Below are 440838 nucleotides of genomic sequence, written 5' to 3' on the forward strand. Positions count from 1 at the left end.
GAGGCACATTTTACACACTTATACCACTTGGTTTCACTCAGTTCCTATTAAGTCACTTTCATTCAAATGATATCAAAAGTATTCAGAGCATGGGAGTAAAAGTAAGCCTATTGCCAAATGAACTTGGCAGGTTATTAAGATCTTCTTCAAGAACTCTTCTCCAAAAGCCACCACCTTCAGAGTCAGGCAGATGGTAACCAGAGAAAAGGCTTTTGGGGTGAAGGCAACCTGACTGTGGAACATCCCTGACTATTGGCCATGTTGCATGGGGCTGACGGGAGTTGGAGCCCCACAACATCTGGAGGGTCATACGTTGTCCGTCTTTGATACAGACTGGGAGGGGGATCTCAGGAGTCAAATGCAGCCCCCCAGGACCCTCCAGCTGGCCACTGGGACTCTGCAAGGCCATGCCCCCTCCCTAGGCCACAACCCCTCTGCCCAGACAGCACCTCTCACTGCCCGTGCTCCAAGCTCTCTTTGAGTGCTTTTGCCTGGCTAGATGCACCGTTGAACTGTGATAGTGCCTCTTGCTTGCTTGGATGGAGGGTGGAGATGTGTATGTGGAGAGAGAGAGAGAAACCTGCATGCTACTGTACAGAGGTGTGAGTCACATCCATGGCCCCACCCACTTTTCTCTCTAGTCCTGCCCATCACTACCATGCAACCCCTGGAAAGTGCCCCCAAGGGAATGCGACCCTCAGACAGAAAAAATGTTTCTGTACTTGCTTTAAATATTCACTAGTGCCTTCTAGGGCTAGGCACCAACCTGAAGCCATTTTAGTTGCCTGAGGTTTTCAGTGAGGTTTCATTGAGGTTGAGTTTAGTGCTGCCCTTGAGGTTTTCATATTATGCTGTTGCTAAATAGAAATGAAAATGAGTGTGCTGTAATTGTATGTGGAAATCTGAGGATCATACAGTGAGCTGGATTAGCAAAAAGGCAATTCTAAAAGTACTGTACATGTGATTTTTTCCCCAAATGGTACCTTTCTTATTTAGCAAATCAATGGATGCATCTGATTAGAGATCCCTTGATAGCTGTGAGTGACAGGGTTGCACCCCCTAATTATAGGTACTCAACACCAGTCATCCAGTGTAGTCAAAATGGAACTAAAGCCTGCTAGAGATGTGGGAGGATGGATCAAAACAAATATCAAGATGCTTTTTCAAAATGTAGCCCAATATGCATACACCTAGAGACCAGGGATTTATGTATTTATTTGGTGGCTTTACATCCTGCTTTTCAACTCCATTCCTCAAATCAAGAGTGCCCACAGAAATATTTCGGGAGGAGGGGAAGTCTATGAATTGTTACTACAGGTTATTGGTATCCCACATCACCCACCATTACATTTAGGACTCCGGGGGGAGCAAGCACCCTCTCCCCCCCCATGGACACTCTTGCCTCATATAACTAGAGTCCTCAAATCAACTAACAAAACATATGAATGGATGATTTGGATGTTGTAGTAGTTGTGGATAAAACCTGTTTAGCATCACTCCATAATTATTTCTGTTTCCTATTAAAATTTAGCTCTGTTGTACTTGCTTTCCAACCAGTAATCTGAAAAAATCATATATTATTTTACGAACTTGATGCATATACAGAACTGTGTGTTTTGTGGTGAATTTTGGAGAGAGCAGAATTTGGTGTCATCCCTAGGTTGGTCCAGTGGTTCAAATAAGCAGGGAATTCAACTTGCACCCTTGTCAGGCCTGATTTTAGTGTGAGGTAGTGCTATACTATCCGCATTGTCACTGTTAGGAATATGAGGAACATTGCAGCCGGGGAAGAAAAGTCCCAAATGTCACTTTAGGTATATGTCAAATCTCAACTCCCAGTCAGAATTCCCAAGGAAAATTATAAAAATTGAGAATAAAATTTTTAAAAGGCCAGCTGATCATTGCTCCTTCCGTGGGCACTATTTTTCTTCATCTATCAAATGAATTCTGGAAAGAAAAATTGAATGGCAAGTAACCCTAGGGTATCTCCTCTTGTTAATGAACCGGAGAGCCTTCTCCTGCATTGCTAATCAGTTCATTAGGACACAAAGCTGACATCCAAAGGGATATTTCTTAACTGTTAAATTAACTTACATTAAGTTTTGTTAATAATTTATTGCCTGAATACATACTTGGAACTGAAGGTGCAGAAGGCACTGTTAGTTAAGAGCACTATATAAGTCGCATTCAAGCAATGGTCTCTTTGAGGGCAGGGTCAGTAGCAATTCAGACCTCTGATTGGTCACATTGCTGCTGCTTACCGAGAACTAGAAGAGGAGGGGCGAGGCAGCAGTGAGATTGGCTTGATGCAAACTCACACATAGGAGTGTGACTGTTGGCTCTACTGGTGCATTTGCACCACGCTGATCTCACCACCACCTGTTCCCTTCCTCCCTGCCTCCCAGTAAGCAGCAGCAACATGATCAACCAGAGGCCAGGTGAGTGCTGCCACCCCATTACATTGTCTGCTACATTGTGAGACACACACACACCTCAGCCGCCTTTAAAAAGCCCCTGCAAGACATCTCTTCAGACCTGTTTACAAAAGTGTTTTGTCTCTCTCCCAGCAGCTCACTGGGGGGGAGAGGGGGAGAGGAAGAGGAAGAAGGAGGGGAGAGAAAAGTATTTGGCAGAAAAAAGGGGTCATGGGCCCATGCACTTTGGCTTTACTGCTAGCATGTGGCCCTTGACAGATTACCCTCAAGGCAATGCAGCCCTCAACAACAACAACAAAAGTGTTCACTGCTCCTGTTTTAGGTTATGTGCAAACATAACTGAAGGGTCTGCATGAATGAAGAAGCAGCACTTTTTTATTTTTATTTTTTAATCCTATATAAAACATTTATATCCCTGCTCTTCACCCTTTTCTGGGTTTCAGGGCAATGTACAATTTAAAATGTCAGAATAAAGCAATAATAAACTGGAACTTTAAACGTTAAAGCCTTGAAGAAAGCTAAAAGCAACAGCAGGTTAAAACAACTGGGAAAATAAAAAAAGTTTTTATCTGGTGCCAAAAAGATTGTAACATAGGCACCAGGCAGGCCTTTTTAGGGAGGATGTTCATAATCTGGGTGCCACAACTGAAAACATCCTCATTCTCGCACTTGCGTAATGGATCTGCGATAGGCAAGAAAATCTGAATGCATGGACAGATTGACAGGGAAGCAGATGCTGCTTCAAGTATTTGAGTCCCAAGCTGTTTAGAGTTTGAAAAGTAATTAGGACCCAGAAGCACATAGGCAGCCAATGATTTTAAAAAAAATGGGTGTAGTGTGCATGAACCTAGATGTTCCAGTTAAAAGCTTGGTCACCATATTTTGCATTCATTGAATGTTCTGAATCATCTTCAGGAGCAGCCCCATGTATAACAGATTGCAGTAATCTAACTACGAGATTACCAGATCGTGGACCACTATGGCCTTCTATCCCAATCTGCAAATAGTCACCACTAGCAAAACAGCCAATGTGGGTAAAAGGTATTCTGTGCTACTGAAGCTACCTGCTCCTCTAGCAACAAAACATTTGCTTCTGGTATCAAAAGCAAGGATTGTCTTCAAACACTGTTTTTCTCCTAACATTGTGTTAACATACTGTATAATACTGTATAATACTGTGTAATGATATTGATTCCATTAATTGTCAATCGAACTGAGCTGACATGAGTCCTCATCAAAATCAGAGTGATAAAAAGACACAGTGATGAGATGTTATGCAGAGGGGATGGCAGGGTGTGTGTGTGAGAGAGAAAAAGTATTCGGCAGACATGAGAGCCGCCATAATAGCAATGGTAGTATTGTCTTAGACGGAGACATTTCAAGGAGAGGAACTTGTAGAGAGAAATGTTCTTCAAAGCAGAGGAGCTCAATGAAGTATGGTTGATATTTGGAAAGGGCCCAATGGAGCATAGTTGGTACTTGGAATGCAAGGGGTAGATTGCCCCAAATTTTGCTTCCTACTCTTTCTCCGTACAATAGGTCAAGGTTTTATGATAAGGAAGTTCATAGGCTGCTTTCACACACGAGGCTTATTGTATCACTTTTGTGGATTAAAATGGTAGTGATCCTGTCCTGATTTCTAAAATTCTGTTCACAGTGCAGCACCTGTTGCATTCAAGAACCACAGCTTTTTCAGCCGATATACTCATTTTGCGTAAATTGCTTTTACACTGCTGCAATGAACAACATCTTATTTTTGTCCCTTACCCATAATATGCATTGTAAAGGTAAAGCTGTCCCCACACTTATAGTTCGAGTTGTTTCCGACTCTTAGGGTGACATCTTGCGACGTTTACTAGGCAGACCGTATATATGGGGTGGGATTGCCGTTCCTTCCCCGGCCTTTCTTTACCCCCCCCCAGCATATGCCAGGTACTCATTTTACCGACCACGGATGGATGGAAGGCTGAGTGGACCTCGACCCCTTTTACCAGAGATTCGACTTCCTCCTTTTGTTGGAATCGAACTCCAGCTGTGAGCAGAGCTTCGGCTGTGTTACCGCCGCTTACCACTCTGCGCCATATTATCTAATTACCCCCCATAATTCACTGTGTGAGTTAGCATGGAGGGGGGTGTTTCCATTTCTGCTGGTGTATGCTGATATACCGATAGTTCCTGAGCTACAGAATACAGTTGAGCTTCTTTTTTTAAAATGAAGTTTATACTTTTAGTAAACCTCACTCAGGCTTTGATTGTTGTTTTAGACTCAGCAGCCCAAAACTTAATAATCCAACTGAGGAGGCAGAGGCAGAAATGGAGGAAGGAAAATGGAGGAGGGGAAAGTGCCACCTGTGCCTATGCTGGAATACCTGTACAATTTTCGTCGGGGGGAAAAAGGGCAACCTGTGCACTTAAAGGGCAGAAATGCATTGCATGCTGGGATGCCTGTCACATGAGTGGCTGCAGCTAGTGTAACACTCACACAATTTCCCAAGTTCCCAAGCTTGCAAACAGATTACTTCTGGAATCCTTTATCAGTGGAATGAGCACTAAATTTCCACTAGATTCCACTAGATTTCTGGAACTAACATTTTCGTCATGTGAAATATCATATAAAATGCACAAATTATCAGGAAATAAATTATCAGAATAATGGAATAAAGTGCACTTGGAAAGCAGCCATAGTTTTATTAATCCAGCCCCTGTAATGAAGCCCCACAAAAATTTCTGCTCCATCTAGTATACATATAAGAGAACCAGAAAAATTTGGGTAGATGTTACCATAGTCTGGAACAGATATTCTAGATACCATCTTTCAAAATGGCTGCCACCCAATTTTAAGTGTGCCTATTTTAGCTCCTAGAACACTTACAGACATCATTCTGGTGTCTTGCGGGTCAAGGAATTCAATTATAAGGTTCTTAAATTCACATGGATGTTAGATTTTATAGTTATCAGGTTTCATGTTAATTTTAAATAAAAATGATGTAAATGTTGAACATAATTTTGCAAAAGATTTATTATTACAATGAAATAGTAAAGTACACAATATGAAGAATTTTGCCAGTGTTATGCAAACAAAGGCATACATTTGGTATATGCAAACACTCATAACATTTTTACAGATACATTATTATCAGGGTGGAGCGAAAACAAGTGTGACAACAGTTCCTGCTTTTTATCTCCTCACCTACAATATTTTACATTGTTCTCCACATTTATGATGCTCTGTGCAAGCCACATACTTTAAATGACATTTGCATCTACTACCAGTAATGCAAGTTGTGCATGCGGACTGTACAAGTAGTTTGGAAGGCATCATGTTAAGACATAGTTCAGGCTTTAGAACACGATGTTTTGTACCATCCAAAATCTGTTGGTTGTAGAGCTTCATCAATAAAGCATCAACTGGAAAGAGTTAAGCAGGCCTGAATAATAAAAAAGCAAATGTTCATTTCTAATTGAGAAAGATGAAGGCGGAAGTTCTAATATACATTGGTGCTTCTGCAGTGAATATCATCAAATGTCTTACAACTTTGTTGATAGACGTAAAACCTTAACAAGACATTCCTTCACTTTATTGAGTGCTTCCCGAGACATTTTCTCCTGCAAAACCAAGCAGAAACTTCTCTGGTACTGCTTTCAAGGCCGATGGCTTTGTTCCTACCTTACCTGTGACATCACAGCCTGTAATTATATGTGCCTTAATTAGAATACTGCACACTGTAGCTCCAAGATGCTTTGCAAGTTTGTGAAGAAGTACATAGCACACTTTGACTCTCACTCCTAATTTTATCTACATTTCTTCCAAATAGTTCAAATATATATTGAGCGAGGAGGACAACTACATAGGTGTAGTTCGATAATACTGTGAGACATTTCATTCCTGACTGAACAGCATGGGATGATCATTCTAGGATCTGCTCTTCAACAGAGATCTGAAGCTCAGAGCAGGTTTCAACCTCTTGCTTTCTAACTACAAGTGTGTCTCTGTTTTCATTGTCTTCTGTCATGGTTCCACATAACACCATAATCATGGTCGTCACTGTTGCATTGTCGATGAAACAATTACTGGCAACCAATTGGAGCATCACTTTGTTATTGTTGGAAGACCAGAATCTGACCATCTGAGTGGGGATAGAAGTATCACATTCTATCTTCATCAGTTTGATTGGATCAGCAATTTTTTGTCGTTCTCTTTCTCCCTTTTTAAGGGACTGTTCAATATAGGAGGGGCAACATTTAACAATGAAATCTTTTCATGTATACTCAGAAATAAGTCTCAATTATTTTCACAGATCTCCTAGGTAAGTGTGTATAGGAAATGTGTTATAACAGTCTCTTTTAGGGGATCATAGCATTCCGCATACAAGAAGAATGTGGATTTCTCTTGAGTTGGGTTGGCATTGTCCAGTTCCTTGGAATCTGCAAATTTCCAAAGAAAATAGATTATCCCCATTGAATCACCAAATCCTTCAGAGTTTCCATAAAATATATCCCAAAACTTTGGGGGTAGATTTTTTTCAGAGTACTCAAGGGTTTGGATTGGATTATATCCTCCCTCTTTGATATGAGAATTCTAAATTGTGCAGGAAGGGTAGAGAAAATGGCAGTTTGTTCAGTCACTTTCCCACTTTTTGATGTGCAGAAATTCAGCATAGCTTCCAGCTGAGCTCAAGATATTTGGCATGTATAATAAATGAAGGTCAAATCAATTGTGCCTTCATGCTCTAAAATGGTTCTAACATAGAGAAAACGTGTAGCAGCTCTACACACTTCACTTCTCCAGGCCACTTTTACATGTGGATAGAAACTGTCATCAATATCCAGGAAAATATTTTGTGTTCCTATTGATTCCAAAGAAATCTTACTGTGGGTATGTTCTTGAGGATCAAATGCTACAGGCCAAAACACCATAATTATATTTATTTATTAATGTAAACTGTTCATTGTTTCCACAGAATGCGCAAGGCAAGAACACAAAAACTAAAATTACAATCAAAACCATATACAGCTTACATTAAAACAAGCAATAAATACCAGAGCTATATAAAAAGCCAAGACAGGATGGATCAGCTTGGATCAGAGATCTGTGTGGCTGCTTTTTCTTCAAAGTAAGCACATTTTTTAAAAGCATGTTTAATGTGATGTTATACTTCAGCCCTTGGGGTGTCACCCTCTAACAGAGCATAAAGGCAATGATGATGATGAACTTCTCTGAGAAAGTAATCCCTAATGCTATGTGCCTTAGCTATTAAGGCTGTGCTCCCACTATTGATTAAACATGTAAGATATGTTTATTTATTTATTTATTTAATTTTTATACCGCCCCACTAGCATAGCTCTCTGGGCGGTGAACAACAAGCAATACAAATATATACAATAAAATCCATATGTTTATGTTGTTGCCAGGGCCTGTTCTAAAAGGTGGCCAGGTGGGGCACTGGCCCAAGGGCCCCTGGAGCTACAGAGGCCCCTGGGGAGCCCACCGCTCCCCTTCTGTGATCCTCATCTGCGATCTCACGCATGGCAGCAATCATGCCACAGCATTCTGCATTAACTGCAGCCTCCGGGTCAGGTTGTGCTGTATGGGGATTTCTGTGACCTTGGCTGAATGCCTGCCAGAATTTTTTTAGTTTTGGTTTTTGGTTATGAATCCTGACTGCTTGTGGGATGCTGAGTTGTCTGCCTTACAAATAGGAATCTTGTTGTGGTTGGTATAGTATTGCATATGGGAAGCATCACTGTCTTTTGTTTTTCTTTTTCTGTTTGCATTTAATTTACCTTTAACCTCACTCCCTCACATCCATAGAAGCAACAGCAGTGGTTCTATGCGCTCAGCTCAACCCCCTAAAACCCACTGATGATGCAACTTGTTGGTTGCATGGCAGTTTGTTTCTTGCCCAATAGTGGTAAAAGACAATTCACATATTTGGAAGTGTGGCTGAGTCTGTTGTCCCCAAGCTGCTGCATGTGAAGGTAGACCAAACCATGTGTGTTTTCTCTCTGTCAATTATTACTCACTAGAATTGGGTTGGCTGTCAAGGTGAGTTTATAGCAGCCCACAGGGTAGACAGAAAGGGTAAGAATCTTCTTAATCATACTCATATCTCAGACCTCTTTCTGCAGCAAAGGGTCAAATCTGTAAAGAAGTTTGGAGCAGCCAAGGCAGGGCATTCCAGGCAGGGGGTTGCCAATCTTGCTTTGATATGGATATCTTTGCAGAAGATCCGTAGTCAAGCCTTATCAACAGCACACTCCTAGCCATATCTACTCAGAAGTAAGTCCTGTTGAGTTCTATGGGGCTTAGTCCCTTAGTAAGTGTGTTGCAGCCTTCAGGGACATCCATCTTTACTCCTGAGTGCTTCCATCTAACATCTCCACAATACTAGGCTCCCTTTTTCCTACAATGGCTTTCTGGTGATTGGCCTGACCTGAGGGCACTTTAACCCTTCTTGCCAGAAGCAAGCAGGCTAGATTAAATGTTCCCTATCCAGGCTCCCTAAACAGGTGAGAATGAATGATCCCATCACATCAGCTGGACCTGGGAACACCCTAATTTAGCTAAGACTTCGATCTTAATTTTCAATCAGAATTTTTTTTTTAGTGGTATGAGTGCTTAATGAGTGCTTTATGACATAACTGGGGCCCACCCTTGTGACATCACTAGGGCCTACCCCTGTGACATCACTAGGACCCATCCCATGACATCACTAGGGTCCACCCCATGACATCACTAGGGCCCACCCCTGAAATCTCAGGGTTTAGGATGCTTCTGACCTGGCAACCCTAATGCCAAATCTTTTGAGGAATTAAACGTACCCTCCACAGAATGAAGCAATATTTCACCTCCATATCTGAGGACACTGAGGAGTAACTCTTGAATGTGGCCATGTAAGATATTAGAAACTCTTGATTTGGGGCCAGAAGTTTACTGACAATGGAGCCCAATCTTTGCAATGTTTACTTTTGTATATGCTGTGTAGCAAAAAAGGAGTTGTTGCTGAACTACAACTCACACCATCCCTGGCCATGGGTTGATGGTGTTAATAGGGATGTAGTTCAGCAACATTTGGTGGGCCAAAGTTTCCCCACACCTGCTGTCTAAAATGCATTGAATGGTCCTTTTTTAAAGTTTAGTTTAGTTGCAGATGGTGTGATAGGGTGGCAGTGCTCACCTGACCTCTGGTTGGTTGTGTCGCAGCTATAGAGGGATAATGATGAGGCAGCAGAGGCGAGGTGAGTACAATACAAGTACACCAATAGAAGCACTGGATTGGCTTCACTGGTGTGTTTGAACTGTGCCGACCTCACCACTACCTCACCCCTCCCCTTGTACCTCCTGGTAAGCAGCAGCAATGCAACTGACTGGAGGTCAAGTGAGTGCCACAGCTCTACCGAACCCAATGGAGATGGAACTAATATCAGCCACAGTAGTACTGCAACTGTGTTCCAGACCCTTCCCTTTTGTTAAATTTTGTTTTATAGCCTGTTCATTCAGTGGAAGATGTTTATGGCAATGGTATGTTCCATTTGGTGACCGATTGAGAGGAACAGGTACTTTTCAATGGTTCTTCTGGTTTGGGGGGTCTTGTTTTGTTCCTTCTTTCAATCCTTGTTAGAATGCAAAAAAGGAGTGGCTGTATTTTAGAGCCAGCAACATTACTGAGAGTGACAAATGAACCTTTTTACAAAAGAATATTTTCTGATGGTTTTTTGAATGGTGAGCATTGTGTTTATTTATCCCACACACCTTTGGGAATGTAGCACATCCAGAATGCTATTTTCTCTTTGCTTCCCCAAGATTGTGCATTGTTTGTCATCAGCTCTCACTTCACAAATGTAATCCAATTATATCCCATGGGGACACTGACAAACTTAACCGACAAATATTCTAAAACTAGCCTCCCATCACATAAGGCAAGATGAAAAGCACTTGCCTAGTATTCATCAAGATAAAGATGCTGTGGTGTCATGCAAATCAATAAATTCTCTCTAGACTTCCATCAGTGCAACAAATTAAAATCACAGGGAAAAGATTTGAAGGAGAAAACAATCTGCTTTCCTGTTATGCTGTATGAATTTTCAGTATGTATTTCTCAGTTCTTTCTTGGAAATGTGGCTGGTAACAAGATGATTCCCCTAATCTGAACTCTAAAAACACAGCACTGGCAATTCATTTTCAAAAACTGGCAAAATACAAGGTACCATACTGAAAGAGAGAGGGGGTGACACAACCCACATTTGATTCTGGCCATGCCCACTGCTGCCATATAGCCCCTGATAGATTACTCTCCAAGGCAGTGGCGAACCTAGTGTATTTGACACCCGGGGCGGATCATTTTTAAACACCCCCTCCTCTTAATACTCCCCTCCCTCCAAGACCCTCTGCAATTTTGAAGTGGTCCTAGGAGGGAAAGGTTTGGGAACCCCTGCGCTAGATTTCCCCCCCCCTATGAACTACAAACAGACATGTTTAAAAGTGGAAACATTTGACTCCTCTCTACTGGCATTCCCACAGTAACAACCTCAATGCGATTCAAGCCGCCAACCTCAAAACTGTCTTGGAATTTATTTAACAAGCTCCCATCCCACTTAAACCATGCACGGGGGAGTACTTTATTTGCTTATATGATGGCATCACTGTGCCTAGTGCTTTACAGGATACAAGAAGAGAGGTCCCTGCCCCCGGGAGCTTCCAATCTAAAACTTCCACGGGGGCTGGGGAAGCATAAGGTGCCCCACGGAGGGTTACTTACAGCAGGGCAAGGGAACTTGCGGGGGGGGGATATTGGCAAACCATGAAGAGCAAAAGCACTCTGCACTCGCTCAGCCTCAGAAGTGCCTCTTTCAAATGGGAGGGCGCTCACTAGCATTGCTGATGAGAAGAAGCTGCTGGAGACGGCCAGCCCCGCCGCGGAGTGCCCACCCGGCCTGCAGCATCCGCTGCAGCCCCTCGTCCGAAGCCAGGTTGGCTGGCAGGCAGGCCCTACACGTGCAGTGCTGGGCAGGCGGCGTGCAGCAAGCCATCAGCAGCAGGGCCGAGCCAGGCGCCAGCCACAGGGCCAGCAGGCATGCCAGACTCCAGCCCAAGCCCCACGAGGTGCCTGTCACGATGCACACAGCTTATTTATTTATTTATTTATTTATTTATTTATTAAATTTATATACCGCCCGACTAGCAATAGCTTGGCTCAGGCCACCGCCACCCGACTCGGTCTTGTTCTGCTTGTTCTGCTCTTGTAACAAATCAGTCCTGTAAAGTGGCAGCATTTTGGATACTCTGTTCATAGGGTTTTCATGGTAAGAGGTATTCAGAGGTGGTTTACCATTGCCTTCCTCTGACATTGGACACATATCATACTTTGGACACATAATGAGAAGACATGATTCACTAGAAAAGACAATACAGAAAAACAGAAGAGAGTAGAAAAAGAGGAAGAGCAAAAAAAGAGATGGATTGATTCCATAAAGGAAGCCACAGGCCTGAAATTACAAGATCTGAACAGGGTGGTTCATGACAGATGCTATTGGAGGTCACTGATTCATAGGGTCGCCATAAGTCAAAATTGACTTGAAGGCACATAACAACAACAATGAAGTGGCAACACCTATGCTTTAGAACTCCTTGCCTATTATTAGGCAAACGCTCCTTTTCAGCACCTGCTAAAATCATTTTTCTTAAGGCAAGTCTATCCACGAATGTAAAAGCTATTGTGTTTTTAAATCTGTTTTTAACTCATTGTTGGTTTTATTAATTTGAATGTTTTTCAATACGTCTTTGTTTTTGCCAATAATTTTATTGTTTTAATTCTTTCTGTAAACAGCTTTGAGTTTTTTACAATAAAGCAGTATATAACTGTTGTAAATAAAATACATAAATAATTTTTGGAGTCACAGCTTTTAAAAATGTTTTTAAATAAGTTTTGTTTTAATATATTTTAAAGTCTTTTTATGATTTTTAAAGCGTTTTAGTGCTTTTGTTTGCCAAACTGGCAAAATAAATAAATAAACTTCATTCACCCAACCCGAAATTCAGAATCATGCCACTTTAAGCTGTTTTGCAACTGTTTATCCTTGTTTTATGGTTATTGGTTTTTAAAGGGATTTATTTCTTATTGTGAGCTGCCTTGGTTTCCAAGCACCAACCCTACCTCACAGGATTATTGGAAAGATTCCATACACACACACGCACACTTGTAAAAATACACCCCATATAATAGTTTATTGTCAAACCAGTTGGTCATTGCAGAACATTTTTTTAAAAGATCAGTATTAGTTTCCTACATAATAAAAATGTGATACCTAGATAAACCCTGCCTAATTGCTTTAAAATTGGATTGGAGAGAGAGAGAAAGATTAACAACACAAACACAATTCTTTGTTATGTTTGCTCAGAAGTCCCATTAATTTACAGCACAATCCTAACCATGTCTACTCAAAAGTAAGTCCTAATGAATTCAATGGGGTTTACTCCAGGTACATGGGATTAGCATTAAAAGCAAGTATTGGATTAAATACTTTCATATTGCCAAGGTTTTCAAAGCACTGCCCTCTCCAACAGCCCAGGGTCAGCCTGGGGCACACAAGAGAAAAAAACTTTAAGCCATATTCTTACTTATTACTGAAACTGAAGATCTGAAAACCACCGTTTTCTGACATTGCAATGAAGCCCAAGCGCTGCCTGGGTCAACAAATCACAACCCTGGCTTCCCTTATTGGCTACAATCCTGAAAGGGTGGGGTTAGAGCCCCAGCTTGGGAAAGTTATTTTTTTTAACTACAACTCCCATCAGCCCAATCCAGTGGCCATGCTGGCTGGGGCTGATGGGAGTTGTAGTTAAAAAAATAAATTTTCCAAGCTCTGCTAAGAGCTGCTATACAGATCCGTTAATAAACAGATTAAACAGTCGCGGGGGCGGCTGACGTTTTGGTGTATATCTCGGGAACCAGACCACCTAGAAACTTAATTTTTTTTTAATTGAAGCAGAGAGTCCGGAGATTAAGGTACGTTAGCCAGAAACCAGAAACTCCCACTGAAAATCGGACACCTGGTAACCCTACTCCATCTTGCACCCCCTTATTGACTACACCCGGGGTGTGCCACCACCACCCCCGCCCTCCCCTTGGATTGCCACTGGGAAAAAAAGGATTCCCCACCCATTCTAGTATATATACTAATGGAAGGATCTGTATTAATAAATGAGCAGCACTTATATAAAATATTTATATACCATCCTTCACTCTGTTCAGGGTTTCAGAGCAGTGTACAATTAAAAATTATTTCACAGTAAAACAATAATAAATCAGTAATTAAACATTAAAATCCTTAAACAAAGGTAAAAGCAACAGTAGATTAAAATGACTTGGGAAATATATATGAATTGTATCCAACTACATCATACTTGGAGTAGGCCCATTGAAATAATGGACAGGTTCATCATGCATCTTGGGTGACATATTGGTTCAGGTTGTATGAATTAGGTAAAATGCTAACCAATTTATTATTATTATTAATATTATTATTAATATTATTATTATGATCATCATCATCATCATTACTGATGATGATGATGATGATGGTGATGTATCAGTCACTTTATACAAAGGAAGTGTCTCAAAGCGACTTGACAAAAATAAAGTACACCACATAAAAACAATTAAAAATCAGAAATATTTCAATGCAAACAATACAAAATACATAAAATGCCCATCCATCAATCCAAACTAATTTCTCTGCCATCCTAGGCTGAACATGTTATGAACATTATGATTACTTTTGTATTACTATATCAGTGCAGGACAAACAGCCATCCCTGTTTTGGCTAAGATTTTGTGCCTCTGTTATGTTTAGGTGGTACCCAGACCTGGTTATTTGTTTATACCAGATAATCTGTGTGTACAACTAGCAAACCAGTGACATAAGTGCTCCTCAGGAATAATCACATCTAGTCTCTGAATACTGAAGGGGAGGCAACTCCCTCTCCATCTACTTCCTAAATGGCACCTGTGGCTTGGTGCAAGGAGAAATTTCACAGGTTTTAGATGAAATACCAAATAGGAGAATATTCTTTTAGCATAAAAGTGGGCTTTTCAATAAATACATACTGGTAGAAATGCTGAGTCAAAGTTAATTGAAAGGCTTGCAGCACTGGTTGGTAGGGTGGCTGCACTTACCTGACTCTCCATCACCAGCGTCACTGTTGCTTACGGGAGTGGAGAGATAGCAGCGAGGTTGGTGCAGTGCAAAACATCAGCATGAGCACTGGATCAGCTCCACCAGGGCATTTGCACTGAGCCAACCTTGCCAACACCTCTCCCCTCCCTCCCAGTTGCAATGCTGATGAGGGGAGATTAGATAAGGGCTCCTGCCCTGTCCCATCCTGCTAACTGTGACTGCAGAATTGTCTGAAAAGTTATGAAGCAAACTTTTGGCTGAAGCTTGAGGCGATGCAACCTATTTGTTCTGAGTCTAAAGTCCCATAAACAAATCTTAGTGCCAATAGTTTCTACTTTAAATCTTAATGTGCAAAAACAACTGTCCCAAAACACATTTACTTTCAAGAGAGTCATGCTGATTTCATTTACTTCTAAGCAAATGTGATTATCAACATTACTTTCATGAAATTTACTATCCAAGAATACCTCCCTTCGATTTCTAACAGTAGTCCATCAACACCTATTTAATGTGGGGGAAATGAAATACATATCTCTACTACAGTGACAAGAAGTGAAACTGTATTTGAGAAACAATCGTGCATTCTCTATGCTGATTTTTAATGATCTACAGCTTACTGTTTACTGAAATTGCCAGACGCTTAAATACAAATGTGTATCTATGCAAAACTCTCATCAGAAGGCTAGTGAGACATGCATACACTTTGGTAGAGAAGCACTGACATGGAACATAAGATGGCTGTTATGTTCCATTTGCCCTTGTTTTGATGAATTGTAATGTCATTTGCTGGCATATGGATTTATGAATTGTTGTTTGACTTGGAAAGCGGGTGCCATTAATTTTTATCCATAAAGCAAGTTTCTTAACATCCTGCCCACAAGCCTTGGAAAGCCAGAAACCTTGAAGCAATAATGATACAGAAGGCTACCATTTCATTGTTACGCAGATGGCTGCATCCACAGTTCTTCATTCTTGTTGACTGGAACTCAATCCATAGATTGTGGTTAAAATGCTTATTCTGTCAATCACTCTCACATCCTGCACTTCAGAATGAGAGCTTATCCACATGGGAGCATTACTTTGTACTAAAGGTGCTGTTTTTACCTCTGTTTTCTATTTGCACCGTCCACAGTAAGGGCTCAACGCCAGCTGCAAACATGGTGTTTTCTAGTCACACTGAGAGAAGGATCAACCACACAGTTTAATTTAACATTTTCACTCCCTCTGGTTGCTTGGCAACCAAGCATGCTCAGTTTCTTCTACCAGCTGTAGTAGGTTCCATATATGGGGGAAAAAAACACCCGGAAGTGCAGTTATTTGTAATTCCACTGGTATGATACAGCTGAAATGCAAATCTTTGTTTGAACAGTGTTATGCTTTTGTGCACAAGTTAGGGGAAAAAGAAAAATAACAGCACTGTTTGCAGCAACATAAAAAAGGCCAGCAGAACAGAGAAGAGCAGCCGGAAGTTGCTTGTCAGACCACAAGAAAAGTATCTGCAAGGAGGAGCGCAGTGTAGTGGAGATGTTTTTTCCTCCACTTTTCGTATTATCAGTGGATTGGGTTAGTACAGATTTACGGGGGGAAACTGTGTGATAGCTTTTGTTTGCTGGTAATATCATGAACCATGCGAATTAAAAGGAGGTGTGAGTAGCACCAAGCACACAGTTAACCATCGTGTAGATGAGCCCTGAGTATTTGCAAGGTTTGCAAAAATAGTCTAGTTTCCAACGTTTTTTATCCAAAATGGGCTGAAAATGAAAGTCGAACATCCCTCCTTGTGCTAGCTGTGCTGCAAGGGAAGACACCTCACTATCAAGGTCAGCTTCCAACTTAGTGCTACTTCTAAAAAAGTTGGATTACTATAAAGTAGCAAGTTGAAAAGAAATGGTCCAGCTGATGTTTTTGGCATTTTGCAGCCACAGGATAACTTGGTACTATTCTCAGGGACAAGTGCATGTCAGTTTGCTTCAGTCACAGAAATCTCATAAATTAGAAGATCCTGTTAGATGCCAGTTACAGAATCTTTGAAGAGCACCCACATTATGGCATGATGTTCTTAGATCCGTCCAGCCATGGGATTCATTCTGAAGGCTATCATGAAGATAAAGGAATGGGAACCTGTGGTCCTCCAGATGTTGCTGGACCCCAACTCTCATCAGACCCAGCCAGCATGGTCAATGGTCAGGAATGATGGGAGCCAGAGTCCAACAACATCCAGAGAGCTACAGGTCCCCCATCTTTGATTCAGACAGTGGCGAAGCCCTGCTCCTGCACCTTTCACACCATCTTGCTTCACACAAATGAAGCAAGCAAAGCTTTTCCTGGCATGGAGCTAAGTAGTGGGGAATAGTAAACCTTAATTTTTGTGTGTCCAACTGCTCTCACCAGGGTTTTTTTTTCCCCTCTCATGAAATATTTAGGAGGTAAATCACAGGAAGCCGGGAAGAATTGACTATTAGGAGAATAACCAGCTGCATGTATTTCTTACCTTATGTAAGGCCAATTGCAAAAGCTGCTTCAGCAGTGTGGAAGCGACTTCCCTGTCATAAAGGCTTGGGTCACAGTGGCACATGCATATATGTGGAAGAACGATGTGCACAACTGACAGGCTTCCCATGGCAACCATGCTCTTCCTGTAGGTTGGATGTAGTATTGCCAACCAACCAGAAAAAATAGCCTAGAAAGTTTTAGATAGATAGATAGATAGATAGATAGATAGATAGATAGATAGATAGATAGATAGATAGATAGATAGATAGATAGATAGATAGATAGATAGATAGATAGATAGATAGATAGATAGATAGATAGATAGATAGATAGATAGATAGCACCAACACATGTGATAAGTAACCTGAACCAGTTGGGGGTGGTAAACAGAAAGGCAACCTATTCTTCCCTTGGTGATTCTCTCTTTAATAACTACTTGCTTGTTTATGCAACTTCCCCCCCCCGTTCTTCCTCCCTTCTTTTTACTGGGAAGATTGACCTTCACTGGGCCTGCCAATAGACATCTGATTCCATCCTAGACTTTCACATATCTCATAGTTCTCCAAATCAATCTCTCATCTCCTTGGGAAAGTTTATGAAAGATGTATTAAACAACTACACAAGTACATCACAGTGGTTTTTTATAAAGTTATTTACATAAGGAATGAGTCACACTATATTCATAACTAATAAGCAATATGAAACCTTGTCCTATATGCCATTTTTATTACCCAACAGATACCCGAGTGTGCTACATATAAGGAGGCCTAGATCACGGCATAGTACATTGTTGTGTTTACCAGAGTCATGTTGAAAGAAAATCTATGAAAAGACATTTAAAATAAGTATAAATAATGAAGACGGGGATGTGCAGTAAGAGGGGAAAACTTATTTTGAACACAAGGACCAGAAGGATTTTAGGAAGCAACACTTCTTTGTTTATTATTATTATTATTATTATTATTATTATTATTATTATTATTATTATTATTATTATTATTATTATCTTTATTTATACCCCGCCATTTTTCCAAAACTGGAACTCATGGCGGCTTCCAGATAAAAAATACAAATAATTAAAAACATACAAAGTCTACATTAAAATAAGATTAAACTATTTCTAATATTAAAACCATACACACATATAGCTAAAAAAGTTCAAACTAGTTTAAAAATGATATAATAGACATTAGCAATGCAGCACCCTTCACGCCCTATCCTTAGCCTTCAATTCCAAAGGCTTGTTGGAATAGGAAGGTCTTTGCTTGTCGGCAGAAGGACTGCAAGGAGGGGGTCATTCTTACCTCCCTAGGAAGGGAATTCCAAAGCCTAGGGGCAGCCACCAAGAAGGCCCTCTCACGCGTCCCCACTAGTCGTACTTGAGAAGCTGTGGGTATTGAGAGAAGGGCCTCTCCTGAGGATCTCAGGGCCCGGGCAGGCTCATACAGGGAGATACAGTCTGATAAATAGCCTGGACCTAAGCCATATAGGGCTTTATAGGTCAACACCAGCACTTTGAATTGTGTCCGGAAACAGACTGGCAACCAGTGGAGCTTTTTTAACAGGGGGGTAGTACGGTCCCTGTAACCAGCCCCAGTTAGCATTCTGGCTGCAGCACGTTGTACCAACTGAAGTTTCCGAACAGTCTTCAGAGGCAGCCCCACGTAGAGCGCGTTACAGTAATCTAAACAGGATGTAACTAAGGCGTGTGTCACCATGGCCAGATCAGACAGTTCAAGGAACAGGCGCAGTTGGCACACTAATCTTAATTGTGCAAAATCACTCCTGGCCACTGCAGAAACCTGGGACTCCAAATTTAACGCTGAGTCCAGGAGCACACCCAAACTGTGAACCTGTGTCTTCAGGGGGAGTGTAACCCCATCCAGCACAGGCTGTATCCCTATTCCCTGATTCGCCTTACGACTGACCAGGAGCACCTCTGTCTTGTCTGGATTAAGCTTCAATTTGTTCACTCTCATCCAGTCCACCACTGACACCAGACACTGGTTTAAAACCGAGACAGCTTCCTTGGAATTAGGTGGAAAGGAGACATAGAGATGGGTGTCATCAGCATACTGATGGCACCGAACCCCAAACCCCCGGACAACCTCTCCCAGCGGTTTCATGTAGATGTTAAATAGCATAGGGGATAAAACTGAGCCCTGAGGGACCCCACAGGTCAATGGCCAAGGGGTCGAACAGGAATCCCCCAGCACCACTTTCTGGGTTCGTTCCTCCAGGAAGGAATGGAGCCACTGCAAAACAGTGCCCCTAAGTCCCATCCCAGCAAGGCGGCCCAGAAGAATACCATGGTCGATGGTATCAAAAGCCGTTGAGAGGTCCAGCAGAACCAACAGGGATACACTCCCGCTGTCCAGTTGTCTGCGTAGGTCATCCACCAAGGCGACCAAAGCCGTCTCCGTCCCATAACCAGGCCTGAAACCAGATTGAAATGGATCCAGATAATCTGTTTCATCCAAGAATCCCTGGAGCTGGGAGGCCACCACACGCTCTATTACCTTACCCAAAAATGGAATATTGGACACTGGCCGGTAATTATCCATTATGGAGGGGTCCAGGGAGGGCTTTTTTAACAAAGGCCTTACAACTGCCTCCTTTAGGCAACCTGGAACTCTGCCTTGGTGTAAGGAGGCATTAACCACTCCCCCCACCCACTCAGCCAGTCCCTCTCTGGCACTTTTTATAAGCCAGGAAGGGCAAGGGTTTACTCCACAGAAATCCATCTCTGGGAATGCTGAGTGGCTGTAGGAATGCTGGGAATGCTGAGTGGCTGTAGGCAGACCCCATCTGCACTTTACATTTGTCATACTACTTTAAACAGCCACAGCTTCTTGGGCACTGTAGTTTGTTAAGGGTGCTGAGAGTTGTGAGGAAATCCCTATTCCCTGACAAAGCTACAGTTCTCAGGGTTCTTTGGGAAGAAGGATTGACTGTTAAACTGCTCTGGGTACTGCAGCTCTGTGAGGGGAATTGGGGGGGTTCCTCACAGCTCTCAGCACCCTTAACAAACAACAACTCCCAATATTCTTTGGGGACCGCTATGACTATCTAGACATTTATTATGACTATCTAGTCAATTATTTAATTATTTATTATTGTATTTGTATACCGCCCCATAGCCGAAGCTCTCTGGGCAGTTTACAGCAACTAAAAACATCAAAAACAAATATACAAATCTAAAACACATCTTTTAAAAACAATTTAAAACACAATTTGAAAATTCAAAGCAATTTGCATTACAGAGTGGCAGGTGGTAGGGCCTAGCAGTGGAATCATGAGAGACCTGTGCTGGTGACAGTGGGAGAGATCCATTATGAGACCAGACCAGAGTAGGGGTCTGACAGTCTCCCCCCACCTCACTTTCCCAGGCACCCTCCCCTGCACCCCACACCGGACCCAGGAGGGAACACATCCAATGCATCACTTCGTTAAAGAGTTCAGTGGAGATGGCTGGGCAGGAAGCTGCTCTCCAATCGCTCTGCAGAAGGCAGGCTCCCTCCCCTCTAGGAATTCAGTTCACTTTCCTTAACCCTTTTGCATCTGGAGGGGTACCAGGTTGGTGAAGGCTGCTCTAAGGTGACCCAAGAACAGCAGACTTTCTTTGATTCCACAATTGCTTAGGAAACAAGAGTGTCTGCAGAAATATTTTGGGAGGTGGGGACAAGGTCTATGAATTGTTTCTATAGGTCATTGGCAACCCACTCCACCCACCATTACATTTAGAACCCCCCTGTCCCTGAGGAGACCCTTGCTAGGAAATTCTTCATTAAATATTGAGGAATAATTGGATTGGCACCAACTATGTTTTAAATCTTATGATGATTAAAATGTTCTCATGACTTTGGAAACTTGACTGGTAACATTGCTGCTATATAGGTTGTTGCTAAGGAAATGGGATTTCCAGCTCTTGTTAATGGCTTCCTGTATTTTTTACAGGCGCTTAATGTGAACACATTAGCAGGTGTGAGCACGGCTTATATCCGTGCCTTGAAAAAATGCACTTCCTGATTCCACCATGCCAAGTTGTTGCTAAAGGCATAAAACCACGTCAGGTTGATTTTTCTCTGGACAGTTGGAAAATCAGTAGGGGGAATCTTACAAGAATCCTCTCTACCTGAATGATTGAAACCAAAAGGGAATTTCTGTTTAGCACAGCTTAATTTTTCATATTCTTCCTGAATAAGGCCCCTAGAATGTTTTAAACCTTTGCTTCTCACTTTTTATTTTATTATAATGTACCAACTTAATAGTTGGTACATTATAGTTGACAACAACAGCATCCCTGTCTTTATTAGCAAATCAACTAATCCTTGTGCAAACTTACATTACAGTGTCTTGAATTATAGATATATAGATGCAAGTTCATTTCCAGGCAAATAACATATGATGCAATGGGCTGGCACAGTAAACATTGTGATTAATATTGTGCCCAATTTGTCTCTGAGAACCTGCTGTATGCATATTAAACATATTCCTTCTTCCCATTGGGAATTTTCCATGGCAACCTGAAATTACAAATCGGCATTGAAGCTATATTGTAACAGGAACTGGGCCTTTTTTCAGCTAAGTGCACACAATGTTATCTGTGTTCCAGAAATACTGGCTGTCAGAAATGGCCTTTGCAGGAGGGTAAACTGAAATAGAAATTATGAGTCCTAACATACCAACTCCTAACTTTCATATTTCATGTTGCCTATGTGATTGTGCACACTCAAGTATAAGTGCATTCAGGCACAGCAAATTAACAGCGTATTCTCCCCTTATGGGTAACCCAGCTTCCTGACTCCCCTCCTCTCTGTTTTCTCTTAGATTGATGTTTTTAAATCCCTACCATAGAACTGTATAGAACCCTGTTAATAATATTACTTCATACAAACACCTGTGTAGAAGCCTGTCAGTGGATGCAAAGTTTCATTCAGCATGCCTCCTGTTTTCTGCATCAAATAATTCATAGGAAACAGCTTGAATCCCATTTCCATGCATCATTCACCTGAAAGGATACTTAAAGGGGAGAAACCATAAAAAGCTGAGAGTGTGGAAAGAGCTTCAGTCATGAACAGTAGCTCTGTTACTATTCATCGAAGAACTCATGTAGGGGAGGAACCTTATCAATGCTTTGAGTGTGGAAAGAGCTTTGGTGACAGTAGCTCCCTTGGTGGACATCAAAGAATTCATATAGGAGACGGGCCTTACGGATGCTTTGAGTGTGGAAAGAGCTTTAGTCGGAGTGGGAATCTTCAGGCACATCAAGGGATCCATGTAGGGGGGGAAGCCATGGAAGTGCTTTTGATGTAGAAAAAGCCTGGAGCAGAGTTCCAGTCTTGATGTACATTAGAAGTTCCATACAGTGAAGAAGCCATCTAGATGTTTGGAATGTGGAAAGAGCATTACACCCTTGCTACAGATAAAATTTAATTGAGGTTCACAGTGGTGGAAAACTTGTTCAGTTCACTTCTCAGTACACCTCTTCTACATAATAGATGCCTGTAGGATATACCAGTGGAAGGAATTGTTAGGAATGTTTGAGCTGTTAGGAAAGTTTCAGTGAAGGTTGTTACTGAGCTCAGTTTTGGGGTCAAATCTGCGAGGATGGTTGTAGGGGCAAATAAAAATGGCAAGATACCTAGATGTAATGAGGAGGCTTAGTATCTACCAAATGACCTTCGCCAGGCCTCCTCTATGGTGAGTTTTTGCCGGGCATTGAAGACCTGGCTGTTCAAACAGGCTTTTGAGGTAGGCTAGGCCTTGTAGGTCCTGTAGTTACTGGTTATGTTTTTAATATGCTAATGTTTTTATGTTTAGTATGTAATGTAAATTTATATTGCTATGTTTTACGTTGCCCAGATTGGCAGGATAACCAGCCAGATGGGCATCTAATAAAGCAAGCAAACAAACAAACAAACAAATAAATAAATAAATAGTATGGCATGCCCCATTTCCCGTCTCATAATTCTTGTCTCATACCCCTGATCTATAGGGTGTTTGTGGGTGCTTATTGCTTTTGCAAACTGCTTGAATCTAAGAGAGCTCTCTGTGTAGAACAGCAAGCTGAAATTGTAGGCTTCCTGAAGCTGTTTAGGAGACGTTTTTCACACTGCCTATGCTGAATAACAGAGGCTGGAAACAACTGCTTAATTTGTCAAAACAGTGAGTCTTCCCAGCTGCACATTCAAGGACTCACAGGGAGAGACAAACAAACATCAGAAGTAAAAGCTGGAAGTATGAGATCACAGACCCTAACTCCTAGAAAAGATAAACATCTCACAGGTATAGGTGTCACCTGATGCCCCCTCCCAGAGGGTCTTTTGGGTGTAAATAAAATTGAAATTGTTTGGAATTCTTTTTATATTGTTTTAAATTTTAAAATTGTGTTTTAAATTGTTTTTAAAATATGTGTTTTAAATTGTATATTTGTTTTAATGTTTTTGATTGCTGTAAACCGCCCAGAGAGCTTCGGCTATGGGGCGGTATACAAGTGCAACAAACAAACAAACAAACAAACAAACATTTATATACCACTCTTCATGAAAATGGTTTAAAAAGTTAAAAACAAATACACACACACACACATAAAGCCACAAAGAAAAGATAAGCAGCAAATAAACAATAATTCACGGTCGGTAACAGATGGGGTGGTAGGCCAGAGCTGCCCGCCCGACAGTGGCTGCAGCTTACTGGTTGGGGATGGGACAAGGTGGAGCAGTGATGAGGCTGGGGATGTGTGGACACACCTGTGGGAGGGCTGGACTGGTTAGCCAGTGAGTCTGCGCCATCCCAACTTCGCAACTGCTCTGCCCCACCCAAGCTCTGCCCAAGTAACCTGCAGTGACAAAAGTGTTGGAAGGTTGGCTCTGTCCCATTTCACCAGCCACTACTGTTAAATGAGCCAACTAAGTAGCAACAGAGGAAGACATGGAGCTGAGGGACCTCCTCGTGCAGACACTTGAGTTGGGTGGGGTGCTTAATAAAATCAAGACCACCAATGCAGCAGAAGCCGAGTGAGCCATGGACAACCTCAACCAGTCCCCTTTGGTCTCTGTCAGGTCCCTTCCTGCCAGGATCCCACCTCAGGTGCCATCTGCTAGCATCCCACCTGTGGTCACCACCTTGTCACGGTCCCACCTCAGGGACCTGGTCTTTAAACGATTCTCTCACTGGCTCTAGCAAAGATCTCTCAAGATCCCACTGCTAGGCAGCACCACCAAACACTCCCTGTAAAACAATATTGCCTTGAGACTGTGCCTTAGTCTCCTCCTGGCTTATTGCTACTTTGTGTCTGGGTGCACTTGCAGGCCACAACCCCCCTGTATCTTTGTGTCTATAAAGAATACAGCCCTGGGTTGCTCTGGATACCTGATGATGTTACACTATCTCTTCACCACTGCCACCATTAATACTGTTTCCCAACCTTGCCCTGCCCACCCTTCTGGTCTGTGTAAACCCAGCCAAGGATCAGGCGTTAGGTAAACCAAGAAATATTTATTTATATACACAGGGAATAACAAGATTACTTAAAGGTATTGTCAACAAGCGTATGGTTTCATCAGATACATTTCTCTTTATGTTTCTAGTCGTTAATAACCTGCCTCACTACCCGCCTAATCCAATCCAACCCACAAAACCAACCTCCCTCAGAACTCCCACCAACAGAACTCTCCTAATCACCCCCTCTCAACTGTCATCCTCTCATTTATACCTTCAGACACTCAAATGCTCAGCCAATCATAATACATTATCCAGCATTCCAGCCCATGTATTCTCCCCTCTCACTCAGTCTACTTACCACATATACTCTAATAAACCCGCACTTACCATATTTACAGTATTATAAATACAGAGGCATCACAGTCTCCTCTTCCTCCACCGGCACCCTGGGAGCAGGGGGCCAGGACCAGTGGAAGCCTCAGCAGCCCCTTTTCCAGTACCAATTTGTGGCTGAGAATGAAGGCGAGTTCGAAGAGGAGGATGAAGATGAGGAGGATGAAGAAGTGTATGACAAGCGGCTGGAGGTGAGGGAAAGGAAGCCTGCCACCATGCCGGCTCCCTTTCTGGTGCCTGCCTGCACCCTGCATCTAGTGAACTTGGGCGAGCAGCCCCCCAGGCCCTCACGTGCCTTTCAGCTGGCCTGGACTAGCCACCCTACTGTCTCTTCCTCCTCCACTCCATTCTCTTCTCCTTTCACTGTGTCCGGCTTCAGGGTCTCCCCATCTGAGAAGGAGTCCCTGCGCAGCGCCCCACTGCTGCCCCCACTGGCACTCCCACACCAAGAGGAGCCCTGTGCCTCTGCCATCCCTCCCCGCAATGCCCCGCTGCCACCCAAGATTGAGGAGCCCGGACAGTTGGCCATTCAATGTTACTTGACGCCACTGCCTGAGACTGGGCCGCTGGGAAGAACTAGGGTGGCGGCTGATGGAGACTGGTGGAGGCTAAGTTGACGTTTCTTTAATTCTTTTTCTACTTTTGCAGTACTGACTGGATGTGTAATGTGGCCTTCTATTATATGTTATATTATATTTATAGTGTGGTATTAATTCTTGTATTGTTGTAATATTTGCTATTTGTTTTTATTATTATTATGGTTGCATTATTTTGTTTGAAATTGTTTTGCAATTGTTTGCTCTTGTTATAAGTTATTTCAATTATTGTGTTTTTTCTTGTTGTACGTCGCTTTGAGTTCTACTGTTGAAAAAAAGCGACTAACAAATGCCAGTAATAAATAAATAATTAATAAATGTTCATAAAAAGCCCTGTAAGAGTCCTGGGTGAATAAAAAGGGTTTTCTTGGCATCTAAAAGATAGCAATGTAGGAGCCAGAACAGTCTTCTGGGGGAGAGCATTTCATACCTGCAGTGACACAATCAAATAAGTGCAGTAAGACCAGCACTAGCAGAAGGAACTTCTGGGAGGCTGTGGAAGAGGACTCACAATCTATGAACTATCCAGCGTGGTGTGAAGACCCCTCACCCCAGGCTGCCATGGCTCCTTGGAGTGCAGTGAAATCAGCATTAGTAGATAGGACTTTTATTTATTGTCTAACATTCATTTTGCTCTTTGCTTTCATATTAAATCTATATTATTTCTTTGCAATATTAACTTTATTCTCTTGTTGTTGAATTGTTGGTTTTGCCCCATTTGTATTTGTTGATATGTTTTCATATACTGGATTCATGCCCAACGACCCACCCCCAATGTTTTGTATTTTGATAATCAGTGGATGCTTCTTGTAAACCGCTTTGAGCACAGCAGCTCACTGTGTAAAGGCATCATATAAATAAGCTAAATAAAATAAAGCTCTCTTCTCTCTGGTTGATCTCCATCTCACTTCTGACAGAGGAGGCACTCGGATGAGGGTAATCCCCTGGAACCAGCAGAACCTTTGTATCAGCATGCTTCCAACTCCCAAATCACCAAGCCAAAAGAATACCAGGGCCACTGGTATCAAAGCTGCCAAGAGGCCAAGGTGAATCGTATCATCAAGGTTCTACACAGGCATAGTCCAAAGGCACATGGTACAGCCATCTTACTGCAGCTGAGCAGGTCTGGATCTAGTCAAAGCACAAATGGGAGATTGTCTAGGGATCTTCATGGAAGAAAAACTGGATATCAATAATATAAAAAGGCATAAAGATGGGGATATCAGTCTCACCAGAAAGAAGAGATCAATATGAGGATCACTAGGCGGTATTTTGCTCCACTGCTGCTATCAGCATCTTTTGCAGCAAGGAATGCCAGGAATGGACTCTTGCCCCCACACCAATGAAGACTCGTGACACAAAAGTGGAATAATGTTATATTTATTAAATATAACAGACAAAATCAAATTCAATTCAGCCAATTATCCAAATCTAAATTACTTCGGGCAGGTGAGGCTAAACCTAACTGAGAGGGAATACTCCCTCCCCTTTGAAAGGCAAATGATTCTCCTCTTACTGTAACTCCAAAGTCAAGGATGCAGGAAAAATCCTCCCTCCTTGATATCGGAGTCAGGTGTGTGGTTCCAACCCCCGCACCATGGCCCCGCCGTACAGGCGTTCACCATGATGCGGAAGCCGGTCCCACGAGGACACACCCCAGATCCCCACCAGACACTGAGCCCTGATGGTTCCCTAAGGAGTGCCCTTTACCATAATGCCTTAACCATCTCAGTTTAACCCCAATATTCCTCACCTGCCCGAATTCCATGCCACAAGAGGGGATCAGCTGAAGCTTGGTCCCCTCAACCCACAGAAGAAAACAAACCGCCAAGACCCCGCCTAAGATCCTCCAAAAACAAATCACTCCCAAGTTCCGAAAGATGAACCCCATCATCTCGAAACAACTGGGGAGAGTGGAAATGAATCCTATCATGTGAAATGAAAGCCCCACCAAGGGACAAAACAAGATTCCTAACCTTCCTATTGACCCATTTCCGAGACCTATCAATCCTATTGGGGTGAATCGCACCCCTCCACACCCTCCTCACAAGCATGTCAGACCACACTATTATGAGGTTGGGGTACGAACGACTAAGCCACGTGAGATCACAAGTGACCTTGAGCAGCAAATCCATACCAGGCCACTGCACCAAGTCATTCTCCCCCAAAAGGATCAACAAGACGTGAGGCTGGACAGCCGAAGACATGATTCGGCACACCAATGGCATCAACGCATCCCATAACAAACCCCTCCGAGCCTCCCAACTAACTGTAGCCCTGGTGGAAAGCTGCAACTGTGTCCCGAAGACAGTCAAAGAGGCCCTCCGGTGAGCCCAAAACAAGATAGAGTGGCCACACAGAACGATCCTCGCAGGGACTGGAAGGCTTAACACACCTAAAGAAAACAAAAGTAAAATTACTTAAAATCAATACCTGACATAAGACTGGAAAGCAGAAGAACGCCACCTGACAATAGCCTGGATGTCGCTAACGCTCATGCCCACGAGGGCTGCGGCCGTGGCCGCTCCAATCCAAAAAGAATGCAGCCCATAGACTTCAGCATCGCGACCACTGGCCAACAAGGCCCGCCGAACAATGGCCCAAAATTGAAATTGAGTCAGGGCAGAGCCATCTGCATGGATAAAGAGATAACGCTGGCCGAACAGCCTGACAGACAGGAATTGATACAAAGCAGACACAGGGCATAATTCCTGGACCTAGCAACTGCGTAAAGACACAATACAGCCTCGGCCCTTCTGATCAGTCTTAGAGACTCTTAGGGAAAACCTAATGAAATCAGCACCTAACATGCAATCGCCAAAGCATAAGGCCCGATAGGACACATCGCGCTTAGAGGGGACCAATACCTCACTAGGGCGGAAAGCACCATAGAACATCGTCAGAGTTACTGCGGCGAAAAGGTGTGCCTCATACTGGGATGAGCATAAAGTGCGAAACAATGCCAGGATCTGGAGGAGGGCATCGGGCGTGATTGGTCTCCTCCGGTCAGTGGGCCTGGGAGCGGAACGCGACCAACTCTCAAGGACCTTTCTGACCCTAAAATCTACAGAATGATCCGGCAGTCCCTGTGCCTTGGAAATAAAGGCCAGCGCAGAGAGGTGTCCAGCGATAGTAGAAACAGAATTATTTTGCCCTTTTAGATACAGCATAAACTGCAATAAATGAGATGCAGGAACAGGCCACACCATAGGCAGAACAGTACGGATATGAAAATCCTGGAATTTCGCAAAAGAACGCTGATACGCTTTTTGAGTACTGGGAGCCAGGGCAGAAGCAATGGCAACCCCGACCACAGGGGCTCACCCATTGTGAGCGGCTTGCCTATTAGGGTAAGAACACAGCAATCCTGCCAAATGAATCAACTTAATAGGGCTACTGGCCTTGCGACGTACCGCCGCTGGTGTCAGATCCACGTTTTGGATGCTGTTGTTCTCCTGTACCTGGGCGAGCCTGCCGTGCACGCTGGCATGAGGAACTGGGGTGACTGCCACCACACAGTCCACAGACGTGACGGAACCTACAGGGATGCCTAAAGCAGCGGCCATTGCTGTTAAATGTCCAGCAGACTTGCTGGGATTGAACCCAATGCCTGCCTTGGCCAGAGCCAGAGGCGGAAGTCTGCGCGCGTGCCAGAATATGTCCACTATCGGCTCTATCACCAAGAGTGGGCCTGGCAGAGGTCATAGAGCGCAGCCACAGGCCCGCATGCTCCACATCCCAACGAACGGTGGGGTCCAATGCCGCCCTTTGCCTGAAATTCTCATCGTACCGCAACCAAGCGGTACCAGAGAATTCATGAAAGGCTCTGTGAACAATGTCCTGGTATTTTATCATGGACAAAGCCCTAGACGGATAAGCCTGAGTCATAACTCCCATATAAATGGTGTAGGCGTTCAGCCAATTAGGCCACACACGATCAACCCTCTTTTTTGTGGCTGCTTCATGCTCCTTAAAATCTTGTGCTTCCTTAGGTTTTATTTCATTTTCACGAAAGAGAAGAGAGTCTTGTCTTGAGTTTGATGCTTTAGAACCCTGAACCATATGCACACTTTCCCGGCAGGAAGTGCTATTGTTTTCACTGAGATTTTCTTCTGAACAGACGTGCATAGGAATTGCTTACTTGTATGACAAAAGGCAGAAGAAGAAGAAGAAGAAGAAGAAGAAGAAGAAGAAGAGCAGCAGCAGCAGCAGCAGCCTGTCTGGGCTATGATATATCAGTAGCTGGCAGATGAGCTGAATAATCAGAAGACATACCACCCATTCTCTAACATTAATAAAAAGGAACAAAATATGTTCCCATTTTAATTCTCATTAGTTTCAATATGAAAGTTAAGGACATAGCAAAAAAATAACAAACAAGAAAAGAAAAGCAAATACCATTTTTTCCAAGGCACATAAAAAGCAAAGGTAGTTAAGTTGGCCCATAAGGAGAAAAAAATACCCTCCAAAATTCACAGTACGGTAATTACCTTTATTAGGGCCAACCAAAATGTCAGAAAATAGGGGGGATGATGAAAAATAAAAAACAAAGAAAGCACAAAGCTTAGACTGACTTACCCTTATGGTCATGTCCTGGCCAAATCTGTTGGAATCAGACTCAGACCCGCTGGTATATTTTTCTCCATTATATTTAATGTGAAACTTCATTGGATTCTACATCTCTACACAGCATAATTAGGCATGGCTACTCAAAGCTAAGACATTATTGCAGCAAGTAAACACACAGACACCCAATACCCTTAAGTAGGTTCGGGGTGGGCTCTTTCTACTTGAGTGAGGAAGGTGTCACAGAACATGAGCAAGCAAGCACTCCTCCTAGTTGAAAAAGTGAGAGCCAGCTAAGCCTACTGGCATGGTTGTCTGAGTGTCTGGGGCGATGGTGGTGGTGCCACCTCATTGAGAGCCTCCTCCTCTAGAGGAGGTGTGCGTGGTGGCAGAAGGAGACATGGGGGGAAAGGAGAAGGGGTTGGCTCCTGGTCAGCCAGTGTCCTCTCTGTTGTAACTGGAGCTAAGGGAGAATAGCTGTCATTGTCAAAAGTGCTGCTTCAGTACCTCCTTGTTGCAAACCACTGGGACCCTCTCCTGGGTCCCATTCTGTGTCTTCTTCTTCTTGATCACTCCAGGAACACTCCACAGGGCTAATGAGAGGTCAAATTTTAGGCTCCCATTTTTAAAAACATAAAAGCCTGGCTGTTTTACCCAGATCTGTCCTACACCTTAGATGAAACATGCAGGTTTCTGGTTAGGCAGAGAGCTGAAGTAAAGAGAAACATGGCAGTTTTTATATTAGCAAATGGGAAATAGTCCTTCTGTTAAGTTTAATGTTGCTAAATTTTGAAATATTGTTATTGATAGTAGGGCCAGAATGCTTGAAGATCAACAGATCGCTGGGTAACATGCTTATTTGTAATGGTCAACAGATCCATCCACATTTTTGTGCAAAGCTGGAGATTAATTTTGTAGGATAACCAGCTGAAACCAGATGGAGGGAATGATAGAAATGTATAAAGTAATGCATAAATTGGAAAAAGTAGATAATGAGAATCCCCCCCTCCCCAGATCACTAGAACCTGGTGTCATTCAATGAAGCTGAGTGATGAGAGATCAGGATCAATAAATGGAAGTACTTTTTCCACCAGCACATAGTTAAACTATAGAATTTACTACCATGGTTTTATAAAGACATTAGACAAATTCATGGAAGAATAAGCTTCACAGTCACTACTAGTTATGATGGTTATGGCTATATGCTACATGCAAGATCAAAGGCATCATACTTCCTAATACCAGTCACTCGGGAACAACAGCAAGAGAGGTCTGTGGTGTTGATGTCCTGCCTATGGGCTTCCTGAACATGGGGGAAGGATCTGGCAAGCTTGGTTTCTGAAGCAGACTCAACTGATCTGATCCACCCTTACCAATGGGCTGATCAGATCAGGGGTCTCTTTCAGAATCCAAACATTGCTGGATCCCCAGTATCTTACAGATATCTATTATAGGATAGTCTGAGGACTGACTCTCTTCTCTTATAATTTTAAAAAGGCACGTCTAGCTATCTAGAGATGTGGCTAGCTAGTGCGCAAGGATCCTGGCACCACACACATTGAAAACACTGTTCCAAGTTCTCCTGGGGGAATGACAGGACTTGATGATGTGTCTACTCACAGAGAAATTTGTATGAAAAAAATGGCTGCCCCATGAAGCTGGCCATTTTTCTTGTACAATTCCTCCTGAGAGTTCTGGCATGTCATCAAGTATGGTTGCTCGCTGGTGAGAACAGTCAACACTGAGAGCAGGATGCTAGACTAGATGTGTCTTTGGGTCTGATCCAGGAGCATTCTTCTTATGTTCCTCTGAGAAAGGAAGAGTACTTCCCTTTGGGTAGTGCAACAACTCTTGGACTCCCAAGAATGGGATACCTGCTCACCCAAAAATGAGAATGGGAGGGGTAGAGATGGGATCCAGCAACTTGCCTCAGGTTTTAAAATCCACACTAAGGAGTGGAAAGTTGTTGCATAGAATAAGAGCTCACCCTATTGCTGATCAATTCCATAAAACTAGCTTTTCTTAAAACATCTTGTGTCTTAACTCCTTATTCCTTGGTCTCTCTGTAAAACCCTGCCCCCAAATCAGAAGAAGATAACCTTTAAATTACAACCCAATGTAATTATTTTGTTGGATACATCAGGCTAGAAAGGCGTCCTCTGCATTTCAGTTCCTCTATATATACATAGTTGAAAAGAAATAAAATCAAAGGAAGAAGGGTTCCATCAAAACAGCTGCTTCTGTTGAGGGTTCGTATTTTACATATCGTGCTGATCAGGCTTCTTTTGTTAATTATTCATGGTTGCAGCTATCACTGAAGTCAGACCTTGGCTGCGTTTCTATACCGCTGTACTGGATGTATTAACCACATTGCTGACACTAATGTAGACCTTTAAGCTTCATTACCACTGGTTCCTAGTTCCTAGCACTTATGTAGAATATTTCCTAAATTGCCCTTACTAAAAATGGCAATGCTGTTTGAAGAAATATAAAAGTTGCATGGTCTGAAAAGTCTGCCCACTGAGTAAAAAAATCTCAGATAGAAAGGAAAATGCATTTTGAGATTTAACTGATATTTTTATATCAATGGGCAGCTTTTCAATTAAGATGAATTAAGGAATATCTTCTCTTAAGAGGCTTTTATAAATAGATTGAGACAATCCCAGGAGAGTGTGTATTTCCAAAAATAGCAAGGTTTTTTATTATTATTTTTAGCTTGAAGTCATTTTGGATTATTTTTTGTAGCCAGGAGCAAAAAGATAGCAATAGTGTCTCCATCTTTTGTTATCCCTAGGAAAATGGCCACTAGGGTCAAACCAGAGAGTTGCACCAAGGGCTCAGAGGTGTGAAGGATTTATAATTAACTGGGGGCTGACTCAGCGGGTGGCTGTCTTGCCTGGGGTCCACGTTGCTCCTGTCAGCACTTAAGGAGAAGACCCAGTGGCATAAATAAATAAAGTAGAAAGGTCTATAGTATGTTGTGGCAATTACATTTGAAGGAGAACAGGGGATTTCCTCCCCCTTTTGCATTTTGTGATCTAGTGCTGCGCTCATCACTTTCATCCATGTGATCACACACTCCTTTCCCTTTTCTCACTCTTTAGCAGTATGAATTCCCCAGAAGAGGAAATCTTAACCAGGATTTGACATGAGGCTTTGAAGATAGTTTAAGTCCTGGTTAAGCAGGAATCCTGGCTAGCTTTAACAGTAGCTAATAACAGTGTGGGTATAATAATGTTATGAGTTTGGGGGTTGAAATGGAAAATTCCTATGAGTCCCCTTCCAGTCTCCGATTTGGAATCCTATGCCTTGGGGTGAGAAAGTCGCTCTGCTGGTCAGATGAGTTTCTTTTGTTAAGCTAATAGAGTGGCCAGGTTTGTTAATGGGTCTATCAGGTGCCCAGCAACTGGTGAATGGGCCAGGAAGATCCTTTTGTCATTGAAACTCTTCAGGAGAGCCTCCCCCCCTCCTGGGGCCTAGGAGAGGCTTGTGTTTTTAGTTGGGTCAGGAAAAGGCTGGGTGCTGGAGGCAGGCAGAGAGACCGTCTTTCTGCACCATGGCTTTAGGATGCCTCCTGTAACCCTGATGAAAAAGCTGAATATTGGACTGCTGATGCCTTGAACCCCTCCATCCTAAGCTCAGGTTGGAATGTGTGGAAATAAATAAAACATATTTCATAAAGACACCACAGTCTCCACTGACCTTCTTCCCAAGGAAACCAAACCCACGAAGAGCGCAGGGACCCCTGGAAATCTCACCACTTGGAGATTGGGGTGGCGCACAACATTGCATTATTGTGGTGGAGGCAAAGGGGGGAGTAGTTCATGTTTCAGTAACAGAAGACTGGGGAGGGAGCCCTCAATATTGCCCCTCACTCCTTAAGCAATCAGGACTCTGGAAGAATGAAACCCAGTTCAGGCATTATGCCTGAATAGGGAATGGGAATACAAGCAGGTAGTGGGTGGTTTATGAATTTAGTCAGTGTTGGAGACGGGTGAGCTTTCTAGGGTTCAGTTTAGAACAGGCTCACAGACAACAATCGAATTGTGCTCAACTGGGCCTGAATAAGCTCATTTTTGGACTATTCCATGCTCTAGGTTTCATTGTGTACCCAGCACTGTGCTGCGGAAGATGAGAAGTGTGTAGGCTTTCCCAACCCCATATCGCATTATACAAATATGACACACAGAGATAAAAGCTCTCTCCTGGCATTCTACATTTGCTTTTTGTAAACTTACAAGGAGGGCCATGGGGACTAACTGTGCCTTCTGCTGCTGTTCTAGTTGTCATACATGAGTTGGAAGGGTGATCTTCAGAAGCTGAGAGTCTCTTGTGCTCATGTAGACTTCCTGTTCATTTTAGAACCCTGATTTAAGAACATAAGACCTATTTCATTCAGTATCTTCACAGTGGCCAACCAGATTCAGACGCATAGTGACTCTGACAGTGGAGGTAGAACATAGCCATCATGGCTAGTTGCTACTTATAGCCTTACCCTCCATCAATTTGTCTAAACCTCTTTTAAAGCCATCCAAGTTCATCACTGCATCTTGTGGTAGCAAATTCCATAGTTTAACTATGCATAGGCTGAGAAGTTCTGTATTTTGTCTGTCCCGAATTGTCTAACACACAGCTTCACTGGATGGCCCTGGGTTCTAGTACTATGAGGGAGTTTTCCAGGATTCTAAAATACATGGAGAGGGTGCTTCAGACAGTCACCCTCCAACTTATGGAGGACCATCAGAGATGTAATAGGGGTGGAGCTAATGTAATCATCCTCACTGCCCTGTGATGTTCCATGCGTATATATTATAATGTTTTATGCTTATGTGTTCTGATACTTATTGTAAGAGTTGATATTAGAATGTTTGAGATAAGTGGTGAGTGTTGGGATGGGGGAATGAGTGAGTAGTATGCTGGAGTGTGCTGGTTGATGATTGGCTGAGTGACTGAGAGTTGAATGTTTATATCTGAGTGTAAAACACTTTGGCAGTTGGCAGGGCCAGTGCCAGGCATGACTGGGCCCTTCGGCACCAGACTGCCATGGGCCCACGGCACTCACCCACATGCCACACCTACATCTCTCATCACCTCAATGGGAGGCACATGGTGCACACGCATGGCTGCCATCAGACAAGATGGCGTCAGGGGCTTCCCTAAAGGGCTAATGCCCCCGCCACCATCTTGGTTGATGGCATACATGAGTGCTACACTACATGTGCACATACCTACCATCAACCAAGATAGCGGCAGGGGTGTCAGTCCCTGAGGGAAGCTTCTGCTGCCATCTTGGTTGATGTGCACAGCATTCACTACAACAGGAAAGGTAGGTGGGGCATGCAGACAGGTGTTGCAGGCCCTTGCAGTTTGTAGGGGGGGCTGGCAGTTCCCTCTCTGTGATCTGCGGCAGGGTCAGGAGTCGACTCTGCAGCAGATCATGATACGGCAGTGCTACCTTCCCATCCTAAGGAGGGGCTCCTGGCCAGGGCCTGATCTGGCCACCCTCTGGCACCAGTCCTAGCAGTTGGATAGGGTTTGGGAGATTGGAGAGTGAACAGGGTTGTGTAGAGGGTGGTAGACAGTCAGGATAGGTTCAACATTTGATTATTATTTTAGTTTAGATTGAGGAGGGGAGGAGATAGATTAGGAATATTATAGAATGGGTAGACTAGGTAGGACTTTAAGAGTTTAAAGAACGTCAGGTAACTTAAGTGAAAGACCAAGAGAAGCATATTAAAACCATGTGCTCATGAACACAAAATGAACTTGGTCTTTTTAATAACATCTGTACTTTAATAAATATTGTTTTGTTTCACACACACATGCCGTATCATTGACTACGCTAAGGTCAATCAGATACATTTATCTGTGGTAGCAGCAAATATCTGAAGGAGTGATACAGTATCAGGCTACAGGGGATCAACTCAGTGCTGTGGGCTTTAAAGAGACAAAAGTGCCACGCAGAAGTTGAAGCTTGCCTGGATACTGAAATGTGTCCTTAGGTTAGATGCACAGCAAAGAAAGTTAACTTTCTCTAGAGTAGCCTTTCCTAACCAGTGTGCCTCCAGATGTTGTTGGACCACAACTCCCATCAGCCTCAGCCAGCATTGCCAATGGTCAGGAAAAATGGGAGTTGTGGTTCAACAACATCTGGAGGCACACTGGTTGGGAAAGGCTGCTCTAGAGGGTATTACACACCCTAGGGCAGCGTTACCCAACCTTTGTTGACCCAATGCCCCTTTGCAAAATCTTTTTGTGCCCAACACCCCCCTCAGATTAAGTATATACCAATGCTTCCTATTCCTCCCTTAAAATATGAGTAATGCATAAAAGGTATTTTCAATTATTATTACTGATTATTTGTATCATGCCTTTTTATTGCACTTAGATTACACATTGAATTCTTAGTATGATTTATTAATATACATACATATTTATAGAAAAGTAAATAAAATGAGATTTATTATAAAATACTAGTGTGATCCTTGAGCTTGATGAGTTTTGGCTAACGTCACAATATCTGGAGTATACTTGGATAGTAATAGTCTTAAGTCACCACGACTAACAATATCCAAACAGTTTCAATTCTTCACTAGTATGCGATTCACTGCACTAAATACTCATTCAACGAGATAAGAAGATGGAAAGGCAATATAAAGAACTAATTAAGTCCACACAGTATGAACCAATAGAATACACTGTGGTACTTAACAACAAACTCATTCAGTTTACCAGCATTGTTTCGTTAAACAAGTTCATTTAAACATCACAGAAACAATGGGTAGCGAGTGTGTCCCATTCCTGAAGAAAACCAAAAAATAACTGACTATCTGAGTCACCCGTTTGCACACGGCACTCATCCATTGGAAGAATGCGCCCTCCACCAATACACCCAGCTTATCAAACACTCTCTCATGATTGGTTCCAACATCCCTCAAGACAGTATCGGAACATTACCTAGTGCCAGGGCGTGGCTAATATCCCCATTCCTTGATATGACACTGGCTGCTATTCAGAATTTCTTTACTAAAGAGCACACACTATTTATAGTGTTATTTCCATGAATTGAGACTATTAAATACATTCTAACTGGGGACAAAATAGTTTAAAAATTAATGATTTGTGTATTAAATAAAATTAAACTTAAATGCTTCAACTGTCGCATCAGACTGCCAAATGTCAACACCCTGCTAATGAACCCAAATGCCCCCCTAAAGTTTGTAGTCATGCCAATGCCCCCCTGAAAGACTGTAATGCCCCCCAGGGGGGCACTACTGCCCACGTTGGGAATCACTGCCCTAGGGGGAGCTAGACTGATTTAGTGACTGTGTTAGTCAGTGTTGTGTGTGCTGGTTGGGGCCTAGCACAGAACAAGCTCAGATGTTTTACTGTTTAAGAATTATTAAATAAAGAAGCTCTTATTTTATCCTTGGTCTCACCCTGATCAATATAACATGGTGTCAGAAGTTAAGAAATCATAATGTCTCCAGAGTAGCAGAGCTCCTGAGACAACAGGGGGGGGGGACAAAGGAAAGCAATGGCAAAGTTTTCCCCACCAGAGGCCTTTGATTTCACCAGGTCTGCAGCATGGCCAGATTGGAAGCATAGGTTTTCCAGATACTGCATTGCTACAAAACTGAAGGAAGAGAAGGAAGAAATTCAAGTATGCTCCTTGATTTATGCCATGGGCCAGCAAGCAGAGCAGATGTTTAAATCATTTGAGTTTGCTGCTGCAGAGGACCAAGATGACTATCTCCTAGTCCCGGGGAAATTTGATGAATATTTTGTGCCAAAGAAAAATCTCATTCATGAGAGGGCATGCTTTCACCAGAGACATCAGAAACCAGGGGAATTACCAAATCTGAGACTTTATTTTGCTGCCTGCTGTTTAGTCTGGATAAAGGAATGGATTTTATTGAGGAATAAAAGACTATTGGATTTGGAGGGCCATAATTTGAAGTGGGGATGGCATGAATATCTATGGTATGACAAAGTAAAAGTAAATGTAGACTTTAACAATCATTTTATAAGACGTCCTCTGTTGAAAATATGGAATAGATACAAACCAAGGTTTTATTCGAAAATACCATTATGTGTCTCAAGTCAAGAAGCGTTTTATAGAAGAGAAATGGCTGGAAAAGAGAAATGGTTAACTTATCAAGAACTATTAGAAAATGTACATGGAGAATATACAATGAAAGAGAGAGAACAACTGACAAAGGAAGGATATCGTTTTCAATGGTTTGCCTATTTACAATTGTTAGAAAGATATAAAATGGACAAGAAAATGTATGGGTTTGAAATAAGTAAATCTGATTTTGAAATAGGATTGTGTACAAATGATGAAAATATAATTGCGAAAATGTATAAACTCTTATTGAAAATGGATATGGAGGAAGAACAAGTAAAAGAGTGTATGGTTAAGTGGGCAAAAAATGTTGGTCATAACATACAAATGGATCAATGGGAAAATATGTGGAAAAAAGGTTTGAAATTTATACTATGCTATAATCTTAAAGAAAATTTTTATAAAATGATGTACCGTTGGTACATGACTCCAGAAAAGTTGTCAAAAATGTATAGTAATGTTTCTAATGTTTGTTGGAAATGTAAACAACAAGAAGGATCATTTTATCATATGTGGTGGTTATGTAAAAAGGCAAAATCATTTTGGGCACAGATAGGTAGGAAGATGCAAAAAATTCTAAAGATAAATATTCAGTCAAAACCAGAATTTTTTTGTTGGGTTTTATGGATAAACAAATAGAAAAGAAATATGGAAGAATAATATTATATATGATTACGGCAGCAAGATTATTATATGCACAAAAGTGGAAAATGGAATCAATACCAACAATGGAAGAATGGCTATTGAAATTAATGGATTTAGTAGAAATGGACAAATTGACATGTTTACTTAGAGAAAAATCGACAGATACATTTCTTAAGGAATGGAAGCCTCTCTTAGACTTTTTGTTGAAAGATCAAAATAAAATGATGATACTGGGATTTGACGATTAATTAAGACAGCCTACGGAGAAAAGGGACTCTGTATGTATACATTAAGGGACAGGTTTGATGTATATTATATACTTATAGCTGATCTGCAACAAATCGGAAGTCAACTATTTTATTTTCATTTTTTGTTGATGTATTGTTATGTTTTTTTGACTTTGTTTTGTTTGTTTTTGGAAAAATTTGAATAAAAATTATTAAAAAAAAAAAAGAAACCAGGGGAATTTGCAGAGGCCTACATAAGATGATTGCATGAGAAAGCTAATGCATGTGCTTTTGGGAACAGCAGAAGTGAAATGCTCAGAGACCAATTGGTAGTGGGAATTTTGGATAAAGACCTGTCCCAGAAGCTCCAGATAGATCCAATCTCACTTTGGAGAGGGCTGTGGAGATTGTAAGAAACTCAGAGCTTATAAAAGGCCGGGTCCAAGACCAGGGTGCTTTAAAAGGGCTGCAAGAAATAGCCAAGAAACCCCTGCAGAAATGGAAACCCCAAACTCCAAAATACTAGAAACAGATATACAACCGAACATCTAATACTCAAATAAAAGCCCCTAGATGAACAAGATGTGGGAAAGGGCATACACAAAGAGCAGTCTGTCTTGCAAAGGCTGCAGAATGCCACATATGTAAGAAGATAGGTCATTTTGCCGTTGTGTGCCACACTAGAATGGTGAGTGAAACTGTGGAGCAGCAGAAAAGTCAAGAACAATTTTTTCTGGGTCCAGCCACATGGGTGGAAAATTCCACAGACCCTTGGGAAGTATCACTACAAATCAGTGGGCTCTCAATAAAGTTCAAATAGAACCCGCTCTAACTTGTCTATATCTTTCTTAAAATGAGGCACCCAGAACTGAACGCAGTATTCCAGATGAGGCCTGACTAATGCAGAATATAGTGGGACTATTACTTCCCTTGACCTGGAAACTATAGCTCTGTTTATGCAGCCCAAAACCGCATTTGCCTTTTTTGCTGCAGCATCACACTGCTGGGTCATGTTCAACTTGCGATCCACTACAAGGTCCTTCTCACACGCACTACTGCTAAGCCGGGTATTTCCCATCCTGTACCCGTACATTTTGTTTTTGTGGCCTAAATGCAGAATCTGGCATTTGTCTTTATTGAATTTCGTTTTATTAATTTCAGCCCAATTTTCTAGCCTATCCAGGTCCCTTTGGATTTTATTCCTGTCTTCCATTGTGTTAGCTATCCCTCCCAGTTTCGTATCATCCGCAAACTTCATAAGGCTTCCCTCCACCCCATCATCTAAGTCATTGATAAAAATGTTGAAGAGTATCGGCCCCAGGACAAAACCCTGTGGCACTCCACTTGAGACCTCCTTCCAGTCCGAAGCAGAGCCACCGACGACCACTCTTTGAGTACGGTTTTCCAACCAGTTGTGAATCCACCTGACAGTATTTCCATGTAGTCCGCATTTGACCAGTTTGCTAATCAAAAGGTCATGGGGGACTTTGTCAAACGCTTTGCTGAAATCTAGATAGATGACATCTACAGCATTTCCACCATCTACTAAGCTAGTGACCCGATCAAAAAAAGAGATGAGATTAGTTTGACAGGATTTTTTCTTGACAAACCCATGCTGGCTCCTACTAATCACAGCATTGTCATCTAGATAGTTGCCAATGGACTCTTTTATTATCTGTTCTAATATCTTTCCCGGTATTGAAGTCAGAGTGACCGGTCTGTAATTCCCCGGATTTTCTTTTTTACCCTTTTTAAAGAGCGGGACGATGTTTGCCCGTCTCCAATCCTCCGGCACCTCTCCTGTTCTCCAGGATTTCTCAAAGATGATGGCAAGAGGTTCCGAGAGTACATCAGCAAGTTCCTTCAATACTCTGGGATGCAGTTCATCAGGCCCTGGAGATTTGAACTCATTTAGGTTAACTAGGTATTTCCTGACTATCTCCTTATCAATCTCGAACTGCAATCCTGACCCCTTACTGAGATTGCTACCGATGCAAGGTTGCACACTGTTCCCTTTTTGGGAGAAAATGGAGGCAAAATAGGTGTTGAGCAGTTCTGCCTTTTCCTTGTTATCTGTCAACATTTTGCCATCCTCATTGAGCAGCAGTCCCACCGTTTCCTTGGTCTTTCTCTTGCTTCGAACATATCTGAAAAAACCCTTTTTGTTGTTCCTCGCTTTCCTCACCAGCCTCAGCTCATTCTGGGTTTTAGCTTTCCTTACACTATTCCTGCAAGCCCGAGCCGCTCGTCGGTACTCTTTCTTGGTGATGCGTCCTTCCTTCCATTCTTTATACATGCTCTTTTTTATTTTTACCTCCTCCACCAGTCTTCCATGTAGCCACATTGGCTTTTTCCGATGTCTTCCATTTTTCTTCCTCTTTGGAATTGTTTGCGATTGCGCTTTTTGTAATACGTTCTTCATGAACTCCCACGTGTCTTGGGCTCCTTTTTTCTTTAGTCTATCTAGCCACGGGATCCTACCCATCATTTCCCTGAGCTTGCTAAAATCAGCTTTCCTGAAATCCAAGATCCATATTTGACTATATTCTTCTTTGGCTTTCCCCAGAATCACGAATTCCAGCATTACGTGGCCACTTTCTCCAAGGTACAGACCGCTTTAATTCCCGTGACCAATTCGTCCCTGTTAGTTAAGATCAGGTCCAGAATTGCCGATCCTCTTGTTCCTTCTACTTTTTGAAAGAGGAAATTATCAGCAAGGCCCATCAGGAATTTGTTGGAGGCTTTGTGCTTCGCAGAGTTTGTCTCCCAGCAGATATCCGGGTAGTTGAAGTCCCCCATCACTACTACTTCTTGTCTCCTTGAGATTTCAGAGATTTGTTTGAGAAAGGCCTCGTCTACCACCTCTTCTTGGCCAGGGGTTCTGTAGTAGACACCTACTACCATGTCGGTTTTATTTGTTTCTCCATTTATTTTTACCCAAATGGTCTCTATCAGACCACTTTGTTCTTTATTATTTGATTTATATCCCGCCCTGCCTTCCAGCAGGAGCCTAGGGCGGCAAACAAAAGCATTAAAAACACTTTACAACATGATAAAAACAGACTTTAAAATACATTAAAACAAAACAACTTTAAAAACATTTTTTTAAAGCTTTGAAGACATCTTTTAAAAAAGGTTAAAAAACATTGTTTAAAAAAAAGGTTTAAAAAGCATATTAAAAAGCAATTCCGACACAGAAGCAGATCCATGTTCTTTCCATGGATGCAAAACTCTTCTGATGAGTGCTTGATATTCTATTTTATGGTAAACCAGGGAGGGGAGGGGCTTTCGATTGTCAGAACAACACTTGGCAACTGATTCCAGTGAATCAAAGTGCAAAAATGTATGCAATTTATTCAGCAGAGAAAACTTGGTTCATCATATACTGAACCGACACTTTAGACCTTAAGCTGCCTTGTCAAGACTATTCATTTTAGTTATGTAACAGCTTTGGGCTTTCAGTATAGGAGGTACTATTGCTCCCTTAAGCAAGGAGAACAGATCTATGGTTCTGAATTAAGATGAAATATATTCAGTTGGTGGGTTATGTAAGAGTTAGTTGGAAACTAAGGTGACAGGCCTGCCTTCTTTAAAATGAGGCATTGTACCAGATGTGAACGACAGATGAAGCAATTTTTACCCCAAAAAATTGTTCTTTATGAAAATCATTGTGGCATTACTTTTGCCTGAAAGCTCAATATTTCCCCTTACTTCTAATCTAAAGCCTGCTTTTAGAAGTTTATTGATTGATTGGGGAGTAAATAAATTGGTAATATTTAGTACAGCAGGCTTATCATTATAACTTATTCTCCTTTAACATTGATACGGAGGATCTGTAGCATAGTAACTGAGATTTATAAATACATTTGCAAGGATAGGGCATGCTTCTTAATGGGGATGTGAATTAAGTGGTCTGGCATGCCAAATACTGACTTTTAATATAGTTGGGTGGGAGAGGGGTTGTAAGTTTCAAAGATTTCTGGAGAATTGGGTTGTTTTGTAGAATTTTCTTAAATGTTTAGAACAGGTTTATATGTTTTTACCCTAGAACTTGGGACCAAAATAATTCATGCAGTTAGCAATTGTGTTAATGGTTCTTTGAAAGCAAATGGCAGACACAGGGCCTCTTGATCTGGATCAAAACCATGGCAGAAGTATAGGTTTCACTGTTTACCTCTGCTGTGGTCCTGATATGGATCAGGGCTCTTTTCTTTGCTACTTGCATTGGGAGGAGAGCTTCTTTTGGCACAAATGGGAACTCTCTTTTCAATGCAAATATTGGGTGCAAGGACCCAGTCTGGATCAGGACTTTAAATGGGGCAAAGGGTTAAAGCAATCTATGCTCCCACCAGGGTCCTGATATAGATCAGGGCCCTTATGCATGTCACACACAGTTCACCCACTTGCTAATTGCATGAAACTCCTGTTTCGTTTGATTCTTTGATTAGTTGGACACAATTGATATTAGAGCTGTGTTGAAAATTCTCCATTAATTTATGAGAAGATGAATTGCATTCAATAATTATGGAAGATAATATGTTGACAACATTCTCATGGATGGGATACAGGTTCTTTGTTCCTGAGCTTGGAAAAGTTACTTTTTTAAACTACAACTCCCATCAGCCCCAGCCAGCATGGCCACTGGATTGGGCTGATGGGAGTTGTAGTTCAAAAAAGTAACTTTTCCAAGCTCTGCTTTGTTCTGCTTACCTTACTTTCATGGTGGCCAAGGGGCCTTTGTGAATGTCCTTTTCTACATTCTATAAATCAGCTCTCCAGGGTCTGCACTCTGCAGCCTTCCCAGGTGCCCACGTTTCCTGAGAACTCAATTGAGCTGTCCAGTAAGCTTGTGAAGGTGGAGAAGCTGCCTACTGTGCACCTGACAGCTGTTCATTTTTTGTTTTTGTTTTGTTTTTTAAAGTGTAGTCTTTTAATTTTAAAGAAATCAGAGTGGAAAGATTGTTTGAAAGTACAAATAATTACTTGTGGTAAAAACAAAATTAGCGACTGCACTGATCTCAGATGCTAGGAAGTTAGTCAAACTCCCTGACTTCCCATGCTTCAATTAAACTTCAGGGGAAGATGTCATGGAGGCAATTCTTCCCATGGAGTGTTCTCAGATTTGAAAGCACAGGCAACTGGGGAGGCTGCAAAGCACTGGAGAAATATTTAATGGGGAAAAATACACTAGCCATGGCCACCTCACAAAGCACGTGGAAGAGAGGGAGCATCGAGTGGAACAGATAAATTATCTGTCCTCATACAGAACTGCTCATCTCAAGCAGACTTCATATAAGTTTTGTGGTGTAGTTACTCTTTAAATGTTCATCAGCTGGTATACCAAGCTTACCACATGGTGAAATGACTATAAGAATGCCTTTTCTCCTGAAATTACTAAATAATTTAGGACAGTGCCAGCAAAAGACCTCACCAGTTGGCTTGAAACTATTGTTCAGATATGGGGAACCTGAGGCGGCGCAGGTGTTATTGGACTACAACTCCCATCATCTGTGCCCATTGGCCATGCTGGTGGGGGCTGATGGGAATAGGAGTCCAACAACATCTGGAGGGCCACAAGTTCCCCCATCCCTGCTATAGATGGTTGGTTCTCCATATGATTAAAGCTTTTACATGCCATGCTGCCAATGTTCTTCTGAAGACACCCTGGAAAAAAGTGTAGATTTAATTGTTTCTTGGAAAGGCTTAACCTGTGGTTGTCATTATTAAGTGGACAGCTGTCTGTTTCAGGAGACTTCTCAACAAGAAAAGCCAAAGTATAAGAAAAAATAACTGTGTTGAAGATACCTCAACCTTTTATTTTGTACTATGTTACGCAATATGGATCTGAAAAGTAATGTATATCGATTGATGTTCGTGACCAACAAGAGTACACTGTGTGGTGTGAGCATTTTAGTGTGCATTTCTCCAAATGTGCCCATTTTTGTTTGCAATTTTGCCTAATACTCAGGTTCTTGCAAGCAACTTTACCAACTTAATGCATTTATGATGCTATTATCACTAATATATGCATAGTTATGCACGCTTCCCCCTAGTATAGTATATATACACATTTTAGTATACTTTCGTTGTTCAAGAAATGCTTTGCAAAATTTGGAATTTTGAAGGACAGCTGCATTTTGTTTCATGTAATGTTTCAGGAAATGCAAATTAAGTAGATTCTGAACTGAATTTTTTTCTATGCCTATTCCACACTGATTGCATTCTGGCATGCTGCTCTTGCCAGCGATTGGTCTCTATGTAGATCCCATGGGGATGCTTGAGGAGTTCAGTCTTTGCTAATTCCATATGAACTGGCATGATCTTTATCTCTGGAACTTATTTGCAGACCAGACCTTAAGTTATACACTGACTTTTAAACTTCCAAGATGTATCTCTTGGCTAAAAAAAAGTAAGCATGAAAATACATTTAAAAGTGAATATTTTAAGAGAGAATGCATTTTGAAATGCATATTTTGAGAAAAATAAGTTTAAAAAGTGTATTTTGGGAGAAAAAATGTAAAAATGTATATTTACACTCATATTTAAGTGTGAATTTCTATACAGTTTTTTTTTTAATGGAAATTGATTCTGAACTAGGGGTGAGCACATGCAAAAGTCATATTGGCCAGAGATAGAGACATCCCTAGAATCCCTCTGACTCCTAGAATCTCCTGTGCCGAGTGCTGATTCCATTCCCATCCATGCTTCACTCAGTTTTGATTCTGGGTGGGACTGTGTCTAGAGTTTATGCTTGCACTGTACTATCAGCAAAGCAACCAGCTACTAATAAAAGTGCACAGCAACTTTTCTGCCTCTGCAACATGTATATATTGGTTGTATCCAATGTTAGTAATACACAGAGTAGGCCCATTAAAATTAATGGATATGACTAATTCAGATCCATTAATTTCCATGAGTCTGTGTGTGTGTGCATGCTTACATGCGCGTATGTATGTATACATAAATTAGTCATAGCCATTAATTCCACATTTAAGGTTGCAGTCCTACACACACTAACCTATGAGTAGGACTCAATGAACTCAGTGAGACTTACTTCTGAACAGACAGACATAGAATTGCACTACCTGAGTCTGACTGGGTTTGCCCCAATCCCAGCCCAGTTTCATTGAGAACCACAATTATTTACATCCTCAGCCAAATCCTAAAGCAGAAAACAGAATATACCTAGAAAACTGTATGGAAATGACATACATATCCAATTTAAGCGCGGCTTCTGAAGTTTTCTGAATTTTTATTTTTTTACATATTGCTTTTCTAGAGGGGAAATAACCAAAAGCCAGCTAGAAACCAGAATTTTATTATCAGTTATCAGTTTGTCACATCCCAGAGTGTGCCAGTTTATTTGTGCCTTTATCTTTGTGGCTCATCTATTTATTTCTGAAATTTAGATTTCAGTGGCTAAAGATGCCTGAAAGATTCTCTCTTATGCTGCAGTGCTGATGATCATCTTGGGAGAAGCTATAAAAAATATTTTATATACAACTGCAGTTATGTAACTGTGCATTTCCTTTGGAGAGGCAGTTGAAAATTGATCAAGGTGTTGTGCCATGGTTAATGAAATATACATGAGAGCAAAACACTGCAAACATTTTCATTTCTACAGCAAACATCAAAAATACCAGTCCCCCTTAAAAATTGGTAGAATTATTTCACTGGAAAGAACCTAAAAATGCTAGTCTTCCACCACTGAAGCTGATTTCTCCGTACCCTAAAACTCCCAAGATACTAGCCCACTTCTAAAGGGATCATGATATACTGCAAGAAGAGAGGAAGATTTCGCAAGGTGCTGTGTATCAGATAAGCCTGCAAGGCAAGGAGCAAGTTTAGTTTAAAAAAAAAAACACCAATCCAGGCATGCAAGTGACGATACATATTACAAGAGAAACATTCCTTCTCCACTGACTCAGGTCACCACCCACATGTCTTGTTGTTGTTATGTGCCTTCAAACCGATTACAACTTATGACGACCCTAGCGACCTCCTAGAGCATCAGTCATGAAGTACCCTGTTCAGATCTTGTAAGATCAGGTCTGTGGCTTCCTTTATGGAATCAATCCATCTTTTGTTTGGTCTTCCTCTTTTTCTACTCCCTTCTGTTTTTCCAAGCATTATTGTCTTTTCTAGTGAATCATGTCTTCTCATGATGTGTCCAAAGTATGATAACCTCACTTTCATCATTTTAGCTCCTAGTGACTGTTCTGGTTTAATTTCTTCTAACCAATTATTTGTCTTTTTTGTAGTCCATGGTATCCACAAAGCTCTCCTCCAACACCACATTTCAAATGAGTTGATTTTTCTCTTATCCACTTTTTTCATTGTCCAACTTTCACATCCATACGTAGAGATCGGGAATACCATGGTCTGAATGATCCTGACTTTAGTGTTCAGTGATACATCTTTGCATTTGAGGACCTCTTCTAGTTCTCTCATAGCTGCCCTCGCCAGTCCTAGCCTTCTTCTGATTTCTTGACTATTGACTGCATTTTGGTTAATGAGTGTGCCAAGGTATTGATAATCCTTGACAAGTTTAATGTCCTCGTCAACTTTAAAGTTACATAAATCTCCTGTTGTCATTACTTTAGTCATCTTGACATTCAGCTATAGTCCTGCTTTTGTGCTTTGCTCTTTAACTTTCAACAGCATTCATTTCAAATTGTTACTGGTTTCTGCTAGTAGTATGGTATCGTCTGCAAATCTTAAGTTATTGATATTCCTCTCTCCAATTTTCACACCTCCTTCATCTTGGTCCAATCCTGCTTTCCATATAATATGTTCTGCATATAGATTTTAAAAATAGGGTGATAAAATACACCCCTGTCTCACACGTTTCCAATGGGGAACCAATCAGTTTCTCCATATTCTGTCCTTACAGTAGCCTCTTCTCCAGAGTATAGGTTGCACATCAGGACAATCAGATGCTGTGGCACCCCCATTTCTTTTAAAGCATTCCATAGTTTTTCATGATCTACACAGTCAAAGGCTTTGCTGTACTGTAATCTATAAAGCACAGGGTGATTTTTTTCTGAAATACCTTGGTCCATTCCATTATCCAATGTATATTTGTGATATGATCTCTGGTACCTCTTCCCTTTCTAAATCTAGCTTGGACATATGGCATTTCTCGCTCCATAAGAGACTTTGTTGTAGAATCTCGAGCATTATTTTACTTGCGTGGTATATTAAGGCAAAAGTTCAATAATTATTGCATTTCCTGGGATCTCCTTTCTTTGGAATTGGGATGTATATTGAATACGTCCAATCTGTGGGCTATTGTTTTCTTTTCCATATTTGTTGCCAAATTTTTGTCAAAATTTGGACAGATTCAGTCTCAATAGCTTGTAACTACTCTGTTGGTATGCCATCTGTTTCTGGTGATTTGTTTCTTCCAAGCATTTTAAGAGCAGCTTCTACCTGACTTTCTAAAATTGTTGGTTCTTCATCATATGGTTCCTCTGTGAATGAACTTGTCATCCTTGCATCTCTTTTAGAGTTCTGCAGTGTATTGCTTCCATCTTCCTTTTATTTTATCTCAGTCAGTCAATGTGTTCCCCTGTTAATGATTCAACATCCCTACCCTTGGTTTAAACTTCCCTTTCATTTCTTTAATCTTTTGGAATAGGGCTCTTGTTCTACCCTCTTTGTTGTCCTCTTCTATTTCTATACAATAACTATTTTAATAGTTCTCTTTGTCCCTACATACTGGTCAATGTATTGTTGCATTTAGGGTTCTAACCATCTTTCTATCTCCTTTTCCTTTCCTTCTCTCTTTAACCGTTTTAAGAGTTTCATCAGTCACTCATTGAGGTCTTTCTCTCTTTTTAACTAGAGGTATTGTCTTTTTGCATTCTTCTCTGATAATGTCTCTGACTTCAATCCATAGTTCTTCCGGTTCTGTCAACTAAGTTTAAAGCCTCAGATCTCTTTCTTATTTGATCTTTATATTTATTTATTTATTTTATTACATTTATATACCACCCCATAGCTGAAGCTCTCTGGGATTCTTCTGGGATGTTATTTAAATTGTATTTTGGCATTATGATTGGTTTATTGTTCTTCTTTAGCTTTACTCTGATTTTCGATATGACCAGTTCATGATCTGTACCACAGTCTGCTTCCGGTCTTGTTTTTGCAGAAAATTTGGAACTTCTCCCTCTTCTGCTACCAATTATAGAATCAATTTGATTCCTATACTGACCATTTGGTGATGTCCACTTGTACAGTCATCTTTTCGGTTTCTCAAAAAATGTGTTTGCAAGACACAAATTATTGACTTTACAGAATTCAATAAATCTTTCTTTGCTTCATTTCTATCTCCTAAGCCCCATTTCCCCACAATTCCTAGTTCTTCTCTGTTCCCTACTTTTGTGTTCCAGTCCCCCATGATTATCATCACAGCTTGTTTTGGTGTGTGATCAATTTCTTCCTGTACTTCTGCATAAAATCTTTCTAATTCCTCTTCTGCATTTGCCGTTGGAGCATAGACTTGGATGATGGTTATGTTAATAGGTTTCCCCTTAAATCTCACTGATATCACTTGCGTTATAGCTCCTGATTGCTTTTGCTACATCACTTCTCACTATTAAAGCAACCCCGTTTCTTCTTAATTTCTCATTTCCTGCATAAAATATTTTGTAGTTGCCTAATTGAAAATGTCCCATTCCTGTCCATTTTAATTCACTCATGCCAAGTATTGTAATGTTGACATGTCCCATTTCTTGCTTGATGATTTCTAACTTTCCCTGGTTCATGCTCCTCACATTCCATGTTCCTATTGTGTATGTCATACAACTCAGGACTCTCCTTTTGCATCTGTGCACATCGGTCTCTGAGCTTCCTTTCGGCTTTGACCCAGTTGCATCATTAGCCACTGCGCTACTTGTACTTGTACGTTGTTCTTCCCCATAGCTCGCTGAGTGCCATCTGACCTGGAGGGGGTCTCATCTTCCGGCACTATCTCGTGTTGCATTTTGGATAGTCTACTCATATTTACATGTCTTGAGGACATCCAAATGCATCAATTTATCCTGGAGTAGCTAATGTGGTGCCTTCCAGTTGTTGTTGAACTCCCATCATCACTGATCATTGGCCATGCTGGCTGAGGCTGAGAGGCGTTGGAGTCCAATAACATCTGGAGGGCATTACATCAGCTATCTCTATATTGGGGGCCCTCTGTTCTATACATATAAGGCAGTGTCATATCACTTTAAATAGTCTTGGCTTCCCCCAAAGAATCCTGGGAATTGTAGTTTATTAAGGATGCTGAGAGTTGTTAGGAGACCCCTATTCCCCTCACAGAGCTACAGTTCCCAGAGTTCCCTGGGAAGAGGGATTGAGTGTTAAACCTCTCTGAGAACTGTAACTATCTAAGGAGAAGGGGGATGTCTCCTAAGAACTCTCATTACCCAAACTATGGCTCCTGGGATTCTTTGCAGGCAGCTATTACTGTTTAAAGTGGTATGATACTGCTTTAAATGTATAGTGCAGATAGGGTCCTGTTGGAATATCACACCCCCTTCTCAGATATCTGCACAGGCTACCACTTTGTTACTCGACCAGATTCAAGTGTTACTATTAGTATATATTTTATTATTTATTTATTTATTTATTTATTTATTTATTTATTTATTTATTTATTTATTTATCAAAATTTATACTGCTTCAATGTAAAGACCTCTAGGCAGTTTATAAAAAACATTAAAATTAACAATAAAACAGTTAATAACAAGCAATTAAAAACATATTTAAAACAGTTAAAACAGCAACTAATGAAAAAAATTAAAGCACATCAACATCTATGTATCTGGATGGGCTTGCCAAAAAAGATTTAAGCAAGTGCAGAAAAGAACACAGCGAAGGCGACTGTCTGATGTCCATATGCAGAGAGTTCCATAGAGTAGGTGCTGCCACACTAAAAAAAAAAATTCTTACTAGTGCAGCATGTGTATTATGTGGCACCTGTAGCAGAGCCTGTTCTGCAGATCAAAGTGCTCGAGTGGGCACATATGGGTTAAGGTAGTCTTGCAAGTAAACTTGTCCTGAGCTGTTAAGGGTTTTATTTACCAGTAGTAACAACATGAACTTGGCTCAGTTACAAATTGGCAACCAGTGCAGAACTCTGAGCAGAGGTGTTATATGCTGACAGCGTCTCACTCCCATCAGCAATCATTTCTGGGTCAAGTACAAGGGATGCCCTAGATAGAGTGCATTGCAGTAATCCAGTCTTGAAGTCACCAGTGTCTGAACTACTGTGGCCAAGCTCTCCCAGTCCAGGAATGGTCATAGTTGTCTCACCAGGTGCAGCTGATAAAAGGCTCTTCTAGCCATCAAGGCTATCCAGGCCTCCAATGACAGAGTTGGATCCAGAAGCACCTCCAGACTGCGTACCTACTCCTTCAGGGGGAGTGCAACCCCACCCAGGACAGGCAATTGACCAACTTCTCAGAAATGGAAACCACTCACCCATAGTGCCTCCATCTTGCCAGGATTCAGGCTCAGCTTATTTCCCTTCATCAGTCTCACCACTTTGTCCAGGCTTCGCTCCAGGACCCACACAGCCTTTCCTGATTTGGATGTTATGGAGAAGTAGAGCTGATGACACCTTGCCCCGAAACTCCTGATGATCGCTCCTAGTGGCTTCATATAGAAATTAAATAGCATTGGAGATAAGATGGTACCTTGCGGCACCCCACAGCACAGCTGCCAGGGGGATGAAAAAGAATCACCCAATGCTACTGTCTGGACTCGGTCCTCTAGGTGGGACTGGTACCACCGTAATATGATGCCCCCAATTCCCATTCCACAAAGCCGGTCCAGGAGGATAGCATGATCAATGGTATTGAAAGCCACCGAGAGATCGAGAAGCAGGAGCAAGGTCACACTCTCCCTGTCCTGCTCTATATAGAGGTCATCCATCAGGGCAACCAAGGCTGACTCAGTCTCATGGCCCAGCCTGAATCCAAATTGGAATGGGTCTAGATAATTCATGTCATCCAAGAATGCCTGCAGCCGCCCCACCACTACCCTCTCCACAACCTTCCCCAAGAAGGGGATATTTGCAACAGGTCAATAGTTATTCCAATCCATGGGATCCAGAGCCAGTTTATGTAGGAGTGGCCTCATCACTGACTCTTTCAAGGCCACAGAGACCACCCCCTCACGCAGTGAAGCATTAACCACAGTCTGGACCCAATAAGTCAAACCCCCTCTGCTAGATTTAATAAGCCAGTAGGGACTGGGTTCAAGAGGGCATGTGGTCGGACGTGTAGCTGTCAGCACCTTGTCTATATCAGCTGACTGCATAAACTGAAACTAAAGCCCTCAAAATCTTGGGACCAGCTTACTTAAATAATTACCTTACCCCACAATGCCTGCTCAACTGTTTTGATCTGCAGAACTGGCACTTTTCCTAATGCCACATAATGTTCATTCCACACTTGCAAGGAATCTTCAGTGTGGCAGCACCCACTCTTCCTGGGAAGGGGAGTTAGTGAATGGTGCTGAGAATTCATAGGAGACTCCTATTCTCCTCACAGAACTACAGTTGCCAGAGTGATTTAACAGAAATGGTGTAACAACGGTCAGTTCTTCTGGGAACTCTGAGAATTGCAGCTCTGTGAGGGGAATAGGGGTCTCCTAACAACTCTCAGCACCCTTAACAAACTACAGTTCCCAGCCATGACTGTTTAAAGTGGTATGATGCTACTTTAAAAGTATAATGCAGATGGGGCCTTAGACTCTGATGTTCACACAAACATCGGATGAGGTGGTAAGAATTGTTCTTGGACTGTACCATCTCAAACTGCAGATGGGAGAGTCACATGGCTGAAAGCTTCCCAAGCTTAGTCTGTTAGACTATGAAAGCATAATTTGCCTATAGCAGGCTCATAGGAATGCAACAAGCTTCCTTATCCAGGAAGTTGTCCTAAATCTTTCATCATATACAACTCCATGGCAGATGATAGACCAGCTTCCAATTGAAGTCATCTCTGATCCTCAGATGGAAACATGGCTGTCTCATATAAATTCTAAAATGAATTCAACACAGTGGAGCCTCACTACCTAGATGAAGGGAGGGTTCTGAGGGTCTGTTAATTATTATTAATTATTATTAATTATTATTATTAATTATTATTATTAATTACATTTGTATACCGCCCCATAGCTGAAGCTCTCTGAGCGGTTTACAATAATTAAAAACATTAAAAACAAATATACAAATTTAAAACACTTAAAAAAAATTAAAAAACACATGCTAAAATGCCTAGGAGAAGAGGAAAGTCTTGACCTGGCACTGCAAAGATAACAGTGTTGTCGCCAGGAGCACCCTGTCAAACAAATCTTTCCATAATTTGGGGGCCACCACAGAAAAGGCCCTCTCCCTTGTTTCCAGCCTCCCAGCTTCCCTTGGAGTACGCACTTGGAGGAGGGCCTTTGATGTTGAGTGTAGTGTATGGGTGGGTTCATGTCGGGAGAGGCGTTTCATCAGGTATTGTGGTCCCAACTGTGTAAGGCTTTATAGGTTAAAACCAGCATCTGGAATCGGGCTCAGAAACATGTAGGCAGCCAATGCAAGCAGGACAGAATCGGTTTTATATGTTTGAACCGTCAGGTCCCTGTTACCAATCTGGCCACTGCATTTTGCATAAGCTGCAGTTTCCGAACTATCTTCAAAGGTAGCCCCACATAGAGCGCATTGCAGTAATCTAATTTGGAGGTTACCGGAGCATAGACAACTGAAGTCAGGCTATCTCTGTCCAGATAGGGGCGTATCTGGGCCACCAACCCAAGTTGATAGAAGGCCCTCCGTGCCACCGAGGCTACCTGATCCTCAAGTGACAGAGATGGTTCTAGGAGAACCCCCAAGCTATAAACCTGCTCCTTCATGGGGAGTGCAACCACATCCAGGACAGGTTGAACATCCACCATCCGGTCAGAAGAACCACCCACTAGCAGCATCTCAGTCTTGTCTGGATTGAGCCTCAGTTTATTAGCCCTCATCCAGTCCATTGTTGCAGCAAGGCACCGGTTCAGCACATTGACAGCCTCACCTGAAGAGGATGAAAAAGAGAAATAAGCTGTGTGTCATCAGCATACTGATGGTGGCTTGGGAGTGGAGGTTATGTCTGAAGTCTGAACATATTAAAAGTGTTTGCCCACATGAAAAGTAAACATCAGATCACACACTGGAAACCTCGTGGCTTTGGCTTCACTCACATTAAATCCCAGATGCAGCTTGTTTATTAGAAATAGGAATACAGCCTTCAGTCAAGTGTGCACCAATTAGGGATGGAAGGATCTGTTAATATCATTCTCTCAATTTCTCATTTTTCTAATCTTAAATTCAGATCTCCACATTTCTGCAGCAATTTCCTTTTAAAAAAATTCTTCAGCATTTTAGTGCAAATTTTTACTAATAAATACATGTTTGTGTGCAGTTTTGACTAATGTACACATTTTTGCATGCAATCTATCTTAATATAATGTATTTTATGTGTTATTTTCATTCATATATTCATTTATATTAACACTTTCCCTTAATAAATGCATTTCCGTAAACATTGTTCGGTTCGCAAACTGCATCACAAAATTCAAATATAGTAGGGCCCCACTCATACGGCAGGTTAGGTTCCAGACCCCCGACGGAAACGAAAACCACTGAAAAGCAGATCAGCTGTAGTGTGGGGTTCTGGAACCTAACCCGCTGATCACACCAGAGGAGAAGATCAGATCTTCCCCTTCTCCGGCATGATCAGCTCCAGCGGGGGAGTCTGATCGCGCCAGAAGAGAAGATCAGCTGTAGCACGCTACAGCTGATCTCCCCCTCCTCTGGCGTGATCAGCTGGAATACAGGGAGCTCCAGCCCCCCTCCAGCTGATCGCCCCACTGGCGCTGTATTAGCAGAACGCCAAAAAGTAGGGCACCAAGAAGCGGGGCCCTACTGTAAGTGCGAATTTCAAAGAATAGCTGTGGTTCAGTTCCCATTTTGTTTTGGAAAGCATGAATTTGATAATTCATCTTGAAATGTGAGCTAAATTGAATTTCTTCCCCACCCCTAGTGCCAATTCATCTCAACAATATAGTGTAGTGTAGAGCCAATTTAGTGTATTGGTTTGAGTGTCAGACCAGGACCTGGGAGACCAGAGTTCAAATTCCTACTCATCCATGAAACTCACTGGGTGACCTTGGGCCAGTCACTGTCTCTCAGCCTAACCTACCTCACAGGATTGTTGTGAGGATAAAATCAGGAGGGGGAGCACAGTGTTTGTACACCACCTTGCACTCCTTGGAGGAAAGGTGGGATAGAAATGTAATAATAATCGAACAAACAAACAAACAATGTAGGCAACTGTGATGAGCTGGGGAGACAGCACACTTGTTACCATTCTCAGACTGGCAATCACCCTGGAAGATGAATGGGGAGGTTCAGAAACTGAACGATAGGGGGAGGACAATGGACACTCAGACATGCTCAAGCCAGGGGAAAATAAAAGCAGCAGTAGAGCATCTGTCAGGGTGTGTTCCAGAGTATACCAAGATCAAGAGACAACAGTGGGAAGAAGAGAAAGAAATAGCAAGCAAAAGCTGAGTGAACTGCACAGAGTGAATGAAGATGAGATAGCTGTTGAGCAAGAAAGCTGGGGCCTGTGTGTGTGAAGCCTGCAAGGGTGGAAGAGAGAATGAGGATGTGAGAGACAGGGAGGGAGATAGCTTAAGCACAGGTGTATTGGAATGTCAGAAGAAATGCGTGTGTGGAAGTGACGGAGAGACTTCAAAAAAAAAGGACTGAAGAACAGTTAAAGAGAAAAATGACAGCTGAAAGAAACAGAAAGAACTTACAGGAGACAGGGATAATTTATAAGAGGCTGCAGGAATACAAGGCAGGAGTGATAACATAAAGGAGTCCCCAAAGGGAAGTCTGGTCCAGCAGAGGGTCAGCTGGCCAGTTCTGCCTCAGTGAGGATGAGCAGAAAGGCATAGGAGGACATTGAGGATTTCTGGACCTGATTGCCTCAATGGTGGGCCACATAATAGGAGTTCATAGTTGCCTTAACAGGGCATGTCCTATGATGACAAGAGCCTCTAGCATGTAAATGTGAAGGGCTTGCCATGTGTCTTTGCTGACAAAATATAACTTGGCATTTTGAAGGCACCTGGAATGCCGAGGGGAGGGTGTGATGTTCCTATATTAATGTATATATGGTAAGTGTTGTTGTTTTAGAAGATACATGGTAAGTGGAGTGAAAGAGGGGGAGTGAATGGGCAGTAGAATGCGAGATGATTGGCTGAGTGTTTAAAATGGCTGAATGTATAAAAGGAAGAGTGAGAGTGGAATCTGGGGGGGGAGAAGAGAAAGCGTGGTGGGGTTTGAGAGAGTTGTTTGCCAGGAGAGCGTGAAGAAGGAGGGAGGTGGAGCTCGCATTAGTATTGAGTAAAACCATATGCTTATGTGCCTTAAGAAGAAATCTTGTTAATCTTGTTAATCTTGTTAGCTTTGTTATCTGTAATAAATACTTAATTTGGTTTACCAAAGGCCTGATCCTTGGCTGGGGTTTCACAGACCAGAAGGGAGGGTAAGGTAATGACCAAGGCTGAAGGGGAACTGTAACAAATGGTGGCAGCGGTGAAGAGAATAACAATACCAGTATTCAGAGTCTCTGGGAATACTAGTATTGGGACGTTACTGGTGGTTGCCTAGCAGGGGGATCTGTTGAGATCTGTGCTAGAGCGGGGAGAGAAACCATAAGAGAGAGCGGTCCGGACTGGTGGAGTCCCTGGTGGTGCCTAGAGACAGGCAGTAACCACGCGCAGGTAGGAACCTGACAGGGAGAGCCAGGGAAGGACGCCTCACAGAGGGACCCTTGACAACAACTTTAGAATAATCAGTGATATTTTCCATCATGCTCAGATAAATGGGGAGCATTCAAGAATGCTAACTCATAAGAAAAAAAGGAAAGAAAATAAAGGAAGAATGATAACTCTACTCCAAACTCAACTTTCAACACCAAAATCACTTTTAATATCTGTGTGGAATCTGTGTGGATACTTTTTTAAAATAAATGCCTCCTGTTTATCTTCTTTTCTCAGGCCCTCCAGCACAAAACGCTCAAAAATGAAAAGAGTTGAAATTCTTCTGCCTGGAGGAACCCTGAAGCTTTATAGCACTCGTGTGTCATCTTCAAAACCTGGAAGAAAACCAAGACAATATGGCCATCATTAAGCTAGTACAGCAGAGCAACAACTGCCTGGCCACTCTGGAAATGCCTTTCAGAGATGAAAAATTATTAGGATATTTTGGACTTGTCTGCTGCATAAACAGGCTACAAATAATTAGGGGGAGTCTTTGTTGGGGGATTCCCATCATGACTCAGATGCATGGCTTGTAACAACTAGAAGCCATGTATTCAGTGTTAGCAGGCTGAAGCCTGTAGAACTCCCTCCCAACTAAGATTATGCAGACACCTTCCTTGTTGAACTTCAGGAACATGACTAAGACTTTCTTGTTCCAGTGGGCAATTTACAGTAGTGTTTGCTTTTACAATAAATTTTATTGTTTCATTTTCGGTATGGTTTGTTTTGATGTACACCACTTAGAAATGTGAATGATTACACTGTATACAAACGTCTGAAAGAAAGAAAGAAAGAAAGAAAGAAAGAAAGAAAGAAAGAAAGAAAGAAAGAAAGAAAGAAAGAAAGAAAGAAAGAAAGAAAGAAGGAAAGTCTAGAAGAAAGTGGCAGTAGTGTGGAGAGAGTTTAAGTCTCAAGTAAAAGTCATTGGTTTGGATCCTAAGAAGAGTTAACTTAAAGAAGTTCAGTCACCTCTGTTATCTTTTTGGTGCCTTTTGAAGATTTTCCGCTTTCAACAAGGTTCGGAAATTGCAACTGATACAGAATGTGGCGGCACGTTTGATTAAGAACAGCCGCCGCCGTGATCATATCACTCCGGTGTTGATAGATCTACACTGGCTACCAGTTGTTTACCGGGCCCAATTCAAGGTGTTGGTATTGACCTTTAAAGCCCTATACGGTTTCGGCCCAGTTTATCTGAAGGAGCGCCTCCAGCATCACCAATTATGCCGCCTGATGAGATCAGCTGCACAAGACCTTCTCTCGGTCCCACTGGTTAGGACAGTGAGGCTGGTGCGGACCAGAGAGAGGGCATTTTCAACTGTGGCCCCCACCCTCTGGAATTCCCTTCCTTTCGATCTTCGCCATGCCCCTTCCCTGATAGGTTTCTGCCGGGCCTTGAAAATCTGGCTGTTCAGGCAGGCCTACGGGACCTCTGGGGTGGTTTAGTTTTAATACTGATATTATTAATTATTATTATGATTTTTGTGGTTTTATTGTATTTATTGATGAAATTGTACGTCGCCTAGAGTGGCCGTTGATTCGGCTAGATAGGCGACTCAGAAATAAAATTTATTATTATTACTATTTAAGCTGAGACCTATCCTAGTCTGCATCTGTGTTAGAATTGCTTTTTAATATGTTTTTTTAAAAAAACATTATGTTTTTAACCCTTTTAAAAAGATGTTGTAAAAGCTTTTTTTAAATAATGTTTTTAATGTTGTTTTGTTTTGGTATATTTTAGGGTCTGTTTTTATGATGTTTTGATGTGTTTTTAGCGCTTCTGTTTGCCGCCCTGGGCTCCTGCTAGGAGGAAGGGCGGGATATAAATCAAATAATAAATAAATAAATAAAAGGAAATTTTCCCATCTCTTCCCCTCTTCTGCAGCCACCTTTGCCTCCAAAAAGCTTCTCTGAAGGGTCAGAGGGCCATCCTGAACAATATGGGATGGGGCACAACAGGCTTGGAGACAGGAGAATTGCCTAAAATCAGGTAGAGGTCTGCCCTTCATGGGGTGATTCTTCCCTTTCCCAGCAACTTCCCACACCCCATCAGTGTTCAGGAAAGCCCCTGAACCTTCAGAGAGGCTCTTCAGAGAGTGCAGGTGGTGGCAGAGGAGCAGGAGATGGGAAAGATCCTTTAAAGTAACTGCCTCGCTAACTAACTTTAGGTTCCAAGCAATTGTCAGTTCCTCAACTATCAGACCTTCCAAGTGGTTTACAACATCTTAAAATGGGTGAGGAACCTGTGACCCTCCAGATGTTGCTGGACTACAGCTCTCATCATCCCTGACTGTTGGCTGTGCTAGCTGAAGGCAGTTGGAGTCCATCAACATCTGGTGGACCACAAGTTTCCCACGCCTGTTATAAAGGATAATCTTAATTCCACAGAACATTTTCTTAAAAAAAACAAACACTAACATAATAAATATTTTATTAAACATTGTATGTTGCATTTAATAGCCTTCCAATACACCACACCACAATCCATCTAAAACCAATCAAACCCAAACATAGTTAATTCTTGCACAATCCATGAGTTGGAACAGAACTCCTTTCAGCTTGCATTATACCTAGTTAGCTCTTGCTGGCAGGGAATGGAGAATTGCACCTCATTTCTGATCACTAACGTGTGATGAAGAACATCAGGAGAATTATATCAAAACAGGTATAAAGAAATAGTTCTGATTTTGAAATAAATTAAATCTGGAACCACTAACAAAAACATCAAAATGATAGTTATATTTGGTTATACTAAATTACTGATGAGGAAGTTCTCAGGAACAAGCCATTTGTTTCCTCTTACAGAACCACTGAGCATGATTTAGAATGGTATAAGACAAAGATGAATGGGCATCTTCCTGGTGCTGCCAAAAATCAGTTGAGGAAGGTGGAGTTACATGTGGAAGAGGATAGCAGAGTGCACCAGACAGTTGAGTGTAGCTCCGTAGTGGCTCATGCCCATTGGAACAGATAGGACAGAAAACAGGAAGACCAACAGCAGCTGGAGCCAGAGCCAATGACAGGCAGAGCCCACCAATTCTCCTTTTGCCCCCATCCTCCTCCCTGATGAGTTCTACAAGGAACAACACTGAGACTGCTGACAGGCAGTGCCATCCCTTGGACTGGTTTTAAGAAAGAAGGCGGGCAGTTGGGGGCTGGCTAAGGGCAGCCTGAGTTTGGTGGGCAATGCTTCTCCAGCCTGTGCACCTGGCTTCTGCTATCTGGCAGTCCTTCACATGTCTTCAGGATAAGAAAGTTTTTTCTCGGAGAAACAGGGAGAGTGGAGAAGAAGGTAACATAAGCCCTACCTTGCATTTGGCCCAGCTTAAATTAGAGCCTGACTCAAAATGAAATGGGATTGATCAGTTTAAGTTGGGGAGACCTTGCATTTTCACTCATGCCCTTGCCTTTCTTTTTCATTTTCTTTTGGAAATTGTATCTATTTGCATGGCTCTTGCTAGAGAAAAAAGAATGAACAGCTTTTCATATCAAAATATACAATATTTAATATTTGAGAGAAATATAGATAGCAAATATTTGGCTCCAAATATCTCCCCATTCATGTTGATTATATTTAACAGTCGGTTCTGAGTAGGCTATGTATCAAGGGAATTAAAATTAGTATTTTCTGATGGATGGTAATATTTTTACATTCACATCTTGGTTTTAAAAAAGATGGCAACATATTTACTGAAGTGAAAAGCTTCTAATATTTTTATTTTCCAATATTTGCAGATCAGGCATTCAAAGACTTCTGTAAATTCTAATCCCCATAGACAATTATTTTTGTACATCTTCCAACATACTTCCCCATAACAGAGAACTCTTCTCTGTAAAGTTGAAAGAATCCTAAATGTGGAAACTTGAATATGGAAATAGAGATCATGGGTGGTATTCAGTGTTCCGCTAATGCAAAGACTTTTGGCTGTGCAACAGAACTTCCCCTCCCTTTCCTCTCCCTGACAGCCCCTCATGCATCCCACCAACCCTCTGAAGCAGACCTGGGGAGGGTGCAGGCTTGGCCTACACAACTGAGGCCAGTACAAGACCTGAAAAAAGGGCATTCTGGGGGTCTCTTGGGGGCAGAACCAAAGGGAGGGGAACTTATGCTGCATCCTGGCCCCATTCAGCTCCATCCTCAGCCTTCATTCCAAGCAGATACTACTCTGGGAGAAAGGGCGGCGGAAGGAAATATGCATTTATTTTCCTTCTCCAAGCTCTGCCAGTGCACCCAGCATGCACCCCTCACAGGGGCTCCTGATCAGAGGCAGGATGTGGCGGCCCATTCCGCCACCTTCCCTTCCACCAGTTTCACTCCCACCACCCTTCTCTATGTTGGATTGCTCCCTAAGGGTGTAAACAATTGGAATACAAACTATCAAAATAATATACTGCTTTATGTATTGTTTTTATGTTTTATTGTTAAGTAACTCTGGTGGAAAGATACAAATAATCTTTCAGGTTTTGTTCTGTTTTATAAGTCTTCATGTATTCTTGTGTTCTAATACTGTACTGTATTTTTTTTCTTGATTCCTGGTTTTGCCAGTATTTAAATATATGGCATCACTTGCTATATGGCATTTTCTTTGTTGCAGTTTTAAATAAATAAAAGGAAACAATGGAGGAAATATATTATCATTAATAATATAATAGTATTTATTAGTTGCTTTTTATTAGAAATGTGAAACTCAAAGTGACTTATAAAAATAGACATTAAAAACAGGTCTCAAAAGAAGAATAAAACAATTTAAAATATGCAGATAACATATATAAAAGAACAGTTCCATCTCAGCCCCATCCCACCAAAAGATAAGCAGAAAAAGTAAGGTCCAAAGGCCTAGGTGAACAAGAATGTTTTTATCTGATGCCTAAAAGCAGATAGCGATGGTGCCACACATGCCTCCTCAGGGAGAACATTCCATTCAATGGGGAGCCACTACTGAGAAGGCCTGTTCTTATTTCACCACCCTCTGCATCTCCCTTCTTGAGGTAGTGGGGTCCTGAGCTGGATACAGCATTTTAGGTCAAAACCAGCACTTTGAATTGGGCCCGGAAACGAATTGGTTTTGTTATATATCCATAATTTGTCCATTGAACCGTTCAGTTTTTCTGCTAGGGTAGTGGTTCCCAAATTTTCCCCCCATGGACCACTTCAAATTGCTGATGGTCTTGGCAGACCACTTACAGAGCAATCCAACTCAGGGGAAGCCAGCGGAAGGGGTGCCGGTGGAGGAGGACCCAGCAAGAAGCTCAGTGGCATCCATTTGCTGTTTGGGAGCAGCCAAGCCAGCAGAATGTCAGCTCAGCCAGGAGCAGCATGCATGAACAGGAAAGAAAAAGACGGCCCTCACAAATACCCCTACTGGCGAGTAAGCGCTCCCCATTGACTTCCATTATAATTATTTTCTTAGACTGACCTTTTTCGCAGTGTAACTTTGGCCCGGATCAGGACCTGCAGGAGTGCTCTGAACTGGAGTTGTATGTTGTGTAAGTCCTCCTCCAACACGCCCCTGGAATGCTCCTTTCTCGGACCTTATGCCAGCTTTTGCTAGCACCCCATCTACCAGGGCAAGGTCCCAGCTCTTCCGTGGCTAAGCTGGAGTGAGGGGCTTCTGCTTGTGGAGGCAGGACCCTGCCAGCTTAGCCAGGGGTCTGCCACATCCAACTGCCCTCAGCCCGGCATAAATATGAGTTGAATTCCACCCTTAATTATTTTTCTGCCAGTTATAGCAATTGTAAGGTGCTATATTAGATGCCATATGATTTTTAATTGTATTTTTATTGCTTCTTTTATTTCTTGTATTGTATTTTATTGTTATAATTTGCATTCCATAGAATTCAAATTATAATACAATGAAATACAATATTTGAAATAAAGGAAGCAATAAAGATACAATTAAAAATCAATATTAAATGCGGACATGTTTCAGACTACCTGAATGAAGCTTGCAGACCATTGGCGGTCCACAGACACAGTTTGGGAACCCCCATGTTAGGGTATTTATGTCATGTACAAATTAGAAATGAACATTTAGTTACAAATACATTGGTTGCTAGATATGTTGAATTTGTGAGCAACATTTAACGGGGAGAACAGGCTTTTGAACTACAGAGGAACACAGGAAGCTGCCTTCTCCTGAGTGAGACCATTAATCCATCTAGTTCAATATTGTCTACACTGACTGGCAGTGACTCCAGGATTTCAGACACGGGACATTCCTAGCCCTGTTTGGAGATGCCAGGAATTCTGCTTGCAAAGCATGTGCTGTAGCACTGAGCCATGGTTCTTCCTGTAATACTATTACTATGAAGAAACTAATGTTAAACTTTAATGTATGAGGCTGCAATCCTAACCCCAGTTACCTGGGAGTAAGCCTACTGAATTGAACAGGACTTATTTCAGGAGTAGACATCATTAAGATTGTGCTGCAAAACTTTGTGCTGTGTTTTGTATGGCCAGTGGCATCACTAGGGTTGGTGTCACCTGGTATGGTAACTCATGGTGTCACCCCCATGACCTCCTCCCGTACCAGACCTAGGGTGCCTAGGGGCGGGACAGCTCTGGGTTAGGGTTGCCATATTCCAGTTCCACAAATCCGGCAGGCTAATTTGCATAGCATGCAAATTATTTGCAAATTATTTGCATATTTTGCAAATATTTGCATATTAATATTGGGATTGTCCAGTTGTTTTGTTTTTGTGCCTAGGAATTACCACCAAAAACTGGGGAAAGATGTGAGAAATCTTTTTTTTTTAAAAATGTAACATTTTCAGCCTTAAATTCCTAGACTCTAGTTTCCAACACTATGGAATGTTTATTGATTGATTAAGAGGATTTATATCCTGCCCTTCTGCTGTTAAAAACAGAGCTCAGCACAGCTTACAAATATAATAAAAACAATAAAAATACACAATCAATATAAAAACAATAAAAACAAAATGGCAACAAACATAAAGTAAGTCAGGGCAGCAGTACGGTTAACCATATACAATATATTTCAGAGATGTGGTGGGTGGAGAAAAACAAGAAGACAAAATGTTAGGAAAAAGAGTCTTTCATGCCACATGCTCAGTTCTAAATACTGTTGCAGCAAGTTTTACAAGTTCCTCCAGTATTCCACTGGTGCAGGCACTCAGACATTCAAAGTATCTGTATGTTTCTTAGGTTTTATAAAAGCAGAGCTTTGCTTAACTCAAAATTTCTTCTCCCTTTGATCAACCACATCTACACAGGTTCCACCTCCATACTCAAAATGAAACTGAGCCTGGAAATGTACAACAACCCCACACATACCTTGCTAATTAGATTACCAATGCCAGGATGTCTGTCTTATCGACTACTCTCCTGTCCCCCCCCCCTGGGCATCATGAAAGACCCAGTCCTGGGCTCAGAAAGAAAATAAATATCTGGTCCTCTTCAAAGTACTGATAAGCCTCTTGTTTTAATTAAAATAATAATTATAAGTTCTTGCTCTTATCACTAATGGGAGTTAATTATCTTGCATATGCTGCTGTTGCTTCTATGGCTGTAACAGAGTGAGGTTAAAGATAAGTGAAATGCAAATGGTGAAAAAAACACAGAAGGCAGTAACACTTTCCTAAATGTAATACCATACCAACCACAACAAGATTCTTATGAGTAAGGCAGAAAACTAAGCATCTCACAACCAGTCAGGATTCCTAACCAAAAACCAAAAATATGATAAATGAAGAAATATTTATACAAGCATAACTATCAAATATATTTATTATTTACACAAACTTTAAATATATTTATAGTGCAATCCTAGGTTTATTTATTCAGAAGCAAGTCCCAGTGTATTCAGTGGAACTTACTCAAACAGGGACAGAACTGCAACCTCAAGTGATAGGCAACTTCAACCCAAAATTCTGAATCATGCCACTTTATATAGTTTTGCAACTGTTTATACTTGTGTTTATGGTTATTGGATTTTAAATGGCTTTATTTCTTGTTGTGAGCTGCCTTGGTTTCCAACCCTACCGCACAGGGTTGTTGGAAAGACTACACACACACACACACACACACACACACACACACACTGCAGATGTATAAATACATACAGCCTATATAATAGTGTATTGTCAAACCAGTTGGTCATTACAGAAAAATCAGTATTAGTTTTAAAAAAATCAGTATTCGTTTCCTACAGAATAAAAACTGCAATACCTAAGTAAGCCCTGCCTACTTGCTTTAAAATAGGACTGGGGGGGGGGAGACAGAAAGAGAACACAAACACAATTCTTTTTTACATTCACTCCAAAGTCCCATTGATTTTCAGCACATTCATAACCATGTCTACTCAAAAGTAAATCCTATTGAATTCAATGGGATTTACTCTGGACATATGGGATTAGCAATACTTTTACCCCCACAAAAGCAAGTATTGGGAAGGTTTTCAAAACACTGCCCAGGATCTGACTCCTGCACACAAGAGGGGAAAAAACTGAAATGTATATAGTTACCCAATTTATGAGATTTTCAGATAAACAGGGGGGGGAAACCACCATTTTCTGGCCTTGCAATGAGGTTTACTAGACACTGCCACAGGACAACCAAACGCTTCACTGATTGGCTGCAATCCTGAATGGGCGGGGTTAAAGCTACAAAGTGCTATACAGTAGTTTAAAAAAAGATTTAACAGGGGCGGCCAAAGTTTTTATGTATGTCTCAAGAACCGGACCACCTAGAAACTTATTTTTTTTAAAAAATGAAAGCTGGGAATCCGGGCCAGCTAAGGGGCTAAACAGGCACCAGGTGGCACGCAAAGAATCCGGGTAAAACCCGGCTAACCGGGCAATATGGCAAGCCTACTCTGGGTGACACCCCTCTCTCATGGTGTCACCCTTGTGCGGTCTGCACTCCCCGCACCCAGCTAGTGACGCCCCTGTGTATGGCTACCATTTGCTATGTTTTCCACACTGTGAAAAGATCCCCTAAAATGCGTTTACAAATCCAGGTCACTGAGAGAGTTTTGGAATCACAGTGCTCCTTTTTTAGTGCCACAGGAGGATACAAGGCAAGAATTACTGAATTAAATCCAACTCAGACTAGACGTACTGAAATCAACAGACTTGACTAATTTAAGCCATTGATTTCAGTCGGCCCATTCTGAGTATAACCTATTTAAATACAACCCCCCTGGGTTGAATTTACATTATTACGATGACTTCAGTTTTATACCGATTGACTCATTTTCTTTTCCTCTGGAGTTTGGAATTCAAGATTGACTGGTCTTGTTTCTGAAGCGTAAATGGTGTATTAGGATTTCCTGTTGTTCAGTTTCCTGTTTCTGAACTTTCTATAGATCACTCTGCATGTCCCGTTTGCCCCATTTTTGTTTCTTCTGTTCATTTGTGTCTTCCCTCCCTCTTTGCATTTCCACAGGGTGTGATCCAGAGTTTCCTTCCCCTGAGCAGAGATCCACTCAGAACATTCCCATCAGCTGAAACAGGGGGAGGTGAGTTTTGTCAATCTCTCCTTCTCCCTGCAGCCCCCAGTGCCACCTACCACATTGTCCCAGAGAGTCCCCCAACCCTCTAAAGCAGATTTTCAGGAGACATAGAAACGTGCAAGGTGAGAGGGAACAGATGAAAATTGCCTCCTCCCTCATTCCACTAGCAGAATTCTTCCACTAGACCAGAAGGCTTCTACTGACAGAAGGAGCCCTTCCATTGGTCCAATTCCAGAATTATTTTTAGAAATCATCCTAGTCAAAGTGGAATTTAGGAAGGCAGACCAGAGTAAACCTATGGAACAATAAAAGAGCAAAATCTACATCTGCAATTAACTGAATTATGCAGAGTAAACACACAGTTGTTGACGATGAGAGCAGGAGGGGGAATATCATTGTACACAGAGAACTTTTGAGTTTCATGCCTACATTTTTACCCCATTTTCTTCCTTGTCTTTTCCCTACTACCCTCATTTGCTAAAGGCAGACATATTCTATTACACCCAAAACATTGCTGTGTACCGATGACTGTTTATGATGTATTCCATCTGTCAATTGAAATTGTGTCCCACCCAAATGTTTCCTTCAAATCTGTTTATCATCTACAAGTGGAGTTTCTGAAAGACAAGGGTGTTATTTTCACTTTCCAATGTTGCAAATGAGAGCTTGAATAAACTAGCTAACGTATATGCATGTATGGGGGGGGGATAATAACAGTACAGTAAACTGCTCTAACACATAGAATCATAGAATAGTAGAGTTGGAAAGGGCCTATAAGGCCATCAAGTCCAACCCCCTGCTCAATGCAGGAATCCAAATCAAAGCATTCCCGACAGGTGGCTGTCCAGCTGCCTCTTGAATGCCTTCACCCTAGGAATCAACTGAATCCCAAGCAGATCATGCATTATTGCTACAGGGATTTTATACTAGCTTGACCAGAGGGTCTGTTTAGTATTGCCAAAAAAGAGAAAATGCATTACACACACACACACACACACACACAAAAGGAAGCATGCATTAAATTTGCATGTTCTAACTTACACATTTCAGATGAACATTTTAAAATAATTACTATAATTTAAATAGGAATCTAGTATATCTCACCATTACTGAGAAGACTGTGACCAGGTAGCCTGTGTGCCTGCTCAGCCTGCTGTCCAGATACTGCTAACTGTTGATGGGCAGCTTCAAGATCCCTGCTCCTCTCCCCCCACTTTTGTAGTTTTTATCTTTAAACCAAAAATTGGACTGGGAAGCTCATCAAACAGAGGACTCCAAACCAAGGTATGTCCTCTGATGGTCCTTCAGATAGAGGATTGCCCCTTGTAAAGTAGGGCATTTGGCCACCCTGAGGATGGCACTGGAATAATTCTATACACTGCTATCAAAGAACAGAAACAGCTCATTAGCATGAGTGATCAATCTCCTTCACTATCTGTCCTACCTGATCTAGCAGACTGTAGGGGTGGGGGAAGAATGAAACATCATAAACACCTTAAGTCTAGCCAGACTACAGGATAAATAAAACTGCATGGTTGTTTGGGCTGAATAACAATGACCCAAGAGGAAAACCGGATATTAAATATTAAAACCCTCCTTTTAAAAACTCAGCCTCACAAACAACATTTAAGTGGTTTATTAAATCCAGATTTATTAGACTGAAAAGGAGGGGATCAAAATACAAAGATAGTCGTCAGTTTTCCCATGGTGATAAGAAATCAAATTAATGACACCACATGAGGCAAGTGAAATTCTCATCTGAGATGTGTAATCTGTATAATTCACAGAGTTCCACACAGTTGAGCTGCCCTAGAATTGTAAACATGTCCTCTCTTTTTAGTGCCAGATCCTTACGCAAGTACATCCAGAACTAGTCGAGCTGGAGTCTTTTCCAGAGCTTCAGTACAACAGATGTTTTTGTTTGCTTGGTTTGGTTTAGTGAAGAAGAAACTCCTGCAGGGCAAGACCTATCATTAGATAGAGCGAGGTAGGTTTTGGGGTGCAGAGCTTGGAAAAGTTACTTTTTTGAACTACATCTCCCATTAGCCCCAGCCAGTGCCATGCTGGCTGGGGCTGATGGGAGTTGTAGTTCAAAAAAGTAACTTATCCAAGCTCTGTTGGGGTGTCATGAAAGGACCGAAAATGGTCAGTCTTTTAGTTTATTATCATTGTGTTTTTACTGCCCTGGGCGGAGAAGGGGAGACACCTGTGGGCCAGCCCTGCCCTTCAGGTTGCTTTAGATTTAAGTGGGGAATTAAGAGTACATCAAAGAATGCTAAAAAAAAAAAGGTTTCTAGAGTTTCCAAGTGGACATATAATTCTTTGCGTAATTCTTAGCAAACATCATTTCCAGGACCATATATGTTCTCACAATGGCTGCTTTCACACTGCACTTTATTCCATTATTCTGACAATTTCTTACTGGTAATTTATACGTTATATTTGATCTTTCACACAATGTACAAGCTAGTTCTGGAATTCTAGTGGTATATAGTACACGTTTAGCACTAATTTTCGTGATAAATAATCCGTTTGCAAGCTTGGGAACCTGGAAAATTGCAGGAGTTTTTCACAAGCTGCAGCCACTCACGACAGGCATCCCAGCATACAGTGCGTTCCCGCTCTTTAGGTGCCCCTTTTTTTGCCTGATGAAAATTGTACCCGTATTCTAGTGTAGGTGCCGGTAGCAGCAGCATCTCCAACATACACCCCTGTGTCTATACAACTAAAAAAAAATGTTATATGCTAAAGGAAGAGGAGTTGCATAATGACAGGATAGGATCTTAGACCTCCTACACGGTGGGGAACTACAGTGTGCATATGTAAAATGAGTGAGGGACAAAACCAAGACATTCATTGCAGCTGTATGAAAGACGGTTGTGCACAATGCCAGTATATCTGCTGAAAAATCTGCTGTTTCTTAACGCAACAAATACCGCATTGTGAAAGGAATTTTAGAAATCGGACACAAACACAATAAGCCCCGTGTCTGAAAACAGCCAATGGCGTCTGGGAATTGTAGGGTGGGTTTGGGAAAAGGTGGCTGTGGCATTGGCAGCCAACAGATAGATGGTGGTTGTCATCTGAGAGGAGGCACCTATTACTACAGGGCACCTCCTTCAGTTCATTCTCAGTCCTTGCCAGATGCAAATGGATCCAGATCTTGGTAAGTAAAGAAAATCAGATGCTGTGAAAAGTAAACAAAAGTGAAAAGATTCTTACTTTACAGCAGAACACAGCACTGTCTTCATGGGTCAGATCAGAGAAATGGTGCAAGATTGCAGAAAACCTTATCAGTGTAGAGTTGAACAAATCCAGAGGTGGGAAAAAATGAGGACATAGTATTATTAGTGCTGAATCTACTTCGGTGCTCACCTAACCCCTTTGCTGAGACATGTGAGATCTCTTCAGGCATTGCCTGAACACACGAGAGTTAAAAGTGTGTAGAGAGTACGGATGGGTGACAAATTCTATTTCATTTGCATCTCAAGCAGAATCTATCAAATCCGCACTTTCCAAAACAATATGAGAACCAAAAGACAGCCATCCTTCAAAATGTGCACTTATTTGAATTTTGCGATGCAGTTCTCCAACCAAAAAGTGTTTACAAAAATGCATGTGTTAGCGGAAAGTGTGCATAAAATGAATATACGAGTGAAAATAACATACAGAAATGCATTATATGACAATAAATTGCTTGCAAAAATCTGTACATTAGTCAAAACTGCCTAAATATGTGTTTATTGGAAGAAAATCACACTAAAATGCTGGAGCATTTTTGTGAGGATTTTTTTAACATGCAAATAGCTGCAGAAATGTGAACTGAATTTAATACTGGAAAATGAGAAACTGAGAGAACAGAAATTGACAGATTTTTCCATTCCTAGTAGAGGGGCAGCAGTATGCATGCAAAGCCCATTTCCACTGTCCCCCTTCCCTGCATGCACAGGCTCCTCTTAGACCACCATGAAAGGGGTCTGTATGGATATTTGACTGACCCTGCTTACAAATCTCCATATGACTGAGAATCCACATAAGGCCTACTTGCTAGGGGCAAGGCCCATTAAGATGAGTGGGACTTACTGCTGAGGTAACTGAGATTAGACAGGTGCTGAACTACAGGCACATGACAAAGACTTTCTTATTCCAGCAGGCATTTTAAGGTAGCATTTGGGTTTCTGTTTGGTTTTATGCTTATTTTATTGTTTTGTGCTGTATGGTTTATTTTTTGTATACCACTTAGAAATGGCCACCAACTTGGATGGCTTTAAAAGACAATTAGACAAAGTTATGGAGGAAAAGGTATCAGTGACTACTAGCCATGAAGGCTATACTCTGCACCCATGCTTCTGAATACCAGTTTCTGGAAACCACAGCAGGGGAGAGTGCTCTTGCGCTCAGGTCCTGCTTGTGGGCTTCTCATGGGCGTCTTGTTGGCCACTGTGAGAAGAGGATGCTGGACTAGATGGGCCATTGGACTGATCCAGCAGGCTCTTCTTTTGGTCTACAGTTCCCAGGATTCTATTGGAGAAGCCAGGACTGCTTAAAGTGCTATAATACTTCTTCAAATATATAGTGCAGATGGGACCTTAGTTTGGATAATAATCTTTAGCTGATCAAAGCTGTGAATTCACAGGTAGTTTACATGACCCAGTCCTAGAAAGAGGAATTTTATTTCAGAGGATAATGCAAAATTTAAGAGTCAGGTTTTTAATTATATGATAGCCTAGCTTCAAGAGATCAGTCTTGTTCATTGATTATTTTGCCTCTTCCTCTGTGTTGCTTAGAGGTAAACATAATCTCATCTATTGGGAGGGGGAACTGTGCAGCTTTGCATCGTGGACTGAAATATTCATCTTTCTATCTGTGATTGGCACAATTACTAAGGGATCCCATCACCACTTAGCAGGGAAGCCTCCATTTCTCCAAGCTGAAAACATGCTGCGTTTTCACTTATTTGATAGCGTCTTTTAGGTCACTGACATGCCAGCTCTTCCCCTCACCTCAATAACATAACAAAATAACATGCCTACAACATGATTGCAACTGCCAGCAGAGTGCCACTAAATTTAAAAAAAAACACCAAAGATCTCAGGTTATTTTGAAGTAATATGGCAATGCACTGCCAGAACAGTACGAGACTCACTTTGAGATGCAGGCTCCTTAATACTTGCAGAGAAGGAGTGGGCAAGTCTCGTATCTTGTGGCTTCATATTTAACCATGATCGCTGTCAAACAGAGGCCACACAGATGGGGAGGGGAGATCAAAAAAGAGGCCAGCGCTTTTGCACCTTTAATAGTTGTGTAGGAAACGGACTTTCAGCAGATGTCAGTTGCATAGCAGGCTACCCCTGTTGAAATTCCCTCTTTTACACTACTGTGAAAGGGTGGCCACTCTACACATAGGTAAAGCAGATGGAATCTGGTTGTAGTCAACTGAGTCCTGATCACAGTAAACCTATGGAAATTAATGAACCTCATTTAGTCATGTCTTTTCACTTCAGTGGGTCTACTCTGAGTAGGACTAGCACGAAATACTACCCATTGCTATGTACATCATATATATTGCTAGGCAGATTCCCAGCTAGTGAATTATTAATAGAGACATTTCTCTGGAATGTTCTGCATGGAGAGAGCCATCAGTTTGAGGAACAGCACCCCCTCTGACTGAAGGGAGGGGGCAGGTGTGTGTAACTTCTCAAAACTTGGGGAGCTGGAGAGTGCTTAACAATATTTTTTGGGCACAACTCCTTTCTGAAATGAACTGTACAAATCCCTGGCTCAAACAACTTATGCCTTCATTCAGAAATAAACGCCATGAAGTTCAATGGCCCTGACATCTTAGTAAGTATGTTTAGGATCACAGCCATACAGCCTGATCTTATGCATGCTTACTTCGAACTACATTCCACTGAGTTTATTATGGTTTACTCCCAACTAAAATAGATTTCACCCTGAGATGCATAAGAGAGGACCTCAGCAAGAGGAGGTAGATAAATGAAGAATAAGCTCATACATGAATCTCTCAATTTCGGTTTCTCATTTTTCAAGTCTTCAGTTCTCCACATCAGTTTGCATTTTTTTAAAAAAAAGTCTACATAAATTTGGGTACATATTTTCTCATGCATTTCACCTTATATGCATTTTGCATGCAATTTTGCCTTCTATACACATTTTTACAAGCAATTTCCCCTTACAGCATGCATTGTTGTACAATATATTATCTTGTTGTTATGTGCCTTCAAGTTGATTTCAATTTATGGCAAATTTAACTAACGTTAAATTTTGAAAGATATCTCCATTTTAGGGTTGCCAGGTTCATGGCCTGAGACTGATCCTGTATCTTTAGGAGAAGAGAAAGTCAGCCAAGTGCAGGTGTTCTTGCAACACTATAATGGGAAAAACCACAAGGTGAAATTCTCCCTTCCCCCTGCACAACTTTTAAAGATACAGAAGACCTCTTGGTTGCCAGGCCCAGCAACTGCCTGCTCCCCCTGCTTTTATCTTTATGCTTCATCTTTGGCTTTTCCTTGACCTGTCAATCTCTATTAGAGGCTTGTCTGGAGCTCTCACAGTATCAATCCCAGCTGATTTCTATGTCATGCTATTTCTCCCCTGGCTTTTATGTTTCCTCAGCTCACGCTAGCACACAAATGATAGACTGGGATTGCTTTATGGCAGTTAGCAGAAAAGCTGATGTCATCTTGCACCGTGGAGCATGAGGCACCAAGTAGCTGTAGCATGAGAAGAAAAATTGGCTTAGCAGAAGGCGGCAGGGGGGAGAGGTACAAGCAGTAAGGAATGCTAGGAAAAAACCATTCTTACCATGTGAATGGTGTCCACATTACATATATAGGAAATATAGACAGAGCCAGGGCGGCAATGTGGTTAGAGTATGAGACTGGGAGATCAGGGTTCAAATTCCCACTTGCCCATGAAGCTCACTGGGTGACTTTGGGCCAGTCACTGCCTCTCAGCCTAACCTATCTCACAGGGTTGTTGTGAGGATAAAAACGTGGAGGAAAGGTGGGATACAAATGCAATAAATGTAATGAAATGAAATGGAGACGCATGTAGGAAATAGAATTGTGTCGCTCTAGTCTGTGACTACCTATAGGTGGAGTCAGAAATTATCAGTGATTAGGGGTGGAGGAGAAATTCTGTTCAGTTTGGATTTTAATGAGAACCTACCTAATTAGCACTTCCCCAAACAGTATGCAAACTGCTATCCAGTGAAATTCACATAATGCATTTTTGTATGTTGTTTTCACTCACATATTCATTTTTATGCACACATTCTGCTGACATATCTTTGTAAACATTGATTGGCGAACTGCATTGCAAAATGTGCAGATTTCGAAGGATGGCTGTGTTTTGGTTCTCATATTGTTTTGGAAAATGAGAATTTGATAGATTTGGGTTGAAATGTGAACTGAACCCAATTTCCTGACCATCCCTAATCTGGAGGACCAAAGGCTGTCCACACCTGATGTATAGGATTGCAGCTGTAATTGTCCTGTGTTGATATTGATGGATAATGTTCATCCAAATGTAGTTTCCATTTCTGCACAGGAAAGATCTCCAGCCTGCAACATGTCTCTTCCTGTCCCCATTCTACCACTGCTTTCTTTCGTATTACAGCATGACATTTTTCATGTTTTCTTGGACTGTCTCTTGCAGTCTTGTGCCCTATGTGATCTTTTTCCTACATTATGAGTTCATGTTCATGTCCATTATTAAATATTCAAACTCAGATTAGTTTTGATTCAGGGCATTGATGTGTAATGTAAATTATATGAAAAATATCCTAAATAGTATCTTTTCCTAACTAAAATATTTGACCTTCGCTAGTTCTTCCTAAACTCTCTCCACTCTTAGGGAAAGTGAGTTTCTCAGTCTCATAATCTTATTATTGTTATTGTTTATTTATTTTATTTATTTATTTGTTTCATTTATAGACCGCCCATAGCGAGTGGCTCTCTGGGCAGTGTACAAAAAGGTTAAAATACAAAATATCAACAATAAAATCAGACAACAAACAATAAACACAAGCAGCAACTAAAGAAAAAAAGAAAAAAGAAAAAATTTAAATTATAACATAAACGCTTAAAATGCCTGGGAGCATAGCCAGGTCTTAACCTGGCGCCGAAAAGATAGAAGCGTAGGCGCCAGGCGTACTTCTTCGGGGAGGCTGTTCCACAGTTCGGGGGCCACTACAGAAAAGGCCCTAGATCGAGTAACTGTCCTCCGGGCTTCTCGATGGGTTGGTACCCGGAGGAGGGCCTTAGATGCTGAGCGAAGTGACCGGGTAGGTTCATAGCGGGAGAGGCGTTCCACAAGATATTGCGGTCCCACGCCGTGTAAGGCTTTATAGGTCAAAACCAGCACCTTGAATCTGGCTCGGAAACAAATAGGTAGCCAGTGCAAACGGGCCAGAACAGGTGTTATATGTGCTGACCGGCTGGTCCTCGTCAGCAGTCTGGCTGCTGCGTTTTGCACTAGCTGAAGCTTCCGAACTGTCTTCAAGGGCAGCCCTACGTAGAGCGCATTACAGTAATCCAGCCTAGAAGTTACCAGAGCATGAACAACTGAGGCGAGGTCATCCCTGTCCAGATAGTAATAATAATAATAATTTTCAGGCTCTGCTCAGCTTTTAATCAAATACTTACTTTGCATAACTATTTATGCATGGGGTTTGTTCACAGAACACATGATACTGAAAAGTCCAATTGGCATCCTAAACATACCAATGTTTCTCTGCTGCACTCATATATTATATTTTCAATGGGATCCCATGACTATCATCTGGTTATAATAATGCACTGTAATAATCACTGACTTCTCAAGTTTTGTTAATTGTTTGTGTTATTCCTTGCCATGACATTCTGTTATTTTCCATCCAAGAAACAGTAATTTCCACCTAGCTCCAAGCAAACTCCTAGCTTTGTCCTGCCTTTTCTAAGAAGGTTCCAACTCAAAACTTCATTTAATAGTTTTAACAGCAAAGTCTTTGGATACATTTCTAGTTTTGACATTAGTCTAACTAGTGCCACATTCACACCATACATTTATTCCGCTATTATGCCACTTTAAATAATCATGGCTTCCCCCAAAGACTCCAGGAGTGTAGTTTGTGAAGGATGCTGAGAGGAGACCCCTATTCCTCCTCACAGAACTACAATTTCTAGAGACGTTTTAACAATCAGTTCCTCTTCCCAGAGAACTCTGAAAATTGTAGCTCAATGAGGGGAATAGGAGCTGAGAAACTCATGACAATGATTTTTCTCATGATCTCACAAATGTTTTGTGAAGTTTATATTACTGGCCACATTGAGTAAACTACACACACATGGGCAACTTGAAGTCTGTATGTGAGTGTTGTTTTTTTTGCTGCTTACCAGCATATCATCAGAACCAGCAGACAGGGTGCCACTGGAAAATGAATGCCATCACAGAGGAAGCCATCATAACAAAATTGCAGCACTTTTTTTCCATATTCATTTCATTTTAGTGGAGAAGTGTAGGCTTTTAGCTTGATATTATACACTGGACATTTCATCAAATCAGAAAATGTAAAAAAAAAAATTCAGCTAAGTAGCTGTATATGTAACAGAACATTTGCAGAACAAGGGAGCTATGATAGCAATAATTTTACAGAGATCTGCAAATGAATGTTGCCACTCACTTAAATATTGCCTTCCTAACAGGGTAATATTACTGATGTCTGATTCAGGCATATGGGCCCATGGAAAATGGCCTATGACACAATCCTATGCTTTGAAGTAAGTCCTGAAGAAAGGAAGTTCAATGAGCCTTGCTTCCAGGTAAGTGTGTGTAAGATGCAGTCTCAGTCTCCTACACCCTTCCATAGAAATGGGGAGATGGTTCTTGAAACAGTTTTTCAGGAGTGTCATTTCAGAGATTTCAATGTGGGGAGGGGAGGGATGGGAAAATTTTTGCAAAGCAATTTTCCTAGTATAATACATTTTGCATGTTATCTTCACTAAATACTGTATATACATGCTTATTCACACTCTATTCTAATATATGCATTTGTGTACACATTAATTGGCTGGAGAACTGCATTGAAAAATTTGGAGTAGTGTGAACTTTGAAGAATGGCTGTGTTTGGTTCGCTCACTGTTTCAGAAAGTACAATTAGATAGATCCACCTGTAAATGTGAACTAAACTAAATTTCTACCCCATCCCTAGGGGAGGGCAGGGTTCAAAGAAATTTTTACAGCATGCTTTTTGGATATATTCAAGATTAATTAAATTACTAAAAGAGCATGGTAAGAGTAGTTGTTGCTACTTTTAATACTCTATAATTACTATAGCAATGTTGCTTACCAGCTCAGTCAGGGAAGGATGTGTCAATTTCAGTTCTCTCATTTTTTTCCAATCTTAAATTCAGCTCTCCACATTTCTGTAGCAATTTGCGGATTTTTCTTTAAAAATTCTCATTTTAGTGCAGAATCCTCCTAATCAATACATTTTGTAAGTAGTTTTGACTAATGTACACATTTTTGCAAGCAACCTCTCCTAATATAATTTATCCTAATATATACATGCTTCGCCCTAATACATGCATTTTTGTAAATATTGTTTGGATGGAGAACTGCATCACACAATTTGGATAAGTGCAAAGTTTGAAGGATGTCTGTGTTTTGGTTCTTGTATAGTTTCAGAAAGAATGAATTTTGATAGATTCATCTTTAAATTAAAACTGAATCAAATTTCTCCCACATTCTTACATCCAGCACAGATGTGGATGCTTTTGACATAAATAGCTAGTACATAGGGATATTTTGTAGTTGTTTATAATAGTAGTGATTCTAAGGCTAGCTACGTGTATGAAAGGCCCAACTCTGTTTGTTGTTACTTGGTTTTTCAGAAAAGCAGTTTTAGGGAGGAAGATTTCAGGGTAGAAAAGTAGCAGAAGGAAGGAGATGCATAATCCTATCTGTGGTACCTGTTTCTCCATTCAGAATTGTTCCCCACTTAGGGTTGCCAGGTTCAGGGCCTGAGACTGATCCTGTATCTTTAAGAGAAGAGAAAGTCAGCCAAGTGCAGGCGTTCTTGCAACACTGTAATGGGAAAAACCACAAGGTGGAATTCTCCCTTCCCCCCGGCACAACTTTTAAGGATACAGAAGACCTCTTGGAGGCTGGGCTGGAATGGCTTAAATGACGTCATGCATGCATGTCAATAGTTGATACTTCTGAACACACAAATGTGAACATCCTTTGGTAGCCCGAAATCACACACACACCCCGCAACCTTTATTATTCTCATTTTTAGGGCTGTATCTGCTGCTTTGGATAATAACCAGGGCTGCAATCCTCAGCTTCCTTACTTGAAAGAAAGCCCCTATTGTACAAAATGGGACTTACTTCTAAGTAAGTGTCAGGTTGTAAGTCAGGCAGCTAGTGGTAAATATTGAAGGCTTCAGATTCAGCTACCAGCTGGTCTGCCTTGTTCATCTGCAAAGGAATAAGAAACAGGATGTAAGCACTGTGCATTAGGGATCGGGGTAAACTTTGGTTCACTAAATATGTGAACCAAATGGAGTAGGTTTGCCAGGTTCAGGGCCTGAGACTGATCCTGTATCTTTCGGAGAAGTCAGCCAAGTGCAGGTGAAATTCTCCCTTCCCCCTGCACAACTTTTAAAGATACAGAAGACCTCTTGGAGGCTGGGCCTGGCAACCAAGAGGTCTTCTGTATCTTTAATAGTTGTGCAGGGGGAAGGAAGAATTTCACCTTGTTGTTTTTCCCATTACAGTGTTGCAAGAAAACCTGCACTTGGCTGAATTTTCTCTTCTCTTAAAGATACAGAATCATTCTCAAGCCCTGAGCCTGGCAACCCTAGGTGCTTATGCATCTAATCTAAACAGATGCCAAATTGTTTGAAGCCTGGAGGAGTATTAACCGGGGCAGGGAGAGAGAGAGCAAACTATGTCCCTTTACAAAGATGCATCTCTTTGGGTAAAGGAAGCAAATTTTCATGCTTCTGACAAAAGCACTAAGGCCCCTTTTGCAGCCATTTTATACTTCCTTCCATATCTTCACAACAACCATATGAGGTAGGTTCAGGTGAGTGTTGGAGCTTTCATTGACATCTTTTCGGTGCCAGGTAAAGACTTCTTTTTTCACAGGCATTTGATAGACTAAAATTATATTGTTTCTACTAGTGTGTTTTATTATTTTGTTTTATGGTATGATATATTTATTCTGTTTTTTAACAGTGTTGTAAGTCACTTGGAGACCTTTGGTTATAACCAGCTAATAAATCTAATAAATAATAATAATAACCAGGGGGGGGTTGTGACAGTACTGACTGGTACAGAGTACCAGCACTACTTTTATTTATTTTTTTGCTGTCACCCATGGGTCTTTTATCAAGAAATGAGTACCGGCATCTCATTTTTTACCCCAAAAGCACCAATGATGATGATGGTTGATAACTGGTGGGAATATGGGGGTTCTTGGGGAGTGGGTTGTTGCCGCTGGTGTAAACACTTAAATGGGTTTTTGTTATTCAAAGAGATCAAGGTAGTGTACACAACAAGCCTGTGAGGTAGGTTAGGCTAAGAGATAATGGATGGCCCAAAGGCACCGAGTGAGCTTCACAACTGAGTGGGGATTTCAAATACTTTTTGCTCAAACATGAAAAAGAAAAAAATTGGTGGTTATTATGAATTATTAATAAATAACCACAATAAATAAATACAGTGCTCGCTTTTAAATCATTTAACTCTTGAATTTATCCCAGCATGAGCACCTGAGTAGAATTGCTGTCAATCTTAAATTGTCCCCCTCCATCTAAAATACCATGCCTGGTCTTGCACTGAATGTAGTATTGCCAGCCTAAGATCAGCAAGTGAAAGACCTACAGTGACATAACTCGTTCACAACACATTAAACTTGAGTACTTAGCCTGGTTGAAGTGTGACATTGGAGGAGAGCAGGGCTCTTGTGAGTTTAATAGCTATGTGGCAGGCAGATCTTAAACCGAGTAAGCCTTTTGTAGTGTGGAACTACCGTTATGGGGAAAGCTTCTTCTGTTGATACTTTGTCTGTTGGATGTACTTGTGTGTGATCCCTACTTTATTTTGGGGGCTCCACCTCCACCTGCAAAACAGGGCATGAATTTGCACTTGGCATAAAGTGCATGCAAATTTGATGCAAAATTGTGTTGCCTTTTGCGAGTGCAGCAGGTATATACTGTATACTGGGCCCAGAAAATCCTGTTGGCACCTCCACTTGTATGCAATGTGTCTATCGCATACCAGTGATGGAGGAGACACAATTATACATCCCTGTTGTTTTTTTATCTACCTTCTTAAGTCATGACCACAATATATTTAAAGTTACCTACTCAGCAGTTTCCTTCGTAAAATGCCTGGAGAGGGTAGGTATGCCAAAGAATAGCAAATCATTGTTAGCTCCTTGAAATCTCCTCTCCACCTCATTTTGCTGCATCTGCAATTTCAAGGTCCATCTTCCACAATCAAACAAGCTGCATTCTCAGCTGTTGTTTGTTAAACTAATAAATTTGCCTTTCCTCCCCAGAAGGATGAATAAAAAGTGATTTCTGCTTGTAGAACATCTTACCCATGAAGAATGGACCAACTGTGATCTCTTAGTGTCAACTATCTTCTGCAATAAACAACAGGGAAAGCTGTGGTTCTCAAATCACCAGCCTTTCATCGTTCAAGGGGGGGAAATGAAGGAGTCATCCATGACTATGCATGCGCATGTGCACACAGTATAGGCCTGGTGGTGTTGCATGCCCATGTGCACATCTTTAATTGCCTTTGGATTTTTCTCCTGTGCTTAGATCATTCATTTATTCATTCCTACAGAAAAAATCATTTGCTATAATGCAAAATATATTCACTAAAAGACTAAATTTGTGTAGCTTTCTTTCACTACCCAGCTGCTCTTAGGCTTTTTTCTTTGGCATTAAACACACAGGAATTTTTTTTTAGTTTGTGCTTGTTATCCAAGGTCACTATGAAGATACAGAAGAAGCCTGGATTCTGACATGGTAGACTCAAAGCTTAGTTACCAAGGTGCTCTTTAGGGAGGGGAGGTGCCCTATAACGTAACCCTAGCTAGTGCTCAATGTGGCTGTACCACTTCAGACAACAGTTGTAGGATCACATGATTAAATGCATACATTTCCATACAAACAAGTCTGTGTGTGTGTGTGTGTGTGTCAATCGATCGATCGATCATGTGTGTGTATCTATAGATATCTAGAAAGATATTTGTATACTCTAATTTACTCAAAAAAGAATTTTCTCCAAATGGTGAACAATAAAATTGCCTGACAACATAAAAATTCAGAACATTAAAAGCAATTCAGCAATCAAATCAAACAATGCAAAAGCTCATCACACTTCAGGGAAAGCAATAATGTTTTATCAAGCATCTAAACATTAGACTCTAAGATCCTCCATGGTGCAGAGTGGTAAGCGATGGTAACGCAGCAAAGCTCTGCTCACGGCCAGAGTTTGATTCGAACGGAAGGAGGAAGTCGAATCTCCGGTAAAAGGGGTCGAGGTCCACTCAGCCTTCCATCCATCCGTGGTTGGTAAAATGAGTACCCGGCATATGCTGGGGGGTAAAGAAAGGCCAGGGAAGGAACCAGCAATCCCTCCCCATATATACGGTCTGCCCAGTAAAAGTCACAAGACATCACCCTAAGAGTCAGAAACGACTCACACTACAAGTGCGGGGACACCTTTACCTTTTTAAACATTAGACTCTAAAGAATAAAACAAATGGAGCTTACTTAATATGCATGGGGAAGGAATTCGATAACATCAGTGCTGTCGCACTAAATTAGATGTGACTTTCCAAATGTTGCTAAACTGCAAATCCAATCATCCCTGACCATTGGCCATGCTTGTTGGCTGGAGCTGATGGGAGTTGTTCAGGAACATCTGGAGATCCAAAGATTCCTCACACCTGCACTAAATGCTCTGCTGCTGATGGTTATAGAGTGAACATCATATGTTAGAAGCACCTCCATTGTCGAGCATAGTGGTTAAGCGGGATTTTTCCTAAGCTCATGCTTTATGTTCTATAAACGAGAAGGAATCTATTCTAAGGCTGCAGTCCTGTGCTCGATTTACTCGATTGAACTCACTTCCAAGCAGCCATTCATAGGACTGGGTCTACAAGATCTCTCAACATCCTGCTATTTGTTTTCAATGTTATGGTTGCCAAATTACCAGAAAGCATCTGGCCTGCTTCTGTACATTTAAATGCAGCTTGATCTGCAGAAATCATCAAAGTAGCTTCTCGCAGCATGGAGATAAGTATTCTTGCCTACTGCTGCTGAGGTGCTAAAGATGCATCTACAGTGGCCATTGCTAAAGTTGGGACTCCATTCAAGATTTAGTTCTTCCACTAAAACTGAACTAATCTTGTGTCAGCTGATTGCTTTGAAAATAACATCAAAATTCAGGGCTGACCCAGTCCAAGGCACTTTCCTTCTTCAAGAGAATCTGAGCTGGCTAGTTACTATTATGTAGATTGATCCTCATGCATACAGGTATCTGGCGTATGAACAAACATTCTTCTTGGGGATTTAAGGCACCTAGCAGATTATAATTTAATGCAGTTTAATACATTTGTGGATAGAAGGATAAAAGCAGCCTACATCCAGACAAGGAATTTATCAGGAGACACAGAGAATACACAAAGGCTTACTAGAGATTCATTGATATCTCTTCTCCTGGTCTGGTTGCCTGCATGGGTTTTAATGGTCTGATCCTTCTGCTCACACTTACACTGAGAGGAGGAATGGGAGTGCCATCTGGAAAGGGTGATTCTTAGGGTAAGGATTTTTTCGGGGGGGGGAGATATCTCTGTTTTCAAGCAATATAGCTCTTTCCCTCCCTTGAGAAATAAGCACATTTGTTTCTATATCATTCAGAGACAGAAAGACAATTACAAGCAACAAGATTATAGAAGACAATGATCAGCTCTTGCAGTTGCCAAGGTGGCAGCTTCTCCCTTCAAAGATTGGCCCCAACCCTCGAACTGCGTGGTCAGGAGGCCCAACTGCATGGCTCTTTCCCAGCTGATATTTGCCCAGTAACAGAAGGGAAGACAACAATCTGGAAAGAACTCAGCAAGATGGTTCTGCAATACATCCTGCAGCTGTGTGGGATCTTACCATCAGGAAAGGCTCCCATCCTCCTTCAAATATTGAGATGGGCCACAGCTCGTTGTTGCAACCCAAGTGCCGATATTTTATTTTGAAGAGTTGGTTGCTCCTAAATCACTCTAGTGCAGATGCTGAGAATATACTGCCTAGCCTGGACTGTCTGGGTGGTGAAAGAGACTCTAGGATAATGGAAAACATATATTGACTTGAATTCATAATAGAAAAAAGAACTATGCTAAGTGATGAATTTGCAGAAAAGTGGTGATGTTTTTTAAATCACTGGAATGAGAACTGCAATATTTCCCTGTGGCATATAGCTGATTTGTTTTGAAAAATGCAAAACCCTGAAATATTATCAATCTTTCTACTTCCAAAATCACTGCTGCCTTTACATTCTCAACCAATTCCTTATTTGTTAGTGCTAAGTCCACAACGGATATGTTCTGTAGTTCTATACCCAAGTTAGAGCAGCTTGGGCATTACATCGTACACTATACTACTGCATCTGGAGGTTTTGCACCTCATTGCTTGGGAGATACAGGAGTTTCCTCTTCAGATATTACACAGACACACACACAAGTGGATGAGCAAGTCTGGAAACTGGAAACTAGTTCATTAAATATATTCAAAAATTCCCCCTGTGTCAAAGGGTGTGTAGGAAAGTAGATTGTGCATCTCTGATCCTGTGGATGTAATACACATCTGTTTCCATGAAATACAGCAGTCATTTACTGTAGCAGAACATAAGGCGGCCATGCTTAGCAAAGTACAGACCTCCCTTTGAGAACTGGAAGCTTGCATAGGAACTCTCAGGGTTGTGTTTTGAGAGACACAGAGGTGTGTCTCCTTGTTTGACATGATCTCTTAAGAACAAGACCCAGAGTTCCTTAGATCCTAATGGCATTTTCTGTATATAGCCAGGAAGACAAATGGAATATGGCATCCAACTGGAGGCAGGAGGAAAGGAGATGTGCCATAATAATCAGAAACACTGAGATTCCAGGTATAACTGAAATCCTGCTGATGGGATTTAGAGGCACCCAAAACTTATGTGTGTAAAGGAGTTATGCCTCTGACCTCCAAAGTGTATAGAGGCAGTGACGCTAGACAACAGATGGGAATGTGTGAAAGATATCCATGCATACTGCCATGTCTGTTCATACATGCAGTTCAGGCAGCTAGAAATCTAAGAAGCTTAAAAGAAGGAAACAAAATAAGCTAAAGAGCCAAACTGCCAATTTTTCAAAAAAGAAAGGAAGAAATGGGATCATGGAGGGAGGTTGTTTCAAGTTTCTGTTGGGCTGAGGGGTATTACACTTGGATGCTGCTAACTTCAGACATGGATGAATGGAGCTGGTTTAGCCCCCATCCATCCACTCAGCCCAACAAAGGCTGTGTGGACTTTCTCCTATATAAATGAATGTCTGTGATGACACAAGAACAAAGCTCTGGGATGAAGAGCTCCAAAACCATAACATGTGGAGGTGGTATCCTAGTATAATTCCACTATGTTCCATAACATCATTGTTGGAACCAAACAAAAAGAAATTGATAGGTGATGACATCTTCCTTTTCAAAATGTGTGATTAGCTGCTGCTGCTGCTGCTGCTAGGGGTGGGGGGAAAGTCCTCAGGGTTGTGACCCTCCTTCAGCCTAGACTCACTAGGTGTTGGGTAAGCAGTTTGTGTCCATTGTGTTTTGTCCAACTGATTCTTCATCTCCATCCAATTAGTATGTATGCTGCAATCACTGACATTCCTCCTTTTCCTTTGGTGCTGTCCTTTAGCTTATTTCCTAGACAATAAACAAAATGCTGCATTGCAGCAAACCTAGAGTACGCAAAAGTGCCACAAAGCAAGGCAGGCAATGGGATAAGAAAAGCTTCTCTATATTAGCCTTCTAGCAAAATGTTAAGACAAACAAAAGATGGGGATTCCCATCATACCCTCTCAAATGCAGTTAGCATCTCCGTTTTTTACATACAAAAGCCTATTACAGGCTAGGATATACACATCTTCCACTGTTTGTGATGACACAGACTAGAGATGATCAGGGCAGGGTGCAAACATGCCCCTTGACATTCATACAGTCAATATGGCATACACATGAGCTTCAAAAAGAAAGAGATGAAAACCGAATAGGTTATACAGGCACCTTTCAAAGCTTGTCCATTTTCTTTTAAACCTTTTACAGCTTCTTAGGTGAAAAGCATGCAGTGTTTTCACCTTCACAAGGGTGAAGTAAAAGTTGGACAGATAGACAGGAGCCTGCAGTGTTCATTCTTTTTCAAGAAATCTGTGATGGGAGTTTTTTCTTATTTTGTTGGTTTAAGGTGCATTTTTCCTATTTTGATGGAACCCAAAGCCATCTGGTGAATATTATCTTGTTAGACAAAATACATAGTAACATAGGAAGCTGCCTTATACAGAGTCACATTCTTGTGCTGCTTCCAGTGTATCTCCACCTCTCTTTTGTTGTGGCTCATGACACACTTTGGATGCTTCACTGGGTAAATCAGAATTAGAATTAGTTGGTTTGGGAACTCAGTCTAAACCAGCCTTTCCCATTCAGGTACCCTCCAGATGTGGTTAGACTACAACTCCCATTAGCCACTGTCAGAATAGTCAGTGGTCAGGGATGAAGGGGGGCATTGTCCAAAACATTTGAAGGGTGCCAGGTCGGCAAAGACTGGTCTAAATGCTTACTTACATGAGCCATAACCTTTTAGATGGGGCAAAGATAAAATTAAGTATTTAGAGTTTGAACAAAAATTGGACATGCTATTACATAGTATAATTAGATTTAATGCTGGCAAGCATTTTCTCCACAGTATGAACTTAATACAATCAAAGCAAATATTGCATCCTATTTGATTTATTTAATTACAGGTCAACATATGCTAACTGTTTCAAAGTGCAACATTATACATTAAGTTCCATGGGACTTACTCCTGGGCAAGATAGGATTGCACCCTAAACTACCTATTTATTTTTGTAAAATAACATTCTATGCCCCACAATGTTCTATGAGATGACAAATGGCTGCAAATCTCATTTTCAAGACTGCAGTGGTCAGATGAACATAGAACTTTCTTCTGTTCTGACCTTGCCAATTATCACACAGCCCTTTTACTTTCACAAGCTCTTAGGTGACAGCTCCAAGCCTCTTTTAAGCAAAAGAGATGGATTAGCTCCAAAATGACCTATATATACATGACCACTGCAGAGCATCCCAGCACTGGGAGCGATGTCAACATGCGGGGGGGGGAGTATCCCTCACTCATCACTTACAATTAATTACACAAGAGCTGTGGGGTGGAATTGATTAACAAAATTCAGAAGTAACCTATTTTTAACTTTCATGATGTGTGGGAAGGCGGAAGATTGTCTCATTTATTGAACTTCCAAGATCTCTTATCTGTTCACAAGGTACAATCAAAATACACAATTGTACCATTTAGTTGCATCCACTTCCTGGCTAGATGCTACTTCAGCTGAATCCACTATTATTGGTTTTGAGGGGTGCTCAATATCTTATCTAACTCTACAATTCCTTGTTACTTAAAGAAAGAGGACGCATCAAAATTTAAATTTTTAAGGTATTTGAAGCTAGATTCTGGATATCCAGTTGAGTCTTCTCAGTGGAACCAGACATTGATATAAATAACAAAGGCTGAGATCCAATACATAGCACTTACCTGCTGGAAATGTCATATTAATGGAGCTTATTGCTGTAGATATATATAGAATTGCACTGTAAATCAATATTAGATTTGTACCCAATATTAACGCAACACAATCTTATGTGGCCAGCACTGATCTCTCATGACCCTTATTCATCTTAAATGTTTACAATATTTCAAAGTGCTGAAGATGGGGTGAAAGTGAGACTTACTCCACTCTACTGTTGTGGCCCTGGGAAATGTTGGTTTATAATTGGCAGTGGAAATTCATTTGACAAAGAGCTCTTCTCAGTCCCTGGAATTCACTAACTTGAACATTGACCACACTCCAAGAGGTGAACTTTGGCTTCCACCCAGCATGCTGCATTTATTGCCAAACATCTATTACAAGTATAGAACGACACAGCCCATCCAGAAATCCAAATCTAGGTGGCAGAAATTGCAAATCTGGCTTCTGTCTAAGAAACAAATTGCTTGCCAAAAAAGGGACACGGTTTACAATGTTTATTTAAATCTGCCATACATTGATAGAATGCTTCGATGAAAGATTTGGCTGTTCGAATAGTTGCTAAGCCACCAGGATTCTCAACTACTATTTTGGGGTTTCTCTGTTTCTCTTGCATGTGTTTGTAGAATGCCTCCCCCTCCCCTCTTTATGTGTATGCATTCCCTATTTTTTTCTTGAAGCGGCAGCAAGCCTTTTTTCTCAAGTATAAAAAGAAAAGAAGAAAAATGGAAGGGGACACTAGGGGGGAAGTTACAGCCATCTTGTATTCATTCCCCCCAAATCTTAGAATTTCCCCACTCCTAGAGATATTGATTCAATGGGGGGGGCATTTTCTTCCCACCTTTACAAGATGCTATAAAACCTGGATCAGTATCTCAGCCCATCTTAAATCCAACTACTCCCCCAATTCCAATATTTAATTTTAACTATCAGCCTGATCCTAAGTCTATTTATTCAGAAGACAGAAAGAAGATGCTCAGTGTGCTGAGAATTATAATCTATATGAAGAGGAGACTCCATGCTTGAACTGCAGCATGACTGTTATCCAGCCAGTTGCACATGCTATCAATAATGTATGTATATATGTATGCATGTGTATATTTTCCTTCTTAACCTTTCAGCCACTGTCATCTTTTGCCACTTAAAATGCTTGAAAGATTTTTCTTTTTTAAAAAACTTCATGATATGTGCTGGGTGTGGGAAATGGCACAGAATTTCACATGACCTGAAAGAGAAAAGGTAAGGAATAATCATGGATCATGGTCTCTGCATGCACGCTATCACAGTATAATTTATTTTTACTGGTTGAAGAATACTTATAAAAATTGCTACATAGTACTTAAAGAGAGGATTAGTATTTTCCAGGGGGGTACACTTGGCGAGGTGACATTTCAGATAACATCTTTTTTCACCCTGTGGTACTATAGACAGAATTGATTTCTGCCATTTCACCTCCTAGTATTTGCTCTGAAATTCAAGTGTAGTGACATATTCCTTGCTCTGAGATTTTGCCTCAAAAGGATGAAAGGATGGGAGTTTGAATCAAACTTTTAGATGCCTGTAAACACTACTGTATGAAAAAGGTGGAAGAACAAGAAAACTTTTTGTAGTCTCTGTGGAGATAATGAGGGTTGGGGGGGAATGCATAAATGCAGCATGGGGGGCATTTCAGTGGGGGTGTCACAGTGACACACACACTCACACACACCAGCATCACATTTAGGCTTCAAAAACCATGTGATGGAAATCAATAGAAGGGTTATTTGACTAATCATTGTGAGGAAGGGGGCCACAGCTGGGCAGCTGCAACCCAATTCCCCCCCCCAAAGTGTGCTGCATTTCGGCTTTAAAAACCTCTCTTATTGGCTCCAATAACCGGATTTTGTTAAGCTTATGTGTGGATCGGGGGCAGGCTCCCCAGATGTGGAGGCCAGATGTGGAGGCCAGCATTTCCTCATCCCTGTTAGTGATAAAATTAGGCATGGCTGTGAATAGAAAGAGCTATTTCACTTCTACTTTCTTCATTCTAGAACTTGGAAGTCTGTCAATGAAATGGATTGGCAGTACACCACTAGATTCAATCTAAAAGGACCTCTCAACGCACGCATAATTAATTTATGGCATTTGCTGCCACAAGATGCAATGATGCCGCTGGCTTAGATGGTTTCAAAGGGGAAGCCGATCTGTGGTTATCAGAAGTGATTGCTAAGTAGAACCTCCATGTTGGGAAACAGCACAGGCCATTGCCTTCATGACCTGCTTGTGACCTTATCCAAAGCATCTGATTGGATACTGGGGGAAACAGGGTGCTAGGCTAGGTGGACCTTGGTCTGATCCAACAGGGCTATTCTAAGGTTCTAAAAAAAAATCATCAAGCATTTGCACAAAAAGGTGGGACTTGTTTAGTCCAGGCCTATGCACTGCTGCATTTTAAGCAGGATCCTATAATAAACAAATATCCATGGGAGCTCTCTAACATTCATCAATAAAAAAACTCTATAAGAAGAACCCACAGGTAGGGCACACCTTTTTGAAAAGCACATTGGTACCAAGGGATTGTCTGTTTTTCAAAAGTGGCTTTTTGGAGTTTTATAAGGATTGCAGGAGGAATGGGGGCTCCTGAAAAGTCTGGGTGCCATGCCCCTTTGGATCCTTGCTACAGTTTTTCTTAATCCAAGAAAATAAAATGGAACAAAAATATTTGCTCCCCCTATAATTGCTTTCACAATCACTTTGTTTCTGGGAATGAATTACTGTGCAAGCAGCACATTTGGGGAGAGTAGAGTCAGGGATCTCAAAGTTAGTGTGTGTGGACATGAGGAAGCCAAGATGTGCCATACCGGCTCTGTCACAGTATTTTTTAGATTTAAGGAAAAGGAACCAGAAAACATAGTAATGTCCAAGAATGTCCTCAAGATACGTGGCACATTAAGATGATGACATCCCATTCTGAAACATGGATTCACTTCTTCCATCTGCCCTCATAATTAACAAAAATGTATTATTTACCGCTTGGTGGGGAATCCCACACTACAATCGAAGTGATCTCCAAGGCTTGGAGAACAAAGGAACAGAAACAAGGGCAGAATATCATGTAGCTGATGTAGGATGTGGTTTGCCCCCTAGGGGAAGAAGAAATTTCTTCCTTTACAGCAATGGTTCCCAAAACTGTTTTTCCCCATGGACCACTTGAAAATTGCCAAGGGCCTTGGTGGACCACTTAATGATTTTTTTTCTGCCTGTTGTAGCAATTGTAATGCGCTGTGCTAGAAGCTGTATGATTTTTAATTGTATTTTATCGCTTCATTTATTCCTTATATTGTATTTTACTGTATTGGAATTTGAATTCCATCAAATTCTATAGAGTTCTTCACATACATGCCACAGACCACCTGAATGCAGCTTGCGGATCACTGGTGGCCCATGGATCATAATTTGGGAACCCGTGCTCTACAGGAATCCTGCTTTGATGACTGGCAGATTTCCAGCATGATTCTATGCATATATTTGCTCAAAGGTCATTTTTATTGAGGGCAGAGGGAATGACTCCCAAATAAATGTTTGTGTGAGCTGGTTCACAGATTTTGTTCTCTGCACTTGATTGCTATACACCTGGTTGCTGGCAGGTAATTGCAGCCCATAGCAAAGAAATGAAGAGGCAAGACAAGATGAAGTGTGGGTAAATCAAGGGCCACGTTTATTTAAATAAAGCCAATTAAGTGCTTGATTGCATAATAAATGATCTGCAGAGAAAAGTGTGGGACCTAACTCATCCCAATCAGAGAGGACACCTTGCCATGGAAAAGGGGGTGGTCCAAGCCCAATCCCCTTCTCCGGACCCCATCCCTGCAGGATGGTTAGGGAGGCCTTCCTGCTCCAGCCCCCCTCGGGGCCACACAACTCTGAGTGGGTGTTACAGGTTAGCCCCAAAGGTGAGCCTTATCCTGTCAACAGGCCGCACAACCCGGAAGGCAGGCCTCAGATCTCACCTATCACCTTAAAGGGTGTCTAAGGGTGTTCACCAATCCCTACCCTGTGAAATGCCCACACATATACACCACAGAAGACAAGCCTCAGCTTAGTCCCTCTTCCTCCACCTGCAACAAATAATTTCATGCAGGGCACTCTACAGATCAGTCAGAAACAGATCCTTACCTGCCATCAGACATATGAACACCATCTGACCAATAAAGATCAGCCCTTCCACAGTTCACCCCTGGGTGATGTATTACCTCACCCTGCCAATCAGCAAGAATGAGCCGGACCTCCCTATTTACCTTCTTACTAGCCTTGTTGAGGCTCCTGGACCCCACCCCTCCAAATCCTCCAAGTGAGGATATTAGACCAAACATTCATGGTCCCTGGCCACCTTCTACATATGGCCTCGAAGTCCACGCAAGCCTGAAAGATAAGGACTTTCTCCCTTCAACATTCCCAGGTCATTGCCTCTCAAATGAATAACCAAAACCTGTGGAGGGTGCTGCACCAACGAAGCATCAAAAGCATTGGCAGGATGCATTCCGACAGCATCCAATGTCTACCCAGCCACTGGACCAAAGCACAATTGCTGAGCCCCAACTGGGTTCCATGCCTGGTCTGCAACACCCTCCTCTTGGCCCGGAACACCATGCTGTGGCCACAATTACGTTGACTCTCTCCAGCACCCTCCAACCTCTTAAAACAGAAACAACAATGAACAATACACTCATCAGCGCAATGGTCAATATGGGCGCTTGATTGGCCTGACATAAGCATGGAAAGCACCTGAGCACCTGCGCCCCACCGCCTGCAATTCTGTGCTCCCAAATCCCAAGGTAGCTGCTGCAGCAGCAGCCCCAATCCTCAAAGATTGCACGCCCAACAGCCTGGGATCCAGACTCAAACATGACAAGGCCCGTCTGGTGATGGACCAAAACTGGAACTTATTCAAAGGATGACCATCCTGGTGACAAAATAGGGAGCCCCCAGATGTACTTTGGGATGCTCTTACCCTACTGGCTAGTTCCAAAGTTCAGAGGACTATGCCTGTTTTGTTTGCCCTGGGCTCCTGCTGGGAGGAAGGGTGGGATATAAATCAAATAATAAAATAAATAAATAAATATTTATTTATTTATTTATCACATCTATACCCCGTCTTTCTTTCATCACAGAACCCAAGGTGGCATACATGTGGCTCCCGGGCAGCCTCCCTTCCATGTACTGACCAGACCCAGATCCACTCAGCTTCAGCAAGGTGGTGGTCACATACACCTCAAAACCATAGCCTGGCACCAACACGATACCTACCTCCAAAGTCCCAAAAATGCACCACGGAGATAGCCAAAGCAGCTGCCCACAGATGTCCAGCAACAACTATGGGGAAAACACTCCAAAAAGGTCAGATCCCTGGTGATGCCAGCCTCAGCCCAGGCCACCAGCCACACCTCTGCACACCAGCTATCCCAAAATAACCCCAACACAAGGTAATGCACAACTACATTACAGCCAGCTTGCCTACTGAGACCCCACTCAAGCAATGTACCAAAGTGCTCAAAAGCTAGACATGAATTAGAACATCCCACGGGCAGAGCTCGATCTACATAAAACAAACCCTTCAACGAAAAACCCCAACAGATCAAAATCCAAAGGGTGGACTAGCAGGAGGCAGAAAGCCAACTTGATATCACACTTACCCATGACAGGGCCTGGGCTGAAACGCCAAACCATAACAACTGTGCTACCAGCCAAGGCCCACTTTGCCATTAAAGCACCCCTACCGGCCCTACGGACTACTCTCACAGCCTCATCAAAGGTGGTGTATCTGACCGATGCATGTATTGGAGAAATGCCACCATTAACAGAGGCACCTTTAGGAAATAACAAATTATGGATAAGGCGATATTCCCCTGGCTGCTTCTTAGGGACTATACCCAGAGGAGAAATTCTCAAATTATTCAACGGAGGAAAGGGAAAGGGGCCCGAAATGCGATTGGCAGCTATCTCTTTTTTAAGCGTAGCCAACACTACAGGGGCCATATAATTGATGGAAGGTTGGTTGGTAGAGGAAGTGGCCACCCTCGGACCTTCAAAAGGGATACAAAAACCTTCAGAAAAACCCTGCAGCAGGTAACTAACAGCCCATCTATTGGGATAAGAATCCAACAACCCCGCAAGAGGAAACAACTTAATAGGGCTACTGGCTTTGCAACGTACCGCCGCTGTTGCCAGACCCGCGTTTGGGGTGCTGTTCCCCAGAACCCTGTCAAGCCTGACAGGCATGCTGGCAGGAGGAGCTGGGGTGGTTGCCCCCACAAAGTCCACAGACATGCCAGAACCTACAGGGACATCTGAGGCAACGGCCGGTGCTGTTAAACATCCAGCAGACTTGATGGGATTGAACCCATTGCCCGCCTTGGCCACAGCCAGAGGCGGAAGTCTGCGTGCGCACCAAGAGATGCCCACTATCGGCTCTAACGCCTGCAGTGGGCCTGGCCGGGGTCATAGAGCGCAGCCACAGGCCGGGATGTTCCGTGCCCCAACGAAGGGTCGGATCTAATGCCACCCTTTGCCTGAAATTCTCATCATACCGCAACCAAGCGGTACCAGAGAATTCTCGAAAGGCCCGATGAATAATGTCCTGATATTTAATCATGGACATGGCCCTGGATGGGTGAGCCTGAGTCATCACACCCATATATATCGTATATGTGTTGAGCCAATTAGGCCACACACAATCTACTTTCTTTTTTGAGGCAGCCTCATGCTCCTTATGATCACAACCCTCTTTAGGTTTTATCTCAGTTTCGCGAAAAAGGAGAGTAAAGAGATCAATATACTCCCCGCGCCAAATTTTTTCCTTTGTCGTTAACAATAGATGGTCACCAAACGGAAAGGAAGTATCACCTTGTGGGTAAACGCCCTGAGGGAGAGGCAAAGAAACAGGAGATGGACTAGATGAAGCCACTGGCGGCTGCCATGGAGTCACAGCCGCAGCAGGACATGGGAGCTGAGGCTGCTGCGGAACTAACCCCCCCCCATATAAACTGAAGGTTGCGGGGCACCTCATTGCACCTGAGAACCTACCATGGGTGTATTCTGCAGTGTAAAGGACCCTGGAGCCTGAACTTGCACGCCGTGATTGTGTGGTAGTGCAAAATGCTCACCTGAATAAGCAGTTGGGGAGGCAACTACTGCAAGTGCCACGAACCCAGAAGCTTCAGAAGGCACAGGTTGGGTTCCAGGTGGAGGCAGAGGAAGCTGTCCTTGTACAACCCCAGCACCAGCTGGGACTGGGAGCATGGAAGAAGATGTTGATGACAGAACCGCAGGCAATCCACCTGGTGGTGTTGCAAATATTGCTATCCGTTCCCCTTGGTAGGCTTTTTCTGATATACCACCAAGAACGAGAAGTCAGTCAGTCGAGGGTTCAACCCAAGTTTATTCTGCAGAATAGAGACACACTCACATGCTCATACGTAAAAGTAAGCTGCCTGCATGTTACTGAGCAGGCCTTCTTTTTATACCTTATCTCAGTAATCCTATGTGGCAATAAAAAGTTACAAAGCTCAAGCAGTTTACATCTGCATAAACAAAATCAGAACTTCCAGCTAGTTTCCTTATCCTTATCTCAGTACATTGTAATCAGTTCCCTGAGGTCTTTTGACCTTCGATGTGGCTGTACTTTATTTCTGTTATACACATTATAACACACTCTGGTTTTTCTCAACAGTGGTATCTGAACAGCAGACTCATCAACAGGTGCTGCAGCTTCAAGGACACCGATCCTGGAAGCCAAATCAGCAAGAACACGTGACTTAGGCCTCTTAGCAGCCAAGCGAGCAGATTTCTTACCTGAAGGGGCAGTACTGGGACCCGCCTCTGAATCGACTAGATGCCTGTGCTCCTTCTCCAGGGCTTCCACCCTAGCCACCAAGGCACAAATAGTACCCATATCTTCATCTTCGTCAGAAGACTGGTGCTGTTGAGATGAGGAGCGTTTTGCAGCCTGCTTCACCACACAAACCCCCTTTTTCTGTTGAACCTTCTTGGACGGCATGTTAGCCCTTTATACTTGTCCAGAACGGAACAACAACAAAACAATAATTTTAAAATTAGAATAGGAACAAGGGCTTTAGATTAACAAACCAGGATAAATAAAATTCTTTAAATAACAGAAATTAGCAATAACAACAAATCAAAATAACATGAAATACCAATGCAAAAAGAAAAGACAAGAACCACCAGGCCGCAATCAAGGCTGAAGGGGGGGAAGGGGGGGAAGGAAGGGGGGATAAGGGGAACAAAACACCAGTCCTTTATATATATTTATATAATTAATCAAACAATTAATATGATGAATAAACCTTTATTGCTTAAAGCTATCAGCCACCGCAAGAAGTCAAAAACACACAAAATACACAAAACACTACAGGACATACCAAAAACGTCCAAAAATAAATATATACACTCATACACAAAAACCCACACTAATAGACACATGCATGTAAATTTAAAATCAATGAAAACAATATCAAGCTGACTCTAATTGTTTTACATGATTAGCCCTGATCTTCCCGGCTGCCAAAGCAAAGTTGGCGACCCAAAATGTTATATGAGCATCCGTACTGGCCACAAGAATGGATATTTGTTCCGGCATGGGCCTATCCGACATAGGGTGGATTATGGGAAATAAAATTTTAGACCTGGGATCTTTGTAAAGAGGGCATCTCAGTAGGTAGTGGGCCACATCCTCCACCTCTCCCAAGTGGCATATACAAACTCGAGAGTGGGGGGGAATGTTAGCATAATGACCTTCAAGGATAGCCAAAGAAATGGTTTGAAGGCGTAAGGCAGTAAAAGACCTCCTCAACGATGGAACAGAAAGAAAAGAAAAATATGGCTCCATGCTAAACATCATCTTGTACCAAGGGTACCATAAGGAGAAGGACGATTGAGAAGCTGAATAAAGCATCCATCTTTGGGAATTCAGGCGCTGATGATCAGTAAAGAGAAGGGTATGGCTAATGCCTTCATTTTCCAAGGCGGCTGCAGCTGACAGATGGCGAGGAGTCGTCGGAGGGCTTTGGGGACTCGAGGCCTCAAAAATGCCTGTAGCAGATACTGGAACTCCCCTGGGCGAACAGGAGTGGGGCTTTATCAGAATCTCAGCCTGGGCCAGCTCCAAGGCAAGGTTCAAACTAGCTGGTAGTGACAGCTCCTGTAACCTGGGAGTGTCTCTAAAATTTATAGACCAGTCCAGTCCAGCTCCAGTGGGAGAAACAGACAGGGTAGAATTGAATGGATGGTCAGGCTCCTTTAATTGTGGATCAGCAACCGGCATGGAGGGGCAAGCAGTTCTCTTCTCAGCCTTATTCGGGAGGAGGAATTGAGTAATTTTGAGTTGTTTCACTCCTCCTAAAGTCTCTCCTGTAATTTCCTCCAGCTGAATTCCTTGGTCATGGCACATTTTCCTTGTGTGTACCATTATTTATACACAAGGCTCTCCCACATAAGATATCTTAACTCAGGTCGTAAATCGCGGAGCCTTTAATGAGACAGAATGGGAAGAAGAGAAAAAGGCCCAAAAGCAGATTGACCAACCTTCACAATATCCTCTCAGCTGGCAGGTGCGTGCTGATAAAAACAGAAAATCTCAGGGCCAGTTTAACAAACTCAGACCCTTGACGCTGCTCGGGGTAGAAATTAAAGTTTAAAAAGTGTAGGAGAGCAGCACAAACAAACTCCTACCAGCTCGGCAGCCATCTTGCAAGCTCCAAACAATTAATATATCAATTAAGATTATAAATATAACTTTCCATTTAATTATTACTAAAATACCAACGAAAATGAATTGAACCTTAGAAACACGCAAGCCAAACAGGAAAGCCCGCTAAACAGCAGAACAAAGCAAACGGGGTGGGGAAGGGGCCCACACAGAAAAAATATCTCCCAAGGCTCCTGTGTGATAAGAACAACTTGGGTCTCTATGTGATGTTCCTGTACGTTAGCATCTGTAAATATGGTAAGTGCGGGTCTATTGGGTGATGTATGGTAATTCACTGAGAGAGAAAGGGGGAGTACATGGGTGAGAAGCTGAAGTGTGCTGGATGATGATTGGCTGAGTGGCTGGCTGGCTAAAGGTATAAATGGAGGTTTGTGAGTGATGAGAGGGGGGTCAGTTGGAAGGTGGGAGAGAGAGTCAGTTAGAGAGAGGTTGTTGAGTTGGTTGGCAGAGTTCTGAGGGAAGTTTGGATTGGATTTGGTTGATATTTAAAGAGGATATATATGAACAGAAACATAAAGAGTAACCATATATGAAACCATACGCTTGTGAAACATTCCTAAAGTAATCTTGTTATTTCCTGTTATTAGTAAATAAATACTTCTTTGGTTTACCAAAGGCCTGATCCTTGGCTGGGGAATATACAGACCAGAAGGGAGGGCAAGGTAATTACCAAGGCTAAACAGAAGCAGTATCTAATGGTGGCAGCGGTGAAGGGAGAAATAGTAACAAGTCAAGTATCCAGAGCAACCCAGAGTTGTATGCTTTATATATAAAGATACAAGGGGGTTGGGAACAGCATAAGCACGCAGTCACAAAAGTAACCAGCTAGAGAGAGACTGAGGCAAGGTCTCTGGGAGTATTGGTTACAGGACGTGACTGGTGGTGCTGCCTAGCAGTGGGATCTAGTGAGATCTGTGCTAGAGCGGAGTGAGAAACCATATAAAGGACGGTCCTGACTGGTGGTGTCCCTGGTGGTGCCTAGTGAAAGGCAGTAGCCACAAGCAGGTGGGAACCTGACAGGGAGAACCAGGGAAGGGCGTCACACTCTACCACCCACAGCTCTTCCCAACGAGGCTACCCTAGATACTGGGGGAATGCAGGAGCGCGTGAAAGTGCTTATGAAAGCCAAGGAAGAAACTAAGCGCCGGTGAGCTGCCGGGCATCCGCAAAACCTGTGGACGGCCACCCGCCGCCCAGTTGATTAGCAGGAAACCCAACCCAGGAATACAGCAAAGGAAGAAGATTTAAAACAAACTGAGCAGAACGCTGGAACGCAGGAAAACGCGAGACACGGAGGAAGCCTCTTGCTGTCGAGAATAGATATCAGCTGCCGCAAGGCAAAAAAGGCAAGCACTATGGGAGGAGCAGCCTTATATTTGCTGCTTGAACCCTTTCCTAATTGGTAAGGTGATCTCACGTGGCTCAACCAAGACTTTCGAGAACCTTCCCGAGTCCTCTATAGAATTAGGGTGGCAGGGCCGGTTTTAAAGGGTGGCCAGGTTGGGCACTGGCCAGAGGGCCCCAGAGCTACAAGAGCCCCTGAGGGGCCCTTCGCTCCCCTTCCACGATCCGCACACCACCCCGCACGGCCCCCCTACCTGACTACAGTAGTCTTTACCATTGCCCTAAATTAAGATGGCGGCCGCAGTTTCCCTAAGGTACTGAAGCCGCTGCCGCCATCTTAGTTGATGGCAGATATGTGCGTGTGTAGCACACATGTGTGCCATCAACAAAGATGGCGGCAGAGGCTTCATTCCCCTTAGGGAAACTGCAGCCGCCATCTTAATTAAGGGCAATGGTAAAGACTACTGTAGAGAGGTAGGGGGGCCATGCGGGGGTGCAGGGTGTGTGTGCATGCACATACACACACGCGCGCACACCCACCCACCCACCCACCGGGGGGCCAGGGAAGGTGATGCCCAAAGGCCCCCGCATGCCTGGAGCCGGCCCTGAACATGCTCCCGCAAAGGCGGGAACGCCATCCTCTGGGAGCCTCACAAGTCTCTGTGAACAGCATCCAGGTAGGATGAACTGTCTGTCAAACTATTTGCATGGCAAAGGATTGGCATTCTGCTTGCTGGAACAAACATCTTTTCCTTCCTTTTTTTTCCTTCTCAAACGATAACCTCCCCACCTAATGCGTGAATGCTTTGAAGGACTGAGTTCTAAATTTGCACTTATGGTCTGAAGGCACATAAAGCCAGCTCCCTGCTAAAGCTAAGCAGGGTCAGGTGTGGTCAGGGCCTGTATGGGAGACCACCTGGAAACCATATGTAAGCCACCTTGGGTTTCTATCATGGAAAGAAAGGTGGGGTATAAATGTAATAAATAAATAAACAGTTAAACTGAATTGTTCAGGAAATGCCACTGCTCTGTAAAGAGCAACAAAAGCTCTTAACCTTCTATTTGTTTATTTAAAGTATTTCTACCCCACTCTTCAGCTAAAAAAGGCTCCCAGAGCAGCTTGCACTGTTCAATAATAAGATGGTCCCTGCCCTTAGGGTGACAACAATCTAAATGATATGACACCAAAGGAAAAAGGATTGATGGGGTGGAGGGGGGGGAAAGCGCGTTCAGGTCATAGTTCTTCATTATAAAGTTATTATTAATGTTTGTTCTGGTAGGAAGGGAGGAAGCAAGTCCCCTGCAGCTGGTCCTTCTTGGCTGATGGGTTGGTCTCCTCTCTGCTGGGATATTCTTCCTGGGAGGCAGGATATGCAAGTCTTTCAGTGGGCCTTAGGGCCCTAGCTGATGGTGACACAGGCCAGAATGTGATGCCCTTCAGCTCTGCAGTGCCAGGGCAAATGCCAGTTGGAGCTGAGTGTTATTTTTGGCTAGGAAAGGGAAGAATGCAGCTGCTCCTTCTTTGGGCAATGGCTAGAGCCAGGTTGCCCTCTCTTTGCCACAAAGTTCTTTTTGTTTTTTTAAAAAATCTGAAATGTAGTCATTTTCTACTGCATGCATCATTTCCCGCTGACAGAGGTAGACACTTGTTTCCCTGGAGCAGTGGTTCCAGTGCTAGGGGTAAGACAGAGTACTACCATAGCTAGAATCTAGACTGGAACCCTGGACTTCAACTGGGGTGAAGGCTTTTCTGAAAGTGGCCCAGGGCCCACTGCATTCTAGTGGGCTCTCGGTCTGTTCCAGAAATTGTATATGAGACAGCACATGGGAACATACCCACCCTGTTTTACATCTGTGACATGCTGTGAAGCTTCTAGAATGCTGAAGGGGTGAACACTGTTAGGCTATGCCACCTCACCTGTTGCTAGTGGAACACACCTTAAGAGCTTTGAAGAATCAAGTGATATTGGTCAGACTGCAGGAGGGAATCGTATACTTCCCATATACAGTGCCTTGCAAAAGTAATCAGACCCCTGACCAATGCTCTCATATTACTGAATTACAAATGGTACATAGTAATTTCATTCTGTATGATATTTTATTTTGAAACACAAACTCAAAATCAAGGTAACATTGGTTTTATTTTGGGAAATGTTTGTAAGAAACAAAAAACTAAATCAAGTTGCTTGCATAAATATTCAACCCACACACGTCAATATTTAGTAGCGCCACCTTTCACTGCAATAACAGCTTTAAGTCTTTTAGGGTAAGTATGTACCAGCTTTGTACACAGTGTCAGAGGGATTTTGGCCCATTCTTCTTGGCAGATTCACTCCAGGTCATTCAGATTGGCTGGGTGTTGTTTGTGGACTGCAATTTTCAAAGTGTGCTACAGATTCTCAATGGGATTGAGATCAAGACTTTGACTGGGCCACTATAGGACATTCACCTTTTTGTTCTTAAGCCGCTCCAATGTTGCTTTGGCCTTGTGCTTGGGATCATCATCCTGCTGAAAAGTGAATTTCCTTCCAAGCTTCAGATTTTTAGTGGACTGAAGCAGGTTCTCTTGCAGTATTTCCCTGTTTTTTGCTCCATCCATTCTTCCTTCAGTTTTAACAAGATGCCCAGTCCCTGCTGAAGAGAAGCATCCCCACAGCATGATGCTGCCACCACCATACTTACATACATACATACTTACATACATACATACACAGATGGTGTGTATTGATGCATGGGCAGTGTTAGGTTTGCGCCACACAAAAAAACGCTTTGAGTTTTGGCCAAAAACATCTGTCTTGGTCTCATCTGACCACAAAACCCTTTCCCACGTCGCAACTGGGGCACTCTCATGCTTTCTGGCAAACTCCAGACGTGCTTTCAGATGGTACTTTTGAGTAACGGCTCCTTTCTTGCCAGTCTCCCATACAGGGCAGTGTTATGCAGAGCTATTGATATGGTTGACTGGTGCACCATTATTCCACTCCCAGCCACTGAACTCTGTAGCTCCTTCAAAGTGATTGTTGGCCTCTCTGTGGCTTCTCTCACAAGTCTCCTCCTTGTTCGAGCGCTGAGTTTTGAGGGATGGCCTTTTCTTGGCAGTGCCTGGGTGGTATGATGCAGCTGCCACTTCCTGAATTATTGATCCAATTGTGCTCACTGGGATATCCAAAGACTTGGATATTATTTGGTACCCTTTTCCTAATCTATGCATTTGTATTACATTATCTCTCACTTCTGTAAAATGCTCTTTGGTCTTCATTTTCCTTCAGATCCACAGCCTGACAATGATCCTTCAACAGTGGGGATTTTATCCTGACAATGTGACAGCAATTGTGTCCTCAACAGGGCAATTTCTCTTCCACAACACAGGAGTTGAATACTTATGCAAGCAATATGTTTCAGTTTGTTTCTTACAAACATTTCCCAACATAAAATCAATGTCACCGTACAATAATTGATTTTGTGTTTCAGTGTTTCAAAATAAAATATCATACAGAACAAAATTACAATGTACCATTTGTAATTCAGTAATATGAGAGCATTGGTCAGGGGTCTGATTACTTTTGCAAGGCACTGTAGATATAGATGGAACAGAAAAAGATACTATATGAAATAGTCAACAATTAACACAGCCTGAGCTGCTGAGCACAAATGCAATAAATAAATAAATTATTAAGTGACCAGTGTCCCCAAAATCTGGTCAACCTTAACTGGGAGTATAACAGGAACTCCTAGAAATTTTCAGTTTGACCATGAATATAAGGATAAATTATTTCACTGGATTTATAGTCTCTCTCTCTCTCTTTCTCTCCCTCCAGTAAGTCCTTTAGTCTTTAATGTAGATCTTGTTCTTTTTTACTTATACTGTCTTAGGATTTAAACTAAGGATATGAAAAGATGCTGCCCCTACACTACCAAATAACTCTGGCTTGCTTCCGTGCCCATTCCGATGGATGATAGCAATAATTTAAGAAATTTCTTCATCAGAATATTTTGCTCAGTAAGACTGCTGTGAAGGAAAATCAAGTTGCCCTTCAGAATTGCACTGCCCTCTGTCAGGACCCTTCCTGTCAGGATCCCACCTCAGGTGCCACCTGCTAGGATCCCACCTGTGGTCACCGCCTTGTCACGGTCCCACCTCAGGGTCCTGGTCTTTAAACGATTCTCTCACTGGCTCTAGCAAAGATCTCTCAAGATCCCACTGCTAGGCAGCACCACCAGACACTCCCTGTAAAACAATATTGCCTTGAGACTGTGCCTTAGTCTCCTCCTGGCTTATTGCTACTTTGTGTCTGGGTGCACTTGCAGGCCACAACCCCCCTGTATCTTTGTGCCTATAAAGAATACAGCCCTGGGTTACTCTGGATACCTGATGATGTTACACTATCTCTTCACCGCTGCCACCACTGATACTGTTTCCCAACCTTGGTATATGCCCTGCCCACCGTTCTGGTCTGTGTAAACCCAGCCAAGGATCAGGCGTTAGGTAAACCAAGAAATATTTATTTATATACACAGGGAATAACAAGATTACTTAAAGGTATAGTCAACAAGCGTGTGGTTTCGTAAGATGTGTTACTCTTTATGTTTCTAGTCATCAATAACCTGCCTCACTACCAGCCTAATTCAATCCACCCTCCAAAACCCAGAACCAACGAACAAACTCCTAAACCCACCAACTAAAACCAACTGAATGAACTAACCCGCTCTCAACTGCCATCCTCTCATTTATACCTTCAGACCCTCAAGTGTTCAGCCAATCAGAATACAACATGCATCAACATTCCAACCCATGTACTCCCCCCTCTCACTCAGTCCACTTACCTCATTTACTCTAATAAACCCACACTTACCATATTTACAGTATTATAAATACAGGGGCATCACACCATCATGTGTTTTTGGATTGTGATATAACATTCTTCGTCAAAGCACCATCTCATTATTCATCACATTTTATCGGTATCCTCCAAACTCAAGGCAGCTTGTCTTGAGTAAAACTCCCACAACAGTAGAAACTGTTTTTAGTCATTGTATTTATTTTTTTAAGACGACTCATCAAGTTGATATACCCAGTCAATTACTGCGAAAAACTGCACTCTGTAGGTGAGGGCCTCCTGCAAATACCATCTTATCAGGAGGTCCTTTCTGTACAATATAGGCAACAGGCTGATACTTTGGATTTCCCTTCCCTTAGTAAACAGGTGCTGTCTGTGTTGTCTTTTGGTGCCTACTGAAGTCCTTCCTCTTTCAACAAGCCTTTTAAGCAGAGACCTTTATCCCAGACTTCATCTGTATTGGAATTGTTTTAATATGCTTTGTTTTTAAGACTTTTTTTCTTATTGTTTGTCACCCTGGGCTTCTTTAGATGGAAGGGTGGGATATAAATTTAATATCATCATCACTGAGATCCTCTGATGGGGCACTTCTTGTGGTTCCCCATGCCCCTGCGATTCAGTCAGCCTTTACTAAGGACCAAGCCTTTAGTATGGCAGGTCCTGCCCTGTGGAACTCCTTGCCAGAAGATGTCTTTTTTAAAACTGTAATTAAAAACAGGCCTTTGTGATGCAAATTTCTTTTTATCAACCAGTATTTATTGATGTTTTACTGATGTTTTTATTGTTGTTATTATAATTTTGTATGGTGTACACCACCTTGCTGTATTTTTATGAAAGTGAGGCTGATAAATATTTAAATTAAAAATTAAAAATGATGCAGTTTGGAGATGGGAAATTCTTTTTCTTTGCTCTTGTGGCAATACAACTGCCCCCTGCAAAATGTTGCCCTAGGTTTGACTTACTGCAAAGTTTCACCCCAATAAGATTGGTGGGCATGTTTCACTTTGTGCTTAGCATATGTTCCTCCAGATATATTATCATTTCCCTTTTAAAATTATTTACAATCAAGCATTCCAAAAAGATGTTTTTTCTATGTGACACACTCATACTATGATCAGAGAGAAATCTAAAATTGTGTGCTTCTGTTCTACTTTCCTAAAGATTAGCATATTAAACAAGTTTTCATAACACAAAATGTCCTGCTAATGGCTTTAAACTCATGTATATGTAAATTGAATAACCTTCCAATGATGAGAAAAAAGAAGAAAATATTAAACCTTAAGCCTAATTTTGGCAAAGGATTAAAAGCAGAGCTTGGAAAAGTTACTTTTTTGAACTACAACTCCCATCAGCCCAATCCAGTGGCCATGCTGGCTGGGGCTGATGGGAGTTGTAGTTCAAAAAAGTAACTTTTCCAAGCTCTGATTAAAAGCCACAGCTTCTTGTAATGTGCCTTGTGTCACATTAGTGAAATCCCAGAAATTGTTGCACATGGCTACAAAGTATCATCACATCAGCCTAGCTGTAAGAGCAACCAGGCTTCAGTTATCACTTTTTTAAAAAATAGGGTGAATTGATTGCCAAATTTCTCCACACGGCTTGTCGACTCGTAGGAATGGTTCACCACAACAGAAGCAGCCAAGGGGCATGCATTTGAAAGTGATTACCACATTGTATATGGCCACATGTGCCATCTTGCTACCACAACATGTGTGTATGTGTGGAGAGCAAGTTGTGGAGTTACTCTTCACAGAAAGCAGGCAGAGTCCTCCTCCTTCCTGACATTTCTGTGCCAGATGGGTCACAACTGTGGCTATGCTCTCCATCACAGCCAAAAACTTTTGATTCTTCTTCCAAGAGCAGACTAGAACTAGGGCCAGCTCTATCATGAGGCAAACTGAGCCAATTGCCTCCGATGACTACATCCAGGGCCCCTGCTTGCTTGTCTGCTTCACTAGTCCACCCACCCAGATCTTGCCTCTGCCTAAGCCCAACTACTCTTTAGCTATTTAGAGCCATCTGCTACCCATAGGTCTCTCAGAGGAAGAGGGTGCAGAACATGGCATTCTGGGTGAGGTGGCACAGAGTGCCTCTGCTGCTGCTATTCTGCTTAGAGCGACGCATGAAGGAGGAGGAGACAGAGTGACCACCAGGAAAGCAGTGACGATAACAAAAATTAAGTAGGCCAGGGGATCAGCAGCAGAGATGAGAAGAGATAGTGGTGTCAGCGCCATCTACCTCAGGCAGCACCATGTCTTGAGCAGACCCTGGCTAGAATCCAGGGCTCAGGGTGAGCCAGTTGCCAAGCTGTATATACAAGGAGTGGGAGAAGCCCAGCTGAGGTAAAAAGCCTGTCTGTGATGAAGCACCCAGGCATGGTGCATCTTGCACAGCTTAGAGGCCAGGGCCGGCGCCAGGCATGACTGGGCCCTTGGGTACCAGCCTGTCCCGGGTGTGTGGCTCCTGCCTGTTCCACCTAACTCTCTCCTGTCTTTGCTGCATGCCCAGGACTGCCATCAGCCAAGATGGTGGTGGAGGCTTCTCTAAGGGGCTGATGCCCCCACCGCCATCTTGGTTGATGGCATGCATGCACTACATGTGTGCACATGCCTGCCATCAATCAAGATGGTGGTAGGGGCATCAGCCCCTTAAAGAAGCTTCCTCCACCATCTTGGTTGATGGCAGCCCTGCACGCACAGTGTGCACAGCAGCGAAAACAGGAGAGAGGTAGGTGGAGTGAGTGAACGGGCAGGTGGCCTGGAAGCTCCCTCCCTGTGATCTGCTGCAGGGACTCTGCCGCGAATTGCAGGAGCGGAGTACTACACTTCCACCCTAACGAGGCCCCAAAGGGGTGCAGCGGCCCTCGGCCAGGGTCCAGCCTGACCACCCTTTGGCGCTGGCCCTGGCAGGGGCATTAGGGAGGGTTCTGCTCTGCTCTGCACAACTTGCCATCACAGGGTTCCTTGATAACCTCTTGGCCCTCAAGGGAGGGGAGAGAAGGCAGAACAGTCTGCTGAAAACTGTATTCCATCTAGCTCCCAGTGGCTGCAGCTGAAGGGACCTCTTTCCCCTTCAGCTGCCAGCCCTGGAACATCTTTGGAACACCCCAGCTGAAGAGGTCTGCCTGATACCTTCCTCATTTAGGGTTTCAGCTAATAAGACCTTGTTTAATAGTTTCTTGTCCTGCATTAGTATTGCGGAAAATTGTTTTTGAATTTCAATGCTCAATTTTTTTTTAATTGAGATTGGTTTATTTTTGATCTTGTGATTTATATTATGGTAACTGTAAGCTGCTTTTAGGAGTGTGTGTGTGGGTTAGGGATGGGCAAGAAATTCAGTTCAATTCACTTTTCAAGCCGAATCTATCAAATCTGCACTTTCCAAAACAATATGAAAACTAAAACACAGCCATCCTTCAAACTTCACACTTACTTGAATTTTGCGATGCAGTTTGCCAAACAATGTTTTACAAAAATCCATGGTAGGAGAAAGTGTGAATAAAAATGAATATATGATAAAATAAAACAAAAATGCATTATATGATGAACAATGGCTTGCAAAAATGTGTACATTTGACAAAACTGCCTAAAATGTGTTTATTAGGAGATATTTCCATTAAAATGGTGGAGAATTTTCATTGCAAATTGCTGCAGAAATGTGGAGTACTAAATTTAAGTTTGGAAAAATGAGAAACTGAGAGAACAGAAATCGAAAGAACTTTCCATCCCATGTGTATGTGTGTGTTTGGAAGAGAGAGAGATAAAGATTTAATTTTTAAAAAATGGACATTGGGTGTTTTTGGAAGCCATTTAAGCTTTCTGGATAGGCAAACCTAGTGTAAGCATAACTGTAAGCTACTCCAGGGCTTTGGGTGGGACACAGAGTCAAATCCTCACACCATACATTTAAAACACATTTAAAGCACATGGTGTCTCCCAAAGAATCCTGGGAACTCTAGTTTATCCTTCACAGAGCTACCATTCCCAGCACCCTTATCAAACTACAATTCATGGAATTCTTTGAGGAAAGCCATCTGATTAAATTTATTTGTTTATTTATTATTTGATTTATATCCCGCCCTTCCTCCCAGCAGGAGCCCAGGTGGCAAACAAAAGCACTAAAAACACTTTAAAACATCATAAAAACATAAAAACAGTCTTTAAAATACATTAAAACAAAACATCTTTAAAAACATTTTTTAAAAGCTTTCAAGACATCTTTTTAAATAAAGGTTAAAAACATTTTTTTAAAAAAGGTTAAAAACATTTTTTTTAAAAAAAAAGGTTTAAAAACATATTAAAAAGCAATTCCAACACAGATGCAGACTGGGATAAGGTCTCAAAAGGCTTGTTGAGAGAGGAAGGTCTTCAGTAGGTGCCGAAAAGATAACAGAGATGGCACCTGTCCAATATTTAAGGGGAGGGAATTCCACAGGGTAGGTCAATTTCCTATGTTGTGTGGAATGGACCTCCTGATAAGATGGTATCTGCAGGAGGACCTCATTTGCAGAGCACAGTGATTGACTGTATACTCAGAATAAGACGGTCTTTCAGGTATCCTGGTCCCAAGCTGTATGGGGCTTTGTACACCAAGACTAGAACCTTCAACTTGGCCCGGTAGCAAATGGGCAGCCAGTGCAATTCTTTCAGCAGCAGGGTGACATGTTGATGATTCCCTGCTCCAGTGAGCAGTCTCACTGCCACATTTTGCAAAAGCTGCAGCTTCTGGACCAACCTCAAGGGCATCCCAACATAGAGCGCATTACAGTAATCGAGCCTAGAGGTTTACCAGTGTGTGAACAACAGTGGTCAGGCTATCCCAATCCAGAAATGGCTGCAGCTGTCTTACCAGCCGAAGCTGGTAAAAGGCACTCCTAGCCACTGAGGTCACCTGGGCCTCTAGTGATAAAGATGGATCCAGGAGCACCCCCAGACCACAGACCTGCTCTTTCAGAGGGAGTATGAACCCATCAAAGCAGGCAACTGACCAATTAATTGAACTCGGGAACCACCAACCCACAGCACCTCTGTCTTGCTAGGATTCAGACTTTGTTTATTGGCCCTCATCCAGCCCACCATCGAGTCCAGGCAGCGGTCCAGGGCTTGCACGGCCTCTCCTGATTTAGGTGTTACAGAGAAATAGAGCTGGGTATCATCAGCGTACTGCTGACACCTTGCCCCAAATCTCCTGATGACCTCTCCCAAGGGCTTCATATAGATGTTAAACAGATGTATTTTAAATGTATGATGTGGATGTGACCTAAATCCCAAGGCAAACTAACTAAATAAATCTACTTCCCCCCCCCATGTGCAACCATCCTGGGGAAGCAAGATTGCAGTCTGTATCTGTGAATTTCAAGGTTTCACTCCTTCTCTTTCTTGTACTGAAAACATTCATTTCATTCAAAGCTTTTTCTCACCCGTCAACTCAGTGTATTTTCTCCAGTACCAGTAATGAACTTCTACTTATTACACACTCTGGGTAAAATCCAGTTTACTTCAGTCTGGCCAGAGGACTGAAATTGCCCCCTCTCTGAGGGTATAATGAACAGCTGCTACAGGCTGACACAAATGTTTTTCTTCCTATATGCTCCTTGATTAATATAGAGCAGAAATCTTTGGACATGGAATTCTCACTCCCACAAAGATTTGCACAATGATTCAAGGACTTATTCCTGGGTAAGATGACAGGGGCGAAATGTTCATTTCCTTCAGTAGTTATGAAACAAATATCAGGTTCCTAATTTATCAGGATACAATGAGAACAAGCATCATGAATTAAGAGCTAATTACACGAGAAATCTAGATTTACATTGTGAAACGGTGATTTGTTATTCTGAGGCTATAATTCACTTAATATGGCCAGCAAATCCTATGTGCTGAAGAGTGTGGTTTAGTGGTATCTAGGAAACAGTTACTTTTAGATGCAAATCATTTACGAATCACGCCTTTTCCATTCTCTGGATAGGGCTTTTCACATTGAAATCAGATTAACCTAGGTGTTATCAGTCCCATCCCAAAAGCTGAAAAGCCACCAAGTTTAATTACAATTTTTATACATACATATATAAATAAATATATAGAGCATTATATTTCACTGACAAAATGTTTTGCACACAAATGTAAATGGATTGAGTACTGTACAGAAAAAAATGTGTGTGTGCATGTGTAGAGGTGACAATCTACAAGCCTTTTTAAATAGTCTACCTGGAACTGAATTGGTCTACAATCCTAAACATATTTAGATTGGTCCAATCCTAAACATATTTACATATACCATTGAGCTTAATGGATTTTATTCACAAGTCAGTTGCATAAGACTTCAGTTAGGCCCCTTTACTAGGCAGTCTTGGTGATTTCACTAAGGGTTGCTCCTAAGTATGCATTAGTCACAGTCCATTGAACTGTAGCTCTGTGCCTGCAAGATTGGCCCTTCTGGATCAGGGCAATTGGATCAGGCATCAGGTCAATCAATCAGCTACACTGCTTTGGCTTCAGGTATGGAGGTTTGTGTGAAATACTCATTTTTATATGAGATAGTTCCAACTAAATACGTTTTGGATTGTGTGCATGACTTTATTTCCTATATCAGCTAGTTATGAATATATGAATTCAAACTGGCTTTGGGGGGGGTGACATGAGGTAATTTTATATATCACTGTATAACCATATACCTTCTCATGATTGTGCAAGTGTATACCATATATACAGTTACTAAGATACATATTATCAACCAGGAAAGGAGTAAGATAAGGAAGCATAAGCTATAGATAGATGATACATAGTATCCTGATATGGTGCTTTCCATACTCAAAGTGCATAAACCAGGGATCTGCTGCTTTTGAATTCTTGATAGGAAGGTGCAGAAATGCCTGTATGTCAATCAGATGCAAAATAGTCTGGTGCATGCTGCTGTATAAAGGCCTCTAGGTTGCCAGTGCACTTCCATTTTGTCCTGTTCCTTTCACTAGACACTTTTTGTTCTCTTAAAATGAATATTTGTCTTAGGGCGCCTGTGTTTACTGTGCTTTTGAGTGGAGTCTGTTAGCAGACACTCTGACTGACTAGCCCTTGAAGATCCCAGCTGGATGCCAGCCTTTGTATCCAGTCACCGACATTCCTGCCCAGTGGAAGTATTTCTGCAGCCTAGGAATGACTTATCTTGTGCTTCTGTCTCATGGATACCCTGTTGTGGCCTGGGAACAACTGATTCCTCTCTTTGGATTCATCTGTTGATTGTACCTTCTCCTTCTCTGCTCATCTTAGCAGACTAATCACTTCCTTCTCTCTCCTCAACTCTCCTCCTCTTCCTCCTCCCCCCCCTTTCTCTAAATCTGCCCCCTTCCTCATGGGATATCTTTTCAACCTGCTCAAAGATGAAGGTGAAGAAGAGGAGGTTCCACCCCAAAATAAGGTGTGGTATTCAATATTACTCCTGCTCAGTAATTTCATAGACATGACTGAGCCAGTGTGGCTTAATGGTTGGAGTGTTGGAATATGATCTGGGAGACCATTTCTTTTCTTAATCTTTCCTCTCCACTGCATCCCTCCACACCCATGAAAAAGCTGCTTCTTAGAATTGGGGGACCCTCCAGAACAGTATGAGATAGAGCAGTGAGGCACCATTGGGTAGGAGGAATTGGTAACAATTGAGGGGCTTGCCCTGGGTGAGCCTTACCATGTTTCCCATTCACACAAAAGTTCATTTGGATCCACATCCCTGTGTGTGAATTATCTGTGTTCTCAAAAGCAACCAGGGTGGGAGGGCTCCTAAATAATATTTCAATATTTGAATCTTACACCAGGATAAAAAACGGTCAAAGACACAAGCTTTCATCATGTTGGAAAGGTGAGATTTCAAATATGGAACTTGTGGGCCTCCTTTGGGAAATCTATAGGTTTCACCTGACCTTTGTTGGTCAATTTTTAAGCTGGTTTTGTATTCAAGCTTTAAATATGCATTTCCAGAGCCTGCCCTGAGCAGTGTGGGCTTTTTGTAAAATCCATAATGGAAACGTGTGTGTGTGTGTGTCTTTACTAGCACTAGATGAACCTTAATCTGGGAATTATTGTTCTTTGAATGTGCTCTCTTCAAAGACTGGTAGAATATCCAGTATATTTGTGCTGTGCTGGCATCTCATGTTTTAAAAAACCCCACACAGCTATGTAATCTTGCCAAATTAATGATATTTTACACTTAATAGTGCAATCATATGTTGTTTTGAAGTGTGTGTCAGGAGGAGTGTGCAGTACAGGATGCCCACAATGCATTTTGAACTGTAATTTTTATGCTGTCTTCCTTCACTCATGAGAAGATTTGCACTCATGAGAGATTCTGCTCTGTAGCAGCTAGCTTTTTCTTCTTCGTCTTTGCTTTGCTTTTATTATTCTCAGCCTCATTAACTCTTCATTGCTTCTCCTCAAATCTCCCAGAGAAATATCTGTTCTTCCTAGTCTAATTTTTTTCTCTATGTATTTTTTAAAAACAAAATATGTTATTCTGTAATGGAACAGCCGAACCCTACAATGCCTTTGCTGTATTATGGCAGGCCAACTGCCAGGGATAGGGATATTGAGAACATAAAAGCATGAGCTGAACCTTCTGCAGTATAATCCCCCTGCCCTGCCCCACTTCCAAGAGAAAAGTGGAGGGACAATAGAATGGTGGTTGCATCCATCGGTAGTCATACTCAGAGCAGACCCACTGAAATTAATCAACATGGCTACATCCATTTCAGTGGGTTCACTCTGAGTAAAGCTTAGTTGGAGACAACCCTGTGGTTTCTGTTCTGAGGAGACAAACCACCTGAATAAGCCAGGGTCAACTTCTGGAGGAGAAAAGTAGCCAGAACACTTTTTCTCTGAAGCTCAGCACTTGTGAATTTTATTAATATGAGTCCTGCACAAACCAGAAATGAGTCATTTTCAAACTGAATCCATGTTGTTAGTCATTGTAGCTTTTTCATCTGTTTTACAGATCATAGAGATGAAAGTGTGGGGGTGGAGGAAAGAACCTGATCTAAACATCTCTGTTAAGGTTTGCAGATCCAAAACTGGAACAGCACTCTGTTCCAGCTACTATGTATCTATTTTTGTTTCATTCCACACCTCCAGGTACAGAGTATATAATCTGACAAAAATATTTATTTATTTTCTCACACTACACAAACATCATTGGTGAGAGTTTAGAGCCATCAGAGGGGTAGTGGGTGAGCAATCCTCTTGGTGTGGGTGAATCCATTGTAGTATAGGAGAATCCATTGTGGATCTACTTATGGCCTGCAAATTTATTGTGATCAGGGTGAGAGGCAGGTTTGTTTTATTTTCCCTTCCATTGGCACAAATGGGGGGGGGAGATTAACTACATCAGCTCCAGGAGCTGTTGCCCCCCTTTGCATGTTGGGTGAACAAGGGAGCTTTGTATCCTATAGATCCAAGTCTGACTCACCACTTTCACTACACCACCACCATCTGCAGAAACCACCAGCAGTATACCTACACCTGCAGAGCTTTCCTTGGTCAAATAGGAGGCTCTTGCAGAAATGTAGGTGTTGTTCCACAGGAGTTCATTTCCACCAGTAGAGCAGTAATGGTACATGTTCTGGATGCCCCTCAGATGGCTTCTGGCCAGCTGCTGGATTTCAGTCTATTGAAGCAAAACCCACAAAGCTTCTTGTGGCGTCTTGTTTGTAACATTTCCTTTCATGAACTGGAGTCCACTTCATCAGATGCAAGAGACAGTATGTTTTAAAAACCTGAACAGTTGGGCCTTTTCCTATTTCCTCAGAAATCAGTAGAAGTTCAAACCCTAAACTTGAATTACAATAAAATTAGGATACCTATTCTTGTTCTGGTTTTTGTTTTCAATGAAGAAAGACAGATAATCTTCCACAAAATGGGCCAATTTTGGAAAGCTGTTGGTTTGAGCTTTAACTAAAATAGGATTCTATCCTTGGCCTGAGGCACTATCAAGCTTACTGAAGCTGTCAGGATGAGGCATGTTGCCTAGGAACAAAAACTAAAATGAAGTACAAAGGGGTTTTATATTATTTTTTAAGCCAAAGGCTTCTATTTTTCACAGAGCAAGCCTCCTTGAGATTTCCTTTGGAGCTATTGTCATTAGTGGTCAGGAGACAATGGTTGGATGAATCAATCAGAGTCTCATTAGACCCTCTCTTTCATGTCACTAGGGTAGAAAAATAAGATGAAAGCACCAAAATGAAAGCATTCACTAAAGATTTGGAAGATTGGAATGGGCAGAACAGACCCACATTGCCTCCACTAGTCTATTCCAGAAACCCTATTCCATACATTGGGGGGAGGGGATGTAAATAGCCAAGTCAGGGATTGAAATATAAAACTGTCAGACTTCACACCAATGGGAAGATGGCTGGAGATAATTACTGTGAGTCTTTTTTATTTCTAGCAAAGGTGCACTGAAAAATTGAAACTAAGGGTTTTGTTGTTCTTTTTTTTAAAAGCACAAAAAATTAACTTACACAGAAGTCACCACCTCATTCAGTAGAGACTGACTGACTTTTGCTTGAGGAGGAAAAAAACATATGTAATTGATTTGAGGACAACTTTATTTAATGCAGAAAAGTCACTGGAATGATTTCTATGCAAAAATCTGTAGCTGTTAAGCAGCCTCCATCCTCCTTGAAGAAAAACAGTGGTTCACATGGCAACTTGGTTGGATGGATATTCAGCTTCAGCACCCTGGACAAGGACATTGTGCTAAACGGAATCAGGAAGCTGCATCAGTCACCTTGTTTACCACAAAGGGGATGGCTGAAGTGATCTAAGAGGTCTTCTATTCAGATTGTTACCTGAATGACCCTGTTGAAAAACTCTGACTTACAATGTTTTGAACAAATAATTGTTGCCGTGAAAGGTATTATCTAACTCATTTGACTTCGTTTGTGGGACCACTGCAAATATTTTATATCTGTCTACTATGAAGAAGAGGGAACATTGCCAACCAGAAGGGGAGTTCTGTAGCAGGAGATAGGAATTGTAGGGGTGGGCATAAGAACATAAGAAGAGCCTGTTGGATCAGGCCAGTGGTCCATCCAGTCCAGCATCCTGTTCTCACAGTGGCCAACCAGGTGCCTGGGGGAAGCCCGCAAGCAGGACCCGAGTGCAACAACACTCTCCCCTCCTGAGGCTTCCGGCAACTGGTTTTCAGAAACATGCTGCCTCTGACTAGGGTGGCACAGCACAGCCATCATTGGCTAGTAGCTATTGATAGCCCTGTCCTCCATGAATTTGTCTAATCTTCTTTTAAAGCCATCCAAGCTGGTGGCCATTACTGCATCTTGTGGGAGCAAATTCCATAGTTTAACTATGCGCTGAGTAAAGTACTTCCTTTTGTCTGTCCTGAATCTTCCAACATTCAGCTTCTTTGAATGTCCATGAGTTCTAGTATTATGAGAGAGGGAGAAGAACTTTCCTCTATCCACTTTTTCAATGCCATGCATAATTTTATACACTTCTACCATGTTTCCTCTGACCCGCCTTTTCTCTAAACTAAAAAGCCCCAAATGCTGCAACCTTTCCTCGTAAGGGAGTCGCTGCATTCCCTTGATCATTCTGGTTGCCCTCTTCTGAACCTTTTCCAACTCTATAATATCCTTTTTGAGATGAGGCAACCAGAATTGTACATAGTATTCCAAATGCGGCCGCACCATAGATTTATACAACGGTATTATGATATTGGCTGTTTTATTTTCAATACCTTTCCTAATTATCCCTAGCATGGAATTTGCCTTTTTCACAGCTGCCGCACACTGGGTCGACATTTTCATCGTGCTGTCCACTATAACCCCGAGGTCTCTCTCCTGGTCAGTCACCGCCAGTTCAGACCCCATGAGCATATATGTGAAATTCAGATTTTTTGCTCCAATATGCATAATTTTACACTTGTTTATACTGAATTGCATTTGCCATTTTTCTGCCCATTCACTCAGTTTGGAGAGGTCTTTTTGGAGCTCTTCGCAATCCCTTTTTGTTTTAACAACCCTGAACAATTTAGTGCCGTCAGCAAACTTGGCCACTTCACTGCTCACTCCCAATTCTAGGTCATTAATGAACAAGTTGAAAAGTACAGGTCCCAACACTGATCCTTGAGGGACTCCACTTTCTACAGCCCTCCATTGGGAGAACTGTCCGTTTATTCCTACTCTCTGCTTTCTGCTTCTTAACCAATTCCTTCTCCACAAGAGGACCTCTCCTCTTATTCCATGACTGCTAAGCTTCCTCAGAAGTCTTTGGTGAGGTACCTTGTCAAACGCTTTTTGAAAGTCTAAGTACACTATGTCCACTGGATCACCTCTCTGCTTATTGACACTCTTGAAGAATTCTAACAGGTTACTGAGACAGGACTTTCTCTTGCAGAAGCCATGCTGGCTCTGCTTCAACAAGGCTTGTTCTTCTATGTGCTTAGTTAATCTAGCTTTAATAATACTTTCTACCAGTTTTCCAGGGACAGAAGTTAAGCTAACTGGCCTGTAATTTCCGGAATCCCCTCTGATCCCTTTTTGAAGATTGGCGTTACATTTGCCACTTTCCAGTCCTCAGGCACGGAGGAGGACCTGAGGGACAAGTTACATATTTTAGTTAGCAGATCAGCAATTTCACATTTGAGTTCTTTGAGAACTCTCGGGTGGATGCCATCCGGGCCTGGTGATTTGTCAGTTTTTATATTGTCCATTAAGCCTAGAACTTCCTCTCTCGTTACCACTATTTATTTTTATTTTATTTATATTGATTGATTGATTCAATTTCTATACCGCCCATAGCAAGCTCTCTGGGCAGTGTACAATCAATAAGATCTACAATTACATTTCAATTTAAAAAAAACAATCCTAAACACAGTAAATGAACAAACAAAACATATAACTAACGTAAATAATATTAAATACAAATACAACAATACAAAAATAAAAACTAAATTTAAAAAGTTTAAATGTTTAAAATGTTTAAAATGCCTGGGCAAAGAGGAAGGTTTTCACCTTTCACTTTCAAGATAGTAAAGTAGGCGCCAGGTGAACCTCATCAGGAAGGGTGTTCGCGAATTCATCGTATCGAGCTTTAGAAGATTCCATCACATCCTTAGGGCCAGAGTGTAAAAGCCCTCTAACAGTTTGAAACAGCTCCACCGGACAAGAGATTGAAGCTTGAATAGAGGCAGTGATATGTTGTTTCTTTGCTGTACGCACCGCCTCAAAGTACGTCTTATTATAAGCACTCACCAGTGCAAAGTTGCATTCGTCAGGAGTCCGCCTCCACCTGCACTTGAGCCGTCTCCTACATTGTTTCATCACCCTCAGCTCCAAGGTATACCATGGAGCTGACTGAGCTCTACAATGGAGAGGGCGCACAGGTGCGATCACGTCAGCTGCCCGGGTCATCTCCACATTCCACAGATCGGCCAGGGTGTCGACGTGAGCACCAGCCTTATCAGCCGGAAAACTCTCCAGGGGGATAGAACTCCTATGGACCACAGCAACCCCCCCTCCCCGGCCCTCAGATCTACCGTGATGCTGCACTGAGTATCCAGGTGGGCACAGCTGAGAGAGACCAGCACCTCCTTGCTCTCCCACCCAGGTCTCAGTTATACATGCCAGATTTGTCTCAGTTCCTCAGAATCCCTTCCTGCAAATGTTAGTTCAGGTTCAGGGATCTGCCCTATATCTTCCACTGTGAAGACAGATGCAAAGAATTCATTTAGCTTCTCTGCAATCTCCTTATCGTTCTTTAGTACACTTTTGACTCCCTTATCATCCAAGGGTCCAATCGCCTCCCTAGATGGTCTCCTGCTTTGAATGTATTTATAGAATTTTTTGTTGTTGGTTTTTATGTTCTTAGCAATGTGCTCCTCAAATTCTTTTTTAGCATCCCTTATTGTCTTCTTGCATTTCTTTTGCCAGAGTTTGTGTTCTTTTCTATTTTCTTCATTCGGACAAGACTTCCATTTTCTGAAGGAAGACTTTTTGCCTCTAAGAGCTTCCTTGACTTTGCTCATTAACCGTGCTGGCATCTTCTTGGCCCTGACGGTACCTTTTCTGATCTGTGGTATGCACTCCAGTTGAGCTTCTAATATAGTGTTTTTAAACAACTTCCAAGCATTGTTGAGTGATGTGACCCTCTGGACTTTGTTTTTCAGCTTTCTTTTCACCAATTCCCTCATTTTTGTGAAGTTTCTTCTTTTGAAGTCAAATGTGACCGTGTTGGATTTTCTTGGCAATTGGCCATTTACATGTATGTTTAATTTAATAGCACTATGGTCACTGCTTCCAATCGGTTCAACAACACTTACATCTCGCACCAGGTCCCGGTCCCCACTGAGGATTAAGTCCAGGGTTGCCGTCCCTCTGGTCGGTTCCATGACCACCTGGTCTAAGGCATAGTCATTTAGAATATCTAGAAATGTTGCTTCTTTGTCATGACTGGAACACATATGCAGCCAGTCTATGTCTGGGTAGTTGAAGTCACCCATTACTACCACATTTCCTAGTTTTGATGTTAGTGCGAAAACATAGGTATAATTTAAAACCTTTGACACCTATGTCATATTTATCTAATCTTACCATACCAAAATGGCGAAGGGCATTTACGCTGGCAAGATTTAATATCTTGCCATCAGCGCTGTTAGAAGGCAGATACAAGAAAGTACCTTATGATGATAGAAAATGCCCTTGTGGAAATGGAGAAATTGAAACAGTCACCCATGTTCTTTTATACTGTCCCTTTTATTTTGAAGTTAGATCTCAACTTATCGCGCCTATTATAAACTCCCTTCCTGGTAGAACTGATGATTTTTATACGGAATATTTATTAGCAGATCGTTTTAATGATTTAACAGAGAGAGTAGCTAAGTACTGTGTCATAGCCATTAAATGCAGGAAAGCTTTAATAAAATGATGGTAATATCGTAGGCATGAGAGCTAAAGCTAGAACAACTCGCAGTCATAAAATTATGGCAGAATTGTCATTTGGGAATTAGATAGAGAAAATGTCTAGAAAATGTCTAGAAAAGACCTGTAGCCTACGCCTGTTCCCAAATGAAGTTTTTAATTATTTTGGCTAACATTGTGACGATTTTAATACATTTTGAATTGGTACATTAATTCATTTAGCTGGATATAGTGTTTTTTAAATATTTTTAACCCTTGCTGTAGATAAAATGTGTATTTATGGATACTTATCTGGTCAATGACCGCAATAAACTGACTCTGACTCTAACAAACTCAAACAGGTTGTCGCCAGCTCTGTACAACTATGCTTCATGAAGCACATGTGTTTGAACAATTTGCTTGCAATATTTTAAACAACTAGTGAATCTTATAAAAGGTGTAATTTTATTTCTTGTGTAAATATGACGCAAATTGTGAATCCCACCCACGTTTGAAAACTTCCAAAAATGGTCATGCTGTTTTTTTTAAAAAAAAAAGTTAAATAAGCACATGGTTAACTTTTCCAATGATATAAACAGGACTTAATTTTTTATTTGATCTTATCTCTGTGTATTTTACCAGCATGATAAATAAAGATTAATCTTGCTATATAAATATCAATATAATTCCTTCTTTTTCTAACTACAGATCTTTTAACTCCATGTGGGCTTAATCATTTGGTCTTCAGAGATTAATATAAACAGCAGCCACCATGAAAAATTATCAATCTTCCATCACATTTCTCTTCATAGGATGTCTAAAATTAAACTACATGCTTGCCAATGTGTATCTAAGTTTAGAATAATCAAAGATAAGCAAATATAGTGATAATTCCACTGGAAAAAATACTTTCTCCATGTGAATACCATTCCAAATGAAGCCAGCTTCATTGTATCTTTCTCGAATTAGCAACAATCTTATATTGATAATTCACATTGATCAATTACAAAGATTGATTGATATGAACACACAGTCACCTGTATAGGAACTATCAACTGTTCATAAACCTATAAATGGATGTGATATTCATCATCCATTTCCAGCATTTACTATTTTGAAATTATTTATTTGGGAAGTAAAATCTACCTTTAACTAATTAATGTCAAACAGTCTGTAGTAATTAAATATCTCTGGACAGTTTCAAAGGACAATACCTTCAGTCCTGCCAATGGAAGAGCTAAAAATCTCTTTGAAGATAATTTGACAGAAGTTCTGCCTTTGCAACATTAAATATGTCTGTACCCTATAATTACACCACATTCATAACATGGGTTCTATTTAAATTTAGAAATGGGAGGGTTTCTGGTCAGCTAAAAGATTAAAGATGAGTAAAAATATTGAAATAAAGGGTGGAAAGTGACATCCCCATGTCAAATTCTCTCCCCATCCCCACACCCCCATAATACATATTATTATACCTGTTGTGACATTATGACATGTATTCCCAGATTTTTGCTACTCACTGGTGTATAGTGAGATGCATTGAAGTACCATCAATGGACACTTCAAATTATATATTTGCATTATGCAGCAAATGTCTCATTTGATATGTGAGAGGTGGCAGCTTCTGGTTCTATAGACATGCCATGAGGGCGGGCATACACAATTTATCATTTTCCTTTGCTATAGGAAAAGTCATAATCAGCAATTAATCAAGCTAAGACAGCGCAAAGTACAAGAGCAACAAGAAACTATCTTCATGTATTCTAATTGATTTTCACAGTCACAGAAACACCAAATGCCACAAATAACAAAACGAGGAAGGCTTGCTTATACTGTCCATAAAATCAACAAGTTAACCCATATCTGAGTCTTTCACCCATGACAGACGTTACCTGGCAGTACAATTCTCTGGGCATGTTAAAGCAGCTGCTCTTGAACAAACAGAGGGCAGAATTTTGGTAGGTAACATAGGAGGGTCAGCATGTGGAAATTAATTGACAACCACATCAAGATTTTTGCTACTGTTCATGCCAGACACAATGCCTTGTTTGCAAAGAGCACTGTGCCATTTATGGGAACGGTGATTTTAAGGTTCCAAAAAGCAATGTAGTCTTTGAGCTAGCCCATAAAGGAAGATGCCACCCCTTACAAATTAGAGAACTGCAGGTAGTCCAGAGCTAATCCATAAGGACCAAGTGAGCAGTGTTTGGTGACCAAGAGTTGGACCCACACACAAGAGTACCATTATCAATCCTTGTATCCAAATACCTATTTGATGGTGGTGGGGAAACAGTTTTCCTGCCAAAAATAGTAATTTTGACATGAAAACTGAATCCCAGGATGCCTCAGCTGAGTCTTAATTATAACTATCACTGGCAATAATTTGTGTATCATATTCTGTCTGACATTTTCAAAATTTAAATATGTATTAATATATCATATCATTATATTATATTGATACAAAATATTGATAGGAACTGTATTAATATAACACAGTTTAAATTTTTAAAAGGGTAAAGCTGGGTGATCACAGTTGTTGGAACAATTGCCAACACCCAAATGATATAGTTACCTGATTTTATACAAGGTTATCTGAATATTAACCCAAGAAAAAACTTGTACTGGATCAGTGGGGAAGGAACAGTTTTGCCTCATAAATTCTTTATTGCTTGGTCAATGGAAAACTATATTCTGGGTTTTATCTGAATTTTTTGTGGTTGAATGCACATCTAATATTTCTACAGCTTTACATTTTCTGAATGGGTCGATGTTGATTATACATATATATAGAAAATATTTCTATATTGCTGTGAAAAAAGTCTTGCATTTGGTAAAAGGTCATCAATCCTCATAAGTGGGGACAAGATAATAGAACATTTGATTGGCTTTCAGAATTTGCCATTTTCTCCAAAGTCCTCAAATACAGGATGAACACAGACAAACATCTTACCAAGTAGGAAATGTGAGGAAGTTTGCCAATTTCTTAAAGGTGTGTTGAAGTGCAGCAATAAAAAGGGTATTTGTAGCATTCTGTCATTGCTGTTGTTCCATCACTAGTTACTGGTTTGTTCTGTTTCTATGGAGTGATCACGTCTTTCTACATGCATTGCTTGTGTTTTGCTACTACTTCCTTGGTTCTTTATTTAGCCAAGTGGTTTATTTTATTAATATGTACTCACTGTCTTAAAAATAATGGTGTCTTTTTAAAACAGGAGCAGGGAGCCTTTGGCCCTCCAGATGTTATTTATTTATTTATTATTTGATTTATTATTTGATTTATATCCCGCCCTTCCTCCCAATAGGAGCCCAGGGCAGCAATGTTGATGGACTGCATTGGCCATGATGGCTGGGGTAGATGGGAGTTGTAGTTCAGTAACATCTGGAGGGCCAAACATTCCCCACTCCTGTTTTAAAGAGAGGGTTGTATCCAACTGGTATCTCTCTGCTGATGGAAGAGTGGAGTCTTCTGTCAGTGCAACAGGGATCAAAGTGTTCTTTGGAAATTCCCAGTAACTTCCTGCAGCCCCCTTCACAACTTCCCATACTATCCTGACTGATTCCCTAATCCTCTGGAGCAGATGTGGGAGGGGGACAGCACAGGGAATTAGGAATCACTAAATGTCACCTTGCCCCCTGCTCCACTGGAGGAACACTTCATGATATCAAAGTGTCTCATATTATCAGACACCGATTGTACAGGTGTCCCAAATGAGGGATTCCATCCCCTCCCAGGTAAAACTGGTGCCAACTCTGGTGGTTTTGGGTTTCCAGCACCAGTTAAAGGCCCATATATTTTCCCAGACCTTGGTGAACTATTGACCACTGAGTCTATTATTAAGTTCTGTTTTGTTGACTTTTTTGTATAAGGTTTGAAGTACCATGATTGTTATGGAAATATGCAGAGATACTCAGTGATCTGAGCTGCATGTGTGCCAGTGTGCATTTACCTAAATAGCAGGCTTTTACCCTGTGTTAAATCACTGAGACTTAAGACTTAGCAATATAGGAAAAGCTACTTTATTTATAGAAATACATAGTAGATAGGAAAGGCATACTAACTAAGTTAGAAGTGCAATGCCCAGACTTGGGTATTGCCCTCATGGCTCAGGAGAGACAGCAAAGACAGTTGAAGAAGAAGACAAAGGAAGTAGGGGCAGGGCAGGTTCCCTGAGCATATCAGTTTAACAACAGAAAGAAGTTAGGTAACAGAAAGAAGCACAGGTAAAGATAGGCTAGCCTAGGCAGCTGGAGGACCCTAACTCTATCTTGCTTCTGGAATACAAACAAAAGAACCCAAACAGGAGTTGCTCTTGCCCCACTTCCAACAATTGTAACCCACTTTGGAACTCTTTTTTTGTAATGAAAAGTGGACTAAAATATTTTAAATAAATAAAATTGGGTACAATCCACAGTTTCTCACCTAAAACAATAAACAGAAAATCCTCACACTGTAGTAACCTTACCATTATGGGATTAAATTTAGAATCTCATATTAAGGGCTGGAGCAACATTCCACACATAGACTTTTCATTCAGTTTCAGCAGTATATTTCAGCAGTAATTACAGCCTGTTTTCTAAGTCTGCAAATAAGATGGGGAGCAGATTTATTTATATACAGTAGGGCCCCGCTAATACGGCGGGTTAGGGACCAGGCCCCCGCCGTAAAGCGGAAATTGCAGTAAAGCGGAACCCATAGACTATAATGGGGCCATCGCACGAAAATGACGTGAAAATGTCGCAAAATCGGCTTTAAAAGGGGGAATTTCCCACCACCGCGTTAGTGGAACGCTGGAATGCGAAGCGCCGGTAAGCGGGGCCCTACTGTACAAATATTTTCTTTTTAAAATACATAAGCACATGGCATAGAAATCTAACATTTTAAATTAAAATCTGAAAGCCATAGAGACAAAGCAGGAAAGACAAACTGTTCTTTAAAAGACAACTCTAGCCATTGGACTCTATAATTTTGAGTATCTTCACCACTCAGTGTCACCTGCAAAGGTTTAGTAATATAGATGACCAATTTACTAAGTGCAAGAAGCCTTATCACTTGATCAAGCCCCCAACCTTTACCATTAGAACGTGTGGCAAGAAAAAACAAAACAAAAACCAGGCTTTTTCATCCATACAGGCAAACAAGCAAAATCATGGTAAGAAACTTTCCATTTGGCAAGTTGTTTCTTTGTATTGGGCTATACTTCTGTTATGAACAATAGTAAAGAAATATGATCTGAAATGTAGCATTCCATATTTGTGGGGGAGATGTTTAAAAAATAAAGTTTTAATATTGAAACTAGACCAGTTTTATATGGCTGATCACTAGAGGGGAAAAAGAGACATCCATGGTGAATACAAGTGTCTTTTTAATAATAGTCCTATGCACACTACTATATTTCCTGATTTCTCACTGTCCTTGCCTGTACACTACTATGTATCTGTGCATAAAGTTCCACAGAAGTGAAATATGCTTCTGAGAAGGGAGAAAAGTTGATTTTTTATATATTTTATTGAATTTCAAACAAGAGAGAGGACATAAATATATATATTGTAAAGCCTTTACATCACCAGTTCACTCCTGAAACAAATTACAATATCAAACAAAACAAAAAGATGAGGTATAAAATGATTACATTTCCTTCTTACCTCATTCTAAATTTACCTCCCAAAGTATGATATAGATTGCCAGTCTCACAATGATTTGCATAGCAACCATTTATCAGAGTAAGATGAAATCACTCCATGCATACAATGGTTTCATTAAAACATGTATATCACTATGTTTTAGAGCAAGGGTTCCCAGATTGTGGTGTGTGGACCACCAATGGTCCACAAGCCTCATTCAGGTGATCCATGACATGTCTGTATTTATAGGGGTAGCCCAACCCTGTTGATTCTCCTGGACCTTCCTCTGACTTTCAGTACTATTGACCATGGTCTTCTTCTTGATCATCTGTTGTGGATAGTAGTGGGAGGCACTGAACTCCTTTAATTCCACTTCTATCTGATGGACCATTTTCAGAAAGTGGAGCTCTGACGACTTGCTCTGTGTTGTGGTACCAATGCCTTAGGGTCTCTACAAGGCTTTATTTTGTCACTTGGGCAGGGCTGGTCCTATCATTAGGCAGTACATCCGCCATATTGGGCAGCTGATTTTGGGAGTCATGAAAGAGCAGCAAATTGTTAGTTATTTATTATTGTATTATTACTACAAGGAGAAGTGCTGGTGGGATTTTCTGCCTCAGGTGTCAAAATAACTTGCCCATCTTCAGATATTATGCACCTTGATTTGTTGGGGAAGCCATTTGCTGCTCTGTTAAAATTTGTTTAGCATCTACCTGAAACTTTTGGGAGAGGTAGTCTGGATTTTCAATGAGGTGTCATCTACATACCAGCTCTATTTCATTTTTATCTAATCAGGTGAAGCAGTAGTTGCACTGAAGAGGTGGTTAGCATTTAGGAGGGTTTTAGACAGGAGTTTTAGTTGTATAGCTCTAGGACCACCGCTATGGCCACCATTGCCATCCTTCCAAGTCATCCTGGACAAAGAAATCTCCCTCTCACAGGCCTCAGCCTGCTCATCTTCCAATGTGATATATGCCATCCTCTGCCAACAATGCTCTGTTACATTCTACACAGGCCAAACAGGCCAGCCCCTAGGGAAAAGAACAAATGGTCACAAATCTGACTTAGAAATGGCAATCCAATTCAATCCCAGCCCACTAAAAGATGAGCAGAAAATTAAGATCCAAAGGCCTGGGTGAATAAAAAGGTTTTTGCTTGATGCCTCTCCTTGGGTAGGGAACCACCACTGAGAAAGCCTGTTCTCATGTGACGAGCCTCCACACCTCCCTAGGAGGGGGCACTCAGAGAAGGGCCTCAGCCGATGACTGCACTACCCCTGACATCATAAATATGGCATGAGGTAAGGAGCAGGTAAAGATGGGGTTGCTGTGCAAGGGGCTTTGCAAGCCCTGTACTTGGCGCTTGGGAAGTGCTCAGCACAGGGCTTGCAAAGTGCCTTGTGCAGTGCTTTCAAAGTGCCAAGCACAGGTGATGCAAGTGATTAACAGGTGGATGGTCCCACCCACCTATCAAAGTTGCTCTGCAAGGGGGTGGGAGCTAGATCCAGTTCCCTAACCCTGCAGTAAGGGACAAGTTAACCTCTCTCTACGCTTGTTAGTGATGTTAAAATGTTTATCTTTGAACAAAGGCATTTCAAAGGGAAACTCCAGCATGAAACTGCTGACATTACAGCATATCAGGAAGTTTAGTTCTATTTGTTTGTGTCTGAATATGGACAATAGTTTCCCGTCCCATTATAGGTGTTACTTTATTCTGCATTGCTAAGAAGATTACCTCCAATTACTGCTCTTGTGAAGGACCACTATACTTATTATGCATATATTCAAATTCTATTGAATTGCCACAGGATGTACTTTTTGCATTCAATTGCTATTCAGCTCCTACTCCCCCTCCCCTTTACATCCATGTGTACTAATATATATTTGCCAATTTAGGATTACATTTCATGCATCTTATGAAATGCATTCATGTCCATTAAAGCTTATGCCATAACACATTTTTAAGATGCCATTTTTAAGACTCTTTGTTGCTTTTGCTGCAACCGGCTGTGACTAGCCTTCTGGAAATTGTTACAAAATAGATGTAAAGCAGCACCATGGATGCAAGCTAGACACTTGAAGACCTCAATAATTGTATATTAAGAATAGTCTGATTTTGAAAACACGTACTTGTTATGGACGTTATTTGGTGCATGAATACATCTGAAGGTTATATTCAAGCCAGTAATCATCACATTAATCCTTAGTAATCGATGTCCAATTAAAATGGCATTTTCAATATAGGGGAAGGAAGGCTAAATGGCCCAAAGTGTGACAGACACATAGTATCACAGTTCCAAAACACATCTGTATCACTGCCAGTTTAAGACTCCTTGGAGACACAGCTGACACGCAAGGACTAGAGCAGATGCCATTAGCAGAGGGACAAAGCTGTCACACATCTGGGACTGGAGCCTCCAGCAACACAATGGAATAAAGAGCTAATGCACTCCAGTTTCTCCAGTCTTTGCCAATTATTCTGCAAATCAGGATTACACTGATGACACCAAAATTAGTTTGTCTGCTAGGAATGTATTGATAATTATAAAGATATGTTCAAACTCTTGTTTTGATTGGACACATGAGTCGTATGACCAGTCCAATCATTCTGTTGCAACAAAAGCGTGTGGGTGGTGACAGGGCACTACTTATATGGATATGGATCCTAGGGAATATTGTAAATATTTAGACACAAAGCTTTGTTTGAGACTGGTTAGTGGATCCACTAATGAACAAGGTCCAAGATGGCCATAATCAAACAGCTTGACAATGTATTCCCTCGCCCCAGAGGAAGATGATAGAAGTTTGTAAAAACATGAAGGGTTGTGGAAAGAGTGGACAGAAAGAGATTTTCAAGACACTAAAGTTTAATGTTATCCAGAGAAACAGATTAACAGCAAGTTTACAATAAACAAAAGGAAGTAATTCTTCAAGAAATACTTAGAGCACACTCCTATATGATTCTGCTCAGAAGTGAGGCCCACTGAATTTAATGGGGCTTACTTCCAGGTGTGTATAGCAGTTGTGGGAAACATTTCACCCTCCAGAAATTGTTGAACAACAACTCCCACCATCTTTTGCCGTTGGTCATGTTTGCTGGGGTTAATGGGAGTTGTAGTTCAGCAATATCTGGATGGTCAAAGGTTCCCCACATCTGCTGTACTTAGCCTGTACTGGGGAAGACATTGCTAAAGGATATTATATATGGCTTTTTAAATGAACTGGAGGCAGTCCTATAGCCAGCCTTCCTTGCTAAGTGGGGCAGCCACGTTTCTAGGTGGTACATTTGGTGGGGGAGGTTCACAGCATCAACCAAACCCTTCTACTGGTGGAGAGAATGTGAGGGCCAGGGAAAGGGAAAGGCATTCTTCTTACCCCTCACTCCTCTTCCATCCAGTGAGTGTGCTCACTTATATGAATGAAGTTTAATCTGTTGAATTGTCTCACACTTCTTTGAAAGATTTTCAGGAATACCAGACTCAAAAGCTTGATGTTTCCTATAGCTACAGTCCTCTTTCACCTGTGTCTGTCCCTGTGTTCTGATTCTTCATGAACTTCTTTGGTAATGACAGTATGCTCCTGGGCTTTGCTTTGATGCTGCATTAGGTATCTCGGTTTTATATTCCACCTCAAAAACAAACTTGTCCATACTAAAAGTTTAGGAAAGGGCAGAGAGAAAATAAATACTTTAGGGTGTGTTTGTTAACTCCTCCTTGAGAGTCCTTCCTTCAAGTCGTGTTCCTGACCTTTGGCTTTTCTTTCCTGAGCAATCAAGGGAAAACTTTTTAACTGGCTGCTATATAAAGGACTGTCCAGAATCCCTGATAAGGCCTCATGCTTAGCTGCACATATTGGGAAAATCAGAAATTAGGCCTGAGTTACAGCCTAGGTGGCCAGCCAACTAGCTATCTGTAGTGTACATAGCTATATTTCTATTCCTCTAAGGCTGTTTTCATCCTTTGCCATCAAGTACTCAAGAAAAAGAAGAAAAAATAGCCACTATGTGAGTATAGTGAATGCTTTAAAAGAGTAAGTTAGGATAGTCATTGCTTCAGATCACTTTATTTCACCCTTTAGCAATAAGCACCCAATCTTGTTCTGCTCTTACATCTTACCACAGGCAAACAAACACTTATTTATTGCTGGCTGGGTAGAGAACACAAATGAAAAAGAAATGGAAAAGCAGAGCAAAGGAAAGTCCAAGGGATGGAGTCTAACTCTAGCCTCTAATACAAAGTTCTAATATTTAACCTTTCAAGGGTCATGATACTATACTATATTTTTTCAGGATCACTTAAGTAATTATTGGGTGATTATGATCATGAAAATCTACCCTCAGTCAGGGAAAGTCTTGAGTGAGCAGACTTTTGGAGGCACTTCCAGATGAGGCTTTTGTTGTGCATGCGCCCTGCCTTATTATACAGCCACAAGAGTGGCTGTATACTATAGCCAGCATGGGTTTTTCACATTCCGCAAAGTTAAATTGAAAATACCCCCATGCCATTCTGATGTTTCCCATAAGTTCATTTCAAAACAAAACCTTATAAAACTTATAGTCCTGAATGTGACGTCCTTCCCCAGCACCACCTGTGAAGCTCTCACTTGGGGCTACCAGCAGACAGGAATGTCAGGTTTTCTTCTTACCCTTACAGCTCTAGCACAGATTTCAACAAATCCCACTGCTAGGCAGCACTACCAGTCACTTTCTGTAACCCAAACTCCCAGAGACTTTGCCTAAGCCTCTCTATAGCTTGTTACTTTGTGACTGTGTGCCTATGCTGTTCCCAACCCCCTCGTATCTTTATATTTAAAGCATACAACTTTGGGTTGCTCTGGATACTTGACTTGTTACAATATCTCCCTTCACCGCTACCACCATTAGATACAGTTTCTGTTCAGGCTAGGACTGGGGAGGGCAGCCATGAGAGAACTAGAAAAGGTCCTCAAATGCAAAGATGTATCACTGAACACTAAAGTCAGGATCATTCAGACCATGGTATTCCAGATCTCTGTGTATGGATGTGAAAGTTGGACAGTGAAAAAAGAGGATAAGAGAAAAATCCACTCATGTGAAATGTGTTGCAGGAGAGCTTTGCGCATACCATGGACTGCAAAAAAGAGAAATAATTGGGTGTTAGAACAAATTAAACCAGAACTGTCACTAGAAGCTAAAATGATGAAACTGAGGTTATCATACTTTGAACACATCATGAGAAGACATGATTCACTAGAAAAGACAATAATGCTGGGAAAAAGAGAAGGGAGTAGAAAAAGAGGAAGGCCAAACAAGAGATGGATTGATTCCATAAAGCAAGCTGCAGACCTGAACTTACAAGATCTGAACAGGGTGGTTCATGACAGATGCTCTTGGAGGTCGCTGATTCACAGGGTCGCCATAAGTCATAATCGACTTGAAGGCACATAACAATAACAACCTTTAAATAATCTTACTTCGTAGTTCACATCAGTTCCACTTGCTTAGGCAAATTAAAATATGTATGAGTAAATAGCTTTGTGATTTGTGCATAATGTAGGAACAGTATAACAACAACAGCTTTGAGATCTCTACCAAATCCCACTTAGGATGTAAACCAAAGTACAATGTAGTCAAGAGAGTGTGTCTTGAATTCAGAGGGAGCTGGCCTGCATCTCTTCTTGTTTTACATAAAACCTCAGGCTCTGGGCAAGATCAGTACGAATGAACTGGAGAGTTTTGCCATTTAATTAAACATCTTCACCCTCAACGCATTTGTTCACTATGCTGTGAAATTGCTTTTCTAGTGGCTTTCATCTTCTAATGTGACAAGTTGTTTGTTTAAACATCTGTAATTCCAGTGGAGGTCAGTATTTGCTCCCTATATTTATGTTTATACATTACTTTTCAATCACTTGCTGTCCTATCTACAGTAAATTAATAATTTTCATTATATTCTCTAGCTAATGCTTAGTCCTTAGCTAGTATTTAACATATTTTAATTCATACATCACATTATTCAAGAAGACTGGCTTGTAATAATATTCTCCTTCCAATGAGCTCAGGGTGGTATAATTATCTAACTAAATTTCTTATATTGTTATTCTGCTCTTCCATCAGAGATCAGAGCAGTGTACAGCCACCACCACCCATTCTCAAAACAATCCTGTCATGAATGTTAGCCTGAGAAATGGTCATTGGCCAAAGACTATTCAGTTAAATTGATGACTGAGTAGAGAATTTATGCTCCCTGGTCCTAGTCTGACACTTTAGTTATCATTATACCACACATACGAGTAGGGCTAAATACAGATAGCCAACGTGGTGTCCTTCAGATGTTACAGACTACAACTCCTAGTCAGCATGGCCTTTTGCCAGGGATGATAAGCAACTTCTGGAGGGCACCCACTTCTCTCTGCTATCCTCAGTACCACAATGCCTATGTAGTTGCTCCTCCCTGCAGTTTTGTTATTCAACTACCATGATTTTTTTCTTTTTTAGTGCAAATGTTAATTTATGTCAAGTGTCCATTCTGTTTCCCAAAATGGAAATATTGTTAGTAGCCAGGCAGAAGTGCTGATTGCAGCAGCATGAGAAGAAAGTGTGCTGTATCTTTTTATCTATTCAATTTGTTATTATATTCAAATTGAGGGGGGCAGACCCCCCACATATTTTAAATATTAGATGCCCAAAGTCAAAAATAAGTGCCTGCTCCCATGCAGAAGCGTACAATTAATTGTGTTGCTGTCAAACAAATAGTGAAGTTGCTGAGCTTCAAAAATATCCAGTTTGGAATACAGTTTTGGCATGCCAATAAAGCACACAAGCTTGGATTACAATTTGAGGTCCAAATAATATTTCCTGCTCATCCTTATCTGCGTGTTCAGCAATAGCAAGAACTGAGGTTTTTCACCCTCCGCGATATCTGCAGTGCTGCAGCCTGCCACAATAATGTTTCAAGTGGGAAGGAGGGCAAGAGAGGGATTGCAAGAGGGGGGGTGTTTCCAAATTTCCACAGCAATCTATGATTTATTGGAAAAAACATTCCTTGTGAAAATTATTCAGCATTTTTGTGCAAATTTCTTCCATGAGCAGATTTTTGTATGCAGTTGTATTTATTTATTTATTAAATTTATATCCCACCCTTCCTCCCAGAAGGAGCTCAGGACAACAAATAAACACATTTTTGCAAGTAATTTCCCCTAATACAATGCATTTTTGTATACTATTTTCACTAATATATGCATTTATATGCACCCTTTATCATTTTTGTATACATTCTTGGCTGGAGAACTGAATTACAAAATTTTGAAAAATGTGAATTTTGAAGGAAAGTTGTGTTTCAGTTTGCATATTATTTTGGAAAGTGCAAATTTTAAGTTCACTTTTAAATGCAAACTAAATTAAATTTCTCCCACATCCTAGGTTGGAGCCTCAAAAAAGTAAAGGGAGATGGCAAAGAGGCATGATTTCATGTTTCTGCCGATGTTATTGGGGAAGCAATCAGGTCCAACCTGGACTGAAAATTAATCAAAAGGAAGCAAAAGTCAAGTTCCAAAAGCACAACTGAAGATCAGAAGAACCAAAATCAAGTCAGGCAGATATGTGCATCAAGTTCTAAAAATGAGGTCTGCCTGGTGCGGTTCCTGACATTTTTTTGATGTCAGATAAAAACCTTTTTTCACACGCTTTTAACTAGGACGATGATCTTTTTGCTGTTAGTGTGCTGCCAAAGCTTCCATTGGCTGCTATGGGGGGATCTTTTTGTATTTATTTCTGACTTGTATGTATGTTCTATGAATGTGTTAATATTATAATGTATTATGTTTTTAAATATGTTGTAAGTCACTTGGATATCTCTTTGTAAGCAGTGACTAAGAAGTCTAATAATAATAGTAATAATGAAACCAACAACAAAAATAATAATAGCAGCAGCAACAGAGAGGGAACTTATCCTAGCATGGGAACTTATCCTAGCAGAACCCTCTCACAGGAAGACAAGTTGTTTAGACTCATGAAACTGGACTAGTCCTAAAGAAAGTCATCTGTTGAGTTCCAAGTCAGATAGGATAGCTGATTGCAAGTTCAGTGATTGCACAGTTGATTGCACAATTCACAATCTGCAAGGATTGTGGTCAGTTCAGTCTCCAACGATTGTGGTAAAACATGGCTTTAATGGTGAAGGAGGTAATGGTGCATAAAGCCTGGATCTGGGGTGGGCACACACACACACGCACACACACACACTGTGATACCGTGGGGTTATACAGTTCTGTTTAAATGTGGGGGTCATACATCTAACTGTGTGTGGCATAGTTATTTTGACTTTAGTGTCTGCCATTCTACAGATCAAGGAATTTTATTTTCATAGTACTATAGGTTATAGGTTATCTCCCCTTCCCTACTCAAACTTTGCTCTATAGCAAACAGCAGAGAAAAAGATTAATTGCGCTTCTAATATGCAGTTACCATGCTTTTGCCTTAAAGCTTAGAGCTACAACCTCACAATTACTGTTCTACACTGATATCTACTGAAAACCCTTATTGATTTGTTTCTAGATTGTTACAGATCTTTCAATTACTGTTGCATTGATGCTATATTCTTACTACCTATAATTTAACTATTTTAACTAACTTGTGCCTTTATGTTGTAATGGAGAAGAGCCTTCAATAGAAAATAATGTTGCCCTTTCTTGACAATAACACATCAAATCAATTTTGGGTATGAGAGATTATTATTATTTCTTTGCTAGCTATGAAAAGTGAGATTAGACTTGCTATTCTGAGAACAGTGACCCAGCTCTGTTCATATTGAACTGGGACTCATCATTTGGAGACAGGCAATTCATGAGATGCACTTGACTTAGGTTTTCTAGGGCTTTATAGGCTTAGACCAGACCTAACATCAGACATTAGCATAGACTATACATTATTGCTAATATATGTTCTCTGCTTGTTTCAGTCAGGCAGTGAGCAGCTGCATTGTGATTCTCCCCTTATACCAAAGAATCCCCATTTCTTTCACTGAAATTCCACTGGAAAAAGGCCTAGTGCAGTAGAGCACAGAGTAAAGCATCATTGAACAGAAAAGCGGAGAATATTGCATAGGCATTTATTATAATGAACACTTTTCAGGAAGCTTTAACATGAATAACTTGGTTTTAAAGTTTCCTGATCTCAATTAGTAATTAAGTAAGGTTTAGGCATGAAATTGAGGTTATCATACTTTGGATACATAATGAGAAGACATGATTCACTAGAAAAAACAGAAGGGAGTAGAAAAAGAGGAAGGCCAAACAAGAGATGGACTGATTCCATAAAGGAAGCTGCAGACCTGAACTTACAAGATCTGACCAGGGTGGTTCATGACAGATGCTCTTGGAGGTTGCTGATTCATAGGGTTGCCATAAGTTGTAATCGACTTGAAGGCACATAACAACAGCAATGTTTAGGCAAGTGCGCCATAGCAAATAATTATATGCATGCTTGGCAAAAAAAACCCTTAGTTTGCTTTTACAGAATCAGAATGCATAGATATTTATGGAGGATCAGTGGAGGCTGGTCCACTAGGGCTACTGGAGCATAGCCCTCCCAAGGAGAATGTCAAACAATTTAATAAATAAATAAAAAACACCCATATCTCAAAGCCACACACGCTTTCTTATACACACGTTTTATTCTGTCTGAACTCAGACAAGAGCTGTAAATATTTTTATCAATCTACTGTTCTCTGGCCAATCCAGTCTCTGTAGCACTCAACCAATCCTAATCCAAAAGTGTAGGTATGGCAAAGAAGAAAGACATGATAGCTGAGTAGTAGGGCTGCCAGCTTTCCAGCCTAGTTATGAAGGTTCATCCTCTCTCCTATTGCTGCTTCAGTATAAGCTTACTAGTGCTGCTTTGAAGACCAGTCCAGGCATGCTGAGAGCTATTTCTTTGAAGGCCACATCTCAAAGCACATTCTTTGTAGCTAGTTAAGAGGAGTGTTGCTAGTTTGAGCAGCTTTATTTTTTATTAATATTTAATATAAATATCTTATTAATATTTGGTAGGAAAGAGCAATGGTGGATAGAGTGTATATTTTTCTATAATATCTATTTTTACTTAGTCATTTGCATTTATTTATATGAATAGGGAGGAGGATTGGGAGGAGAAATGGTGGATGTTCTGTTTCTGTTGCAAGTTTCAACAATTGTGTGTTATTGGAACTGTAGGCTTTGTGTGTGTTTCTAGGCTTGAGGAAAGGATGGAGGTTTCGTATTCCTGTTTTTCTTTAGGTTTAAAAAATGCTCTGTGTGCCTGTGTGTTGTATTTAAGTTTGGAACTGCAGATGTAAATATGTGTGTGCCTTTTAGATTTGAAAGAAGTATGGAGGTTTTGTATTCCTGTTTTCCTTTAAGTTTACAAATGCTGTGTATGTATTTGGTTGGTTGGCTACTGTGAGAACAGGATACTGTACTAGATGGGCCTCTGGCCTGATCCAGCAGGCTCTTCTACTGTGGTGATTGTAAGATGTACTGTTTATACAAAGGAAACCTGTTGTGGAATTGCCTTATCAAATTCAAAAGGAGGTTCCTTATTGATGAGGCAGATGCACTGTGCATGCTCATGCCATTTATTTCTGAGGCTTGTTCTTAATCATTTCTTCTGCTTAAGTCTGTGACAGCAGGCTATGGTTTGCTAGGAGGAGTTGGTGGTGCTAATAGTTAAACCCCTAGGGTGCATCACACTTTGACTGGGTAGAATATTGCCTGCACATTTTCCTTCTTAGCAAGCCAATTGGCAAGAACCTCTTTCTCTTTACACCTTTAAAAGCACACCAGAGGATTTGGAGATTTAACCTAAAAATCCTTCTCTCTGTCACTGGTTTATTGTGTTGTGTTGGATACATTACTCTGGAATCCTTTCAATCAAAGGGCTAGCCAACTAGCCATGGCTAGCAGCAAAATGAAACAATAGTCAAATAGCACTTCAGAGGCTAGCAAATATATTATTCCATAAGATTTCATGAACTACCAAGAATGGTGCATATGATGAAGTGAATTTAACCCCCAAATGTTTATGCCATAATGCATTTGTTAGTCTTTAAGGTGCTAGTACTGTTCATTTTGTTTGCTAAAATTGCACTATGATTGCACTTACAGGGTTGTTGTGAGGATAAAAAGACGATAAAACACTTTGGCAAACTTAAAATGTGATTACAAAAATTGGATTATGAAGAGAATGGTTCAGATGAGAATTCAATGCACAGAGCTTCTATGTAGTATGGGATCATGGATTGCACCCTGCCTGCACACCCCACCCAGCAAGCTTGTCCTAGTAGAGGGCCACACATGGGATTTGCCAACTGCCTACCTGTAAAGTCCAGTGTTTATAGGCTTGTATCCTAGGTTCTTTTTTATTTGATTTTTAGGTCAGGCTTTTTTTCATGATTCCAAATCTGGTTCCCCTTCACCAATTCAAAATCAGGGGCAGGAAGGCTGGAGAGAGACTTTATTTTGTTTGTTCCTTATTTGTCAGTATTATATTTATATCCATCCCAACTTACCTTGAAGGAGGTCAAGGTGGCGTTCATGGATCTTCTTTTCCCAATGTTATCCTCACAACAACCATGTAAGGTAGGTTTCCCAAGTCGTAGTCCACTTAATATTCCTCCACTTTATTCCACATTCTAGAAAAAGGCTGAAGAAGTGAATAAGCAGGGGAAGGGGAATAAACTTTTCTCATAGGTCTGGAAATGTATGGGGTCCCTTGTTAACAGTCCTGGGTGGCATCGTTAAGACTAACCAATTCAGGCTGCAATCCTGTACATACTTATCAGGGAACAATCCCAACAGAATTCAGTGTACAGCTTCTTTGGCATGAACCCACATGAGAAATTATGACACTTTTCAGTTTAGCGAAGTGTTAACTATTTGTAAACTTGCAACGCTTGAATGGACAAATTTACTAATACTTGGTATTGCTTTATTCAGTACATAAGCAACCAGGACCACTCAAACAATCCACTGGCCACACATGATGTTATAGATTGACCTTCTAAGATGACCTATGAAATGGAAAAAGAAGTATGATATGATACAAAAAATGTAAAAAAAAACCCCACAAAAATGAATACAGACAAGCACACAATAATTAGTCTAATTGGTTACCTGAAACTCTTTAGGGTTTTTTTAACAAATTCTTGTTCTTGTTCTTCTTGTCAAAAATGTAACATACAAGTATTTTGAAATTCAAAGTATGCAATATATGCTTGTATTTTGGAAAATCATAAATGATTTTTTTAAAAAACCCTCTCAACCAATGGTCTTCAAATGACAGGTAGCAGAGGACCGGGTAACAGACTTACCAAAGATGAGTTACACCATGGTGCCATGGCTACCTATTGGAAAGAAAGGAAAGACAGAGAAGGAGAAAGATTAACACAGCTCCATGTTACTTTAGATATTTCTTTTTAAAGTGAGGAGGCATGGAGAAAAAATTACCCTATTCACAAAAGAGATGGCTTTGTTCACCTATACTAAACCATCTGGATGCAGAAACCCACAGCTTAAAACACTACCAGTTAAATTATTCATGCTTAACAGAAGGATGTTGAGGGGAGCTAACTTGAATATGTTTTTTTAGAAGTAAGAATGTCAAGGATTTTTTATTCAACACATTCCAAAATGAAAAGCTCTGATGAGTCAAACTCTATCGGTGCCAGGTAGATAAAGAAAACTGAATACATGAGCTGCTTTTTTAATGGTAGCACTTAAAATTAAAAAGGTGGCAGAGCAGCCTTTAAACTGTCTGAGGGGGGAAACCCGACAGGAGCTGAGGAAGGTCCGGTTTGGAATAAACCTCCCCCCTGGGATAAAAACCAAAGAAATGATGAAATTGTAAAAGGGGTAGGCCTAGAAGTAGGCATTGTGAGAGCAGGAGCACAGGATATAAATTCAGAAGGGCAAAATTACCCCAGACCAAACCACAAGTGCCAAAGACACTTGAAGAGAGACACTGCTTACAAGTGCCTGCACGCTAATGCTAGGAGCCTCCGAACCAAGTTGGGAGAACTGGAGTGCTTGGTCTTAGAGAAGAGCATTGATATAGTGAGCATAATGGAGACCTGGTGGAATGGAGAAAACCAGTGGGATACGGTTATCCCTGGATATAAACTATATCGGAAGGACAGGAAAGGACGTATTGGTGGCGGAGTTGCTCTATATGTGAAAGAAGACATTGAATCCAGCAAGCTCGAAACCCCAAAAGAGGCAGACTCCTCCACAAAATCGTTGTGGGTGGTGATACCATGCCCCAGGAGGGATTTAATACTGGGAACGATCTATCGTCCCCCTGATCAAAATGCTCAGGGAGACCTTGAGATGAGATATGAAATTGAGGAAGCATCCAAACTAGGAAATGTGGTAGTAATGGGTGACTTCAACTACCCAGACATAGACTGGCTGCATATGTGTTCCAGTCATGACAAAGAAGCAACATTTCTAGATATTCTAAATGACTATGCCTTAGACCAGGTGGTCATGGAACCGACCAGAGGGACGGCAACCCTGGACTTAATCCTTAGTGGGGACCGGGACCTGGTGCGAGATGTAAGTGTTGTTGAACCGATTGGGAGCAGTGACCATAGTGCTATTAAATTAAACATACATGTAAATGGCCAATTGCCAAGAAAATCCAACACGGTCACATTTGACTTCAAAAGAGGAAACTTCACAAAAATGAGGGGATTGGTAAAAAGAAAGCTGAAAAACAAAGTCCAGAGGGTCACATCACTCAACAATGCTTGGAAGTTGTTTAAAAACACTATATTAGAAGCTCAACTGGAGTGCATACCGCAGATCAGAAAAGGTACCGCCAGGGCCAAGAAGATGCCAGCATGGTTAACCAGCAAAGTCAAGGAAGCTCTTAGAGGCAAAAAGTCTTCCTTCAGAAAATGGAAGTCTTGTCTGAATGAAGAAAATAAAAAAGAACACAAACTCTGGTAAAAGAAATGCAAGAAGACAATAAGGGATGCTAAAAAAGAATTTGAGGAGCACATTGCTAAGAACATAAAAACCAACAACAAAAAATTCTATAAATACATTCAAAGCAGGAGACCATCTAGGGAGGCGATTGGACCCTTAGATGATAAGGGAGTCAAAAGTGTACTAAAGAACGATAAGGAGATTGCAGAGAAGCTAAATGAATTCTTTGCATCTGTCTTCACAGTGGAAGATATAGGGCAGATCCCTGAACCTGAACTAACATTTGCAGGAAGGGATTCTGAGGAACTGAGACAAATAGTGGTAACGAGAGAGGAAGTTCTAGGCTTAATGGACAATATAAAAACTGACAAATCACCAGGCCCGGATGGCATCCACCCGAGAGTTCTCAAAGAACTCAAATGTGAAATTGCTGATCTGCTAACTAAAATATGTAACTTGTCCCTCAGGTCGTCCTCCATGTCTGAGGACTGGAAAGTGGCAAATGTAACGCCAATATTCAAAAAAGGATCCAGAGGGGATCACGGAAATTACAGGCCAGTTAGCTTAACTTCTGTCCCTGGAAAACTGGTAGAAAGTATTATTAAAGCTAGATTAACTAAGCACATAGAAGAACAAGCTTTACTGAAGCAGAGCCAGCATGGCTTCCGCAAGGGAAAGTCCTGTCTCAGTAACCTACTAGAATTCTTTGAGAGTGTCAACAAGCATATAGAGGTGATCCAGTGGACATAGTGTACTTAGACTTTCTAAAAGCATTTGACAAGGTACCTCACCAAAGACTTCTGAGGAAGCTTAGCAGTCATGGAATAAGAGGTGAGGTCCTCTTGTGGATAAGGAATTGGTTAAGAAGCAGAAAGCAGAGAGTAGGAATAAACGGACAGTTCTCCCAATGGAGGGCTGTAGAAAGTGGAGTCCCTCAAGGATCAGTACTGGGACCTGTACTTTTCAACTTGTTTATTAATGACCTAGAATTAGGAGTGAGCAGTGAAGTGGCCAAGTTTGCTGACGACACTAAATTGTTCAGGGTTGTTAAAACAAAAAGGGATTGCGAAGAGCTCCAAAAAGACCTCTCCAAACTGAGTGAATGGGCAGAAAAAATGGCAAATGCAATTCAATATAAACAAGTGTAAAATTATGCATATTGGAGCAAAAAATCTGAATTTCACATATACACTCATAGGGTCTGAACTGGCGGTGACTGACCAGGAAAGAGACCTCGGGGTTGTAGTGGACAGCACAATGAACATGTTGATCCAGTGTGCGGCAGCTGTGAAAAAGGCAAATTCCATGCTAGGGATAATTAGGAAAGGTATTGATATCATAATGCCGTTGTATAAATCTATGGTGCGGCCGCATTTGGAATACTGTGTACAGTTCTGGTCGCCTCATCTCAAAAAGGATATTATAGCGTTGGAAAAGGTTCAGAAGAGGGCAACCAGAATGATCAAGGGGATGGAGCGACTCCCTTACGAGGAAAGGTTGCAGCATTTGGGGCTTTTTAGTTTAAAGGCTGGTCAGAGGAGACATGATAAAAATGTATAAAATTATGCATGGCATTGAGAAAGTGGATAGAGAAAAGTTCTTCTCCCTCTCTCATAATACTCGAACTCGTGGACATTCAAAGAAGCTGAATGTTGGAAGATTCAGGACAGACAAAAGGAAGTACTTCTTTACTCAGTGCATAGTTAAACTATGGAATTTGCTCCCACAAGATGCAGTAATGGCCACCAGCTTCTTTAAAAGAAGATTAGACAAATTCATGGAGGACAGGGCTATCAATGGCTGCTAGCCATGATAGCTGTGCTCTGCCACCCTAGTCAGAGGCAGCATGCTTCTGAAAACCAGTTGCCGGAAGCCTCAGGAGGGGAGAGTGTTCTTGCACTCGGGTCCTGCTTGTGGGCTTCCCCCAGGCACCTGGTTGGCCACTGTGAGAACAGGATGCTGGACTAGATGGGCCACTCGCCTGATCCAGCAGGCTCTTCTTATGTTCTTAACTATTCTGTTTTATTTTATTGTTTGAACTGAGATAGATGTGGCCACTCACCATATTGTATGCTATTGTTCTGACTTTAGGGCAAGACAACTATGGCAATAAAAAACAGAGATCATGATAAAATCATGATTGTCAAGGAAAGATGGCGGCAAGCATCGTAAGTAATCTCTCTCCTGCTCTGCAATTGTTTGGTAGGATAGTATAAACAAAAGCTTCAACACTTGCCCCGACAACGTCCTATCCTTGACTAAATGTCGTTACTCGAGATTGAAAGGTTTTAAAAGTTTATAATTCTCTAAGACTTGTGCCTCGGAGCCTCGGCTTTTTTATTTGCCTACAAGGACATTTCAGTTGCTCCGAAGTTAAACAACCCTACAAGTCTTTTATCCCTGCCAAGTTTTAAATCAGTTTTGAACTGTTAAGGAACAGCCTCAAACTCTAGGAGATAAGAAGTAAATTAAAAGGAATTTTTATCTAATCCCAGCTGTGGCGGAGAAGGGAAAAAATAAACCAGCAAAAACAAACTCACTAATTATACTAAGGTTGCTGGGAGATTGTCTCCTTTGGTCAATTTACATCAATCAAATTGCCTCACTACCTTTTTAATTCTACCTTTTTAAATCATTCGTGAAAATCTCCTAGAGGCGTTTGGGATGGTACTTACCAGGAAAAGGTACAAAGAGCTTGGCATGCTGCCAGAAGTAGGAGTGGCCCCTTTAACTACCCGGCAAGCCAAGATCACGCAATACTTTTCGCCTAAGAGCGAAGCGACATGTGCCTTGGGGAGCGTGCAGATTTTTTCATCAGATTATGCTCTTGACTGGTCCCTGAATTATAAAAATATCAACTATGGGTTAACCAGCGCTCCTTCAACTTCAAATTTGGCCAAAGAAATAGAGGAGGCAGAAAGTTGTGCTGCCCCCCAGAATGAGGCCAAAGACACGGAGTATATGGAGGATCCACTCGTAATACATTCTACACTTACATCGGATATTACAGAAGATCCGCCCCACTGTACAAACATCATCCCCCCTGCAGGCTGGTTATTTCTGATACTGGGAGAACTGGATTTAGACAAAACTTTCATTTCTGAATGTAATAACCTCTTGACTACTCTGGTAAACGCTATTGGGAGCAGCATGCAAGGTGATTGTGATAAAGAGCCACAAGTTGTTATTGGCAAGAATGTACAAACAGGAGCAAAAGGGCCCAAGTTCAAAACAAAGCATATGAGAGGCAAGAACCCTCCAAAAAAACCAAAGAATATAAAAAATCCAAGACCTCCCCGACACAAGAAATTGGACTATAAACCCTTATTCAAACTACTCAAGTCTCTAAATAAGGACTTAGACCCAGGTATAGCCCAGTCATCTAAAGTTTTATCGAAGGATAAGAAGGGCAAACAGGCAAGTAAATCCATGAATGAGGTAATTTCTTTGCCGCCTAAGCAGGAACACGAGCCACTTCCTTCATATCCGGTTCGGTTGAACATACATAAAGAGTTTCATGATACCATCTTACGTGGTGGATCATCCTTGTGGGGCAAACCTGAGCCTAAATGCTCATTAAACACTCAGTGGAACCTGATATTGAGGCAAGACACAGTAGTATTGATTAATTATCCAAAGCCTTTTGGCCTACAATCTCAGCTTGACCGGAAAAGGCACCTAATGCATCTCTTGGATTCTCTTCTCCCTGGCCGATTCCATGCCGCCCAGATTAAACGTATAGAGTTTCTTTTTAACAATCAAAAACCAGTACGAGCTATTGTCACCTTTATGAACCCAAGTTCAGCGGGTCTGGTCTATGAAAATAGAGCGGCTTTTGAGAACATCGGGATTCCAGTCACGAGGTTTTTTGTAAATGGGTCGCCCCCGCTCCCTATAGGTCTCATCAGTCCAACACTAGCCAATAAAAAGCAACATCTTGCTCAGCACCCCTCCATCAGTGGGCTAAGCCACGTGCCTCACGCAGCGCTACCCCAGTCGACGACCCAATTAGAACAGCCTTCTGTCTGTGCTGCAGGGCTGCTCGAGGAGCCCCTCCTTCTGGAAGAAGACCAGTTGATTAAGTCCTATTTTAGCCTCCCAAAGGATGAGCAAGTTGCTATTACGGCGAGACTGACTCAACTTACAACATTACTAGAAAGTCTGCAAGAGGGCAAAATTCCCCTCATTCATGAGGAAGGCACTGTGTCTCTTAAGCCACAGATGCCGCAATCTCTTTATCTATCAAATTCTTCAGACGTCCAGCCTGGTATTTCGAATAACCCCACGAGCCTTATTTTGCCGAGTAGTATCACTTTTCAAGCGACTGCGGAATTAAATTTGCCGACATGTAAGCAGGGGTTAAATGACATGGGAAACAAAGCCACGGACAGTCATCGATCCAAGGAGAGGAATCCAACGGCCCCTTCGTGGATTGAAACACATTATCTAGACTCTGATGAACTAGGATCATCAGTAGAACTGTCGCCTGCTCTACAATCCCCGAGAAGGTGTGCTGGTTTGCCCCTCTCAAACATCTGTACATTAGTTCCAGACCTTGATGAAATCACGGAATTGTGCAACTTAGAGGAATGACAGAGTCAATCAACTAAAAATCAATTTTTTCCTCCAGCTATCACCCAGCCTTTACACCCGCCTCAAATAGGAGCCATTAATAATACTTCTTTTATGACTTGCTCCTATTTTCCATCTTCTGATTTAACCTTTCTATCGTGGAACATCGCGGGATGGACCAACAAGGCAGGGGACCCAGAGTTTATAAGTTTTATGCAATCCTTTGATATCCTCTGCCTCCAAGAGACCTGGCTCCTAGATTCCCATTCCCTTTTTCTTCAAGGATTTAAAACTTGGGAAAAAACGGCAACGAGGAGAGCTGCCAAGGGCCGTGGCAGTGGAGGCATAGCAACTTTAATAGCCACCTCTTTAGATGTGGCTATAACTGAACCTCTCGAACCAACCCCAGATTTTTGCTTGGCCTTAATAATATCTATTGCTGACTTTCCCCCTCTCATATGTTTGAATGTATATTTTCCGCCTTCTCCCCCTCAAATTTCATTGACTAGCTGGACAATACTAGATAATTATTTAGATAAGCTTTCATACGATTACCCGTCGCATTTATTACTAATTTGTGGTGATTTAAATGCAAGACTGGGCCCTAGTTACCCTCCCTTAGGAAATCTAGTAGGGGCTTCTCTTGACGACCTGACAGTTTTATCACGATCGTCAAGAGACAAGTCTTCCAATTCAAATGGAAGCACTTTATTTCGACTGCTTGTTAGATTACAGTTAATCTGTTTCAATGGCACGTACCTGGATTCTTCCCATGGCTATTACACCTTCATCTCAGGGAGAGGGGCCAGTGTGGTGGATTACATTCTTGGGTCCCCCTTATTAGCACCCTTGGTTAAGGATTTTGCCGTCTTATCCAGACCAGATAGTGATCACCTCCCTCTTTCGCTTAAACTTCAAGGCCCTTTTACCCATATCCTTTCACGTAATTATATTCCAGCATTGGACAGCCTGTGCGGTTCCAAGCATCTAAAATGGACACCTGACATAGCAATATCAATAAAACAATCATTGGAAACAACACCTTTGGTCGATTTACGACAACAGGCCATCTCCACTCCAGAGGCCATTTTAGGGATAAATGAGGAAATTTCTACAACCCTTAAATGGGCGGTGACTTCCTCTGTTCCTGCTAGGCCCATAGGCGGCCCCAATTCATGGTTCGATAGGGAATGCCAAGAAAAGAAGCGAGAATTGGGCGCCCAAATCAGAATCACACGGTGTAGCAACTCAGACGAAGCTACTCTTCTATTATTCACACTGAAGAGGGAATATAAAAGGCTGCTCAAAGAAAAAAAACAGGCTTTCTTTTTAAACAACTGGAGAGCCTTGGGGCAGGCTCTACTCCAAGGCAATGACCCCAAATTCTGGAAAATCGTACAAGGGGGGTTTGACCAAAATTATTTTGTCCCCATTCCCCCGGTTTTACCCGAAACTTGGGTTTCACATTTTAGTGCTATTTTTGGGACTGTGTCAATTTTACCGCCCCTGCCCTCAGACGATCTGTCAACCTTCCCGCCGTGGCCCCCAGTCTCCAGTGCGGAGATAGGGGACTTGATTCTGTCTCTCCGCACAAATAAAGCCCGGGGGAAGATATGCTGCCTCCGGAGATCTTTTTGGCTGAAATTTCCTGGTGGGGTCCCATTTTGGCCACTCTATTCACACACATTGATGCTATGGGCGCCTTCCCTCAGGGATGGCGCACCAGCATAATAGTGCCTATTTTTAAGAAAGGGGACCCGTCAGACCCCAGTAATTATAGACCCATCAGCCTTCTAGATGTCACTGCCAAACTCTATGGGCGTTTCCTACTAAACAAACTTATGGAATGGGATCTTAAGAATTCAATTATCCATCAGGAACAGGCGGGTTTCAGGAAGGGCAGGAGTACTGTAGATCAAGTCTTCATTCTACAGCATTTAATATCGAAGACTTTAACAGGCCCGAGAGCATCGCTCTATGTGGCATTCATAGACTTTGCTTCAGCTTTTGATTCGGTGGATAGGGAACTGCTGTGGCACAAGCTGGGAAAAACTAATATAGACAAAAGACTCGTGTGGTTAATTAGAGCCCTCCACCAATCCAATCTTTTACGAGTGCGTCTTGGCAGGAATGGTGCCCTTTCCCGTGAAATTCCCGCTATGAAAGGTGTAAAACAAGGATGCATATTGGCCCCTTTTCTTTTTAATTATTTTATAAACGATATTATTTCTGCATTGGCCTCTCCCAACTTTTTTCCCCCCTCAGTGGGGACAAAAAAATTGCATCTCTTTTATATGCCGACGACTTGGTCCTTCTATCTTTAAACAAAATAGGTTTAAAAAGAATGTTAATACGATTAGAAGATTATTGCCATGCCCAGCATTTACAAGTCAACCATTTAAAATCAAAAATTATGGTTTGCGGGAAATTTAGGAAGACCAAAACAAACTGGACACTGAATGGGAAACCATTAGAGCAAGTCCAGACTTTTAAATATCTTGGCATAACTTTCAACACCAATCTCTCGTGGAAACCCCAGCTTGAAGTTACCAAATTAATAGCTGCAAGAATCCTTGGCCAGATGAAAAAGTTTTTTTACACTCGTGGGGGGCAGCTAATTATACCTATGCTGAAAATCTTCACTGCTAAAGCCCTACCTAAAATTCTTAATGGGTCAGAACTTTGGGGTCATTCGCTCAAAGCCAGTCTTGAGCCCCTACAAAACTCTTTCATGAGACAGATTTTGGGACTCCCTCGTGGGTCCCCATCTGCTCATTCAAGAGCTGAATTAGGTCTTCCATCATTGTCAGCTAAAATTGACCTAGCTGCCTTAAGGTTTTGGAAAAATTTTTTAATGCTGGATGATCTCTCTATAGTCAAACTTTGTTTGCAAGAGCAACTCCAGACTGGGGGTTGGGCACAAACCACTAGAGCATTATTGGATTTTTACAATCTTCCATCTAGAAATCTTTTAACCTTCTCCCCTCTGGAACTTCGCAACTGGGTTTTCAACTTTGATGAGGATCAAGATAGGGCTTCCATAGTGGCGTCTCCATTTTCACGGTGGTTCGCCCTTTTTAAAGTAAACCATGCCATTCCTCCATATTTTACTATGTTAACTCGCGTGTCTCTACATAGAGCTTTTACTGAAATTAGATTTCAGACGATGCCCACAGCTTTTCTGGAGGGCAGATACAAGGGAACCCCGAAAGAGGAACGATACTGTATCTGTGGACTGAATGTGCCGGAGGACCTTGTCCATTATATGCTAATGTGTCCATTGTATAATAGCCCGAGACATAAATTTCTGGAGCCTTTAATTATTTCTAGGGAAGGGTGTACCCCTGATCTTTTAATAGGGGACCTCTTGGCAGATAAGCAAAATACAATTACAACTGCAGTGGCCAGTTTTGCTCTTGCTGCCAAAAAGATTAGAGCCAAACATGTTAAGTCGTAAACTTACTAAATCCTGGCACGTAACTGTATGATGTCTGGTTATAAATGCATTTTATTGTTTTAATGTTTATAGTTCGCTATGCAATGGCTTATGGCTGAAAGCAAATAAAGCAATTGATTGATAAAATCCACAATTTTACACTCTCAAATCTCACTGAAATCAATATGGATTTAAAGAGTTCTGAGCTTTGTGATAGATTGTAGCCAACATTATAAATAATTTGTCATTGGGAATAAAGGTTTAAGGAAAATGGATGAATTTTCCATTCTTTTCATCCTCACTCAATACATTTCTAACCTGATAGTTTTTAGCCTGAGATTATCTACCTGAGATCTGAACACATCTACTGGAAAGGAGATCCATTAATCTGGAGTAATCTGGCAAAAACTGGGTGTGCAGTGACAGGTTATTCTGCATGACAAAGCGTTTCAGATGAATCGCTCATCCTTCCAATGACTGCAGTGCAAATATATACCACTAGTGTTTTGTGAGTTTTGTGATGTTGGCTAAATGGGCACATGTCATACTTATTTTCAGTTTCCATCTCTGGTGAAACAGATTATCTAAACAGAGCAAATTAGGGTACTTTAAATATTGCTTCCCATAGCTGGAAGCAAACAAGAAGCTCAACATGGGTTTAGATGGGATGTCCAGCACACTGGCATGTCACTTGCAAAAGCACTATGGTCAATGGAGAAAAGTGACATCCAGAAGCTCTCTAATATTGGTCATATAAACTCTGTTATCATTATTACTTAAACATCAGTTTCCTAGTACAAAATCATTATACATACCAGTATCTTAGGAACATGGGGAATGGCCTTATACTGAATCAGTCCCTTGGTCCATCTGTCTCAGTGCTGTCCACATTGACTGACAGCAGCTCACAGGATTTCAGGCAGGGATCTCTTCCAGTCCCAGGGATTGAACCTGGGACTTTCTGCATGCAAAGCATGTGTCTACCATTGAGTTACTACGACCCTGCATTGACCCAAAATAAGCATTTTGCTATTGCACCCTTTCATTTCAAGATCTTCTAAGTTTTGGTAAGACATTTGCAGTAGAACACAGAATTCCAGCATAAATTAAGCCCTAGAAATTAACAACTCATTAGCTATGATAAGAACATTTCTGAGAGAGACCAAGGTCATAGACAGAAGCAAATAATTCCATCCTCTGCATTTGTAATTGTGCAAAGAGAAAAAAAGATTATATTTCTTAGCTACAGGCAGGCCCCGCTTATATGGCAAGTTCCATTCCGGACCCCCGCCGTAAAGTGAAAATCACCGTAAAGTGGAACCCCATTGATTATAATGGGGCGCGTTGTGAGAAAATGCCACAAAATCGCAAAAATTGGCTTTAAAAAGGGGAATTAAAGCCGCCACATTAGCGGAACGCCAGGAAGTGAAGCCCCGGGTAGCGGGGCCCTACTGTATTTGGAAATTTGGGCGAGGGCTATATAGTAAAACTCACGATTGTAAATGAAAGTAATTTCTTAATTGTTATCACAGTCTGTATTTGAGTTCAGCTATGTAGCCTTTAAATGATTTTCCAGTTTTGAAATTAAAAAGCTATCTAAGTAATTTGCCCAAGGCAATAAAATAATTCAAATCACAAGGTAATGCTGGTATATGTAAACATCAGTATATAGGGCTGAGTTTAGAGCTTTAATGTTAGTTATGTGTATCAATGTCTGTTGCTGGCCAGTTCTCCACATTATATTCTCCAAACCAACCAATTATAACAGGAGATGCCATATCAGGATGCCACACACTTAGACTACCTAGGATCTTTTCATGTTCTGCATCTGATCAAACTGAATTTCAACTGTCTTATTTTCTCAGAATGCGGCGGCACGCTTAATAAAGCAAAGCCGTCACCGGGATCATGTCACCCCAGTGTTGATGGAGCTACGCTGGTTGCCAGTTGTATACCGGGCCCAATTCAAGGTGTTGGTATTAACCTTTAAAACCCTAAACGGTTTTGGCCCAGTTTATCTGAAGGAACGCCTCCAGTATCACCAAATATGCCGCCAAACAAGATCGGCCTCACAAGACCTTCTCTCGGTCCCACCGGTGCGGACCAGAGAGAGGGCCTTCTCGGTCGTGGCCCCCACCCTCTGGAACTTGCTTCCTTTTGACCTTCGACATGCCTCCTCCCTGATGGCTTTTCGTCGAGCCTTAAAGACCTTGTTATTCAGGCAGGCCTACGGGATTTCTGGGGTGGGTTAGGCTATTATGTTGTATTACTAACGGGTGGTTTAGATGTATTGTTGTTTAATATGGTGACTGTTGTATGAGTATGTTTTAAATTGTATTTTATATTGTGTAAGTCGCCCAGAGTGTCTGTTAAGTCAGACAGATGGCCGACTAACAAATAAAATTTTATTATTTTTATTATTATTATTATTATGTAAACATTCCAGAATGGGGACTCTTTTACATGTGCCTATACCATGGTTGATCATGTAATTTATGCATGCTGGAGATCATTCATGCTTCCAACTCGAATCTTAAGTCCTTTGTTTCATTGTGGTGATAGTGATTATAGGGGCACTTCCCAGAAATGTGACAAGCTACAAAAAGCAACATCTTAGAGTTAAACTTACCCAACTGTTCCAATATATCATCATCATCATACAGTGTTTGGATTTTTGTTACTGCTGTAAACATTTTATTTTCATTACCAGGGGGTGGGGTGGTGGGGACGTCTACCATTCACAATAAGTAGTATGTGCCATTAAATTCATTTTCTGTTAGAGGGAGGCTTGTTAATTTTCATTCACTGGATTTGCAAAGATCAGCCTAAAAGTAATGTGTGAGGATGGCTGAACAACATAATTTACAACACATCCCATTTTCATGTGAAGAAAGTAGAAGGAACTTTTTCAGATAAGAGCAGAAATTATAATAATAAATTAGATCATAATAATAAGATTATAATAAACCAGAAGAGTTGCTGTTCCTGTTGAAAGACTGGAAGCCAAACTGGGGGGGAAATTAAGAAGAAAATCAATGCCAGTGAAATGAACTCATCAGATATAGATATGAGTAAGACAACTGCCTTGAATATACCAGACGAAAGGGAGGTAGTGAGTTCAGGCTAGGCATTACTAAGGAGTGCTTGAATGCTGACTAGAAAAGTGATTAATGTGCTATCCGGGAAGCCTATTTTTCAATATTGTGCACACTTATTAAGCATTGAAAGTTTTAGGCTATCTTTTCCATGAGTTCCTTAGTGTTAACATTTGATTTTATAATGTATCATTGCAGTAATAAGAATTTATACAATAGAGCAAATTCTAGAGTTAGACCATTGGTCACTCCTCCAGGGGAAAGTTTTCTGATTTCCAGTTCTTATGCCAGAAGTTTCAAGACATAACTAATAGTCTGTGCTAACTTAGGGATGGGATCCGTTGGCCAGTGCCAGCTCAAAAGCTTTCTGTCTATCTAATAGGCTGGAATTGATTCAAGTTTGTTCTTTGTCTGCTAGCTGCTGCTTTTACCGATCCATTCTCTCACAAAAAATATTGATATTAATAATGATACTTTAAAGAAAATATCAATAAATGAAAGGAAATACCAATAAAATTATTGTTCTTAATACAGGCAGGCCCTGCTTATATGGCAGATTCCGTTCCGGACCCCCGCCGTAAAGCGGAAATCACTGTAAAGCGGAACCCCATTGATTATAATGGGGCGTGTCACGCGAAAATGAAGCAAAAATGCCGCAAAATCACAAAAATTGGCTTTAAAAGGGGGAATTAAAGCCGCCGCATTAGCGGAACGCCAGTAAGCAAAGCGCCAGTTAGCAGGGCCCTACTGTACCAATATTTTAGAGGTGGACTTTTTAACAAAAAATCCATTTTTGAAGATAACTGCGGAAAATGGTTACATAAAATTCTGATCGGCAACGAGACAGGATAAGTGAATTAATGGAAAATTCAGTATCAAATCCGAACTGGGCAAAATTCTAGTACATCTCTAGCGCTAATTGAGCAGAAGCCTTTCCAACTAAAATCTAATCAAACCCTGTTACTACTCCAGGTCTAGTTATTGTAAACAAACAAAATTTGAAGGATTTTTCCCCCTTCCTTAGCCAGAATTGGGCCTGTGCTACATCTTCATTACAGGTCTCAGAATCTCTATGGCGGGTTTTCTGTATTCGCTATCAGCTGCTCATTTGAAACAACAACAGCAGTGCTTGCCCTGCGTTTCTGGCCCATTACATGGGTGAGTTTCCTTACCCACCTCTGTGGCAGCCAGTGTCATGGAGACTGTTACGGAAATCCACTTTTTGATCTCTGCCCCCCTACAACCCATTCAAGCTGTGAGTGTGGCTATATATTGTGGCTATACCACAGAGAAGCTCGGAGGGTGGTAACAAGAACTAGGGCCTTCTCAGTGGTGGCCCCCGAACTGTGGAACAGTCTCCCCGATGAGGTGCGCTTGGCACCGACGCTGCTGTCTTTTCGGCGCCAGGTTAAAACCCTCCACTTTTCTAGGGCTTTTAATTTAACTTAATTCAGTTTTAAAGTGTGTTGTAATTGTTTTTAGATCTTTCATTCTCTGTACTTTTGCTGTATGGTATTATTGGATTTTATTGTATATATTTGTATTGCTTGTTGTTCACCGCCCAGAGAGCTATGCTAGTGGGGCGGTATAAAAATTTAATAAAATAAAATAAATAAATAAATATAGGTTTGAAAAGTCACCACAAGGGTATCATTTCCCTTTGAAAAAGTAGCATAGAGCCTGCGCCTTGGTCCATCAATTTCATCATCTCTTAGGACTAGCATTGGCACCATGGCGCTCCTGAGGATGTCTTTCAAACTTTAGAGGGCTCAGTCTAGAATTTTGATCAGGGTATTTTTTGTGTGTGCACGAAAAGAACACTTCATAAGAGAAACTTTTGTTTATCACACCCCAAGGTTTAGTTGCACCTCTAATGAGGAGCTTAGACTGACTCCAGTACACGATTCATATACCAAAAGAACACAATATAAAGTTTTCCTTTGCAAGCTGTAATAGGACACGGAGGGCAAGTCTCAAATACAAGAAATAAAAATTATCACCCTTTCCATGCATAGAATGGAAGATAATAATAATCGGCTGCAGAAACTTCTGAAAATCTCAGAGGCCACTGAGATTTTCTACAAGCCAAGCATGGAAGGGGGAAGTAAAATAATATGAGTGTGTCAGTGAGAGGAAGGATGATGCATGTTAATGCTTTCTGTTTGCTTTCTCCAACCTGATGCATTCCTTCCAGACAGTATGTAATTGAGAGCAGTCAAAACTCAAGCCTATCTGGAAAGCATAGCCCCTGGCGTTGCTCACCGCCATTCTTCATATTATTCCTAGAGGCAGAAATAATAGAAGAGGGGAATATATCCATATCCTATCAATATAACATTAGGTAGATGTAAAATCATACAAATAGAGGCACACATGGACAGATGAGAAACCAGCTTTTTACCATCTTTAGCAACCTAGTCACTAGCTGCAATGTTTTTAGGCTATAGGTCACCTGGATATTTGCATTCCTGGTTATAAAAGACCAGAGTTTTGGTTCCAGTGGGACTGATAACAAAATGGCTTTTATTTTCAATTTTGTGTTCTATCCTCCCTGCTGTAGCATATATGCCTGAATGATCAAAATAATATCAGCTTCTTGGCAATTGCATTTTTTTGGTCTATACAGGTGGCTTTCATTTTCTTAGAATGCTGCCATGTAGCTTGGCTTCATTTTACTGGGAAAAACTTTGTAGAACAACAACAATATTTTGTTGCAGTCAACCAACCTTTAAAAAGTTCACAACTGCATAAATACATAATCATAAAATCAGAAGAACAAAGGTGAGGTTTAAGAGCTAACAATCGTTGAATGTCTAAGAGATATTACTACATTCAGAAAGATTGCTCCCTGTTCAGTAATGAATTTATTGGATTCTTCAAGGAAAATACTCAGAAGAGTCTCTAATGATCGACAGGGAAATTGCCTCATAAGGGGTAAATTATACGTTCTCTGATCCCTTGATAAAATCTACAGTAAAAAACACATGGGAAACTGTTTCATGTTCCAGCTAATTACATGTTGTTGTTGTTATGTGCCTTCAAGTCGACTACAACTTATGGCGACCCTATGAATCAACGACCTCCAACAGCATCTGTTGTGAACCACCCTGTTCAGATCTTGTAAGTTCAGGTCTGTGGTTTCCTTTATGGAATCAATCCATTTCTTGTTTGGTCTTCCTCTTTTTCTACTCCCTACATGGGCAGCATCTATCCTTAATTGGGATAATTTGTTAAGTGGTAGACAGGCATTAAACTAAAAATTACTTTCAGTTTGCTGCTTCTGATTTAGAGATTAAATACACACTTCCATATATCCCTATCAAACAACATAATAAAATAGTAAGATCTACCTAGTCGGTACTCCTTTTTCTAATTGCATAGCAACAGCCTTTTATGTTTCAAGAGAAAAGAATGAAAATGGGCTAGGATGCTGCATGCATATAATATAGATCTGTATAAACAATGTATTTCTCTGAAATACCCACATACATTTTGTTTTAGCGCTTAGCTGAAATGAGAGGACCTATTTCATTAAACCTTTTTGAGGGGAGAGGGAGGGTGGTGGAACAGGAATGAAATGCTCACTACCTTTAAACTTGTGGCAATGTCCTCTTTTAAATACAGTGTGCTTTCTTTCCCTTTTATGTCAAAGTGCTTGCCAAGAGAAGGGGAAAGCGGATTGTGCTGAGCACTGTTCAATATGAAAAGCTATTTTTCACAATGGGTGGTTTGTATTTTGGCAGGAGCTTTGCTCTCTTTCATACATCCTTGTGGCAATGTGTGCTGAAAATCAACCCTCACAAAAATCCAGCACAGCGATGTTTTGCTTCATTACATGCCACAATTTTTTTAAAAACGTAAGTCATATCGCTTTGAAAACACATTTGTTACTGAGTATAAAATAACAACCAGCCCTAAATGATTGTTAGGGTTATCACATACCAATCATTTTTAAGGGTTGTCCCATATTTGAAACAGAAGTTCCATAAAAACACAGCCCCATAGAAACACTAAAGATGTGATTTATTTTCACATCGTAGATCTGTTTGAGCTGATCAAGACCACCAAATATCCTCATCACTCCATCAATCTCTTGCTCCAGCCTTCTGGCCAAGTACTGCATTTTTTCTCCTCCTTCAACCTTCTGCTGATAGCCTTTGAGGCACCACAAGGCTCTTCAGGGCCTTAAAGATGCTGGTTCCTCCTGTTGACCCCAGAGAACAGAAGGTCCCTCCAGGTTAAAGGTGGTCCTCCTCTCTTCCTGTTTTGCTGAGGTTGGTGAATGTGCAATGCACACAAACAACTTAGCCAAAAATGCAACCTTGGCAGCGGCTATGGAGCAGCCAGCAGCTGCTGCTCCTTCTACGGCTCCAGCATGGTCCAGAATGAGAAGGAAACCATGCAAGACCTGAATGACCACCTGCCTAGCTACTTGGTGAAGGTGCACAGCCTTTTTTAAGACAGAAGTCTGGGGCAAAAAAGGTAGTTTTGCCCTAAAATAAGAAATCGGTAATTGTTAGAATAAGCAGACTTGCATGTTCCCTTTAAGGGATATTTTGGGAAATATCCCATGTACCTGTTTACCAGTGATGTAACTTCCTAAAGGGTGGGGTTACCTGGCTTCTCTTCCTCCTCCTTTGTTTGGTAGTTTTTGCATATTCTCCATTAAGCCTGAGGAGAGTGAAGCATGCACATGCTCCTCTCCAAGATGACCATTATTATGGACTGAGACTCCTTTTATTTCATCTAAGCTAGAGCCTATCTCCCCCCTTAGGATGCACACCTTAACGTGGTGAGGGGGTTTGAGAGTGTTGAAGAAGCTGAGAGCAATGCTGTCAGGAGTCTAGACCAAGAGGCTACACTCCTTGCAGGGGCACCCATGGCACAATGGTCAAAGCTGAGACACCAGACTAAGATGCATCCAGACTCAGAGGGAGGCAATGGTAAACCATCTCTGAATACCTCTTACCACAGAGTATCCAAAATGCAACATGAGATAGTTCAGGAAGATGAGACCCCCAGGTCAGAAGGCAGTCACCGAGCTACTGGGGAAGAACAAAGGACAAGTACGAGTAGCGCTGTGACTAATGACGCAGCTGGATCAAAGCTGAAAGGAAGCCCAGAGGCTGATGCGCACAGATGCGAAAGGAGAGTCCGGAGTTATATGACGCACACAATAGGAACATGGAATGTGAGAAGCATGAACCAGGGAAAGTTAGAAATTGTCAAGCAAGAAATGGAGCATATCAACATTACAATACTTGGCGTGAGTGAATGAAAATGGACGGGAATGGGACATTTTCAATCAGGCAACTACAAAATATTTTATGCAGGAAATGAGAAATCAAGAAGAAATGGGGTTGCTTTAATAGTGAGAAGTGATGTAGCAAAAGCAATTAGGAGCTACAACGCAAGGTCTGAGCGAGTGATATCAATGAGATTAAAGGGGAAACCTATTAACATATCTGTCATCCAAGTCTACGTTCCAATGTCAAATGCAGAAGAAGAAGAATTGGAGGGATTTTATACAGAAGTACAGGAGGAAATTGATCACACACCAAAACAAGATATGATGATAATCATGGGGGACTGGAATGCAAAAGTAGGGAACAGAGAAGAATTAGGAATTGTGGGGAGATGGGGCTTAGGAGACAAAAATGAAGCAGGAGAAAGACTTATTGAATTCTGTGAAGCCAATGATTTGTTTCTTGCCAACACATTTTTTGAGCAACCAAAAAGACAACTATATACGTGGACATCACCAGATGGTCAATATAGGAATCAAATTGATTATATAATTGGAAACAGAAGATGGAGAAGTTCCATACTTTCTGCAAAAACAAGACCAGGAGCAGACTGTGGTACAGATCATGAACTGATTGTATTGAAAATCAGAGTAAAGCTAAAGAAGAACAACAAAGCAATCATAATGCCAAAATACAATTTAAATAACATCCCAGAAGAACATAAAGATCAAATAAGGAACAGGTTTGAGGCTTTAAACTTAGTTGACAGAGAACTATGGACTGAAGTCAGGGACATTGTTGGGGACGAATGCAAAAAGACAATATCTCTTGTTAAAAAGAGAGAAAGACCTCAATGGATGACTGAAGAAACTCTTCAAATGGTTAAAGAGAGAAGGAAAGCAAAAGCAAAACGAGATAGAAACACAGTCAGAACCCTAAATGCAACTATACAATGACTAGTACATAGGGACAAAGAAAAGTATTACAATAGTTATTGTATAGAAATAGAAAAAGACAACAAAATGGGAAGAACAAGAGCCCTATTCCAAAAGATTAGAGAAATGAAAGGGAAATTTAAACCACGAGTACAGATGTTGAATAATCAACAGGGGAACACACTGACTGACTGAGATTAAATAAAAGGATGATGGAAGCAATACACTGAAGAACTCTATAAAAGAGATGACAGATTCATTCACGGAGGAAATTTTAGAATGTGAGGTGAAAGCTGCTCTTAAAATTCTTGGAAGAAACAAATCACCAGGAATAGATGGCATACCAATAGAGTTGCTACAAGCTACTGTGACTGAATCTGTCCAAATTTTGACAAAAATTTGTCAACAATATGGAAAACTAAACAATGGCCCACAGACTGGAAGCGTTCAATATATATCCCACTTCCAAAGAAAGGGGATCCCAGAGAATGCAGTAATTATTGAACTATTGCCTTAACATCCCATGCAAGTAAAGTAATGCTCAAGATTCTACAACAAAGGCTCTTACCATATATGGAGTGAGAAATGCCAGACGTCCAAACTGGATTTAGAAAGGGAAGAGGCACCAGAGATCATATCCCAAACTTATGTTGAATAATGGAACGGAGCAAGGAATTTCAGAAGAAAATCACCCTGTGCTTTATAGAATACAGCAAAGCCTTTGGCTGTGTAGATCAGCCTTTCCCAACCAGTGTGCCTCCAGATGTTGTTGGACCACAATTCCCATCTTTCCTGACCATTGGCAATGCTGGCTGAGGCTGATGAGAGTTGTGGTCCAACAACATCTGGAGGCACACTGGTTGGGAAAGGCTGGTGTAGATCATGAAAAACTATGGAATGCTTTAAAAGAAATGGGGGTGCCACAGCATCTGGTTGTCCTGATGCGCAACCTGTACTCTGGACAAGAGGCTACTTTAAGGACAGAATATGGAGGAACCGATTGGTTCCCCATCAGAAACGGTGTGAGACAGGGGTGTATTTTATCACCCTATTTGTTTAATCTGTATGCAGAACATATCATACGGAAAGCGGGATTGGACCAAGATGAAGGAGGTGTGAAAATTGGAGAAATATCAATAATTTAAGATATGCAGATGATACCATACTCTTAGCAGAAACCAGTAATGATTTGAAACGAATGCTGATGAAAGTTCAAGAGGAAAGCACAAAAGCAGGAGTACAGCTGAATGTCAAAAAGACTAAAGTAATGACAACAGAAGATTTATGTAACTTTACAGTTGACAATGAGGACAGTGAACTTGCCAAGGATTACCAATACCTCGGCGCAGTCATTAACCAAAATGGAGACAATAGTCAAGAAATCAGAAGAAGGCTAGGACTGGGGAGGGCAGCTGTGAGAGAACTAGAAAAGTTCCTCAAATGCAATGATGTATCACTGAACACCAAAGTCAGGATCATTCAGACAATGGTATTCCAGATCTCTATGTATGGATGTGAAAGTTGGACAGTGAAAAAAGAGGATAAGAGAAAAATCAATTCATTTGAAATGTGGTGTTGGAGGAGAGCTATGCGCATACCATGGACTGTGAAAAAGACAAATAATTGGGTGTTAGAACAAATTAAACCAGAACTGTAATTAGAAGCTAAAATGATGAAATGGAGATTATCATACTTTGGACACATAATGAGAAGACATGATTCACTAGAAAAGACAATAATGCCGGGAAAAACAGCAGGGAGTAGAAAAAGAGGAAGGCCAAACAAGAGATGGATTGATTCCATAAAGAAAGCCACAGACCTGAACTTACCAGATATGAACAGGGTGGTTCATGACAGATGCTCTTGGAGGTCGCTGATTCATAGGGTTGCCATAAGTCGTATGACTTGAAGGCACATAACAACAACAAAGAGCCTATGTTTCATGAACATATGAAATGTCATGAGTAAACATTCTTTATCTTTTACCTAAGACAGCCTTTCCCAACTAGTGGGCCACCAGATGTTGTTGGACCACAATTCCCATCTTTCCTGACCATTGGCAATGCTGGCTGAGGCTGATGGAAGTTGTGGTCCAACAACATCTGGGGCCCACTAGTTGGGAAAGGCTGACCTAAGAGGATTATGTCTGTTATTACTTGTGTCTGGGGAAATAAAAGGTGGGCTGCTTGCGTTTACATCTCTGCTAAGAAATAAGACCACAAAACTGTTCCTATTTCACCTATTTTTTAAATGCCAAACAGTAGTAACCATCTTTAGGCCTTCTGTATGTGTGTAAACTATATGTGGGTGGGCAGTGGGGACTAGTGCACTACCTCTGCCCCATCACTATTCCAATTACCCTCCACAAGTTGAAGTATGATCTGAAGAAGGGAGTTTTGTGTACTCATGGAGGCTTCTCACGTTATATGATCCTGACTTTCCAGGGTTCTGATATACTCACGGAACTTCCAGAACTACAGGGACATGGGGATCTACAGTAATTTTGGGGGAGGGGGGCAAAGTAAAACAATGAAAGGGTGATCAGGCTAATTTCTAACAAAGAAAATGAGAATAATTGCTGTGCATTTTGTCTCATATCTCAGGTTCTACAAATGCTAAAAACATGGCCCTTTTGAAAAAGTAGCAGGGGACATCAAGGATCGGTTGGCTAAGAAAATCCAGGCATTAAAGAGATGTAGCAGAAAAGTTTCAGAAAGCCCATCATTGGCAAGACAACATCAAGGACCAACGTCTTTTATGAAGCAACCAATCACTCTGGTCAGCTTGAAGCTTCTAAACAAAAGTTCTGGAAGACCTAAGGGCTGGGATCAGGGATCGCCATTGTTGGGCACATGCTAAGATCCACATCCCAGCTGAGGACCCATTGCCAACTCTTGATGTCTCCTGATGCAGTTCCTCCTCCTTGGTGTCTCTGCGTATTCACTGGACCCCACACTGGAATGGAATGGACCCCTCCCTGCAAATGGTTTACAGCCAAGTTAAAAATACAAGACAACTATCCGTCCCCAAGTATAGGAGGGCATTCTCTCTGGCTTGATTTAATGTCTTACCTTCTAAACTTCTGGAGGGCAGATACAATAAAACTCCAAGTGACAATAGATGCTGTCCTTGTGATAGCGGAGAAGTGGAGTCTATTTTACATGTTTTGTTCAATTTTAAGTATTATGAAGGGACCAGAAAAGATCTAATATACCCTATTATGCAGTCTTTCCCAGGCCGCCCTTCTGAGTTTCTTCTGACTGTTCTACTTGAGGGTTCTGATAAGGCAAACACTGTGCAAGTGGCCAAATTTTTGAACTTGGCCATTTTGACCAGACCCTGTAAGGTTGTGAATGGCAATGAATTCCACTGAACTGCTTTGCTGTCTGCCATTGCTTCTGTTACCAAGTAGTCTTATTTTTAATACTTAATACTATGCTTGTAATTGTGGTCGGTTGACTGAAAATAAAGATTGACTGACTGACAACTACCAGGAGATATATATATATTTAATTGCTGCTCTGTATTATTAGATGTGAGAATGCTTTTTCTGTAATATTCATATGAATTTTAGGTATATTTTATAATTGTTATATTCTTTTTTGTTTTGTATATGGTTCACTTTGTTTTCATTTTATGTATATTTTTTACAGATTTATTGCTCAATTGTTACTTAAAATGTGGATTATTGTTCTTATTATCAGCAACTGTGTTGAATGTAGAATTTCTTTTGATTTTTGTTGAAATGTAAACCACTTTGAGATTTTTTTGAAATATAAAGTGGTATACAAGTTAAATAAATAAATAAATAAATAAAATACAGGCTGTTATTGAACAATTGTAAATCGCCTTGAAATTTATATGGAAAGTATTATTATTAGGTGGTAGGTAATCTCAGGCTAAAAACTATCAGGTTAGAAATGGATTAAGCACAATTTATTTCAATGTGTGTTGATAATATTAGACAGGGGTCATCTCTGTTATCTTTTTGGTGCCTACTGAAGACCTTCCTCTTTCAACAAGCCTTTTGTCTGTGTCAGTGTTGGAATTGCTTCTTAATATGTTTTTAAAGCTTTTCTTTAAAAAGGATGTTTTTAAAGTTTTTTTTTAAAAAAGATCTTTTTAAAGATGTTTTGTTTTAATGTTTTTAAGGATGTTTTGTTTAAATATATTTTAAAGTCTGTTTTTATGATGTTTTAGAGTGTTTCTGGTGCTTTTGTTTGCCGTCCTGGGCTCCTACTGGGAGGAAGGGGGAGATATAAATCTAATAAATAAATAATACAGCTTTCAACAGTGACTACAGTACATATATGTCCATTCATCTGAAACTCAGATAAAATCTTCAGAACAGAACTTGAAGTACCATCTGTAAGTCTCTGGACGAGAACAAACCAGCAAAAACAACAACCAAAAATCATCAAGTATCTGGTTCAGAATAAAAGTTTCACCAAAAGCACCTGGTGTGACGCACTCAATGGCTTCATGAAAACCAAAATGAATCAGTACGTAAAATAAAACCAAGATCTGGGAGGATATATACATATAAAGCTTCTGCACTCCATCCTCTTCATGGAGGATAAGGCTACAAATGGCTACTAGTCATGGTGGCTATGTTCTATCTCTACCTGTAGGAGGTAGTGTACCTCTGAATGTCAGTTGCTGGGAATTGCAAGTGGGGAAAGTGATGTTGCACTTATGTCCTGCTTATGGGCTTCTCATGAGCATCTGGTTGGTCAGTATGCGAACAGGATGGTAGATTAGATGGGCCTTTTACTGATCCAACACGGCTCTTATGTTCTTATGCTCTCCTGAACATTGTTATCAATGTTCTGGTTGAGGCTGTATGATTCCTGCAAATCCTCCTTGACGTCTCTTAACTTCAGTAAGTTGAGAAATGGAGGCAGTGGGGATGGATCATGGCAGGGGTGGGTTCAGAGTGGACGAGTGGGTGACAGGGAGTTACTCAGCTGTGTCACATTACCAATGGACACAGGCTGCATACACACCACACATTTAAAGTGCATGTCTTCCCCTAAAGAATCCTGGGAACTGTAGTTTACCACTTACAAAGCTACATTTCCCAACACATTGAACAAATTATAGTTTGTCTGAGGGAAGTAATGTGCTTTAATTGTATGGTATGTATGAAGCCTTAATCAGGAGCACAATGAGGTTTAGAGGTCTCAACAAGTCAGAATAAATCTGATTACTTCCAAATATTTAGCAGATGCCTGGAAAATGAATCCAATACAATGGTCCTTTGCATTGGAAGGGGGTGGGAATCCTCCCATCATTAGTCACAGAATTTGAAAGGTCTTTGGGAATTATTATTTGAAGGGTTTGTTAAAATGGTTTACAAAATAAAATGTAAACATGCTGCCTTCAAGTCAATTCTGACTTATGAATAGGGTTTTCATGAGGCTGAGAGGCAATGACTGGCCCAAGGTCACCTGGTGAGCTTCATGGCTATGTGGGGATTCGAACTCTGGTCTCCCAGGTCGTAGTCCAACACCTTAACCACTACACCACACTAGCTCTCAGATTACAAAATAGAGACTTTTTATTATTATTATTATTATTCCGGGAGGGGATACATAGTGCATACAAACACATGCAACAAAATCTCAGTGGCTGTTTCTTACAGGAAAAACAACCTCATGACAAGCCAATTTATGATTTATTATTCATTAAATTTATATCACACCCTTCCTCCCAGTAGGAGTCCAGGGCAGCAAACAAAAACACTCTAAAACAGCTTAAAAACAGATTTTAAAATATATTAAAACAAAAGATTTTTAAAAACACATTAAAAACAAATTGAAAAACCTCTTTAAAAAAACTTTACAATCTTAAAAAGCAATTCCAACACAGATGCAGATAGGACATTTGGAGCTTTAACAGTGCTTACCCCTTCCTCTGGCCACTTTTCCTATGAAAATGTCCCCCAAGGTCCCTGCCCCCAAGTTCCAGATGTATGTTTGTAAGAGTAAATATATGTCTGGAACCCAGAAGTTTTTGGTGGCAAACTGGCATGCAGAGTAAGATTAAGCACACTCTCCTTGTGCTGCTTTGCCTTCCCCAAAGCTGTTTTTCCCTAAAAGAAGTAGCTGTTGGGGGACACCAGTTTGTGAGTAAAGTGTAGTTTGTTTATTTATTTATGATATCTATTAGCCACTTTTTTTCCAAAATGAAACTCAAAAGTGACTTAACAAAAAAAATCTCAAACACGTATACAGAATAAAGATAACAGTACAAAAGCATACCAAGCAAAACTCAATACAATAAATAGAATACAATAAAAATCGCAACACACAATATAACTCAAATATGTTTTCTGCTACCCCCCTCCTGTCCCCAAAACTCAGAACCTACTAGTCCAGTCATTGTAGCCAAGAACCCCCCCCCCCAGGCTTAGGCTACAGGAAGCCCCACTTCAGGTATGTTTGGTGGCCAAAGCCACCTCGGAAACAAACAGGACGCTACCGCATTGGAGATGGAGGCAGGATGCCTCTGTGTGCCAAGCAGGGGGTCTCCGCAGATGCAGGAAGACCATGGGGCAACCCAGCGGGCGTCCCCCACCTACGTGGGTCCAAAAGTGTGACTTCAGGTGGGAGCTCTTGATGTAGTTCTTCTCGCAGCCGGCGTAAGAGCAGGTGTAGATGGCAGTCCATTTGGGAGGCCAGACGCGGCGTCCCCTCTTGCGCTTGGCTTCTAACAGCTCCAGTGAGGAGGAGGGTAGGGTGAGCAGGCCCCCTGGGGCAGAGGCCTGGGAGGGGAGGCTCTCCTCGAAGAAGCCAGAGGCACTCGGGTGCGGATGGGACTAGTACTGGAGCAGGTGGGCAAAGGCCGGGTGGTAAGGCAGCGGCTACAGTTCCACCTCAGCCTTTCCCACAGTGTAAATAAGCATAATATCTATCTTCTGTGTCCCTCTTTCCACTGATGGCAGCAGTCTACACCCACAATTTCCTGACATAAAATCTAATGAGGAACAGAAGATATAATGGAGCCCTTTATGCACAGAGTTTTTAGAGGGTTGCTATATTCTTCTGTTTCAGAAAAAAAAATTCATTACTTAAATCGAAACGAGACATACTGCAAGGTCCAGTGATTCAAAAATAGCCTATCATTGCACAATTTGTCTAATGCAGCTGGTGTAATTTTGCTAATCCAATTCTCCTTTATCTAATATTGATATTCAATCTACAGTTAAAGAGATGTTTCTTGTTCTAATTTCCAAATATGCTTAGGAGTTTCTCTTTGCTACATTACAAATAACCCAGGTCTTATCAAACATTTTTTAGGATGGAAAAGGAAAATGTCTGTTTATCACCTTAACATGCTTTATTTCACTTTCAGTTCATAATTAACTACTCCCTCTTCTCTGGATTTACCATTTTGTCATTGTCTTTTTTTGTTTGTTTCTGGTAATGTTTTATTTCAAAGGTAAATTGGACTGAAAAAAAGGTTTGCATGCTTCTAAGTTCAAATCAATACTTACAGGTAATACTTTTAATGAACAATTGCAGGCCCACTTCCAACATAACATGACTTATGAATATGTTTGTAGGAGGTTTCAAGATCAACTGAATGCAACAGCTACTGAGCTTCTTATAAATGAGCTTGATAACAGAAAAGTGTATTTTGAATGGACCATAACTCCAGAAAACACATTAACATAGACATCATTAATCATCTGTTTATCATAATTCTCAATGCCAGCAGTTAGAAGCTACATAACCCATTCAAAAGACTTCTGAGCTCTGGTTCTGAGTCCCACCCCAATGTTTATGAATTGCTCAGTAAAATGGGCTTGGACACAATGCAGAGTAAAGTTAAGAATATTTAAGTTCTATACGGTCTCGGCCCAGTGTATCTGAAGGAGCACCTCCAGCATCACCAATTATGCCGCCCGACAAGATCAGCCACGCAAGGCCTTCTCTCAATCCCACCAACAAAAGCAGCTAGGTTGGTGGGGACTAGAGAGAGGGCTTTTTTGGTGGCGGCCCCCACTCTCTGGAATTCCCTCCCGTCTGATCTTCGGCATGCCCCTTCCCTAGACACCTTCCGCCGAGCCTTAAAAACTTGGCTGTTTCGACAGGCCTTTGGGACCACCGGGATGAGCTAATTACATACTGAATGCCCGTTGTTTTGTACTGTATATGCTGTTATTTTATTACTGCTGACTATATTGTATTTTATTGTATTTACTGTATTTTATTGCATTTTTATTGAAATTTGATATGTACGTCGCCTAGAGTGGCTTCGGCCAGATAGGCGACCTAAAAATTAAATTTACATTTACATTTATTCTGTTTTAGTGAGACAAACAACTTGATTGTTTTGGGACTGGGTTTGTAGCTATTGCCCCTCATCCAGCAAAAGTGCACTCCTATGCATATCTTCTCAGAAGTAAGTCTCATTGAGTTTAATGGAACTTGCTTCTGAATAGCCATGCATAGAATTGCACTGTTTGTCTAATTGAAACTAATGGAACACGTTAGCCATTCGTGACTAACTTTGGTCCAATTGCTTTTAGGATTTAGGCTGTAATCCAATACATATCTACTCAGAACTAAGCTCCATTGGGTTCAATAGGACTTACTCCCAGATAAGTGTGTACTGGATTGCAGCCTTAGTCACAGACAATATTATTGTTAACGCAACTACTGGGTACTTTGGTGGCAGGCTATGGCAGGGAAAATAATATCTGTTGAGTTTATGAGATTGGCAGCAGCTGGAAAGGGGTATAGGGTGCACATTATGTAAATGTTAATTGTTAATAGGAAGCAATTCCTCTTTATTCGTCTTTGCTTCTGAATATTCATGAATTGCCAGCTTAGCCACATAAGCAACTCAATGTGTGATCCTTATATTAATGGCATGTGCAGTAAAATAATTCTACAGCACTCTGTTCCACTGTCTCATTTATTACTATCCCTGTCTGTGACCTGAAAACGAAATACTTTATTTTAGGTTATAATAACCCACATAACTCTGGTAAGTGCCTATGGTAAGCGCCCACGGTAAACACTGGTAAGTGCCTATGGTAAGCTGTATTCAGGGGCAGTGAATTCAGCAAAAAACCAATATTTTGCTGCCACTATTAAATCATCAATTTGCCACCCAGCGGAGCTTTTCACAATTGTCCGGGGGCTATTACACGCTGGCCCCAAGGATACGATAGAACCCTCTGAGGCCTGCTGTAATGAATTTGCTAGGCACTTCCAGGATAAAATCTTTAGCATCCCCCAGGACTTAGACTCCAGAGTTATAGCAGGTGAATCAAGTGAGGTATCCAGAGCACAGTCTTGTCCTGATTTCTTGGATGAGTTTCAGTTGGTACAGCTTGAGGACGTTGACAAAGTGCTTGGACAGGTTTGTGCAACCAATTCTGTGCTGAATCATTTCCCTTTTTGGCTAATAAAAGCTAGCAGGGATGGAACAGCGGCCTGGGCCAGGGAAGTGATTAATGCCTCTTTGCGAGAGGGAGTGGTCCCAGGTCCTCTGAAAGAGGTGGTAGTAAGACCACTCCTGAAGAAATCTTCCCTGGACCCAGAAAATCTTAATAACTATAGGCCGGTGGCAAATGTTCCATTCCTGGGCAAGGTCCTGGAACTAGTGGTTGCAGGCCAGCTTGATACTCTTGGATGAGACCGATTATCTGGATCCATTTCAGTCGGGTTTCAGGCCTGGTTTTGGCACGGAAACAGCCTTGGTTGCCCTCTATGATGACCTTTGTCAGGAGAGGGACAGGGGGAGTGTGACTCTGTTGATTCTCCTTGATTTCTCAGCGGCTTTCAATACCATCAACCATGGTATCCTTCTGGAACGACTGGCTGAGTTGGAAGTGGGAGGTACTGCATGGCAGTGGCTCCGCTTCTACTTGGTGGGTTGATTCCAGAAGGTGGTGCTTGGGGAGCACTGCTCAGCCCCGTGGATTCTCCAGCATGGGGTTCCACAGGGGTCAGTTCTGTCCCTCACGCTGTTCAACATCCACATGAAACCATTGGGTGCGGTCATCCGGAGCTTTGGAGTGCTTTGCCATCAGTATACTGATGACATGCAGCTCTATTTCTCCTTTTCATCTTCATCAGGTGAGGCTGTCAATGTGCTGAACTGGTGACTGCCTGCAACAATGGACTGGATGAGGGCTAATAAACTGAGGCTCAATCCAGACAAGACTGAGATGCTGCTAGTGGGTGGTTCTTCTGACCGGATGGTGGATGTCCAACCTGTTCTGGATGGGGTTGCACTCCCCCTGATGAAACAGGTTCATAGTTTGAGGGTTCTCCTAGAACCGTCTCTGTCACTTGAGGCTCAGGTAGCCTCGGTGGCACGGAGGGCCTTCTATCAACTTGGGTTGGTGGCCCAGATACGCCCCTATCTGGACAGAGATAGCCTGCTTCAGTTGTCTATGCTCCGGTAACCTCCAAATTAGATTACTGCAATGCACTCTATGTGGGGCTACCTTTGAAGATAGTTTGGAAACTGCAGCTTGTGCAAAATGCAGTGGCCAGATTGGTAACAGGGACCTGACGGTTCAAACATATAAAACTGATTCTGTCCTGCTTGCATTGGCTGCCTACATGTTTCTGAGCCCGATTCCAGATGCTGGTTTTAACCTATAAAGCCTTACACAGTTGGAACCACAATACCTGATGAAACGCCTCTCCCGACATGAACCCACCCATACACTACACTCAACATCAAAGGCCCTCCTCCAAGTGCGTACTCCAAGGGAAGCTGGGAGGCTGGAAACAAGGGAGAGGGCCTTTTCTGTGGTGGCCCCCAAATTATGGAATGATGTCCCCAATGAAGTTCGCCTGGCGCCAACATTGTTATCTTTTCAGCGCCATATCAAGACTTTCCTTTTCTCCTAGGCATTCTAACAGCATGTGCTGAGCTCTGACCCCAGGTCTTTTACCTGGTTTATCTGTGTTTCATGGTTTAAAACTTTGTATGGTTTTTAAAATTGTGTATTTGTTTTTAATTTTTGTAAACCACCCTGAGAGCTTTGGCTATGGGGCAGTCTATAAATGTAATAAATAATAATAATAACTCAACAAAGGTGAACAGGCAACAACCTTTATAAGAATAGTATTTTTATAATATGGGGGAAAACCTTTAGTTCAGAGATATTGCTAAAATGCTTGCCTGAATATGAATGAATATAGTATTTACAGAAGATGCTGAGTAAAGGGAGTTCCAAAGTAAGAAGATCAATATCAAGAACACTTTTCTAAGACTATATTCCCTTGTTGCTCACACTTGGCACACAGACATGAACATCCCACACACAGAAAAGGGTACTGTGTGGGTTTAAAAATAAATGTAGCATTTAGGGCCAAGAGCATGGTAATATAAACTGGACCAGGTCCACAGGAGCACTTATGAAGCAGATGGGTTACCACTATCAACTCTGAAATTGCTGGGCACTTATTTGGGAAGAAAGGTGGGAAAACAAACCTCTTTTGCTTCCTTCCTCAACTCTCAAATGTGGCAGCTCTAAACAATTGTTCAGTGGGTGTACATAGATTCTCATATGCAGCAGCCACCATACATATGACCTAATGTTGTACATGTAGATGAAGATTAGTTCTTTTAGGAAGACTATGTGAGCATAATGAAGGCTATGGGTTCAACAAAGTCATCCTATTCTCGCAAGAACTTCTGCTTATGCAACAGAACATCCCCTCCCTCTCCTTCCCCCATCCCCCCCCAATCTGTTCTGGGTGTTCCCCTAACCCCTGGAGCAGATTTGCGAGTGAGGCTGCAGGGAGAAGAGCTGGAAGGGAAGTTCTATTGTGCAATCAGAAGTCTGTGCATGAACATGATGAATTTGTTGGATACTGTCAGAGGACTCCTCAGATGAGGACGACTCGGGAGTAACAGCAGCAGACCCAGGAGCAGCAGACTCAGAAGGAGACACGGAGGAGCCTCCTGAGAATCCAGCTCCTTCTCCCCCTCAGCTGCAGAGCACCCCAGATACAGCAGAGGCCCTGCAGCCAGACACAGACAGTGCACAGGATACTCCCCCCTCACCTGCAGAACGTAGACAGCAGAAGGTCAGGCAGAAGAGGGGCAGGCCTGTCTCCTTAAGGCCCAAACGCTGAGGGCTCACACCTGCTGTCAACCCTGCTCTTTATAAGGCACACCTTGGCTGCAGCTTGTTGCTGACTGCAACGTCAGGCGTGGCTTGTGTGTTCCTAGTTTCCGTGCAACCTCTTTTGGACTGACCCCTTGGCACTTGATCCCGGACCTCTACTGACCTCGCTTCTGGACTCCTGACTCGGCAAGTACACTTCGGACAAGCCTGGCCCTTATCAGCTCCCCTCCTCCTAGACCTGGCAGATTTATGGCCAGACTGCCGGCTAAGGACTTTGCTTCCCTGCCAACCACCCAGGAATTTCCAGCCCCCACCGGCACTGCTGACGCAGTGTAGAGCTGACAGTTTGCAGTCAGCCCAAAACAAAGCAGGCAAACGAGGGAGTGGGGGAAGTGCTGACCATGGAGCAACTCCAGCAGGAAAACTTGCTCTTGCGCTCACAAGTAGACCAGCTGTTGTTGGCCGTCCAAGGCTAGCAAACCCAGCTAGCAGCAGCCCCACCCCCTCTCCCTACAGGGAGAGCCAAGTGCCCTGTGACTCTCCCAGAGAAATTTACTGGGGCTTCTGACCAGCTCCCAGCCTTCTTGGCCCAGGCCCAGCTCTTCATGGAGTTACGGCCAGAGGCCTTCCCAGATGATAAGACCCGGGTGGGATTCTTGATTAACCTGTGCACCGGGGCTGCAGCTAGATGGGCCACGCCCCTACTCCTCGAGCAGAGCCCCATGCTCAATGACCTAGCCGCCTTCACCAGAGAACTGAAGGCTATGTTCGAGGACCCAGTCCAATCAGCTACAGCCAACCGCTGCACACGCCGGCTGCGGCAAGGCCGACGCCCCTTGGGGGAATATGTAACAGACTTTCATTTATTACAACAAAACCTGGGCTGGAACGAAGCAGCTCTCATGGACCAATTTCAGGAGGGGTTGTCGGATGAGCTTCTGGATGAGCTAGCTAGGGTGGAGCGCCCTGGAACCCTGCACGCCCTCATACGCCTGTGTCTCCAGATTGACGGGAGGCTGGAAAGTAGGCGTGCTGCCAACCGACCCCGGCCAGTCTACAGAGCATCAGCCCCAGTGGCTGGGCCCTCAGAGCCCGTCGGCAAGGACCCTACACCCCCGGCAGAACCGATGCAGCTGGGAGGGGCTCGGCCACATCTCTCTGCGGCCGAAAAGCGGCTGACGCCGGCAACAGGGCCATTGCCTGTATTGCGGGGCCCCAGGACATTTTGCAGCCCAGTGTTCCGTGAAACGACCCACAGCCCCTGCCTCAGGAAACGTCCATGCCCCGGCCTTTACAGGCCCCTGAGCCGGGGCAACCTCGTGGTTCAAGGGGCCTGCCACCTCAGTTCCTCACCGCCCAAGCATCTGACCGTGTTGATCGCACTGATAGTCCCCGGAAGGGGGACCCTACAAGTACCTGCCATGCTGGACTCGGGATCCACCAGCAATTTTATGGATGTGTCATTTGCCAAGCTCCACCGGGTTCCTAGTCAACCCATTCGCCGCCCCCTCCTGGTGGAGACTATTGATGGCCGGCTTCTCGCCTCGGGCCCTGTAGTACAGGAGACAGTGCCGCTCAACGTGGCCCTGGGGGAACACCAGGAAAGCCTCCAGTTCTACCTGGCTGCCGCACCCCACTTCCCGGTCGTGCTGGGCCTGGCGTGGGTCCAGCGGCACGACCCCATCTTCCAGTGGTCCACGGGCCGGCTGACCCTCGGATCCCCCTATTGCCAAGCCAACTGCTGGAGGCCAAAGGAGCGCATCCTGATGACCCGGGAGGCAAGCTCCGCGCTCGAGGCCTTACCAGAACAGTACCGGGAGTTCGCGGATGTGTTTGGGAAGCAAGAGGCAGACCAGTTGCCGCCCCATCGTCCTTACGACTGTCCCATTGATCTGCTCCCCGGAGCCAAGATTCCCGTGGGCCGGCTTTACTCCCTGTCAGAACCTGAACTGGCAGCCCTCAGAGAGTTCCTAGACAAGAACCTGCGCCAAGGGTTCATTCGCCCTTCCATGTCCCCTGCAGCCGCCCCTGTCCTCTTTGTCAAAAAGAAATGTGGGGAACTCTGGCTGTGCAATGACTACCGCGCCCTCAACCAGATTACAGTTCGGAATCGCTACCCTTTGCCCCTGATCCCAGAACTGTTAGAGTGGCTGCGGGGTGCTCGCATTTCCACCAAACTAGACCTGAGAGGGGCCTACAACCTGGTGCGTATGCGGGAGGGCGATGAGTGTAAGACGGCCTTCTGCACCCGTTATGGGCACTTTGAGTACACCGTGATGCCGTTTGGCTTGTGCAACGCACCTGCCGTCTTCCAGCACTTCATGAACGACATCTTCCGGGACCTCCTAGACCGCTTCCTGGTGATCTACTTGGATGACATCCTGATCTACTCGCGGAACCCCTCGGAACATAAGGAGCATATTCGAGCGGTGCTGCAGCGCCTGCGGGAGCACCGCCTCTTCGCCAAGCTCGAAAAATGCGCCTTTGACCTCACGACCGTGGATTTCCTAGGCCATCGGATCTCGCCCTCGGGTATCCAGATGGACCCCGCCAAAATTGAGACCATCCTCCACTGGGCAGCTCCGCGAAGCCCCAAAGATGTGCAGCGCTTCTTGGGCTTTGCCAACTATTACCGCCGGTTCATCTCCCACTTCTCCGAACTCACCACGCCCATATCAGACCTGCTTCGAGGCAAAGAGAAGTTTGTTTGGACAGAGGCCGCTCAACAGGCCTTCCGGCGCCTCCAACACACCTTTACATCTGAACCCATCCTCCAGCAACCCGACCCTACCTGACCTTACATAGTGGAGGCCGATGCATCTGATAAGGCAGTGGCAGTGGTCCTACTTCAGCCGGTGGGGAGCAAGCAGTCCCTGCTCCCCTGTGCGTTCCATTCCCGGAAACTCAACGCTTCAGAACAGAACTACAGCATTTGGGAGAAGGAGTTACTGGCCATCAAAGTAGCCTTCGAGACCTGGCATCATCTCCTGGAAGGGGCACGCCATCCGGTCCAGGTATGAACGGACCACCGAAACCTGGAGCACCTGCAAAGCGCCCGACGGCTGAACCAGCGCCAGATCCGGTGGTCCCTGTTTTTCTCCCGGTTCCAGTTCACGGTCACCTACCTCACTGGCCGCCGAAACACCCTAGCAGACGCGCTCTCTCGCAAGTCGGAATACTGAGTCGAGCAGGTCGATCGCCCCCTTCGCCCAATCCTCCGCCCAGAGAACTTCACAGCTACAAACCAACCACAACCCCTCCTGGACTGGGTGCAGGAGCAGCAGCAAAAGGACCCCTATGCCCTGGCCCAGCAGCGAGAGCTCCAGTCCGGGACGCCCGCCCGGGACAGCCCCTTTTCCTTGCATCAGGCCCTCTTGTACCATCGGAATCAGTTATACGTTCCCCTGGGAGCTCTGCGGGGAGAGGTGCTCCACCTCTGCCATGACAGCCAGCCTGCAGGGCATTTTGGAACGTATAAAACCCTCCACCTGGTCCTACGGGATTTCTGGTGGCCCCGGGTCCAAGTGGACGTCAAGGACTATGTAGCGACCTGTGATACTTGCCAGCGAGCCAAGAGCCACCCCGGCAAGCCCCCGGGGCTCCTGCTCCCACTGCCTAGCCCCCCAGGGCCCTGGCGCTCGGTCTCCCTGGATTTTATCACGGACTTACCAGCCTCCCGGGGAATGACCACCATCCTCGTAGTCGTAGACCTGTTCACCAAGATGGCCCATTTCCTCCCCTGTGCTGGACTACCCTCTGCCCCAGAAACTGCGCAACTGTTTTTGACCCAGGTTTTCCGGTTGCACGGCCTCCCCGACCACCTGATCTCTGACCGAGGAGCCCAGTTCACAGCCCGGTTCTGGCAGGCCCTGTTTCAGGCCCTGAACGTCCAGATCCACTTGTCATCCGCCCACCACCCTCAATCAGATGGACAAACAGAACGTACCAACGCCACCGTCGAACAATACCTGCGGTGTTACACCTGCTTCCAACAGGACAATTGGGTGGATGTTACCGCTGGCGAAGTTCACGTATAATAACTCCGTGCATGCCTCCACGCGCCAGACCCTGTTCTTTGCCTCCTACGGCTACCACCCCCGATTCTTCCCCTCAGTGCGACCCCCGTTGCCGGTCCCCACTGCGGATGTCATGCTGCAGGAGTTGCAGGCCCTGCAGGCCGTCCTGAAGGAGCAGCTGGAGCAGGCCAAGGATGCATATAAGCGCTTTGCAGATCGCCACCGCCAACCAGGCCCACCGCTGAAGGTAGGGGACCGGGTATGGCTCTCGACCAAATTCCTGCGTTCACAACGTCCGTCTCACAAGCTGGAGGCTCGGAACGTAGGTCCTTTCCAGATCACCCAGCAGATTAACCCGGTGGCATTCTGGCTCCAACTCCCTGCCTCCTTCCGCATTCACCCTGTCTTCCATAGATCACGGCTGACTCCCGCTCTCCCGCCTCACCCCTTGGGTAGTCAACCGCGGCCCCCGCCGCCGATACAAGTCGACGGCGAAGAGGAATTCGAAGTGGCGCAGATCCTGGACTCCCGGAGGCATCGTGGCCGCCTCCAGTACCTCATAGACTGGCAGGGGTCCGGCCCTGAGGAACGCTCATGGGAAGATGCGGTGCAGGTGCATGCCCCTCATCTGGTCCGGCGCTTCCACCAGCGCTACCCGGCTAAGCCGGGCCCCGGTGGGAGGCAGAGGGTTGGTCGTGGGGGGGGGATAGTGTCATGGCCCCGTCAGAGGACTCCCCAGATGAGGACGACTCAGGAGTAACAGCAGCAGACCCAGGAGCAGCAGACTCAGAAGGAGACATGGAGGAGCCTCCTGAGAATCCAGCTCCGTCTCCCCCTCAGCTGCAGAGCACCCCAGATACAGCAGAGGCCCTGCAGCCAGACACAGACTGCACAGGATACTCCCCCCTCACCTGCAGAATGTAGACAGCAGAAGGTCAGGCAGAAGAGGGGCAGGCCTGTCTCCTTAAGGTCCAAACGCTGAGGGATCACACCTGCTGTCAACCCTGCTCTTTATAAGGCACACCTTGGCTGCAGCTTGTTGCTGACTGCAACGTCAGGCGTGGCTTGTGTGTTCCTAGTTTCCGTACAACCTCTTTTGGACTGACCCCTTGGCACTTGATCCCGGACCTCTACTGACCTCGTTTCTGGACTCCTGACTCGGCAAGTACGCTTCAGACAAGCCTGGCCCTTATCAGCTCCCCTCCTCCTAGACCTGGCAGATTTATGGCCAGACTGCCGGCTAAGGACTTTGCTTCCCTGCCAACCACCCAGGAATTTCCAGCCCCCACCGGCACTGCTGACGCAGTGTAGAGCTGACAGATACAACCCTATAAATTTAAATATTTTTGACTAGTGTATTCTATAATTCATTAAAATGTATGAACATCATGAGAAATGGCAAATTGTTTATTAAAATGTGATATTATTACATTTGGCTGGTGTACTTTAAAAAATGAAAATAACTTACCCAAAGATTATGGATATACCATATGTACTTCCATTTTATTAAATATGAAAATATTAAAGTATAGAAATTTCATAGAATTCTTATATAAATAAATGCTATAAAACTACAATATGATGTACTTATTCCCTAGTATATAATCTTACAGTACTTTTAGCAATAAAACCTTAAAAACCAAACAAATTAATAACTTTATATATAATGTACTAAAAACTGTAAAAGGTTTAGGTCTAAAAAATGCTTTTTGAAAACAACTGGTAAATTGAACTATTTCAGATATGGATGAAGTTGTTTTGGCTTAGCTTTCCTTGACAATCCAACTCTTAAAGGACCGCGACATGTTTTAAGAGGCTGTACTCTTATAATTCCATCCAATAAACACTTTCCTGTATAAAAAGATAAGAAACTTCACTTTGAAAACTGAAAACATTGTGTGTGTGTGTGTATCCCTGTCCCACCAGTTTGAAGGTTTTCTTAGTGCAAGCCAAATCAAGCCCCCAGAATTGTGATTACTCTGGCAACAATATGTGTACAGTTTAGTATGACTCTTAAGGATATATATTGTATAGTATCCAGGAGAAATAATACTGAAGATTTCTGAAAATCTTGAAGTCAAGCTTATCCACACAGATTTTTTCTAATTCCCTTCTTGATCTTGATAAGAAGCAAGTTATCTTTTTTACTGGTTCCACTAAATATATGAACAGTTCTAGCATATTATATGTGTTATTGTAAGTAAAATATTATATGCATATCATACACATATATATGCTTCAGGGTTTGTAAAGTAACCAGAATATAAACAAATTATACAAAAGTGTAGATAACTTTAAAAATACTTATTTACTAAACGTTTAAATTATGCTGCAGAAATATAGTATTGCATGGGGCTTGACTCCCTTCTATGTATTATCTGTATAATAGACATATTTTCTTAATGTTGCATATCATTAGTCAGGCTTTTTCAAAACAACAACAATGCATGAGCATAAGCAGGCATTCAGTGCATGTGGCAACTCTATGATGACAAAACTCAATCAGGTCAGAGCTGCCAAATTCGATGTATAAATCCATTTAAAACAGATTCCTCGTCTAGCCCTACATAGGATGGGGACATGGCATCTTACTCCTTACCTCTCTAGTTTTCCCTCCAGATCAGTACCCCCAGTTGCTTTTAGCCTCATGGGGGGAACAGGAATCAGTTGGGGGAGGGGGAACCGGAGATGGGAAAATGACAGAGAGGAAATGGTTGACACCAGACTTGGTGACCTCTGGCCCATGGGCCTAATTAGGCCAGGCACAGGTCCTAATTTGGCCCACAAGGCCATTTCCCCCACACCACACTGACCTTCCCCACACTTGGCATCATATATGGTATCGGGTGTGTCAGGACATGGCTGCAAAGGAACAACTGGGAGCTTAAAGTGAGCTCCTGGTTGTTCCTTTACAAGCAGGGCTCAGTGGCATTGCCAATCAGCTGACTGGTGCTGTCAGTAAACTGCACTGGGGTTGGCTACACTAAGGAGTTTCCCATCAGGAACTCCTTGGCATACTTGTGGGGACTCAGTGTCAGCTGGATGCAGTTTGAATCCAAACCACAACTAAATGGACTGCAAAGGGGCTCACTATAAGCATCAGTCAGCTGGTTGGCGGTTACGCATTGCACCTCTTTGAACTTTGATAGGTGGGCAGGGCTGACTGATTGTTAATCTCACCCAACTGAATTATGTTGTTGTGTGATTGACCTGTCACCTGTCTTGCTCAGCTGTCAAAGTTGGCCTGCAAGAGTGGGGAAATTAAGGATCAGGCCCTCTGTCCAGATCCAGTTCCCCACCTCTGGTTTACATTGATCAATGCTCCCTCCCTCCAGGTCTGCCATTGAAAACTAGCCTGCTTTACAAAAATGTTGGAAGGAAAACTACATGTGCTGTGAACCATATGTACTTTGAGAATCTGTTCTGGCGCTAGAGATATGACTTTGCAGCAATATTTCAGTAACATATTCAGAATTCTTGACTGGAATGATGTGATGGGGCTTGTCATAGAAAAAATCTATGGAATTAACTACAAATATGTGACAGAGCAGAGATGTACCCAGAACAGAGATGTGGCTTTACAACAATATTTCAGTAATATATTCAGAATTGATGGCAAGGACATATTTGTGATGGGGGAAATTCCCATCAGACTCTTGTTATATGACTATGGCTATGACAGCAAGATCATCATAAGATACTGATAATGGATGAATGGATACTGAAACCACTGGACTTAACATAATGGATGAATGGATACTGAAACCACTGGATTTAACAGGACTATTGAAGATGGAAGATGGAATTAATATTGAAAATGGAAGAATGGTTATGGAAATTACTGGACTTAACAGATTTGACGAGATGGATTAATCGATATGTTTATTTGGACTATGGTTATGACAACAAGATTATTATGGGATACTGATAATGGAAGAATGGCTACTGAAATTACTGGACTTAACAGGATTATTGAAGATGGAAGATGGAATTAATATAGATAATGGAAGAATGGCTATTGAAATTATTGGGCCTAACAGATTTGAATTAGATGGATTAAGCGACATGTTTATTTGGAGAAAAATTGAAAGATATATCTCTCAAGGAATTGAAACCTCTCTTTGACTTTTTGTAGAAAGAATAAAATAATGTTCATGAGATTTGATGATTAATTAAGATAACTACTGGAGGAAAGTGATTTTATAATATAATTTTAGAGATAGGATTGTTATATATTGTAGACTTATAATTGATCTGCGACAAATCAGAAGTCAACATTTTATTTTGTTGTTTGATTGTTTTTGTTTTGTTTTATTTTTTGTCTTTGAAAATTTGAATAAAAATTAATGAAAAAAAAAAGAGAATCTGTTCTGGCACTAAGGCCGTAAAAGAGTGAAAGAGGACATTGGCAGCCAGTATACTACTGAGATTCCCTAGCAGCAGAAATATAGTGCTCTGCTAAGCAAACCTGAAAACGAAGAATCAGCAACAGGGAAGGAAGGAAGGAAGGAGCACAGTGGTTTCTCATGGTCCCATATTTCTAACTATATTATTCCATATAATGGATGTGGATCCTGAAATATACTACTCAGGAACACACAGAGAAGGAAACTTGAAATTGCAAATCAGCAGATTCACAATAAAAATTGTTTTAAGAGTTTTGAATAATTAAGATATATGAGAGATTTTAAGATTCATTAAAGACTATGAATATTTCTGATTTCCTGAATATGTAGGGTTATTTCTCTCCTGCAAAGTTTGTACTTTAGACCTTATTGTAATAAATCTCTAACGGAAGAGCAAAGAACTGACCAAAAGGCAACAAAACAGAGAAATATATTCCATATACTTGGCTCCATGTATTTCATACTTCTTTTTATTTCAGTGGGCAAAATATAGGATAACCTATGCTTCATTTTCTGATAGTGAACTTGGAACTTAAACAAGACAAACAATCCCTGATTCACATGTAGTTGAAACATATCTGCCACCTGTGATTTAAATTGAAAAATAAATTTAAAAAAGAGAAATGCTTTTCTATGTTAAACGACTAGAATCAGAAAAATTTACCTGTTTCAGTTCTTAAATTGTAGCTTCTTTCTTTCAGAAATGTATGAGACACAAATGCCGAACACCAAGGAAAAGGTTGTTTACAATGAAATTCACAATGTTCTTAAATATGAAAAAATAAACTCATAATTAGTATTATATTTAATATATATGATTTTAAATTTGAAGTAGTGTTTTGCTATATGAATGGATAAGTTTTAAAATACAGCAGATACACACTGCACATTACACAGCACGTATGCTGCCCTATTGCTTCTTTTACCAGTTATCAGAACCAATGTCAGTACCTTGAACCCTTAGGCAGCTGTTGGAGCCCCATTACTCTGACAAAGCCCACTGCTGATGCCTACATTTGGTCTCCATCCATCCATCCATCCATGCCCATCCATCAGCTTAGTGCTCCAAGGAGAATTAGATGTCTTGAGTGTAGCTGCCATTTTAATGTTCAGCAATGCCCCTAAGTACCGTGTAATCTTAACCATATGTGTTCAGAAGTAAAGACTTTGAATTCAATAGAATTTATTCCCAGGTAAGTAGAGTTAGGATTGCAACCATAGTGTCATTCTGAGACATTGTTGAAATTTTAAATGGTAGCCCTCAGCCACCTGACACTACTGCCAGCTCTCACTTCTGCCATCTAGGCCTGCCAGGGCATACCAATAGAGGATTGGTCCTACCAGAGTGCCCTTTGCCTAGAGCCACTCGAACTTACAACCAGCCCTGTTAGGTACCTTAAAAATGCAATCTGTAATAAGCATTCAGACGGACAGAATGGTTCTGCACATCCTTTTCCTCTTCATGGCATATGTGTGTGCAACAGAAGGCCAATTCTACTATGTCATCTAACATATTGCATAATACAGGCATACCCCGCTTAAAGTAGCTTCACTTAAAGTTGCCTCCCTATAAAGTACATGCTCCATACTCCACCATACCCCACTTTAACGTACGCACTTTGCAATAACTGACACTTAATGGCATGACGCCGCTGCCATCTAGTGGTGATTGAAGTGCAGTACATGCATAGATAATTGCTTCACTTTAAGTACATTTTCACTTTACATACACGCTCCAGTCCCACTGCGTATGTTAAAGCGGGGTATGCCTGTACTTGTGGAAATAGTTTCGTTACCTTGAGAGGGTGAAGAGAACATTTCTTCATCTAATATACTTGAAGAATAATAGTCATGTGGTACTTCTTGCTCTCCAGGACTTTTTAGCATTGTGTTCTTAATTAAATTTTGTTCATTCTTAGTTTGCTTGACCATGGTTGTATGATTTACAGCAGTATTGTTTATTGTAGTACCGGTAGTGAGAAAGGCTGCATTTACTTTATTTTCACCAATATTTCCGGAGTCTTCATTTAGTATGCTGTCAGAATGATTTACTACAAGAGAAAATTTCTCACGAAAATTTCTTTGTCTACATAATAGAGTATTTTCATTTTCCTTACTAATTTCATTAAACATGTGAAGCTCTTCCAGTACCAAATCAAACTGATTTTTCATTTCAAATTTATATCTCTTTTTAATTTCTGAAGAAAAATGCTCTTCTATGGCATCTTCAAAATTGTCTTGTATCATTGTGCATGAAGTCACCGTTAAATTGTCTTGAGAATCAGCACTTTCCCCACATTCATAACTGAATTGTGACACAGTTAAATCCTGATGTTCATTTCCTTTGTTTGTGTAAAGCTGCCCAACAGTTGCATTTTCTATCTTATTTACACCTTCAGCATTTTGTTTCACAGACACTAGCTCTGGATTATGTGTGCTATTTAGTAAAATACTTTTCTGAAGCAAAAAGTTCACATTTTCTGCTTTTTTAACCTTAGGATGCTTTAAGACTCTAGAACTACATATAGGCTGGTATTTTTCAAATACAAAGCCATTTTGTTTTTCTCTTTTTCCATTCAGGGAAATCTTACTATGCCACATTTTGACACTAATTGGTATATTTTGATATACAGAAGGATCACAAGAGATAGCTGAAGTAAAATACTGGTCAACAAATGAGAAATATTTAAGTATGTTTTCAGAATTAAGGCACATAGGGAAGTGCACTTTGTTGACTGGACATTTTGGTCTTTGATTATTGGTATTTATGTCTTTGGGAAAGTGAGGCTTTTTACTTTTGCTGTTTAGCTCCAACAAAGAATTGTAATTTGTAAATAACTCAGGCAGAACAAAATTGTAACTCAATGTATCAGAGTCACGGCAAGTAATTATCTTATCAGGAATGGTACATCTTTTGCTATAATTTTCATTATTTTCAGTATTAAAGATTACATTGCCTACAGATAAAATTTCATCCACTTCCTCTGAATCAGTACAGAGGCAAATTTTTTTATATGTGTCAAAAGGATTTAAATTGGCTTTCATTTCAGCAAAACGACAAGGATTTTCTTGGCAATCTTCACAATTACCATTCCTCATTTTGTCCAGCGTTGCTCTGCTGCAAGTTCCTACATATTCTGGGACATATTTGCTCTTGCTTCTAAAATGGTTATTTCTGGATCTCCCAGTTGCTTGCTTGTTGTGTGCTCTTAGAATAAAATGAGCTTTAAATTTTTTAACAGGAAAAACATTTTCATTGAATAATTTTTTGTTTTTCTTTTGTATATATGTATCCATAGTAACCACCATTTGATTATTTGATTTTTTAATACCTAACCTTCCAAATATGCTTGGAGCTGAAGTCAAACAATTCAGTACCCTAATGTTTGCTATCAAGTTGTGCATTGTAGGTTTATATAACCTTTTCCCCCATAATGAAGAAGTGTGAAAATTATTAGCAGGAAAAATGCGATTGTTAGAAAGTACAAGTTGTCTTGCCATTTGTTCTTTTTCATTACCAACTAATGAAAAGGTACCATCTTGTATAGCATCTCTGGAAAATAAAAAACATTCTTTGGCACTGAGATCATTAGATATTTCCCTTTGTTGAGCATTAAGTAGAATTATTTGGCTGAATCTTGAGGTGTCATTCTTTTCAACTGCAATGCTATAATCAAAAGCAGCACATTTTACTAATTTGGGACTTACAACTCCACAATTTCTTGAACAAGGTATATACATGTGTTTATATACTTTGTTTCTTCTCAAGTTATTATTTACACAGCACTTTATTTGCTTTTTGCAGTATAAAATATTTCTATCCTCATCCACAAAAGTTCCAAGGTCTGAGTTTGTTTCTTTCATGAAATTGCTAGCTGGCCAACATACATGTGGGGTTTTATCATTGATGTTTTCACCATCTGCTAATGGTTTTGGAATATGGTTTTGTTCTCCATGTACCTGATGACAACCTGTACAATTTTCATTACTTTGGAATTCTAGCATATCTGTAAGTAACGATTCTATTCTTGCAATAAGGTTTTCTGCCACGTTATTAAAAAATGTATTTACTGTTGGCAATTCAATATCCTTTGAAAAATTGCCACTCTTTCTTGATTTTTCTCTTTTTTTAGCGTGTAAGGTCCAAGGTTTTGGTTTTGGAACCAATGAATTATTGTTTTCACTAAATTCAGAACTAGAATATTTTAAATTGCTACAGCATTTGTTTTCAAGAGCCCATTTTTCAATGAATGGTATATTTCCTAACAATCTGGATTGCAAATTGGCATTCATACATGGTCTAAACTGTGGATATTGTCTTAAGTTGGTTTTAAAATCTGTACTATTTCTCTCTTGTAATTCCAAATCATTTTGACCAAACTCCCAAGATACTTCATGAAAACTGAGAGGTTTCTTTGGTGACTTCTTATCTAAATAGTAAAGTTTTTTCAGCAGCTGCTGTTGCTCCTCTGTTGATCTCAACTGATTATCAGTTTTAAGTTTCTTTGGCCATGGTTCTTCCATCTCTTCTTATGTGGATAGAAGTGCTTTTAAGCTTGAGCGTTCCACGTTCAGTTCTGAACAACAAAACTTGATGGCATCTGTTCTGAAATTTAAACCAATATACAATTAAAATTACACTATTTCTGGTGTATTTTAAGCATTAACAAAATAGATTTGGATTGATTCCATAGAAGAAGCCACAGACCTGAACTTACAAGATCTGAACAGGGTGGTTCATGACAGATACTCTTGGAGGTCACTGATTCATAGGGTTGCCATAAGTCGTGGTCGACTTGAAGGCACATAACAACAACAATAAAAATAGATTTAACAAAATTTTGAGGAACACTGTGCTCTCTCATTCCTGTTTTTGCATTTCTCCATATGAAACAATAGCAATGACATCATGTTCATTTGATCAGCATTTACCATAGGAGTGCATTAAAATATAATAAATATAATTACAGAGCTTTTAAACAAAAGTGCTAAACATGGTTACTTGGAATAAGGGGGCATATGTTTAAATGAACTTACTACTCCATAAATATGCATAGGAACACAGCACTAGGCATGGTTCAATTTTTTTTAAAGGGAGTGCTAGATATTTTAGTGATTCAGCAGAGTATGTATTACTTCTTTATTTAATTGCTCACATTTTAAGAAGAGAAATATACAATAGTTCCACCACCACCTTGGAAAATCTTACACAGCTAAGTTGGAAGTGGGGGATATCCCAGAATACTTTCTACTGGGCAACAGTTTTGGCAATAGTTTCTTCAATGGCAGAGAAGGGTAAACACAGTTTCCACCAGTACAGGGTATGAAAGTAATAGATTATTGCCATGGAGTGGCAATAAAAGTGGAAGAGGATGTTGCATATTGATAGGCATACTTAAACAGCGGCAGGGAATGGTCTGGAACTGTACTTTGATGTTACCATATGTGGATGGTAGCTAATAGTTCGTGGTTAATGTGAGTTGGTGACAGCAGCACGCACAGACCACTTTTAGTTACTTTCTGAGAATAGCCTCAGGTACATCTGCCTCATTCAAATAGACCTTCAGGCCAACATTGCTTTTATTATTTGTTTGTTTGTTTGTTTATATCCCACCCTTCCTCCCAGCAGGAGCCCAGGGCGGCAAACAAAAGCACTAAAAACAGTTTAAAATATCATAAAAACAGACTTTAAAATACATTAAAACAAAACAACTTTAAAAGCATTTTTATAAAAAGCTTTGAAGACATCTTCAAAAAAAAAAGGTTAAAAACATATTAAAAAGCAATTCCAACACATATGCAGACTGAGATAAGGTCTCAACTTAAAAGGCTTGTTGAAAGAGGAAGGCCTTCAACAGGCGCTGAAAAGATAACAGAGATGGTGCCTGTGTAATATTTAAGGGTAGGGAATTCCACAGGGTAGGTGCCGACACACTAATAATAATAAAGATCCATTCCCTATGTTGTGCAGAACGGACTTCCTGATAAGATGGAATCTGCAGGAGGCCCTCACCTGCAGAGCACAGTGATCGACTGGGTATATAAGGGATAAGACAGTCTTTCAGGTATCCTGGTCCCAGGCTGTATAGGGCTTTGTACACCAAAACTAGAACCTTGAACTTGGCCTGGTAGCAAATGGGCAGCCACAGCAGTTCTTTCAGCAGCGGAGTGACACGTTGGTGATACCCTGCCCCAGTGAGCAGTCTCACTGCTGCATTTTGCACCAGCTGCAACTTCCAGGGCAGCCCCACATACAGCACATTACAGTAATCCAGCCTGGAGGTTACCAGTGCATGGACAATAGTGGTCAGGCTATCCCGGTCCAGAAACAGCCACAGCTGTGTTACCAGCCAAGGCTGGTAAAAGGCACTCCTAGCCACTGAGGCCACCTGGGCCTCTAGCGACAAAGATGGATCCAGGAGCATCCTCAGACTACGGACCTGCTCTTTCAGAGGGAGTACGACCCCATCCAAAGCAGGCAACTGACCAATTATTGAACTCGGGAACCACCAACCCACAGTGCTTCCGTCTTGTTAGGATTCAGACTTTGTTTATTAGCTCTCATGCAGCTCACCACCGAGTCCAGGCAGCAGTCCAGGGCTTGCATGGCCTCTCCCGATGTTACAGAGAAATAGAGCTGGGTATCATCAGCGTACTGCTGACACATCGTCCTAAATCTCCTGATGATCGCTCCCAAGGGCTTCATATAGATGTTAAAAGGCATGGGGGACAAGATGGTACCCTGCGGCACCCCACAGCACAATTGCCAGGGGGCCGAAAGATAATCACCCAATGCTGTTCTCTGAAAACAATCTTGGAGATAGGATCGGAATCTCTGTAAAACAGTGCCTCCAATACCCATCTGTCGGAAGGCAGAGCTGGGGTCCCAATCCCGGGGAGCTGGATCCTGGAGAGTTGGGAGAAGAGTATTCGGATGGATGGCAGAGGGAAGGGGGAGGAACCCCCCTTTGGAGTGAAGATGAAACAGAGGAACTGCCAGTGATAAGGTCGCTTAGCAACGGGGAGCCTGAGCCCTCCCTGGACATTCTCACGCCTCCCCCTCTTTCAGGCTCAGAGCAAGAGGGGGAAGAGGGAGGGCTGCTCACAGCCGAAAAGCGGGAAGGCCGTTTACCATCAGCCCCTCCCCTATCCCCCATCCTGGAATCGGAAACTTCAGAAGAGGAGGGGGTGATGCTTCCCCCCTCACCGCGCACACGCAGACAGCTGAAAAGACAGGAGAGAAGGGGGGAAGGCGGGCAGTACCTGAGGAGCAGTTAAGGAGGAGCAAAAGATTGCGCGCCCGTTTGGCCCCTTCTTAAAGAACAGGCGGGAAGAAGTCCCTTGCTCTGTCAACTTTCTCCCAATGCCGCAGGACCTGTATCCCTGTATTGATTCATGAGAAAACGCAGTCGTTGTTTGGACATTACCCTAATAAAACACGAATTAACTACAATCGTTGGTCTGGTTCCTGAGTCACATCCTGGGCCTGACAGCTTGACAGAGCCACCTAAATCACCCTCAACGCTCTCTTCACTTGACTGGGACAATATGTCAAAGGGAGCAGCGGGGGGGACGAACCCCACTTCTGAGACGGAAGAAGTGGAACTCCTGAGGACTAAGGTAGCTGATTTGTAGACGGATGTTCAAGCCCTGCTAGCAGCAGTCAAGGCGCTGAAGACGGATAATCAAACCTTGAAGGCCACGATAGACCAGATGCGAACAGCCCCTCCAGCTGCCGTAGTAAAGGTTCCCATTGGATTGCCCCCAAAATACACGGGACAAAGTGATCAGTTGGCAACCTTTGTGGCTCAATGTGAGTTATATCTGGATGTCAGGCATACGGAATTTCCAGACGATGGGGCTAAAGTAGCTTTCGTGATTAGCCTCCTGGAGGGAGAAGCTGCAAAATGGGTGACTCCGTATCTCGTGAGAAAGGATACTGTCTTAGAAAGGTACAGAGGATTTATACAGGAGATGACCGAGATGTTTCAAGACCCGCAAAGGGCTGAAACAGTAGCGCGGCAACTAGGCGCTCTGAAGCAAGCTAAAGGGACTGTTTCCGAGTACACTAACGCTTTTAAAATTCTGTCCCAGGAAACCGGTTACAATGACGCCGCCCTGATGTTTATGTACCGGAGTGGATTAAATGCTGAAATCCTGGATGAGTTGGCCAGGACCTCCCCCCCCGCTGACCTACCAGGGCTCATCCGGCTATGCCTACAGATAGATCACCGGATGGAAGGAAGGCGCCTGGAAAGGAAGCAGGAGGTCCCGAGATACTCAGCCTCGGCATCCCGCAACAAGACCCTTCCCACTACAGGGATGGCAGGTAATGCAACTGAGGGACAGGGAGGGGCTAGGCCAAGACTGTCGGAAGAAGAAAAGGAAAGACGACGCCGGGAACGTTTATGCTTTTATTGTTCAAAGCCGGGCCATGTGGCCAGAGACTGTGGACTGAAAGGGGGGAAAGCCGAGCCATCGGGAAACTAGAACACCCAGTCCACGTGCAGGCCGGTGGACTGGGGGCAGCGTTGTATAAAGGCCCCCCAATGATCCAACCTCCCTCAAAGGGGGTGTTGGTCTTGCCTATTCGGATTACAACTTCCAGAGGAGTGGTGTTTAATTCCACTGCCTTAATTGACAGTGGACCCTCCACAAATTTTATTGATGCAAAGTTAGTCAAGCGTCATGGAATTTCCCGGTGGAAACTGGACGCTCCCCTAGCTGTGGAGACTATCGATGGGAGACTCCTGAAGTCAGGAGGGGTGACACAAGCCACGGAGGAAGTGAAACTTCAAATTCCTGGGCACAAAGAGTTCATTTCGCTATACGTGTCAGATCTCTCGAACTTTGAGGTGATTCTGGGAATGCCCTGGCTAGCAAAGCATGAACCCAAAATAAGTTGGAAGGAGGCGGTGGTGTGGTTCACCTCACAGTATTGCCAGGAGAACTGTCAACCTCAAGGAATCAAGAACACCTTAGCGGGGGCAGTGCAAGAGATTGAGCAAGTGACCCTGCCGCCAAAGTATGAAGAATTCAAAGATGTGTTTGATGAAAAGGAGGCAGAGACTTTACCCCCCCACCGCCCTTACGACTGTGCGATTGATCTAGTGTCAGGAACCAGCATCCCATCAGGGAGAATCTACTCTCTCACAGAGAATGAGAGGGAGGCCCTGAAGGAATTCCTGGATAAAAACCTGAGGCGAGGATTCATACGCCCCTCACAATCCCCTGCTGGAGCGCCACTATTGTTTGTGAAAAAGAAGGGGGGGAACTCAGACCCTGTAACGACTATCGCGCATTGAACCAGATCACCATCCCCAACAGCTACCCGCTGCCCCTGATCTCAGAGTTGCTGGACCGACTGCGCTCTGCAAAAATCTTCACGAAGTTGGATTTGAGAGGAGCGTACAATCTGATCAGAATGAAGGAGGGAGATGAATGGAAAACAGGATTCTTGACCGCTTACGGACAGTATGAATACCTGGTCATGCCGTTCGGGCTTTGTGGAAGGCCAGGAATTTTTCAAAAATTCATGAACGACGTGTTTAGAGACTTGTTGGACACGTATGTAATCTGTTACTTAGATGATATCCTGGTGTTCTCAAAGAACCAGGAAGACCACGACCAGCATGTGAAGACGGTGTTGAAGAGACTGAGAGAAAATCACCTGTATGCTAAATTAGAGAAATGTGGATTTGACCTCAAGTCTCTAGACTTCCTTGGATATCGACTGTCAGCGGAAGGCGTGGAGATGGACCCAGGGAAAGTAAGCTGCATATTGGACTGGGGCCAACCTGTCACCAAAAAGGATGTACAACGGTTTTTCGGGTTTGCCAATTATTACAGAAAGTTCATTCCAGGGTTTTCCAAATTAACAGCTCCTCTGACTGACTGTTTAAGGGGGAAGAAGAAGTTTCAATGGACAGAGAACGCCACCGAGGCCTTTGAGGAGCTGAAGAGAAGGTTTGCTACTGAGCCCATTCTGCGCTTTGCTGATCCGAACCGCCCTTTCGTAGTGGAAGCAGATGCTTCAGATTTTGCCATCGGGGGGGTCCTGCTACAATTAGACCAAGAAGGGAAGGAGCTGCACCCCTGTGCGTACTTCTCTCGGAAGTTAAAGCCTGCAGAGAAGAACTACACAGTTTGGGAGAAGGAGCTGCTGGCCATCAAGGACTCTTTTGAAAACTGGAGACAATACCTAGAGGGGACCTCTCATCGAATTGAAGTGCGCTCCGACCACAAGAATCTTGAAAGCCTCCAGACAGCCAGAAAGCTGAACCAGAGACAGATAAGATGGTCCCAGTTCTTCACTAGGTTTAACTTCCAGATTACTTACCATGCCCAAGCCAAAAACCAGAGAGCGGATGCCTTATCCAGACAGCCACAATACAAAGAAAGTGAATCCGAGGACCAGCCTCAGTACGTAATCCCGCCAGAGAAATTAACGTTGGGAGTATGCCAGCCTTCATGGGAAGAGGAACTCAAAAAGGCACAACAAGAAGATGCAGACATGCTAAAATGTCAGCAGGAGACGGGACAAGGTCAAGACTCAGAAGTAACCTTTCACTGGAGAAATGGACTGTTATGGTTCAAAACCGCCAGATATGTGCCAGAAGGAGAATTAAGGCTCAGAATCCTACGCCAGTGTCATGATTCCATCACAGCAGGACACTTTGGGATTTACAAGACCATTCAGAACGTGGCCAAGGACTTCTGGTGGCCTAAAATGCGTCGGGATATTGAGAGTTATGTAAAGTCCTGCTCTGTCTGTCTGCAGACAAAAACACAAACAGGGACACCAGCAGGACTGTTACAACCATTGCCTGTCCCACATGAACCCTGGAAGGACCTCTCCATGGATTTTATAACTGATCTACCCAAGTCCCAAGGAATGACAGCCATCTTAGTAGTGGTGGATCTACTTACCAAAATGGCACACTTTCTTCCTTGTGCAGGGGCCTTAGAGGCTAAAGAAATAGCCAAGTTATTCATAAAAGAAGTCTACCGGCTGCATGGATTGCCAAACAGCGTAGTCTCAGACCGAGGAACTCAGTTCACAGCCAAATTTTGGAGAGCAATGTGGAAACAGTTGCAGACGGAATTAAAACTCTCCTCCGCCCATCACCCCCAGACAGATGGGCAGACGGAACGCTTGAACGCCGTTTTGGAAAGATATTTACGAAGTTATGTGTCCTATCAACAGACTGACTGGGTATCATATTTGCATTTTGCAGAGTTCGCCTACAACAATTCTCTGCACTCCAGCACTCAACAAACCCCGTTCTTCGCTAATTATGGATTCCATCCTAAAGTCTTTCCAAGCAGCTCAGAAGGAATGCTGGTACCGGCAGCTGAGAACTTCCTTAAGGAATTGCAAGCGGCGCAACAGACACTGAAACAGCAGTTAAACGAAGCCAAAACGGAGTACAAGCGAGTTGCTGACCTGCACAGGAAGGAGGCCCCCCCCTTCAACCGGGAGACCAGGTATGGCTGTCCACCCGCTTCCTCCAGAGGCCGGGCAAATGTAGAAAATTACAAGACAAGAGGGTGGGTCCTTTCGAAATAGAAACTCAAATCAATCCCGTGGCGTACCGACTGAAGCTGCCTGACACGTTTAAAATACATCCTGTGTTCCATCGATCCCTCTTAACGAAAGCCGCCCCTCCCAGTGAGTTACGGCCGGAGGAACCTCCCAGAGCTCCACTCCTGGTAAATGAGCAGCTTGAGTTTGAAGTTGAGGAGATCTTAGATTCCAGGATCAGACACCACAAGCTGCAGTACTTGATTCACTGGAAAGGCTATGGGGTGGCTGACAGATCATGGGAAGATGCAGCTGATGTGCATGCTCCAGAATTGGTAAAACTTTTCCATCAACATTTTCCCCACCGTCCCAAGCCAGACAAGGGGAGGGGGGCACAGCCTGGGAGGGGGGATGGTGTCGGAAGGCAGAGCTGGGGTCCCAATCCCGGGGAGCTGGATCCCGGAGAGTTGGGAGAAGAGTATTCGGATGGATGGCAGAGGGAAGGGGGAGGAACCCCCCTTTGGAGTGAAGATGAAACAGAGGAACTGCCAGTGATAAGGTCGCTTAGCAACGGGGAGCCTGAGCCCTCCCTGGACATTCTCACGCCTCCCCCTCTTTCAGGCTCAGAGCAAGAGGGGGAAGAGGGAGGGCTGCTCACAGCCGAAAAGCGGGGAGGCAGTTTACCATCAGCCCCTCCCCTATCCCCCATCCTGGAATCGGAAACTTCAGAAGAGGAGGGAGTGATGCTTCCCCCCTCACCGCGCACACGCAGACAGCTGAAAAGACAGGAGAGAAGGGGGGGAAGGCGGGCAGTACCTGAGGGGCAGTTAAGGAGGAGCGAAAGATTGCGCGCCCGTTTGGCCCCTTCTTAAAGAACAGGCGGGAAGAAGTCCCTTGCTCTGTCAACTTTCTCCCAATGCCGCAGGACCTGTATCCCTGTATTGATTCATGAGAAAACGCAGTCTTTGTTTGGACATTACCCTAATAAAACACAAATTAACTACAATCGTTGGTCTGGTTCCTGAGTCACATCCTGGGCCTGACACCATCTCACCAAGTCGGCCCAGAAGGATACCATGGTCAGTGGTATCAAAAGCCGCTGACAGATCAACAGGGTCACACTCCCTCTGTCCTTCTCCCAATAAAGGTCATCCATCAGGGCAATGAAGGCCGATTCAGTCCCATAACCAGGCCTGAACCCAGACTGGAATGGGTCAAGACAATCTGTTTCATCCAAGAGCACTTGCAATTGCTGCACCACAATCCTTTCAATCACCTTCCCTAAGAAGGAGGTATTTGCGACCGGTTGGTAATTGTTGCAGACCAATGGGCCCAGGGTAGGCTTTTTCAGGAGTGGTTGGATCACCGCCTCTTTCAGGTCAGCTGGAACCACTCCCTCCCGAAGTGCCGTGTTGACCACATGCCCCAGTACTTTTAGGCATTCCCTGCATATTCCGCTATGTGTCCCTATTTATGTAACCTGAAGGAGTGCCTCTTCCCATACCAATTTGTCTCACATTCTGAGGTCTTCTGTTGAAGTCCTACTTCAGGAGCCTCCTTTATCAGAGGTATGGTACTCAACAATGAAAGAGAGAGGTTTTCAAGTGGTGGTGCTCTGGCTTTGGAGCATCCTCCCTAGAGTAGCCTGCATGGCACCAATATTGCAATCCTTTCAGTAAAAATTATAAAAATGTTTTGTATTTACATAAGTATTTTAATCTGTTGTAAGTTTATTTTATTGTTATTGTAATCTTTTAAATATGGATAGTATAAAATAAATAAAATTAAATAAACAAACTTGCACACAAATCAAAGAGTTCCGGAGTAATGCCATTATTTCCCTTTACTCATTACAAACAACTGATGCTTCCTCATTTTAACTCCTCTCTGGAGTAAAAAAAAAAATTAGTGAATTAAAGAACATCTTATTACATTGACTGACTGTGACAAGAGGCCTACATTCTGCAATGCAATAAAATCATGGGTGGGCTGAGCCCCCCCCAAATGACCAGGCAAAATAGATAGTGGTACAGCAGTGTTCTTAAATTCTGGCAAAAAAATGGTTTCCTGCACTGCCACTACAAAGAGGTCTCCAAAGCATGAGCATCCATTCTGTAATCTATGGAGACCACACCAGGAATACTAACAGAATACTGTGCTTATTTTGTTCTGTTTTCATCAAGGCCTTTGCCTGGCAGCCATCTTAGAAACAGTTCCAGCCAGCAAACTGGAGCATGCTGAGTCTCCCTTTGTTATAGCGATACATCTGTCCTTTGGCCACTACACTTAAACTTCTCAGAAGTACACCTTCCCTCAGTTGTCTAGAGAGTTGTGCTGGGGCATTTGCATTTCTTTTCCCCAGATTTATGTCCCATTATTTGGGTGTATTTTGTTCATAAAAGGGGCTCACATGCCTTAGAAAGGGATACTTTCTCTTTAAAAGTACTTTAATTGAGCTACTTCTTGGAGCTGGGAGAACTCAGGGGGGAGAGCTTTGCAGCAGCCATTTTTAATTTGTATATTGGAGCCCTACTGAAGATTAAGATCTTTTTATTTATTTTATTTTATTGTACTTTAGTTTATTTTTAATTAATTTATTTTAAGATCTTTATACATCTTTATTTTAAAGATGTTACATGAAGTTCCATTAATAAATGGAAAGCTAACTTTCTACAAAAAACCTTGCTTTCTTCTTTTCCATCTCTGAAGCAAAAACAGGTTAGCTGGAATGATCCATAAGCATTCTGTAATTTTTACTTTGAGCAATTACTACTTATGTTTTTCTTTTTTCTTCAAGTGTATTTATGATTGTGACAGTGCTAGAATATGACAGATTGTTTATTTAACCCATTAAATAAGCATATATAAAAATGCATAAAATACATAAAAATGACCTGCCTGCCAGTCTTGAGCCCCGCCCCCCCTTAAAAACAGTTCCAGGGTCCCTGAATAAAATATTCTTGTACTATAACAAATTCAGGCATAGCACTTTGAAATCATGTTGGCTTAAATCCAGACTAAGTGAGTTGCATTTCATTCTTGTGGGTTTCAGTTGGACAAGTTAGTGGTGACTAATTTTTCATATTGATTTCAATGTGAAACTGCTTCAACTGATTTGCCACACAATCCTATATGTGCTAATGGAAGTAAGCCTGGACTCTAGGGTTTTTGAGTCAGTAGCTGAAACCCCAAAAGCTTTAGCTTGGAACTGGCCAACAGAGATGAAAATGAAAAGCTCCAGAAAGAGTTGGGGAAACTGCAGGAGGTGAAGCAAGAGTTCCAACCCACCTTGGGAATGAGTGGCTGGGTGAGTGACCAGCAGCCAGCAACTGTGGGTAAGGAGTTTCCCCTTATAGACTTTTCTACTCCATGTGTTCCACGTAGGGGCCTTGAGAGAAGGAGGCTGGTCACCACAGCTGGTGTGGTCCAGAAGCCCACTCTCAATGATGGCAAAATCTTCTGGGAAGCCTATCCCAGTATGAAATAATCTCCCAAATAAATGGCTGGATGAAGGTCAGAGAGGAGGATTCCTCGCAGCCAACCTTAGCGGGCCAGCTCTGGTCGTCTTGCAGAATCTTCAATCTAAGAAAAGGCAGAGTTACCCAGATTTGGTGAAAGCCTTGAACCTACAGTTTGGGGCTGTGCACCAATCTGAATTAGCCAGCTAGTTCAGGAGTCATAGGAGGAGTTGGGAAGATGCCCTTCCCAAGTTTGCTGAGGAGCTGAGACATCTGGTGGGAATAGCGTACCAGGATGCCAGTGAGGAGATGCAGGAGATACTGTCAAAAGATCAGTTCTTCGATGGACAGTGATGTGGACTTCTGCATGAAGATCATGGAGCAGCGTCCAAAGACCTTGCATGAAGCAGTAGAAGCTGCCACAGGGATAGAAGCATTCTATGCAGCTACTAGCATGAGTGGGAGGCAGCCCCTCATGAGAAAGACCTTTGTGGGTAAGCATGCATCCTTTTCTAATGTGAATGGGGATGTGGAACCATCTGACCGGGCAGCTAATGTTTTAGACCAGTTATAAGAGTTCCTAGATTTGGTTGAAAAACCTAGGGCAATAGGTAATGGCAAAGTGTTTAGGGGCAAGGTGCCACTTCGGTGCTGGCACTGTGACAAAATTGGCCACAAAAAGGAGAACTGCTATCTTGCCAAGGGAAGCCCGGACAGAGGTTCACAAGGGGCAGAAGACAATGAACCAGGTCTGGGAAATGGGGTGCCACCAAGTAGAAGGGGCAAAGCTTGGAGGGAGGGAGGCTCCACAGTGTGTGCCTAAATCTGGGCAATTGAACTATAATAATAGCATCTTGGCAGTTGATTGTGAAGTTGGTGGTGTAAAATGCACAGGGATACTAGATTCGGGATCAAATATTACTGTTCTTCGATCTGATATGGTAGGCATGTTCGGGAAGAAAGGGACTTAGATTGAGGATGCCACTTGGTCTCAGACGGAGATGGTGAACGGAACCCGTGAGGAAATGGGGAAGTGTGAGCATAAAAATTGGCCCAGTCCATATGCAACATGTGATCTGGGAAGCAGACATTGTGGACCATTTTATAACTGGCCTGGATCTGATGATAGGCAATGGTTGTGTTATTGACACTATGCGAGGTACCCTGCAGGTATGGTCTTTTGAGATGCCTCTCAAAGATGTGGCCCAAAATCAACCATCCCCTTGCAGGTGCCTGCTGTGTGGGGAGAGGATTATCCTACCCCCCCCCCCCCAGGCAGAGACCATTATTATGGCTGAATGTTCAGGGCCCTGGGGCTTGGTGGAAATGTGTCCAGGCAGGCAGGAATTAGAGAGGGTTTTGGCAGCTAAGGTCCTTGTGGATTTGGGGCAGCCCAGGGTGCCAGTATGGCTCTTGAATATTTCTGATGAGCCCCAGATGTTGAAGAAAGGCCTCATGGTGGCAAAATGTGAACCTGTTCAGTTGTTAGGGGTGGACACACAGCCCAGTTGGGAGGGGAACTGCATCAAAGAGGAGCTGCCTGAGTTTCTCGCTGGGCTGTATCAGTGCAGTTCAGTGCATCTAAATGAGGAGCAGCAGATTGCCCTAAAGGGTTTTCTACTAAAGAACCAGGGTTTATTTTCAAAATTGGACAGAGACATAGGGTGCACTTCACTGGTGCAACACAAGATTGATACAGGAAACAGTCATCCTATCAAACAGGCACCCCACAGATTACCTGTTGCAAATCAGGAAAAAGCTTTACAGGCAATTAAGGACATGCATTTTCAGTGGCGGCCCCCACTCTCTGGAACTCCCTCCCGTTCGATCTTTGCCATGCCCCTTCCCTGGATACATTTCGCCGAGCCTTAAAAACTTGGCTCTTTGGACAGGCCTTTGGGATCTCTGGGGTGGGCTAATTTTTCTGTGATTGTTTTATAATTGTTATTGATTGCCCTACATGGTTTTATACTGCTACATTAGTGTTGACTGCATTGTATTTTATTTTGTATTACATTGTATTTTACTGAACTTTAATGTGTACGTCGCCTAGAGTGGCTTCGGCCAGATAGGCGACACAAAAATTAAATTTATTATTATTATTATTATAATGCATGGGTAGGGAATAGTTGAACTCTCCACCAGTCCTTTGGCCTCCCCTATTGTCCTTGTAGAAAAAAAAGATGGTAGCCTTAGATTCTGGGTGGATTACCAGAAGCTGAACGAAGCCATAATAAAAGACTCCTACTCTCTGCCATGAATAGATGACACCTTAAATGCGGTGGCAGGATCTGAATGGTTTTTCATACTAGATCTCAAAAGTGGATACTGGCAGGTGGAGATGGACCCTAAGGACAAGGAAAAAACCACATTCACAGCAGGGCAGGGGCTATGGCAGTTTAGAGTAATGACTTTTGGCTTGTGCAGTGCTCCTGCTACCTTCAGGAGGCTGATGGAGAGGGTGCTTTATGGCCTACCCCTATCAGCCTGCTTGTTATATTTGGATGATATTCTAGTACATGCCAAGACATTTGATCAAGAGCTGGCACATTTGCAGATGGTCTGTGACAAATTAAAGGATGCCAATTTGAAACTGAATCCAAAGAAATGTAAGTTGTTCCAAAGAGAGGTCACTTACTTGGGGCATACCTTGAGTGAAAAGTGGATTGAAACGGACAAGGAGAAAACAGCTGCTATAGAGGACTGGCCTACATCTAAGACTCTAACCAAGGTGCAAAGTTTTGTTGGGCTCTGTTATTACTATCAAAGGTTTATGTGGGTTTGCTGATATAGTAAAACCTCTTCATGGGCTGGGAGAGAAGGGAAAGGCATTCCACTGGTCACCTGAATGTGACAGAGCTTTTCGAGAGTTGAAAAAGGCACTTGCGAATGCTCCAGTCTTACCCATGCTTTGAGATCCCATTAATTTTAGATACTGATGCCAGTGCTTATGGCATTGGTGCTGTGCTGTCACAGGAATGTGCTAGGCAAGGAAAGCCGGTTGCTTACTTCAGTAAGAGCTTGGCTACTGAAGAAAGGAACTATTGCACTACCGGCAAAGAACTCCTTGTGGTTTTGAGGTCCATAGAATATTTTCACCATTATCTGTATGGGAGAAAGTTTGTTGTGAGAACAGATCATTCGTCCCTGCAACGGTTATTCCGATTCAAAAATCCTGAGGGTCAAATAACAAGGTGGCTACCGAAGCTGCAGGAATATGACTTTACCATCACCCACAGATGCATTATCCAGATGGCCTTGTTGGCAGGACAACTGCAGCTACTGCCCAAGGCAGGAAAGCAAAGAGTTGGCTGCCTTGGAGGAGGAGAAAGGGCAAAAGCAGATGGAAAGCCCTAGCCTATGGGTTTGCAGAAGTACAACTACTCCTTTTGTAGAGACTGTGGCACTACAAGGGTGGACCCTGGAGCACATGAGGGTCTTACAGAGGACCCAGACATCAAGATTGTGTGTGGGTGGAAAATTAACACACAGGTTTGCCCTCCCTGGGAAATGGTGTCCCCATTCAACACTACTGTGAAGGCTTTTTGGAGCCAATGGGAGAGTCTAGAGCTTAGGGATGGCATATTGTACAGACAATGGGTAGAGCCCATGGGGACTGGATATAGGTGGCAGATGGTTGTGCCAACAAAACTAATAAGAGAAGTGATGGTGTTGTGCCATGATGCTAAAAGCCCAGGCTTTTTAAATTTTGTAAATTTTTAAATATTTTAAATTTAACATTCTAAACTTAATATGATCTTAATTTATAAATCTCAATGGCAATTTTATTAATGTTTTATAATTGTACTATATATATATATATTTTCCACAGTTGCTCATATTTTAATTGTGATTTTATTTGTTGTACACCGCCCTGAGAGCTTTCTGCTATAGGGCGGTCTAGAAATGTAATTAAATAAATAAATAAATAAAAATAAAACAGCTGGACACTTTGGTGTGGCAAAAACTCTTGCCTGGGTAAAGGAGAATTTCTGCTGGGTCAAGTACAGGCAGGATGTGGTCAACTGGTGCCAAAAATGTGATGCTTGCCTAGCAAAGAAGGGTCCCCCTAGGACAGGAAGAGCTCCGATGCAGCAATATCTGGTGGGTGCCCCAACGGAACATGTTGCAATAGATGTTCTGGGACTCCTTCCAGAAACAGAGGCTGGCAACTGCTATATCTTGGATTATTTCACATGGCGGCCAGAGGCTTATGCCATAAAAGAATAGTAGGCTGTGACAGTGGCAAAAACTTTGGTTGACAACTTCTTTTCAAAATTTGGGGTGCTTGGGGAATTACACTCTGATCAGGATAGGAACTCTGAAGCAAGAGTGTTCTAGAAAGTATGTGAAACTCTGGGGATCCACAAAACATGGACCACCCCTGCACATCCCTATCAGATGGCATGGTGGAAAGGTTCAACCGCACCCTGGGGATACAACTGGCAACTTTTGTGCATCATCATCAAAGGGATTAGGATGAAGATATCTCACTCCTTCTGATGGCATATAGGACAGCAGTTAATGAAAGTGCCAAGTGTACTCCAGCCCTTCTCATGTTTGGGCACGAGTTGAGGACTTCCACTAGTCTGCTGTATGGCACCCCCAAAGATGGGAGAGATAATGCAGACCCTTTGGACTATGTGGAAGGGTTGCAATGTAAATTAGAGAAGGCGCACCAATTTGCAAGAGAAAATCTGAAGATTGCCTTAGATAAAATGAAATGCCTATATGATGTGAGGTCATATGGGGAAAGTTTTGTGAGGGGTGACCTGGTGTGGTTTTATAACCCAAAAAGGAAAACGGGCAGGAATCCTAAACTAGATAAGCCTTGGGAAGGGCCATATGTGGTTCTCAGAAAAATAAATGAGGTAGTTTACCAGATCCAGTTAAACCCCAGGCACAAGCCCAAAATTATCCACAAGGACCAGCTATGGAGGTATCAAGAAAACAAAACATGTAATTGGTTGCTGCAAGCAACAGTGGGACTTAACCCAGGGAGCCTAGAAACAAAGCAACAGGTTTTGCCTGGGCAATGGGTCTCCCCAATGGTAGCTGCTGTGGCCAAAGACTATTCAGCCAGACTAGATGATGGGGGCTCCACTACACCATCTGCCAGAAGACCATAGGCTGTTTTGTAGTAGTGTCATGTGGAAATACAACTGTACAATGACTATGCTTTTGATGATGTATGTTTCAGTGACTTCTTGTTTTTGTTGCTATATGCCTTCAAGTCGATTATGACTTACAGCAACCCTATGAATCTTTTTTGGATATATTCATAGGGTTTTCATGGTAAAAGGTATTCAGAGGTGGTTTACCACTGCCTTCCTCTAAGCCTACAACACCTGGTATTCCCAGGCGGTCTCCCATCCAAGTACTAACCAGGACTGACCCTAATTAGCTTCCAAGATCAGATGAGATCTTGCTTGTTCAGGGTATGTTATTTCTTAATAAGAAAAGATGTTGTTCTGTGGTTTGTTTGCAGGTCTGCGACAGACCTTTGTGAGGGAAGGAGGTAGTGGGTTTGGGGGTTGAGATAGATTATTTCTGTGAGACCCCTTCCAGCCTCTGATTTGGAACCCTGCACCTGGGGGTGAGAAACCCACTCCACTAGTCAGATGAGTCCCCTTTTGTTAATCTAATAGAGTGGCCAGGTGAGTTAATGTGTCTATCAACTGCCCATTAACTGGTGAATGAGTCAGGGAGATCCTATAGTTATTGAAACTCTTCAGGAGCCCCCCCCTTCCAGAGGCCAAGGAGAGGCTTGTGTTTTTGGGTGGAGTATGAGGAAAGGCTGGGGAGCTGGAGACACACAGAGGGGCTGGCTCACTGCACCATGGCTTTAGGGTGCCTTCTGTAAGTCCAATAGAAAAGATTGATTGGACTGCTGATGCTTTGAACCCCTCCATCTTAAGCTCAGGTTGGAACATGTGTAAATAAATAAACCGTATTTCATAAAGACACCACAGACTCTGCTGACCTTCTTTCCAAGGAAAGCAACCCCTGAAATGCAACCTCCCCTCCCCAAAATTGGGGAGAAACCTGAAAACTGTCTGTAAAGTTTTTAAAAAATACTTCTCATGTTATAAAAATGTCTAAAATTGTATACACACACACATATATAAATCGTATTACATGAAAAATTATCCGTGGACTAACATGCAAATAATTTTAACACTCATATTGAGATATATATGTAATTGATATATATATATTAGTGATGAGTCTTATAGTTCCTTTTATAATATAATGCATAACCATTTCACTCATAAAAAACCATTCCCTCCACTAAACATTTTATTTATTTTATATTAAATTATTTTTTTAGGCAACATGCTTGCAACTTGGTCTTATCACTTCTGGGCAGATTAGGCTAAGAAGTTTGAGGGATATTTTTTTCTTATTGTGACAATTCAGAAGTAATTTAAATGTATCACTGAAGAAGCCCTGTCTAGGATCAAAAAGCATTTGGGGTTTTTTTCCTTCACACATTGTTGGTAGCTACATATTAGTTTGTGGAGTTATTTTTTCGTGTAATACGATTGATTTGTCTATATTTGTGTGTATAAATTTGTGAGACATCGTTATAGTATAGCTGTCTTTTAAAAAAACATTTAAATATATGGTCTCTGCCCACAAAGGTACAGAGAATACCTCATCCACTGTAACAGAGAAGTTCTGTATGAACAGAGTTGGGTAAAGACAAATCCCCGAAGGGTGTGTGCATAAGAAAAAGCCTTGCGCTGTGGTGAACAAGAAACTTGGCCGTTAAAGTCATGTGCATATTCAATTACCAGGCAAAAAGCAAACTGTTTTGCCTGCCCCCTTCCCGCCTCGCTCTAAATAAGAGGCAGCGCCCTGCAACTCCTTTCTGGCCCTTTGTAGCCATAGACTTAATGTAGACTTACAAAGGATTCCAACTTCTAGGTTTCTGTAGAAGCTTTCTCCTCCTCTCTCTCCCCTAGAGCGGAAGTTCTGCCTAACTATAGAAAACAATGAATATAGGATTTTGCCTCACCTGCGACGATGCAACGGCTTGTCAACCCTGGGCAAAAGAAAAGCAACCTAAGAGAGGAATTTATGTTCTTCCTAACTCACTTTTTGTTTTGTGCGGAAAACAGAGGAAGGTTTGTTTGTTTTTTAATTTCAAAAAACACATTGTCAGTGGGGCACGAGGTTTCTGCATGTCATTCAACTCTAGTTGGGCTGGGAAACGCTGTTGAGTCGGCAACTGAAATACATTGACTCCGGCGATTTGTATCAGCAACGCAAAATCCAAACTAAGCCACGCTTCAGATTCCAATCTGGAGGGCTGTTGTACACAACTCTCTTTCTCTCCCACCCCCAACTTGCCTAAAAGGGATAAGGGGTTGTAGTATTGGCTTTGGCGGGTCATTTTTAAAAAGGTTTTAAAAAAATAAAAATCACGTTTTCGCATAAACCAAAGAAACAAACTAGAAATAACATGTACTGATTTTTTTTTTTGGAGGGGGAGAAGACACTTCCAGCTACCAAACACAGCTATGCTAAAATCCTGCTATTTGGCCATCAATTGGCAGTTCTTTCTTCCGCCCTGAAGGTTTTAAAAAAAAAATTAAAAAACCTGAATGAAAGAACCAGGAATTGTCATCTCCAAGCAAAGATTACTCTAATTATTATTTCTCTGTTTATTGCCTCAAGCGTGAGCCCCGTTTAGGCGGGAAGTATCTTGAGGTGCTTGAAGCGCGGCCATACTTGTGACTCTCCTTACTACCTCTGTTGCCTTTTGCTTCTCGACAACCGAAATAGGAGAGAACGAAAATGGAGTTCTTCTTAATATCCTAAGGCTGCAATCCTGTACACGGTTACCGAGAAGTAAATCTTATTTAACTCAATCGGACTCACATTCTGAGTAAACATGTATAGCCTTGTGCTATAAAGGTGCGTCTTCCCTCCTTTCTCTATGTGAAAAAAAGGTGAAGAAGTGTAAGCAGCAGAAAAGGCGGGGGATGCAAAGCGAGTAATCTTCCGTCTTTCCCCACTGAAGAAAAAGCTGCAACTATTTAATTGCAGTCGTAGTTGTTCCCCCTCGAACATTTCCCGTCTGGGACAATCAGCTTAAAAGACAGATCTTTCGCTCTCCTCCTGTCTTCTCTGTCAGAAACCAGTTACTGCAGCGAAGGACGGCTGGGCTTCAAGACCATATACGATTACTTGGGAGTAAGTCTCATTGGATTTCAGTGGGGCTTACCTCCGTGTAAACATAAGATGGGGCTGACTGGGGACTTGATACATTATATTTAACATATTAAGACAATTGCACAAGATAAAGGGTCGCTGCACTGTCTGTGAGAGTTTTATTTATTTTTCTACCTCTATGCTTCACATCACGTTTGAAGTACAAGCAAGGGAGAGAATGTGTTCATTTATTTAAATTTAGTTTGGGACTCCCAAATCCTGAATTCAGCTAGTTCAGTAATTTTATATGCTTAAAACCAAAGATCATTTCATTAAGCCTGAACAAATGGCATTATACTAAAAGACTTGAGCTCTGGATTTTTATCAACTATGAGAGCAATTTCTAGAACACTCTGGTACTTTGGGGGAGGGGGAATCTCCAGTGGAATGTATTATGTTTTAACTGTTTAAGGCTATGTTTTAAGTGTATAATGTATTAATGAATATGTAGAGAATGTCATATTTTGCTATTAGGAATGGTATTGCACAAAGCAAGTAGTTAAAGTGTATGTCCTAGAACAGAGGTTCCCAAACTGCTCCGTGAGCTTCATTTAGGTGGTCCATGGTGAGTCTGTGCATTGTGGTTGAAGATGGGAGATGGCATAGCCATTGCATTAAATATCCATATTGATTTTTATTTTCACTACTTTTTTGAAATTCAAATGGTAATACAGTAAAGTACAATATATAAGAAATAAAAGAAACAATAAAAGTGCAATAAAAATCATACAGCATCTAGCACAGCGCATTACAATTGGTATAACAGGCAGAAAAAATGGTGTTTCTACCACCTATTTTTTAAGAATAAAATTATTTTATACATGTACTAGTTTTAAAAAGTGCCCATCCTCCACCCTTAATAATCACAGATTTGTCCTTGGGTCCGGAAAATGAAAATGGACTGCCTTCAAGCCGATCCCGACTTATGGTTACCCTATGAATAGGGTTTTCATAGTAAGCAGTATACAGAGGGGGTTTACCATTGCCTCCCTCTGAGGCTAGTCCTCCCCAGCTGGCTAGGGCCTGCTCAGCTTACCACAGCTGTACAAGCCAGCCCCTTCCTGTCCGCAACTGCCAGCTGGGGGGCAACTGGGCTCCTTGGGACTCTGCAGCTTGCCCACAGCTGCACAGGTGGCAGGGCACGTAACCCCTGAGCTACTCACTGTGGGGGTGATCTTTAGCTGGCCCTTGACACCCAGGACACACGAGCGGGGATTTGAACTCACAGATTCTGGACTCCCAGCCAGGCTCTCCTCCCCACTGTGCTATACCAGCTGTTGCCTTCGGTCCTATACACTACAAAATGCACTTTATCTCAAGAGCTTGTAAAACTTCTTTCTTTGGAGAGGCACCTTTTCACTGCAGAAGTAATTTTTACTTCAAAGTACTGAACATCTGAATTGAAATGAGTGTGTGGTTCTAAATACAGTGATTCTAAGACTGTTCCGTTTTTGGTTCTACATGGCTTTGAGAATCAACCTTTTCTGTGGTAAAAATGGTGAAATCAAATTTTAGGTCTCAGATATTGGATGATAATTTGGAGGGGGAGTTGAGATGTAGTCTAATGCCTGATTTCCCTGCACTGCTTAATTAAAAGCTATATCAGATTTCTCACTAATTCTATCAATAAATAATTCACAACATTGTGTATTTTTCTACCCTCAAAAACACAGTTAATTTTTTTGTAATGTGGCGAAAACATTAACACATTCGCCACAATTTTCTTAAGTATGAAAAATGTTGAACACCACGGAACTAAGGGTTACTTCATTCATGATGGAGACTTCAGAAATGTGCAGGGAAGCAAGGTTATGCTTGAATAGAGGCACAGTTGCATAAAATGGCACTTCCACAGTAGTATAGTGGCAAATTTAGAAGTGCAGGGTGCCTTGGTGAGTCATCACAATTGGTCTTACAGGTCAAATTTGATGGGTAGTTGTGACATCCTTCCCTGGCTCTCCCTATCAAGTGGCTACTGCCTTTCACTAGGCACCACCAGAGACTCCACCAGTCCGGACCGTCCTTTATATGGTTTCTCACTCCGCTCTAGCACAGATCTCACTAGATCCTCCTGCTAGGCAGCACCACCAGTCACGTCCTATAACCAATGTTCCCAGAGACTTTGCCTGAGCCTCTCTCTATCTGGTTACTTTTGTGACTGCGTGCTTATGCTGTTCCCAACCCCTTTGGTACAGCTTGGTATCAATTACATCTGATACAACGGCTGCGGCCCTACCTTCCCATACATCTACTCCCACAAGTGGTACATGCCCTGGTCTCCTCTCGCTTGGACTATTGTAATGCGTTCTATGTGGGGTTACCCTTGAAAACGGTCCGGAAGCTACAACTGGTACAGAATGCGGCGGCACGCTTGATTAAGCATAGCTGCCGCCGGGATCACATCACTTCGGTGTTGTTAGATCTACACTGGTTACCAGTGGCCTACTGAGCCCAATTCAAGGTGTTGGTGTTGACCTTTAAAACCCTATACAGTTCCGGCCCAGTTTATCTGAAGGACCGCCTCCAGTATCACCAAATAGGCCGCCTTACAAGATCAGCCACGCAGGATTTTCTCTCGGTCCCTCCAGTCAAAACAGCCAGGCTGGTGCGGACCAGAGAGAGAGTGTTCTCGGTGGTGGCCCCCACCCTCTGGAATTCTCTCCCCTACGATCTCCGACATGCCTCCTCCCTGTTGAGAGCCTTAAAGACCTGGCTATTCATATGCTCATAATGTTGGGGTGGAGTAGTTTTTTGTATCTTTTAATTGCTGTTTTTGTGATGTTAGATTGATTGTTGAATATGTTGTTTTTATATTGAATATGTTGTTTTTATATTGTATTTTAAAATGTTATGTAAGTCGCCTAGAGTGTTCGTTCAAACAGATAGGCGACTAACAAATAAAGTTTATTATTATTATTATTATTATTATTATATAGATAACTCATATAACTCTGGGTTGCGCTGGATACTTGTAATGTTATTATTCTCTTCACCGCTGCCACCATTCGTTACTGTTTCCCTTCAGCCTTGGTAATTACTTTGCCCTCCCTTTTGGGAGCCAAGGATCAGGCCTTCGGTTAACCAAAATAGTATTTATTAAATATCAGAAATAACAAGATTAGTTTTATAATGGTACATAAGCATATGTTTTCATCTATTCCTGTGATACTTGTCTTATTATTAACTAGAACTCCAATTCCCTCTTTCTCCACACTCTCCTAACATCCACCTCCAAACACCACCAAAACAACCCACACTAACACCCACCACCCAGATTCAACTGTCATTCTTCCATTTATACTCCCAGCCATTCAAACACTCAGCCAATCATCCAGCATTCTACTGCTCATCTACTCCCCCCTCCTCTTTCACTCCACTTACCACATATCTTCTATACAAACAGCACTTACCATATTTACATTAATACAGGAACATCACAGTAGTGCCACCCATCTGTCAATCACATGACATGATTATGGTGTCAAATGATTGATAGGTGGGTTGGAGAACCCACCTATCAAAAGACCGTGCAAGGGGTCCCCAAGCCACAACCACCTAATTTATTTATTTGTTTATTTCATTTTTAAACCGCCCATAGCAAGTAGCTCTCTGGGCGGTGTACAAAAAGATTAAAATACAGAATATCACAATAAATAAACAGCAAACGAAAAAATTTAAAATTATAACATTAAACATTTAAAATGCCTGGGAGCATAGCCAGGTCTTAACCTGGCGCCGAAAAGATAGAAGCGTCGGCGCCAGGCGTACTTCTTCGGGGAGGCTGTTCCACAGTTCGGGGGCCACTACAGAAAAGGCCCTAGATCGAGTAACTGTCCTCCGGGCTTCCTGATGGGTTGGTACCCGGAGGAGGGCCTTAGATGCTGAGCGAAGTGACCGGGTCGGTTCATAGCAGGAGAGGCGTTCCACAAGATACTGCGGTCCCACGCCGTGTAAGGCTTTATAGGTCAAAACCAGCACCTTGAATCTGGCTCGGAAGCAAACTCGGTAGCCAGTGCAAACGGGCCAGGACAGGTGTTATATGCGCTGACCGGCTGGTTCTCGTCAGCAGTCTGGCTGCTGTGTTTTGCACTAATGGCAATCAAGTGCTTGGAAATCGCTGCACATGGGGCTGTGCCATCCCTGTGCTCGGCACTTCCCAAAGCACCAAACACAGGGTAAACAAAGTGGTTCTTTCTCCCCTCTCCATGGGAAGGATGGGGACAAAGAAGCTGGTATTTTACAGTTATTGCTGTGAGCAAGAGGTCCCTCTCACAGCTGATTTGCAAAAAAAAAAACAGTTTCTTCCCCCTGCATTTTGCATATTAACAGAGAAGGATTTCTTCTTGCGCATGCCTGCAAAATACAAGGGGCACTGCTTGACAAGCAATTCCTTTCTCCTTGCACAGACGCACTGCAGCCATCATAGAGGGTACATTGGGAGAGAGGGAAAGAAAAAAGGGCTAACAAGAATGAGTGGAGAGGGAGGTGAGGTGGCATTTCCTCACAAAGAAGGAGGCAAAGGAAGGAAGCCTGAAGAAAGGAAGGAAGGCTGCCTGTAAAATATATGGGGAATTGCTTGTCAAGTGGTTATTTCTCCTTCAGTTATGCTGTTTGCAGATTGTCTGTGGGAAAGGGAGGGCAGAGAGACCCTCAGAGAGGGTGGGGGAAGACAGAAAAAGCAAAGGGCTCAGAAAGTGGGCAAAGAGTGAGGCTGCCTGTATTTTACAAGAAGAAACCTGCTTTTTGTAGATCAGCTGTGAGAAATTCTCTTGTGTGCAGTGATGTCTGTAAAATACCCCACTCTTCTTAGCCCTTTGCCTTCCCCCATCCACTTTCTCACAAACTAATCTGCAAAAAGCACCATTGAAGGAGAAAAAAATGCATTATAAGCAATGCACCTTGTATTTTACAAGCAGACTTCCTTCTTTCAGCCTACCTTCCTTTGCCCCCCTTCTCTGAAAGAAAACGCTGCTTTGCCTCACTCTTAGCCCTATGCTCCCCCACCTAATGTGGCTCTCTTCACCCTCCTTCCACTTGGGTTGCTATTAGTGTGTGTGGGACTGTTTGAAAGACCTTCATTTTAGTAAGATTCTGTTGCAAACCCCCTCTCAAATTGGGCTTAGCTGTCCCTCTTCTCTGTAAATTTCCCTCTCTGAACTCCTGTGGACTCCCTCCTCGTATTACTCTCTTCCCCAGGACAACAAGGGGATTCATACTGACTACCAATTGGCTGCAGTGACTGCTGACCTTGCTGGATTCTCCCCATCTCTCCTAAGGCAGGAGGAAAGGGCGTAACTTTTAAAAGCAAGCATGCTGCAGCTTGATTAGCTATAGAAACAGACAAAGGGGGCCGGGAGGGGGCTGTCTGCAAAAAAAGTAGCGGGTCTTCGTCCTGGAGTGTCCCCACTTCAATACACATCTGGGTGCTGTACATGCAACCACTGCAATTTCTTTAACGGCAGCAGCTTCAAAAAGTGCCACTGCCATCATAGAACTTGGTGGCAGTTGTGTATATAGTATAGAAATGTGCAACTAGGGCCTAGTCCTCTGAGGTGTCCTACTTCAAAGTGCATGCAGCAATTCTTTCATATATCATAGAAGATTATGCACACACACACACACAACCCTCATTGAGAGGATCCCAGAAGCTTACATAAAAGTAGCTGTCCAGTGGAGCTTTTCCATATTGTCAGGGGTCTGTTGACATCAACTCCAGGAAATGGAGTTTTAGACTCCATTGTGAGGCCCATTGTTAATTGCTTGCAAGGCACTTTGAGGGTAAAGTTGCTCACCTCCGTGGCTGTCTTGATGCCCCATCCACATATACTGTAGTCCCCAATGAGGTGTCCAGTGCAATATCTACTGCAACTTCTTGAAAACGGTTTCAGTTGATGCGGCCTGATGATGTGGACAATGTGCTTGCGATGAAGCGGCCAGCAACATGTCCTCTCGACCCGTGCCCTTCTTGGCTTATTAAAGCTTGCCGAGGGGGTCTGACCAAATGGATCCAGGGTGTGGTCAACACATCATTGCGGGAGGGAATGGTTCCAGCCACCTTGAAAGAGGCAGTGATCTGACCACTCCTGAAAAAGCACACCCTGGACCCATTCATTTGTGACAACTACCAACCGGTTACAAATACCCCCTTCTTAGGGAAGGGATTGAGAGGGTTGTGGCGCAGCAACTGCAAGTACTCTTGGATGAAACAGATGATCTTGACCCATCCCAGTCTGAGTTCAGGCCTGGTTATGGGACTGAATTGGCCTTGGTCGCCCTGATGGATGACCTTTATCGGGAGAAGGACAGGGGGAGTGTGACCCTGTTGATCTATCAGTGGCTTTGGATACCACTGACCATGGTATCCTTCTGGGCTGACTTGGTGAGATGGGTATCAGAGGCACTGTTTTACAGTGGTTCCAATCCTATCTTCAAGGTCGCTCTCAGAGAATAGCATTGGGTGACTGTCTTTCGGCCCCCTGGCAGCTGTGCTGTGGGGTGCCGCAGGGTACCATCTTGTTCCCCATGCTTTTTAACATCTATATGAAGCCCTTGGGAGCAGTCATCAGGAGCTTTGGGGCGAGGTGTCAGCAGTACGCTGATGATACCCAGCTCTATTTCTCTGTAACATCTGAATCGCGAGAGGCCATGCAAGCCCTGGACTGCTGCCTGGAGTTGGTGGTGAGCTGCATGAGAGCTAATAAACAAAGTCTGAATCCTAGCAAGACGGAAGCACTGTGGGTTGCTGGTTCCTGAGTTTGGATAATTGGTCAGTTGCCTGCTTTGGATGGGGTCGTACTCCCTCTGAAAGAGCAGGTCTGTAGCCTAGGGGTGCTCCTGGATCCATCTTTGTCGCTAGAGGCCCAGGTGACCTCAGTGGCTAGGAGTGCCTTTTACCAGTTTCGGCTGGTGAGACAGCTGCGGCCGTTTCTGGACCGGGATAGCCTGACCACTGTTGTCCACGCACTGGTAACCTCTAGGCTGGATTACTGTAATGTGCTCTATGGGGCTGCCCTTGAGGTTGGTCCAGAAGGTGCAGCTGATGCAAAATGCGGTGGCAAGACTGCTCACTGCCAACATGTCACCCGCTGATGAAAGAATTGCACTAGCTGCCCATTTGCCACCGGGCCAAGTTCAAGGTTCTAGTTTTGGTGTACAAAGCCCCATACAGCTTGGGACCAGGATATCTGAAACACTGTCTTACCCCTTATATACCCAGTCGATCACTGTGCTCTGCAGGTGAGGGTCTCCTGCAGACACCATCTTATCAGGAGGTTCGTTCTGCACAATATAGGAAACGGACCTTTAGTGTGGCAGCACCTACCCTGTGGAATTCCCTACCCTTTGAATATTAGGCAGGCACCATCTCTGCTATCTTTTTGGCGCCTTTTGAAGACTTTTCTCTTTCTACAAGCCTTTTAGGTTGAGACCTATCCCAGTCTGCATCTGTGTTAGAATTGCTTAATATGTTTTTTAATAACGTTTTTAACCCTTTAAAAAAAATTAAATGTTTTTAAGATGATGTTTTAAAGTGTTTTTAGCGCTTTGTTTGCCGCCCTGGGCTCCTGCTGGGAGGAAGGGCGGGATACAAATTAAATAATAAATAAAATAAGGATAATATGCCTCAAATGCAAAGATTTTGTGTACTAACTGTCTAAAACCCCACCTATTTTTTGATTGTCTTTTTCTTCTAGGTATCCACAAAACTATATATACCTTTCATTTTCTACAATGCAAAAGACTCTGAAGGCAATCCAGGAGGGAAAATATTTTGGCCAAGGAAGGTGGCCAATATCCAGGGCAGGAACCTTGTGTGATTTATGCTACACACACAAGCTGGAAAGGAGAAATATGTTATTAGCTCCAGAAGTTGAATGAACATTCCTAGGTGTCCAGGCTATTTCTTCCAGATTCAGAAGTACAGTTTGTATTCCTTCAGTAGATGCCTACTAGGTAAAAGTGTCGTTGCTTTGTAGTAAAGCACAAGCTTTACATGCAGAAGGTCCTGGTTCAGTCCCTGACATTTGCCATTTAAAAATAAGTAGATATCAAGTGAGAGGAAAATCCTCAGCCAGAGACCCTGAGAACTGCAGCATGTTCAAGAAGACAACAGCAGGGGACTAGTTGAAGAAATGGACCTGGTAATAAAACCACTTCCTGTTTTCTTACTACTGTTATTTTATCTCCAATGTACACAAATAGCATATGTCTTAGTGTTGAGATCTCGTAAAGGTGAAGACCAGATATACTCGGTCCACCTCTATCAAAGGGAGCACCTAACTGTAATTGTAGCTAATCTGTACTTATTTTCTCCTAGGATAAAGTTGTTCAACATCTTTTGCCACAAGCCAAGAACCTTGGGAGGAATAAAAATGGTCAATGTTTGTATTCATGGCCACCAAAAGAGATCCAGGGACTTTCTTCCTACTAGGCCCACCTTAATAGTTGATATTATTTATTTGAGTGATTGATCGATATCCTGCCCTTCCAATAGGAGCCCAGGGTGGCACATGCCATTTTGAGGGAGTTATTCTTGAACACAGTTTGCCAATTTGAAGACATGTGAGCACCTAAGTGTCTCCATGAAGTTGTAACGGATTTGTACTGTGATTTATTTCTTACCTCACTTTAGATATCTTGAGATATATGTTGATAATCCAAGATCTTTTTATAATTTATTCTGAACCCTGAGGCCAAGTTATAACTTTCTAAGATCTGTGTTAGACTTTGTAGTGTCATTTTTTATTAGAAACATAGACAGTATCATCAGTGAATAATTTATTTTATTATCAGTTTCTATATTCTAATCTGTGTTGAATTCACCTCCATCAGAGTCTCCATAGAGTGGGGGGGAGGGATTACCCTTTCTTGTACCTCTTCAGATCAGAAAATAATGAGATTCACAATAAGCATACGGTGTACTAGAAGGCACTAAGAAATGAGGAGCAAAGATGAATTGACCACTGTACACCTCGTGCAGTCCCTTACAGAACTCGTTGAACATCACCTTTCAGATCAGATAAGATGCCTACTAAGAGCATCTCATCTAGCCCATTACTGCTTCCAGACACCATTCAGCACTTCCAGTTCCTCATCTGATGTAGCTGGAAATGACAAATAAAACTGGGTGTCATCAACTCCATATAATTGAATAGCCTCACTCAGCAGCTTCATGGTCATTTTTGCATACTGTCTCAATCTCCAAGCAGTGCGAGACTTCCAGGGTTTCCTGTGCTTACCCAACGTTTGGTTTCCTTGGAAAGAAGGCCAGTGAAGACTGTGGTGTTTTATAGGATATATGGTTTTTATTTGAACATATTCACATCCTGAACATAAGATGGAGAGGTTCTCAGCATTAACAGTCCATCAGATCTTGCTCCCCAAAGCCCATACCTTTCGGGTTACAGATACAGAGGACAGGCCTCTCTGTGTCTTTCCAGCTTCATCCGCAAAATGAGATTAAAAGACACATGCCTCTCTTTGGCTCAAGGATGGGGGGAGGAGGGCCTCTCCCCTGAAGAGAGTTTCAATAGCAACAGATCTCTCTGGTTTGCCCAGTCTAGCAGGTCTTTCCATTGCAGATTGTATCTTTTACAGGTTCACAATTATAAGCTACAAGGGGTCACAGATATCATCCAAACCCACCCCCATAATCCTGTAACAGTCACCTTTCATATTTATTTATTTATTACATTCATATACCGCCCCATAGCCAAAGCTCTCCAGGCGGTTTACAAAAATTAAAAACATTGAACATTAAAACAAATATACAATTTTAAAAATTGTCATATGCACTTGACATCTGCTTTGTTCCTGAAATGCTATTCCGCTGTCAAATTATGCATATCTTAAAGCATCCTTATGATTCTCACTAGCAGTCAATGGACACTTCAGATTTTTCAGATGTGTTAAGGTTTTCCATGGGAATAGTAGATAAGATGTAGCTAATTCTAAGAGAAACATTAGGATTGAATAAAATAACATTCCTTTAGGGAAAACTCAACATAATTTCCATCTATAGACATCACTTTAGATTAATTTTGATTAAAGCTTAACTAGTTCCCTTCTACTGCAGACTCATCCCAAACCACGGTTGCTTTTGCTTTCAAATGTTACTATAATTCGTAAGTAAAAGAATTGTGGGGGTTGGCTGGGTATATTTTTTTAATGCTTGTACAACCCCTAGGAATTCAGGAATAGGGCAGGTTTTTATCTCAGAAAGCACATCTAGTAAACAGGCAGTGGCATCTGCAGGAAATGAAACCACAATAAGAGGGACTTCCTTTCAGACCCTAGATCAGCCCTGTCATGTTAGCAGTAAGCAGGGTTTAGGCAGAGTTGGACTCTAAGCTCCAAAACAACTCTCCCACCCTGGAACTTTCAATAATAGAAATTTACAGTAAATCTACATTTTCTTTTGTCTCAGGTAGACCTAATTTGGGTTGCTTATGGTAGGCTATTTGGATTAGGGCAGAGAGAGGTGGCAAACCTTTTTTCAGGCTGATGGCTGAATTGACCCATGGTCAACCCTCTGGGGGCTGCATGTCTAAGTGAGCATAGTCTAAGTGTAAAAGTGAGCACAGCCAATGTGAAAGTGTGGGCCAATTTTTTTAAAAAAATACACATTTGGAGAGGATCTGATGGGGGCAAAAAGATCTTTTGGCACCGTAGAATCACAGTAGGGGACCTGTGGGAGTGGACAGTAAATACATTTTTTAAAAAAAATTGAGACATGGGGGGACTACAAAAAAACTTGGCATCGCTATTGGAGCACAGAAAAATAATGTTTAAAAATTAATTTTAAAAATATTTAATATTAATTTTTGGAACTCCATAAAATTGGTGGTTTTAGGCTGTTTTTACTCTTGGTTTACCCTTGCTTTTAGTGTTTTGTATGTCGTTTCCATGCAGGTTTCTGAAGAAAAAGTGACTAATAAATATACTTAATAATAAAAATAAATGGAAACATCGGGGGGGCACAAAAACCCCTTATGGCATCACAGCAGGTGACCCATAAGAGCAGTAAAAAAAAAGGTAATCAAGCATTTTTTTAAAAAAAAATGACAAATAGGGGGGTTCTTAGGGGACCATAAAAACCTCTTGGAAACCAAATACGGACCACAGGTCTCAGGATAATCACCCCTAGACTAAGGGATTATACCAAAGGCTTCCTGGAAAAGGGAAATTTGAGGAGGAATTTGAAGGAAATAACAGATACAGATTCATGCAGGCTTTCAGGGAGCCAGTTCCAGACAGAAGAGTGAACATGCAAGGCATTTCAGGGAGCATGAGAATAATAATAATGATAGTGTCACATAAAGCAGAGAAGTTAAGACTATTTTCAGTTGTTTCAGAATCCTGAGACTTCTACCTGAATGTACTGTCCAGTATATCACAAGTCATTACCTCTGTTAGTGAAGTGGATGCATATTGTGTATGTGCTTGGCACAAAGGTTGACCCAGGGAGAGACAGGAAATATAGGGGTGACCTTCAAATGTGCTGGTTCTGAAAAGGTGGGCATATAATGTAAGTAAGTGGGAGAGAAGGGAAGAAAGTGTGAAGGGTTGGACGAGAAGAGGAAGGGAGAAACTGAACATGGTGAACAGCGAGTTGGGCAAGTGGAAGAGGAAACCTAGTTGTCCCCTTCTAAAGGATCCTTCAGGTGTAGTCAGGAGGTAGATCAGGGTCTGTTGATAGATTACTGTAATTTGCAGTGGATTGACCATGGTTTCTGACTCCCACTTTGTTTTTATCAGTAACAACAATGGACAGACATGCACAAACCAGTTTAGGCTTTTAGAATACCCAGACTCAAATGTAAATCTGTACTTGCATCTGCAGGTCATCCCAGTGTATGTTTGTTTACATCATATGAAGAAGAACCTTCTGTAGGAAACCTGCATAGGTTGTGTGGGCTTTTGCGTTATGACCAGGCTGTCGTCTAGATCCTGATCACTTCTACTGGGTTGTGTAAGTGCTGCTGGCCAGATGTGACTTCAACGGCCGTTCTTTCTTCAAGAACGAAGGACTTGCTCCTGTAGCTTGAACTGCAGGTAAGCTTTGATGCAGTCGGTGGTTGGTATTTTGGTGTCAATTCCGGATCTTGGGTGTGCCGAATAATGGCTGACCGCCTTTAAGGTGCCTGTGGCTCACTATAGAATTTATTTTCTGGACTATTTTCCAACAGTGCTTGCGGTATATATGTGGCCTGCCCTTCTGATCTGCATGATACATTCAGTGCAGCACTTGGCTATGGTTATGTGGTAAATCCCCAGACCCTCGACGTGATTTGAGCTATGCACCTTGTGCATGCGTTTATTCTGCAAAGTACAGTTGCATTTCACCCGAATGGCGCCTGATCCTATGAGGCCATTTCCCCCCCCCATGTATGAATGATGTACACCTTGTTGCAGCCCATGCTCTACTAAAGAGGGCAGGGCATTACCGTTGGGAATATATCCTGCCTCCTTTTTGCCTTTGTCTTTAATTTTCAGGCCAAATGCATTCGGGAACCCATTTTATGAAAACCAAAGGGGGCTAGTCGCATTCCACCTAGTCCTATGTGGCCCCTGATGTACTATTGATGCTCCTGCCTTCGATGATTCTCAGTGCTCCCCCCCCTTTCAGGACAGTTATCCTGGGCAGTGGCCTTAACAACCTTTTGCCCTGGTAAAATTAGCTTTCCGGGCAAGTAATTGTAATATTTGAGCCCTGCACTTATATTGCTGTGCTGTTGTCAGCGCATATGCTTAAGACGGACCAGTGGGCTTGTGACTGAGTGGTGAAGCTGAGGGGCTGCCCATCGCCCTCTCTGTCTCTGGTTCACTGACAGAGCTTTCTCTCTGTTAGGCCAGTGGGCCAGTACTATCTTTTCATGTATCAATGGCTACGCATTGATTCAATTTTGATTACTGCTACGTTGTTCGCAAGGCCATTATGTTTAAGGGTTACATTTCTTTCATACAGAAGTAGCTGCGACAGCTGCCATCGTGGGCACGCATTCTGGAAGTATTCTGATATTTATGCTGTATTCAAAGGGCAAAAACTTATTTCTGTCATAACTATCGCTTGACACCTCTCAGCGCTAGCCTTTAATCCAAGGCAAGAGGAATGCAGGATCATTCTGTAGATTTAGGGTCAGTAAGGTCCTTGTGGGTTGGTCGCGTTCCACTCCCAGGGCCACTGACTGGAGGAAGCTAATCACACCCGATGTCCTCCTTCAGATCCTGCCTTTATTTAGGTCAATGTGCTCATCTTTGTATGAGTCGCGCCTGTTCGCCCCAGTAACTCTGAGGATGTTCTATGGTGCTTTTCGCCCTAGTGAAGTATTGGTTTCCTCAAAGCGCGATGTGTCCTGTCGTGCTTTATGCTGGCAATTGCACATTAGGTGCAGATTTAATGAGGTTCTCCTTAAATGTCTTTAACGCTGATCAAAAGGGCCGTGGCAGTTTTGCTTCTTTATATAGTTGCCAGGTACCTGACTTATGCCCATTTTCCGCTATGCAACAATCTTTGTGTTTCAGGCCAGCTGGCCAGCGTTATCTCTTTATACCTGCAGATGGTTCTGCCCTGACTCAGTTCCAGTTTTGGGCCGTTGTTTGGCGGGCCTTGTTGGCCAGTGGTTGCAATGTTGGAGTCTATGGGCTGCATTCCTTTCAGATTGGAGTGGCTACGGCCGCTGCCCTTGTGGGCTTGAGCATCGAGGATGTCCAGGTGATTGGCAGGTGGCGTTCTTCAGCTATAACTTCTGCCCTTGCTCCCAGCACTCAGAGGGCATACCAGCTTGCCTTGGGAACATTCCAGGCATTCAGTGCCTGTAGTGCTTTGCCTCCTGTATGGCCTATTCCTGTTTCACATTGGCTGCAGTTTATGTTACATCTGAACAGGCAATCTCATATTTCTACCATCGCCGGACACCTCTCTGTGCTGGCCTTTATTTCCAAGGCTAGAGGATGGCAGGGTCATTCTGTAGATTTTAGCGTCAGAAAGGTCCTTCAGGGTTGGTCGCGTTCCGCTCACAGGGCCACTGATCGGAGGAGGACAATCACACCCGATGTTCTCCTCCAGAACCTGCATTTATTAGGTCAATCTACTCATCTCAGTATGAGTCGCACCTGTTCGCCGCAGTAACTCTGACAATGTTCTATGGTGCTTTCGCCCTAGTCTTAGCATCCTCGAAGTGCGATGTGGCCTACCGAGCCTTATGCTTTGGCGATTGCACGTTAGGTGCTTACGTAGTCAGGTTTTCCCTGCGAGTCTCTATGACTAATCAAAAGGGCTGTGGCACTGTTAATTATTTGTGCATTTGCCAGGTTCCTGAACTATGCCCAGTTACTGCAGTGTGTCGATTTTTGTCCATTAGGCCAGCGTGCCAGCGTTATATCTTATTTATATGCGAATGGTTCTGCCCTGACTCAGTTTCAATATTGGGCCGTTGTTCGGCGGGCCTTGTTGGCCAGTGGTCGTGATGCTGGAGTCTATGGGCTGCATTCCTTTCGGATTGGGGCAGCCATGGCTGCGGCCCTCGTGGGCATGAGCATTGACGAGATCCAGGCGATCGGAAGGTGGCGCTCTCCTGCTTTTAAGTTGCATGTTCGGTATTGATAATCACACTTTGTTGTTTCTGTTTCCTTTAGGTGCTCGGAGCCTGCCAGTTCCTGCGAGGGTCGTCCTCTGTGGCCATTCGATTCTATTTTGGGCCCATCGGAGGGCCTTCTCCCACTGGGACGCAGCTGCTGCTTTCTGCTCAGGCAAGAGTTAGCTGGGAGGCTTGGAGGGGTATGCTGTGGAATGCTTTAATGCCTTTGGTGTGCCGTGTTATGGCTTCTGCCACTCGGCCCCATGTTTTGCTAGTGCATTTGGGGGAATGACTTTGTGAGGCAGCCAGGTATGGATTTGCTCCTCAAGGTCACTCGGGATTTCACTAGCCTCATACATTCATGTCCTGATTTTATTCTGGTATGATCGGACATGCTGGTGAGGAAAGTTGAGGGGGGCGTAGCACCCCAACCGGATCAATAAGGCCAGGGAGTGGGTGAACGAAAGGATTAGGGGCTTGGTTTTGTCCCTGGGTGGAGCCTATATTCCTCATGATAAGATTAGGTTTCACTCACTGTATTTAATTCATGATGATGGCGTCCATCTCTCGGAGCGCAGGTGTAGCTTTTACTGGGGGATTTTAGGTTGGGTTTGGGGGCTTTGTTTTCTTTGGGTTGAGGGGACCAAGCTTCAGCTGATCCCCTCTTGTGGCGTGGAATTCAGGCAGGTGAGGTAATGGGGGTTAAAAGTAAGGAGGATGAGGCATTTTGGTAAAGGGCACTCCCTAGGGAAACATCAGGGTGTAATGTCTGTGTGGATCTAGGGAGTGTCCACGTGGGGCCAGCTTGCGCATCAGGGTGAACGCTTGTACGGCGGGGCCAGGATGCGGGGTTTGGAACCACATACCTGACTCCATTAGCAAGGAGGGATAACTTTTCCCAAATCCTTGACTGGGGAGTTACAGTCCGATGTGACTCAGTTGCCTCTGTATTGGAGGGTATAGACCCTCCCAGATAGGTGGAGCCTCACCTGCCTGAACTATTTGATATATAATGATTGGCTGATTTGGATTCAATTGATTATGTGTTATATTTTAATAAATATTCACTAATAGGCAAAAAACCTTGCGGTTTAAGAACATACCTATAGCCCACAGCTATTCTATCAAACCCAGTGCCTGCAGGAAGAAGAGACCATCGCCCCAAGGGAAGGAGAGGCTGCTGCTGCTGCTGCCCCAGGTACCCAGCCAGCTAGGACTGATTTTCACCACCTGTCCCTCTTTGGAGGGATACATAAGCAGGCTGGCTGAGGTGGCCTGGGAGACCCAGTGCCTGCTGCTGCTTGCTTAGCTGAGGAACACTGCCACTCTATCGCTTTTGGGCCCCTGCCGCTACGGCTACCGCTACTGCTGTCTGCTAACTGTTGAGGCGTTGCTGTTGCTGCTACTCCCTGGATGTATGAGTGTATGAGTGGTCTGTATGAGTGAGGGTGTGATTGTGTACAGATTGTGAGTTTTGTTACTTATTTTTATTTTATTATGTGCCTGGGCGGGAGGATAGTGTATTGGGAGGGAGGACCAGAGGGGGCCCCTGTTAGTGTAGTGACGGGTAATGGGAGGTATCTTTGCCTAGTAAAGACTCTTACAAGAAACTTGCCTGGCCTGTCTTATTCCTGTTCTATACGGCGCTTGAATTCAAACCACGTATGATCTATACACGCAATCACCAACAGGGGTTATGGGCCCAGCTTATCAGGCGTGGTAGCGGGTTCGAGAGCCGGTGAAGTGGCGTTGTTGCAGAGAGAAACAAAGCGCAAGTGAGAGGCAAGTAAGAGTGGACAACATGGCTGTAAATCTGTCTTCCGGGATGCCGATGGAGAGGCTGAATGCAGTAAACTACTCCAGCTGGAAATGGAGAATGAGAGCAGTTCTGATTAAAGAGGATTTGAATGATGTCGTGGAAAACCCCCCTCCGGCAGCTCCTTCAGCAGCGTGGCTGAAGAAAGACGAGAAAGCGAAGGCTTTTATTACTCTGGGGCTATCAGATTCACAACTGTTGCTGGTGAGTAATGAGCCGACAGCTAATCAGATGTGGGAAAAGTTAAGAGCCACTCATGTGCAACAAACTGCGGGGAGCAGGCTGTGTTTAGCACGGAAGCTTTATCAGATGCGTTTTACAGATGATGTGACTATGGAAGAGCATTTGGCTGAATTTCGTAGATTAAATGCTGAGCTGCAAGATAGAGGCGTGCATCATAATGACCTACAGATGGTTTATCTCCTGTTATCTTCATTGGATCAAAAATGGGACGTTCTGGTATCTAGTCTTGAAACCCAACCTGATGGGAATCTGACTTTGGACTTTGTGGAACAGAAACTTCAACAAGAGTGGAATAGGAGACAAGAGAATAAGAAAACAGAATTAAAAGAGACTGTGTATGTACAACACCAAAATCAAAGAAGCAAGCAAGAGACTAAAATATGTTATTTTTGTGGATCACGTGGGCATATACAGAGACATTGTTTAAAGAAGAGGAATAACAGAGACTTTGAAAGTCAGAGAGCAAGCGTGAACTTTGTTACTAAGAGCAATAAACTCATTAACTCTAAATGGCTTCTTGACAGTGGAGCGTCTAATTGCCTAATCACAGACTCTAGTTTATTTTACACTTCAAAGCCGACGCAGGAGAAGATTTATCTGGCTGACGGATCGACTCAGGACGCGATTGCAACAGGCACGCTGAAGATGGGTAATTTGGGAATTTTAACAGATGTATTATTGATTTCTGGTTTAAAATATAACATTCTATCAGTGAGAAAATTGGCTCAAATAGGTTGTAAAGTTACATTTGAAGGGGATAGATGTTTTGTAAGAAAAGATGGTGAAATATGCATGCAAGGGAAATTACAGAATCAAATGTTTATGGTTGAGTGCAAGCTTGACAAACACATGTGTGCTTGGATAGCAGTAAATAAAGAGAAACATGATAATTGTTTCCATGAATGGCATAGAAAACTAGCACACGCACATTTCCAAAAGATACAAAACACCCCAAAGCATAGTCAAGATTTGAAATTAACACACTGTGAGCATGTGGATGAGTGTGAGGTATGTTATAAGACAAAAATGACAGTGACTCCAGTAAATAAGAGCTGTGAAAGCACGACTACTGAACCCTATCAGCTCATACATGTGGATTTGGCTGGACCTTTTCAGTGCTCAAAAGGTGGAGCAAGGTTTTATTTAGTGATTGTGGATGATTTCTCCAGATTTACACATGTGTTCTTATTGAAAAAGAAAAGTGATGCAGAAGAGAAATTAAAGACATTCATACAGAGAACAGAAACACAACATGGGGTTGTTATCAAAAATATCAGATCAGATAGAGGTGGTGAATTTACCAGTAATTCATTTCAAACATATTTGGAAAAGAAGGGAATAATACAGAGTCTCACTGCTCCCTTCAGCCCATCCTCCAACGGAACGGCAGAGAGGAGGAACCGGTCATTGCAGGATTCATTGAGAGCAATGCTAGCAGATGCTGATAGGAATAACACTTATTGGGGTGAATGTATTCTGTACACTGTTTATATTCAGAACCGCCTTATGCACAGAACAATAGGCATGTCTCCCTATGAGAAACTGACTGGAAGAAAACCCAGGGTGAAACACATAGAACGTTTTGGGGCAAAATGCTGGGTACATGTTGCAAAACAGTCAAGAGCTCAGGCAGGACGCATTTTGGGATTTCAGAATTCATATTATAGAGTTTGGTTGCCTGAGAAACAACAAGTAGTGTTAAGCAGAAGCATAAAGGTGATGGATAAACCTTGGAGAGACAGTCAAACAGTGATCCTAGATAGTGCAAACAAGCAGGAAGCTGCAGATGTTCCTTTCGGGCAGCAAATTCCATTAAAAACTGCATTAACAGATTTAATACACGGTGGCAAACGTACTGTTAAAAGACTGAGAGGTGAAGACATGGCAACACAAGATACAGAAATGCCAAGTACCAGTGGTGCAGGTCCGAGTAAAATAGAAAGTGAAGAAGAAATGGAAATAGATAATGTCAGGAAATCAGAGAGAAAAACGAAAGGTCAACCTCCTCAGAGATTTGCATTTAATGTTACACAACAGAATAATGAAACAGATGAATTTCCAGTAGAATGGGAAAAAGAAGGACCAATAGATAAAGAAACAATGGATCTAATGTGGAAGTTTTGTGTTGAGGAATGAAATAAATGTATTGTCAAATAAAAGTGAACAAACATGAATCTGTGAAAATTGTGTAAATAAAGAATAAAGAAACTGAACTGAACTGAAAATGTAAATGTAAACTGTAAAGAAACAAACCATGTACTGAAGTGTATTGTAATGAAAAGTTAATGTTGTAGAAATGTAATAATTGTAACATGAAGTTTTGTAGTCTGTAAGTCTCAGGTGGGGGCTGTTGGTCAGTGACGCAGGCTGTGAGACTCACAGACAAGGTTTTTAGCAGAGAGAGAGAAACCTGAAGCAGAAGGGTTAAGCTGTGAGAACAGAGTGCCAGACTATCAAGGTCAGTGGCTGGCTGGGAGTGTGATAAGGTGGGAAACTTGCAGGAACTCAGTGTGGGGGAAGAAATGTCAATGGAGAGAGCTGTGTCTAATGTCTTTGCCTAGTAAAGACTCTTACAAGAAACTTGCCTGGCCTGTCTTATTCCTGTTCTATACGGCGCTTGAATTCAAACCACGTATGATCTATACACGCAATCACCAACAGTATGGCGTTGTGAGGAGGACATGTCAGTTAAGGGGAACTCGACCCAGACAATTGGTGGCTGTGCCGTGTTCCGGTCCTCCCCACATCCACAGGATTGCTGGTAGTTCTATCAGCCAACTCTCGGATCTCCGGGTGCTGCTTCTTAATGCCAGATCGGTAAATAATAAAACCTCCCTCATCCATGATTTAATTGTGGATGAGACGGCCAATCTGGCGTTTATTACCGAGACCTGGGTGAGTGATCTGGGAGGCATCAATCTCTCCCAGCTGTGCCCACCTGGGTACTCGGTTCAGCATCTGGGTAGATCCGAGGGTTGGGGAGGGGGAATCGCTGTGGTCTATAGAAGTTCCATCCCTCTTGTTAGGCACCCTATCCAGGTGGCTAATGGTCTGGAGTGTCTCCACATTGCGTTGGGTCAGCGAGACAGACTGGGAATACTGTTGGTGTACCGTCCACCCTGCTGCCCAACAGCCTCCCTAACTGAGCTGACAGAGGTGGTCGCGGATTTATTGTTGCGATCCCCCAAGCTCTTGGTATTGGGGGATCTCAACATTCATGCCGAGACTGCTTTGTCTGGGGCGGCTCAGGACTTCATGACCTCCATGACAGCCATGGGGCTGTCTCAATTTGTTACTGGCCCTACGCATATCTCGGGGCACACTCTAGACTTAATTTTTGCCACTGGATTAGGGGATGGTGATCTGGGAGTGAGGGATTTTACATCTATTCCTTTGTCATGGACAGATCACCGCCTATTGAGGTTTAGACTCACAATGTTTTCTCCCCTCTGCAAGGGTGGAGGACCAATTAAGATGGTCCGTCCCCGGAGACTAATGAATCCTGAGGGTTTTCAGAAGGCTCTAGGGAGTTTTCCAGCTGATAAAACTGACGCTCCTGTCGAAACCCTGGTCACTCTGTGGAATACGGAAATGACCCGGGCAGCTGACGTGATCGCCCCAGTGCGCCCTCTCCTTTGCAGAGCTCAATTGGCTCCTTGGTATACCCCGGAGCTAAGAGTGATGAAGCAAGAAAGGAGACGGCTTGAGTGCAAATGGAGACGAACTCCCGACGGCTGTAACCATGCACTTGTGAAGGTCTCTAACAAGCTCTATGTGAAGGCGGTGAGGGCAGCAAAGAAGCAGTACTTTGCTGCCTCCATTCAGTCATCTAACCGCCCAGCGGAACTTTATAAAGGACTTTTACACTCTGGTCCTCAGAACGCAATAATACCATCAACAGCCTGCTGTAATGAGTTTGCGAGACACTTCCAAGATAAGATCACGAACATCCGTCGGGACCTTGACTCCAACATTGTAGCAGTTGAACCTAATGAGGTGTCCGGAGCACAGTCCTGTTTTATTGGATGAATTTCAGTTGGTACAGCTCGAGGATGTGGACAAGGTGCTTGGACAGGTGCGGGCGACCACTTCTGCTCTGGATCCTTGCCCCTCGTGGCTAATAAAAGCTAGCAGGAATGGAACAGCCGGCTGGGCCAAGGAGGTGATTAATGCCTCTTTACAAGAGGGAGTGGTACCACCCTGCCTGAAGCAGGTGGTGATGAGACCGCTCCTAAAAAAAACCCTCCTTGGACCCTGATAACCTTGACAACTATAGACCGGTAGCAAATGTTCCATTCCTGGGCAAGGCCCTAGAGCGTGTGGTCGCTCGCCAGCTCCAGGCTCTCTTGGATGAAACTGATTATCTGGATCCATTTCAATCGGGCTTTCGGCTGGGGTTTGGTACAGAAACAGCCTTGGTTGCCCTGTATGATGACCTCTGTCGGGAGAAAGACGGAGTGTAACTCTGTTGGTTCTCCTGGATCTCTCAGCGGCTTTTGATACCATCGACCATGGTATCCTTCTGGGGCGACTTGCGGACTTAGGAGTTGGAGGCACTGCTTGGCAGTGGCTGTGCTCCTACCTCGAGAATTGTCTCCAGAAGGTGGTGCTTGGGGAGCATTACTCGAGTCCCTGGGTACTCCAATATGGGGTCCCGCAGGGTTCAGTTCTGTCCCCCATGCTCTTTAATATCTATATGAAGCCGCTGGGTGAGGTCATTAGGAGATTTGGAGTGCATTTCCAGCAATATGCTGATGATACGCAACTCTACTTCTCCTTTTCATCTTCTTCAGGTGAGGCTGTTAATGTACTAAACCGCTGCCTGGCCGCGATAATGGACTGGATGAGATAAACTAATAAACTGAGACTCAATCCTGACAAGACTGAGATGCTGTTGGTGGGGGGGCTCTCTGCCCAGATGGTTGATGTCCGACCTACCCTAGATGGGGTTACACTCCCCCTAAAGGAGCAGGTCCGTAGTTTGGGGATCTTAATAGATCCGCTCCTGTCACTGGAGGCTCAGGTAGCCTCGGTGGCATGGAATGCGTTCTACCAGCTTCGGCTGGTAGCCCAACTATGATCCTATCTGGACAGGGAGAACCTCGCCACAGTTATCCATGCTCTGGTAACCTCTAGATTGGACTACTGTAATGCACTCTACGTTGGGTTACCTTTGAAGACGGTTCGGAAACTTCAGCTGGTGCAGAATGCTGCGGCCAGAGTTCTTACTTGGACTAAAAAATCTGACCATATAACACCTGTCCTGGCCCAACTGCACTGGCTACCAATATGTTTCCGGGCCAGATTCAGAGTGTTGGTTCTTACTTATAAAGCCCTTAACGGCATCGGACCGCAATACCTGGTGGAACACCTCTCCCGCTATGTACCTACCCGTTCGCTACGCTCGCCGTCGAAGGCCCTTCTCCGGGTTCCAACTCATAGGGAGGCCCGGAGAGCAATAACTAGATCTAGGGCCTTCTCAGTGGTGGCCTCCGAATTATGGAACGCCCTCCCTGATGAGATATACCTGGCGCCTTCTTTGTTATCTTTTCGGTGCCAGGTAAAGACCTACCTCTTTGCCCAGGCATTTTAATTTTAATTGTAATCTTATTTTAATCTTTGTCTTCACCTTGTTTTTAAAATGTTTTTATAGTTGTATTGTACCCACATTCACCTGTATTTTAATGTGGTTTTATTCTGTTGTACACCGCCCTGAGAGCTTGTCGCTAAAGGACTGTCTAAAAGTACAATAAATAAATAAATAAATAAATAAAATTTAAAAAGCAGGGAAATTGGGCAGCTATAGTGAATGCACCAGGGGAGCAGGAGACCTGAACTCCTCTCTGAGATACTGGACTGCCCTACAAATTGGTCAAAATGCAAACACCATTTGGGTTGGTCTTTCACAGTCCAATCCACTTCCTGTGTAGCTTGGAAGAATCTGGTAACATGTGCCTCTGAGCATATGGTGAGTGGTGGCAACACTTGCCATCTCCAAAGATAGAGAATTATATTTTTGTATCTTTGCTGGTGTTCTTCTTACTTTGCTTCTTTCCTGTGTTACTAATGTTTCTACAGAGAATCTACACTAGAAAATTTTATTTCCCTCATTATTCATCCCAGAAATCTGTGTCAAATTTATTTTTATTAATTTCAAAGCCTTTTTATTGATCAGTGTCATATGATGATGAAGACAGCCTTTTGTGTTTCAAATTGGAGGTTATGTTCTATTTCTATTTTGGGTGCATTAACAGTGAAATTTGGACCTGCAGTTTGATGTAAAATCAGACTGATTCCAATATGTTGCTGCTTCAGCAATGACTCTAGCTGTTGGAAAAAAGAGGATGCATATTTTCAGCCTGCTATGTTTAAACCACTTCATTTAAGGCAAGGTGTTCACGATCAATTAAAAACATAGAGCACACCTAGAATTTTGCTAGAATATATTTCACCTCCCACTGTTTTATCTTGTGCAAATTGAGACGCTCCTGAGGTCCACTGGAGACTATTTTGCAGAAGTCAGTGCCATTATTCCACAATTATGTTTGGAGTTTTTTTAGTATAAATTTTGCAAAGTGTTGCTGTACTTCACATATTCACAGAAATAGAAACAAAAGAAAATTATTTCCTATAGGAAACCTCACTAAAATTGCAAAGGAAATCAGACATATTCAAAGTGATCATCTGAACTATATCAACTGTGTTAATAATGTTGCTTCCTCCCTGCTAAAACAAGATCAGCACAGCACATGTCTTGTTTCTATTATTTGGGCTGATTGCAGGTGTTGCCACCACTCACCATATGCTCAGAGGCACATTTTACCAAATTCTTCCAAGCTACACAGGAAGTGGATTGGACTGTGAAAGACCAACCCAAATGGTGTTTGCATTTTGACCAATTTGTAGGGCAGTCCAATATCTCAGAGAGGAGTTCAGGTCTCCTGCTCTCCTGGTGCATTCACTATAGCTGCCCAATTTCCCTGCTTTTTAAAGTTTGATAGAATAGCTGTGGGCTATAGGTATGTTCTTAAACCGCAAGGCTTTTTGCCTATTAGTGAATTTCCCTGCTTTTTAATCCGGGAGGTAAGAAATGGGATCCTGTCCAAGTTTGCTGAGAATGGATGGATCATTTGCATGCTTATTGAGTTCAATGGGATTTACTCCGCTGCAATCATGCTTAGGATAGGTGAAACTGACCACAGAGGATGGGGAGGGGAGGAGGAGGAGGGAGGGGAAGAAATGCAGAGGGGAGGACTGGGAGGGGAGCAGGCAGGATGGGGAGGAGGACAGGCTTGATCATTTGCATGTTTATTAAATTCAGTGCAATTTACTCCCGTGCAATCATCCTTAGGATAGGTAAAACTGACGGGGGGAGGAGGGAGGGAGGGCTTGAGTGGGCAGGGGAGGAGGAAGGGAGAGGAGAGGAGAGGAGAGGAGAGGAGAGGAGAGGAGAGGAGAGGAGAGGAGAGGGGAAAAGCAGGTCTGATCATTTGCATGCTTATTTTCAGTGGGATTTACTCCTATGCAATCTTGGTTAGGATAGGAAACACTGACCATGGGGAAGGAGGAGGGGGAGTGGGAAGAAGCGTATTGGAGGGGGGCAAAGGAAGGTGGAGGGGAGGGCAGGTTTGATCATTTGCATGCTTATAGAGTTCAATGGTATTTACTTGCGTGCAATCATGTTTAAGATACGTAAAACTGACCATGGGGAGGAAGAAGGGGAGGAGTGGGAAGGGGAAGGAGAAAGAGGGGATTGGAAGGGGATGGGGAGTGAGGGGCAAAGGAAGGGAGAGGGAAGGGGCAAGAGGAGGGGATAGGAGGAAAGAGAAGGGAGGGTGGGTTTAATCATTTGCATATTTTTTGAGTTCAGTGGGATCTATTTCTATGCAATCATGTTTGAAAATGAAAATAGACTGCCTTCAAGTCAATCCCCACCTATTGCGACCCTTTGAATAGGGTTTTCATGGTAAACGGTATTCAGAGGTGATTTCACCATTGTCTTCCTCTGAGGCTAAGAGGCAGTGACTGGCCCAAGGTCACCCAGTCAGCTTCATGGCTGTGTGGGGATTCGAACCCTGGTCTCCTTGGTCGTAGTCCAACACTGACCCAGGGAGTGGGAGGGGAGGAGATTGGGTGGGTGGGCACTGGGCAGAAGGGAAGCCCCTTTCCTTTCCAAAAGGAAAACATTGTAAACAAAATCATTTTTTTTCAGCCTTTCCCCCACCTTTTTATTCTACATCAGACACATGTAGCCTCCCACCCAAATTTAAACCAAAGCTGTCCCTGGCCACACCCACACCAGGCCTTTATTTCACTTTGGACAGTCATGGCTTCCCTCAAAGAATCCTGGGAAGTGTAGTTAGTGAAGGGTGCTGAGAGTTGCTAGGAGACGCCCTGTTCCCCTCACAGACCTTCAATCAGAGTGGCTGACTGTTAAACCATTCTCTCGGGAATAGGAGTCTCTTAGCACCCTTCACAAACTACACTTCCCAGGATTCTTTGAGGGAAGCCATGACTGTATCACATGAAATCAAAGTCTGGTGTGGGTGTGGCCCCCTGATTAGCCAAGCCCAGCAGCTGTGAGGCTTTTAGAACTCTGACAGTTGGTTCTTACTGAGCATGCTCCACACTATCATTGGGTCCCAGCCAAAATTTATTAAATTAATTAAAAATCAGCCAGGCATTTTTTAAACTGCAGCAGATGAAGGTCAGAGTATGGGGCAACGTCAGTATTAGGATTACAGGTACTCTGTGAACATGGCTGATTTTTAATGAATTTCAACAGATTATGAGAACTCAGAGAAAAAAGTCCAAAAGGGCTCTGAGGTTTTTCTCTCTCTTTTTACAATTTGAACTGTCTATTCTCTCTGACTGTTTTGTGTATCGCCATGAAAATTGACAGGGTTGTTAAGCAAGCATTTCTGAGTTCAGGACTATAAGTTATGTAAGGTTTTGTTTTGAAATGAGCTTATGGGAAGCATCAGAATGGCATGAGGGGTATTTTCAATTTAACATTGCGGAATGTGAAAAATCCCTGCTGGCTATAGTATACAGCTGTATAATAACATTACACCATATATGTGTCACGAATCTTCATTGGTGTGGTGGCAAACATATTAGAAACAAAACATATTCTCCCAATAAAGGTCATCCATCAGAGCGACCAAGGCCAATTCAGTCCTATAACTAGGCTTGAACCCAGACTGTAATGGGTTGAGATAATCTGTTTCATGCAAGAGTACTTGCAATTGCTGCCACAACTTTCTCAGTCGCCTTCCCTAAAAAGAGGGTATTTGAGACTGGGCAGTAATTGTCACAAACCAATGGGTCCAGAGTGGGCTTTTTCAGGAACAGTCAGATCACTGCCTCTTTCACGGCGGCTGGGATCACTCCCTCCCACGAAGATGGCCACACCCTGGATCCACTTGGTCATACCTCCTTGGCAAGCTTTAATAAGCCAAGAAGGGAAAGGGTTGAGAGGACACATTGCTGGCTGCATCGTTGCAAGTACCTTGTCCACATCATCCGCCCGCATCAACTGAAACTGATTCCAAGACAGCGGCATCACTACCTGGGTGCAGGGAGTGCGGACCGCACCAGGGTGATACCATGAGAGGGGGGTGTCACCCAGAGTAGGGTTGCCATATTCCCCGGTTTTACCCGGATTCTTTGTATGCCACCCGGCGCCCGTTTAGCCCCTTAGCTGGCCCGGATTCTCAGCTTTCAATTAAGTTTCTAGGTGGTCTGGTTCTCGAGATATACATAAAAATGTCAGGCCGCCCCCCCCGTTAAATCTTTTTTTAAACTACTGTATAGCACTTTGTAGCTTTAACCCCGCCCATTCAGGATTACAGCCAATCAGTGAAGCATTTGGTTGACCTGTGGCAGTGTCTAGTAAACCTCATTGCAAGGCCAGAAAATGGTGGTTTCCCCCCATGTTTATCTGAAAATCTCATAAATTGGGTAAGTATATACATTTCAGTTTTTTCCCCTCTTGTGTGTAGGAGTCAGATCCTGGGCAGTGTTTTGAAAACCTTCCCAATACTTGCTTTTGTGGGGGTAAAAGCGTTGCTAATCCCATATCTCCAGAGTAAATCCCATTGAATACAATAGGACTTACTTTTGAGTAGACATGGTTATGAATGTGCTGAAAATCAATGGGACTTTGGAGTGAATGTAAAAAAGAATTGTGTTTGTGTTCTCTTTCTGTCTCCCCCCCCCAGTCCTATTTTAAAGCAAGTAGGCAGGGCTTACTTAGATATTACAGTATTTATTCTGTAGGAAACGAATACTGATTTTTTAAAACTAATACTGATTTTTCTGCAATGACCAACTGGTTTGACAATAAACTATTATATAGGCTGTATATTTATACATCTGCAGTGTGTGTGTGTGTGTGTGCGTGCGTGTGTGTGTGTGTGTGTGTGTGTGTGTGTGTGTGTGTGTGTAGTCTTTCCAACAACCCTGTGAGGTAGGATTGGAAACCAAGGCAGCTCACAACAAGAAACAAAGCCATTTAAAATCCAATATCCATAAAAACAAGTATAAACAGTTGCAAAACTGCGTAAAGTGGCATGATTCAGAATTTTGGGTTGTGAATGAAGTTCACTTCAGGTTGCAGTTTTGTCCCTGTTTGAGTAAGTTCCACTGAATACACTGGGACTTGCTTCTGAATAAATAAACCTAGGATTGCACTATAAATATCTTTACAGTTTGTGTAAATAATAAATAGTCATGCTTATATAAATATTTCTTCATTTATCATATTTTTGGTTTTTGGTTAGGAATCCTGACTGGTTGTGAGATGCTTAGTTTTCTGCCTTACTCATAAGAATCTTGTTGTGGTTGGTATGGTATTACATTTAGGAAAGTGTTACTGCCTTCTGTGGTTTTTTCCACATTTGCATTTCACTTATCTTTAACCTCACTCCGTTACAGCCATAGAAGCAACAGCAGTATATGCAAGATAATTAACTCCCATTAGTGATAAGAGCAAGATTATAATTATTATTTTAATTAAAACAAGAGGCTTATCAGTACTTTGAAGAGGACCAGATATTTCTTTTCTTTCTGAGCCCAGGACTGGGTCTTTCATGATGCCCGGTGGGGGGGGGGAAGCAGGAGAATAGTCGATAAGACAGACATCCTGGCATTGGTAATCTAATTAGCAAGGTATGTGTGTGATGTTGTTGTACACTTCCAGGCCCAGTTTCATTTTGAGTATGGAGGTGGAACCTGTGTAGATGTGGTTGATCAAAGGGAGAAGAAATTTTGAGTTAAGCAAAGCTCTGCTTTTATAAAACCTAAGAAACATACAGATACTTTGAATGTTTGAGTGCCTGCACCAGTGGAATACTGGAGGAACTTGTAAAACTTGCTGCAACAGTATTTAGAACTGAGCATGTGGCGTGAAAGACTCCTTTTCCTAACATTTTGGCTTGTTTTTCTCCACCCACCACATCTCTGAAATATATCGTATATGTAATGGTTAACCGTACTGCTGCCCTGACTTACTTTATGTTTGTTGCTGTTTTGTGTTTTTATTATGTTTTTATATTGATTGTGTATTTTTATTGTTTTTATTATATTTGTAAGCTGTGCTGAGCTCTGTTTTTAACAGCAGAAGGGCAGGATATAAACCCTCTTAATCAATCAATAAACATTCCATAGTGTTGGAAACTAGAGTCTAGGCATTTAAGGCTGAAAATGTTAAGTTTTTTTAAAAAAAGATTTCTCACATCTTTCCCTCATTTTTGGTGGTAATTCCTAGGCACAAAAACAAAACAACTGGACAATCCAAATATTAATATGCAAATATTTGCATAATATGCAAATATTTTGCATAATGTGCAAATTAGCCTGCCCGGATTTGTGGAACTGGAATATGGCAACCCTAACCCAGAGCCGCCCCGCCTCTGGGCACCCTAGGTCTGGTATGGGAGGAGGTCCATGCGGGGGTGACACCATGAGTTAGTGCACCGGGTAACACCAACCCTAGTGATGCCACTGTTCCAAGAAGTTGCAGTAAACATTGCACTGGACACCTCGCTGAGGACTGCAGTATATGTGGATTATTATTGTTGTTGTTTATTTCTATCCCACCTTTTCGCCAAAACGCCCTCAAGGGAGCTTACAGAAAATAAACACAAATACAGAAATACATATAAATAAAAAGAGTACAATTTGCACAAATTAGATAACAAGGTAATAGCATTATTAAAAGCCACAATAACAATTTTCAGTGAAAATACAATAATAAATCACTTTCCTAACACTTTCCTAATAAATTCCTAACAATTAGACAATGTCTACAAGTTCTAACATCAATATGTTGACATCAAAACATAATACCACTGAGATGTCCTGGTCTCTCGCCTCTCTCGATACGAACCTACCCGTTCACTTCGTTCAGAATCTAAGGCCCTCCTCCGGGTACCAACCCATCGGGAAGCCCGGAGGGTGGTTACTAGATCTAGGGCCTTTTCTGTGGTGGCCCCTGAGTTGTGGAACAGCCTCCCCGAAGAGGTACGCCTGGCGCCTACACTTTTATCTTTTCGGCGCCAGGTAAAGACCTTTTTATGCTCCCAGGCATTTTAATTTTCTTAACCATTTTAATCTTTTAATCCGTATTTTTAATTTTTGTCGTATTGTGTTTTTGTAGTGTTTTTTTGTTGTTTGTTTGTATATGTTTTTATGATTTTTATTATGATATATTGTATTTTATCTTGTTTGTTCACCGCCCTGAGAGCTATTCTGCTAAGGGCGGTATATAAATTGAAATAATAAATAAAAATAATAAATCTGCCAGTCCTAATACAGGAAAAGGAGCAGAAGCAGTCCAGCTTTTCGCCAACATAGATGATGTCCACGGTAAGCAGTACTTCAACTTGATCATGGGGATGAAGCTGTCAGCGTTCCAGCTATCGTAGGTCCTTGCAAAGGTGGAAACGATGGGCTCGGAAAGAAAGGAGAGGAAAGAAAAAGATGGGAACTATAATTGTAAGTGGGAAACTACACTTCCCAGGATTCTTTTGGGAAAGTCATGAGCTTTATATGTGGGTTGGATGTGCTTTAAATGTATTATGTGGATCTGCATGTCTTCATAAACTTTCCTTGCATATAGATAATTTTAAATAAATTTTAAAATGGAAATAAGATACAAAGTTTCTTGACCATGGGCTATGCACCATCTCTCAGCATAATCTGCCCCTCAGGGTGAAAACAACAGAGGGGGACCATGACCACCCCACGGTGCAATCCTATGCATGTTTACTCAGAAGCAAGTCCCAATGTATTAAATGGGGCTTACTCAGACAGGGAAGCATGCACAGGACTGCAATTCAGTCATAAGGAACTTCACTCACCCAATCCAAAATTCAGAATCATGCCACTTTAAGCTGTTTGGCAACTGTTTTATACTGTTTTATGGTTATTGGATTTTAAATGGCTTTATTTTTATTTATTTATTTTATTTAGTTTAATTTATATACCGCCCTAAGCCCTATTTCTTGTGACCTGCCTTGGTTTCCTACCCTACCTCACAGGGTTGTTAAAAAATCTCCATATACGCACACACTGGAGATGTAAAGATACATACACACCATATAATAGTTTATTGTCAAAACCAGTTGGCCACTGCAAACCATTTAACAAAAAAGTATTAGTTTTCTGCCAAATAAAAGCAGTGACACCTGAGTAAGCCCTGCCTAACTGCTTTAAAAAGGGGGATTGGAAGGGAGAGAAAGATTTACAGCACAATCCTTTTCTATGTTCACTCAAAAGTCCCATTGATTTTCAGCACAATCCTAACCATGTCTACTCAAACGTAAGCCCTACTGAATTCAATGGGATTAACTCCCAGATATGTGGAATTGGCACTGCAGCTTTACTCCCAGAACAGCTTCATATTGGGAAGGTTTTCAAAACAAACTGTCCTCTTCCAGTAAAATTTAAACTTGCTTGACTCCTTAATTAGAAAAGTATAACACTGCAGCATGTACACTTTTTAAAACTTCTGTTCAGAAATTCTTTGAAAGATAAAATGTATAATATGCCATTTTTGCTAGAAATTAAAAAAAACCTTCATGTACACTTTTATGCCTACCAAGATCCTGCTATGATCTTCTGTTGTAGTGCAATCCTATGCATATTTACTCAGTCCCAATTCTATACAGAGAAAGTACTCTTTATGCTGTGGAGGGCTATATATTTACTGAATTCCTGATATGAGACAAACAGGAAAAGGAAACTGTTGGCTTAGCTGTTGCCTGGGGTCAACAAATCTTGTCAATCACAACCCTGACTTATCAGCTAAAAACCTGAAGGGGCAGGGATTACAGTAGTTGGTAGTAATAGAAGTTGCAGGGGGGGGAGACATTTTGGTTTGTATCTTTTGAACCAGACTGCCTAGAAACTTTTTTTAATGAAAGTTAAGAGTCTGGAGATTAAGGTGAGTCACCCAGAGAGGACCTCCAAAAACTGGAGTCTCTGGACAAAAAATGAACACCTGGCGGCCCTACTTGGTGCCATTTCTGTCTCTGGCCCTCCCCATCTGGCCCTTGGGACTCAACCTAGGCTACACCTCTCCATGCCACCAGCCCTGCTTTGCACCCTCCTTGAATGTTTGTGTGTGTCTGTAGTGTGTCTTTGAATTCTGAATGTGTGCTATACGCGCACATCTCTGCCATCAACTAAGATGGCTGCAGCGGCTTCAGTACCTTAGGGAAGCTGCGGCCACCATCTTCATTAAGGGCAATGCTAAAAAGCTGGCTGACAGGTAAGTGGGGGGGCACAGATCATGGAAGGGGAGCAGAGGGCCCCTCAGGGGCTCCTGTAGCTCCGGGGCCCTTGGGCCAGTGCCCAACCTGGTCACCCTTTAGAACCGGCCCTGCTCACCTCAGTACGGGACTGCATGAGAGCCAATAAACTGAAGTTTAATCCAAATAAGACCGAGGGTGGAGCGTGCAGAAATAACTAGTCTCTTAATGACTGGTAGTTGAAAGAATAAAGAAACGTAAGGTTTATTACTACAAAAAGGAAAAATCATACATACTGAAGCAGCCATGTGGTTTCCACTTAGCCATTACTAAATAACTGAGAACAAAGACAGGAAGAAAAGGAGGAGGAAGAGCAAAGCCTGCAAAAACAACACACTAAAGGAGGAATCAACAGCAGGAACAATATATTGTTTGTTAGCATAATTTATACTGTTACACTGTATTTTTGTATTCTATTTTGTAATTTATTTTATGTACGTCGCCTAGAGTGGCCACTGGCCAGATAGGCGACACATAAATTAAATTTTATTATTATTATTTATTATTTCTATTGCCCCCACCGCGGTTCAGGTTGCTTGTTATATGCATTAGTACTTAACTCCCAACATTGGACAGAGTTACACTTCCTCTGAAGGAGCAGGTGTATAGCTTAGGGGTACTTCTGGATTCACTACTGTTGTTTGAGGCTCAAGTGGTCTTGGTGGTGCGAAGTGCCTACCACTAGCTTTGGCTGGTGGCCCAGTTACACCCCCACCTGGAAGGGATTGCCTAACTTCTGTTGTCTGTGCTCTGGTAACCTCTAGAAATTACTACAACACATTATATGTGGGGCTGCCTTTGAAGACAATTCGGAAACTGCAACTTGTGCAGAACTCAGCAGCCAGATTGCTCACTAAGACAAGACAGTATGATCATATAACTGGCTCAACTAATTGGCCACCAATTAGTTTCTGGGCTTAATTCAAAATGCTGGTTTTGACCTAAGAAGTCTTATGCAACTCAGGATCAAATACCTCAAAGACTGCTTCTTCCCACATGAACCAACTCATCTGAGGCCTTTCTTTGTGTGCCCTCTCCGAGAGAGGTGTGGCAACACAAGAATGGGCCTTTCAGCTGTGGCTCCCCATTTGTGGAATGTTTTCCTCAGGGAGGCCATCACTACTGTTTTTTAGACACCAGGCAAACATTTGTATTCACCCAGGCTTATGGTTTTTAATTGGGAGAGTGGTTAGGTATGTCAGTGGCCTTTGCTGTGCTCATCCTTTAAGTGGGATGCGTGGGACTTGTTTCTTTATATATATATATTGCTGGATGAATATGTTAGTGTTTGTTGCTGTTTTTATATGATTTTTAATGTCTTTGTTATTTTTATTTTGTCCATTTGAGGCATGTGAGTGCAAAAATGCAACTAATAAATATAATTTATAAATAGGTAGGGCCAAACTACTTGCTATGTTAAATCTGAAACAATATTTAATGTAATTTGTGTTGGGTTTTTTAAAAAAAGAGTAATACTGTAGAGAAGGACTGATCAGGACTGCAGTGTTGCTGTAAGTGGGGTTTTTTTTACCGTTTCCCCATGCTGTCACCCCAGTGTAGGGTTGCCATATTGCCCTGTTAGCCGGGTTTTACCTGGATTCTTTGCATGCCACCCGGCGCCCATTTAGCCCCTTAGGTGGCCCAGATTCTCAGCTTTAATTTTAAAAAAAAGTTTCTAGGTGGTCCGGTTCTCGAGATATACATAAAAATGTCAGCCACCCCAACTGTTAAATCTTTCTTTAAACAGTACTGTATAGCACTTTGTAGCTTTAACCCCGCCCATTCAGAATTGCAGCCAATCAGTGAAGCCAGGGTTGTGTTTCAGTTTGATTGACCTGAGGCAGTGTCTAGAAAACCTCATTGCAATGCCAGAAAATGGTGGTCCCCCCCCCCAATTTATCTGAAAATCTCATAAATTGGGTAAGTATATACATTTCAGGTTTTTTTCCTCTTGTGTGTAGGAGTCAGATCCTGGGCAGTGTTTTGAAAACCTTCCCAATACTTGCTTTTGTAAAAGCAAGGCTAATCCCATACGCCCAGAGTAAATCACATTTAATTCAATAGGACTTACTTTTGGTTAGACATGGTTATGAATGTGCTGAAAATCAATGGGACTTTGGAGTGAATGTAAAAGAATTGTGTTTGTGTACTAACTCTTTCTGTCTCCCCTCCAGTCCTATTTTAAAGCAAGTAGGCAGGGCTTACTTAGGTATTACAGTTTTTATTCTGTAGGAAACTAATATTGATTTTTTTTAAAACTAATACTGATTTTTCTGCAATGACCAACTGGTTTGACAATAAACTATTATATGGATTGTATATACTATTATATACATCTGCAGTGTGTGTGTGTGTGTGTTGTGTGTGTGTGTGTTGTGTGTGTGTGTGGAGTCTTTCCAACAACCCAGTGAGGTAGGGTTGGAAACCAAGGCAGCTCACAACAAGAAATAAATCCATTTAAAATCCAGTAACCATAAAAACAAGTATAAACAGTTGCAAAACAGCGTAAAGTGGCATGATTCGGAATTTTGGGTTGTGTGAATGAAGTTGCTTATCACTTGAGGTTGCATGTCTTTCCCTGTTTGGGTAAGCCCCACTGAATACACTGGGACTTGCTTCTGAATAAATAAACCTAGGATTGCACTATAAATATCTTTAAAGTTTGTGTAAATAATAAATATATTTGATAGTCATGCTTATATAAATATTTCTTCATTCATATTTTTGGTTTTTGGTTAGGAATCTTGACTGGTTGTGAGATGCTTAGTTTTCTGCCTTACTCATAGGAATCTTGTTGTGGTTGGTATGGTATTGCATTTAAGAAATCATGGTACGAAATGGCCTGAATCAGTATAAGGCAGATTCCTTGGTTCCTAAAAGTGGGAAGAGACTCAAGGGCCACAGTGACTCCAACATTTATTTATGTATTTTTATTTACAACATTTATATACCACTTTATTGTAAAAAATCTCAAAGCGGTTTACAGAAAGAATTAAAACAATAAAATTATTGGCAAAAGCGTTAAGGATAGATACTTAAAAACATTCAAAATAATAAAACCAACAATGAGTTAAAAACAGATTTAAAAACACAATAGCTTCCACATGCCTGGAGAGGCTTGCCTCAAGAAAACTGATTTTAGCAGGTGCTGAAAAGAGGCGTCTGCCTAATGTCAATAGGCAAGGAGTTCCAAAGTGTAGGTGCTGCCACTTTACAGGACTGATTTCTTACAAGAGCAGAACAAGTACTATGTGGCACCCATAACATGGAAAGCACAGCTTGAACTTGGCCTGGTAGCAAATCAGCAACCAATGCAGATTTCAGAGCAGAGGTATTATGTGCTGATAGGATCTCACTCATGTCAGCAATTATGCTGCAGCATTCTGCATTAACTGCAGTCCCCAGGTCAGGTTGTGCTGCGTGGGGATTTCTGTGACCTTGGCTGACTGGCTGCTAGGATTTTTTTAGTTTGGGTTTTTGCTTATGAATCCTGACTGGTTGTGGGATGCTGAGTTTTCTGCCTTACTCATAGGAATCTTGTTGTGGTTGGTATGGTATTACATTTAGGAAAGTGTTACTGCCTTCTGTGTTGTTTTTTTCCTATTTGCATTTCACTTATCTTTAACCTCACTCCGTTACAGCCATAGAAGCAACAGCAGCATATGCAAGAATTAACTCCCATTAGTGATAAGAGCAAGAATTTATAATTATTATTTTAATTAAAACAAGAGGCTTATCAGTACTTTGAAGAGGACCAGATATTTCTTTTCTTTCTGAGCCCAGGACTGGGTCTTTCATGATGCCCGGGGGGGGGGGAGCAGGAGAGTAGTCGATAAAGCAGACATCCTGGCACTGGGAATCTAATTAGCAAGGTATGTGTGGGGTTGTTGCACAGTTCCAAGCCCAGTTTCATTTTGAGCAGGGAGGTGGAACCTGTGTAGATGTGGTTGATCAAAGGGAGAAGAAATTTTGAGTTAAGCAAAGCTCTGCTTTTATAAAACCTAAGAAACATACAGATACTTCGAATGTCTGAGTGCCTGCACCAGTGGAATACTGGAGGAACTTGTAAAACTTGCTGCAACAGTATTTACAACTGAGCATGTGGTGTGAAAGACTCCTTTTCCTAACATTTTGGCTTCTTGTTTTTCTCCACCCACCACATCTCTGAAATATATCGTATATGTAATGGTTAACCGTACTGCTGCCCTGACTTACTTTATGTTTGTTGCTGTTTTGTGTTTTTATTATGTTTTTATATTGATTGTGTATTTTTATTGTTTTTAATATATTTGTAAGCTGTGCTGAGCTCTGTTTTTAACAGCAGAAGGGCAGGATATAAACCCTCTTAATCTATCAATAAATATTCCATAGTGTTGGAAACTAGAGTCATTTAAGGCTGAAAATGTTAAGTTTTTTTAAAAAAAGATTTCTCACATCTTTCCCCAGTTTTTGGTGGTAATTCCTAGGCACAAAAACAAAACAACTGGACAATCCAAATATTAATATGCAAATAATTTGCATAATATGCAAATTAGCCTGCCCGGATTTGTGGAACTGGAATATGGCAACCCTACCCCAATGACAATCACTCCCTTGAAGGTGTTGCTTGCTATAAGCCAGAAATTGCTATAATGCTTCTTTTATTTTCAGATGAGGGGAATGAAGCTCCTGTTGTTTTAACTGCACAAACCTAAATTTCCTACTTTGTGCTTGAATTCCTCCTGCAAAAAAATAGATAGTCTGGGGGTACCCAGAACATAAGGAGGAAATTGCAAGTTATGGACTTGGAAATCTAAAAAAGTAGATAGGACCCTAAAGGAGAAGGATTTCAGATACTGAGCAGAACTTCCCAGCCAAACCTTTGGTGTCAACTCACTAGTAATCTTATTATTAGGGGGGTCTGCAGTCATGATCACTGAAATAAGAGCTAATTTTGATTGACATCTTTTCTTCAGTTGAAGTTTTTTAATCATTTTACGTATTGTGTTTTAGCAATTATGTTATGGCCTGTGCCCAATATGGTAATAAAACTGAATTTAACTGAACTATTAGGGGAGTGCCTAAAGGGGTAGAAAGGAAACTGTTGGTATAATATATTAAACAATAGATTAGCTTAATTTTAGAGATGAGGCACAGAACAAGGTAGGGCTGAAAATGTATTTAGGCTATGGTCTAACAAGAAGCCAAAATGATAGTTTGGTAAAATTCTACGATGGACTTTAGTTCAGACACTTTCTGTCAGAAATAAGGAGTTATGCTCTGTCAGTCTCCAATCTGGCTTTCATCTGAACTTTCTCAATGACCCAACTAAAAAGAGATCCTTTAAATTTGTGATAACTGGAACCAATGTCTACAAAGGGGGATTTCCACTGATATTTTTTAAGGCCAATCTGTATTCACATTTTAGATGACATTTAAGATGACTGTAAGGCTTTCATTAAACAGCTAGAATCAGAAGAGATAAAAGGACTAGTGTCTTCTATCCTTCTGAGGATAATTCTGGATTACATCATCAGAGTCTGTACAGGGGCATGCCTGATGGGTAACTTTGTTTTCTTCTCCATCTCCTATGAACTGATTTAATGACTAGGTTCTGAATTGTGCATTTCATATGTATCTTTGCCTGTTTAAATTTGATTGAAATTGTTAAAAAATGTTTTAGGGTTTAAAATTTCACAAATGGTGCAGTGCGTGTGTGTGTGCAGAGAGAGTTTGTATCAGTGGTCATCACCAGTGATATCACAGGCCATTCAGTCATTAAGGTAAGCACAAAACTGAGTTGGGATGGGGAGGGCTGAAAGGCTGTGCAACAAGATTTTTTTGCACATATGTTGTTCTGTTAAAATACCATGGAAATGATCCCTGCTTTACTGATCACTGAAGGGCAATTTTCAACTGAATTAGAAAACAAAAGCCCACCATTTTTCAGTAAATTCTCCACCTGTCAAGGTTAAAGTTTTTTTTAATGTATTGTTGTACTCAAGTCAGATCCAGGAGGTCCTTTGGCCAAGATCCTCAGAGAGTGCCTGATAACCAACACACGGCAGGAGGTAAGGCTGGAACTGACATTCTCAGAGTAACCTTGATATAAAAGGTCAGACTGAAATGTATATCGAATTTGCCAAGGTAATTAATGTTAAATGTTCTTGTGCTTGGTCTAAGCAAATGTGTACTTAAGGAAATGCAGTTTGTGCAACCAAAACCTCTATGAGGTATTGATCGAGATCCTTAACAAGCTCCATGGCAATCAGAGCATTGCAGGAGTCATCAAGCAGCTTAAGGACCCTGATTTAGCAGGACTGTCCTTTTCTGAGGTCAGTAATGCTTTAGACTGATATGTCTATATGTCATGGGACCATTGTACTGCCCTTATTTGCCATCTGGAATGGCTTTAATATACAAAACAAAGGGAAGAGGATAGCACCTGCTGCTGCAATGAAAACAGTACCCCAATCTAGATAACCAATCACAAAAAAAACTACCATGTGTTTTATTGGTTTATTTATCTATTAAACATCTGCCAAGACTCTGCCCATGATAAACATGTGTGAGTGTGGTGTGAGTAGAAAATACTGCATAATTAAGCACTTTTAAATTTCATGGATTTATTCATTTGTTATTTATCTATCATTTGATTTACATCCCGCCCTTCCTCCAGTAGGAGCCCAGGGCAGCAAACAAAAGCACTCAAACATCATAAAAACAGACTTTTAAATACATTAAAACAAAACATATCTAAAAACACTTTTTTAAAAAAGCTTTCAAAAAAATTAAAAACATATTGTTAAAAAAAAGGTTTAAAACATATTAAAAAGTAATTCCAACACAGGCACAGACTGGGATAAGGTCTCAATTTACAAGGCTTATTTAGCCTACAGGACTAAACCTTACAGAAGTACTTGGCGCTGTTCAGTTATGTTCATGTAATCATAGCCACAATAATCTAAGCGGAAGCCATTTATTTAACAAGATTTATATAGAATTTAATAAAAAACCCTCCAAGTGGTTTCCATAAAATAATAAAAATATTCATAAGAAATTACTGATAACATCAACACACTTAAAAAACAAATAGACACAATAAAATTACCAAAATACGATAAAATTTAGTTTTAAAAGCAAATATACTTAATAAAATGTCATGCTTGGGTACATTTGCCTGAACAAAAAAGTTTTTAGTAGGTGTCAAAAAACAATACAATGAAGGTATCTACCTTCTATCAATGGGCAGGGGAGTTCCAGAGAATAGGGGCTTCCACACTAAAAGACTGATTCCTCACAAGTGCAGAACATGATATGGCACTTCTAAAAATGCCAGTTCTAGGTATTATTACCAATTCACAGTTAAACGTAGCTTGCATTCAGAATTGTTAGCTGAATTTGCCTTTGGTGCTGATTGGCAGCCTAGTGGCAATCAACCTGAAGAACTCTACGTGGTAGATATAAGACTTGTTTCAACTGATCAAGTAAAACATTTTAAGTGTCAGCAGTGGTCTCTCATGCAAATAGCGGTCGTCTTTATTTTAACTTCCCCACTCTCATACTTTAATAAGTCAAGAACCTTTTTGTTTGTTGGTTAAGATTCAATCTCAGTGAAATATGCTTTTTTTATTTTCTTGGAACCGGAAGCATGTCACTAACAGATGTGTGTGTGAGAGAGAACATGCTCTCTGAGAACCATGCTGAGTAACAAGTTGCTAGGCAACTCTTCTAAATCTCATCTTCTCTTCCTGCCACCATCAGGTAAACCCAAGAATACACCACTGGCCTTCCTTGGAAGGCCTGTTTCCTGGAATGAGGAAGCTGAGGATAAGGCCTGTATGTGATGGTTGTCTAGAAAGACTGTCACCTGATTCTAGTAAGAAGAAATGAGTGCAGGTGAGCAGTTTTTTATTTTATTTATTAAATTTATATCCCCCCTTCCTCCTAGAAGCCAGGGCAGCAGAAGTAGTGGCAGAAGCAGATGAATACATGATGTTTCCTGAACTCCCTGGGTGCACTTTCCAATTCATTGAAATGAGGGAGCTGAGCTTTAATGTGCATCCTGGAGTGCACAGGAGCTCCATGCATACAACACAAAAACTGAACAGGGCTGGATAGCTGCAGTCCTGCACATAGTTTCATTTTCTTACATTTCATTGGTTTAAATGGAGCCTCTTTAAAAATGTATTTATATGATATATATTTATATGATTTAAATGATGAATGACTTCTCATTCATTTGGTCCCTCTACACACTAGTAAAACAACTATCTTTCCATTTGGATCATTCACTCTTCTCTCCTGTTCACTTCTAGTTCTGTGTATAACTGTGTTTACGTTAGACTGTAGAGTGGCCCTGTTTTTGCTCCATTCCTGTAGGCAATTATCATTTGAGTTCACTGTCAGAGAAATAATTGTGAGAAAATGTTCTTACTTATATTAGTCCTCAGTCACATATCAGTACAATTTTTGTCATATTGGAAATACTAAGGGTAGAGACATATTTACTGTTCTGTTGGTTCCAGTGCATCTCCTCTTTTCTGAAAATGCGGGCACATGCTGTTAGTCAAACCCCACCCCTTTTTACTGTAAATCCTAGTGGGAGCAGCTTATGCACATATTTTTTTAATTCAGCTTCAAACAGATTTTGCAACTGATTGACAGATCAACCTATTGCCCCCCCCAAGGCGTGGCCTATGGATATGCTTTGCTGTAAGTAACTAGAGTGCTCACAGCCTAAGATTAGGTACCCAAGTTTTTATCATGAAGAGCATCAAATATTTCAAGCTGCTGTTTGTTCACACATTTCTCCCATTCTGCAAAGCCTCATTGCTACTTGCACTTTGCTGCACAATGATAAATGAAACTCTATCCTTACAAATTTGATGCCAAAATAGTAAGGAAAATGCACAGGAAATTGTTTTCCTATGAATGCTGCCTACCATTTTGGAAATCTGCATTAGAAAGTGTATTTCTTTAGAATACAATCAATTTCCCTCCAGCTATTGTTCATATGTTTTGTTCCTTGGAATATATCAGGTTATATATAGACTCAAAATATGCTACTAGAAAAAATTAGAATGTTTTCATGCAGTAGAATTAATTCCACCCTCTGAAACAAGCAATCTGCAATTATACTCAAGTTTCCTAAAAATAGCAGGCTAGAGTAAAAACTAACAAATTAGCTGGAACAAATCTGCAGAGACAGAATCCCTGTGTCTTTTTGGAGGTTTTATGCATGCAGCCTTTAACTGAGCAGAACTGCGTGTATGGGTTAGGGTTGGGAGGAAGATGGGAAAGAAATGCCCAAAATTAAGAATATTCTCACTGGATATAGAATTGCGTACCATCTCCCTATTTTAGTCAGAGGAATGCAAAATGTTTTAAGAGCTATTTATTTATTTATTCTGTAAAGATATTTATATACCACCATCTGGCAAAACATCAGGGCGGTGTACAGCAACATAAAAACATCTAAAACAATACAAAACAATCATTAAAATGACTGGCTCCTCAAGAGACATTTGAAACAGCTGCATATAGGCCTGCACAAAAAAAGTCTTCAAGAGATGCCTGAAAGGCAAAAGGATGCCTGCTGAATCTCTGCTGGAACCATGAAACTGCCCAAGCTAAATGTTCCACTTCTAGTTGAGGCCAGTTAGGCCTCTGTATCATGGGAAACAACTAACAATGCTCCTCTGGATTATCTCAATGATCTGGCTGACTGCTAGGGCCAGCATCAGGCATGACTGAGCCACTGGGCACCAGCTTGCCCCAGACCCACAGCACCATAGCCCAACACACACACACAATACAGGCAACACGGGGCTAATAAGTCAACCTGTGTCACACCTACCTCTCATATCGAGTGAATGACATGCATGCATAGCATCCATGCCAGCCATCAACCAAGATGGCGGTGGGGGCATCAGCCATCTTGGATTATGGCAAGCATGGGATGCCCCCACTGCCATCTCAGGTGATGGCAAGCGTACGCACACAGTGTGCATATCATTCACACACATTAGAGGTAGGTGGGGCGTGCGTGTGTGCTTATAGAAGCCTGTACTGTCTGTATTGGGAAGGTGCCTGGGAGCTCCCTCTCCGTGATCTGCGGCAGGATCGGGTTGCAATTAGGAGCTAGTAGCCAGAAATGAATGTTTTTACACTATTTGCTGCTAAAAGTGTGCACTAATAGTAGACCTTAAAAGCTATAGAAGTTGGTCTCATAGGATTACATCACTGTCCTCATGGTCTTCCTCTCTGATACCTTTGTTCTTTCACCTACAATTTTTTAATACATGGAGAACATTTCCATGGCAAGTATGGAAGTCTAAATATCTTTATAGACCAAGGGCTTTTTATAAAGATAATAGTGTTGCACAGCACCCCAATCTCTGAGCAGTGAGATTTCCAGGGGTCCCTACGCTCATCCTGGGTTTGGTTTCCTTGGGAAGAAGGTCAGCGGAGACTGTGGTGTCTTTATGAAATATGGTTTATTTATTTACACACATTCCAACCTGAGCTTAGGATGGAGGGGTTCAAGGCATCAGCAGTCCAATATCCAGGGTTACAGGAGGCACCCCAAAGCCATGGTGCAGAGAGCCAGTCTCTTGCCTGCCTCCAGTTCCCAGCCTTTCTCAGATACAACTCCAAACACAAGCCGCTCCTCAGTCCCAGCAGGGGCGGGGGGGGAGGCTCTCCTGAAGAGTTTCAATTACTGTAAACCGCCCAGAGAGCTTCGGCTATGGGGCGGTATATAAGTACAATCAATCAATCAATAAATAAAAGGGTCTCCCTGGCCCATTCACCAGTTGATTGGCACCTGATGGACCCATTAACCCACCTGGCCACTCTGTTAGATTAACAAAAGAAACTAATCTGACCAGCAGAGGAGTTTCTCACCACCAGGCACAGGATTCCAAATCAGAGGTTGGAAGGGGACTCATAGGAATTATCCATCTCAACCCCCCAAACTCACAACAATAGGATGCCATCTGAAGATGAAATACGCATAATTTTGAATGAGGTCCCTCTACGCTGGTTTCAATGGCGACAAAAAGGCTGACAGTTTACAAATTGTTAGTGATTAATGTAACATCTTGCTCTGTGGGTCAAATTTCTAATACACACAGACACACACATTCTCTGCATACACAACTTTATTAGATAAAGATGTGGGCAACCTCTCTGGTCTTAAAAAATAATGGGACAGTGATTTTGGCATTGCAATAGAAAAGCAGGATTGGGAAAAATTATGGAACAGGCCAGGTTTGGCTCCTACAAACACAAGTCAAAGAACAAATACTCAAACTAGCATATCATTGGTATATCACCCTGGTCCTGCTATCTAGAACAACAGCATTAGCTACCTCAAATTGTTGCAGGGCACGTATTACCATATGTGGTGGTCGTGCCCAAGGATGATGTATTTTTGGATAATGGTTTTTAATCAAATTAAGACGATTGTCAGACCGCCCTTAGTTATGACCCCCCCCCCAAACTGGCTTTACTCAGCCTGTTTGATTGCAATAAAACAGCTGATTATTGGCACAAGAAAATTTGGCAATTGGCAGTAGCGGAAAAATTACTTATAAATTAAAGGGATTAAGCAAAAATTATTATTTTATAAGGGAATGGAATGATTTTATCTCTTTTGTTAATCATGGGAGGATTAATATATCCCCTCAGCACAATATGTACAGATATGGAACACCTAAAATTATACCATAAAAATTGGTGAACTAATCCCTAAGATGAGGTAATATGATCTAGGATTTGTTTGGGATATAAGACAGCCCAGCTCCTCAGCATATAATAGATTGTTTATGATAATATTGTTATGGGCTCAACAACTTACCTAAATACTTACCTGATGGCTTCCTTTTGTATGGTTTTATGGTTTTCATTTGTTAATACTTGAGAAGAATTGGAAGGGATTTCGGATCCTGAAATTTGAATGTAAACTATGATTTTAAGCAAACTATTACCTGCATATGACATGTTTTCACAGGAATACATCTGGTTGGTTTGTTGTTCCATTGGAGTTATTGTATATATTCTTTCTGGAAAATAAAAAATGTTAATAAAAATTTAAATAAAAATTTTAAAATCTTGGGACAAACCTCTGAGTAAGTATTGATCTGACTGTGTATCTTCATGGAAGTCAGCATAGACTTGGATTCCTTAGTCCTAAAATGTGTACCATAACTGATCTGGAAGAACTCGGTTAGTGTTCTGTCTCTTATTCAAACCCTGGGATGTGTATGAAACCAAATACGATAATATTACATGCTGACAAGCAGTTTTCTACCACGTACCAGAAAATGACTGTGCAGGAGAAAACAAACGCTCAGCTTAATAGTGGGTGCCATGCCATACCTGGAAACAGTTAATATAGATCTGGTTTGTAGAAGGTATGAGCAGTGCAAAGACTGAAGCAGCAGAATTATCATGAGTGAGGCGGAGCATGAGTAACAAAAATATATATTTAGCAGCAAAATATAAGTAGATTGAATTCTGGCAACAATCAAAATCTAGTTGCAATCTGATCCCTTTTGTTTGTATTTTGTAAATTATGTGTTTCTGTAGAAAAAACAATGAGGCATATGCTAATTCAATGCCTTTCATAGTCCAGTTCTGATGACAATCTGTAAGCTTACTGGTTTAACAGACTAATTTTACCATGCTAAATTAACTTTATGGGGTAATCCAGATTTGAAGATATTTATTTATTTATTTATTTTATTTCATTTTTAAACCGCCCATAGCGAATAGCTCTCTGGGCGGTGTACAAAAGATTAAAAGTACAGAAATACAAAATATCACAATAAATAAACTGAAACAAAGAGATTTAAAATTGTAACATTAAACGCATTAAAATGCCTGGAAGCATAGCCAGGTCTTAACCTGGCGCCGAAAAGATAGAAGCGTCGGCGCCAGGCGTATTTCTTCGGGGAGGCTATTCCACAATTCGGGGGCCACTACAGAAAAGGTCCTAGATCGAGTAACTGTCCTCCGGGCTTCCCGATGGGTTGGTACCCGGAGGAGGGCCTTAGACGCTGAGCGAAGTGACCGGGTCGGTTCATAGCGGGAGAGGCGTTCCACAAGATACTGCGGTCCCACGCCATGTAAGGCTTTATAGGTCAAAACCAGCACCTTGAATCTGGCTCGGAAGCAAATAGGTAGCCAGTGCAAACGGGTCCTCGTCAGCAGTCTGGCTGCTGCGTTTTGCACTAGCTGAAGCTTCCGAACTGTCTTCAAGGGCAGCCCTACGTAGAGCGCATTACAGTAATCCAACCTAGAAGTTACCAGAGCATGAACAACTGAGGCGAGGTCATCCCTGTCCAGATAGGGGCGTAGCTGGGCTACCAACCGAAGGTGGTAGAATGCATTCCTTGCCACCGTGGCCACTTGCGCCTCCAGAGACAAGGAAGGATCGAAAAGAACCCCAAGACTACGAACCTGTTCCTTCAAGGGGAGTGTAACCCCATCTAGAACAGGGTAAGCATCCACCATCTGGGCAGGGAAGGCATTCACCAACAGTGTCTCAGTCTTGTCTGGATTGAGTCTCAGTTTATTAGCTCTCATCCAGTCCATTATCGCGGTCAGGCAGTGATTCAGCACATCCACAGACTCACCTGTAGAAGATGAAAAGGAGAAATAGAGCTGCGTGTCATCAGCGTACTGGTGGCAACGCACTCCAAAACTCCTGATGACGGCACCCAGAGGCTACATGTAGATGTTAAAAAGCATGGGGGACAAAACCGACCCCTGAGGGACTCCACAATGGAGAGTCCAAGGAGTCGAGCAATGTTCCCCAAGTACTACCTTCTGGTGACGATCCGTCAAGTAGGAGCGGAACCACTGCCAAGCAGTGCCTCCAACTCCCAACTCCGCGAGTCTCCCCAGAAGGATACCATGGTCGATGGTATCAAACGCTGGTGAGAGATCAAGGAGAATCAACAGAGTCACACTCCCTCTGTCCCTCTCCCGACAAAGGTCATCATACAGGGCAACCAAGGCTGTTTCAGTGCCAAAACCAGGCCTAAAACCGGATTGAAACGGATCCAGATAATCGGTCTCATCCAAGAGCACCTGGAGCTGACCGGCAACCACCCGCTCCAGAACCTTGCCCAAAAAGGGGACATTCGCCACCGGTCTATAGTTGTTCAGGTCATCTGGGTCTAAGGAAGGTTTCTTTAAGAGAAGTCTTACTACTGCCTCCTTGAGGCTACTAGGGACTACTCCCTCACTCAAGGAGGCATTTATCACTTCCTTGGCCCAGCCGGTGGTAGTAGTCCTGCTAGCCTTCACTAGCCAAGATGGACAAGGATCTAGAGCAGACGTGGTCGCCCGCACCAATCCAAGTACCTTGTCCACTTCCTCAAGCTGCACCAACTGAAACTCATCCAATAATGAAAGACAAGACCGTGTTCTGGACACTTCCATGGATTCGTCTGTCATAACATCGGAGTCTAGGTCCCTACGGATGCATGCGATTTTATTTTGGAAGTGCCCTGCGATGTCGTTACAGCGAGCTTCAGATGTTTCAATAGTATCTCGAGGACCAGAATGTAAGAGTCCTCGTACAACCCTAAAAAGCTCTGCAGGGCGGCAGAGAGATGTCCTGATAGAGGCAGCGAAGTGAAACTTCTTCGCCGCCCTTACCGCTTTTATATACGACTTAGTAGAGGCACTTACCAAAGCATAACTGCATCCATCTGGAGTTCGTCTCCATCTGCACTCCAGCCTCCTTCTCTCTTGCTTCATCACTCTCAGCTCCGGGGTATACCACGGAGCTGTATGAGCTCTGCATCGAAGAGGGCGCGCGGGAGCAATCGTGTCAATACCCTGGGCCATCTCCGTATTCCACAGTTCAACCAAGGCCTCGACAGGAGCGCCAGTACTATCAGCTGGAAAAACTCCCAGAGCCGTCTGAAAACCAATAGGATCCATAAGCCTCCGAGAGCGGACCAACTTAATAGGTCCCCCACCTCTGCAGAGGGAAAGAGTCGTCGTAAGTCTAAAACTCAGCAGGCGGTGATCTGTCCATGACAATGGAGTAGATGAAAAACACCCCACCTCCAGATCACCATTTCCATGACCAGTGGCGAAGATCAAATCAAGAGTGTGACCCGATACATGCGTTGGGCCAGTAACAAATTGAGTCAGCCCCATGGTTGTCATGGAGGCCATGAAGTCCTGAGCTGCACCAGATAAAACAGTCTTGGCATGAATGTTGATGTCCCCCAACACCACAAGTTTGGGGGACCTCAGCAATACCTCCGAGACTATCTCTGTCAGCTCAGCTAGGGAAGCTGTTGGGAGCAAGGTGGGCGGTACACCAACAGGATTCCCAGATAGGCAGTCTTTTGGTGAAAGAAGTGGGTTGAATGTGGGAGATATACATTAGATCAGCTGTAGAATTTTTGTCATTTCCCATTTTTCCAGGTTAAATAGCAATTACCAATTAATGTAAAATGGCAATATCTTCAATTACAACATTTGCTATGATCTATTTATGGCCCAACTGCTCTGAGTGCTTCAGCATCTCCTAAATTGTTGGAGGTAATTACTGGATCCTTACAGAAAGCTAAACTTATAACAGTTGTTTATAAATGTTTATTTGTAAGGTAGAATTCAAAAAATGTGGGGTAGCGAATTAGAACGTATTATACTGCCTAAACGATGGAAAATGCTTTTGAATTTATACAGAATGTTTGCTTGAATCTGAAATTGAGAATGATTTAGCAAAAATTAATTTTTTTGAGTATGTTGGACACCACAATGTTTATATGGGAATACACTGCCCAAAACAGATAGATGTTGGAGGTGCAATGCTAAGAATGCCTCGTTGAGGCATATGATGTGGGCTTGTCCAGTGGTATATTCTTTCTGATCAGACGTTGTGTGATGGGCAGCCAGGCCTTGCCAGTTTTGTGCTGGAAGCTGGTACCTTAAGAAGGCCCCAATCTGCACGAGCAGGCAATATCCAGGCAATGACTTTTGAGGAGACCTCATTTGGACACTGCCTGGAGACTCCACCAGTGGGAGAAAAAGAGTACGGCAATAGCTTAGCTGTTGTGACTTAGACAGAAGAGAGGGTAAGCAGCGAACATATAAAAGGCCACAGAGAGAGAGAATGGAGAAGGGAAGAGAGGCCTGTGGAGATAGAAGGAAGAACCTGGGCATCTGGCCCTCTGAGGTCAGGGAAAGGTGGTCTTTACTTCCTGGGGGGAGGCCTTCATCACGTTGCCCCCCTAAGCTCTACGGGGTGTTGCCTAAGCAGGGGTACTGGCATCCCAGGCTTATCTATCCCCCGAGAACCCTGGGGAGGCATAGGAGCCCTTGATTTAATTTTGCTGAGGTCACTGAAGCTGAAGTCCCTTGTTGGTGTTGGGGAAGAACCTTCAGTGGAACAGTGAAGTTGCCCTTAGAAGGAGAGGTTGGTTAAAGATGTGAGGCTAGGAGAAATGGAAGCCTCCAGTACTTAGTGTGAAGTAACATTTCTGTAATAAAGCCAGATCTGCAACTGAATAGACATGAGTTGTCTTTACTTTGATCTTACCAGGTGGGCCCCATGGAAGGCACAGAGCAGAGTGCCTGAGATATACCCCGTCCCAGAGGTATGGGACAAATTGTTATCCATATTAATTTTGTACTGGTGAAGTCCTTCATATTTGCAGATGTTCATGCACTTTAAAATTATATTCCTGTAGTATGAGGGCTAACAGCAAGACAACAAAAATGGACTTTGGAAGCCCTTACGGTACCTAAGAGACTTATACTTTGAGGGTGGAAGGACAAATACCCACTGTCTATTATGCAATCAACCGAGGACTTAACTGCCCTGTCTACATTTGAACATATTTCATACTGATGTCAGTTTCAAGTGGATACATATTTGGACATCTTGAGGGCTTACATTAATTTATATGCTTAATTAAAGATGCATGTACTGATGGTTATTGTATTCATAATGTAAACTGATGGAGATTTATTGTTGATATTAGTAGTATTCATATATTTTTCTTTTTTGTATATTTAATATTTATTTTATTTCATTATTTTGTTTTCTTTTTCCTTTTATTGTTAAATTTGCAAATTAAATTTAAATTTAAAAAGACTGGACATTTTAAATGTTCAGCATCAACTTCACTAATTTACTCATCATAAGTTACCAAGTTATATTATGTTAACTAAAGAAAGTGTTCTGTAAACTCCCAATTATTTTTTGGCACTGTGTTTCACATTTGTGTTAACAGAAACTGTCATTAGTAGTGCTCTCTAAAATGCATTGAATAAATTACTTAGGCTGTGATTCAGAACCAAGATAGACAGGAACCCTTCAGTTTAATCCTGTTGTCCTATTTACTTCAAATATTTACCTACTGGAAGGGCGGGATATAAATCTAATAAATAAAAAAGAATAAATCAGCAGATTTAGCAAAGTACTCTGCCTTACCTGCTTTAAGAATAATGCTGTTAATGTTAGCACTGGAGTTGAATGCTGGCAAAAGCTGAACTGTAGCAGAATCGCTATTGAAGGAGCACAGATACAATCATGCTGAGTCTTGTTTTAAGAAAACAAATTGGCATTTATTAAAGGAAATACATATTGATATGAAAGATCCCTGGTTCTGGCTAACTAAGGTGGAGATGCAACAAGGCATGCTTGCTTCTCCATCTTAAGAGAAGAGAGATCCAAAAAGGTCTCCTCTTCAAGGGAGAAGTGAAAGAAGTAGAGTCAGCATCAACCCTAAGAGTATCAGTGTAGCACTGGAAGGTAGATCCACACAAGTAAGAAGGGAAAGGACAGTCTAGGAAGCATGGAGGTTCCTCTCTGTTTACTTTCCCGTGCAGACACATGAACCTTCAGTGCAAGCTGAATTGCACCCTAGTACTTTCAACAGTTAACAGTGGGTAAGAGGTTGTAGACAGCATCAGTGACTGAGAATGCAAGGAGTTTATCACCAAAATATCTATTCCTTGACTATTAAAATAATTCCTCATAGCAAGCCTCAATATTTCTTGCATATTATAAATTATTGATGGAACTTCTCATAGCATTTAACAACTATAGCTATAACAGAAGCTGAACTGGAAAAGATAAAGAGAAAATTGCATTTGTGCCCCTGCTGGTTTCATTTCTGTATGTAGGAAAAATCTGTGAAGTTTTTAAAACCTGGAACAGAAAATTCTAGGTCTAAAAACTCCCTGCTTATACTTTCCTATTTAAGGGGGTTTGGTTCCCACCGTTTAATGTTTTCTTGTTTTGTGCATGCTCCTCCATTAATTTTGCTACTTTCTAGGATGGATCAGCAGCAGACGTAATGTTGAGCTCTGACCTGAAATATTTCTGTTCACATCACATATCTGAAAGATCGTCTTACCCCTAATATACCCAGTCAATCACTACTCCGCAGGTGAAGACCTCTGCAAAAACCAACTTATCAGGAGGTCCATTCCACACAACATAGGAAGTGGACTTTTAGTACTGTGGCATCTACCCTTTAGAATTCCCTCATTTTAAATATTAGGCATCATTTCTGTTATCTTTTCAGCGCCTACTGAAGACCGGGAGATTATGAGAACGGGGAAAAGACAAAACCTATGACATTGTAGTACCACCGATAATTATGGACTAAATAAGTACATATGAACCTGTAGTCCCTCTTCACATACTGACTGTGTTCAGATGTAATATTAAACCATAATTTAGTATTATGTGAATGAGTTTTGGGTTTGTGTATTAAACCCTCCTCTGATGCAACCACAAGGTGGTCAGAAGGATCCTTCCATTTTCAACTAACCATAGTTTGTTGTTCTACCTGATCCGTTGCTTGTTTGGATAAACCATAGTTAAAACTACCCACAGTTCTTAATTTGGACGAAACAACAGAAAGGGTCAGTGCAAGACATTTTGCAGCCTGAGATGGAACAGCAAATAATGGTCCTGCAAGTCAAGCAATTAAATTATGGTTAAATTATTGAAGAATCCAGGGCAAAATAAATACACACACACACACACTTTTCTCTCTTCCTACTTGTAAAAATAGAATAATAATAAAAAATGAAATAACTAGCAATTTGCTAGTTATGCATTACATCCAAAATCAGCTGCCTGTGATGGCTGCCTCACTATACCTAATGGAAGGGTAGAATACACTTCTGATCTCCTCCTCATGGCTGTGCTAGAGGAGAAGGAAGGTGGCTCATGCATATGACACCAAAGTATCCTAACTAAAAACATGAATGCAATAGCAACATCAGTATTTATAACTGATGGGACGCAGATAGCAGCAGCAGGACTATTGCCTTGTGGGAGGTGGATGCTATCTTGACCTCTCCCCTGCCCCCCCCTCCCGAGCCAGCGTGGTGTAGTGGTTATGGTGCTGGACTAGGACCTGGGTTCAAATCCCAATACAGCCATGTAGCTCACTATGTGACCTTGGCTTGGACAGTCACTGCCTCTCAGCCTCAGAGGGAGGCAATGGTAAACCCCCTCTGAATACCGCTTACCATGAAAACCCTATTCATAGGGTTACTATAAGTTGGGATCGACTTGAAGGCAGTCCATTTCTCTCCCCCCCCCCGCCCTTTTCTGCTTTGCCTGAAGAACAGCAACCTGTTGAAGGAATTAGGTTTGTCCAGCTAGCTCTGTCTGTGAAGAAGTGTAGGAACATTAACAGCTGTGGCTGGGTTTTGGGGGGGATATTTATTTGGGGGTTGGTGTTGGTGGCAGGTTGTCCTTGGCAGGGGTCATGCCAGGAAGGGCGGTTGCTCCTTTGGGTGGTGATGAGGAGGGCACTTCTCCATGCGTGACTGGCTAGTTAGCTTCTACATGAAAGATGGGAGGGAGGTGAGTTAACCTGGCTTCCAAATGAGGGGAATGCTGGAAAGCTGTGTTTGTAGTGCCAGCATGACTGCAGCTCATCTATATGATCGTGCCATCTTATTTTCTTTATTGATTTGTACACTTATTGTATCTTTCTGTCGTATTAATACATTCAATGCTTTGGGGGGGGCTTTGGGCCAAAAAGCGGTATATAAACAAAACCACAGCGTAAAATATCTCCAGATCTCGCGGTAAAGAGGAATGTTTTTATTGTGAATTGAAAGCGCTTGGACAGAACCTTTGCTTCCCATGGCGAACCCACATATTTCTCTCATGACACATTTGCCTCAAACATGCCTTGCAGGTTTTTGAAACAATACGAACCCCTGCAAAAACCTGTTTGAGGCAAAACTGGGATGAGTGTATGCATTACAGACAGCAGCAGTCCCTCTTTCAAACTGCCTTAAATTTCCGGGGAGGGAGGAGGAGTCCTATTGTCTGTCTCCATTCCTGAGTGAGTGAGCAAACCGCACTGTGAGAAGAGATCGGTATAGTTCACTAAAACCCTTGTTGATCCTAGTAGTGCTGCAGGCTGTTCTGACAACTCAGGCTCAATCCCCAGAATTTCCTTTTCAGTTCATACCCCATCCTTACGGCTCTCCTCAGCCCTTCTCATTACCCTGGTTAAATGGTGCTGGCCATAGAAAAAGCACACACCACTCCTGCGGCTGTAATTTCGAGACAGCAGGTTCCATTATCCATCCATAACATAACTATCCTACCCAAGTAGTTCTCTATCCAGCGCTTTATTTCTTTACTCATCCGATGCGTGGGCAAGCTTTTGAATTGGAGCCTTTTCCTATTGTGGGCAGAAGCATCAGCAGGAGGTACTGCGCCTGCTCAGTTCCAAACGAGCATGCTCAGTCGCTGCCAAGCCGCGGATGCGACGGGCAACAGATTTCAACATTACAGCGGCCAAGGTTTCGCTGACAAGCGCCTGCGCACGGCAGCTCCATCCAGCAAGGGAACCTTGAATTTCTTTGGGATTCCTGATCTGCAGTGCAGAGCAAAGCGGAGGAACGTCTTGCAGCTGCTGCTGGGTTTGCAAAAGCGATCCAAAAGGGATTTAAAACGGCAGAGACAAGCACGAATCAATTCACTTCTGATTCTTAAGCAGTTCTTAATTATTTTGCTTTTAAAGATCTGAACCGTTCTGTTTCAGCCTTTGTTTTAGGGGACAGCATACACCACAAACTGTAAGTGTTTCTCTGTCCTCCTGGATGTTCAATAGTCTGTACTACCGGGGTTTTCCTTCACACAACTTGAGCACTGATGCAGTGAAATCTAAATAAAGCTCTTTTGACGTTGTGCATTGTGTTATTTGCTAGGAGGAAAGGTTGAGGGCGGCGAGCAGCTTGGAAATAATGACAAAAATGAGTTTTTTGTTGTTTTGGTGAAGAGTATACAGGAGGGAGAAATAGAAAAGAGGCGGGAGGAGGCAATTGCCAGTGGCTTCTAAAACTCTATAAATAGAAGTATTTTTCCATATAAACACAAATCTTTACATACAGATCTGGCAAAGTTGCTGTTTGGACGCGCATAGAGATACTATCCAATGTACAAAAAAGACGGTGTCAATTGGATGTCAGAGCTGTTAGTCCCTTCTTCCTTTTTCTTATCCCTTGCTCTTCCTCGCCCCCCATCAGAGACATTTGGAAGTGAGGGGAGTGATTGAGATGTATCTAGAATAGTGGGCTTGTGTGCCATATATTGGTTCTTAGAAGCTTAAAGTAACATGCTTGGGTTATCTTTCCCCCATCCTCTTTTTTGGAGTGTTTAGAAATCATCTTACCAAACTTGAATTATACCGTTGTTGTTTTTTTGCATGCTGTGTGTTTTTGGTTTTGATTGGGGGGGGATCGAGCGAATCAAGCTGTTTTAAGATAAGAAACGGCATGACCCTAATACTCTGGCTTTTAAAACTGTAACAACCAGCACACCCCGAATAAGGACATCAAACGCGAGTATTGATCTCCAGGTTAATAATTTGCATTTGGTGATTTTTTTTAATGATGGTAGATGAAAGTCTTTATTTCAGCTCACTTTTTAAGAAGCATCAAAGAAAAGGTCATGTTGTTTTTCAGTATGAAGAGATCCTGTGAAAAGATCATGCTTCGCAAGGTCATCTAATCCTTTATTATTATTATTTTTAAAAACCAACTAACTGCTTAGTGTGGTTGTTTCCTTGAGATTCTTGGAATGATCGATTTTCTTTTACTAGAAGCACGCGACTGGTGCACGTGCAGTATATTTTCAGGAACAGAGACTGGTACTGTATTATATATATTTAATGTGTCTGTGTGTGTGAGAGAGAGAAGTGTTTTTGTGCGCGAGAGGAGCTTTTTACCACACAACACTGCTTGGTGGATGTTTGTGGAATAGGACAGGGTGGAGGGAGGAAAAACTGGTCTATCTTCACAAAACGCTAAGAAGCTTGTGAGCCGTATAGGAGACGTAAGAGGGAAAGAGGTTTGAAAGAGACGCGAGGTCGATTTTTCTGGGGGAAATCAAAACAACGGAGAAGCAGGTTGAGGCAAATCTGAAAAAGGACTCGCGCGGCAAGCGGGAGCGTTCTACTCAGCGACGGCTGAGCCAATCAAGATGCGCTGTGATGTCTGGGGGTGGGGGAAGCAACACCAGCCCAGTTCGCTGCAGTGTTACACCTGATTAAGACTGCGGTCCTTGGTGTCTTTCGTTGGGCATAACCCCACCGCACCCCTCCGGATTCAGTGGAACTTCTAAGAAAATGTTTTGTGGCTTGTTTGACTTAATGCCATGGCTGGTTATAGGGGAACCTGCTCCCCACCGAGACAATGCTGTTGGCACGGACTATATAATGAGGAAGAAAGCAATAGCTTTCTGCGGAGCAAGTCTTTTTTTTAAAAAATAAGTACATAGAGTGAAGCGGCTGCACTCCTTCTGCCAACATTGGGAAGATGTGCATTTTGCGTGGGTGGGTGAGGGATTGAAGGGTTCCCATGCAAGGTAGATTTCTATCGCATGAAAGAGAGTTTTGTTTGAGTATGAACGATTTAAAGCAGTTTTGTCACAGCTGCATTAGATATAAAATCAAAAACTAATGCAGTATATTAGGAATATGTTTGACCCGTATCTCCTAGGGATAGAGATAGGTGGAGGAGAGGAGGTGTCTCATTGGAAAAGCCCAGGCACATCCTGACAGGTGAATCTGAATGTGAAGGATGTTGATGGGAAGATCCATTGACAGATGGATTCACACCTCGATTAAGTCAATGGATGGATTTTAGTAAATAATGTCCTTTACTGTTAATCCTAGTGCTGCTGGCTCCAGTGTTTATCCAAAGCCAAAAATGCATGCACCTGCAACGTGCTTCCCTTGTATCCCTTTCCAGAGTATTTGTTTGCCTATTTACACTGGCGAGACTCTATAGTCTATTTACCTCCTTGCACACAGTGTTGCTTTTTAACCCTGCATCAACTTTGAGCACCATCTGCATGCACAAACCAAGCTTTTCTTAAAGGTTGCTCTCTGCACGTACTACTGCAACCCAACCCCCTTTTCTTGATTCATACCATGCCCCCTTGAAGTTTTCATATATATGGATAGATCAAACTTCTTGCCCATCACTTTTTTTGGGGGGGGGCTAAGTCAAGACTATCTTTGTGCATACTGAGCGGGAACACCTTGACTGGGAGATCCCTGATTCCTTGTTTTGCTGGAAAGAAGCTGGCAGACATGAATAATCTCCTTCATCTAACAATTCAGTTCTATCCTATGTTTTTGCCACTCCCATCCTCTATCCGCTGTGCATTCTCCTTCCATGCTTGTTTTGGGATGCAATGGGCATTTTCACTCTACAAAGCACACTGCTCCATTTCTGTATAGCCCATGAACTGCTTATAATGGAGACAAGGATTTTCTAATCCCAGGACATCCCACCAAAACAGCAGATTGAGGAACAGAAGGTGGCAGGAAATGCACAATGCTAACTTTATGTAACTGCAGTAAGGTAGCTGGTCCTGAAGATAAAGGGACAGGAAGAAGGCGGCAGGCAGGCAGGTTGTCGGGCATAACAATTTCTTAGTGGCTGGGAAGAATTTACCAATGAAACTACCAAAGCAACCAGAATCTCTGATTGTATCAAATTCACCTTTTTAATTAAATTGCATCAAGCTCCTGCTTACCGAGTTGATTGTCATACTTTCTCCTCAGTTGACCCCGTTGACCTTGCTTTTAACTGTTCCTTTGCCTTCTCTTAAGAGCATAACAGGCCTGTCATTGATCTCTTGTAAAGCTCACTGCATCAGGGAAAGATTTGAGGGGCTGGGAGAACATAATTTGCACTGCAAATTCATCCCTCACTTAGAGACAGAGCCACCCCTTACTGCAAAGCAGTGGAAAGCAGATGCTTTAGGCAGCGTATTGCAGAAGGGGTGCCTCCAGTCCCTCTCTTCATATGGTTAAAATGAATAAACGAATTCTGGATGAAAATATAGAGGGTGTGGGTGGGAGGTGTCGTTCTGACTTTATCAGGTGTGATCATATCAGCTGCCAGCATCACTTTGAGATGGAACCTCTACAGGGCTTTCATACACATGGCACATAGTAATTTCTTAGCAGCTGTATCCTGCAAAGAGTGGCAGCCCCTTTAGTTTGGAAGTGCCAAAGTCGTCTCCTTTGGTCACTGCAGTAGCAGCAGCAGCAGTGAATGCTCTGTTCTTTAGGCAGCCACTGCAGACTCAGAGCAATGGTGTGTGAACACACCAGGCTGCCTTTCAGCTGCATCTTGCTGCTGCACTCGGGGACTGACTCCCTCTGCAGTATTTTTTTTTTAAACTAATTCCACTTTCTGATGGTCCAGTTTGTTAGATACTATTAGCTGAATTAACATGCCTTCTAATAAGTTGGCACTAAGGAGGCAACAAAGTCACCAAGAATTGTTCTACATTACATGAAGATGCTATAAAAGGGTTACAGTCTTTCATTCCTCCCCCACACACACACACTTCTGCCAATCTTGGAGGCGGGGGGGGGGGGAAGCATTATTCTTTGGCTGCTTTTCACAAAGCCAATTTGGGGAGGGGGAACCAATCAGTGAGCTGCTCATACCCTTTTAAATAAGGTGTTTGGATTATAAGGCACTTTTCTTGATGATTTAACTAGGCAAAGCAGCAGCATTTCATGACACCCATTCTTCAGAGAGGAGGGGTGTAATTTTTCACTAGTCTATGTTTATTATGATGTTTAAGAGACTCCACTGTCTTTTACACAGAAGAATGAGCAGTGAAAGCGGCATCAGTGTGTTATTATAAACCCTTAATAACAGAAAGCAATCTAAAAGGTGAGAAGCTTGGCTTTATCTTTATAAAATGAATTGTGATCAGTCACCAAACTTACAGTGGTTTGTAGCACAATCATTCCCCATCTGTGGCTAACTCTAGAGTTATATAACAGTCTTTTTCATCTTAATATGGGCACAGCTCCTTTGTCAGGATACAATTCTAAAAGATGAAATGAACTCTGCAGGATTGGTTCAACTGAGGGAGAAAAAACATTAACTAAGAAATCATGTATTATTTACCGTAGGGGAATAAGATTCCATTTGAGTCCATCACATCTAGTAAGCTATCCTAAAATACTTGAAGTCACAAGAGAGAGCAAGCACCACTTTAATAATTTAGCCCTTTTCACAATAAGGCCTGCCTTATGCAGATTCAAGTAAGTGTGGCAATAGTCTGTGAATATGACTTTGGGAGGCTGTCTGGGGTAGATGCTTAGGTTGCCAGATCTTTTGCTGTTAGATTAACAATATGCTACTATATACGACATATGAGAATGTATCATATTTGTTGGCCTCTTAAATTATGTGGTTTGTGAATTATGTTTTTTAAAATAGATATACATTGAAATTACTGTCAACTGTGTGACAGGGATGAATGCAGCATCATACATCTGGGAGGCTACAACAGGGCAACCTTTTAATAAGCGAGACATCAAATTGTTGATGATACTTCAGAACATTTGGACAGTTCACTGACACACTGCTTAAAAAAGAGTTGTTAGGAAGTTTTCTAATACAACAAATAATTTCAGCACTGAATTTTTCAGGACATTAAACATTTCCTCTGTTGGAGTGCTGTGTAATCTCACTGCTGTTGGAGTAAATGTCAGGGTGTCTGTTAATCTAAACCTACAGAAAATGTGCTGCATTGTGTCTCTGACAGTTGTTTTGCCCACGGATATATATGGCTATGCCACTTCTTGTACATAAATGCATGTGCATTCATTACCTGAGATGGTGCACAGATAGATACACATGAAGCAGTCCTTACAGTATCCTCATCTTTGCTTTAGAATGACATGGCTTGTAGCCTGCCTTCCTGATCAGGCGGCCTTATTATCTCTATTTTCCAATTGTTTCTGTAGGTTGGGCAGTAATGGACTGATGGCAATCAATGTTTTGCACTGAGTCCCCCCCCCTTGCACACACCTTGATGGTGGTGGATGACTTAGGTAGGTTGTGATACTGCAGTGTAAAATTATACCCTCTTTTATCATTGCATCCTTGGCCTTCTGGATCAGAGTGGTTGAAGCTCCCATCCCTACTGGCCAATAGTGCGTGGCCCTCATTCTGTTAGGCCCAGACTCAGTTTATTGGAAGATCCTTCCTCCTCCCCCTCCAATCTCATGACTCTTATCAGCTGACTTTACCTTGGGACCCTAATTCTCAGCCCACAGCCCTCTCTGCATTGCTTCTTTCAGCCACCTGGCCAGCACCTTGGGCTCTCCCTAATCCTTTTGTTGAGAGTTCACAACTTTTACTGAGGTTAGGCCCTTTGAAGTCTTCCCATAGTTGTCTTCCTCACTGGCCTTTCTTTTGTCAATTCCATGAATTCTCTACCTTTCTTTTCCTCAGAAACCAGCCTCTCCCACTTTCTTTGCCCTGAAGGTCCTGTTTTTCAGCCCATTCTACCACCTTCCATTAGCTACTATTCCTTTGATTTCTCTGTACACTACCATCCTTCCCATTCAGTCTTTCCTCTATACAGTCTCTAGGCCTAACAAATTAAAGTCAGATTATCTTTTCACTTCCATCACAGATTCTGGAATCACTTTATGAGACCTTTATTCCCTGAAAAATTAAATATTTGTGAATATTCCAGAGTAGCACTGCAGAGCGCTCACACACTTATGTAGGGATTAGGACTGCAGTCTAGAATTATGTTTTGAATTAGTATAGCAAGTGTTATAGCTATGTTTTAATGTTCAACAGAGATACTACATTACAGGCAAACTGTCAGCCAATTTATAAGCAGAAACAAATGGTAGAGCTTTTCCTGTACTGTATTACTTCAGACTGCAGGGCAGAGAGTTTGAACCCCAGCATGCTAGTGTTCTATATGCAGGGAGGTGGATTTCTTGCTTTTTGTGGTGGCATGTTCAAATATGCAGACCCCCTAGGTATAGTCTTAAATGGTGCTGTTCAGGACAAGTTTTACCAATTGATTCTTTTGTAATCTAGAGTGACCCTTGATGTTAAACCAAAGCCCTCACTTCATGTGGCTGTTGATAGGCGATTCAGTATTTGGAATAGAATAGAATTAGAGGCTCTGCTTCAAGAAGCATCATTTGTCTGGACTTGCAGATCAAACTCAGTGTGCATCTTATCTGACTAAATGATTTGTAAACATTCTTGGTTTATTATGTTTCCTTGAGGCTTTAGTAGATTACCTGTCACAATAGTTGTGACTGCCACTGTTGTTGCTCTTAGGAGTCTTAACTTGAGCTCCTGTACACACATCACTAGACATTTAATTGCATGACTCTTTTTTCTTTTCTTTTGGTAAACAGGAGGGCTGATTAGTTGGGTTAAACTAAAGAATAATCTTGACATATGGAGCTTTCGACCCTGACTACCCTTCAGGTTACCAGTGGCAATACCCATTTATGGAAGATTGAAAGGTCCTTAATGGACAACACTTAAGAATAATAATCATTTGGATTCTTGACTTTGCAATTACAGTAATTTGCAAAAGTAATCAAACCCCTGACCAACGCTCTCATATTACTGAATGACAAATGGGACATTGTAATTTCATTCTTTATGATATTCTGTATGATATTTTGAAACACTGAAACTCAAAATCCATTGTTGTAAGGTGACATTGGTTTTATGTTGGGAAATGTTTGTAAAAAACATAAAAAACTGAAACATGTTGCTTGCATAAGTATTTAACCTCCACACATTAATATTTGTTAGAGCCACCTTTTGCTGCAATAACAGCTTTAAGTTGTTTGGGATAGGTATATACCAGCTTTGCACACAGTGTCAGAGGGATATTGGCCTATTCTTCTTGACAGATTTGCTCCAAGTCGTTCAGGTTGGCTGGATGTCACTTGTGGACCACAATTTTCAAAGAACTCCACAGATTCTCAATGGGATTGAATCAGGACTTTGGCTGCGCCACTGTAGGGCATTCACCTTTTTGTTGTTGAGCCACTCCAGTGTTGCTTTGGCCTTGTGCTTGGGATCATCGTCCTGCTGAAAAGTGAATTTCCTTCCAAACTTCAGTTTTTTAGTGTACTCTTGCAATATTTCCCTGTTTTTTGCTCCATCCATTCTTCCTTCAGTTTTAACAAGATGCCCAGTTTCTGCTGATGTGAAGCATTCTCAGAGCATGATGCTGCCACTACTATACTTCACTGTAGGAATGGGGTGTCTTGAGGCATAGGCAGTGTTAGGTTTGCACCACACATAGCGCTTTTGAATTTTGGCCCAAAAGCTCTATCTTGGTCTCATCTAACCACAAAACCTTTTCCCTCGTCACAGCTGGGGCACTGTCATGCTTTCTGGCAAACTCTAGATGTGCTTTCAGATAGTACTTTTTGAGTAACGGCTTCTTTCTTGCCACCCTCCCATACAGGCCAGTGTTATGCAGAGCTGTTGATACGGTTAACTGGTGCACCATTATTCCACTCCCAGCCACTGAACTCTGTAGCTCCTTCAAAGTGATTGTTGGCCTCTCTGTGGCTTCTCTCACAAGCCTCCTTATTTATTTTATTTATTTAATTACATTTCTAGACCGCCCTATAGCAGAAAGCTCTCAGGGCGGTGTACAACAAATAAAATCACAATTAAAATATGAGCAAGTGTGGAAAAAAATATATATATAGTACAATTATAAAACATTAATAAAATTGTTCCAGCACTGAGTTTTGAGGGACGGCCTTTTCTTGGCAGTGCCTGGGTGGTGTGATTGCAGCTTCCACTTCCTGATTATTAATCCAGCTGTGCTCACTGGGATATCCAAAGACTTGGATATTATTTGGTACCCTTTTCCTAATCTATGCATTTGTAATACATTATCTCTCACTTCTGTAGAATGCTCTTTGATCTTCATTTTCCTTCAGATCTACAGCCTGACCAATGATCCTTCAACAGTGGGGGTTTTATCCTGACAATGTGATAGCAACTTTAATGGTTCACAGGTAGAGGCCAATGGTAAGATAACTGTGTCCTCTATAGGGCAATTTATTTCATCTGTGTACACTGGGAGCTTCCACAGCACAGGGGTTGAATACTTATGCAAGCAACATGTTTCAGTTTGTTATGTTTCTTACAAACATTTCCCAACGTAAAACCAATGTCACCTTACAATAATGGATTTTGAGTTTCAGTGTTTCAAAATAAAATCTCTTACAGAACGAAATTACAATGTACCATTTGTAATTCAGTAATATGAGAGCATTGGTAAGGGTCTGATTGGTCTGATTACTTTGGCAAGGCACTGTATTTATGGTTACAGTTGCGACTGAAAATAAAATTTCTTATACCAGGGATGGCTAACCTTTGGCCCTCCAGTTGTCATTGGACTCCCATCAGCCCCAGCTAACATGGCCAATGGATGATGGGAGTTGTTGTTCCACAATATATCTGGAGGGCCATAGGCTAGCCAGCACTGTGTTATACTATTCTTTTCTGAACAGTTAGTACAGGTAGATATGTGGGATGAGTGTATTACATACTCACTAATAAGCAAAAAAACCAACCACCCTTGCGGTTTAAGAATGTACCTATAGCCCACAGATATTTCTACCAAACTTTAAAAAGCAGGGAAATTGGGCAGCTGTAGTGAATGCACCAGGGGAGCGGAAAACCTGAACTCCTCTCTGAGATACTGTACTGCCTACAAAGTTGTCAAAATGCAAACACCATTTGGGTTGGTCTTTCACAGTCCAATCCACTTCCTGTGTAGCTTGGAAGAATTTGGTAACATGTGCCTCTGAGCATATGGTGAGTGGTGGCAACACCTGCCATCTCCAAAGATGGAGAATTATATTTTTGCATGTTTCTTGGTGTTCTTCTTACTTTGCTTCTTTCCTGTGTTACTAATGTTTCTACAGAGAATCTAAATCTGTGTCAAATTTATTTTTATTAATTTCAAAGCAGTTTTATTGGTCAGTGTCAGCCTTTTGTGTTTCAAACTGGATGTTATATTCTATTTCTATTTGGGGTTCATTAACATTTGAATCTGAAACTGCAGCCTTGATGCAAAATTAGGCTGATTACAATATGTTGCAGGTTTGATCATTAGCATGCTTATTCAGTGGGATTTACTCCTGTGCAGTTATGCTTAGGATAGGTGAAACTGACCTGGGGGAGGGGGAGGGAGGAAAGTGGAGGAGGGAGGAGATTGGGTAAGTGGGCACTGGGCAGAGGGAAATCCCCTTTCCTTTCCAAAGGAAAACATTGTTAACAACACCATTATTTTTCAGGGTTTCTTCCACTTTTTATTTTACAGTAGGTACATGTAGTCTGCCACCCAAATTTAAACCAAAGCTGCCCCTGGCCACATCCACAGCAGACATTTATTCCACTTTAAACAGTCATGGCTTCCCCCAAAGAACCCTGGGAAGTGTAGTTTGTGAAGGGTGCTGAGAGTCGTTAGGAAATTCCCTATTCCCCTCATAGAGTTACAATCCCTAGAATTCTCTGGGAAGAGGGGTTGATTGTCATGGGAATAGGAGCCTCCTAACAACTCTCAGCACCCTTCACAAGCTACACTTCTCAGGATTCTTTGGGGGAAGCCATGACTGTTTGAAGTTGAATGAATGTCTGGTGTGGGTGTGGCCCCCTGGTTAACCAAGACAAACAGCTGTTAGTCTGGCTTTTAGAACACTGACAGTTGGTTCTTACTGAGCATGAGTGCACTGTCATAGACTCCAATGTTAATTTTCTTAAATGAATTAAAAATCAGCCAGCATCTTTTCTTTTTACTTTTAAACTGCAGAAGATGAAGGTCAGAATATGGGGCAAGGTCACTAATAGGATTACAGGTACTTTCTGAACATGGCTAATTTTTAATTAATTTCAACAAATTATGAGACCATTGACAGAAAAAAGTCCAACAGGGGTCTGGATTATTTTACTCGTGTTTCAGATTTTCAAGTCTGGATTCTCTGAGTGTTTTGTGTATCACTATGAAAACTTAACAGGGTTGTTAAGCAAGCATTTCTGAGTTCAGTACTAAGTTTTGTAAGATTTTGTTTTGAAATAAACCTATGGGAACCACCAGAATGGCTTGTGGAGTATCTTCAGTTTAACATGGCGGAATGTGAAAAATCCATGCTGGTTATAGTATACAGCCACTCTTGTGGCTGTATAATAAAACCTCCTTCCCGATATTATGGCATAGAATGTGCAATATGTGCATAATGCCTACCTTTCTCAAAGTTAGCAGCACAACCACTTGAAGAAAAGTTGAAAATGTTTGCAGAGGTAGAAGGGCTTCAAATTAACTATAGTAAATAATCAGGTATGTTTTTTCATTCATTACGTAGACATCAACTAGAAGTTCAGAAAGTATTGGGTATACCAATATGTAATACTTCATTTCGTTATTTGGGAGTACAAATTCCAAAGAACATATCACGATTACTACATATTAATTATTATCCACTGATACGCAAACTTAAAAAAGATATAAAACGCTGGTCTAAACTTAATCTTTCTATATTAGGAAAAATAGCTTCAGTTCATATGAAGATAGTCCCGAGATTTCTGTACCTCTTTCAAGTTCTTCCTATTTTCCTCCACCCAAAACAGATTAATAAATGGCAAAATATAATAAATAAATTTATGTTTCAAAAAAAACACACCTCGGTTAGCATATAAATTATATTATGCACACACAGCAGATGGAGGTTGGGGACTCCCTAATCTACAGATCTATTACGCAGCCTTCCAACTGCTTCAATTAAGCTTTATAATTGTGGTCATTACCATTTACAAAGTTACAACATTCCTTTATACGCTCTATTAACAATCCTTTTACAAAAGCTACCATTTTAATTTGGAAAAATTGGCAATCAAAAATTTCACAAATATATACACCATTAACTCCATTACAATCCTACCATGGTATTAAAGATGTGACATTTAAGAAACTTGTTGCAAAATGGGAACAGTATGATTACTTTAGATTTAAAGATTTTTTTATACGGAATTGCCCAATTACATTGGACCAACTTAGAGCAAATATTCCGAATTTAAAAATGGGATTGTTTCATACATACCAATTGACTCATACTCTTAAAGATCCTGAAATTAAAAGACGCTACTCGCCCACTTACTGGATTTGAACATTCAATGTTAACATTGGGGACTAGAGGGAAAGGTACTGTGTCAGCGTTTTATAAAATATTATTAGGCTTACAAATGGGACAATTTACAGGGCTTAAATCTCAATGGGAACAGGATTTAGGTTTTGAATTAAAAAATACAGAATGGAAAGATATTTGCTTTTCTAAATATACTAAATTTATATCCGCTACCCATAAAGAAATTAATCTTAAAATATTACATAGATGGTACTTAACTCCAACTCGATTATCATATATATCCTCTAATATGAGTCCATTATGTTGGCGCGGTTGTGCTAATAAAGGCACATATTTTCATTCCTGGTGGACATGTCTTAAAATTATTCCATTTTGGAATATGGTGCATAAAGAACTTATAAATATTACAAAAGAAAATATTATATTCATGCCGGAATTATTTCTTTTATTAATGTTTAGAGGAGAAAATGCTAAATTGAAATCTAAATTGTTGATCTCTAAACTTGTAATGGCAGCTCGCCAAAAGGTAGTACAAAACTGGAAAATATTAGAAAATTTAGATAAAATGGCATGGTACAGAAATATATGGAATTTAGCCTTATTAGATAAAATTACCTATAATATGCATTCTTTACAAGAGAATACTAAATCTGACTTACATAGGGTTACATGGTGGTTATTTATTGAATATGCAAATAACGGTCTCTCTATGACGGTCTCTCATCTATAGCAAGATCCATATGGTTCACTTAAACTTTGGTTCTTATTATTACTTATATATGGTATATCTATAAGTTTATCACATCTCTCTTTTAATGCATTGAAAAATGATGTATGTTATCTATTTCTGTTATATATATGTTTATCCTCTGTGACCGGGGTTGGGGAAATTGTTGTTGTTTATGTTGCTATGTATTGTTTTGTTAAATTTTTTTTTAAAAAAATGCCTACCTTTCTCCTGAGTAGGAGTGATACAGGTAAGGGCCACAGTGCTTATTATTCTTAATCTCTGTCTGTCTGGCAGAAATCTGTAGGTGTAATATGCCTCTAAAAAGTCAATCCAGCCTTTTCAGATTCTATGGAGAATGATTCCACTCAGCCAGAGTATGTTTATGGCACTAGGAAAAGTATGTGTTGTCATATATATTAGGAAAAGTGTACATAATATTGTATTTCTTAGCTTTTTGTAAACTACTTAGAGACTATTCTGGTGTAAAAATGGAAACGGACTGCCTTCAAGTCAATTCTGACTTATGGTGACCCTATGAATAGGGTTTTCATAAGCAATATATTCAATAAATAATATGAATATGATATTTCACCCTTCCACTAAGGAGCTCAAGGTGATATACATGGTTCTCGTTTTTTTCTTAATCCTCACAACAAATATGTGAGATAGATTAGTCTGAGTGGCTGTGACTGGCCCAAGGTCACCCAGTGAGCTTTATGTGAGTGGGAATTTGAACCCTGGTCTCCCAGATCCTAGTCCAGCCCTCTAATCACTATACTATATTGGCGTTCAATTTTTTTTCTATGCACATTTTCAAATGAGTTTCTTTTTTAGGAGCATACTGAGTCAGACCACTAGACTATCTAGCTTAGTATGTCCACACTGACTGATAGGAGCTCTCCAGGGTTTCAGACAGCGGGCATTCCTTGTCTTACCTGGAGAATGCTGGGGACTGAACCAGAGTCCTTCTGCATGCAAGACAGATGCTCTAATGCTGAGCTACAGTACACCTTGATCTTAATGTGAAAATGAGAATAATATTGATTAATGTATATAGTACCACTGTTTACTGATTAACACAGTGTTTCCCAACCTGGGGGCCGGGACCCCCAGGGGGGCCGCGAAGTAATCCAGAGGGGGCTGTGAACAGTAAAGAAATGAATTATTTATTAATTTTTTTAAAAAAGTCTTCACTGTCTGCTTTCCACTGCTGCTGCAGATGATACCTCCCGCTTGCTCCAAACGAGAGGGGAGGCCTTTTGCTGAAGCGCCAGAGCGTCTTTCAGGTGCACTAAGGGCAGGCATCTGCCTATAGAATACATGGCAGATGCCAAAGGAGGCTGAGGGTGGGGCTACCAGGAAGAAGAGGGCATTACTATCACTGATTCCTGTCTCCTTGCACTGCCGCTACTGACAACACCCTTACTTAGAATGAGAGGAGAGGGCTTTTTGTGAAGCAAAAAGAAGCAAGACTGCAGAGAAAGGCTGCTTTCCCCCTTCCTTCCTGGCAGGCAACCTGCCTCCCTGGGGGGAGGGGGTCACCAAAAAAAATCAGCTTATAAAGGGGGTCCCATGCTCATAAAGGTTGGGAACCACTGGAATAACACAAGCAAAAAACAGAGGTCTCTGCCCCAAGAAACTTAAACTTAAATTAAGACAATGAAGGAGACAGCAAAGTATGTGTGTGTAGAGGAGGAGGTAACAGAACAGGGGCAATGTCGAAGGGGAAAGGGTAAAAAAGAATGAGTATGAGTTTAGGGATGAGGACTAGGGAATTAGGCCAAAACCTTTGCAGAAAACATGACTTTTCAGGGAAGATGAAAGAGAAGACACCACAAAAATTGTAACTTGTGATGGTGGTTTCCATCACATAGATACAATCCATCTTTATGATTAGAAAGAGCTAGAGAGAGAGAGACAAGCATGATTTGTAGAATTTCAAGGCCAAATAAATCACTGTGGTATTGTAACAACAGGCCATAGAATTGCATTCCATAATTGCAACCTGTCTAGGAAAAAATACTCAAAGTTTAGTGGAACCTTTTTGACATCGCAGTCTGACTAGAAACTGCCATGTGTTGCAACACCGCAAAACAAAATCTATATGATAGCTGCAATTAACACATCTGAAATAGTAAAGCCTTATTTGAGGAAGGCTAAAATCAGGAGACTATGTATTGGCAAATGGATGTGAACTTTATGTCTACTTTGATCAGCTAATATATTATTCACAACAGTTGTATTTACATAAGACACACACACACCATCCACTGGTATTCAGGACACTTTACACATAATAGCATTCAGAGTTCTTTCATACCGGCTGGTAAGCATGGAGAAAAACATGTTGCTCTTGAATAATTAGCTCAGGAGGAAAGAGCAAGTGTGAATGTCTGGAAACAATCAGTTGCCCACAGTAGTATATGCAGAATAACTTAGCAACGTAAGGTGCCATGGTGGGAATTTCTAAACAGACTGAGCTTCCACCAGGTCATAACTGCACCAGCAGGCTCACTCTTTCTAAAGTGGGCTAAAGGGGATTGCAAGGGCCTTGGCTCCTTCTGGGCTACTCTGGGCATCTCCCACGTATTTTTAGCTTCATTTACAAAAGAAAAAAAGTATAACTTCACTTAATTTTAATTTAAAAAATTTTCTATACTGCCCTATATCAATAGATTTTCAGGCAATATATTGCTATAAGGGTAGCATACAAAATTGTATAAAAATAAATTAGAAATGAAAGCAGCCTCTATAAGAGCGATGAAACAACATAGGAGATGGCTTGAGTGCAGATGGAGACGAACTCCTGATGGATGCAATTACACACTGGTAAGTGCCTATGGTAAGCTGTATTTAGGGGCAGTGAGGGCAGCAAAAAACAATATTTTGCTGCCACTATCGAATCATCAATCTGCCGCCCAGCGGAGCTGTTCAGAATTCTCTGGGGACTATTGCACGCTGGCCCCAAGGACATGGTAGATCCATCTGAGGCCTGCTGTAATGAATTTGTTAGGCACTTCCAGGGTAAAATCTTTAGCATCCGCCAGGACTTAGACTCCAGTTTTATAGCAGGTGAATCAAGCGAGGTATCCAGAGCACAGCCTTGTCCCGGTTTCTTGGATGAGTTTCAGTTGGTACAGCTTGAGGACGTTGACAAGGTGCTTGGACAGGTTTGTGCAACCACTTCTGTGCTGGATCCTTGCCCTTCTTGGCTAATAAAAGCTAGCAGGGATGGAACAGCAGCCTGGGCCAGGGAAGTGATTAATGCCTCTTTGCGAGAGGGAGTGGTCCCAGGCCCTCTGAAAGAGGTGGTAGTAAGACCACTCCTGAAGAAATCTTCCCTGGACCCGGAAAATCTTAATAACTATAGGCCGGTGGCAAATGTTCCATTCCTGGGCAAGGTCCTTGAACGAGTAGTGGCAGGCCAGCTCCAGACACTCTTGGATGAGACCAATTATCTGGATCCATTTCAGTTGGGTTTCAGGCCTGGTTTGGCACGAAAACAGCCTTGGTATGATGACATCTGTTGGGAGAGGGACAGGGGGAGTGTGACTGTTGATTCTCCTTGATTTCTCAGCAGCTTTCGATACCATCGACCATGGTATCCTTCTGGGAAGACTGGCTGAGTTGGGAGTGAGAGGTACTGCATTGCGGTGGTTCCACTCCTACTTGGTGGGTCAGCTCCAGAAGGTGGTGTTTGGGGAGCATTGCTCGGCACCCTGGACTCTCCAGTATGGGGTTCCTCAGGGGTCAGTTCTGTCCCCCATGCTGTTCAACATCTACATGAAACCATTGGATGCAGTCATCCGGAGCTTTGGAGTGCTCTGCCATCAGTATGCTGATAACACGCAGCTCTGTTTCTCCTTTTCATCTTCATCAGGTGAGGCTGTCAATGTGCTGAACTGGTGCCTGGCTGCAACAATGGACTGGATGAGGGCTAACAAATTGAGGCTCAATCCAGACAAGACTGAGATGCTGCTAGTGAGTGGTTCCTCTGACCGGATGGTGGATGTCCAACCTGTCCTGGATGGGGTTGCACTCCCCCTTAAGGAGCAGGTTCGTAGCTTAGGGGTTCTCCTAGAACCATCTTTGTCACTTGAGGCTCAGGTAGCCTCGGTGGCACGGAGTGCTGTGATGTTCCTATATATTAGTGTATATATGGTAAGTGCTGGTTGTTTAGAGTATACATGGTAAGTAGTGAAAGAGGAGGGGGAGTGAATGGGCAATAGAATGCTTGATGATTGGCTGAATGTTTAAAATGGCTGACAGTATAAATGAAAGGATGACAGGTAAATCTGGGGGAATGTGAGGTGGTGAATTGTGGAATCTGGGGGGAGAAGAGAAAGAGTGGATTGCTTGGTGGGGTTTAGAGAGTTGTTTACCAGGAGGGAGGTGGAGTTCGGATTAGTATTGAGTAAAACCATATGCTTATGTGCCTTAAGAAGAAATCTTGTTAATCTTGTTAGCTTTGTTATCTGTAATAAATACTTAATTTGGTTTACCAAAGGCCTGATCCTTGGCTGGGGTTTCACAGACCAGAAGGGAGGGTAAGGTAATGACCAAGGCTGAAGGGGAACTGTAACAAATGGTGGCAGCGGTGAAGAGAATAACAATACCAGTATTCAGAGTCTCTGGGAATACTAGTATTGGGACGTTACTGGTGGTTGCCTAGCAGGGGGATCTGTTGAGATCTGTGCTAGAGCGGGGAGAGAAATCATAAGAGAGAGCGGTCCGGACTGGTGGAGTCCCTGGTGGTGCCTAGAGACAGGCAGTAACCACGAGCAGGTAGGAACCTGACAGGGAGAGCCAGGGAAGGACACCTCACAAGTGCCATCTACCAACTTCGGTTGGTGGCCCAGCTATGCCCCTATCTGGACAGGGATAACCTGGCTTCAGTTGTCCATGCTCTGGTAATCTCCAAGTTAGATTACTGCAATGTACTCTATGTGGGGCTGCCTTTGAAGACGGTTCGGAAACTGCAGCTTGTGCAAAATGCAGTGGCCATATTGGTAACAGGGACCAGATGGTTCGAACATATAAAACCAATTCTGGCCTGCTTGCATTGGCTGCCTGTATATTTCCGAGCTCGATTCAAAGTGCTGGTTTTAACCTATAAAGCCTTACACGGCTTGGGACCACAATACCTGATGGAATGCCTCTCCCAACACGAACCCACCCATACACTACACTCAACATCAAAGGCCCTCCTCTGGGTGCCTACTCCGACAGAAGCTTGGAGGATGGCAACAAGGGAGAGGGCTTTCTCAGTGGTGGCCCCCAAATTATGGAATGATCTCCTTGACGAGGTGCTCCTGGCTCCAACACTGTTATCTTTTTGGCACCAGGTCAAGACTTTCCTCTTCTCCCAGACATTTTAGCATTTGTTTTTAATTTTTTTTTAAAAAAGTGTTTTTAAATTTGTATATTTGTTTGTAATTGTTGTAAACCGCCCAGCAAGCTTTGGCTATGGGGCGGTATACAAATATTATACTACTACTACTACTACTACTACTAATAATAATAATAATAATAATAATAATAAACAAAAACAAAACCACAGCCCATTCAAATTGGTCACAGATCTAAAAGACCTAAAGATAGATAGGTCTAAGACCTAAAGATAGATAACTAAATAAACTTGAGATGACACCTAAACGAAAAGAAAGTTGGTGCCAATTGAGCTACGCTGAGATAACAGATCCCCAGCAGAGCACCACAGCAGATGTTGCTTTCCCTCTCTGGTTGCTTCCCACTTTAGTTCCAATGGCAGACTCAGAAAAGGACATCAGCTGATGACCTCGACATACAGTCAGGCCAATATGTGAGCAGGTGTTTCTTCAGATCCCTAACTCTGTCACTTAAGAGAAATATGTAGGTGGACATCTACACTTTGTGTTAGTGAGAAGCAAACCTATTCCAGGTTTTCAGAATCTTGGCACTGGGAATAACTGACAAATATCTGAATCCTTCTTTTTAAAAACTTTATTTTATTAAAACAATTCTAATAAATTATTTTGATTTTAAGTTTTTGCTCTTTTGCATTTATTTATGATGCACGTGGTATAATCGTAAGCCTACTACCACCAGCCTTTTAACTACAGTCCTCAGTGGCTTGTTATGTCATCTAAACCTATGGTAGCAAGCATATCCTTAGTATATACATTTTCCTAAGTGTCCCTTGCTCCCAAGGGACATTCCTCAGTAATTTGTTCCAGTGCTTGATTATCCTTTCTGATAAAAATGTACTTCTGTTTCATTGACAATCACTGAGCCAGCTAGTCTCTGAAGTATTGTTTTAATTAAACTTAACGAAATAGTTATTAAGCAGAATTTCTCTTACGGCTCTATATCTGTGTTTTTGATATTTTGCAATATAATTTTTGCCATGGCAGCATGTTACTGGCACTGAAGATGTCTAATAAAGATCAGCTAGCAAAATATTTCTGGGGGGGGGAATAAAATAAAAGCTCTATATTAAGTGGTATCCATTATATCTAAAAGGCCATCTCCTCTGAGTAATAGGTCTGAGAGAATATCTTTTCATTTAAGGAAGATTTTTATCCAGACCAAATTAATTTAAAATGAGAACATCACGTTCATAAAAGCTCATAATTAAGAACATGGGTTGCTTGCAATCTGTTGAGGTTTGCTCCCAAGAAGACTTGAAAATAAAGGTCTCTGCTTGAGACTTTGGAAAGCTCTCTACAGTCAGTCGACAATATTGGCTAGATGTAAGTTAACTCACTACATCTATGTCTATGGCTGCTTTGACGCATGGGGCTGATTGCATTAGTTTAACGGATTAAAAAGGTAGTGCTTCCATCCTGATTTCTAAAATCCCTTTCACACTGCAGTACCTGTTGCATTAAGGAACAACAACTTTTTCAGCTGATATACTGGCATTTCGCGCAACTGACTTCCACACAGCTTGTTTTTGTCCCTCACCCGTGCGCACTGTTCCCCACTGTGTAGAAGGTCTAAAATCTCATCCCATCACCATGCAAGCCCTCTCCCTTTATGATCTGACTTTTTAAATTGTTTTAGTTGTATCAAGACGGGTGTGTATTGGAAATGCTGCTGCTATCTGCGCCGATGCCGGAATACTGGTATAACGTTCATCAGTTCCCCCCCTCCGTGTGACTAAAGGGTGGGAACTCACTGCGTGCTGGGATGCCAGCCTTGTTAACAGCTTATTTCTGGTATTTCTCACAGAAATTAGTGCTAAACTTCCACTACATTCCACTAGAATTCTGGAGCTAGCTTGCGCATTGTGTGAAAGATCAAATATAATGCACAAATTACCAGGTAAGAAATCATCAGAATAACGGAATAAAGTGCAGTGTGAAAGCAGCCTGTTTTATCTCTCCATGCGTACAATTTTCAGTTATATTTTGCAATTAAATAACCTCTTGTAGTAAGCATACATTTAATTGATTCCTGAAATAGGAGGCACCAATTATGTTTGGTAGTTATAATGTACAGAAAGCTTTTTGTTGCTGATACATCTGAAAAAATTTACCCTAACAAGAGTTGCGTTTGGGCATCGCTGATCACATGAAGCTCGTGCTAACAGCAACTTTGTACAGTTCAGTGAAAGAGATGGCTCCTAACTTTCTTTTCAGATACATTGGTGGAAAATATTCTTAGAACCTGAATACATAAGCACATAAGACAATCTTCCCCAAACTGGTTACCCCTAAGGTGTTTCAGACTACAGCTTTCTCAATACTTGGCCATTGGTCATGCATGCTGACCAGGGCTGATGAGAGTTGTAATCCAAAACATATGGAGGGCACCAGGTTAGGGAAGGCTGATATAGAAGGACTGAAGGTCAACGATAGAGGACCTGCTTGGTATGCAGATGGCCCAAGCTTCAGTTTCCAGCATCTCCAGGTAGGGCTGGGAAAAGCTCCTATCTGAAGCCCAAGAGAGTCACTGCCAGTTAGTATAGACAATTCTGAACCAGATACACCAATGATCTGACTCAGTATAGGGTACTTTCCTTCGTACATATACTAGCTGATGAAGTTGTGATTGCTATCTCAAATGCTGTAGAATATAATAGAAATCACAAAGGATGCAGAAGAGGGCAATGATAAATGGGGGAAAGCATTTTCTTTTATTGGTGGGCAACAAGATGACTAAGGAGAAAGATATGTATAATGTGATTATTGTGAGGGAGGGAGCCCTAAAACGTTAGAGCTCAGAAATCATCAGTGAAATTGGCGATAGATGGACAAACCAAAGAAGTATTTTGTGCAACATATAATTAACTTTTTGAATTCATTGTCAAAATATGTGTTGACTTGCAGGTTTTGTCAAGCCAAGGAGGAAAGGGAAATGGCCATCACCGTATCTTGATATGTACATACATACCTGGAAAGAAGTTCAATTGAACTAAGAGGAGTTTATTTCTGAGTAGACCTCAATAAGATTACACTGTTGATATACATTTTTACAGTATCCTAAAGATACCCTCCGTACCCTCCATGGCGCAGAGTGGTAAGCAGCGGTAACACAGCCAAAGCTCTGCTCACGGCCGGAGTTCGATTCCAATGGAAGGAGGAAGTCAAATCTCCGGTAAAAGGGGTCAAGGTCCACTCAGCCTTCCATCCATCCGTGGTCGGTAAAATGAGTACCTGGCATATGCTGGGGGGTAAAGAAAGGCCGGGGAAGGAACTGGCAATCCCACTCCATATATATGGTCTGCCTAGTAAACGTTGCAAGACATCACCCTAAGAGTCGGAAACAACTCGCACTATAAGTGCGGGGACACCTTTACCTTTAAAGATGCCTACTCAGAAGTAACCCTCCCTTAGTTCAATATGTATATACATATAAGATTGCAGCCTTAGAAATAACTTGACTCCATGGTTGAATTGCTTTAATCAGTAGATTAATCAGTCAAAACTTTAGTTGATAAGTGAGGCCAATTTTAAGGGGTAGATATACAAATCAAGGGCACATTGGTTTATTTTGAGTCCTTTTAAATTCTAGTGTGTTTCTGTTTTAGGGAATAGTTTTTTAAAATAAAAATGGCATTTGTTTCTAAGAATGAGTAAAAACTTTGTTTCATTCAGTTATTTTACAGTTCAGTATCTAAAAGCAATATCTCTTTATTGAGTTTTTTTAAATATGCATTTATTTAAATGGAATCAATAATTCATTTGATTAACTGTCATCCAATTAAAGAGTTTTTATTTTATTCATTATCTGCCTTTTATCCAATTAATCAATTATTCATCAGCTGAAAGGTGGGTGATAATACAAACTAACAATTACCTTCCCCTGCTAAGACTGACAACTATCATTTATGAATTTGTAAGAAGCCTGAAAAGTTATAGAATATTTTGAAAATAAATGTTTGCCCGACAACAGGGTAAGACCAGGCAGAAAGCCTTACTTGAAAGGCACTTAATCCACTTTCAGTTACAACAATACAGGTTCATATTTGGGCCACTGCAGCTATTTGATTAGGATCTGGCTCTTAAATCTGTGGTTGTTTCATTGATAAATATGCTCTTTCATAGTTTGTTCATATTAAATCAGCCATACAAAATAATGTGTAATAGTGCTTTGTTGTGTGGTAATGTAGGATAGCTAAGTGAAGGAATTGGGGAGGGGGAGAGAGCATAACCTATGCATAAACATTTTAGGCTACAGTTGTAGATAACCTTGCTAGAGAATTCACTAATAGACAAAAAACCCTTGCAGTTTAAGAATGTACCTACAGCCAACAGACATCTCTGTCAAACTTTAAAAAGCAGGGAAATTGGGCACCTACAGTGAATGCTACAGATGAGCAAGAGACCTGACCTCCTCTCAGAGATATTGTCCTGCCCTACAAATTTGTAAAAATGCAAACAAAATTTGGGTTTGTCTTTCACAGTCCAATCCAATTCCTGGGTAGCTTGGAAGAATTTGGTAATATGTGCCTCTGAGTGGTGGCAACACCTGCAATCAGGACTGCATCTCCAAAGATGGAGAATCTAACCTAGAAAATTATATTTTACTCATTACTCATCCTAGAAATCTGAAGGGGCAGGGGGAGATGGGGAAGGAGGGGGAAGAAAGAGGGAGGGGGAGGGAACAGAGGAGTAGAGTAGGCTATGCTTGATCATTTGCATACTTATTAAGTTCAGTGGGATTTACCCCTGTGCAATCATGCTTAGGATAGATGAAACTAACCTGGGGGAGGAGGAGGGGAGGAAGGGTAGGGGTAGGGAGAAATGTGGGGGGAGGGGAGGAGGAGGGGGACGGGAGGTGACTGGGGGGGGTACTGGGCAGAAGGGAAGCCCCTTTCCTTTCCAAAAGGGAAACAGTATCATTATTTCTCTGGGTTTACCCCACCTTGTTATTCTACAGCAGACACATAGTCTCCCACCCAAATTTAAATCAAAGATGTCCCTGGCTGCATCCACACCATACATATATTCCACTTCAGTGGCTTCCACCCCAAAATTCTGGGAAGTATAGGTGTGGCTGTATAAGATGCATTGAACAAAGTGGGTCTTAGTTCTAAGAAAACACGCAGAGGATTGCAGTATTAGTGAAAGTCAAAAGTAAGCTGAATTTCAGTAGTATGTACTTCCCTAAGTACATTTGATAATGTTTAAATATGTTTGTCTTTATGCCTTTCGATATATATTTATTCAGGAAATTCTCATTGCCTGCAGAACACTTACTCTTTTTCATAACTCTGTTAGCAGTATATTAATTAATACATTGTTATATTTTCACTGGTTCTGAAAATGTAAGGTGAGCTCCCTTGGTGAGCACGTGACACAGACTATGTCCACCTCTTCTATGAAGCTCTGTGACAGTCCCTCCTAACCAGTGGTGTGCTGGAGCCGGCTCGCACCGGCTCGCAAGAGCCACTTGTTAAAGTTTCGAGAATTTTGCGAGCCATTTGTTAACAGAGGGAGCAGGGGAAGTCTTCTGCTCCTCTGATTGGTGGATGAAAGACATGTGCCAGAAGCATGGGCTTCTGGGCAGAGCTTAGAAAAGTTACTTGTTTGAACTGCAATTCCCATCAGCCCAATCCAGTGGGGTTGCCATATTGCCCGGTTAGCTGGGTTTTACCCGGATTCTTTGCATGCCACCCGGCGCCCGTTTAGCCCCTTAGGTAGCCCGGATTCTTAGCTTTAAATAAAAAAAAAATTAAGTTTCTAGGTCAGGTTCTCGAGATATACATAGAAATGTCAGCCACCCCCCCGTTAAATCTTTTTTTAAAACAAATCTGTCCTTTATAGCACTTTGTAGCTCAGTATAACCCTGCCCATTCAGGATTGCAGCCAATCAGTGTGAAGCCAGTTTGGTTGGCCTGGGCAGTGTCTAGAAAACCTCATTGCAGTGCCAGAAAATGGTGGTGTCCCCCCCCCCCCGTTTATCTGAAAATCTCATAAATTGGGTAAGTATATACATTTCAGATTGTTTTCCCCTTGTATGCAGGAGTCAGATCCTTGGTAGTGTTTTCAAAACCTTCCCAATACTTGCTTTTGTGGGGGTAAAAGCATGCTAATCCCATATGCTCAGAGTAAATCCCATTGAATTCAATAGGACTTACTTTTGAGTAGACATTGTTATGAATGTGCTGTAAATTAATGGGACTTTTGAGTGAATGTAAAAAAGAATTGTGTTTGTGTTCTAACTCTTTCTGTCCCTCTCCAGTCCTATTTTAAAGCAAGTAGGCAGGTATTACAGTTTTTATTCTGTAGGAAACTAATACTGATTTTTCTGCAATGACCAACTGGTTTGACAATAAACTATTATATGGGCTGTATGTATTTATACATTGCTCTGTGTGTGTGTGTATGTGTGTGTGTGTGTGTGTGTGTGTGTGTGTGTGTGTGTGTGTGTGTGTGTGGAGTCTTTCCAACAACCCTGTGAGGTAGGGTTGGGAAACCAAAGCAACTCTCAATAAGAAATAAATCCCTTTAAAATCCAGTAACCATAAAGCAAGAATAAGCAGATGGAAAACAGCCTAACGAGGCATGATTCTGAATTTTGGGTTGGGTGAATGAAGTTTATTTATTTATTATTTGATTTATATCCCACCCTTCCTCCCAGTAGGAGCCCAGGGCGGCAAACAAAAGCACAAAAGGCACTTTAAAACATCATAAAAAACAGACTTTAAAATATGTTAAAACATCTTTGAAAATATTTTTTAAAAGCTTTAAAAAAACATATTTTTTTTAAAAAAGAAAAGGCTTAAAAACATATTAAAAAGCAATTCCAACACAGACTCAGAATGGGATAAGGCCTCAACTTAAAAGAACAAGTTGAAAGAACAAGTTACTTATCACTTGAGGCTGTAGTTCTCTGCACAATTCCCAGTTTGAGTAAGCCCCATTGAATACATTGGGACTTGCTTCTGAGTAAACAAACATCGGATTGCACTATAAATATATTTACAGATTGTGTAATTCATAAACATATTTGATAGTCATGTTTATATAAATATTTCTTCATACTGTGTCCTAATAAGTATTTAATTTCATGCTATGGTTGTAGATGATTTTTTCCTCTACATTTTAAGTGTGCCCTTCTTCCTGGGGGTGGTCATGGTTCTCCGTTGTTTTCATCCTGAGGGGAGGATAGGCTGAGAGATGGTGAGTAGCACATTTAAGGTCTCTTCACCTCCCTCCCCTTTTTTATTTGTATTTATTTTATATTTCTCCAATATCTTCCCCTGGCTGTTTTTATATATTTTAAATATTTTTAGATTAAATAAATAGGAAATCATAATTGTGAACCTCCCTAAAAGCAATTTACCTATCCTTATGTTTTGGCAACGTGATGGTGTGAAGGCATGCTGGTAGAACAAGAGACCATGTTTGTGGCATGTTATAAGGTGTTTGAGGACTTTGTCACACATTACTTTTTGAGACCTGTAGATTCATGTTGGAAAGAACACGTGCACGTATTGAATGGTGGCTTGGGTGCTGTTTTTTCAGTGTACGCTGCATGCGTAGGGAAGGTAATACATCATCTGGCAGCTAGCTTCATAACGTGAGAATGAAAAACATTTGGATCACCATTCACTTGTTTACTTTTCTCACTATTGAGACCACTTCATATATTACTTTTTCATACACAGAAATTTAATCTTTGAATAGGAAAAAAGTATTTTGTAAAATATGAAGGACAGTGGCTGCCCAGTCAGTATAACCACTGTACAAGATCTACTCAGCCACTGTAATTACCTTTTTGTTTTGAGTGCCCTGTTGTCTGGGTCTTGGTTCAGGTGTGTATCCAACTTTGATGTGCTTATGGAAGGGGTGTACAAGTAGCCCCCTCCCCCAAGTGTGGAGGCTTGGACAAACATTGTGTTATGGAAAACCAAAGTCTGTGTGAAAGTACATATTTGGGAATGCCATCAGTGTAATCCTAAACACACTTAATAAATAATATCGAACTTGTACGTCACAACATATTTTACGGTCATGTCCATAAGCACCAGGAGGGTAGTCGCCCAGGGGGCCTTAGTCCCTCTGCTTTTTTGGGAGCAGGGTCCCTATGTCTCCAAGCATCCTACAATCAGCATGAAAAGGGAGTGAGTCACTGAGAAGAGTCTTCTAATATGCTTCCTTGCCTTTCCTGCTGATTGGAGCCAATCAGAGTGAAAGGAGGTGAGTCAGCCACTGAGAAGACTCTTCTCAGTTGCTAACGCTCTCCACTTACATGCTGATTGACTCCTAGAGATTTTAGTTGTTGTGAGAGAATGCATTAACAAAGATCTCATTCTTAATCCAGGAGCAAAAAAGGGTGTATGTGGCTGCAACTATCATGAAGGGACTCTGCACTTCTGAATTTTCTACTAAACAACTGATAAATACCTATGTAACTTTGTGTCTGGAGACTTATTATTAAGAATCACTTTCCATAAGTGTAAGGAGGTATGTCCACACGCATGCATCCCAGGCACCTAAATGAGGGGTGAGAGCAGCATAGGGACATAAGCAGATGTCTTATTCCAGGGGTTCCCAAACCTTTCTTCTACATAGACCACTTGAAAATTGCTGAGGGTCTAAAAGTAATCTGAAAATTTACTATGGGCATATGCAAGATAATTAACTCCCATTAGTGATAAGAGCAAGAATTTATAATTATTATTTTAATTCAAACAAGAGGCTTATCAGTACTTTGAAGAGGTTTTTGTTGTTATGTGCCTCCAAGTCGACTACGACTTATGACGACCCTATGAATCAGTGACCTCCAAGAGCATCTGTCATGAACCACCCTGATCAGATCTTGTAAGTTCAGGTCTGTGGCTTCCTTTATGGAATCAATCCATCTCTTGTTTGGTCTTCCTCTTTTTCTACTCCATTCTGTTTTTCCCAGCATTATTGTCTTTTCTAGTGAATCATGTCTTCTCATGATGTGTCCAAAGTATGACAACCTCAGTTTCATCATTTTAGCTTCTAGTGACAGTTCTGGTTTAATTTGTTCTAACACCCAATTATTTGTCTTTTTTGCAGTCCATGGTATGCACAAAGCACTCCTCGAACACCACATTTCAAAGGAGTTGGTTTTTCTCTTATCCGCTTTTTTCACTGTCCAACTTCAAATCCATACATAGAGATCGGGAATACCATGGTCTGAATGATCCTGACTTTAGTGTTCAGTGATACATCTTTGCATTTGAGGACCTTTTCTAGTTCTCACATAACTGCCCTACCCAGTCCTAGCCTTCTTCTGATTTCTTGACTATGCTCTCCATTTTGGTTAATGACTGTGCCGAGGTATTGATAATCCTTGACAAGTCCAATGTCCTCATTATCAACTTTGAAGTTACATAAATCTTCTGTTATCATTACTTTAGTCTTCTTGACGTTCAGCTGTAGTCCTGCTTTTGTGCTTTCCTCTTTAACTTTCGTCAGCATTTGTTTCAGATCATTACTGGTTTCTGCTAAGAGTATGGTATCATCTACATATCTTAAATTACTGATATTTCTCCCTCAATTTTCACACCTCCTCATCTTGGGCCAATCTCACTTTCCATATGATTTGCATATAGATTAAACAAATAGGATGATAAAATACACCCCTGTCTCACACCCTTTCTGATGGGGAACCAATTGGTTTCTCCATATTCTGTCCTTACACTAGCCTATTGTCCAGAGTATAGGTTGCGCATCAGAACAGTGAGATACTGTGGTACCCCCATTTCTTTTAAAACCATTCCATAGTTTTTTGTTATCCACACAATCAAAGACTTTGCTGTAATCTGTAAAGCACAGGGTGATTTTCTTCTTAAATACCTTGGTCCATTCCATTATCCAGCGTATGCTTGCAATATGACCTCTGGTGCCTCTTTCCTTTCTAAATCCAGCTTGGATTTTTTTTTCCGGAGAGCTGGTTGTTAAATATTTACCAGCACACCACTGCTCCTAACTCTGAATAAGAGATGATTCTGTAGTAAATAGAGCTAGAGAGACTCTGCTCCAAGCATCAGTGGTAATGCTGCAGCCACCAAACAGAATGGGTGTCAACATATGGCATCCTTGGGCAGCTGACAGAAAAAAAAACACCCATGATCTTGGCCCACCGCTGATGCCTGCACTAGGCTTCCCTTTTTGTTTTTCCAGCCTAGTCCTCTGAAGACCAGGCAGCCGAGCCTTGCTGTCATTTTAATGCCCCATAGTTCCTCTAACAGTGTCACTCTAGGGCGTTGTGGGAAATTAAAATAGTGTATGGCACTGCCGTTGGCTACCAGGTAAGTCTGCCAGGGTCCAAAAACAAGAGAAGGGGCCCACCCTGGAGCACTTTGTGTAGGGCACTCTCAGACCTGGATAGTTGGCCTTGCCACTCAAACGAAGAGCTAGCTATCCTAACAAGAAAAGCTGATGATGTACAGAATGTATGGGAGCTTCTGCCAACAGCAGCAGCTCTTCCCCCTCTTGGCCTCTTCTCTGGCTTGTAGGTTTAAGCAGAGAGCTTAAGGGTGAAAATTATACATTTGATTTTTTTTCTTTTGAGTGAAAAGCAACTTGGAGAGGATAATTTTGAGCTGAAAAATGACTGGAAGAGATAGTGTTTAGCAGTCCCTCTCTACACACCCCCTCTGGAATCGGAGGTTGGGATGCCCTGTTATGTCTGGTTCTTTTCTCATGTGTGTTTGATTTTTGGTCCAGTCCATAGATTCTTGCACATAGTATTGTTGCTTGTCCTGTTATTGTCCTGCCAAAGAGATGGCTTCCAGCAGGGTGGTAGTGGTGGGGAGAGAGAGACTTTGACTGGAGGCCTCATCTGCACCACACAACTAAACTCTAGCTCCATCTCCACTATACACTTAAAGCAGTATTGTATACTTTAAACAGCCATGGCTTTCCCCAAAGAATCCTGGGAACTGTAATTTGTTAAGGGTGCTGAGAATTGTCAGGAGACCCCTATTCTCCTTGTAGAGCTACAATTCCCAGAGTTTTTAGGGAAGAGGGATTGACTGTTAAACTACTTAGAATTGTATCTCTGTGAGGGGTATAGGTGTCACCTGACAGCTCTCAACACCAAACAAAAACTATAGTTCTCAGGATTCTTTGGAGAAAGCCATGTTTAAAGTAGTGTGATAGTGCTTTAAATGTATAGTGCAGATGGGGCTGGAGTTTAGTGGTTTGAGTGTAAGAGTTGGACTGGGAAGACCTGGGTTAAATCCCTATTTGGCCATGAATCTCATTGGGTTCCTTTGGGCCAATGTCTCTCAGCCTTCACCTCGCAGGATTGTTTTGAGGATAAAAGTGGGAGGAGCATGTATGCCAGTTTGATCTCCTTGGAGGAAAGGCAGGTATAAATGTAATAAAATTAATAAACTGAATAATTCAAGAAAAGATACAAAAATATTCAAATATTGAGCCTTGCTTCAAAAGGAGAAAGTTTTATAGGGCAATAATAGCTACAGTACTTTAGCCAGTAAATTTCCACAGTCTCTGGTTATTATAGGCATGCCATCTTCCTAGGGGTCTTCAGGCTAAGCCAATCTCTTGTGAGGCATTACGACAATCCTTTCTAACTCTGAATAAATTTGTTCAGTAAAATCAAAAGCCAGTTCAGTCCTATTGTATCTCTCTCATCATCTTTAGTTTTTAAAATGTTTTTGTATTAAATGTCCACAAATTTGATTAATACTTTAAGATGTCAACTTTATAGGTGATGTGATGCTTGCTAGGCTGCAGCTGAGAAAAGCAATGCTCTGAACTAGATGCTGAGTCTGTTAATTTTCTGAGGTAAGATTAAAGTGACCGAGCAGAAACTCTGGAATTATCCTCTTTTACTTAATTCAAGTGTGAAATAAATGCCTTCCCCAAGGGCCAAAGTAGACATTACACATTTCATCCGTGGTCAGGATTGGAAAATTCTGCAGGGATCCAGGAAAAGCCGAAGAATGTATCTAGGGCAAAGCATGGTATCATTAAAATGATTTTTGTAGAAACTGGTATAGTGAGGCCTACCAGAATCTTTCTTGGCTGCTCAAGCAGATCTAGGTTGTGATGAAGAGCTGGAATCCTGAGTTGGAACTTATTCCAGATCTTGGTATGTAAGAAATAGTAGAAAAACATGGAGTGGGCCCCCAAACATTATATGGGGGTCTCACTTTTTAAAAAATAAATAAGAACAGCTGCCTGTGGGATGGGGACAGAAATAAGATTAGGGCTGCTGTGGAATTGGAGGCAGGGAGGTTAAGTCATTCTTCCTGGGCCATTTCCCCAATCTGAACTGGCCTCCCTGAGCTTCTATTATAGGTTGCACCATGGGACAAACAGGAACTTTGGAAGACAGGAGTGATTTTAATTCATAAGTAATCTCTAAATATCTGAGATAATGCTGATGATAAAGATGACTGATGAGAGGCGATGATGACTTGAGTTCTGTCACCTTTTGTTTTAGAAATATCCACCAAGGTCCAATGGAAGAAGTAGTGCCAAGTCCATCTGTTTATCATTCCTTAGCGATCCTGGATGTGATTATGAAAACTTGTTTTCCATGCAAGAACATGCTGGATCACGCTAAAGGCCTATCTAGTCCAGCATTGTGTTCTGATAGTGGTCAACCACTTGCCTATGGGAAGCCCACAAGCAGGACCTGAGTGTGACCACACTGTTCCTCAATTGTGATTCCCAGTAACTGGCATTCAGAGGCATATTTCCTCTCATAGTGTAGGTAGTACATGTGTTAAAGGACAGGATAAGTAATATTAAATTAGCAGTGATAACAGGAACATAGGAGACTGCCTTATACTGCGTCAGATTGTCGTTCCATCTAGCTCAGTATTTACACTGACTGGCAGAAGCTCTCCAAGGTTTCAGACAAGAATCCCAGCCCTGCTTGGAGATGCTAGGGATTGAAACTGCATGCAAAGCAAATGCTCTACCACTGAGCTAAGGTCCTTCTTATGTATTTGAGAGAGAGGAGGTTATAGATGGACAAAGCAATGGATGTGTAAGTATGACTTTATAGGCATAAGTACCTTTGAATTAAGTAAAAGAGAGAATATTTGGTAATCTTGCTGAATTTCAAGGAAAAAACAGCTGCAAAGGATTTTGCCAAGTACCCCAACATGAACTATGCAACCCACTCACATGATGCTCTCCACAGATTCCCAGTTGTTAAGTTGTAAACACATGAGGATACATATGGTTGAAAGATGTATGACAGTCCTATATGAAATTATCATCAATATGTTTAGGCTCATTCTCCACTCCCACCCCAAGTACTTTACAAGCAGAAGTGGTTCTCTGAATCATTACTTGGAGACTGTTACGGGCTATATGATGACTATTTGACACATTGCCCAGAAGCAATCCAGGAATTGCCACTGAGTGCATACTCAGCAAGTTCTGACCCTGTAAGATACATATATTTGTCACATATGTACTTTGTCAGGTGTACATGTAGTACATCTACGAGGCTTCTGGAGAGGTGGAATTGGTTGCTCTGGATGGGAAGACACTTGATTTTAAGCCAGGGGAGTGCTTGTCCTGGTTTTGCTGCTGCAGCATGTGCAGAAAGAAAAGCTGTGGCCAGGGTGCTTTATCTCAGGGTTTGTCTATACAACTGTATAGTCTGTGATGCTATTGGTTTGTGCCCTCATTAGTTCACCATATAACATTGCAAGCTAGTACGGATGTTCACGTTCACAAATCCGCATTAGAAATACCACCAAAAAGCTGGTATGCTTTCTTGTATCGATAATCACGTTAACATCTGGGCGCTCAGATCCAATGCTGCAGACTTTCCTGCAACAGGCAGTCCATGGGTGTTCCTCAGTCATATGCCAAGCCCCCTGTCTCCTTCCCACCCAATAGCACATCCACAAACCTGCACAGGCGTAGGAATTAAAAAGATATATGTTTCTGTGCTCTGCTGAAAATAACGCACAACAGGCAAATGGCTGTTATGGACTAATCACTGAAAAGGGGTGGACTTAGGGGAGTGGCCAATGCTAAAGCAATTTAGACAAAAGAAAGAAAGAAAGCCCACACATATGGATACTTGATAATCGGGCTTTCACAATAATCTGACCCAAACAGGACATATATGGATCTCGAGGCCACCAACTGAAAATGGAAAACATAGATTTTGTGGTTAGGTATGGATGGACCCTCAGTTACATCTGATATATGAATGAGTAACCTCTTTCTAAAGACAGGCACCTTGATGCCCTGATAACCAGTGGATTGATGCCCTAATGCCAGGGTTGAACAACTTTTTTCTGCAAAGGGCTACATTCCTTTGGGAATAATCTGTCAGGGCCATATGCTGTGTGGAGCTAAAGCCAAAAAAGGGCAGAGTTTGCAAGACTGCATGGGCATATCTCTGTGCCACCCCCCCTCTCTTCACCACCACCACCACCCTCTCTCACACACACACTATGGAAGTGATTTCCACAGGGGTGGTACAGAGAGTAAGAATGGGCCTGCAGTTTGGGAGGGATGGGCTGCATGAAATTAGGCCTACTGCTCTCTTCATACTGCTGCATATGAACATGGATTGGAAGCTTAAGCTGATACAAAACTTTTCTTTTAATTGGGCCAGGACATCTAGAGCATATTACACCTATTTCTACACAGCCACACTGGCTCTGAGGCCATATAGAAATATATAAGAGATCTAGATTGTACCTGGTGTACCATGAGGATCACCATATTTATATAATTCTTCCTATTAAAACCTGGGGAGATGTTGTTCTAGGTCCTACGACCTGGGAAGTGAGATCTAAGAGCCTTTTTCTTTCAAAGCAACCACGTAGGGGCCCAATGTGGATCATAATTGTGGTGCTGAGCCAGGGGTGGGATTAATATCCATTCCATTTCTCCAGTCTACCCCACCCTCCAGCTGCTAAATGTACTGTTTTCTCCAGCAGGGTAAATTGTAACTTGAGGGAGGGGAAATTTAGATCAGGAAAACAGCAGGAGGAAGGATGATTCCCTAGCATCTACCTAGGGCAGCGTTTCCCTACTAATGGGCCACCAGATGTTGTTGGACCACAATTCCCATCTTTCCTGACCATTGGCAATGGTGGCTGAGGCTGATGGGAGTTGTGGTCCAACAACACCTGGTGGCCCACTAGTTGGGAAAGGCTGACCTAGGGGATTCATCATAGCCCAGCTGTTATCAGTTTAATAATATTATTTACTAGCCATTCATCAACATAATGACACATATTACAATGTGAGACTTAACCCATGGTAAGTGATAACATTTATTTTTTAAAAAAATGTTTTTCCAACCTCTAAAGTTTGATAGGTTTCATGATTTATATGAACAGTTGGTGTAGCACGATGATATTGATTTATCCTTTGCACTGCTGGATTTCTGCAGGGAGAAGTAAAACAAGCAATGATTTCCCCAAGAACAGCTATATATCGAGATGTAATAACTCTCATAGCCCCAATACTTAGCATTATGTATGCTGTCCCATTTTTCCCTGTGGAGAGGCAGAGGGTGATGTGGTAGTCTGCTTCTGGTTCTCAAAAGGCAAGGTTTCTTTTGGGGACAAGGAAATAGTCACTCCAGACTGCAGACTCATGTTATAAAAGTGGTCTGCTAAAAGGAAAAAGGATTGTACGGGAATGTCTAAAATACTCCCAAGCTTCTTGGGTGACAGCTGACAGAAACATAGGAAACTGCCTTCCACCAGGTCAGGGGTTGAGAAGGGCTGTAGCTCAGTGATAGAATTCCCGGCATCTCTGGGTAGGGTTGGGAATGTCCTCAGTTTGAAAACCTGGAGAGCTGCTGCCAGTCACTGTAGACAATACTGAGCTAGATAGACTAATGGTCTGACTCAGGGTAAGGCAGCCTCCTACGTCAGACTGTCCATCTGGCCAATCTACTCTGACTGACAGTGACTTCCCAGGGCCTCTCAGACAGCCGTTCCTATCATTCTGCTATTTGATCCTTTTAGCTGGAGATGCTGGGGAATGAACCTTGGCCTTTCTGTGTGCAGGGCATGTGGTCTGCCATGGAACCACAGTGCCTCTTCACATGGTCCACCCTATGCAGCTTTGCCCATGCCGTTGCTTTCAAGTGGCCTTATTCTGCACATTGCGCTAAGCAAAGCTGGAACAATTAAAGTAAGTAAATAATCACAGCGTGAGGATACCTACTGTTAAGTGTTATTATATGAACCTACTTTGAGTCAAAGAAGCAACATATTTAAAGTGTCCCAGAAGTAACAGGGCCTAATCATAGACAGATAATTACATATTTCACAGATGCCAACAGAATGCTTAAGCTATGTGCAGGCAGGCAGGACGTAGAAAAAACAAAAACTCATGTGATGGCAGTAGCTAGTACTGAGCCTGGATATCGGTTTGTAATTCCCACTGGTGTAATTCCCGCTTTAGAGCTAGAATCAGCCTGGTCAGAGCAGGAGAAGACTGGATGGAAAGGACTTGTTTAACCATATGCTCCAAACCACACTGCTTTTTCATAGCAACCTAGGAAGTGGACTTATACCAAGGCATACTGCTGGTTTATCTATCGACTGGCCTCAGCTCTCTGGGGTTTCAGAGGAGTGTCTTTTGCAGCCTGACCAAGAGATGCCAGGGATTGAAACTGAAGAAACTTGATCTGCAATGCTGGAAGTGATGCTCTGTAATGCTACAATTCAAGGCTGAAAATTGGAAAGGCTTTTTGAGTTCTGCAAAAGGAAGATTGAACTGTTAGTTTGCCATAATGGTTCCATGATGATCACTGCAATATCATGTCCAAAGACAACATATATGGAAGGGTCAGGCCTCAGTTTTCTGTCAGATTATTCTGATTTGGTAATTATTCTTATTGTTGTCCTTGTTTTGTATTGATTTAGTGTAACTGATTGAGTTTAGCTGCCATGAACATGGAAATGGAAATGCGGGATAGAAAGGAAGGAAAGAATGAATGAACTGTGGCCCTTCCCCATTTCACCAATAGCAAAAAGGTATGGGGACAGGTATTTGGGGAATGCACTTCCCTTATAGGTACAGCAGATACCACGCTGTTGTCATTTCAGCACCAAGCTAAGACAAACCTGTTTACTCAATGTTTTAGGATTGTACTGAGTGACCATTTTAGCCTTTTCTGATTAGCTATTTTTAGTTGTCTTTGCCAGTGGTATATGATTCTTGTTTGTTAGTTTTACTGATGGTTTTGTTGTAGTATCAGTACCAATGAAGAATGGACTAAAAATCTTTCTTATTACAGATGAAAAAGTAGCTTGGGAAGGAATTTGAGCTTAAAAGTGATTGGATGGGAAATAAATACGGTAGACTTTCTCTCTGTGCTTCTGTTACCCACCATGCAGCCTGCCCATGTTGATTTTGGCTTTTTAAAAAAGTGGTGGTGGGGAAACGCTGCAAAATGTCACGTAATACAGTGAGCTTCCCTTTGCAGATGTTTGCTCTCCAATGCAGTGGAGGTCAGTGGGGACAGACATGGGGATTCAACAGAGAGGGCATAGCTTTCAGTTCTGTGTTCCTCTCCCCCCTCACACAATGGAGAACACATGAGTTTAAATGCCTGAAGAGGGCTTGTAACAAGATGCAGAAGCCCACTTAAAATGGTCTGGTTCGCAAGACATAATAATCCAAAGTATGGCTTACTCAGACCACGTGGGCTCCCAGAGAAGTGCTCACAGCTGCTTTGCTCCTCCCCAGTTATTTTTACTGCTGCACAGAGCTCAGCCAAGGTTTAACATAGAGCGTGTCCTCTAACTGGGACTCATGGTTGAGCTCTCTCTTCACTAACAGCAGCTGTAGTAAAGGTTTGTTCTTTGCTACAGCTCATGGTTACCAAGGACAATGTTTAACCACAAGTCCTTGTTCAAACAACACACTTAAGTCGAACTGGCTTGGCTCAACACAGCACAGAAACAAAAAGGACCAAGCAGCTGTGAACCAGGCCAATAACGTTCACTAGCATGAGCTCCGGTAAACCATCATTAATCAAATGTTACATGACTTTATTAAAGCTTGTAAAAATAATAACAGCCACGAGTCTTCAGCAACAGCAGACTATTCTGCACAAGTAATTAATGATGTGGACAATGAAGACATTGGCCACAATCCAGAGAATAGTACAACTAGTGCCACACACATTGAAGTATTGGACTTCTGTTCCTTGAACAGCAGGCCTTCAGCCAAAGCCATGTTTGAAATTTGGAGTTTCACAAACAGTTTGCATTACAGCATAGGGGGATGATACGCAGTTCCAAGAAAGAAAAAAGCCAAAAGTCCCACTGGGTATGCGCGAGCTGTTTGGGACACCTGAAGTAGCAGCCTGGATGAATTCAACTTCTATTTTAAAAAGTAAAATATATTGCTAGACAATTGCAATCTGCATTTTATTGAAGAATAGCCTGATACTTTAAAAAGCATTCCAAGGAAAAGCTAAATCAACTGCATCTTACAAATTAATTTCAGAGGAACTGTTTCAATCATATCTGAAATGTAAATCCTGTAATGCTTGATTTGCAAACATGATACATGTTTGTTGTTAAGTGCCTTCAAATAGACTACGACTTATGCCGACCCTATGAATCAGCCATCTCCAACAGCATCTGTCGTGAACCTTCCTCTTTTTCAACTTCTTTCTGTTTTTCCCAGCATTATTGTCTTTTCTAGTGAATCATGTCTTCTCGTTGTGTCCAAAGTATGATAACCTCAATTTCATCATTTTAGCTTCTAATGGTAGTTTTGGTTTAATTTGTTCTAATACCCAATTATTTGTCTTTTTCACAGGCCATGGTATGCGCAAAGCTCTCCTCCAACACCACATTTCAAATGTGGTGGAATGGGATGGGGATCCAGTGAAAGGGTTTTAAACAGGGTTGCATGATTTGAATGATGAATAGGGTTAGGGGAGAAATTCAATTCAGTTTGCATTTAAAGTGGAATCTATCAAATTCACACTTTCTAAAACAATATGAGAACTGAAATACAGCCATCCTTCGAAATTCGCACTTTTCTGAATTTTGTGATGCAATTCTCCAACCAAGCAATGTTTCAAAAAATGCATATATCAGGGCAAAGTGTGTATAAAATGAATATATTAGTGAAAATAACATACAAAATGTATTTTATTAGGAGAAATTGGTTACAAATATGTGTACATTAGTCAAAACTGAATACAAACGTGTTTATTAGGAGAAAGTCACACTAAAATGCTGAAGAATTTTCATGTGGGTTTTTTGTAAAAATAAATAAAATAAATAAAAATCCATAAATTCCTGCAGAAATGTGGAGAACTAAATTTAAGATTGGAAAAATGGGAAACTTACAGAGAAAGCTGACAGATCCTAACATCTACTGACAAAAGAAATGCATAATTCTGGTCACATAGTTCTGAACAAAGGTGAAAGGGCTAAAGGTAGCAAGGGAAGGTGAGAATGATGAAGGCTTCACTTTCCTCTCTTTGGGGCAGGGGCCTGTCCTCTTATTCTTTGTAAAGCACCATGTACATAGATGGCCATGTACAAATAATAATGGTCAAGATGGGAGGTGACTGGAGTTTTAGCCAGGACAATTTTAATAAAGTCAAAATCACAACAAGCATGATCCAGCCAAAGTAAAACATTTTGGTTTAAGTCTCACTGATTTCCATGAAAAAGATATAAACATTCTTAACTCTCCCACTGCAGTCAACGGATCTTAAAAGTGCTTAATCTTACCTGGATCATGCCTTTTTTAATTAATAGTTTTTGTTAATAGTCTTTAGGGGGGAGAGTTATCTGTACATAGAATAACAAAAATACAGTCCTAACATAAAAGGGTGTGTAGGGAAAGCCAGGAGGGCATGATGTATGCTGGCATACAAGTAAACATGTGAAGATAAACTCTGTGTAGAAAATATATTTGCAAAAAAGTAGGTCATCAGTTGCTGTTACTGATAGGTGTACCCTAGGTATATTTCTAGGTGTAACTAAACACGGATAATGTGGCCAGATCTTCCATCCTTTGGTGCATGGATGGCGGGAATTTATTTTTTCAGTGTTGGAGAATTAGCCTCTTGGTTATCAAAAGTGTGAAGAGGAGCTAACTGTAATGGCCCTCAAGCAAAACTGGATAATGTCCTTTGATTTCTCTATTCTCTATCCTGAATGCCTGTGTATACCAATATTAAAACTACAAAAAGCTGTCAATAGCAGTTATTTGCCCAGCTCTGGAAAGCTGTAGAATATTTCGATGTCCCAAAGAGATATTCACCATTTATTCCACTTTTATTTTTAAAAATGTAATATCACAAGAACAACATTTTTACATGGGGTGATTGGTTCAAGATATGCTATTAACACATACTATTGCAACAACAAAAAACCTCTGTTTAATTTCAATCTTTTTTTTCATGGGTCTGGTCCTTCCATCATAACTATTTATCTCGTATTGCAATGTTCTTCTTTCTTTCTTAAAGCCATTTCAGAAAGCTTCAGGGAGAAAAAGCAAGGATAACGTGAGCATAGCTCATTGTTGAAAGCAAATCAAAGGAACAAGTTAAAATAAATCTTCAGTAAAAGGCTCCTGTGTACCATTTTCTGGGTGAATAGAGGAAGCTGTTCCTCAGAAAACAGATGGGGACAAGCACATATAGAAGTATAAAATTCTTGAATCTGATTAATTTTCTGAGCTGCTTTATTTGTTACAGATTAGCAGGACACATGTACTCACAGTATGCCCCAAAAAGCAAGTACTTATGTTTCAATACTTGTGTGTATTACAGAAAGCCATATTTGGCCCTGGCAATCTGTGAGGCAACCCTTAGTAATTACCCCTCTATAGATCAATTCAGATTTGAGATTTGACAGATATAGGATGGGTAGATTTTGTTCCCCATCTATCAAACAGGGATAATGATTACCAATGATTAAGACAAAATAGGAGAGGTTGTGGATTGAACTTGCTGCATGCAAGGAAGGTCCTCTCCATCTGAACTATGGTCCTTTTAAATTTCACTTTGCCATAAACTCATGTGGTATCCCTCGGCTAAACAAGGAACACTTTCTCAGCTCTAGCCCCGCCTTTCTGCAGTGTGGGGATTATAGACCTAGTAGTATATCTGTCTAGGATATGAAGATTACAGAATGGTGCATGTTAAGTGCTTTTCACATTCAATAAGTAAAATCATTTAATAATTTGTACTAGCAGGAGCAACGCATATAACAACAAATCAAACATGCCTGGGCCACTTCCCACATTTAGTTTAGACAACATGGGAGGGCTGATACATTTTCCTCTCACTTTCAAGAAGCTGTTGCATAACACTCTCAAAACTAGCACACTAATTCCGGCATATCTACCCAGGAGGATGAAACTCAACAAAAACCTGTTCACATTACATCTCAACCAGTATTTAAGCATAGCAGTCATATGTAACAGAACTCTGATAGTCTAAATTTAACAGAGGTAAAAGGCATTCTCCGTTCATTCCCCTCCACTGCATTTCAAACAGGACTATAAGAAAGAAGGAATTCGGGTCACAAATTATTGTTTACAATGGTGCTTCTAGGCTGGAGATGTAAGATTTAAAAAATTAACCATGGTTTAGCATTTTGCTCATCTGGATAATTGTTTGATGTGTGAGGTTAGACTCTAACAGTTAGACTGTGTATTGACAGTAATTAGATTAGCCTTACAGAGGACACAAATCAGTCACCAAACCAGAGACAGCCTCAACATACCATCATGTGAAAGCTGTGTTCCATTGGGAGAATGGAGGCTGAGAGATGATCACCTACCACTAACCTGTTCCCATCCTGTACATCGAAAAGTCCATCACTGCTACCTGCTGGCCTACACTAAGCCCATGAGTCAGCTGAGAAACAAGAAGACAGAACATTCTTTCCCAAGACAGCTATGACAACTGTAAAATCCAAGAATGTTCTTCTAGTTGTTCTCCTTTGCGGTTATGTAGGGAGTAGCGGATGCTGGCCTGGATCCTGAGCAAGTTAGCCACACATAGGTCCCATTGAAATCAAGTCCCATTGATTTCAGTAAGGCCTATGTGCAGATAACTTGCTGTGGACTCAACCCTCTGATGTCCTCATCCACATTCATATCTATGTATTAAAATGAACAAATGGGGCCTATGCAATAATTTTAGAGTGTAGATTGCTCCTGTTCAGAATACTCAATTCCACTCCCCCTCCCACTAGCTTTTTCCATTTTTCCACAACAGTAAATTAGCATTCCAAGGCCACTGAGTATGCAGTCTATGTAGCTCAGTGACAGAGCATCTGCTTTGCATGCAGAAGATCACAGCTTCCGTCCCAGGCATCTTCAGGTAGGGCTGGGAATGTCCCCTGCCTGAAGACCTGGAGAGATACTGCCAGTCAGTGTAGTCAGTTCTGAACTAGATGGACTAATGGTCTGACTTGGTATAAGGCAGCTGCCTAGGTTCTTGTTCCCTAAGCGGTTTGGGGAGGCTCATCATCTGATTTAGAGTTTTTCTCCCTACCTTTTTAACTTCTGCAAACCTTGGGTTTCTCTTGAGCTTGATGATAACCTTCCTCTAGTGTATGGATTTTGGCTACATACAGTGGCGTCACTAGGGGGATGCGGGGGGTGCGGACCGCACCAGGTGACACCATCGGGGGGTGACTCTCAGCTTTAATTTTTAAAAAAATTAAGTTTCTAGGTTGTCCGGTTCTTGAAATATACATAAAAACATCAGCCGCCCCCCAGTGGCGTCACTAGGGGGTGCGGACCACACCAGGTGACGCCATCAGAGGGGGGTGATTCTCAGCTTTAATTTAAAAAAAATTACGTTTCTAGGTGGTCCGGTTCTTGAGATATACATAAAAACGTCAGCTGCCCCCATTAAATCTTTTTTAAAACTACTGTATAGCACTTTGTAGCTTTAACCCCGCCCATTCAGGATTGCAGCCAATCAGTGAAGTGTTTGTTTGACCTGTGGCAGTGTCTAGTAAACCTCATTGCAAGGCCAGAAAATGGTGGTTCCCCCCCCCCGTTTATCTGAAAATCTCATAAATTGGGTAAGTATATACATTTCAGTTTTTCCCCTCTTGTGTGTAGGAGTCAGATCCTGGGCAGTGTTTTGAAAACCTTCCCAATACTTGCTTTTGTGGGGGTAAAAGCATTGCTAATCCCATATCTCCAGAGTAAATCCCATTGAATTCAATGGGATCTACTTTTGAGTAGACATGGTTATGAATGTGCTGAAAATCAATGGGACTTTGGAGTGAATGTAAAAAAGAATTGTGTTTGTGTTGTCTTTCTGTTCCCCCCTCCTCCAGTCCTATTTTAAAGCAAGTAGGCAGGGCTTACTTAGGTATTACAGTATTTATTCTGTAGGAAACGAATACTGATTTTTTAAAAACTAATACTGATTTTTCTGCAATGACCAACTGGTTTGACAATACACTATTATATGGGCTGTATGTATTTATACATCTGCAGTGTGTGTGTGTAGTCTTTCCAACGACCCTGTGAGGTTGGGTTGGAAACCAAGGCAGCTCACAACAAGAAATAAAGCCATTTAAAATCCAATAACCATAAAGCAAGAATAAACAGTTGGAAAACAGCCTAAAGAGGCATGATTCTGAATTTTGGGTTGGGTGAATGAAGTTTATTTATTTATTATTTGATTTATATCCCGCCCTTCCTCCCAGTAGGAGCCCAGGGCTGCAAACAAAAGCACTAAAAGCACTTTAAAACATCATAAAAACAGACTTTAAAATATATTAAAACATCTTTGAAAATATTTTTAAAAAGCTTTAAAAAAACATATTTTTTAAAAAAAGAAAAGGCTTAAAAACATATTAAAAAGCAATTCCAACACAGACTCAGACTTGGATAAGGTCTCAACTTAAAAGAACAAGTTCCTTATCACTTGAGGCTGTAGTTCTCTGCACACTTCCCAGTTTGAGTAAGCCCATTGAATACATTGGGACTTGCTTCTGAGTAAACAAACATTGGATTGCACTATAAATATATTTACAGATTGTGTAATTCATAAACATATTTGATAGTCATGTTTATATAAATATTTCTTCATACTGTGTCCCAATAAGTATTTGATTTCACACTATGGTTGTAGATGATTTTTTCCTCTACATTTTAAGTGTGCCCTTCTTCCTGGGGGTGGTCATGGTTCTCCATTGTATTTCATCCTGAGGGGAGGATAGGCTGAGAGATGGTGAGTAGCACATTTAAGGTCTCTTCACCTCCCCCCCTTTTTAATTTGTATTTATTTACACGTATTGAATGGTGGCTTGGGTGCTGCTTTTTCAGTCTACGCTGCATGTGTAGCGAAGGTGATACATCATCTGGCAGCTAGCTTCATAACGTGAGAATGAAAAACATTTGGATCACCATTCACTTGTTTACTTTTCTCACTATTGAGACCACTTCATATATTACTTTTTCATACACAGAAATTTAATCTTTGTATAGGAAAAAGTATTTTATAAAATATGAAGGACAGTGGCTGCCCAGTCAGTATAACCACTGTACAAGATCTACTCAGCCACTGTAATTACCTTTTTGTTTTGAGTGCCCTTTTTGTCTTGGTTCAGGTGTGTATCCAACTTTGATGTGCTTATGGAAGGGGTGTGCAAGTAGTGCCCCCCCCCCAAGTGTGGAGGCTTGGACAAACATTGTGTTATGGAAAACCAAAGTCTGTGTGAAAGTACATATTTGGGAATGCCATCAGTGTAATCCTAAACACACTTAATAAATAATATCGAACTTGCACGTCACAAAATATTTTACGGTCATGTCCATAAGCACCAGGAGGGTAGTCGCCCAGGGGGTCTTAGTCCCTCTGCTTTTTTGGGAGCAGGGTCACTATGTCTCCAAGCATCCTACAGTCAGCATGAAAAGGGAGTGTGTTAGTCACTGAGAAGAGTCTTCTACTATGCTTCCTTGCCTTTTCTGCTGATTGGAGCCAATGAGAGTGAAAGGAGGTGAGTCAGCCACTGAGAAGACTCTTCTCAGTTGCTAACGCTCTCCACTTTCATGCTGATTGGCTCCTAGAGATGTTTGTTGTTGTGAGAGAATGCATTAAAGATCTGATTGTTAATCCAGGAGCAAAAAAGGGTGTACGTGGCTGTAACTATCATGAAGGGACCCTGCAGCTCTGAATTTTCTACTAAACAACTGATAAATACCTATGTAACTTTGTGTCTGGAGACTTATTATTAAGAATCACTTTCCATATTTGTAAGTAGGTGTGTCCACAGGCATGCATCCCAGGCACCTAAATGAGGGGGGAGAGCAGCATAGGGACATAAGCAGGTGTCTTATTCCAGGGGTTCCCAAACCTTTCTTCTACATAGACCACTTGAAAATTGCTGAGGGTCTGAAAGTATTTGAAAATGTACTATGGGCATATGCAAGATAATTAACTCCCATTAGTAATAAGAGCAAGAATTTGAGCTGTGCGTATGATATTGTAATTTAAAGGTGTAATTTTAATTTTGCTAGTTGTTTATGTCACTACTATTGCCATTACATTCAGTGATATATGGGAATTACGATTTATGAGTAACGTTAGTACAAAAAACATTACTAAGGATTCTGTATGGTCTGATACGGGAGGAGGTCCATGGGGGTGACACCATGAGTTACCGCACCAGGTGACACCAACCCTAGTGACGCCACTGGCTACATAAGGACCAGCACTCAGAGAACTGGGACTTGCAACACAATGTTGCAGTGTGGAATGCTTCTGGTCCAGTCCCAGCCAGTCACCCATGTCATCCTCCACAGTAATTTATTCTATTCCCCTCCTAGTAGTTTTCTGTTCCACACACCCCAGTTCATTAGCATTCTGTAGCCACTAAACACATTCTGTCCTCATTGGGTTGTTTTGGGATTTTTTTTCCACTTAAGAATTTTTTTCCCTTAAAGCTTAAGAATTCCCCCCCCTAAAGCATTTGTTACTTCTGCAAACCTTAAATTTTCCCCAAGCTTGCTGATACCTGCCTCTTGTCCATGAGTGATCCCAGTTTGGCTACAAAACCACTCCTGAACGTCAGAATCAGAGGAGGCGATTATGTGTTTCTAACTCACATACTGTATTTCATTTTTGTGTGGCTATGAAGAGGCAGAAGTGATGTGTCCATATACTGCCCTAGAGAAAACAAAGAAGAACCTGAGTCAGTCATTATTCTTTGTCATACAATGTTGCGAGAGGTTGGGGGGGGGGAAGTGTATATATTTTCAAAGGGTATTGCAGAAATGCCTGTGTATATGTACATTTATAGGAAACATTTTTGCATAGCCTCATTTGTGAGAGAGGGGGATCAAATACCCCAAATTGGACACTGTGATGTAATATCTCTTTAAGGTCTTGGAATGGTCAGTTAGGAGCAGTTGGAGTTCAGTTGAGATGGGTGAAGCACAGCATAAGCATATGTAAAGACTGTGCCCTCTGGAATGGTGATTAAAGTATACTATTCTTATTGATAAAGAAACAACATGTGTTTATTGTGAAATACAACACATTATAGACACTGAGAAGTTCATTCTTACAATGTATTAGGACCCACAGATTCACACTTCTTATTCAGCATCTTTAATATTCCTTTAATGTCTATCATCATTAGCCTCTAATGAGCCTGCCACACAGACAGTTGCTTGGTCATTGACATGAAGATCCACTCTGTACCCTAAAGAGCCTCCAATATAAATGGAATGTAACAAGACAGGACCCTGTGGATTGAGGAAATATACAAACTAAGGGTAAGAGGTTACTTGACAGGTCCTATTGGCACCCATCTCATCTTCCTTTTAATTTTTTAATTTCAGTTTTGATAAGCAATTTAGTTAGCGGGGTTTTCTAGCAAAAGGTGGGTCTTGAGGATTTGTCATGCGGGGTTAGTGTTGCTAAGCAGTGCACTTCAGGCTGATTGGGCCCTGAAGCATTATGTGTACTTGTTGTCTCCTTGGATACCTTTTTTTCTGTCCCTCTTTCTTCACGCGCAAAATATGCAGTTTAGCTGAGAAGAGAAAATAGAGTTCTTGATTTTTCTCCCTGCAGCTAATTCTCGATTGCTGTGAGTTATCTCTCACTTGCTTAACCATCTATGCTAAATTCTACTTGGCACTATTTTTCCCAAATGCAAATCTTATTTCTCTGAACAGTATCAGTCCACCAGTCTTCCACCGCCCTCACCAACCCAGAGGAAGGAAAATTTGGCAAAGAGATGTTTCTCATCTTCATCCCAGTCCTACACACATTTTGTTGGAAGTAAGACTGATGGAGAGCTTTGCACATACCATGGACTGTGAAAAAGACAAATAATTGGGTGTTAGAACATATGAAACCAGAACTATCACTAGAAGCTAAAATGATGAAACTGAGGTTATCATACTTTGGACACATAATGAGAAGACATGATTCACTAGAAAAGACAATAATCCTGGGAAAAACTGAAAATGTAAATGTATTGCCTTCAAGTCTATACCGCTTATGGCAACCCTATGAATAGGGTTTTCATGGTAAGTGGTATTCAGAGGTGGTTTACCATTGCCTTCCTCTGAGGCTGAGAGGCAATGACTGGCCCAAGATCGTCCAGTGAGCTTCATGGCTGTGTGGGATTTGAACCCTGTTCTCCCAGGTCATAGTCCAACACTGTAACCACTACGCCACACTAGCTCTCGGGAAAAACGGAAGGTAGTAGAAAAAGAGGAATGGATTGATTCCATAAAGGAAGACACAGACCTGAACTTACAAGATCTGAGCAGGGTGGTTCATAACAGATGCTATTGGAGGTCGCTGGTTCATAGGGTCGCCATAAGTCGTAATCGAAGGCACATAACAACAACAAGACTGATGGGTTTTCTATAAGATTGACTTCTCAAGTACATTGCTGCTTTGGGCTTCTTCCTTAGTAGGCTCTAGAATTCTGTAACATTCTTAGATGTAAGTAAATATAGGGTTGTATCCAACTAAACCATACCCAGAGTAGACACAATGAAAATCAATGGGCGTTAGTCATCAGCTAACTTATGTCCATTGATTCACTAAGTCTACTCTGAAAATGCTGTACTCACAGATACAACCCATACCCTGATGAGACAGCTTCTTGCCAGTTGGCACTCCCTGCCTCTTTTGGTCTTCACCCTCTAACCTGATTTGCCAGTTTTTCTCGTTTCTGATTCACTGCAGTAAGCTTAGGATTTGTTTGGATTTTGTTCACTGTCTTTGCACTTTTGCTCCTTGGGTTCTGTTTGCCCTTCAGTGATTTTCTTGCCCACTCGTACAATACAGTTCACAGCAAAATGTGCTTTTGATCAAGCTGTCCTGAAAACAACAAAGTTCAATCATCTTGTTTTGTCAATTCTGTACTTCATATCTGATGTGTGTGCAGCCCAATCCAATTCGCATCTTACTAAGAAGCAAGTCTCACTGTATTCAACAGGACTTCTTTCAGCCTGTGCTCTGAAGAATGTAGTTTTATGTTTTTATGCTCATATAATTTTACATATTTCACTTCATATATCAGTGTCTTCACAACACTGTTACCCTCAAATCCCACCCTATATAAAGTCTTCCTGGCTGTTGTACACCACAATCTGTAGCCCTATGCAGACGTTGATGAATGAGTAGAACATGCAAATGTGGAAAGTACAATAGCTCCACCTCCCTGTCACCTTCCTTGAATTGGAGGGTGACCATCTGTCGTGATAAGCCTCCTGTATCTTTTTAGGGGAGGGGAGCTACTCTGCTAACTTGTGAGTGCAAGCCATCTTGAGTTTCTTTGAGGAAGAGAAGGATAAAAATGAGATAAATAAATAATAAACATGATGTAGAAAGTAGCTATTTACAAATCCTAGGGAGGTAATGTAAGTAGTAAAAAGGTATCTGGAGGCAGTTCTGGGATGGGTGAGGGAAAACAAACTGAAATTTAATTTAGATAAGATGGAAATACAGTTGGTTGGGAAGACCGCTGATCTGGTTTGAGGTTTGCAACCAGTTTTCAAAAGGGTTGTGCTTTCCTTGAAGAATGAGGTACACAACTTGAGGCTATTCTTGGATCCAGTGTTATCCACAAAGGCACAGGTGATGTAAGGGTTAAGTGGGCCAGGTCCTTTCCTCCCTTAACCTGTCTCCCACAAGCCGAATTTGACAGATGGGCAAAATCACCCACTGTCAATCACCTGACATCACAATGATGTCAGCTGATCTTTGGGACTTCAGAGCACAGTTCAGGGCTTCTGCAAGCCTAAAGGGTAGAGTAGATATTAAACAAACAAAATGAGGCTATAGTCATTTTACCTGATAGTAAATCGTACTGAATTAAAAGGTTTCTTTCTGAATGGATAGGTATAGGATTGCACTGTAAATGCATCGTTGGGATCATTTCATAGAACAAAAATGACTCTTAACTCTGGGTGGTATCCAATGACATCCTTCTGCTAGTGCAAAGATTTACGCTTGCTCAATGGAATTTCCCCCTCTCTTGCGCTCTCCAAATCTGCTCTGGAGGGTTCGGGGAAAACCCAGAACAGTTTTAGAGGGGCATGAGGGGGGAGTACTGTTGCACAATCAGAAATCCTTGTGCTAACAGAACTAGAGATTTCATGCTACTTTGGATACAAGCATCTGCTCCAGATGTCTACTAGGTTAAATTTACCATACAATTAATTATCTCTACACAGCCAAATTATCAACATTCCATAAACAGGGTGAAAGTATTTTTTTTAAATCCCTCATATGTTAAATGTCAAAAAGTGTAACATTTTGCAAAGTTAAATTAAAAAAAACAGAAAAACAAAATCAGCATTTGCCATCATCTTATAGCAGGAGTGGGGAACTTTTTTTGGCCCAAGGGCCACATGCCATTGGTGGTCCAGAGACAAAACTGAGCAGAGCAATGGATGGGATTCTTCACATTTGTACGGTAGGCTACAATCCAGCAATTCAAAAGTTTCTCCACCGATACACATTTCTCCATGCAGGCAATCAAGGTATTGTCATCATTTAAGGACACATTCCAGCCAAGCAAAAGCCGTTGAGCCAGGCAGTTGAAGGTTCTGGGGACAGTCCCGAGGGCCACATAGAGAGGCATGAAGAGCCTCATTCAATCCCTTTGCCTGAGGTTCCCTGTCCTTTTCCTCTAGTATGAATTTAAAATTCAGAGTAATGTTTTCTCCATAAAGGCCGTAATTTATCTGTGGGAGCAAAGGACTCCCTGCAGTTGCATATCACACTACAGGCATACCCCACTTTAACATACGCAATGGGACCGGAGTGTGTATGTAAAGTGAAAATGTACTTAAAGTGAAACAATTATCTATGCATGTACTGCACTGCAATCACCACTAGATGGCAGAGGCGTCATGCCATTAAGTGTCCGTAATTGCAAAGCTCGCCTACGTTAAGCAGGGTATGGTGGTGTATGGAGCATGTACGTTATAGCGAGGCGACGTTAAGTGAAGCGACGTTAAGCGGGGTATGCCTGTATTTCCTTTTCCTTTTCCTTTGCTTGCATAGAGATGGATTACTCTGAATGTTATGTGTTCTGATCTCTAAGTGTTATAAATCCGGGAGGGGGAAAATCATGTTTGTATGCCATCCTGCGCTTTTTGGAGGAAAGATGGGATATAAATGGAATGAATGAATGAACAGCAGTATTTTGTTAGAAAAAAAACTTTCTCCCCCCCCTAAGAATTTCTCTCTCTCATGTAGGACACTATAATGCTGCAGAAAATATTCACATTGTATTAAAATCATGTAATATTTTAGGAGTTATAGTGGTTAGCATAGTACACCATCCCAAAATAGTGGTGCCAGTCAAATGGTACCCAGTGAGGAAAATGATGTTTTGTACAGACCAAGATATATATAATCCCTGTCCAACCGTCCCTTGGGAGCTCTAGAGCTGTGATGTACAGAAAGCAAAGGCTCCTCCGTTCACTTTGGTGGAAAGGCTTTTATTGCAAAGGCATAAATGTGCAGGGCAGTGCCCACCCCAGTTCCATTAAACCAATGGGAAACCCTACTCATACTCGAGCTCTGTGTGTGACTGTGTGTATAGGAGTGGAACTGGAGAGGTGACTATAATTGTCTCTTGTATTGCAGAATGAGTAAAAGTCCCTGTAGCAGAGATGGGAATCCTACAGGCCCTCTAGGCACTGTAGGACTCCAACCCCTCATCACTGGTCATGCTGACTGGGGCTGGTGGGAGTTGGTCCAACAACATCTGGAGGGCCACAGGTGTCCCATGTTTGTCTTATACTAGTATCCCTGCAGGTGCTGTCAGGCATTTTCTCTTTGGCTCACTTGTAATGTCCAAATCACACTTCCCTTGGATGGTAGCAAGTTGAATCATGGTTTGTGCTCATGACAGAGGACTCGGAAGTAAGCTGATCAAAAATATCAGCCCACGTAGAATATAAACAGTTGACTTCTCTCCCAAAGGTTGCGTGAATCAGCCTTTTGTGAGAGATGAGTGTGGGTGGAAAGGCAGGAAGTAACAATGCCTCCTATTTATGAGGTGAAGAGAGAGGTAATAATCTATTTGTGAGGTGAAGTGACAGGCAAAAACCACTCATGGAGAAGTGACCTTCACTTTTGCTACCTGCCTCTGCCCAGTCCTTTTAGAAAGGAGTGGAAAATATTTTGAAAGGAAAGCACATATGTCTGCTGAGTTCCGTTCTTAACCCCACTGTTATTTGATAAACAAATAACATTTGATATATTTTTTTAAAACATGTGAAAAATAAAATAAATCCTCACAAAGGCATTCTGGCTGAAACTGAAACTCCATATTTGATCATTATTTCTTTCTCTCTCACACACACACACACACACGTCAGTTGTCCCCCTTGCTTCTCTCTCTCTTCATATTATTACAGCAAGTTTTTCTGTATGAATCATATGTTGACTTGCCTAGCTGACTAACCATTTTGACCATCATTGACGTCTAACTTTGAAGCATAAATGCACTGATTTCATTCTACTGGTTTATTATTCATTTTGCTGCTGTTAAAAAAAAGTAACATTTCCACAGCATTTAACTGAATACTATCAAACGCTATTCACATAGGACAGTTCTGATGACTGATTAATAATGAATGGATTAAAAGAGGACATACTTGGGGAGCAATAGCCTCTGCACATCTGAAGCTTTTTTTGGGGGAAGGGGGGAATACTAAAAACTTTAAACTAATTTGTGTTATTTCCATTGCTATCTGCTACAAATTGATATGATTTCAATTATTACAGTGCTCATTTAGTACAAGTCATGAGTTTAATCTCTTGCAGTTTGCTCAGTTATATATTAGGGATGAATATACCTTGGGTTTACATGCAAATTACTGGTTTATTTTTACAAACTGCCACCAGAATTGCTCAGAACTTCATCTGAGCAGGCTTACAGGCCTTGATTCTAGCACAAAGGCGCAAACATAGTTCTTGCACCAGCACGAAACCAAGACCTGTAATTGTTGATGTGTTAATTGACTGTTGCCAATGCTTGGGCATAAATGTGGCATGCTAGGGCAGTGAATAGTACTGGCAAGAAGGAGGCATGGGCACCAAATTCCCTGAAGACGGCATCCTCAGGGTTAAATTACACGTTATGCTAAATGTGCAGCTATGTCTATTTTTTCTTATTTTAATATGAGGAATGGAGTCCTGTGATTGTCATTGGGTCTGCAGCATATGAGAAGAGGGTTATCCAACCTTCCCCAAGCACGATCTGGGGGGAAATTGCCCCTTCCTGTCCCACACACATAGAAAAAGGATCCTATTAGTGTTTGAGTTCACAGATATTGTGCAACCATGTGCCTGCCTTACAGAAAAGTTGTCGGTGTGGGGAGTGGTTTCATTGAGAAGATGGGAAGAGCCAGCTACTTCTGCCTCATATGGAAGTCATAAGATACCACTTCAGCTGTAGAGATGGCAAGCCACTACCTGCCCTGCTACAACTGAAGAGGTTGTGTGAGGTCAGATTACTGCCACTGTTGGGCTTCTTTCCTAAAAGAAAGGTAGAAAATAGAAGTTAAAAGGAGATAAGAGGAGACTGAGCGTCTTTTGAGTCTTGCAGGAGCCAACATTTAAGGCTTGTTCTCAATGATTCAGGTCTTTAGGGCAAATGCTGTTCTCTATGCAACAAGAAATGGTTGCATGGAATATTTTGCACGGGAGTGTAGGATAGTTTGTGTGTATGTCTGTGTGCAGCACCGCCCCTAGGCACTGGGAAGGGGGGCAGTTGCCCCAGGCCCCATGCTTTGGGGGGGCCCCGCGCTTGGTGGTGAGAAGCTGGTCTGCGGGGGGGGGTTCTTTTAAGCCATGCAGTTTCACCAGCCGCTTCCCGGTCTTGGGGAATCTCCCGCTCTTTGGCTGCGTGCCTGAGCAGTTTTTCCCCTCTCCGCTCATCAGCTGTGAAGCAGGTGTTTGTGAAGCTTTTAGGCAGGAGGTTTGAATTCCCTGCCTGAATGTGGGGTAGGGTTGCCATATTGCCTGGTTAGCTGGGTTTTACCCGGATTCTTTGCATGCCACCCAGCGCCCGTTTAGCCCCTTAGCTGGCCCGGATTCTCAGCTTTCAATTAAGTTTCTAGGTGGTCCGGTTCTCGAGATATACATAAAAATGTCAGGCCACCCCCCCCGTTAAATCTTTTTTTAAACTACTGTATAGCACTTTGTATCTTTAACCCCGCCCGTTCAGGATTGCAGCCAATCAGTGAAGTATTTGCTTGACCTGTGGCAGTGTCTGCAAAACCTCATTGCAAGGCCAGAAAATGGTGGTTTTCCCCCCTGTTTATCTGAAAATCTCATAAATTGGGTAAGTATATACATTTCAGTTTTTTCCCCTCTTGTGTGTAGGAGTCAGATCCTGGGCAGTGTTTTGAAAACCTTCCCAATACTTGCTTTTGTGGGGGTAAAAGCGTTGCTAATCCCATATCTCCAGAGTAAATCCCATTGAATTCAATAGGACTTACTTTTGAGTAGACATGGTTATGAATGTGCTGAAAATCAATGGGACTTTGGAGTGAATGTAAAAAAGAATTGTGTTTGTGTTCTCTTTCTGTCTCCCCCCCCCTCCAGTCCTATTTTAAAGCAAGTAGGCAGGGCTTACTTAGGTATTACAGTATTTATTCTGTAGGAAACAAATACTGATTTTTTAAAAACTAATACTGATTTTTTTAAAACTAATACTGATTTTTCTGCAATGACCAACTGGTTTGACAATAAACTATTATATGGGCTGTATGTATTTATACATCTGCAGTGTGTGTGTGTGTGTGTGTGTGTGTGTGTGTGTGTGTGTGTGTGTGTGTGTGTAGTCTTTCCAACAACCCTGTGAAGTAGGGTTGGAAACCAAGGCAGCTCACAACAAGAAATAAAGCCATTTAAAATCCAATAACCATAAACACACGTATAAACAGTTGCAAAACTGCGTAAAGTGGCATGATTCAGAATTTTGGGTTGTGTGAATGAAGTTGCTTATCAGTTGAGGTTGCAGTTTTGTCCCTGTTTGAGTAAGTTCCACTGAATACACTGGGACTTGCTTCTGAATAAGTAAACCTAGGATTACACTATAAATATCTTTACAGTTTGTGTAAATAATAAATAGTCATGCTTATATAAATATTCTTCATTTATCCTATTTTTGGTTTTTGGTTAGGAATCCTGACTGGTTGTGAGATGCTTAGTTTTCTGCCTTACTCATAGGAATCTTGTTGTGGTTGGTATGGTATTACATTTAGGAAAGTGTTACTGCCTTTTGTGTTGTTTTTTTCCTATTTGCATTTCACTTATATTTAACCTCACTCCGTTATAGCCATAGAAGCAACAGCAGCATATGCAAGATAATTAACTCCCATTAGTGATAAGAGCAAGAACTTATAATTATTATTTTAATTAAAACAAGAGGCTTATCAGTACTTTGAAGAGGACCAGATATTTATTTTCTTTCTGAGCCCAGGACTGGGTCTTTCATGATGCCCGGGGGGGGGGACAGGAGAGTAGTCAATAAGACAGACATCCTGGCATTGGTAATCTAATTAGCAAGGTATGTGTGGGGTTGTTGCACACTTCCAGGCCCAGTTTCATTTGAGTATGGAGGTGGAACCTGTGTAGATGTGGTTGATCAAAGGGAGAAGAAATTTTGAGTTAAGCAAAGCTCTGTTTTTATAAAACCTAAGAAACATGCAGATACTTTGAATGTCTGAGTGCCTGCACCAGTAGAATACTGGAGGAACTTGTAAAACTTGCTGCAACAGTATTTACAACTGAGCATGTGGTGTGAAAGACTCCTTTTCCTAACATTTTGGCTTCTTGTTTTTTTCCACCCACCACATCTCTGAAATATATCGTATATGTAATGGTTAACCGTACTGCTGCCCTGACTTACTTTATGTTTGTTGCTATTTTGTGTTTTTATTATGTTTTTATATTGATTGTGTATTTTTATTGTTTTTATTATATTTGTAAGCTGTGCTGAGCTCTGTTTTTAACAGCAGAAGGGCAGGATATAAATCCTCTTAATCAATCAATCAACATTCCATAGTGTTGGAAACTAGAGTCTAGGCATTTAAGGCTGAAAATGTTAAGTTTTTTTTAAAAAAGATTTCTCACATCTTTCCCCAGTTTTTGGTGGTTGTCATGAACCTGTAATGGTCATGAGTTATTAGAAATCTGATGACAACACTTTGGTTCCAGTAAGGGACTCTGGGAGATGGTTATAGTCAGAAAGGACAGGCCTTGCCAATTTGCAAAGTTAAGTTTCATTTTCCCAGCTGAAGACGGTTAGAAGAAGCCTTAACAAGCTGCACCTGTTTATCTTTGTTGATTAGCCAGTGCCTGGCACCCAAGGTCATCCTTGGCCTATGCAGTTGGAAAACACCGTTGGGAGGGGGGCCTGAAGGCGCGAAAATGTGAGAAACATCGAGAAGAAAGTTACATCAGTCAATTCCTGATTGGTCAATTAATCTTGGACCGTTAGGATCTTTTTCCCTTAAGTATAGGGCTAGGGACCCACAGCTTTTGTTCTCTGTTCTCTGCCTATGCTGACTGGCACCAGAGTTCCAAACCTTTTCTGCCTTATGGTTCCTGGGGTTGCTTATGGGAAGGCAACCTATGTCTGGTTCCATTGCTTTATGTTGAACATCCATCTCTCTTAGGAGAGGTGCCACGCAACCAACTACCTCGTATGTAAGTAGTTAGGTGAGCTAGTTTATTATTTTCTTGTTGTGTGTATGAATTCTCTTGTAAGAACCTAAACCCCTGTTGGGTGAATGGTCTTAAAGGATTACTTGCTGCTATATGATATGTGCACTTATATATTTTAATAAAGCTACTTCTATTTAACCTGGTGTGTTCATTTGAGAGAAGGGGTGGTTCTAAATTCAGTGTTTTGACCCAACCTCAGTCACTCACTACCAAAGAGGGTTAAGAAGTTAAAAGCTTGGATTTTAAGTGTTAAACCAGAGGTGCCTGGCAAGGAGTGTAACTGTGACTCTTGCCTTTTAGGACCTTGGTTTTATATACCTTCTGGGCTCAGAGATCCCCTGGCTCTGAGTGGACCAGTATACAGGGGTGGTGGCAGCCTACCTTCTACCTTGCAGGGTTGTTGTGAGTGTACACAGCCTTGGCAAGGGTGAAGTAATAGCTTTTCGGTTCCAGTCTCATTTCCCTAAGGGTGGGGGTCTGAGCCTGATGCATGTTCCCGGGACCCTGAGGGTCGGGCGGGCATGACATGGTGGCAGCGGTGGGATCGAAGCCATTCCTGCTCTTAAGTGAACACGCTGTGTGAGATAAGTGCATTGCAGCAAGTTGTAAATTTTAAAGAGACTTCTGACACAATTGTTTGTTACTTTGGGTAGTAAGGTTAGTGCAGAATGTCGCAAAAGATAAAAACCAGATCTCAAAAGAATGGAGCCGAGGATGTGCTCCTGGCAGACACTGCGTTGCCTAGTCAGCTTGTTCAGCTGGAAGAAGGCGCTGCTGCTCTGTCGTTTATACCTCAGCCTTCTGTGGATAACAAGGAGTTCGTGTCTAAGCAAACTGAGGATAGCGAAGATGAGGAGGAATCAGATTTGGATGAGGAAGAGCTGCCTAGGAGCATGCAGCGCTACCTGGCTAAGCAAATGAAGCTGTTGTCCCTGCAGTTCAAGGCTATGGAGGAAGATCGCCGGAGTAGGGAAAGCTTTGCTCGTGAGATGCAACAACCGCGAGGAGGAAGACCAGACCTCCATAAAAAATCCTTTCCGACCTTTCGTGAGACAGATGACATTTTTACCTTCTTCCAAGTTTTTGCTCACTCTTGTAGAGATCAAGGTGTGCCTAAAAAGTACTGGATGAGTGCTTTACGCATTAATGCTGAAGGCGAGTTGAGAGAACTGTTGAACTCTTTGCCACTGGAGTATGTAGATGATTTTGACTACTTTTATGCTTTAGCCAAGTCTCATTTTGCGCTAACTTCAGAGGATTGTTTTCGGCATTTAGAAACAGACCAGAAGAAGTCTCGGGAAAGCTTCTCAGCCATTGCTGCACGGATGGGCAGAAATGTGGAACGTTGGGCTGACACAGCCGAGGCTGTAACCCGAGAGGAGGTTTTAGATCTGTTTGCAAAAGAACTGTTTTACAGACGCCTCCCTCGAGATTTGATGGCTCTGGTCAGAGACCAGCAGCCCCGTTCTCTGACTGAAGCAGGCATGCTAGCAGATCGTATGTTTAAAAACAGAGCTGGAGAAAAGTATACTTTGTTTCGGAGACCGGAGTACGTTCCTGTGAAACCGCCGAGGCGAGAGACCGCAGGTATGCAGAAACCAGGGCAACCGGCGAAGGAAGAGGAAGGGGGGCCTGCTGGCTACTTCAAAGTGTCTTCCGCCCGGCCCGAGGCTGCATTGCAAGAGAAGCCCCGTGGAGAAATAATTTGTTTTAAATGTGGGCAAATTGGACATAAAGCTAATTCCTGTTCTAAAACCTTGTCTAAGCCCAATCCTGCTGGAAGGAAGAACCCAAAGGTTGCTCCAGTTGCACGCGTGAGAGACTTAACGTCCCCTGGAGCGGAACCTCCTGAACTTTCTTCATGGTCGTCAGCCGAGGAGAATGAAGGAGCAGAATCGGATTTTGTATTTTCTGCCCCAAATTCACAAGACCGTCCTGAGGCTCCTCGTGGACCAGTTGTTAAAGCCCTGCCGGTGAGTGTTGTACAGACTGTGTCAGGGGATCGAGAGGGAGGAGTAAAGAATAGTTTGTTTCCAGAGAAAGACTCTCCAGGACCCCTTTCATCGGAATGTAAAGAATGGGTTCAAACGCAGTTTTCCGAATCCATATATGTAAACTGTATTAAGGTCAAGGGAAGAATCGATTCAGGCTCAGAAATTACCAGTATTGCAGAACGGCTGGTTAAGCCGGAGCAATATGTTCCAGAGTTACAAGTGGCGGTCACAGCGTATGGCCAGCAGACAGTGCAAGTGCCTGTAGCTGATGTGGTGCTTTCATACCGAGGCTGGACTGGACGCCATAGAGTTATAGTTCATTCGGATGACCATTTATGGGATGTTTTAATAGGAGTTGATCTGTTGTTCCTAAGCCATCAAGAGACTGTACGTGAAGCGAAAATAAACGCTCTTACCAGGTCTCAAACTTTGTCACAACCTATGGAAGACTGTGGGGAGAAATGGCCTCTGGGTGGCGAGGAAGAGAGGGCTGCCGTTGGGAGGGCTGGGACCCTGCCCGAACAACAGGGAAAAAACTCCTTTCAACCCAGTGTGGGGGAGACGGAGGAATGTAAATTACCGGCAGCCAGCTCCCAAGCCTTTAAGGCAGCTTTACTGAAGGATGAGAGTTTGCAAAACTGCAGAGAAGAAGCCGAGAGAAGCCCTCCTGCCTTATCAGAGACTGTGAAAGTGAGATTTTATTGGGACAAAGGCTTGCTTTATCGAGAACATGTACCTGGGGGGAATTCTACGGACTGGCAACCAGTCAGACAATTAGTTGTGCCAAAACCTTTTCGCCTGGATGTATTGCGGCTGGCCCATGATGTTGTGACTGCGGGGCACCTGGGTGTGAAACGGACTTTGTTTTCTGTTACCCAGCATTTTTATTGGCCCTTAGTGGCTAAGACTGTTAAAGAATATGTAAAATCCTGTGATATTTGTCAACAACTTGGGTATGCGCGTGATCACCCCAAGGCACCCTTACAAGTATCCCAGATTGTGGCAGAACCTTTTGCTCAAGTGGCTGTGGACGTGATCGGCCCTTTTAATCCGACTAAGACTGGGAGAAGATTTATTTTGACTGTAATTGACTTTGCCACGAGATTTGCTGAAGCTATTCCTTTGAGTTCCATCACTGCCCCAGTCATTGCTAAAACCTTGTTAGAGTTATTTTCGCGTTGGGGGTTTCCCAAGACTATTTTGTCAGACCGAGGGCCGAGTTTTGTGGCCAAGTTAACTAAAAAACTTTGGGAACTTGCTGGTATGGAACATCATATTACGACTGCTGGTCACCATTCCTCGAATGGGCTATGTGAGAAAATGAACGCCACTATTAATAAAATGTTAAGGGCGTATGTGTTAGAACATCCTAGAGAGTGGGATGTAGCTTTACCTTTCCTGATGTTCGCCTATAGGGCTACTCCCTCTGCCAGCTTGGGCTACAGCCCCAACCAGCTAGTTTTTGGAAGGGATCTGGTGGGGCCTTTGTCATTACTCAAGAATGAGTGGGAAGGAAGGTTGGAAGCTATGCCTGTGTCGGTAGTAACTTACCTCCAGAAGTTACAGAATATTTTAAGAGATGTTTTGGCTGTCGCTCATGAGAATTTGGGGGAGGCTCAACAACAGCAGAAAGCCCATTATGATGCTCACGCTAAAGAAAGACACTTTGTTGAGGGGTCAGAAGTTTTGGTACTAAAGGCCCAAGTAGACAATAAGTTGTCGGTGGCCTGGGAAGGCCCTTTGATTGTCAAGGCCCAGTTGAGCGACACCAACTATCTGCTAATTGACCCTAAATCCCATAAGAAACCTAAAGTATACCATGTGAATATGATGAAGCAATATTTTTCTAGGAAACACCTGGTTTTGACTTGCACTCCTGCTATGGAGGTTGTTGAAGATGCCCTATCTCGGTTACCTGTTCCCGTTGACTGACATTTGATTCATGCCTATTCCACGGACTGATTTTCCGGCTCTGATGACCTCTGGACCGTTTTTAGACCTTGTTTTACTCTTTTACGCTTTTAACATGTTTTATGGACTTTTTAAAGATTTTACGGCTTATGACCTTTTTTGAACTTGGACCAGTTTTGGATCACCCCATTTTTTATTCTATTTTTTTATTATTATTTTTTTTTGATAATAAAGTTTTTTTTTTTTTTTGGGGGGTGTTTTAGGGGTCCCTTATTTCTTTTTTTTTTCTCCTTTATTGTTTGTTATGTTGTAACTTTGAACTTAATTAGAAGGCATAAGACAAGAAGTAGCTCACTTGCTTAAAATGTATTAAATTGTTTTTTCTTCTCTTTTTTATATGCTGTATTGTAATGTTGATGGAATTTTTTTTCTGATTGTTCCCTTATTCCTGGTTGCTGTGGCGATGACGCAGAACTATTCAGAGTTCTGACATCATCTTCCTAAAAAGGGGCGTGTCATGAACCTGTAATGGTCATGAGTTATTAGAAATCTGATGACAACACTTTGGTTCCAGTAAGGGACTCTGGGAGATGGTTATAGTCAGAAAGGACAGGCCTTGCCAATTTGCAAAGTTAAGTTTCATTTTCCCAGCTGAAGACGGTTAGAAGAAGCCTTAACAAGCTGCACCTGTTTATCTTTGTTGATTAGCCAGTGCCTGGCACCCAAGGTCATCCTTGGCCTATGCAGTTGGAAAACACCGTTGGGAGGGGGGCCTGAAGGCGCGAAAATGTGAGAAACATCGAGAAGAAAGTTACATCAGTCAATTCCTGATTGGTCAATTAATCTTGGACCGTTAGGATCTTTTTCCCTTAAGTATAGGGCTAGGGACCCACAGCTTTTGTTCTCTGTTCTCTGCCTATGCTGACTGGCACCAGAGTTCCAAACCTTTTCTGCCTTATGGTTCCTGGGGTTGCTTATGGGAAGGCAACCTATGTCTGGTTCCATTGCTTTATGTTGAACATCCATCTCTCTTAGGAGAGGTGCCACGCAACCAACTACCTCGTATGTAAGTAGTTAGGTGAGCTAGTTTATTATTTTCTTGTTGTGTGTATGAATTCTCTTGTAAGAACCTAAACCCCTGTTGGGTGAATGGTCTTAAAGGATTACTTGCTGCTATATGATATGTGCACTTATATATTTTAATAAAGCTACTTCTATTTAACCTGGTGTGTTCATTTGAGAGAAGGGGTGGTTCTAAATTCAGTGTTTTGACCCAACCTCAGTCACTCACTACCAAAGAGGGTTAAGAAGTTAAAAGCTTGGATTTTAAGTGTTAAACCAGAGGTGCCTGGCAAGGAGTGTAACTGTGACTCTTGCCTTTTAGGACCTTGGTTTTATATACCTTCTGGGCTCAGAGATCCCCTGGCTCTGAGTGGACCAGTATACAGGGGTGGTGGCAGCCTACCTTCTACCTTGCAGGGTTGTTGTGAGTGTACACAGCCTTGGCAAGGGTGAAGTAATAGCTTTTCGGTTCCAGTCTCATTTCCCTAAGGGTGGGGGTCTGAGCCTGATGCATGTTCCCGGGACCCTGAGGGTCGGGCGGGCATGACAGTGGTAATTCCTAGGCACAAAAACAAAACAACTGGACAATCCAAATATTAACATGCAAATATTTGCATAATGTGCAAATAATATGCAAAAGTGCAAATAATATGCAAATAATTTGCATAATATGCAAATTAGCCTGCCCAGATTTGTGGAACTGGAATATGGCAACACTAATGTGGGGGGCCCCCAACTATGCTTTTGCCCCAGGCCCCGCACAGGCTAAGGGAGGGCCTGTCTCTGTGTGTCTGCATATGTATCGCAATGTCACATATTAAACTGGGCATAGAGGACAGCTTGGAAGTAAACCAGTTTTGAGTTGCATTATTATAATAGAATCAGGTGGGGAAAATATGTGTGGATCCACCTTCAGAATGTATTTCTATTTTCTGCACACAAAAATGTAAAACAAACTCCTTAGAATACAGGATGTTGGTTCAATTTTTGTGGTACTCTCTTTGTATATCTACAGGTATGTATTTTACTGTTGATATTACATTATTTCTTACCATTTTATATCATAAATACTGTACAGTAGGGCCCTGCTTTACAGCGTTCCACTGATGCGGCAGTTTTCAATCGGGAAGTTCCCCGTTTTAAAGCCGATTTTGTAGTTTTGCGGCATTTTGCGGCATTTTCTCGTGATGCGACCCATTAAAGTCAATGGGTTCTGCTTTACGGCGATTTCCGCTTTACGGTGGGGGCCTGGTCCCTAACCCGCCGTATAAGCGGGGCCCTACTGTACTATAAATTCTATATTTATCATATCATCAATGGAGTCCATTGTATCTTTTCTGCTAAGGATCACAATATAAATGCTGCCTGGAAGATAATCTGTATTGTTGTTGTTGTTATGCTCCTTCAAGTCAATTACGATTTATGGTGACCCTATGAATCAGTGACCTCCAAGAGCATCTGTCATGAACCACCCTGTTCAGATCTTGTAAGTTCTGGTCTATGGCTTCCTTTATGGAATCAATCTCTTGTTTGGACTTCCTCTTTTTCTACTCCCTTCTGTTTTTCCTAACATTATTGTCTTTTCTAGTGAATCATGTCTTCTCATGATGTGTCCAAAGTATGATACCCTCAGTTTCATCATTTTAGCTTCTAGTGACAGTTTAATTTGTTCTAACACCCAATTATTTGTCTTTTTTGCAGTCCATGGTATGCGCAAAGCTCTCCTCCAACACAACATTTCAAATGAGTTGATTTTTCTCTTATCCCCTTTTTTCACTGTCCAACTTTCACATCCATACATAGGGATTGGAAATACCATGGTCTGAATGATGCTGACTTTAGTGTTCAGTGATACATCTTTGTATTTGAGGACCTTTTCTAGTTCTCTCATAGCTGCCCTCCCCAGTCCTAGCCTTTTAAAAAATTTCTTGACTATTGGCTTCATTTTGGTTAATGACTGTGCCAAGATATTGATAATCCTTGACAAGTTCAATGTCCTCATTGTCAACTTTAAAGTTACATAAATCTTCTATTGTCATTACTTTAGTCTTTTTGACGTTTATTTATTTATTTATTTTATTTCATTTTTAAACCGTCCATAGCGAATAGCTCACTGGGCGGTGTACAAAAGATTAAAAGTACAGAAATACAAAATATCACAATAAATAAACTGAAACAAAGAGATTTAAAATTGTAACATTAAACTCATTAAAATGCCTGGGAGCATAGCCAGGTCTTAACCTGGCACCGAAAAGACAGAAGCGTCGGCGCCAGGCGTATTTCTTCGGGGAGGCTATTCCACAATTCGGGGGCCACTACAGAAAAGGCCCTAGATCGAGTAACTGTCCTCCGGGCTTCCCGATGGGTTGGTACTCGGAGGAGGGCCTTAGACGCTGAGCGAAGTGACCGGGTCGGTTCATAGCGGGAGAGGCGTTCCACAAGATACTGCGGTCCCACGCCATGTAAGGCTTTATAGGTCAAAACCAGCACCTTGAATCTGGCTCGGAAGCAAATAGGTAGCCAGTGCAAACGGGCCAGAACAGGTGTTATATGCGCTGACCGGCTGGTCCTCGTCAGCAGTCTGGCTGCTGCGTTTTGCACTAGCTGAAGCTTCCGAACTGTCTTCAAGGGCAGCCCTACGTAGAGCGCATTACAGTAATCCAACCTAGAAGTTACCAGAGCATGAACAACTGAGGCGAGGTTAAGCTGTAGTCCTGCTTTTCTGCTATCCTCTTTAACTTTCACCAGCGTTTCAAATCATTACTGGTTTTTGCTAGCAGTATGGTATCATCTGCATATCTTAAATTATTGATATTTCTCCCTCCAATCTTCACACCTCATTCATCTTGGTCCAATACCGCTTTCCATATGATATGATCTGCATATAGATTAAATAAGTAGGGTGATAAATACACCCCTGTCTCACACCCTTTCCGATGGGGAACCAGTCGGTTTCTCCATATTCTGTCCTTACAGTGGCCTCTTGTCCAGAGTATAGGTTGCGCATCAGGACAATCAGATGCTGTGGCACCCCCATTTCTTTTAAAGCATTCCATAGTTTTTCATGATCTACACAGTCAAAGGCTTTGCTGTAGTCTATAAAGTACATTAACATACACCAATCACTTCCAAGTGTCATTTCAACAGTATTAGCCCGACTTGAATGCTCATTCTGGTGTAAACGTACAGTCCATGCTAGACTACATCCAGGCAAGTGACATGACAGAAAACGACTTTATTACCAAGATGATTGCAAATGCGGAGAGCACACAGCAAAAACTCTGCATGCAGGTAACATGGCTGGGCAACTATTTAGTCTCATGAGCAGTTAACATTTTTGACTTAGGGGTATGCGATAGTGCTGCTTAGAGTGCTGGTTGGTGCTGGTTAGATACAGAATTCATCTTTATCTTCTTTTTTATATGTCCACAAGTGAGACCTGCAACAAAATGTTACAGTATATACCCACCTCCTAACAGGAAAGTTTATCTTTAAAGTGCCTGACAGCAATCTATGCCTTCCTTTAAGACATTTAAGCTATTTGGGGTTGAAGCAGAATAATTCACTCTCCTACCCTTTCCTCCTGTAGTTGAGTTTTCTTTTTTCTTTTCCAACTGCTTTTCTTTTGCTGCATGACTCAGGGAATGTGTGAGGGAAAGGAAAGCCCAGTCCATATGAAAACCTTTTTCTCCATCACTGCTCCCTTGTACACATTTTCTCCATTGTTCATACCAGCTTTTGATAGCCACAATGGCTATGCTGTACCACCACAGTCAGAGACAGCAAGCTTCTAGGGTTGCCAGGTCAGGTTTTTCAAGTTTCTAGGTGGTCCGGTTCAAGAGATATACAGCAAAATGGCAGTCCCCCCCACGTAACTTCTGTTAGAAGTCGGCTGCTCTAATCCCTGCCCTTTCAGGTTTTTAGCCAATAAGTGAAGTTGGGGTTGTGATTGACAAGAGATTTGCTGACCTCCAGGCATTAGCTAGAACTAGGGTTGCCAGGTTCATGGCCTGAGACTGATTCTGTGTCTTTAGGAGAAGAGAAAGTAAGCCAAGTGCAGGTGTGCTTGCAACCCTGTAATGGGCAAAACCACAAGGCGGAATTCTCCCTCCCCCCTGCACAACTTTTAAAGATACAGAAGACCTCTTGGTTGCCAGGCCCAGCCTCCAAGAGGTCTGTATCTTTAAAAGTTGTGCAGGGGGAAGGGAGAATTCCATCTTGTGGTTTTTCCCATTACAGAGTTGCAAGAACACCTGCACTTGGCTGACTTTCTCTTCTACTAAAGATACAGGAGAAATCTCAGGCCATGAACCTGTCAACCCTAGCTAGAACCCATTGCAAATCCTGAAAACAGTTTCCTTTTCCTGTTTGTCTGTACATCAGAAGTAAGTGTATAACTTTCAGCAGCAGCAATATTGCCATTCTATAATAATATACCAGGAAATCTAGAACTGAAGATCACAGCATGATCGTAGTAAGCATACACAGTAAATAATTTCAGTTATTATGATTATTATAAAAGTGTACATGCAGGTTTTTTTAATTACTTGGAAATATAGCATATATACATTTTATCTTTCCAATAATTTTTGAACTGAAATTTGAAAAAGTGTATGTGCTGCAGCTCATGATGCCATTGCAATATGTTATACTTTTCTAATTATAAGGAGTCAAATAAGTTTAAATTTTACTGAGCTGTTGAACAGGACAGTTTATTTGTCTCGTTCACAGCCTGTTTTGAAAACCTTCCCAATATGAAGCTTTAATCCTATAATCACTTTTCTGGGAGTAAAGCTGCAATGCTAATCCCACATACCTGGGAGTAAACTCCATTGAATTCAGTAGGACTTACTTTCGAATAGACATGGTTAGGATTGTGCTGTAAATCAGTGGGACTTCTGAGTGAACAGAGCAAAGCATTGTGTTGTAAATCTTTCTCTCCATCTGTAATCCTTTACTTAGAATTATTATTAGAATTAGAATTTATTACCTGCCCTTCACCCAAAGGTCAATGCATTTATTTGGTAGGAAACTAATACTGATTTTTTTTAAAAAATCTTCTGTAGTGACCAACTGGCTTTCACAATAAACTATTATATGGGGGGGTGTATTTTAACATCCCCAGTATGTTTGGATATGGAATCTTTCCAACAACCCTGTGAGGTAGGATTGGAAACCAAGGCAGCTCACAACAAGAAATATATCCATTTAAAATCCAATAACCATAAAAGAAGTATAAAACGGTTGCAAAACAGCTTAAAATTGCATGATTCTGAATTTTGGGTTGGGTGAGTGAAGTATTTATTTATTTATTAGATTTATATCCTACCATTCATGCCAGAGTAGGAGCCCAGGGTGGCAAACAAAAGCACTAAAAACACTTTAAAATGTCATAAAAACAGACTTTAAAATATATTAAAACAACACACCTTTTAAAACATTCTTTAAAAAAGCTTTAAAAACATATTTTTTTTAAAAAAAGAAAAGAAAAATGGAAAGTACCTTATCATTTGAGGTTGTAGTCCTGTGCACGTTTCCCTGTTTGAGTAAGCCCCATTGAATACATTGGGACTTGCTTCTGAGTAAACATACATAGGATTGCACTATTAATATTTTTACAGGTTATGTAACTAATAAACATATTTGACATGCATGCTTATATAAATATTTCTTCATACTATGTGTCGATATATATCTGATTTCACACTATGGTTGTACGTTATTGTTTCCTCTACATTTTAAGCGTGCCCTTTTTGCTTGGGTAGTGATGGTCCTCTATTGTTTTCACCCTGAGGGCAGATTAGGCTGAGATATGGTGAGTAAGCCACAGTCACCAAGTAAACTTTATAGCTGATTTTCATTTTAAAAAATTAATTAAAATGATTTATATTCAAGTAAAGTTTATGAAGTAATGCAGATCCACATAATTTAAAGCACATCCAAGTCACATTTAAAGTGCATGACTTCCCCCAAAGAATCCTGGGAAGTGTAATTTCCCCCTCACAGTTATAGTTCCCACCACCCTTAACAAGCTACAGTTCCCATGATTCTTTGGTGGGATTCATGTTCTTCAAATGTATGTTGAATGTGCTTTCAGTGCAGGGTATGGATCTGCCCTAGGTATGTTATGCATTCATTAGTGAATAGAAAAGAGCAATTTTAAAAGACACTTTTTTATGCAAAGGTCCAAAATCCAATCTCTGGAAAAGGCTATTGCCTGGAAACCTGGAGAGCCAATGCTAGTTCATGTCATCAGTACTGAGCTAGATGGCATTGAATGGCCCTTGTCGGTATAAAGGAACGATTCCTAAAAGAGGAAAGAGACCAAAGGGCCGCAGTGACTCTGAGATTTATTTATGTATTTTACTTACAACATTTATATACTACTTTATTGTAAAAAAAAAAAGTCAAAGCGGTTTCCAGTAGGAAATAAAATAGAATTATTGGCAAAAACAGTTAAATACAAGTGTTCAAAAACATTGAAAATAATAAAACCAACAATGAGTTAAAAACAGATAAAAAGCACAGTAGCTTCTACATGCCTGGGTAGGCTTGCCTAAACAAAAAATGTTTTTAGCAGTTATTGAAAAGAGTACAATGAAGGCACCTGCCTAACGTTAATAAGTAGGTGCTGCCACACTAAAGGATCAATTTCTTACAAGAGCAGAACAAGTACTATGTGGCACCTGTAACATAGCAGCACACTTTGAACTTGGCCTGGTAACAAATCGGCAACCAGTGCAGATTTCAGAGCAGAGATATTATATGCTGATAGGGTCTCACTCATGTCAGCAATCGTGCCACAGCATTCTGCACTAACTGCAGTCCCTGGGTCAGGTTGTGCTGTATGGGGATTTCTGTGACCTCGGCTGACTAGCTACAGGTTTTTTTAGTTTTGGTTTTTGGTTAGGAATCCTGACTGGTTGCGGGATGCTGAGTTTTCTACTTTACTCATAGGAATTTTGTTGTGGCTAGTATGGTATTGCATTTAGGAAATCATCACTGTCTTTTTTTCGTTTTCTATTTGCATTTCATTTACCTCTGACTTTACTCCTTTACATCCATAAAAGCAATAAGAGTGGTTCCATGCGCTCAACTCAACCTCGTTAAACCCACTGATGATGCACCTTGTTGTTTGTATGATGGTTTGTTTATTGCCCAATAGTGGTAAAAGAGAATTCACATACTGAGAAGTGTGGCTGCAATTGCTGTTGTTCCCAAGCTACTGTCTGTGAAGGTAGACCAAACCATGTGTGTTTTCTCTCTGTCAATTATTATTATTAGCTGTCCAGTGGAGCTTTTCCATATTGTCAGGGGTATGTTGACATCACCTCCAGGAAATGGAGTTTTAGACCCTTCGGAGGCCCACTGTGCAAGGCACTTTGAGGGTAAAGTTGCTTGTCTCCGTAGCAGTCTTGATACCCCATGCACATCTACTGTAGTCCCCAGTGAGGTGTCCATTGCAACATCTGCTGCAACTTCTTGGGAACAGTTTCAGTTGATGCGGCCTGATGACATAGACAGGGATAGCCTGACCACTGTTGTCCATGCACTGGTAACCTCTAGGCTGGATTACTGTAATGCGCTCTATGTTGGGATGCCCTTGAGGTTGGTCCAGTAGCTGCAGCTGGGGCAAAATGCGACGGCAAGACTGCTCACTGGGGCAGGGTATCGCCAACATGTCACCCTGCTGCTGAAAGAATTGCACTGGCTGCCCATTTGCTACCGGGCCAAGTTCAAGGTTCTAGTCTTGGTGTACAAAGCCCTATACAGCTTGGGACCAGGATACCTGAAAAACTGTCTTATCCCTTATATAACCAGTCAATCACTGCACTTTGCAGGTGAGGGCCTCCTGCAGATACCATCTTATCAGGAGGTCCATTCCACACAACATAGGAAACGGACCTTTAGTGTGGCGGCACCTACTCTTTGAAATTCCCTCCCCTTAAATATTAGACAGGCACCATCTCTGTTATCTTTTCAGCGCCTATTGAAGACCTTCCTCTTTCAACAAGCCTTTTAAGTTGAGACCTTATCCCAGTCTGCATCTGTGTTGAAATTGCTGTTTAATATGTTTTTAAATCTTTTTTTAAAATAATGTTTTTAACCTTTTTTTAAAAAAAAGATGTCTTGAAAGCTTTTAAAAAATGTTTTTAAAGATGCTTCGTTTTAATGTAGTTTAAAATCTGTTTTCATGACGTTTTAAAATGTTTTTAGTGCTTTCGTTTACTGCCCTGGGCTCCTGCTGGGAGGAAGGGCAGGATATAAACCAAACAATAAACAAATAAATTACTCACTGAAATTGGGTTGGATGTCAAAGTGAGTTTATAGGTTAGGCAGGAAATGGTAGAGAATCTTCTTACTCTTACTCATTTCTCAAACCTCTCTCTGCAGTGAAGGGCCAAGTCTGTAAAGAGGTTTGGAGTAGCCACGTTAAAAGGCAGACAGGGCATTCCAGGCAGGGGGTTGCCAACCCTGTTTGCATATGGATATCTTTGCAAAGGATCCCTAGTCAAGCCGTACCAACAACACAATCCTCGCTATATCTACTCCAAAGTAAGTCCTGTTGAGTTCTATGGGGCTTAGTCCCTTAGTGTGTTTAGAATTGCAACCTTCAGGGGCATCCATCTTTAGTCCTGAATGCTCCCATCTAACATCTTTACCACACTAGGCTTCCTTCTTCCTACAATGGCCTTCTGTTGAGTGGTCTGGCCTGAGGGCACTTAAGCCCTTCTTGCCAGAAGCAAGTAGGCTCGATTAAATGTTCCCTACCCAGGTTCCCTAAGCAGGTGAGAAGGAATGATCCTGTCACTTTAGCTGGAGCTGGGAACACCATCATTTAGATTTCGATCTTATTTTCCAATCGGAGAATTTGTTTTGGTTTGAGTGGTATGCTTCAAGCAACTGTGATTGATGGTTAACATATCATGCTTAATGACATCACTAGGCCCCACCACATGACATCACTGAAGTCTCAGGATTTGGGATGCTTCTGACCTGGCAACCCTACATGCTGCTTAATACTAGTTTCTGGAAACTGCAGGAGGGAAGAGTGCTCTTGCACTCAGCTCCTTCTTGTAGGCTTCCCATAGGCATTGTTTGGCCACTGTGAGAACAGGATGCTGGACTAGATGGGCCTTTGGACTGATCCCGCAGGATTCTTCTTATGGAGAAGAAGAGGGCTGCCACTGCCCTGACATTTCGATGTCTCTGTGTAAGGTCTGTGAGATTTTGTACTTACCTTCTACAACAAATGGCATCAGGATCATCAGCTAACAGCCTTGCCCCCTTTGCCTCCTTTCCTCTGTGCGACCAATCCCACATGTGTGCAGTCTGTCTTTCTTTCTATCTTTCTTTCTTTGTGGGGGTGGGGCCATGTGCAGTTACCTCCTAAAGTGTACACAGGAACTATAACTGCAGTTCCTGGGGAAAAACCTCAACTGGAGAAGGGCTTATTTCCTGATAAGGATGGGGTCAAAGCCACAGGTTATCATAATTGGGTCAATTTTAGAACTTCAGTCAATCTTTATGATCAGTAGAAGAGGAGGCCCTGCTGGTAGTCCCAGGGCTGGTAGTTTGCTATCTAGTGATGTCATGGAAGCAGGCCTTTTCTGCAGTGGCGCGAGAGGCACTAACTGTGACATGTTTTAAACATTTCCTGACAGTTGATTTCTAGGTTGCTCTTCTCTGTATTTTGTTTTAGTATTTTGATTCTGGATTTTTCTTGTGTTGTAGCCAGGGCTGGCTCCAGGCATGCCGGGCCCTTGGGCATCAGTTTGCCCTGGGCCCAGGTGTGTGCACGCGCACACATGCACCCCCACCTACCTGTCTCCTGTCTTTTACCATTGCCCTTAATGAAGATGGCGGCCGCGGTTTCCCTAAGGGGATGATGCCTCTGCCGCCATCTTTGTTGATGGCACACGTGCGTACTACACATGCGCATCTCTGCCATCAACTGAGATGGTGGCAGGGGCTTCAGTACCTTAGGGAAACCGCAGCCACCATCTTTGTTAAGGGCAATGATAAAAGACAGCAGACAGGTAGGTGGGGTGTGGGGGAGCATGGGGGGATCATGGAAGGGGAGTGGAGGAGCCGCTGAGGGGGCCCCTGTAGCTCCAGGGGCCCTCGGGCCAGTGCCCCACCTGGCCACCCCTTAGTACCGGCGCTGGTTGTAGCCTTGTGGTTTTATGATTTTTACTTTGTAAACCACACATACACTTATGAGGAGGAGGACTACCTTCAAGTTGATACCGACTTATGGTGATCTTATGAATAGGGTTTTCATGGTAAGCGGTATTCAGAGGTGGTTGACCATTGCCTTCCTCTTCATGGAATGTTCTGACAACTGTTCTATTCAGCCATTTTATTTCATTTTATTCTGTTTAGCAGGGTAGATTTTGCTCAGTCAGTACGATACAGTTTTACATTAATCTTTCCCTCCCTGTGAATCAAGAACTATATACAAAAGGGTGAAACATGTGACAGGGATTTGACAGCTTTGTGTTGCTTCTATCTACTTTTCCTGCTGACATGCGTAAAAGGAAAGGCAGTACCAAAAGAAGCCTGAGGAGAAAGGAACAATGCAGAGGTTTGTCAGGAGTTGCAGTTATTACCAGGGCACAGCAGGGGAATTTGTTAAAACTTATTCCTGACAATAACAAGAAAATTGGCCTATTATCACTCTGCATAGAATTCTGCACATATCTGACCCTTTTTCTCCATGTTTATGTTGCATAACTTTTCTCCATGTTGCATAACTCAACAACTGTTTGATAGTTCCATCTAATTATATTGTGTAGAGTTTTTGTGGCTAGGCCTCCATGCCTATATGGGGTGGGTAGGACATAGAGGAGTGGGCAAGCCTATGCCCACACACTGCCCCTGTGCCTCTCAACTAGAAAAGATGGTGCCAGAAACTTTACAAAGAATGCAGGCCAATTTTTCTTAACTGCCATGATCTCCGCTCCTAAGCAGATTTGTTCAGCCATTATTTTCTCAGCAGAATACTCAATTTAGTTTAAAAAGCTGGTATTAAAACAACAATCCCATGTAATGGCAACAGAGGGTGGTTCTAGCTCTAATTTACGAAGTCTAACCTATTGAAGCCAATGCCAAGATTTCCATTGACTGGAATGATTCTGGATTGAACTCCTTATTGGTTTTAGCAGGTTTACAGCTGAAATTAAACACACCATATTAATATAAATTATGATGTCACCACCTCATCTCATATCTGCAAAAGTAATCTGGAATGATGTTAGAATTCTGATTCGCAGGGGTTCCAACTTAATGTGAACCAGTGGATATTGCTGAGATTTTGATGGAAACACAGCAGGCAGGATATATTACTACATTTCTTCTTGATCTTATACGTACAAATTATTGGATTCTCATATGGAATTGTTAAAAATTATTTTTGTAGCATATTAAGTAATCCCCACTTCCCTCCATGGTGAGAGGTCCAGGGGATGTTCTAGATGGTTTGCAATGCAATTTGCGTGTTTCCTCAGAAGCAAGTTCTATTGTGTCCATTGGGGCTTACTCTCAAGTGTGTATGGAATTGCAGGCAGAGAGCACTAGAGACTTTTGGTGGCTTTGTAATATATGTCCTATTTACAAATATGACAGGCAGAGTACGTTGGAAGCAAATAGTTCCCTAGATAGGCAGTAAAACTGCTGATCCTACAACAAATTCTCAGAGAGCAACTGAACCTCAAGGATGCTTCAGTTATTGACTTTCATGTAATTGGAACCTTATTTATGTGTGGCTGTGTTCCCCTAATGCACAATAAGGATATTCTTTGGGAAAGATGCATGTTTGGTAAACAATTATTATAGCTTACTTTTTTAAAAAGTAAAAGGAAGTATGTATGCATGCATTTATGTAAGAATGGTTGTGGTTGTCAGAAACAGGGTTGGTGACTGCAGAAATAGCAGCAGAGTGATGGAACTAAATACATTCATAAAGAACAGCACACACAAACCCTTGGAAGATGCTGAGGTCCATTTTGTGGCAAACTAGATTATCCATGAATTACAGTTTTCTTACTTTCATTAATTAGATCTACAATCAGAAGCCTTGGATTCACACTTGATAGCTGTTCAGAAATGCTGTGCATAGATAGCACAGACTTTAATTAACAATGTAGTTTTGCTAATAAAAGAAGTAGCATTTGAGAAGATGAAAGAATGAAGAAGTATAATTATGAGAGAGGATTATATGGAGCAGGGCTGTTCATCTTGCACAATTCTCTGCATCAAGTAGAATAAGGCAGATAATGGCTCTGTTTTACTGGACCAGCAAATCCAAGGGAATGAGTCCAAAGGATTATAGCCCCTCCTTTTTTGCATGCATGATTTTTTAAGGAAGGCTATTCTATTAAAAGCTGTAAAGTAGCACTGGCACATTATAAAGACAGAGATTCTTGGATGAGATGTTTCCGTTAAAGATGTTGTGAGCTAGCCAAACCATTTGGAATAGACGAAGGTAATACGACTGTTTCGATGGAGGAGTGAAACACAGTATTTTAGTGGTGAGGTGTAACTGGACATTTGCAACTGTTCAAGACAAGGCAAGTAATCAGAACCAGGGAGCAGCACAATATCTCTGATCATATCATATACAAACTGACTGCAAAAGCAACAGAAAAATATTGGTGTCAGGATCTCCCTTACCACACATTTTTCTCAGCATGGCACATATTTCCTTTTTCAAAGACTGGGAGGCATAATAATAATAATAAATAAAATTTTATTTCTGGGTCGCCTATCTGGCCGCGTTAACGGCCACTCTAGGCGATGTACAGCAAAAGGATAAAATACACATATAAACAGTCACACTTAATCTAAAACCGCCCATAGTTCATAACAATTAAAACTAGTCCACCCCCGAAATCCTGTAGGCTTGTCTGAATAGCCAGGTCTTTAAGGCCCGGCGGAAACCTGCGAGGGAGGGGACATGGCGAAGATCATAAGGCAGGGAATTCCAGAGGGTGGGAGCCACAATCGAAAATGCCCTCTCTCTGGTCCGCACCAGCCTAGCATTTGTATTATCAGCTGTCATCACCACATGTGGAGACAAAGAGAACCTGGGGATGATTCCAGATGTAGCCTGAAGAAAAGGTGTTCTAGCCCATTCAGTTTTACTGAACTCCAAAACAATGCCAGTGACTTCATGTGAACCATCATAAGCATCCCTTTGGATGGAGAACTGATCAGCTTCTTTTGCTTTTCTTAGGCATAATGGGGAAACAAAATAGCAAGCTGGCTCCTGAAGTGATGGAGGATCTGGTAAAAAGCACAGAGTTTAATGAACATGAACTCAAACAGTGGTACAAAGGATTTCTAAAGGATTGTCCTACTGGGAGACTGAACCTAGAGGAGTTTCAACAGCTTTATGTAAAGGTAAGTTCAATTTTTTTGGTGTCTGTGTGGCTACAATAAAAGTGTCATTTCAAGGTTGTACTGAATAAAGTGGCTCAAAACCAACCAATCAGTTTATTTCAAGACAGTATTTGATATGATGAATGAGTTGTTGCTCATTTGTTAACAAGAAAATCCAGGAGAGCCACTGCTTGATACTTACAGGATTCCGGGCATAGAGCCATGACACATAAATGTACCGTATTCAGTGCATCTGGGCAAATTAAGATGGGGAGTGGCTGGGATCTCACTGGTGCTTTGCTTTGCAGCATCCCCAGCCACTCCCTGTAAGCAAAAAAAACGGGAAAAGGGGCCAAATATAAAAGACCTGGATCTCAGGCCCCCTGGGCTACCTCCTAACAACACCTCTGGAATCCATTGGCCTTTCTCCAAGGGACATCTCTTGTATTTTGCCCTGCACTCCAAGAGTGAATAGGAGCGTTAATAGCTAGTGTGGAGTGTAGTTTTCTGGCTGTCACAAGCACTTGTTTAAAAGTATCTTTGACAACATTAGTGATGAGTGACTAAAGTTGGCATCTCCACTGTCCGTGCCATTTTGTGACTTGTTGCTTGCTTGTTTGTTTTGTTTTAAATTCTTTAGCAGCTGTACTACTCAAGTGCAGAACAACTTGTGTATGTCCTTTTCTTATTAAAACAGTGACAAAGCACACCCAAGGCAACTCCCTCCACTCACAGAAATGCCATCCCTCTATTTTGTGAATGTTTTGCTCCCTCTACACCGCCTTCACTCTTCCCCTGCATCACTGGAATGCACATCTCCTGTTATTTCTTTTGAAGTGGCTAAAGTATAGCTATTCTCTATATTGAGGCTATCCTCTATTAAATATTTAAAAACATAAGAAAAGCCTGCTGGAACTGGCCAACAGCACATGTAGTCCAGCATCCTGTTCTCACAGTGGCCAAGGTGCCTTCATATGGCATGTGTAAGTTTCAAGCTGTTGTATTAGGACATAACACCATAACAACATAAGAAGATCCTGCTGGATCAGGCTAGTGGTCCATCTAGTCCAGCATCCTGTTCTCGCAGTGGCCAACTAGGTGCCCCAATGGGAATCTGGCAAGCAGTATCTGAGTGCAATAGCACTTCCCTCCTGCATTCTGGCAAGTGATATTTGGAAGCATACTGCCTCTGACTATGGAGGTAGAGCATAGCCATCATGGCTAGTAGCCACTGAAAGCCCTATCCTCCATGAATTTGTCTAATCCTTTTTTAAAGCCATCCAAGTCCATCACTGCCTCTCGTGGGAGAAAATTCCATAGTTTAACTATGCACTGTGTGAAGAAGTGCTTTCTTTTGTCTGTCCTGAATCTTCCAACATTTAGCTTCATTGGATGTCCACAAGTTTTAGTGTTATGAGAGGGGAGAAAAACTTTTCTATATCCACTTTCTCCATGCCATTCATAATTGTGCACACTTGTATCATGTCACATCTTACTTGCATTTTCTCAAAACTAAAAAGCTCCAATTGCTGCAATCTTTCCTCATAGGGTTGCTGGTCCATCCCCATAATCATTTTGGTTGCCCTTTTCTGAACCTTCCCCAACTCTACTATATCTTTGTCTGAGGTGAAACGACCAGATCTCCACACAGTATTCCAAATGTGGTTGAACCATAGATCTGTATAATGGCATTATTATATCTGTGCTAGGATATGCTACTGTTGGATTGATACATATGTATATCGTGCTGTGTAAAAAATCCAGGTATTCTAATTATCTAGAGAATTGCTAGGTCAGGGATGGCTAACCTATGGTTCTGTGGATGTTGTTGGAATCCATCTCCCAACTGCCACAACCAGCATGACCAATAGTCAGGGGTGATGCGAATTGTAGTCCAGCAACATCTGTAGGGCACCATGTTAGCTACCCCTGCCCTAGCTATTATTCAAATGTTCACAGACCTGAACTTAGCAAGATCTGAACAGGGTGGTTTATAACAGATGCTATTGAAAGTCGCTGATTCATAGGGTCGCCATAAGTCATACTGTAAACCGCCCAGAGAGCTTTGGCTATGGGACGGTATATAAGTACAATAAATAAATAAATAAATAAATCGTAATCGACTTGAAGGCACATAACAAAAAATTGATGTAATTATTCAAATACATGTTGATGATCAGACAGTAAGGTGTATATTTTTCAAAGGAACATTGGAATTGTACATACACTTCAGAACAGAATCACTGTTTACTCCCTTTGGGTAAAGTCAGATATTTCAGAGATAAAATAAATATTTTTAAAAAACAAGAAAGCTTCTCCCCCCCAAATATTCTAAATTAGTGTTTTAAGCTGTAATTCTGTTTGCACTTACCTGGGAGTAAACCCTATTGAACTCAATGGAACTTATCTCTGAGTAGGCATGCATAGATCACACTGTTTAGAAGAGATTATGATCTCCAAAGTTAATTAATATTAAGTCCTTAAGGCAGCATAACCCAATTTCAATTGTGAAGTGTTTTATTCAAGTGTCTCTTGCACAGCTAGAGGGTACTTTCTCAGTTCTATTTTTGATAAGATAATTTGTCATTATCATTGGATATGTTTGCCGCCATGATCTCAAAGATCATCAGTTTCTTTCAGCAGTAAATTCAGCAGTAAAGTACTGCTATTTAACATGGATCAAGGTATTACTTTTCAAACAAAAGTTCGCAGTGAAGCCCTGAACAGACAAAGCAAATGGTCTTTTCTCAATTGTTGTAGTTTATCTACATGGCAGAGTAGACTGAATTATTGATATATATATACACATATACATGCACCCAGATATACAGATACAGAACATGAATCATATTGTTTACCTAGTCTGTTTTTGTTTGTTTGTTAAATTTGTCTCCCATTTTCCAGCAACAAAAGTAATACTAAGTGTAAAATAAAACATAAAAAACAGGTAGGTAAAACATCAATAAAATCTTAGTCGCAGTGAAATTACCAAGGTGAATTAACATAAATCTAGCAGAAGTTCCTGATGCTACAGTCCCAATATTATTTCATGTTCTTTGGTGTTAAATTCACCTTTCTAGTAGTTAACCCTTTTACTTGATCACATATTATGAATTGTTATACCACTGCAGGAAGATGCTCAAGCAATAATTATAGAATTGCAGATTGATAAGAAATAAACTTTTAGAACAGGGATTCCCTAACTGTGGTCCGTGGACCATAAGTAGTCTGCGAGCTTCATTCAGGTGATCTGCAGCATGTCCACATTAAATATTCACATTGGTTTTTATTGCTTCTTTTATGACTTAGATTGCATTTTATTGTATTACAACCTGAGTTCTATGGTATGTAAAATGCAATACAATAAAATACAATATAAGAAATAAAAGAAGCAATAAAATGCAGTTAAAAAGCATACAGCATCTAGCACAGTGCATTACAAATTGCTACAACAGAAAAATCATTAAGTGGTTAGCCAAGACCCTCTGCAATTTTCAAGTGGTCCGTGGGGGGGGGGAAGTTTGGGAACCACTGTTATAGAACTTTAAAGATTAACAGATATATGGTAGAATAGGCTTTTGTGGACTAGAGCCTCCCCCTGAGATTGCGAACCTTTTTTGAGGCCCATGGGCATTTGGCAACCAAGCACATACTGCATCCTGTTCGATTGCCTACTGTAGGTTGTTTCTTTCAAGCTTGATTTCAGCAGAGTGAGGGGACCCTGTGGGTGCCAATGACAGCCTCATATGTGTGTCCATGGGTGCTGTGTTGGGAACCCCTGGCCTACTTCATAATATGCAGGCTTTCCACTTCTCATGAATAAATGATAACTCCAGAGAGGAAGCCATGCTATTGCATCAGAAACAAAGTTTTGTGGCACCTTAAAGACTAACAGAAGTTACACTAGAATCACTAGAATCTAAAATGATGAAACTGAGGTTATCATACTTTGGACACATCATGAGAAGACATGATTCACTAGAAAAGATAATAATGCTTGGAAAAACAGAAGGGAGTAGAAAAAGAGGAAGGCCAAACCAGAGATGGATTGATTCCATAACGGAAGCCACAGACCTGAACTTACAAGATCTAAACAGGGTGGTCCATGACAGATGCTGTTGGAGGTCGCTAATTCATAGGGTCACCATAAGTCGTAACTGACTTGAAGGCACGTAACAACAACAACAAAGACTAACAGTCATATTACAGAATAAGCTGACAAAATGGGCTCTAATCCACAAAAAATTATGTCATAATAAAATTTGTCCCTCGTTAAGGTGCCACAAAACTCTGTTGCTTTTGCTGCAACAGACTAACACAGTGGCCACTGCAAAAGACTGATAAGACTATTTGATTATACTTAATTTGATTATACTTAATTGCACCAAGGCGCAGTGAAAAGATGGTGAAGATGTTGGTTGGGTTGTAGCATTTTCCCACTACATGTTTTTAAAAAACAAAAAACCTGGGGAGATATTAGGAGCGAAGATGAAGTTAGACTAAAGTTTTGCAGTGAAGTATTTTCAGAAAGTGGCAGCATAGCTTGGTTATAATGGTTCTCCTAGGAGTGCCTATGTTACATGTATACCTGAAGAATAAAATTATTAGCTTTACCATGTTACAGTACTCCTGAGAGGGGTGATAGTATTGCAGCTTATAGAAAACAGTTCCAGATTTTTTTGGTAGATCCTTGAAAACCACAGAGAAGAGACTAGATTTAGTTTCCAATCTTACAACTTCTAACCATTTTCCCTTGATTGTTTGGACAACTGGAAATATGGTAGACATGTGGTTAAAAATAAACCCGTGTGGGCATTCATTGAAAAGAAATAGAGAAGGGACTAGTGAACATTTTTCTGAGGTATATGATAATGTGAGATAGTGTTGACCATTAGTGGTTACAAGCATCTCAGGGGATGATGGTTAAACACTTTTTCTGAGATTATCTTTAGACACTTGCTCATTCATTTCAGAAACTCAACTCAGTTGCTTTAATATTAAACAACTTCTCAAGGGCTATATTGGATCTGGCCTTTGCACACATAAGTGTTATCACTTGCTATGTTTTTCTCTTCAAAGATGACTGTCCATGATGAGGCTACACTCCTTAGAATTCAGTATATGTTAATCTTTATGCCAAGTCATCCTTTAAATGATTTGCCCAAAGCCACCCAATTACCTTGTGTACTTCTTTTTCACATTGCTCGACAGTGATATGTACCCTGGCATGTTCCCACCCTACCTTCTTAATGGAATATACTAAATAACACCAACAAGCGGGTGATCTGAACTCACAATATTGCTGTAATGTAAGCGGGTAGGTGTTTCATAGTTCCAACAGTTTGTCCTCTCCTTGAATTCCAAATGCCACATTGGATGTGTGAGATGTGCCGGGTTTCAAATGAATTGTTGCTGTTATGTGCCTTCAAGTCAGTTTTGACTTACGGTGACCCTAAGAATCAGCGACCACCAATAGCATCTGTTATAAACCACCCTGTTCAGACCTTGTAAGTTCAGGTCTGTGGCTTCCGTTATGGAATCAATCCATCTCTGGTTTGGGCTTCCTCCTTTTCTACTCCCTTCTGTTGTTCTCAGTATTATTATCTTTTCTAGTGAATCATGTCTTCTCATTATGTGTCCAAAGTATGATAACCTCAGTTTCATCATTTTAGCTTCTAGTGATAGTTCTGGTTTAATTTGTTCTAACACCCAATTATTTGTCTTTTTTGCAGTCCATGGTATGCGCAAAACTCTCCTCCAACACCACATTTCAAATTATTTTTCTCATACCTGCTTTTTCCACTGTCCAACTTTCACATCCACACATAGAGATCGGGAATACCATGGTCTGCATGATTCTGACTTTAGTGTTCAGTGTTACATCTTTGTATTTGAGGACCTTTTCTAGTTCTCTCATAGCTGCCCTCCCCAGTCCTAACCTTCTAATTTCTTGACTGTTGTCTCCATTTTGGTTAATGACTGTGCCAAGGTATTGTAATCCTTGACAAGTTCAATATCCTCATTGTTACATAAATCTTCTGTTGTCATTACTTTAGTCTTCTTGATGTTCAGCTGTAATCTGGCTTTTGTGCTTTCCTCTTTAACTTTCATCAGCATTCGTTTCAAATCATTACTGGTTTCTGCTAGTAGTATGGTATCATCTGCATATCTTAGATTATTGGTATTTCTCCATCCAATTTTCATACCTCCATCATCTTGGTACAATCCCACTGTCCGTATGATATGTTCTGCTTATAGATTAAACAAATAGAATGATAAAGTACACTCCTGTCCAGGGCTGGCTCCAGGCATGCCGGGCCCTTGGGCATCAGTTTGCCCTGGGCCCCAGTGTGTGCACGCGCATACACGTGCACACATGCACCCCCCACCTACGTGTCTCCTGTCTTTTACCATTGCCCTTAATGAAGATGGCAGCCGCAGTTTCCCTAAGGGGATGACGCCTCTGCCGCCATCTTTGTTGATGGCACACGTGCATGCTAAACATGAGCATTTCTGCCATCAACTAAGATGGTGGCAGGGGCTTCAGTACCTTAGGGAAACCGTGGCCGCCATCTTTGTTAAGGGCAATGATAAAAGACAGCAGACAGGTTATGTGGGGTGTGGGGGAGCATGGGGGGATCACAGAAGGGGAGTGGAGGAGCCACTGAGGGGCCTCCTGTAGCTCCAGGGGCCCTCAGGCCAGTGCCCCACCTGGCCACCCCTTAGAACCGGCCCTGCTCCTGTCTCACACCCTTTCTGATTGGGAACCAATTGGTTTCTCCATATTCTATCTTTACATATAGGTTGCACATCAGGATAATCGGATGCTGTGGCACCCCCATTTTTTTTAAAGCATTCCATAGTTTTTCATGATCTACACAATCAAACACTTTGCTGTAATCTATAAAGCACAGGGTGATTTTCTTCTGAAATTCCTTGGTCCGTTCCATTATCCAACGTATGTTTGTGATATGATCTCTGATACCTCTTCCCTTTCTAAATCCAGCTTGGACATCTGGCATTTTTCGTTCCATATATGGCAAGAGCCTTTGTTGTAGACTCTTGAGCATTACTTTACTTGCATGGGATATTAAGGCAATAGTTCGATAATAATTACTGCATTCCTTGGGATCCTCTTTCTTTGGAATTGGGATGTATATCGAACGCTTCCAGTCTGTGGGCCATTGTTTAGTTTTCCAAATTTGTTGACAAATTTTTGTCAAAATTTGGACAGATTGAGTCTCAGTAACTTATAGCAACTCTATTGGTATGCCATCTGTTCCTGATTATTTGTTTCTTCCAAGTATTTGGAGAGCAGCTTTTCTAAAATTTGTGGTTCTTCATCATACGGTTCCTCCATTAATAAATCTGTCATCTTTGCATCTCTTTCATATAGTTTCCAGTGTATTGCTTCCAACATCCCTACTTTTGATTTAAATGTCCCTTTAATTTCTCTAATCTTTTAGAATAGGGCTCTTGTTCTACCTTCCCCCCCCCACTCTTCTATATCTATACAATAAGTATTGTAATAGTTCTCTTTGTCCCTACGTACTAGTTGCTGTATTGTTGCATTTAGGGTTCTGACCGTGTTTCTGTCTCCTTTTGCTTTTGCTTTCCTTCTCTCGTTAATCATTTTAAGAGTTTCTTCAGTCATCCATTGAGGTCTTTCTCTCTTTTTAACTAGAGGTATTGTCTTTTTGCATTCTTCCTTGATAATGTCTCTGACTTCAATCCATAGTTCTTCTGGTTCTCTATCACCTAAGCTTAAAGCCTCAAATCTGTTCCTTATTTGATCTTTATGTTCTTCTGGGATGTTATTTAAATTGTATTTTGGCATTATGATTGCTTTGTTGTTGTTCTTTAACTTTACTCTGATTTTCAATATTACCAGTTCATGATCTGTACCGCAGTCTGTTCCTGGTCTTGTTTTCGCAGAAAGTATGGAACTTCTTCATCTTCTGCTACCAATTATATAATCAATTTGATTCCTATATTGACCATTTGGTGATGTCTATGTGTACAATGGTCTTTTCAGTTGCTCAAAAAATGTGTTTGCAAGACACAGATTACTGGCTTCATTTCCCCACAATTCTTAGGTCTTCTCTGTTCCCTACTTTTGCATTCCAGGCTTCCATGATTATCTGAACATCTTGTTTTGGTGTGTGATCGGTTTTCTTCCTGTACTTCTGCGTGAAATCTCTCCAATTCCACTTCTTCTGTGATTGCCGTTGGAGCATAGACTTGGAAGATGGTTATATTAATAGGTTTCCCATTTAATCTCATTGATATTACTCGCTCAGTCCTTGTGTTATAGCTCCTAATTGCTTTTGCTACATCACTTCTCACTATTAAAGCAACCCCGTTTCTTCTTGATTTCTCATCAAAAATATTTTGTAGTTGCCTGATTGAAAATGTCCCATTCCCGTCCATTTTAATTCACTCACACCAAGTATTCTAATGCTGATGTGTTCCATTTCTCACTTGACAATTTCTAACTTTCCCTGGTTCATGTTTCCCATTCCTGTTCATTCCTTCTCATGTTCCTATTGTGTACGTAGTACAACTCTGGACTCTCCTTTTACATCCTTTCACATCTGTGCACATCAGCCTCTGGGCTTCTATTCGGCTTTGACTCAATGGCGTCATTAGTCACAGCGCTACTTGTAGTTGTCTGTTGTTCTTCCCCAGTTGCTTGCTGAGTGCCATCTGACCTGGGGGTCTCAACTTTCAGCATTTTGGATACTCTGTTCATAGGGTTCATAGGATACTCTCTTCATGGTAAGAGGTATTCAGAGGTGGCTTACCATTGCCTTCCTCTGAGTCTGGATGCATCTTAGCCTGGTGTTCAACTTTGACCATTCCACCTTGGGTGACCCTGCTAGAAGTCTAGCCTCTTGGTCTAGACTCCTGATGGCATTGCTCTCAGCTTCTTCAAACCTCCTCACCATGTTAAGGTGTGCATCCTAGAGGAGGTGAAATGAATAAGCTTAAAAAAAATTTTTTTTTAAAGATCAGTCTGATTTGACCTCTGTGAAAATTGCCATTTCAGTAAGTAACTAGAACACTGGAGAGAACTGTAGCTTTAGCGAATGGGTGACCAACAGCTCTCCAGATGTTGTACTACAGCTTCCATCATCCCTGATCGTTGGCCATGGTTGGTGAGGCTGATGTGAGTTAGAGTCCAAGATCATCTAAAAGGCCTCAAGTTCCCCATCCCTGCTCTAGATAATGGTTTTAAAGATCAACTCCCAGCTTTCTTTGTGGCAAGATACATCATTCATTGAGCCACATATTTGTCTCTGCCCATTTGTACCTGATTTACATGAACGTTGTATGCTTACTCATGGAATGCTAAGCTGGAGAGCGGGAGGGAAGGGGGCAAACTAAGAACAAGCACATCTTACATGGTTTTGTTATAAAAATTCTGCTAGTCTCATAAAGAGATAAGTTAAACGGAAAGATCACCCAGTGGACTTCAAAGGACTTGAATCTGGGTCTCCTTAGTCCCAATCCAACCACTACTAGAGAATCCGAAAACAACAAATCCTTCAAAACTAATAGTGCACTTTCAGGTTTCATTTGAATCAAGGAATGAAGATTATGCATATACTTAACTTTCTCATTGAACTCAGCATGACTTAAACATGCTTAACTTTGGTTGGATTGCACCCAAAAGTAACACAAAGTTATCAAGCAGTGATGCCTTTTACTGGTGAATCGCTACTGGATCACTGAAAGTGCTGTTACATAGCAAAAGGGGCAATCTGAGTTCTTACAACCCAGCAGTTTTTCATAAAGGATGCACTGTCGGCAATGCAACATTTTGTACTGCCTTTATCCGGCTTCCTGTAAACACTTTTGTTGTCACTATCAATAACCTCCTCTTCACTTGCAATATGAAAAGAGGGTGTTGTGCCAAATACTCCCTTGCATAGTAGGCAACAACACTTGCTTGTGACCTTGCAGCTCTTATTGGAGTCAGAAGGACTGTGCTGTGCCTTCTGCCACGTATGCTAAAATTATTCATTTAGGGTCAAATCATATTTCCCGTGGGGTAACAACAGGCACAGGCAATCCAATATATTCTATCTTCATTTTCCAGCAGATTTGTTGTGGGTAAAAGGAGTAGGCAAAATTGTGCAGCGAGTCTATATGTACACAGCATTTACTCCATATCAAGCTTTTCAAGGCAGACTATTTGCAATCACTTAGACTTGAACAAAACTTCCTTATATACCATAATTGATGAATCAGAATTTTGCAAAGTTAACCAAACATTTACAAGCAATGGCTAGTTTTCACACATAGTAAGTTCACATACTACAATGGAGCTGCCTTTTTATACTCTCTGGGAGCTGTTCATTCACCTAGCAATATATGCTTGGGTGTGGTGTGCCATTGGATACCAGCTGATGGGAGTAAAAGTGAGAAGGCTGTGGCCTTATGTTCTGTTTGTGGGCTTCCTGTAGGCAGTAGGCTGACCATTATGGAAAGGTGGATGTTGCACTTAAGGTCTGATCTAGCACAGTTTCTATTTTATATGTGTATGGCTCACAGAACGTTCCCAAATAGAGAATGGTAACCTCAAGTAAATGGTCAAATTTTTTTTTTTTAAAAAACCACATGTCCACATGTGTTAAGCACATAATTCAATGTAACTTTTCAAAGGGCAGCAAAAAATCATCTATATGATCATGTACAACATGATTTCTATTCTTTAATTATTTATCTGAAAGTAGTATGCTTGCTAATGGCAAGTGAGATTCAAGCTCTTTCTTGAGTGCTCTTATTGGGTCCCCTGAGGAAAGGCCTAATGTTGAAATTGGGATGGCAAAATTACTTCCATGACAGAACACTGTAGAATTTTAAAGTGCAGGTTATTACTTCCCAGGAGAATGAAATAGAAGAAATGGCGCAGCCATAAGGAACAAAGGTTTTTAAAAAATTAAGTGACAAGAGGATTGGCAGAAGACAGTTCTCTACCCTGTTCCGTACAATCATTGAGTAATTTCCTTCCTAAAACAACATAGAATCCTGTAGCAACTTAAAGACTAACAAATTTAATGCACAACAGCCAACCAGGCTTTTGCATGCACACCAAGAGACAGAAACACAGGAGAAGCATTAAAACTGTACAAAAAAGAAATAAATAATTTAGGAATATAAATATTTAACAATACTGCAGAAATTAATAATAATTATTAAAATAGTTCTAACTCTAGGTATTATCATCCAAAGCAGTAAAAGGTTTTCTCCTCACTAAACTAATTTAACATACTTAGCAGCTCAATATGACACATAGTAGTCAATTCCTGCTAATAAAAACAGTTTTGTTCATCAAAATGTCATCACTGATATTAACAAGAACGGGATTGATATATTGATGTCTTAAATCTGAGTATAATGAGCATTCTAGAAAAAAAATGAAACAATCCTCCATCTTCCCACAATCAGCAGGGCAGCATCTGTTCATATTAAGATGGCCTTTATAGTGCCCTTTAACCTCCATCAACTGTATGGTGTTTAGCCTACATTTTATTAAAAGCCCCTTAAGGTCATGTGGGCAGGTGAAATCTAAATACGGGGGTAATGTCCCAGGATGAATGGCAAAGGTTTTATATTGGGGAGACAGTTGGACACTAATGTGATGGTAGCCTGGAAAGCCACTTCTTGCAAGTTCCAAGTGGGTGTCACTATAACCCTTTTGTCATCAAATGACCCACAGAAAAGACCAATTCAAAGATTATCCGGTTAATTTGGGAAGCCCATGATTCTGGTCCCATGTCCTCATATGCCATTATGACAAGAAGAGAGGCCTGCTGGAAAATTATCTTTAGCCAGTAGTAAATGGCAGTTTTCTGGGCTAAGGTTTTCATCGAACAGCCAGCTGACTCCATATATACAACAGCCTTAGAGGTAAATCTAGGGACATACAGAGCTCTTGTTAGAAATTTGTGTTCCAATTCCAGAGCTGAGGTATCTGCATGTACCCGTATAACAGCCCCATACAATAGTTGGGATAACAGCTTAGTATTATAAGGCTCGAGAAGGGGCGTTGCTCGTCTACATCCTATGTTGGTTGCATTGGTAGTGACAACAGCTGTTAATACAGTAGCTTTCAAATGGGTGGAATTTTTAAATGTCACACCCAGGAACTTATAAGAGTTACCTTGCTCCAGTTGCTAGTTGTCCAACTGTCATCTATAATTCTGTCTTCTCCACCTGAAAACCATTATTTTAGTTTTAGAATAGCTGAACACAAGTTCCTTAACACAATATGCACCCAGAGCTCTCAGGAAGTCTACACATTCCCACTTGCATAAGGATGGCATTATCAGCATACAGTAAGATGGAAACATCCTTATTTCTCAAACTGAACTGAACTGAAATTTATTATGGCATAAGCTTGTATGTAACTTGCTCACAGCGAGCATTAACAATGGTAGTATTTTTAATACCAGTATGCATGGTCACCGTGCTTATGTTGCACATATTTAACCTTCAGTTGAATTGCCACGTATTGTCCTTTTTTTCCATTTCAAGAGATCTGACCCCTCTTTACTTCTTCCCTCCCCCTGTCCCCCTCCTAATGGTAATATACCTGCCAACTGAGAATGACACTGCTATCCTTTGATGAAGGAGACAAGGTGCCTCAAGATTCTTGGTTTTTGTTGCAACACATCCCAAGGAGAGACTGGGATGCCTTTGGTAAAGCTATATAGGAAGTCCGTACTGCCTTGCTTATCACTCGCCATTGCAGCAACTACCATTTGTAGGTTTTTTCTCCTGAATCCCCCACCACCACCTTCCTATCTGCACATGCACACACACTGTGAACCTGACCAACATCAGTCTGCTTTAGTTCTATCTACTGTAGGCCAATATTCTATCAATGTCTAAAGTTCTATGTATTAGTTCCATTCGTTTTCTCTGAATATTCCCCCTCTTATGTGTCATGTGTATGTGGGGGAGCGCCATTCTCCCATCCCCCACAATCCTGGAACAATGCTAGGCTTGGGGGATAGTGCCAGATGTCAAATGGTGGCCAGTCTGCCAACACAGTTGTGCCTGTGGGAGCAGCAGCAGCAGCAAAAAAGAGAAAGTAACCTTACAGAAAAAAAGAAGCAGCTGTGCTATAGCCACTACTAGTGGCAAGCCCCACCTCTGAGAACTGTTGGACAATTTCTCCTTCACCTGGATAATGTCAGTGAAATTGTCTCCCTCCAATTCCTCTGCCCTGGAATAGGGTTTTGAAAGGCCGTCCGTGCACAGCTCTAGTTTTGAGCCATACGATTGGCTTGAGATTTCAAGAGTTACAGTACAATTCTAACCCCCTGTTCAGTGGTGTTGGAGAGGGTAATGATTAGGCGGAGGTGTTCCTCTGCTGATGCGGGGGGAGGGGGCTCCATAGATGGGGAGAGGTACCTGCCATAACCGCTGAAAGTGCTAGGAGTTGGGATGCTGGTAGTGGTGGTGTTTCTGCCAACAGTAGCTGGCATAAGGCCCCCAAATAGGCCATTACACAGGCGGGAGGAGCAGGGCCAATGACAGATCCACTAGGTCCAAAGCTGGTCCATTCCTGAGAGGGGGCATGATTCAGACCCCAGTGCTGGTGCAGAATAATAACACCCCACCTTCATCCTTGGTTTGCAGGAGCCAGCGAGGCTTCCAGGTGCAACAGTGAATCCACCCCTCCTAGGCCCTCATTAGGACTGCTCTGTGGTTTGTTTTTTGTTTGTTTTTTACCTTCTGGTTTTTCATTTGCCAGTATGACATGCACAAACACAACACTTTTCCTCACTGGAACAGCATCTGCCCGAAAGCACGAGGAAACCACCTCACAGTTGGTTTGTAAGCAGTGCCTTGTAAGTGTTTGGCCAGATCCAGCTCATGGTGTTTCCTCAAGAGAACCCAAAAGGGAGTGGGTCTTTAATACCTTAGGGCTGCTTCTTCTGACATTTCCTCAGTATGCAGAATGTCTCCTTTCTGCACTGCTCCAGTATGTCAGATCCCCCTATCCCAGATAATGTGGGAGGCATCCATAAACCATCCCCTCCCCACACCAGCATTGCCATGGTTCCTAGAAGGGGTGATTCCTGCATGGGCAATAGTTGTGCCTTCAGCTCCTCCTGTATGGTGGCTCTGGGTTTCTGAGAGCTACTGGTTCGGCATGTGGAGACAGGCCACAGTAGCTTCAATTTTACTTGAGGTAGCTTTGGAAGAGGCACTTTTCTAATATTTTCTGTTCACTGCATTTATGCTACTGTGATCAGCACAGACAGATCGATCGACAATGAACAATTATGCACTGTCACGACTGATTTCTACCATGCAGTACATAGTGCTTTTGTATGACACCAACTGGTAGCCAAACGCCTTGTTAGTCATCAGTCTAGATACCTTGTGCAATTGTGAGGCAGTAGTTGAGATTCAGGTCATGTTTCTGCTAATCATAGACTGAACATTTCAAGCACCTTGGGATATCACCCTTATTTTCCTTTCCAACCTGAAGGAAAGCAAATTTCCCTCTCTTACTGTTTCATTAGAGTTTGCATGAATTGCTGTATTTTTGCCAACAGAACCAATGATTGCAGAGCTGTTCCAATGTACTTGGTGCGCAAATGTGCTGTCTTAATTATATATTTCAAGCATGACAAAACTACAGTGAAGGAAACATTCGTGCTGGAAGTTTAAGTAGATGAAGCTAGAGAAGTGGAGGACAAAAGGACCGAATATGCTGTTTCAGTGCCAGTGAATTACATTGGGATTTTTTTCTGGTTTTACAGAATCCTTGCTGCTGGGGGGGGGGGGGGCTTCTAGCTATTTACATGGCTGAAATAGGCCATTTTATGAAAAGCACAGAATAATATCCAGCCTACATCCTCCGTGGCACAGAGTGGTAAGCAGCGGTAACGCAGCCGAAGCTCTGCTCACGGCCGGAGTTCGATTCCAACAGAAGGAGGAAGTTGAATCTCCGGTAAAAGGGGTCGAGGTCCACTCAGCCTTCCATCCATACGTGGTCGGTAAAATGAGTACCCGGCATATGCTGGGAGGTAAAGGAAGGCCTGGGAAGGAACTGGCAATCCCACCCCATATATACGGTCTGCCTAGTAAATGTCGCAAGACGTCACCCTAAGAGTTGGAAATGACTCGCACTATAAGTGCGGGGACACCTTTACCTTTTTTACATCCTCCAAAAAGAAATAGCAAATGCAGATGCAGAACGTTTTGCTGCATGGGGGGGTTAACATTAAAAGTCTACTCAGGCGTATTTCCAAGCAGTGAAAGAAACTGAGTCCATTATTCTTAAGCCTTTGTTCCTCTAAGACCATATATGAAGCACATAATAACAGTTCACTATATGCGGATCAATTCACCACTGCTCTCCAAAATGCAGTTTGGCATGACAACCTTCTTATTTGCTTGAGATAAACAAATATGGATACCCACTGAAGTTTGTCAGAATGGAGCAAGCTGGCTTGCTGATCCTCTGGTAAGTTTAGGACTTTTCCAGACAGCTCTGTGCCTGTGATAGTGTACAAGCACTTTCCATGCCAGATCTCACTCATTAGCCTGTAGCCAGCCAGGGCCAGCCCTACCTATAGGGAGAATAAAGTGGCTGCCTCGAAGACAGCAAATTGTTAGTTATTTGATTTATAATTGTTGTATGTTTAATGCGGATTCTCTGCCTCAGGTGCCAAAACAATGAGGTTTTTGGTATTAGGGATGGAAGGTTCTGTCAATTTCAGTTCTCTTAGTTTCTTGTTTTTTCATTCTTAAATTCAGTACTCCACATTTCTGCAGCAATGTGCAATTTTTTTGAAAAACAAAATCCTCATGAAAACTCTCCAGCATTTGAATGCAAATTTCTCCTTATAAACACATTTTGGATGTAGTTTTGACTAATGTACACATTTTTGCAAGCAATTTCTCCTAAAATAATTATACGTTATTTGGATACATGTAATATTTTTGTAAGCCATCATGCAGTGTGATGGCAGCATTCCATGGGTCAGGGACAGATGCAGCAGGCATCCTGGCAGACCAGTGGGTGAGCAAGGTGGGCAAGCAAGCAAGGTGGGAGAGAGAGGCAACCCGGGCAAGCCATGGAAGAACAGTCAGGACAACTCGGGTTAGCTCCTCATCAACCATGCTGCTCTGCTGTTGCTACCCCCCTCCTCACCGACAGCCTCAGTGATGGAAGGCAAGGAGGAGGGGAGTGACAGGAGAGCATGATGGTAGCTGAAGCGCTGTCCTGGCCACTCCCAACTGTTTCTGTGTCGCTTGCCTTGGTCCGTTGCCTCCCTCCTCCTCACAGGAGAAGGTCTAAAGGGGAGGAGAGGAAGAAGCTTGGTGACCTGTTTTGGAGGGCAGAAAAAGGGGACGTTTGGTGACCTGTTTTGGCGGGGTAGACGAGGAAGCTTAGCAACCCTTTGGAGGGGAGGGTGACCTGTTTGGGAGTTCCTGTATGTGTGTTTGGGAGTCCGTGTATGTGTGTTTGGTGGTTTCTGGTTGGCAAGCAGAGCGGGGGGGAGTTGGTAAAAGGAGCAAACAGTGGGGCAGAGCCCCTCTGGTTAACTAATATATTCATTTTTCTGCATTTTCCTCTGATACATGCGTTTTTGTAAACATTGGTTGAAGAACTGCATTGCAAAATTTTCATAAGTGAATTTTGAAAGATAGCTGTGTATAAGTTCTGATATTGTTTCGGACAATGCAAATGTAATAGATATGGCTTTTAATTGGACCTGGATCAAATCCCCCCCCAATCCCTAGTTGGTATGCACCTTGATTTGGAGAGAAGGGGTGCCATGTGCTGTTCCGCCTCAGTCAGCAAAAGTCTTGGGCTGGTGTTCATCAAATAAACTGGTTGCGCTCCCAGCCTCCACATGTTCAATGGTCTTTTGTGCACTGAGCCTACATACAGACACACCCACACATGTGATCCAGAAGGCTCATCCATCTTCCAGGTTGCTAGATTAAGTGTATGACAGCTCTATGCAGATGTGGCCCCTTGATTGTTTGGAGGTCACGGTCAGGGTCAAGAGGTGCAACCCTCAACATGCTCCCCATGTTTATTGAATGCCTTAACTGGACTCTAATTCTGCTAGGTTGTAATACGGAGAGCAGATTGCTAAGTGGCTCCAAGCAATCCATCTCCTTCATGCTGCCACTGTCTCACAAGTACGCTTCAATTTGGCCAGGCAGCTTATCTACTTTTGGTAGAGGCCTTCCTGTATCTTGCATCAAATGATCTGTCAGCCACTCTTCCCCAGGCTGTGCACATGGACCCATTTCTAATTCCGTTGAAAATATCCTGCATGCTCAAGGCTTGCGGAAGAGTGGTACTGCCTGCCCTTACAATGTGAGTCACTGTATTTAAGGGCCTGGCTGTATTGGAGCGTTCAGGTGGCATGGGAGGTTCTTCGTTAGGAGCAACCTGTTCTCTGTGCACAAAGGTGGTTATGGGTTGGATGGCAGCCCATGTATCCTGCCCCTTGCCGCAATTGTAGCATTTTATCAATAGCTGAGTCAGGTGGAAGGATGGAGTCAGCACCTAAATTACACAGAGGCTTGACTGGCTCCCAGGACAAGCACTTGATGGATCTGATTTATCTGGGATTTCATTATCCCAGCTTCCTCAGTGGCCCATAGAAATGCCCAGTAGACAGTAACAGATTGTTGCTGACTCTACTAGCAGCTGCATAAATGACTTGTATGGCATGGTTGTAAGTGGAGAAGCACTGACACAGCAGGGTGACTGATCCTGCTCACACTGGCAGAAAACAAACCATGATCTCTGGCTTAGGGTTACATCCAAAGCAAAGGTTGTGGTTTGTTTTGTTGTCCATAAACAACAATCTGCAGCCAAGGTTTGCTGGAATGGAATACACCATAATCCCTGCCTTGGATGTAACCCTAAGCTGGGGTCGTGGTTTCTCCTATACACACACACAGTAAACCATGATTTACTGTGATATACAAATTGGGCCACTGTGTCAAGACATTGTGTTCATGAGTTTGAGCCTTAAATTGTTTGACAGACCTTGTCTCTGTCTTCATATTTCATTTCTGTTCACTAGCTGTTTTAGTCACTAGGAGTCTTGAAGTTACGGCTGCGCTTCACAACTTCTGTTGTGAAGTCCATTCTCACCATGTAATTTATATATAAAGTATAATATAATATATTTATATATAATTTTATCCTACCTTTCTACACAAGAGTGGCTTACAGCAAAGTAAAATTACAATGTCATAAAATACAATAAAATACAGCAAAGGAGTTATATGCATTAATATATGTATGTAACTCAGGTTTATGTAGGTCAATTTTTTTTTTCTCTTGGAGATTCATTCCACAGCTTTTGACAGTTCCCTCTCCCCGTCTGACTTAAGTCTGCTGTTCCTTACCTTCAACACCTCCTTATACCTTGTATATAAGCTCAAATATTAAACATTTACATTGCTGTTTTCTGGGGAAGTCGTTAATTTTAATTTCCCTCTAAGAAATTTTGTTACAAAAAATGAAGGAAAAAGGACAAGTTTCTCAAGAAGAAGTCTGTTAGCACCTTTGTGGCGTGAGTTTTCATACAGGAAATTCTTTTTACTAAGCTGGATAACTGAAGACCTCTGCCCATGGGGTTTGGAAAAGCTACACTGGAATTTTACAGAATTCATGATAAAACCAGATTTATTTATTTATTTATTTATTTATTTATTTATTGCCTTTTAAGATCCTCAGAATGGTGATTTGTCTCCTCCTATAATAGCCTGCATGGCAAATGATATGATACATTCATGCTGTCACAAGCAGCTACCACTATGCTCTTAGAACCTCTTATTTACATGGATTGTCAGAGTTTATTAATATTTCCTTAATCCCAGAAAGTTGTTGTTGTCGAGAAGAAAATTGAGTAAAGGTCAGTTCAAAAGGGGAGCGAGATGAAAACATCTGCTATATGATTTATAAAACTACTTGGATACCACAGTTTCGTAAAAAATATCAAAGTGGTCTATACCACTTTGATATTTAAACATAAACAAAGATTTAATATTGCAGATCATCAGCTATTACAGAAAATGTTTTTTGTAATTTATTTATTTATTTATTACATGTATATACCACCCCATAGCCGAAGCTCTCTGTCTGCACAAGCCTGGTGGCACAGAGGTTTTTGTTATTGTTGTTATGTGCCTCCAAATCGACTACGACTTATGGCAACCCTATGAACCAGTGACCTCCAAGAGCATCTGTCATGAACCACCCTGTTCAGATCGTGTAAGTTCAGGTCTGTGGCTTCCTTTATGGAATCAATCCATCTCTTGTTTGGCCTTCCTCTTTTCTACTTCCTTCTGTTTTTCCAAGCATTATTATCTTTTCTAATGAATCATGTCTTCTCATTATGTGTCCAAAGTATGATAACCTCAGTTTCATCATTTTAGCTTCTAGTGACAGTTCTGGTTTAATTTGTTCTAACACCCTTTTTTGCAGTCCATGGCAAAGCTCTTCTCCAACACCACATTTCAAATGCGTTGATTTTTCTCTTATCAGCTTTTTTCACTGTCCAACTTTCCCATCCATACATAGAGATTGGAAATACCATGGATTGAATGATCCTGACTTTAGTGTTCAGTGATACATCTTTACATTTGAGGACCTTTTCTAGTTCTCTTACAGCTGCCCTCCACAGTCCTAGCCTTCTTCTGATTTCTTGACTATTGTCTCCATTTTGGTTAATGATTGTGCCAAGGTATTGATAATCCTTGACAAGTTCAATGTCCTCATTGTCAACTGTAAAGTTGCATAAATCTTCTGTTGTCGTTACTTTAGTCTTCTTGGCGTTCAGCTGTAGTCCCGCTTTTGTGCTTTCTTCTTTAACTTTCATCAGCATTCGTTTCAAATCATTACTGGTTTCTGCTAGTAGTATGGTATCATCTGCATATCTTAAATTATTTATATTTCTCCCTCAATTTTCACACCTCCTTCATCTTAGTCCAATCCTGCTTTCCGTATGATATGTTCTGCGTACAGATTAAATAAACAGGGTGATAAAATACACCTCTATCTCACACCCTTTCCAATTGGGAACCAATCAGCTTCTCCATATTCTGTCCTTACAGTAGCCTCTTGTCCAGAGTATAGGTTGCGCATCAGGACAATCGATGCTGTGGTACCCCCATTTCTTTTGAAGCATTCCATAGCTTTTCATGATCTACACAGTCAAAGGCTTTGCTGTAATCGATAAAGCACAGGGTGATTTTCTTCTGAAATTCCTTGGTCCGTTCCATTATCCAACGTATGTTTGCGATATGACCTCTGGTACCTCTGGCATTTCTCGCTCCATATATGGCAAGAGCCTTTGTTGTAGAATCTTGAGCATTACTTTACTTGCATGGGATATTAAGGCAATAGTTCAATAATTACTGCATTCCCTGGGATCCCCATTCTTTGGAATTGGGATATATATGGAACGCTTCCAGTCTGTGGGCCATTGTTTAGTTTTCCATATTTCTTGACAGATTTTACTCAAAATTTGGACTGATTCAGTCTCAGTAGGTTGTAGCAACTCTATTGGTATGTCGTCTATTCCTGGTGATTTGTTTCTTCCAAGTATTTTAAGAGCAGCTTTCACCTCACATTCTAAAATTTCTGGTTCTTAAGCATATGGTTCTTCTGTGAATGAATCTGCCATCCTGGCACCTCTTTTATAGAGTTCTTCAGTGTATTGCTTCCATCTTCCTTTTATTTCATCTCGGTCAGTCAGTGTGTTCCCCTGTGGATTATTCAACATCCCTACTCTTAGTTTAAATTTCCCTTTCATTTCTCTAATCTTTTGGAACAGAGCTCTTGTTCTACCCTTTTTGTTGTCCTCTTCCATTTCTATACAGTAACTATTGTAATAGTTCTCTTTGTCCCTATGTACTAGTCGCTGTATTATTGCATTTAGGGTTCTGACCGTGTTTCTATCGCCTTTTGCTTTTGCTTTCCTTCTCTCTCTAACCATTTAAAGAGCTTCTTCAGTCATCCATTGGGGTCTTTCTCTGTTTTTAGCTAGAGGTATTGTCTTTTTGCATTCTTCTCTGATAACGTCTCTTACTTCATTCCATAGTTCTTCTGGTTCTCTGTCAACTAAGTTTAAAGCCTCAAACCTGTTCCTTATTTGATTTTTATATGCTTCTGGGATGTTATTTAAATTGTATTTTGGCATTATGATTGCTTTGTTGGTCTTCTTTAGCTTTACTCTGATTTTCGATACAACCAGTTCATGATCTGTACCACAGTCTGCTCCTGGTCTTGTTTTTGCAGAAAGTATGGAACTTCTCCATTTTCTGCTACCAATTATATAATCAATTTGATTCCTATATTGGCCATTTGGTGATGTCCACATGTACAGTCGTCTAGCCTCTTGGTCAAGACTCCTGATGGCTTTGCTTTCAGCTTCTTCAACGCACTCAAACCCTCTCACCACGTTAAGGTGTGCATCCGAAGAGGAGGACAGAGTTTTTTAGCAAATGTTTATTGGAAGAGCATTCTACAGGACTGGGCCAGTTACACTAGGGCTGTGAGCACAGACTAGTCCCCCTGCAGCAAAGCTTTTCATTGGCCACACTTGGAGGGGCAATGGACTGCTGATCACTTGTGAAATCTGTTTGAAGCTGAATTTTTAAAGGTGCACTCCAGCTGATCCCACCAGGTTTTACAGTAAAAAGGAATGAGGTATGTCTAGCATTGTGTGTCCCTTGTTTTCAGAGAAGACAGGCGGAGACACACTGGAACCGGCAGAACAGTAAGTGTGTCTCTACCCTAAGGCTCAGTTTTGTGTCGATCTCAAATGAGCCTCACCAACTCAGGGGATGACCAGTGACACTCCTACAGATGATCTCAGTGATCAAGCTGGGATGTAAGGGATCAGGGCTTTGTAAATTAATAGAAAGATATTGTGTTCCGATAGACCCTCCGTGGTGCAGAGTGGTAAGCAGTGGTAACACAGCCAAAGCTCTGCTCACGGCCGGAGTTCGATTCCAACGGAAGGAGGAAGTTGAATCTCTGGTAAAAGGGGTCGAGGTTCACTCAGCCTTCCATCCATCCATGGTCGGTAAAATGAGTACCTGGCATCTGCTGGGGGGTAAAGAATGGCCGGGGAAGGAACTGGCAATCCCACCCCATATATATGGTCTGCCTAGTAAACGTCGCAAGATGTCACCCTAAGAGTTGGAAACAACTCGCACTATAAGTGCTGGGACACCTTTACCTTTTTATTGTGTTCCAATTATAAAGCACTGCCTAACTTCCCACTCTGCCCCACTTCTCTGATTCTGACTGCAATCCTGTGCATACCAGGAGTAAGCTCCACTGAACTGTATATTGAATTGAATTGAATTGAAACTTTATTTTTACCCCGCCCTTTTTCCAAACTGGAACTCAGGGCGGCTTACAAATAAATCTACGTGTAGTTAAAAACATAGAAAAACATACAATTAAAATGCAATTAAACTACGCACAACCTTAAAACCATAAAAGGCACTTAAAAATCTAAAAACAATTTAAAATAATACAGATAATAATATAAAACATTAAAACAAGCCTTGTAAAGCCCAATCCTAAACACCTTCTATCCCAAAAGCCTGTCAGAATAAAAAAGTCTTTGCCTGCCGACGGAAGGATGGCAAGGAGGGGGCCATTCGTGCTTCCCTAGGAAGGGAGTTCCAGAACTTAGGAGCAGCCACCGAGAAGGCCCTGTCTTGCGTCCCGACCAATCGCACTTGCGAGGCTGTTGGGACTGAGAGAAGGGCCTCTCCAGAAGATCTCAGAGCCCGGGCAGGCTCCTATAGGGAGATACGGTCTGACAGATAGCCTGGACCTGGGCCGTATAGGGCTTTAAAGGTCAAAACCAGCACTTTGAATTGTGACCGGAAACAAACTGGCAGCCAGTGGAGCTGTTGTAACAAGGGAGTTGTATGTTCCCTGTAACCAGCCCCTGTTAATACTCTGGCTGCAGCTCTTTGTACCAGTTTAAGTTTCCGAACAGTCTTCAAAGGCAGCCCCACGTAGAGCGCGTTACAGTAGTCTAAACGGGATGTAACTAAGGCATGCATCACCATAGTCAAATCAGGCATCTCCAGGAACGGGCGCAGCTGGTGCACTAGTCTTAAATGGGCAAAGGCACTCCTGGCCACGGCCAAGGCCTGGGCCTCCAAGTTCAGAGCAGAGTCCAGGAGCACACCCAAACTGCGAACCTGTGTCTTCAGGGGGAGTGCAACCCCATCGAGCACAGGCTGAATCCCTATTCCCTGATCTGCCCTTCGACTGACCAGGAGCACCTCTGTCTTGTCTGGATTTAGTTTCAATTTGTTCGCCCTCATCCAGTCCATCACTGATGCCAGGCACTGGTTCAGGACCAGGACAGCTTCCTTGGCTTTAGGTGGAAAGGAGAAATAGAGTTGGGTGTCATCCGCATACTGGTGGCACCGAACCCCAAACCCCCGGACAACCTCACCCAGCGGTTTCATATAGATGTTAAATAACATGGGGGACAAAACTGAACCCTGAGGGACCCCATAGGTCAATAGCCAAGGGGTCGAACAGGAATTCCCCAGCACCACCTTCTGAGTTCGTCCCTCCAGAAATGAATGGAGCCATCGTAACACGGTGCCCCCAAGTCCCATCCCAGCAAGGTGGCCCAGAAGGATACCATGGTCGATGGTATCGAAAGCCGCTGAAAGGTCCAGTAGAACTAACAGGGACACACTCCCCCTGTCCAGCTCTCTGCGAAGGTCATCCACCAAGGCGACCAAAGCTGTCTCTGTCCCGTAACCAGGCCTGAAACCAGACTGAAATGGATCCAGATAATCCGTTTCATCCAAGAATCTCTGGAGCTGGGCGGCCACCACACGCTCTATTACCTTGCCCAAAAATGGAATGTTGGAGACTGGCCAATAATTTCCCATTATGGAGGGATCCAGGTAGGGCTTTTTCAACAAAGGCTGTACAACTGCCTCTTTTAGGCACGATGGAATTCTGCCTTGTTGTAAAGAGGCATTAACTACTCCCCTCACCCACTCGGCCAGTCCGCCTCTGGCACTTTTAATGAGCCAGGAAGGGCAAGGATCCAGCAGACATGTGGTGGCTCTCCCCTCTCCAAGGATCTTGTCCACATCCTCGGGCTGTACAAATTGAAAGGAATCCATTATTATTGGACAAGCAGGAGCCAAAATTACATCCCCTGAGACTGTATCAATTTTACCGTCCAAGTCGGAGCGAATCTGAGCGACTTTATCTGCAAAGTGCCGTGCAAATTCTTGACAGCGGGCTGTTGAGTGGTCTATATTACCCTCCTGGGGGCCAGAGTTTAAAAGACCCCTGACCACTCGAAACAGCTCTGCTGGACGGCTGCCAGCAGACGCAATGGTGTCAGAAAAGAAAAGTTTCTTCTTAGCCCGCACTGCCACGGAGTAGGCCTTCAGATAGGCTCTAGCCCGTGTTCGGTCAGACTCGCACCGAGTCTTCCGCCAACGTCGCTCTAGTCCCCGTCTTATTCGTTTCATCGCCGCCAGCTCCCTGGTAAACCAGGGAGCTGGTTTGGCTCCACTCCGTAAGAGGGGACGCTCAGGAGCAACTCTATAGTGCTTGCTTGTCAGTAAACATGCATAGGTTCAACTTCTAAAATAAATGGAGCATTTGTTTAGCAAAGACACCTGAAGCACAAGCTCTAGATTTTAATTAGAAGTGCAAATACAAAGATTTTTTGCCATTTAAAGTGCTAGTTTGAAGTGGGAATCTCATCAAAGAAAAAGACGTATGTAGCTTCTGCTTGATTCTTTTCCTTGCTCTTTTATTTCTTTGCTTTTGGTATTTAGGCCAGTAAATAAAAATAAACATTCATTCATTCATTCATTCATTCAAGCAATTTTGTTGTTATGTGCCTTCAAATCGATTTTGACTTAAGGCGACCCTATGAATCGGCGACTTCCAGTAGCATCTCTTATAAACCACCCTGTTCAGATCTTGTAAGTTCAAGTCTGTGGTTTCCTTTGTGGAACCAATCCATCTCTTGTTTGGCCTTCCTCTTTTTCTACTCCCTTCTGTTTTTCCCAGCATTGTCTTTTCTAGTGAATCATGTCTTCTCATTATGTGTCCAAAGTATGATAAAAAGCAATAACGAAACGTAAAAACCTTCTTTGGGCTAGTTGTTATCTCCTCATTCACTTCTCAGAAGAGCAGGAAGGGTCTGTCTCCATAATGACCCTGACAAGTAGAAAGCCAAAACCTTATGGTCTTGTAAGCTCTTTAGAAATCAACTTTAACACGTTTTTAATTGAAATGCCAACTATTCGAAATTTGTGGTGGCATGAGATGCTAAGGAAAAGATAAATATTATACCTTGGATTCTGTTAACCATGGGGAAGAAACTAGTATGTCACATTAAAGTTTCCATTCATTTAATTATTTCACTTTCCAAGTTGTACCTGCACCTTAATAAAACAAATATTTCCATTGCACATCCTAGAAGATGAACCCATGTAACTAGGCCTCATAAAGGGATAATGATGCTAACTAAATAAACAGTTATCAGGAAATTATAGCAAAAAACTCTTCCCAACGTAGGCATCTTTCCCACATCTGTAGAGAAGTTTAATAACATCACTTGTTTGCTCAAGAGCAAATTTAATTCCAATGTTTTCCTTTATTGTCATTAATACAGCTGCTGATATAATAAAATATTTGGATTACTGAACGTACAGTCTATAAAATTGTGTAAGAATAAACTGTTATCTTATTAGCATGTCAGTTGATTTCATCCACTTGTGTCCTGCTAGATACTAAATTGACTAAGAAAAAAGATTTATCCTCCTAGCTTTGTACAGTGATACAGCTTTAAACAGGATAGTGTTTATCACTATTGTCTGAAGTCTGATGGTGAGATTTGAAACCATCTGTTAAACTGTGGTTAGTTTAAGTTTAAACCATAGCTTACTGGAACAAGTAAAGATCAAAACATATTTTCTGATCTTGGTTTGCTCAATCTACCATAGTTAAACCACGGTTCTCTAAACTGGTGCCCTCCAGATATTTTGTACTACAAGTCCCATCATTCCTGACTATTGGCCATGCTGACTAGGCTGACACATAGATTTTCTGAAATAGAAATTGGTTCCATAAAAAGCATCACTTTATAATTTCTGTGGCAGGTGTAGAGAACCTATGGTCCTCCAGACACTGTTGGACTCCCAGTTTCCATTAGCTCCAGCTAGCATGGTCAAAAGGTCAGGATGATGGAAGTTGTGTTCCAGCAACCTCTGGAGGGCCACAGGTTCCCCACCTGTACTCTGTGCCATTTTCAAAGAGGAGCACGACACTGTGCTGAACATCTAACTATGATTATCACATGCAGCTACTGCATCTTGTGTAACTTTTATGCTGCTTTGATTGGTCATGACTCTGTCCTCATGACCAACTAGGCACATTTCTTCCACAGCTGATACCCTTTTCCTTTACTGCCTTTTAGCCAATCCATCCCCTGGGAAGGCACTCATGTTTATCCACAAGCATCCACATAATACAGCTTTTGATATACCATCACTAACCCTACAAGTGGTTTCCAGCAGCATGCCAGAAACTGGATGCTGCATATAACATGGCCTCATTATAGGCTAGAAGTTAACAGAGGTTGTGCAGGGCTGGCCCAAGATATCTTGGTGTCTGAAGTGGAACAACAGATGACACCCTGCTCCCTGAAGTCAAGGCATAGTACCCAAGGCTGGCCGGGTTATTTTGGCACCTGAGGCCAAGATAAATCCCACAAGTGCTTGTCCCTGGGGGTAAAGATACAAAAATAACTCATTTTAAAAACCAACAATTTGCTGCCCTTTTTTGGCATCCTAATCAGCTGCCTAATGGAATGCCTGGCCCTGAGGGTGTGCCCTCCCCACAGCTATCATGTGCTGAATCAGCCAGATGAGTAGGCCTTGAGAACAATGTTTAGGGAAGGATCATAGCTCAGTCGTGGAGGACATACTTTGGACACCGGAGGTTCCCAGTTCAGTCTCCAGCATCTCCAAGAGCAGCATTCGTGAATTCTCCTCAAGCCTCTGTGAACCTCCTTCCCATACATAAGCCATTGTGATACATAAAGTATGCACACCCTCCTCAGCAGCCCCAACTGACATACTGTGTGCATGAACACAGCCCAGAAAGAACATATCATTTGATGAAAATTATTAGCCCCTTTTCTGCCTAGCTTGAAAAAACGAGTAGGGACATGGGAAGCTGCCTTATACTGAGTCAGACCTACTGGTCCATCTGGTTCAGTATTGTCCATGCTGACTGGCAGAGGCTCTCCAGGGTTTCAGACAGGGAGTTTTACAATATAATCTTGCAAAAACAGCTGGGAGTAGGTGGGTTGGAGTGGGATTTGCCGAAGATATATTAAAAATGTTGTGATTTAGTTTTATCTATTCCTGCTTCCAATTTCCTCCCTTTCACCCCCTCCCCCCCCGAGTTTAAAATAGATTGTAAGCGCTTCAGGTCAGGGACTTGGCTTCTGTTCTTTGTAAAGATCAATACGGCACAGGATAAATGAATATAGGTTTATGGTATATACTGCATTTATGGTCCCAATGTTATACCGGGAGTTATGCCAGAATTTGGCTTAATTTCAACAAATGCACATGTATAAATTAGAACATAAATTAGACCTGGGAGATTTTGCATTCTGGTTTGAATGTGAGTGTTTTGACTCAAGGCAACAAGCTGGGAAACAATCAGAGTAAATGCCCTGTTGAACAGCATGCTTCTTAGCTAACTATAGGATTTGGCTAGCATCTTGCACGGTTAACAAGCAACAATCCCATGGTTGGTGTGAGATGCATCAAAGCCACTTTATGGGGGCTGAAGTTATTTCTGAAATGTCTCTGCAGCACAAAAAGCAATCTCCAGGGTGGCCATTCTCTCTAGCTGAGCAATGTTGAATCATATTGGTTTGGATGACGAGAGGTAAACAGATAATTTTCGTTATTGCTGTTCATGTGGCGTTTTTGATCACTCACCACTTACATGGTATCAGTTATTCACATTTTCCTGGGGAAAAATCACAGTATTTACTAAATTAAGTAGATACTTAATTTGCTAGTTTACAGCAAATGGGCAAAACTGACAGATTTGTTACATTCTCAACATTTTTGTAATAGACTTTATTAGAATTTATTTTAAAAACCTACTTTTCATTTCTCACCTGTTCCACCATGTTCACTGTTCAAGGAAGGCAGATGAGAGGGGGTACGTGCTTTGGTGTCCTCTTCTGGAACATAGAAACAGTGGAAGCTGCCTTATACCAAGTCAGACTGTTTGTTCTAGCTCAGTATTTTCAACAGTGGCAGGCAGCAATTCTCCAGGGTTTCAGGCAGGCATGTCTCTCAGCTCTATCTTTTTGTCCTTGTCAAAACTGGTCAAAGGAGAAAGGTAAGTCCCCCATAACAACACAGCCAGGGATGATCCTTGGCTAAGGAGGTTCCTTTCCTGTGCTGTGGGTAAGTGTACCAAACTCAGCAATCTCTCTGGCTCAAGCTAGATGTGAGGACAGCGTTGGAATTAAGTTGAAACCAGTTTCATATAAGGTGGAGGTGGGAGAGTCTATTTGGGAGAGAGGGATGCCATACTTTTCTCCCTGCATCACTTCTTCAACAGTTCTCTCTGGGCAATTTTTTCTTATAGGCGGGGGCACAGAGACTGGAAGCAGTCCCCTGCCAGAAGAAAAACAGCTGAAAAGCTGTTTGGGGAAGGAAAAACAGAAAAGGGTTCATCACAAGAAAACAAGAAATTCAAAAATCTCCTCCACTGGATCCTTCCAGTTATGACTTCCTTGGCAGTCTAACAGTGCACTCATATGTCTTGTATATTGCACACAGAAATGAGTGGCAGTTGTCTGAGTAGTTCCATGGTGATCCCTCCCCAGCTGCCAAATTGGGAGTAACACTGGACATAGCCTCTCTGCCTATGCATATTTGATGTGACACTCTTGTAGCTCAAGAACATGCTCTGGTAACCTCCAAGCTAGATTACTACAATGCGGTCTATGTGGGGCTGCTTTTGAAGATGGTTCGGAAACTGCAGCTTGTGCAAAATGCAGCAGCCAGATTGGTAACAGGGACCAGACGGTTCAAACATATATGACGCCCCGCTCGCCGCACAGCTGACGAGCGGGGCATGGTTGCAGGTGGGGGTGAAGATGCTGCCTCCATCTTTTAATGGGGCAACATCGCGCCTGTGACGTGAGCGTGACGCGCGGCATAAGGGGCGGGGACTATAGGACTATTTAAGTCCAGCCGCCCCTCTTACCTTCCTCTTTTGCTGTGCAACGTGGACAACGAGGGACATAGCTGAACAGAGCGCGGTGAAATGGCAGCGGCTGTTCTATTAAGGCCGCACGGTCGGCGCCGTTATAGGCGTTTGGTTTCTGAGGCGTATGGGCCTTGTTAGTGGGCCGATTTCGGCTTGTTTGCTTCCCCGTGGGGGGCGGTGGAGCCAGTTCCGGCTTCGGGGTGCTGGAGAAGGAGCGGCTGCGGCTGGAGCGGGCCTCGTGAAAGAGGCTTACTTGGCTGGACACGGATGGAACCCACCCACCCCCTGCTGGCTTGAGGTTTGTGTTTCACGGCTGCTTTTAGCAGCCAGTTTAAGCAAGATCATAACAACTCCCCCCCCCCACGGCTGGTTTGAGGCTTCTGGCTTCAAGGCTGTTTGTAGCGGCCAGTTTAAGCAAGATCACACCTTCAGGGGCAGTGGCTCATACTTTTACAATTATTAACTTAGTATTGTTCCTCACATATATAATTATAACTAGAATTTAGCCAGCTGGTTAAGCAAGATTACACACACCTACAGTAGTATAAGGAATCAAAATAATTTTAAGCGAAAGAGCTGCAAAATTAATCATGCTTTGCAGACAGTGACTTATAACAGTTGGTAGTTTATACTATTAAATTGTGCTTGTTCTTCTGCAGTTAGTGGTTAATAATAATAATAATAATAATGTACATGTGGTTATGAACTAAGGATTGGATAACAGGAGCTGGGGGGTTTTAATTAGAGAAATCCTACTTTATATGCACTGTTTATAATACTTCTGACTAATGATTGTAATTGTATCTCTTATTCTACGATCAGGACAGTCAGTGGCTTATATTATTATTATTATTAATAATAATACTATCATAATAATTGTATTCATAGTTATAATTGGGAGCCAAGGACTGGGAATGAGGGAATCACATACAGTCATTGGGTATAAAATTAATAATAATAATGTTCATAATTATAATTATAAGTCTAGGGTGGATTTAAAGCAGTAATGCCACCAAGACAGGAAAAGGGGGGGTCAAAGGTCCCCTCATAAAATGCGGGCCTTTGGGCAATTTTGAACCACACCCCCATACGCCTGGGGTAGGTTTTGGTGTAGTGGTTGGGGTGTTCGGACTGCGCCCTGGGAGACCAGGGTTCGAATCCCCCCCCGACAGCTGTAAGCTCGGAATAAATTACGAGAGAGAAGGCGGCACAAGCCTTTGGATTTATACAGGAGATGACCGAGATGTTCCAAGACCCGCAAAGGGCTGAAACAGTAGCGCGGCAACTAGGCGCTCTGAAGCAAGCTAAAAGGACTGTTTCCGAGTACACTAACGCTTTTAAAATTCTGTCCCAGGAAACTGGTTACAATGACGCCACCCTGATGTTTATGTACCGGAGTGGATTAAATGCTGAAATCCTGGATGAGTTGGCCAGGACCTCCCCCCCCCGCTGACCTACCAGGGCTCATCCGGCTATGCCTACAGATAGATCACCGGATGGAAGGAAGGCGCCTGGAAAGGAAGCAGGAGGTCCCGAGATACTCAGCCTCGGCATCCCGCAGCAAGACCCTTCCCTCTGCAGGGATGGCAGGTAATGCAACTGAGGGACAGGGAGGGGCTAGGCCAAGATTGTCAGAAGAAGAAAAGGAAAGACGACGTCGAGAACATTTATGCTTTTATTGTTCAAAGCCGGGCCACGTGGCCAGAGACTGTGGACTGAAAGGGGGGAAAGCTGAGCCGTCGGGAAACTAGAACACCCAGTCCACGTGCAGGCCGGTGGACTGGGGGCAGGGTTGTATAAAGGCCCCCCAACGATCCAACCTCCCTCAAAGGGGGTGTTGGTCTTGCCTATTCGGATTACAACTTCCAGAGGAGTGGTGTTTAATTCCACTGCCTTAATTGACAGTGGAGCCTCCAGAAATTTTATTGATGCAAAGTTAGTCAAGCGTCATGGAATTTCCCGGTGGAAACTGGACGCTCCCCTAGCTGTGGAGACTATCGATGGGAGACCCCTGAAGTCAGGAGGGGTGACACAAGCCACGAAGGAAGTGAAACTTCAAATCCCTGGGCACAAAGAGCTCATTTCGCTATACGTGTCAGATCTCTCGAACTTTGAGGTGATTCTGGGAATGCCCTGGCTAGCAAAGCATGAACCCACAATAAGTTGGAAGGAGGCGGTGGTGTGGTTCACCTCACAGTATTGCCAGGAGAACTGTCAACCTGAAGGAATCAAGAACACCTTAGCGGGGGCAGTGCAAGAGATCGAGCAAGTGACCCTGCCGCCAAAGTATGAAGAATTCAAAGATGTGTTTGATGAAAAGGAGGCAGAGACTTTACCCCCCCCCCACCGCCCTTACGACTGTGCGATTGATCTAGTGCCAGGAGCCAGCATCCCATCAGGGAGAATCTACTCTCTCACAGAGAATGAGAGGGAGGCCCTGAAGGAATTCCTGGATAAAAACCTGAGGCGAGGATTCATACGCCCCTCACAATCCCCTGCTGGAGCGCCACTATTGTTTGTGAAAAAGAAGGGGGGGGACTCAGACCCTGTAACGACTATCGCGCATTGAACCAGATCACCATCCCCAACAGCTACCCGCTGCCCCTGATCTCAGAGTTGCTGGACCGACTGCGCTCTGCAAAAATCTTCACGAAGTTGGATTTGAGAGGAGCGTACAATCTGATCAGAATGAAGGAGGGAGATGAATGGCAAACAGGATTCTTGACCGCTTACGGACAGTATGAATACCTGGTCATGCCGTTCGGGCTTTGTGGAAGGCCAGGAATTTTTCAAAAATTCATGAACGACGTGTTTAGAGACTTGTTGGACACGTATGTAATCTGTTACTTAGATGATATCCTGGTGTTCTCAAAGAACCAGGAAGACCACGACCAGCATGTGAAGACAGTGTTGAAGAGACTGAGAGAAAATCACCTGTATGCTAAATTAGAGAAATGTGGATTTGACCTCAAGTCTCTAGACTTCCTTGGATATCGAATCTCAGCGGAAGGCGTGGAGATGGACCCAGGGAAAGTAAGCTGCATATTGGACTGGGGCCAACCTGTCACCAAAAAGGATGTACAACGGTTTTTGGGGTTTGCCAATTATTACAGAAAGTTCATTCCAGGGTTTTCCAAATTAACAGCTCCTCTGACTGACTGTTTAAGGGGGAAGAAGAAGTTTCAATGGACAGAGAACGCCACCGAGGCCTTTGAGGAGCTGAAGAGAAGGTTTGCTACTGAGCCCATTCTGCGCTTTGCTGATCCGAACCGCCCTTTCGTAGTGGAAGCAGATGCTTCAGATTTTGCCATCGGGGGGGTCCTGCTACAATTAGACCAAGAAGGGAAGGAGCTGCACCCCTGTGCGTACTTCTCTCGGAAGTTAAAGCCTGCAGAGAAGAACTACACAGTTTGGGAGAAGGAGCTGCTGGCCATCAAGGACTCTTTTGAAAACTGGAGACAATACCTAGAGGGGGCCTCTCATCGAATTGAAGTGCGCTCCGACCACAAGAATCTTGAAAGCCTCCAAACAGCCAGAAAGCTGAACCAGAGACAGATAAGATGGTCCCAGTTCTTCACTAGGTTTAACTTCCAGATTACTTACCATGCCCAAGCCAAAAACCAGACAGCGGATGCCTTATCCAGACAGCCACAATACAAAGAAAGTGAATCTGAGGACCAGCCTCAGTACGTAATCCCGCCAGAGAAATTAACGTTGGGAGTATGCCAGCCTTCATGGGAAGAGGAACTCAAAAAGGCACAACAAAAAGATGCAGACATGCTAAAATATCAGCAGGAGATGGGACAAGGTCAAGACTCAGAAGTAACCTTTCACTGGAGAAATGGACTGTTATGGTTCAAAACCGCCAGATATGTGCCAGAAGGGGAATTAAGGCTCAGAATCCTACGCCAGTGTCATGATTCCATCACAGCAGGACACTTTGGGATTTACAAGACCATTCAGAACGTGGCCAAGGACTTCTGGTGGCCTAAAATGCGTCGGGATATTGAGAGTTATGTAAAGTCCTGCTCTGTCTGTCTGCGGACAAAAACACAAACAGGGACACCAGCAGGACTGTTACAACCGTTGCCTGTCCCACACGAACCCTGGAAGAACCTCTCCATGGATTTTATAACTGATCTACCCAAGTCCCAAGGAATGACAGCCATCTTAGTAGTGGTGGATCTACTTACCAAAATGGCACACTTTCTTCCTTGTGCAGGGGCCTTAGAGGCTAAAGAAACGGCCAAGTTATTCATAAAAGAAGTCTACCGGCTGCATGGATTGCCAAACAGCGTAGTCTCAGTCCGAGGAACTCAGTTCACAGCCAAATTTTGGAGAGCAATGTGGAAACAGTTGCAGACGGAATTAAAACTCTCCTCCGCCCATCACCCCCAGACAGATGGGCAGACGGAACGCTTGAACGCCGTTTTGGAAAGATATTTACGAAGTTATGTGTCCTATCAACAGACTGACTGGGTATCATATTTGCATTTTGCAGAGTTCGCCTACAACAATTCTCTGCACTCCAGCACTCAACAAACCCCGTTCTTCACTAATTATGGATTCCATCCTAAAGTCTTTCCAAGCAGCTCAGAAGGAATGCTGGTACCGGCAGCTGAGAACTTCCTTAAGGAATTGCAAGCGGCGCAACAGACACTGAAACAGCAGTTAAACGAAGCCAAAACGGAGTACAAGCGAGTTGCTGACCTGCACAGGAAGGAGCCCCCCCCCTTCAACCGGGAGACCAGGTATGGCTGTCCACCCTCTTCCTCCAGATGCCGGGCAAATGTAGAAAATTACAAGACAAGAGGGTGGGTCCTTTCGAAATAGAAACTCAAATTAATCCCGTGGCGTACCGACTGAAGCTGCCTGACACGTTTAAAATACATCCTGTGTTCCATCGATCCCTCTTAACGAAAGCCGCCCCTCCCAGTGAGTTACGGCCAGAGGAACCTCCCGGAGCTCCACTCCTGGTAAATGAGCAGCTTGAGTTTGAAGTTGAGCAGATCTTAGATTCCAGGATCAGACGCCACAAGCTGCAGTACTTGATTCACTGGAAAGGCTATGGAGTGGCTGACAGATCATGGGAAGATGCAGCTGATGTGCATGCTCCAGAATTGGTAAAACTTTTCCATCAACGTTTTCCCCACCGTCCCAAGCCAGACAAGGGGAGGGGGGCACAGCCTGGGAGGGGGGATGGTGTCGGAAGGCAGAGCTGGGGTCCCAATCCCGGGGAGCTGGATCCCGGAGAGTTGGGAGAAGAGTATTCGGATGGATGGCAGAGGGAAGGGGGAGGAACTTCCCCCCTTTGGAGCGAAGACGAAACAGAGGAACTGCCAGTGATAAGGTCGCTTAGCAACGGGGAGCCTGAGCCCTCCCTGGACATTCTCACGCCTCCCCCTCTTTCAGGCTCAGAGCAAGAGGGGGAAGAGGGAGGGCTGCTCACAGCAGAAAAGCGGGGAGGCAGTTTACCATCAGCCCCTCCCCTATCCCCCATCCTGGAATCGGAAACTTCAGAAGAGGAGGGGGTGATGCTTCCCCCCTCACCGTGCACACGCAGACAGCTGAAAAGACAGGAGAGAAGGGGATGTCTTAAGACAGTATCCTTTCTCACGAGATACGGAGTCACCCATTTTGCAGCTTCTCCCTCCAGGAGGCTAATCACGAAGGCCACTTTAGCCCCATCGTCTGGAAATTCCATGTGCCTGACATCCAGATATAACTCACATTGAGCCACGAAAGTTGCCAACTGATCACTTTGTCCCGCGTATTTTGGGGGCAATCCAATGGGAACCTTTACTACGGCAGCTGGAGGGGCTGTTTGCATCTGGTCTATCGTGGCCTTCAAGGTTTGATTATCCGTCTTCAGCGCCTTGACTGCTGCTAGCAGGGCTTGAACATCCGTCTGCAAATCAGCTACCTTAGTCCTCAAGAGTTTCACTTCTTCCGTCTCAGAAGTGGGGTTCGTCCCCCCCGCTGCTCCCTTTGACATCTTGTCCCAGTCAAGTGAAGAGAGCGTTGAGGGTGATTTAGGTGGCTCTGTCAAGCTGTCAGGCCCAGGATGTGACTCAGGAACCAGACCAGCGGTTGTAGTTAATTCGTGTTTTATTAGGGTAATGTCCAAACAAAGACTGCGTTTTCTCATGAAGCAATACAGGGATACAGGTCCTGCGGCATTGGGAGAAAGTTGACAGAGCAAGGGACTTCTTCCCACCTGTTCTTTAAGAAGGGGCCAAACGGGCGCGCAATCTTTCGCTCCTCCTTAACTGCCCCTCAGGTACTGCCCGCCTTCCCCCCTTCTCTCCTGTCTTTTCAGCTTTCTGCATGTGCGCGGTGAGGGGGGAAGCATAACCCCTTCCTCTTCTGAAGTTTCCGATTCCAGGATGGGGGATAGGGGAGGGGCTGATGGTAAACGGCCTCCCCGCTTTTCGGCTGTGAGCAGCCCTCCCTCTTCCCCCTCTTGCTCTGAGCCTGAAAGAGGGGGAGGCGTGAGAATGTCCAGGGAGGGCTCAGGCTCCCCGTTGCTAAGCGACCTTATCACTGGCAGTTCCTCTGTTTTGTCTTCGCTCCAAAGGGGGGAAGTTCCTCCCCCTTTCCTCTGCCATCCATCCGAATACTCTTCTCCCAACTCTCCGGGATCCAGCTCCCCGGGATTGGGACCCCAGCTCTGCCTTCCGACAGATGTGAGTGCTATTTGGTTAGGCTTATATTAGGTTCAAGGTACTTTGTTCTATTAATTTTATTACATGGTGGCTTAAATGACAGTGATCCTTTTCAAGTGTCAGTTACACATTCCTTGTTAACTCTGCGGCAGAACTGGCATTTATTTGAATTTGGTCCCAAGAACTTGGGCTCATATCAACAACAAAGCTTATGGCATTAATTATATTTAAGGAAGGACATGCAAATTTCTGCAGGGATTTGAAGGTCTAACAGACGATGGTATGGCTGGAGCAGTAGACAGGAATAAAGAGGAAAAGACAGAATACTTATCAGGTTCTTATCCTCATTTCCAGGATCTTAGACTTTCTGAAACATGCGCTACCTTGACAATCTTAGATGCTCTTTTGATACGGAGGCTGCATTTTAGGATCCAGGCAGACCACCCTTCCTGATAATTTCACAATAACAAAACCTTTCTTTGTGGGATTTCTGATAACAATTACTTGATGTCATACATACATTCAGCCGCTAAGAGAAAGCTGCGGCAGTGGGGCCCAATATTGGGATAAAGGGCTATTCTTAGTCTCTGCGATTTAGCAGAACTGGGTGAGCTGCAATGAACTAATAGTTGGTAAAGTGTACTCACTCATAAATGATTTCCTTCCTTTTTGCAGACAGATATGTGCAACAGGGAGATAGGAGGCAAGAGGCCTTCAAAAGGGTAAGCAGAAGCCACCAGCTGCTTAGGGACAGGTGTCCCTCCCCAGTAAGACTCCAGGTACTACAAACTTTGTTTGCAGGCTACCCGGTTTAAGGGGAAGTTTGTTTTGTTATTGTGTTTGCCTTTTGTTTCCCAGTCTCATACTCCAACTCCTGGCTGGCCTTCATGGCCTCCAACTCCCGGCTGGCCCTCATGGCCTACAATCTTCACCCCGTTTAGTTATGGCAGTAACCGCTGTGGTCAGAATGTACAGAAGTACACTTGGTCAGGTTTCTTGACCCCTTCCTGGATGCCCCAGTCAGTGTAGGGCCCTAAGATGTAGTGGGCAAATTACACCTGATTCACGCCAGTCTTATTTAAAGGGGCAGACAGTGAGGGGTTCACACTAGTTAGTCTAGGATCAGTGAGCTGCACTTCATCAACATAGTGCACACATATGCCTTATGCATTTTAAGTGGCAGAACATCACCTACGGAATGCTATAATTCTCACAGGGAATGCTTCAGAGCCTTCCGGGAGGGGGCAGTCAGGAGACAAGTGGGCTCCTAAGCAGTGAGGCACTATCTGTTTGAGTGGCTGTTCATAGGTATGGCAGCTTTTGGGAGGCATGTTAGCACCTGAGGTTTCAGCTTATAGTATGAAGGATCCTGCCCCTGTGTTCACATTTCTGTAACAAGATTGACTCTGGCCCAGGGCTGAAAGCTGCACAGGGGCAAGCTTGAACTGTCCCAGATCAGATCCTGGATTGGGACCTTTCAGCCCTCTTGATGTTAGGGGTCTTTTACATGGGTTATTATGCCCTGATGGGGCTTGAACACCCATACTACAAATTCAGGGTTATGGCTGCCTTATGCCTGGCTGTGTGGTTCTCTTTCCTGCGATTGTGAGCCTGGATTCGGGAAGGGGTTTAACTATGAATTTTACCTTTCATTAACTTTTTTCCGGGGTGTTGGAAGGCGACTTCTGGACAGAAGGGCTCATGGCCTTGGGTCGGGTCTCATAACTCTCTTATATTTAGGAACACCATGGCCTTTGTCTGTTCCGTTGTTCTGGGAGAGGTTTAAGCAGGGAGTCGGAGATGGCCATAAGCCTATCTATTGCCCTAGTGTGATCACCAGCTATCAGAATGCAGAATAGGGCAGCAGGGGCAGTGCGAAGGGGGGCTAATCCTGTGAGCTGCGTGCTGGAATTCCCTTAGATTCAATGGATTCCATTGCCCCCAGCACACTCGCCAGCTTCCAGAGAACACATATTCAGGAATTCTGGTCCGCCAAGGACTATATGCCAGAGTGGCCTTATCCGGTGAGTCACCTGCTGACATTCCTGGTAGACGGGACGACAGAAGGGGCATGGCAGTGTGAGCACTTCGAGGTAAGCTGGTGGGACCTTCCTTCTTAGCCAGGCTGGTGGTTTTCCCTATCCCCATCGCCCTTTCTCGCTGGACATTTTATGGGTGTAGTGGACCAGTGGGAAACGGTCTGTTCCTTCAGTTAAGACCCAAGCTATTCCAGGCAGTGGCACTTACACTGTTTTTTGGAGCTTTCAGGAGAGGAGAGGTGGTGGCTGGCTCTACACAAGACCTCTCTCGACATGCCCTCCAGTTTTGATGTTTCCATGGAGGGGGGGTTATGCTTGCTTAACTTTGAGGGTCTAGAATGGACCAGAGGTGTAAGGGTAGGCACGTACAGTTGGCCCGGCCTCGGTGCCCAACCTCTGCCGAAGGATATTTATTCACCCATACTAATCTGGACCCCCTATCTATAGGCCATATATGCCTATCTGGATCAACAATACCAGTTTTGGCGTTAACAAAACGAGCATTGCAGGGGCTGGGGGCATGACTCCTTACAGTCTGGAACCTATTCAATTCAAATGGGAGCTGCTTCTACGGCGGCAGGTTTTTGGTTTCCCCCAGGCACTGGTACAGGACGTGGGACTTTGGTCCTCTGATGTGTATAACAGCTATATTCCCCCCTTTTAGAGGGCAGGGGAATGTGGCGGCCTCACAAAACGAGCATTGTAGGGGCTGGGGTACGACCCCTTACAGTTGGAACCTATTCATCTCGAATTGGAGCTGCTTTTACGGCAGCAGGTTTTAGTTTCCCCCAGGCACTGGTACAGGACGTGGGACTTTGGTCCTCTGATGCGTATAAGGACTATATTCCCCCCTTTCAGAGGGCAAGGGAATGTAGTGGCCTCACAATCTTCATTGTTTTGACAGGTTGCTGGAAGGAGATAGAGCAGACGCACATCCTAAAATGCGGCCACAGCATGGTCTTCCGGGCACCCTGGAGGGCAGCGAAGTCGAGCATGGGCTCGCAGTTGGGCCTTAGCAGAGGGGCTGTTGTACAGTGGCTTGACCGGCAAGGAATACATTGGGAGTGGCTCCTACCCGCTCTGTTCCAGCAAGGGGTGGTGCCGATATTTCCGCAGGCGATGGTCATCCACCTCGGTGGTAATGACCATGGTGTGAAGCAGGGCAAGGCCCTCAGCATACAGGCATGTAAGGACATGCAAGCGATAAGGCAGCGTTGGCCTTTGGTGTGTCTGATGTGGTCAGACATGGCGTGGCATATGGGATCCAGTTGGAATTGATCGCACAAGGAAGAAGGTCAACCAGCAAATTCAGTTGGCTCTTCTTGGGCATGGGGGGTTGGCCATTCCGCATCCCCACATTCAGCACTGGAAGGGTGAACTGTACAGGGCCAATGGCATTCACCTGTCTCACGCAGGTAACGACTTATTTTGGGCGACCTGCAGGGGTGTCTGCAAGAGGTGTTTCTCGGCAGTGGGGTAAAGGGGGACTAAATAGAGATTTGCCCCCCTTTTGTGGCGGGAAGGGAAACAGGTAAGGACAGCTAGGTGGCCCCCTTAGGCACCTTTGGAGGTGATTGGCAGTTCCGGAGGCCTGTCTCTCAGGGCTTTATGGCTCGAGGGCAGGATATGGGCTGCTTCTGGGGCCAACTTATCCTCATCTACCCAGGGGTTATATGACCCTGGGTGGGGATGATGTGGAAAGGCCCCCGTACTCACCTGCAAGGTGTGGCCGGGGTAAAGGGTAAGCAGATGGGCTTGCCCTTGCCCCAGCAAGGACTGGTCGCCCGAGAGCTGTGTGGCAAGCTACTTGCTTATAGACAGTTCCCGCACCTAGGTTTCCCTCTGCAGGTCACTTTAAATTGGGTTTTTGTTTACTATAATTTAAATAAAGTGGCCCTTGTTCAACCCAAGCTGACGTCTCTGTGTTTTATTTCACCTCTCAACTGCAAAAAAACGATTCTGGCCTGCTTGCATTGGCTGCCTGTATGTTTCCGAGTCTGATTCAAGGTGCTGTTTTTAACCTATAAAGCCGTACACAGCTTGGGATCACAATACCTGATGGAATGCCTCTCCTGACACGAACCTACCCGCACACTATGCTCAACATCAAATGTCCTCTCTGGGTGCCTACTCCAAGGGAAGCTGGGAGTCTGGCAACAAGGGAGAGGGCCTTCTCAGTGGTGGCCCCCAAATTATGAAATGATCTCCTTGATGAGGTGCGCCTGGTGCCAACCCTGTTATCTTTTCAGCGCCAGATCAAGACTTTCCTCTTCTCCCAGGCATTTTAACAGCATTTGAATAACATGTGTTTTTAACTTGCTTACCGGTTTTTATGTGTTTTAATGGTTTAAATTTGTATCCTTGTTTTTAATGTTTTTAATTGTTGTAAATCACCCAGAGAGCTTCAGCTATGGGGGTGGTGGTATATAAATGCAATAAATAAAAAATAAACAATTCATTTAATTAGCACAGCCTTCCCCACCTGGGACCCTCTGAATGTTGTGTTGTTGGACTACAGCTGCAATCATCCCCCATCATTGGCCATTCTGGCTGGGGCTGCTGGGAGCTGGAGTCGAACAACACCTGGAGAGCTGCAGGTTCCCCACTGCTGGCATAGAGAATATGAAGTGAAGCTTTTATATGACTAGTTTCCATTAAATGACATCTATATCCTTTCAGGCAATGTATAGCTCATCTTAAGGCAGAATGAGCAGCTGACTATCCTCAGTGGGTAAGACACACTGTCAAGGTCGATGAAGCTGTTAAAGCTGTGATATTTTATTTGAAGGAATGTTGCTAATCTAATATTCCCACTTAGTAGGTTCCTAGCTAATTTGTAACTCTGTGCTTTCTACCAACAAGAGCTTTCCACTTTTGCAACTGTTTAAGCATTTTCACGGTTGCCCGTTACATGTGCATAAGACAGCTGCTTAGCAACGAGAGTGAATTGCTTTCCAGAGTCAGAATTTAAATCTTGATTCTCTTAGAGGGAGAGAAAAGATGGATTGACGACTACATAGACAGGCAAATTAGTGTATGCTGTGTGTTTCTGATTCTGTGTCTAGAAATGCAGGGGGAAGGTGAGTGAATACAGTAAGGCTCAAGAAAATGGTGTATTAGTAATATAATCATTGTTTTGAAAAATAAAGAAGCCCTATTTATTATTTTCAAGCTCCTCATGATAACCATCACAGTGTTTGTAATTGTGTTTTGCCTCAGTGCTCAAAGTGCTCCCAATGCTACCTTGGTCTGTGAGGCAGGGCAGTATTATTATGCCTATATTAAGAATGACAATAATGAACATAAGAACATAAGAAGAGCCTGCTGGATCAGACCAGTGGCCCATCTAGTCCAGCATCCTGTTCTCACAGTGGCCAACCAGGTGCCTGGGGGAAGCCCGCAAGCAGGACCCGAGTGCAAGAACACTCTCCCCTCCTGAGGCTTCCGGCAACTGGTTTTCAGAAGCATGCTGCCTCTGACTAGGGTGGCAGAGCACAGCTATCATGGCTAGCAGCCATTGATAGCCCTGTCCTCCATGAATTTGTCTAATCTTCTTTTAAAGAAGCTGGTGGCCATTACTGCATCTTGTGGGAGCAAATTCCATAGTTTAACTATGCACTGAGTAAAGAAGTACTTCCTTTTGTCTGTCCTGAATCTTCCAACATTCAGCTTCTTTGAATGTCCACGAGTTCGAGTATTATGAGAGAGGGAGAAGAACTTTTCTCTATCCACTTTCTCAATGCCATGCATAATTTTATACATTTTTATCATGTCTCCTCTGACCAGCCTTTTCTCTAAACTAAAAAGCCCCAAATGCTGCAACCTTTCCTCGTAAGGGAGTCGCTCCATCCCCTTGATCATTCTGGTTGACCTCTTCTGAACCTTTTCCAACTCTATAATATCCTTTTTGAGATGAGGCGACCAGAACTGTACACAGTATTCCAAATGCGGCCGCACCATAGATTTATACAATGGCATTATGATATCGGCTGTTTTATTTTCAATACCTTTCCTAATTATTGCTAGCATGGAATTTGCCTTTTTCACAGCTGCCGCACACTGGGTCGACATTTTCATCATGCTGTCCACTACAACCCCGAGGTCTCTCTCCTAGTTGGTCACCACCAGTTCAGACCCCATGAGCGTATATGTGAAATTAAGATTTTTTGCTCCAATATGCATAATTTTACACTTGTTTATATTGAATTGCATTCGCCATTTTCCCGCCCATTCACTCAGTTTGGAGAGGTCTTTTTGGAGCTCTTCGCAATCCCTTTTTGTTTTAACAACCCTGAACAATTTAGTGTCGTCAGCAAACTTGGCCACTTCACTGCTCACTCCTAATTCTAGGTCATTAATGAACAAGTTGAAAAGTACAGGTCCCAATACCGATCCTTGAGGGACTCCACTTTCTACAGCCCTCCATTGGGAGAACTGCCCGTTTATTCCTACTCTCTGCTTTCTGCTTCTTAACCAATTCCTTATCCACAAGAGGACCTCTCCTCTTATTCCATGACTGCTAAGCTTCCTCAGAAGCCTTTGGTGAGGTACCTTGTCAAACGCTTTTTGAAAGTCTAAGTACACTATGTCCACTGGATCACCTCTATCTATATGCTTGTTGACACTCTCAAAGAATTCTAATAGGTTACTGAGACAGGACTTTCCCTTGCAGAAGCCATGCTGGCTCTGCTTCAGCAAGGCTTGTTCTTCTATGTGCTTAGTTAATCTAGCTTTAATAATACTTTCTACCAGTTTTCCAGGGACAGAAGTTAAGCTAACTGGCCTGTAATTTCCGGGATCCCCTCTGGATCCCTTTTTGAAGATTGGCGTTACATTTGCCACTTTCCAGTCCTCAGGCACGGAGGAGGACCCGAGGGACAAGTTACATATTTTAGTTAGCAGATCAGCAATTTCACCTTTGAGTTCTTTGAGAACTCTCGGGTGGATGCCATCCGGGCCCGGTGATTTGTCAGTTTTTATATTGTCCATTAAGCTTAGAACTTCTTCTCTCGTTACCACTATTTGTCTCAGTTCCTCAGAATCCCTTCCTGCAAATGTTAGTTCAGGTTTAGGGATCTGCCCTATATCTTCCACTGTGAAGACAGATGCAAAGAATTCATTTAGCTTCTCTGCAATCTCCTTATCGTTCTTTAGGACACCTTTGACTCCCTTATCATCCAAGGGTCCAATCGTCTCCCTAGATGGTCTCCTGCTTTGAATGTATTTATAGAATTTTTTGTTGTTGGTTTTTATGTTCTTAGCAATGTGCTCCTCAAATTCTTTTTTAGCATCCCTTATTGTCTTCTTGCATTTCTTTTGCCAGAGTTTGTGTTCTTTTTTATTTTCTTCATTCGGACAAGACTTCCATTTTCTGAAGGAAGACTTTTTGCCTCTAAGAGCTTCCTTGACTTTGCTCGTTAACCATGCTGGCATCTTCTTGAGACCCACATAAAGCTGCCCAAGTGTTTAAAATAGCCGTCAAAGGCCCTTTGTCCTATACACCTTCAGAAGTGTGACCAATAGAAGATGACGATGGAGCCTCAACTCTCCTTGGAGGCTCACCTGGCACCATGGTCTTTCACTACGGCCTGTTTATGTGTCTAAGCCATTAAAGATCTTTCAGAGTTTTCCAGTCTGTTGTTCTGTTTTTAATGTTGATTTTGCTACCGGCGGTTTTATTATAGTGGTTTTAGTTGAAGGCCGTACCAGTTGCTGGAAATTGCAAGAAGGGAAAGTGCTCTTGTGCTCATGTCCTGCTTGTGGGCTTCCCAGATGCATCTGGCTGGCCACTGAGAACAGGATACTAGACTAGATGGGCCACTGGCCTGATCCAGCAGGCTGTTCTTCAGGGGTGTAGTTGTCCTGGGTCTCAGGGGATCTTGGACCCTTTACTTTTTTGGTAGCCAGGTCTCAGCAGGGTCCGTATGTCTCCAGTGTCCTATGAGCCAATCAGCATGAAAGGGGAGTGTGTTAGCCACTGAGAAGAGTTTTCTACTTTCTTCCTTGTTTCCTAGATTGGAACCATTCAGAGTGAAAGAGTTCCTACTTCAAAAAGTCAAGTTGAGGAGAGTAAGAATTCTGCAGAATTCTGAGAACTAGCAGAAGAGGCAGTGAATCCTGATTATAGCATGCCATCTCCATTATCAAGTAGTTTGGTAGCAGCAGGAGATAAACCTGTAGATGCTGAATTCAGTAATTCAAGCAAGATCTTTAACAGTGAGAAAGGACAGACAAATGGTAACAGTGATAGAGAAGCAGAAAGCAGTGTTTGAGCCTGGCCAGATTATTCTCTAATCTTAGAAAGGGGTGTGTGATTGTGACTGTTATGAAGGGACCCTGCACTTCTGAATTTGCCACTACACTACTAGTTCTTATGTTAGTTTTCCACTTTTATGTTCTGTTTTTGCTGTTTTAAATTGTTGCATGCTGCTCTGGGAGCCTTCGAGCCAAAGGGTGACCTATTAAATCTTGGTAATAGTAATATTTCCTATGGCTTCCCAGAGAATTCCTGCCATTTGAACTGGCAAGCATCCAGCTCCATAGCTCATGCTCTTACCCACTGCAGTAGACTGTCTCTGAAGTCATAATTAGGAGAGCATTAAATGGTGTGTTTTAGTAACACTCACAAGAGGGCATAAGAAGTACATAAGAGGGACTTAATACTGGGAACGATCTATCGTCCCCCTGATCAAAATGCTCAGGGAGACCTTGAGATGAGATATGAAATTGAGGAAGCATCCAAACTAGGAAATGTGGTAGTAATGGGTGACTTCAACTACCCGGACATAGACTGGCTGCATATGTGTTCCAGTCATGACAAAGAAGCAAAGTTTCTAGATATTCTAAATGACTATTCCCTAGACCAGTTGGTCATGGAACCGACCAGAGGGACGGCAACCCTGGACTTAATCCTCAGTGGGGACCGGGACCTGGTGCAAGATGTAAGTGTTGTTGAACCGATTGGGAGCAGTGACCACAGTGCTATTAAATTAAACATACATGTAACTGGCCAATTGCCAAGAAAATCCAACACGGTCACATTTGACTTTAAAAGAGGAAACTTCACAAAAATGAGGGGATTAGTAAAAAGAAAGCTGAAAAACAAAGTCCAGAGGGTCACATCACTCAAAAATGCTTGGAAGTTGTTTAAAAACACTCTATTAGAAGCTCAACTGGAGTGCATACCGCAGATCAGAAAAGGTACCGCCAGGGCCAAGAAGATGCCAGCATGGTTAACGAGCAAAGTCAAGGAAGCTCTCAGAGGCAAAAAGTCTTCCTTCAAAAAATGGAAGTCTTGTCCAAATGAAGAAAATAAAAAAGAACACAAACTCTGGCAAAAGAAATGCAAGAAGACAATAAGGGATGCTAAAAAAGAATTTGAGGAGCACATTGCTAAGAACATAAAAACCAACAACAAAAAATTCTATAAATACATTCAAAGCAGGAGACCATCTAGGGAGACGATTGGACCCTTGGATGATAAGGGAGTCAAAGGTGTACTAAAGAACGATAAGGAGATTGCAGAGAAGCTAAATGAAGTCTTTGCATCTGTCTTCACAGTGGAAGATATAGGGCAGATCCCTGAACCTGAACTAACATTTGCAGGAAGGGATTCTGAGGAACTGAGACAAATAGTGGTAACGAGAGAGGAAGTTCTAAGCTTAATGGACAATATAAAAATTGACAAATCACCGGGCCCGGATGGCATCCACCCGAGAGTTCTCAAAGAACTCAAATGTGAAATTGCTGATCTGCTAACTAAAATATGTAACTTGTCCCTCAGGTCCTCCTCCGTGCCTGAGGACTGGAAAGTGGCAAATGTAACGCCAATCTTCAAAAAGGGATCCAGAGGGGATCCCGGAAATTACAGGCCAGTTAGCTTAACTTCTGTCCCTGGAAAACTGGTAGAAAGTATTATTAAAGCTAGATTAACTAAGCACATAGAAGAACAAGCCTTGCTGAAGCAGAGCCAGCATGGCTTCTGCAAGGGAAAGTCCTGTCTCAGTAACCTATTAGAATTCTTTGAGAGTGTCAACAAGCATATAGATAGAGGTGATCCAGTGGACATAGTGTACTTAGACTTTCAAAAAGCGTTTGACAAGGTACCTCACCAAAGGCTTCTGAGGAAGCTTAGCAGTCATGGAATAAGAGGAGAGGTCCTCTTGTGGATAAGAAATTGGTTAAGAAGCAGAAAGCAGAGAGTAGGAATAAACAGACAGTTCTCCCAATGGAGGGCTGTAGAAAGTGGAGTCCCTCAAGGATCGGTATTGGGACCTGTACTTTTCAACTTGTTCATTAATGACCTAGAATTAGGAGTGAGCAGTGAAGTGGCCAAGTTTGCTGATGACACTAAATTGTTCAGGGTTGTTAAAACAAAAAGGGATTGCGAAGAGCTCCAAAAAGACCTCTCCAAACTGAGTGAATGGGCGGAAAAATGGCAAATGCAATTCAATATAAACAAGTGTAAAATTATGCATATTGGAGCAAAAAATCTTAATTTCACATATACGCTCATGGGGTCTGAACTGGCGGTGACCGACCAGGAGAGAGACCTCGGGGTTGTAGTGGACAGCACGATGAAAATGTCGACCCAGTGTGCAGCAGCTGTGAAAAAGGCAAATTCCATGCTAGCGATAATTAGGAAAGGTATTGAAAATAAAACAGCTGATATCATAATGCCGTTGTATAAATCTATGGTGCGGCTGCATTTGGAATACTGTGTACAGTTCTGGTCGCCTCATCTCAAAAAGGATATTATAGAGTTGGAAAAGGTTCAGAAGAGGGCAACCAGAATGATCAAGGGGATGGAGCGACTCCCTTACGAGGAAAGGTTGCAGCATTTGGGGCTTTTTAGTTTAGAGAAAAGGCGGGTCAGAGGAGACATGATAGAAGTGTATAAAATTATGCATGGCATTGAGAAAGTGGATAGAGAAAAGTTCTTCTCCCTCTCTGATAATACTCGAACTCGTGGACATTCAAAGAAGCTGAATGTTGGAAGATTCAGGACAGACAAAAGGAAGTACTTCTTTACTCAGCGCATAGTTAAACTATGGAATTTGCTCCCACAAGATGCAGCAATGGCCACCAGCTTCTTTAAAAGAAGATTAGACAAATTCATGGAGGACAGGGCTATCAATGGCTACTAGCCATGATGGCTGTGCTCTGCCACCCTAGTCAGAGGCAGCATGCTTCTGAAAACCAGTTGCCGGAAGCCTCAGGAGGGGAGAGTGTTCTTGCACTCGGGTCCTGCTTGTGGGCTTCCCCCAGGCACCTGGTTGGCCACTGTGAGAACAGGATGCTGGACTAGATGGGCCACTGGCCTGATCCAGCAGGCTCTTATGTTCTTACATAAAGTGTTAATGTGCTTAACCGAGCACTATAATTAGGCTGCCACCTAGTCACTTCTGGTAAGTTTCCTCTAGGTCAGTGGTTCCCAACATTTATGAGCATGGGACCCCCTTTATAAACTGATTTTTTTGTGTGACCCCCTCCCCCCAGGGAGGCAGGCTGGCTGCCAGGAAGGAAGGGGGAGAGCAGCCTTTCTTTGCAGTCTTGCTTCTTTTTGGTTCACAAAAAGCCCTCTCCTCTCATTCTAAGTAAGGGTGTTGTCAGTAGCAGCAGTGCAAGGAGACAGGAATCAGTGATAGTAATGCCCTCTTCCTGGTAGCCCCACCCTCAGCCTCCTTTGGCATCTGCCATGTATTCTATAGGCAGATGCCTGCCCTTAGTGCACCTGAAAGACGCTCTGGCGCTTCAGCAAAAGGCCTCCCCTCTCGTTTGGAGCAAGGGGGAGGTGTCATCTGCAGCGGCAGTGGAAAGCAGACAGTGAAGACTTTTTTAAAAAAATTAATAAATAATTCATTTCTTTACTGTTCACGGCCCGATCTGGATTACTTTGCGGCCCCCCTGGGGGTCCCGGCCCCCAGGTTGGGAACCACTGCTCTAGGTAGTAGATGGTACCTTGTGCCCTCCCTTTGTAATGGTTGGTGTTCATGTAGTACAGTAAGTAATTAAAGGTCACATAGTAGTATGCTGCTCTTATGCTGAGCAGTCATCTCAGTGGATGGTGTTTTATGCTAGTCCTACTCAGAGTTGATAGACATGACTAACTTAGGTACATTAACTTCAGCGGATCTACTCTGAGTAGCAATTAGCATGAAAACAACCCAGTGGCTTTTCTGGTGGTGGTGATACTGTCATGGGAACTGCTGCAACATGGCTTCCTCCGACGCCTGTCAGAATGCTAGAAGATGGGAAGTGCCCAAACCTACTTTCCCATGCCGAGGTGCCGCTTTTCAGAAAGAACTGGAGATGGGTCAAGGGGTTACCAGGTGGTGCAGGAAGATGCTACTTGAAGTGACTTCAACATTGTTTGACATAACATTCGCGGGATTCCTCAGATATAAAGTATCCACAATGTTGCAACCATTCCCGTGGGCTGCACAGGTTGATCTATTGCTGGATGCTGTTGCCTCATGGCAGTTCAAACTGGATGGCCTTTTTGTCCCTTCCAATTTTATGATAGGTCTTCTCTCCCCCCCTTTCAGTCTCATTTTGTCAGATTAAAATGTATCTTCAGCTAAATGTTTCTCTTAACAGTTTTCCAGTTTGCTATATATAAAGGAGTTCATAGCCATGCTGGGTCCTCAGAATATTTTTTCTCTATTGAGAGATGATTTTATTTATTGATCCAACGTACTTGTTTAACTTGGAAGTATCTTATTTTGTACACCATTACAGTTCACATTCTAGTAGATATAAAACTTGCTTATGATCCCAAACACAGCATGTTTAAAGTTTACACTGCAAACCACCAAGTGAAGCACTATTAAGTGATATAGTAGCTATATTTTTCAGTGACTTCAGTAGAGCTTCCTGTTCAGGACTGTGATACCATTTTTTTACCAGCTTCTGAAACCCTGATGAAGGACTTGTGTTAAAGGGCTGAAAAACTTCTAAATGTCAGAACTGGGTTCTTGGATTTGCCTCATAAATTAGCTACTCACCTATTGAATTTACAGAGCAATCCAAACCTGCCTCTACTGAGGCTTTACAGAGCAGCATAGTTACCACCACATCTGCAGCCTGGCCTGTCACAGTGCCAGAAGATGGGGGGATGGGCAAATTGGGCCTGATCCTGCACCAGCTCCAGGCTGCCGCAGTGGTCAGATCCTGTGCTGGCCAGTGGTGGCTCATGCCTACCCTCAGAACATCTTGTTTCACCAGGCTGCACTGGCAGGTATACCACCAGACTTTCCTCCCACCTGCATGTTCAGTAGCCAGAAGGGGAGTCTGTACCTACGCAGTGGCACAAGAATTACTCCATCACCAGCAGCCAGTGGGAGGCCAGCTGGGTTAGAAGAAGCAGGTGGAGAGATGCCTCTGCAGCCCCCCAGAGCTCAACATAGGAGGAGTTTCGATTGCAGCCTCATTGTCAGAACTTTCTTCCCTTCGAGAATGACACACATAACCTCAAGAGGCTAGTCTCGAACCCTTTACTAGAATCCTGAAATGACCAACCAGAGCAACCTATGCCCAAGTACTTGCATTTAAGTCCTTTAAGCCCTGTTGATATCTATGTAACTAAATATGCTTAAATCCAGATGTCTACCTTTAGTTGGGTTGTAAGGTTAAGCTGAACTTCTACCGCAAAACAGGCTTTTGTTACCATTTAGTAACAGAGTGGCATTATAAGCAAAATAATGTTCAGTTGAAATGTTTAAGAATGAATATGCAATATAAACCATATGTTTTGTATTCTTGGTCTGAGCCTCATTATTTCAAACGCTTCCATTTTATTTTTACTGTTACGAACTCCTCCACACACACAAATTAATTTGATGGAGGCAAAGAAGCTGGAGGTAGCAACTGATTTTTCAGCAGTGCTAAAAAACTAAGAATTGACATCTTACTAAATGCATAGACACTGTAACCTATCAGGTCTAAAATAAATTTGTCTTTATTTTACCCATTTGAATACCCATTCCCAATTCATACATTGTTAGAAAGAAATTTAGCTGGCATCTTGCAGAAGGAGAAATTATGCAGTGGTCAAATGAAAGAAAACCTTCTGTTTAATTGGAATCCGTTCCACCTGTTTAGCAAAGATCTGATATTCATCATGAATGTTTTCTTTGCGATAACCTTCCATGCTGAGATTGTGTCTTGCAGCAAGGGTGACTTGACTTATTATACCTACTAATGGGTCTATTTTAATACACCTATTGACTTCATTGATTGGGTCCATATCGATTAGCCCCCTTAAGAGTCAGATCCTATATCAGACCGTGAAAACTGATTGCCACAGTTCATATGAAGGTTTATATTTAGTTTTTCCTCTGTGGAGGAGCAGGGGTGGGGGAGGAAAATAGGCCATTTGAAAGACCCTGTATAGGCTACATTTTCCTATATTTCTGGTTGGCATGATGTGCCCAACCATTAAACACAGTGGGGCCTGCTAGATGACAGAGACAATGCTGATTAACAACCAATCAGATTCAGGAACTGACCTGAAAATTACACCAACCTGCAAGAGATGGTAGTTATAATGTTAAATTCCAGAATACTGATATTGTATATATTTCAGTGGTTGTTTTTTTATAGATTATTCACAATTTTTAAATTTGCATTATAGCCACTTTGAATTACATGAAAGGAAGAAACAAGTTAACAAACCATTCAGCTGATCTGCAGTCCTGTATGTCGTTACCCAGGATATATGCCATTAAATTCAGTGGAACTTATTTCTGAGTAGGCATGTATAGGATTGCACTGCAAGAGAGTCTCAGAAGAAAGCATTTAGATTTTGCTGTGTCCTGATGTTGCTGCTATGTTAGCTCTGCCTGACAGCTTCCTGTGGCATTACCCATAAAACCTGTTCCATCTTTATATTTGTGAATAAGGAAGCTAATACTTTCCTGTGAAGGCTGCCAACACTCGGGAAAGGAGGAGTGTGAAACAGTCCTCATTCCAAGACAGACAATCATATGAAGAAACGGGAAACCAAGAACACCTAAAGAATACATAGAAACAAAACAGCTGAAGATCTATATCAGGGACAGGAATCCTTTGGTCCTCCAGATGTTGTTGGGCTACAACTCCCATCAGCCCAGCCAGCATGGCCAGTGGTCAGGGATGATGGGAGTTGTAGTCTAACAACAGCTGGAGGGTCACAGGTATCTCTACCCAAATCTGGACAAAGAATTTCAAATTCTTGAGAATCATGTGACATATATAAAATTCCATCCCAGTGCCCCACTTCTTGTCCCACTCTAATGGCATGCTATGATATGACCAATAAAAAATGCATAGTGGACTGATGCAAATGAAGAAACAGGCTAAAAAAAGAGGATGAGGTTTCATTCTGTGGGACAAAGTGAATGAGCTGGAATTGGCAAGACCAGTATGAGGGCAAACCTGCCCCATTCAACAATCCAGAATTTCCAGGATTTTCATCTGCAAGACAGTGATAGGCATTTTGCTAGTTAAAAAATCTACACTAGCATAGGAAAAGATTCAACTGACTGCACCTATTCTGTTTATGGAACATTCTAATTCATTGAGAGAGAGTGCTGGAAGATGAGACCCCCAGGTCAGAAGGAACTCACCGAACTACTGGGGAAGAACAAAGGACAAGTATGAGTAGCGCTGTGACTAATGACGCAGCTGGGTCAAAGCCGAAAGGAAGCCCAGAGGCTGATGTGCACAGATGCAAAAGGAGAGTCCAAAGTTGTACAACACACACAATAGGAACATGAAATGTGAGAAGCATGAACCAGGGAAAGTTAGAAATTGTCAAGCAAGAAATGGAATGCATCAACATTGCAATACTTGGTGTAAGCGAACTAAAATGGACGGGAATGGGACATTTTCAATCAGGCAACTACAAAATATTTTATGAAGGAAATGAGAAATTAAGAAGAAACGGGGTTGCTTTAATAGTGAGAAGCGATGTAGTAAGAGCAATTAGGAGCTACAACGCAAGGTCAGAGCAAGTGATATCAATGAGATTAAACGGGAAACCTATCAACATAACCATCATCCAAGTCTATGCTCCGACGGCAAACGCAGAAGAGGAAATGGAGAGATTTTACGCAGAAGTACAGGAAGAAACTGATTATACACCAAAGCAAGATGTGCTGATAATCATGGGGGATTGGAATGCAAAAGTAGGGAACAGAGAAGAATTAGGAATTGTGGGGAAATGGTGACTAGGAGACAGAAATTAAGCAGGAGAAAGACTTGTTGAATTCTGTGAAGCCAATAATTTGTTTCTTGCAAACACATTTTTTGAGCAACCGAAAAGACGACTGTACACATGGACATCATCAAATGGTCAATATAGGAATCAAATTGATTATATAATTGGTAGCAGAAGATGGAGAAGTTCCATACTTTCTGCGAAAACAAGACCAGGAGCAGACTGCGGTACAGATCATGAACTGGTAATATTGAAAATCAGAGTAAAGTTAAAGAAGACCAACAAAGCAATCATAATGCCAAAATACAATTTAAATAACATCCCAGAAGCATATAAAGATCAAATAAGGAACAGGTGTGAGGCTTTAAGCTTAGTTGACAGAGAACCAGAAGAACTATGGAATGAAGTCAGAAACATTATCAGGGAAGAATGCAAAAAGACAATACCTCTAGTTAAAAAGAGAGAAAGACCTCAATGGATGACTGAGAGAAGGAAAGCAAAAGCAAAAGGCGATAGAAATATGGTCAGAACCCTAAATACAACAATACAGCGACTAGTACGTAGGGACAAAGAGAACTATTACAACAGTTACTGTATAGAAATAGAAGAGGACAACAAACAGGGCAGAACAAGAGCTCTGTTCCAAAAGATTAGAGAAATGAAAGGGAAATTTAAACCAAGAGTAGGGATACTGAATAATCAACAGGGGAACACACTGACTGACCGAGATGAAATAAAAGGAAGATGGAAGCAATACACTGAAGAACTCTATAAAAGATATGCAAGGATGACAGATTCATTCATGGAGGAACCGTATGATGAAGAACCAGAAATTTTAGAATGCAAGGTGAAAGCTGCTCTTAAAACACTTGGAAGAAACAAATCACCAGGAATAGATGGCACACCAATAGAGTTGCTGCAAGCTACTGAGACTGAATCTGTCCAAATTTTGACAAATATCTGTCAAGAAATATGGAAAACTAAACAATGGCCCACAGATTGGAAGCGTTCCATATACATCCCAATTCCAAAGAAAGGGGATCCCAGGGAACACAGTAATTATTGAACTATTGCCTTAATATCCCATGCAAGTAAAGTAATGCTCAAGATTCTACAACAAAAGCTCTTACCATATATGGAGCAAGAAATGCCAGACGTCCAAGCTGGATTTAGAAAGGGAAGAGGCACCAGAGATCATATCGCAAACATACATTGGATAATGGAACGGACCAAGGAATTTCAGAAGAAAATCACCCTGTGCTTTATAGATTACAGCAAAGCCTTTGACTGTGTAGATCATGAAAAACTATGGAATGCTTCAAAAGAAATGGGGGTGCCACAGCATCTGATTGTCCTGATGCGCAACCTATACTCTGGACAAGAGGCTACTGTAAGGACAGAATATGGAGAAACTGATTGGTTCCCCATCGGAAAGGGACAGGGGTGCATTTTATCACCCTATTTATTTAATCTATACGCAGAACATATCATAGGGAAAGCAGGATTGGACAAAGAGGTGTGAAAATTGGAGGGAGAAATATCAATAATTTAAGATATGCAGATGATACCATACTACTAGCAGAAACCAGTAGTGATTTGAAATGAATGCTGATGAAAGTTAAGAGGAAAGCACAAAAGCAGGACTACAGCTGAACGTCAAGAAGACTAAAGTAATGACAGCAGAAGATTTATGTAACTTTACAGTTGACAATGAGGATATTGAACTTGTCAAGGATTATCAATACCTTGGCACAATCATTAAACAAAATGGAGACAATAGTCAAGAAATCGGAAGAAGGCTAGGACTGGGGAGGGCAGCTGTGAGAGAACTAGAAAAGGTCCTCAAATGCAAAGATGTCTCACTGAACACCAAAGTCAGGATCATTCAGACCATGGTATTTCCGATCTCTATGTATGGATGTGAAAGTTGGACAGTGAAAAAAGCTGATAAGAGAAAAATCAACTCATTTGAAATGTGGTGTTGGAGAAGAGCTTTGCAGATACCATGGACTGCAAAAAAGACAAATAATTGGGTGTTAGAACAAATTAAACCAGAACTATCACTAGAAGCTAAAATGATGAAACTGAGGTTATCATACTTTGGACACATAATGAGAAGACATGATTCATTAGAAAAGGTAATAATGCTGGGGAAAACAGAAAGGCGTAGAAAAAGAGGAAGGCCAAAGAAGAGATGGATTGATTCCATAAAGGAAGCCACAGACCTGAACTTACAAGATCTGAACAGGGTAGTTCATGACAGATGCTCCTGGAGGTCGCTGATTCATAGGGTTGCCATAAGTCATAGTCGACTTGGAGGCACATAACAACAACAAATGGTCTTTGATTTCAGAATTGTCTTGGTGTCTCCTAAAGTAATTAATTAATTAGTTAATTAATAAATAAAAGTACCTTTTGTTATTAGAAGATACAGACGGAATTGGATTCCCAGAAAAAGTTGCTGAGGAATTTGCACTATTGTGGTATCTCTAAGGATGCAGTCCACCTCCTAGATACGCTGGGCTGCTGCATGCAGCAGAGAAGGAAGAGTGCAGGTGCTCCACTGGCAGAAGTCCCCCCCCCCAGTGCAGTCACAGCGATGCTGGGGAATTTCACCACCGGCCAGGCCCAGCTGGGTCAGCCGAGACTGGCACAAGTGAAGCCAGCGGAAGGCCCAGAAAAGGGGCATGCCGGGGATGGAACTGAGGGAAGGGGGCTTAGGTTGCATCCTGAACCCTTGTGGCTCAGTCCTGTGGCACTGTGTCCCAGCAGCTGATATGCTGGGAACGGGGGGAGGGGCAGAAGGAAACATGCATTGCATTGCATTTCCTTCTGCTACATCCTGCTGGTGCAGCCGGCATCCTCCTCTCAAGTGGCTCCTGAAGGGCAGTTGGATGTGGCAACCCCTTCTGCTGGCTCCACTTCTCCTGGCCTCCTCTGAGTTGTATTGCTGTGTAAGTTATGCCAAGATATATCTTGGTGCCGGTCAATAGCTGAAGACCCAGCATGTGATGTGCAGGACTTCTGCATATGGTAATATTTTTATGTTTCACATCCAGTTGCTTACAAATCTGTGAATTTGTCCTTACGTACCTCCCTGCTGCCAATTTCTTATTAATTAATAGAAAAATCAAATTATGCTATTTTAGGCCAGAAGAAAGAGCCAGTGTGGTGTAGTGGTTAAGGTGTTGGACTACGACCTGGGAGACCAGGGTTCGAATCCCCACATAGCCATGAAGCTCACTGGGTGACCTTGGGCCAGTCACTGCCTCTCAGCCTCATGAAAACCCTATTCATAGGGTCGCCATAAGTTGGAATCGACTTGAAGGCAGTACATGTACATCTAGGCCAGAAGAAACACATAAATGAGTAAGTAATGAGAAAATATTATTGTTATTGTTGTTAAACTGTAAGTGTAGAAGGCTTTCTTAACAGCCAACAAGGATTAATGGGTGAAAACATGCCACAACTTTATTGATTAAAGCAAGTAAGCAGGGTTGGCATGGCAGTAGGGCAAGGATCCACTTCCATTCCAGCAGCCTAGGCTGAGGGAATGCTGAGTCGTCCAACAAGCAGTTGGGAATCACCCTTGGGAGGTGGCCAGCATTAGATCCGGGTGAGGTGCAGGCCCAAGCCAGCTGTGATCCCACAGCAATCACAGAGAGATAGATGAAAATACCTACTCAATTTGATTGAGACTAGTAATTCCTATCTTGTCCCATAACCCAGCGATGCACTAAGTGATGCACTAAAAGCAAGGGAGGCAGGGTGGGTGGGAAAGCCGGGCAAGAAAAGAGAGGCTGGTGTCAAGCAGGCCAAGGCCTTTTATAGGCCTGGACCTGTCCCCACTAGGACAGGTCTCCAGTTTTCGCCCAGAGACTCCTTTTTTTATTATTGTTTTTTGTCCTTTCTGGGTGAGTCACCTTAATCTCCGGACTCTCAGCTTTCATGTTTTTTAAAAATTAAGTTTCTAGTAGAGTTGCCAGATTCTTTAAAAGTTGTGCAGGGGGAAGGGAGAATTCCACCTTGTGGTTTTTCCCATTACAGTGTTGCAAGAACAGCTGCACTTGGCTGACTTTCTCTTCTCCTAAATATACAGGATCAGTCTTAGGCCCTGAACCTGGCAACCCTAGTTTCTAGCTGGTCTTGTTGAAAAGATATAAACCAAAATGTCAGCCACCCCCCTGCAACTTCTGTTAGTACTGGCTGCTCTAATCCCTGCCCTTTCAGGTTTTTAGCTGATAAGTGAAGTCAGGGTTGTGATTGACAAGATTCGTTGACTTCCAGGCAATACCTAAACCAATTTCCTTTTCCTTTGTCTCACATCAGGAATTCAGTAAATATATAGCTTTCAGCAGCTAAAGAGTACTTTCTCTGTACAGAATTGGGGCTTACTTCTGAGTAAACATGCCTGGGATTACACTACAACTAGGGTTACCAACCGTACTCTTTTAAGAGTACATGTACTCTTTTTGAGATGGTGCAACAGCATACTCTTACTTTTCACTTATCGAAGCCAAATGTACTCTTTTTGAAATGACAAAATGATGGTAACCCTAACTACAACAGAAGATCACAGGAGGATCTTGGTGGGCATACACAGTAAACAATTTTAGTTATAATAAAAGTGTGTGTGCAGGTTTTTTGAATTACTTGCAAAAATGGCACATTATATCTTCAATTAATTTTTGAACAGAAATTTTAAAAAGTACATGTTGCAGTGTCATACTTTTCTAATTAAGGAGTCAAACAAGTTTAAATTTTACTGGACTGTTGAGGGCAGTTTATTTGTCTTATTCATATCCTGTTTTGAAAACCTTCCCAGTATGAAGCTTTTCTGGGAGTAAAGCTGCAGTGCTAATTCTCACATACCGGGGAGTTAATCCCATTGAATTCAGTAGGGCTTACTTTTCAGTAGCCATGATTAGGATTGTGCTGAAAATCAGTGGGACTTTTGAGTGAACATACAAAAAGAATTGTGTTGTAAATCTCTCCCCCTCTGATCCTTTGTTAGGCAGGGCTTACTTAGGTGTCACTGCTTTTATTTAGCAGGAAACTAATACGTTTTTTAAAAAATGTTCTGCAATGACCAGCTGGTTTTGACAATAAACTATTAGATAGGGTGTATATATTTTTACATCCCCAGTGTGTGTGTATATGGAATATTTCCATCAACCCTGAGAGGTAGGGTTGGAAACCAAGGCAGCTCACAACAAGAAATAAAGCCATTTAAAATCCAATAACCACAAAACAAGTATAAAACAGTTGACAAACAGCTTAATGTGGCATGATTCTGAATTTTGGATTAGGTGAGTGAAGTTCCTTATCACTGAATTGCAGTCTTGTGTATGCTTCCCTGTTTGATTAAGCCTCACTGAATACATTAGAACTTCCTTCTGAGTAAACATGCATAGGATTGCACTATAAATATCTTTACAGGTTATGTAAATAATAAACATCTTTGACAGTCATGCTTATATAAATATTTCTTCATACTATGTCTTGATAGTATGTATCTGATTTCACACTATGGTTGTAAATTATTTTAAAATAATTATTTCTTCTATATTTTAAGTGTGATCTTCTTCCTTGGGGAGATCATGGTCCCCCTGTGTTGTTTTTACCCTGAGGGGCAGATTAGGTCGAGAGATGGTGCATAGCCCATGTTCACCCAGTAAACTTTGTAGCTTATTTCCATTTTAAAATTTAATTAAAATGATTTATATGCATGCAGAGTTTATGCAGAACCACATAATACTTTTAAAACACACCCAACTCGCATTTAAAGTGCATGACTTCCCCCAAAGAATCCTGGAAAGTGTAGTTTCCCCATCACAGTTATACTTCCCACCACCCTTAACAAACTAGTTTCCATGATTCTGTGCTTCAAATGGATGTTGAATGTGCTTTCAATGCATGGTGTGGATCTGCCATAGTATGCTAGGGCAAATACCTCCTTTTTAGGGAAGGTGATTGAGAGGGTTGTGGCACAGCAACTGCAAGTCCTCTTGGATGAAACAGATTATCTTGACCCATTCCAGTCTGGGTTCAGGCCTGGTATGGGACTGAATCAGTCTTGGTTGCCCTGATGGATGACCTTTACCAGGAGAAAGACAAGGAGTGCAACCCTGTTACTCTTACTTGATCTCGCGGTGGCTTTTCATACCATTGACCATGGTGTCCTTCTGGGCCGACTTGGTGAGATAGGTATTGGAGGCACTGTCTTACAGTGGTTCCGATCCTATCTCCAAGGTCATTTTCAGAGAATAGCATTGGGTGATTGTCTTTCAGACCCCTGGCAGTTGTGCTGTGGGGTGCCGCAGGGTACCATCTTGTCCCCCATGCTTTTTAACATCTATATGAAACCCTTGGGAGTGGTCATCAGGAGATTTGGGGCAAGGTGTCAGCAGTACACTGATGATACCCAGCTCTATTTCTCTGTAACATCTGAATCGGGAGAGGCTGTGCAAGCCCTGGTCCACTGCCTGGACTCGGTGGTGGGCTGGATGAGGACCAATAAATTGAGTCTGAATCCTAGCAAGACGGAGGCACTGTGGGTTGTTGGTTCCCGAGTTCAGATAATTGGTCAGTTGCCTGCTTTGGATGGGATCGTACTCCCTCTGAAAGAGCAGGTCCGTAGTCTGGGGGTGCTCCTGGATCAATCTTTGTCACTAGAGGCCCAGGTGACCTCAGTGGCTAGGAGTGCCTTTTACCAGTTTCAACTGGTAACCTCCAGGCAGGATTAGTGTAATGCGCTGTATGTGGGGCTGTCCTTGAGGTTGGTCCAGAAGTTGCAGCTGGTGCAAAATGCAGTGGCAAGACTGCTCACTGGGGCAGAGTATCGCCAACATGTGACCCTGCTGCTGAAAGAATTGCACTGGCTGCCCATTTGCTACAGGGCCAAGTTCAATGTTCTAGTCTTGGTGTACAAAGCCCTATACAGCTTGGGACCAGGATATCTGAAAGACCGCCTTACCCCTTATATACCTAGTCAGTCACTGCGCTCTGCAGGTGAGGGCCTCCTACATATACCATCTTATTAGGAGATCCGTTCACAACATAGGAAACGGACCTTTAGTGTGGTGGCACCTACCCTGTGGAATTCCTCACCCTTAAATATCAGACAGGCACCATCTCTATTATCTTTTCAGCGCCTATTGAAGACCTTCCTTTCAACAAGCCTTTTAAGTTGAGACCTTATTCCAGTCTGCGTCTGTGTTGGAATTGCTTTTAATATGTTTTTAAACCTTTTTTTAAAAACCATTTTTTTACCTTTTTTTAAAGATGTCTTCAAAGCTTTAAAAATTGTTTTTAAAGTTGTTTTGTTTTAATGTATTTTTAAAGTCTGTTTTAAAGGGTTTTTAGTGCTTTTGTTTGCTGCCCTGGGCTCCTGCTGGGAGGAAGGGCGGGATATAAATCAAATAATAAATAAATAAATATGCTGTGCATTCATTAGTGAACAATTTTTTTTCAATTAATTTTTATTCAAATTTTCAAAACCAAAACAATACAAAAAGAAAAAACACAAATCCATAACTAATACAATAAAAAGAAAAAATATATAAAAAAATTGACTTCCGATTTGTCGTAGTTCAGCTATAAGTCTATAATATATAACAAGCCTGTAACTTATAGATTATAAAATCACCTTCCTCCAGCGGTTATCTTAATTGGTTACAAATCTCATTAACATCATATCATTTTATTCTTCCACAAAAAGTCAAAGAGAAGTTTCCAATCCTTGAGATATATGTCCATCAATTTTTTCTCTAGATAAACATGTCAATTAATCCAACTCATCAAGTCTACTAAGTCCAGTAATTTCAAATCGCTCTTCTTCCATTATCCATATTGGTTCCATCTTCCATCTTTACGCGCCCAATAATCTTGCTGTCATAGTCATATAATAAGAGTCTGATAGGAATTTCCTTTTTCACAGATATTTTCTTGCCATCAGTTCCGAACATATCACTGAAGTATTGTTGCAAAACCGCATCTCTGTTCCTCTTTTTTAAATGATACACTAGCGCATCTCTTGAAGATTTTTCCATTGACACAAAACAGGGATTAATTCTGTTAGCTTTCTCCATTTCAAGTTCCATCAAATCCTTCCAGTCCAGGAATTTTTTTGAACTGATAATATCTTTATCTCCAATCTCTTCAATTCCTTCAGTGACAGCGCTGAGTTCCAAACCATATTTGTCTCCAGAATCCCTCACAGCCAGGAAATCCAAATCTTTTTCCATATCCATATTTAATCCAATCTCCATAATTTGAACCATGCCTTTAATTTCTCTTTCATCCTTTTTTGGTTTTCCAGATCCATCTTTATTCTCCTTTCCCATAGAATCCTGAATTTCTATCAGCTCCTGTCTCATTTCGTTAAATTCAATTCTCCACGCTTGACTATTATTTCTCAGTTCTTGTTTTATTGAGTTAATCCCATTCATTATTTTCTGAAACATGTCTAAAGATAAAGTCCCTTCTTGTACATCCATGATCTTCTTAATTGTCATTCTTAAAGCCAAAGAAACAAAACTCCTTCAATTTTCAATGTCCCAAGTAAAGAGCAGTTTATTTCTTTATCCAGTTACAAAGGAGTTAATCTTTCAAACCAACTGGCGTCACACTCTAAACAGCCCTTATCTCTTATATGCCCAGAAGTGCAAAAACAGCTTTAGTTCACAGCGTCCAAAAAACTAGTAGCAGAAAAAATGAGCAGATTCGTCAAAAAAAAAATAGATCAGAAAAAATAGTCCCAGACATATATTACACCAAAGTCTTATAAGTCAAAAAGAAAACCCTCATCCGTTGTAATCTTTATAATGCTATTTTCCATGTCAGCTTTTTGCAATAAAAAAAAGATAGGCTATTTTTATTTTCTTCCCCCTTAGTTCCGTGAGTAAAAAAGAAGGAAAGTTTTGGCTCACCCAGGTTTTCTTAATTGCTGATTCTCTGACAAATCTCTTTAGCTGTGTAGATAAGAAAGTAAAAAAGCGTAGACAGGAGGATGCTTGCCTGTTAAACCGTTTTCTTTTAAAAAAAAGGGTCACTTTTTCAGCTGAGCCAGCTATAAATCCTCGCTCCATCCGAGCTGCTGGAAGACCTTCTTTCACAGACAATTCTGACGAATTCCAGTCTCCAACAATCACAACAAAGCTGTGTGGGAAATCTCACGTTTCTTCCTTATCCGGAAGAAATTATCCCCAGTCAAAAAAGACCCTTCTGACTGGATTTAAAACTGAAAAAGTTTCATCCAAGAGATTAGTGAACAATTTTTAAAGATACTTTTAAAACAGGACTGTAGCTCAGTGATAGGGCACATACTTTGCATGCAAAGGTCCAACATTCAATCTCTGGAAGAGACTATTACCTGGAAGCCTGGAGAGCCAATGGTAGTCCATCAGTACTGAGCTGGATGGTATCAAACAGCATGATTCAGTATAAGGCAGATTCCGTTGTGCCTAAAAAAAGAAAGAGGCCCAAGGGCCACAGTGAATCCAAAATTTATGTATTTTATTTACAACATTTATATACCACTTTATTGTAAAAAACCTCAAAGCAGTTCATAGAAGGAATTAAAACAATAAAATTATTGGCAAAAACAGTTGAAGACAGGTATTTAAAACATTCAAAATAATAAAACCAACAATGAGTTAAGAACAGGTAAAAACTTGGCCTGGTAGCAAATCGACACCAGTGCAGATTTCAGAGCAGAGGTTATGTGCTGATGGGGCCTCACTGATATCAGCAATCGTGCCGTAACACTGCAATAACTGCAGCCCCGGGTTAGCTTGTGCTGCGTGGGGATTTCTGTGACCTTGGCTGACTGGCTGCCAGGATTTTTTTAGTTTTAGTTAGGAACCCTGACTGCTTGTGGGATATAGAGTTTTCTGTCTTACTCATAGGAATCTTGTTATTTTCGGTATGGTATATTTAGGAAATCATCACTATCTTTTCTTTTTCTATTTGCATTTCATTTACCTCTGACCTTACTCCCTTACGTCCATAGAAGGAACAACAGTAGTTCCATGTGGTGATGTACCTTGTTATTTGCATGATGGTTTGCTTCTTGCCCTATAATGGTAAATGAGAATTTACATACGGGGAAGTGGGCTTCAATTGCCGTTGTTCCCAATCTACTGCCTGTGAAGACAGACCAAACCATGTATGTTTTCTCTCTGTCAATTATTACTCACTGGAATTGTGTTGGCTGTCAAAGTGAGTTTATAGCAGCCCATAAAGTAAGCAGGAAAGAGTAGAGAATCTTCTTAACACGTACTCATTTCTCAAACCTCTTTCTGCAGTGAAGGGTCAAGTCTGTAAAGACGTTTGGAGCAGCCACATTAAAAGGCAGGCAGGGCATTCCAGATGGGGTTGCCAACCTTTCTTTGATATGGATATTATTTATTTATTTATTTAATTAATTAAGCTTATATACCGCCCGACTAGCAACAGCTCTCTGGGCGGTGAACATTAAAAATACAATAAAAATAACACAATACAGTATATCACAATACAAAACTGTACAAAAAACTGTACAGTCTAAAATCAAAATATAATAATTTAGAATTAACAGGAATTAAAATGCCTCAGAGAAGAGAAAGGTTTTAACCTGGCGCCGAAAAGATGATAGTGTCGGCGCCAGGCACACCTCCTCGGGGAGACCATTCCATAGTTCGGGGGCCACCACTGAGAAGGCCCTAGATCTTGTCACCACTCTCCGGGCTTCCCTATGAGTCGGAACCCGGAGGAGGGCCTTCGTCTTCGTCTTCATTGCAGAGAATCCCTAGTCAAGCCTTACCAACAGCACAATCCTAACAATATCTACTCAGAAGTAAGTCCTGTTGAGTTCTATGGGGCTTAGTCCCTTAGTAAGTGTGTTTAGAATTGCAGCCTTCAGGGCATCCATCTTTACTCCTGAGTGCTCCCATCTAACATCTCCACAACACTAGGCTTTCTTCCTACAATGGCCTTCTGGTCACTGGCCTGGCCTGAAGGCACGTAGGCCAGAAGCAAGTAGGCTAGATTAAATGTTTCTTACAAAGGCTCTCTAAGCAGGTGAGAAAGAATGATCCCCTCACTGTAGCTGGACCTGGAAGCACCCTCATTTAGCTAAGATTTCTATCTTAATTTCCAATCAGATAATTTATTTTACTTGAGTGGTATGCTCCAAGCAACTGTGGTTGATGCTTAATGTATTATGCTTAATGACATCACTAGGGCTTGCCCCCATTACATCACTAGGGCCTGCCCCTGAAATCTTACGGTCTGGAATGCTTCTGATCTGGCAACCCTAGTCCCTGCCCCTCTGCAGGATTCCCTGGGATCCCCTTCCCATCGCTGACCAGGGCTGCGCTCTGCCCCACAAAGGGCTCGGCCTGGTTGAAATAAATTATTAATGTCCCTGCCATTGATCTCATTTCCCCATTTTCTATCAAAGGTTGGGGCTGTTGGGCTTCCATGGGCAGGTGCACATCAAAATGCTCCTGCTGGGAGGAAGGGTGGGATAGAAATCAAATCAATCAGTCAGTCAGTCAATAAAATGCCCTGTGTTCATCCCCCACCCTTCTCTTCCTTGGCACAAGTAGCTGTAACCACTGGATTGTTCCATTCACAATTGCTTGTTAGAGGCAGTTCCATGTCAGGGCACTGGTTAGGGGCTGCCTGAGTCCTTATCCTGTGACATGACAGCCCCATGAGCTCCTCCCCAGCACCTTCTCAATTCAGGGCTTTGGTTCAGGGGAAACTCCAGTCAGGCCTCCTCACCCTGCCCGGAACTCTGAAGTCTCATTCAACAGCTGTGTATCTCCCCAGCTGTTTCTTATCTCCCTTATTAGGCCCCACTGCATAGAGGAAAAATAGCATGTCTTATCTGGCTGCAGGCTTACCTCACAGCTTTTCTCCACCAGCAACCCCTGCTGACTAGGACCCTGATCCTGCATCCATGCAGGAGAGAAACCCAGGGAATAGAGGGGCAGTCCCTGGCGGTCCTTCACAGGACCTAACCTAGTATTAATCTAAATTTTCTGTAAATGTAAGATTTGACAAGATCAAAAAAAATGAGGCAAGCTTCATTTTAGAAAAAGTCCAACCCTAGAATGTTTTTTGGTGTCTGAACATGTACAAAATGCATTTTGTCAACCACTGAGCTATCAGACCTCACCCTCTCTACACTTCTGAAATTATGGCAGGATGCTTCCATCCAGGTTAGAGGGTGTGACTTCCAGAAAGGCCAGAGCCTCAGCACAGTTTTTTGTTCCTGAACCCCTGAATGTATACTTCCTCACTCAGCATTTCAATCCAGCACTGCAATGGAATGGAATGAAATGAATTTTATTACAGCCAAAGGCCAATACAAAATCATCACACAACATTTAAAACCATTATTAAGACTAAAATAGACATTCCAATGCCAGGTCTCTCATGTAGACATTTGAGTTATCATTGTTCTACGAGTTGTGATAGCCATGGCACAGAATCTAGCAACAGTATATGTGATTTGTGGGTAGTGATCTTGCAGCAAAGATTTCGTATAAAATAGAGGATCACAACCAGGAAACATTTGGATGATAGGAGTGATGCTAAAAGAACGAATGTTTTGATAAAAAGTACAATATAAGAGCACATGCGTTATAGTCTCGACTTCTCCGATCCCACATGGGCACAGCCTAGCTGCGTGCGGGACTCCACGAAATCTGCCCTCGAGGAGAACTGATGGCATTACGTTGAATCTCGCCATAGTAAAGGCTTTCCTGTATCTAACAGTGGAAAGGTTACTGAGATATTGGGCTGGTACGAAGCACGTGTAGGCAGTAATGAGTTTGAACTTATCAGACGGTACAGTTAAATGGGTTTGCAGTTCTCTATCCATTATGCATTGGGAGATGGCTGACCATGCTTTAGCATACCCCAATTTAGAAATTATAGGAGGCGAGAAGCCTAGGGATGCTACTTTCTTAATCAAAGAATTGTGCCAAGAGGATTGAAAGGTGTCAAGAAGTACTAAAGGGGGCAGGCCTACAGGTAAGAATTGAAGTTTTAACCATAGTTTTAGCTTGAGTTTCCAAATTCTTGCTTCTATGGTAGGTAGGCCAGCTTCCATTCTTAGAATGTTGTTTGAGACACATGATGGAATCCCGAGGACAGCCCTCAGAAATTTTGTTTGTATGGTTTCAAAGGACAGTGATTTTGGAAAAGTCAAGACCTGCGAGCCATATAGCATCTGCGAGATGACCTTCTCCACAAAAACTTGGATGGAAGAAAAGATGCATTGTCCACCCTTAGTATAAAAAAACAATAAGAGTGCTTTCGAGGTCCTCCGAGCACTAGAGATGGTGTTCTTAACATGGAGATGCCATAGACCTGAGGCATGAAAAGCCACTCCCAGATATCGGAAAGATGAAACCTGTTCAATTTTAAGGCCATTCAACTGCCAACTATGTCTCACCTTTCTCTTAGAGAACACTAATACTTTTGTTTTAGCATGATTAATAATTATGCTAGCACAATGGTCAGCCAATGCATGCAGAAGACGCCACAATCCACTGCATGTCAATGATAATAAAACTGCATCATCTGCATAAAGTAAAATCGATATCATTCTATTAGCGAGAGACAGGGGTTGTGATGGAATTCGCGGCAAGGAGCTAACCAGGGAAATTACATAAACACTGAATAAAGAAGGGGCCAAAACGCATTATGACTCCTTCATAAGTAGGAATAGATTTAGTGAGATGACCTATGCTATCACATCTAACCTGGAGTCGAGTATTTTCGTGGAGCGAGCATATCAGCGTTAACAGGCGCCTATCTATTGTGGATGACTCTAACTTTTCCCATAGTTTAATTCTAGGTATCAGATCAAAAGCACTTTTAAAATCAATAAAAGACGCATAAAGAGCTCCTCCCTTTTTTGTTGAATATTTCTCCACCAGATGTTGTATGACTAATAAATAGTCTATTGTGGATTGTTCTCCCCTGAACCCTGCTTGTTCGTCGGCCAAAATATTCTCCTGTGCTAGCCAAGTTTGTAATTTATCAAGGAGATGTAAAGCATAAAGTTTGCTGATTATATTCAGCAGACTAACTGGCCTATAATTAGCAGGGTCAAGTCGGGGTCCTCTTTTATAGATTGGAATTACAGTGGCTAGGCCCCAATCTTCTCTGATGTTAGCTGTGCGATCAATTATCGTGAAAAGTGCCGCTAAAACAGGGGCCCACCATTCAATATTTCGCTTAAATGTTTCAGGCGGAATATTATCTGGACCAGGTGCCTTACCCTCTTTCAATCTTGCTAATAGGGAGATTACTTCCTTAGATGAAACCGGGGGCCAATCAGGGGCGTCCTTCAGAAGTTTCAGGGAAAGGGGCTCACATTCCTGCACTTTTGAATGAATATTATAAAAATATGACTCCCAGGTTTGGACCGGGATGTGGTATTCAGATCTCAAAGGTTGATTGGGCCATCCTCGATTAACAAGGCGCCAGAAGGTGACTGCATCTTTGGTTTTGGAGGCCGATATTAAAATTTTCCATAGCTTTGCTTGGGCTGTCCTCTTTTTCCTCTTAATCAGGGCCTTATAATTCTTCTTTAGCGCCATATATTCCCAATCCAGCACTGGATTTAATGCACAGCAGATGGATAACAAAATGCAGTTAGCTTTCTAGACATCTGCATAATATAATAATATATAATAAAATCACATGAACCTATTAAAAACAGATTTCAAAAGAAGAAGGGAAGGGTTGGGTTCACTGAACAGAAAAGTGGATCCCCTAACAACAACAACAACAACAATTATTATTATTATTATTATTTGCAAATATGAGTAGGCAACAAGCTTTATATTGAGGAACACAGAGAACCTATTTCAGCAAATGAGATAATTTCTGTAAGACATGTTGGCAATCTGGAATGGGAAATGTCTGCATTGTCCCAACCACAACCACCCAAGTTATTATTTGCTATCCAAGTACCCTGACGTACTCTCAAGTACTCTAGACTGTTGTTATATTAAATTAAAGTTTACTGAAGTATTTTTGTTTCCATGACAATGCAAAACAAGTAAATCTCTAACCCTTGCCACCCTGTCTTGGTATCTCCCCTTCTGCTATGGAACCCAGTGAATAGAAACAGAGAGAGAGAGAGAGGAATGAATCACAAGAGCAACCCAGAAATGAAGGGTGGAGGGTTAGGATAAGAAATTCAGATCAAATTCAAATTCAGTGCTGATATCATGCCAATTAAATCCCAGTTCTTTGAGTACCACTGCCACATCTAAAAGTATCTTGATCCATTTTCCCCTTTTTAATGTAGATACTGAATGATATTCATACTAGATATTCATTTAGGTAATGAATAATGTGATTGTTTCTTTCCTTTCAGAAAGGTTAAGCTGTCCATCCTATCATAACTCAACAAATAATATCTAGTGAACTTGCAGAATGACAGCTCCTCATTATTATCATTATTATTATCTTTATTTATACCCTGCCATTTTTCCAAAACTGGAACTCATGGCGGCTTCCAGATAAAAAATACAAATAATTAAAAACATACAAAGTCTACATTAAAATAAGATTAAACTATTTCCAATATTAAAACCATACACACATATAGCTAAAAGAGTTCAGACTAGTTTAAAAATGATATAATAGACATTAGCAATGCAGCACCCTTCACGCCCTATCCTTAGCCTTCAATTCCAAAGGCTTGTTGGAATAGGAAGGTCTTTGCTTGTCGGCGGAAGGACTGCAAGGAGGGGGTCATTCTTACCTCCCTAGGAAGGGAATTCCAAAGCCTAGGGGCAGCCACCAAGAAGGCCCTCTCACGCGTCCCCACTAGTCGTACTTGAGAAGCTGTGGGTATTGAGAGAAGGGCCTCTCCTGAGGATCTCAGGGCCCGGGCAGGCTCATACAGGGAGATACGGTCTGATAAATAGCCTGGACCTAAGCCATATAGGGCTTTATAGGTCAACACCAGCACTTTGAATTGTGTCCGGAAACAGACTGGCAACCAGTGGAGCTTTTTTAACAGGGGGGTAGTACGGTCCCTGTAACCAGCCCCAGTTAGCATTCTGGCTGCAGCACGTTGTACCAACTGAAGTTTCCGAACAGTCTTCAGAGGCAGCCCCACGTAGAGCGCGTTACAGTAATCTAAACAGGATGTAACTAAGGCGTGTGTCACCGTGGCCAGATCAGACAGCTCAAGGAACAGGCGCAGTTGACGCACTAATCTTAATTGTGCAAAAGCACTCCTGGCCACTGCAGAAACCTAGGACTCCAAATTTAACGCTGAGTCCAGGAGCACACCCAAACTGCGAACCTGTGTCTTCAGGGGGAGTGTAACCCCATCCAGCAGAGGCTGTATCCCTATTCCCTGATTCACCTTACGACTGACCAGGAGCACCTCTGTCTTGTCTGGATTAAGCTTCAATTTGTTCACCCTCATCCAGTCCACCACTGACACCAGACACTGGTTTAAAACCAAGACAGCTTCCTTGGAATTAGGTGGAAAGGAGACATAGAGTTGGGTGTCATCAGCATACTGATATCACCGAACCCCAAACCCCGGACAACCTCTCCCAGCGGTTTCATGTAGATGTTAAATAGCATAGGGGATAAAACTGAGCCCTGAGGGACCCCACAGGCCAATGGCCAAGGGGTCAAACAGGAATCCCCCAGCATCACTTTCTGGGTTTGTCCCTCCAGGAAGGAATGGAGCCACTGCAAAACAGTGCCCCCAAGTCCCATCCCAGCAAGGCAGCCCAGAAGAATACCATGGCAGCAATCACAGATTTGATACCTGGCAAACGTTACAAATGGTAAACTATAATTGCTATGAAGCCTGGCACTCTTAGAATCACTATGTGCATGACGTTATTACATGAATCCTGTTAAAATCATGGCTGAGAGGAATGTGTGCATGGATATAGAATAGCTGGCCCTTATGTGACAAAGAACTTGGCAGCCTCATAGCTGATCATCATCACTGCAAATCTCTAGTTAAACAGAGGAGTCTGGAGTTTTTCTCCTAGAAGACCATGTTTGATCAACACTGGTAGATCCTAAACTGGTAAAATCCAACCCTTTTCTTCTACACAACATTAGACCTTAAAACAATCTTTCCAATCTTGGATGGTCAGCTTGAAATAAGATAAGCAAGTATATCACTTCCCCATGTTTTTCTGCCATTGTCAGCCATTGGTGCTTTTATTGAAATTATGCCTCTCTAAAAGCAGAGCCAGCCCAAGGCATTTTGCTGCCTGAAGCCAAGCACCAAATAGCTTACTTCACCTTGCTGCATATTCAGGAATTTAGAATGAATAAGTAATAATTGTATGCCTAGGAGTGAGTCCCCTATGCCTAATAGGACATGGAAGCTGGAGTTACCATAGTCCAAGAGAATTTTGTACTGTAGTACAGTTCTATTAGGACCATACCACATTAGAATGCAGGTGTTGGGGTACACATTTAAATATCTCGGTGTCTTTTTTATTATTATTTAAGAGCCCTTTCCAGCCCTCAGAAAACTCACACATTAGTGGGAAAGGTCTTCTCCCTCATAGTTTAGTTTTATGTGTGCAAAGAGCTTGCACTTAGCGTGGAGGACAATTCCAGTTATTGAGGATGAGGGGACTCTTCCACATTGGAATTCTTCAAGAAGAGGATGGGGAGCCATATGGTATGGCTGCTCTTACCTCTGGATCTCCTATCAAGGAGGGGGTTAGACTAGATGCAGAAGGTGTGTAGGCCATCCGCACTGCTCTGCCAACTTTGTTTCTGTTATTCAAATAGGTAGTCCCCAATGCAATTTGAAGTGGTACTATTCCAACACAGCTGTATTGTGTGAGGATTCAGAATGTGTAGATCGCCTGATAATTCAGCTTCAAGATATTAAAGAATGATTGCTTTAATAGGAACTATTGATTTTTGGTATTTTTATGTAATTTTCATTGTGTTGCATTAGTTACAAGAGAGTATGATATAATTAACCTGCATTAGGCCCCTTATATTTAGAACTCTTTATTGTCAGGTTCTTGACATTCATTGTCATAACCTCTTGGTCTTGGATCCATTCCTCTGTGCTACATATTTATTCTGAAAGTGCAAATCTGTGTGAGTAGTAAAGCACTAATCCATGTTCCCTGCGAGTAGGATGCTGATGTGGGTGAGGTTTCCATCATTCAAGAATCAAGATCTCTAAGTGTAGGGAATCAGGCTTAATTACTTTACTAATGGTACCAATTTTAAGTTGAAGCATGGTTTAAACTATACATACCCTATACTTTCCCTCAAATAATGGCTTTCTTTTCAAAAGCTCACCACAGGGTAATTAGGTCATATACATTTGGTCTCTGTGCAAATAGTGGTTTTTAAAATCATGCTAGCAATTAAGCCTACCTCAGCTTTTCTTTTCTCGCTTTTTATGTTTTATATTTGAATATGCTGTGATCCTATATGCACTTATCTGGGAGTAAGTTCCATTGAATTCAGTGGGGCTTGCTTCTAAGTATACATATGTAGGATTGAACTGTCACATGGCTATTCCTCTGCCATTAATATTATTACTATTGTCATTATTATCTCTTACCTTATTTTAAGTTTTTAAGTATTTTACACTCTAACCAAAACATATTTATTTGGAAGTCATTACCATTGAAATGGAGCTTCAAAGTAAAAAAGTTTTGGATTTAGGCCTTACAGCATGATCCAGTGCAAGTTTACCCAGAAGTAATTTCCATTGAGTTCAGTGAGTTTTACTCCCAAGTAAGTATGCATAACCTTAACACACTTCAGTTACGAAAAGAATGCAGAGTGCAATAAAGACTAGAATAGTGAGCTTGTGATTGGCTAACCCTGCCACAATTATGGTCTGGGAGGGAATTCAGTTCTACCTGTCTGAAATTCATTACAAATGCTAACAGATTACATACATATAATCAGAGCAAGATACTTTCACTGAAGGGAAGCTTACTAAACTCCAGTAGATATGGAAGACCAGGTGGATTTTTTAAACTTTCAGGAAAATATCCTGATTAGATATCACAATGTTCAAAGGAAAGCTCAGATAAAGACAAGAAAATATAAAGATTTTTTTCAAGCAATATTAGATATAATAGAGGATGGGCATCTTGTACTTTATTTATCCTTTTGATGTCATCACACATACATGGGATGAGGTAAGCCTCTTCACAGGTTATTGACTGGAATAAATAAATTGATTTAACAATAAAATGAACTCCAGAGTCAACAATCAGAAAGATACAGACATGTGCACGTGCAAACAGAAGAACTTGGAACCTATGCATGTTCTCTTTGGATAGCTTGAGTAGTTACATAAATAACAGCATGATTTTTATGAGCTACAGCCAAGAATTCTGTAACAATATTGGCATTCCAAGCAGGTGAAGGTATGAAAATCCAGCAAAATAGTCTTATCAATGCAGACAATATTGATTTTTTAAAGTTATGATTTGATAATAGCTTGCAGCACTGTGCAGTTTTGTGGTTTTCCTAGTTATGATTTACGTTCAGTTGGGAGTTATTTTAAAAAGTAGAGTTCTGGCAAAACATTTCCCCGGTATTCATCACTGATCTTAGAATATCAAGAAAATATAAGGACCTTCAAGGAAAGCATGCAATCTGTATTCAGCACTCAGATGTGTAAAGAAATTGGTTGTTTGTCTAGTCTTCTGTGGTGAGTTAGAATAACTTCCAGGTAACCAAACAGAGAAGCTTTTGTAAATTCTATCGTTCTTGCAGGCCACCATATGACACAGGTATGAGTGCAGAGGGGGACTGCTAACTGTGTGGATGTGCACAAGTGTGTGTGTATGGATGGACTAGTATGTTCATCGCTGTTTGTTTTAAACAATACTATTTGTTTTAAAGAACTGAGTTTTCTTCCAGACTTTCACCACTCTGTAGAATATAATGGATATTCCTTATTTCAAATACACAGCTTCAGACTCCCACTTATTTTTAGAAAATAGATCTTTTCACCTTAAATTTTAGTATGCTTTGTGATATTCTGGTATATTTGATATAACAGTAAAATCATCCTTAATTACAACCCTCACAGTAGAGGTTTTGGCTTTTTGGAGTAGATTACAGCAGGGTGAATCATCAAAACTATTTTTTGTAGGATTTGATTCATTTTATTTCTCCTTGTTATCTGAAGATGACACCCACAAAAACAGGCATAGTTCTGCTGCCAAATGGATTGAACCTTAGCTATGTCTGGTGTTCATGAATGAATACTGAAAAAATATATCAAGCTGAACAAAGGAGTATAAGGAACAAACTAGACATGATGAGGGAGATCATGATTAGGATCTCTGGTAGGTTTTTAAAAAATCAATGTCATCAAAATAAAAATAACAATTAGAAGCTTTGAAGATAGAGGAACTAGTGCTTGGGCGAGTGTTTAACTCTTTCCTCCTTTCTGCTCACCCTGCGGAAGCTGCTCTCTGGTGTGGAGGGAAAAATTGACAGGCCCAATCATGGAGACCCTGTTATGAAATCTAGCTTAGCCCTAAGAAGAATTTCTTTCTGCTCTTGCTTATTGGCATGAGGTACTAAATCCTGTGAACAGGTGAAGGTTGCTCAGTATAAAATGGATTTTACTACGAGCAGCACTGGAACTTCAGCCTCTTTTCTTTTTTGAATATCAGATCACTAATGCTGGATCACATTCACATATGTATTTTTTTAAACATCTCTTGGGTTCAAAAGTAGTTATTGTTTTTGAATTGGGAGAAAGGCAATTATTTGAGAAACACAAGTTCAAGGCAACAGTCACTGGACTGGACACATGGAGCTATTTATACATCACGAGATTATGATTTTCAGCCCTGCCTCTTCACTTTAGGTTCCCAATGCATGATGTTTGATGAAAGTCAAGACAAAAAAAAAAGCATTAAGATGCTTCATATTGCCGTGCTTTAAGGCTGAACAATAGATTTAAATCTTTATGGTTCTATTTACTTTTCCCATTTCAAGTTAATCCTCTCTGATATTCTCGCAAAACCTTCAATCTGAGCAGTGAAGCAATTCAGATTTAGTAAAGTTTGCCTTGATTAGATTTCAGGTAGCTAAAGTCTCGCACTTGGTAGCTCAATTTCTGCACAATGTGCTCAACCAAAGGGGTATTCACACATTACTCTGTACCCAGGTACAAGCCCCCTGTACCTGGGTACAGCTGCTCGTGAGAAAGAGTGTACACTTGGTGACTTCAAAAATCACCACGTGTACAGGTACCTTGAAAAAAGCCGTCTTCTGCTCACATGGTGATTCTCCCTGCATGCTGTCCCCGTGGAGCTGATCGTGAGCAATTAGTTTTTCTCCCTGGGGACAGCCTGAGCCTTGTTCTAGCAGCAGCAGCAGCAGCCAATCAGAAGTGGGCTGAAGGAAACGTCAGTTGCTGGAGCCACGGAGAGGGAAAGAAGAATAAAACTAAAATGGAGGCAAGTGCAAGGAAGAGGAAAGGGAGACCAGCCTGAAGCAACAAAAGAGCTTGAGGGAAGGAAAGAGGCAAAAAACGGGGGAGGGGAAGAGCTTTGAAGGACTCACTGCAATTTTTAAAAAGTCTACTCAGAAGTAAGTCCCATTGAGTGCAATGCTTCTGTGTGCTGGCAATGAGTGAGTTTGAGGAAAGGACAGAGGGGGAAAATGGAGAGGAGAGAGCTTTGAAGGATTCACATTTGAATTTTAAAAATGTCTACTCAGAAGTAAATCCCACTGAGTTCAGTGGGGATTACTCCCAGGTGAGTGGAGCTTGTTTGTGCTAGCAATGTGCTTGAGGGAAGGAAGGAGGGAAAATGTCTACTCAGAAGTAAATCCCACTGAGTTCAGTGGGGCTTACTCCCAGGTAAATGGAGTGACTAAAAATGTGAGAGACTTGTCAGGAAGCTAGAGCTAGGTTTAAAAAATAAATTTGTTTTACAAACTTAAATGGAGTTTAAGCCTCTTGTGGGCTCAGGCGAGTGAAAACTGCTGTCTTGAGAGAAGGGCAGAAAGAAGCAGTAATCAGAAAGCTAGCGAAGAGAGAGAAGGGCAGAGATTCTGAGGGCTCACAATATAATTCTAAAAACGTTACTCAAAAGTAAGTCTCACTTAGTTCAATGGGGTTACTCACAGGTAAGTGGAGTTAGGATTGCCTAAAAAAAGCAAGTGTTCTGTCAGAGAAGCTAGAGCTAGGCAAGGACTTACATTGTTAATTTTTACAAAATTAAGTTTGATTACATTCCTAGTACAATCCTAACTCCATGCTTACTCTAAAGTAAATCCCATTCAGTTTGGTGGGACTTACTCCCAGGTAAGAAGCATTAGGATTCCAACCTCTTAAAAGAAACAGTTGGGGGGGCAGAGAAAGGGAGGGGAGTTTGCCTATGTGTTTGCTCGCAAAACAGTCCTACCCATGTTTACCCAGAAGTGAGTCCCACTGAGTTTAATGGGGCTTACTCCTGAAGTGAATGTGAATATAGAATTACAGCCTTTAACTTCTAAATTCAATCCTTTCCTTTAAATACTAGGTGATTTATCAATAAATATTATAAAATTTATAATGTCTGTTAAATGTTCAATGTGTCATCATGTGACTCTTATTGTTGCTTGTTACTAGTACACCTACTATTCAGGATAGTGCCACAAATAGATTCCAAAACTGCTCCAACCCCCCTGTTCAGGTAATGAATAATAGCTGCTATCACAACTGCAATAATAAAATAATGGCTAGGTAACACATTGCTCAGAAATTATATATATAATTTCTCAAGTAATTGTGCAAAGGATTGTAGCCTTAATCTTATTTAATGCCTTATTTCCTTTACATCTCAACTTTCTTGCAAAGAGCTCAGTGTGGCGCACACAGCACCTCAGAATAGCCCTATGAGGTAGTTTAGGTTGAGAAGGTGACTAGCCCAAAAGTCACCCAGTACGTTTCATGGCTGAATGAGGGTTTGAATCCAGGTCTCCCAGGCCCTAGCCCAGGACTCTTATCGCTACACCACACTGGCCTTTGCAGAACTTGTACACTACAGTACATCTATAAATCCAATATAAATTGCCCACTATACTTCTCTTCCTTGGTCTTTTAAAACCTATTGAAATCAATGGTAAAGTAAGTTCTGTTGTGTGCTTTCTATTTCCTCCTGAAGGTCAAGAAAGAGAAATATGGCCAAGACTCTTCCAATAATTTGATGACATAGGTCAGTAGTGATACATGGGGGGGGAGAGAATGGCAGTGGCACAGAGATGGCAAAGTTGGGGGTACTTTGGTGGAATGCAGCACAAGCTTGCAGGTGTGTGGTGTCACCAGCTCTGAACTTGCAGGCACCTTGCCCCATTCAGTGAGTGGCCATGTTGCCATTACTGAGAGAGCACTGCTATTGCAGAGTCTGGGATCCACCCTGTGTTTTGCTAAAACCTCAAGAACCACCAGCTGCAGCCAGCTGCAAAAGACGTACGTCTAGTATGAAAGAACATGATGTCTCTGCAAAGCTGCTGAGCACAGGGTTATCAGAACTGAGATGAGCTCAGTCTTTCCACACATAGATCTATTCCTACTTTCCACAAGTATTCTTTTTTTATCATTAATTTTTATTCAAAGTTTCAAAAAACAAAACAGAACAAAACAAAACAAAAACAAATTAATAACTAATACAATAAAATAAAATGTTGACTTCCGATTTGTCGCAGATCAGTTATAGGTCTATAATATATAACAAACCTGTCTCTTAATATATTACAAAATCACTTTCCTCCAGTAGTTATCTTAATTAATCATCAAATCTCATTAACGTCACTTTATTCTTTCCACAAAAAGTCAAAGAGAGGTTTCCACTCCTTGAGAAATGTATCCATCGATTTTTCTCCAAATAAACATGTCAATTAATCCATCTCATCAAGTCTGCTAGGTCCAGTAATTTCAATAGCCATTCTTCCATTATCAGTGTTAATTCCATCTTCCATCCTTGCACCCATAATAATCTTGCTGTCATAGTCATATAATAAGAGTCTGATGGGAATTTCCTTCCTCACAAATATTTCCTTGCCATCAATTCTGAATGTGTTACTGAAATGTTGTTGTAAAGTCATATCTCTGTTCCTCTTTTTTACGAAATGCACTAGCACATCTCTTGAGAATTTTTCCATTGTCACATATCTGTAATTAATTCTATGAATTTTCTCTATTTCAAGCTCCATCACATCATTCCAGTCCAGAAATTTTATTGAAACATTGATAGCTTTATCTCTGATATCTTCATCAATTTCTTCAGGGACAACGCTGAATTCCAAACAGTAATCTTTATCTCTAGGATCCATAAACTCCAAATCTTTTTCCAGTTCCACATTTGATATATCTGTTCCAATCTCCAGAACTTGCATCTTCCCTTTAATTTTTCTTTCTTCTTCTGTTGCTTGTCTAATTATATTTTTGATCTCATCAACCTCCTCTCTCATAAAATCCCCTATTTCTTTCAGCTCCTGCTTCATTTTGCCAAATTCAATTTTCATCTCTTGTTTGCCATGTCTCAGTTTTTGTTTTGTTATCTCAATCTCATCCATTATTTTCTGAAACATATTTACATCCAGGGTCTCAACCACTTTCTTGATTGTCATTCTTAAAACCAAGGAGAAAAAAAACCCTTCAATTTCCAGTATAGCACTATTCCCAAGCAAAGAACAATTTATTTCTTTTTCCAGCAACAAAGGAGTTAATATTCCAAACCTGATGACATCATAATGTAGACAGCACAAACTGCCTTATCTCTTATGTGTCCAAGAATGCAAAACAAATTTAGTTCACAGCATCCAAATAGTTAGTGGCATAAAGAACAAGCAGATTCATCAAAATGAAGTAGACCAGAAAAAATAGTCCCAGACATATAATACTCAAAAGTTCATATAAATCAAAATTTTTCTCCTCAGATTAGATGCCCCTCATCCATTTGTATCTTTATAATGCTCAATTCCAGGCCAGCTTTTTGCAATAAAAACAAAGATAAGCTATTTCGATTTCCTTCCGCCTTAATTCCGTGTATAGAAGAGAAAAGTTATAACTCACCCAGGGATTCTTTACTACTGGTTCTTTTAACAAAACTCTTTTACTGCAACAGTTTAAGCCAAATGATAAGGATAGACAGAAGAATGCTTGCCTGTTAAAATCTGTTTTTCTTTGAAGAAAAGAAAAACGTCTCGCTTAATCAGTTTGAGCTTGCTTGAAATTCCCTGGCTCCGTCCGGCGCTGCTGGCTGGACCTTCGTTCATAGGCGATCCTAATGAATTCAAGTCCCCCAACAAACACAACAAAGCTTGTGGATGATCTCTTCGTTTCTCCCTTGCCTGGGAGAAAGTTTTTACCAGTCAAAAAAAACCTTTTGACTGGTTTTAAAACTGAAAAAGCTTCCTCTGAGACGAGAGCTCGCCTCAGAGGCAGGCACAAGCGAAGCAATCCTTCCTGGAAGTCCCAAAAGTATTCTTAAGTATTCTTAATTTCAGTTGTCAAATTCCAAACGGATGTGTGCCCTTTTGTTGCTATTGTTAAACAACTGGAAGCCAGAAGCGCTTGCCAATTGACTACAAATCTCCCAGGGATCTACCAATAGATTACAGTCTATCTTCTGGCCATCCCTGCACTAAATCATTTGTATGGGCACAGACCTACCTTGCAGGGTTGTTGTAGCATGGTTCAAAAGAGTGCTTGCAAGAATGAAACTACAATAGCAGAGGTAAGACTCTTCAAAACATTGCCAAAGAAGGCATTTTCAAAAAAGCAATGTCACCTTTCTACTGTGTATCCAGAAATTGAGAAGAGAAAAATTGTGGATTTGCTCATCTCTGTGCGGCTCTTACCTTCTATGTCAAGTGTCATGCATCAAAATTAGACATACCTGATGGTCAAACACATGATAATGGCTGCCTCCATTAGAAACTGCTGTCAGACGTAGCTGCATCACATGGTTTTATGGTAACACAAACCTGCCTTGTAGGGTTGTAATATTTTATGTACGTATTTATTATTTGATTTGTATCCTGCCCTTCCTCCCAGCAGGAGCCCAGGGTGGCAAATACTCTATGGTTAGGATGGTTGGACTTCATGATTAGTCTAGATAAGGATATAATACTCTACATCAGGATGGTTAGACTTCAGGTTTTTGGTATTGATTTTTTTATTATTATTACAAAAACCCAAGATCCAACAACCAGAGCAAGCCACAAAATATATACACTTAGAGTTAAATAATTCTTAGCTCAGGAATTTGTTTGGAGTTCCAAAATTGAACTGAGCTCACAGTATTTCCACACAAAAATCCACTCTGATTACCCCCCACTTTCTTCATTTCAGCAGTATAATGGTGGGGTGGTCATTTTCTTGTTTTCATTGTGAAACAGGAGTCTGAAATCCTCACTGATCTTCTGTGAGTCATCCTGAGATACAGCAATACATTTTGATCTACGTTCTGCCCACCCTGCATTTTAAGTGCTGTCCAAAAGCTAAATATTATGACATAGATCAGTGGTTCCCAACCTGGGTGTGTGTGAAGTAATCTGGAAGGGGCTGCGAACAGTAAAGAAATTAATTATTTTTTTTTAAAAAAAGTCTTCACTCCCTGGACACTGTCTGCTCCCCACGGCCGCTGCAGATGACACCTCCTTGCTCCAAACGAGAGGGGAGGACTTTTGCTCAAGTGCTAGAGCATCTTTCAGGCGCACCAAAGGCAGGCATCTGCCTCTGAAATACATGGCAGACACCAGGCTGAGGTGGAGTTACCAGAAAGAAGAGGGAATTACTACCACTGACTGCCGTCTCCTCACACTACCACTACTGATGACGCCCTTACTCGGAACGAGAGGGCTTTTAGTGAAGCAAAAAGAAGCAAGGCTGCAAGCAAAGGCTGCTTCCCCCTGCCTTCCTGGAGGGAGGTCCCAAAAAGTTTGAGCTTATAAAGGGGGTCCCGTACTCATAAAGGTTGGGAACCACTGACGTAGATCATAAAAAGAGATACGGATGATGACTTTGATACTGAGCCACAAACATTTCTACTGAAAAACCATAAAAACCACAGCCCAGAGCTTTCGTGTTTCCCAAATACCAGGAAAGGCTTTCCAGGGGACAGAGTATGTTACAGTGGGAGCAGTAGGCTGGAAAGCCCAATTGATAAAGAATTTCCCCCACATTTATATTTTGAGTGTAGTTTTGTGTATTAAAACGCATGATATCCTCAAGAAAGAATCAGGTGTACCATGTTGGAAGAATAGTTTCACTTTATACTCTTTTAAGCAGCTTGTTTTTGTTGCAGCCCCCTCCTCAAAATATTTTCATATATAAATATTCAATATATTTAGGTCTGCACTTTCACAGATTTATCTATGAGTAAGTCCTATTGATCTCTATAGAACTGTATAGACATGTATAGGATTGTTTCATGAAAGCCTACATCAAAAACCATACATACTCTAATAACAGGCAATGAAAAATGCAATATTTCAATAACTATAATTATGCTAGTTACAGGTGAGTATTTTCTTTTTAAAAGTTGGGGTTTTGATTTTAGAAACTTAAGAATCTGCAGGAAAAATGACAAGAGTAAAACTACATTCCTGTTTCTGCCAAAGCTCTTTCTATTGAATGTACCCCTTGACAGGAAACAGTTTCAGGAAGTATAACAGACCCAGCATGCCTTGCCTTGTTGCCAGTAAAAGGGAATTGCTTCAATGGTACATTTAAAAAGTGTCATTGAAGCCATTTTCTTTCCCTGGCAGCAAATGTGTATATAACAGACTGTACACTCGTTGAATGTTACATGTGAATAACTGTACGAGTGTACAGCCCAGCTACTTGTGTACCCAGGTACACAGACTGTACACTCGTTGACTGTGACGTGTGAACAGGGCCCAAGTGTACACTCTTTCTCACGAGCAGCTGTACCCAGGTACAGGGGGCTTCTACCTGGGTACAGAGTAACATGTGAATACCCCTATAGTGTCTAACCAAATGCCTATGGAAAGCCCAGCAGCGTGCCTGTGAGGAGCTCTCAACCGCTCCTCACTTTGTACCTTCAGCTGCTTAATATCCCTGCCCCCCCAAAAAAAATCACAAAAAGTAGTTATCCCTTGCTATCCCCACCCTCAAATGGGCCTTAGGAATTTTCCTAGCTCTCTTACAACACTGAGTCCACTAAGCACCCCTGCAGCTGGAGTCCTGGGTAACCACTGTTTTATCTCCTGACATTTATGGAGTTCAGTGTGGGTGTTTTGATAATGGCATCACAGATGTGAAATAATCAGTCAGTCAGAATCTGTTGCTTGTAGCTTTAGGCTGTTGCAAACTGGACAAAAGAAGTAAAAGTACCTAAAGCAAAGTCATAAAACATGACTAACTGAGCTTCCCAATTCTCATTTAACATACAAGGTACAGCTAAAATAAATCCTTAATAGCCCCCACAGAGAGGTCTGCTAAATTTTTGAAAACTGGTGAAGATGTACCTGTTTTAGCAGGATTTTAGGACCTTTGGGAGTAATTGGTGCTGTTCTATTATTGTGATTTTATAGTCAGGTTTTTAATTATTGTTCAGTGGTGGTTATTCTGTTTTGCTTTGTTTCTCAAGCAATTTTAAAAGATGTTTTCTGAATTTTAGAAATAAATAATAATGACTCGATTAGATTTTAGATTAATTAGTGTCTTGTCTAGGGCTATTTTTAGGCTGTCCCTCCTAATCTCATGTTTGCTGTCTGCTATACTGTACAAAAATCTCTAGGAGTTTAAATCCTTAAAACCTTGTTGTGTTCGGGGATTATCTAGTTGATGTCTTATTGACTTTCAGAGTTCTGGGAACTGATAACCTCTGATTAATAAAATGCAAAGCCTTTCACATCTACATCGTTAGTTTTAATCCAGGCTAGTTAGGAAAGAGGCATGAATTATTAGAATGTTTGGCATGTTTAGCAGCTTGACTGAACAGGATTGCAGGTTTAAGGCTTAGGTAATCAATTGTTACTTTGGCAGGGGATGAAATGTACAGTGAGTGTTATTAGTCACACTGGTACCATCAGGAAATAATTCGTGTATAGCGCAATCCTATCTATGTCTACTCAGAAGTAAGTCCCAGATAAGCAGGTATAGGATTTTGGCTTTAATCATCAAATAACCCGTAATATAAGAACTTCATGACAAAATGGCTGTTTATTTATACAATTTATGAGTTGTCTTTACAACTAAAAATTGTTCAAGGCAACTTATTTATTTATCTATCTCACCTTTCCTCCAAGGAGCTCAAAGCATCTTTCTTCCCACACTCCATTTTATCTTCACAACAACTCCGCAAGGAAGGGTTAGAGACTGAGAGATAGTGGCTGGCCCAAGATCCCCAAGTGAGCATGATGGCTGAGTGGGGATTTTAACATGGATCTCCCTAGTCTTAGTCTGACATACTAAAATTCCACTTCACATAAAAATGCTAAACCCAGAACTTCAAAGCAACTACCCAAAGGGACAGCATAAAACATAAAAGCAGCAATATAAAATCAATTCAGTACTAAAACAAATGTACTACTGTATCTTGATCATGCGTGAATGCTCCAGTGCTCTGCAGATCCTTCCTTTCCCTCTCAGTAGCCTTTACAAGCATGGGCAGCTGCCCTTATGGAAGGATTGCAGCCTTCTGCCAGCCATAGGCGTCAGCCTCTATCAGCCCCCTGCTCACTGTCTTTCTGAGATCTCTTTAAGACCTGAAAGGATGGGCTCTGAGGTTTGATCAGAGTTTTTCAGGAGTGGTTGTTGACTTTGGTCTTTAAAGACAAACATTTCTTTGGGAGAAAATGTGAGAGTGGCAAACCAAGAATACCTTGCATTTGACTTTCATAGGAGAAAGTATGCAGCTATGTGAAGTTTGCAGAGCTTTTCATTGACTTAAAAAGGAGCAGCTTGGTATAGATGAGGTACAAACCCTATTTGGTATGCTCTATCTGTGGAAAGAGGAGAGTAAGGGAAAAATCCATCTCTTACTGCCTAAAAAGGCCTCTTGGTACTGTCTACCAAACAGAGCAATAACAACTACAACATCACTTCCATCATTTCCACTACATTAATTGGGATGCGAAGGTTATTAAGAAGTCTGACGATGTTTTGTTCAAAGGAGTATCTATTTATCAGTCATGCCAAAACAAAAGTGGTGGTCTTTGGGAGGAAGGAAAAAAACCATGTTTGGAAGTTGAATGATAACCCCATTGAACAACAATGTAATTTCAGATACTTGGGACTCGGGTTTAACACCCAACTTTCATGGAAGTTACATCTGGATACAGTTAAGCTGAAATCCTCCCATTCTATACAATCTTGGATGCATTTTTCTAAGTTCCAAGGGGGGAGCTTGGTTGCACCTGCAGTTGAGGTGTTTCAGAAGAAGATAGTCCCACAACTGCTGTATGGTGCACAGCTTTGGGGGTATACAGATATCTCTACTCGAGGTAGTGCAGAATTCCTTCATGAGATCCCTGTTAGCTGTCCCTCAAAGTACACCTGCATCTCTTTTGAAGGCAGAAACAGGGTTCTATTCTATAGAATCCTGTGCTCATGCATCACTTGCCTTGTATTGGTTGAAGTTGTCTTGTATGAAAGATTTGTGCCTGCCAAAGAAATGTTTTCTAGAACAACTGCAAACTCCAACCCACAGCTGCGCGGTAAATTCTGTTAAATCTACTCTGCTTATGGGATTAGCATGGAAGTTTTACCTACTTTTCCTTCTGTTAGAGTTAAACAGCTGTTCAAAGACAGAATTTTTCTTTATACTAAATGGCGGGACCTTTCTTCAGTTACCCAAACGTCATTTTCTATTTGGTACCCACTATATAAAACAACATTTGTCACGGAGCACTACTTTACATTTCTAACAGTGACACCCTTGAGAAAATCATTCACAGCTTTATGACTCCAGACTATGCCCTCTGCTTTTTTGGATGGGAGGTTTTCTAATATTCCAACCCAACAAAGACTCTGTATCTGTCAATCTGGTGAAGTTGAGGACATTATACATTACCTACAGAGCCGGATTAAGCTGAGGAGGGCCCCTAGGCTGATTGGTGTTTGGGGGGCCCTTCTCCTCTGGGCCCCTCCGCAATCTGCAGAAACAGCCACAGGAAGGATCACAGGAAGGATCGCAGGACAGGAGCTTCTGAGCCGCCTGCCATGCCATCCCCCTGCTTCACCTAACTTTCCACTTTTTTTGCAGCTGTGTGCAGGTTTGCCATCAATCAAGATGGCAGCAGAGGCTTCAGCCCCTTAGGGAAACCTCAGCCGCCATCTTGATTGATGGCAAACCGCAAAAAACAGCGGAGAAAAGGTAAGTGAAGCGGGGGGATGGCGGGCGGTTCGGAACCTCTATATTATAATTTTTTTTAGCTTATGCACGGGCCCCTAAGAGCTCCAGGCCCCTAGGCTTCAGCCTACTAAGCCTAATTGATAATCCGGCCCTGATTACCTACTAAAATGTCCCCTATATAAGTCCCCAAGATTAAAAATTTCTTTCCTGCATCCTTTGCTCCTTGTCAAGTAGACCTCCCCTGAAGCAGCTATACATCCTGTTAGCAGGCAATGACATATTTATAACCAGTCAGGTGGCAAAATTTGCTCTAGCTGCAGGAAAAGTAAGAGTTAGTTACCTAAAACACCTGGTGGGATGAGTGTGATGTGCCCCTGCGCTAGTCTGACCGTAGTATTTACACACTAAGACATGGGGTGGGTCAGGGTATCTCCCTCTCAGGAGAGGAATTTTTTATTTGAACTGTACTATTGCTTTTCCACTCTATGTTGTTGAACTGTGTTTTATTGTAATATGATCTGTTTTTTAATATGTATTTTGTATCTTTTTATATCTGTTTAATTGTGGTAGCCTATGGCTCTGAACAATAAAGACTTCATTCATTCAATAACTACAACATCAACAGAGCTGCTTTTCTGATTGGAGGAGTGCATTTCCTAGTGTGTCGTCAGAGGAGGGGTAGCCAACATGGTGCCCTCCAGATGTTGTTGGACTATATCTCTTCATTGGCCACACTGCCTAGGGCTACCTCTGGCTCAGAAGATGTCAGTGTGCAGAAGTAAACAATAAAAGGAAAAGTAAACTGGGCACAGTCATTTGGGGAGATGAAGTAGTGAACATCACTATCAATGGCAGAGGAGCTGCCTGGGGTATCAAATAACAATCTTGCAGGACAATTCAAACCCAAGATTTGCCACGATGAGCGAGTTTGATATGGGTGGATCTTGGGCTGTGTTGGCTGAGCTGGGTCTCAGCCAGGGCTACTCCAGCATAAGTTCAAAAAAAAGTGTTGGGGTAGCAGGGGTGGGGCAGGGCAAGAAGGATAGAGACACACGTGCACGCTTCATTGTGTCTCCACTTCCATTTTCTTCATGTGGGGACACACAACACTAGTAAAACTCTGCCCCCTTTTACTCCAAAATCCTGGAAGTTGCAGCTCTTGAAGTCAGCTTCACACAGACTTCAGAACTGACTGGCCATCAACCCCATTACCACTCCAGGTGCATCCAATGAAAACGCTTTCCTGTAGGTTCAGGCAGACACAGTGACTGGCCCAACTCTTTGCTGTGGGTTGTCCTAATCAGCAGTGTGGAAGGGAGATGTGTCCAGTCGTGGGTGGAGTCGTTCCAAAACACAAGCAGAGAAAATGGTCTAGCTGCTTTTGAAGCAACTAGTATGTCTGCAGCCTTACACTATACCAAACCTCTTTCAGCTCAATCACATGACTTGGCAACCAAGCAGAACTTATGCTAGCAAAGAGGGTAGTGTAAGGCAAACTCTGTTTTAAAGGTTTGTTTTCCCTCTACCAGGCTTGGGCCAGCTCATCTAGCAGTAGCCCTGCTCCTGAATGGAGTTTGAAATGGGGGTAACTTACACTAATTCAACTTAAGCCACCATATGTTTTACCAGCTCCCTATACATAGGATTACTCTGCCTGATGATTCTGTATCTACTGACTTGATGCAATGGCCTTAAAATGATATTGTTCATTTGTTTATATGCCTTTAGATTGGCTATAGCAGCAGGCAAATAACATATCAGTCTGGCTGATGGGAAAAGGGAGATCTGAACACACACTTGCCAGGCTGCAGTGTCTTGCTACACATGAGAATAATGTGATGACTTGGGGGTGGGGGACTCTGTAATTAGGCTACAATTAAAGGATTGCTAGCTTTAATTTGTTTGCTCAGCAGATTAATCAACTGATGCTGCAGTTGATTCAACAGTAGTGGTAATGTCAGTTGCTGGGGGCAAATTTCAGTCAGTGAAGGCTGAAAGTTAAGGACACTATTTTTTAAGCATATTTGTTACTCGTGTGTCTCTGTACTGTGCTAGGGGTTTTTAAAGGAAATATTAATAAGGCTTATCCATCTAACCCTGTGAGTGTCGGCTAATTCAGAGCTAAAGAGCCTGACTGCATCCTTTTTGCTTCACAAACATTGATCCTCTATTTTATCATGTGCATACTGAAGTATTATAGAGATGGTCACTGTCCATTCCAATCTAAAAATAAACTGAAATGTTTATTGTAAGCTTCTTGGGAGAACTATGTTAAACCAATATTCATTATTCACTGTGGAAAAGCATCAATAACATCCCCAGTGTAAGCACATTAATTAGCTGACTGGTAGCTCGCCTTGCATTGGGGTGAATTTTCTGATGCCTTTCTGAGGTTTATGAAAAGGAAACAGTAATTTTGTAGCATGTCTTTATCTGCGTATTGTGATACCTGTAAACAAGGCCTTTTCAGCTTCTTCTTGACAGAGTTTAAATATTTAATATAAACTTGAAACTATGTTTGAAGAAAACAGTGGAGGGGATCACAGGATTGATTAAAATTAGAAATAAAAGTGTATTTACCCTTTCAGTAAGGAAAAATAGATTTATTTTTATTTTTTTTATAGTTATGACTGCATTAGACTATCTTCAGGCTATGGTGGGTGAACCAATAAGAATTTTCCTAATGGACAAATGAAGATGCGACTACAGTTGACAACTATTTCTGGCAGTGTCCTCATGCTTTTAAGTGTCTGCATTTATTTATTTTTAAAAGTGGCAAGTAATAGTGAGATTGCTGGATGCGAGAACTCTTCTATAGAGAAACCAGCTGAAAGTATCCTCAAATGTTCAATACAGATCAAAATTATTTCCTTAGGGCAAAAGAACTGACTTTTTTCTTGTCTCTTGGGTAGCTACTGAGAGAAGCTTCACTGTATTTCAGAAGTTGAACGTGAAACTAGAGCACACTTGGGCAATAAAAGACACTTTCAATTTTGGCAGACTTCTGGCAAGTCCTCTATAGGAGAATTATAGTTCATTATTATTGAATGTTTTTCTTTCTTATTCTTACAAATTATCTAATACAGCAATCTCATTCTACCTGTACATTCATAGATTGAAAATATTATGGTTTTTTGCCATATCTTTCTTGGTTCGTGGCAAATTTGGGTTGGGGAGGATTGTATCTTAAAGACCCTTGTAAGTTGAATTCCCAGGAACTCTAGCTTGAAGCTGCTAAGGCCTATGCATGTTTGCTCAGAAACCTCACTGAGTTCAGTGGGGCTTACTCCCAAATAAATGTACATAGGGTTGAATGAATGAATGAATAAGCTTTATTACAGTCATAGACCAGCATAATGCTGGTCTACATAGGGTTGCATGGAGGCCATTATCAAATATGCAGTTTAAGTTTTTGCATTTCCTCCCATCTATAATTTGAATGTACTAATCAAAAGTACATTCGATTTAAAATCGGTATTCTGTCATTTCTGTCCACAAGTAGCAATGTTCAGATACAGGATCAAATTGCAAGCACAAAGAGCCCAGGGATGAATATTTTCACCTAGTGTATTTTTCAGAAAATTTGCTGATGAAAGACAGGGTTTATGCAAGACTTTCATGGCTACTATTCTCATTCTCCTTGTTCAACCAATATTCTAATCCCTGAATTTATCTGCACTCACATTTATCGAAGTGTCAGGAACCTTGTATAAGAAGAAACAATCAGTTGCTTCCCTGTCAACACCCCCCCCAGCTTTCATGCATGCCACATCTAGACGAGAAGACAGAATGTCACGTTCACTCACATTCATTCTTATTAACTAAGGACTGGTGTGGATGGTGACTAGCACTTCTTATGCTGGATGGTTTCTGATGCTGCAGTTCACTTGAAATAATACATGGGCACAATTCAGACAAAGCAAAAGCCTTCTAAGTTTAATTGAATACAACAGGAGAATGAAGCAAGTACATAAATCTAACCAAATTTGATGGATACAGTCCAGCCAATTCATTTTTTTCAATGGGAGGTTTCAATCTATGCCTAGAGGTATAATTCCCACTATGTTCAGTGAGGCATACGCCCAACTTCAGTACTACAACGGATTCTGCTGGAAGCACAGATTTCTCTTGCTGTGCAGCCTGGGAGATCTTCTCTCTGGCACTCCTACCAGTCACCCCCTGACACCAACATTCCAAGCTGCTTCTCACTACAGACAGGTTTCCTCATCTCTTTAGCCTAAGCCAAATGATTCAGGTACTGCCAGCAAGTCTTTGGCCACCTATCACTCCACCTGTCTCTCAGGTCTTACTTCTTTTTTCCTTATCTTCTTCTGCTATTGTCATCTTCTGGCCAACTCCATGAACACCAAGCACCAACAACTCCAACTCTCCATCTGACTCTGTTGACCAGACCCCAGCCACATATGCACTTCTTCTGGCCTTCTAGTCCATCCTGAGCCAATTATATTGTCTAACTGAAAATTCTAAACCGGCATCCACCAACTGAAACATGCATACCTTCTATCATTCCTTTGTGTACTGAAAATTCTAAAGCCAGCCCTTCCTCATGCTGTCAATTAAGGCCCCACATGACACACTAAGTTTCACCAGACCAGACAGAAACCTTCCCACATCAAATACATTACAATGTACCTTACAATATAAATGTCAGAATGCATTACACAACACCCATTAAAACCTAATTCAAATTAATAGGATTTCTTCATAGACTCCAACTCCCATCACACCAAGCCACCATGGCCAATGGTCAGGGATGACCGGAGATGTAGTGCAACAATATCTGAAAGGCCATAGGTTAGCTATCCCTATAAGTGCTAATAAAAGATCTTGGTTACTGTGGAGGAATCCTGACTTTTCTATCTAGATTTGCTGTCAGTTTTCCCTTGTTTCTTTATTTTTTATTTATTTTAATTATATAAAACTTGCTTTTCATTAAGATAATGCCCAGAATGGGCTGCAACATAATATATAAATATAATACTTAATAAAATTTAAAAAATCAAATCACAACACCAATAATTCAAATTTACATGATAGCAGCACAAGAGCTACAACACATTCTTTCCTGGGCATCATGTTGTTTCTGTTAAAGAACTAGTAGATATCATTCAACAAATTCCTTAAAGAGTGCACCCTAAAAGACCACTGTGCTATAAAGTTACATTGGTTTTGTATCACTGTCATTGCTTTCCCCCAAACAATCCTCTGAATTGTAGCTTTGTTGGTGATAGTGCTAAAAATTCTGTGATAGAGATTAGGGACTGGAGCAACTCCCCTGTTCAGAAAGCTTACAACATTTGAGACTTTGGTTTAGAAAAAAGGGGGGCATAGACAGAGGTATATAAAATTATGCATGGCATGGAGAGAGTTTTTGTCCGTCTCATAATTCTAGAACCCGATGCTATCCAATGAAACTGAATGGGGAGAGGTTCAGGACAGACAAAAGGAGGTATTTCTGCACATAGTGCATAGTTATTGTTAAATTTACTCCCACAAGATGTAATGATGGCTGCCCACTTGGATGGCTTTAAAAGGGGCATAGACAAATTAATGTAGGATAAGACTATCAGTGGCTCCTAGCCATGTTCACTATGTACTGCCGTTAACGCTGGAGACAGTATGCCTCTGGATGCCAGGTGTTGGGCTCACAAGTGGGGAGAGTACGGTTGTACTTTTGTCCTGCTTGCAGGCTTCCCATAGGCACCTGGTTTGAAACAGTGAAAATGGGATGCTGGACTGGATGGGCTATTACTGAGCTCCAGCAGAGCTTTTCTTGTGTTCTTATTCCTCACTGACATACAATTGTTAAGAGTTCCTGAGTAGATACTCACACTGGTTTGGATCTCTGTGTGTAGATGCGCCCAGCATCCACTATGTCAGTGGCTCCCTCTTTATTAGAAAAGTCACTTATATAAGAACATGGGCAGCTGGTTCATACTAAGTCAGCCCCTTGGTCCATCACATCCAGTACTGTCTACACTGACTGGCAGTGGCTATCCAGCTTTTCAGGCGGGAGTCTCTGCCAGTCCTATCTGGAGAAGCCAGGCATGCAAGAAGCCCTTACAGCTTATTAAACTTTTAAAAACCTATTAAAGCTATTTCATTTCCTTAAGAGAACTTTTGGTGATCTAATTCAGTATCTCATCTGTTTCTCTATATCCACACAGTGCTTGATACTCTGTCTGAGGTTCTACAGTTTTATTTCTCTGTGTACATTACTTTGTGATGCCTTGGCTCCAAAAAGTGACAAATCAATCAATAACAATGTAGCCTGGAATTCTGATACACTTTACATCAGTGGTTCCCAACCTTTGTAAGTGTGGGATCCCCTTTGTAAGCTCAGAAAATTTCACCACCACCCCATGCTAATTGTAATTTTAGTCTCTGTTAATTGAAAAAATGGTACATGGCAAAATCACATCTCCAAATGTCCCTTGCCATTAAAAGCTCCCTGCAGACAAGGAGGTGTTGCTTTCTTTTCTTAATGCAAAGATCGAATCAAATTGGGATCCCCCTCTCCCCCAACAATCTGAAGATGTACAGGCCTGTCTCTCAACACCAGTGGATTACAGTATTGGATTAAGATCCAGGTTCAAATTCCTACCCAGCCATGTAACCCATTGGGTGACCATGGGCCAAACACAGTCTCTCAGCCTAACCCATCTCACAGGCTTGGTGTCAGGATAAAATGGAAAGGGGGAGGAACTATGTGCACCATCTTGAGCAACTTGGAGAAAAGGTGGGATATAAGTGCAATGATAAATAAATAAATATATTTCTGCTGCAATACCAGGATCCCAGCCTCAGTCAACTTGCTGAGCTTTTTTCTTTAAAAAAAAAAAAAATCAAGAAGCAGAAATGTGTTAGTGATGCGGATGCTAGATTGTGCACTGAAGACAACAAGGTGCACAGATTGAGGCGGGAGGTTAGTGCTTTTTGGCCTTGGGATGATCATCAGAACTGATGACTTGGTTAGCGTGCAGTCGGAGAATGAAAGCAGAACACAAGACAGATCAGCGCACACACACACGCCTGCCCCTCCTGCAAGCATCTGCAGGTGTGCATGCATTTGGGCATGTGGGAGGGGGGAGCCCCCAGCTGCTGCAGCATCTTGAAGAGAGAGATTGGGGGGGCAGAGTGTAGGTGGAAGAAAGGAGGGATGCTGGCACACACACTTAGCCTCAGAAATGGAGGGTGAGCAAGTCCTGCACTTCCTCACTGCTCCTTGGCTGTGTCTGGGCTGAAGGCAAGATCTGGTTGGCCTCGCAGATAAGAATAGTTTTTAAAAGGAGGTGGCATCGAAGCAGAAGCCAAGAAAGGCAGGCAGGCCGGCTGCCAGGAAGAAAGGAGGAAAGCAGTGTTTCCTTGCAACCTTCTTTTTGCTTCATGAAAAGCCCTCTCCTCTCGTTCTGAGCAAAGGCGTTGTCAGCAATGGCAGTGCGAGGAGATGGGAGATGGCGATAGTAATCCCCTCTTCATCCTGGTTGCTCTGCCCTCAGCCTCCTTCAGCATCTACCATGTGTTTTATAGGCAGATGCCTGCCCTCCCCTAGGATGCACACCTTAACGTGGTGAGGGGGTTTGAGAGTGTCAAAGAAGCTGAGATCAATGCCGTCAGGAATCTAGACCAAGAGGCTACACTCCTAGCATGGGAACCCAAGGCAGAATGGTCAAAGCTGAGACACCAGACTAAGATGCATCCAGACTCAGAGGAAGGCAATGGTAAACCACTGCTGAATACCACTTACCATGAAAACCCTATGAACAGAGTATCCAAGATACAACACGAGATAGTGCTGGAAGATGAGGCCCCCAGATCAGAAGGCACTCACCGACCTATTCAGAAGAACAATGAAGAAGTACGAGTAGCTCTGTGACTAATGACACCACTGGGTCAAAGCCAAATGGAAGCCCAGAGGCTAATGTGGACAGAATCGAAAGGAGAGTCCGGAGTTGTACAACATACACAATAGCAACATGGAATGTGAGCAGCATGAACCAGGGAAAGTTAGAAAATGTCAAGCAAGAAATGGAGTACATCAACATTAGAATACTCGGCGTGAGTGAATTAAAATGGATGGGAATGGGACATTTTCAATCAGGTAACTACAAAATATTTTATGCAAAAATGAGAAATTAAGAAGAAATGGGGTTACTTTAATAGTGAGGAGTGATGTAGCAAAAGCAATTAGGAGCTATAATGCAAGGTCCGAGCGAGTGATATCAATGAGATTAAAGGGAAAACCTATTAACATAACCATCAAGTCTATGCTCCAATGGCAAACACAGAAAAGGAGGAATTGGAGAGAACTATTACAATAGCTATTGTAAAGAAATAGAAGACAACCAAAAAGGTAGAACAAGAGCCCTATTCCAAAAGATTAGAGAAATGAAAGGGAAATTTAAACCAAGAGTAGAGAGGTTGAATAATCAACAGGGGAACACACTGACTGACCGAGATGAAATAAAAGGAAGATGGAAGCAATACACTGAAGAACTCTATAAAAGAGATGCAAGGATAACAGATTCATTCATGGAGGAACCATATGACGAAGGACCAAAAGTTTTAGAATGTGAGGTGAAAGCTGCTCTTAAAATACTTGGAAAAGAGCAGATGGTATACCAACAGAGTAGTTACAAGCTACTGAGACTGAATCTGTCCAAATTTTTACAAGAATTTGTTAACAAATATGGAAAAGAAAACAATACCCACAGACTGGAAGCATTCAATATACATCCTAATTCCAAAGAAAGAGGATCCCAGGGAATGCAGTAATTACCAAACTATTGCCTTAATATCCCATGCAAGTAAAGTAATGCTCAAGATTCTACAACAAAGGCTCTTACCATATATGGATGAGAAATGCCAGATGTCCAAGCTGGATTTAGAAAGGGAAGAGACACCAGAGATCATATCGCAAACATACGTTGGAAAATGGAACACACTAAGGAATTTCAGAAGAAAATCACCCTGTGCTTTATAGATTACAGCAATGCAAGGTGAAAGCTGCTCTTAAAACACTTGGAAGAAACAAATCACCAGGAATAGATGGCACACCAATAGAGTTGCTGCAAGCTACTGAGACTGAATCTGTCCAAATTTTGACAAATATCTGTCAAGAAATATGGAAAACTAAACAATGGCCCACAGATTGGAAGCGTTCCATATACATCCCAATTCCAAAGAAAGGGGATCCCAGGGAACACAGTAATTATTGAACTATTGCCTTAATATCCCATGCAAGTAAAGTAATGCTCAAGATTCTACAACAAAAGCTCTTACCATATATGGAGCAAGAAATGCCAGACGTCCAAGCTGGATTTAGAAAGGGAAGAGGCACCAGAGATCATATCGCAAACATACACTGGATAATGGAACGGACCAAGGAATTTCAGAAGAAAATCACCCTGTGCTTTATAGATTACAGCAAAGCCTTTGACTGTGTAGATCATGAAAAACTATGGAATGCATTAAAAGAAATGAGGGTGCCACAGCATTTGATTGTCCGATGCGCAACCTGTACTCTGGACGAGAGGCTACTGTAAGGACAGAATATGGAGAAACCAATTAGTTCCCAATCCGAAAGGAAGTGAGATGGGTGCATTTTATCACCCTACTTGTTTAATCTATACACAGAACATATCATACAGAAAGTGGGATTGGACCAAGATGAAGGAGGTGTAAAAATTGGAGGTGGAAATATCAATAATAATACCATACTACTAGCAGAAACCAGTAATGGTTTGAAACTAATTCTTTTGAAAGTTAAAGAGGAAAGCACAAAAGCAGGACTACAGCTGATCAAGAAGACTAAAGTAATGACAACAGAAGTTTTATGTAACTTTAAAGTTGACAATGAGGACATTGAACTTGTCAAGGTTACCTTGGCACAGTCATTAACCAAAATGGAAACAATAGTCAAGAAATTAGAAGAAGGCTAGGACTGTGGAGGGCAGCTGTGAGAGAACTAGAAAAAGTCCTCAAATGCAAAGATGTATCACTGAACACTAAAGTCAGGATCATTCAGACCATGGTATTTCCAATCTCTATGTAAGGATGCAAAAGTTGGACAGTGAAAAAAGAGGATAAGAGAAAAATCCACTCATTTGAAATGTGGTGGAGGAGAGCTTTATGGATACCATGGACCGCAAAAAAGACAAATAATTGGGTGTTAGAACAAATTAAACCAGAACTATCACTAGAAGCTAAAATGATGAAACTGAGATTATCATACTTTGGACACATAGTAAGAAGACATAATTCACTAGAAAAGGTAATAATGCTGGGGAAAACAGAAGAGAGTAGAAAAAGAGGAAGGCCAAACAAGAGACGGATTGATTCCATAAAGGAAGTCACAGATCTGACCTTACAAGATGTGAACGGGGTGGTTTATAACAGATGCTATTGGAGATTGCTGATTCATAGGGTCGCATAAGTCAAAATCAACTTGAAGGCACAGAACAACAAGCTTGCCCTCGGCACAACTGAAAGACGCTCTCCGCTTCAACAAAAGTCCTCCCCTCTTGTTTGGCACAAGGGGGAGGTGTTATCTGCAGTGGCAGTGGGGAGCAGACAGCATCCAGGGAGGGAAGACTTTTAAAAAATAAATAAACCAATAAATAATTTCTTTACTGTTTACACACATACCCCAGATTACTTGACGGCCCCCAAGTTGGGAACCCCTGCTTTAGTTTAAGATACGATATATTGTTCAACAGAATTTTAAACACAGATGTTCAGTGCAGTAAATGGGATGAAGGAAAATTAACAACAAAGTTGCACATACCTAGCCCCCACCTTTGATGTCATATCAGGGTAATTGTTTCAACAATAATGCCCAATAGGACTGCTGGTAAGCTTTGCATAAGGGCAAGGTTGCCAATGTACTGGCCTGTGGTGCTGCTGTGACTGCCTTTGGCTTCTCATTGTTCAGATCTAATTAGAGAACACTGTCATTCAAAATCAATTCATTTCCTGCTGTTTAGTAACTAATTCTCCATCTGTGAGTCAAGAGATTATTCCTGCAGGTTAGAATTGTATTTAAAGCTGCAGTTACACCTGAGACCAGCCACGTGTACAGGCAATAAACAACAGGCAAGAAGCAGATACCTTTCTTGTTAGTTAAAAGAAAAGTGTTTTAGTGGGGAGGGTCGGGTGTCAAGCTTATATGGATGATGAACTGTACCTGGCCCTTGCAATCCCACAAAGACAAGCCCTGCCACAACGGCAACACATGTCTGTTCCAAGCTTTATTATAGGATGGTCCTTTGTTTTTCTCAGGCTATTTCCTAATTCAGGAATGGGGAACTTGTAACCTTTCAAATGTTGTTGGACCACAACTGACCATTGGCCAGGTTGGCTGGGGCTGATCTGAATGGTGATCCAGCAACATCTGGAGGCCTACACAGGCTTTCCATTCCTACCCTAATTAAAGAAAATCTTAGGTACACATTTAACTTTACAGGAATTGCATAAGGGAGTAGGGGCTTTTCTGTGGGTTCATCCCTGGGCACTATCTAATGTTTAAACTAAGGACCACAGCTATTGAATTGCCCCTGCCAATTTGGTTGCAGGCCTTCAGACATTACCTACCACTGGCAGATGAACCCACTGAAATGTGCCTTCCACATCACTCCTGAAACATTCAAAGGACATCTTAGCTGTTTTAATCAATTAATAGAATAAATCTGCATAAATGTGCATACAGATAAAAACTGGTTGGTACAGCAGACTCCGCATTACACAAACTGCTTTTGCGTTGTCCCTTTGCTCCAGAAACTATTTGCAACAAGCCGTGGAGGACAGAGCAAGGGTAAGAGACTCCTGTTCCCCCAAAACGAAACTTAACCCCCGCTTCTTTTGTGTACGTTGAACTAGTTTCACATAATCTAGTTCAGGCCATTAGTTCTAAGGAAAAATGCCCTTCCTTTCTTTTTATAATAGATAGTACTTAGGGTTGCCAGGTTCCTGGCCTGAGAATGATCCTGTATCTTTAGGAGAAGAGAAAGTCAGCCAAGTACAGGTGTTCTTGCAACACTGTAATGAGAAAAACCACAAGGTGGAATTCTCCCTTCCCCCTGCCCAACTTTTAAAGATATAGAAGACCTCTGTATCTTTAAATGGTCTCCCTAGAAAGGCATATATGCCTTCTGGTGCCAAGTGAAAATCTGCCTCTTTAAAAAAGCTTTAGAGGGAAGATAAACAAATAATATGAACAGTTTGTGTTACTGTAATATAATAGTATTTTACCATGTTTCCTGGTACTGCCTTGATTATTTGTATCTCTGTGACAGGGATGGGGGAATCTATGGCGTCCTAATGCTGTTGGACTCCAACTCCCATGAGTCCCCACTGGCATGGCTGATGGTCAGGGATGATGTAGTCCAGCAACAACTGGAGGGCTACCAACCTCTTCTCTACACTATTGGCCTCTCTGAGTTCCCTAGCAAAAAGGAAAGGAGGGTAGGCATTTTTAAAAGAAATAAATCCAATTTACACCCACATATACAACACAGCAGGAAGCCCCATACTAATTGGGTTTCCAGGCACACAGTGATTAGACATGAGTGTGATATCTGTCATGTAGAGTATGGAGGCATCCTCAGAGGCAGGCTCAGCTGGTAGTTAAATAGCCAATTTCCACTTTGTGTGAATGTGTATACTGGAAGATAGCATCTCTGCTACAAAATCATTTCCAGCTCATTTGGAAATATTTACAAATCACTTAAGAGAATTGTCTGAGTTGACAAAAAAGAGAGAGTAAGGACAGTATCTACATGATTTTTATTTTTCTTGCTGAAAGTTAATTGTAGATATCAGTGGTAGGGTTGCCAGGTCCATGGCCTGAGACTGATTCTGTATCTTTAGGAGAAGAGAAGATCAGCCAAGTGCAGGTGTTCTTGCAACTCTGTAATGGGAAAAACGGTGCTTGGAAAAGTTACTTTTTTGAACTACAGCTCCCATCAGCCCAATCCAGTGGCCATGCTGGCTGGGGCTGATGGGAGTTGTAGTTCAAAAAAGTAACTTTTCCAAGCTCTGGAAAAACCACAAGGTGGAATTCTCCCTCCCCCCTGCACAACTTTTAAAGATACGGAAGACCTCTTGGAGGCCGGGCCTGGCAACCAAGAGGTCTTCTGTTTCTTTAAAAGTTGGGATGGGGAAAGGGAGAATTCTACCTTGTGGTTTTTCCCATTAAGGAGTTGCAAGAGCACCTGGACTTGGCTGATTTTCTCTTCTCCTAAAGATACAGGATCAGTCTCAGACCAAGAACCTGGCAACCCTAATCAGTGGGTAAATACATATTTTAAAATGTTATTTACAAGGGATATCAAAGGAATTGGAAGAACTTTTTTGCACATTCCCTGTAATTTTTTTAAAATGTCTTGGCTCTAGGTTCATGAATCACCTATGAGATCAAAAACCTGAGGTATTTATTAAATTATGCCTGCAACAATAAGAGGTCATTTTTCATTAAGAATGTACTTCTGATTTAAGGCACTTACCATTAGACATTTCCCTGTCCACTCTGCCAGGTGGCCTTCCAACTCTGCCAGCTTAATGGTAGTGCACATGTGCAGGGTTAAAAAGCAGCCCCAAACTGTCATCATTAATTAACTTACATTGGTTGCAGATGACACATTTCAAAAATCTGCACCCAGGCTTCTGCACAGACATGGCAGAAAGAGCCTTGTGGACATTGACCCATTATTACTTGCTAATTAAAACACTTCCTACAACCATTTAACAGTAAAGATTGCCCAGCTTATTAGGGTTCCCATTTTCTTTCCAAAGGTAAGGGAGAGCTGCTGACAGGATCAATTAGAGCAGGGGTGGCATAGTGGTTAGAGTGTTGCACTATGACCAGGGTTTGAATCCCCACACAGCCATGATGCTCACTGGGTGACCTTGGGCCAGTCACGGCCTCTCGGCCTCAGAGGAAGGCAATGGTAAACTACCTCTGAATACCGCTTACCATGAAAACCCTATTCATAGGGTCGCCATGAGTCAGAATCAACTTGAAGGTAGTCCATTTCTATTTGGGGGCCTACACTTCCCATCATACCTGGCCATTGGTCATGCTGACTGGGGCTGATAGGCATTGGAATCCAACATCTGGAGGGCCAAAGTTTCCCCATCTCTGTTTTAGAGAATGCTTGAAAGGCAGCCCACACAACTGCCACATTTCTTCCTGAAGGGGGTAGGGGGCACTGTGACTTTAACCGCTGCCTCCTAGGCAAAAACATGAAATGTGGACAGCATTTCCTGTTAAGAAGATTCTGTGGTAGAAAAGACCGAACATGTTCACATTCTGCCTGCCATGCAGTCCTTCAAGACACAGAGCCCCAGCAAAATAAGTAGCACCTCTACATGACAGTGTTTTACTGGCTTCAGAGATTAAATTTTCAGCTTTCTTTTTAGAGTTGTGAAGAAAGCCTTCAAATATGAAATGTCTCATATCAGTTTGAGCCTACACATACAGGCAGAAATAGAGTATGAGGTGTTAAGTACCTGATTTTATTTCAACAAATACTCATTCTGATGCTATTACTATACATGTCAACAGTGAACACTATCTTGGCTTTTCATTATCAGCTTGAATGAAGGTGGTAGCAAACTACTGTGAACCATATTCCACACTGCCCACCACCAAATTTTAGTTGAAATAAGAATTACCTATCCCCAAAGGAACTAAGTCCTTGTTTTCCCATATGAGGCACTGTTTGGAGCATGTCTCCCCATTGAAAGAAGGTAATTTTACCCCAGATCTGTAACTCTCAGGTCACATCCACACCATATATTTATCCCAAACACAGCTACAATTCCCAGCACCCTGAACAAACTAGTTTCCAGGATTCTTTGGAGAAATCCATGTGCTTTAAATATATGGTGTGTATACAGCCTGTACACTGAGAATGATTCAATTATACCTGATGTAGAAATGGGTCAGAAACCCCCCTCCTCCGATGCTGATTTATATCCTACCATTCTTCCAAAGAGCTCAAAGCATTGTACATTATTCTTTCCTCTCCCCGCATTTTATCCCCCATGCAGGTTGAGTTGATAGGTAGTGACTGGCTTGAGGTCACCCAGTGAGTTGCCTGGCTGAGTTGGTGTTAGAAGATCAGTCTCCCAAGTCCTCTCTAACCACTACACCATGCTGCCTCTCACTGACACACAGGAAGTATTATATATATATTGAATAGCTCCCCATACTACATTACATAGCAAGCTACAAAACAATTATCCCTTCCTCCCCCCTCCACAGGGGAGAATGACCAGACTATATTCCCCCGAGCTACACTGCATTCACATTCACTTTCTGATGCAGGATTAACTAGTTCCATGCAAACCTACATAATAACTAATTCATTCCATGCTACTTTGATGGCATAATTTTTGCAGAAGTTTGTGGTTTTACCTCTCCTCCCCTCCCCATCACAACTGATTATCAAGAAATTCTCTCAAACTTTTCAAAACAACTGGGGTATCATGATAAAACTGACATTAGGCCATGACTGACTGAATTAAGTTTGTTTCTGCCAGATTGCCTCCATCTTGTCTCTTGTCGTCTTGTCTGTAACTGCTTGGCTGTCAAGGGCTGGCTTCCAAGGACAGGGTATGGGTGCAAAACTAGCCACCGCACTCTCTGGACATGGAAAGAAGAGTGTTCTAACCCTCAGTTTTCTGGGCGATGACTCTCAGACTCTTAGCCCTGCATTTTTTCAGACCTTCCACCCAGTACCAAATACATCTAGTGTTCTTCTCTTCAGACTGATGTTTTGACATCTCCTTTTCCTCTCCCAGTATTCTGAGGTCACTTTCAGATGACCTGTGTAATGAGCATCCATCCTAATTTGTTTGTGAGGATGTTACACGGACATCGGGTCAAACAAGTCTTATCCCACACTTTCCAGTGCATTTTCTCATCACTTTCCTTATCACAAAAAAGTCTGGTCTTTTTGAGAAGCGGGTCTGTTTTGCAAGAGCTCTAAATCAGCTTGAATTATGCAGCTTGAATGTGCTGGGATGGGATTGTACCCCACCTGAAAACAGTGACAGTCTGGAAGCAGCTAAGGCTATAATGGTTAGGGGGGGTTGCTTTTTGGTTTTAGATTCTGAGACTTTAACTGTTGCCCTGCTGCAGAAGATCAGATCTTTTGTCTGTGCATCTCAGCAGATTTAAGGAGAGGTCAATCTCCCCAACTGACTCTCTCCCACCTGTCTGATCTTTTGGCTCATACTGTTTCTCCCTGTCTCTCCTCCTCCCTTCTCTCTCCCTCCCTCTCCTGCTTCAATGCAGCCTTGGTCTGCTGCTGTTAGTTCATCCTTTTATTTGGGATAGCCTTTAGTAACTGAACTGTGAGCTGCCTTTGATTTGCTCTATTAATAAAACACCCTTCTCTGGTTTTAAAGCCTTGATCGTGGCTCTGTTTTTCCTGTCACTCTCTACAAGGACAATCCACTGTCCAGACCAAAGGTCCTAATGTTACCCACGCTATATTAATCCAGAAATCTTTCTAGTTTCTAGACCAGCTCTACTAGGCTGGCAGCAACCTGTCTTTTCAGCAGGAACAGGGCCGCAGCACAAAGAGGTTCTCCTAGCAGCAAATCTGATTCCCTCAGTCATTCATATTCCTGAAGGACTTACTCCCTGAAATCAGAAAATGCTTACATCCCGACTCTGAGCAAGCACTGCAAAATGGTAGGAATTGCAGCAACTATCCTTTTAAAAACGTGCTAAGGGATGTATGAAAGGAAAAGAGGCAACTGCCATGAGGAAATTGAAACTACTGTTGTTCCTCATGATTAGCAGAATTCCTTTTGCGGCAACACGTATGCTTCCTAGCAATACTGTCTACTCAGATAATAAGGTGCTAGGTTTAAATAAAAACAGAAACATTGGGAAAGTTTTCATTTTCAACTTCAGATTAATTAAAAGAGATGTGTGGTGAAGAAGGAGTCAGACATATCAACCTGGTTATATGTAATGCTAAATCAAATGTGCAGGTTCCCGGAGCAAAGATCATGGCTGCTGTCCTCCTCTGCCAGTCCTGCTGTGTTAACCAATGCGAAGCAATAGTTCGGCTTAGCATTCTGTCAAAACCTGGGCTTCTGGTTTATCTTGCTCCAGAGAAATCGCAAGCTGAAAGCAGGGGCTGCTGTCTTGTCTGGGGTTGGCAAACCATGAACTCGGGTTCACACATAACTCTACGCCAAACCGTAGCTTAACTCTGTAGCACAGCGGCAGCAAGACTGAGGGATTGCGTCCACAATCTTTGAGCTTGGAAACGGCAGGTTTGCCTTTGTGTTGCATACGAACTATGCCATCAGGTAGTTATACTCTGAACAGCTACCCAGAATAATTCTGTCATAATGGTATAGCCTTAATTTGGGATTTGCAGAGCCAATCATCTCTCCAGCACTACTTGAGAGCATCCTCACTCAATCAAATCTGATTGTTTTAGCAGGAAAACCTAGAGCATCAGTACCTGATCAGTATCCTTGGGTCAGAGCCCACCCCCTTTATTTTTATTATTATTTTATTATTATTATTAATTTATTTTTATTATTATTATCTGACCCAGAGCTTTGAGGTGCATTTGGCAGGTTTTCATTTCTCACAATGCCCTCAGTTATATGATGGTGCTGCCATTGACTCTCCATCGTACGCTTTGCCCAGGGCCTCTTCAGACCTAAAGCCAGCATTGCAAACAACAGTTTTTTCTTTTCCCAAATAATTTTAAGACAGGCAACCTGTATCTAGAGCCAGTACTTATCAAGAGGTTGTTCACTAATAGGCAAAAAAACCTTGCTTACGATAGGTGAAACTGACCATGGGGGGATGGGGAGGGGGCGGAGGAGGAGGGGGCGGAGGGGAGGAGGAGGAAGGGCAGAGGGAAGGAGGGGGAGGGCAGGAGGAGGGCAGGTTTGATCATTTGCATGCTTACTGAGTTCAATGTGCAGTCACATTTAGGATAGCTAAAACTGACCATCGGGTGGGAGGCCTCAAGTGGGCAGGGGAGGAGGAAGAAGTAAAAGGGGAGGAGAGGAAGAAGGGAGGAGGAAGGGAGAGGAGAGGAGAGTGGAAGGAGGGGAAAGGCAGGTCTGATCATTTGCATGCTATTGAGTTCAATGGGATTTACTCCTGCGTAATCATGCTTAGGATAGGTGAAACTGACCTAGGGAAGGGGCAGGCAGTGGAGAGGAGGGGGAAGGGGGAGGGGAGGGAAGGGGGAGGAAGAGATTGGGTGGGTGGGCACTGGGCAGAGGGAAAGCCCATTTCCAAAAGGAAAACATTGTTAATAGTATCATATTTGGGGGGTTTCCCCCCGCATCTTATTCTACAGCAGACACATGTAGTCTCCCACCCAGATTTTTACCAAAGCTTACCCTGGCTACATCCATATCAGCCATTTATTCCACTTTAAACAGTCTTGGCTTCCCCCAAACAATCCTGGGAAGTGTAGTTTGTGAAAGGATCTGAGAGTTGTTAGGAGATGCCCTATTCCCCTCACAGAGCTACAATCCCCAGAAGTTTCTGGGCTCCTGCTGGGAAATAAATAAATAAATAAATATAAATAAGAGGGGCTGTTGACTGACTGTTCAACCACTCTGGCCACTGGAGCTCTGTCAGGAGAACAGGAGTATTCTAACAACTCTCAGCATCTTTCACAAATTACACTTCCCAGGATTCTTTGGGGAAACCATGACTGTTTAAAGTGGAATAACTGTCTGGGGTGGGTGTGTCCTGCTGATTAGTCAAATAGCTGTTAGTCTGGCTTTTAGAACACTTGATAGACTCCAATGTTAAATTTCTTGAATTAATTAAAAATCATCCAGGCATTTTTTTTAACTTTTAAACTGCAGGAAATGAAGGTCAGAGTATGGGGCAAGGTCAGTAATAGGATTACATGTACTCTGTAAACATGGCTGATTTTTAATTAATTTCAACAAATATTGAGACCACTGTCAGGAAAAAAAAGTCCAACAGGAATCTGGGTTTTTTTCTCTTGTTTTACACTTTGAACTCTCAATTGAGTGTTTTGTGTATCACCATGAAAACATAAAGGGTTGTTAAGCAAGTGTTTCTCAGTTCAGGACTACAGTATAAGTTTAGTAAGGTTTGGTTTTGAAATGAGCTTATGGGAAGCAGCAGAATGGCATGGGGGGTATTTTCAATTTAACATGGTGGAATGTGAATAATCCTTGCGGGCTACAGTATATAGCCCCTTTTCTGGCTGTATAATTCAGGTGAATTTGGGTCCCCCATCCCCACTTCTTTCCTCCAGTTAGGGCGCTACCTTTATCATTGTTGTCATGCCTTCAACAACAGCACTGTCGATTTAGGCATTGGGCAGCAGATACCTATTAACTATCTTGCTTGTTTCAGATAGTCAAAATATAAGAGAATGGACAACATGAGACTGGACAGGCAGACATTAAAAAGGAGAATATATAGAACTTCCTATGTTCCCGCTTTTGGTTAGCCAGTATGTCGGCACCCATACAATTCAGTGCTGCAGAAGGTCAAACAGACATACTTGGCTTCATTTCATGAATGATAAAATTTTATGGTTATTACACTTCATAGCTAAGGCAAAAAAAAAAAAAAAGGAGAAAGAAAGAAACCAATGAAGGCCAATACGTCTCCTGCTTCCTGGCATAAGTTGACAGCAGCTGGAAATAGCTTATTCCTTTTGATTTATAATGTTATAAATTCTGCAGGCACTTTATCAAATTAGAGGCAAGATGTCATCTTCAAAGGAACCCAAGGCTACAGTGTTCAGACTCAGAAATAGGTTCATTGAAGTCAGTTGGGTTATGATGGTATCAGATGGGCAGTGGCTGAAGTACTAAAAAAGCCAAATATTCCAGTAAGACTGGGGTGCTTTAAGGGCTGGTCCTTGTGGTGCATTTTATACTTGGATATAAAACGCTAATATTGCTTTCTAATACTTTCATTTGTGTTTGATTTTGCAGTTTTTCCCCTATGGAGATGCTTCAAAGTTTGCTCAACATGCCTTTAGAACCTTTGATAAGAATGGCGACGGAACCATTGACTTCAGAGAGTTCATTTGTGCACTCTCTATCACCTCAAGGGGCAGTTTTGAACAGAAACTAAACTGGGCCTTCAATATGTATGACTTAGATGGAGATGGCAAAATCACCAGAGTGGAGATGCTGGAAATTATAGAGGTGAGATTTTACACAAATTAAAAGCCAGTTTCCAGTGTTCTGTCACATTCTAATGTGACCAAGAAACAGGTGTTTTTTAAAACTACAAGCTCTCTGTTATTAATATTGTGTAGCTATGGTTTTATTGTATAACTTTTTTAATATATTGCAAATTTCCTTGGGACCTTTGAGGGTAAGATGTCTTAACAATCAATCCTATCTACGTCTACTCCAAACTAATTCAGTGGGCCTTATGTCCAGTTGAGTATAGGGTTGTAGTTTAAATAAATTTAACACAGGATGGGGCTATGCAGATGAAGGGGTGGAACTATGAAGATAAGAGCAGGCCTGACTCTGACTTACTAGGGGCTCCTCCAAACGGAGCGGGATAATCCACGTTTTCCATATCTGGTTCGTCATCTGACAGTCCTCACTTTGCCTGTTTGTTCACTCTTTCTCAATAAAAAAAACCACTTTTTTGTGCCCACACACACAGCGAGAGGACCCATACTTCTTCTTGCTTTTTCCCAGCTCCGCCCATAACACTCCCCCTTATCAGCCAATTGGCCCACAGAAATATGACGTATACTCCTCTCTCCCTTTGCAACAAAGCACAACAAGGCGCATGCACTTGAATGTACGAGCGCAAAAGTTTGAATTTCCTGATGGTTTGGTAGTAGTGGCTGTAATGGAGTTCCTTGTCACTCACCACTCTGGAGCAGCGCCAGCCGGGGTGTGTGTCTCCAGGTGCCCCTGACCATCCAGGTGGATTGTGGGCAGTGCAAGGGATCAGCGCTTGTAATCGCTGGGCGAATCCCCCCGTAACCCTTGGGCTCATTCACTGCAGAGTTCAGCCCTGGACCGTTATGCGGCTCGGTGGCAGGAATGCTGCCCCTGAGGGAAGCAAACAGCCTCCCCCCCACAGGTGGCCACTCTTGGCTCGGGCAGGGAATGCGGGCAAAAATCCCCGCGTGCTGCTGTGTCAATCTGCGCTGAAGTGACCAGCACAGGCTTTGCGGTGTTCCCTCTGATAAAAGAAACATGCAAACCACTTATATGCCTATAATTCCTGTATTTTTGTTTGTATTTGCGATATTTTGCAAAACCGACTGTATGCTTTTCTACCTTTACGCATATTAACATTTCTGGAGATACACATGATTGCAATTCCAATTATTTCTCCAGAACAGCAAGTAATGATGTGTCATGTCTAGGAAGGTAGACCACCAGTCTCTATGGTTGCGGGTGGCTGAGACGCTCTAGCAAACCATTTATATGCCAATAATTCCTGTGGGTTTTTTGCTTGTATTTGTGATATTTCGCAAAAGTGACTGTATGCTTTTCAGCTCAGCTGTGCTATGGAGAACCTGCAGGCTGTGGTAGAAATTGACAAGACTCAAAGAGAGTAGCCTTGCAGGCAGCAAACCGAAATTGGCTAAGGGTGCCTGAGTGTCTGTAATCCAAGAGGAAAGCCTCTATTTCTCTTCTCCCCCCTCCTGTCCCTCGACTCTGGATGCCTGGAAGCAAAGACCAATATGTTCAAGAAGGGCATTTGATGCGGGGGGTGAGGGGTGGGAGGTGGAGGTTAGGCAAAGATAATTTCTCCCTTTAAAAAGTTTCCAAACAACCACAATTGCAGATCTCACCCTGAGTGGCTGCCCAGTTTGCAGGCTGGCTAAAAATTAACCGCTGTTGCTGCTTCTGCGCAAATGCACTTTTTTGCATCTACGCAGTAGAAGTTGCAGGGGGGCCCCCCAACACCACACCATTGCTCTGATAGGTTCTTTTTTCCCGGGCTTTCCCCGGACATTTGCGCACATGCGCAACAGTGGAAATACATGATTGGTTGAGAATGAGGGAAGGGATATGGGGAACCGCCCAAGAACTGCCCATCAAATGCCCACAGCTGGAAAGATGGTGGTATTGCATCCGAGCACCTGAAGGTACAGCGGATTATTCCCGGTTTAAAAAACAAATCGCATGATTTGCAGTATTGCAGGAGCGGATTTAACCGCGTGAAAATGCGCAAAAGCGCGCGGCGTCATATCGACGACCGAAAAATAATGAAAACACAAAGCGATCATGTCACACATTTTAGTCGTCTGGATGAGCCCTAGGATTGCCAAATCCTGGGTGTAATCTACGCACCACCTTATTGGTGTCACTGAGTGCACTCTTTGCATTTTGTCCTATACAGGTGCACTGATACCATTAACTCCAGTGGGAAATAGCACAGTAATACCTCAGTTAACAAAGTAGATGCATTCCTGGACATTACTTCTTTAATAGAAACTTTGGTATCAGAGGTAGGAATACCATGGAAAGACCAGGGATAGGTTCTTAAACCCGTCCATAGATGGTGGGGGCAGCTTCAGCAGGGGCTTTAAAGGGTGCCTATCAGGCACCCTCCCCCTCTGAATTGTATTGGAACCTTCCCTCCCTAACCCTGGGAGAAAGCAAGAGATCTCTTTAATGCAAAGCAAACACACAGGCTTATCAGTTTCACCCTAGCAAAGCACAGGCACAGACTTGAAAGTTTATCCATAGCAAAGGTGTGTACTGCCTTCAAGTTGATTCTGACTTATGGTAACCCTATGAAGAAGGTTTTCATGAGGCTGAGAGGCAGTGACTGGCCCAAGGTCACCCAGTGAGCTTCATGGCTATGTGGGGATTTGAACCCTGATCTCTCAGGTCATAGTCCAACACCACAAGCAAAGCTGGTCAGTTTCACCTTTTAAAAAGCCTTCATTCCTGGAGGATTTGTTAACTGAGGTATTACTGTAACATGCTTTTGCAATAACGGCAGAACTTGCCTTCCATTCCTAACACTGGGTGTCCTGGCCCTCACTAAGAGGGGCACCGCTAGTAGTCCTCACATTGTGCAATTCTCCCAATCACAACAGGCATTCTACTTGCATTTAAAAATAAGTGTTGAGCATTCTCTGTATTGTCTCCAGTGGGATATGTAAGCTCCACAGCAGACTAAGAGGGATGCTCATGCAAAATTCTCACCATCTTATGAAAGCTCTAGAGCAAACATGAAAATAATGCTCTCTTGTTGGTATAGCTGTTCAGCCTTTCCCAATGCATTTTATATTCATTTAGGGCATGTGCTTAACTCTCTCATTGAAATTCATTAGACTTAAAAGACTTTGGCTAGATTGTGCAATTAAAAGTTAAAGATGCAATGCTATATCCATTTATCAGAGAATAAGTGCCACTGAACTCAATGGGACTTACTTCTGAGTGGACACTAAGTATTTCAAAGGACAGACTAATTCTGCTGGACCTCATGAACTTGTCTTTCTCTCTCTCAAGGCCATTTATAAAATGGTGGGCACTGTGATAATGATGAAAATGAATGAAGACGGCCTCACACCTGAGCAAAGAGTAGACAAGATTTTCAGTAAGATGGATAAGAACAAAGATGACCAGATCACACTGGATGAATTCAAAGAAGCTGCAAAGAGTGACCCTTCCATTGTATTACTCCTGCAATGTGACATTCAGAAATGAGCTCGTGTAAAATGCTTTCATGGACTGCACAGAATTTAAATGTTCCATTCAGTTTGCAGCTATTTCCACACACACACACACACACACACCAAACAAACAAACAAAAATTGCTTGGACTACCTATCAGTGGACTTGCTTCTTGTGTTTGAAACACTTGTGTGCATGAGAATGTCAACTGCTACAGAATTTTAAAAGTATATATTATGAAAAAAATGCCACAATGTGATGTGTGCAGTGTCATTTCATAAGTCCTATTCCTCTGATGCCTGTGCAGCATTACCATGCTGCAATGAACTATACTATTTATTGTTCATGTTTTACTGATGCTAGCTATATGTCTCCTAAACTGGGTAATGTTAGTGACACTAAAATCCCCATGGTAGTGTAACAGTTCCTTAGCAAAGATGTCACCATCCTGCTGTATAGTAGTAGTGGACAGGCAGAGGGAAGCTCCTCAGTTCATGAGTCTGATCCAGACATGTGCTTGTATTGTCAGTGAATATAAATGTATTTCATTTGCATGACTTTTAGGTTTGCCTTAATTCTTACCATTTGCATCCTTTCAATCCGAAAAAAAGAGAGAGCTATGTCAGAGGAATGACGTATATGACAAAACTTTTTTAAAAAGCTAAACCTTCTCAAGTGTTCCCTTAATTGAAAGTTAACATATAAATATATATAATATAAATATATAAAACACATTTAAAATATTGCTTTACTGGAAGTTTAAAATGTTTTGTTGGGAGTGTATTAATTTCTGCTTGAAATTTTCATAAGCTTCCAAAGAGGTTGAAATCAATGTCCTGAAATAAATTTGTAACATTTGACTTCTCATTTGTTTTATTTTACATGAGTAGCTTGTCAGTCTTAGGATAAAAGGTGGCTGAAGCGGTTATATATCCAAAAGGCTGTTGGCGCTTCTGCATGTAAACTTTCACCCATGTGCTGGGGTCCTTTGAGATATCCCCCATCCCTTTTCCCTTCAGCCTCTCATGTCCCTCAAAAAAGCTAGTCAGAAAAAGTCAGAGCCCCCTGGACAAACTCCAGTACAGCACTGTGGAGCTCACAGTGGACTACATGCACCTTGGTCTAAGTTATACACTAGTCTGCAAAGAAGCCAGTCAGAACATTTGGATTTCAAGGCAGTTGGGTCCCATTGAAGGAAGCATATGGCTGCAAGCTTCAGCATTTGTGTTCCAGTAAAATCAGTGAGTTACTTCCAAGGTCTGGGGGTCTAACAGTGCAATCCTATGCATGTCTACTAAAAAACAACTCTGAGTAAATTAGATAGGACTCCCAGAAAGTGTCATAGGATCGCAGCCTAGATAACAGAGATAAAATCCAAGTACATCAGTTTAGCCGGACTATGGGTCAGGTACAGAATATTAGGACGGGGGGGAACAGTATTTCCATATATTTCAGTGAGACTGGGAAAAGTCTAGAGAAAAGTCATGGTAGAGAATGCAAAGCTACTCTTCAGCAAAACTCTCCTCATGAATTTTCTGTTATTTGGTGTCTTGGTTAACATGGCAATAACCACAAGTTCAAGAGAGCATGACTACAGTTTAATTCCGCATTGAAGTGAATGGGAGATCCTCCCACCCCACCACCATGGAGATTGCTAGCACAGGTGGTCCAGTCCAGAGCAGAATCACAGCAGAGGGATAAGGAGTTACAGCCCACCTACCCCATGCACGAGGATTCTGATCCAGATCAGTCTCCCTTTCTCACACTAGCAATTTCTGTGGTGTAGAGTGCTGGACTAGGACCTGGAAAATCAGGATTGCAATCCTCACTCTGCCATGCAACTCACAGGGTAGCCTTGGGCCAGTCATTCTCTCAGCCCAGTCTATCTCAGAGTTGTCAAAATAAAATGGGGAAGAGGCCAGAAATGTGTACAAAGACCCATGAATGACACCTTAAGCTTCTTGAAGGAAAGGTGGGACGTGTCAAACCCTGCGCTCAGAGATACAGAGCCAGCATGTCATCTATCTTGGCCCTTGTGAGACAGCCAACTCAAATGTATACACACACACACACACACCCCACCTCACAAGTGACTGGCTTTCACTCTCGAAACATGAACTCTACCCACCAGAAACACCCATATTTTCACACTTATCCCTAAGAATGACTAATATCAGAGATTATTGACGGTGGTCTGATGCTATATGATGCAGCCACCTTACTGAAACTCGCCCTGTCTGTGTGGGAGACTGCTTGGGGACTCTGTGTATGTGGCCTTGAATTCTGATGGAAGAAAGGTGGGGTATAAATGTACTAAAAAAGTCCTAAGTAAAAACCAAGTAATTTGCCATTAATATGTAAATAAATCACAAGACTGAAACTGATTCCTGCTGCCCAAATGCCAGGTGGATGGTAGTGGTGACAAAACGGTCCCAGACAATGTGGTAGCCCTGGTGGCTTACAGGGAAGATGCCCTCCTGTTAAGCCAAAGACCATAGGTTCCAGGCCAGGAGGGAGCATCTTACTTTAGGAAAGGCCTGCAGCTCAGTGGTAGTGTACTTCGTGTGCGTGCAAGAGACCCCAGGTTCAATCCCCAGCATTTCCAAGTGGGCCTGGAAAAGAAACTCAAACTCCTGAGAGCTGCTGCCAGTTGGTGTAGACAAGGCAGATCAATGGTCTGATTGTGTAGGGCAGCATCTAGTGAAGATGACAGAGGAGAAGGTGTAGGATGATCAGAAGAGGCAACTCCTATTTGAGAACTCAGGGCCACATTCTACATAAGTTGAAGTTTTTGGCCATCTTCAAGGGCACCCCATTTGCTGCAACATATTACAGCAATTTAACCTTGAAATGACAAGATCATGAAAGACTAAGGCCAGGTCTGAGTTCACCAGGAAAAGGGTGTTTGACAAACAAGGCAGAGTTTGGAAAAAGTACTCCCAGACACTGCTGTTATTTGGGCATCCAGATGCCCATCTGGATCCAGAACTACTACCCAAATAAATCTGTGTAAATCTGTGGCTTCAGGAAAAATGCAACCTCATCCAGAATCTCTAATCCAAGTTCATCAGAACCCAGCACCACTGGCACGTCTGTTTTATCTGGATTAGGCGTTCGCATGTTCGCTCTCATTCAATCCAAAACTGCTGTCCTCTATTCAAAACTTCCACTATTCTAGTAAAATGTTATGCCTGAAAAGGGAATGTAAACAGTATGGGATTGTTGGGGTACACATGATGTCCATTTCCTGGCCCATGTGGCCCACTATGGCCTTCCCATATTGAGTGGAAAACTCTGATAAGGCAGGGCCCTCAATTGCTTCCAAGCGCATGGAAGCATCCTGCTTAGTCAGGTTCAGTAGAAGAGCCAGTGCCCAAGGAGGTCATGGGGGTGGTATGGCTGATTCTAATGTTCGCTGCTTATGTTCCCATTTCCTGTTTAGGCATAACTCTGGGATCTGCAGATGGAAATAAGTTCATATGAAATTAAACTGATATGCACCTAGCAGGGCTGTGGAGTTGGTATGTCAAACCTTCGACTCTGACTCCGACGCCTCTATTTTTCTACTGTTCGACTCCGACTCCAACTCCTTCATAAATGGCAAATGTATATTAATGTATTAATATTAATAAATTAATATTAATATTAAAATATTAATTTTATTTTGAAGTCGGAGTCAGTACATTTCTACCAACTCCAACTCCACCCAAAATTGCTTCCGACTCCACGACTCCGACTTCGACTCCACAGCGCTGGCACCTAGTCCTACCTCTCTATTTTATATTAATATATAGCCACCCATTCAGTGCAAGAACATTCTCAGGGTGGCTTCCAAAAATCAAAATGTATTCTAGCCAAACTTCCCAGATCACTTCTCCCAGTGTTTTTATCTAAGCTGTGACTCACACCCATTTTTCCTGAGTTTAGCCTCTCCTTCATCTAGTGTAACAAACTTCATTCTATGTCAGCCACACAGGAGAAAGAAGGGGAGGGCAGATGACAGGTGGATTGGGAGGAGAACATTCAAAGACCCTCTCTTCAGGATGCAGATTCAGCTGCAGATTTAAAGCTGTAATAAGGGATCTATGAATATAACTCAGCAGGTAGGAGATCCTCTTTCCACCCCAAATCCATTCCAGTAAGTGAGTAAGAAAACACAAATATCTTGGGAGTAAAATATTTCCCCACTCATCTGCAGTTATTTCAATATAATGTTCCCCTCAAAACATCCTAAATAAGCAGGGGGTGGGAACCCTGCCATACCCTTTATTATCACCAAGTGCCTTAGAATGACTATTGATGGAATAAATCATTCTGAATTAAAACTGACCATGCTTCCAGCGTTATAAGCAAGGCTCACAATGGGCAAAGATATGGCCTGCAGCAGTAGGTAATTTAAATCCTGAAAATGTCACATACACACACACACACACACACAGTCAGAATCACCTGAAACAGCAGCAACAGGAAATAACCTTTGAAAGACTCATACAGTTGCTATTATAAATAACAAATGTCACTTAGCTGTACACAACTGCTTCTTTACTATTAACCTCCATGCATTTGGAATTTTACTCTGGCAGAATTGAATGGACATCAGCTGGAGGAGAACTCTGCCTTCAGCAGCAAAGAAAAATCTTGCTGCTTGATTGTGGAAATTAGCAGGAGCATATGTTAAACCAAATTTTGTGGGGGGGGAAGTGGAGCACCAAGGAGGCAACTTTTTGATTGAACAGTTGGTTAATATGAAATAACAAAGTTATCCCTGAGCCACAGACACATCAGAGGGTTTAAGAGGGAGTGACTGAATTTTAAGTTTATTTATTTATTTATTGCATTTATATACTGCCCCATAGCCAAAGCTCTCTGGGCGGTTTACAACAATTAAAACATTAAAAACGAATATACAAATTTAAAAACACGTTTTAAAAAAGCAATTTAAAAACACATGCAAAAATGCCTGGGAGAAGAAGAAAGTCTTGACCTGGTGCTGAAAAGATAACAGTGTTGGCGTCAGGCGCACCTCATCAAAAAGATCATTCCATAATTTGGGGTCCACCACTGAGAAGGCCCTCTCCCTTGTGGCCAGACTCCCAGCTTCCCTCTGAGTAGGCACCCGGAGTAGGGCCTTTGATGTTGAGCGTAGTGTATGGGTGGGTTCATGTTGGGAGAGGCATTCCATCAGGTATTGTGGTCCTAAGTCATGTAAGGCTTTAATAGGTTAAAACCAGAGCTTGGAAGTAACTCATTAAAAATAACAAGTTACTTCTAATTTGTTTCTTTTTTAAGTAATGAGGGCGTAACATCACTACATTTTGCTAGTAATAGAATGACTAGCAATTTCCCTACTTTTTAGCAGTAACTGTAACGTTTCTGATGTTATATTTGGACGTTACTAGGGGCGAGAGGAAGAGGAAGTCTTCTGCTCATGTGATTGGTGGACAGAAGACATGTGCCTCACATTGGACTCCAGGGGCCGTCTCCGGCCTCCGGCCATAGTTGGTTTGAAGACATCGATCTCCGGCTTTTGAGCCTCTCCCTCAGCCACACATGCGTGATTGACACACGCATGCGTGAAGGCTGTGGCTGGCCGCCTTCCCGCCGTTTCTGATTGAGGCAGGGACTGGACTGGAGAGACGTGAGGCGCTGCCATAGTTGCCGCCGCCGCTGTAGGCCCCCCCCCGAGCAGCAGCCCCTGCCTGCTCTGTCGCCGCCCCTGCAGGGCCCCCCCCAGCAGTAGCGCCAGGCGTTTGCTTGACGATGAGAGCACCTCCTCGTTTGCAGAGGAGGTGAATCGGCTCCAGGGTAAGAAGGCCTCTCGGTCGCAGGAGGCGGTTAGCGGCCGGGTTGCTGGTAGGCCGTGGCTGGGGCAGCATCGCGCAGAGAGAGAGAGAGAGAGACCCCTTACCTGCAGTGGGACAGGAAGCCAGAGAGAGAGAGAGAGAGAGACCCCTCACCTGCAGTGGGACAGGAGACCAGAGAGAGAGAGAGAGAGAGAGACCCCTTACCTGCAGTGGGACAGGAAACCAGAGAGAGAGAGAGAGAGACAGAGACCCCTTACCTGCAGTGGGACAGGAAACCAGAGAGAGAGAGAGAGAGAGAGAGAGACCCCTTACCTGCAGTGGGACAGGAAACCAGAGAGAGAGAGAGAGAGAGAGAGAGAGAGACCCCTTACCTGCAGTGGGACAGGAAACCAGAGAGAGAGAGAGAGAGAGAGAGAGACCCCTTACCTGCAGTGGGACAGGAAACCAGAGAGAGAGAGAGAGAGAGAGACCCCTTACCTGCAGTGGGACAGGAAACCAGAGAGAGAGAGAGACAGAGAGAGAGAGAGAGACCCCTTACCTGCAGTGGGACAGGAAACCAGAGAGAGAGAGAGAGAGAGAGAGAGAGACCCCTTATCTGCAGTGGGACAGGAAACCATTGTCCTTATTTGTACACAGCTCTTAACCAACCCCTGGTGCAGGGGAGGGCTGGGGAACATGAGATCCCTGCATTCTCATAATGAGAAATTCTCCAGTTGCACTTATTGAAGTGTCTTCCACCCCATTAGGGCTAGCTGAGCCTTTAGTGTTTAGTGCCAAATTCAAAAGTGCAGGGTCTCTTCATAATAGTGACTCCATGCCCTCTCACAGCTATGCCCACTTTCCATCTTCTCTCATCTTCCTTGTTCTCCTTGTCATCTCCAAGTCCACACTTCACTACAATAGATGTCACTTGGAGCTAATAAGGGGGGCTGCATGTTATCCATTGAGAAGAGTCTTCTCAGGGCCTGGCTCACTTTCTTTCACTCTGTTGGCTCCAATCATCATAAAAGGACAATGACTCGATTCAGTGGCTAATGTGCCCCCCTTTCATGCTGATTGACACATATATAGGAATCTGGCTGGGACCCTGGTCCCAAAAAAGTTAGGGGTCTATGACCGCCCCCACAACCCTGGATGACTACATCTCTGGTTAGAAGTAGAAAGAAAACAAAGTGTCTTTTTGTACAACATGCAATCAAGTTAAGGAATTCAGGGCTGGATGGCCACTAATTTGGATGGCTTAAAAAAAAGATGCATCTATGAAGGATTATGTGTATCAAGCACATGATAGCTAAATGGAATCTACATTCAGAGGCTGTATACTTCTGGTTGGCACATCCTGATTTGCTTATGGGCATTTGAAGTAATTTGTTTGGCTGCTGTTGAAGACAGAGTAGTTATGTTCAGATGTAATGCTAAACCATGGTGGCATATTGTGTGAATGAACAGCTATAGGTCACATACTCTCTTGTCCCATGCAATGAGAAGCAAGGGACACATTTGGGAGATATTTGGGAGCTATTTGTTGTTGTTATGTGTCTCCAAGTTGACTACGACTTATAGCGACCCTATGAATCAGCGACCTCCAACAGCATCTGTCATGAACTGCCCTGTTCAAATCTTGTAAATTCAGGTCTGTGGCTTCCTTTATGGAATCAATCCATCTCTTGTTTGGCCTTCCTCTTTTTCTACTCCCTTCTGTTTTTCCCAGCATTATTGTCTTTTCTAGTGAATCATGTCTTCTCATGATGTGTCCAAAGTATGATAACCCCCGTTTCATCATTTTAGCTTCTAGTGATAGTTCTGGTTTAATTTGTTCTAACACCCAATTTTTTGTCTTTTTTGCAGTCCATGGTATCCGCAAGGCTCTTCTCCAACACCACATTTCAAAGGAGTTGATTTTTTTCTTATCCACTTTTTTCACTGTCCAACTTTCACATCCCTACATAGAGATGGGAATTCCATGACTTGACAAATTGGGGAACATGTAATATGAGGATTTTCTGCATTTACCTTTTCATGTGTCTGCTTTGAAAGCTAAGATCAAGACTGTTCCCCCACATTTTCTGGTTCCAACACAACACCCGCATTCATCAGTAAGATCAGCTTGATGATGTTGTGAAGAATTTTGTGCACTTGGCCAGTTAGCTGTTTGAATAGTTACGCTCAAGCTGCAATCCTAAACACACTTACTAGGAAGTAAGACCCACTGGAGAAAACAAGACTGATTTCCAAGGTTTGTGTAGTTAGGCTGAATCTTACATACAGGATTGGACTTGGGATTTATATCTGAGTAGCATGCACAGGATTGTGCTGTCAAAACTCTTGTCACTCCCAAAAGCTAAAAAGACTTTTGTAATGCATGACAAAGCAAGTCTGTGTATGAAGCCAGAATCTCTGTCTGAAGACTCAAGCTATCAACAAACTCCCACCCACTCAACAAAGTCATCTTCAATATGCCCAATAGGTTGTTTCAGTCCCAAACTAGAATTTTATTTATTTATTTCATTTATTTCATTCCATTTCTATACCGCCCCTAGCCTATGGCTCTCTGGGCGGTTCACAGCAAGGAATAAAATACAATACAGTAAAAAAGAAATCAAATAAAATCCCTAAAACAGATAGCTTAAGCATTTAACAACTTGATATAAAATTAACTTAACATTAAGCAATTAAAATGCCTGGGAGAATAAAAAGGTTTTAACCTGGCGCCGAAAAGATAGAAGAGTAGGCGCCAGGCGCACCTCATCGGGGCGACTGTTCCGTAATTCGGGGGCCACTACCGAAAAGACCCTGGATCTAGTAACAGCCCTCCGAGCTTCCCTATGGGACGGGACTCGGAGGAGGGCCTTAGATGTTGAACGTAGTGAGCGGGTAGGTTCATAGCGGGAGAGGCATTCCGCAAGGTATTGTGGTCCTGCACCGTGTAAGGCTTTATAAGTCAAAACTAGCACTTTGAATCTGGCCCGGAAACAAATAGGTTCATGGGCATAGCTCCTGGCTCCATCTCCAGAGAGTTTTGGCTGGACCAAAATGGGAAAAGCAAGGGTGCCACTTTAGATAACAGTTCCAGAGGTCTTTAAAATATACAGCAAGCTTATCCTGTAATAGCTTTAAAAATATTTTCAGTGATCTCACAAACGATTCCCATTCAGGCAGTGACCAGACCCCAGGCTTACTTTCAGTTCAGGTTGTTGCATCATGTGATCTCAGACCATGCCCTGAGACTGGTCAGAAATACATTTTTAAAGATGTAAGTCATAAGGAAATAATATAGGGAAAGATCAGTGTGTACATGATGTGTCAATGTTTCCAAAGCAAGTTGTAACTATTTCAAACCTCCCTGAGTTTCTAGTGATTGTCTGTTTTCCCTCTATAAGCTAATGATTAGGTTTCTTAAAACAGTTTTTCAAACTACTTTCCAAATGAGTTGTATGCATTGATTTGTAAATCACCAAATCTTGTTCTTGAAAAAATATATTGTTCATTCTTTCACAGTCATCACAGATGTTCAAATATAGTTGCTAACAGTTTAGATATTTCCACTGCCTGTGCCTTCAGCACCCTGAGGTGTAAGTCATTAGCACCTGCTGTCTTAAAATCATTAAGATTAGTTCTGCTTTGTTTCTACCCTTACCTGCACCTCTTTCCCTTCAACTACCATGACTAGCATTTTTGCGAAGCTAGAGACAAACCCCCACACTGCTGCCTGGATCTAAGATGCTATTCAGCAAGAGAACTTTGAGCTTAAGTCTATTCTCTGCTAAATAAAATTAGTATTTCATAGGAGAAACTCATTCCACGCCCTCCTCATATGGAGGTTTTATTATGGGAAACTGCAGCTGAAGACCTTGTGACAATGTTAATTTGACAATAAGATGTATTGATTTCTCACTTCTGTTCAGACTTGTAGGAATCTATTGACTAAAAAAATTCACTTCAAGTGAATGAGCATCTGTCAAAAGAAAGCAAGCAAGCTTCAGAAAATTCTTTGTGGAACTGTTACTGAAAGATTGGTACAACACACACATTTTGCATACCACGGACTGTAAAAAAGACAAATAATTGGGTGTTTGAATAAATTAAACCAGAACTGTCACTAGAAGCTAAAATGGTGAAACTGAGGTTATCATACTTTGGACACATAATGAGAAGACATGTTTCACTAAAAAAGACAATAATGCTGGGGAAAACAGAAGGGAGTAGAAAAAGAGGAAGGCCAAACAAGAGATGGATTGATTCCATAAAGGAAGCTACAGACCTGAACTTACAAGATCTGACCCGGGTGGTTCATGACAGATGCTCTTGGAGGTCACTGATTCATAGGGTCGCCATAAGTCATAGTCGACTTGAAGGCACATAATAACAACAACAAAGCTTGCTTCCAAGAGATAACTTTTCTTGCTCTCCCAACAACCAGCTCTTGAAGCCATAATTCTTAGATATAACTCCTGGCTAGGCTTGCCTGCCTTTACCTGTGATGCTCTGCCTGACTTCCTTCCCTTGCAGACTGATATGCTTAGGGAAGCTTATCTGTCCTTCCTCCTTCCACCCTTTCCCCCTCTTCTCTTCTTCGACTGTCTGAGAGAGAGGAGACACCTTTGTCTCTGCTCTCTCCCTCTTTGGGGTAACAGCCCACTGGATCAACCCAACTACCCTGAAATGTGAGGTCGGGGTGGGGGGATGTAAGATTCTGTTATGCCATTGTTAATCTTATGGATAATTTTTTTTATTCTACTATCCCGTGTGTGTGTGTGTGTTTATTTTTAATATTGTTTTAGGCTACTTAGATGTGCAGCAGCCAAGACCAGCACTTTGTAGTTTTTTTTAAAGTAACTGAAATGTAACTGTAGTGATTACTTTTGAGAAAAAGTAAAGTAATCAGTTACTTTCAGAGCAATTGTAATTGTAACGGTAATTACTACTTTTTTGGGCGAAGTAATTGTAACTGTAATTTATTACTTTTAAAAAGTAATCTTCCAAGCTCTGGTTAAAACCAGCACCTTGAATTGAGCTCAGAAACATACAGGCAGCCAGTGCAAGCGGGCCAGAATCGGTTTTATGTTTTCGAACTGTCTGGTCCCTATTACCAATCTGGCCCCTGCATTTTGCACAAGCTGCAGTTTCCGAACTGTCTTCAAAGGCAGCCCCATGTAGAGTGCATTGCAGTAATCTAACTTGGAGGTTACCAGAGCATGGACAACTGAAGCCAGGTTATCCCTGTCCACATAGGGGCGTAGCTGGGCCAGAAGGCCCTCCGTGCCACCGAGGCTACCTGAGGCTCAAGTGAGAGATGGTTCTAGGAGAACCCCTAAGCTACGAACCTGCTCCTTAAGGGGGAGTGCAACCCCATCCAGGACAGGTTGGACATCCACCATCCGGTCAGAGGAACCACCCACTAGCAGCATCTGTCTTGTC

General features: G+C 42.1%; 3 protein-coding genes and 1 long non-coding RNA gene across 7 annotated transcripts; 2 read left to right on the forward strand and 2 right to left on the reverse strand.

Annotated features, from left to right (window-relative positions):
* The first annotated feature begins 2359 nt into the window (after positions 1–2359).
* Positions 2360–57503, forward strand: LOC133384282 (uncharacterized). The gene is made up of 3 exons (XR_009762480.1): positions 2360–2438; positions 7397–7549; positions 57212–57503. It is a non-coding gene; the product is annotated as an uncharacterized LOC133384282 (long non-coding RNA).
* A 114361-nt stretch (positions 57504–171864) lies between these two features.
* RAD51AP2 (RAD51 associated protein 2) lies at positions 171865–241644 on the reverse strand. The gene is given in 6 exon segments (XM_061626051.1): positions 171865–171983; positions 175203–175304; positions 176335–178324; positions 178427–179144; positions 196432–196484; positions 241555–241644. Coding segments are annotated over 6 exon segments (3072 nt in total).
* Positions 241645–249989: 8345 nt separating this feature from the next.
* VSNL1 (visinin like 1) lies at positions 249990–430389 on the forward strand. Of its 3 annotated transcripts, XM_061622632.1 has the most exons (5): positions 300806–300833; positions 301514–301630; positions 322225–322391; positions 425939–426154; positions 429452–430389. In XM_061622632.1, exons 3-5 carry the CDS (start codon positions 322230–322232, stop codon positions 429647–429649), a joined length of 576 nt encoding a protein of 191 aa, XP_061478616.1. In that variant the 5' UTR covers positions 300806–300833; positions 301514–301630; positions 322225–322229; the 3' UTR covers positions 429650–430389. The 3 variants fall into 3 exon arrangements, with proteins under 3 accessions (XP_061478615.1, XP_061478617.1, XP_061478616.1); XM_061622631.1 differs by lacking the exons at positions 300806–300833; positions 301514–301630 and adding an exon at positions 249990–250269; XM_061622633.1 differs by lacking the exons at positions 300806–300833; positions 301514–301630 and adding an exon at positions 300727–300791.
* LOC133382934 (uncharacterized) lies at positions 382162–395942 on the reverse strand. 2 transcript variants are annotated; one of them, XM_061622629.1, is made up of 2 exons: positions 395877–395942; positions 382162–384076 (listed from the first exon to the last, which is right to left on the reverse strand). In XM_061622629.1, exon 2 carries the CDS (start codon positions 383126–383128, stop codon positions 382436–382438), a length of 693 nt encoding a protein of 230 aa, XP_061478613.1. In that variant the 5' UTR covers positions 383129–384076; positions 395877–395942; the 3' UTR covers positions 382162–382435. The 2 variants fall into 2 exon arrangements, with proteins under 2 accessions (XP_061478613.1, XP_061478614.1); XM_061622630.1 differs by lacking the exon at positions 395877–395942 and adding an exon at positions 395604–395689.
* Positions 430390–440838: the final 10449 nt, after the last annotated feature.

This window comes from Rhineura floridana, chromosome 4 (genome assembly GCF_030035675.1).
Source record: "Rhineura floridana isolate rRhiFlo1 chromosome 4, rRhiFlo1.hap2, whole genome shotgun sequence".
Classification (NCBI taxonomy): domain Eukaryota; kingdom Metazoa; phylum Chordata; class Lepidosauria; order Squamata; family Rhineuridae; genus Rhineura; species Rhineura floridana.

Bases quoted from the DNA above. Each gene is read 5' to 3' on its own strand.
- VSNL1 (XM_061622631.1), top strand. From the start codon at position 322,230: ATGGGGAAACAAAATAGCAAGCTGGCTCCTGAAGTGATGGAGGATCTG. The intron at 322,392-425,938 runs GTAAGTTCAATT...TTGATTTTGCAG, and splicing joins TTCAACAGCTTTATGTAAAG to TTTTTCCCCTATGGAGATGC. The intron at 426,155-429,451 runs GTGAGATTTTAC...CTCTCTCTCAAG, and splicing joins AGATGCTGGAAATTATAGAG to GCCATTTATAAAATGGTGGG.
- LOC133382934 (XM_061622629.1), bottom strand. From the start codon at position 383,128: ATGACAATTAAGAAGATCATGGATGTACAAGAAGGGACTTTATCTTTA.